The 576,716-nt window shown below is 42.4% G+C and overlaps 1 protein-coding gene across 5 annotated transcripts; it reads right to left on the bottom strand.

Moving 5' to 3' along the window:
- Positions 1 to 4,932: 4,932 nt before the first annotated feature.
- Positions 4,933 to 476,368, bottom strand: OXR1 (oxidation resistance 1). 5 transcript variants are annotated; one of them, XM_073330325.2, is made up of 18 exons: positions 476,275 to 476,368; positions 423,062 to 423,137; positions 254,017 to 254,216; positions 126,267 to 126,349; positions 110,164 to 110,271; positions 108,778 to 108,897; positions 100,060 to 100,212; positions 82,738 to 82,922; positions 75,458 to 76,254; positions 63,721 to 63,895; positions 61,219 to 61,378; positions 26,247 to 26,315; positions 13,816 to 13,896; positions 11,041 to 11,163; positions 10,710 to 10,862; positions 7,268 to 7,363; positions 6,571 to 6,644; positions 4,933 to 5,158 (listed from the first exon to the last, which is right to left on the bottom strand). In XM_073330325.2, the coding sequence occupies exons 2-18, from the start codon at positions 423,076 to 423,078 to the stop codon at positions 5,023 to 5,025; spliced, it is 2,730 nt and encodes a 909-aa protein (XP_073186426.2). In that variant the 5' UTR covers positions 423,079 to 423,137; positions 476,275 to 476,368; the 3' UTR covers positions 4,933 to 5,022. The 5 variants fall into 5 exon arrangements, with proteins under 5 accessions (XP_073186426.2, XP_073186427.2, XP_073186428.2 ...); XM_073330326.2 differs by lacking the exon at positions 26,247 to 26,315; XM_073330327.2 differs by lacking the exon at positions 13,816 to 13,896.
- Positions 476,369 to 576,716: the final 100,348 nt, after the last annotated feature.

Here is a 576,716-nt window from a genome sequence, read left to right on the forward strand (position 1 = left end):
GCTTAGAGCTGCACGAGATAGCTGGGGGGCACTGCTACTACAAATCTCTGATTAGAAGCACAGGGCGCCAAGACACCTAAAGTGGTGCACCCACAAAGACACTCCCCAAGAGCAACTGATTCCTAAAGCACCAGGGAAAACAGCTACATTTATTTTCAGTCCAGGATGGGCTCCACAGAAGCTCTTCCTCTCTCAATTGCATGGAAACCATGTGGGCTAGATGGGTCTGCATTTCTCCTGTGATCTCAGAGGGGAGTGTACGTGGAGGTGCCTGTTATAGAGGTGGTAGCACAGGGAGGAAGCTAGGCCTGAAGGCCCCGTGCCATAATCTCTATTAATGACAATGTTTGTGCTATGTCTGGTGGTCTCCATCCATGACTTGCAGGGAAGGGAAGTGACTGAGTTCTGCTGTCAGAGCCGTGGCTTCTGGTGCAAACCCAGCCAGTTGGGCTGTATGGGAAACAGTGTCCTACCCCCGGAGATGCCAGCCCCCCTGCCATGAGTCACTCGATAAGAGGGATGGAGAGGAGAGACAGCCCTGGCTTCTCTGGTCATGGCTCGCTCCCTAAAGCATGCAAGGCACCAGCCACTGGAAATGCCTCCGAAGGGGAAATGGAGCTGATGGACGATCTCCCCAAAAGGCAAACAGCCTAGTGACACTGTTGGGAATTGGACCATCATGGCTTTGAGCCAAAGTCAGCAGCAACAGTGATTACTATTACCTTTACTTTGCTCTTTTGTTCTCACCATTTCAATTCAACACAGCCTTCTAATTCCCCCTTTGCCCCCCATAATATCCAATTTAGATGTTTACCTGTTATCTCGGATAAAAGCCATAACTGATTGCAAATACCATTCATAAACTCCCACAGTGGCAACCACCCAAATCCGCTGAACATGTAACATCTTCATGCAGCACTCAGAAATAATCTACTTTAACATTTCTTCACAGTTTTAGAATTCAGAGACCTTAAGGATTGTGTCAATAAAGCTACTTTAATATTCTCATATTACTGAATACAGTAAATGCTTTCTCATGGTTACTTGCCCTATTTACCCCAGCATGAAGGACACCATAAAAAGTCCTCAGGATCCTACAAGTCCTTAAGTTGTTTTCTTTTTTCCCTTTGTGAGAAATATTTATTTACCAAATGTCCTTGAGACAAACTGGGATGGAGATGCTTTATGTGGATCCTCTGTATTGCAGTGACTTTAACCCACAAAGACTACCTGAAATACAGGAAATGATTCTTTCTGAATATTAAAAACCAAACAAAAATCCGCCTGCAAACCACCCCACAATCTCTAGTTGTTCCAATGTATTTTTACTGTTACTCCCCTATGAAACTCATTTTAAATAATGGGGCACTAACCATTTGAGTAATCAATAGGTTATCTAAGTTTTTCTATAAAATAGCGGAATAGTTTATTTCCTTGCCACTAATACCCATACTTTCTTTCAAAAATTCCTTCCCTCTCCATTTTATGTTTTCTTCAACTTTATAGATGCCTACAAGAGTTATTGCCCAGATACTTAACATTAAAATCTTTTAACCCCAAGCCTGAAGAGTGACAGAACAGCAGCATCAAAACATACTTACACATCTATCTTCTGTGAAATGTTTTATTGGCTGGAGATGTATTTTAAATTATACAACTTTCTTCCTGATGCATGTAATTTCATGCCTCTCCTGCCCTTCCCCCGCACCCACCCCGTTGCTCTTTCAGTTTTGAGAGCCATGTTCCCAACAGACTGAGTTCCTTCTCTGGTTCCAAAGGCTTTTCATTTGCAGATCTGCTTCCCTGGGGATCAACAGATGAGCATAAATAGAGACTACATGTGAATAAACAGGGCCTTCATGGAGATTTGTAAGTTGAGGGAAGACCATATTAACATTCAGTGACAAAGCAGCATTTAAAATTAGATGCTGATGTAGCTGATAAGACCTGGGACTCTTGATGCAATGTATATCTCAACAAACATCAGCTCATGCACTGAGCTTATAATATTGAGAGGTGATACAGATTTTGATCTGGCACTAGACTCATTCAAAATCCAATCTATAAAATGGATTCTCTCTTCCATCTATGTCAAGCCTCAGTTTCTTGTAATCACTGGAGTAATGAGGTTTTTGGCAGTGAGGTGGAAAGGAACTATATCCTGTAAAATTCCTGGTGAGACTGAAGCAAGGAGACATTTAAAGGTCAGAACAAAGATCTCTTTGGTGTGGTCAACACACAGCTGCACAGATTTTAAACTGTTTAAAATAATACCTTTAGTTAAAGACATTATTTTAAACAGTTTATCTGAAGTCTGTGCAACCATGTGGATACTCAAATGTGTCCATATACAGGTTTGCATCAGTTTAATTAAATTGGTTCAACTTTGTGTTTAGACAAACCTTGTGTTGTATCCTGTTAGAGAATGTTGTTTTCCCATCATTAAATGCCTCTGGGGAGACTTTAACTAGCCACTAAAGCTCCCATAAACTCAAGGTACTTTGACTTGTGTTTCAAGGCCTTTGATGTAGCTTAAATTTTCTGAACATAGAGTTGTTAATGCTTGGGAATTTGGCCTCAAATTGAAAAAATTCAATCAGGTGCCAAATTCCCAGGAGAATAACTCAGCCCTAACATGCAGGAGAGAGAGAGAGAGAGAGAGAGAGAGAGACCTATTTATTACTGGAAGAATATACATAATTTTATATCAACACATGTGCTCTAAGTCAATTATTCCTAATTTAAATGAGCTATACTAAAATCAGAAGTCTAATTCTGCAATTAAAAGAATCAGAGATCATACAGCAGAAGGAAAAAAAGTGTTCTAGAATGCAGCACCTGAACTTTCAGGAGAGCAGGAACTGACAGTGTTTTGAGGAGATGTGTTACATAGACTCCTTAAGGTAAATACAAAAGAAATATAAAAAACCCTGCTCTGCACTCTCAGTATCATACACTGGAAAGTTATATGATACTGGTATGCGAGTTTATAAATATTTACTCTTCCCCCCAGTTCCAAAAACTTGAAGAAACTATTTAGTTACATTGTAGAGCATCATAATATACCAAAATTAAAAAGCGGTATAGAGAAAGTCCTACATTCAGGAAGTTACTGTGAAAATAGCAATAACTGACCATTTGTATAAATAAATTCAAACTCAAGTTTAATTTTACATGTATTTAGATTTATTTGCTATATATCACTATGACCTTATAGTACTTGAAATCCATTACAGGATTGTTTATAGTTAGTCTTAACTCCACAAAGACAATAATACTGCTGTGGAAGACCAATGGGGAGAAAAGCCATTTTAATATATTTACAGTTCCTTATTTTTGTAAACATTTAATCTACATACTGTACTAAGCTCTAACAAGGGTAAAGAGCTATACAAAGAGACAGGAAATGGGGCCCTGTATTTCTATTCATATTGCGCATTAGCATATTATAGATAAAGCATCTGCCCTTTTTCATTACCACAGCAGTAATCTTTCTTCAGATAAGTTTTTAAAACTTTTCAAAGAACTAAATATATTGAAATACTATACAACTACATCTATTTAAGCCAACCCATTTGGCTTTTATTCCATTTCTAGAATAATTTAAAGTGCTATAAGCAACCCGTTAATCAACACTTTTCTATAATAACAAAAACTACTTTTAAACATTAATTTACAAGATAATATACAATGTTCATCTGGAACAGCTGAAATTTCAGCACAAAGTCAGTCACTGTCACACTTATAACAGCAAATTTTTTGCATAACATAGAATAGAAGCTTTGAAAATAACTTTTGTTGAGCTGTTATTGCCACAATGGCTTATCAGTTTTCCTACAAAAGTGAACAAGAGCTACCGGTACTGTATTCTAGCCTGTCATTTTTTTGAGGTCACATGACAGTAAATTTGCATATTCCACAAGTCTACCGAGTTACAATATTGTCTACCTATAATACGTTACTCCATTTTATCAGAGCTGGTGCTAACTGTAGTTTACAACATAAATCCACTCAAAAACATCACAACTATTTTTTTCTTTTGGACAGGAATAAGTTATGTTCTTGGAGTTGATGTGCTACAAGGCTACAACAGTATAACTATAAAACAGTATATATCTGACACTTTATGTTGAAGAAAAATGCATCAATTTCATAGTCTTGGTATGCATAATGCCCTACTATAGCTACAAATTTGTTCACTGCATTTTACTTGATTTATCCATTAAACACAGTGGAACTATCACATTCTCACATTCCCTTGCTGTTTTATGTTTTTACCACATAGCTCAATGCTGTCCTCATTTGTCCCAAACCTGCAGATCATTAACAGCATGTGCAAAATACTTTTAATACAATCAGCACACAACTAGAACTTTTACTATATGATGTAACTGACATGTATTTTCTAAATTGGACATTAGTAAAACAAGTGGCACAACTGAATTTGGATGAATTTTCTAACCAGGACTAAGGGTAATGGTATGCTCCAAGACGGAATGCTAAACTTCTTGTCTAGCAGTGGCACCATGTGAATTAATCAACGAGTGGTCTGGGCCAGTGTTTGCAACATTGCTGTCAAATCATCATACTCAAAACTTTCCTCTTATATAGGCCCTGAAGGGGGAGCTCAATTCAGAGATACAGTTTTAATAGAAAAATAATCTCAATTGAGACACAGCAAAGCAGCCCTAAACTGATCGTAGATAGATGTGTGGGGGAACTGAAGAGAAAAAGGGGTAGACTAAAGGACAGATAGTTTGGGAGGCTGGCTCCACAACAGCAAGATTAACTTAACTGACATTCAGTTTCAGCCCATGTGGCCTAGACTTACAGCAATATCTTAAACATAAAGAAAAGTACAACAACTTTAAATACACTATTTCAAAATTGTATCTGGATCATCATGAAGATAGCTTTAAAACTATAGTATATAAATGCTGTATTCTATTGCTTCTAGGGCTTTTTGAGCTGCACTGATTTATGTCAGGTTTGGGACAATAGCCTGTAGAGACACTTACACACTTATTCAAAAGCCCAGATTTCAATGTCTTGGATAATAAAATCTTCTCTCTTAGAAAGTGTGTGATTCCCAAACGTTTTACAGGAGTGACTTCTTCCATGGTAGAGATCCCCGTCAAGCCAAAGAGCAAATTCACCCCTAGAACACAGACAAGTTATATAAAAATTAGTGAAGGAGAACAAAAGTTAACCTTACAAATGCAGTTAGAGTAGCCATAATTATAAATAGGGCTCTGTGTTTGTCACAGAGGTTGCAGAAGTCACGGATTCCTGTGACCTCTGTGACTTCTGCAACGGCCAGTGTGGCTGATCCTAGGGCCGCTCAAGCACAGCTGGAGCAGCTCTACAGCCAGCCGCACCAGCCACTGTTGGAGCAGCCCTGTCCCCGGGGACAGCCGCACAACTCTGGGGGGCCCTGGGCAGCCTGGCCGAGCAGCGGTCACGGAACTGGCGGGTGGCTTGGTGGCTCCTGGCTGCAGTCCCAGGGACTCCCCCACAGTAGCAGGCCGCCTGGGACTCCCCCCACAGCTATTAAAAAGCGCCCCCACAGCTGGTGCCGTGGTCTCCCTCCTTGTTCCCCCGCCGAAAGATTCAATCACAGGTATTTTTAGTAAAAGTCACATACAGGTCAGGGGCCGTGATTTTGTGTTTCTGGTCTGTAACATGTCCATGACTTTCACTAAAAATACCCGTGATCAAATCTCCTGTAAGTCTCCCTTAGATGCAGCTGTATTTGAAGCCATAAGACTTTTTTTTTTAAAATGTTTTTAAGCCTCTCCTAGATTCTGCAGAATCTACATTAGATTTATATAATTTAATATTTTAATTACCTGTAGATTAAAATGTCTTTTACAGAAGTATACTCTAGTAATCTAGAACAAAAATGTCTGCACTAGAAAAGCAGAGAGTGATTTTAAAAAAATATATAAGTTGAAAATATGGGTGCTCCATTAGGGAAAAAAATAAAGATTATGGAACACCATTTCAAGGCTTGCAAGTATTCATGTCCTAGATTTATCAGAAACAGATTTTTCTGACAAAGTATTTCTTGGGACATATTTGTCAGAGTGCTAGCGTTAGGACATTAACCTGGGACTTTGCAAACCTAGGTTCAATTCTCTGTTCTGCCAAAAACATCTTCTTAAAAATTTAGGCAATTTACTATATATTTCAATTGCCTTGTCATCACTAAATTTTTTTGAATGTTAACATCTTGTATCAGTTTCAGATAAAGCGAGTATGCTGTCAACCAGGACATATCTTGAGCTATCAAAGGTAAAACTTCATACGTCTTCCATTGCTGAAGCAATGCAAAGGAAGGTCTAACAGTCTAATACATGTACAAGTTGTGTTTACAATGAGCGTTAAATGGTTTTCATATCCGACAACTGATAGATACATACATATATCTATTATTAGCATTAAAGCTTCTTGGGCCTTGAGATTTCTAAAATTAAAATTAATACCAGTTTTACTGTGTGTACACAACATTACACAAAGACCACTGTAATCAATTCTTCACAATGAATAACACTACAAATCATGACTTACCCTCCCCCACCAAAAGCTAAAGAGTCCATGTCTCCTTTAATGAAAAACATATTGTCTCCTGTCCATTTGAAGACCTAATGAAAGTAGAGAATAGCAAGTTAAATATTTGAAAAATTTAATTTTGTGAATATCAAGTGTTCTCTCACTATTTCTGACACAGAAGTCTGCCATGATTCTATGTCAGTGTGAAAATCCACAGATCCAGATTACACAGATATTTAAAGGAGTAAATGGATTAGTTCCAATGAACAAATTCACCTCTAAAATAATGCCTACATACACTTGTTTAGCCAATCAATCTTTCCAAAGTTAATTTTCATTAACTTTTATCTCAATTACTTCAACTCCATCTTTACTGGTATCCCCAAATATTCCCTAGCCAAACTGCAGCATATGTGGAATGCCACAGCCCTTACTATACCATTAAATTAAAGTATAAGTATCATCCCAGTTCCTATTAGCTTCTTCTGACTTCACATTCTACTGAGAATACAATTAAAGGTTTGTTTACTCATTGCTCGTCTTTTCAACCTTGTCGCTTCCCACTCCATTGCTCTAACCTTAACCCTAGATATTTTTTCTTGGTAGGTGTAAGTGGGTCTTTATCACCCCTTAAAACATAGCTTCTTGTAGTCAATATTGTTGACACTGTATAATGAACGGTTAAATAAGATGTAAAGGAGTTGTATCTCCTTACCTCAAAATCTGGAGAGAAAGTAAACAGAAAGGTCTCTCCAGTGCCATAAAAGCAGTCACTCACTTTAAAAGGTTCAGAGGCTAGCGCACCAAAAACCTATAGGAGAGAAGAAAAAGTTGAGATCAAAAGTGTAAGAAGAATGCTGAAGCTGCACAATCTATACTACACCAACAAAACCTTTATAAGTTTTACTCATGAAATCTTTTTCTTTTATGTGGGTATCTGGCATACTGTTACTTCTTTAGATGTAGGTAGATTTGAAATCTGCTTTGGGATAAGCACAGAAACCTCAAAAGATCTAATGGTTCCAACTGTAACGGAGATATTGTAGGCTGTTTTGTGAGGATTTTGGTAGGGAGGGACAGGAAGCAACTGTCAAGCAATTTTTTGCTGACTAATCAGCCTAGACTAAGAAGTGCAAGAATTAAAAATTAAAATCATATAACAAAAACACACACACAAACACACACACACAAACACACTACTGGCTGATATTTGTTGTTCCTTTTCTTAAATAGAAAGTTAACCAATTTTTTATTAAACTTTGAGTGAATAATGTCATTCTGTAGCATATTTGTGTTAAACAGCCATCTCCTTTCTCCAGTATTGGGTTTGCATTTTAAGTCTCCTCTAAATTAAGCAGGGTCTTTATCTGACAAGATAATGTTTCCTATGGAATCAATAAAGGGACACTATCAGCTTGCATGTTTTAAAAGTTGCCTAAAAATATCAGAAAATTTATATCTTTTAAATAGCATATCTACTTTTTTTATTATTATTATTATTATTAAATGAAGCATTCTTTTTAAAAGGAAGTTTCTCAAGGTTTTTCTGCTTTCCTGCTAATGTTTAAAAGGATTTTTTAGGCAGGCCTGAGATCAACCACTAACTAACATGCTCTGGCCCAACCTTCCCCTTCGTGCATGCTCATGTCGCTTCACTTTCGGCCTCTATTGGTAAATACACTCTTTCAGGGCTTGCGGAAGAAAGGTGCCTTAGTGTGTTGTTATGCTAGTACATGAGGTAGTAAACTATGATTAGAACACTGAAACTCAGTCAAATGGCCTGAGAGAAAACACTGAAAATAAAAATATATTTCTCTAATATTTTAGTTATAATACAATAGAAACTCAGAGTTATGGACACCTGGGGAATAGAAGTTGTTCGTAACTCTGATGAGTTCCCCAGCTCTGAACAAGACATTACAGACTTCAGACACAGGGGGTTTGGCGCTGCAGCTGTGTCAGAGCTCTGGGTGGGAGGGCGGGGCATCTACTCTTTGGGGGACAAGGGCTTGGGGCTTCAGCCTCACAACTCGTTCCCAGCTTCTGCCCTCCCCAGAGCTCAGTTCCTGGTTTCGGCCAGGGGTGCGAGGGTGCACCAGGGCTTGGGGCTTCAGCTACGGGGGGCTGAAACCGGCATGCCTCATAACGAAAGCCTTAAGCCCCAGCGCCCCCCTATACGGCTGAAGGCAGGAATGGAGCAGCGGGGCTGAAGCCCCAAGCCCCAGTTCTCCTTATAGGTCTAAAACCCTGAGCCCCAGTGCTCCTATGGGGCAGAAGCCCTGAGAACCCCCTCCTCCCCCAGCTGGAGTTCTGACCCAGTTAATCCTCTAACAAGGAAAATACTGCTTTGTGCAAACTCTTCTAAGGCTATCTTTGCTTGGCCTCTAAACTACCAGGTTGGGCATTTTTGCCAATACACTAGAGTAGAAGCTCAGAGTCACAAACTGACCAGACAACCACACATTTCATTTGGAACTGGAAGTACACAATCAGGCAGCAGCAGTAAAGTTTCAAAGTTGTATTAAGTCAATGTTCAGTAGTAAATTTTTAAAAGAACAGCTAACACGTTTTGTTCAGAGTTATGAACAGTTCAGAGTTACGAACAAGCTCCATTCCCAAGGTGTTCGTAACTCTGAGGTTCTACTGTATCAACTAACGGTATGATTTTCTGTTTCAGATCATCTCAATATAATTTGTGGACAGAGAAAAGCTAGCACCCCATACCAGTAAGAGAAAGAATTTCAGGCTTGTGCAAAGTGAAGCGTTAAGTTTTTAAATGCATCTCTCCATCAACCAAACCTATGCTGTTTTGAAAGCACTGAGCTTCTAGTAGTAGTACAGCATATACTACAAAAAACCCACAATTACTTACCTCACAGTAACTGTTTATTTGAAATACGTTGCCCACATGGATTCCACTTCTGGTGTGTGAGATCAGATTCTTTTGGCCAGCAGTGTAAACTGGAGCCGTGCCTGTGCCCTTGATGTTTTCACACCCCCAACCATCCCTCAGTTACTTCATCAATACAAAATCCAGAGCACTCTGCAGATGTGGGGTCATGGACTCCATGCTGACAACACATCTTGAAGAACCATAGTTACTATCTCTTGAAGTAGGCAGAAAAGGTTCCTAGAGCGTCCCATCACCGAGAGGCATGGCAGCTTTGCAAGAGGGACAAGTTTTAAATCCCAAGATTTAGTGTCAGCCAATTCCAGGGTTAATACATAACCTAACCTAGATAGATAGATGAGGTAGATAAGATATTTCTCTCTCTCTGTTTTATGGCTAATATATTATATCTTTTGCCAACAGGCAAACTATAAACTAACTCCTCAACCTAATGAGCAATAAGCTATCCTAACAACTAATTGCACAGTGATCTAAGTAAGCAGAAACTGCAGGAATTCTGTTTTGCTGCCACAGCAGGCAAGAAGGAACTGAGGAACAGTTGGGCCCTTTCCAGCACTTATGTCCTCTGGTGGAGGGATGGGGTTGCAAAAGTATCATGAGTCGGGGTGGCCCCAACACACACCACTGGCCAGAAGAATATAATCTGTATGCACAGGTTGTATGTGCACCAGAAGTGGAATCCACACAGACTATCACTCGAAGAATTGATTATTCAGCACCGAAACTACTATAAATGTCTCTCTACATCAAATGGACGGACGGCCTCATCAACACTGTACCCTCAAGATGACGGGTGCTAAGATGTTCATGTCTGTCATTAAGGAACTGTACGGAGATAGCCAACTTGCTTGACATAGGTTACCTATCTACTCTTAGATAGCAATGACTATCCATCTTTCCTACTTTTGGGTGGGACATCTATCCTGTGCCTTACCAATCCCTTGAGGCTCTGAGCTGTCTGGTCCTCATTTTAAGAGAAACTAAAATGTTACTCAGTAATAAAAAGTTAGAGGACTTCCAATAGTTATGGCTTGACACTGGATTTGCTTCATCAAAACATTTCCCAGAAAAATGCCATTATCAAAAACTGCCTGCACAATGACATGATTGTAACACCAATACATAACCATGAAGAAGGAGAAGCTTAACACAGGCAGTTTTATTACTAAAACACATTGATGTTTCAGCTGTTAATTTATCTGTTTTAAGCAGCAGTTCTGATTTTTTTTGGCCATTATTTCCATACCTGCCCATCACTATCCTTGATAACCATTAGTACAGGAGTGTCTAGCCCCAACATAGTTCGATACAATGTCTTCAAGCTCATGCCATGCTTTGCAGTGCTGTAGACAAGAGTCCATGGATACCCAATGGTTCGCGGAGGAAGGTGCTTTGTGAGCTGTTAACAAAACAATGAAGAGTCTCTTATGCATTTAATAACTACTTTTTTTTTGTAAGCTCTTCAGAACAAGGTCCCTGTTATTTATTTGACATACTTAACCTGATACAGGATGCTCAGGATACTTACAGAACACAGATAATATTATTCTATCATCAGTTTTATTTGAAAACCATACCTTTTCAATTTGGTCTGACTGCAGCAATTCACTAGGATCGCTAAGATTTGGCCGAAATGCTTCAGGCTCCAGGTCTGTTTTGATATTTGTGGCCTGCTTTGAGTTTAAGTCTTCCCTTGTTATCTGCAAGGGAGGAGGAAATAAATAAGCACTCTAGAAGGTATGTTAAGCATTCACAATTCTCTTACAGAGGAAATATTACTTAGTATACGCCACATCATCTTCACTGCATTTAGGATTGTACTTAATTATTGGAATTTTGTATTATGTTTGTTATATTAGGCATTTGACAGGGAAATCACTGCTTCTTGTGGTAAACCTATCAGTACTAAATATTACACTGAAATTATTGCTTGCACATGTACTCTAATATTCAGGTTATGCCTGTTTTTTCACATGCCTTCGTGTTTGGGGTTGAATATGGACTTTTAGAATTGACTACAATTAAAAGCCAAAGTACATGATCTCAACCACTGTACAAAATGTAGTGTGTTTCTAATAGTAATAAAAAAGGTGTTTGAGTTATATATATTTTAAATGCAGACACAGTTTATTTAAAATGCTTTATGCTCATCACTCAAAAGCTAGAGATTTTAATCAATACCCAAAGAAAATAACTTTTAAAGCCATTCTGATGTGAAACTTTTCAAGTTCCTAATAAAATATTTGAAAGCAGGCTTTGTAAATGTGTAAGTGGGTATTAGTTGCTTAAAGAATTTGACTGGGATTCAGGAGACATGGGTTCTATTCCCAGTTCTACCACTGATACACTTGGTGACCTTGGACGAGTCACTGCCCTTCTGTGCCTCAGTTTCCCCATCTGTAAAGTGTGAATAATGATACTGACCTCTTTTGTAAAGTGGTTTGAGCTCTACTGATGAAAAGTGCTATATAAACAGCTAGGCATCATTGTTATCCTAAGAACCTGAGACAAAGCTCACTGAAGTCACGGGAAAGACCCTTATGGACTTCATTTGATTTTTGATTAGCTCCTATGCATCCATCAGAAAACACCAGAAGTCAACATTTGCCAAAATATGGTTTACCACATACATCTCCTATTCTAAATACAGGGAAATAACTGCAGTGTTTCAGATACCAATTTGTGGTAACTATTGCCAAATGTTAAGTTTTTAGATGGTGAACAGTTTTGACGCAAAAAGAAGACACTCCAATTTTTCAGAATCTATGTGAAACACTTTTTCAACCAGTAACAATGTATGTAGAAGTTAAATAAATTGCAATCCATTAAACAGCTAAGAAAAATCAAATTTACTGTCTATCACAGAATAGTTTTTATATGTTTAAAAATAATCTTATAAAATATGAAGGCAAGGAATATTTGTATAACAGTAACTTGATTACAATCTTAACATTAATCCTTAAAATGAGAAAAATTTGCTTTATTTAGTCATTTTGAGGAGGGCACCAAGCAAGGCTCAAGCTTTCCATAACTTAGCCTTTATCTCAGACTAAAAGCATTTGTTAGCATCTAATTTCACAAAGCATCAGCCACGCATATATATTCAACATCATCTTCCAATTACAATTATTATTAAGTACTACTTATACAGCATATGCCATTTGGTCTCTTCAGTCCCAAATTTCACACTGTCAAGGGCACGTTTGAGTACAAATTCTATAAAACATAACTGCTGTTCAAGAGTACCATAAAATGTTTATACTCTATTTGGTTCTTTAATTTTTATTACACTACCACATGCAAAACATATGCTGTCTGAGTTGTTGATTTTAAACAATTTTTACCACTCATAAGGCATTTGTAAGCAAGTTAACTTTGTCAAAATCTGAAGCTCCTAAACACATACTACAGAAAGTACTATAACATTATCACTGTCAACTAATATTTTGACAGCGTAACAGATCAATAAGATAGCATTATGACTACTAAATTAAGCAGAGGCAAACCCATGAAAGCATTTTCCATTTGCAAAAGCTACTCAGAAACAAAATGAAAATCCAAACTTCCAACCATTTCATTAGCTAGATACTTAGAAACACATATTGAATTAAGATTTCATGTTTTCAAAAAAAGTTCTTAGATATGCTTTCATCAGTAAACTTGGCATAATATACACATCAATTCCAAAGTGTGCTTATGCCAAAATAAATAGAGAAATACCTAAAGAGAATGCAAGAGTCAATTCAAGATTAATATCCTATAAATCTACAGAATTAGTTCTGAACTGCTGTTTTAGGGATTGGGAGTTCTAATTCCAGCTCCACTAAAGGGCAAAACACTTACCTACCTCATATGGTAGTTGTGAGGCTTAATATTTGCAAAAAAGTTTGAAATACTTGTAGGATCTTTTTATATAAGAATTTAAGACTTCAACTATACATACAACTGAGTAAGTCCTTATTTAATTTTGTAAACAGAGTTTTGAATTTCTCCATCTCTTTTGCATTCTTTTTAGGAAAGTTTCTACCCAACTCAAGCCACCACACCAGAACAGAAATTCAAACACAAGTCCTCATCACTCTGGAAACCATGTAGTAATGAGAACAAAGTTTCAAAGATGACAGAAAATTCCTCTGATTTTAAACTCTGAAATGATCATTTTGTCTCAGAGCCACAGCACTCTCTCTTATCAGTGTATAAACACATATCCAAGAGAAAGGAATTTTCTGCAGGATTCTTGTAGTGTTGTAGCCAAGACAAACCCACCGAATATGGGACTTGCCCTGATCAAGGCCACTACAGAAAAAGATGTTTTAGTCTCTGGAGAAGGGGTTTAACTACGAAGAGGGCACCTTGAGGCGTCTGCAGAGCGTGCGCAGTTCTTCACTATTTAGAGCATCGATCCTGCGGTGATACTCAGCCACTGACACTACCTGAATATGGAGACAGGAAGAAAATAATTCCACTGACAGTTGAAAAAAATAAAGAAAAATGGAGAAGTGTAATGGGGGGAAGGATATGCAATGACAACTAAAGAAAAAATGGAAATGTTTGAGATATTTGCATCTGCAAGGACTTGATGTTCACAGAGGACGTTTTTGACTTATGATGAGTACATACAGTGAAGATAGGATTTCATACACAAATGGCACCAAAGATCTGGTACAGCTCAATGTCCTAATGTATGACTATAAAGTAAATCTGATATGACAGTCCATAAAATTATGCTGCTAAAACAACAAATAAATGTGTATGAGAAAAAGAAAAAAAAACAAACAAAAAACTTACTGCACAATGTGATAATGGGTTAAGCCCCTTATGGTATGTCACAACTACAGGTAAGCACTTAGTTTGTCTTTTAGAACAGTAAATCTTAAGTTACTATTTAAAAAAGTATAGTTTAAGCTAACCTGGACCTAAGGAGAATTTTAAAGCTGAAAAACTGAAGTCTAAATAATATTAATCCTTATTCCTTCACAAAAATCCTGGGGATGTAAGGCTAGAAAAGATTACTATCAACTGATTTCAAATTCTAATTGACAGGCAAGTAGCTGCTAAGTTAAAGAATGCCAAGATGCTCTATTACCTCTTAGCTTTTTCCTCAGAGATTGTGCATTTATCATACTCCATTCAGTACTTTCATTTTTTCTTTTGATTCACTTTCTTCCTTGTCATGCATATAGCACTGCTCACTTTCCTACTGCATGTAATTTCATCTACCCTTTACACTATAATTCATCATCCCTGTGAAGGTTTCATCATGGTCCAAATGCCAACTATACTTTCTGCATTAAAGACCACCTTCCATTCCATTTGTAGCTCACATGCTGACAGATCACCTCTCCTTTAGTTCCCCATATCAAGCTATTCGAGAAACAGTTAACATAATCTAGACACTAAAACAAACGTACTATAAGTAAAAAGGCAGAAACCATCACCAACATTTTCCCTCTTGTGTGCCAGAAGTCAGGTACTTAATACATAGCCTGATTCGCAGAAGAGTTGAGTAGCCATAATTCCCAGTGACTTCTATAGAACGAGATGGTACTCAGAACTTCTGAAAAAAGTCAGGCAGTTTATTCAGGTACCTAGCTTAAACCATCCACACTGAAAAATGTTGGTTTCTATATTTAAACATTTGTGCCAAGAAATACCTGGTGTGAATATTATAACAGCTTGACCCTTCTACATATTATTTCTTTGTGAGTCAGAGATCTAAATTTTATAAACTATTTCAAACACAAGACTTACTGAATGTCTAGTGCAGGGATACCTTTGCCTTAAGTGACCTAGGTGTACTGTAGTTATTCACGATAGCATACAGAATGTAAAGAAACATATTATTGTGCATTGAAAGGAGTCCAGTATAAATCAAATTTATCTGTAGTAACAGAAACATAGTATTACAAGGATGCCTCAACTACAGAGCACTGATTGCACAGGATACATCATGTTATCTTAGCTGGTTAACCCTACTTAGTGTTGTTTTGTTATTTTTTTATTTTTATTACTACTACTACTACTACTACTGATGACAGTGAATACAAACACCCCAACACAAAATGTATTTTCCAAAGTGTCCTGAGTGTTGAAGATTTCTCCCCAACCATAGGTGCCATATGCTCTGATCCGAGGCAAGTGGTTAGGGGAAAGGCTGTAAGGGTTTTGATGACAAAGTAGTATCAGCAGCCGATTGCTTGTTCAAGTAAATACAATTGTGTATATATTTTAGAAGAATCATGTAGGGCTAAGGGGCCATAATCTTTGATGGTAGGGATTTAAATTTAAAATTTTAGCTCATTGCAACTTGGAGGGTAGGAGATTCCAAGATTAGGGTAGAGGAGGAAATTGAGATTGTACTGGCTTTTTTTTTTTTTTTTTTCCTTTCAGCTATCAATCCAATTCTCTTGCTGAAACTCTATTTTCTCTCCTCTTTAAGCCTTCTACATTCCCACATTTATATCTCCTCTTCCTCACTTCATTTTTTGTTAGTGTCTCCTCCACATCTTAGATTTCAACCTTTAACCCCTCTCCTTTCAGCATTTCCTTTTTCTGGAGACTGCATGAAACCTCCTTCTCACACCTTAACTTCAAAAGGCCCAAATCACAACAGTTATCCAGTTAAAGGGGATTTGATATTATGTAAGCATGGAGAAGCAAAACCAAAAAAGACAGGACCCAAATAAGATCACAATTTTGTTTCTAAATTATCGCTCAATCTGCATGAGACTGCCCCCACTGCTTTAAAAAGAGGGAGGGAGGGAGAGAGAGATTGCAAATGCTGTTATAAACCTAGTTCCAAAGCTAAGCACTAAAGCAGACAGTACTAATGTCCCTAATTCCTGTTCACTTTTCCTTGCCACCTCAGTTCTTGAGGGAAGGCTACAGAAGGAGTCAGACGTTTTAGGAACAAAAGGACTGTTATTGAACTGGAGAGAAAGTGGGAAAGAATGCCAGTTTCCATCATCACTAGTTCAAAAGAAGAAAATCTACAAAAAGTACACAGCCATAGCACAGTGTTAATTCATGCATTTGGGGTTGTGCCTAACAAACATAACACCCCACATTAAAGAAGTGTGAATAAATAGGATTTTTGCAACCCTTGCTTTTTTAGAGGCCTAGCAGTGGAGAGGAAACAAGGCACTGAGTTTGAATTTGAAATTAAGAAAGGATGTTACTGAATTCTGGACTGGTTATTTGTTACTTGTATTGTGGCAGCATCTAAAGGCCTTAGCCCCATTGTGCTAAGCACTGTATGAATACAACTAAGAGATGGTCCCCGCCCTGAAGAGTTTACACAGAAAACTTCAGAGAACAGGTGGATACGACAAACAGATGGAAGGAGCACAATGTAAGCCAATTGGCAATGTGTTCAGTTCATATTTTTCTAACGGATATTTATAAAATGTCAGAATGTTCAGTTAGGCCAGGCCTACTCTCAAAAAGCTTTGCTTTACCGGCAAATTGCTCATAGTATGGCTGCACTTCATGCTGACAAAAGGGCAAATCTACCAATATAGCTAATTCCAGCTTCCCTCCCCACCAGCCCCAAGAGAAACAGTTTATATCAACAAGAACAGTTTTGTCAGAATAGCGGTGTCTACACTAGAGGCTTTTGCTGGCACAACTATGTCAGCCACAAATCACATGCCTGACCAATACAGTTATGCCTGCAAGAGTCTGAAGTATATACCTGGCTTAGACAAACTGTAAGAAGAGGGTTTTTTACTTTTAAATGGAAATATTAAGGTATGTTTTGCAAAAAAATGGAAACAGTTGTTTGTAAAGGATAGTTTTCCTCTTGATAAATTGCAGAAACTGCACCTAAAAAGCTAGTAGTAGGTATTGTATTCCCACGAAGTGGACACAAAGCTGGAACATATCCTCCTTATTTAATTGGAAGGCACTCCAGAACTAGACTGTTCTTTTAAAAAATAAACACACTGATGTAATTACATTGCTCTTTCAATAGCATCAACCAGTGTACAAATTTACTGGTCAAAAAACCAGAAGCTTCTGTATCCTCTGCACATGGTGATGGCGAGAGTAAGATAAAAGCAACCTGTGAAGGTTACACATTGAGGGGACCATTGAAATAATTCGGATGAACAATTTGCTTTAGACCACAGTGCAGTCATACAAACCTGATGTAAACAGAGTGCCATTTTACTGGATGATATAAAACCTCTTTTGTTCCCTTGCAGAGCCAGCTCCAACATAATCAGATCCACTTTTAATTCTATACTATTTGGTTAAAAATTACCAAGCTTAAATTTTGTTTACATATCTGGAACTTTTCCCAATCAATTTGTTCATCTCAAACTCTTTCATTAGAAACTGAACAACATTTTAAGACATTTCTAGAGGCTATAAATACAATGAAAATAAAGGGACCATTATGAACTGAACACTGTTGTGAAAGGATATTTACATCATTTGCAGTGGAGCAAGTATGAACAGTGCCTTTGTGTGTGAGTATATTCAGTTTCTCCCTGAATATGTATTCCACCACAGGCCCAATATTGCAATCCTTAATACTTTCAATATTCATGAAACTTCTGATTCCAAAGGGAGCTTGCTGGGGAAATGAGTCTCTGAACCATAAATAAATTAATATTATTTTATACATAATCAGGGCTGTCAAACAATTAAAAAAATTTATCATAATTAATCATGAAATTAATCGCACTGTTAAACAATAGAATACTATTTAAATATTTTTGGATGTTTTCTACATTTTCAAATATATTGATTTCAGTTACAACAGAGAATACAAAGTGTACAGTGCTCACGTTATATTTATTTTTGATTACAAGTATTTGCACTAAAAAAACAAAAGAAATTGTATTTTTCAATTCACCTAATACAAGTACTGTAATGCAATCTCTATCATGAAAGTTGAACTTACAAATGTAGAATTATGTACAAAAAAACTGCATTCAAAAATAGAACAAGTCCACTCAGTCCTACTTCTTGTTCAGCCAAATGCTCAGACAAACTAGTTTACATATGCAGAAGATAATACTGTCTGCTTCTTGGTACCTTCTTTGTGTTCTGTCAAATCTGCAGTCAAAGTGGTCTTAAAATGAACAACATGTGCTGGGTGATCATCCGAGACTGCTATAACATGAAATATATGGCAGAATGCAGGTAAAACAGAGCAAGGAATATACAATTCTCCCTCAAGGGGTTCAGTCATAGAATATCAGGGTTGGAAGGGACCTGAGGAGGTCATCTAGTCCAACCCCCCGCTCAAAGCAGGACCAATCCCCAGTTTTTGCCCCAGATCCCTAAATGGCCCCCTCAAGGATTGAACTCACAACCCTGGGTTTAACAGGCCGATGCTCAAACCACTGAGCTATCCCTCCCCCTCAACCTAATCACAGAATCTCAGGAGATCATCTAGTCCAACTCCCTGCTCAAAGCAGGACCAGTCCCCAACTAAATCATCCAACAGATTTTTTCCCCTAAATGGCCCCCTCAAGGACTGAACTCACAACCCTGGGTTTAGCAGACCAATGCTCATACCTGTGAGCTATCCCTCTCCCCCCAATTAACACATTTTTTTAAACTAGTGTCATCAGCATGGAAGCATGTTCTCTGAAATAGTGGCCGAGGCATGAAGGGGCATACGAATGTTTAGCATATCTGGCACGTAAATACCTTGCAATGCCAGCTACAGAAGTCCCATGCAAATGCCTCTTCTCACTTTCTGGTGATATTGTAAATAAGTGGGCAGCATTATCTCCCGTGAAAGTAAACAAATTTGTTTGTCTTAGCAATTGGCTGAAGAAGAAGTAGGCCTGAGTGGACTTGTAGGCCCTGAAGTTTTACACTGTTTTGTTTTTGAGTGCAGTTATGTAACAAAAGAAATACATTTGTAAGTTGCACTTTCATGACAAAGAGATTGCACTACAGTATTTGTATGAGGTGAACTGAAAAATACTATTTCTTTTGTTTGTCATTTTTACAGTGCAAATATTTGTAATCAAAAATATACACTTTGATTTCCATTACTACACAGAATACAATATATATGAAAATGTAGAAAAACAGCCAAAATATTTAATAAATTTCTATTGGCATTCTATTGTAACAGTGCGATTAAAACTGCAATTAAGATTTTTTCAAATCGTGATTAATTGACAGCCCTATATATAATACATATTTATATATTACAAAATATAGATGTGCATAATAAGACCAAACATTTTCATAAGACATGCATTTGCAAATCATTCTGAAATGAACAGTCAAGATCTAAGACAAAGTGCTCTCTCGTTTGATTTATTTTTTCCTCCTTCCTTACAGATATAGGCAGCTTTGATTTAGCGAAGTACTTAAACACCTTAGTAGTGATCCCACTGTAGTCAAAGGGACCCTCTGTGTGCTTAAGAAGTTAAGACACCTGCTTAAATATGCTTTCTTGTATATGCTTAAGTAGTATGGTAAGAGGGTGGGCCAGTTAAGGCAAATTATCCTTTTGTAGCCTTGTACTGTATCATCACACTTTTAGGGCAACACTGTATAAGACTCAGGAGACTATGAAGAGAACAGGAAATATGAGTGTTAAATTACTAAAATGCAAACTACGCTGCTGTGAGATACATTTCCTTCTCATGTTGTACTGCACACTGGGGCTATGCCTACACTACTGCTTACGTCAGTAGTTTCTTAGAGGTGTGAATAAGCCATCTCCTGAGTAATGTTGAAAGTTACACTGACCTGAGTGCCAGTGTGGACAGTGCTGTGTCAGCAAGAGAGCTTCTCCCACTGGCACAGTTACCACCGCTCGCTGGGGGTGGATTAATTATGTCGATGGTAGAGCTCTCTCATTGGCTTAGAGCAGCTACACGAGCGCGTTTACAGCGGTGCAGCTGCATCAGTGCAGCTGAGCCGCTGTAAGCTCTCTAGTGTAGCCGTAGCCTTAGAGAGGCAATTCTGGTATTCTGTTAAAAAAGAGCAGATTCAGGCCTTCCAACAAGGTCTCCTCTCTGGAGGGCAGTTACCTCAGAAGCTTTGCAGTTAACTGATTGCTAAAAATCTCTACCTCTAGATTACTCTCAAAGCAGCACTGCTCTAAACAGCACATAACTGTGCTCATCTTCAAGTGATTCATTCTAATTCCAGTAAGATTGAAAAGAGATCACATTTCAGAAAAGATAGTATTAGTATAAAATTTTTAAGTTTATTTATAAAAGAAGTCAAGGAAATTTTCAGAAAGCCTGGGAGGAGAATTCACCAGTAATACTAGTTAGTACTGCAACAACATTTTCAATCTGTGATGTTGTTGTAATGATTTAGGGATTCTGTCTGTACCACTTTGGAATTGTGGATGATTTTATTTAATTGCATCATGGAATTACTGTGTCATGGAAAGCTTATATGTATGCGGATACACCAGGAGTTAACAGAGTTGTGCCATGTCTCTGCCAGGCCAAAGAATGGCAAGCGATCAGCACTCAATGATCTTCTATTCAAAGTAAAATATCTTGGGACAACACACTTATTCTAGCTGAGAGAACACTTCCTAGTGTTGTCTGAAGGGAGGACAGTTTGGAAAGTTACCAAAAGAAGCAGATGACCCCAACAAGAGTCTTTGAAGGGACTCAAGAGGGGGACTTTGGGGGGTCAGAGCCATTTAGCAGCAGATTAAGAAGAAGGGAGTGGCAGCGGGTCAGGGTAGGCAACGGGGTGGAGAATCCCGCCTGCCTCACGGAAAACATACGATCCCCTAAGGGCTTTCAAGTGAAGGATGAGCTAGTGAAGGGCACTGAGGTTTCAACTGTTTACTGTCTGGCAAGATATGCACTCTCCTGTGCTTTACATGATTAAGCATGATTAAAGGAGAGCATAAAAGCGCTAGTGCTAAGTGCGTGCACATGACGACTGCTTCACAACTGCTGCATGACCTCGATAGCATCAGACTGTAAACCAGAAGCTTCACATCTTTGGGATAGAGTTGTGGGAGAGGGCTGTTTACACATACCCCAGAATCTGAAGAGTCAACATTATGTTTGGAAGGTTCCAACACTTGGGGGAGGGTGGGGCGCACCAGATAGGTCTGAACCCTGTGTGTGCGCCTAGGGACCCTGAGATTACAGTTCAGCCACTGCCCCATTCAGGCTCCAGTAGCTTAGAAGAGCAAAGGAGGTTTGGATTCCACTCTCAGCAGTCCTAGTGGATGACCAAGAGGGGACACTTGCTAGGATCTGTGATAGAGGAGTAAGCTTTATCTCCATTTACAGAGGCAGAGACCACAGTTTTGTTTACATTAGGAAGAGACAGATTGGTTATTATACACATTTAAGTGCTAGAGGTTTTCAGAGGTGCTGAGCTTCATATAGGAGCTCCTGGGATTGGGTCCAGTGAGATTTGAACCAATGACACCATTCAACAGAAGCTGCTGCTGCTATTCAGAAATGGGTGGGAATCTGTTTTCCCATCTTGTAAAAGTTCGAGATTTCAAAGTTTTTTCCATCCTCATTCAGGATGAAAAGTCAAAATCTTGAAAATTTTCACAAACTGCTAATACAAAAAATGTTTATCATGTGAATCTAAATATTTTCAAATAAAAGCCAAATCATAATGCCTTTGAGAAATTGGGCTTCACAAACAGACTTTACCAGCCATCTGTGGAGAAAAGGAATTGCATTAAGAGTTCAAATCCATACTGAAGCTTAGACTTCAATGATGTAGCATTGGTACTCTGTACTCTCAAATCTTCGCACAAAACAGTAGTCATCATGCCACTTAATGGGGCTTTAAATTCATCCTCTATTACAGCATCATAGGGTTCAAACACACATGGGCTGAACCCGCTATCTGAGTCTTTCCCAGTGGTGGGGGAAGGATCCACCAGGTGGGAGGCAGCAGGGCACTACACAGCTAAAAATAGCAGTGTCGATGAAAAGTCATCGCTTTGGCAAGGAGAGCCATGTAGGCTAAGTACCTGAGTAAATACCCTTCTTCAGATATGTCTGTACTCTATTTGCTTAAGCCATGCCCGACCATCTATGCTGTTACTCAACCCTATGCTGAGGGCCGGGGCGGGTGGAGGGTTACCCATATACATACTCTCAATATTGCTGAAATACTTGTGCTGTGTAGCAGCAGCTTCTGTTGAATGGTGTCAGTGGTTCAAGTCTCACTGGACCCAATCCCAGCAGCTCCTATATGAAGCTCAGTACCTCTGAAAACCTCCACCGCTTAAATGTGTAAAATAACCAGTCTCTCTCCCTAATGTAGACAAAACAGTGGTCTCTGCCTCTGAGCTGGAGATTAAATAAAATGTCATCTACAGATTACTTTCCTAATATTTCAGGGCAAAGTAAAAAGCACAGAAGATATACCTGAATGTTAAATTACTTATTTGCTCATAACTTAATATACTAAAAGGTACACAAAGAGCAACTACCATTGGTTTAGGATTCTTGACTTGTTAGCTGGACTACCATATTTTGTAAATCTTACAAATCTATGAAAATATGGAAATCTCTACAGCTACTTCCACATTTTATAACAACTTCTTACTGAGAATATACCAATATTCCCCTGCCCTTCCCCCAGCCCAAATCAGGCATTAAACTAACATGCTGATTTTTTCCAAGCTAGATTGCATAGAAACTCTGCAAAGAATTCCAGCTATGCAAAGCACTCCAAATAGAGAGACCACACCCACTGTTTGCTCTGTTGTATTGACTCATGCCTTTACGTAAAGTGCTTTGGGGGAGTGAATAGTTTTATACATTTTACCCATGCTAACACTATTAACATCTTCTACTATGTTATAATACCACAGAAATAAAAGGAGAAGGCAAAGGAGAAGTTGCACATAAATTTGCCATAAAAAGTGTGAGGCTGATGTTTTCTGTTTTCCTGAAATATTGGCATAATGCTTTTGTTTACAGCTAGGTTTTTATGCCCCTGGATAAGAAGCTCACTCTCTCTTGAAACAAGAAGCTGTTCCAAACTGATAGGCAGGCAAGATTTCCCCTCCAATTCAGGCCCATCACAGTTGCCACAGTAACATTTCAGGTAAATAACCTTAGGTAGTTTTAAGTAGCATTAAGTTGCAGATGCTCGAAAGCCATATTCAACAAGAAAAATACTATTCTATTTAGGTTCTTGTACTATTATAATCACTTTGGTAATATAGAATATTTAATGTCAGCTGAGCTTTCATCCCAGTTCCATAAGAACATTAATGAAACTAAAGGAATTTCTGATACCTGTTTAGGCACTGCCACTACTTATTTGAACTTCCCAATTTACTTCTGTATTGTACAGTATGAAGAGCTTGATGCTCTGTTCCCTGCTCCTTTTTTCTACAACAGTCCTATCTCAGCTCATCAACTTCATGCTGCTTCACTGGAGAAAACAATCCACAGCTCAGTCTCCCCAGACTGGGAAGATAATCTTCAGAAATATTTCTGCTTGTCTGTGAGAGCTATCTATTAACCTTCCTCAGCTTGACCACCACCAACTTGACTCATTTTTATATAATAAAGGAAAGCTGCTCTTTTTATATTCTTCCCCTTCAGTCTGACCTCCCTCCTAAATAAAAGTGACGGTGGCCAAACCAAAAGAATATATCCCAGAGCAACTCTTTTCTTTAGAGCCAAAGTTGGATATTGGCTGAGCCACATAGTTGGTCTTCAAGTATGATGCGCTCATAACACTGAATAGTATTTTTTCTAAATAGGGTGGTCTTGAACTTAAAAAAAAAATCTACAATTTTGAATTGTGATCTCCAATATTTAGGATATGCAATTGTGGCAGGGTGGACTAGGTACAGAGACCCCCTGCTGGAGGCCTTGCAGCCCTGCATCATCCTGTCCCAGAATAGAGCAGCGAGAAGTGCTCCAGGCAGCCTAGAGTGGCTTCAGAAAAGCAGCCAGTCAGAGGAGCTGCTGGAGCGACCAATAAAGGGCCAGATAAAAAGCAAACAGCAGAGCTGAGCCTTCAGTTGCTGTGTGGAGCTTGACTAGGTAGGATGGGGTGCCTGGCTGACAAACAGGAGGACTGTGGATAGCTCACTGCAGAGAGCTCACCAGACAGAGCTGAGCCCAGCAAAGGCTTCCAAAGACCAGGTGCCTAGCTGGCTGCATAGAATAGCAGCAGAGCCATCGAAAGGTCAGTGTGGGCAGGCTGAGTCCAGGGCACTGAGCAGAAAACCTGGCCAGATCAGATGAGAATACCAATATGGGCCCTGCTGGTCTGGTAGCTGACTGTGCCTAGGGAGGGCTGCAGAAAAGGACACCAGTTGAGGTACCAAGATGGGTCCTGGCTGGTGTCTGAAGAAGGCAGTGCCTCTGGGAAGAAGCTTAAGAGCTATGGCTCCATACCAGGGCCGTGATAAGAACTTAGAACTGTATACCTCAGAAGGGGGGACAGTGTGTGGGGCTAGGCCAGAGGGCTGAGCTGCTGAAGACCGGCTGAGAGAAGGGGGTGCTCGCGAGAGGCAGGTGCCACCCTGATGCAAGACCAAAAAAGAAAAGCAGGCTCACACCTAACAGAGAAAGAAGGCCATCCACAAGAGGCGTGTGCGTCCCCACGAAAAGAACTGTGTTTGCAGGCACTATCGGCCAGAGAAAAGGGAGCAAGCACAAAGGCGGGTTCTGACCATGTTACAGCAATATAGAAACTGACCTTTTAAAAAAATTGATAACGGGTATTTTGATAAGAATTCACATTTCTCCAGAACTTCCACAGATCCTCTTGTGATAATGTTCACTCTTTTTTGACACACGCTAAACTAGGCTTTTCATATTACTTTTTTCCTCTATTGCAAAATGGAGATGTACAACTTCAAACACATTTAAAAAGAAACTGACTTTTGAAAGCACACATTTACAAATCAAGACCTTGTCATACTGTACAAACTAATTTCACACTCATTTGTGTTTACAGCCTGATTAGAAATTAACAGTAGGTAGGTAAAGTTATAAGAATATGTCAGAAAACAAGAAGCAACAACACAGTGGTATGAGTCACAGGTATTTCTCCATCAGGAAGATTGTTATAACCAGAGTTGGAATGAAACACTCTAATAATGCAAACAATTCTACAGCACCACAACTCCAGCACTGAACTCAATCTCTCAAAGGTATTACCATTTTTGGAAATCTCACTGAGAATATTCCCCCCGCCAGTGTTCCACTATGCCTTCTAAAGGTTTGTAAGCAGATAAGAGTGATTTTCTTTACTGTATTTTCTTAAATAAAGCGAGGAAAAAGCATAGGAATTTCACTATTAATATTTTTAATTGTTAAAACTAAGTTGGGAGTCTACAGAGATTTAGAAATTCTCTGTACTTAGTATTTATGCACCTTTTATAGTAACGTCTGAAAAGCTATATAAAATAAAGCAGAAATTCAGATATTTTAAGATGTCTATTAAAACCAATCATTTAACACTATTTATCCACAAGACAAATTCAGTTTGATAAAATAAAATAAGAAAACAAAATGTGCTACTGGAGCTATTGGAAAGCTCTTAGATAACAAAATGATACATGTTTTACAAAACCTAAGACAGACTTTACCGTATGTAATGCTAATCAAATAATTAAAAAGCTTCAGCTATAAGCAATTAATTGAATGCGGTAGTCCAGTTTAGTCTGACAGCATATACAAAATGTGACCAAAAACAATCTCAAATTTAGCATCCTGTAAACAAATTCTAAATTTAAAATTTCCAAAAATTGTAGCTTAGACTGTGCATCACACCATCACAATAATGCCAGGAATAACAGAAATAAAAATACTTCACTAAAAATTACCAGAGTGTATTTATGATTAATTGGTTGGTGTTTTCTTCCCTTCTTGCCATACCAGAGACGAGACATCTCCTTTCCAAAATAAAATGTAAAAGTAAAAATCATATAAGGACCGTTTCAAAGCATTCTCTCTACCTGCTATCAATTCCAGGCATAGACAGAGCCCCACTATGGTGACAGAACAACTTGCTAGATACACACGCTTGACTGACAGGGGGAAGGACTAATCAGTAAATGCTATCTACCACTGGAGTGCATCCTGAGCGGGGGAAAGTTCAATGGAGGAAAGATTTCCTATGTTCAAGAGTGGTTGCAGTGTAGTGATTGTTGAAAAGGCTAAATAATTTAAAGAGACAGAACAATTTTGTTTTAGTTTTCTTAAGAGAAAAACTAAAATAGAAATCAAAGCTGCTAATAAGAACATTTCAAAATACTAATTTATACTGCAGCAAAATGTATTTTTGTCTATACAGGACAGGGATTTTTCCCAGCGTCATTATCTTTAACAGAATTTTTGCATTGAATTTTAAACTGCAGTATCTTTATAAATTCCCTGTAACAAACACAAGTGTTGAAATAATTAAAGTTATTACTTGGTCCCAGAACTTGTATAGAAAGTATCCTGTTAAGCAGATCTCTTTTTTTACATCAAACTTCAGTAAAGCATTTCAGCCATGCACATTTTCTGTTTGGTAAAGCACATTAAAGCAATGCAAACCTGAATTTTATTCATAGAAAAAACGGATCATACCAAATTCTAAACTGATTTTGAGAAAACATAACAGGAGGACCATGTATGATCTTGAATGAAAAATTTAAGTGTCAAATCCTAGCCATACTGAAGTCAATGGGATTCTTGCCATTGACTTCAATAGAGCCAGAATTAAATCCCATATATAAAAATATGTGGAATTAAATCCTGGCACTTCTGATGTGTGTGTATTTGAGAGAATGACCCTGTTCTGAACAAACACAAATATGAAACTGCAGAATAACTGCAAGTAAGTAACCTAACCCTGGAACAAACCTCTGTAACAGATGACTGGAAGGGAGTGAGCGTAACACCAATTTTTAAAAAGGGTTTGAGAGGTGATCCTGGCAATTACAGGATGGTCAGTGAACCTAATTACTATACCAGGCAAATTGGTTGAACCTACAGTAAAGAACAGAATTATCAGACAAAGATGATTCGTTGAGGAAGATTTTGTAAAGCAAAGTCATGCCTCACCAATTTATTAGAATTCGCTGAGGAAGTAAAAAAGCATGCAGATCAGGGTCATCCAGTAGATAGAGTGTATTTGGATTTTTAGAAAACCTTTGACAAGATCCCTCAACTAAGGCTCTTAAGGAAACTAAGTATTCAAAGGGATAACAAGGAAGGTCCTCTCCTGAATCAATAACTTGTTAAAAAATAGGAAACAAAGGGTAGGAATAAGTGGTCAGTTTCCCCAGAAACCTGTAATGGGACCTGTGCTGTTCATTAATGATCTGGGACCATTTTTTTGTTCTGTGTTTGTACAATGCCTAGCACAATGGAGTCTTGATCCATGACTAGGGCTTCTAAGTGCTATGGTAACATAAATAAACAAGTTAGTGAGGGAGTGACCTTACACTATTTAAGTCTACAGGATGGAAGATTTAGTTTATAAAATTTTTAGCTATTGTGCTTCCAAAAGGTAACCTTTGTAATGTGAACTGATAGCCGACTAGTGAAATGTCATCTTCCCGAGTCTGCAAAGAGACTGCTCTGATTACTCCTGGAGGAATTTTGCACCACTGCGCATGTGCAGAATTAATGTCCCCCACAGAATTCTTTGCTTCCCCGCAGAAAAAATGGCTGACAGGGAAGCTGAAAGAGCAGTCATGCACCTCTGCCTAGCTACACAGGTATATCATTTCAGGCACCCAGAGAAGCTGGTGGAGAGGTAAATCACCGCAGGGCTGGGGACACCTCAGCCAGTGGCTTCTACCCTGAGCCAGGATCAGCTGATAGTCCTGGCTGAGCTGGAGGCAGGCGAGGCCGGGACTTTCTCTTCCCCTGTAAGGAGTGGCTGGGGATGTGTCAGACCCACTCCCAGAAACCTCACCCAGCTGCAGGAAGCTCAGTATCCTCCCCTGCTTCCTGCCCCCATTGATCCTCAGTGCGGGCAGGGTGGTCACTGTACAGGGCCCTGCTCCCCCATCCACCCAACCCCCGTGCATGTAGACCTCTCATACCCAGACACCCCCACCAACTCTCACCCCATACACCCAAGACCCCCCTAGGCCTCCATACCCAAACCTCACCCCACTGAATCTCAAACCACTGCATCTGGAGCCCCCCCTGAACCCAGAGCTCCTGCCTCTGGACCCTCATGCTTGCACCCAGACAACCCAACACTGAGCTCCCTGCACTCAAACCCCTACCCTGATGAGCCGCACCCCTGAGTCCCCACATCCAGACCCCAACACCACTGACCCCCAACTAGGGCACCCAGATCCCCACCCCACCAAGCCCCACTTCCTCAGCACCCAGACCCCTCTGCTGAAAACCCTTCACCCAGACCCCTCGGTTGTGCCCCAACTACTTTCACCTGGAAGCCCCTGCAGAGTCCCACTGCCCCTGCACCTGGAAACCCCCTCCACCCAATGAGCCTCTGTGCATGCAGAGCCCCCCACTAAGCTGCCTGCACCCAGATTGTTCCACACAGAATCCTCTCACTGCACACCTGGATCCCCCCACACCAAACCCTTCCACACTTGGATCCTGCCTGATTGAGCTTGCCTGTCCTACACCTGGTGCGCCTGGCACAGAAGGTCAGGGTGTTTCTGGGGCAGGCCCAGGCCTTGTGCTATGTCAGGGCAGCCTCACCACTGAGTCAGTGTCCCGGGGGTGGAGAGGCTGCAGGGTGATCTCCCACCTTCATACAGCTAGTGACCTGTACAGAGAACATGCAGCCAGGTACAGCAGAGAACACATTGAAAGCAGTTCAAAAGTTGGCCCCATTAGCCTGGAGAGCACCAGGTTCAGATCCCAAGCCAGGATAGGGTATAGTCTGTTGAAACCTTTAAGAAAATGGCCTACTATTGGGTTGGCAAAGACCGACCGGCCCTCCACACCTGGATGGAAGGCGGAAATAGCAACCAAGTGTATCTTTACTTAAGACATAGAAAGCCCCTGCCATTTTAGGTGGAGGAGATAGTCCAATATCATAGGTATGGGCGAGAGTGTTGGAAAGGGGAGATATTGTGAATCTTTTTCATTTGGCCAGGTAGGTAGCCCTAGTGGAGGGTTTCTTACTGCCAAGGAGGACTTCCCTGACTGAACCTGAACACGCAAGCTCCATTGGGTTCAGCCATGGAGCTTCCACGCCGTGTGATAACAGTCAGCTCTGTGTTCTTGTGGAACCAGGGCGCAGTATACAGCCTTTCTGACTCATGAAGGACACCTCCCCACCCAGCCTCTGCTTGAGCCAAAACCGATCAGAGAAAAGACTTGCAGAGAGCAGTGAAGTGTGGTGGGAGACACCCTAGACCCCTCCTGATAAGGGTGACAAGATTAAGGCAACTCCGCTAGCCTCATCTGCATCAAAGATGGGACAGGGAGGCATCTCCATTAACATACAGAATGGAGAACAGAGATTCCAAGGCAAGAACCGCACAGAACTCTGGGACCAGAAAAACAGGGAAGCACTGCATCATGGGGGATCTCTGCTCCAAATGTTAATGAACCTACATCTTCACACACCCCACTCAGCAGTTATCAGACCAATTCTAGTAATGAATCCTTGATTGATATCCAAAATACTGAAACTGCCTAATTGCATTGTGAGCTCCCTGGAGGGAACACCACCCATAGCCAAGAGCGATCAGCTCCTATTGTCTAGCCTAAAGAAAACCCTTGAGTCATCACCCTTGAACCAATTAACCACCCTTCCACAAAAAAAAAACAAACAAACAAAAACTACCCACGCTCAAGTAAGTGTTCTGATGCATGGATCCAAACTCTGCATCAGTTCCACTCGGATTTCATCTTCTCTTGACTGATCAGGCTAGGGGCGCTGCCTGTCTCCAGCACTCAGGACCCTGAGCTATCCCTATCATCTGGAAACCCTGACCAGTTCAAGCTTTGTAGATTGATGAGATCCCAGATCTCTCTCTCTCTCTGTGTTTTCTTTTCTGCCTCAGACAGGTATAGTTTTCTATATGAGTTTTGTAACCTTTAATAATGTAACTTTTATTTGTTCAGGCTCTCCTTGTGTGGTTATCACTATTATTCAATAAATAACTTTTTGGTTAAACTGGTTGCTTCCCCTCCCCCTTTCTCTCTCTGAACTTTACTCTGTTTATGTTTTTAGCTTCCCCATTTACTCTGCAGCAAAGCTCTCATCTAAGCTAAAGATCCCTGTAGCACTCAAAAATACTGTGGGGTTTGCTCATCAAGTGGGTTACTACCAGTACAATTGTAATGTGAAAGTGGGGACAGGGATGTGCTGAACCTGTGACATATAAGGGTGGCAGCCTGAAAGTGCTGTTCGACCCAGCCTGCTCAGGCTTACTCTATTCCGGTGCGGTACCTGTGGCATATAAGTGCTGCTGCTTGAACGTGCTGCTTGACCCAGCCTATTGAGCCCAGGGGCATATAAGGGGTCAGATTGAAAGTGCTGATTGACCCAGTGTGTCTGTGTGTCTCCCCGGTTCTGGAGGAACCTAGGTCCTGCAGGATAGATCCATTGGGAGGGGACTTGCAGAAGGGAGAAGTAGAGCTCCCTATGAAAACACAAGTGACAGAAGCAGTACATTGATAGAACCTCCCACCCCAGAAGAGTAACCTAATAAATGAGCATACCCCAAAGTAACAGGGAAATCTGGTAACACATGAGGGGAAGGGATTCAAGGTTCGGATGCTGGAGGCAGCCACGATCCTGAGTTATCAGGCCCAGCAGCAGCGGTAAGGTGACTGGGTTTTCCATGGACATTTCTAGGAGAGACGTATACCAGTGCTCTCGGGGCCAGGCTAGAGCTATCAATATTACCAAGGCTTTGTCTCTTCAAACCTTGGGCAGTACCTTGTGAACGAGAGGCATGGGCGGAAATGATGGAGCCCAGACTGTGATTCAGGTAGGAGCAGAAGTAGACACATTTACTGTTGTGTCGCGTGGCAAACAGATCTGGGGAAACCCCCACTCTTGAAAAATGGTATTCATGACGTCTGGGCGGATGGACCACTCGTGGCTTTGAAAGGACCTGCCCGCCCACGCAGTCTGAACTCTGGGAAGGTATGATGCCTCCAGGTGTATTGAGTGAGCTAAGCAGAAGTCCCACAGTTTTAGGGCTTCCTGCCACAAGGGAGAAGGGCGTACACCCCCCCATCTGTTTACATAAAGCATAGCTGTTGTATTGTCCATGAGTGACACACACTTCCCTTCCAAATGGGCTTGGAATGTCTGGCACGCTAGACGGACTGCTCTCAGCTCTCCAACGGTAATGTGAAGTGAAAGCTACGCTTGGGACCAGAGGCCCTGAGTCCTGAGGTCTCCCAGGTGCGCCGCCCTCCCCAGTGCTGATGCATCTGTCACCAGTGAGAGGGCTGGCTGTGTCTGCCGAAAGGGACACCCGCACACACCGCTTGCAGGTTGAGCCATCATAGGAGGGACTCTGTCAGAGTCCTTCCTCAGTGCTGACTCATCCCACAACGGTGCCAGAGCACTCCACGCCGATGTCAAGGTGCTCAGCGTCGGCTTGGCTGACCCCAAGTCCTAATGGGAATGGAGAGCAGCTTCCAGCAGAAGGAAGGATCTTGAGGCACAGGTCCCTCTCCTTCTGAGTTCTGGGGTGAGTTCTGTGGATCTTGCAGCTGTCCTTTTGGTGGGCTTCCCGCAATCATTTCAAGCAGGGAGTGTGGGGGTCACTCCTTGGCATAGACTTGTCACACGCTGTGCAGCATTTAAACCTAGAATGCCAGTAACAGGGAGTACCCTCAAATGAAAGTCTATATACAACTATCACTATTACTGACCATTTACAGATGAAAACTGCCAAGGGACAGAAAGGGCTCAAAGCAATGGATACAATGAGCATTCCAGCTAACCATCACAGGCAGTAAGAAGGAACTGAGGTGGCAGCGGCTTGGCAGGGCCCTATATATTCAGCGCCACGGAGGCACCACTCCAGGGGACTCCTGGACTGACCCGATGGGTTCTGCTAAGGTAAAATCGTTCTGGCTGCCATGCATGTGGTGCATTCATGCACACCTAACTGAAATTTACATGAGCAATCACTCAAAGAAGAGCTAGTAGCGACCCTTACATCTCACCTTAAGATCATGGAGGAGTACTTCCAAAAGTGGAGGCTGAGACCAAATCCAAGCAAAGTCGGTAACATTTACTTTCCACCTTGACAATAGAATCACACAAAACACTGTTGTGATGAAATTGTACATTATGTGAAAAGCCAACATATCTCAGTATCATTCTTGACTGTATACTGAACTTTCATGACCACCTCAAAAAATGAGCCTCTAAAGCAAAGATGCACATCATCATAAGTTAGCGGGAACAAGCTGGGAATCAACAGCCCTGGTCCTATGAACATCGGCCTTGGCCCTGGTGTACTCCATTTCAGAGTACTGTGCAACTTGTGGACAGGCAGCTGAATCAGACTTTAGGAATCATCACAGGGACTTTAAAATCAACACCTCTACTGTAGCTTTCTGAATTAGCAAACACTGAACCTCCAGCTATTTGTTGAGATATAGTCGCAGCATGAGAATTTATACGTGCCGAAGAGTACCCAGAACTTCCAATCCAACAGGTTATGGATAATATACCCCCAAAATGCCTGAAATCGTGAAAACCACTATGGAACACACGTGACCACCTCATGTCTCTGGCTCTAACCAGGGAGTGGTAAAGTACCTGAACCTCATCTACTGTTCCAGACAAGCACTTTATTACTGACCCAACAAGCCACACAGACTTCCTGGTTTCGACCTGCCACACAGACTTTGGACCACACTGAACTGCATCTGAAAAAACCATAGAAGATGCAGTTACTTGATATACAAGTAGAAAATCAAAGACTCCCCTTTGTGCGACTGTGGTGAGAATATCCAAACCATCTAACACAGTGCCTCATATATGGATTAAAAAATGAATTGGATGATATCCACGATGTCACAGAGGAGGCTTTCAAATGGCTTATGGACCGGACCTATCATTGCATCTAGAGCATGTTGCTCTGCAGATGAGAGAGAGCGAGCGCGCGCGCGGGCGCCAACGTTGCTATTCACTAGCTACTAATGAAACTATTGACACATACTACCCCAAAAATGACCACATATGAGTGGTTACTGAATGGTTTCGTCTATATATACACACACATTATGTATACAGTTTTACTGTTCAAAGAGTTTTCAGTTTTCTTGATTATGTTAAAGGTCTTTCTACTTCTGAAATCAAAACAGTCAACAAAAAACAACAGTGAGAGCCTATGGTGATATCAGAGTCATGGAATTTGCACTTTTGGTTGAATAGGGAAAGAATAACTAATTTAGGTGGTAGTACAGACTCATGAATTCATATGGTTTCATTTGTCGTTTTAATCAAACTCTCAGACATGCAAAAAAACCTGGAATACATAGAAATACACATAGTATTGAGTTCACCACCTAATCGCATCCCATCATCTCCAAGTTTAGCCAGAGAAGGGAGATCAAAGCCTAAACAGAATATTCATTACCTTAGTATTGCAATAATTAATAATAAATAATAATAATAATAATATAAAAAGTAATAGAATCATTTGGACCATTAAATAGGAAACCCACACCAAAAAAAGTTTGAGAATTCCTCTAATTCCTAAAAGGATCTTTGCCAAGTCTTTAGGGTTGAAGTGTAGATTATATGACTACAGAACTCCACTGTCAATGCTTACACACAGGCCATCTCTATATTCGAAAAATAAACTCATGGTTGAAAAGTGTGGTCATCAATGTGTATCCCTTGACCTCTTGTCAACCACAATCTAAACCTATTCAGCAGCTAGCAAAGACCAAGCTGAAAGGTCTGGCAAGACTAGCAATTTTTCTTTAGACACAACCACCTGCTCTTCCTTCCACTAAGAGTATATCTATGTTGCAGCCAGGTACGTGAATGGCAGCTCGTATAGAAGTACTCATGCCAGGTGTACTCTAGCTTGCTAAAAATTTGCTGCAGGCTTAAGTACGGACTAGATAATCCTGCCTGACCACCCAGGTATGTATTAGACTGTGCAGCTGGTGCTGAAGCCTGTCCCACAAGATCCTCACTTCTATTTTCAGTAGCTAGCTAGAGTACAGCTGGCACGGGTATGTCTACACAAGCTGCCATCCAGCTTGAAGTCACCAAGGATACATGGAAGAGTGTGAGAACAGTAATACAAAGAGCCAGGCGTTGAAATCAGGCTGGTGGGGATGAGCTTGTGGATGATAGCAATATGGAAGGGGAGAAGAGAGATGCATGCAGTGCAGTTCAAAAGCAGAGTGAGTGGGAAGGAGTGTGAGGGTTAGGAGGAAGGAGCAAGATCTGAAGAGGTTGTGGAGTGCTGTGATTTTAGGGATGAAGAGGGCATTCTAGAGACAGATAATGAGAGCAGGGGAAGAGGGATGGAGGGGAATGGGCATGAGATTAGAAATGCTGGCATAAGAGGGGCAGAGATGGTGGCAGGAATGGGTGAGGGAGGAGGAGGGGACAGGGATTAGAGGGAGAGCCTGGGTTAGGGCAAGTGTCACTATAGGAAGAGGAGGATGTGGATGTGGGACCTAGATTTGTGCTGGAAGGAGGAGAGGAATGAGTAGAGCTCATGGGAACTTTAGAGAGGTGAGGGTAATCATGAAGAGGAGATATTTGGTGCTTAGATGGGGGGATTGTAAGGGAAGGGGGAAGACTAATGCTACAATGCAGAACAGGGATGTAGTGGGGGCCAAGAGTGAGTGACAAATGAATGAGATGACGGAAAAACCACAAGAAAGATCTGAAGGTATGTTGGTGCTGGTCCCTGAGCTCAAGCTCAACATGTCTAAAACAGAGCTCTTAATTTCCCATCCCCTCTTGCCCCATTTTGATTACTATCACATCACCATGATCCTGTTTGTCACTCAGACCTGCAACATGGCTGTTATCTTCGACTTGGACCTCTTCTAGGGCCTCATATCCGGGCTATATCTAAATCTTGCCTATTCTTTCTGCATAAGGTCTCAAATATACTGCCTTTCTGATCTATTCATGCAGTTAAAAGACTATTCCACACTAATCAGGATCTCACATCTTAGTTACTATAACATTCTTCTCTCTGGCCTTGACAAATGCAATCTTACCCTGCTCATATTCATCAATAATGCTACTGCAAAGATCATTTTACTGGGCCATTGTTTTGACTATGTGATCCTCTCTGCATCCTCCATAAGAACATAAGACTCGTCGTATCAGGTCAGACCAAAGGTCCATCTAGCCCAGTAGCCTGTCTTTCCATAGTGTACAGTGCTATATGCTTCAGAGGGAATGAACAGAACAGGGCACTTTAGCGAGTGATCCACCCAATCATCCAGTCCCAGCTTCTTAGCAGTCAGATCTTTAGGACACCCACAGCACAGGCTTGCATCCCTGACCATATTGGCTAATGGCTATTGATGGACATAGCCTCCATAGAGGCTGTTCTAGAGTTGATTTTGACAAATAGGGAGGAACTGGTTGAGATTTTGGAAGTGGAAGGCAGCTTGGGTGAAAGTGATCATGAAATGATAGAGTTCATGATTCTAAGGAATGGCAGGAGGGAGAACAGCAAAACAAAGACAATGGATTTCAAGAAGGCATATTTTAGGAAACTCAGGGATTTGATAGGTAAGATCCCATGGGAAACAAGTCTAAGGGGAAAAACAATTGAAGACAGTTGGGAGTTTTTCAAAGAGACATTATTAAGGGCACAAGAGCAAACAATCCCACTGTGTTGGAAAGATAGGAAGTATGGCAAGAGACCACGCAAGAGACATTCTACAGATACATTAGAAGCAACAGGAAGACTAAGGACAGGGTAGGCCAGTTACTCAATGATGGGGGGCAGGGAATAACAGAAAATGCGGAAATGGCAGAGGTGCTTAGTGACATCTTGGTTTCAGTTTTCACCAAGAAGGATGGTGGTGATTAGACATCGAACATAGTGAATGCCAGTGAAAAAGTTAAACACTACTTAGACAAATTAGAGGTCTTCAAGTCACCAGGGCCTGATGAAATGCATGCTAGAATACTCAAGGAGTTGACTAAAGATATCTGAGCCATTAGCAATTATCTTTGAAAAGTCATGGAAGATGGGAGAGAATCCAGAAGACTGGAAAAGGGCAAATATAGTGCCAAACTATAAAAAGGGAAATAAGGACAACCCAGGGAATTACAGACCAGTCAGCTTAACTTCTGTACCTAGAAAGATAATGGAGCAAATAATTAAGCAATCAATTTGCAAACATCTAGAAGATAATAAGGTGACTAGGAACACTCAGCATGGATTTGTCAAGAACAAATTGTATCAAAGCAACCTGATAGCTTTCTTTAACAGGGTAACAAGCCTTGTGGATGGGGGGGGGGGGGGGGGGAAGGGGAGGGGAAGTGGTAGATGTGGTATATCTTGACATTGTTTATGACAAGGTCATGCGAGACAAACTAGGGAAATGCAACCTAGATGGAGCTACTATAAGGTGGGTGAAAAACTGGTTGGAAAACCATTCCCAGAGAGTAGTTAACAGTGGTTCACAGTCATGCTGCAAGGGCATAACAAGTGGGGCCCCGAAGGGATCAGTTCTGGGTATGGTTCTGTTCAATATCTTCATCAATGATTTAGATAATGGCATAGAGAGTACACTTATAAAGTTTGTGGACAATACCAAGCTGTGAGCGGTTGCAAGTGCTTTAGAGGATAAGATTAAAATTCAAAATGATTTGGACAAACTGGAGAAATGGTTTGAAGTAAATAGGATGAAATTCAATAAAGGACAAATGCAAAGTATTCCACTTCAGAAGGAACAATCAGTTGAACACATACAAAATGGGAAATGACTGCCTAGGAAGGAGTACTGTGGAAAGGGATCTGGGAGTCACAGTGGACCACAAGTTAAATACGAGTCAACAGTGTAACACTGTTGCAAAAAAAGCGAACATCATTCTGGGATGTATTAGTAGGAGTGTTGTAAGCAAGACATGAGAAGTAATTCTTTCACTCTATTCCGCGCTGATTAGGCCTCAACTGGAATATTGTGTCCAGTTCTGGGTGCCACATATTGGGAAAGATGGGGACAAATTAGAGAAAGTTCAGAGAAGAGCAACAAAAATGATTAAAGGTCTAGAACAGAGGTTCACAAACTATGGTCCGCGAGCTCCATTCAGGTGGTTTGCGGATTGTTCCTTCTAAGGTACACGCCTGGACTGCCGCACACAAAAGAATGAATGGCCACCAACTTAATCAGGGGAGCCATGTAGGCGTGGCTCCACTAATTAGGTGCCTGGACCCTGGAGCAGATACACATGTAAGGTGAGGTGGTGCCCTGGGGGGGGACAGCAGGTAGGTGGGAAGGAGAAATGGGGTGAGAAGAGGGGGTGGGGACATTTGGGATGTGCACAGCTGCAGCGGCTAGAGAAAGAGGCGACTTTCCCCAGCTCCAGGGCTGCAGCTGCTGGGGAGAGACAGCCCTCCTTCCCAGCCTCAGCTCTGTGGCTGCCGTGGCAGGGGAGCGAGGGTTGTGTGCTTTTATTTGTAAAACAAAAAAACTTTATTAAGTTTTGTTTATATAGCACTTTTATCCAAAGCACTTTACAAGAGTTATCTAATGGTATAAACATTTGGAAAGATCATTAAGTGGTCTGCTGAGACCCTCAGCAATTTTCAAGTGGTCTGAAAAAAAAAAAGTTTGAGAACCACTGGTCTAGAAAATATGACCTATAAGGGAAGATTGAAAAAAATGAGTTTGTTTTGCCTGGAAAAGAGAAAACAGAGGGGACATAACAGTTTTCAAGTACATAAAAGATGGTTACAAGCAGGAGGGAGAATTGTTCTTCTTAACCTCTGAGGATAGGACAATTAGCAATGCGCTTAAATTGCAGCAAGGGAGGTTTAGGTTGGACATTAGGAAAAACTTCCTAACTGTCAGGGTGGTTAAGCACTGGAAAAAATTGCCTAGGGAGGTTGTGGAATCTCCATCATTGGAGATTTTTAAGAGCAGGGTTAGACAAACACTTGTCAGGAATCGTCTAAATAATACTTAGTCCTGCCATGAACGTAGGGGTCTGGACTAGATGACTTCTCGAGGTCCCTTCTAGTCCTATGATTCTATTAACTTCTTTTTTGAACCCAGTTATACTTTTGGTCTCCAAACTACATCTCCTGGCAGTGAGTTCCATAGGGTGACTGTGCATTGCGTGAAGAAGTACTTCCTTATGTTTGTTTTAAACCTGCTGCTTATTAATTTCTTTGGATGGCCCTTGGTTCTTGTGCTCTGTGAAGAGGTAAACAACAACACTTCCTTATTCACTTTCTCCACACCATTCATGATTTTATAGACCTCTATCGTATCTCCCCTCAGCTGTCTTTTCCAAAGCTGAATAGTCCTAGTCTTTTTACTCTCTCCCAATATGGAAGTTGTTCCATACCCCTGTTCAGTTTTTTTGCTTTTCTCTGTACTTTTTCCAGTTGTAACATATCTCTTTCTGAGATGAGGCTACCAGAACCACATGCTGTATTCAAGGTGTGGGCATAAAATGGATTTATATAGTGGCATGATGATAATTTCTGTTTTAATATCTATCCCTTTCCTAATGGTTCCTAACATTTTGTTAGCTTTGACTGCTGCTATACATTAAGCAGATGTTTTCAGAGAACTATACATGATGACTCCAAGATCTTTCTTTAGTAGTAACTGCTCCCCATCATTTTATATGTATATTGGGGATTGTGTTCTTCAATATGCATTACTTCACATTTATCAACACTGAATTTCATCTGCCATTTTGTTGCCCAGTCACCCAGTTTAGTGAGATCCCTTTGTAACTCTTTGCGGTCAGCTTTGGACATAACTATCTTGATTAATTTAGTATCATCTGCAAACTTTCCCACTTCATTGTTCACACCCTTTATCTAGATCATTTATGAACATGTTAAAAAACAGTACTATTCTCACTATAGATCTTGGGAGACTCACTATTTAATCTCTCTCCATTCTGAAAACTGACCATTTATTCCTAACATAGTACTTATCTTCAAAGAAGGAGGATCTGGGCAATTACAAACCCACCAGTCTAACTTTCAGACCCAGAAAGATACTGGAACAGGTTACTAAACAATTTGTTTAAACGTAGAGCACAGTAAGGTGAAAACACAAATCCATGTTGGCTCTTACAAGAAGAATTCATGTTGAAACAATCTAATTTCCTTCTTTGACCAGGTAACTGGCAAAGTAGATATGAGGAAAGCAATGCACAGAACATATCTGGGCTTTCGCAAGGCATTTGACACAGTTCCATGTGGCATTCTCATAAGCAAACTAGAGAAATATATTTTAGATGAAGTTACTTTCTATAAGCTGGGTGCAGATCTGGTTGAAAGACCATACTCAGAGTAGTTATGAATGGTTTGCTGTTAAACGAGGAGCATGTTTCTAATGGAGTCCTGTATTATTAAAAAGTATTAATAATAACTTGGATGCTGGAGCAGAGAATATGCTTATCAAGTCTGCAGATGACAAAACTGGGAGGGGTTGCAAGGACTGTGGAGCACAGAGTTAGAATTCCAAAAGAACTTGACAAATTGGAGAGATACTCTGAGATCAATAATATGAAATTGAATAAAGATAAGTGCAAAGCACTATACTTAGGAAGGAAAATTAAATGCATAATTAAGGAGTTACTGGCTAGGCAATACTAATGAATAAAAGGATCTGTGGATTATAATGGACCACAAATTGAATACATGTCAGTGTGCTGCTGTTGAAAAAAAAAAAAGGCAAGTGTCACTCTGGGATGTGTCTCAGGAATATCATATGTGAAATACAAGAGGTAAAGTTCCACTTTTCTTGGCACTGGAGAGGTCTCAGTTGGAGTACTGTATCAAGTTTTGGACACACACTTTAAGAAAGATATGGAGAAATTGGAAAGCATCCAGAGGAGAGCAACACAAACAAGAAATTTAGAAAACCCAACCTATGAAGAAACGTTGACAGAAGTGGAAATGTTTAGCGAAGAGAAGGCTACGTCTTCAAATATGTAGAGGTTATTATAAAGAGGACAGTGATCAATTGTTCTCCATATCCACTGAGAGTAGAACAAGGAATAATCTGCAGAAGGGAGATTTAGGTTGGATATTAGGAACAACTTTGTAACTATAAGGATAGTTAAGTGGTGGATTAGGTTATCTAGGGAGGTTGTGGAATTTCTGTCCCTGAAGGTTTTTAAAAACAAGTCAGACAAATGCCTGTCAGCAATTTTCTAGGTATACTTAATCCTGCCTCAGTGCAGGGAATGGACTAGATAACATCTTGAGGTTCCTTCCAGCTCTACATTTCTATGTTTTAAAAAACATTATTTGATTGTAAAGTCAGATTGCAACTGCCTGGACAACTTTAATTCTGTCCCTTTGTGCATGCAATCTGTACAATGAATGAGGCAGGGAACCTAGCAATGTTCCCTCTAATTTTTTACATCCATGTGCGGAATGAATTTTGTTATGTGTACCGATATGGAGGTGATGTGAGGTGGGGTCAGAGATGAGGGTTTGGGGTGCATGAGGGGACTCAGAACTGAGGCAGAGGGTTGCAGTGCAGGGGGGTGAGGGCTTTGGGGTGGAGCCAGGGACCAGGGGGCTCAGGGCTGGGCAGAGGATTTTGGTGCGTGTGTGAGTGGTGAGGGGGAGAAAGAGGGCTTCAGCTGGGGGGGGGGCACTCCGGGGTGGTGCCGGGGATGAGAAGTTAGTAGTGTGGGCCGCTCTGGAGCTGGGACCGGGGAGGAGGTGCATCTCCCTGCCGCAGCCCTACACGCCCCCTACCTCTCTCCTCTCCAGTCCAGGCCCCTGTGGCTGTGCGACTATGCAGCTTAGGAGGGAACTTAGATCCTATGTGCACAGAGTGGGATAGGGAGGGGAGAAGATAAATAGTATGTGATCATAAAATGGGAGACTATATCATAACACCTATGAACAAGGTGGGTAGAATTAGGGTGGTTTTTAAAAGAAAAAGATAAACAAATGCTTTACATACAACCCACCCCCAAAATTATCATGCATCACCAGAAAGGTCTGAACCCTCAGCACTGCACAAGACTTCTACCAGTTGAGCTACAGCACTACCGTCATTAGCTGACAGTAGCAGCAGGCTTTTATCTCAGAGAGGTGGGATAGACCGCTGGTGCCATGTAGTATGTCCAAGGGATGGTGGGGTAGACACTGGCCCTCTCTTCCCATCCTCCAGAAACTGAAGGGGTGGAAGGACAGGATGTCTTCTCCCCCCATTTGGTGTCTCCATGCAATGTCCCTGATCTGATTGGTGTGGTTGGGGATGAGGAGGTTTGGCTAGCTCTCCCACACTGTTCCACTACAACTGCTGACAGTCATTCCCAGTACAGTGAGAGCTGATGCATTGTGACTAGCTTTTCAAAATGTTAACAACTTATTTTGTCTTGCTGCCAAGGTTTTCCTGGGGAAACAGATAAGAGAAGGAAAATGACAACTTTTCAACTGTTCTATAACTTTGCTGCTCTTTATTGGTCCCATGAAATTGAGTATTAGCTCTTTTCTAGCCCCAGGACTTTCTTCCTGATAAATTTGAAAGGACTGCTGCAAGCAATGGAGATGTTAGTGCTTCAAAAAAAGTCACCCCACTCCCCCAGTTCTAAAAGATTAACAGGCAACCTAAATATTGGGGTTGCACCAGTTCTCACATAACAGGATGCATAAAAGTTGGCGATTGTAACTATTCTCATATTAAATACTGTAATCCCAAACTCAACTCAGCAGTGGAGATGCAAAGACCTATGAGTGGGTTAAGATCAACCACCTCTAATTGCAGTCTTAGTTACAACAACAAAATGTAAATATTTGTATGTTTTTAATTTGCAATATTAATGTCTGATTTGCATCTAAGAGCAAGAAACTTCCCATGGGTGGGCTTTCAGGGACGTGAAATGTGTGTTAATTTTTTTTTTTTAATAGTCATGGATTAAAGAAAGCATTTTATTGCATCTGTATGCGGTGCTTTGTGCCAAGCCTACCGCAGCAATTCATATCTCTGCCATTACAGAGATTGAGTTGGCAGTAAGGATGGTATGGATCATGCGCAGACACAACTGCTGGAGTTCAAAGAACAAAGGAATCTGATCCTCCAATGCAGATCAGTCTTTTAAAAGCATGCTCATGAATGCACATGTTGACTGCTAATTAAACATTGATCATTTTTAAAAAGATACCGATGTGACAGAGGTAATGCAATAATAGTATGCGACAGTATCTACACATTTCTAATGAGCATTTTATGCTAAATGTCTGCAATTTGTCACCAAATGAAATTCTTATAATTTGGATAAATATTCCTATTTTGCAGAGAAAACAGTGCCAAACTGACAGCTAAAGACAAAATTTAAAAAAAGAAAATTAAGCTGAGATTTTTGTGGTTTATACGTCAGCATCAATCATATAAAGTTTGACAAAATGTTGTTTACCAGTTACATATTCATTGTCAAAAGAAGCCTGCTGCTTTCAGATTTCATGCGCTCTACTGGGGCAATATTATCCAACTTGTCAAAAGGCATTATGACCTTATCACACTTAAAGAAATAAGATATGACAGGCAGTGGATTTTGCTGAATATCTGCACACCCACAGACCTAGAGTGAGGAATGAAGAGAAATGTATATGGAAAGCAGCAGTATTCAGTACAATATAGTATCTATGGGATAGATTCACAGAGAAACTTAAGCATGGTGATGCTGAACATCAACCATGTTTTACTTTTAGATGATTAGAAAATCACTTGGATTCATAAAACCTGAGTTGGTTGCCTAGGTTCCCTACAAAATGAATGGAGAGAAATAGGCGCTTTAGAATGGGATTCACAAAAGCCAGTAAGCTAGGCGACTCCTTGCCTAAAATATATAGTCAAAAACAGATGCCAAGCAGAGAGGTATACACTAAGTTCCAGTCCTCTCTTGGAAATAGGGGCCTAAGTCCAGGATGCAGAGAGGCACCTCCCCCTGGTTGGGATTTTTCGCCGCAAACCTTCTCTTGGCATTAGTCACCTATGCTGTTTTAGCAAGAAATCTGTTCCTTCTTGCCAGAGGCTCCGACAGAGGAAAAGGAGGGTGGGTCTTGGAATGGACATGAGCAACACATTTCAAAGAACAGTTACGAGAAGGTAGGTATCCCTTTTCTCTTCAAGTGCTTGCTCATGTCAATTCCAAGTAGGTGACTACCAAGCAGACGGTTGGAGGAAGGGTCAGAGCTCACGGACTCACTGATTGAAGCACCGTTCTGCCGAAAACTGCATCATCCCTGGCATGCTGGATGATGGCATAATGCTAAGTCAACATGTGGATTGAGGACAGGCTTGCTGCCCTGAAAATCTCCTGTACGGGTACTTGTGCCAGGCAAGTGACCGAGGAGGCCTGTACCTTGTAGAATGAGCTGTTAGCATCGGGGCTGGCACTTTGGCCAAGTCATAACATGCCCAAATGTGATCCATGATAAAATTCTTTGGGACGATACAGGGAGGCCATTCATCCTGTCCGCAATGGCGACGAATAGCTGACTGGACTTCCAGAACAGTTTTGTCCTTTCAATATAGGAGGCCAAAGCCCACCTCACATCCAGGGAATGGAGTCTTTGTTCCTGGCTGCCAGTGCGTGGCTTAGGGTAAAACTCTGGAAGGAAAATGTCCTGACTTCTGTGAAACTGAGATACCACCTTTACCAGGAAAGTTGGATGAGGCCGCAACTGAACCATTTCTTTGTAGAAGATATCTGAACCTCCATATACAGTCAAGGCTTTGATCTCAGACATCCTCCTGGCTATCAGGAAAGCTACTTTCAACGAAAGGTAGAGGAATGAGCATGTTGCTAAGGGTCGAAGGGAAGTTCCGTTAACCTGGAGAGCACCATGTTCACATCCCTCGCCAGTACTGGATGGTGGACTGGAGGGTATAAGCTGCCCAGGCCCTTGAGAAAACAACCTAATATAGAGGTAATGAAGACTGATCGACCATCCACCAAGATGGCTGCTAGGTGAACCTTTAAGGATGACACTGCCAGAACTGTGTGATGGATTGAATCACAGAAACCCCCTTGGGAACTGCCAACTGATGTGCTAAGACTACTTCTGCCCCTGCTTTCCCTGCCAGTTTGGGACTCCAGCGCCCTGTCTTGCTGAACCAAACACGCCAGTCTGCTCCAACACAGACCCAGGGTCTGAACCACATGCCCCAAAGCTGCAGACTTAACTGAAAGCAACTTAGGAAGTGTTCCTGTCTTTAACACTCAGATGCCAACTCCCAACGGGGTCCAAACCCCAAATAAATCCGTTTTACCCTGTATACAGCTTATACACGGTAAACTCAAATTGTTCGCCCTCTATAATACTGATAGAGAGATATGCACAGCTGTCTCCCCTCCCCCGCAGGTATTAATACATACGCTGGGTTAATAAGTAAAACGTGATTTTATTAAATACAGAAAGTAGGATTTAAGTGGTTCCAAGTAACAGCAGACAGAAGTAAATTACCAAGCAAAATAAAATAAAACGCGCAAGTATAAGTCTAGTAGAGTAATAAAACTGAATACAGATAAAAACCTCACCAGTTCCAGTAAACTTCTTTTTACAGACTAGTCTCTTTCTAGTCTGGGTCCAGCAATCACTCACATCCCCTGTAGTTACTGTCCTTTGTTCCAGGTTCTTTCAGGTATCCTTGGTGGTGGAGAGACTCTCTCTTTAGCCAGCTGAAGACAAAATGGAGGGGTCTCCCACTGGCTTAAATAGACTCTCTCTTGTGGGTGGAGACCCCCTCCTCTCTCATATGCAAAGTCCAGCTCCAAGATGGAGTTTTGGAGTCACATGGGCAAGTCACATGTCCATACAGGACTCAGAACTTACAGGTAGCAGCCATGTTCACATGCTTCCTTGAATGTCCTCAGGTAGACTTCTTATGTGCATTGGAGCATTCCAAGATCCATTATTCGCTAAGTGCTTTTTGACAGGACACCTAATTTGCACATTCCTCTCTCAAGAAACTGGCCAAATGCTTTACAAAGGTTAAAAATCAAGCCAGTAACAGCCAAAATTCATAACTTCGAATACAAAAATGATACATGCATACAAATACGATTAACAGATTCAGTAGATCATAATCTTTACATAGATATGTTACATGGCATATGTAGCATAAAACATATTCCAGTTATGTCATATATATATTCATAAGCATATTTCCCTAAAGCCTTATGGGGGGCACCGTCACACAGAGTGCTTCTAGTACAACAGATAGTCTAAGATGGATGGTATTGATGCTTGAGTCAGAGACATGCCCCTTTGCGTCGCCCAGATAAAAAAATCTCTTCCACTTGGCTAAGTGGCTCTAGCAGACAGCTTTCGACTGCTCAGTAGGACCTTCCTGACACATGCAGAGCACGCCAACCCCATGGGGTTTAGCCATCAAGCTTCCATGCTGTGAGGTGGAGAGACTCGAGGTTGGGGTACTGAACTCTGCTCATGATGTCTGGGTGGATTGACCACTCATGGCCATGGAAGGATCTGCTGAGATGGTCCGCCAGCTTGTTCTGGTATCCCGGAAAGTAAAAAGCCTCGAGGTGTATTGAGCGAGCTATGCAGAAGTCCCACAGCTTGCTTCAGGCTTCCTGGCATAGGGGAGAGGAGTGTGTTCTACTCTGTCTGTTTATATAAAACATCATTGTTGTATTGTCCACCATGACGGATACACACCTGCCCCCCAGGTGGGATCTGAAGGTTTGACAGGCTAAGCAAACTGCCCTCAACTCTCTGACACTACTATGGAACAAGAGTTCTGTTGGGAACCAGAGGCCTTGCATCCTGATTTCCACTAGATGTGCACACCACCCCAATGCTGAGGCATCCATGTCTAGCAACATTGATGGTTGCAGTCAAGAGAAGAGCACTCCTGTGCAAACCACCTCAGGGTTGAGCTACCACTGGAAAGATTCGACAGCCTGAGGAGGAAGTGAGACTACCTGGTCCAAGAGGTCTCTGCTTGGGCGGCATACTGAAGCCAGCCAGGCCTGAAGGGTCTGAGCTGCAGCCTCAAATGCTGGACTACGTTTGTGCAAGCAGCCATGTGACTGAGCAGCTTCAAGCAGCTCCATGCCGGGGAAACACTGAAAGTCCTCTATAATGAAGCAGAGTCTGGAACTGCGACTCTGGCAGGAATGCCCTTGTTTGGGTGGAATCTAGCACTGCTCCTGTAAACTCTATCCTCTGGATTGCAGACAGGGTAGCCTTGGGCACATTCAGCAATAGCCCCAGACTGTTGAAGGTCAATTGCATTAGATGTATGTGCGGCCCTTGACAAGCCAGACATGGAAACACCTGCACGTGCCATCTCCCTAGGAAGGTGGCCACAACTGTCATGCAGTTGGTGGACACCCGAGGGACAGGACTGTAAACTGGTAATGGTTGCAATTTACTATGAACCTGAGAAAATGTCTGTGAGATGGGACTATCAATATGCAGAGGTATGTGTTCTTCAAGTTGAGGACGACATACCAGTCCCCCAGCTCCAGGTACTCAGTCTATTACTCCAGGATGATGGCAGCTAAAAAGGTGGGCTCTATTGTCAATAGGGGGTGGCGCAGAATACGACCCCACCACTGCCTCATTAGGAGAGGACGATATCCTAGGCGGTATCACTCCCACCTGACCCTCTGGATCCCTGCTATCATCCTGCCCAATGCCTTGCTGTTCGGTGCTGGGGTGGCGGCCACGGTGCCAATATCCGAACGGGGCTTTCCGCTGGGGTCTAATGCCGTCCTGGTGCTTCGTGGTGGGAGACGGTCCAGGGGTGGTGGAGGGGTATGGGCTTCCGAAACTACTGCGAGCCCTCGAAATAGGCACCCTGGGACTGATGGTATGCCCCCGGGGCCCAGAATGGCCATTGCATGGGCCTCTGCCACTGCACTGACCACAGCACCATAGGGGGAGTTTGGCCTGCCTCCTGTCTATAGCGGCCCCATTCCAACTGGTGCTGGCTGCGCCTTGAGTAATAGGACTCTGCCTCCGAGTCTGATGACTGAGACGCCAAATGAGGAGACCATGGCGGTGCCGCAGAGTCAGTGAGCGATGCCGCATCCTTGCAGGTTTGCCTCTAGATGCCACTGCACCTTGCAGTGCAGAGGTCTATCTTGCTTGGCAGGGGAGTGCGGTGCCATCATAGCAATCAGATTCCTGGCCACCTCAAATGCGTCCGGAGTGGAAGAGAACTTCATCTCCTCCGCTTGGCACTCTCTAACAGGAGAGTCCACTGGCGCCGGCCTCGACGTATCCCTCTGAGGGCCTGAAGTCAATGGCACCGTTTCCTGCAAGACAGGAACTAGATGCCCCTGCATGGGATGCACACCACTAGTAGTCAGTTCTGGCTGCTCTCACCATGGACAAGCGCCCTCTATCGTTCTTTTTGCGTCTCCTGTAAGACACTGGTGAGCGAAAGCCATGCTTCTGTCATGGTCTTCAGCGCCGGAGAGGGATGGTGCCAAGGGTCTCTGTGCAAAGAGTCCTTCCTCGGTGCGGTAGCTTCTCTAATGGAGGCCAGTGGGCTCCACACACAGGTGCTGGCGCCGTGTCCTGCTGGCCTGTAGCCGGTTGGGGACAGAGGGCTGACTCCATGAGGAGGTGCTTGAGCCTGAAGTCCCTTTCCTTTTTAGTTCTAGGGCAATACCTTTTGCAGTTCCTGCAACAATCTGTTTGATAAAAAGAAAAGGAGTACTTGTGGCACCTTAGAGAAGGTGCCACAAGTACTCCTTTTCTTTTTGCGAATACAGACTAACACGGCTGTTACTCTGAAATCTGTTTGATGTACTTCTTGTAAGCATTTTAGGCAGGAGTCGTGGGGACTGCCCTTTGGCATGGGCTTGTGGCAGATCCTGCACGCTTTAAACCCTTGGGGTTGAAGCATGCCCTAAGCCCAAAAAAGGGAACAAACTGGGGTGGCAGGGAACCCCCCAATACAACCAGCTAACTATAACCATTTGCAGGCTGAAGATACAGAAATCACTAGGGGAAACGCTTGCCGAAGCAAGAGAGAGAGAGAGAGAGAGAGACAGCTCCAACCACTGCCACTGATGGTAAGAAGGAGTCACTGAGGAGGCAGCAGGTCAGCAGGGACCTATAGGCGGTGCCATGAAGGTGTGACAGGTACCATTAGGGGAAAAACCTTCTACCCCCCTGCCTGCAAGGTTGATGAGTGAGGCACCCTAGGGCACCGCAATATCAGTGGGCGCACAGTGCAGGCTGTGGCCCTTTAAAACTGAGCTGTTCCTCCAGAGCATAGCATGCATGCAGGCAGGCGTTTGGGCTCCAGCTCCAAATACTACAGCAAGGTTTCAGTAGCAGCTTGGGAAGTTTCTTTCCGGGGCTCTGAGCTTGCAAGGGGGTCTCACTCCCAGCCAGAGATGAGGGAGAGGGGAAAACAACATTCACCACCTCCTACCTATAAGTGGCTTCCCCATGCTGTGGTGAGTAGAGACTGGGGGTGGGGACAGGTAGCCCAGATGTGCCTACTTTTAAGATGCAATACAGGCACAGTAAAGTACTTACTGATTTTTTGGGGGGGAGGGTCTCTGCTGCTGCCTGATTGGTTACTTCGAGTTCCTCATGGTGTCCGGTTGACCGGTCAGTCCATAGAATCATAGAATATCAGGGTTGGAAGGGACCTCAGGAAGTCATCTAGTCCAACCCCCTGCTCAAAGCAGGGCCAATCCCCAACTAAATCATCCCTGCCAGGGCTTTGTCAAGCCTGATCTTAAAAACTTCGAAGGAAGGAGATTCCGTCACCTCCCTAGGTAACCCATTCCAGTGCTTCACCACCCTCCTAGGGAAAAAGTTTTTCCTAATATCCAACCTAAACCTCCCCCACTGCAACTTGAGATCATGACTCCTTGTTCTGTCATCTGCTACCACTGAGAACAGATCCATCCTCTTTGGAACCCCCTCTGAGGTAGTTGAAAGCAGCTATCAAATCCCCCTCATTCTTCTGATGATGGGGAGGGATAGCTCAGTGGTTTGAGCATTGACCCGCTAAACCCAGGGTTGTGAGTTCAATCCTTGAGGGGGCCATTTGGGGATTTGGGGCAAAAATTGGGGATTGGCCCTGCTTGGAGCAGGGGGTTGGACTAGATGACCTCCTGAGGTCCCTTCCAACCCTGATATTCTATGATTCTCTTCTGCAGACTAAATAATCCCAGTTCCCTCAGCTTCTCCTCATAAATCATGTGTTCCAGCCCCCTAATCGTTTTTGTTGCCCTCTGCTGAACACTTTCCAGTTTTTCCACATCCTTCTTGTAGTGTGCGGCCCAAAACTTGACACAGTGCTCCAGATGAGGCCCCACAATGCCAAATATAGGGGAATGATCACGTCCATTGATCTGCTGGCAATGCTCCTACTTATACAGCCCAAAATGCCATTACCCATCTTGGCAACAAGGGAACACTGTTGATTCATATCCAGCTTCTCATCCACTATAACCTCTAGGTTCTTTTCTGCAGAACTGCTGCCTAGCCACCTCGGTCCCTAGTCTGTAGCAGTGTACAGGATTCTTCCGTCCTAAGTGCAGAACTCTGCACTTGTCCTTGATGAACCTCATCAGATTTCTTTTGGTCCAATCCTCTAATTTGTCTAGGTCCCTCTGTATTCTATCCCTACCCTCCAGCATATCTACCACTTCTCCCAGTTTAGTGTCATCTGCGAACTTGCTGAGGGTGCAATCCACACCGTCCTCCAGATCATTAATGAAGCTATTGAACAAATAACTCTGGTGTTCGTATCTTTGAGGTTCTACTAATTGACTCTTTTTAATAAAGAGAAAAAAGGAAAAAAAGAAACTGAGTTTAAGCCAGGAGGTCATTTAGTTTGACATCCTGTAAATCACATACCACCAATACCACCCAGCACTGGCACACTAAATCCAACAACTGAAATTAGACCAAAGCATTACAGCCCACAGGAGACTAGACTCTTACAAGCCACTGGGAGAGAATAGGAATGAGGTGCACCAGTGCCCGAAACCCCACGATGGCAGGGAAATGATTAAGTAAGATATACCCTGACAATCCCAGCAAGTGACCTGCTCCCACATACTGCAGAGGAAGGTGATAACCCCCTAAGGTTACTGCCTGTCTAACCTTGAGCAAAATTCCTTTCCAAACCCACAGTTAGACCCTGAGCATGTGTGCAAGAACCAGCCAGCCAAGCACCTCAGAGAGAGGCTGCTCAATGACACCTCAGAACCTTGGCCCACCCTGCCCAGTGTTCCATTTCCAATCGTGGTAGTCGCCGATTCTTCAGAAGATGACAACTCTCCTGATTTCCCAGCCCTTCAAATGCATAGCAGGAGAGAAATCCATTCCTGACCTCCCCCCCTCACCCCAAAGTCCTGAAACATGAACTTTAAGTACATAAAACATAAAATGGAAATGAGCCCGAGGGCTGCTGAGCCCTGTTCCCCACTATCACAAGCAAACCCGTCACACAATCACTCATCTTTGTCTAGTTCTCTCTTAAAAGTAATTAAGTTGTTTGCCCCCACAACTCAGATTGGGAGACTGTTCCAGAGCCTTCCTCTTCTGACGGTTAGTAACCATCTTCTAATTTCCAGTCCAAGCTTGTTTGTGGCCAGTTTACATCCATTTGTTCTTGTACCTATGTAGTCATTTAGCTTAAATAGCTCTACATCCTTCCTGGTATTTACCCCATTCCCCCCCCCAATGTATTTATAGAGAGCAATCGTATCCCCTCTCAGCCTTCTTTTTGCTGGGCTAAACAAGCCACGCTCGTCTAGTCTCCTTTCATAAGACAGGCCAGCCATTCTCCTGATCATCATAACAGATCTTCACTGCACCTGTTCTAGTTTGAATTCATCTTTCTTGAACACTGGTGACCAGGACAGTACACAGTATTCCAGATGAGGATGTACCAGTACCTTGTAAATTGGCATTAATACTTCTCTATCTTGACTGGAAATGTCTCCACTAATATGTCCTAAGATCCCACTTGTTTTGTTTTTTTTCCACAGCCATATCATATTGGTGGCTCATGGTCATTCTGTGATCGACGCACACACCTAGGTTTCTCTCCTCCGTGTTGCTTCTAACTGATGAGCCCCCAGCTTGTAGCAGAAATTATTAGACCCTAAACGCATGACCTTGAACTCTGTATTACTGAATTTCATCCCATTTCTGTCACCCCAGTTTTCAAGGTCATCCAGATCTTCCTGTATAATATTCTAATCCTCCTCTGTATTGATGATGCCTCCAAACTTCATATTATCAGCAAATTTCATTAGCACGCTCCTACTTTGTGCCAAGATCATTAATAAAAATACTGAATAAGATCCCTCCAGTCCAATAGTTCACCTTTCAGCACAACCAGTTGCCTTCTCCTCTTCAGCCAGTTTCTTATCCACCTTACAATTCTTCTACTAATCACCATCTTCTACTAATCACCATCTTCTAATTTAACTAATAATTTCCAATATGGTACTGTGTCAAATAAGCTACTGAAGTCTAAGTATTAGACATATTTAATTTCCCTTATCTAAAAAAGATCAGTTCTATCATCAAAGGAGGAAATGAGGTTAATTTGGCATGTTCTACCTTTGGCAAACCCATGTTACATTACATCCCCATTACTGTGTACTTCTATTAATTTAATTATTCTTTCCTTCACAATTTATTCCAAAGCTTCACATACTACTGAGGCCAGACTAACAGGTCCATAATTGCCTGGATCACTTTTTCCACCCTTTCTTAAATATACGTATGACATTAGCCATTCTCTACTCATATGGTACTACCCTTAGATAGATTTATTAAAAATCCTCCCTGCTAGACTAGCAATCTCATGCGCCAGTATTCTTTCAGTATTCTGGGACAGAAATGATCTGGTACTCCAGTTTGAGCACATTAAAAAGAGAGGAGAGACTTGATACAGATCTAAGTTTTAATTCCATCTCAGATGTGGTTATTTCCATTTCTATTTCCATCAGCTGCCCTGCCTTCATGCCCATGTTCCATATTACCATCCTTATTGAAAACAGAGGCAAAGTATTCATACAGCTTTTGGGCAATACCTAGATTATCTTTAATCTCCTTCCCGTCCACGCTACATAGCAGCCCAACCTCATCCTCTCTTATTCTCTATCTAAAATAAGAGGTTTTTTTTGTTAATTTCCTTGTCAGGAGCTAATTTAGCTTGACATTTAGTATTCTCACTTTATTCCCATATTTCATAACTTCCAAGATTTAAATTTCATCGCTGATCAATCATTTTCCATTCTCTATAGGCTCTCTGCTTACTCCTAATAGACGGATGAATAACCACCTCAAAAAGCTGAGTCTGGAGTCTTTCGCTGTAAGTTTTTTCCTTGTTTGGGATGCAAATTTCAGATATGTAGAAACTCCAAGAGTCATTTTTTGTAAATGTAAAGGTATTTGTAACAAAAAAGAAAAATCAATCTGATAGCTCTCCAATACCTGAGTGATTTAGATTTCCTTTTAAATATTAAAAGTTTAAAAAGGTTGTCTACTTAAAGTTAATTTTACTTTTAATACTAAAGTAAAGTCTCTATTCTGCCAATTATTCTGCTTGGGTTAACTGCTGCACCTGCATAAAGCCTCACTGGCTTAAATGGGGCTCAGTGTAATTGCAGCAATATACCCATATGTAACAAGTCACAAGATTGGGGCACATAGCAACTAGCAGAGTAGGGTCCTGGTCAATGACTGGGGCTCTTAAGTGCTATGATAATACAAATAACAAAGTACTTGGACCCATTACAGGACTAGGTCATTATATCAAATCCTCAGTTCTAAATCCTAAAAGTCTCCACAGCATTCTACAGCTGTGCTTCAAAAACTATTAATGAATGAGATGATTCACAAGTAGTTGCCATTAAGCAAATATCGAAAGTTACTACACAATGAGCCATATAACACCCTCCAGTGAAAGAAAGCTCTAAAAACTTATCCTCAGATTCTTTATGAGGACAGATTGTGTCAACACTAGCCCCCCAAATTCATGGATTTGGATATATTGGTGTCACAGAACTGTCCACACACAACACTCCATCAGCACATCAGTTTCCAAAGAGCATGGCTCCAATGGAGAAGCACTGTCTCCCACAGACTGCTGCTTCTTGAACATGCATTGCAGGAGATATTTCTCATGAAATGCTGAACCTCATATTTTCCTTCAGCATTTGTTTGCTTTGCAGTAAGACAGATTCTTGCTTTAGTGGAAGAAAGCCACAGGATTGCTGATTTTTTTCCTCCATACTATTTAGAAAGGACTGTGTGCAGTAGTTCAAAAAGCAAAATGTTTTGCCTTATCCAATAACAACTCTGCTACTTAAAGTCCTTCTCTAGAAGTTTGACTTCATCTTTACAACAATCTCACATATTGTAAAGTTTGTGACCTTCTGTATCTAGACTGAACACAAAGATTGTGCCAGTAGCACAAAGACTTCTGATCACTGAACTGTTTAATTGTGGCATACTCTGGCAACATTTGAGAGCAGACATGGCACCATGTGCTTTTAATTAAAGACATCACTGTATCAAGTCTCTCCTCTCTTCATAATGGGGTGGCCTTGATCAAATCATAGTTAGAAAGTGATGAACAGACACCTCAGTTGCATTTCATTAGCATAGCCAACCTCATTAGCAACACTAGAGAAATCTATACGAAAGATGCTGAGATAGCACAAAAACCTTTGACCTAGTCGGTCAGTGATAAGGACATATACTTGTATGCATGGAAGCTTCCTTCATACAATAAAAATCTAGAGCGAGGACATACCATATACCAATTTAGGGGGAGATTTTTCTAATTGTGCCTTTGAAAAAATTTCCCCCTAAAATATAGTTAATTAAATCTTCTGTTCTATAATCCTGATATGTAGAAGATAGTTTGAGAACTACACAAGGCAACTAGTAAAAATGGGCAAACAGATGGGAGCTTCAGACTTCAAACACAAACAAGCCAGTGAAATTCAAATCCATCATCTTTCCAATCAATATACTTATTGATCTGTATTTCATATTGGGCCTTTAGATTTGCATTATAATATGGATTTGGACATGAACTGTCCAACTCCATGTTCTTTCTTGCTGGCTGGTGTTTCTCTGACAATACACACTGTAATACCCCCTTGTGGAACAGAGGTCCTGGAACAGCCTCCCAACAGGAGCTGTGGGGGGGGAAGGGGGGGCAAACAACTTAGTTTTATTACAGAGCTAGACAAACTTATGAGTGCGATTGTATGATGGGGTGCTTGTGATGGCAGGGGGCAGGGCTCTTCTAGTTTACGTCTTATGCTCATGCTTTAGGATTTCAGCCGGCCACCTGCAGAGATCAGTCTTTCATGTTAATTAAGCTTGCAAACTAGATCAATACCAGGTGGCAGAACATTATTCTACCAAATCAATCATCAATCAAGTTATAAAACAGTACATTATCTTTATTCCTATGACATTACCCATGTCTGTTCTACAATATGGCTGCCGTAATTCCCACTTCCCCTCCTTTCTTTTTGTTTTTAACTTTGACATAAAGACTTTTCCTTTGCAGTAGAGTTCTGTATCCATCTTCTTCACTGTTTATATAATTATAAATGTTTACAATTGTTGTGTTTTCTGCTCCAGACTAACTGTATGCATTGCTTTTTACATATACATTTTAAAATGGCAGTTTCTTCAATGTTCAGAAATATATTGCAGATTGATTGCTGCTTAACTGTTCGTGCAGCAGTCAACTCAAGCAGTTTAATTTCTTTCAAATGCCAGTGTTATAACAGGTAATGCCAAATAAGTTATTGGAAGGGAGATAAAAGCTCATGTTTGAAACTATTAGAAATGACAGCGGAGACATTCCTGGAAGGCAGATTACCCCAGATCTGCCTAATGTGAGATTTCTTGCACTTTTTTCTGACGCATCTGGTGCCAGCCACAAGAAACAGGATACTGTACGAGGTAGACGATGGGCATAATCCAGCATGACCATTCCAATACTGTACTCCTATTAGTGCAGCATACAGTAAACAGTGTCTAGCATCTGCAACATATGAAACTTGGTAATGCCATATTGCCATCCATTTTTAAATGTACACTTTATAAAATGTCTTTAGAACAGAGGAGTTAAAAAAAAGTGATCACAACCTGAATAAAACCAGACATGGTATTTGCACAGAGAAAGCTACCTCAAATAAACTGCAAGGACAACTCAGCTAGTCAAAAGAATATAATGGACTGAGTCCTGCTTCCCTTAATTATGCTAGTAGTTTCACGGATTTCCATGAGGAAGCTCCAAAGATTAGGAGATTAAATTAATTGGAACCAAAATAAGACATTCTTCTCAAGATTGAAAAAAAATAGGATCAAATTAGTTAAATAAAATGAAAGTTGATTATGATTTATGGTACGTATCCTATACGGTGAAACTACACAATTAAAATGCATTCTTTACTATGGCAATAATGAAGCTTCTTAAACATCATTCCAGGTTTTTTTTCCCCGCTGCTCTGGATTACTAAAGTTCAGACACTCACTTCCTAGCTAGTATTATCAAAATTATAAACATCTCTCTTTAAGAACTGGTAAATACAGTTGATATATTTCCCAGAATGAAATAAAGCTTTTCTTTATTAATAGTTACTAAATTGTGTGTTAAGTATATTTTACTGTAATTGTGGGTTCAAAAAAGTTCCAATTCCTGACATTTCCAAAAACATGTGGTTACTTGCTATTTGATTACATCCTTTGGAGATTGGATCACTTTGGGTACTTTAATATAGACATCTTGATGTTTATTTCTTAAAATTCACCCTCTCCTCCATGGAAGGAATTCCGATGGAACGTAAGAACATTTTTTCCCTATATTAAAGGTGTGTGCACATATCTATCTAAAAAATAGATCAAACTATTTTAAAATAAATATATTTTCTCTCGGTACTATTGCCCTGTCCCAAGGCACATTTCAAAATCCTGTGTATACTATTTATATATGCCTATTTTAAAATACTGCAGTAAGCAGACATACAAAAGCTTCTGGAGCAAGTCTGAGAAAAAAAGATCAGTAATGACAGTAACAGAAAGTGGGGAAAGGTCATAGCCTTGGTGTGGATAAGCCTTCACAAGTTTCCCACCCTCTTCCCTACAACCATTTAAAATTAAAATTAGACCCAAGTAGGATTTCTGACCTCAACTGGTCTGGGAACAATTCAGGAATTGCAGAAAAGACACTACTAAAATAAAGATTCTTTCTCCTCCGTTAAAGTAACAAGTTCACTAGTCTACTAAACCTTACATTTAAGTTATTAGTGCAGTGGGAAAAGACAAGGAATTACAAAAGGGTAGAAGAACACCATCACTTGAAAGTGAAATGAACAAAAGATTCTTAATATGTAAAGAAGACTAGAAACTTCTTGAATAAACAGTTAAACCCAGAAAGTGTTGTCAGTGCAAGGCTAGTACTGCCTTCCATGTAAGACAATGTTACTCACCTTGAGCAGTAACTGTGATTCTTCAAAATGTATGTACTTATGGGTGCTCCACTTCAGGTGTGCATGTGCCTCTCAAGCCCTTGATTGGAATATCCTATGAGGATACTGCTCAGGAGTCACCTGAAATTGAGCACCCATAGGGACACTACTTGAAGAAGTGCCTTGTGCACTAACTGTTTTTTCCAGATGCGTGTCCCTATGGGTGCTCCACTACCCACCCTCCTTCCCCCCTCTGCTTCAGACTGTTCTTGTTGGACATTCAGATAAAGAAGGAACCAAGGACGGTTCGTCTGCACAGTCCTATATATCCTCAGAGTGCAGCACAAGGTTGTATAGAGCACATGCACTGGCCGAATGGACACTGCTCAGTGGAAAATCTGCAAGCTAGGGCTCAAGAGGTGCATGTGCATTTGATGTGGAGTACCTATGGGGACAATATTCGCAAAAGTAGTAGCTACATTGGGGGATGGGGGGCCAAGATTAAAGCCTAAAGACTAAAGAATAAAGGTAAAGTAGAAGCAAAAGTGCTGTCCGTTTTCCTTCATAACCTTTATTCTATGACCAAGCAAAGTTCAGCTTATCTGCTTTAAGTGACCTACAATATATTTTTCCTATGAAAAAGGCAATAAATACATGGTAGAGAAATATCTGACCTCAACAGCAAGAGAGAAAAAAAGAAGGCATCCTACAAAACACCCTAAAGAAAGTGTTACTAGACAATTTTGAAGAATCTTATACAAAAATAATGAATTAACCAATTACTTAACTTCACTTAAACCAAGTGTTCAAGATTATGGTAGAATTCAAGCTAACATTTATCCTCTGCAAGCTTCTTAGTATCTTTGCAATCAGGCACAGAAGAAATCTGGAAGGTACTGATTGAGGATCTTTTCCTGTTTTAATGGCACTATAATCCATGTTTTCACAGCTCCATGTTACAGTAAACTCTTTCAGTCTCCAATACTCATTGCCTCAGAGGCTTTGACCAACACACAAGCATCACACCTAGGAGTAGCAAAGGCTAGTGCAAACACATGAACACCTATTTCATGAACTCAGCAGGTTCTCAGAAATCTATAATTTAGAGTCTATAAACCCATACACTGCTTAGAACATAGCTAACTCAGTTTCTCTCAGCCTCCACAGGTACAGACCTGAAAAACACCCAGGTTTACACTGTGAACCACTGGGGGAGGTGGTGTTTTCAGTGGCAACCATGCAACTACTTGATCGAAAATATGTCTAGTCTGATTATGCTTAGATGCAAATGTAAGACATCTTTTTAGAGAAAATCTCTATGCAGGAACACTTTTGTATCTATAAAACACTATCACAAGCATGTGTGCCTATAAACATTGATACAAAAATCCCCCACTGAAATTCAAAAACTTTCCTTATTACTAAGGGTAATAGATTTATGGCATTACTGCAGCTCCCAAAAATATGCTAGGCTCATCACAATATAGATAAAGACAATATCCCTGCCCTGATGAACTTGAAAACTAATTTTAAAATGTGATGATCCCTTCTCATGACAAGGCAGTAGTGAGGGTTGAGAAGGATGGACAGAGATGATGTTAAGGTAATGCATTTGTTTCAGAACATGACACGGAAGTAGAGTTTTATTTCTTACCTAAGAAATATAAAAATTGTCATAGGGCATATCTATGCTGTCGTCCTCTTTGAAGAGGACACCAGTACAAACTTGGGACCTTTAAGTTTCCGCACGCAACAGCCACATGGGGGAGTTACAGTGCAGTACTTTGGTGCATATTGGTGTTCCCTTTAGTTAGAACTACAGGGCTGTGTAGACATGCCCTTGGTATTTTAAATTTCCTCTAGGCTTCACAGAAATTGGCCTTAAGAATTAAGCCTTAAGACCCGAATGAATAAAAGAACTTTCTACACTGCTTTGCCAGAGTGATAGGTGCAATAGACCGAAGTAATCCCAAACCAGTGAGTCCTAAACAGTAGATTCCTGTGTATCACAGACACACACTTAGGAGAAAACAGATCCACACACAGATATCCTACACAGAGCTGACATTGCTTGAGTGTCACCTACCATCCTTTAATTGTGAATTGGTAGTGATGCTCAATACTAGAACTATTTGTAAAATTAACATATGTAAAAAGGAGTAGAACTAAGCACCGCTAGGCTAGTAACTCAGTTTCTTATAAGCTAGTGCAGTGTTTAATATTATACAGCTGAATTATTTCACTTAAAGAGTGTTTTAATACTGTGCAATACTATGGATCAAAACAATGATGTCAAATCTGAGATAGCATTCCTGATCCATCACAGGATCAGTGGTAGTTGCAGATATTGTACATCACATTTTCTGCCCATTAGACCTTTTTCCTGAAACAGTAGACTGCCTAAAGAGAGAAGCTCATACTACAGTTAACTGGAAAAATTTCTTTGGGATGGATATAGAAGCAGCTTCCCACACCCATTTTCTAATCCTATCCACATTCTTTGCTTGCAACATTTTTCATTTGAAAGGAAATATGAGGTATATTGGAAATTTTATCCAATCCAAGACAAAAACATTACATTTAGAGCACTGTATATTAAACACTTTTCAATCTGGGCCCCAATTTCCAAGGCACAATTTGGAACTTTCAGTCTTTTACTCACACAGGCTTTTTTCTTGCCATTTTTTACCAGCACAATACTTGGACACCAGTATACCCATGTAACAGAAGTACAGGTTTGAAAATGAGAGCCTGATGATATACAGCATACGCATGTACAAAGCTAGGCTAAAGTTCTGAATGTAGCAATGGAATCCTACAGGCAAGACCTATTATGCTGCAGAAGTAGTGGTTTGTAGTTTGCTTCAGATAAAATTATGGATCTCAGGGTTCTAATTTATAATCTTTAATTTCAGAAATTTAAAAACAAACAGGATAAAAAGTTCTTAGAGAAGAAAACTGGTATCCACATTAAGCCTAATGTGAATCTAACTTCTTAAAAATGTGTCTAAGGTATTTAGAATGAAAAAGGGCACTATAAAAAAAAATTCAGATAGATTTTTGGCACTCCAATATACCACAGTAAATACAGCAGATCCTGATGCAAGATTGACAGTGAGTTTATAATGGTCTCACAGGCTCAAATTAAGTGATGCTGATGGGTACTTCAATATTGTCATTTGCAGCAAACGTATATTATAGAACTCTTGTACACCTCATTAAAACGGACTAATTTGCTATGACACTTCAGTTTTAGATGGACAAACTACTGACTGCACACAAAAATTACAAGTGACTTTTTTCTCCATATGCACACTTAAAAAACATACAAATAATATGTTAACTGTATGCACATGTAAGATGTGTCCATAGACACACAATGTACGCTGATACACATGGGAGTAATACGTTTATTACAAAGAAGCATATATGCATTCCAGCGGTAATACATGTTAATATTAAAATATTAATCCAGGCAACAACATTCTACATGTTATTAAATCTAAAAAAAAAAGGTTTTCCCAGTTAATCCAACAAAAACCCCTACAATTTATAAAAGCTCCTGTGTATATATACACACTTACAGTGTACTTATTTTCTCACAGCACCTTATATTCACATTATGAGATTTGTGCAGATGTTTGTGTAGAGCTCTGCGCAGATACAACATTTTTATCTGCATCTGGCCTGCGATCCACAAACATGGTCCATGGATGCGGAGAGCCGCGGATATAAAGTGGATATCCGCAGGCTTGCAGGCTCTATGCACGTGCACCTCATACATACTAAAACAGTCTACTCTAGTATAGTTTCCTTAAACAATGGTAAGCCTTCTTATCAAAAAGATGGATTTTGTACAAAGGTAGTACTTTCTGATCTATTTACGCCTCTTTCAATTTTTTTTTTTTTTTTTTTTTTTTTTTGAGTCGCCTACTGTGTATTCCAAAATACAGCTTGCTGGATGGGGGAAAAAAGGGCAGGTTCGTAATTGGTGAAATGTTGCCCAAACCAATACGTTACAGTAAAGTGTTAGGGTGGCACAAATTAAAAAGTACACAACTGAATAATTCTAGTTAATGAATTGACAAAATGTATTATATATGAAGTGCTTCATATGTGTTTTCAACTTATTTAAGTCATCTTTCCTTGTATCAAAAATATAATTCAACACATTTAATATTATTGAAAAATTAAGAAAAGATCCCGACAATGCTTTTTCTTACCTCCCACTCCCTAGAAGCAGCTTCATTAGTGCAATCACCAGTTTCAGGCTCTTCATTTTTCTTTACAACTATAAACCCAGGCTCTCTAATAGACTCCCCAGTATCCTCTGAATACGTTTCTGGGCTCCACTGAATAAAGAAGGCATACAAGTGTTCTGTCCTGAAAAACAAAATCAAATAATGACACAAATTAAAACAAAACGTATTAGTTGTTGACTTTATCAGGGATTGCACATGCACGTAAAAAACCTACAACTTCCTTGTGCTTTATCACTGCCTGAGATAATAGAAACAAACCTGATTGAGAATCTGTTAATTATGCTATTGTTTACTTTTAGTATTTCACTAAACTTGGACAGTGAAAATAGACCAGCTTTAATTCGTCACCTTAACTTTTTCCATTCTTATACAGTAGCACAATAATACTGTTTGAATTCTCAGCTTAAGAGTTTTTATATAGTACCAACCACTGAAATATCCAACCTCTAATAATACAAAAGGACTGCTTAAACAGACTCATAGGAGGTTTAAACCAAATATGATTAGAAAGGTTTGCATATCTCTTGCCTCATTCTGCCCCAAATAAAACCTACACTTTGAGCCTAAACCACTTCTGAGTGTTTTCATATTCTACTTAGCATTACTAGATGGCACCAAGAAAGAAAACAGAAGTTGTGCATATAACAAGATCCTGAAATACAGACAGATTTGTCTAGTAGTAGTAGTTCATTAAATGGCAAATACTATTCTCTTTTCTATAGGCCTCACAGAAACACAGGAGTGTTTCCACAGTTTGGGAGGGCATGATCCCAGAAGACTGCACAAGAAGTTACTATCCCCCCATGTGCTACAGAACTATGTTCTATGAGGGTTCCCCTTGCACTGACTGAGGGAAGTTTTGGGGACAGTACCAGTGGCTTTGCAATACCACAACTTCAATGACCTTCACAACCATGGACAGGAACAGAACAGCCTTGAGGATTATAGCAGCCCTGAGGCTTTATGGTGTTGTGGAATGGGGACAAGGATCCTCCCTCTCCTCTTCCTTGGAGACCTCCCTTGAGGCTAGTTTATGTACTGTAAGTCAGCACAAAGAACAAGATTAGGCCCAAAGAGATTAAAGTGAGTATCAGAAGTGTATTTAAATTATTCTCCTTAAAATAAACCCTGCCCAAACTGATACTAGATTATCAGAAATCACACTTGCTGCATACCAGCAAGTTCTTATAAGATTCCAACTATATCTTCCTTGTAACTCTGTTTCCAGAGACCAATAGCCACTAAACAGTGCTCAGCTTAAATGTTAAGTTAACCTTTTATTTTACATGAATTTTAGTGCTTTTGAAAAGATGTTCAATAGACAACACTAGAGACTGAACTCACTTTGAACAAGGCAGAATAGGTCATGACAATGAAAGCTTCCGCATATAATCCTACCTGCCTATGAATGGGAGCAGTGTCAGTGTCCATGTCGGTTCAAAATAACTAGTGTCTCAAAACTAGCTAATAAATGCCAATTATTAATTGGCAACAATTGTAAGAAACTAGTATTTAAAATAGAAAGTTATTGACTTTGCCTACAAGAAGCTTACTTAAGCCGCCAACATTTAACATCCTTCCCCACTGTATGGTGCTAGTGCCATGAACACATAGAATCATAGAATATCAGAGTTGGAAGGGACCTCAGGAGGTCATCTACTCCAACCCCCTGCTCAAAGCAGGACCAATCCCCAATTTTTTCCCCAGATCCCTAAATGGCCCCCTCAAGGATTGAACTCACAACCCTGGGTTTAGCAGGCCAATGCTCAAACCACTGAGCTATCCCTCCCCCATCAAGCACTACGTTACAGTGGGGGTTGGACTAGATGACCTCCTGAAGTCCCTTCCAACCCTGATATTCTATGATTAACTTGCTCCTTGATCTTCTCTCTCTCACACAACAGGATGGAGATGAGTCCATCTGAATTCCTCTCCATGCTGATATATGCCATGACAGCCAGCCACTTGGCCTACCAAGGATGCAGTCTTTAAAAGTTAGCAAGTAGCACAGTTTGATTAATTAAAAGAGATGTTAAGTAGAAAGAATGGGACATGCCAGCATTAGTACAAGGCACATAAACCTAAAACCCTTCTCCTCAATTAGCAAAACTCCTGCACCTGGCTAATCTTGTGTCCCCACACTATGGAGGTGCAATGGTTAATAGCTCCAAGTAGCAGTGGATCCACATGGTCCATCTACTCTTCCCCCTTGCCCACCCAGCATGTAGTTGTATTTCCACATGCATAAGCTTTCCAATTTCTTACCCGATTTGAGTAGAACCGTGTTGTTCTTCTGCATCTGACACTCTCCACAGCTGTGGAAGAATGGCAAGATTTGCCTCTTATGTTATTACAAGGAAGGTATAATTACTTATACATGATTTTGAGAAGCGTAGAGGAAGGTAAATTAGATAAATATTTTCCCAGGCATCATTATAATCTGACAACCTAATCCCTCTTTACCTTTCATGTGGAACAGCAAACCAGTACTCGTGTTTCTTATCTCTCTGTGCATACTGCTGCATTAATGCACTTGCTTGTGACACAAATGTTTTTCTCATAGGTTTTCCAACTCTGAGACACAAGAACTTGTGAGATCGATGTCTTCTCTTCTCTTTCATAAGAGCAGAACCTATTACTGAAAAAAAGAGGGGGGGGGGAAGCAGGTAGTTCTGTCAAGTTCTACTCCACAAGCTGAACCATACAATTAACCAACTACGTATTAGGATGATTGATCCAATGCAGCCTGTATTAGCTGCAAATACTTTTATTTCATTATTAAGATTTGCTACCATTCAGCATATTTAAACTCACTTATACACATGGAACAATAAAACCTAAGACGACGACACAGATTTGACTACTTCTAACTTCTCTCTCTCCCCCACACCTCAATCCCACAGTACATACTGAAATTTCAGTTATGTTTGAAAATGCACCGTAATGGGGTGAGGGGGGAAAATGACTCACCTCATGAGGGCTTCCTAGGAGCGGGGTGTGGTACTGCAATCTTTTTCCTGCCCTGGCACTCACTGTAGGTTGCTAGCCTCATTAGGTAGGTCTTCAGTAGCTTGGCCCTCCAGCCAAGTCAGTGTCAAAAATGAACCCTTCTGGAATAGTTAAGAATCTACACTATATGCCCTCCAGGGTCTTCAGCCCAGTCTCTGGGCCCTTTAAGTTCAGCCCTTTGCTTGAGCTTCTAAAGGAACCTTGACCCGTTTGCCAGTGGCTGGTGGGGGAACCCAGGCCTGCTCACCACTCTGGTTCAAACCCAAAGGACCTTATAAACAGCCATGCGCTGGTTGCTTTAATTAGTTACTGCTGCTTCCCTGGGCCTCCTCCCACCTGGCCCCTTCACCTTCAGCCATTACCTTATTAAAGTTATCAGCTCCTCTCTCCCAGGGACAGTAAATGAAGCTAGTCGAGCTCCTTTGGCCAGAGAGGAGCACCCTTCCTCGCCCCTCTGGTCTCAGGCAGATACTGCCCTACTAAGCCCCTGTAGCTCCTTTAAATCGGTGTCTGCTAGGCACTGATTGGCTGTTTTCACAAGTCCTCTCTAGGCAGGCCTGGAGGACCAACCTTTGCTGCTCCTTCCTGGGGGGGGGGGTGTAGTTGGACTCCGTGGCCTCCATCAGCAGGTCACGAAGGGCCAGATACACCCATCACATGCATCAAAAAGGCATATTTTACCTGTAGTGTGAGACTGGAATCCTCTCCCTTCCAACCCACCCCCTTTTTTAAAAAAAAATTCATTTTCCCAATGTACAAAATGTGATCAGATAGCAATAAAGTGACATACAATATACAGTGGAAACAACATATTTACGAGAGAAAAGATTAATGTATATATTTAGATGTATGTCAGTCTTGTGAACTGAATGTATGTGTATTAGTTACTTTTCATTTCAAGAAACCAATTTCTGCATTTATCAGTGCAGAATTAAGACTTATTTACATTTCTAAAATTAGCACGTTTATCAAATATTTTAGAGTTATAAAACACACAGGATGAAGTAGCTGTATATTTTGCTGTAGTATTTCTAATGAACTAAAAGGAACCGTTAGGTTCCTAAACACTGGACAAGTGATTAGGTGTAAATTGCCAAGTTTAGCTAAAGGAATTGTGAACAAACCAAAATAAACAGCCTCTGAGACAGACTAAATACCCAAATCCCACAACACTTCAAGCTGATTCAGAAGGAAGCCTTTAAAAAGCAAAGAGAACACAACCAAGTTTGGAAAACAAACCAAACCAAAACAAAACAAACAAGAATGAAAAACACTAGGGCAGTGGTTCCCAAACTTGTTCTGCCGCTTGTGCGGGGAAAGCCCCTGTCAGGCCGGGCCGGTTTGTTTACCTGCTGCGTCCGTCTTTTGGGGATTTGAGGATAGTGGAGAAGGGAGAAAATGATGATTCAGAAACAAACATTCTATGATGTACTCTAGTTGAACCACATCCAGGATCTCTCTCTGGATGAGAGGGTGAGAGGATGAGGATGAGAGGAACATTGGTATTTAATTTTAATAGTCTCCTCCCCAGGTGTTGCTCATCGGACTTCTCATGACTGCAGACAGGGGTAGTTTCTAGTGCTGGAATCTGCCTTGCAGAAGACTGTTAGTTCCCCTTTCTGGGCTTAGACTTGCTCCAGTCTCCCCTTCCACACTTAGAGGAGCAGCCACAAAAAGGATACATAGCCCGGCAGCATCAGGGGCATACAGTTAGCCAAGGCATTTTTGAGCTTTTTTCTGTCAATGTCTCTATTCCTATTCCTCTATTGCCCCGAGGCATTCTGCCAGAGAGGCCCTCCCAGAACAGTTAAGCTGCAGCTGCTGCAACCAGCCACCTGAGTATCAGAAGTAGTTTTCAACAATCCTACTACAAAGCCCTAACCCCCAAGGCTAAACAGCCCAGAAACACCTATGCCTTGTCTACACTGCCACTTTACAGCGCTGAAAATTTCTTGCTCAGAGGTGTGAAAGAACGCCCCCACTCCGAGCGATGCAAGTTTCAGTGCTGTAAAGTGTCAGTGTAGACAGTGGACCAGCACATGGAGCTGTGCTCCCAGCACTGGTAGCTACTCCCCTCATGGGAGCGACTACACAGCAACATTAAAGCACTGCCGCGGCAGCGCTTTAACGTTGGTAGTGAAGACATACCCTTGGAATCCCTTTTTGCATGAATACCTTGTGAGCAGAGCTTTTAGCTCTAGTGCTCTTTGGTGACGAGTGAGAGGAACTGCTATCCCCAGAAGAAGAGGCCAGTTTTCTCGGACATTTTCTTGAACCCATTTTCTTAAAATTTACTCCTTGGTGGAGGTGGGGACTGGGAATCTGAATCACATGGTGAGCCCTGTGAACCTCTTCTGCTAAAAGGCATCTCTTTATCCCTGCTCTTTTCAGAGTGGATAAAATGACTGTAAGGGGACACTCAGCTGCTCTCTGGGGCTCACAAGACGACAACCTCTGAGGTAAAGGCACTTTTCTTGCCAAACTCCAGAGCTCTCTAGCCCAAGTGGGAATTTCTTCTTTCCCCCCTGTGCAAAATTCTTAACTTCCCTTGGGGCTAAGGGAAGGAGATCAAATTGCTCAACAAGAAAAAGGAGGAGGAATGATGAGACCCATGCTGCCGTAGGGTGCACAAGTGAAAAAGATCAACTAGCAGCTCCCTCCTCTATTTGTGGTTGTTTTGGTTGGTCCTGCTTATGGTTTTCCCACACAGCGCAATCCTCTTCAATGTAACTGCCACTTGCAGCTGAACAGAGTCTTCATTTTTCAGCCATCCTTCAAAAAACATTCTGGCTGTCAGACACCCCCCCCCAACCCTCTGCTCTGGTAATTCTAGGAGGTGGACAAACCACCTCTTCAGCTTGCTGACCCCCTCTTAAAAAAAAGAAAACAAAACACCTCACAGTAGGTGCCAGTAGGAGGCAGAACAAAACTGAGTGGGACTTCTGAAAGTGGTGGCTAGTTCCTTGTCAGCCACGCAATTGGCTTTGACCCTGCCCTCTATAGCTACAGAGAGGCAACAACCCACACTGAAAATATGTGGACCTAGCCCTGAGAGTGAAATTTATATTCCATGTATCTTATTCCAACATCAAGGGAGCTCTATGGTAATACACAAACATATGGAAAAACAGAGAATCATATAATCAAAATAATATTGGACAACAAATTAAATAGTTTAAAAATCCTTCTGTGGTTTCTCCATTTCCCATGAATTAAATGTTGTATTATAAAATGATTCCCAGATCATGTACACACGTTTGAATAGCAATCTTAAGCATCCTAATGGTATGAAGGTTAGCATCCCGTTGTACAGTCCCAGCTTCTAGCAGTTGGAGGTTTAGGGACACCTGGCACACAGGGCTGCATCTTTGACCACCCTGGTTAAAAACCATTGGAGGACCTATCCTCCATGAACTTATCTAATTCTTTTTTGAACCCTTAATAATTATTGTCCTTCACAACATCCCATGGCAATAAGTTCCACAGTTTGACTGTGCCTTATGTGAAGAAGTACTTCCTTATGTTTGTTTTAAGTTTGTTGCCTCTTAAATACATTGGGTAACCCCAAGTTCCTGTGTTATGTGAAGGGGTAAAACAACACTTCCCTATGCACCAGCTCAATATCGTCATGATTTTATAGACCTCTATCCTAAACCTGACTTTAGTCGCCTCTTTTTTTAAGTTGACCAGTCCCAGTTTTTTTCTCTCTCCTCATATTAAAGCAGTTCCATACCCTTAATCATTTTTATTGCCACTCTCTATACCTTTTCCAATTCTAATGTATCTTTTTTGAGATGAGACCACCAGCCCTGTACTCAATATTCAAGGTGTGGGGATACCAATGGATTTATATAAAGTCATTATGATATTTTCTGTCATACGATCTTATCCCCTTCCTAATGATTCCTAACACTGTTAACTTTTTTGACTGCCACTGCACAGTCAACAGATGTTTTCAGGTACCTACCCACAAGGACTTCAAGATCTTCCTAATTTAGACGCCATCATTTTGTATGCCTAGTTGGGGATTATGTTTTCCAGTGTTCATTACTTTGCACTTATCAACACTGAATTTCATTTTTTCCCCCTTCACTCAGTTTTGTGAGATCCTTTTGTAACTCTTTGCAGTCAGCTTTCTACTTAACTACCTTGAATAATTTAGTATAGTTTTCAGAACTTTCTCTGTTCACCTCTTTTTTCAGATCATTTATGAATAGGTATAACTATAACGAAGTTTTGTCTATATATTTTTCTGCAAGCATTTTTATGCAAACTGAACTATACATTCAAAATGTCGTTAAATATGACAGGTTTCAGAGTAGCAGCCGTGTTAGTCTGTATCCGCAAAAAGAAAAGGAGGACTTGTGGCACCTTATAGACTAACAAATAAATTTGTTAGTCTCTGAGGTGCCACAAGTCCTCCTTTTATTAAATATGAGAGGTCCTTTCAAAAGTTTCTGAATGGTGCCTAGTGCAATAATGGGACTATTAGTAACAACATTAAGATGTGGGGATGGGAGCCCTGGGAGAACTTTTCCCTGTGATCTTACTAAAGATACAATCCAAAATTGCCAAACCCACCTAGGGGACATAGTGTGTAATATAACACTTCCCGTAACAATTTAGGGTATTAAAGTCAAACTTATTACCACAGAATGATACAGCAATTATATGGGTTGACCTTCCAAAAGGCAGTTACTTCTGTAACTAGATCAAACAGCTAACCACACCAGATGTTGAGATATAAAATGAAGTCCAGCCAGCCCAAGAATATATTTAATTAAACATATAAGTATTTTTAATGATATATACGGACTGGCTTGAACGTGAACATTCTTTCAGAGTTATGTTTCATATAAGTACTATCCTGAGTTTTTTTTTTAAACCCGATACATAGCGCATGGTTTAAAGTGCTAATTCTCCATTAGTGCATCATAAAATGACCAGACAATTAAAAAAAACAAAACCATAAAATGTGAAAGATTTGTATTTAGAAATAATGCCAGAGATTTTACATTCTTGACAAACTGCAAGTTTTGATTTGAGTTACACTCAAAGATTGTCGCAGTAATTTGCAACTAAAACCACACAGAAAAAACTGTTACCTACCTTTTCGTAACTGTTGTTCTTTGAGATGTGTTACTAGTGTTCATTTCATTCTAGGTGTGCGCGCGCCCATGTGCGCGGTCGGAGATTTCTGCCTTAGTGGTATCTGTAGGGTCGGCTGTGGCGCATCCTTGAGTGCTACATTCACGTGTCAGTACATCAGGCACCGCCGGCCCTACACCCTCTCAGTTCCTTCTTGCCGGCAACTCCGACAAAGGGACAGGAGGACACGTAATGGAATGGACATGAGCAACACATCTCAAACAGTAGTTACGAAAACACAGGCAACCGTTTTTCTTCAAGTGCTTGCTCATATAGATTCCATTCCAGGTGACTCACAAGCAGTGTCCATGGAGGTGAGCTTGGAGTTCATGGTTGTGCAACTTGCACCACTGCTCTACCAAAGCCAGCATTGTCTTGAGCTTGCTAGGCAAGTGTATAATGAGATGCAAATGTGTGGACAGACGACGACCAGGTAGCCACCCTACAGAGCTCCTTGATTGGAACCTGCACCAGGAAGGCCAATAATGATGCCGCAGTCGAGTGTGCCTCACGACTGCTGGTGGAGGCACACTTGCCAGCTCATAACAGTAACGGATGCAGGCAGTGATCCAGGATGACAACCTTTGAGCAGACACTGGGTGACCCTTCATTTTGTCTGCTACTGCAACAAAGAGCTGCATCAACTGACCGAACAAAGCCATTCCATAAATGTAGAAGGCCAGCGCCCTCCCGACGTCCAGGACATGCAACCTGCATTGCTCTTCCGATTTATGAGGCTTTGGGAAAAAGACAAGTAAATATGCGTCCTGGTCGGTACGAAATTGGGACACTACCTTGGGCAGAAACACCGGGTGTAGACGCAACTGAACCGTATCCTTGTAGAATACTGTATAGGCCGGTTTTGAAGTAAGTGCCCTGATCTCAGACATCCTGCAGGCTGACGATATCGCAACCAGGAACAAAACCTTCCAGGAGAGAAGCAGGAGAGATCAGGAAGCCAGAGGCTCGAAGGGATGTCTCAGGAGTCCCGACAGCACAAGATTCAGGTCCCCGGGAGGGACGGGATCCTGGAAGTGTGGGTAGAGACGCTCCAGACCTTTCAAAAACCGGGCTGTCGTGTTGTGAACGAAGACTGAATTGCCATGGAATGGAGGGGTAAAGCTGAAATATTGGCCAGGTGGACCCTGATTGAGGACAGGGACAAACCTTGGAGCTTAAGGTGCAGAAGATAATCCAAGATCTCCTGCGGAGGCCTGCTCAGCCTGGATAGGCCATTCCAAGGCCCAGCACATGAACCTTTTCCATTTGGCCAGGTAAGTTGCTCTGGTGGAGAGTATCCTGCTACCCAGCACGACCTGCTGAACCCGGGCCGAGCATTCCAGTTTGTCCGCGTTTAGCCAGGCTGTCAAATGTAGCGCCGCCAGGTTTCCGTGGTTCTGGGACAGCAAATCCGGCCGAAGGGGCAGCTGCAGCGAGGCGGCTACCAAAAGGTCCAGCAGCGTGCTGAACCAGTGCTGGTGAGGCCACATGAGGACTATTAGGTACAGTGTTTCCTCAAATGCAGCCACTGTGGCTGCATGCAACCACCAGGTCCTTTTCTTGCAGCCACTGCCTCCTGGGCTGTGATGGGGGTGGGCGCAAATAAGCGGCCCCCTCCCATGGCTGTCAGCAGCAGTTGAGCCCTGCCCCCCTCCGGAGACAAACACCAGAGGTGCAGGCAGCTGGTGAATTCCCCACTTTCCCCGGGGGGTGGGGGAGGCAGGCTTCGGCCATGGGGCTTCAGGCTCTGTCCAAGCTGTGGCAGGCTCTGGTTCAGGCTCCGGCTCCAGGCTCACCACCCCCTACCCGCCCCCCACATTGTCCCTGGGCCCCACTGCTTCCCTGCCCATCTCCCCATCCAGGGCTTAATTTGTCCCAGGGCTTTCTAGGGTTGAGTAAGACTGCTGTGAAAAGTGATATTAACAAAAGATACAAATATCACTTCACAGCAGAAGACTTACCAGCTAGCAAGTCTTAGGGGGAAAAAAGCACAACCAAAAGAAAAAAACAAAAAAGGCAAGAACATGCAAAGCACCTTATTTGTGTTTCTATTATCTTTATGTCCAATAAAGAATAGAGACAACTGTCAACTTTTATTACTGAGTCTGAAAAAACCCTACATAAATAAATTACAATGATTTGGACATGTATATGTGCATATTTATTTGTTTTTCCTAAAGTTAATTAAATATTTTAGGAAAAAATTGTCAACATGGCCACCAGCCAGAGTTGGTGGCCACACTCTGAGGCCACCAAAAAAATTTGTTTGAGAACCTCTGCGCCCTGTCTTGTTTGATCTTCACCCTGTGACTCAATGGCACTGGCAGGAAGGCATACATCAGAGTTCCTGACCACGGGATGAGAAATGCGTCTGACAGGGAGGCCCATCCCATCCCCAGGATCGAACAGAACATGTGGCATTTCCTGTTCTGCCTGGACTTGAAAAGATCCACCTGGGGAATCCCCCACTTCTGGAAGATTGTATTGACCACCTCCGGATGGAGCGACCACTTGTCGCAAGATGAGAAGGTCCTGCTGAAGTGATCCGCTAATACACTCCTGGTCCTGGGCAGGTGTGTGGCTACCAGATGAACAGCACGCCACACACAACAAGTCCCAAGGCAGAGAACTTCTGTGTAAAGGGCCGACGACCTGGCTCCACCCTGTATGTTGATTTAATAAATTGCAGCAGTATTGTCCGTCAGGACCTGCACCATCTTGCCCTTCAAATGGGGCAAGGAAGACTGACAGGACAGGCGAACCGCTCCGAGCTCTCTGACGTTGATATGGAGAGCCAGATCGTCCTGCAACCTGTGGCCCTGCATGCTGAGCTCGCCGAAATGGGCTCCCCAGCTCAAGTACAAAGCATAAGAGACCAGGGTCAGCGATGGAGCTGCAAAGAGAACTTCCTCCAGCACCGACCTGGGGTCCAACCACCAATCCAGGGATGATCGAATGTGATCTGGCACCTTGACTACCCGGTCTAGGTCGTGCCTGTTGGGGATGTAGACTGATGCCAGCCATGCTTGCAGAGGCCGGAGATAGAGCCAGACACAACTGACCATGTATGTACATGCAGCCATGTGGCCCAACCACCGCAGGCAGATGTGCGCTGTGGTGAGTGGATGGTTTTTCACATGGGAGATCAGGTCTGATCTGGCCGAGAATTGCAGGGTATAGTCCCGAGACACTATCTAGCACCCAGCGGTCCAAAGTGACCTGCAACCAGGCCATATGGCAAGGACGAAGACGGTTGAGGAAAGAACAAGGTGGATCCGGGGAGTTGACTGGGTCATCACTCCGGAGAGCGCCTTCAAAATGAGTGCCTCTGGCCCCCAGGATGCTTTGCTGAGCCTGGATGCACAGGGTGAGCGGGAGGAGGAGGGGCAGCGACGACTAAAGCTTGTGTTTATCACTTCTCCTTGCTGACCCCTATCAAGGTTCCCAAGTCCTTGGTGGCAAGGGCAGCCGGAAATGCTTCCTCGCAGACTGAGGCGTATGCAGACCCAGCGAGCAAAGGGTGGTATGAGTATCCTTCAACCCATGCAGCCTCGCATCTGTCTGCTCTGCAAAGAGTCCATTCCCCTCAAATGGGAGGTCCTGGACTGAAGTCTGCATTTCTTGGGACAAGTCAGTAATCTGAAGTCAGAAGCTGCACCTCATGACCACCACTGATGTGACCACCCTAGCCGCAGAGTCAGCCATGACCTACGCCATTTGAAGAGAGCACCTCGCTGCTGCAGTACCCTCCTCCACCAGGGTGCCGAATTCCTGGGCCAAATCTTGGAGGAGGTACTCCTTGAATTTACAGAGGGAGTCCCGTAAGTTAAAATTGTACCGGCCCAAGAGAGCCTGGTGGTTTGCCACTCGGAATTGCAGGCTGGCTGTCAAATACATTTTCCTCCTGAAAAGGTCCAGTCTTTTAGCCTCTTCATTTTTGGGGGTTGAACTGGTGTGCCCCTGCCTGTCCTCCTCATCAGCTGCAGAGATGACCAGTCAGCCTGGAGGTACTCGAACCCTTCGGAGATCTGTGGCGTGGAGTTGGAGAGCGCTGCCTTGGCTCAGGAGATCGGCCATGCTCAACTGCCTGTGGAGGGTCTTGACAGCTGGCTTGCCCTCATATGGAGCCTTTGCTGCTTCCTGCGGCACACAGAGTGCCAGCAGCGCTGGTAGAGGCCTCTGCTCTCTAAGCACTGGGAGAGCCTGGGAAGGCGTTGATCTCGCCACAAGTCTGGATCCCCTACTGCGCCCAGAAGTTGGCAGTGGATCCTTTGGGGGGGGGCTAAGGGCCCCCACTGGGGAGGCACATCCATGTGGCTCCAGTGTGGGTGGGCAGCCCAAACTGGGTCCTTTGCCTGGTACCAGGGAGCCGTGCTTCTTGGTCTTTCTAGGCACCAGTGCCAGGAGTGAGCTATGCACAGAGGCCGAAGTACCAGGGGCAGAGTCTGGCCGGGATGGCTCAGAAGCTGGTCGGAGGGCAGCCTCCAGGAGGAGAGCCCTCAAACAGATATCACGCTCTTTCTGGGTGGAAATTTTTTACAGATACAATATTTGTCCTTCACATATGATTCCCCCAAGCACCTGAGGCAACTGCTGTGTGGGTCAGTAACAGGCATAGGCCTGTTGTAATCCAAGCAAGGCTTAAACCCCGGAGACTGGAGTATGCCCTGGCTCGGGTGAAGTCCCCAGTAGGACTCTAGCATTCAGTAGTTGTGAAGCGTAGTTAGAAGTGAATTACTATAAACAAACTATTTACAAGGCCCTAAGGCTCAAAGTCAGAAGAGCCGAAATCGCTAGCCCTTGTTATGCAAAGAAAGGTGGTCTGACTAACTACCATCGGTGGTAAGAAGGAACAGAGGGCAGAGGGCTGGTGGTGCCTGATATACCGACACATGAATGTGGCACTCAAGGGAGCACCACAGTTGACCCCAAGGCAAAAATCTCCAATGACAGTGCATGTAGACGCCTAGAATGGAATCGACATAAGCAAAGACTTGAAGAACCGACCTTTTAGAGGAATGAAGATGTGCAGAAAACTAAAAAGTCATTTTCCACATCTGAGAATTAATTCTGTATTTGGCTCCTGTACTGGGAAAGGCGTTTGTATATTTAATCTTATTCTATTTCAGCATCAAACATAAAGGAATGATAAAATATGAGTAAAGCCATGTCCACACTAGAGAGCTTGCAGTGACAACAGCTGTACCAATGCAGCTGCACTGCTGCAAGATCTCTCGTGTAGTCACTCTATGCTAACGCGAGACAGCTCTCCCATCAACATAATTAAACCACCCCTAACAAGCAGCAGTAGCTATGTTGGCAGGAGAAGCTCTCCCGCTGACACAGCGCTGTACACACTACCACTTATGCCGGCAAAACGTATGTTGCTCAGGGATGTGTTTTCTCACATGCCAAGCAAGATACATTTTGCCAACATAAGTGTTAGTATAGACGTGGCCTAAGTGAAATGCAGAAAATTATATGTTGATGTAATGTTAAGATAGAGATTCGAGTCCCCAAAAGGCTATGAAACTCAAAAAGTTAGAGTTCTCATTTAACTCAGCTATACTGCATATGTCCAGTACCAAGGGTGAAATTCATCCAACCATAGAGCGCCTTCCTGGGCCCATGTATTAATCACTTAACTGACATACCAAGGATCACAACTGGTCTTGGGTTCTACATTGATCCATCAGCCACAGTCCTCATTATATCAGCTGATTTGATTCTTCATTAAGTTTAACACAGCTGTGAACACAAGGTCTGAGACACTGACTGGAAGAATGCAAATCCAAGTCTCCCCCTCTCTCTATCCAATTACTACAATAGTAGCCCTTCCCCTAAGTAGTATGAATTATATTCTGTCATCAAGCCAGGGAGACATTTCAGTATGCACATACAGGCAGATGAGGTTTTCTTTAGAATGCATTGAAAGTTTAGTACTTTTAAAAGCAGCAGCTTTTTTGTTGTGGTGATGGGGGGACGGGAGAAAAATATTTTCATGTTTATTTTATTCTATAACCTTAGACCTTGACTCACTTACCTTCCACTTGTCCATCTTCTGCAACCTCCATTTTGTGCTTAATTTCTTTTTGTGAATCTTGCTGCATGTTTTCTCTTTGCTGCTTGGTTTGTTGCATAGTGTGAATCCTCCAGAGTTCACGAAGCTCTTCAACGTCTATGTCTGAATCTCGAGTTAGTTCTTTCACTAGTTTTCCCTTGGTAATGGTCTCTTTTTTTTGAGAGTCTGTGATGTCTTCACAAAGTAGACATTGCTCTTTTATCTCACACTCTCTTTTGTGTGTTTTCTCTAGTGTGGAATCCTGATCAATGACTACATCTACATCTGTGCCACATCCTTTACTGGATTGCATTTCTTGCAAAGATGGTTGATGAGCATCTGTAACTTTTTCCCCTACAGTGTCCTCTCCCTCCTGTATTGCCATTTCAACAGTTTCTGAACCCACAATATGAGTAACAAACCCACTGTCACTTACAGGCAGGTCGACACTGGATTTTAAGTCACTGGGAACATCAGTCGAGTCTGAAATTATTGTTAAACATTCTGCGCTAGTTTGATTTATTGTTTGGACAGATTCTGATGAGGCGCCAGAAGATTTGTCTTGTCGAAGCTCATCTGAAGAAACAAGTTCCTCGCATATTGGAGAGAGTTCCGATTCTGTGAACACATCCTCCGAAAGAGACTCCTCAGTGCTCCGAGGGGCTGTGCTGGCACTGTCATTCCCTGCATCCCGAACCCTTGAATCCATTTCATCTGTACTGCTTCTTGTAATTTTCTTGAAATGGCAGAGGTCCCTTACAGATAATGGTTCTACATCTCTGTGAAGCAAAGGAGAGTCCAAGTTATCACCACAAAGTGCCTTTTATTCTGTCAACAACAGATTTTGCCAGTTTAGTAACATCAGTTATTGGGGTTTTTATTTTTTTTTGGAGGAGGTGCAGGAGAGGGGAGCAACACTTATATACCAGCAAAGGCTCTAGTATAGACAGTTATACTGACATAATGTGCTTTTGTCACTCAAGGAACTAGTACACTAGGAGGATTTGTTAGTATAGTTGATTTAGACCTGGCCAAATACAAAAGGTACATTACAGTAAGTATAAAGCTGACCATTTATTCACAGGGTAAGACACCAACACTATGTATTACCAATCTGAAGGTAGAGGTTTCAGAATAAATTAGCACAAGTGGTGCTAGGATATGGAGTACCAGGAGAAGATGGGGACAATAAGTATATATTTACTTGTATTTTTTGCAGTCAGAAGTAAACAAAACAAAGTTCTAGAAAGTGCCTGTTGTCTAGTGCCTTCTAGGAAGTCTGTGCCCTAAGGTCCCATCCTCTGGGGAAAGAAGCAAAAAAACTCACCTTCCATTTGAAAGGCATCTTCAGAACATTTTATCCCACAATACATATATCAAACGAATTAAATTCCTAGTAAGATTCAGATTCCATTACCAGTACAGGTAACATCATCTTTAAGTATATATTGTATAATTGTTAAAATAGGAGGTTGGAATTAAGTTTGAGCCTACAATTCAGATTAAGGCCTTGTCTACTCTACCAGGATAAGTCAACCTAAGTCATGCTACTCCAGCTACACAAATAATGTAGCTGGAGTCGAAGTAGTTTAGGTCGACTTACTGCGGTGTCTACACCGAGCTGCGTCGATGGGAGATGGTCTCGTGTCGACTTACCTTACTCCTCTTGTTCTGGTAGAATACTGGAGTTGACTGGAGAGTGCTCTGCAGTCAATTTAGCGGGTCTTCACTAGACCTGCTAAATCAACCCCCACTGCATTGATCACAGCAGTGTTGAGCCTTGGTAAGTGTAGACATGGCCTTATAATGCTTAGGTAGTAAGCTATGAATTAAAGTGTGTTTGGATGGTAATGTACTAAACTGACAATTTCCTCAATTTTTTAGTTACTGATAGGAAATGCATTTAAGCAATCTTAATGCTCAGTCACCAAAATCTATATGGAATATAAATACTGCTAAATATATTCCTTGCAAGCCTCAGCATATATTTGATCTTAACTAAATCAAAAGATGCCTCACGCCTACACAGACTGACATGAGCCCTTTAGCTTTTGTGAATTCTAAATTCCTTACAAATAAGAAAGTTGGTGCAAGGTCTCAGATTTTTATTGTTGAAGCTTACAAAATTGAATGAGTTTTTGAAATGACGAGGAGGGGGAAAGCAATTCTTCAAGTAGATAATCGGGAGAGAATCTGCAGAAGCAGAAATAAATGAGAAATAGGAAAGCCAATCAGAAGCGATCTTTAACCAAATTAAATAGTTTGCTAATCTAATTTAGCTACTGCTACCACAGCTCCAGATAAAGATTTTTTTTAATTTGAGTCTCATGCTGCTGCGATTTTACAAACATGACTCACTTTTTCAGGAGCCATAGCATAGCAGCATTTGGATTGCCGCTATAGTAATGGGGCTGCCAGAGGTTTGGGTTCTATTTAGATGTTTACAACTAAGATAGCAACATGACACACAAGGATTTTACAGAAGGCAGGTGTGAATTTTTACATATTCCTTTTTTAATTCCACAAACTGTAAGGTGACGAAGCATATAGACTACAGAACATGAAAAGCGTCCTCTCTCCAGGAGTTATGGATCTGAACATAAATGCCTCTGAAGCCATCTTACTTTGTAAATGTGTAATTCTGAGCTCAGTCACTAGGAAAAAATAATGTAATAGTAAAAGAAAAATCAGCTTGCCAGCTGCAGTATTTACATTTGGGAACCAGTAACAAAAGAAATGAGATTCCAGAGCCAATATCTGAAAAATCTTCTCAAGCCTATACAGATGTTTCTTTTAAGGTACTTTTGCTATGTGTAAATATGTAGATTATTATACTGGCCCAATGAACATACTGGGAATACAGTAACTCCTCACTTAATACTGTAGTTATGTTCCTGAAAAATGTGACGTTAAGCGAAACAATGTTAAGCGAATCAGATTTCTTCATAAGAATTAATATAAATGGGGGGGGGGGTGAAGGGGGAGGAGTTGGTGTTAGGTTCCAGGGAATTTTTTTTTTTGGCCAGAAAAAAGGCATTATGTACATTTTAAACAAAACTTAATACAGGCATAAGTTTTAAACAATTTAAAAGAAACAATTTAATACTACAATAATCATTACTGAGTATGAAGCAATGGGAGGTGCCCCCGCCTTACCCCACACAGGCACAACCCACTGGCTCTGCAGACAATGAGGCAGGCAAAGAGGCTGAAGGTGCCATAGGCTAGGAGAAGCACATTGTGTAGCAGCAGCTGCAGCTTCCCCTACTGTGCAAGCACCAGGGGCAAAGGGGATCAACCCTCGGCCTGCCCACTCCATCCCCTCCCCCAGGCCTCCACCCATAACCCGCCTCTTCTCCCCCGGCTGTTCCCTTTATTCTGCATGCCTCATCCTCGCTCCTCCCCCATCCCTCCCCTGCCTCCTGCCCGCAGCAAATCAGCTGGTTTGTGGCATTCAGGAGGCAGGGGGAGCCTGCACGCTGAGTCCTCGCTCCTTCCCCCTCCCTCCTGAATGTTGCAAACCAGCTGATTGCTGCAGGCAGGAGGCGTTGGGAGGAGTGGGAAGGCACTGACCCGCGTGCGGGGTCTGCCAGCAGGCGGGAGGTGCTGGGGGGGGCGCGCAGGGGAGCTGATCGGGGGTCTGCCAGCTGTGGACAAAGCAGGCAGCCAAATGACGTTATAGCAGAACATTGCAGAACTTTAAACAGCACGTTCTGTAATGGAGCAGGGACGTAAGATCAAAACAACGTTAAGGGAGAGGATGTTAAGTGGGGAGTTACTGTATGTCCTATTAGTCTTATTGGGAGTTCTGTTAGTCCACAATGCTATTCAATGACACTGCATTCAGGCTGAATGGCTAGTAAACTTGAGAGGATTCGTCCAATTTCTTAAAATGAATAGGAAAACGACTGGATCATCACTCAGTTCTTTATGACTTTCTGAGCTTCAGCTGCCTGATTCAGGGACTGGCTCCAGTTGTAAACACATCTAAAACATCTGATACACCCATAGTACCACATACGCTATAAACAAACAAGTTTAAATTTTGAAATGTTGTAAAAACATGAGGCTGAAGAAACACTAATATGACTTAGGTGTCAAGCACAGAAAGAAAGATGAAGTGCAACTCTGAATATTATGATGAAACAGTCATTCCAGAGAAACCTGGAAAACAGCAATGCTTTGGAAAACTCAGCAAAGTACACCAAAGATTCATATGTAGGCAGAAGTGATTTCGGGCAATAACAAAGCAGCATCGAGATGACAGTCCCCATCTAACTCAGCTCTGAAGAGACCACACCTGAAATACTGCATTCAGTTCTCAGCAATTCATTATTAGGCACGGAACCTCCCACCCACTTATCAAAGAAAAAAATAAAATGATTGAGGGGCTAGAGATATTAACTCACTAGGAAAAAATAAGAGTTAAATACATATAGCTTTCTCTAACTAGGGTTGGGAGAGTGACACAGTAGCACAAACAAACACTAAGAAGGGAAAGAAATGTTAACAACAATATAAGGTGCTCTGAACTAGGAGTAATAGGATGAAACTGAAGCCAGACTTTCTTAAATATCAGGAAGGACTTCTCAACAAAGATCTACTGGGAGATTTCACAACTCTCCCTTTCTCCTCCCAATTACGCAGCACAGTTAAATTTGCTATAAAGAGACTCAATTTTCATGAGACATTTTGGGTCATTTTTATAGCTTCTTTATACCACCTCTATGTCATTACAAGCCCTATAATTCAGTTTGTCCAGAGGACATTGTTTCTGGTTGGCTTCCAAAGTCTTTTAGAGCCACAGAGAATGCAGCATAGCTAGACAAGTGCATCTCAACGTACCAGCAATTGTGTAGCCTGACTGTCCCTATTTTACCATGCTGCAGAACGTCTCCTTGGGCAAAATTATAAGGGTATTTCCTGGGTTCTTGAGACCCATTACTTAACTTGTAGAGCAAAGAGGGAGCATCTGGTGGTAGAGGTAGAGAATAAAGGAAATTGAATTGCAAATTTCATTGTAGGTACTTATATCGCTCCCCTTCTGCCCAACATTCAAGTGCCGTTCAAGTAGAGAGCTGGTTGGGAATGTTTGGTAAATTATTTTTCAGTCAAAAAACACTGACTCGTTGAAACCAAGACTTTTCACTGCTATGGGATGACTTCCATAAATTTCTTCACTTGAAACTTTTTTTTTTTTAAATTAAATTGAAGTGGCCCATTTTGATATTTTCTAAACAAATAATTCAAGTTTCTTGGTATGAATCTACTTTGTTTCTAAATTTAAGACTATTAGAGGGGAAAATTTTTAAATTTAAATGGTGAAAATTGAAATATGGTAGTATGTTTTAAGTGACCTGAACTCAATTTTCTGGCTTGTCAATTTGTGAAAATTTTCATGATTTCAACTTTTCACCCCAATAAAGGGACAGTAACATTTTTTTAAATCCCAAATATTTTCCCAGGACAGGAAAACCATTTCCTGCCCAGCTCTATTCACGAACAATGAATTTTGAGTATGTTAGCACTCTAAGACCGAAATATTCACACTCAAGTGCCTACTCCATATCTGTATGCACACACCTGATTTTTAGGAAGTACTTATTTTGACACCATAAAGATGAACGCAAGTTGCCTAGTTTTATAATATCCAGTTTTGAAATTTTTGGCTTAAATTTTTGACTGCAGAGTTGCAGACTTCTTGCATAAACCCTGATTTACTCTAACAGAGTGAGCCACAAATTCTAAACCCCCATTTTCATTCTTTTGGTTTACAGAACTTGTGACAGAAAAAACAAAGTCTACAGCTCAGATTTCTCAGGATCTTTGGCATGTTGTTTTACAGTAGATTTTTAAAGAAGTGGATTTCAAAGTTAATACGTCTTGGAACACACACCCGCACACACAAGTTACACTGACCTAAGCGCTTGTGTGGACAGCACTATGTTGGCGGGAGAGCTTCTTCCCCCCGACACAGTTACACCCAGTCGCAGGGGCTGGGATAATTAAATAAAGAGGAGAGCTCTCCCGTCAGCTTAGAGCATCTGCACTCGCAGTGCTACAGCAGCGCAGTTGCGCCGCTGTAAGCTCTGTAGTGTAGCCACAGCCAAAGTCTAACGTCAGTTTTCTCTCTGAAAATGTACGTGGTTTGAAAAAAATACATTTGAACAGATGTTACAGATGGCATTTTGATCCACATCATCGGGTTATCTTCCTCTGGCATTTTTTCAAAGACACAGTATTGCTTTACCTTTGACTTACAACACAAGAATATATGTTAATTCGTTAACAAGGCACTTTTGAAAGAGTTACACATAGGAGGTAAACAGCCTAAAAAGATACCCTGTAAAGTGTTTGTGCCCTTCTGTTTTATGATTTCTAAGAGTAGCCCGATTTTTTAAAAAGTTCTGCTTGTTTTAATGTTAAGATAGTCAGGTCTCATTTACTCTGTTTTTGATCAAAATATGGACAACTGGAGAACTAGCAGGATAACACCAATTGACTAAAATAAACCCAAAGAAATTGAGAGGAAGGAATTTGGGGACAGACGATTTAAAGCTTTATAAACAAAAACTAAAAAGCCCCACGCTTATTACATAATGAACATTTAGGAAAAAGGCTCTTTGCTTAAGCTTCAGACTCCTTTTATACATCAATTGACTTTAGGGTGAGAAAGATCCTGCTCCATTTTCCAGTGCTCCAGCATTTATATAGATATGAATCCTTTATTTTGCTGTTCACTGTATTCCTGACACTACTTTAAAAAAAAAAAGAGGCAGAAAAAAAATTCAGTCCCGTTTATACTTCACCAAAAAAAAAAAAAAAAAAAAAAAGAGGCACGTTTGCTTCTTTGGAAGTCAACCATGAAGCATATAACTAAGATTTCTATCTAAAATTACTCAAAGATTTCGGGCCATTTCAAAACTACTGTGTTTTGCAGTGGTCACCATCAAACAGTTAGTTTGTTAACCATTAGAATAGGAAAGCAATTGTAAATATGGGGCAAAAATATATTAATTATTGCCAAATGCTAACTTTCTAAATAGTTGATGATGCCCAGGAGATAAGGAAGCTATAATTCATTTGATGTATGTAGAACATACAATAAACCAAGAAAATGAAAATAATAAAGCAGTTTTCCAGGTCTCTCCAAGTTAATCTTTGATATTCTCAAAAAAAGTTTACTCTGTTTTATTATATAGTTACTAATGCAGATGCTATACAACTTTTTGCCAAGTTTTACAAATACTAGTCTATCTTACATGGGTAACGAATCCTTTATTTTGCTGTCCACAATTTCTTTATACAGAGCAGCTGACATCACTTCTTCCATTGGACACATGATGCCATACTCTTCACAGCCGTTCTCTTGGACCATTGGATCAGTTTTATGTGGATCAAACATTATGTTATTTGGCGTCACTAGCAGCACACCATTGACCGAACCCTAAAACGAGAGGGAAAAAAAGCGATAAAGGTTTCCTTCAAGTTTTAGTTTATCCTCAGTTCTTTAACTAAAGAAAACTACTTTGAAACACCTTTCCTACGAGAATAGCATCTTTTCTGGGGTTTGTCCATCCTAAAGTAAACTTTGCTAGCTAATAGTGCCACAACACCTTCTTGTGCTCTGCAACCAACCACACAAATCCCTATAGTTGAAGAGAATACCTTCTCTCTTCAAGTAGATGTGGACCATTGCTGCCCATTTTTCAGGGCAAAAAAAAAAATCTCAACTCTTCCCTACTTGATGGCTCTACACACTAGTTGTGCTGTTGAGTGTGTTCAAGAATTCCAGCAAGCATGCTAAGCAAAGCCTCGGCAAGGAGGAGATGTTCGTCAACAGATGGTGACCATAAGGATCCGAGTAAGTTTCAGAAGAAACTTAAGAGTCACTGTTTCAAAGGTTTGCTGCTTGACCCTTCTCAGAGTTGTACAGTTCAGAGGTAAGCCAGAGAGAGCATTTTATGCTAGCCATTTGGCTCTGCTTCCCCTCATACTAAGTGGCAGAAGTATGGGTACCTCTACACTGCAAGAGACAACATGCAGCAGTGAGTATTAGAGCTTGGGTCAACTGAAAATAGCAGTGTAGACGTTTGGACTCAGGCCTGTCCTCTGAGACCTGGCAAGGGAGGATTTTTTGCCCCATCGCAAGAGCCCAAGTCATAGATCTTCTTTTGCAGTGTTGACATACCCTATGTGTCTGGCATAAACCTCTCTGGTTTACCTAATTGATGGACCCATCAATCAGGTAATTATAAAGAAATAATGCAAGTAATAAATACTTTACAAAATACAACTTAAAAAGATATTTTACTTTTACATTATTAAATTTAACATATTACAAAATAAAGTTCACTTAAAATGTTACACTAAATATCCCTTTGGTTCAATGCATGCAAGAGATAATTAAGCGATTTCAAAAAATATAAAAGCTAATACAGACAGACACCAAAGAGTAATGATGTTTGTCACTAATAACAGATAACATTCGATATTTTAGATATTCTGGTGTTTTTGTTTTGAAATCACAAATTCATAGAGCCTCAATCCTTCACCACTGAAATTCAGCCACCTCCTAGGTGAGATACTGAAACTGTTTAATAAACTAAACCTCTTTTCTGAAAGTTTCTAACAAAACAACTAAGATTACTATAAGAAAGATTAGAGAATATTTTTCAGTTTTGCTTTGTGTATTTCCTGGCACTTTATATATAGCTAAGTTTCACTGTTTCTCCTTCAGCCATTCATCATCTTCTGCCCATCTGTGTGGGTTTTCCACCAATCCACACAACAGGGGGAAAAATATACACATTTTAAAAATATGAAAGTGAGTTGTAAATACCATAACATTGGTAGGGGAAACTGAAGAGATGGCATAGTACCTTAAAAAAAAAAAACAGAAGTAGTTTTAAAGTGATTAGACTTCAAGTTGACAATGTCTTTTAAATGAACAGTTCACAGGCACACTACATATTCAGGGATTTAACATCTTTTGTGATAAAGATGAGCATTTAGATTGGCAAAAGTGGCATTAGGAAGTGAAATTTGCTCCATTTACAAGATCACTCCCCTTCCCGATCTCCCCCCTCCCAACTACAGGTTCTGTAAACTCAACCTATAATACAAAGAGTAGTGTTGTTTCAGATTCCTGCATAATCAACAAAAAGACTGTGCAACTGCAATTTTAGTAACAACTCCACTGATGTGAGACAGAAGAGACTTTACTTAGCACCACAAGGCACCCAGAGTTGTGGGAGAATAAAGGCTTTTTTGCTAGTAAAGTAAAGAACCAAAAATGCACAAAGACTAAATCTGCTGAAGAAAAGTGATGGCATTTTTACACTCACTTCTTTTAAAACATGGAAGTATATTAATCTCTACCAATGGTTAAGTCTTTTCTGAAAGGCAGCAACTGTAGCAGTTCAGCATCCTACAAACAATTTACAAAGAGGATATTGCTGCAGCTTAATCCTAAGGATTTTAATTTATTTATTTTTAAGTGTGGCCAGAGCCCAGAGCAGAGAAAGCAAAGATCACGGTTCCTGGGGTGCCAGGAAACAGAAGCCAAACTCTGGATTCAGAGAGAAGGCCAACACAGGATTATGAGGTTCTAAGTAGTAACCACAGTTAAACATTTAGATCAGATCTAGACTACAGACCATTCTGTAGTCTCTCTCTAAGAGAAGAAAGCCCTGCAATTACTTGGATGGTGGCTAAAAATATACCTAGGATTTTTATACTGCTTACATTGCTGTAGTACTTAAGTGCACGTACAGCAGTCACACAAGTCTTCCCCAAAAGTTTACCATAACAGAGGTAAAAAAAGGAAAGTCCTCACTGGAATGGAACATCAGAATCAGGATATTCACAGGGGCAACATTTTTCAGAGTAGCAGCCGTGTTAGTCTGCATCCACAAAAAGAAAATAGTGGCACCTTAGAGACTAACAAATTTATTTGAGCATAAGCTTTCGTGAGCTACAGCTCTTAAAACCGATCTCAAAATATGTAACAACTTTGAAATAGTATTCTTTAAATCCTGGTCTTAAGGAGAGTAGAGAGTTAACTAGATATGGATACTCATTGCTTGAGACTAACTTTGTAGCCTGGTCGACAGTGAACAGAAAATTACTTAAAAAATTAAGCTGGCAAAGATACAGAAGTGAGTGAGGATTTAAAAGAAAAAGGTAACCCCAAATTCAAGCCCAGCAAGTCTACTTTATGGCTTTCAACATAATCTAAGCTCTCCATCAATCATGCCTCATTTCATCATCTTCAGGACAATCAACACTGAACAGTGCATCCGATGAAGTGAGCTGTAGCTCACGAAAGCTTATGCTCAAATAAATTGGTTAGTCTCTAAGGTGCCACAAGTACTCCTTTTCTTACTGTGAATAGTGAGGCTGCATAGTCTCATGAGCAAAAGAACTTTGGGGAAACGACGCCAAACCCTTAAAAAAAAAAATCTGATTTGTTGTACTATAGCCTGCACTGGGCATTCACGTTTCCAGGATTGGATCTTTATCTCTACTTGGGCTGTTTACTACCCTAAGCTCTTCCTTACTGGATCAAGGACACAGTGTTGAAGGACCCAAAATGCCCACACTAAAAGCAAAGCATTTTTCATTAGTGAACAGTTGTCATCTTGACGGTTACTGCCTACACTGACAAACTGCTCAGCTTTATTTAAAGTGGAGAGACATACACATGCTCTCAGTTATAGATTCTCAGACACTTCAAGAAAGTCATGAAAGTTTACCAGGCCAGGTAGAACCCTCTCAACCCCACATCTGCCACTTTTTAACATGATGGTGAAAAACAAAAATACAAGTGCTATTTCACTCACCAGTAAGAAAAACAGATGTCAAATCACCAAGACAAAATAATTTTGCAAGCCATTTTTATGCTGGTTAAGGGAATCCTAGAGACTAAAACAGTATCCAAAAGGGTATGTGCAAAGAATCAGCTGTATGTTTACTTCTGCTAAAGTTCACCTTGCCACATACTGACAAGCATGTTTTTCACATTTACTAGGTATTACCACAATAGCTAAAACAGTTTGCCTCAATTTACTCCAGAGAAGTATCAAGGACAAAATTTATTTCAAGGATAAATAAAGTTTTGACGAACTTGGATAGGACTTTGCTTTTATAAGCTAATCACTGAGGAACAGGGGATTATAAATGCACTCTTTCTGCTGGTGGGCCTACAGCCAACATGAAAATCTGAATACCCTTGGGGAAGAGGACAAACTCAAAGAAAGGGCGTTTTATTGTACTTGGAGGTTTCCCAAAACAAATCAAAAAGATACACTTGGTGACTAAGGCAACTGGTATCTTTAGGTAGCTGCCCTTGAAGCGCCTGGAAGACAAATTTTCCAGTTCCACAGCTACAATACAAAAAGCTTGTGAGCCCCTAGTTTGGGGAAAAAAAATGTTTCTGCTCCTTCCCTAAACGCCAATAGTACAAATCAGTCATTTAAGGTCTAACTTCAGCCAAGTACCCCATATTACTGGGCCTGGGGAGACAGTACAAGGGGAAAAAAAAAAATCCTTGGAGGTCCTTAGATGTGCATTATAGACTTCCATAGTGTTCTTCGGCACATGTTTAAGCACAAGATGAACAGCTGACTCCAGACTCCTTGGATAAAGCAGACTTAGTGTAGGATTTCATAACTCTTGACCAAGAGCTGGCCTAGCTTTTTTGTTTTGTTTTAAGCAAACAAGTCTTGTTGGCAAGCTGTTTGCTGTGATTCAGCTATGCACCTGTAATGATTTCAGGGTTTTTCTTTCTCTCTCTCACTGAAGGAAAAACTAACTTGTGGCAGCTACCCTATCTCTACAATAGAGAGCTTTAGCAGTTGAAAAGGAACACGCTGGCCCTCCAATACATCACTAATACTTCCGTCAGACTTTCCCATTTGTAATGTTACTGGGGTGACAACAAGCATTCTGTGCTGTGAAAGAAAATGCACAACCACTCCTCCTCAGGGATGCTAGTTTTGTCACAGCTTTCACAAAACCTTTACAGCTCTTCTGTATACAAACTAGGAGAGCTCACTCGTTCCTATTAAATTCCTTTTCATACAGACTAAACACAAGTTGAACAAAGAAGCCTGTGTAATCGTGGATTTCTCAATAGCGGATGGTTCCTGATTTTACATTCTCTTCATTCAGATTTCTAACCTATACTAATAAGTCTGCATTATTATATACACATTTGATTCCAATTAGGGCTGTCAATTAATCCCATTTAACTCACACAATTAACTCCAAAAAATTGATCACGGTTTTAATCGCACTGTTAAACAATAATAGAATACCAATTGAAATTTATTATAAATATTTTGGATGTATTTCTACATTTTCAAATATATTGATTTCAATTACAATACAAAGTGTACAGTGCTCATGTTATATTATTATTTTTAGTTAAAATATGTGCACTGTAAAAAAAAGATTATTTCCTGTAAATGTAAACAAACTTGTTTGCCTTAGCAATTGGCTGAAAGAGCAGTAGGACTGGGTGGACTTGTAGACTCTAAAGTTTTACATTGTTTATGTTACATAACTACACTCAAAAACAAAACAATCTACATATGTAAGTTGCACTTCCATGATAAACAGATCATACTTCAGTACCTGTATGGTGTGAATTGAAAAATATTATCTCTTTTGCTTATCCTTTTACAATGCAAATATTTGTAGTAAAAAATAATAAAGTGAGCACTGTACTCTTTGTATTCTTTGTTGTAATTAAAAATCAATATATTTGAAAATGTAGAAAAACATCCAAAAATATTTATAATAAATTTCAACTGGTATTCTATTAACAGTGTGATTAAAACGGATTAATTTTTTTAATTGTTTGACAGCCCCAATTCATATACATTACACACAATAAGCTATAAATAGTTAATATAAACATACTGTGAATTTAGTATTCATTGAATATGCCAAACTGATGGAACGTGAGACCATAGGTATGTACAGACTACCAACAGCGGTCAGGAAGCGCATGGAAACTTGTACTGCTACTGTTAGTGTCCCTATCAATGAACGAAGACCACCTTAGTGATGAGAACATAGTCTCAAGAGAAGTTAAGGCTTGAAAAGGCATAAAAACTGAACTATCAAATAGCGTGCTGCCAACTGTGCTGGTGGTTTTGCAACACACACACACACACACACACCCACCCACACCTCTTTTCATATCTTATGGCCTAGTTTCTAGTCAATTAGTTATCTGATTGACAGAAAAGGAAGTTTTCTAACACATTAACACTAGCTCTGGATCCCAGTTTGTAAAAGTCCTATCCTATCACAGTTTTGTCTAAGGGTGACAGGGTTGATGGGAGGAACAAAAATACTTTGAGATGTAAATGCGACAAAAGGTTAACATAACTTGGTTGGATTACTGACGTGCAAAGCATGCAGGTCTCTGTTCCTCCTTTCAGCAACAGGATATCGTGCCTGGTGTGGAAAGCAAAACTCAAAGTAGGGCACTCATGAAATTCTGAGGGTCTATGGCACCAGGTCAGAAAGATGTGGGAGCATTCAGAGGATCTAGCCAGTTGGTAGCATGAGAATTTCTAATTATAGATTGGCTGATTCTCCTTGAGTGATGGGAGCTTTCTCTCAAATAATGGCTTGGGCTGCTCTAGCTCCTAATTAATTTGATTGATATAATGTGTGTGAGAGAGTGAAAGTGAGACACCCAGTCTGAGGGAATTCTGCACCAAAAAAATAATAAAAATTCTGTGCACAATATTTTAAAGTTCTACAAAATTTTGCATATTTTATTTGTCAATAAATAAATGTGGAAGCTCCAGCATGGCAGTGGGGAGCACAGGCCAATGGCTGCACAGAAGTGCAAGATGACACTGCAGCGCCCCTCTTTCCTCCCTCGACCCAGACTCGGCGGAGAACTGCACCCGACCAGGACACAATGCAAGGGTCGGGCCTGCCCCACAAACACCCCAGGGCCCTACGTCTTCATGCCAGGTGCACCAAGATAGTAAGCAAGAGGGACAGAGACTCTCACCCACCCACGGCTTTCAATCTGGGTGTGGGGCAAACAGGTTCAGCTCAGCAGAATCCAAGTAGGGAGGGAGTGTGTGTGTGTGGTGTGTGTGTGTGTAAACCAGATGTGGTGTGAGAGGGTTCTGTGTGGGACAATCTGGGTATGGGTGGCTCAATGTGGGGGTCCAGGTGTGGGGCAATGGGACTCTGCAGGGGAGTCCAGGTGAAGGTAGTTGGGGCTCAGCAGAGGGACTGGGACTTGGTGGGGTGGAGGTCTGGGTGAAGCTGGTTGTGGCTCACTGGGATGGGGATCCAGGTGCGGGGGACTCGTCGGGAGTCTCATCGGGGTGGAGGTTTGAGTGCAGGGGCCATCTAGGTGCAGGGGTTGGGGTCCAGATGTGTGTGTGGGGCGGCTTGGCAGTGGTACAGGTGCAGTGGGCGTTCTGGATGCTGAGGGCTTGGCGGGGCAGGGAGGGAGAGAGATCAGGTGGAGAGGGGAGCAGCTCCCTGTACAGGGATTCCCCCGCCCCATAGGCGAGGAGTGATGGGGGCAGGAAGTGGGGAGGTGGAAGGGTACGGAGCTTCCTGCAGTCAAGGAGATTTCTGGGGCTGCATCTTGCCTTGCCCCAGCTGGTCCATGCAGGGGAAGAATAAGTCCCATCCTCCCCAACCCGTACTAGCAGCTGAGTCCAGAGCAGGGTAGGAGCCACCGGTTGGGGGTGACCCCAGTCCTGTCCTGTCCCTCTGCAGTGATTTATCTCTCCATCGGCTGCTGGGGAGAGTTGTATGACCATTCTTACAGCTTCTCTTTGCTTCCCTCTCATTTTCTGCAGGGAAGCAAAGAAATCTGTAGGGACATGAATTCTGCATACACACAGAGGTGCAGATTTCCCCCAGGAGTAGTTTACAAATAAAAATTTTCTATGAAAGCATATTCCTTATAGACAATTACTTCCATGTTAGAAACATGGAATCACCAGACTGGATCAGACCAAAGGCATATTGAGTCCAATATCCTGTCTGACCCAGTGGTCAGCACCAAAAGCTCGAGAGCAAGGTGTAAGAATGAGACAAATATGCAGGTGTGCAGTGGTGCGACTCCTATATTACATCTCATCCTGATTTCTAGTAATTGAAGATTGGCTTAAGCACTGAAGCACAAGGTTTAATATTCCTTCCACTAAATTTCTAAACACTGACACTCTAATATTCTGGATGTGAATATAAAAAGTGTCTAATCCCTTTTTGAATCTTCAGTTCTTAAGATCAACTTCCTATGGCAGAGAGCACAACAGTTTAATTATATGTTGTGTGAAAAAGCATTTCCTTTTATTGCTTTTGAATTTGCAACCTTTCAATTTCATTAAATGTCCCCTTGTTCTTGTGTAATGAGATAAGGCGTGAATGAAGCTCTCTATCTACGTTCATTATTTTAAATACTTTTACCATGTCTCCTCTTATTCACCTCCTTTCTAAGATAGGCTCCTAATTTTTTTCAATTTCTCTTCATGGGAGTTTTTCCTGTGCTGTCTCAACAATTCCCGTTCTCCTTTTCTGAACCTCCTTGAATACAGCAGTAACCTTTTGAGACCTGGGTGCTCATTATTAAATATAGTATTTTATATGGGACCGCACCACAGATTTATATAAAGGATTTATAGTATTCTCCTTATTATTCACCATCTCATTCCTTATGCATCCTACCATATTGTTTACTATTTGACTCCAGCTGCCCATTGAGCAGAAGTCTTCATTGACATTCAAGTCCCTTACCTGTGGTAGTACAGTTAATTTAGAATCCTAAAAAGCATAAGCAGTTCAATTTTTTCCCTCCAAAGTGCATTACTTCACATTTATCAGTACTGAATTTCATTTGTCACCTCCTCCTTTCTTCCCCACTCTCTCCTGTACTGCTCTGACCTCCCCGTTTCCCCTAGAAACAACAGGAGCAGGAAAGAAGGGTCAGCCTGGAGCCCATTCCCCACTACTGGAAGCAGCATGGAGAAATGAGTATTTCTTGGTTCCTCCCCCAAGGGGGGGAACAGTAGAGGAAAAAGGAGACCTAGAGCCCCCTCCCTTGGGCTGGTGGAGAAGCCATGGGGAGAAATCAGGTAGGAGAGGGGAAAGACAGAAATGAGTCTACTTCCCTTCCCCCTCAAATATGTCACTGGAGCAGAAGGTGCCCAGCTTTCCTCTTTATGGCTCTTTTCTGTAAGTGCTTCAGTGTTCCCAGAGAGCAAAGGTCTCTCACGACAATATTTGTTGAGGTATCACAGAAAAGCTACTTTTTTTTGACACCCAGTTCCCTCGTCAAAGATCTAGCCATTAAACTGTAATTTTTTGAAAATCGTGTTTGAACTAATCAGGGTAGTTGTCTAGGAGTGTGCTGGCTCTTCAGCAGCTGGGTCAGAACACAAACCTAAGGTGCAAGGGCTGGAAAAGGAGACAGGCCCCAAACCCTCATGCTCCCAACCCTCCCCCCACCCCCACACACACACACTCTCTCTGTCCCTCTCTCTCCAATGCTCCAAATCCTTCTCCCCATCTGCTCCCTGCCCATCCACCCCCGGGTCTGACCACCATATTCTTAAAACGTTTGGTACAGAGCTAGAGAATGTGGAAATGCTAGTAGCAGCTCATGTTAGGCACACTGTTTTTTTAGGAATCCCTTGATCAAGTGACCCCAATGACTTGATTCTGTTTGGACAAACTGATTCCCATTGTTCAGGAAGATTACATTTACCTTAACTGCTTGTGACCTCAAGTATTTCATCTTCTCAAATTAAATAAAGTGGATTTCCTTGAAAACACTTCAAAAATAAAATCAGAATCTTCATGTGGATTTTAGAGCGCTTTCAAGTATCATTCTTAAACCAGAAGTTTTAGTCTCCAGGCAAAACCTTCAAAGAAGCCCTTGAAGAACACAAGCAGAGAGCAAGGAACATGAACACACACAATCTCTGAAAACTACTAAGGGCCGGTTTCTCAAATGCGGCCACCATTGTCATCAGGGGGCTTTTCATGTGGCCACAGCCTCCTGGGTAGTGACTGAGCTGGTGGAGGGGAGGGCAGCAGCAGCCCCCTCCCCCAGGGCCATCAGCAGCAGTTGGGCCCCACCCCCCTCTGGAACCACAAAGGCCAGAGGAGCAGGTAGCCGGTCTGAGATCCCCACCTTCAAATAACTCTCAACCCTAACTGTAGCGGAGCTACTGCTCCACTACGACATTTGGAAACTTGAGACCCCCTTGCACCCATGTTTAATCATGGCAAAAGTTTAAGTTCATCATTTAATCCTACACTTTGCTTTCTGTCTCCTAGCCAGTTTTTGACCCATGACAACACTTTGCCTCTCACCTCACACCGCCATCTAGCTCTCTCTCTGGCTACCTGAACAACCTGGGAGTTAGGTACTTGGGAGAAAAGAAGTTCAGCCCCTTTGGCAAAATAGTGTCTCACCTTCTTAGATGTGAGGGCACATGATGCTCGGGTATGCCAGACCACTCGGTCTGGTTCCATGCTGGCCTCATTAACCAGGAGCACCACCTTGCTTGGATCTGTAGGCTGCAGAACAGCTAGGAGCCAGTGCTGAGAGTCCTGAACTTCATCCAATGCTATACAGAGGTCACTGACTATCCTCTGAAGTAGCTACTGGTACTGCCTATATTTCTCAGGCAGAGATGGTGAGGATGGAATGACAGCTTCATTAGGAGACAAGGATGAGGTTCTTATTAAGGCTGTCAAACCCAGTTAACTCATGCAATTAACTCAAAAAAATAAACTCATTAAAAAATTAATCACGATTAATTGCATTGTTAAATAGAATACCAATTGAAATTTATTAAATATTTTGGATGTTTTTCTACATTTTCAAATATATTGATTTCTAATACAAAGTGTACAGTGCTCATTTTATATTTTTATTACAAATATTTGCACTGTAAAAATGAAGTAAAATAGTATTTTTCAATTCACCTCATACAAATACTGTAGTGCAATCTCTTTATCTTGAAAGTGTAACTTACAAATGTAGATTTTTTTATTTCATAACTGCACTCAAACAAAACAATGTAAAACTTTAGAGCCTACAAGTCCACTGAATCCTACCGCTTGTTCAAACAAGTTTGTTTACATTTACGGGAAATACTGCTGACTGCTTCTTATTTACAATGTCACCTGAAAGTGAGAACAGGTGTTCGGATGGCACTTTTGTAGCTGGCGTTGCAAGGTATTTATGTGCTATGCTAAACATTCATATGTTCATTCATTCATGCTTCAGCCACCATTCCAGAGGACATGCTTCAACACGGACGATGCTCATTAAAAAAAAATGTGTTAATTAAATTTGTGACTGAACTCCTTGGGGGAGAATTGTATATCTCCTGTTCGGTTTAACCTGCATTCTGCCATATATTTCATGTTCTAGCAGTCTCGGATGATGACCCAGCACATGTTCGTTTTAAGAACACTTCCACAGCAGATTTGACAAAATGCAAAGAAAGTACCAATATGAGATTTCTTAGAATAGATACAGCACTCGACCCAAGGTTTAAGAATCTGAAATGCCTGCCAAAATCTGAGGGGGACGAGGTGTGCAAAATACTTTCAGATGTCTTAAAAGAGCAACACTCCCATGCGGAAACTAGAGAACCCGAACCACCAAAAAAGAAAATCAACCTTCTGCTGGTGGCATCTGACTCAGAAGATGAAAACGAACATGCGTTGGTCTGCTCTGCTTTGGATCGGTATCAAGCAGAACCCATCGTCATCAGAATAGACGCATATCTTCTGGAATGGTGGTTGAAGCAAGAAGGGACATATGACTCTTTCGTGCATCTGGCACAAATATCTTGCGATGCCTGCTACAACAGTGCCATGAGAATGCCTGTTCTCGCTTTCAGGTGACATTGTAAACAATATGTGGGCAGCAGCATCTCCTGCAAATTGTAAACAAACTTGTTTGTCTGAGCGATTGGCTGAAGTAGGACTGAGTGGTAAGTGGACTTGTAAGTTCTAAAGTTTTACATGGTTTTATTTTTTAATGTAGTTTTTTTTGTACATAATTTTCCATTTTTAAGTACAGCTTTCATTATAAAGAGATTATACTACAGTACTTGTATTAGATGAATTGAAATATACTATTTATTTTGTTTTTCTACAGTGCAAATATTCGTAATCAGAAATAAAATGAGCAGTCTAGACTTTGTATTTTGTGTTGTAATTGAAATATATTTGAAAATGTAGAAAACATCCAAAAGTATTTAAATAAATGATATTCTATTATTTTTAATCATGCGATTAATCACAATTTTTTTTAAATCGCTTGACAGCCCTAGTTCTTATTGATACCTGCAGATTCAGATCAGTGTTCTCTTCCTCGTCCTCTGACAGATCAGTGGATGCAACATTGGAGAGTTGTGGTATAATTCATGGATGGAGCTGGGGCACCTCCCCGATAAGGCCAAAAGGAGGGACTTACTGGATGGAGGGAACCCATGATATCAGGTACCAGCAGCCCCTAGGAAAGTCATATTTGGCACGATGCTGTTCAGATCTGATTGCCTGTCAGGGCTCAGATTTACAATAGGAGATGATGGATCAGCCAGAGTGAACGACTCAGTCTAAGAACTGCTCTCTCTCCATTGGTGGAGCCGACAGTACCAGAGGGTGGGTACTCCTGCCTGGGAGTTGGAGAGGAGATGTTTTAAGGTCGCAGATGCAGTTTCATCCTCCAGTGTGGCAATCTCTCTCAGGAGGACTGGGCCGGAGAGGAGACAGAGGGTAAGGGAGCAAAATATCCTCCGCCGTAGTGTAGGTGTCTGTACGACCCAGTGTTTGGGGCGTTCCGACAGTCAGGACTGATGGCTAGGATGTATCTTGGGAAGTTGTAGTGGGGCAGGCCTTTGAAGGACGGGCCAGCACAGAGTAAGAATCAGGTCCCACACTTCTGGATGGAGCTGGTAGGTATCGGTCCTTGTGTTTCAGAGCTGAAGCCATCAACAGCGCTAACTGATCCATTTTCTTACAGGCTTTACCCTCCAGGTCTTTAGAGGTCCTAGAGTCATCAGATCTGTACACAAAGGCCTGGACAGGCTCAGGAAGGGACCCCTTCTTTTACAGGCAGATCTGGACAGGGATCTGTCCTTGCAACCATGAAAGTGCCTCCTACAGTAACTCCTAACTTGGAGCTAGCTGGTGGGGGCTTGGAACCAGGGTGGACCGGCAGACCCCGTCAGCTCCCCTAAGTTCCCTGTGCGGCAGCCACCTGGCAGGCTATCAATTGCCGGGCAGTTCAGCTGTCCCTACCACCATTGCCATGTGCTGCTCCTGCCCTCTCCCTTGGAGCTGCTCCCAGGAGCCTCCTGCTTGCTGTGCAGAGGAAGAAGGGTGCTATTGTCAGGGTGTCCACCTCTCCTGTGCCCCACCTCTACAGAATGTGGGGGAAATGACAGGGCTCAGGATGGAGGGAGCTTGCTGGCAGCAGCTGCTGTCTCAATTTGCTGATCTACTTAAAAAAGGCAGTGTACTTAAAAGGGCAATGCGAGTTTCTCGCTCTCACACACACACAGACAGCGTGTCTCTCTCTGCCATGCTGTCTCTCCTCCCTCCATTCATGCTGCCTTGTAGAGTGGGAGGCTACATTAACAACGTGTTAACCCTTGAGGGCTCAGCCGAATGCTAGTTCATCCTTTAGCAGTAAGGCATTCACTTTAGCAGTAAGGCAAATATCCCACCCTCTGACTCCACCACCTCAACCAGCTGGACTTGTACTCCTAAATCCCTCAGGCACAACTGAAAGGGACCCTCTTCCGTCCCCAGACAACAGAAGGAAATTTTGGTTCAATATGGAGAAATAAAGATTTTATTAGAACCAACCACCTACCAACTCTGAAGGTTTCCCAGTCAAGTAGAGGTGCAGGAAATACTTCAACATACCAAGAGAGAGGATTTAGAATTTAGGGTAAAAACTCCAAAGAGCGGAACATAGAAATCCAGAAGTCTAGACTTCAAAATAAAAGGGAGGCCTGAAAACTTCAGGATTAAGGCTACAATTTAATCATGGGTATTTTTAGTGAAAGTCACAGACAGGTCACGGGCAAAACACAAAAAATCATGACCAGTGACTTGTTCACGACTTATACCATAAATATGAACGATTGAATCTTTTTTGGTGGGGGCGGTGGGGAGCCCACAGCCCCAGCAGCCAGAGGGAACCCCGGCAGAGGAGCCTGCAGTACCAGTGGCGGGTGGTGGGGGGGGGTGAAGCCCTGGGGGTGGGGCCAGTGGCTGTTCCAGGACCGCTGCTCAGGCAGCCTCCAGGGACACCTGCATTGGCTGCTGCTCAGGAGGTCCCCAGGGCCAGCTGCCCGGGGTCACCAGAACAGCAGCTGATGAGGCTGGCCCCAGAACAGCTGGCTGTGGGGCTGCCCAAGAGGCTGGCTGCAGAGCTGCTCCAGCTACGGCCAGTGTGGCTGTCTCCAGGGCCACCTGAGCAGCGGTCCCCAGGGCTAGCTGCTTAGGGGGCCATGGGGTCAGCTACACTGGCCGCTGCAGAAGTCACAGAGCTCTATTCATGATGGATTAACTCTGTAAGAGGAAGATTACCTCGTGGCCTTTTTAGACATGACCACAAACACATGAATTGTTTCTGTAAACATGCCTGTAACGGGGACTTTAGTGGGCTGCATCGCCTACTGGCTAATGCCCACCCAGTCTTGAGGACAGTGGAAGGGGAGCCTGGGGTCCACCCACTCCATCAGGGCCTGACAAAGAGACCTAAGAGGGTCAACAGCGTTTTGCCTCTGAGTTATCCTCCCTGGGGTACTTCCTACTACTTCTTTCCTCCCTCAGCTTCTGGTCCCAGATAAGGAAAAAAGAAAAATGAAAAAGAAACCAAACAATCAGCCCCAATTGGGCTCAGCATATTGTTCTCTTCCCTCAGAGAGGCTTCTCTTGCCCCCTTGTCAGGAGACTTCAGGGTTGGTCTGTACTCCTCTCCTCTAAACTGGGTTGATCCCTGTTCAAACCTGTGTCTCCAGTTGGAGCATGCTCTTCAGGGCCGGTGGGGCATGGCTACCTGTGCCCAGTACCGTCCTTTAATCCTTTCTGGCCCACTGTGAGATTTGTGTACCCTATCACAATGCCCTTACCCTTTTCAAAATAGAAAAACCGCATGTCTATAAAATGCATACTGAGAGCAAACAGCTTGACTTTGCAAGAGAGGGTGGGAGTGGTAGATACGCTGAAGGGTAGGGATAGGGTCCAGAGTGACCTAGACAAATTGGAGGATTGGGCTAAAATAAATCTGATGAGGTTCAACAAGGACAAATGCAGAGTCCTGCACTTAGGATGGAAGAATCCTATGCACTGCTTCAGGCTGGGGACCGACTGGCTAAGCAGCAGTTCTGCAAAAAAGGACCTGGGGATTACAGTGGACGAGAAGTTGGATATGAATCAACAGTGTGCCCTTGTTGCCAAAAAGGCTAACAGCATATTGGGCTGCATTAGTAGGAGCATTGCCAGCAGATCGAGGGAAGTGATTATTCCCCTCTATTTGACACTGGTGAGGCCACAACTGCATCCAGTTTTGGGGCCCTCACTACAGAAAGGGATGTGGAGAAATTGGAGAGAGTCCAGCAGAAGGCAACAAAAATGATTAGGGAACTGGGGCTCATGACTTATGAGGAGAGGCTGAGAGAACTGGGCTTATTTAGTCTGCAATAGAGAAGAGTGAGGGGGGATTTGATAGCAGCCTTCAACTACGTGAAAGGGGGTTCCAAAGAGGATGGAGCTCAGCTGTTCTCAGTGGTGGCAGATGACAGAACAAGAATTCATGGTCTCAAGTTGCAGTGGGGGAGGTCTAGGTTGAATATTAGGGAAAAATATTTCACTAGGAGGGCGGTGAAGCACTGGAATGGGTTACATAGGGAGGTGGTGGAATCTCCATCCTTAGTGGTTTTTAAGGCCTGGCTTGACAAAGCCCTGACTGGGATGATTTAGTTGGGGTTGGTCCTGCTTTGAGCAGGGGGTTGGACTAGATGATCTCCTGAGGTCTCTTACAATCCTAATCTTCTATTATTCTATGACATGAATCAAAGCAACAAAGAATAGCAAGGTAACTGGGTGATCTTTAGGGAGTAACTTGAAGAAAGAAGCAGGGGTGTTTTGTCCTTTGGAATGGAAAGTTCTTAACCAACACCTGCAGTTCTCACTCTTCCACCTGAGAATATGGAAATTCGAAAAGTGTACTTTACAGAAACCCAAGGGAAAGCTAATAAGAGCTCAAAGAGATATCCCATCAACTTAAAGTCCCACCTAGGAGAGGAGGACAAGGAGTGAAGTAAACCCACTGTGGACCACGCTGGATTACAAGCAAAGTCAGTTTTTTTTGGTAAAATGAGTACAGGTCTACACTATGAAAATTTTGCCAGAATAGCTAAGTCATTCAGGGATGTGATGAGGTGCAAGCTGCCAGCAACATAGCCGTGCTGGCAATTTCAATTGTACTTAATATAGATGCAGTTATACTGACCCAAATTTGCCAGTACAGCTTATTTCACTTGGGGACTGCTGGAATAAGATATACTGGCAGAAGTGCAGTTTGGCCTACATCAGCTGACTCCACACTAACCGTGCTTTGCCAATACACTATACTGTATAGCTATATCAATTAAGTGCTCCTAGCGTAGGCCTGGATTGAGGAATAACAGAAGCTTTATCTATAGCCCAGAAGGCTGAAAGAGCATACTCAGAAAACAACCCAAAGGACTTTGAATGCAAGCTGAATGAGTTGCCTACGTTAAGACATAAAGCACCTCAGACTCCCCAGGACTTGCTAATCCACTTCCTAGACCCATTCATTTCTGTGACATGGAATTCTTCATTAGTGGACTTAGTTGAAGGCTTTAGAGGAAAATCTCAGTTCCTAGTAGATCAACTGGTTGCCTCCAGCATACTTGGACAGAGCTCCAATACTTGTGAACTGGGCTAACGCTTATTAGACTTCAGGACATTTCCTCCAGGACATTTGCTTCAAAAGACATGCTCTAGCCCTACAAAGGACATTTTGCTATACTTGGGATACTTCAATTGCATGAGATTTTAAAATTTCATTTATATATACAAATTAAAAATAAAGTGGAAGCAAAGACTATTTATAATCCTAACAAACTAAAAAAACCCTAAAATTTTAAGGCAACAAGAAATATGTACTTAAAGACAAGTACATACATACGGTCATCAGAGACCAACTAGGAAGCCGCCCTTAGGGACTGCTAGTATGGGAGGGCTATACAACCTACATGTCCACAAGGCACATGCAGTCACCGTACAATGTTGCTACAAGGAAACCCGTCACAACTAGTTGGATTATAAATCTGCTCTCTTGATGTGTCAAGGCAAAAAAGAGTCTGGGAATCTAGAGAGAATGCTTAGGAAAAATGTATGAAACAAATATCAGTCTATTACTGTGAAGTGAATTACTTGTACTTCCCATTTTAAAAAAACCTTTAAAGTTAATATAAAAACATATAGCATGGTTTAAGAGTTAGAGAGAGGAGTTTAAGTACCTTGCCATAAGTCATGTACTTGCAATTAATTTTGAGAAATTTTTCAGTAAATGCTTCTTCCTCCTCTGATGTGGATGATACCACTCTTGCAGGACGAAAACATGCATAAGCTGGTGAAGTAGCTGCCTCATTTCGCTGAAGCCCATCTGGATCCTACAAAAGGAAAGACATTGTTTTCCAGAGTACAAAAAAAGAATACTCTCCTTTGAGTCCTGTACATTTATGTATGCTTCACTAGTTTCTTAGTTCAACATTTAAAAGTCATCTACCTTTTGTTCCAAGAGCATTTGACAGAAAAACTGAAATCATGGCTCCCAGTACATTAAACTGAAAAACAGACCAGATATAAAAGGGCCATTATCCTCAGCAAATGGAAATCGGCATAGTTCCACTGAAGCATAGCTTGACTTCAGCGAAGCTATGTTGACTTTTATAACCTGAAGAACTATCAGGCAATGAGAGTAGACAATGTAGTATCTGAAATATCCATGTTGCGCAAAAGGTAGGGAAACTGTGTGTATGATTTCCTTCTGGCTTCCATGTCAAAATAAAGTTATAATTGCATGACCAAACTGTGCCCTCAGTTACTCTTCTGCAACAGCAAAGAAGAAAATGGGAGATCAAAGAAGTAAGCTAGGGAAGTGTTTGGCACATGGGATCTATACATAAAACCAGTGAAAACTAAGCTTGACTTTCAGCTCCTAGTCTCAGGTTACAGCACTCACAGTTAGGAAAAAGACTGCATAAGTCTTAATAAATAATCACATCTGCTACAGAAGTGATTGACATAAAAACATGGAACCCCACAGTGGACAATTTTTTAAATAAGAAGACAGCTTAGGACCTACGCCAGGACAATTTCTTAGTGCACATATATACAGAAACAAGATCGGGACTCTGTTTCAAGCCTACATTACTCTTAAAACAATATCTACTGGAAAATACTCATGTTTTAAACACTTTTTTGGCACAAAAAACCCTGATATTTTCAGTTACACTGACGAGCAGGATATTTATTCTCTGGGACTTCCATCTTCCCTTTGGTTCTCTGCTATCCCACTCTCAGATCTCCATTACATCTACATTTAACTATTGGTACTTTATAGTACAGAGGTGTGGCAAATAGTTATCTGTCAGTTCATTTGGGTTTTTCACCTTACTTTAGGGCTTGTCTACAGTTGGAAGGTTACCTAAATACAAAGTTATTCTAGAATACTCTGGAACAGCAATTATAAAACAACCGAGTGTTGGCAAGCCCACAGACTAAGTTTCTCAAGGCAGAATTCTTCTCTCCCCTCCTCCCCCATGCCCACACAATGCCATGCACCTTTGTGGCACTGTATTACACCCCTTTAGTATCAGTGCTCTAACACAGAAGAGAAATAGTACATGGTTTTCAAACATTTATAGTTATGTCTAAATCACGTTTTCCTCAAGCAAAGCAAAACTAGAACAAAACAGTGATACTGGCCAGATGAGACGTTATAGGAATGGTGGCTACAAGGTAGACAGACATGCCGGTGTAAGAATTTTGTATTGCTTCCAATTACTGACATTTCTCATCTCTGATCATTGGTTTAAAACTGCTGCTCTGAGAGATCTCTTAAAGTACTAGATTCATAACTGGTATTCAGCATTATCTGAAGCTACATTTCAAGTTTTCAGAGGCTATACCTTCTTTCTTAGAGTCTCTTTTGCAATGTATCAGAGGGGTAGCCATGTTAGTCTGGATCTATAAAAGAGGCAAAGAGTCCTGTGGCACCTTATAGACTAACAGACGTATTGGAGCATAAGCTTTCGTGGGTGAATACCCACTTTCTCAGATGCACGTAGTGGAAATTTCCAGAGGCAGGTATAAATATGCAAGCAAGAATCAGGCTAGGGATAACGAGGTTAGTTCAATCAGGGGAGATGAGGCCCTCTTCTAGCAGTTGAGGTGTGAACAGCAAGGGAGAAGAAACTGCTTTTGTAGCTCGCTAGCCATTCAGTCTTTGTTTAATCCTGAGCTGATGGTGTCAAATTTGCGAAGTCTGGTCCTGAAGTTTTTTTTGCTGCAGGATGGCTACCTTTAAATCAGCTAGTGTGTGTCCAGAGAGGTTGAAGTGTTCTCCTACAGGTGTTTGTATACTGCCATTCCTAATATCCGATTTGTGTCCATTTATCCTTTTACGTAGGGACTGTCCTGTGTGGCCGATGTACATAGCAGAGAGGCATTGCTGGCACATGAGGGTGTATATTACATTGGTGGACATGCAGGTGAATGAACTGGAGATGGTGCGGCTGATCTGGTTAGGTCCTCTGATGGTATCGCTGGTGTAGATATTTGGACAGAGCTGGCATCGAGGTTTGTTGCACGGATTGGTTCCTGAGTTAGTGTTACTCTGGTGCGGTACGTAGTTGCTGGTGAGAATATGCTTCGAGTTGGTGGGTTGTCTGTGGGCTAGGATTGGCCTGCCTCTCAAGGACCGTGAAAGTGAGGAATCATTGTCCAGGATGGACACACACTAGCAGATTTAAAGATTTGCTGCAGCAAAGAAACTTCAGGACCAGACTTCAAAGAGAAACTGTTGAGCTTCAGTTCATTTGCAAATTTGACACCATCAGCTCAGGATTAAACAAAGACTGAATGGCTAGCCAGCTACAAAAGCAGTTTCTCCTCCCTTGCTGTTCACACCTCAACTGCTAGAAGAGGGCCTCATCCCCCCTGACTGAACTAACCTCGTTATCCCTAGCCTGATTCTTGCTTGCATATTTATACCTGCCTCTGGAAATTTCCTCTATGTGCATCTGACAAAGTGGGTATTCACCCACGAAAGCTTATGCTCCAATACGTCTGTTAGTCTATAAGGTGCCACAGGACTCTGCCGCTTTTGCAATGGTTTATCAGATTGGTAGATAGGAACCCACATACACTGTCTCCTTGCACTCTGCCCTTTCAGCACTGCCCCAAAGCAGGTTCTCACAACCATGTTTGAATACAAATATTAGCCTCAAAGCACAGTGCTAGTATACAAAATATAAGTAACAACTTTGCAGAAAGCTGCAAGTACTAGATAGAATTATAAAGTAGGCTGATTTATTCACTGTAATGTTGAAGAGTAATTCTGTGCAAGTCACATGGAAATTCACTCCCTCCCTTTTAAAATATTGCTTAATTTTTAAAATAAGCCTTCTGCATAAGATGCACACATTTTAGTTGGTAATCCCAATTAAAAAACACAAAATGACCACAGAATCCACTTACCATGGATAAGCTTATTGTTTTTAACAAATCCTAGTGATTAGTGTACCGTTTGAATCCCATGTTCGAATGAGCAAATAACCGCTCAAAAACAAATAGGATAGCAACTGTTTCTTAGCACATACAGGACATTTCGACAGTTAGCCTTATAGTTGTGTCCCCTGATGGGTAGGACACAAGTCTTTATTTCACTTGAGTGATTTATTTCTCAATCTGTCTGCTAAATTCGTATCTCTATTCTAAATTTTCTAAATGTTATTCTTAGAAGTAATAAAAAGTTAGGAATGTCTTTTTGTAGATTTTTCCTGTTCGTTTTATAGTACTGCAGAACTTTCAGTTTCCTAGAGAATTTAGTAGACAGCATTCATAATTGCATAAAAAAAGGGTAAGGGGATGTAAGAATTTGATAACTGGGAGGAGGGTCAATAGGCAGGGAAAGGAGTAATAGTTGGAAGCTAAGGTGGAGGATGAAGAGAGTCAGAGCTCTGACATTTATGGGAGAAACTGAAGTTCTGCCAACTAAAGACTTTGTCCCAGAGTTTCACTTTTATCCAAGGGCGCAGACACAAAAATTAAGAATCAGACATTTAAAAACGGCTTCTAATTAGTACCTAGAAATCTGGCCAGTTTCCACTACTATATAATCCTTCATCACTCATCATCGTAATAGAACTATTCACCAAATCTTAGTTTTGCCACTTTGTTTTTTAATGGAAACATGCATGTGTACTTTTGATTTCTAGGTTTTTATTAAATATGTACTAAAGATTTCAAATGGAACATAGTCCCGATCTACGTTAAGTTTAAGTCAAACTTTGATAAGTTTCCTAGTGCAATATGTTTAAGTAAATGAAAAATTTTATGAATAAACTGGAATGATTCACCTGTTTGGTGTCATAAAATATGTATAAGGTGGTGCAGACTTACGTCCATAGAGCTTGAGCATTTGTACTTTAGGCTACGTTACTGATATTTGGTGGAGCAATATTCACGGTGTGTTTATTTATTTTGTACACACACCGAAAGGTGTTATATTGTATATTGGAAATGAAAGTGAGATTTCAAATAAACTATGACAAATTTTTAATTTTTGCATATTGTTTTTGCAAATACATGAGGCTCAAGCTATGAGTGTGACCAATATAAAAGTTAAGAAAGGTTGTGTAATAGTGGGGAAGTGGCTGATTCTCTTAACTGTGGTTTTGGGTTTTTTAAATGGAGAATTTTTTGAAAGAATAAAAACTGTTCCTTTACCATAGAAATGTTGGTTTTTAAGAGAGAATTGTCTTTATGGAACACCATCCCTGGAGAATAAGCACACCTGTAGCAAGTGATCTTGAAGTCCCTTCTAGATAACAGCATTTGTTTTATGCCACAATGATGCATGATTTCTAAGAGATTACAATGATGTAGTCCAAACCATCCATAAATTCTTTCCTCTATGTCAGGAATCCCTTGTAAAGAGACTAAAGAAGACCAAACATAAGCAGTGCACATGTATCAATACGGCAAATCACCTTGAAGAATCATAGTAACTTTCTTCTTTGAGAATTGCCCATATGGATCCAGTGTCTTGGAAAGTTGACAGACAGTTGTGACTGTCCATGGCATGGGTCTGAGGAACATTATTTGAAGTGACAGGAAGATCGACTGGGTGTCTAGATGTCAAGCTGAGAGAGTAATGCTGCTTAACAGTGACTAACATTCCTTGGAAAAGGAATATTTAGGAACTAGATTTTCAATGGAAAGCTAGTTTCAGGTTTTATATATTACTGACATCTGAAAAATGTAGAGAGATGGAAGAGATTATTAGTTTTAATGAGCTGTGGATAAAACCATATATGAACCCGTTAGTGAAAGTGACCCAACTGATCTATATAGTTCTCTAACTGAACCAAAGGAAGTACAAAAACTCAAACAAAACAGTACCATATTTACTCCTAGGGGAATTCTGCACCAAAAATTAAGAATTCTGCACACAGTATTTTAAAATTCTGCAAATTTTATTTGTCAAAACACCACAATATAACCATGCCAGTATCAATTACTTTGTTACTTTATTTCAAAATCTCTGTCAGCAAGTATATCTGTACCAATACAGACCAAAAAAAATTCAGGTAATTTTTTTTTTGGACAAATAGATTCCTTACTAGGCATATTAATATAGAATGTTGATTAATTCATTTAAATAATACAGATCTGTATTTCCTGCACCTGTCAGAAGCATTGCAAAGGCTTGGGGGAGTCAGGGGTAATGGAAGAGTTGAGGAAGAGGAAAGGAGCCTGGAGTGAATCTGGTGGGTTGTTGGGTGTGGGTGGGAAAAGTATTGTACAGGTTTATTTTTGGGTGGGAGGGCAGGATTGTTAGGGAGTTGGGGAGCTTTCTCCATGCAGACCCTGGCTGATCCCAAGCCTCTCCCATTCAGTCAGGCACATCTGCCCCTCCCCACACTCCTCATCCACATGGGTCTCTGCAGTCTCCTCCTCTATCCCATGTGTCCTGCAGTCCCCCTCCCCTGTCCCCAGGTTCAACCCTGTAACCCCACTAACTCCTGAGCCCATGCCCCAGTCTGTCCCTCCCACTAGCCATTCTGAACCCCAGTGTTTGACCCCCCAGGAGCACTGTGTGCCCCACTCTATCCTAACCTGGCTCCGCAGGCAGGGTGCTGTGATGACCTTAGTATCTATGAATCTATGAATTCTGCAGCACTGGGCACGCACAGAATTCCCCCCCGAAATACATTCTGCCCTAAAAGTGCTGCAGTTTCACCTTTTGCCCACCAGAGACTGCTGTGGTACCAGAACAGCAGGCTATTTTCATGCTACTGGCTGTTCTGGCAACACACCGACCCCTGGTGAGCAAAAGGTGGAACTGCAAGACTTCTTCACCAGAAATGTATTTTCTGCTGAGAAAAAAAATTCTGTGAAACACAGGAATTCTCTGCCTCCGTGGATGTGCAGAATTCCCCCAGAAATAATTATACTGAAGAAATTAAAGCTTTTAAAAATTGCTTTGGGTAACACAGTTTAGGAATATTTCATGTAGGATTTTAAACTTGCCCATTTTTCTTGAGTATACAAACCCAAATAAGAATTAAAACAAACGTAAGGTCACTTGTGCCTCTACCACAGCTGGTATTGTGTAAAAACAAGACCATCCCTTCCTCCCTACTCTCCCCCCAAAAACAAGTTTCAGTAAAGATTCATTTACAAAAGTAGAATGCTTTCTTATGTAGTGCACCAAAATTCAAACAACCTGCACTCAGGCATGAGGCTTAAAATCAATTTGGGGTTGGTTTTTTTGTGCTATCACCCCAAAATGATGTATTCTAGGATGAGATTACTTACTCCTGGGGGATTCATACCTTCCGCAGATTACTTGACTCCCCCCGCAGAAAAATGTGGGAGCAAAGAAATCTGTCGGGAACACACGCCTCTTCCCCGGTAGCCCAGGCGCACCTGCTGGGAGCAACCGGCAACAGAGAGCAGATCACCACAAGGGGGAGGAGGGAGGCTGGGCATGGAGAGATGTTAAGGGGGTGGGACTGGGCATGTGCCTGCCTGCGAACGAGAGAGACTCACTCTGTCCCTCTCATTCGCTGTTGCTGTATCCCGGGCTTGGAGGCATAGGGCTGTGTGAAGCAGGCTCTGTCCCTTAGGCAGAGCAGAAATGTATCAACTAAGCAGGCAGGCTGATAACATTCCCATTGTTAATTGTTCCCATTCTTCGTCTCCTTGCCAGAGTGGTGTAAAGGAGCCTTATTGTAAATGACAGTAATGGAATCCTCAGCTAGGAGGATCTATGAGCTTTCTTGCTTTTTTTCCTGTGCCAGAGAGGCACAATGGGGTTAGATTACAGCTCAGGATCTATCTTAATTATCCTTTTAAAAAAAAAATGAAGGACAATGATTAGCAAAAAACCTGTATGACTTCCATGTGTGAAAGTCTGAACAATGTGAAAGTGCCATTCTACTTTACAGAACACCAAACACCAAAATAAAAGTAATGTAATTTAAACAAAAATCCAGGATTATAACTAGAATGCAGGGTACTGGTTACCAAGTATTCGTAACTTAACTTTCATGTTTTTAGGAAATGCTGAAAAGTTTGATTGTTTTTCTATATGGTAGTTTAAATAAATTACCAAAGTAAGTGTGGATTATATTGCATTATTTTGACAAATAAAATATGCAAAATTCTGCACCAAAAACTGCAAAATTCTGCATTTTTTTGGTGCAGAATTCCCCCAGGAGTAATTACTGCACATAAAAACATCATAATGGCCATACTGGGACAGACTGAAGGTCCATCTATCTCAGAACCCTGTCTTTTGACAGTGGCCAATGCCAAATGTCTCAGAAGGAAAGAACAGAACAGGTAATCATCAAGTGAGCCATCTCCTGTTGCCCATTCCCAACTTCTGGAAAAACCAAGGCTAGGGACACCATGCTGCGTAACAGTCCTTGATGGATCTATCTAGTTGTTTGGTTTTTTTTGTTTTGTTTTTTAAAAACCCTGTTATAGTCTTGGCCTTCACAATATCCCCTGCAAGGAGTTCCGCAGGTTGACTGGGCATTGTGTGAAGAAATACTTCCTTTTGTTTGTTTTAAACCTCCTGCCTATTAATTTCATTTGGTGACCCCCTAGTTCTTGTGTTAGGAGAGAGTAAATACTTCCTAACTTACTTTCTCTATACCAGTCATGATTTGATAGACCTCCATCATACCCCCCATTAGTCATCCCAGTTCCAAGCTGAAAAGTCCCAGTCTTATTAATCTCTCCTCATATGGAAGCTGTTGTGGTCCTTTTCTAAAGCTTTTCTAATTCCAATCTATTTTTTTTTGAGATGCGGCAACCACATCTGCATGCAATATTCAAGATGTGAGCGTACCATGGATTTATGTAAAGGAAATATGATATTTTTCGTCTTATTTTCTATCCCTTTCTTTATGATGGGCAACATTCTATTTGCTTTTTTGAATGCCACTGCACATTGAGTGGATGTTTTCAGAGAACTATCCACAATGACTCCAAGATCTCTTTCTTGAGTGGTAAAAGCTAATTTAGACCCCATCATTTTATATGTATAGTTGGGATTAGGTTTTCCAATGTACATTACTTTGAATTTTTCAACACTGAATTTCATCTGCCACTTTGTAGCCCAGTCACCCAGTTTTGTGAGATCCGTTTGTAACTCTTCTCAGTCTGCTTTGGACTTAACTATCTTGAAGAGTTTTGAATCATCTGCAAACTTTGCCACTTCACCATTTATCCCCTTTTCCAGATCATTTATGAGTATGTTGAACAGTACTGGCCCCAGTACAGGCCCGTGAGGGGACATCACTATTTACCCCTCTCTGCATTCTGAAAACTGACCATTTATTCCTACCCTTTATTTCCTATCTTTAATCAGTTACTGCACACATCTCACTAAACATGGACACGACTGTTATTACCCTTGAAACACATATACCTACATTTACTGTAGCCTTGTCAAATTCAGCTTCTGAAGACGTAGGTGACAAGGGACTTATGGGACTAAGAGATGGGGAGCTCTCCGCACTAGAAACATATTCTGGGTCAGGAACATATAAAATCTATAAAGAAATTGAACACATGCTGTAGTTAACAGTTACATTAAGAGTTTCATTGACATTTATTTTCACTAGTTGATGCAGATTTGTTTTCTCATAAGTTATTCTATTAAATTTGTTCTGCTGGAGTTAATTTATGCTTTAGAATTTTTTTTTTTTAAATACAGATTTAGTTGTGCATTACCAATTTTACTGTCACTTTTCTAGCAAAGCAAAGCAAGCAATATTAATAAAGTCTTCTCTACCAATAGGTCCATGAGGCACAGAATGCACTGACGTATCATACAAACATACCATATAAAAGAATCCCACACTGGTTTCCATCATGGTGTGTCAAACAGTGTGCGATAAAACAAATATATCTTGTTTACAGCAATTCATAAAATGAGTAAATATATACCTGCAAAATGCATTTTTGAGCCTTTAAATATTTAAAATTCTGTAAATCTTATTAAGGCTGACTATTAGCAGTAATAATAGTGGAGATATTACTTTATGGTCTTCTGTTTACGTGGGTAAGAAATTTATAGCATGCCCAGAAACACCAATTCAAACTTGTCCAGTGCTGTAATAAATACTATTATGAATACTTGCACACAAAGTGTACCATTTCTCTGGCCTTTTCATAGACTGCTCTTAGTCTGTTATTTAGAGTCAATAAGATGCATTGCTAGGGAACACATTCAGTGCATTCATCCCAATTAAAAAAAGTTGGTCATCTATTTCCAGATTCAACTCTCTACAAAGCATGCCAAAAACTAGGTTACTCTAAATTTATTTGCTTCATAGATCCATTCTCTTGGGAATGGCATGAATGGTGTTGCACAGCTAGTTTTGCAGCAGCTGGAAGTCACAGTAGCAGTAAGTCATGCTTATAGCCATAGAAATGCTGCTAGCTCCCAATATTTATCCTACATCCATTTACAAAAAATGAATTTGTCTTGAAACTGAAAAAGTTACCTTATGATTCTCAATATGCTTGCTTTTATTAGTCTTTTCAAATTTAATTTAAGAAAGAGATAGTAAAGACTGGTTTAGATTGTGACTAACTCCCATTGGTAGCAGTTACTCAACTGACTAATCCAAGTGGGTGTCTGGAGTTCACTAACTAACTGAAGAATCCTAAATATATCTTCAAAAGATTGGAGGTCTTATACACAGAGACCCATCCTATTGTTTTCAGTAGAAGAAGTGGTAGACAAGCATTCTGAACATCTGCCTCTATTTCCACCACACCCAGTTTATGTTGAGGTAATTAATCGCTAATACCTGTCCAGGAACAACTGCTCGGGAGAAAAACTTGTTTAACTGAACCAGTTCATTTGGTGTAGTATCAAATTTCAAGGCAATACTGTTTAGAGTGTCTCTTGATTCAACCTGTATCAATGGAAAGAAAAAAAATAGCTAGTTTTAAAAGAGTGGAAACTTAGATGTTTTATCACTTGCAGTCTGAATTTATAAAACTTTTGATAAAGTTAGTAATATATACATTGCATGACAACTTTAACTAAGTATATTATACTGTACACATGCATGCACACAGACTGACAGTGAGTAGTGGGGCATAGGCCAGTATCAAGGGCCATGCAAGTATGCTCCTTGAAGCTGATGGTTCCTTCAAAGTCACCTGCCTTCCATCTGTCTCCCGAGCAACCACAGGAGTTATCATACATGTAGGGCTGAAGGTTCAGACAATAGCCCAAAGGCCAAAGCTTCTGTCCTCTGCTCCAGTGGAACCCAGCAAGAGATGCAAGAATCTATGAGACTGGCTTCATGCAGGTACTGATTTACCTCTACACTCTTCACCCACAAGAGGGCTCTCCACAAGTAGTGTATGCAACTTTTTATTATAGAGGTCATTTCTTCCTTCTGTTTTCTACTGAAATATGATTCAGTGAGTCAGTAATTTCAATAAAAAAAATCTTGAACAAAAACTGAACATTATGACTGGAAGTAGGAATTAAGTAGGAGGAAGACATTACCTTAGAACAAGTCATTTTTTTCAAGCCAGTGTCTTCAAAAATATAAGGAAAGAGTGGGGTGATTGAAAGAAAGGGATAACGATAATGAAACCTCACCTTGGGGGAACACCTCCAAATAAAATCTTTTAGTTTCTGAGAGGCATCAGTACATTAATATAATTATTATATTAATAAATTATTATTATTACAGGAAAGATTTTAGTTTGATACATATCTTCCTATCATGATGGTTATAAAACAAAAAAGTGTACGCAATAAGAGACCGTTGACAGATTGTTACCAAGTGTTTGTACATAGAACCTCAGAGTTATGAACAATGTCCATTTCTGAGGTGTTCGTAACTGAAGAAAACATTATGTCTGTTCTTTCAAAAGTTTACAACTGAATATTGATTTAATACAGCTTTGAAACTTTACTATGCAAAAGAAAATACTGCTTTTAACCATCTTAATTTAAATGAAACAAGCATAGTTTCCTTATCTTGTCAAATTTTTTTTTTTGCTTAATTTTTTTTTTTAAAATACCTTAGCAGACACCATGATCAAGACCAAGCAAAACAATTACAGTTAATAACCATGGCTATTTTATTATTTAGAAAGGAAAAGGAAACAAATAACTGAACATAAAAGAAAATAATTCACTTCCATTACAATCTTTTCTGTACGTTATTGTGGAGCACTTAACAGAGACTACACCTCTGAGGTGCGCTTGCCTCTTGGTAAATTAAGACCAAAGTATATTGTTTCCCCAAAATTATTGTGAATCCATTCTTTAGTATATCCTTAGGTAACTAGATGGGCAAAATAGCTTTGTTTCAGAGCAGGTGAACCTGTTGGTTATTAGTAAAAAAAATCAGGCAGTATATAAATGGCAAAGTAAGTAGTCTGAATTACATCCTATGAAACCCAAGGAAAATATTTAAATCAGCTACTTAGAAGCAGCCATTTAAGGAGTGGTCTTGACCATTAACCAATGGTTGACAATTAACCAATTTTAGAATTTTAAATCCAATTAAACCCCTCTGATTAGCCCACTACCCCCCGTCTCCCGTCCAGGACTCCAAGGTTTAACTCTTGGTGATAAACAGGAGAAACTGTTGGAATATTAAAATGCTGTTGTAATTTGAGACTAGCAAAATCATGATAAGAGTTTTAAATGTAATCCCTTGGCAGTGTGTTCGTTAACTTCCTCTTACCAATTCACGTTCAAGTCTTGGAGGTTTTCCTAGGGTTGGTTTCTTGGCTCTGGTCTACACTACAGACAGATTTTGGTATAACTGCATCACTCAGGGGTATGAAAAATCTACACTCCTGAGCGACAGTTATGATGATCTAACCCCCTGTGTACGCAGCACTACACTGGCAGGGCAGCTTCTCCTGTTGACATAGTTGCTGCCTCTCATGAAGGTGGATTATAAAAGCTGATGGGAGCACTCTCCCCCAGCATAGGGCATCTTCATTAAAGCACTATAGTTACACAACTGCACCAGTGCAGCTGCACCAAGGCAATGTTTTAAGTGTAGATTGGTCCATCTTGAGTCTTCTTTTTTTTAAATCTCTCTAGCAGCTTGCTTGTAGAGATAGACAGGATCAACTGTGGCGTGCTTGCTGTCTAAGCAGAATTGCAGGGGGTGAGTGTGGGGTGCTCACTTCAGTCTTTCTACCTTTCGCATCCTTATTTTCACATAGGCAGAACACACCTCTTTTACGCTTGTTTATATTTACATTACTGTAGTTGTGGTCACGCTTTCATTGGCTTCAAGCCTTTGAGGGTGGTTTAGGTCAAACTGGGTCAAACTGGGGTTCACAGAACGTTACAGAGGGTGCACCAGAAAAATTTCACTAATGGCGGCCAGAGGACCCCAAGCATTAGAGGCAGCAGGTGGGATCCGGTTGCAGGACAGACAGCCTAAGCCCCAGGGAGAGTGAAGCAGGGTAGTTGGGGCTGGCAGCCCGAGCCCTGCCCCCATCAGCGGGGGAGCTGGCCACCCGAACCCCAGCGCTCCAGTTTTACCACCATTTTCAAGAACATACTTATGCGAGAAAGCGTTTTCCTCATATGCACATCTGAAAACCAAATACAGAAACAGACTTGATGTCGAACCAGACCTGAGACTATCTTTCGCCAGTGGTTCCGTACTTCCAAGAGCTATGCAGAGCAAAGCAAGCTCATCTATCACACTGAGGAAATTTAAACTTAAATCCCTAGAAATATTCATTTTTAGGAAGGGAGTCACGAGATTTCACAATTTAGTGAAAGGGGTTGGCAGGCTGTTAAAGTTTGGGAACCACTGGTTTAGGTGACACTTTCAGCTCCTGAACATGCAGTTCACTTAATGAACATGCAATATTTTTAATTGCCTTTGTTCTTGTTGTAGTAGGAAAAAAAATCCAGATTTAAAGTTGGTTTTAATATTTTTTCTTTTTTAAAAAGTTTTCAGTCCACTTTGAAATATTCTTTTAATTTTATTATTTTGACAGGAAATGAAATTGTCTTCACAAATTCCAAGCGCTCATTACTTGTATAAAAATTTTTAGTTCTCAAAAAAGTCTTACAATTAAACAACTTATAGAAAGTGTTTAGATTGACTTGTTGCTTTTATATGACAATTTTTGGAAGGATGATTTTTCCTCATCTTCCTGACAGGGTTGAGAGTTGTTTGAGCACCGCCAGTAATTAGCTCTCCATTAATATAAATTTACTTAAATAGCTTCTTGCAAGATCTTTTGATGGTAATTATTAATGTGATATTTGTACATAAAACATTTTACTATTCAGATATCAGGCAGTTATATGAAAGCTTGCATTAGATACAAAATATTTACAAATATTTATTTTAAAAGAAGCTTATTCCATTTTAGGCATTTGAAAAACAAAAGCTTTAATATTTAAGTTGAAACATGTTAGAAGTAACCAGTATCTTCTGTAAAAAGACTTCCTACCATAAATGTTCTTCAAAATAGACAAAGGAGGGAGGACTGCATGTTTACAAAAAATATCAAATTCAATAAGAACAGGTCTAGAATTTTGAGTGGCTTTAAACTCAGGTTTTTCTTTGAAAAGAAAAATGAAAATGTTTTGGTATTGGTCCACTTTCCTTCTAGATGTGTTGCTCCGATAACACAATAGCGCATTCTTTCACAATCAGACTACTTCCAACAAAAACAAAACAAGTGTTAACATGACTTGCATGCTTGAACTTTCATAGAATCACAGAATATCAGGGTTGAAAGGGACCTCAGGAGGTCATCTAGTCCAACCCCCTGCTTAAAGTAGGACCAATCCCCAACTAAATCATCCCAGCCAGGGCTTTGTCAAGCCTGACCTTAAAAACTTCGAAGGAAGGCGATTCCACCACCTGCCTAGGTAATGTATTCCAGTGTTTCACCACCCTCCTAGGGGGTCCCGGCAGGCAGCAGCGTGCCATTAAAAATCCAGCCCGGCCTGGCCTGGCCTGGCCTGTCCCGCTCTTCCCTGCTCCCCGCCCCCTCCCACAGGGGCAGAAGCTTGGTCCTGCCGGCTCCCGTGCCTCTTCCCGCAATGTGCTGGGTTCCTGCCCCTCCTCCTCCTCTCCATCCCTCCCTCCCTGCCGCGATCAGCTGATGGCCCTTATGAGGGAGGGGGTGGCAGAGGAGCAGAGTCAGCCTGCTCGCTGCTCCCGGTGGAGGCAGGGCTTTGGAGAAGCAGGGCATATCCCCTCCAGCCCTCTGCCATGAGCACCCAAAACCCCAGCCCACACACCCAGCCCTCTGCCCTGAGCCCCGCACACCCCCAAGGCCCCTGCCCTAAGCCCTGTACACCCCCCCCCCCACACACACACACACACACCCAGCCCTCTGCTTGACTCCTTCCCCCCATCACAACCCTAGCCCTGACTCTGGCACCCCCCCACACACCCAGGCCCCCACACCCTATGCACTCCCCACCCTGAGCACCAAACAGGAGCTCCTGGACCTCCCCTCCCCACATTCCCACCTGCACCCCTCCCACCAAATGGGAGCTGCCCAGGTAAGCGCTCCACACCCAAACCTCCTGCCCCAACTCTGAGCCCCCTCCCTCATTCTAACTCCTGGCCATACCCTACACCCCAACCCTCAGCCTGCTCCTTCACCCCAGCCCTGTGCTCAGTACACTCCCACCCTCAGCTCAGTGCAGAGAGAGAGGGGAAGAGAATGGCCAGAACCAGGGAGAAGGTAGGTACCCACTGTATGTGGGCAGGGCCGGGACCCCAGATCGGCAGCTGGCTAAGCAGACCCGACAGCCAGGATCCCGGCTGGCAGGAGCCGGCGGATGGAACCCCTGAGCGGCAGGGGGCTGAATTGCTCAGCCCACTGCCGGTCTGGCTGCCGGCCCCTTGCCAGCCGGGGTCCCGGCCGCAGGCCCCGCTCAGTGCGCTGCCAGCCTAGGTGAATGGAACCCCAGACCAGCAGCAGGCTGGACAGGCCGGCAGCAAAACATCAACATTTTTAATTTTAAATGAAGCTTCTTAAACATTTTGAAAACCTTGTTTATTTTACAATACAACAATAGTTTAGTTATATAATATATAGACAGAGAGAGAGACCTTCTAAAAACATTAAAATGTATTACCGGCATGTGAAACCTTAAAGTGAATAAATGAAGACTCGGCACACCACTTCTGAAAGGTTGCCAACCCCTGATCTAGTCTGACTTCCAGTATAACACAGGCAATTGAACTTCACTAAAATAATTCCTAGAGCATCTTAATTAATCTTAATTTTTTCCTAGAAAAAACTTCCAATCTTGATTTTAAAATAGCCACTGATGAAGAATGGACCATGACCCTTCGTAAGTTGTTCCAATGACTAATTACTCTCACTTAAAAATACACCTTATTTCCCGTCTGAATTTGTCTAGCTTCAACTTCCAGCCATTGGATCGTGTTATCCCTTTCTCTGCTAGATTGAAGAGCTCATTATTAAATATTTGCTCCCCATTTAGATACTTAGAGATTGTAATCCAGTCACCCCTTAACTTTCTCTTTATTAAGCTAAATAGATAAGATTCAAGGAATTCAGTCACTATAGGGCATGTTTTCTTATCCTTAATCCTTCAATGTTTCCTTGTGACTCTCCTCTGAATATTCTCCAATTTAACAACATTCTTCTTGAACTGCTGACACCAGAACTAGACTCAGTATTCCATCAGCAGAGGCACCACTGTCAAATACAGAGGTAAAATATCCTCTACTCCTGCTTCAGATATCCCTATTTATGCATCCAAGGATTGCATTATCCCTTTTCACCACAGAATCACACTAGAAACTCCTGTTCAGCTGGTTGTGCACCATAACCCCCAAATCTTTTCCCGTGTCACTTATTCTTAGATAGAGTCCCCCAACACCCCCATCATGTAAGTCTGGCCTATATTCTTTGTTCCTAATATATACATTTACATTGAACTAATTAAAATGCATATCTTTGTTTGTGTTCAGCTTCCCAATCAATCCAGATTGCACTGAAACAGTGATCTGTCCTCTTCATCATTTACCACTCATGCAATGTGTCATTAGCAAACTATCAGTGATAACTTTAATTTCTTCCATTTCATCAATAAAAATGTTAAATAGTACAGTGCCAAGAGCTGCGTGCTGCAAGACATATTGAAAAAAAGCCAACATTAAAAATCCAACGGGCTCCTACGCCAGCTCTTTTAGAACTCTTGGATGCAAGTTATACACACAGGATGGGGGGGGTGGGGACGGGTGTCAATTTTGGTAACTGCTGTTTAATATCCTCCTGAAATACAAGTGGAATGGAAAGAGAGTGTTGTCATATATGACTAACACCTGCCCCCTCCCCCAAATATAGAACAGAAATATTTATTGAACACTTCTTCCTTTCATGTATTATTAATGATAATTCTACAATTTCCATCTAGTAATGGACTGATGCCATTGTTAGGATTCTTTTTGCTCCTAATCACCTTAAACTCCTCCTTTATTGTTTTTAACTCTGCTGGCCAGACTTTTCTTTGTGTCCCTTTGCTTCCCTTATCGATTTTTGAACAATCCCTAGTTTCTGATTCATATTCATTGCTATCAACATATTGTTTCTTCCATTTGTAACTTTAAAAAAAAAAGTCATAGCTGTGGTCACTGCCCCTCTAAATCAGGTCATTAAAAAAAAATGGCCTCCTCCTCCTCAATTGCAGCTTTTTGGGCATCTGGTAAATTGTTCTTAAACGATTCCCAATTATCATTCACATTTTTCTGATTAAATTCTTCCTCCCAGCTCAGATTTGGCTCAACTGTCTGCAGCTTTGTGAAAGTGGCCCTTTTCAAGCACGAATAATATATATATTTAAGTGGAAAGAGGTTAGAAGTAACCAGTATCTATATATATAAGGTATGGATTTTACTCTGTTTGTACATTATAAATGTGATCAAGTCATAATCACTTGTACCTGAGTTACCATTAATTTTTTATTTTGGTGATCAGTTCCTCTTTAGCTTCAAGATGAGGTCTAATATAGACATCTCCCATGTTGAATGTAACACTTAGTTAGGAAGTGGTCATCTACAAAATTTGAAATTCCAAGAATGTTTTAGTACTGGTAGCATGAGACCTCCAGTGTGTCACTCAAACTCGAGTCCCCCATGATCTCACAGCTATTTTTCTTACACATGACAGACAGGTGTGTAAGGAAATGGTCATCCTATTCCTTAAGTATGCTCTCTGGTGGTCTGTAGCAGACACCAATATCAAATCTTGCGCTTTATCTGTTAAGACATTGATCCATAAGTATTCAAGATTATTTTCTTCTGAGTTATCAGTAACTCAGAAACAGGTAATGCCATTTTTGACATTCCCCATCCCTTTTTGGGCACTCGGTCCTTTCTCAATAGGTTAAAACCACTGATTTTAACATTCCTTTCATTAGAATCATCCCACCAAGTGTCATTAATATCACTTAGATCACAGCATTTTGAGGCCGTTAATAAAGCACATTAGAAGGAATACATTTAATGACAAAAACAGCTGGAATCCCACAAGGATCTATTTCAGGGACAAGCATTCTTTCTTAAATAATTCATTCATTAACAATTGAGTGACAGCAGCAAACACATCTTGACAATGTGGAAATATCCAAATTATTCTTGCATAAGAAGGAGCAGTACACTGAGAAAACAGAGGGATAGTCTTAGAGGGTCACGGTCTAATTATTCGAATGGTTTCTTTACAGTGTTGCAAATATCACTTCAGTTTGTCTTTCACTCTGCTTGGATCATGGAAAAAGATTGGTCAGCTTAATCTTTGATTTCTTTCAGAGCGCTAGCCATGTTAGTCTGTATCAGCAAAAAACAACAAGAACTCCTCGTTTCTTTGATTTCTGTTATGAAATAGTATAATGTAAAAGGAATCCAGAGCTACACAAAGGAATATGGAAATTGTAAAAACACCCACAAAAAACAGACCGCTGCCCTCCAAACACTTAACCAAAAGTAACATTTCTGTTCTTAACTTTAATGCCATCTATTTTTCAAAAAACAAATAATCCATAATCTAAAAAATAGAAACTAATTGTTTGAGTATCCCTTTAAGTAGTGTAGTATAAATGAAACAGGTGATAAATGTTGATCAAGCAAACAGGAAACATTTCAGAGCAAGGCAGTGGGTAGAAACAGGAATACAATCAAATAACTTCAGAAGATGAGGACAGCACGTACTGTAGCACAAATAGATTCAAACATTTGACTTTTGCTTTTTCCATGGTGGGCACATGGAAGCTAGTGAGAAGAAACTTCAATGAGTGCTGCAGATACTCAGCTCTGCAATAGCTGTCTTGAGGGAGTAAGAAAATTCACACAGCTGCAGCCATCATTTAAATTAATAGGATAGCCAAGTCTCAAATATCACTGTGTGTGCGCGCGTGCATTTCTCTATGTTATATATAAAACAAAAGAGAACTGAGTTTTTGTAAAAAGTCTTGTGCGTTAGTTGGTTTCTCCCCTCTTCCACCAGTCAACATGGATTCCACTGGTTACCCTGGTTTTGTAAACTGTGCTGTATTTTAATGGTTTGTGGAGCAACCTAAATGTCTTGGCAGAGTAAAACAAATTTTGAAAGCAGTATTGGACATAGTAAGAAGCAAATATGGCTTTCCAGGAGGAAGGAGGAGGTCTGTGAGGTTTCATTCATTATCTTTTGCTACAACAAGGAACTGGAAGATTCTTTCAGGCAGATCTTAAGGGTGACTAAGAAAGGCAGCGTTGAAGGAAGTTCTCCTTCCGCAGCTCCATGTTCTCCCTTCCATCTGGTAATTTCTATCCCAGGGGACTGGAAGAAACTGGCACTACTAGTAAAATTTCATTATGTACTATTAGGAAAGTGGATTTGCTTTAGAAAAGATAGTTAGCTTGTCCACATATTTCACATTTCTGGTTTCTTAAACACACACGATCAAAGGTGGAAGCTTCAGGGATGATTGTGATCTATCCGAGAACACATTACAAATCATATGTTCTTAAACGGCAATTCTGGATGCCAAAGTATTTCTTTACTTTAGAAAAAAAAGTCACTTCCACATTAGACTACCACGTGAACACAATTAAGGGTATGTCCACCCTATAAACTTAAATCGACCTATGTTCAGTCCAGGGGAGCAGTGAAATTCACAAAAATGTAACAGTGTCTATAGGGACACCGCATCAAACTACACAGAATAAACTTATGCCTCTCGTGGAGGTGGAGTTATTATGCCAGTGCAGTAGGACACTTAAGTCGGCGGGAGCAAGGCTATAGTGTGTACACTGACATAATTAGGTCGACACAAGAAGCTAAATTATCTAGATGCTTTCATGTATGTGTTTTCTGCCATGTGCAAACTTAGTTCTTTTGTAACCAACGGCTCAACTGACATTTGGAAACTTCTAGAGTCATGTCTGCAAAAATGCACATCTTGATATTTCAATATTCCATGGTGATGTAGACATTTTTGTATGTGTTTATGCAAAAGTACTGAATTCCATTATTCCAAATGTCACTTTTTAATTACAATTACATAACCAAATTGGAACATAAGAGCCAGGCATTTATTGTTCATTACAGACATGGCAATAAGTTGACAGTCAAGTCAAAGTAAAGTGTTGTATCCAGAGCTCTACAAATTAACATTTATTAAAATTCATTATGTAAAGTTGTTTTGACTTTCATCTAACTTGAAGTTCACACACACACACACACACACACCAGAACTCAATTGTTAGTTGCTAAACTGGATAAACTTGTACCATTAGTCAACCTCTTGTCTGATTTAAGACAAGCAAAAAAGTACACTATTTAAACTGCACTTAATTCAATTTTCATGCAAAGTACCATCATAATCTAACATCTATTTCCAACACGCAGCAATATCTCACTATAAGCCAGTCCTGAGCAGGCCAATTGTTCCAACACAATTTGGAGTGATCAAAGATTTTTAGTGAGCAAGTTTGACTCCTTTTCGCCACCCTTTTTATATCCAAGTTCCTAAAACACACAATTAAAACAGAAGCACATTTGATAAAAACTATAAAACAAATTAAGGACCACTCAGCGTGGTCTACAACACAGACTATTAACAAGCAAGCATGGAGCTCTGCTTCCTCTCTTCTGAGAGGGTTGTGTTTTCATTTTAGTTAAAACACAAAGCTAAAAGCAACCCCCCACACACCAAAAACCTCTCCTCCTGGCTTTCCTATCTATTAGTTGGTTACCAGACAAGCTCCATTTCAGCTGTGTGAATGCATTGGGCCTTATTCTCCAGTGACTTGCACCTTGTGTAGTTGCTTATATCTATCCAAGCAAGTGTACAGTTCTAATCTGGTAGCATTTTACACGCACTTTGCACAGATGCGATTACAAAAGATGCAAGTCAGTGGAGAACCAAGTCACAAAGATGGAGTTATTTATCTTCTGGCTAGTGATCAGATGGAGAACATGAACTGTTAGATGCTCTTCTCCTCTCTTCCTCCCTCCAAAAACATAAAAAACTGTACTCTATGGAAGCCACATTCTCTCAACCCACTCACATGGGGTACAGCGCAGGGGGAAAAAGAAGAAAAAAAAACCAAACAACCACCACCCTTGCACCACAAAAAGAGTAAGGCTAGCTGCCAGTACATAGTCTGGCACTTGGTATCTTCCATACCATGCAACCACTGAGGGTAGCCATAGGTGAAAGTGGTCAGAAGAGAGGAACTACTGGCCGCTTCATTGCTAGACCGGTCTTTGAATGCCACAGTTTCTCACAATGAGGCTTCCCTCATGGTACTGATTTTAGTTAAGCCCATCAAGTGAGCTACCAGAGTGGAGGACCCAGGCACAAGTTTTCTGCAACTACTGGCAAACCTTTTTCAGTAGCTATGATCAGAGGTTTTAGTAAAACCTTACAGGCAATCTACTTGATCTGTCCACTACAGAGGACATATCAAATATTTAGTTTGCACTTTCACTCTTACATTTGGCTAGACAGGTCATTAACATGAGCGTGTGCTGAAGACTGGACTTTAAGACCCACAGGATTAAGACAAGGGTCCACAGTCACTCAAGAGTAGGGCCTCTTTAAGCTATTGAGAGTTTACAGTCATCTGTGATGCTGAGCCAGGGAGGGTTAAGCAACCAGCAGGCTGGATGACTTGAAAGCAACCTGTAAGGACATATTAAAAAAGAGCACTGAAATAGTAAACAGGGCCATTCCTTGTACATAGCTATCAAAGCCATGTTAAATAGACTAGAATCCTTGACATGTAGGCCTGTATCAGTAGAGAATTAAGAATAGATACTAATTGTATTTGTCTGTGCTTACCTATATCTTGTTAGAAGTTTAAAAATGTGATCTAGTTAGCTTGTAGATGCTACACTTATTCTATTGATTCAGAGATCAAAAGCGGATATGATCATTTAGATGGGACTCGTGGTGTAATATTATTGTTTTCATTTCTCTTTTAAGTTTGTAGTAAACTACCGGTGAACTGGTTCATGGTTAATGAATGCAACTAGTTACCGGTGTATGCCGAGGAAACAGATTAGCTTCAAACCATAGCAACTCTCTTTTCTTTTTTATTAATAAATCTTAGATTTCGTTAATAAATGATTGGCTGTAAGTGTGTATTTAGGTAACAGCTGAAATATTCACTAACCTGGTGGGTAATGTGTCCCATCTTCTGGGATTGGAAAAGCTTTATATATGGTAAATAAGGATGTTAGTAACCCACACTATATTAGACACAGCTGTCAGGGTGTGAGCCAAAGACTGTACAGCTTAAGGGGAATGGTATTTTGGCTTCTTGTTAATCAGTAAGGTAGTACAGAAGCTGTTTTATTACTGGTTTGGTGAAACTTGATTACAGAATAAACCACCAGTTTTGGGGATGGTCTTTGCCCACTGGACCATAGCAGTTTGCCCTGACTAAGCATTCTCAGTATAGCCGCTCCAGGAACCAGGGCCACAGCATCTGTCAACCTTATCATACACCTTCTGATGTTTAAGTCTAATTTCTTCCAGACTTACTGTCATGAAACAAGAACCCAAGAAGTGGACCATTTGAAGCAAGTCAGCATGAAGATCCACCTTTTCTAGGTTAGCCTGATCTCCTAGGAAAAAGAAATGGGGGAGGCAGAAAGCAGGAAGAGAAAAGATTGCCAAACTCAGTAGGAATCTGAAGGAACTGGACCTTTGGTCTGCAATTTTAGTTTCTGCAAGGATGGATGAAGGATCCAGAAATATGTCTAGCATTCATATCGAACAATACATATTGAACATATCTCCCCCAAAATAAGCCAGCAACCATGCACAGAGTCATCCACACAAAAATTCTTTCCAGATGCTCTTGAAAGTCCAAAATATGGTTGCTTTTATCGTGTATCAGGCATCATTCGAATACGTGAAAGCTCTTTACTATATACTGCAACCTAAACATAAATCACATGAGAATAATGCATTAAAAATTGAGGCTCTCAGATACTACAGTAGTGTATCTTACGTAAGATATTAGTATGGAAACGGTATTCAAAAGTATACTTAATGATCTCTGTGGTTTTAGTGCTGCTCCCTACTAGAAGTAGTATGCAGTATTGTTGTAGCCATGTTAGTCCCAGGATATTAGAGAGACAAGGTGACCTGAAAGAAGAGCTCTGTCTCTCACCAACATAAATTGGTCCAATAAAAGGTACTACCTCACCCACCTTGTCTCTCTACTAGAAGTAGTACAGTTTATTAAGCAACGGAACCCAGAACATAGTTTCAGGAAATTTTACAGAGCAATATACCAGGTTTGAGACACAATTGGGTAGGAACAGCCACTGCAGTTGGGAGTTTTAAAGCAGATGATACATCCTTTTATGTTTCTCAGATGACTGATTTTTAGAAAAGGAGAGAAACCCTACAGTTAAAGAAGCTGATATTTACAATAATAGTGATTTCTCATGAGACCAGATTTCTTTGCATCATGCAAAGCCAATTATCTATCCAAACCAGTACAGGCTTGGATAACAGAGGACCCCCAGTATCATATCTGCTGGCACCGCCTTGTGAATTGACAGATGCAGGTTTTTCTAAGTTGATGCTAATTACTAGAAGATAGGGCAAAAGGGTCCAAAAGTTGTATGCTATGATTTTTTACATGTCTGAATTTGAGATTTGACCCAGAAGGACTAATTATTGTTATGAGTGTTTGCTGTTTTTAGAATCAAATACACTGACTATGCATATCTGAACAATATACCATCTCGTTCTGTGAGTTTTACAGAATATAAACTTTAAGTCTTTCCCTGTTGTAAACAATCTGCAGCTGGAAGAAAAGATAAGGCCCAAGAGTCCCCAAAAAGATGTAAAATAGCCTGTCGCAAAATATATTATTGATACCACTTTTTTTGAGGGTGGGGAGTGAGAATGGGGTTATGAAGAGTATTTCTCAGGCGTCAGAGGCCTGCAGTTGGCTGACTAATTAGCCCCACCTACTGCACCTGTGAAAAAGACTGGTAACTTAGCTGGCTCATCCTCATAAAAGGTGGAGAAGGATATGGGAGAGGAGGCAGCAATACCAGCCAGAGGCTGGAGCAACTGCCAGGAGGAGCAACTCCAATAGACAAGACTGACAGAAGGGAGACTGAGGAAAATCCTATTAGCACAAAGGGCTCTGAGGTAAGAGCCAGGAACTTTGGTTGATAAACTCGTGGGGTGAGGGATAGATTTGGGGGAAAGGAACATAACCTGTACAGGCTTCGTGGGGAAAAGGCTGTGAAACTCGGATCCTGTTTTCATTAAGAAGGCTTGAAATAAAACCCACAGCAGTTAACTGGTCCAGAGACTACCCTACCTGGATTCTGTAATAGGGCCCCAGGCAGGATTTCCCCAGGGAAGGAGCTAGCTCTGCAGGCAACAGCCTGGGTCCAGTTGGAAGAGGGTGTTATAGAGTAGGCCCAATCCTTCACACAGATATAGAAAAGAAGGAAGCAATCAGAAATCTAAGCACATTTCATTCTGTGCAATATGAACATGCAAGTGTTAGTGGAGGAGTAGCATGTCATCATGGTCCCATCTGTGATGCAGAACCCCAAATCCTGTATGTGCTGAATACCCAGACTGCAGAGCCCTATAATTCAATGGGTGCACATGGGGTGATGGCATGGTAACTTATGATAGCGTGCAGTAACATATACACACACATTATTGCAAGCTATCATAAGCTTGATGCAACAGAACACGTGAACAGAAAAATTTCACCAAGGAGACCACAGCATGACTAAATCAACAATGAACTCTTAAGTAAATCAAAATACATGTGTTGCAGATGCACAAATGGGACCCCTTTAATGGGAAGGCACATTATGTGAACTATATTCCTTCACTAAATCAAGTGATAAGTACTGTTGGAGATACAATGTGTAATGCATACAATGTTACTGCAAACAAAAACCCTCAAGCCACACAAGTTTCAAACTCAATTATGGCATACAACTCCCCTCCCCCCCCACACACACTTTCTCAGCTATTGCAATACAGAACTGTGTGCTTACTTGGCACAAAAATACAGTTATTTCTAGAATACATCCACTTGATTAAGTATTCTACAGAATAGTGTGTTCTACAGAATACACTTTCCTATTTTGTTTCACCGTACATGTCAGAGTAGCTGAATGTATAGTCACAAGGTAATACGTTTATGCAGTATTAGAAGGGTTTTATTAATTGTACAAGGACAGTCGATTGATACTTTAGGTTTACAAGTTGCATCTGATAATCTTTCCCAGCTATTTCAGTGATATAATTAGGAAGCAATTATAAATTTTTATGACATTGTATGTATATTAAAAGGTAAAAGAAAATCTGTTCTATTTGTTGTATTTTTAAAAATTCAACATATGAAAGATTAAATGTATATTGCAACTTCAATAAAATAAAGATTCAACAGCAAAACAGTGTAAGAAGTTTTGTTTTCTGTGTAAACCAGACTAATAAAGTTAGCTTGGACTAATCTCAAGAACCCACTCCCAACTCCTCCCACAATATTTCTTGAAGGTAAGGTTATCCATATTAGTAGATAAGAAAAAAGTGACAAAGTTAACTCCTGTACAAAGCCATAATTTTCTTCACTAGACCTCTTTATATCCCATTCTTTACACATTTTATAGCGGAAAATACTTATTTTTATTTCCTCACAAAGCTTCAAAACTGTTCAGGAGCTACTTGACTGATTTTCCAACATGTTAATTGAAAATTCATATGCAGTAATTATATAGCCTAAAACACAACACAAGAGAGATACTTCTCACTTCAGTTTCCCCTAGTAACCAGAAACATGAAAAACTGACTGCAGCAGTTTGAGGGTCATTTCAAGAACATAACAGTCAGAGAAAGGCTCCATTTTCAGATACTGCTGGGAAAATACACCTTCAGATACTGCTGAGTACAGCTCTGTGAGGTATAGATCAATGGAAATTAGTAGGAGAATGCTGGAAAGGTACCAGCAAGACAGACCTAACCCTATTTTTATTTTATTTCTCCTGAATTCAGTGGATTGTTAATGATGCTGAAAGCTTAAAATCACTTATGACTTTTAATAGTTCATTATTTATGGTAAATTATTGAATAATTAGCCTTCAAGAGATAATTCTATTGATTGACATTTATTCAACTATTAATTTAACTTGCACAGAAAATTAAAATTTCACTTTTGCAGTATGCTTCATATCCCTCCTGGAAAACCTTAGGACTACTAGCTACTTAATTCCTAATAAGGTAATCAACTATCGGAAGTAAAGTACGGACTGACGCCAATAAAGGGCATCATCAAAGCTTTTTTGTTTACATTATGTATCAAAAACTTCAAGACTCTGTACATTACTATGCAAAAAGTAATATTTAAACAGCCAAACAGCAACTTACTGTATATTCAATAGTCCCTTTAGGCTTCTGAAAAGACATTCGTCGCCCATCTTTCTTGTCTGGGTTCTTCTTCTGGCCAGTATCTGAAAAAAATTGAGGCAAGGAGCGTGTTAAATTCATTTTCCTTGCTCACAGTACTGTCACAGGCTGCTGATTACAGCCCCGTGGGCAGACATCTAATTCAGCTGGCTCCTTGCGACTCTCTAACAGACAGACAGCTGCTGGAACAGGGACTTCACTCCCCTGTTATGCTTTAAGGATCTGACCAATATAAACCACTGAGACAACTGGGAATCCATTAACTATATAAATATCTGCTATCATCCAGAATGCTATTAATGCAGGAAAGGCTAAAATGATTGATCTCCTTCATCAGGCAAGGATATATCAATAGCACAAGCAATGCTGCTGAAGATAATCTTTAATTTGTTTTCTGTTGCACAGGATCGGTCATTACTGTCTGCTCCAGACACTGTTTACACTCAGCTTCTGGAGACTAGATGCAATTAAAAATTACAGCTTTTAAGGTGAACAATACAGAGTGTTTGAGATAAATACTTGTATAAACCAAGTTGTACATATAAACAAAACTCTCTAAGACTTCTTTTCTCCATATATGTTAGTCAGAAAGGGACAAGATGTAAAGCGCATCCTCCCTATGCATATAACCTTCACTTTACTGTCAAGATGCACTTAAAAGCATTGCTCTTTTTTGGCTTCCGAAATACTGATTTTTTTTGATGACCATCACCACCCTGTAATGTCTGCAGCTTTACTGGGATCCAATACAAGAAATGGAATTTCCTGCAGCTATACTAGAACTTTGCTAATGTATACTTTAAAAAAAAAAGTTTTTATTCAGCTTGATAATTCACCAACATAAAATGTATTTTGTTATTTGACCATTATATTTTACACTAGTACTTTCCGGAATACAAGTTGGAATACTGAGGTATAGTTTGTAAAAGTATCTGAGAACCTTCCTATCGTGAGACTTGATCCTAGCACTCTGCTGTAAACCTTTGCTGTGAAGAAGGGAGAAATTTTTCTTGAGAGAATCACATTTGTGGATTTGTAAAAAGTTAGCTAGGTTCTACTGCAGCATGCTACCGATTGTGTTGATAGATTATGTCCATATCTTCAGTTTATATACTCGTTACATATTTCAATCAACTAGGTAAGAAGTTTGAAAAGGGATACTGTTAGAAAGTGAAATGAACCCACAATAAGTAAAAGTTTTTTTAAAGTGTTCCAAAAGTTTTTTACTGTACATTTAAGTGATTTCCACTATCCTTCTCCCCCCCCCCACAGCAATTTAGAAGCTTAGATAAAACTTCTCTAGTTTCTTTTCCAATTTTGCAGTCACTAACTGTCCCCCACCATGTCCTCACTGAACAGAGATGAAATTTATCAAAATGCTTATACAAAGACAACTTTGATGGCTTTGCCATCAACAAAAATACCCCCCCAACACACACACACACACTCCCTCCAGTAATGTTACTAAGTTTTACTTACTAGCCACATGGACTTTCCAGGAGAGGAAATAGTCTTGGGGGACAAGTTCCCATATTTACAACAATGTGTTAAAATAGTTACTCAAAATAGGGGTCAGTTTTTATGGTGTGGAAAGTGGTAAGTTTGAGTGAGTGACACACACACTAATGAAACTCTCAAGAATTAAGTCAAGGTGGTTTAACTGCAGGTTAAGACAATAGTTACATCTCCCAGAAATTTCTTCAACCAGAATGTTGCAATTTTATTGTAGTGCTTCCTCACCTTAATCACCACATTAAGGCTGGATATTCGTTTGTTTTTACAATTAAAACAATCGACATCACAGCATATTAAAAGCTTCTTGAAGACAAGCTGCAAAAATTGCTCAGTGTTCAAGCACACTGAAAGCTAGGTGAAGGACAGTGGAGTGCAACAATCTCTCCCTGACAGCCAAACTTTGAAGAAAGCAACTCTCTCCTGCCTCCTTGATCTCTAGCAGCTAAAAGACCATAGCTGCTCAGAATACTCCCAGCTCACATCACAAGGGTGCAGAGGGAACAGTTGAAGTCAGTGCCCCCCACCTTACTCTCTATAGCAACAAGGTTGATTTAAATCTTAGTGTTTCAAAAACAGAGGATGTAACTTATGGAATACTTTCATGCTTAATCAAAACACAAGTTTTAATGCAGTCTACCTCGAAGGCAACAGGCTGGACACCACTGTTTTAGAACTAAGCAGTACACCACAACTTCCCACATCCCCCTGCAAACTGTTAGAACAAAAAGAGCAGTCAAATCCTATGTTAACAGCCTGTACCTTTTCACCTGTGCTACAAATGCATACAGCTCCAACACATTTCTCCAAATGCAAATGCTGAAGTATTTCATGATCTGCAAACAAATCTGATCACTAGTAGTTGAATAATTCAAAATTATTTCGCTGCCTCATGAGGTTGAGTTAATTTTTACTGAACTGTTCCTTTTTTACTGAAAGGGAAGGAAGTAATTTATGAAAGTATTCATTTACATCATCAAGAAATAAAGAGGAGTATTTTAAGAATCATAGAATATCAGGGTTGAAAGGGACCTCAGGACGTCATCTAGTCCAACCCCCTCCTCAAAGCAGGACCAATCCCCAATTAAATCATCCCAGCCAGGGCTTTGTCAAGCCTGACCTTAAAAGCTTATAAGGAAGGAGATTCTACCACCTCCCTAGGTAACGCATTCCAGTGCTTCACCACCCTCCTAGTGAGGAAGTTTTTCCTAATATCCAATCTAAACCTCCCCCACTGCAACTTGAGACCATTACTCCTTGTCCTGTCCTCTTCTACCACTGAAAATAGTCTAGAACCATCCTCTCTGGAACCACCTCTCAGGTAGTTGAAAGCAGCTATCAAATCCCCCCTCATTCTTCTCTTCTGCAGACTAAACAATCCCAGTTCCCTCAGCCTCTCCTCATAAGTCATGTGTTCCAGACCCCTAATCTTTTTGTTGCCCTTCGCTGGACTCTCTCCAATTTATCCACATCCTTCTTGTAGTGCAGGGCCCAAACTGGACACAGTACTCCAGATGAGGCCTCACCAGTGTCGAATAGAGGGGAACGATCACGTCCCTCGATCTGCTGGCTATGCCCCTACTTATACATCCCAAAATGCCATTGGCCTTCTTGGCAACAACGGCACACTGTTGACTCATATCCAGCTTCTCGTCCACTGCCACCCCTAGGTCCTTTTCCGCAAAACTGCTGCCTAGACATTCGGTCCCTAGTCTGTAGCGGTGCATTGGGTTCTTCCGTCCTATCCTTGTTGAACCTCAGATTTCTTTTGGCCCAATCCTCCAATTTGTCTAGGGCCCTCTGTATCCTATCCCTGCCCTCCAGCATATCTACCACTCCTCCTAGTTTAGTATCATCTGCAAATTTGCTGAGAGTGCAATCCACACCATCCTCCAGATCATTTATGAAGATATTGAACAAAACCGGCCCCAACCCTTGGGTCACTCCACTTGATACCGGCTGCCAACGAGACAAGGAGCCATTGATCGCTACCCGTTGAGCCCGACAATCTAGCCAACTTTCTACGCACCTTATAGTGCATTCATCCAGCCCATACTTCTTTAACTTGCTGACAAGAATACTGTGGGACACCATGTCAAAAGCTTTGCTAAAGTCAAGAAACAATACATCCACTGCTTTCCCTTCATCCACAGAACCAGTAATCTCATATAGAAGGCGATTAGATTAGTCAGGCATGACTTGCCCTTGGTGAATCCATGCTGACTGTTCCTGATCACTTTCCTCTCATGTAAGTGCTTCAGGATAGATTCCTTGAGGACCTGCTCCATGATTTTTCCGGGGACTGAGGTGAGGCTGACTGGCCTGTAGTTCCCAGGATCCTCCTTCTTCCCTTTTTTAAAGATTGGCACTACATTAGCCTTTTTCCAGTCATCCAGGACTTCCCCCATTCAGAATGCCTTGTTCATCACCATGAAAGACAGACTCTGCTTTACAGTTTTCAAATTCAGAGTTATCTTTTTGTGTGATTGTAAGTGCATATGGCAATCTTAAGAGCCTATTTTTCATCAATGTTCTGAGATGTTGGATTGCATCTCTAACATTCCACTTACACACATGAAGAGACACTCCCAGCAGAATCCAAACTGGAAGAGCCACAGGGAACTTATCACATATGGGTAGAACAGAACACCATACTACAGTCATCATGCAGATATGAGAAGAGATCTTTACTTTAGCATCCTTAAGAGTAGAAATAGGAACGAAATGACAGATGGACAAGTGTACTGTACCACGAAAACCATGGAATGAACTTCTGACACAATTTTATGTTATTCTGTCTTTTTGTTGACTGAGGAATTTGGCGGGTAGGAAGGAAGCAAGACAAACATGGCTTTCAGCCACCTTTGTACTTCTTATACACCCATTAGGAAGCTGCAACAGCCCTTAGCATCAGTATGGTATAGTCTAAGGGGGCCTTAGCAGAGGCCAAGACTATAACAGGGTTCCAAAAAGAAGTTCATGGAGGCTAGGTCCATCAATAGCTATTAGCCAGGATGGGCAGGGATGGTGTACATAGCCTCTTTTTGCCAGAACTTGGGAATGGGTGATGGGATGGAACACTTTATTACCTGTTCTGTTCATTCCCTCTGAAGCATCTGGCATTGGCCACTGCCAGAAAACAGGATACTGGGCTAGATGGAGCTTTGGCCATTCTTATGTTCTTAACCATAAAATAAGTTTAACAACAAGAGATAGATTTTAAAGACTACAAGTGATGAGGCATGAAAGTCAGAATTGGTTACAAGAAAATAAATGCAATTAAATACTTAACTTCACAAACTAAGTGAATTCAAAGCAAAAGTCTCTCACCACATGCTTCAATACAGTCTTACTAGCTGAACTCCTTTCAGACAGAATCCCTCTCCCAATTCAAGGCTGTTTCTTTGTTCTTCAGGTGTTGTGGATACAGTGGGTAGAGAGAAAGGGAGGAACAACCTGGGGAGTCTGTCCTCCATCCTTACACTTCTATTCTTTGAGAATCATCCCAAGCTTGGGTTCAGGAGAGAAAGTCTGTGTGGATTGGCACCCCCAGCTGTTTGTCAAGATGTAAATTTTTACTCACATCCTTTTCTCTGCCAAAGGACAGCCACTTAACCAGGTGATAGACCATTTGATTTCGTTGACATTTAGCTGAGGGTGTCAGTTTGTCTTTTGTCTCTGAGGAACTGGTTTCTGGCTGCTTTTCTAATCTTGAAACATGTCTCAAACTCATAAAATAGAATTTCATAACTTTACATACAATGTTGCCACACATTTTACTAGGACAACGATGATCCGCAAATTATGAGTTTTCAAAGGATTCCTCACAAGGCATACTTTGTACAAAATTTATCATAGTATTGTAAAAGGGGTGAACACAGGGGTACAGATGGTCACAGCCATGTTGAAAAGGTCATTCACATGAGCATATTAAAGATAAGTTGTTATGGGGCCAGAGGCAAAGTATTATCATGATTCAAAACTGGCCAAGAGAAAGAAAACAGAATAGGAGTAAGTGGTCAACTTTTATCTCGGTGAAAGGTTAACATGAGGTCTCTCAGGGTTCTATAATAGGCCATATGGTATTTAATAATGATCTGGAAATGGGGGCAAGATATCAAAATGTGAAGATGAGTTATTTAGGTTAACTAAGATCCGAAATGACTGTGGAACTTTGGAGGACCTATATTAGTTAACTGAATGAGCACCATGACAGCAGATGAAATTCAATGTTAAGAAAGGCAGTGTAATAAATATTGCACAAGTACTTCAGATCTTCATTCCAGTTTGCTAGGTCATAAATCAACTAGCAACTCAGAAAAGGGGCCTGGGCATCACTGCAGACAGCTCAGTTAAGACCTGTGTTCCCTCTAAGCTGCGCAGTCAGGCGGCCGCCCAGGAGAAACTCAAGTGCCTCACACTTGATTAGCAGAGCCACAAACATCCAGCAGTGTGTGTTCAGGTGCCCTCCTCCCTGCTGCTTTGCAGACATGTTGCTCCTGCAGCTGCTTCCAGGACTCTCCTGCTAGCCGTACAGAGTGGGGGGTGAGGGGGAGGCAGGTGCTGATGTCAGGGTATCCACCTTCCTTCACCCCTGTACCTCATCTCCACAGAGCAAGGGAGAGGGGACAGGCTGGCTCAGAACTCAGAGCAGGAGAGAGCTGATGCGGTCTGAGTTCTGAACCAGGCTCTGGGCAGTGAGTGAGTGCCTTTCTTAAAGAGACAGCGCACAATCTCTGAGACTTCTCCAGCAGCCAGCTCTCACAATCTGTGTGTGTGTGTCTCTCTCTCCCTCTCTCACATTAGCTGCACTATCAGAGGCTCGTTCACCTGCACATCTACCAATGTGATATATGCCATCATGTGCCAGCAATGCCCCTCTGCCATATACATTGGCCAAACTGGACAGTCTCTATGTAAAAGAATAAATGGACACAAATCAGATGTCAAGAATTATGACCAGTCAGAGAACACTTCAGTCTCTCTGGTCACTTGATTACAGACCTAAAAGAGACAATATTACAACAACAAAACTTCAAAAACAGACTCCAACGAGAGACTGCTGAATTGGAATTAATTTGCAAACTGGACGCCATTAAATTAGGCTTGAATAAAGACTCGGAGTGGATGTGTCATTACACAAGTAAAACTGTTTTCCCATGTTTATTTCCCCCCCTACTGTTCCTCACACGTTCTTGTCAACTGCTAGAAATGGCCCACCTTGATCATCACTACAAAAGGTTTTTTTTCCTCTCCTGCTGGTAATAGCTCACTTTACCTGATCACTCTCATTACAGTGTGTATGGTAACACCCATTGTTTCATGTTCTCTGTGTATATAAAATCCCCCTACTGTATTTTCCACTGCATACATCCAACGAAGTGGGCTGTAGCTCACGAAAGCTTATGCTCAAATAAATCTGTTAGTCTCTAAGGTGCCACAAGTACTTCTTTTCTTTTTGGGGATACAGATTAACACGGCTGCTACTCTGAAACCTGTGTGTAATACTGTTTCCCTCACCTCAAGAAAATGATTGCAGAATTTGAGGTGGTTCAGAGAAGGCTTTTGAAAATGATCACTGGCATAGAAAAACTCATATGAAAAATTGGAAAGATTGGGATTATTAACCCTAGAAAGGAGGTGAATAAGACAGTAGTTAAATTTTCCAGAAATTGCACCAACCACAATATTGCAGTTTTACTGTAGTACTTCCTTGCTTTAATCCAAAGCAAACAAACCTTAACGTTGTGGGTTTTTTTAAAAATCATTAATAAACCTCAAAATCATAGCATATTAAAAATGACTTTTTGAAGACAGTTACAAGTTTTGCTATGCAGAGATGAAATTAAACAAGGGCCTGCAAACATTCCATCATCACTTCCTGTCCATGGTATCACAGGAAAGTGATAGATCAAACACCTGAATTGGATACCTGACAAGCGCATCCTGTAGGATACACCCAGTTTGGAATCCCTAGTTCACAAAGGTCAACATGGACAGTGGGTGAATGTGCTGTTGGGGAAGAAAAGCCCCGACCCCTACTCCTCTATCCAAGGCCCCACCCCCCCTTCTGCTCTCCCATGGGTTCTCAGCCCCAGATCGCCGGGCAGGCGGCACGGCTGGAATGCTCCTGGCCCCAGCGCCATGCAGAAAGTGTGGCTAGAGCACCCCCAACCCCGGAGTGCCCCCAGCCCCAGAGCACTGGGCAGGGGGCACGGTCCCAGTGCTGGTCAGACAGACGGGTGGCATGGCATGGGCTCAGCCCCAGCGCCCCCAACCCCAGGCCTTGTGCACATCGTCCCCAGCCTGTGAGCCCCAACCTCTCGGCCACAGAACAGCAGGAAAGGATCTGGAAGCAAGCAAGAGGCGGCTTCGGAGCGCAGTGTGGGTGGGGACATGCAGGCTGTTTGGGGAGGTACAGCTTTCCCCTGTCTATGCTACCCACCACCCATGAAGGTCAAGGAAACTGGAGGCATTCAAATGCTATGAAAGTTGTCTTACTACAATCTCTTTGATAATCCTAACCAAATAGGAGATTAGAAACTGGTTGACAATTGGACACATTATCCAGTGACAACTTTCTGATGAACTCATGCTTCCTTTGAAGCAGTGTTGCTCTACCTTTTTTGTGCTGGCAACCCCCATTGGACTTTATTTATTTATTTTAAAGTAAAAAATAGAAGTGACTCTCCCCCCTACGAAAACTTGGGAAAAAAAAAGAGAGACCTTAAATATTCATTAAGTAAATTATGAATAATACTCAGGGCCAACTTTAGGGGATGACCAGCAGGGCAACTGCTTGGACCCCACGCCAAGGGTATCCTGCGAAGCTAAGTTATATGCTTCAGCCACACTGTGGCTAAAATTGTACATGAACACCCATCTTCTGGCCTTCAAATAACCACACAACCTCATCATCAGAAGCAAGCTTCTCACAGACCAGGACACATCACCTCAAAGCAGCAGCAGATCTTGCCAGAACAACAGATGCAAAACCTGCAGACATATCTCCACTATTACAATGATCAACACACCGTTCAATATCCATGGATCCTACACATGCCTATCACATGTGGTATACCTTATCCAGTGCGCTAAATGCCCCAACAACAACTTTGTGGGTGAAACCAGACAATCACTATGCTCTCGCATGAATTCATTATAGAAAAATGATAAAAGCCACCACCACCAATTCACCAGCGGGTGAACACTTCACAAAGCAAGCACTCCATATCTGACCTTTCAGTCCTCAGCCCCAAAATAAACCTGCACAACACTTTCAAAAGATGAACTTGGAAGCTTAAATTCATAACTTTGCTAGACATTAAAAATTATGGCTGAAGCTGAGACACTGATTTATATCTTATTACAACAATCTGTAACCCACTAACCCCCTCTTTTTGTCCTATGACTGTAGAAATGTTAATGGGCTACTCTACTTTGAATGGTCTCTTACCATATGTGCTAACTAAGCAATCTATTTCACCTTGCATTTTGCTGTGATGCTGAAAATACCTTTCCCAGACCAGAAGAAGAGCTCTGTATGTCTTGAAAGCTTGTCTCTCTCACCAACAGATGTTGGTTCAATAAAAGATATTACCTCACCCACCTTGTCTCTGTAATATCCTAGGACCAACATAGCTACAACTACACTGTCATCACAAGATGTCAGTTTTGAGACTAGATTTTTATTATAAATATAGTTTTATAGCTGTTTCAGATAAGTGTTAAAAGTGAGGAAGGTTGCCATTGTAGAGGAGATGGAAAAGCAGAAACTGGGGACAGAAGATTGACTGACTGCATAGTACAATGGTAAGTATAGTAATTCTAGGACACTATACCTACACTACTCACAACAACATTCAAGTTTAGCAATGAACAAAACGCCACGGATAAGCATGGAAGTTTTCCCCACACAAAAAACTTTATTAAGCTAAGGCACTAGACAACCTCCCTTAACTTGGCCACTCCCACAAAGCGTTAACATCCTCTCTGAACTTAATTTTGGGGGGGAAAATGATAGTAGGGAAGATTAAAATATTCTACTTTTTTCACTTCAAGACATTAGTTATTTTCTCCCTCCTTTACCAATTTGTCTAGTTTTCATATTTTGAACCTCTGTTAGTGTGACTATAACAAATATAGTCTGTCACTTGGATGCAGATGGAGGAATGTAAAGTTTTATACTTTGTATACTTGAAGCAAAAAATGAGCTTCCTACCTCTTTCCAAGAATGAATTCAAGAGTAGCTCTGTTTGTACCATTGCTCAACTTCCTCCCCACCAAACAGCCAGAAAACTAAACCTCCTCTTTTGCACACCTTTCCTTTTTTTAAAAAAAATATAAATACTGTAATCATATAGCATTGGTTGGGTCCTCCGCCTCTGGGAACATATATATTGGTCTAATGCCACTGGAATCAAAGATTTCTTCACCTCACGTTAATGCATTTATTTTTCACTGTTCTGAGCGCTGAACAATTTCTCTAGTTCAACCCTAAACACAATATTGGACCTTACTTTCTCACCATTCATGTATTAATATGGTTTTCAGTTTATTGTGAAGTTCTACAAATGGACTGGAAAAGTTTATTTAAAATAATTTTTCCTGGGTAAAACACAAGTATCAAAGACTAAAAAGGATGAGACTGAAAGGAGAGAAAATATGAAGCTCCCCTTGGTAAAAGTAAGTTAGCTTAACATGGGGATTGGCAACCTTTGGCACGTGGCCCATCAGGGAAATCCGCTGGCAGGCCAGGACAGTTTGTTTACCTGCGGCATCTGGACAAACCGTGTGCCAAAGGTTGCTGGTCCCTGGTTTAACATATCTGAATGGTCACAAAAAACAGCAATGAGGAGTCTCCCTTGTTTAATGTTTGTCTAAGCCAGTGGCTTTCAACCTTTCCAGACTACTGTACCCCTTTCAAGAGTCTGATTTGTCTTGCATACTCCAAGTTTCACTTCTCTTAATAACTACTTACTTACAAAGTCAGACATAAAAATACAAAAAAGTGTCACAGCACACTATTACTGAAAAATTGCTTTCTCATTTTTATCATATAATTATTAAATAAATTGGAATATAAAAATTATACTTACATGTCAGTGTATAGCATACAGTGCAGTATAAACAATTCATTGGCTGTATGAATTTTTACTTTGTACTGACATCACTAGGGCTTTTTATGTAGCCTGTTGTAAAACTAGGCAAATATCTAGATGAGTTGATATACCCCCCAGAAGACCTCTGTATACCCCCAGGGGTACACATACCCCTAGCTGAGAACCACTGGTCTAGGCCATAATTAAATTTTTATTACCTTTAAATTTAATCTAAAGAAAAAACACACCAAAGTCTTCTTTCAAAAAATATTCTAATAAACCACTACTTAACATGAAGCAACTAGCTGTCATTTGCCTATTGATAAAACAGAGGAGGCAAAGAGAGTTGCATCTTTACTAGATTAGTTCCACTCAGCAGCAATTAGATGTGTGTAATCTATTACAAAAAACCAAAAAACCAAATATTAAATTTAGAATCATTTTAACCAGCATTATGAACTCTAGAACAGTATTTTTTCTGACAGCATGGACCTCTGCTCAATGGAGGGATTGTCTCAGATTATCTCCCCTCTATTTGCTATCATGTATATTGCTGTAGTTAGTACAAAGATGTTACACTTTCAGTTGTTTTTTCATGGTCTGACATCTGGAAGCAATGAGACAGTACCACCAGACCACCCAATTCTCTGGAAACCAGCTGTGGTCCACAGACCACTGTTTGACAGCCACTTCTCTGGACAGTTAACCTTTCAAAAAGAGAAGTTTAAGGTTAGGCTTTTAGTCATATATGAGCACCTAATTAAATAGTCTGATTTTGAAAAGGGCTATCATGGTTTTGTGACTGTTTTAGAATTAAAGGTCATTTTTATACCTTTAGATCAGTGGTCTCCAACTTTTTTACTCACAAGATCACTTTTTGAATTTAAGTGCAACCCAGGATGTACCCCACCCCTTGCTCCCCCACACCCTCACTCACTTTCACCAGGCTGGGACAGGTGGCTGGGGATCAGGAGGGGGTGTGGGCTCTGGGCTGGGGGGGTTCAGAGTGTGGGAGAGGGCTCTGGTCTGAGCCTGGGCAAGGGGTTGGGGTGCAGGAGGGGTGCAAGATTTGGGAGGGAGCTTGGGGGCAGGAGGGAGCTCTGGGCTGGGGCAGAGTGTTGGGGTGCAGGAGGGAGCTCGGGGTGCTGGCTCTGGGAGGGGGCTCAATACTGGGAGTCGGGGGCACAGGCTCCCTGCCTGCCCCAGCTCCATGCTGCTCCCAGAAGGGGCCAATGCACTGCTGCGGCCCTGGGGGGGGGACGGACGGGGGACGGACACATTGCTCTGCATGCTGCCCCTCTCTGCAGGCACCACCACCGCAGCTCCCATTGGCCGCAGTTCCCCATTCCCAGCCAATGGGAGCTGCGGGGGCAGTGCTTGCAGGCAGGAGCAGCGTGTGGAGAGACATACACGCTAGAGTCATGGGGGCATGCTGGCCACTTCCGGGAGGGGTGTGGGGCCAGGACAGGCAGGGAGTCTGCCTTAGTGGCAGCCCTACTGCACCACCAGACTTTTTAGCAGCCGGAGATCATGATCTATTTGCAAAGTCTCCAGGATCGACTAGTTGATCGCGATCTACAGGTTGGTGACCACTGCTTTAGACACTTCAGAGGCTAACAACTTTAATTCCCATCTTTGACAGAGTTCAAGAAAGACTACAGACAAAAACTGGCAGAGTATATTTAGGTTTTAATTGTCTGAATAGGAGCTTTATAAGATTTAGATCAATATATAGCTGCTATTTCTAAACTAGAGCACATACATTGAGTTGTTTAGTGATCAAGTCTTACAAAATATATAGGAAAAAGCTAAAAAGAGTATCCACATAGAACTTGATTATGCTGCAGACAGGGTTGTAAGTTACTGTCCATAACTTTGGAAAAACCCTTTGCAAAAAAGCAGAAAGCAAAGTAATCTTAAAGTGTACACTAAATTATTGTAAAGAGGGTATCAAAACACAGTTAACAAGCTTAACTCATGATTATTGCCTCTCATGGTTATTGCCCAAGTCAGTGACACAATCTTATAAATGGATCATCAATTATCTTCAGGACTGACAGGGAGCCCCATACCCTCTCAACATACTGGCCTACATGCAACATCCTAATGTATACACAACTGTGGCTGGTGAACATGCTAACCACACATCCAGACACCAAGGCTATGTCTGAGTAGCACTTTTGTCAGAAAAGCTTGTCAGTCAGGGGTGTGAAAAAACCACACCCTGACTGACATAACTTTCACCAACAAAAACGCCAGTATGGACAGTGCTATGTTGGCAGGAGACATTCTCCTGCCGACATGGCTACCTCCAATCATTGGGGGTGGTTTAATTATGCCAAAGGGAGAGCTCTCTGCCACCAGCATAGAGGCTATACGGGAGACCGTACAGCAGCACAGATACCACATTACAGCTGTGACAGTGTAGGGTTTATAGTGTAGACATAGCCCAAGTTTCACTGTCCTGACAAGATAACCCCATTTACCTTACACATAAAAACCTTATCCTACACCCATTTGAATCATAGTGTAGTTAAGAAACCCACAGTATTTACATTCCTCATTTTCTATACATATTCAGTGTATAAATGCCATTGATTATGTCACCAAAAAAAAAAAGTTCATGAGCACATATTCCCCTACCTACAAAGTTTGATGTTTTAAAAAGTTAATTCTAGTTAGCTTATTCTCAGCATCACCACATGTAAATCCTACATCTTAACTCAATCTATTCTACAGATACTGGGTGCAGACTCAATGTAATAATAACGAACAACAGACCAAGATTGTAGATATTCTATGCAGACAGCAGAAAACAGTGAACACTACATATAGCATATTAACATTTCATAGACAATTACTTGAAAACATGCCCACATCTATGTGTTACAAGTTTAAGTCCATGTGATACTACCATAATTAGACATGAATTTACTTCACATGGACAGCATGCAGGATGTGAGTTAACGTTTGGAATAACTTAAATATGCATTTCTACTCTTTTAGACTTTAGATTAACCTTCGCTTAAACATTTATTTGAAATGCAGACCATTATCACACTTTACCAAGTGTTTTAGTACTTACTTTCTCAAACAGTTCTATCCATTAACTTTTAATGACTGTATACATTCACTTTCCCAGACACAAAGAATATATACTGTACATTTCCTTAGAGATTAGCCGTAACCTAATACAGTAGAACCTCAGATTTATGAACACCAGAGTTACAAACTGTCTGGTCAAACACACACCTCATTTGAAATCAATAGCATGCAATCAGGAGAGACCCAAAAAAAAGCAAATTAACCAACTACCAAAAAAATAAAGGGAAAGTTTAAAAAGATTTGACAAGGTAAGGAAAGTGTTTCTGTGATTGTTTAATTTAAATTAAGATGGTTCAAAGCAGCATATTTCTTCTTCATAGTGAAGTTTCAAAGCTGTGTTAAGTCAATGTTCAGTTGCAAACTTTTGAAAAAACGACCATGTTTTATTCAGAGTTAAGAACATTTCAGAGTTACAAACAACCTCCATTCCCCCCATTTACATTCTGCCCTCTACTTTTCACCACCACCCGTGGCTCTGTCTCAAACATCATGTATGTGTCTCCCCACTCCCCTTGGTTTCATTCAATACTAACACAGAAAAGCCAGTACAGTTATCACAGTAGAAGCAGTATCCCCAGAGTAACACAAGACTGACTAGGACTGCATTAAAAGTTGGGGGCTTGGGAGCGGGGGAAGTTATCTTGTCTTGACTTATGACAGGTTTAATAAATTGGTTAGTCTCTAAGGTGCCACAAGTACTCCTTTTCTTTTTGTCTTGACTTGTTTGCCGTACATTGGAATAATCATTTAAGTACTGAACTTTTGCTGGATTGCTTGTCAGAGCGTGCCATTCAGAACTCATGTTAGAACTCTGACTTGCAGGTATGAACAGTATCGTAACTTAACAACTAGAATCTGACTTTCCCCACTTTGCCCTAATGTTTCTGGCTTATACCTGTTAATCAAACTCCTTGCTTAAAGATGTACTATTTATTGGGGAGAAAAAACTGACTTTGCTTCCCTTACAACGGCTTATCCCTCCCTCCCTCCCTCTTCCCCCCAGCATGGTACTATTATTTCTACTTTATATTAAGGCAGGAACAGTAACAGGAGGCTATTAACTTGTGCACCTGTATAGCATAGGTGGTTAATGCAATTGTGCTTTTCTGATTTCACATTTGAAATTTTCTACTGCACTGCCAATATTGTGGTTAGCTGTACTGGAAACACTGGAAGACCATACAACTCCTTGGACACACTGTCTACCACTACTCTAACAAAAAGCTAAGCTGTTGAAACTCAGAGGGTGATGTAGAAAAGCTCTAAGTAAGTGTACAGACAAGACCACTTCATAGTCATTCAGTTCTCATCCATGTAACCTAAGTTGAATCTAGATAAACTTGCAATTTAAGACAGATAAAATAAGTTCCCTGATAGATTGTAACATGCAGATACTTTGTACGAGTGGTTTCCATTGGCTTTTGTGAACTTCTTGAACTTTATGCTCATGATTAGAGACATACTGCTGGACTTGAATGCTCTAAGTGGATAACTTGGCAGGAAATTGTTCCACAACCCAGTATCTGATGAAGATTTTTGGGAAGTTCTGGACCCTTGCTGGCAGAGACAGTCAATGCCTTCTCTGAGAAGACAGAGGAGAAAGCCAGCTGATTTAAAGGAAGCAAATGCGAATTCTTAGTTTAAGAAATCAGCTGTTGATGCTTACAATCCACCCACTTATTGAACTATCAGTCAGCTGTGTTGTTATGGAAACAGTTGTAAGGAGGCAACTCAGTATCTGGATACTACTTTGAGACTGGTCAATATGGATTCTGATCTGGTCACAGCACAGAGATAACACTTTTTGATCTCCTGGCAAAGGAAAACGACCAGGTATGCATGATGATTAGTATGTCTATCAGAAGCATTTGCTCTGACTTGTATGAGTAGACAGGTGTAGGAACAGACAGATGACAGAGGTGGCTTAATTATTTTGTCTGTATTAGAGAGGTTTCTGGAAGGTACTTTTGTAGAATTTGTTTTCTGTCCCCAATGGCTCTCTAATATGGGTTCCTCTCTGTCACTGCCTTTTTTCTGCTTAACATGCATATACAGCTGTAAGTTTCAGGGTAACTGCAGCTGTATCCATCCCTCTGTGATCCACTCCAGGAGTGCCCAGTCAGGTCTCCAGCCATCACTTATCTCTGGGAAGGGACCTGTGTCCCACTCCTTTCTGGGCAGGGATTTTAAGGCTACACAGCCCCATCCTCCATTGTTCTATGCCCAGCAAGCCACTGTGCCTAACAGCAAGCAAGCACCTGTGCTTTGCTTGCTCTCTGTGGACTATGATCAATATACACCAATAGTTAAAAGTTACCACCCGGCGCTCTCTCTGCCTAGAACACGAGGGTAAAAGCATTACAGACAAAACAAAAAAACAAACCAACATGCATACTAAATGTACCAAAAATCAGGGCCCTGGTAGGCCAAAGTCTTGTCAATCATTCAGCAAAGATTGGGGCCTCTTAAGTTTGCTGAACCAAAAGGAAGTCCATTTAAACTCATTTTATCTATTTCAAGTTTTCGGTCTCTGGAAAACCCAGTTTGAACCAGCGTATACAAACCATTCAAGGAGTGCTTTACAATCTCAGCAATGTACTTTAGCCACCCTGCCCTCCCATGTATACAGAGTTCTTGGAGCGACTGTGGTAACCCCTGCCCCATGGAGGGGAACACAATTAATTAATAAATTTAATGCAATGGTCCAAAGACACTGCATGGGTTATAATCATAACAGCCATTAGAAGGGTTTAGTAAGGAGGTATGTTTCTGCCTACTGATGACACTTAAAATTATGTCTCCCTGTTATCTGATCCAGAGAGTGTGAGTAAAAGACAGACTGATTAAAATTCAACCCAATAAAACAGAAGTGATGCTAGGCTGAAAAAAACTGGGAGAAATGTCCGAGATTATACTGGCCCCTTGAATCAAAGGCTTATGCTCACCAGTTGAGACTTCAGTTCTCAAATCTGATGTCTTGGTCTTTGCCAGCTTGTATTCAATAATGCCTTGGTCACCACTGCTATTTGGCTATCTTGACAACAAAAAAACCTGCTTTTTAAAATTGTGTTAACTGTTTGAAACACTCCTTAAAACTTCGCTATTCCCTGCAAATTGCAACTCATTATTTTAAACTATGTCTACATGAGGTGTTAAGGTGTGCTTTAACTGTTATCTAACATTTTTTTAAAACACCACCATCCCCTGCCCCACACATCCAGCCCAAGACAGCTTCACCTTCCCCGTGGGAACCCTTTTTCTCAGAACTGCACCTCTCACGACCACGATATTAGACTATTGCAATGAATTCTACAAGGAATACACCTTAAGTCCATTCAGAAATGGAAGCTAATGCAGTTGCTTGTTTGTTAAGCACAATATCTCAATGTAAACAATGACATCAGCGTACCAGGATTTGCAGTAGCTACCTACTAGTTTCCACCTAGAGTTTAAAGTGTTGACTATAAAACACTAAATGTTGCCCCTGCATTTCACAGGTGAGATCCCATCCTCACCTCTTGTTTACTATCAGCTAGTGACATCTGATCAATTTCTCAAGTCTTATTTCCAATCCTTTTTTCATACTAGTGACCTTACTAAATGAGAAAGACAAAACATTGAACAAGGTTGGAGAAATCTATAGTGGTAGCCATATCAGTTCCAGTGTATTACACTGCATGAAACATTAAACACTCTATCTGTTTTATGTGTTTAGTTTTGGATTTTTATTGTGGTCCCATCAATCTTCAGACTGACTTTCCTTTTCCTGTAATGAAAGCTGGACTAGAAGCTCAGACTAGGGTCTGAATACCAGCACCTCAGCTGACAGAAGGCCTCTTTCCCTATAATCGTTCCTAAGGGTATGTCTTCAACGCAGACTTAATTTCGGTTATCAACACTCAAGTGAACCTAACTTGAATGAGCGTTGTTTCACATTGTGACCACTCTCAAGCTACACAGAGTGGTAATGTGAGCAGCTGACTAGTCGCGCTAACTTGAGCTTTAGCCTATAACCCAGTGGTTCTCAACCCTGTGTCCCGTGGGCTGCTTGCGGACCAATCAGCACAGAGCTGCGGCTCAAGTTACATCCTCAGGACCATATAGGTAACACTGGATGCGGTCCACAATGGTAAATAGGTTGAGAACCACTGCTATAACCCCTGACAGACCAGACAAGGAAGAGTTTGTATGCATAGACAGGACTCAAGTTAGGGGCAACACTTGAGTTGTAACTAGTTAACTCTGCGGAAGACAAGTCCCAAGGTAGCCAGGACCCCAGCACCTAGAAACAAATTAGAATTAGGGCTGTCATTTAATAGCAGTTAACTCATATGATTAAATTAAAAAAAAATTAATCACGATTAATCGCAGTTTTAACCGCTCTGTTAAAAAATAGAATACCAATTGAAATTTAGTAAATTTTGGATCTTTTTATACATTTTCAAATATATTGATTTTAATTATAACACAGAATACAAAGTGTACAGTACTCACTTTATAGTATTTTTATTACAAATATTTGCACTGTGTGGATGATAAACAAAAGAAATAGTATTTTTCAATTCACCTCATACCAGTACTGTAGTGCAATCTCTTTAGCCTGAAAGTGCAACTTACAAATGTAGATTTTTTTTTTTTGGTTACATAACTGCACTCAAAACAAAACAGTGTAAAACTTCAGAGCCTACAAGCCCACTCAGTCTTAGTTCTTGTTCAGCCAGTTACTCAGACAAACAAGTTTGGTTACAATTTGCAGGAGATAATGCTGCCCATTTCTTGTTTACAATGTCGCCTGAAAGTGAGAACAGGCTTTCGCACATCACTGTTGTATCCTGCATTGCAAGATATTTACGTGCCAGATGCGCTAAAGATTCGTATGTCCCTCCATGCTTCAACCACCATTCTAGAGGACATGCATCCATTCTAATGATGTGTTCTGATCGATAACGATCCAAAACAGTGCAGACCAATGCATGTTCATTTTCATCATCTAAATCAGATGCCACCATCAGAAAGCTGATTTTCTTTTTTGGTGGTTCGGGTTCTAGTTTCCGCATTAGAGTGCTGCTCTTTTGACTTCTAAAACCATCCGTCACACCCCATCCCAATCAGATTTTGGAAGGCACTTCAGATTCTTAAGTCTTGGGTTAAGTGCTATAGCTATCTTTAGAAATTTCACATTGGTATCTTCTTTATGTTTTGTCAAATCTGCAGTGAAAGATTTCTTAAAAACGAACAACATGCTGGGTCATCATCCGAGACTGCTATAACATGAAATATATGGCAGAATGCATGTAAAACACAGAGCAGGAGGCATACAATTCTCCCCCAAGGATTTCGGTCATAAATTTAATTAATGCATTATTTTTTTAATGAGCATCATCACCATGGAAGCATGTCCACTGGAATGGTGGCCAAAGCATGAAAGGCATATGAATGTTAAGCATATCTAGCATGTAAATATCTTGCAAAGTCTGTTCTCACTTTCAGGTGATGTAAAGAAGCAGGCAGCATTATTTCAGGTAAATGTTAACAAACTTCTCTCTCTTAGCGATTGGGTGAGCAAGAAGTAGGACCGAGTGTACTTGTAGGCTCTGAAGTTTTACATGGTTTTATTTTTGAATGTAGTTATTTTTTGCACATAATGCTACATTTGTAAGTTCAACTTTCATGATAAAGAGCTTAAGTGAATTGAAAACCTTTATTTTTGCAGTGCATATATTAATAAAAATAAATATAAAGTGAGCATTGTACACTTTCTATTCTGTGTTGTAATATAAATCAATATATTTGAAAAACGTGGAAAACATCCAAAAATATTTATATAGTATTCTATTATAGTTTAACAGCATGATTAACCAAGCAATTAATTTTTTAATCGTTTGACAGCCTTAATTAGAAGCCATTACAGATTACATTACATCAATCCATGCATTAAACACTTGCTTGCTTAGTGAAGTCTGCATTTTGCACTAGCTGAAGTTTCAGAATCTAGGCAGAAGCAAACTTACTTTTATTTAGAATGTTTCTCAGAGTTTTCATGAAACATCAATAGCTTTTAAAAAAAGTAAGAAACAAAGTGATAATATATGAAAAAACAACTGTGTTCTGTAACATAGAAGGAAATTCAGTAATAAACCAGCTAAGTCAAAGAGATTAATAGCCCTGGCAAAGCCATGTTTTCATCTCACAGTCACCATCTCTAGTACTCTTGTACTTTTATCGTCGAACTTGTGAGCTTAATAAGATATTCTGTATGAATTTCAGTGAGCTGACTACTGACAAACATAGACTGTTTAAACTAGTGTGCTTTCTGACATGCAATGAATTCAGTGTCCTAACTCTGTTCTCCACATTTAGAAATACAATAGACTGCTCAGCATATAAATATGCAGGTATATGTTCAGAAGCAAAAATATACTACAGTAAGATTATTTTATAAGGAAATCTATTTCTCACCATTAGCACAGACTCAAATATAACAGATAGCCAAAGGATTAAATTTAAGGTATAAAACCTGAAAATATTTGTCTGCCTCCCTGAGCCAGAAAACACACATTTTACATACATAAATGATTTTAAATAACCACTCCTCTTCCCCTCCCCCCCCCACACACATTTGGACTGAGACCAAATGTGAAATGGAAGCCCTAAAGGATTCTGAGATAGTTAAAAGTGAACTGGAGAGATTGGAGGACAAACCAAGCCTGAACCAAAACCAGAGGTGCACACACAACTGAAATTTGGAGCAGTTGGGCCCAGATTTTTTAAGAAATTTAGACACTGCTACCATCAGCATTGTAAAGCCTAACTAATTTAGGGACATAAATCTCATTTTCAAAAGTGATTTAGGAGTCAAAATCCCATTGACAGTCTATCCCTTTTGAAAATGAGATTCACGCTCCTCAATCAGTGAGTATAGCAACACCTAAATATCTTTTTTTTTAAAAAAGGGCTGAGCCTTAGGCTTCAGTAGCAGACCCTAACTTTGCAACTGAGTGCCCATATCCAAATGGGATGGAAGTTGGAATTCAATCTTAACTGCTGTAGTTACTATTATATGAAACAATATGCCATGATCGAAGACTGTTAGTTAAAACCTACCAGAAGAGGACCTGTTTCTGCCTACGATCCACTGACTTTTTGTTCAGAAGATTCCACTGGAGAATGAGAACAGAGCAACCTCTGCAGCAGGTTGGGGAACGCTGTTCTGCCAAGGAAGCATGCAAAACTCCTCCCCCATACAAGAACCATCCATCCCTCATTGCTCTCAGCAGCACCCTTACCTCCGCAAGCCACCTTTCATTAACTCTAGCCTTAAGTTACACAGCAAACATTTTCCAGTATCAGCATCTGTACCCTGACACACAATTTAATAGGGGGAAAAAAACCAAAACAGTCAATATGATTCAGGCTGATTCCTCTGAAGCGTCAGAGGCACTGCCAGAGCAGAAAATTATAAAATATTTAAGATTCACTGGTTGAGTTTGCTGGTTTGCACAATAAGGCTATGTCTACACTACAACTTATGTTGACATAACTTATGTTGCTTAGGGGTGGGAATAAATTACCCCCCTAAGCGACATAAGTTACGCTGACATTAGCGCTGGTGTGGACAGCACTATAGCGGCAAGAGAGCTCACAGGGGCTGGAGTAGTTAAGCCAACAGGAAAGCTCTCTCCCATTGGCTTTAAGAAGCTACATTAGAGAGCTTACAGCAGCACAGCTGTAAGATCCCTCTCCTTGCAAGTGGTGAATAGGAGAGGTTTGGGGCCCATTCTTGGAACGGATTGTTAATATTCCTTTATAAGTGCAAAATGTCAGCAGACTTTCAATAGATTGTTAAGAAAATATCAAAAGGAGGTATCTTTAGGTAGTAACTGGTATTAACCTACTCATCTGAAGCTTTCCTTTTGGGAGGAGAGTAGGTTAAGAAAGAGATATTGTAGCAGCTCTAGCTCCAAAAATATCTTGATCTCATAGGTATCTTCAATCCCTATCAGTCTGCCTCTGAGCACGAGTTTCATAAGGAAACTGTATAGATATCTAATTCTGAAAATAGACAAGAAAAAGCAATCATGCTAGTTTTGTTACCTTTAACAGCAGCCTTTGTTATTGTTGACCACAAAGTGTTGGCTTTACTTGCCTGAAAAACCTCAAGGGAGAAAATACAAGGGAACTTTTGTGACTTTATACCTTCCTCTTAACAAGAGGGCTTGAAAAGTTTCTTTAATACCAACCACTGAGGCAAATATGCATCTCATACTCTCAAAACAAGGAACCTCAGAAATCATGCTCCTGAAATGTAAAGGAACAGGATTATTGTGTAATGTTAATTGTGGATAGTATTTAATCAGGATATTGTCAATCACCTTGTTTAAAACAAAAACTTCTGAAAGCCAGGCTAAGGTAAATGCCCACATAAGCTTAACTCTGCCTTCTTTGAGCCATGCACCTATATGTCCATAATACACACACACTCCCAACTCTGCCTTTTAACCATAATGAGCAGACACTACTAGCACTTTCCCTACGCTCAAAACTGAGTCCCCTTCCCCAACAGAATACCACACTTGTAAAATTTAACATCACTTCATAACCTTTTACAAGCCCTTCACACTCACACACCCTAACCCTATACTTTCACCTACCCAACAGTACAACCACAGACTGGTCTCACATCCATCTTATTATTGACAATCCCATGCCAAGACCACCCTAGAGCCCTGCTACAACCTACACAATTCTCTGTTGAAATGATACAAACCAGAACCTCAAGATACATATGTACTCCTTTCCTTTGAGGACACACATGGGGGTGGGGCAGACTCCGCCCCAGATCTCTGTATATTGCAATCAAAAACCTCTTTCAAACTGCTCCAATTTAGTCCTCTCCCATTCAAAGCAACACCCCTAATGCAAGTGCAGCTGGTGTATGCACATAATTCCCAGTGTCTATTGCCAGCTCCCAGTGGGCGGGGAGGTCAGAGTTAAGGCTGCTTCCTTGTTTACCTTACTTCTGTATTTCCTGGTTTCCAGAAGTTTGTGTTTTGCTGAACTCAGCATTCTGGAAATGCACAAGCTATCACCAGACAACCTTAACTCTGTATTTACTTTCTTTTTATATATTTACTATCTACTGTACACAGACCAGCTGGGTGCTGCAGTCTGTGTCTCACCCCCAACCCACACAGAGAGAGAAGAGGATGCCCACAAACTGACTCTCTGCTTTAATCCATCTGTCCTGACACAGGGTGAAGGGCCTCTTCCCTTAGAGCTATTGGTTGGTTATCTCCCTTAGGACATATTAATGCCACCTTCCACACCATGACCCCATCCAAATACCTGCCACACAGCCCCCCCCTCCTCCTCTTTACTGCACTGTCCCCCCGCGGGCCAGCCCCCCCTCCTCCTCTTTACTGCACTGTCCCCCCGCGGGACAGCCCCCCCCTCCTCCTCTTTACTGCACTGTCCCCCCGCGGGCCAGCCCCCCCCTCCTCCTCTTTACTGCACTGTCCCCCCGCGGGACAGCCCCCCCCTCCTCCTCTTTACTGCACTGTCCCCCCGCGGGACAGCCCCCCCCTCCTCCTCTTTACTGCACTGTCCCCCCGCGGGACAGCCCCCCCCCTCCTCCTCTTTACTGCACTGTCCCCCCGCGGGACAGCCCCCCCCCTCCTCCTCTTTACTGCACTGTCCCCCCGCGGGACAGCCCCCCCCCTCCTCCTCTTTACTGCACTGTCCCCCCGCGGGACAGCCCCCCCCCTCCTCCTCTTTACTGCACTGTCCCCCCGCGGGACAGCCCCCCCCTCCTCCTCTTTACTGCACTGTCCCCCCGCGGGACAGCCCCCCCCTCCTCCTCTTTACTGCACTGTCCCCCCGCGGGACAGCCCCCCCCTCCTCCTCTTTACTGCACTGTCCCCCCGCGGGACAGCCCCCCCCTCCTCCTCTTTACTGCACTGTCCCCCCGCGGGACAGCCCCCCCCTCCTCCTCTTTACTGCACTGTCCCCCCGCGGGACAGCCCCCCCTCCTCCTCCTCTTTACTGCACTGTCCCCCCGCGGGACAGCCCCCCCCCCTCCTCCTCTTTACTGCACTGTCCCCCCGCGGGACAGCCCCCCCTCCTCCTCCTCTTTACTGCACTGTCCCCCCGCGGGACAGCCCCCCCCCCTTTACTGCACTGTCCCCCCGGACAGCGCCCCAGGACTGTACCCCGAGGAGGTGCCGGCACCTGGTGCGGACGCTGGGCCCAGGCCCCGCTCCTGCAGGGAGTCGAGGAAGCGGACCTGGCGGGGGGCCCCGGGCGCTGCCCCCCACAGGCGGCTGGCGGTGCCGCGCAGCAGGCGGCCGCTCTTGCCGGTGAAGGTGGTGAGGTAATCCATGGCCGCGCGCTCGGGGGGCTCTGGCCGGGGGCGGCCCCATACGAGGGGGGGGGGGGGGGGAGAGACTCTGGCCGCACCGAGCTCGAGTCACCAACTTCTACAAAAAGTTTGGAGCGAGCCCCGCCCCGGCCCGGACTCCTCTTAAAGGGGCCGCGTCCCCTAGCGGGGCGTGTGAGAGCGGCGGGCCGCAACCCCAGAACAACACGTCTTGGCCTGGCCTGAGTTTGACAGCGACGGGAGGAGTCCCTCGTCTCCCAGCCACCCCCCGCCCCCCACCGGCCCGGGCGCCAAGCCGCCTGCACGAGGGGAGGGGTGTGTGTATGGGGGTTAGGAACCCGGTTGCTGTGGGGGAGGGGGGCCCTGTAGTTTCCTGTGTGCAGTGGGGTGTGTGTCACGTGTCCTGTGCGGTATTGTGTCTGGGTGTTCGGGATATGTGTTGGGGGGGGTCATATGTACTGTGTGGTTGGGGTTGTCAAGTATCCTGTGTGCTGTGGAGAGGTGTGTCTGTGTCACAAGGGTGCATATAGAAAAAGAGGACTTGTGGCACCTTAGAGACTAACAAATTTATTAGAGCATAAGCTTTTGTGGACTACAGCTCACTTCATCGATGCATATCTTGAGCCTGGCAGAATGCCTGCCGCTCTGGCAGGGGTGAATGTGCTGTGGATGGATGCCCTGGAGTGAGTGTATCCAGCATTAAAACATATGGTTTGATTGGCAATTTCCCTTTCATAAAATCAATGTATTATCTCATTTTTGTTAGAGGTTGGTTCCTGGGTGCTCTTTGAGATGTAAAAGAGGAAGGGGGGCCTGAATCACTTAGGAGAAGTTTTGCAAACTCTTCCTCTCCTCTCCCATGAAACAAAACAGCCACCTATTAACTGCCTTCTGGACAGTATTCTGCAGAAATACTGAGCCCGAATGCTGCAGCAACTGTCATAAACAATCATGTTTATGCACCATTATTACAATAGGCTCTTGTATTTTTTAATAACAAAGGTTTGCAGCCAGGTCACAAGCACAAGTTATTATTTCATTCTGATCTCACATAGAGCCATTGCCGTCCTCACATTTCAATAAACTTTGTTTTTTGTTTTTTAAAGGTCTGTGGCTAGGAATATTTCTGTGCAAGTTGATCATTTTTCCATGATGTGCAAAGAAGGTCTGGGTTATTTATGCTGTGAAAACCTTCAAAGATTTGGTTAATATGGCCTGGATCCACAAAGCTCAGCAATGCAATGCCTATAAAATCACCAGAACAACAATGGAATCCACAAAGTCAGAGTTAGGCACCAAGGTTCCCTATACAATGAAAGGGGAGAGATAGGTGCCTAAGAATGGGATCCACAAAGGCTGGGACTAACTTAGTCAATGGGAGATACCAATGAGAGTGATGTGTCCTAAATCCTACTCCTCTCATGGGGTTTGTCACCTAAGTCAGGCTGCAGGGAGGTGCTTAACTGGGCTTAGCGATACAAGAACAGGAACCTGTCCTACTGCAGTCAAACAGCTGAGGTGCCAAAGCCATTTTTTAGCAAGAAATGCTAGAGGAGGAGAAGGTGCATTCCCCTTATAATTTTTAGCCCAGTGGTTAGCACACTCCCAGGATCTAGGAGACCCAGTTTCAATTCTCCCCCTGTCGGACAGGGAGAAATGAGTTGGACAGAGGTCTTCTACTTCTCAAACTGTAAGCAACAGTGCTGGTCGCAAACCTGGATAAAAGAGGAGGGTTCTGCAGAGGGTGTTGCAACCCACTCAGGTAAAGCCTTACTGCAACAGAAACCATTCACTTAAACCGGGGTGGGCAAACTACGGCCCGTGGGCCGGATCTGGCCCATCAGGGCTTTGGATCTGGCCCGTGGGATTTCCACCCCTATGGCACCGCAGGCCCCGTGCCGCTCCCAGAAGCGGCCAGCACCACGTCTCTGCGGCCTCTGGGAGGGCTCCACGTGCTGCCCTCGCCTGCAGGCACTGCCCCCCACAGCTCCCATTGGCTGGGAACAGGGAACCATGGCCAATGCGAGCTTTGGGGAAGGTACCTGCAGGCGAGGGCAGTGCACGGAGCCCTCTGCCCCCTCCCCCAGGGGCCGCAGGGAAATGGTGCCGGCCGCTTCCAGGAGCGGTGAGGGGACAGGGCAGGCAGGGAGCCTGCCTTAGCCCCACTGTGTGTCGCTGCCACCCCGGAGCCACTCAAGATAAGCGACACCAGGCCAGAGCCCGCATCCTGAACCCCTCCTGCACCCCACATCCCAACCCCTGCCCTGAGCCCCCTCGGCACCCCGCAGCCCTCCTGCACCCCAACTCCTTGCCTTGAGCCCCTTCCTGCACACTGCACCCCCTCCCACACCGCGCATTCCCTCTCACACGCCAACTCCCTGCTCCAGCCCTACATTCATGGCCCTGCATGCAATTTCCCCATCCAGATGTAGCCCTTGGGCCAAAAAGTTTGCCCACCCCGAAGTTAAATCCAAACTTCAGAACTGTAGATGCAAATGGAGCTCTAAATCCAAGTATAAGAGATCCCCGTGAGAGCTGAAAGGAAGTTGAGATGGAGACATCAAATCCTGATGACCAAATCTGTAACAACAGTAGGCACGTGGAATGTCCATACTTTGTATAGTATGGGAAAGCTGGCATAGGTTACAAGAGACATGAAAATACCATTTAAGTATACTTGGCATCAGTAAAGCAAGATGGTGTCTAATGGTGCTACAATCTTATACTCAGGACGAGGAATGCATGAAATAGCTGTTGGAATTGTTCTGGATAACATCAGAGTAAAGATCCCGTTGGCTTAAGAGCCACTGAATGACTAACAGCAGCCAGGCTGCAAACAAGATATGTCAAGTGTATGATAATCCAAGTATATGCACCAACAAATGCAGCAGGTGACCGTGAAAACAATACACTCTACACGCAAGTGCAACCAGTACTGGATGACATACCTAACTATGACATCAAGTTGGGTTTTTTGTTTAACAATTTGTATACTTTTTTATTCTTGTATATTTTTAATCTTTTTAAAAACCATTATTCCAGTGACTTTTCATCTTAACCTGTGTTGACAAACTGTCCTTTAAAATTGGACATGATGTACCAGTGTCTTGAATACTGTCATATGAAGTTAGATGGTAGGCAACTTCAATGAACAAATTGGCAACAACTCTATTGTTTGGGAAGGAGTCATGGGTACAGCAGCGGAAGCCCCCCAAACTGATAATGGTAAATGGCTCTTGAACCTCTGTGGCACAAACACCTTAAAGGTAGGCAGCTGTCTCTTCCAGCACAAAAGGATTTGCAAGCTCACATGGAGATCAACAATTTGACTGTCAACCACATAGACCAGTGGTTCTCAACCTATTTACCATTGTGGGCCACATATGCGGCCCATAATATGTTATGTCAAGTGAATCATGTTGTGAGCAGAGACTCACCCTGACAGATCACTGAAAAAGATACTGCTTGGCAAAACCCCATCTTAATCAACTTTAAGAAAGACTTCGATAGTGTCCACAGAGAGACCCTGTGAAATACTGCTAGAAGCTATGGGATATCAGACAAACTGATTAACATAATAGGCAGCTCAGGGCACCCGCACTCATATTTTCCTCTCATGATCCAGCAAGGGCACGCACTTTTAGAGACCCAGCTCCTAATTTCCTGGCTGTGCAGTTCCCTGCCTACACTGAATTTCCTAGCAAGTCAGACTGCTTAAACAGGCCATGCTTTTCATTCTCCTCAGAGGCTATAAATGACATAATTGCCCACAGTTATAAGGTGCCACACAGCTTTTCCTAAGCACGCACGTTTATTCTTAAAATGAAAGCATTCCAGAGAAAACATTAAAACAATAAAAGAGCCCACATGCTTGCTAATAAGGTTACCTTTTTCTCAGAACAAGAATCCCAATGAACCTGCGAGTCATCCCTTGTATAGGCTGGCTCTTTGATCTGGGAATAGATAATTTGTAGACAATAAAAAGAAAAGGAGTACTTGTGGCACCTTAGAGACTAACCAATTTATTTGAGCATGAGCTTTCGTGAGCTACAGCTCACTTCATCAGATGTTTACCGTGGAAACTGCAGCAGACTTTATATACACACAGAAATCATGAAACAATACCTCCTCCCACCCCACTGTCCTGCTGGTAATAGCTTATCTAAAGTGATCAACAGGTGGGCCATTTCCAGCACAAATCCAGGTTTTCTCACCCTCCACCCCCCCACACAAATTCACTCTCCTGCTGGTGCTAGCCCATCCAAAGTGACAACTCTTTACATAATCAAGTCGGGCTATTTCCTGCATAGATCAAGGTTTTCTCACATCCCCCCCACCCCCATACACACACAAACTCACTCTCCTGCTGGTAATAGCTCATCTAAACTGACCATTCTCCAGGTTTAAATCCAAGTTAAACCAGAACATCTGGGGGGGGGGGTAGGAAAAAACAAGAGGAAACAGGCTACCTTGCATAATGACTTAGCCACTCCCAGTCTCTATTTAAGCCTAAATTAATAGTATCCAATTTGCAAATGAATTCCAATTCAGCAGTTTCTCGCTGGAGTCTGGATTTGAAGTTTTTTTGTTTTAAGATAGCGACCTTCATGTCTGTGATTGCGTGACCAGAGAGATTGAAGTGTTCTCCGACTGGTTTATGAATGTTATAATTCTTGACATCTGATTTGTGTCCATTTATTCTTTTACGTAGAGACTGTCCAGTTTGACCAATGTACATGGCAGAGGGGCATTGCTGGCACATGATGGCATAGATCACATTGGTGGATGTGCAGGTGAACGAGCCTCTGATAGTGTGGCTGATGTTATTAGGCCCTGTGATGGTGTCCCCTGAATAGATATGTGGGCACAATTGGCAACGGGCTTTGTTGCAAGGATAAGTTCCTGGGTTAGTGGTTCTGTTGTGTGGTATGTGGTTGTTGGTGAGTATTTGCTTCAGGTTGCGGGGCTGTCTGTAGGCAAGGACTGGCCTGTCTCCCAAGACTTGTGAGAGTGTTGGGTCATCCTTTAGGATAGGTTGTAGATCCTTAATAATGCGTTGGAGGGGTTTTAGTTGGGGGCTGAAGGTGACGGCTAGTGGCGTTCTGTTATTTTCTTTGTTAGGCCTGTCCTGTAGTAGGTAACTTCTGGGAACTCTTCTGGCTCTATCAATCTGTTTCTTTACTTCTGCAGGTGGGTATTGTAGTTGTAAGAAAGCTTAACAGAGATCTTGTAGGTGTTTGTCTCTGTCTGAGGGGTTGGAGCAAATGCGGTTGTATCGCAGAGCTTGGCTGTAGACGATGGATCGTGTGGTGTGGTCAGGGTGAAAGCTGGAGGCATGCAGGTAGGAATAGCGGTCAGTAGGTTTACGGTATAGGGTGGTGTTTATGTGGCCATTGTTTATTAGCACTGTAGTGTCCAGGAAGTGGATCTCTTGTGTGGACTGGACCAGGCTGAGGTTGGTGGTGGGATGGAAATTGTTGAAATCATGGTGGAATTCCTCAAGGGCTTCTTTTCCATGGGTCCAGATGATGAAGATGTCATCAATATAGCGCAAGTAGAGTAGGGGCTTTAGGGGACGAGAGCTGAGGAAGCGTTGTTCTAAATCAGCCATAAAAATGTTGGCATACTGTGGGGCCATGCGGGTACCCATAGCAGTGCCGCTGATCTGAAGGTATACATTGTCCCCAAATGTGAAATAGTTATGGGTAAGGACAAAGTCACAAAGTTCAGCCACCAGGTTAGCCGTGACATTATCGGGGATAGTGTTCTTGACGGCTTGTAGTCCATCTTTGTGTGGAATGTTGGTGTAGAGGGCTTCTACATCCATAGTAGCCAGGATGGTGTTATCAGGAAGATCACCGATGGATTGAAGTTTCCTCAGGAAGTCAGTGGTGTCTCGAAGGTAGCTGGGAGTGCTGGTAGCGTAGGGCCTGAGGAGGGAGTCTACATAGCCAGACAATCCTGCTGTCAGGGTGCCAATGCCTGAGATGATGGGGCGCCCAGGATTTCCAGGTTTATGGATCTTGGGTAGTAGATAGAATATCCCAGGTCAGGGTTCCAGGGGTGTGTCTGTGCGGATTTGATCTTGTGCTTTTTCAGGAAGTTTCTTGAGCAAATGCTGTAGTTGCTTTTGGTAACTCTCAGTGGGATCATAGGGTAATGGCTTGTAGAAACTCGTGTTGGAGAGCTGCCGAGCAGCCTCTTGTTCATATTCCGACCTATTCATGATGACAACAGCACCTCCTTTGTCAGCCTTTTTGATTATGATGTCAGAGTTGTTTCTGAGGCTGTGGATGGCATTGCGTTCCGCATGGCTGAGGTTATGGGGCAAGTGATGCTGCTTTTCCACAATTTCAGCCCGTGCACGTCGGCGGAAGCACTCTATGTAGAAGTCCAGTCTGCTGTTTCGACCTTCAGGAGGAGTCCATCTAGAATCCCTCTTTCTGTAGTGTTGGCAGGGAGACCTCTGTGGATTAGTATGTTGTTCAGAGGTATTTTGGAAATATTCCTTGAGACGGAGACGTCGAAAATAGGATTCTAGGTCACCACAGAACTGTATCATGTTCGTGGGGGTGGAGGGGCAGAAGGAGAGGCCCCGAGATAGAACAGCTGCTTCTGCTGGGCTGAGAGTATAGTTGGATAGGTTAACAATATTGCTAGGTGGGGTGAGGGAACCATTGCTGTGGCCCCTTGTAGCATGTAGTAGTTGGAACTTATCCTTGCAACAAAGCCCGTTGCCAATTGTGCCCACATATCTATTCAGGGGACACCATCACAGGGCCTAATAACATCAGCCACACTATCAGAGGCTCGTTCACCTGCACATCCACCAATGTGATCTATGCCATCATGTGCCAGCAATGCCCCTCTGCCATGTACATTGGTCAAACTGGACAGTCTCTACGTAAAAGAATAAATGGACACAAATCAGATGTCAAGAATTATAACATTCATAAACCAGTCGGAGAACACTTCAATCTCTCTGGTCACGCAATCACAGACATGAAGGTCGCTATCTTAAAACAAAAAAACTTCAAATCCAGACTCCAGCGAGAAACTGCTGAATTGGAATTCATTTGCAAATTGGATACTATTAATTTAGGCTTAAATAGAGACTGGGAGTGGCTAAGTCATTATGCAAGGTAGCCTGTTTCCTCTTGTTTTTTCCTACCCCCCCCCCCCCAGATGTTCTGGTTTAACTTGGATTTAAACCTGGAGAATGGTCAGTTTAGATGAGCTATTACCAGCAGGAGAGTGAGTTTGTGTGTGTATGGGGGTGGGGGGATGTGAGAAAACCTTGATCTATGCAGGAAATAGCCCGACTTGATTATGTAAAGAGTTGTCACTTTGGATGGGCTAGCACCAGCAGGAGAGTGAATTTGTGTGGGGGGGTGGAGGGTGAGAAAACCTGGATTTGTGCTGGAAATGGCCCACCTGTTGATCACTTTAGATAAGCTATTACCAGCAGGACAGTGGGGTGGGAGGAGGTATTGTTTCATGATTTCTGTGTGTATATAAAGTCTGCTGCAGTTTCCACGGTAAACATCTGATGAAGTGAGCTGTAGCTCACGAAAGCTCATGCTCAAATAAATTGGTTAGTCTCTAAGGTGCCACAAGTACTCCTTTTCTTTTTGCGAATACAGACTAACACGGCTGTTCCTTTGTAGACAATGGGTTTCTCCTCAGGGCCTAGCTTCAAACGGTTGGGTCTGGAGGTAGAAAATTGCATTCTCCTCGTCCCAAGTATTTCCTAGGAAATCCAGTCAATTTAGTTTATCACAAATGTTCATTCTTATATGGCCCAGTGCTTAAGAGTCCTTTGAAGCTCATAACACTTCCCAGGATTTACATTAGTAATGTCTCCACCCTAGAAACATTGCATACAATCCCACAATAATATATAAACATTTGTATTTTTAATACAATGAACTCCTAAGATTCTTAAGGGTTGTTCAGACTATTTCAGAAAATTGCCATGTCTGTCACAAGCAGTTTATGCAGTGTTGTACCCAGGTCGGTCCCAGGATATTAGAGAGACACAGTAGGTCGGTAATATCTTTTATTGGACCAACTCCTATTGGTTAGAGAGACAAGCTTTTGAGCTTACACAGAACTCTTCTTCAGGTCTACCCAGACTTGAAGACGAGCTCTTTGTAAGCTCAAAACTTGTCTCTCTCACCATCAGAAGTTGGTCCAATAAAAAATATTACCTCCCTGTCTTGTCTCTCACAAGCAGTTTATGTGATTAAAATAGATGTGCAGTAAGGATACAGGCCTGGACGAGTGGTTTGATACTGTGGCTGGAATTAGACAAGAATGTGTATTATCACCAATCCTCCTTGCATTAGCAATAGACTGAGTGGTGAAGCGGACAATAAAAGGTGTAAAATAGGTTACTGAAGATAAGTTACACAACCCTGACTTTGCCAGTGACATTGCTAACTATAATATGGAATGGAATTATTGCCCTTAAATCAGAGGTGGAACAGGAAATAGCAAAAATTGTATTGAAAGTAAACGCAGAAAACACCAAAATTATGAAGGTAGGAAACTGGACAACAGATGCAAAGGTGCATGTGGATGGAAAGGAAATTGAACAGGAGAAGAGTTCTGCCATCTGGGCAGTGTGGTGACATTTGAAGTTGGCAATAAAGATATTAATACGAGATTAGGAAAAGCAAACACCACTGTTTGAAAGGATGAACAACATCTGGTCAAGCAGAGGTCTCCATACCTAACTAAAGGTCAGATTATACCATGTGATTATATTGAGCATGCTACTGTACAGAGCAGAGACTTGGCTGATGACAATGGCTAACAAAACAGCCTGGAGGCTGCCCCTCACAGATAGCTGATGAAGATACTACAAATTTCATGGAAGAACAAAATTACAAATGTGAGAGTAAGGGAGCTGACAGAGCAGGACTGTCATAAGGCCTATATACCCCATGCTGGCCCAGCTTCGAAAGGCTGAAATAAAGCAACTGCTTGCAGTCCCAGCCAGAGCTGACTGGCAGCCTCACAGCAGTTGAGGATAAATGAGCTGCAGGGCAGGAGACGGGGAGGCTACCAAACAGACTATGACAGTCTGGGGTGCAATCCAAACCAGTGAGGGGCTGTGTCATCCCTGTCCTGCAACCTTGGGTGCCTTGCAATGCCCCGGGCCACTCACAAATAGCCTAACAGCATGCAGGTTACACTCTGAGTGTCTGTGTATAGCTGCAGCCTGCCTACACGCTCCAGTTCCACCAGCCTTGGTTACCGCATGCAGAGTAACCCCAACAGATATCTTAGAAGATTAGGGTTGGAAGAGACCTCAGGAGGTCATCTAGTCCAACCCCCTGCTCAAAGCAGGACTAACCCCAACTAAATCATCGCAGCCAGGGCTTTGTCAAGCCGGGCTTTAAAAACCTCTAAGGATGTTACCTCCCGAGGTAACTCATTCCAGTGCTTCACCACCCTCCTAGTGAAATAGTTTTTCCTAATATCCAACCTAGTCCTCCCCCACTACAACTTGAGACCATTGCTCCTTCTTCTGTCATCTGCCACTGCTGAGAACAGCCTAGTACCATCCTCTTTGGAACTGCCCTTCAGATAGTTGAAAGCTGCCATCAAATCCCCCCTCACTCTTCTCTTCTGCAAACTAAATAAGCCCAGTTCCCTCAGCCTCTCCTCATAAGGCATCCGCCCCAACCCCTTAATAATTTTCATTGTCCTCCGCTGGACTCTCTCCAATTTTTCCACATCCTTTCTGTAGCGGGGCCCCCAAAACTGGACACAGTACTCCAGGTGTGGCCTCACCAGTGTCGAGTAGAGGGGAATAATCACTTTCCTTGATCTGCCAGCAGTGCTTCTACTAATGCAGCCCAATATGCCCGTAGCCTTCTTGGCAACAAGGGCACACTATTGAGGGGGCGGGCAGTAGGGTGTCTGTTTGTTTGCGACAGGGAAGCCTGGCTGTTTAAAAATAGCCAGAGCTTCGCGAACCAGCTGAGCGGCGGAGAACCAGCTGAGCAGCGGGGACAGCAGAGCAGCTCACAGCAGGAGTTTGCCTGGGAGTTCGCCTGGAGGGAGCCCAGTGAGGCTTACGTCTTGCAAACTGCTCTGAGGAAGCTCGTAGTAGGAAGGTGATATGGAAGGGGGGGGTTCAGCTGTTGTGACCTGCACTGGATGTGCCATGTTTGTCTTTCTTCCACAGGACAGAAGCAACTTTGTCTGTACAAAGTGCAAGCTGGTCTCCATATTGGAAGAGAAGATTGAAGGTCTGGAGCAACAGATAACAACCCTGCGTTGCATACGGGAAACTGAGGATTTCCTGGACAAAACTCAGGATAGGCTTCTAGGGGCACAAAGCTCTACAGATATAGAGCAGGTTGCACAGAGGAGCCAAGAGGCCAGTGAAGGAGCTTGGCAACATGTGACCTCCAGAAGAGGTAAGCGGAATGTCCGGGTTCCAGTAACACAGACACAGGTAACTAACCGCTTTCATGTTCTCTCCACAGGTATCGTTGCGGAGAGTGGACCAGATGATATGTCTGGGGCGAGAAAGCAGAAGGAGACTCCGCTGGTTGGAAGGCATGAGATGCGCTGTCCTGAGGTTGGGGGTTCCACGACCACCACTCCCAAGAGGAGAAGGCGGGTGGTGGTGGTCAGGAACTCTCTCCTCCGGGGGACTGAGTCATCTATCTGCCGCCCTGACCGGGAAAACCGAGAAGTCTGCTGCTTGCCAGGGGCTAAGATTCGCGATGTGACGGAGAGACTGCCGAGACTCATCAAGCCCTCGGATCGCTACCCCTTCCTGCTTCTCCACGTGGGCACCAATGATACTGCCAAGAATGACATTGAGCGGATCACTGCGGACTATGTGGCTCTAGGAAGAAGGATAAAGGAGTTTGAGGCGCAGGTGGTGTTCTCGTCCATCCTCCCCGTGGAAGGAAAAGGCCTAGGTAGGGAGCGTCGAATCGTGGAAGTCAAGGAATGGCTACGCAGGTGGTGTCGGAGAGAAGGCTTTGGTTTCTTTGACCACGGGATGGTGTTCCATGAAGGAGGAGTGCTGGGCAGAGACGGGCTCCATCTTACGAAGAGAGGGAAGAGCATCTTTGCCAGCAGGCTGGCTAACCTAGTGAGGAGGGCTTTAAACTAGGTTCACCGGGGGAAGGAGACCAAAGCCCTGAGGTAAGTGGGAAAGCGGGATACCGGGAGGAAGCACAGGCAGGAATGTCTGTGAGGGGAGGGCTCCTGCCTCATACTGGGAATGAGGGGCGATCAACAGGTTATCTCAAGTGCTTATATACAAATGCACAAAGCCTTGGAAACAAGCAGGGAGAACTGGAGGTCCTGGTGATGTGAAGGAACTATGACGTGATCGGAATAACAGAGACTTGGTGGGATAACTCACATGACTGGAGTACTGTCATGGATGGTTATAAACTGTTCAGGAAGGACAGGCAGGGCAGAAAAGGTGGGGGAGTAGCACTGTATGTAAGGGAGCAGTATGACTGCTCAGAGCTCCGGTACGAAACTGCAGAAAAACCTGAGTGTCTCTGGATTAAGTTTAGAAGTGTGTGCAACAAGAGTGATGTAGTGGTGGGAGTCTGCTATAGACCACCGGACCAGGGGGATGAGGTAGATGAGGCTTTCTTCCAGCAGCTCGCAGAAGCTACTAGATCGCATGCCCTGATTCTCATGGGTGACTTTAATTTTCCTGATATCTGCTGGGAGAGCAATACAGCGGTGCATAGACAATCCAGGAAGTTTTTGGAAATCGTAGGGGACAATTTCCTGGCGCAAGTGCTAGAGGAGCCAACTAGGGGGGGCGCTTTTCTTGACCTGCTGCTCACAAACTGGGTAGAATTAGTGGGGGAAGCAAAAGTGGATGGGAATCTGGGAGGCAGTGACCATGAGTTGGTTGAGTTCAGGATCCTGACGCAGGGAAGAAAGGTAAGCAGCAGGATACGGACCCTGGACTTCAGGAAAGCAGACTTCGACTCCCTCAGGGAACGGATGGCCAGGATCCCCTGGGGGACTAACTTGAAGGGGAAAGGAGTCCAGGAGAGCTGGCTGTATTTCAAGGAATCACTGTGGAGGTTACAGGGACAAACCATCCCGATGAGTCGAAAAAATAGTAAATATGGCAGGCGACCAGCTTGGCTTAATGGTGAAATCCTAGCGGATCTTAAACATAAAAAAGAAGCTTAGAAGAAGTGGAAGGTTGGACATATGACCAGGGAAGAGTATAAAAATATTGCTCGGGCATGTAGGAATGTTATCAGGAGGGCCAAATCGCACCTGGAGCTGCAGCTAGCCAGAGATGTTAAGGGTAACAAGAAGGGTTTCTTCATGTATGTTGGCAACAAGAAGAAAGCCAAGGAATGTGTGGGCCCCTTACTGAATGAGGGAGGCAACCTAGTGACAGAGGATGTGGAAAAAGCTAATGTACTCAATGCTTTTTTTGCCTCTGTTTTCACTAACAAGGTCAGCTCCCAGACTGCTGCGCTGGGCATCACAAAATGGGGAAGAGATGGCCAGCCCTCTGTGGAGATAGAGGTGGTTAGGGACTATTTAGAAAAGCTGGACGTGCACAAGTCCATGGGGCCGGACGAGTTGCATCCGAGAGTGCTGAAGGAATTGGCGGCTGTGATTGCAGAGCCATTGGCCATTATCTTTGAAAACTCGTGGCGAACCGGGGAAGTCCCGGATGACTGGAAAAAGGCTAATGTAGTGCCAATCTTTAAAAAAGGGAAGAAGGAGGATCCTGGGAACTACAGGCCAGTCAGCCTCACTTCAGTCTCTGGAAAAATCATGGAGCAGGTCCTCAAAGAATCAATCCTGAAGCACTTGCATGAGAGGAAAGTGATCAGGAACAGCCAGCATGGATTCACCAAGGGAAGGTCATGCCTGACTAATCTAATCGCCTTTTATGATGAGATTACTGGTTCTGTGGATGAAGGGAAAGCAGTGGATGTATTGTTTCTTGACTTTAGCAAAGCTTTTGACACGGTCTCCCACAGTATTCTTGTCAGCAAGTTAAGGAAGTATGGGCTGGATGAATGCACTACAAGGTGGGTAGAAAGCTGGCTAGATTGTCGGGCTCAACGGGTAGTGATCAATGGCTCCATATCTAGTTGGCAGCCAGTATCAAGTGGAGTACCCCAGGGGTCGGTCCTGGGGCCAGTTCTGTTCAATATCTTCATAAATGATCCGGAGGATGGTGTGGATTGCACTCTCAGCAAATTTGCGGATGATACTAAACTGGGAGGAGTGGTAGATACGCTGGAGGGGAGGGATAGGATACAGAAAGACCTAGACAAATTGGAGGATTGGGCCAAAAGAAATCTGATGAGGTTCAATAAGGATAAGTGCAGGGTCCTGCACTTGGGACGGAAGAACCCAATGCACAGCTACAGACTAGGGACCGAATGGCTAGGCAGCAGTTCTGCGGAAAAGGACCTAGGGGTGACAGTGGACGAGAAGCTGGATATGAGTCAGCAGTGTGCCCTTGTTGCCAAGAAGGCCAATGGCATTTTGGGATGTATAAGTAGGGGCATAGCGAGCAGATCGAGGGACGTGATCGTTCCCCTCTATTCGACATTGGTGAGGCCTCATCTGGAGTACTGTGTCCAGTTTTGGGCCCCACACTTCAAGAAGGATGTGGATAAATTGGAGAGAGTCCAGCGAAGGGCAACAAAAATGATTAGGGGACTGGAACACATGAGTTATGAGGAGAGGCTGAGGGAGCTGGGATTGTTTAGCCTGCAGAAGAGAAGAATGAGGGGGGATTTGATAGCTGCTTTCAACTACCTGAAAGGGGGTTCCAAAGAGGATGGCTCTAGACTGTTCTCAATGGTAGCAGATGACAGAACGAGGAGTAATGGTCTCAAGTTGCAGTGGGGGAGGTTTAGATTGGATATTAGGAAAAACTTTTTCACTAAGAGGGTGGTGAAACACTGGAATGCGTTACCTAGGGAGGTGGTAGAATCTCCTTCCTTAGAGGTTTTTAAGGTCAGGCTTGACAAAGCCCTGGCTGGGATGATTTAACTGGGAATTGGTCCTGCTTTGAGCAGGGGGTTGGACTAGATGACCTTCTGGGGTCCCTTCCAACCCTGATATTCTATGATTCTATGATTCTATGAGTCATATCCAACTTCTCATCCACTGTAATCCTCAGGTCCTTTTCTGCAGAACTGACGCTTAGCCAGTCGGTCCCCAGCCTGTAGCAGTGCATGGGATTCTTCTGTCCCAAGTGCAGGATGTTGCACTTGTCCTTGCTGAACATCATTAGATTTCTTTTGGCCCAATCCTCCAATTTGTCTAGGTCACTCTGGACCCTATCCCTACCCTCCAGTGTATCTACCTCTCCTCGCAGCTTAGTGTCATCCACAAACTTGCTGAGGGTGCAATCCATCCCATCATCCAGATCATTAATTAGGATGTTGAACAAAACCAGCCCCAGGACAGTCCCCTGGCCACTCCGCTTGATACCAGCCGTCAACTAGACATTGAGCTATTGATCTCTACTCATTGAGCCCGACGATCTAGCCAGCTTTTTGTCCATGTTATAGTCCATTCATTTTTATCTTGCTGGCAAGAATACTGTGGGAGACCGTATCAAAAACTTTGCTAAAATCAAGATATATCATGTCCACTGCTTTCCCCATATTCACAGAGCCAATTAATTCATCATAGAAGGCAATCAGGTTGGTCAGGCATGACTTGCCCTTGGTGAATTCATGTTGACTGTTCCAGATCACCTTCCTCTCCTCCAAGTGCTTCAAAATGGATTCCTTGAGGACCTGCTCCATGATTTTTCCAGGGACTGAGGTGAGGCTGACCGATCTGTAGTTCCCCGGATTCTCCTTCTTCCCTTTTTTTAAAGATGGGCACTATGTTTGCCTTTTTCCAATCGTCCGTGACCTCCCCGATTGCCACGAGTTTTCAAAGATAATGGCCAGCGACTTTGCAATCACATCAGCCAACTCTCTCAGCACCCTTGGATGCAGTGCATCCGGCCCCATGGACTTGTGCATGTCCAGCTTTTCTAAATAGTCCTCAACCTGTTCTTTCACTACTGAGGGCTGCTCACCTCCTCCCCATACTGTGCTGCCCAGTGCAGCAGTCTAGGAGTTAACCTGGAAGTGGAGTCTGAGGCAAAAAAAGCATTGAGCACTTCAGCTTTTTCCACATCATCTGTCACTCAGTTTCCTCCCCCATTCAGTAAGGGTCCCACACTTTACCTGACCACCTTCTTGTTGCTAACATACCCATAGAAACCCTTCTTGTTACCCTTCACATCCCTTGCTAGCTGCAACTCCAAATATGCTTTGGCCTTCCTGATTACACCCCTGCATGCTTGAGCAGTATCTTTATACTCCTCCCTAGTCATATGTCTAAGTTACCGCTTCTTGTAAGCTTCCTTTTTGTGTTTAAGCTCAGAAAGATTTCTCTGTTAAGCCAAGCCGGTTGCCTGCCATATTTGCTATTCTTTCTGCACATTGGGATAGTTTGTTCCTTTGCCCTCAATAAGGCTTCTTTAAAATACAGCCAGCTCTCCTGGACACCTTTCCCCCTCATATTAACTTCCTAGGGGATCCTGCCTATCAGTTCCCTGAGGGAGTCAAAGTCTGCTTTTCTGAAGTCCAGGGTCTGTATTGCGCTGCTCTCCTTTCTTCCTTTTGTCAGGAACACACTCCCAGTTCCAGATTTTTCCCCAAAACATGTATTTAGGATTGTCCAGCCCTCTCCTGTACGTACCATCAGGTATGTTGCCCCCCAAGGGGGTAAAGGTACAACAGCTTGCCACCTTAAATGGAGCTACTCACACAGTTCATCACACTGGGTTAGTTTTGATTAAAGAATCAAACATATTTATTTAACTTCAAATTGATAAGAAATTATTACAAGTATGAAGGCATTAAAGTCAGACATGGTTACAAGAAAAATAAAAATAAAATGCTTCCTAGTACTAAACTGAATAAAGTAGACTTGGTTGAAGGTGAAATTCTTATCATAGGTTTTCACTACATTGTTGATCAAACTCTCAGGTCAGGATCTGCTCCCAATGTTCAAAGGCTGTTTCTTTTGTTTTCTTTGGTAAAAAGTCAGAGATGGACAGGGAGAGATAACTTGAACTGTTTTGCCCCTCACTTTTATAGTTCAGTCACCCTTTTGAAATGCATTTTCCTGAGCATGACCCCTAGATAAAACTCTTCTGAGCTGAGAGTATGGAGGCTGGTGGTGAAAAGGTAATAAGAGACATGAAGGCTGGTGTGGAAAAGATGTCATTCTGTTGCTTTTCACCTGCTTACTAAAATGTAGATTTGTTTGTCTCTTGTCTTCCTCCACTTCCATGCTAAAGAATGGCCACTAGATATATGATGACACCTGGCTAGGGCCATCACCTTGTCCTTTGTCTTTGAGAAATGGGTTTACCCACTTCCCAGACTTGTCTGGTAAACACACTTCAGTCATGATTTCAGCTTATGTTCATAACTTTACATATAATGTTGCTATGTACATTACACCAATTAAATTATTGACCAGCCACCTTTTAATTTTCAAATGATACCTTACAAGGTGCATTTTATACAAAGATTATTCCAATAGTGTGTAGGGTATGAATACAGGGATGCATTTGATTACACAGACTGAGGGATTGTAGTGATAGGATTCCTTCAGCAGACTGGGGAGAAGCTGCCAAGTATATCAGCTCACTGAAGAGGGAGAAGCAGTGTTAGAAACTGAAGAAGACTGCATAGGTAGGAAGTAGCTCAGGGAACCGTGAAGGACTGCGGAGGATTGATTTCTGGCTGTTCCCAGCAAGGGCTGTAAGCTGGAACTCAGTGGAGTGGATGGGTGGGGTTCCGCAGCCAGAGACTCTCAGACAAGAAAGCTCATAAGCCCAGGGGAATTAGAGCCACTAAAATCCTGGTGGGCCTGGAACTTTTACTTCCCCTTTGCCTCAAAGGAGAACAGAGACTGTTGAAGAATAAGCCAGAGGACCCAGTCCTCAACAAGGACTTAACAAAGCACAGTCGGGTGCAACAGCATGGGGGTGGAAGAACTGAATTGGTTTTCTCCTTGCCTCACTGTGAGGGGGAGCTGAAAGCTAATGACCTCCATCTCCCCCCATTACAAGGACATGTTATAAAATATATAAAAAAAAAAAAAAGGCTTGGGTGGTTGGGACATATACACTGTATGGAAGATGGGAGAAATACTGAGCAAGTATTGAATTGGGTATCCAAGCAAGGACAGAAAAAGCAAAGAAGGACAAGAAGGAAATTGCAGAAGTCAGTAATAGAGGTTACTGAATGTGTTGGCAAGAAATACCACAACTAATGAGCGACTGTAATCAATGAAAGAACTGGACTGCCTGATGTGTCAGCGGCACAGAAGGAACTAAGGTAAAGTCTTCCACCCCTCAGGAGAGTGCCCTAACCACTGGGCTATGGGATATTTTGATGTATGTCTCCCTCAGTCTCTCCTGTCAAAGCTGTTCCAATTTGAATAAATATTTAAATAGTCATTGTGCCAGACAGAGAGAAAGTGCAAGAGAATGACTCAAGTCTGGTGATTAGAGCACTCACCTGGGAAGTGGGAGATCCAGGAGCAAGTCTCTCTGTTCCAAGGATTCTTGATTTATCCAAAGTGAAATAGCTTCACCAGGAGAGATTAAAACAGATCCGTATCAGAATATCCCATAGCTCAGTGGTTAGGGCATGCTCCTAAGAGGTGGGACCTCTGTTCATCAGGCAGAGGGGGAAATGGAACCTGAGTCTCCCATGTTCCAGGTGAGTGCTCTAACCACTGAGATAAAAGTTATAAGTGAAGCACCATCTCCTGTTCGTAACCTCAATTTTAAAAGATGCCAATCCAGTAGGCAGCCTCTGATCATGCCTATCAGATTAGGCCCATAGACAAGATCAGTGGAGCAATGCCTATCTTCTCCTGGCTTGTGATTATTCTGGGGCTTAGGCGTGAGATAGGCATCTGGATTCCTATAGTGGGGTAGCAGTGTACATGCGCTGGTAGATACGCTGGAGGGGAGGGATAGGATACAGAAGGACCTAGACCAATTGGAAGATTGGGCCAAAAGGAATCTGATGAGGTTCAATAAGGATAAGTGCAGGGTCCTGCACTTAGGACGGAAGAACCCAATGCACAGCTACAGACTAGGGACCGAATGGCTAGGCAGCAGTTCTGCGGAAAAGGACCTAGGGGTGACAGTGGACGAGAAGCTGGATATGAGTCAGCAGTGTGCCCTTGTTGCCAAGAAGGCCAATGGCATTTTGGGATGTATAAGTAGGGGCATAGCGAGCAGATTGAGGGACGTGATCGTTCCCCTCTATTCGACATTGGTGAGGCCTCATCTGGAGTACTGTGTCCAGTTTTGGGCCCCACACTTCAAGAAGGATGTGGATAAATTGGAGAGAGTCCAGCGAAGGGCAACAAAAATGATTAGGGGACTGGAACACATGAGTTATGAGGAGAGGCTGAGGGAGCTGGGATTGTTTAGTCTGCAGAAGAGAAGAATGAGGGGGGATTTGATAGCTGCTTTCAACTACCTGAAAGGGGGTTCCAAAGAGGATGGCTCTAGACTGTTCTCAATGGTAGCAGATGACAGAACGAGGAGTAATGGTCTCAAGTTGCAGTGGGGGAGGTTTAGATTGGATATTAGGAAAAACTTTTTCACTAAGAGGGTGGTGAAACACTGGAATGCGTTACCTAGGGAGGTGGTAGAATCTCCTTCCTTAGAGGTTTTTAAGGTCAGGCTTGACAAAGCCCTGGCTGGGATGATTTAACTGGGAATTGGTCCTGCTTTGAGCAGGGGGTTGGACTAGATGACCTTCTGGGGTCCCTTCCAACCCTGATATTCTATGATTCTATGATTCTATGCCCAGAGACAGGAACTTAGACACCTAGTGAACTTTTTCAGCAGAAATTTCGGCATCACGTGAGTTTAAGCTCGTACAGAGCTAGGAGGGAGCCAAGTTGGGGGGGAAGGGGGAGAATTGTGGATAGCAGTGGTGCCTAAAACTGGGATTTAGGCATCCCAATGCACTTTGCTCCCCAGTCAGCCTATTACTCCTTTGTTATGAGCATATGGATAACTGGGTATAGCATTTTCTTTGTCTTTCATTGATAACTGTTCTATTCCATCTGTGGTGCTCTGGTGCATCCTCAAGTTATGCATCCCAGAATCTAGTGACCTCACTTCTGTCCCATGGAAGCCCTGGAACTTGCAAAGCTTGAAGACATCATCAACCCTACCATAAATTCGCAGTTAAAATATGGCCCAAGACTTTAGCATAGAGGTAGATGGTTTCTGGAAGGGGTTGTTAAACCTAAAAATCAAGTTCTGCTTTGTTTCAAGATTTAGGACTCACAGATTTAAGGCCAGAGGGACCATTAGATCATCTAGTCTGATCTCCTATGCCTAGGGCCCTACCAAATTCAGAGCTATGAAAAACAGATCACGGACTGTGAAATCTGATCTCCCCCCGTGAATTCTGGTCTTTTGTGAACTTTTACCCTATTCTATACAGATTTCATGGGGGAGACCAGCGTTTCTCAAACTGGGGGTCCTGGCCCAAAAGGGAGTTGCAGGGGGGTCGCAGTATTGCCAGCCTTACTTCTGTGCTACCTTCAGAGATGGGTGGCTGGAGAGCAGTGGCTGTTGGCTGGGTGTCCAGCTCTGAAGGCTTTGCCCCACTAGCAGCAGCGCAGAAGTAAGGGTACCCATACCATGCCACGCCACTCTTACTTCTGCACTGCTGCCTTCAGAGCTGGGCGGCCAGAGAGTGTGGCTGCTGACCAAGGGCCCAGTTCTGAAGACAGCAGTGCAGAAGTTAGGTTGGCAATACCATACCATGCCATCCTTACTTCTGCGCTGCTGCTGGCAGCAGCTCTGCCTTCAGAGCTTGGCTCCCAGCCAGCAGCTGCCACCCTCCAGCCACCCAGCTCTTACAGCAACTCTGCCACCAGCAGCAGCACAGAAGTAAGGGTTGCAGCACCGCAATCCCCCCCTACAATAACCTTGTGACACCTCCTCCCCCCACAACTCCTTTTTGGGTCAGGATCCCTACAATTACAACACCGTGAAATTTCAGATTTAAATATCTGAAATCATGAAATTTATGATTTTTAAAATCCTAGGACTGTGAAACATACCAAAATGGACTGTGAATTTGGTAGGGCCCTACCTATGCCACAAAATTTAATCCAGTTACTCTTGTTATGAGCCCACTAAGTTGTGCTAAGGTTTATGCCAGTTTTTATTTTTTCTAATCATAATGCGGTGCAATGATGTGGTACCTGCAGCTGCAAATGAAAAGCATTGTTTTAATCAAAGATCATATTGAAATAATAACAATTCCCTCTATTTTTTAAACAATCTAAACATTTTACAGAAGTAAATGGTTTCCCATACTAATGTGAAAACAAAAACAACAGTACAGTGCTATAGGCATAGCCCTACAAATCTCTTTAAGGACACAATTCTGCCAGGTGCTGAGAGCCTGCAATTCCCTTTGAACTACAAATCAGTTTGGGTGGATTTTTTTGTTCTGACTTTAGAAAAATATTTTCCTAATCAAGGTTTTTGGGTTACTTTTTAGTGAAAATTCTTTATTTAAAATATGAGCTTGAATATCACCTTATTGTCCTAATCTGAAAGGTGCTTTAAAAGTAAATTAAAAGAGTTCAGCTGGATATATTGCATGGTGTGTACCAGTGGCAAGGAAGAAGAGTGCTAGCTGCCTCACTGCCTGCTCAGACTTGGCCTCACAGCCCCTCTGTCATGATTGGGGGGGAAGGGGGCTTTGTCCCACTTCCAGTAGCCTGTATCCCCTCTCAGCAATGGAGTGACACTGCACCTAGATGGGCTAGGCTGGAAGTTCACAGCTGAACACAGCACAGACTCAGCTGCTTCTTAAATTGCCATTAGCCATACCACATCCTATGGCAGGGCAGCTAGATTTTCTTGAATGTCTCCATTCTGAATACTGACCAGGTTTGACCCTGTCTAGGTTATGAGAGCTGACACAATGGTGGCGCACAGTAATATTTTCTGTTTAAAAAGCTGATTTTCTGCAATTTTTCTTAAAGATTTTTTTTTAGTCGTAGGTTGGTTTCTTATTAGAAATAGTCTGAACAACCTCACAGAATAACACTCCCTGATTAAAAAGAACAGGAGTACTTGTGGCACCTTAGAGACTAACCAATTTATTTGAGCATAAGCTTTCGTGAGCTACAGCTCACTTCATCGGATGCACTGTAGCTGTAGCTCATGAAAGCTCATGCTCAAATAAATTGGTTAGTCTCTAAGGTGCCACAAGTCCTCCTTTTCTTTTTGCGAATACAGACTAACATGGCTGTTACTCTGACTCCCTGATTAAACTTGCTTTATAACCCTCAGCATCCAGAAACACAATAATGATTGTTTTTTGCTGAGGAAACTTTGCTGTTACTTCCATGTGTCTGTTCAGCACTGTTATATAAATGATAGCTCGCTAAACTGGGGCTGTAAGGGCATGGGTATTTCTCAAAGTTATTTTCTGAGCTGTGACATTAGTGCATCTGGTGTTAGCAAAGGTGTAAGTGCTAATGTGAGTGGAGCTCAATCACTTTCAGCATCGTATCATAAAACCCTGAGGGAAAGGGTCTCACTCTGTAAAGCTACAGGTAAATTTATGGCATTGTATTAATGATTTATTTAATAACCCACATTTGGTGGTCTCCTAATGCTGAAAGTATGGGCACATCTTAGTCCCACTGTGCGATTTTTTCCAACCTTAGGAACTCATGGGCTACTTCCCAGCCTCAGATCAAATTCTGAATTATACCTCTCTGTGAATTTTGGCATCCAGTCTACAAAGGGGTGGGAGAGGGAGGAGGAGAAATTAATCTTGGACAAGTAAAAGAGGACAAAATTAATAGGAAAAGAAATATTTTCAAGGGTGAAAAGAATATTACAACTAATTGGGGATTTAAGGGAGAAAAGGATAAAACTACACAACAGCATGTGGTAGTGACCTATAATTACTTGTGGACAAGTTTGGTGCTTGTGAAAATAAGTGTTAATTGCAGTAGCTAATACCAGGCAAAATGCCAGCAAATGCTATTCAAGCTTCCTGAGGATTCTGCCAACACACATGCCTGCTATACAAGAAATGAGCCTCTTTCATGCCATACTTGCCAGATTTCCCAATACTACTGAGCTGCAGATAAATGTGAGCAAAGACTGAGATGTAAACAGCTGCCTTATTTTCTCTTGTGAATTAGGATTTGAACCAGGTCTCTGAGATGAAAATCTAGCCTAGATCTAATCCCAATAATTTGGTATTCACTAAAAATCAGTGTTAATTACTGTATAAACGCTCTATATAAACATTATAAGCTTCTTTTCAAATGTGAGTGCCTAAAGGGTACCCACTTCACAATTCATAACTCAAATTACTGCTTAGATGCTCAAATAAATATTTTAGCACCCACATATGGAATTGGGTGCCCCAATTTAAAGTATATTTACTAATTTGATAGCTAAGGGCACATTTAAAAAAAGAAGTTAGGCAAGAAAATCAATAGTTTGTATCTGTGGTAGGCTTACCACTTGTCTGTTAGCTCTATCACCTAGGCCCCAATCTTGCAACAGGATGGGTCTCTTTGACTATCAGGATTGAGACCTTAGACTCAATTTTTGTAATATTTAATTACTGTAGCATTCTCTGAAGGGTTTTAGATTCCACAAGCCTTCAAGTTTCCTTTTGTCTTATCAAATTTAATGAGTTCCAACTGACAAGTCATGCCTGTCAGATGTTATTGTAAAGATATCTGAGTTTGTTGTTAGTTCCTCTGGCCTGTATGGGCTCTGTCTACTCTGTTGTACATGTTGTTAGTTACATAAGTATTGTTTTTAGTTTTTACATTCAGTGTTAATCCAAGGTCAAATTACACTGGTTTGCACTGGTTTACCCAACGGGTCCTTTCCTCTTTTATAGGAATCTCTGGAATTCTGGCGAGAAAAACCTGCCTAATATTTATTCTTGCATCTATGCAAGGATTTCAAAAAGTGGAATGCCATAAGTTAAAGAAAATTAGGCTGTGATGATGGAAGGAAAATAAAATTGTAATACAGTACAATCAAGCATGAGATATTACTGCAGTCCAATCAAGAGATATGAACTGATTCAGAGTAACGCTCTGCACAGTACAATGGAAGAGGTTGAAGGTAAGACGAATTTAAAGATTAAAAGCTTTTTACAGTCTCTTCCTGCAAAATAGTATGGGAATTGAATGAAACCGGAGTTTTCAAAAATGATCTTCAATTTTGGGTGTGTCTGTTTTTTGGACACATAACTTTAGATGCCTGAGGCATGATTTAAAGAGGTCCAGAGCACCAAAAGTCTCTATTGACTTCAACTGCGAGGCAACTCTAAAAATTAGGTTCTGTGGACTATAACCTACTCTTTTATGCTGGAAATCATTTCCAAAATTAAATGACAAAATGTGCACTATATGGTTATGGGGAACTGAAAAAAAAAAAGTTCAATCACATTTCTTTTCTTATTTTCCTTAACACTCACTCTCTGTGAGAGAGCAAAACGGCTACATTATCAAATGTTTATGGAAATATACTTTAGGACTTCAATTCATATTTAATTGGTCAAGATCAGTTTATTAGAAAAGGAACTAGCTGTTCTGCTTAGAGTTTTTTGTGTTTTTTGAGAGGATCAATCCTGATCTTAATGGGATTTTGTATTTGTGCACGTGCTCTTTTAATGATACCCACTTGGTGAGACCTCAGCAGAACAAAGTTAATTTTTGATGCTGTACACAGATGTCTCTCTGTATCTGTCTCCTCCTCTTATTGACATTCTCTGTTTTTTTCATCATGTACAGTATTTTGAAACTGAATTTGGAAAAAGACTTAAGTGGTTGATGGATTCATTGCATTTGCTAGCTAATCACCTCTTTCTTTGTGTAAGCATAAGTGATACAACTACATTTTGCTTCCAGAATGCAGAATCAAGAAGTGATTATAGATCAGTCATTTGACTCTGAAGAACACAGTCAATGTGTGCCTTAATTCTCTTTTTTCATGCCTGCAGTATAGTCTGCCTGAAGCTGTTCTTTCTCTAAAGCTCATTAAATGTCCATCATCTTCTTGTTAACATATTGTGTCTTTATAATGAGCTTCCTAACTCTCTTACTTTAGAGACAACAGAGCCTGATTTTCATTTACACTTCGGCCCCTTTACACTGTCAGAGTGGTTTAAATGGGCCTTAGTGCAAATGAGAATTAGGTCCAGTAGCATAACTAATGCAGCTACAAGGATCCTCACAGTGATGAAAGTCCAGTACCATATTACAGCCCTTTTCAAGACTACAGTAACTCCCCACTTAACATCCTCTCACTTAACATTGTTTCGATCTTACGTCCCTGCTCAATTACAGAACATGCTCTATTTAAAGTTGTGCAACGCTTTGCTATAACGTCGTTTGGCTGCCTGCTTTGTCCACAGCTGGCAGCCCTCCATCAGCTCCCCTATGCCCCCCCACAGCGCCTCCCGCCTGCCGGCAGACCCCTCAAATCAGCGCCTTCCCACTCCTCCCGCCCATGGCAATCAGCTGGTCTGTAGTGTTCTTGAGGGAGTGGAGAGGAGCGAGGACTCGGTGCGCAGGCTCCCCCTCCCTCCCCTGCCTCCCAAACGCCGCAAACCAGCTGATTGAGGGAGGCAGGAGGGAGGGAGAGGGGAGGCTGCGCACCGAGTCCTCGCCCCTCCCCCGCCCTCCTGCCCCCTGAGCGTTGCAAGCCAGCTGATTGCCGGGGGAAGGAGTGAGGACACGGCGCACCTCCACCATCCCTCCATTTATGGCAATCAGCTGGCTTGCGGTGTTCAGGAGGCAGGGGAGGGAGGGAGAGCCTGCACACTGTGTCCTCGCTCCTCTCCCCTCCCTTCTGCCTCCTGAACACCAGCTGATTGCCACGGGCATGAGGCGGAGGGAGGGGGGAGGAGCGAGGACGCGGTGTGGGGAGTAAAGGGGGGGAGAAGAAGAGGCGGGTTACCGATGTGGGGTTTGGGGGAAGGGGTGGACTGGGCGGGCCGAGGAATGAGCCTCCCGCACCCCCCCGCCCCTGGTGCTTGCAGAGTAGGGGAAGCTGCCCCTGCGCAACGTGCTCCTCCTAGCCTACAGCACCTTCAGCCTCCTTGCCCTGCGTCATTGTCTGCAGTGCCAGTGGGCTGTGCCTGTGTGGGGTGAGGCAGGGGCACCTCCCAACTATACTACTGTACTGTATGGCAAAAAAAAGTTTCCCTGGAATGTAACCCCCCATTTACATTCATTCTTATGGGGAAATTGGATTCGCTTAACATCGTTTCACTTAAAGTCGCATTTTTCAGGAACGTAACTACAATGTTAAGTGAGGAGTTACTGTACACAGATTACACAAATTAGGTTTCAGTGCAGAACTCACATTTTACTGATCACCTCAGACATTAACCTGTGTATGTTAGAAATTTTCTGCAGTATCGTCTTAAAGTCCTATCCCATGCTCTATAGTTACTAGACTTACATATTCCAAGATAACTTCACTTGTATCAGGCAAAGAATTAATATGTGTACCAAAATTCCACAATAGTAGAACTCTCCCATATAACATACATTATATGTATAAATTTAGTATTTTTAAACATAAACTGAAATCCTTTCATTAACATCTGACGTCAGCCCTGTTGTGTCTCTTTCTCCTTGCAGTAATAAAGCACAGTTTGCCAGCCCAAATATTCAGCAGTATCTAGTACGCTGAATTTAAAAGTAAACAAATATATTATTGGTACAAATATAATATAGTTTGACTTTCAGCCCTGAATCAACTCTTCTACTCATTCATGGCACGGAAAGAATTAATATGGTCAAAGCTACACAGCTAATCAATAGCAGAGCTGAATATACTATACAACAGAGGATTTCCTAACCCCTAATCCCACCTCTGACCATTTGACCATGCTGTATCAGACTATTAGAAAGGTTTGAATTAAGAGTCATGTGACACAAAGACTGCCTAGTCAGTGACCAAAAACTCATTTCTTAGCCTTATGACCACCCCGTTCTGAATATCAACAGTGTGATCCACCGACCTCAGAACAATCAGTGTCTTGCCTCAGGAAAAAGCATTTTATTAAATGAGAGAGTTTTTGTTTCTTTGAGGACACAATACAATTTATATCAAATGCTCCCACTGCCTTCGGTGGGCTTGTGATCAGGCTCTTGAGGGGGAGAACAGTTCACTGGAGATTTTAATTCTAGTTCCAGGTTAAGGAAGGGTGAAACTTGTGCTGTTCCTACACAGTGAAGAGCAGAAAGCACAAGCAGCCTCATGAACAGTTAAATTATTCCAGATCCTAAGGGGAAGTATCCAAAACTACAGTCAGGGTGTGGCACACTGCAGGGACACACCAGATGCATCCCCTTTCCTCTGGCAATATCCCCTATTCCTCCATGACTGGGGTGATCCTCTTATGACCTGGTTTGTCCAGTGCTCAATCCCAATCCACCAGCAGTATGGGGCAAAATGGCAGCAGAGGCCCTTGCCCTACACTTCTTCCTCTGATTACTCTTGGGATGTTTTTCTAATCAACATCTCAACATTTTTTTTACCACATAGCTCTATATCGGCAATGCTTTCTCGAGTTAATGCCTCATTCAGCAGTAATTATGCATCTTTTTTGGCTAGCTGAGATGCACCTGACTTATTTTAAGATACCCTTGATTCAATGGCTTAAACCCTAGTTATACATACCTTTTTCTGCGCTGTCTAAATCAGTGCACGACATTACTGAAGTTCTCTTTTGAATGAAAATCAGCAAGTGATGTTGATCTTATTAGCGGGAAGTTCTGCTTTTTTTCCTGATAAAACTTCCTTTTTAGGAAACATGTGCTCTCCCATTCTTGTCCCCTCCCCCACCAGCATTCACTTCTACATTAGCATGTAGGAAACATATGGCTAGTTACTCACTCTTTGTGTATCAAACCTTTTGGGACAGTTACTAACATTTACCCTGAAATATCAAAATAGATTGTATCTAGCTAGCTATATTCTTTCAAAGCCACTCAGCATAGTACGAGCACTGGATTAAGAATGTAGAGTTTGCATAGAGTTGCTCTTCTTAGATTCAGCAGCTTTATATGATGCTCCTTATCATTTTAATTCCTTATCTTTGATTACTGTTGCAAGGCTTTCACAAAAGGCAACGTTCAATGTACTCTCTAAAGGATAAACCCACCCAAATACAGAGCTCTGGTACTAAGCCCTGTGCACCACTTAAGTGCCTTGCAAGGGTCTTACACTTCCCCTTTATACTATGATGAATTTCATCCTGAATGGTTAGACTTTTCCTCTTCATCTTTTTTTGGTTTGTCAGGGCAGGATCGACAAAAGGACTCTGGTGTTGCAAAGTGGAGCACCACCGCACCTAACTTTTAGGGGCCTAGAAAAATCACAGGAACTGCGATCCACAAAGCCAAGTTAGGTGTCTGGCTCCTAGAAAATAAGTAGGGAGAGATCGGCACCTTAGGATGTAATCCATAAAACCCAGTACGCTTTGTAGGGAGCCAGCTAAGTTAGCTAATGGAAGACATCAACTGAGCGGCATGTGCTATGCTCTATCCCTCTCATGGAGATAGGCGCGTAAGTCCAGGCTGTAGGGAGGTGTCTACCTCTGCTTGCAATCTGTGAATGGGAACCCACTGCCTAGAGTCAGGCAACTTAGGGGCCTAAGCTGCTTCTTGTGGGAATGAGCTACCTGCCTCACTCCACACAAAACAGCTGGAGGAGGAGGAAATGTGGTGCCCACCCTATAAATTTTAGCCCAGCGGTTAGAGCACTTGCCTAGGATATGGAAGACCCAGGTTAAATTCCCCTCTCTCTGCCAGAGTTGGAGAAAGGATTTGAAGGGGGGAGGTCTTCCCATCTCTCACGTGAGTGCTCAAACCACTGAGCTATGGGATATGCTGATGTGGGGTCCTTCAGTGTCTTCTGTTGAAGTGTTTCACTGTGGCTAAATGTAATGGGAGTATGGGACTGGGCCCAGGGTCTTGCACCTCCATGCTTGGTGCCTGAACCACTGGACCACAGAATCATTCCCACTCATTCTTTCTCTTTGGCCCAATGACTATTCTACTGTGGATAAATACTTAAAGTCATTGGGCTAATGAATGAAGACGGGGGGGGGGGGGATGATTCTGTAGTCCAGAGATTAGGGCATCCACCTGGGATGTGGGAGACCCCCAGCTCCAGTCCCCCAGCTCTAATCACTCTGCAGCTGCTTCAAACAGCAACTCATTTAAGAAGATTGGAGTGGGCTGAATAGCTGTGCCTCCCCCGCACAACATCTGGTCAAGAGGAACGGTACTGGGCCCCCCTCTCAAAACTAAATGGAAAGCTGAGGGTAAGAGCAACTGTGTAGAATGAGGGGACTGAGAACAACAGGTTTGAAAAGTGGAATTTCACTTGCTAAACTCTGTGCTTCCCTCATAGAGACTCTAGCAGTTGCCAGGATACCTCTCTTGTACTCTGGCAGACCTTTGTTCTGATATTAGGAGATTGCTCCTGCTGTTTCTTTCCCCAAGTTTACTCTATTGCTTGGCGGGTAGTAGTGGTAACTCTCAAGGACTGAGGAAGGGAGCCCAGAAAAATAGATAGCAGGATACAGAGCAGTACAAGGGGGAGAGTGGGCTAGAAGCTGACAATCTCTGCAGTACAGAGAGAGCTTAATAGCTCATTCTACTTCACTATCTGCCAACCTGCCGCTGCCATCTCCCAAAGTCCAAATGTGTTAGGCTTCCTCTTCAGCTCAGTTGCCTTATGCAGGACCCCCAGAAAACATCACTCCCCTGCCCCAGGTTGACAAAACACATGTTCAGATCAAGCACAGAAAACATACAACACGTCTCTTCGAAGATATGTAGTGAAGTTAGGTACCCATATGGAAAAGGAATTCACCAAAATGCGTTGACCAGAAGAACTTTTACAATATTTCCAGGTATAAATGGTTCTAAAATTGTTCTCTACAAAAGAAGGCATATGTGGAAAAGACACATTGCCAGGCCACTAAAGGGCTAAACTGGGATTTTGCCACACGTCCTCTGTATGTTTTACACCAGGAGCAGCCCTAGAAACAGACTGTGACTCAGAAAAGGGGGGAGATGTATCCTGCACCAGCCTCACACTGACACAGCGTATGTCCCTCGGGGTGCTGGCACTGCTGCAGTGCCCTGTACAGGACAGGGTGGCACAGCCCACCCCTTCCTTGTGTAAAAGAGGAAGCAGCGGCTCTGAAGGAGCTGCTTCCCACCCCGTGATACAGGTAGCTGGCACAAGGGAGTTACGGCTCGTGACTCCCTTGGGTGAATGCGCAGTAGAGGTCATTAATTGGCACTAAAAAATTAAAGCAGATCTTTAGAGTTTATTGCTCTTAGAAAGGGGGAGACCTTGAACTTTTTGATACTCCAAGGCAACATGTTACACGAAGGCAAAGGCATTACTACTGATGTCATAGCTGAAGAGCTGAGGGTTTAATCAGGAAAGTATTACTGAGAAGAACCTCTAATACAGGACACTAAATACAAAGATTTGGGGATGGTTTTTTGTTTGTTGTGTTTTTTATTTTCCTCTTTTTAAAAATAAATATTGAAAGAATATCCTTTAGTCAAGTAAAACATTCTCATGTTCTTTACAAATAACTTCTATTAGAGTGAGCACAGCACTAAATCCACTGGCAACCAGAGCAAATATACCCAAGGTTTGCTTGCAAAGAAGTCACAAAGGTCTCAGACTGACACAGTCCTAAAGTGCCATAAAAGTTTGAGCAGCAAAATGTAAATGTTCCAGTTGAAATGTCTTTTAAAGGAAGAAACCCCAAAGCAGGAAATATGGTCTTGTGGTTAGTGCACAGGATGAGTCAGAAAACGTGAATTTCTATTCCTGGCTCAGACACAACCTCCTTGTGTGTCCTTGGGCAAATCAGTTGGGCCAAAATTTTCAAAAGTGGCCTGTGATTTTGGTGCCCAGATTGACTCGGACTCACAAGTCTCAGGCTCTGGAGCTAAAAACAACAGTGTAGACATTCCCACCTGGCCCGGTCCCCGGGCTCCGAGACCCTCCCCACTTACCGGGTTTCAGAGCCCTGGTTCTAGCCCGGGGTGGGCAAACTTTTTGTCCTGAGGGCCACATCTGGGTATGGAAATTGTATGGCGAGCCATGAATGCTCACGAAATTAGGGGTAGGGGTGAGGGCTCTGGGGTGGGGCCAGAAATGAGGAGTTCAGGATACAGGAGGAGGCTCCAGGCTGAGGCAGGGGTTTTGGGGTGTGGGGGGATGAGGGCTCCAGCAGGGGGTGTGGGCTGTGGGGTGGGGCTGGGGATGAGGGGTTTGGGATGCAGGAGGGTGCTCCAGGATAGGACTGAGGAGTTTGGGGGGTGGGAGGGGGAATCAGGGTTGGGGCAGAGGGTGAGGGCTCCGGCTGGGGGTACGGGCTCTGGTGTGGGGTTGGGGATGAGGGGTGTGGGGTACAGGAGGTGGATCCAAGCTGGGATCAAGGGGTTCGGAGGGTGGGAGGGGGATCAGGGCTGGGGCGGGGGGGGGCCCAGGGGTGCAGGCTCCAGGAGGCGCTTATCTCAAGCATCTCCCGGAAGCAGCGGCATGTTGCCCCTCTGGCTCCTACACGGAGGCACGGCCAGGGGGCTCTGTGCGCTGTCCTGTCCACAGGTGCAGCCCCCCACAGCTCCCACGGCCAATGGGAGCTGCAGGGGCAGCATGCAGAGCCCCCTGGCTTCCCTTTTGCATAGGAGCTGGAGTGGGGACAAACCAGCTGCTTCCCGGGAGCCACGCGGAGCCACGGCACATGCAGAGCGGGGCAAGCCCCCGACCCTGCTCCCCGACAGGGCCGAATTAAAAGATCTGATGGGCCGGATGTGGCCTGCGGGCCATAGTTTGCCCACCTCCGCTCTAGCCTGAGCCCAAACGTCTACACTGCTATTTTTAGCTCCCCAGCCCAAGCCTCCAAGCATGAGTCTGAGACACGGCACCACAGGGTTTTCTTTGCAGTATAGAAATACCCTCAGTGCTGAGCAGCTATGGTCCCCAGTGATTTAAGAACCATAAGCAGGAACACTCAAAGCTCAGCATTTTAGAAAATCAGGCCCAGGAGATCCCTCAAGTGAGGCAGCAGACTTTTTGAAATGTTAACCTTCCTGTATCTCTCTGTGTTCCTCAGTTTCCTAATCTGAAAACAAGGATAATATTTCTCTACTTCACAAGGTTTTTGAGACAAATCTATTAGCCTTTGTGAACCACTCTGAGATTTTCAGATGGATGGTGCAATGTAAGTGCATCTTCAGCTAGATGGGGAGGAATTCAAGCCTACATGCAATTAACTGTGCAAACACTCAGCACTAATTTATTTATTTAAATAGTCAAAGAGGCCTTTGCTTAAAAAATAAAATATGTGCACAGAGTGAGGGACCCTTAAAATTGACTTTCAATCTGTTCTGTTGAATAAATACTGAGATGAATATGGCATATTTCAGACAATACACAAGCTTAACATTGTTACCAACTCTTGCAACTAGTCGGGCTGCAGCAGTGTCCACATTCCTGTGCTTCTCCACCACTAGGAAATTTGGCCTGAGGATCTTTCTAGCTGTGGATCTACTTGCTGTGCCTCCATTTCCCCCCACATCATCTCCCATTGTCTCCTACTGTGGCATGGAGCACATCACCTTGGAACACTTCTCAGTAAATGCATATAGGGAACAGTTTTCCCCTGCATAGGTTTTCTGTAAGCAGCAGAACTTGGCTAGTTGTTCTTACTCTATGAGTGTACCCTTTTACAGGCATGATTTGTCTCTAAGAGAAAACAGACATATATCAATGGGGCAAATTCAGGCACCAGAGTCAGACCAACAAAACATGAATGTCAGGTATGCATACATAGCTGAGTAAGTCCTTGAACAAACATGTCCCCGACTGTGTACATATCCATTTTGTGTACATAAACACTAATTTTGAGAGTGCAAATGCATATTTTCCTGAAACAATTACCCAGGGCTGCACCTCCAGACATACTTTGCAGGTGCAACTAAGGCCCCTAAATTTGAAAATTTAATCCCAAACCCATTGTGAGCACATAAAACAAGAAGAATGTCCCTTTTCTGTGTTCTACTGAGTTTAGAAATGAATCAGAGAGAGAAGCCTGGTGCAACAATTTCTATTCTGGGAATGAAAAGAAACGGCGTACACAGTCAGGACATATGACTCTGAAAGATTTCAAAGCAATTGAAGGCTCCTCTGATAAATTAAAGGTCAGAAGAATTCTAAACACTTTGTTGGACAAAAGTGATAAATTCTACAAATGCTCTTTGTGGTGTTCAAAGTCAGCTGAGGATTAAAAGCTGGAAAGTGTCCATGAAAGAGGTAAGATGAACAATTAGTTAAATCTGTCACCAGAATTTTGTTGTTTTTGTTACTTAAAGGAAACATTTTCTTTCATTTTTACCAAACTACGAACATCAAAAAGATAAAAATACCTCCTCAAAAACTAGAGAGGCATTTAAAATTATGACATTGGGAAAAGACTTTGAGCCACTTGGAAGGATTGAGATTGTAGAGAATGTGTGCAAAATCTCCCTATCTGCCCTTTTCCAGGCTGACTGTCTTAAATGGTGATACTTTTAGTACATAGTGACTGACTGGATAAAAAGATCTTAGAAAGAAAAAATTCTTCATCTGAGCTGTACTCTTGGGAGCACCATCTGCCACAGTCTTCTCTCCCCTGGTGATATGAGCAGCTGATAAAATACAAACCTCATTATTCTGAATGATGAGAGCATTTTCTCCACCTTTAGTTAAAATATGCCACATTCACTGCATTATCTAAGAACATGGGGAGCTGAGAAACACTGTGTGGGATGCATCAGTAGGGATGAAGACTCCCAGCTTTATGCACCTTGTACATTATGAACAGGCAGAAGAATTCAGGGAATGAGTTTCAAAAAAAGATTCTTAAGTGAAAAGACATCTCAAGCATTCCAAATGGCCCCCAAAGGCATCACAAAAGGAAGAACTGGCATCTATATTACTCACTATTGCTTTCCTGTGACTGGAAAATTATTGCAGGTTTTAAAATATAGCTAAGGTTGAAATTTTCAAAAGCTAAATAACTTAAGTCCATATCTAAAAGAGCACCTGAGGTCTAGCAGATGCTTCATCTCCTGTCAGTTTCATACATTTTGAACTCACATTCTGCCCCTCTGCCTATGCAGTTTTAGGACCTTGATGGCCTTTTTACAGCAGACATGTACTGACTTGAAAGTTTCAAGCATTTCCTTCCCCTCCTTCCAGTAACTCACAGGTCTCCAATCTGATCAACAGCATATGCTGCATGACTATTCCATGTCATACACATTCCCTCTTTTGACAGTTTGGCCTCTTGTTTATATTTGTTTAAATGAAACTGCCTTTGCCATTTGTTAGCACTGAACGAAAATACTGAAAGCCCTTTTGAATCAGTCTGCAATGTTCCTTATTATTTGTACTATCACTATTTTCAGAAATAAGCATATTTTGAGAGTCTAAATTAATGAGAAGTCCTAAACTAACGCATGTTCCACTTATAACCTCTTTCCACCTCAATAAGCTATCATTTGTAGGTTTTTTTATTATACCTCGTCTTCAGCATTCTCTGTCTGTGGACATTAAGCTCGACACCTTTATTGGTATTAAATCCTGTATTTCAAGCTGTGATTCTCAAAGCAGTCGCCGTTTTACTATCATTTATGAAGTGATGTGGGATTTGTTTGCAAATGAGACATACAGTAAATCTTACACCGTATAGTGTTGCCCTTTGTACTTAACCCACAGTTCTTAATTGCTATGAAGATTGATGTTATGCCTTTACAGTTTGAAACCAGCATGTTGAAAGCAGAGACATACCAAGGCAGAAAAAAAAGTTTCTTTTGTGAAATGCACTTTACTTATATTGATATGTTTGTGTTGGGATCACCTGAATGACAGCTAACAGGACAGCACATGTAAAATAGTTGCCCAGGGCAGTTAACTTTGTTATATTGCTGATCATGAGGATAATAATATTAGGGAGCACAACCAGTTAATAAAATTTACTTTCCAAGGCAATTGGATTTGGATGTTATAATAAACATTCCACACCCCTTCCACATGCAAGTGCACAGAAGCCTGCAAAACAGGTTTTTGAATGCTGTTGAGCTCTTGATGTACATTTTGGCAGAGGTACTGAAGAGGATTTTGGTGCCATTGGAAGGAGCAGAGGAGAGCAGATCTCTAATGAAGAGATAATAGGGACTAGAGTCTCAGTATAAATGATTTCCATTCACCAGAGCTGCCCAGCACTAGCCCTGACCTAATATAACCAAAATAATCCACATACATGGCAATGGAAGCTACTCTCTTTCCTCTTGGTAAATGAATCTGTTTCAGGGTGATGATTTCTCCCTTAAATCACAGGTGCAAAATCCCAGACTGGTCAGCCCACCTGATGTTCTCTGCTGGAACGTGTATCTCGGTACACACCATGATATCTGCACTGGTTTTTGACTGTTTAAATACTTCCTCATTTGTCTGGATGCCATGATGCCAACTAACGGTATCTGGCCCACTGCCCTAAAGCGTAAGAACTAGGCAGTGAAGGATATTATTTGCAGAACTTATCAAGTCTTCTGCAAGAAGCAATTAGACCTCTTACATGGCATGCTGCAGCTGGTGTCTTGCACACAGGACAATTTTACTCTCTTTTGTAACCCACCATGGCTGTTGCATAGGCAGTTTACCTCATCTTGAGGACGAAAGTCTTGTAAGAGGGAGAGGTATAGAATAGTCATTACAGAGCCTCATTTTACCCAAAGCAGGCCTCTTCGCCCCACAAACCTTTTCCCTTCCTTAAAATTGAGAGATCCATATTAACCAGCTAGTAGCTCTGACTACATTTCCCCCTTGTCTCAGATACTCCACTGCAGGTAAGGCTAGCCATGTAGCACACTGTTCTGTATGTCTTATTGACATAAAAATCCAGCAGAAATTCTGGCACAGTAACTGTAATAATCATGCTGGCCAGCCAGCTCCACTGTTAGTCAAGGTCATTGCACAAGAGGTGTTTTCCTACCACATGTGCAGAGAGGGCTGAGGCATTGGCTTGTTACGGTAGTGGAATCTTACAGTTCTGCCTGACCTCCAGTATTTTGAAAGTGTTTTGTTTACAGGGACTTTGTGTTCGTGAGTGGAACTCATTCTGAGGAAAGGAAATCCATTACCGAACAGGTGAAATTTTAAGGCTACATGAGTGTATGTTTATAGGGCAGCTCCACCATCTTCACCACCCAATGAAGCATTCTCAGGTAGCTTCCCCCTCTGCCCAAGACATGCACACTTCTTGGGATATTGCTGTCTACCTCTGCTCACTGTTGCAGGTGGCAGGATGGGAAAAGAAGGGGGTTTCAGGTAGGGTTGCCAATTTTGGTTGGACATATTCCTGGAGGTTTCATCACATGACATAATCTTTAATAAAAGATTAATCTTTAATTCCTGGAGACTCCAGGACAATCCTGGAGGGTTAGCAACCCTAGCTTCAGCAAACACAATAGCTAGTAAACACTGCAATTCTCCTTTCTACATTAATTAGGAAGTTCCGTAGCTGACTAGCCATGTGAGGAATTTGATTACTTCCAAAAAAGAATTACACAACTCATTCGGTTGCACTTGACTAAGTACAGTAACTGCTATTCCTCACAAGTCTACTCTTTTTTTCTTGCATTATTTCTGAATAAATAATACATATGAGAGGTTTTAGCCACTGGACTTCTCTAAATGAAATCCCTAAATTTTCTGTTCTGCTTTCTCTAATAAAGAATGTAGTTTGCTCACTCAAATCAGGCATTACGCAAGCTGAGACTACGCTCTTGCAGTACCATAGAAAGAACACTTGATTTCTGCAATAACTGATCAAACACTATCACAGCAAGAAATGTAAGTAGAAATAGAAGTGTTCTCACATATGGCAATAAACCAACCATGGAGTCGCCTGTCTGGTGTTTTGTTTTGTTTTTTGCTATTCTCTACATAAGTGATAAACAAAATATTGAAAAGAAAGTGTACAAACAATCCCAAAAGAATAAATTATCCCTTTCAAAATCTGCAAGTGCAATTAAAACAGCTGTACTCTGAAAACATGAATTATAATCTGCTCTCCTAAACAGCCTGCTCTGCCAATACTTCCCTAGAATATGCTACATTACCTACTGAGCATGCACAAAGCACAGACATTTTTCACAGCTGCATTGCTAAGAACTTAACTCCTCCCTCCCCCTCGCCCAATCTTTGATGTCTGGACTGAAGAGAACAGTCTCCTTCACCAAATAACCACTGCTTATCTCAATAAAGATAATAGTTCATTTTATACCGTTGATATTGTGGATATGCATGGAGTGCCTAGAAATATATCTTCAAGACATTTTTTAAAAATGCATGTTAACTTTGGTACCAAAAAAATAATTCTTGAAAGATTACTTAATTTATACTAGATTCTGCTAGGTTCATTACATAGCCTTTGGCAACTCCCCATAGGGCAAGAGAACAGTTTATGACAGTTCCCAGATTATAAGGTTTTGTTTTCTTGACCATATCATGTCAAGAGCATATATAAACTACTCCATGTAATTAAGCTTCCTCTATCCCATAACTCATCACACTATTTTAACATTCTGTACCTTCAATCAATCATGTAACAGTAAGGTACAGTCTTCACTCTGATGTGAACAGCTATTAAAATTGATGGGGTTACACATGCTCATAGTCCTAAATCCTCCCTTCGCACACAGCCCAATATTTGGGCGGTTTGCTTGATAGCTATGGGCAGGGGATATAGAAGCCCTTTAGTCCTCCTGTCTACCAGGCCATGAAGCACCTGTGGAGCTCAATGAAATCCATAGCCCTGTTGTGCTCTCTTTTAGGGAGGATCCACATAGTAGGATCTCTTCTCCCAGGTGCCCTTCAAATTCACAGCCAGATCCTTAGGTGGTGTAATTTGGCAAAGCTCCTTTAGACAAACTATACAGTTGAATGAAGCATTTCTGATGTGGTGTTCCATTCCAGGGCATGGTCAAGAGTGATATCAAGCTTCTTAACATGACTCACTATTTTTGAATAGTCCCTTCTTTGAGCAGTGCTATACAAGAGGAGCGAGTCTTCTATTGTTTATCTCTAGGCAAGAAGACTTCTGTTTTCAAGGTTGAAACCAATATAGTTGCAATTCATCCAGACAGTAATATCATGCAAGTGTTCCTCCAGTGCAGAAACAATGGGCCAGAGCCTCAGCTGGTATAAATATCACAGTTCCATGGAGTGGGCATGGTCAAAAATGACACCAAGAGTCTCCATTCCAGTTCTCTCCTGGTCATGCACTTTTGACTGCCTCACCTCCCCCAGGTTCAAGACCTAACAGCCTTGAATCCAAATGTGAGCCACCAACTGGGAAGTGGGTTGTGTGGGAAGCATACACCGGAGATCAATGAGGACTTCCAGCAGCAGAGCAGAGTGCTCAGATGGACTGAATTCCACCCTGTTTCCCAGGTGACAGGTGGCCTGTTTCCACCCAGGTGCTGAAAATGATCTGTGACTTCTCACATCAGCATCCATTACCTGCTCTGCAAAATTCTATTCCCAGTTATTAGAAAACTGGCTAGTGCCTTGGTGGCCGAGGGTTAATCAGGAGAAAACAGAAAAGGGAGGACAATTCCCCTTGTTAACTGCTTTCAACTCAAACCCTGCACATAATATAAGAATTAAACAAATGCATTTGACAGAGATTTGTTTAATGCCAGATACACTTTTCTTACCTTCTCTTTGAATACAAAAATGCATGTCTCCCTGAGGGCATTTTGCACAGATTTGAGATGAGAGGTTTTGATGGTGGGAAAGTACAGGACTAAATATAGTGCATTGGCAAACTTTGTCTTTGAGAACATTCACATAGCTATGTGTTCAAAGCCATAACCTGCCACTGATTTCTATGCAAAACTCTTGATTTTGGTGGGAGCAGCGCTGGCAGAACAGGGCAGAATATAGTCCTAAAGATGTCCAGATTGCTTTACCATGGATCCCATCCCCCACATTCCATCATTGGATTATGGTTCACATTAGTGGAAGAAATGCAATCTTCTTACTTCATTTTTTTCCTGTGCCCACTCACTGGCTGCTGTTCTTTGGCACACATGAAGACACGCCCTTTCCTGACAGCAGGGGTCTGAACTAAGTTCAGATACTACACTACAGCATTTCCATCACTCCTGTGTCCATTCTGTGGCCCACATGCTTCCCTCTGCTTATGCAGACAGAATGGAGAAAATCCCAGCAGTAAACAGGTGGAAGGGAGGAGGAAGCAGCAGCAGGGGCCCTTGAAGCAATGGAAATCTCACAATCCCAAGTCCATAAAGCAAACCTGGGGGAGAAGAAAGAATGCTAAGAAAGCTGGGTGCAGGGCCAATGGGAAGGCCACTTTCTATGGCATCAATCACCCTCCAACTATGCTCCCATATGAGCACTATGTTTGATGGAATCCCCCTCTGTACACTAATATCCTGCTACGCTGGGGGAAAGGTGATGGCACAGTAACAACTATTGAAGTTAGGATAGTAAGGGGAGCATGGCCCTTCAATTTTTTACTAGGATGTTGACTTCCTCAGTACAAATGCAGACGTATTTTCTTCGTACACAACTTGTTTTATGTAATTATATCTCTACATGTGAGCATGGCTTCCATGACTGCCACATTGGAGAGGCCTGGAGAGAAGTAGGTAGGACCTGGCCATCCCACAAATGGTGTTGCACACTGTGGAAAGCCCAAGATGTTAGGTTAGTCTTGTGGTTGATGCTTTGGACTGGGATGCAGGAAATCAGAGATGAACACAAAATGCTGGGGAAGAGTCAGCACAGCTTTTGTAAAGGGAAGCCATGCCTTGTCAATCTATTAGAATTCTTTGAGGGTGTCAACAAACATATGGACAAGGGTGATCCAGTAGATATAGCATACCTGCACTTTCAAAAAGCCTTTGACAAGGACCCTCACCAAAGGCTCTTAAGCAAATTAAACAGTCATGGTATAAGAGGGAAGGCCCTCATGGATCGGTGACTGATTAAAAGATAGGAAACAAAGGGTAGGAACAAATGGTCAGTTTTTGCAGTAGACAGAGGTAAATAGCAGGGTCACACAGGTATCTGTAATGGGGCCAGTGCTGTTCAATGTTAATTCATAAATGATTTGGAAAAAGGGATAAACAGTGAGGTGGCAAAGTTTGCAGATCATACAAAATTACTCATGATAGTTAAGTCCAAAGAAGACTGCAAAGAATTACAAAGGGAGCCCACAAAACTGGGTGACTGGGCAAGAAAATGGCAGATGAAATTCAGTGTTGCTAAGTGCAAAGTAATGCGTATTGGAAAGCATAATCCCAACTATATATACAAAATGACGGGGTCTAAATTAGCTGTTACCACTCAAGAAAGAGATCTTGGAGTCATCGTGGTTACGTCTGAAAACATCCACTCAATGTGCAGCAGCAGTCAAAAAAGCTAATAGAATATTAGGAATCATTAGGAAAGGGATAGATAATAAGACAGTAAATATCATAATGCTGCTATATAAATCCATGGAACGCCCACACCTTAAATACTGCGTGCAGTTCTGGTCACCCCATCTCAAATAAAAGATATTAGAATTGGAAAAAGTACAGGGAAAAACAAAATAGCAACAAAAATGATTAGGGGTATGGGACAGCTTCCATATGAGGAGAGATTAAAATGTCTGGAACTGTTCGGCTTGGAAAAGAGACAACCGAGGAGGGGGATGAGCTAGAGGTCTATACAATGATTAATGGTGTGAAGAAAGTGAAGAAAGAAGTGTGATTTACTCCTGCACATAACACAAGAACCTGGGGTCACCCAATGAAATTAATAGGCAACAGGTTTAAAACAAACACAAGGAAGTACTTCTTCATACAATGCAATCAAACTGTGGAACTCATGGCCAGGGGATGTTGTGAATGTCAAAAGTATCACTGAGCTCAAAAAAGAATAAGAGAAGTGCATGGAAGATAGGTCCATCAGTAGCTATTAGCCAAGATGGTCAGAGACACAACCCTATGCTCTTGGTGTCCCTAAACTTCTGAGTGCTAGAAGCTGTGACTGGATGACAAGGGATGGATCAGTTGATAAATGCCTGTTTCTGTTCATTCCCTCTGAACCATCTGGCACCAGCTACTGTTGGAAGATGGGATACTGAGCTAGGTGGACCACTGGTCTCACCCAGTATGACCATTCTTATGTTCTCTACATTCAATTCCTAATACTGCTATAAACTTCCTGTTTGACCTTGGGCATATAATTTAATGTTTCTGTGCCTCAGTTGTCCGTCTGTTTAAATGGGGATAAAAATTTGTCCCACCTTTTGTCTGACTTGTTTATTGAGGTTTATTAAGTTTTTTACAATGAGTATGGACAGCACCTAACCTAATGGGACCCTGATCTTGTTTGGAGCCTGTCAGCTCTAATGTAATACAAGTAATTAATAATTATAATGTGGGATTTCCTTGCAGCGACTGGGACATTTGCCTGTTTGATGTGTCTGGCCTCCTGTCTAGCTATGGTCCTTATTCCAGGCCCATTGTTGTGGTGTCCGAGTGCTAATCCCCTTTTCCCTACTCTGGGAGTCACAACTAGCAGTTTCTTGTCCCCTGCACATGGATTTTTTACCTAGAGATCCCGTTGTCCTTTTGTTGATAGCTATACTGTTATGGCTGTGTCACAAACCAGCCAGATGGAGCATAGCAGGTACAAAATCCAATCTTTAGCTTTTGCATCAATGTCTTTGACTTATTGAATAGGAGGAGAAGGAAACAGACACAAAGAGGAAAGGAACAAAGGGAGGGAGGAGGATAAAATCTTAGGGAGAAAGAGTGTTGGACAGAGAGAATGAGAGAAGACAAAAAAGGGTACAAAAAAAAAAGAATAAAGAGACAAAAGCAAATGATGCCGAGAAGAGAATTTACAAAAGAAAATCTCAGCATGATGGAGCATTGTAATAAGTACGTAATTTCACAGTATTGCGAAGAAAGGCTAATTCATAGAGGAGATTATAGGTTCTAAAGTTTTATGGGGGTGGTTTAGGTTTTAAAACCAGCAGGAATGGTTTCTGATGCTTTCTTTATGTGCAGCGATTACTTTTAATTTCCTTCATTTTGGTAGCCTTACTGTACCTTGAAAGGAAAGGCAGAGACTGAGAGCAGTACAACTGTGCTGGTGGTGAGGAACTGATGTCAGTCAGGGTGATAGTAATGACACAGCACATTAAGAAATACCTGAATGTTAGTGCTGCCCAGGAAGGCAGTGCTAAGGGCAGCATCAAGTAAGCACTGTCAGACCTGAAAGTCATCTGGCAGTGTAGCTTCTCTTCCATGTAAATTGTGTAAAGTATATTATTTATTAGCCAAATTTTTGGCTAATTAGCCTTCACTCAGTTTTTACTCAATCCTGACTCAATTAAAATTCCCATTGGCTGATTACAATGGCTGCAGTTCTTCCTTTTGGGGAGTGGGTTGGACATTATAGCTCTCAACTCACCAGCAGTGCAGCTGTGGCTTCTAACCCCTGTGATGCTGGGGCAGGGAGAGATCTTAATAGGGAGGTTGCTTGGCTAAGGAGTAAGTAAAGGCCTAAGAGTTTTGCTCAATATCAGGGGTGTGTGGTAACATTTTTTGTAAGGCATGCAACAAATTTTTAGATGACAGACAAAAAGATATCTCTGGTCCATCATGGATGATTCATTTCTACACTTGAATGCCTTGTGTATTCAATTCTACACTCTCGTGGTTCTTTTAGTCCTCCATGTAGAAATATATTAGATTAACGCACCTTATGAACTCTATACACCTATATTTCAATTGATTTTATCTGCATATGTGAAATTTTAGTAGATGCATGGTATCAGAATGTAAGTTCCCTGTAAGCTGCGTGGCTGTGCAGCAGCCTATTTACCACCGTGCAGGTGCTCAAGGAACCTGCCCAGGGACCTCCCACGGCTGGGGAGGGGTGCCCCTCCCCTGGCCCCCACCTAGCCTGGCCCCCAACCTGCCACAGTGCGGGGTGCCCCTCCCCCGGTCCCAACTCTGCTGCAGCATGGCCCAGGCTGGCCCCAGTTGTGGCTGGAGCGGCCCGGGCCCAGATGCCGCCAGATTGGGCCCAGCCACAGCCGGATCAGGCCCAGCCACGCTTGGGGCGGGGCAGCTCAGGCCGGCCAGCGTGACGCGGCCCGGGCTGGTCCCAGGTGTGGCTGGGGCACCCAGACCTGCCGGGGTGGAGTGGCCAGAGCGGCCCGGACTAGCTGCGGCTGGGGCAGCCCTCCCCAAGCCCGGACCTGCTGGGGCCGGGGGAGGGGTGCTTATCCTGCAGCCCCATCCCCAGAGCTGCCACGGCAGGGAGAGGCGCCTCTCCTTGCAAGCCCATGTGCTACTGCTGATGGGAGAGAGAGCTGGAGGGAGTCCTCTCTCCCTGCCGTAGCCCCTGAGCACCCTCCTGCACCCTAAGCCCCGCATCCCCGGCCCCACCTCAGAGCCCGCACCCCAGCTGGAGCCCTCACACCCCTGCACCCCAGCCCTCTGCCCCAGCCCTGAGCCCCCTCAGACACTCTGAACCCCTCGGCTCCACCTCCACCACATGAATTTTGTTATGTGCACCAATATGAAGGTGATGTGTCACACATCACCTCCATATTGGTGCACATAACAAAATTCATTCTGCACATGGGTGGGAAAAATTAGAGTGAACACTGATCAGAATACAAACCTCAAAGAGATACGTTAACCATCTTCAGTGCACTTAATCTAATCATCTGCCAGAAATGTACAACGGCATGATGTCTCATTAATAATTATTGCATTGTTGAGTTGTGCAAAGAAAGATAATCTCTTCTTTACATACGTAATGGTAAGTCCCCATTAAAACCTTGTGTATTCAATTCTACACTTCCATGACTTTTTAGTTGACATTCCATGTGGCATGATAGCACATGTATAGTGCCTGTGAGGTCACACTGTGCAGAGGACACCATTTTGAAGATGCATTTTGGGGGGCTGGATGGAATTGTCCTGTGGGCCACCAGTTGGATCATGTTTTAATTGTGGGGCATGATTCAGCTGAAGTCCAAGCCCCACCATGTGGGGCTGACAGCAGGAGCCCCGTCACCCGGGGCTGACAGCTCGAGCCTCACCGCCTGGAGCTGAAGCTCTTTGCTCATTCTCCAGATTATCTGAATTTGTGTTTATCCGATCTGGCCCTGGTCCCAATTAGATCAGATAAATGGGGTTCTATTGTATATTGTGTTAGTATGTGAGTGAGCTTATTACTCACACCTACACATACAATTACATACAGATTCACTCATATTATAATCCTCATCTTCCTAGTGACAGTTTAAAGTATCTTATCCTAATAAAAACATTTTTGAGCATTGTAAACTGTCCTATAATTCCTTCTTTCTTTAGCTGAGTTGCAGTTACCTGATTATGGGTCTGCCAGAATAGACCAGCCGCTAGGCTGGGGCTAAGTATACCCATTGGGAATGGCCCCCCAGAGGCCATCCACCAGCTGGGAATAGCTGAAGCACAGCAGGTTTCAGAGTAACAGCCGTGTTAGTCTGTATTCGCAAAAAGTAAAGGAGTACTTGTGGCACCTTAGAGACTAACCAATTTATTTGAGCATAAGCTATCGTGAGCTACAGCTCACTTCATCGGATGCATACTGTGGAAAGTGTAGAAGATCTTTTTATACACGCAAAGCATGAAAAAATACCTTCCCCCACCCCACTCTCCTGCTGGTAATAGCTTATCTAAAGTGATCACTCTCCTTACAATGTGTATGATAATCAAGTTGGGCCATTTCCAGCACAAATCCAGGTTTTCTCTCCCCCCCCACACACACAAACCCACTCTCCTGCTGGTAATAGCTTATCTAAAGTGACCACTCTCCTTACAATGTGTATGATAATCAAGGTGGGCCATTTCCAGCACAAATCCAGGGTTTAACAAGAACGTCTGAGGAGGGGGCGGGGGTAGAAAAAACAAGGGGAAATAGGTTACCTTGCATAATGACTTAGCCACTCCCAGTCTGTATTCAAGCCTAAGTTAATTGTATCCAATTTGCAAATGAATTCCAATTCAGCAGTCTCTCGCTGGAGTCTGGATTTGAAGTTTTTTTGTTGTAATATCGCAACTTTCATGTCTATAATCGCGTGACCAGAGAGATTGAAGTGTTCTCCGACTGGTTTATGAATGTTATAATTCTTGACATCTGATTTGTGTCCATTTATTCTTTTATGTAGAGACTGTCCAGTTTGACCAATGTACATGGCAGAGGGGCATTGCTGGCACATGATGGCATATATCATATTGGTGGACGTGCAGGTGAACGAGCCTCTGATAGTGTGGCTGATGTTATTAGGCCCTGTGATGGTGTCCCCTGAATAGATATGTGGGTACAGTTGGCAACGGGCTTTGTTGCAAGGATAGGTTCCTGGGTTAGTGGTTCTGTTGTGTGGTATGTGGTTGCTGGTGAGTATTTGCTTCAGGTTGGGGGGCTGTCTGTAGGCAAGGACTGGCCTGTCTCCCAAGATTTGTGAGAGTATTGGGTCATCCTTCAGGATAGGTTGTAGATCCTTAATAATGCATTGGAGGGGTTTTAGTTGGGGGCTGAAGGTGACGGCTAGTGGCGTTCTGTTATTTTCTTTGTCAGGCCTGTCCTGTAGTAGGTGACTTCTAGGAACTCTTCTGGCTCTATCAGTCTGTTTCTTCACTTCCGCAGGTGTGTATTGTAGTTGTAAGAATGCTTGATAGAGATCTTGTAGGTGTTTGTCTCTGTCTGAGGTGTTGGAGCAAATGTGGTTGTATCGCAGAGCTTGGCTGTAGGCAATGGATCGTGTGGTGTGGTCTGGGTGAAAGCTGGAGGCACGTAGGTAGGAATAGCAGTCAGTAGGTTTCCGGTATAGGGTGGTGTTTATGTGACCATCGTTTATTAGCACTGTAGTGTCCAGGAAGTGGATCTCTTGTGTGGACTGGACCAGGCTGAGGTTGATGGTGGGATGGAAATTGTTGAAATCATGGTGGAATTCCTCAAGGGCTTTTTTCCATGGGTTCAGATGATGAAGATGTCATCAATATAGTGCAAGTAGAGTAGCGGCGTTAGGGGACGAGAGCTGAGGAAGCGTTGTTCTAAGTCAGCCATAAAAATGTTGGCATACTGTGGGGCCATGCGGGTACCCATAGCAGTGCCGCTGATTTGAAGGTATACATTGTCCCCAAATGTAAAATAGTTATGGGTAAGGACAAAGTCAAAAAGTTCAGCCACCAGGTTAGCCGTGACATTATCAGGGATAGTGTTCTTGACGGCTTGTAGTCCATCTTTGTGTGGAACGTTGGTGTAGAGGGCTTCTATATCTATAGTGGCCAGGATGGTGTTATCAGGAAGATCACCAATGGATTGTAGTTTCCTCAGGAAGTCAGTGGTGTCTCAAAGGTAGCTGGGAGTGCTGGCAGCGTAGGGCCTGAGGATGGAGTCTACATAGCCAGACAATCCTGCTGTCAGGGTGCCAATGTCTGAGATGATAGGGTGCTCAGGATTTCCAGGTTTATGGATCTTGGGTAGTAGATAGAATATCCCAGGTCGGGGTTCCAGGGGTGTGTCTGTGCAGATTTGATCTTGTGCTTTTTCAGGGAGTTTTTTGAGCAAATGTTGTAGTTTCTTTTGGTAACTCTCAGTGGGATCAGAGGGTAATGGCTTGTAGAAAGTGGTGTTGGAGAGCTGCCGAGCAGCCTCTTGTTCATATTCCGACCTATTCATGACGACAACAGCACCTCCTTTGTCAGTCTTTTTGATTATGATGTCAGAGTTGTTTCTGAGGCTGTAGATGGCATTGTGTTCCGCACGGCTGAGGTTATGGGGCAAGTGATGCTGCTTTTCCACTATTTCAGCCCGTGCACGTCGGCGGAAGCACTCTATGTAGAAGTCCAGTCTGCTGTCTCGACCTTCAGGAGGAGTCCACCTGGAATCCTTCTTTTTGTAGTGTTGGCAGGGAGGTCTCTGTGGATTAGTATGTTGTTCAGAGGTATGTTGAAAATATTCCTTGAGTCGGAGACGTCAAAATAGGATTCTAGGTCACCACAGAAGTGTATCATGTTCGTGGGGGTGGAGGGGCAGAAGTAGAGGCCCCGAGATAGGACAGCTGCTTCTGCTGGGCTAAGAGTATAGTTGGATAGGTTAATAATATTGCTGTGTGAGTTGAGGGAACCATTGCTGTGGCCCCTTGTGGCATGCAGTAGTTTAGAAAGTTTAGTGTCCTTTTTCTTTTGTAGAGAAGCAAAGTGTGTGTTGTAAATGGCTTGTCTAGTTTTAGTAAAGTCCAGCCACGAGGAAGTTTGTGTGGAAGGTTGGTTTTTTATGAGAGTATCCATTTTTGAGAGCTCATTCACAGTATGCCAACATTTTTATGGCTGACTTAGAACAACGCTTCCTCAGCTCTCGTCCCCTAACGCCCCTACTCTACTTGCGCTATATTGATGACATCTTCATCATCTGGACCCATGGAAAAGAAGTCCTTGAGGAATTCCACCATGATTTCAACAATTTCCATCCCACCATCAACCTCAGCCTGGTTCAGTCCACACAAGATGTAAGTGGGGCATGCTCAGAGCTCCGGTACGAAACTGCAGAAAAATCTGAGTGTCTCTGGATTAAGTTTAGAAGTGTGAGCAACAAGAGTGATGTAGTGGTAGGAGTCTGCTATAGACCACCAGACCAGGGGGATGAGGTGAATGAGGCTTTCTTCCGGCAACTCGCAGAAGCTACTAGATCGCACGCCCTGGTTCTAATGGGTGACTTTAATTTTCCGGATATCTGCTGGGAGAGCAATACAGCGGTGCATAGAAAATCCAGGAAGTTTTTGGAAAGCGTAGGGGACAATTTCCTGGCGCAAGTGCTAGAGGAGCCAACTAGGGGGGGAGCTTTTCTTGATCTGCTGCTCACAAACCAGGAAGAATTAGTGGGGGAAGCAAAAGTGGATGGGAATCTGGGAGGCAGTGACCATGAGTTGGTTGAGTTCAGGATCCTGACACAGGGAAGAAAGGTAAGCAGCAGGATACAGACCCTGGACTTCAGGAAAGCAGACTTCGACTCCCTCAGGGAACGGATGGGTAGGATCCCCTGGGGGACTAACATGAAGGGGAAAGGAGTCCAGGAGAGCTGGCTGTAATTCAAGGAATCACTGTTGAGGTTACAGGGACAAACCATCCCGATGAGTCGAAAGAATAGTAAATATGGCAGGCGACCAGCTTGGCTTAACGGTGAAATCCTAGCAGATCTTAAACATAAAAAAGAAGCTTACAAGAAGTGGAAGGTTGGACATATGACCAGGGAAGAGTATAAAAATATTGCTCGGGCATGTAGGAATGAAATCAGGAGGGCCAAATCGCAGCTGGAGCTGCAGCTAGAGAGAGACGTTAAGAGTAACAAGAAAGGTTTCTTCAGGTATGTTGGCAACAAGAAGAAAGCCAAGGAAAGTGTGGGCCCCTTACTGAATGAGGGAGGCAACCTAGTGACAGAGGATGTGGAAAAAGCTAATGTACTCAATGCTTTTTTTGCCTCTGTCTTCACTAACAAGGTCAGCTCCCAGACTGCTGCGCTGGGCATCACAGCATGGGGAGTAGATGGCCAGCCCTCTGTGGAGAAAGAGGTGGTTAGGGACTATTTAGAAAAGCTGGACGTGCACAAGTCCATGGGGCCGGACGAGTTGCATCCGAGAGTGCTAAAGGAATTGGTGGCTGTGATTGCAGAGCCATTGGCCATTATCTTTGAAAACTTGTGGCGAATGGGGGAAGTCCCAGATGACTGGAAAAAGGCGAATGTAGTGCCAATCTTTAAAAAAGGGAAGAAGGAGGATCTTGGGAACTACAGGCCAGTCAGCCTCACCTCAGTCCCCGGAAAAATCATGGAGCAGGTCCTCAAAGAATCAATCCTGAAGCACTTACATGAGAGGAAAGTGATCAGGAACAGTCAGCATGGATTCACCAAGGGAAGGTCATGCCTGACTAATCGCCTTCTATGATGAGATTACTGGTTCTGTGGATGAAGGGAAAGCAGTGGATGTATTCTTTCTTGACTTTAGCAAAGCTTTTGACACGGTCTCCCACAGTATTCTTGTCAGCAAGTTAAAGAAGTATGAGCTGGATGAATGCACTATAACGTGGGTAGAAAGTTGGCTAGATTGTCGGGCTCAACGGGTAGTGATCAATGGCTCCATGTCTAGTTGGCAGCCAGTGTCAAGTGGAGTGCCCCAGGGGTCGGTCCTGGGGCTGGTTTTATTCAATATCTTCATAAATGATCTGGAGGATGGTGTAGATTGCACTCTCAGCAAATTTGCGGATGATACTAAACTAGGAGGAGTGGTAGATACGCTGGTGGGCAGGGATAGGATACAGAGGGACCTAGACAAATTGGAGGATTGGGCCAAAAGAAATCTGATGAGGTTCAGTAAGGATAAGTGCAGGGTCCTGCACTTAGGACAGAAGAACCCAATGCACCGCTACAGACTAGGGACCAAATGGCTAGGCAGCAGTTCTGCAGAAAAGGACCTAGGGATGACAGTGGACAAGAAGCTGGATATGAGTCAGCAGTGTGCCCTTGTTGCCAAGAAGGCCAATGGCATTTTGGGATGTATAAGTAGGTGCATAGCGAGCAGATCGAGGGACGTGATCGTTCCCCTCTATTCGACATTGGTGTGGCCTCATCTAGAGTACTGTGTCCAGTTTTGGGCCCCACACTACAAGAAGGATGTGGATAAAGTGGAGAGAGTCCAGAGAAGGGCAACAAAAATGATTAGGGGTCTGGAACACATGACTTATGAGGAGAGGCTGAGGGAACTGGGATTGTTTAGTCTGCAGAAGAGAAGAATGAGGGGGGATTTGATAGTTGCTTTCAACTACCTGAGAGGTGGTTCCAGAGAGGATGATTCTAGACTATTCTCAGTGGTAGAAGAGGACAGGACAAGGAGTAATGGTCTCAAGTTGCAGTGGGGGAGGTTTAGGTTGGATATTAGGAAAAACTTTTTCACTAGGAGGGTGGTGAAACACTGGAATGCGTTACCTAGGGAGGTGGTAGAATCTCCTTCCTTAGAAGTTTTTAAGGTAAGGCTTGACAAAGCCCTGGCTGGGATGATTTAATTGGGGATTGGTCCTGTTTTGAGCAGGGGGTTGGATTAGATGTGGTCCCTTCCAACCCTGATATTCTGTGATTCCAAGAAATCCACTTCCTGGACACTACAGTGCTAATAAACGATGGTCACATAAACACCACCCTATACCAGAAACCTACTGACCGCTATTCATACCTACATGCCTCCAGCTTTCACCCTGACTACACCACACGATCCATTGTCTACAGCCAAGCTCTGCGATACAACCGCATTTGCTCCAACCCCTTAGACAGAGACAAACACCTACAAGATCTCTATCAAGCATTCTTACAACTACAATACCCACCTGCGGAAGTGAAGAAACAGACTGATAGAGCCAGAAGAGTTCCTAGAAGTCACCTACTTCAGGACAGGCCTAACAAAGAAAATAACAGAACGCCACTAGCCGTCACCTTCAGCCCCCAACTAAAACCCCTCCAACGCATTATTAAAGATCTACAACCTATCCTGAAGGATGACCCAATACTCTCACAAATCTTGGGAGACAGGCCAGTCCTTGCCTACAGACAGCCCCCCAACCTGAAGCAAATACTCACCAGGAACTACACATCACGCAACAGAACCACTAACCCAGGAACCTATCCTTGCAACAAAGCCCGTTGCCAACTGTGCCCACATATCTATTCAGGGGACACCATCACAGGGCCTAATAACATCAGCCACACTATCAGAGGCTCGTTCACCTGCACGTCCACCAATATGATATATGCCATCATGTGCCAGCAATGCCCCTCTGCCATGTACATTGGTCAAACTGGACAGTCTCTACATAAAAGAATAAATGGACACAAATCAGATGTCAAGAATTATAACATTCATAAACCAGTCGGAGAACACTTCAATCTCTCTGGTCATGCGATTACAGACATGAAAGTTGCGATATTACAACAAAAAAAACTTCAAATCCAGACTCCAGCGAGAGACTGCTGAATTGGAATTCATTTGCAAATTGGATACAATTAACTTAGGCTTGAATAGAGACTGGGAGTGGCTAAGTCATTATGCAAGGTAACCTATTTCCCCTTGTTTTTTCCTACCCCCGCCCCCTCCTCAGACGTTCTTGTTAAACCCTGGATTTGTGCTGGAAATGGCCCACCTTGATTATCATACACATTGTAAGGAGAGTGGTCACTTTAGATAAGCTATTACCAGCAGGAGAGTGGGGTGGGAGGAGGTATTTTTTCATGCTTTGTGTGTATAAAAAGATCGTCTACACTTTCCACAGTATGCATCCGATGAAGTAAGCTGTAGCTCACAAAAGCTTATGCTCAAATAAATTGGTTAGTCGCTAAGGTGCCACAAGTCCTCCTTTTCTTGAAGCACAGCAGTGCATTGTTAAACCCCCTTTAGCGGGGTGATTATTCCTCTCTGGACCTAAAGGGGTTAAAACACCTCTGGGAGAGGACTGCTCTGGGAGAACAGCTGAGGGAAGCTGAGTGAGTATGTGACCACAGCTGTGGCCAGCTCAATCAGGGCCCAGCTAGCCTTTATAAGAGGACTGTGAGGCAGGAACAGAAGAAGAGTCTTACTATAGCCCTAGAGTGGGAAGGGCTAGCTGCTTGGGAGCCAGGTACCTAGAGCTGGAGCTGTGCTGGGAAAAGGCAAAGGGAGCAGGGGAGCTCCAGCCTGGTAAACCCCCAGGTTGCAGGCCTTGGTGAAAGCCTACAAAGGTACTGGGGCTTCAGAGGGGCAGCCTGAGGATAGGCAAAGGCAGCAGGTCCTAACTTCTTTGCCAATGATGAGTGGCCTTTACAGACTGCAGTCTGCCCCAGTGAGCAGGGGCTAGATGATGACTAGCAGCAGCCACTGAGACAAGGTGGATTTAGAGGGTTGGGGTTCCCTTGGGAGGGGAGACCCAGACTGTGGGGTACTGCGGTGGGCAGAACCCCAGGGTAAGGGGAACTGGGACCCAGGAGGGACTCGGAGGGCAGGGAGCCCTCTAAGGCAGGGACACTGAGACACTGGCCTGCAGAGGGTGCTCTGGGCTGAAAGAGCTAATTCCCAAGACTACCAGCAGGAGGCACTGCACTGATGAGTCTAAGCATCACTACACCCCCCCCCCCAATTCCTGTTCCCCAATCTGCCTCTGCCCACTACTCTGGAAAAAGTATAAAAAGCTATATAGTAGCCTTTACCTACTGCTTTCAAGTAGTCATTTAACCCATTGCTATCTGTCCTTATGTTTTTTCCTACATTTCCCCTCTGCCAGCATCACTTGGGATGACAATACTATCCGGGCAGGAAGTCCACCCAGAGAGATGTTGCAGAGGCACAAGGCACAGATTACCTCCGTTCTACCAGTTGTTCAGACAGTATAGTAGCTTGGGAGAGGGTTTCACTCTTGGAACTCTGGAATAGAAACTCTTGATGTACATGGATGACTTCTTATTGACTCTTTGACTACCCAACAATTTTCCTAGTAAGAACCCCCTGCAAAGCTTAAGGATCTATTAATACCTCCATAACCTCATCTTCCTCTTTTTTCCTTCCTGAGTCAACTCTCTTGCCCCCACTTATTCTTTTACTTCCCAGAGTGGTACTGCTGGTCTCCAGATAGGAGCCACATAGCTCCCCTCCCAATGCTCCACTTTGGAACTATACCTCCCATTTTAAGTCACCATTTGAACAAAATGTTCTGGTTTTCATTTGTTTTCAACAGTCTTTGAGGATAGAACATTATATTATACAACAGGTTTCAGAGTAGCAGCCGTGTTAGTCTGTATTCGCAAAAAGAAAAGGAGTACTTGTGGCACCTTATAGACTAACCACTTTATTTGAGCATAAGCTTTTGTGAGCTACAGCTCACTTCATCGGATGCTGTGTGTATATACATCTCCTCACTGTATTTTCCACTGTATTTCCAACCTAATCTCTCTCTTTTTTTTTTTTTTTTGGGCCAGGGTTACTGGCCTAGTGGCTGGGGGAAAGTTTTAGACATGATATATCTTGATTTTAATAAGGCTTTTGACACAGTCCCACATGACATTGTCATAAGCAAAACAGGGAAATGTGGTCTAGATTAAATTACTATAAAGTGGGTGCACATAACTGGTTGGGGAAAAAAAAGCACAGTCACAGAGTAGTTATCAATGATTCGCTCTCAGATTGGGAGGACAGATCTATGGAATCCCTCAGGGGTCTGTTCTGGGTTCAGTACTAGTCAATATTTTCACAATTGACTTGGATAACAGAGCAGAGAGTATGCTTATAAAATTTATGGATGATGATGGTTGCTTTTGGAAGAGAGGATTAGAATACAAAATGACATTGACAAATTGGAGAATTTGTCTGAAATTAACAAGATGAAATTTAGTAAAGACAAGTGCAAAGTACTTCACTTAGAAAGGAAAAATCAAATACACAACTACTAAACTGGCTAGGAAGTAGTACTGCTGAAAAGGATTTGGCGGTTATAGTGGATCACAAATTGAATATGACAATGTGATGCAGCTGTGAAAAAAGATGATATTCTGGAGTACATTAACAGGAGTGTCATATATAAGACATGGGAGGTAACTGTCCTTCTCTACACAGCACGGGTGAGGCCTCATCTGGAGTATTGTGTCCTGTTTTGGATGCCATGCTTTAGGAAATTTATAGACAAACTGGAGAGAGTCCAGGAGAGAGCAACAAACACGACAAAAGATTCAGAAAACCTGACCTGTGAGGAAAGGTTTAAAAAAAACTGGGCATGTTTAGTCTTGAGAAAAGAAGACCGGGGGGCTGATAAGTCTTCCAACATGTTAAGAGCTGTTATTAAAAGGACGGTGATCAGTTGTTCACCATATCCACTGAAGGTAGGACAAGAAATAATGGGCTAAATGTGCAGCATGGGAGATTTAGGTTAGATATTAGGAAAAACTTTCTAATTAAAGGATATTTAAGCACTGGAATAAGCTTCCATGACCCAGGGACCCCACAATGCCAACTGGCAGAAGGCACAGAGGGTGCATAGGGCTGTTTAGGAGCCCCCTGCGTACGATATATGCATAATAGTTCATCTCACATGCCACCCTCTGGTCTCTACAGCAAGCCATTAACCCACAAATCATCAGAATAATTACAAATGGCAGAGAGTGGCCTTTACCTCCATTCTCTCTTCCTCCTCGTCTGTCATTCTTTCTGTCGCTACTTAGGTAGTCTCTTTTGTAACCCACTAAAGAGTAATAAAATTTGTGCAACAACCATGTAGTGTACACAACTTATTCATTTTATTAAGGGCCTTTACTTATTTTACTGGTTAATGTGCATGACATTTCTCATTCTCCCAAAGATTAAGAGGGAATTTATCATTTGTTCCTCTATTTCTACTCTTTATTGTAGTAAAAGAAAATGAGTAAAGTTTTGATTTTTAAGCAACAGAGACCAATAGCAAAACCATGAAATCTCCATGAAAATACACCAGAGCTGCAAGCTAGGAATCATCATACAAACCAGAAGGCAGTGTTAGAGATCAGGGCTCAGCAGTCAAAGCATTACTAGGACATAAGCAAAGAACAACCACTGAGTGTGATGGGACAAGTAGTCTAAAAAGTTGACATGACAAGGGGAAAGGATGATATTCAAAATGCGTCAGAGTGTAAATGAAGTCATTATTGACAGGTTTCTAACTCAATTGTGGCCTCTAACATCATTTTACATTTTGAACCATATAGCTAACAATCCAAGGTGAGAGCAGCAAACTAAACAAACATAATCCAAATTCAACACTTTACAAAATTAAATTGGGTAACAAAACAAACAAAAAGATTTCAAAGTTGCCTGTCCAAGTCAGAAAGATGCAGGCAGAAATCTAAGCCCATTTTATACCTGTATGATATTTTAGTTTGTTCTGCCTTTGGTAGTGCTTTTTATGTAGCCTGTTGTAAAAGTAGGCAAATAACTAGATGAGTTGATGTACACCCTGGAAAGACCTATGAGTACCCCTGGTTGGGAAAGACTGAAATAGTACCATGGGGCCACTTGTGGATTAAAGTACTACTCACTATTAGTTAGATTATCAGAACCTGGCCCATAATAATTTCAATTTCCATTCTAAATAGAAAAATGTCTAGTTATAAAAAAACCCAAGGGTTTATTTTTGTTACAAACAATGACATTTTTTTAAAAAATGTATTAAACAGCAACATTGTTCTTGTAGTAGAAAAGCAAATGGAAAAACATACCTTCATCATTCCCAGGAAATAATTCAAACCTGGTTTTATGTTTTTCTTTGGAAGAAGAGATTGAAAATAACCAAGCATAATAGTTTTAAAATGAACATACATCTACAAGGAGACAATAAGTGTGCAATGTCATGTAAACTGACAACATAAAGTAAGAGATTCAGTCTACTAGAGGGCAGCAGGGGGCAGCAGTATACTAGGTATGGGACAGAGATCAGTATTAGACATTCTTGTTTACTGTACCTTATCACTGAGCTATGTGTATTTCAATCTCATACCAAATATTTACTTGTTCTGGCAAAACAGCTTTAATCTTTTCAAAGTAAAAAGTGAAAGACAGGCTCTTAAAGGAGTCTTTCAAGTAATGAATGCAGTGGGAAAATCTCTGCATTCTGATAACAAACATCCTCTCCCAGTTGAAAAATACATTTTAACATAACAAATACAGAAAACTGGAGACCTGATGCTCTAGGTAAGATCTGGGTTGTCCAGGGTACAGACTCACTGCCAGTTATGGTGAAATTTCAAAAGGTTCACTGTTGGAGTGCAAATACTCACATAAAAAAAAGTTTGGATGCTTAATTGAACCTCTATGAGATTTCCAGCTGAATGTAATGAACTTTAAACACAAGCCTACCAGTTCTGACGAGAAACCAGAAATAATTCTGGGCGATAAGGAGAGGGGGAAACAAAACCTCCCACAATTAAAGATTTCAGAACTTTAACAAGGCTCTGAGTAAACGTTTGAGTAATGGGGCCAGGAATCTTTTTTATATACTGTACATTGGTTTACCCATTCGTAACCACTACCCATGCCAAATTCAGACATGTTGTAAGCAAATGCAACTACATTGACTTCAAGAGAGTTGCATCCACTCCTGGCCTTTTTGAAAGGGTAGATCATTAATTTCCCATGGTAGGAACACATGTTTTAAAGATACATATGTTGTAGTGCAGTTGAAATGGGAAAATGCACACAATATATGGTCAGTGCTCTAATAATGATGCAAGATAGTTTCTGAGCTTTAGCAAAATAATTTTTGAGATGTAACATAGTAATGCTGCTGAATAAAACAGTGTTACCATATGAGATTTCATAGTGAATATAAACATAATTTGGGTCACCTAGTATGTTTGCAGACAATGGAACAGAGTAAAACTCATGATTCACCTACACATTGGAGCTAAATTGTAGTTACAGTACCTTACTAGTAAACAAGTACTCAGTGGAACTTTAATGACTAAGGCTTCAATCCTGCAGAATACTTACTCTAATTAGTAGTCTTATTGGGCCAGATTTTCACAAGCTTAAATCTGTGCTGCTCCAAAGAAGTCAACAGAGCTATGCTGATTTATACCAGCTAAGGATCTGACCCAGGGTATTTTGTAAGCATTGCTCCACAACGACAACACAGTAACTGTCTCCTTTGGTATGTGTGATGACTGATTTCAGTGAGACTATCACATGTGTAAACTAACTTGTGCTTAAGTGTTTGCATTAGTCAGGCCCTGATGGAAAGAAGGATCTCCACTCCTAAAGTCACAGAGTAAACAAATACTGACCGCAGAAATTTTTAATTAGCAGCTTATGAAAAAACAATTATAAAATGAGGCCAAAGCATGTTTGCCACATGAATAAAGGAACAAATCATATTTCCATAAAAGCCAAAATTCTTCTAATTAGTCTTTAATAAACAACTGATGCCTCATAAAAACATTCTGCAAAGAAATAAATCTGTCTGAATGTAGCAGATTTTTTTGGGGGTAGGCGGATTGTTCTTCTTTGTTACCAAGTTTATTTATATAGGCATATCTCATTATTACTTTAATAATAATGACCTTGTACCGTCTCCACCTGAAGTCAAAACCCTTGCACATGACACAGTCATCATCTTTACAATGACTATGGAGGATTAGGAGCCCAGGCCTGACATCATTTTTAATCAGGGCGAGAGCTGGTTGAAACTTAGAATTTCTGTTCTGCTGAGATTTCCTCTGAGATTCCAAAAAAGTTTGCCAGTTTTTATTCCAAAATGGACTGAAATGTAGAACTTCCCCACTGAAAGCAAAGTCTGAAAGGTTTTTGTTTTGCAAAAATCTAATGGTCTTGGTTTGATTTTCCTGAAACAAAACAGAGCAGCTGGCTGCCCTGACTCCCAGGGACCCCTCATTCCTCCCCAACTGCTAGGGACTCCCTGGGCTGCCCCAACTCCTCCTCAAGGGCAGGCTGGGGAGTTCCTGCAAATCAGAGGTGTCCCCCAATGCATAGCAAGACTCCTAGAAGTCCTGAGAGCCTTGGCTTGAGCTGCAAAGCCAGGAGGCAAACCCTGATTAGAGCTGGGGCTCCCAGGGCTTTTAGGCATCTGGCTCCTTGGAAGAAAGCTTAGAAGCTCTGGCCGGGTGGAGTTGCCCTGGAGCTGAAGACCTAGGCAGCCCAGGCTCCTCACCAGTCCACCAGGGAGGTTTCTCATGGAACCTGCCTGTGATTTGATGAAAGTCCATCAAACCTGAACCATTCTTGTGAATCACTTCAGTGGGACAAACCTCTATTTTGCTGGAAAATTTCCGAGGAGCTCTAATTGATGGCATAACTCATATGCAGATAGATGGAAACTGGACTGGTTTCTAAGGGTAAAGCTCTGCCCCACTGAAGTCACAGAATCATAGAAGATTAGGATTGAAAGAGACCTCAGGAGGTCATCTAGTCCAACCCCCTGCTCAAAGCAGGGGCAACCCCAACTAAATCATCCCAGCCAGGGCTTTCTCAAGGCAGGCCTTAAAAACCTCTAAGGATGGAGATTCCACCACCTCCCTAGGTAACCCATTCCAGTGCTTCACTACCCTCCTAGTGAAATAGTTTTTCCTAATATCCAACCTAGACCTCCCCCACTGCAATTTGAGACCATTGCTCCTTGTTCTGTCATCTGCCACCACTGAGAACAGCTGAGCTCCATCCTCTTTGGAACCCCCCTTCAGGTATTTGAAGGCTCCTATAAAATCCCTCCTAACTGTTCTCTTCTGCAGACTAAATAAGCCCAGTTCCCCCAGCCTCTTCTCATAAATCATGGGCCCCACCCCCTAATCATTTTTGTTACCTTCTGCTGGACTCTCCCCAATTTGTCCACATCCTTTCTGAAGTGCGGGGGCCCAAAACTGGACGCAATACTCCAGATGTGGTCTCACCAGGGCCAAGCAGAGGGGCATAATCACTTCCCTCGATCTGCTGGCAATGCTCCTACTAATGCAGCCCAATATGTCGTTAGCCTTCTTGGCAACAAGGGCAGACTGTTGACTCATATCCAGATTCTCGTCCACTGTAATCCCCAGGTCCTTTTCTGCAGAACTGCCGCTTACCAGTCGGTCCCCAGCCTGTAGCAGTGCATGGGATTCTTCCATCATAAGTGCAGGACTCTGTACTTGTCCTTGTTGAACCTCATCAGATTTCTTTTGGCCCAATCCTCCAATTTGTCTAGGTCACTCTGAACCCTATCCCTACCTTCCAGCATATTTAACCCCTCCCTGCAGCTTAATGTCATTCACAAACTTGCTGAGGGTGCAATCTATCCCATCATTCAGATCATTATTGAAGATGTTGACCAAAACCGGCCCCACAACTGACCCCTGAGGCACTCCACTTGATACCAGCTGCCAACTAGACATCGAGCTGTTGATCACTATCCATTGAGCCCGACAATCTAGCCAGCTTTCTACCCACCTTATAGTCCAGTCATTCAATCCAAGATTACTGGCAAGAATACTGTGGGAGACCATATCAAAAGCTTTGCTAAAGTCAAGGAACAACACGTCCACTGCTTTCTCCTCATCTACAGAGCCAGTTATCTCATCATAGAAGGCAATCAGGTTGATCAGGCATGACTTGCCCTTGGTGAATCCATGTTGACTGTTCCTGATCACCTTCCTCTCCTCCAAGTGCTTCAAAATGGATTCCTTGAGGACCTACTTCATGATTTTTTTCCAGGGACTGTAGTTCCCCGGATTCTCTTGCTTCCCTTTTTAAAAGATGGGCACTATGTTTGCCTTTTTCCAATCGTCCGGGACCTCCCCCAATAGCCACAAGTTTTCAAAGATAATGGCCAATGGCTCTGCAATCACATCAGCCAACTCCCTCAGCACCCTTGGATGCAGTGCATCCTGCCCCATGGACTTGTGCATGTCCAGCTTTTCTAAATAGTCCTCAACCTGTTCTTTCACCACTGAGGGCTGCTCACCTCCTCCCCATACTGTGCTGCCCAGTGCAGCAGTCTGGGAGCTGACGTTGTCTCTGAAGACCAAGGCAAAGAAAGCATTGAGTACTTCAGCTTTTTCCACATCATCTTTCACTCAGTTTCTTCCCCCATTCAGTAAGGGTCCCACATTTTACCTGACCACCTTCTTGTTGCTAACATACCCATAGAAACCCTTCTTATTACCTTTCACATCCCTGGCTAGCTGCAACTCCAATTGTGATTTGGCCTTCCTGATTACGCCCCTGCATGCTCGAACAATATTTTTATACTCCTCCCTAGTCATCTGTCCAAATTTCCACTTCTTGTAAGCTTCCTTTGTGTGTAAGCTAACTGAAGATTTCTCTGTTAAGCCAAGCTGGTTGCCTGCCATATTTGCTACTCTTTCTGCACATTGGGATGGTTTGTTCCTGCACCCTCAATAAGCCTTCTTTAAAATACAGCCCGCTCTCCTGGACTCCTTCCCCCCTCATATTAGCCTCCCAGGGAATCCTGCACATCAGTTCCCTAAGGGAGTCAAAGTCTGCTTTTCTGAAGTCAGGGGTCCATATTCTGCTGTTCTCCTTTCTTCCTTTTGTCAGGATCCTGAACTCAACCAACTCATGATCACTGCTGCCCAGGTTGCCATCCACTTCTACCTCCCCTACCAATTCTTCCCTGTTTATGAGCAGCAGGTCAAGAGGAGCATGGCCCCTAGTTAGTTCCTCCAACACTTGCACCAGAAGTTGTCCCCAGAATTCTCCAAAAACTTCCTGGATTGTCTGTGCACTGCTGTATTGCTCTCCCAGCAGATGTCAGGGTGACTGAAGTCCCCCATGAGAACCAGGGCCCGTGATCTGGAAATGTCTGTTAGTTGTCTGAAGAAAGCCTCATCTACTTCATTCTCCTGGTCTGGTGATCTATAGCAGACACTCACCACAACCTCACCCTTGTTGCTCTTGCCTCTAAACTTAACCCAAACTCTCAACAGGCTTTTCTCCAGTTTCATGCTGGAGCTCTGAGCAATCATACTGCTCTCTTACACACAGTGCAACTCTGCCACATTTTCTTCCCTTCCTGTCCTTCCAGTTTATGCCCATCCATGACAGTGCTCCAGACATATGAGTTACCCCACCAAGTTTCTGTTATTCCAATCACATCATAGTTCCTTGACTGTGCCAGGACTTCCAATTCTTCCTGCTTGTTTCCCAGGCTTCTTGCATTTGTGTACAGGCACCTAAGATAACTAGCCGATTGCCTGAAGCCAAAGTCAATAGCAGTTTTGCTACTGACATCAATGGGGGCAAAAATTCACTCTAAGACTTCTGGGGAAAGCAGTGAAATTGACTTCTCTGCAGAGGACCAGCACAAGGACTGTGTAACACAAGTTGCACTCAAACAACGATTTGAGGGCTTCAGAAGTACATACGCTTTGTGTTGGCCCTCTGCATGGGGTTATATTGTATCCCACACAAGCAGCAGGTACAGATAAATTGTTGGCATATTTATAAACACAGGGGGCACCACAAAACACACACAAACCAATTGACTCTTTTAAACGCATAATCTGTATTTGTGACGATCAGGGTCCAGACACCGCTAGGGGAGAACAAAGGGGTTAGGCCCCAAAAATAAGCAGCTGAACCAACCGATTGCATGCTATATTGTTGTACTGGTGAAGTATATTGAGTGATAAGCTTTCATAAAAGACTTAACATTCTGAATTTTGTGGTCATTATAAGATAAGATATAGATATAAGATGTGGTGGTTATAAATTTATGTGTACAGAGAACAGTGCTTACAAAGGCCGGATCCACCTCACAGCAGGGAGGTGAGTGATCCGACAGGGAGAGGCATCAACTGAGCCAGATGTTCACACAAAACCAGACTCAAGTAATGATTCATGGTAAAACCCAGAAAAAGATACTGATAGGCCATTACAGTTAATGGAAAGACATTGAGACAACTGGGGATTTCCCCACTTTGAATATTTATAGTGACTAAAGCAAAAAACGGCAAGCCCTTTTAAAATGGAAGGGGGTTGACATGAAAGGCACTCAGAAACCAAGGGACACACTCTAGGCGGGAAGCTGTCTATGAAAAGCTGGATCTCTCCCATATCTAGGGGGTATGCTGGGAAATTGTTCAAAGGCAATAGGTAACCTGTATTAGAAAAAAGAAAAGGATTACTTGTGGCACCTTAGAGACTAACCAATTTATTTGAGCATAAGCTTTCATGAGGTACAGCTTACTTCATCGGATGTAAGCTTATGCTCAAATAAATTGGTTAGTCTCTAAGGTGCCACAAGTCCTCCTTTTCTTTTTGCGAATACAGACTAACTCGGCTGTTACTCTGAAACTTTGTATTAGAAAGGGGATTTTATCTAATACAGAAGTGTAAGGCCTGAAGTTGCATTTTTATGTTTATTTACTGTGTAACTTGTATGTGTCTGTCGTCCCTTACCATTTCATCTTGGAATCTGTGGGTGCTCCTATTAAATAAACTGTTTGTTTATTTTTATTCCCAAGCAGGTCTCTTTGTGAGGCATGTGTGCACCAAAGTGAACTGATAACTGGGGGGCTGGTTTCACACCTTCCAAAAGGCTGATAGTTGAGAACTTGGGAAGGACAGATATGGGGAGACTCAGGTCTGGAAGGGCTATTGGCGTCACTATGCAATGAGTAATCATGCTGGTAAAAGCCCGGGTGAGACCTTGTGCGTGTGGGCAGACTACTGGTGTTGGGGCTCTGAGGCATAGCAGCACAGTAGTAAGGCACCCCAAAGTTACAGGGCAGGCGGTGACAGAACTTACTGGTCTGGGTGATCCCCAAAACATCACAGTATGCAAACTGGGTAACTGTGCACCCAGCTGTGCTCATATTTAGCCCAACTGCCCGCACAAAAGCCTCCTTCTTCGGGCACTTGAAGTTTTTGCAGGAGCTGTGGCATTAACTGACATTTTTGGGATACTCCCTTCGTTCCCATGTTTAAAAATCAGTCAGTTTAGAGCAAAGCATCTGCTTTCTATTAATGAAACACAGAAGATGTCCTTTTAATAAGTAGTATTGTCTAAATTACACGTTTTTCAAAAGGACCAGCATGTTTTTAAGACTATTATCCAATATATTTTCTTCTCTATATAGATTTACTTAAGCTGTGTGAATGACTGATTTTTCAGTTCACTGACCTTTCTGAAAAAGAAAAGAAAAAAACTGTTTTAGGTCAACCCAAAATGAAAATTTTTCAAAATTTTCAGTGAATCCAAAAGTTGGAAAAAATTGTTTTGGGTCAATTGAAAGATTTCATTCAATCCAAAATAAAATGTTTTGTTTTATTTGAGCTTTTTTGCATATTTTTTTAAATAAAATTGATGTAAATTTCAAAATGAAAAGTCATTTTGAATCAAAATTCTGAAATGTTTTATACAGAAAATGTCAAAACAAAATGTTTCAACATTTTTATGACTCTCATTAGACTGAGCAAGTATTAACCAGAGATGAGAACCCTAGGTGCTTAGTATTTTTATATTTATATATTAAAGCTACATCTCTTCTATTTCAGAAGTAGTCCAGTAACACAAATACTGAGTGCATAAGAAGTGGCAAACTGCCATACACCAAAGAACTTACTTGCCAACATCTAAATTCTGCATGTGTGTCCCGTTTGCCAACTTCCAGCCTTCTGGTGTGAGCTGATCTAATCCCCTCTCAGAAATTTGTGCTTCTTGGTGAATTAGTTGTTTCCTCTTGAACAAAAACCATTTAAGCACCAAATGGCCCTAAAGGGATTCTTCTTAGGAACCTAAAAAGCAGAGTATTTCCTCTTCTTTAGATTGCGACGTTAGAAATTACACCTTCCCATTTGTTCTGTTTCTAACAAGTTTCAATCGGACTTCAGATGTGAGAGAGGCAGTGTTAGCCAAGAGAGAGAAAAGAGGGTAGCATGATGGGAATTAAAGTTCAAAGAGGAAGTTATTCATTTACATGGGAAGGGTCAGAAACCTTTTTAGCTGTAGGAAATTACACATGCAGCAAGCTTGTGTAGTGGTTTTGTACTATTCTCTTTATGAATCCAGAATTTTTCAATGTTTGCAATTTGAACTTTTCTTTGCATACTATCAATATACAGAAGCAATTATCACATAAGCACCAAGATATATGTGAATGACAGAAGTTAGAGATGGAAAAGATACTGAAAACATGGTGTCATGTTCAGGGCTAGCTGTAACTTTCACCTCTCCCTGATCCTCAGGGTGCACCCTCCTCCCCCATCCTCAGGTGTTAGAGGTGTTGCCTTCATCTGTCCTGGGGCAGAGCCAGTTTGCAGGAAATTTTCAACATTGCAAAATTTGTTTTCAGTCTGAATTGGACTCTAAACAAATATTTTTGAAATTTCCCACGAATTAGAATCAGACACAAACAGGAGACAAGAAGATAAATTGTTTCAATCAGTGCTAAGCAGGAGCTTCCCTTACTAGTTTTAAAAATAAAATAATTTCAAAGTATTTTCTTCCCTATGGAAATGTTCTTCAAAATTGACATTCTTCCCTAAACATTTCAATTTTGACAAAAATGGCATTCTTCACTGAAAAAAACAAACAATTCCTGACTAGCTTTGGGTGGAATCCTATGGTTCACCCGCCCTCAGACTTGGTCCCAGGGTACCAGCTGTGATTATTCAGTAGACCTGACTAGGTTCATGCCCTGCAAATCTGCCCTTCGGGAGCAGTGACCAGCAGTGAATACAGTGACCCTTTTTCCAAAACAAAGTATTGTTTAGTCACAACAGTGGGAACTCAGCATACCAAGAAAACATGGTTTTCAACACAATAAAAGGTTAACACATATATCTGTTTTACCTACAGTTTAGATAGGCCTAACTTATCCCAGAGTCCCAGTCTCTGTGGAATGGGGGTCAGCCTGCTTCCCAGCACTCTCTCTACCTCTCTCTCGCCCATTCTTTAGGGACTGTGTTCTTACACACTCCAAAAGTTCTTAGTTCCAGTTTCCCACCTCGATCTTATTCCCCACCTTCCCCAAGGAGGTTACAAGCCAGCTGATTAAACTAGACAGAGGTGAAATTTCTCAGTGAATGACACCTACATTGTCCCTGTATGTACCAGTAAACAGGACTATCTGAAGTAACTGTATCAGAGGGGTAGCCGTTTTAGTCTGGATCTGTAAAAGCGACAAAGAGTCCTGTGGCACCTTATAGACTAACAGATGTATTGGAGCATAAGTTTTCGTAGGTGAATACCCACTTCGTCGGATGCATCTGACCAAGTGGGTCTTCACCCACTTGCTCCAACACGTCTGTTAGTCTGTAAGGTGCCACGGGACTCTCTGCCGCTGAAGTAACTGTGCACCTTCCTGCACATGTGCTGTTAACTCCTGTTGGAATTAATCCTGTGTAATCATACAGCAAACAGCACAAAGTAATCAGACGTGCAAATGGAACATATAATATTCATAAAATATTACAGGCTGCTCCTACATCCTCTACACACGGAATGTACAATTTCTTTTATTAAGAAATAGTTTTCATATACAAAAACATCACATTTGCTATACAAATATTGTCTGGTATGTCACATTAAAATGGTGAGTGTACACTTGGGGTTTGGATCATCTGAATTATACAGCATTTCTGAACTCCAGGAAGCTGAATAAACGGCAAGTCCCACGTCTTAACATTTGTGCATAAACTCATGCCTTAAATGTAGCCACAAATACGAAGTCACTTCAGGCTGACAGTTCGGCCAATACATGTACACTATGAATAGGGGTCCCTGAGATCTGAGAACATTTATTTCTGAAAATGTTGCACAGACACATGCCCAACTCTTTCAATGAACTCCACCTGGGCTGCACCCAAACGGAGCCTCACTGAGGTCACCACAATAGTTTGGGGATCTGCCCATAGAAAAGGAGTACTTGTGGCACCTTAGAGACTAACCAATTTATTTGAGCATAAGCTTTTGTGAGCTACAGCTCACTTCATGCATCCGACGAAGTGAGCTGTAGCTCACGAAAGCTTATTCTCAAATAAATTGGTTAGTCTCTAAGGTGCCACAAGTACTCCTTTTCTTTTTGCGAATACAGACTAACACAGCTGTTACTCTGAAACCTGCCCATAGAAAGTTCACTGCAAGATCAGGACTATCAAGGTTAACTGTCCACAGCAGTAGGATCAACAGTAGTATCCATGCAGATCTCTTAAAACACTGGAACATGAAGATAGTGCTGTGCTGGAAGGTGTTAATGGCTGCTGCCAAACAGGTCTCTAATCTATAGAGTAGGCAATCACACACTTTGTTAAAAGTGATGGATGTGCTAGCCAACTTCTTTTAGGCTAAATGGAAGGAGCAATTAACCCCCTTTTACGGAGTAAAATAACTGGAGACAATAGAAGCCGAGGCAGTTGGCCACATGGAAACACCCGAGTAGGTCTAAGCCATGTGAACATAGAGTTTAAGGCCAGAAGGGACCAACATATAGCCTGACTTCTTGTACATCGCAGTCCACCACCACCACCACCCACCCACTACACCCAACAACTGAAATTAGACCACAGGAGACTATGAGATGCCACAGGCAGAGCACAGGAGGGAATGTGGTGCAACAGTGCCTGAGACCCTAATGGCAGGGAAATGATTACATGACAATCAGTGGCGTAGTGGAGCTGGAATGCTGTTCTGATATTATCAACTATGCACCATGCACGCTGCCCCTCAACCCCTGCTCCACCCTCCACAGCATACTCCTCCCCCCCCCTCCATCTCCCCGACCTGACCCTCCTCACTCCATAGAGCTTGGGTTAGGGCCACATCCAGCCGCATGCACGTGGGGCAGGATTAGCGAATGGCAGGGGAGGGCAGGGTCAGTGAACCAGGCTGGTGGAGATCTCCGGCATTCTGGTACCTTCTCACTTTAAGACTGCACCTCTGCCGATAATCCAAGCAAGTGACCCACACCCCATGCTGCAGAGGAGGGCAAAAAAAAAAATCCAAACAAACCCAAGACCACTGCCAATTTGACTTGGGGGAAAATTCCTTCCCAACACCAAACAGGGCGATCTGTTAGACCCTGAGCATGTGAACAAGAACCAGCTAGATAATCTTGAGAAAGAAAATGCTCTATGCAGAATGCTGGCCCACTTTGTCCAGTGTCCCATCTCTACCCATGGCCATTTCTGATGCATCACAAGAAGACAAACAAAAATATCCCCCATGAGTACATGGGGGTGGGGAATCACTTCCTAATCCATGCAGATGGTCTGAGGTGTTTCCCTGATTGGACTGATTTGATACGCAAGGGCTAGCTGACTGCTTGGCAAACAGTGTGTGTGTGTGTGTGCGCGTGAGGAAAAAGGCAAGAGAAGCAGTTGTGAGGGTGGCTCTGAGAGACAGACTTTTGGGGGCACATGACTCACTGGAAATGGAGGCTTGGAAATTATGAGCAAGGAAATTGCCTGCTGTTGTTTGTTTCTATTGTTTTCAGGGAAAATAGACTGTGTTCGTTCTTAGTAAGTACACAGGATTGAACCAAAGGCATACCTGATTATGTCACCAGTTTCTCCTCTTAACAGAGTCAACCATGTGAGCCCCCGAATACTGGCCACCTGCTTGGGCCAAAGGGGCAACGATATTCACCGTAGACGGAAATTGTAATCAAACACATTTCTATCTCTATATTGTTAGTAATACCTTAGGCTTATGTTATGTTAGAGTTACTAATAGAGCCAAACCTGACATACTTTTAAAAACTGAATTTACGTTCATGATTATTGTGGCATACCTTCTAGTTCTCTTATTTTGGACAATGAAAATGGTTTCTCTCCAGGGCCTCCTCTGTCCGAGTTCTGTGTAACCCAAAGAGAGACATTCCCATCCTCTTTATATCCTCTTTGGTGAAAAATGGACCTACAAGGCTTTCCTGAATGATGATATAGAGGTTAGTTCCTGAGTCTAGTCTAGCTCCACACAAGAGCCCCAAATGCCTATACAGTATCTTAGAGTCTGTCACACTGTTACCTGCCCCACTGGGCATTTTATTGGCATTGTCCTGGCTATTTACTTTGCATCACCTGCATAAAGCTAATAAAATGGCACCATAAAAATCTTAAATGATGGTGTGTAATGTCAGTTGAAATGATGATGTCTGGTCTCAGCCTACCAATTTTCTGGAAAAATAATAGACTCTTTCACCTTGTTCTGTAGTCTGTGGAAGATCCTTCCGTGGCTCATGAAAAGCTAAAGCCCCTGGCATCACAGAATCATAGAATATCAGGGTTGGAAGGGACCTCAGGAGGTCATCTAGTCCAATCCCCTGCTCAAAGCAGGGCCAACCCCAACTAAATCATCCTAGCCAGGGCTTTCTCAAGCCAGACCTTAAAAACTTCTAAGGAAGGAGATTCCACCACCTCCCTAGGTAATGCATTCCAGTGTTTCACCACCCTCCTAGGGAAAAAGTTTTTCCTAATATCCAACCTAAACCTCCCCCACTGCAACTTGAGACCATTACTCCTCGTTCTGTCGTCTGCTACCAATGAGAACAGTCTAGATCCATCCTCTTTGGAACCACCTTTCAGGTAGTTGAAAGCAGCTATCAAATCCCCCCTCATTCTTCTCTTCCGCAGACTAAACAATCCCAGTTCCCTCAGCCTCTCCTCATAAGTCATGTGTTCCAGTTCCCTAATCATTTTTAGGACATTTTTCAATTTTTCCACATCCTTCTTGTAGTGTGGGGCCCAAAACTGGACACAGTACTCTAGATGTGGCCTCACCAATGTCGAATAGAGGGGAACGATCATGTCTCTCGATCCGCTGGCAATGTCCCTACTTATACATCCCAAAATGCCATTGGCCTTCTTGGCAACAACGGCACACTGTTGACTCATATCCAGCTTCTCGTCCACTGTCACCCCTAGGTCCTTTTCTGCAGAACTGCTGCCTAGCCATTCGGTCCCTGGTCTGTAGCTGTGCATGTGATTCTTCCGTCCTAAGTGAAGGACTCTGCACTTGTCTTTGTTGAACCTCATCAGATTTCTTTTGGCCCAATCCTCCAATTTGTCTAGGGCCCTCTGTATCCTATCCCTACCCTCCAGCATATCTACCTCTCCTCCCAGTTTAGTGTCATCTGCAGACTTGCTGAGGGTGCAATCCACACCATCCTCCAGATCATTAATGAAGATATTGAACAAAACCGGTCCAAGGACCGACCCTTGGGGCACTCCACTTGACACCGGCTGCCATCTAGACATGGAGCCATTGATCACTACCCGTTGAGCCCGACAATCTAGCCAACTTTCTACCCACCTTGTAGTGCATCCATCCAGCCCATACTTCTTTAACTTGCTGGCAAGAATACTGTGGGAGACCGTGTCAAAAGCTTTGCTAAAGTCAAGGAACAACACGTCCACTGCTTTCCCCTCATCCACAGAGCCAGTTATCTCATCATAGAAGGCAATTAGATTAGTCAGGCATGACTTGCCCTTGGTGAATCCATGCTGACTGTTCCTGATCACTTTCCTTTCGCGTAAGTGCTTCAGGATTGATTCCTTGAGGACCTGCTCCATGATTTTTCCAGGGACTGAGGTGAGGCTGACTGGCCTGTAGTTCCCAGGATCCTCCTTCTTTCCTTTTTTAAAGATGGGCACTACTTTTTCCAGTCGTCCAGGACCTCCCCCGATCGCCATGAGTTTTCAAAGATAATGGCCAATGGCTCTGCAATCACATCCGCTAACTCCTTTAGCACTCTCGGATGCAACGCATCCGGCCCCGTGTACTTGTGCTCGTCCAGCTTTTCTAAATAGTCGCGAACTACTTCTTTCCCCACAGAGGGCTGGTCACCAGTGCAGTAGTCTGGGAGCTGACCTTGTTTGTGAAGACAGAGGCAGAAAAAGCATTGAGTACATTAGCTTTTCCCATATCCGCTGTCACTAGGTTGCCCACCTCATTCAGTAAGGGGCCCACGCTTTCCTTGACTTTCTTCTTGTTGCTAACGTACCTGAAGAAACCTTTCTTGTTACTCTTAACATCTCTTGCTAGCTGCAACTCCAAGTGTGATTTGGCTTTCCTGATTTTCCGCCTGTATGCCCGAGCAATATTTTTATACTCCTCCCTGGTCATTTGTCCAATCTTCCACTTCTTGTAAGCTTCTTTTTTGTGTTTAAGATCAGTAAGGATTTCACTGTTAAGCCAAGTGGTAGAACTAACAGAAGGGTAGGTGGTGAGGCGGAGCCAGTGCCCCCCAGCACCCTTAATGTATGTGTGGCACCTTTTCAAGCCAATAGGTATAACTGAAGGTGGCACCACCAATGACCCATTGCCCCCTCTACCCACTCCTCATAACATGACTCTGTTACAACCTAGCATTTTTTTCTACCATTATTTCAGAGAAAATCTTTGAATTACTCCAGGGTGGCGCAGCAAGCTGCTGTGTGCCCCTACGCGACATTTCAATCATTAGTTAAAAACTGGGAGAGGGGATATAAGAATACAAATTATTGGGCCATAGCAGATGAGACCATGTTTCTTCCTGTTTCTTTTCACTAATGCTTCTCTATCCCTAAAGAAAGAAACAGGGATGCTCTCATTTCTACCTAGTGATATTGTAAGATTCACAAACATGTAAATAATATTGTTTATTAGTCAATGCTGTCAAATATTACTTTTGCCTGAATCGGTAATGAACTGTAAAGTAAGAAGACAGTTCTTCAATGGCAGACTGTAGTTACATAAGTATAAAACACTGGTATAGTTTGATACAGTAACTCATGACTATTTATTTCATATGAAAAATATTATACAGTTAACATTATACCATATTATACAATTGATATAGCAAAACAAAGCTAAATATTGAAAAGCCTCGTGCACCTCTCATACCTCTGCATTTAGGCACAACATTATGTTTTCAGGTTTCAGAGCAGCAGCCATGTTAGTCTGTATCTGCAAAAAGAACAGGAGGACTTGTGGCACCTTAGAGACTAACAAATGTATTTGAGCGTAGGCTTTCGTGAGCTCCAGCAGATGCATCCGATGAAGTGAGCTGTAGCTCACGAAAGCTTATGCTCTAATACATTTGTTAGTCTCTAAGGTGCCACAAGTCCTCCTTTCCTATTATGTTTTCAAGCTCCCATGGAATGATGTAGTTGTTATCGTGACAGTGCCAAATCCATGTCTGAAGTACTGCACAATTAATCCAGCACTTATGGCAGAGCCATAAGTCTAGACATGCAGATGTTGAAAAATCTATGTGGGCAAGTGCCACTGTTGTTGTGAAACTCTAGACAAACAAAATCACGACAGAGTGTGACTACGTTCTCTAACACAGTAGGAATAATTTGATTAATTCAGAATAGTTCAGAGGTGCCTTTATTAGCAGTTTCTGTTAGCACAATTGGCTGTATGTGCACATATGACACAAAAATGCAACTTAGGGCTCAATAATATCAAAAACTCATGATCTATATCTGACTTGTTTCTGAGAAAAACATCACATACCACAACCTTGCAAGCAACATGCCCTTACTGAACACAACATGCCTTCTGAAATGCTATTCCAAGAGGAATATTACCATCTGAGTTGTCCTCTTGATTTATAGCTGCAATTGCAAGCTCTGCATGAATTCCTTATGCTAATGATAATGACCTTAGCATAAAAGGCACATGACTTAGCAATGCGTGGAAGCAAACTAAAACTTCTAGCAAGAAATCTTTGAGTCATACAAAAGTGTGTAAGCAAGGAATGTCTGGGATGGTTCTACTAAGATGTCTATGCAGACAGCTTGATCTTCACCCATTTCATGCTTGTTACGGTTAAAAATATATGGCAATTGACTGCAACAATGGGACGTCCAATGAATAAACGTGATAGCCAGGTATTGTGATTCTTGAATCATCTTTACATTATGCAGCTCTTTTTACATATGCTTAAATAGAAGCACTAACTTCTTCTCAACTGTATTTTTAGAAGAGCAGCACTCTGTTATTTTTCACAGCTGCTTTCTCTCAAATACTAACACAACTTGCTATCAATTGTTTGTACAGAGCACACTACTGTTTAAAGAAACAATTGAATCCTGCAGGCCCAGCTGTGTGTTGGGGCAGAGTGAAGGTGCACCAACCTAATGAAGGGTCTAGGAGACATGCTCTAGCAGCTCCCCAGAGTGCACAGGTGCTGACGGACCCTTTGGGATTAGCCACTATGTGGATTGATATGGCAGAGTCTGTCCTCGCTTTCTCCTGATTCCTCTGGGGTGCTTAGACTGGAGCAAAACTTGTTCTCACTCCTTCCAAACTGTCCTAAGTGGGGGTAAGAGGCTCCTAACAATCTTTTCCCTCATGCAACCATTGTTTCTGGGAGCTGGATACAATCTGTTCCTAAATCTTTACATAAGCTTTTAAATAAGGTATCAGTTTTGCACTCGTGTACTGCATGTCCATAAAGATATAACATGCTTTACAACAGAAAATATGTTAGATGAAAAAATCTGGAAAAAACCATTCCCAAAGGGGAATGATGCATTAATTTTTTGCCTGATTTTCAAGGTCTTTTCTATGCTCAAAGTTGAGGACATTGCAAATGATCGGCCTCTATACAAATCTTTACGACACCAGGATTCATGACTGTACACCACAGGTCATTCTCTTCAGATCCAGTTGCCTTGATCTCTTTTCTTTTCTTTGCTATATGGTAATCAATGTTATTTTCTTCAGCTTCCCTGTGCCTCACTAGAACTGTTTTTGTTGTTGGTTTTCCATAACTTGCAACTGAATGTATTGCTAGTGAAAGGTGTGTTAGACTAATGCCCTGAAGACTAGAGGCCTCAGTTTATTAGTACAACAGATACCACAGGCTATCATATTGTCAGCATCTCCACAATACCTTGCCAATGTGTCTAAACCCTGATCTGAGGGACCACTTCTTGGTGAGAGGTTGATGCTTGGTCCATGGCTACTCACCCCGTGGCCTCTCTACAAAGACTGCTGTAAGAGGAGCTAATTAGTGCTCATTGTGATAGTCTTTTTATGATAGACACTACTCCACTAGAAAATGGACTCAGCCCATCAACTTAGCAACTTTCTCAGATGCTAACCACTATCCTGTGCCACCAATCTGAATTAGTTCCTGACGGTTGGCCTAGAGGTGAAAGAGGTCTATATCCCATTATTAGTCTAATGAGCTATGCAGTGCCCTTAGTAGCAGAGTCTCTGCATATTACCACGAGTAATAATGATGTCACTTTCTCCAGCAGTTTCAGTTAATCTCTTTCATATTTTGGTTTCCATTTACAAGTAACCTATAATGTTCCCTTGTGAAAATGTCTCATAGAAGAATAAAGACTCCCTCCCAGGCACAACACAAACTACACTCTTTATGTAACTGCACAGTACAAGTATTTGACGTGTCCATGAGAATAATACTTGATTATGCATATTTAAAATATCATCATCGTATTATGTTGTCTTGGCAAAGAAAACACACAGGGCCTGATCCTCACCTGAAAATCTGTCCCATAATTGATACAGTCTTAAATTTAGGATTCCTTAAAGGTGAAACAAAAAGGAAAAAAAATCGGGGAGGGAGGTGTAGTGCAATTTCATCTCCATGATGTATAAGGAGTATCCTGAAGTCCCCCTTATGTTTCTTTTTCAAAATTTGTTTTTGTTGTTGCTTGGTGATTATAAGAGAGGGTTACTCATCCTGTGCAGTAACTGAGAGTCTTCGAGATGTGCCCCCCTGTGGGTGCTCCACTCCAGATGCAGTATCATCCCTGCACCTGGGATCAGAGATCTTTAGTAGTAGTGCTCATTGGGCTGCACCTGTGCTCCTTGGCATTTCACGCCATGAGCAGTATCTATATATAGTGCTGTGCGATCCAGCCACCTTCAATTCCTTCTCTACGGCAGAGTCAATGTTTGAACTCCAAAGTAGAGGGGAAGGAGGGCAGGTAGTGGAGCACCCCTAGGGACACACAGCTCGAAGAACCTCAGTTACTGCACAGGGTGAGTAACCCTCTCTTCTTCTTCGAGTACTGTCCCTATGGGGGCTCCACTGTAGGTGACTGTAGAGCAGTGCCCCTAGTTGGAAAGTTGGGGCTTCGAAGTGATCTCTACTGAGGAGGATAGGACCATACGTCCTAGTAGGGTATCTGATGCCGCATCGTGGGTGATGGTGTAATGTTGACTGAAGGTGTCTGTGGACGTCCAGGTGCCTGCCTTACAAATGTCCGTAGTCAGCACGTTATTCAGAAAAGCTATTGAAGTAGAGAGCAATTGAGCTGAGTGCATGCAGTTGCCAAATGGGGGCTACAGTTTATGATGTTGCTAGTGGATGCACTCCAAGATTCATTTAGAAAGATGAAGTTTGGATACAGCTGAACCCTTTGATCTTTCGACGATAGAAAGGAATAAACGTGGTGACTGAACAATTTGTTCTATCAAGGTAGAATGTGCCCATCTGACATCTAAGGTGTGTAGTGTGATCTCGTGTTGTTTGCCATGAGGCTTGGGGAAGAAGGAGGGAAGGTGGATAGGTTGGTTTAGATGGAAAGAGGAGGGTACATTGGGTAAGAACTTCAGGTAAGGTTGTAACGTGACCTAGTCCTTATAGAAGATAGTATACACGGGTACGCCATCAGGGCACCTATTTCTCCTATACATCGGGCGGATGTAATGGCTATGAGAAATGCAGTTTTCATTGATAGATGCGTTTAGGAGCAGGTTGGCATAGGTTCAAATGGGGAGCTGGTGAGACAGCATAGGACTAAGCTGAGATTCCAAGGTGGGGTGGTATCTCGTACCTCATGATAAAAGCTTTGGAGGCCCTTAAGGAATCTTTTTGTCATTGCATGGGTAAATACTGACTGAGCCTCTATCTTGAAGTGGAATGCAGTAATGGCAGCCAGATGTACACAAATGGATCTTATGGACAGCCCCGATCTCTTGAGTTCTAGGATATAGTCCAGAATGAGTGATAAAGGAGTGGTAGTTGATGAGATATATTTGGTGTCGCACCAAGTCTGGAATGTCTTTCATTTTTGGAGGTAAGTATAGCATATTGTCGAATGTCTGCTATTTAAGAGAATCTCCTTTACTCATCCGAACAGGTCATCTCCAGGTCCTGGAACCATGAAAGGAACCAAGCCTTCAGATAGAGAAGTTACAGATTCAGATGGAGAATCTAGTCTGCTTCCTGGGAGAGGAGGTGTGGGGTCAAGTTCAAGGTGATTGGTGGACAGCACTCAAAGTTGTTGAGCGGATTGGTACTGATTTTGATATTTTTGATCTGCCTCTCTCAGTCCTGAGTGATGGCTTAGCATAGGCACCAACTCTGTGGGTGCTCGGGGACTCAAGCACCAACAGAAAAAAAATAGTGGGTGCTCAGCACCCACCAGCCACAGCTGTTCAGCAGTGCCCCCAATCAGCTCTTGGGCAGCGCCTCCAATCAGCTGTTTGGAGAGGTGCCATCAAACAGCTGTTCGGGGAGCTGCCTCCATCAGCTGTTTGGCAGCTGCAGGAAGTGCTTTGAGGAGAGTGGATAGCAGTGACTGGTGGGCGGGTAGGGGCCTCAGGGGAGGGGGCTGGAGCGGGGTCGGGAAGAGGCAGAGACAGGGCAGGGCCTCAGGGGAAGGGGCAGAGTAGGGGTGGGGCCTCGGAGGGTGGAGCATCCCCAAGAAAAAATAAAAGTCAGCGCCTATGCAGCTTAGGGTCCTCAGACCTCTTACCAGTACTGGTACTGGACGTATCCAGATGATCACAGGATTCAGGTCTCACCCTGGAAGATATTGAGGCTACTGACTTCATGGGGGATGCCCTTTTCTGAGGTGGTTCCTTGGTTGGTTAGCTTGTTTCTTCTCGTCTTGGATGGAGACAGCAGATTTTCTTTTTGTGGTGTTCGGTGAATGGGGGTCAGTAGATGACCATGCCGATGGTGAGTGGTATTGGGGCCAGGATCAGAGGCTTGCCACAAGGAGCTCTCCATCATTAAAAGTTTTAGTCTCAGTGTTTCCGAGAAACCTACGCTAATCTAAGAATAATGGGGAGGAAAGAGCCAAAGGAAAAATAACATTTTTAAGTGGTAAAGGGAAGAAAATTGTAAAGGAAACAACTACTAACTAAGAACTAGCAATGAAAGCACTAATACTACGAAGGGCACTAAAGATGTATGCAGGACTCTGCTAAGGATTCCATCCCAAACCATGGGCAACTGAGAAGAAACTGAGGGTGGTTGGACTGCATAACACTATATAGACACCACTCACGGCATGAGATGAGGAGGAGAGCTTATATGACCCAAAGGGCACTGCTACCGAAGATCTCCAATCCCAGGTGCAGGCATGCTACCACACCTACAGTGGAGCACCCAAATAGACACTATTCGAAGAAGAACTGAAACTTCAGGACTTCATTTATCACTTTTGCTAGAGGAACTTTACAGTGTTATCAGACAAGAATGTAAGATGAACTGCTGCTTGTCTTTCCAAGGTGGAGGACGAGATGCTGAATTGAAGGGACTGATGACCCAATTCTCCACTGCTTTGCACCTTGTGAGCAACATCAGTGCAAAGTGGACATAAAGCGCAACCTAATCAGAATTTTACATCCACTTTTCACCGATACATATGACTGTATAAGATGGAAGGCCGTGAAGAATCAGGCCTTAGGAACTCCCAGGAAGGAAGGAAAGCTGTAGCATAGGTTACAGTCTTGTGACAGCACTATTTAGGTCCTCCGAAGATCTCACAAAGGTCCTCCATCAAAGAGGAAAGTGAGGACCAGTTATTACAGATATATCCAAGGTCAGAAAGACAAGTAGCAAAACAGTTTAAGGGGGGCAGTAACTGGAAAACTCTACTTTTTGTTTTTACTTTATTCACCTTTAAAACAAACAAATGTAATTCAGGAAGATATTAAAAAGTCAGATCCTAAAAGAAATTACAAAGTGCTAAATGAAAGAAAGATTATTCCATTGTTAAACTAATTTCTTGGAAGCCTCCATAAGACACTGTGAGAAAATGCATTTTAATGTAGTTCACAAAGTTCAATAAAGCAATTCATAAAATCAGTTTGACTCTCCATGTGTTTGGTCTCAGAAAGAAGTAGAGCATTAACTTTAACAATGTCAACTTGTCCTCACTATCAAATTTAACTAAATTAGTATCCAAGTTAATATTTAAAAACACATTTCACACACAGGAAAGTAGCTAATGCATTACTTGCTTGCTATCCAGTGAAATTCTTAGTCAGGAAAATGCTTTCAATCAAAGAAACTCTTTATAGTTTGAGATGTGAGCAATACTAGGGGTCACCAAATGAAATTAATAGGCAGCAGGTTTAAAACAAACAAAAGGAAGTATTTCTTCACATAACACATAGTCAACCTGTGGAACTCTTTCCCAGAGGATGTTGTGAAAGCCAAGACTATAACAGGGTTCAAAAAAGAACTAGATAAATTAATGGAGGATAGGTCCATCAATTGCTAGTAGCCAGGATGGTGTCCCCAACCTCTGTTTGCGAGAAGCTGGGAATGAGCGACAGGGGATGGATCACGTGATGATCACCTGTTCTGTTCATTCCCTCTGGGGCACCTGGCATTGGCCACTGTCGGTAGACAGGATACTGGGCTAGATGGACCTTTGGTCTGACTCAGTAGGGCCATTCTTATGTTCTTATGCATAATATGCCTGGCTTTCTTAAACATATGAGGACACTTCAGAAGTTCTGTAACAAAGCAATGTGGTGCCAATAATAGACAATTTCTAGGTAAACTCATACATACTGGCAAGCAGGAGTAGTACAGTTGTACTTCAACTGCAACCACCCCTTCCTCCCCCCCACCCCCCCCAAAAAAAGCAAAAAACACATGTCCCATCCCCCAGGCTTCCACTATTTGAGCTAAAGAATATGGAGTCTCCTGGCAAAAATCTCCAACATGTGTTGAACTACTGGCAGCTGGCTCCAATCCCAGCACTGATCTCCAGCCACCTCTGACGGGCAGTTGGCCCCTTGGTGGGCATAGACAGATAATGCAGATTAGAGCAACCATTTTCTAGGTGTCAACAACTTGGACATTTTTTTAAATCTTACCATAGAGGCAATTACTGTCATGTACCAGATACGGACTGGTTACATAGCTTACAACCCAGACAGATACATGTGTACCTTTAAGACTCTTTAATGCAATGCCAGCTATGGCTGTTTTCAGCTCAAGTAAGGTATCTTGCACACAATCACATTCCATTACTATTACTTTTCCAAATGTTCTCTTTTCTTCAGAGAGTCACTTGAGCACCCCTCCTCCAATCTAACCAGTGACAAATGAGCCTAGGCTAGGGGAGGAGAGCATTATAGGGCAGAAACAAAGGCACTATTCACCCCAGGCCAAAATACACAGGGTTTGGGAAGCTCATATCTGCCACCACCCCTGCATTCTTTGCTGCTACTTATCCCACACAAGCAGATAGGTGATGCAACATTTCTTTACGTTATTACTCCTGTTGTGCATATAGTTACACAGAAGGGGAACATGAAGCCTTATTAAATAAGCTTGAGAGCATGAAATAATATTTGTAAGTCTGGGAATGAGAACTTTACTTTTAAAGGGACCTGTTTTTCCAGATCCATATTAGTTTTCTAGATAAAAGTATAATATTATGCTCATATTCTCTAATGCTGCAGAAGCAGCGTTAAACTATGCAGTCAACTATTGTGCCATGGATTATGCTCTCATATGGACATTAATTCTATATTAATTAATTCTATAGCAAGAGACATACATGAAATGTAGAAAACTTATTTCTGTTATCATGCTAATATTATCTCGGTCAGAGATTAAACATTATGCAAAAGCCAAGAACCTCCCATTGATTTGATTACAAATAGAAACACTATCAAGGTAGTGGTCTTTAGATGGCTTTGGGTCACTTACTGAGTAACTATAACAACTATAGGATGTTACACCATGTGCTGCAAGAATGACTTGAAGCTGAGAGGCTTTATTACCTTTGCTGCTGATTATTTTGTGCAGTAGCCAGTAACCTAATTTCCTCTACAGTATATGACTCAAGCTTTACTTCAGTGATCAGATCCTGTTTCACAAAGTTGTTAGAAAGTCTCGAGTGATATGCCAGCAGCACACCATATTTATTTGGAAAGAAGTCACTGGGCTTCACATAGGACCAATTTTAGCCTTACAAAGAGTACAAATTACTCTTGTGAGGAGTTAGTTCCAATATTGCAACATTATTTAAGCTGGATTGTTTCCTGAACACTCCAGTTTAGGTTTTTAACAAGAATTGTGCACTGTTGTACTGAAAGGAAATACATCATTACTCTGTTAGTGTGAAATGCAACCCAATGTGGAGGGCCCAAGTAAGGTTGCATGCTTTAAACTTGTTCTGCTGTGGTTTCCACACTGGTCTCATAGCTGGTAAATGGCAATGTTGATGGTCAGCCAGGTATGGCCATGGGACCCCATGGATTCAATGACCTTAGTGCTCTATACAAGTGGCACCATGAAGAATAACATCTTCTAGAAATTATGGGTTAGACTGATCTCAGTTACACTGGTGTAAATTCAGAGAAAATTCATTGATGTCCCTGAAGTTTCTCTGGATTTACACCTGTTAGCTCAGAACTGGCCACATTTTGTAGATTGTACAAATTGTTATTCACACAACCAAATATATGTTTCTATTTGCAATGGCATCCAAAATTTATGAAGGTCCATGTTCTTCTGAATGCAGTACAGAAGTGAGCTGGCTTCCCAAAAACTAAGACAAGAAAGAGGGGAAGAGACACCGAGGAGTGTTAGTCTAAGTTAGAAATGGCATTTCTAAGCATTGACATTTTGAGATGGAGGACTGGGTAGCAGAGAATTTGTCTGTGGAATGTAGAACTGCACCAGTCACTCCCTTCCCTACTGGCACTGCAAACATTTTTAATCTGAAAGACCAATTATATAAATTCGGTGCATCCGAAAGCCTCTATGCACCACTAATACCCACTAACCCTGGTAGGTATTATATATTATTTATTATTACTTAAGCCCTAAATGTATGGCGTAAGTAGGTCTTAGGTGCCATATAAGAGAATATTTGGGCCTTCTGCACTGGGTGGAATTTCTCACAAATGTCAATAATTTGTTACAGGGTTTCTAGTTATTAATGTAAATTAGTGAGGTATTTGTATTGCCATTTACCAAGACATTTTGTTTCTGTGATTAGGAGAATCTGACATTTATCTATAAAATTGCACATCATTGTAAAACTGAAGCATGAACTAGAAGCAGGGAAATGTTGTAATACACTGTAGTAGATAAGCTGCTAAGCATTGCTTTGTAATGTATCTGATGGTACAGTTGACATGATGAAAGCAAAGGGGATTATTTGCGATAAGATAATGGCAAAATGCTAACTATTCACTTTAACCCATGGGCAGTGACAGAATTTCAGTTCTTCCACAAAAAGAACAAGGAGTACTTGTGGCACCTTAGAGACTAACAAATTTATTTGAGCATAAGCTCATATAGCTCATTTCATCGGATGCATTCAGTGGAAAATACAGCGGGGAGATTTATATACATAGAGAACAGGAAACAATGGGTGTTACCATACACACTGTAACAAGAGAGTGAACACTTAAGGTGAGCTATTACCAGCAGGAGAGCTGGGGGGAGGGGCGGAACCTTTTTAAGTTTTTTTGTTGAAGAATTGCCAATTTTAGGTCTGTAATCGAGTGACCAAAGACATTGAAGTGTTCTCCAACTGGTTTTTGAATGTTATAATTCTTGATGTCTGATTTGTGTCCATTTATTCTTTAACATAAAGACTGTCCAGTTTGACCTATGTACATGGCAGAGGGGCATTGCTGGCACATATCCCATTGGTAGATGTGCAGGTGAACGAGCCTCTGATAGTGTGGCTGATGTGATTAGGCCCTATGATGGTGTCCCCTGAACAGATACGTGGGCACAGTTGGCAGCAGACTTTGTTACAAGGATAGGAGGTCAGGAGTGGGAGTGTGTCCACCTCCCCACCCATCTGGCTGATGGAGTCTGTGGCCTTGGGACCCAGCAAGGGAGCTAGACACCGGGGCTTTTCCGCAGGGTCCCCTTGGTTCAAATCACCAGCCTGCTCAAAGGCAGTGAGGTGGCATCCACACCCCCCGCCTCCTTAACCAGGGGCAGCAATTTAGTCTCGAGGTTCCCTGTGGAACTGGACAACGGACAACGGGTGGAATATTTTGTACCTTGGGGAAGTTTTGACCTAAGCTGGTAAAGATAAGCTTAGGAGGTTTTTCATGCAGGTCCCCACATCTGTACCCTAGAGTTCAGAGTGGGGGAGGAACCTTGAAAGGCCCAAAACTGGACACAGTACTCCAAATGAGGCCTCACCAATGTCGAATAGAGGGGGACGATCACGTCCCTCTATCTGCTCGCTATGCCCCTACTTATACATCCCAAAATGCCATTGGCCTTCTTGGCAACAAGGGCACACTGCTGACTCATATCCAGCTTCTTGTCCACTGTAACCCCTAGGTCCTTCTCTGCAGAACTGCTGCCTAGCCATTCGGTCCCTGGTCTGTAGCTGTGCATTGGGTTCTTCCGTCCTAAGTGCAGGACCCTCCACTTATCCTTATTGAACCTCATCAGATTTCTTTTGGCCCAATACTCCAATTTGTCTAGGTCCCTCTGTATCCTATCCCTGCCCTCCAGCGTATCTACCACTCCTCCCAGTTTAGTATCATCCGCAAATTTGCTGAGAGTGCAATCCACACCATCCTCCAAATCATTTATGAAGATATTGAACAAAACCGGCCCCAGGACTGACCCCTGGGGCACTCCACTTGACACCGGCTGCCAACTAGACATAGAGCCATTGATCACTACCTGTTGAGCCCGACAATCTAGTCAACTTTCTACCCACCTTATAGTGCATTCATCCAGCCCATACTTCTTTAACTTGCTGACAAGAATACTGTGGGAGACCGTGTCAAAAGCTTTGCTAAAGTCAAGAAACAATACATCCACTGCTTTCCCCTCATCCACAGAACCAGTAATCTCATCATAGAAGGCGATTAGATTAGTCAGGCATGACCTTCCCTTGGTGAATCCATGCTGACTGTTCTTGATCACTTTCCTCTCATGTAAGTGCTTCAAGATTGATTCTTTGAGGACCTGCTCCATGATTTTTCCAGGGACTGAGGTGAGGCTGACTGGCCTGTAGTTCCCAGGATCCTCCTTCTTCCCTTTTTTAAAGATTGGCACTACATTAGCCTTTTTCCAGTCATCTGGGACTTCCCCCGTTCACCACGAGTTTTCAAAGATAATGGCCAATGGCTCTGCAATCACAGCCACCAATTCCTTTAGCACTCTCGGATGCAACTCGTCCGGCCCCATGGACTTGTGCACGTCCAGCTTTTCTAAATAGTCCCTAACCACCTCTTTCTCCACAGAGGGCTGGCCATCTATTCCCCATGTTGTGATGCCCAGCGCAGCAGTCTGGGAGCTGACCTTGTTAGTGAAGAAGAGGCAAAAAAAGCATTGAGTACATTAGCTTTTTCCACATCCTCTGTCACTAGGTTGCCTCCCTCATTCAGTAAGGGGCCCACACTGAAGAAACCCTTCTTGTTACTCTTGACATCTCTTGCTAGCTGCAGCTCCAGGAGCGATTTGGCCCTCCTGATTTCATTCCTACGTGCCCGAGCAATATTTTAATACTCTTCCCTGGTCATATGTCCAAACTTCCACTTCTTGTGAACTTCTTTTTTATGTTTAAGATCCGCTAGGATTTCACCGTTAAGCCAAGCTGGTCGCCTGCCATATTTACTGTTCGTTCGACTCATCGGGATGGTTTGTCCCTGTAACCTCAACAGGGATTCCTTGAAATACAGCCAGCTCTCCTGGACTCCTTTCCCCTTCATGTTAGTCCCCCAGGGGATCCTACCCATCCGATCCCTGAGGGAGTCGAAGTCTGCTTTCCTGAAGTCCAGGGTCTGTATCCTGCTGCTTACCTTTCTTCCCTGTGTCAAGATCCTGAACTCAACCAACTCATGGTCACTGCCTCCCAGATTCCCATCCACTTTTGCTTCCCCCACTAATTCTTCCCTGTTTGTGAGCAGCAGGTCAAGAAAAGCTCCCCCCCAGTTGGCTCGTCTAGCACTTGCACCAGGAAATTGTCCCCTACACTTTCCAAAAACTTCCTGGATTGTCTATGCACCACTCTATTGCTTTCCCAGCAGATATCAGGAAAATTAAAGTCACCCATGAGAACCAGGGTGTGCGATCTAGTAGCTTCTGCGAGTTGCCGGCAGAAAGCCTCATCCACCTCATCCCCCTGGTCCGGTGGTCTCTAGCAGACTCCCACCACTACATCACTGTTGTTGCTCACACTTCTAAACTTAATCCAGAGACACTCAGGTTTTTCTGCAGTTTCGTACCGGAGCTCTGAGCAGTCATACTGCTCCCTTACATACAGTGCTACTCCCCCACCTTTTCTGCCCTGCCTGTCCTTCCTGAACAGTTTATAACCATCCATGACAGTACTCCAGTCATGTGAGTTATCCCACCAAGTCTCTGTTATTCCAATCACGTCATAATTCCTTGACATCACCAGGACCTCCAGTTCTCCCTGCTTGTTTCCAAGGCTTTGTGCATTCGTATATAAGCACTTGAGATAACCTGCTGATTGCCTCTCATTCTCAGTATGAGGCAGGAGCCCTCCCCTCACAGACATTTCTGCCTGTGCTTCCTCCCAGTATCCCGCTTTCCCACTTACCTCAGGGCTTTGGTCTCCTTCTCCCGGTGAACCTAGTTTAAAGCCCTCCTCACTAGGTTAGCCAGCCTGCTCGCAAAGATGCTCTTCCCTCTCTTCGTAAGATGGAGCCCGTCTCTGCCCAGCACTCCTCCTTCATGGAACACCATCCCATGGTCAAAGAATCCAAAGCCTTCTCTCCGACACCACCTGCGTAGCCATTAGTTGACTTACACGATTCGACGGTCCCTACCCAGGCCTTTTCCTTCCACGGGGAGGATGGACGAGAACACCACTTGCGCCTCAAACTCCTTTATCCTTCTTCCCAGAGCCACGTAGTCCGCAGTGATCCGCTCAAGGTCATTCTTGGCAGTATCATTGGTGCCCACGTGGAGAAGCAGGAAGGGGTAGCGATCCGAGGGCTTGATGAGTCTCGGCAGTCTCTCCGTCACATTGCGAATCTTAGCCCTTGGCAAGCAGCAGACTTCTCAGTTTTCCCGGTCAGGGAGGCAGATAGATGACTCAGTCCTCCGGAGGAGAGAGTTCCTGACCACCACCACCCGCCTCCTTCTCTTGGGAGTGGTGGTCGTGGAACCCCCCATCTCAGGACAGTGCATCTCATGCCTTCCAACCAGCGGAGTCTCCTTCTGCTTTCTCCACCCAGGCATATCATCTGGTCCACTCTCTGCAATGAATGCATCTGATGAAGTGAGCTGTAGCTCACGAAAGCTTATGCTCAAATACATTTGTTAGTCTCTAAGGTGCCACAAGTACTCCTTTTCTTTTTACTAACCTACTGTAACTCTCCACCTTTCTTCCTTTATAATTACTCATTTGAAGCCCTTAACCCAGCAGATCACTGACACATGTCTTTAACTTTAAGCGTGGGAGTAGTCACAAAGACTTTACCAGGACTACTGATGTGCTTAAAGTTAAGCACATGCTTCAGTGCTTTGCTGGATAGGATCCTAAGTGCCTGACTGAAGCCCACTGAAGTCAGTGCAGACTCCCATTAATTTCAAAGGGCTTATTATCAAGCTGTAAGAGAGACGCTGCCAAAGTGTCTGATCTGTCATTTGTAAACCTTTTAAAACAACATCCTGAATTTTTTTAAATCTCTGCTAGTATTTATTGTACTAACAATTATCAAAATATGCTCAGATGGTATCAGTATGGATATAAGTGTCATGTGCATAAATGGTTATGGGATCAGGGTCTAAATGATCCACAAAGGCTCTAACAATGAGGGATCTGACCACACCTTGCAACTTGGATCATACGTGCAATTATTTTGTTTGAATGTGAAGAAAAAAAATTAAATTTTGCATCCAATCAATAAGTCTTAAAATAGCCTATTTTTTATAGAAATGATGCTTCAGGTTAGTCCTGTTTCTAAGAAAAGAAAGGCTTGACATCTTGTAAAATACCCGAATCTTGCATACTAGCCAGTATACTATAATTTCTTCAAGTCTAATGATTATGGGGGTAATCCAGGGATCAGCAACCTTTGGCATGTGGCCCACCAGAGAATTCCGCTGGTGGGCCGGGATGGTTTGTTTACCTGCAGCGTCCGCATGTTCGGCCGATCGCAGCTCCCACTGGCCGCAGTTCGCCTTTCCAGGCCAGTGGGGGCTGCGGGAAGCAGCGGTGCAGGCCGAGGGATGTGCTGGCCGCTGCTTCCTGCAGCCCCCATTGGCCGGGAACAGTGAACCGTGGCCAGTGGGAGCTGTGATTGGCAGAACCTGCGGATGCTGCAGATAAACAAACCATCCCGGCCTGATAGCTGATTTCCCTAACGAGCTGCGTGCCAAAGATTGCCGATCACTCACCTAATCCAAAAAGCTATTGAAGTTAATGCAAAGATGCCCATCAACTTCCATTAGCTTTGGATCAGGCCATATGAAAGATACACTCATCGAATCATGGAGCAGAAATGATATGACTTATGTGACCAATCACAACTATGCAAGGCTGGTCGAATTCTGAGTATCAACTACCAAATACAGCTAAATGTCCATATTTTTTTTTAAAATAGGGGAAAATACCAGGCGAAACTGAAAAATTACCCCATTTGTGGAAACTGAGAGGTCAGTGACCAGATGACAATCAGAATAAAAACAAGGCTCAGTTCTTTGAGTCAATTATTTGCTGTGAATTATTCAATCAGCTTTAAAAGAAGCTGAATCTTCCTGGGCAAGGCAAGTATGTTCTGAAACTTTATATGTTACTTCCCATGGAAATATGAGCTTATGTCACAGAAATCAAAATATTAACAAGGAACCAATAATACCTCCCTGCCTCCATTATTCAGTGACTTGTAGCATCTATTCAAATATGACGTGCATTTATGGCAGATTGCTTCAAGCAATGAATTCCATTTACATTTTAATTAAGACTCAATATTTATTAACAACCAAGAATGTAGTGAAAAGGGAAGTTATCTAAAAACCTTATTCATTTTGCATTACCTTTATCAGTTCTTCCTGAATACCTTGTGTTGTGATGGGCTCCTGTTTATTTAATTTTCTCTCGATGTACTGGAAAAATGCATAAAGAAGTGACTTTCCAATTATGCAAATATGTCTCCAGTATTAGCCGAATTGTTTAGAGTTACATATGTCCTCTTTTATTAATATTATAACTTTTCCCATTAACTTGATCATATTCCTAGAATCTCTTTACATAAGTCATTTCAGCTGGATCATTGTTGATGAAACAAGTCACCATCATTTAAAATGATGCTTGCAGATTATTTTGCCCTCTAAATATCTAAAAATCTTAAATCTAGTCATTACAATTAATAACTAACACATGAATCTGTATGCCTATGGGAATTCTGTAAATAAAATACAACTGATTTACCTTCTCATCCGCACTAAAATCAGGAGTAATTCTAGTGACCTCAACGGGACAAAGCCACTGTCCCTTTGTGCTATAATAGCCCAAACATGACTCCAGCAGCTCCGGGGATTAGAGGACCCCAAAAAACAGTGCATACACATTTCCTCCCTCCACCTTCAGGCTTGGTCGTCTACCTTGGTTGGCTCCGCTATACCTGAGGATTGAGGTCAATGAAGTTACACCATTTTATACTAGTGTAACGGAGAGGAGGATTAGGCCCTATGTTTACAAGGTAAGTCGATCAATCCTACAATCAACTGTTCATTGAAGTCAATGGGGTTACTCATGATAGTAGGCACTACATTTGGGAATGTTATGGTAGGATGGCATTGTATGGCTGTGACACATATCAGAAAGGATTAAGCATCCTGCAGGATAAATGACTCAAATTCAACCCTTAAAAACATATGGGTAGATAATGTTTGTGTTTTTGTATATTTACATATATATTAATAGAGATCACCAATGTAATCAAACAGTCCCTGTCTATGCTGTATTCTGTTAATTCAGAGATCAGAAGAACATCTTAACATTTAAACGAACTGTAAACATAGGATGTCGCTGTATTCATCTCTCTTTGAAATGTATAGCAAATCATCTGCGAATGGTGGAAAAACAGGCATATGTGTGAATAATTACTGGTGATGCTTAGGAAATGAGTGTCTATTGTTCGCCTAGGGACTCCGATCTGTCAAAGGCCTGAAACTGTATAAAAAATGGCTTGGGTCCTGATCCTGTCATCTCAGATCTGCTTGAGGTTTCATGGAAGGAAAGCCTAAGCCATAAGGACCAAGATCCCAGTTCTGACTGGACCATCCTGAAGATAAACATTGGACTATAACCCATGAACTATTACAGAAAGAACTTTTTGTAACTACAAAGCTCACCATCTCCGCTTTGTATCTGAAGCTCAAGAATTGAACTCATATCTGTATGTATTCTGATCTTTTAACCAATTTTTTCTCTCTTTTCTTTTTAAATAAATTTTAGTTTAGTAAATAAGAATTGGCTGTAAGTGTGTATTTGGGTAAGATCTGGAAAAGTCATTAACCTGGGAGGTAATGTCTCCAATCCTTTAGAACTGGTAAACTTTTTTAATATGAGGAATAAGATTTTCATTAATCCTCATCTTAATTGACTTGGGTGTCTGGGCGGAGGCCTGAGGGTGGGTTACTTTAAGGGAACTGTGTTGTTGACTTCTGAGTAACCAGTGAGGTATAAAAGAAGCTGTTTTGTGCTGACTTGGTGAATCTAAGTATTGGAATATCCACCAGTTTTGGGGATTGTCTGCCCCATTCTTTGCAGTTCACCCTAACTGAGTCATGTGACCCTCCCCAGCAATATGTTTCAGGTGCCCAGGGCAGCCAGCAGAGAGGTAAATCACTGTGGGGCAGGACTGGGGAAGACCCGGTGGGTGGCTCCTACCTTGCGCCAGGCTCATCTGCTAGTCCCAGCTGGGCTGGGCAGGACGAGACTTCCTCTTCCCCTGCACGGCACCAGAGACTGTGTGAAACCCACCCCCAGATTTCTCTCCCAGCTGCAGGAAGCTCTAAAAACTTCCCCCTTCCCGCTTTCTCCACCCATCACTCCTCAGCTGCAGTGGGAGGGATCCATGTACAGGGAGCTGCTCCTCCATCCGCCCAACCACCATTCAGCCAGACCCTCCTCATAGCCAGACCCTCCCACTGAGCCTCACCCCCCTATACTCAGAACCCCCCCATGAGCCTCACTCCCCCAACACCTGGACCACACTGACAAACCACCCACACCCGGATCTCCACCCCACCGAGCCCCACTCCCTGAGCATCTGGACCCCCCATTGAGTCTCGCACACCCAGACCCCCCTGCTGAGCTCTATCCCCGCCCCCCATCTCTCCCTGCTGAGCCCTAACTACCTTCACCTGGACCCCCCTGCAGAGTCCCATTATCTCTTATATGGCACTTTTCATCAGGAGATCTCAAAGCATTTTTATGAAGTAGATCAGTATCATATTCCTCATCTTACTGCTGGTGAAATTGAGAAACAGAGATGTGAAGTGATTTGCCTCTGACTACCCAGCCAGCCTGTGGCAGAACCAGAACACAAGTCTTATGAGTCCCAGTACAGCACAGGAAAAAAAAAGGAATAATTATGTTTATATATACAATATTTGAAATTATTTCTGTCTATATAGTAACAAATAACTAGTCAACAACTCTCCTGAAATTCTGTAATTTTTCTTGAATTACAGAAATGTTCTTTAACAAAATGACGCAGTTGGTGACAAATTTTTATAGGAACGTGGAGTAGAAGCAAGAACTAGAAGTAGACTGGCTGCAACAAAATGGTTTTATTCATAGATTTATAAGGTCAGAAGGGACCATTATGATCATATAATCTGATCTCCTGCATAACACAGGCCATGTAGTTTCACCAGGTGGTTCCTGAATGATGCCCATGAAGTCTGGACGCAGTAGAGCCTATCTTTTAGAAAGACATCCAATCAATCATGATTTAAAGACTTCAAGTGATGGAGAATCCACTGCAATCCTAGTTGTTCCAAAGGTTAATTACCCTGACTTGAAAATTTGCACCTTATTTCTAATCTGAATTTGTCTAGTTTCAGTTTACATCCATTGAATCCTGTTAGGCCTTTGTCTACTATATTAAAGAGCCCTCTACTTACAGAAACTTTCTTCCTTTGTAGGTACTTATAGCCTAATTCAGCAGACTCCCATAGGAGAATAATGAAAAATTAAACTTATTTGAAATCACAGCAAAAAGAACCCTTTGCAGTAATATGTTTCTCTGCTGCTTCTATCTTGCTGTTACAGACATAGCAGCTTTTTGTTCTGTGGCAATGAAAGAAACCAAACACACCTTTGTAAAAGGAATGAGAAAAAGCCTTCTTCAACTGATGCTGGAGAGAACATCTACCATCTCCATGTGCCAAACTTGGAAACCAGTGCAGGACATATTCCCATCATGAAAGATGACTCCTCAAAGCATTCTTGCCAGGGGGAAACTCTGCAACATTAGCCCTCTTATTCCACTCCTCTCCCTATATCCCATTGCAAACTCTTCCTCTTTTTTTCCTTCTCACAATATCTACCTTAATCTTTGTATGCATTCCTTCTGGAGGGAGGCTACTATCATTCACAACCCTTAAACAAAAAGATCACATGTAAAAAAAAAAAGCCAAATTGTTTTTAACTCTTGCTTGGTTTGGTTACCAGTATATTTTTATGTTTTCTGTACTCAGCAAAAACCTTGTAAACAAGATGTTAGGTTAATTTTTTGAATTGGTCATGTTTTTCTCTTCTGTTTGATAGGCTTAGAAATCTGTGTATTTTCTGTTTAAAAGACTAATCAAAATGGTTTTACACACGCCAGCCACGAGGTAATTACATACTGTAATGGTTTTGATGCTGTACAGTGTCAAACTGTAGAGGCTATTACATCCCACGGATCATCACAGGACCAAATTCAGCCCTCGAGGAAGCAGGCACAACACCAGTGAGATCAACAAGAGCTGTGCCTGCTTACATCAAAACTGAATTTGGCCTATACAAGTTCATTGCATCTTACTAGCTTCAAAGCTACTAGGACGATGTGTAACTTTTTCATCAGCTAATTCCTATATGATGTCCTGGTGGCTTCTGGTGCATGAAGAGATATTAACTTTAACACTCATTTTTGAATGTCTTAGCCAGTGTATAATCAATCTCATATGTTTCATTCAGTCAGAAATAATTTGTTCTCACAGATACCGTATATAGTGTACTCTTTAGAAAAGAAAAGAAAAGAAAAGAAAAGAAATATTAGGCTTTCAGAAGTGTGTATTTCAAAATTACTGCATACAGGACCCATTTTCTACCTCGGGCTTTCTTTGCCTGGAGCAGGATTCTCTGTGACTAGGTTTCAGAAAATTCTTGCCTATCAGGAGCTTGGCAATAATATAAGCAAACAAATGAACCACCAATCTCAGTATTGTTTAAATGAAAAGGGAAAAAAACATTATTTAAGATGTTGGTAGATCACAAAAGCTTTTAATTACATACTCAAGCAGTCACATATGTTCATACGCCATAAGAAAACACATTGCTAATGCAGCCTTGTCACCTTAAAACAACTCACACAGCAAATCATTCTTGCTCACATTTTTCTTGGCATCAAGAAAAGATGTGCATTTTATCTTATGCAAATTAAAAATGATAAGAGACAATCTCTCAGGCATACCAACTACAACTGGACTCATGGTGTGCTGCTGTTGCTAGATAGTTTGTCATTTGGCCAATTAGTATCTAAATTTACAAAAAGGCATCGTTCTGAAGTGCTGAATATTTTATGTCTGTAAAGTCTTTATATATGCAGATGTGCATACTAACGCACCAAAATCAACAATGACTGTGAAATGTTACAGTAATTCTATGCAGAAATCCAACTTTCTCATGCCCTAGCACAAAAAACAAGGCTCGGCAACAATCCTCTGTATTTCTACAGGATCCTAGAAAGGGAGATAGAAAGACAAGCTAAATATCTGATAAATAAAATGGTTTTATCCCAAAGTGCCATCAGGTTTTTGTTTCATTTCCGGGTCAGCTCATCAAGCAGTTCCTTATGGATCTCGACAATATGATGGTATTGCAGGCTATGCACACCCCATCCCTCTTTCGGGACAGGGCTGTGATACCACCGCTGTTACCGTGTCACCGACTGCCTTTCGGATGAAAGCGTCCAGAGTCACTTCCAGCAGCCCTTGCATTCAGGGCAGTGCGGCGTAGTGGCCAGAGTCAGTTACAGCAGCCCTTATGTTCAGGGCAGCGTGACCCAGTGGCCCGAGTTAATGCTGGCAGCAATGTCACAGCCCCTAGGCGCGGAGCAGTGAGGTCCAATGGCCAATACAAAGGTCAATACAACAGCCTTTGGGTACAGGGCAGTGCGACCCAATGACCAGAGTCAATATCGCAGCCCCTAGATGCGGAGCAGTGAGGCCCAACGGCCAGTATCCAGGGAGGCGGCCACCAGGGGGTGGCGGCAAGGCCTGGGCCCACCCGACTCCACTGGGCCTTGACCCAGGGCCCTGACAGTGGTGGAATGGTCAGCAGGGACTCCTGCCGAAACATGCTGACCTCTCTCGGGAGGAAGGTACCACTCGCGCACCCTCCCTGGGTCATTTCCTACCACATTTTCAGGTGTTGTAGTCCTTTGAGCATTGGAGTTCCTGGGCTCCTCAGCATGGGTAATTCCCTGCGGCGCCATCGGCTGCAACCCTGCAGTCTGGCTCTCAGGGTCTCCTGTTCCCGCAGGCAAAGGCTGTGATGACTCTTCAGCTAGAGCCTTTGCCCAAGGTCCTTCCCCTCCAGCGCTCAGCCCAGAATGAGCTGGGCTGCTCCCTTTTATACTGAGGCAGTAGTTGAAGCATGCCCAGCACAGTCTGAGGGGTGGGACTTCTGCCACACACAGTGTGGGGTTAACCCCATCTTGTCCAGTGTGGGGTATGTACACCCCATCACAGATGGGAAACCATGAAGTATGACAAAGCAAGAAACAAAGATCCAGCATCTCAGGAAAGGTTGCTTTGCAGCTTGGGGTGAATGAAGATGGCTGTAAGCTATCGTTGTGCTCCTGAATTCTGGTTTGGTGCTTAGGAGCAGTGTAATGCATCCCCAGGCTATGCTGAGCCTGGGGATGCATTACCCTAACAGCCCACAAGCAGTCATTCTGGAAACTGGAGGAAGGTCAGAGTGCAATGACACTTGGCCAGTCATCCCTTTCTTTTGCCACATCCCACAACATTGGGGGCTGTATGTGTTCACAAATTCTATCTTGTAAGGAATAAGATACGTTGGCATTATCTGAATGAATACGTCAGCCTGAGAGACACAGCATAAACCACACTCCAAACTGCTGCAATAACTCCCACTTCCTGCAGCTGTTTGAGGTACAATCCTTTTCAAAACTTGTATTTTTAGCCTTGTACATTTGTGTGTGGATGACACACCACTTTTGTTTTAAAACAGGCAAATAGACAAGAGACATTTTGCTAATTTTGCATGCGCTATTGTTAATCTGATAGCACAGCCACCACAACTCCCATTTCAAAAACAGAAATGATTACCCAGATAGAAGAAATAGCTTTCTCTTGTGCTTCTAATAAGTCTTCTATGAACAGTGCAGACAAGAATTTTGAAATAATCCATCTGTTAAAATGGGACATATAATGAACAAGTAAAAAGGCCTCCAAATATCCTATGTTTAAAGATACCACCAATTTTTCACACCAGTTTATTTACGGTCTCTAACTGTACCAGTTATCAAGGCATCTGGGTGCCGCACATTTGATTTCAAAATAAATCAAATATGAGTTACCAAAATGGGTGGTTCTGTATGATCATATTTTCCTTTGGGTGGTTAATAAATTAACTGCTTTTATATTTAGCTGAGCCTTACACCGTACCTGGAAGATTGTGAAATTTAGGCTCTTATGACATGTCAGGGAAAGCAATTTCCAGTAATGAGAGCTCTTAGTTGAGAACAGCCCTCTGCCAGTCCTGAACAATTCACTTCCAGGAGCTGACAGCACCAGTGCGCCATTGGCTTGGCCTATCTTTATTTTATAGATTAGAGACATGTCTACAATGAAAGCTGAGTGTGTGATTCCCAGTTCAAGGAGACATTCTCACACGAGGTCTCACTGAGCTAGTGCTCCAAAAATAGAACGTAGCCACAGGACAGGCTGGCCACCCTGAGTACATGGCCATCAGAGTCCGGTCAATCACTCTGTGATTGTGTAAATCACCAGACAGGAGAGTGACATTAACTAGTGTGAAATGCTAATCTCCAACAGAAGCTGTTATGTCCAGACCAACAGAAAAGGTCCATTGACTCTAGCTGAACTATTGTGAGATGTTAATGAGAACAAAAGGCAGTTGTTCTGCCCACCCCTCTATGAAGATGCATCATGCAAGTGGATTCCTCCTGTCAGCTGAGTTAGCATCTCAGCTCAGAGGAAGGGGATAAAAACCCCTAACAAGAAGGAACTGGATCTCTGTGGTGCTTGAACTCTGGGAGACAAGGTTTGCTAGCCATAAGCTAGAGACCCCAGCTGCTTAGCCTGGATTAGCCCCAAAGGACATATAGAGATTGCTTATTATAGAAGCTTCTATGACCTTTTGAAACATAAGACTGTAACTCATTTATGTGTGTATGTTTACCTGATTTAACCTTGTAAATAGTTATCTTGTTTCCTTTTCTATAAAATGAATCTTTAGAATAGTTTATTATAGAATTGGCTACAAGCACTGTCTTTGGTGAGAGCTCTAAGGTGCAATTGACCTGGGGTAAGTAATCGGTCCTTTCGGACTGGTGGTAACCTGAATATTGCTGTGATTCTTGGTGTAAGGGACCATCTGTCACAAAGGTATGCTCACTTTGCGCGGCAAATTAGATCAGCATACCCAAGGGGACTGTCTGTGACTACATGTTAAGGCTGTTATAGTGCCTGAAGAGTTTACACTTGATAATTGGTTGGTGAAATTTAAGAATAGGATTCACAACCAAACTGGGATTTGTACCCTGACTCTTAACAGGCTGACCTGAGGCTGGTACTCATGTTCTTGAGTCATTGCAGGTGGCATTATGCTAATATTCAAAGGAAAATAAATAAATAAATAACAGTATCACTTATTTCCTTGGAAGAGAGTCCCCTCATTTTTTATAGGAGGCAAGAAATCAATATTGCTGTGCATGTATTAGCAACAACCACCATAGATGGTTGGTGAAAATATTCTTTGGAAGTGGAAGCGGGCTTGAGCAAGGGCATAGCCATGGGTGGGCTCTGGCCCACCAGTTTACATCCACCCAAATCTGAGCACCAGGCCCAGTGCTTAAAGTGAGGAAGGTTGCAGTCCCCAATTTTTTTTTTTTTTAAGGTTGAGCTGGGTCACTGAGAGGTGCAGTCTTTTAATAAAGCTGCTGCTGCCTCATACTACTGCACTCAGCTCTGCCTCCCAATCAACACAGGTCTGCAACTCCACCCCATGTCACACGCAGTTCCAGTTACTGCCTCCCCATTGGCTGTTTGTTTAGGAGCTGAGAACCAAACATCCAATGGAGAGGCAGTAACTGGAGCTGGGTGTGAGGGTGGGTGGAGTCAGAGCCTGTGTTGATGAGGCACAGGACTGGGAACAGAACTGGCTAGCAATACCACTCATTGCCCCAACCACCTCTCCTTCACACACATGACCTGATTCTGGTTACTGCCTTTCCATTGGCTCCCAACTCTCCCAGCCAATCTGAATTGTGCCCAGAACCCTCTCACCCTCCTGCCATGGGCAGGCTGGAGTGCACCTCTGCCCACGGGGAGGCAGTAACCAGAACTGGGTGCAGGTGGCAAAATGGTGGAGCCCCTTCCCTGCCGGCATGATGTCCACTCCAGGCCAAATTTGAGAGCCATTGTGACCTGGCACACTAGGTCCTGCTGCTCCCATGTTGCAGGGAGCCTGGAACTGTGAGAAGGATCCCATGAGCCAAGTCAGACATCCATACAGTTAAAAACATACCAACAAAAATCAAAACTAAGATGTTCTGAAAGAGGACATGTTCAGATGAAAGGATATGAATGAATGCCATTCCCCCATCTGATATAAAACATTTCAATTCCCAGCTGATTTCTACATACATTGAATATAAAGCATATCTCTAATGGATCTCAGCAATCTGGGACAAAAGAAGGGAAGTGTCTTCTCCTGCCAGTGGTTCTAACTTTTACATTCTAAAACAAATGGAGAAAAACAAAGCTATGTAAACAGAGGTGGGCTCACCTTAACTAATTCTGTGATCTGAATAGCTAATAAAAATCCCCATGAAAAGTGAAGCAGTACCGAGAATTTTCTACAGCTACTGTTGCTATGGAAACCACTTTCCTTATTACCCATGTGTTGCACACATCTCTTTCACTTTACTTATCACTCACATAGGTAATGAAGTGCCTGGAAAACAGAGCGTCCTCCCCCCCTCCCCTCCCCTTCCCCAAAATTCTCTGAAACTGCACTCAAAAGAAAACAGTTTGAATGGCACTATACAACTCATCTAGTAATACGTGAGAATAATAAACAGTTAGTGTGCATGTTAGATAAGTTAATTCACAGACAAAATGTGTGAAAACTTAAAGAACAAAAGACTTTGTCAATCTTCTAAAAGTGGAATAGCACATATCTTCAACTTCCAAATGATGAGGAGAATCTTTCGGAGGCACCCTTGGAGAGAAGAGAATAGTTCTGCCACACAAATCCTCAGCAATAAACATAGCAACTTATTTTTATTTTATCTTTATATCCAAATCCCTTTAAGAATATCCAGAAATAAAGAATCTACAATAGGGAGAACTTACTGAGGTGCCAGCAAAGAACCTGCAACAGGGAGAATTTCATGAAACGCTGGCTAACATTTGAAATTTACATATTTTCCAGAAAGCACCCAAGATCGCTTCTCATTCATTAGTGGTTGATAGCAACCAGGGGACATGGATTCCACTAGGTTCTGAATTTGATTTCCTATGCCACTAGACCTGCAGCAACAGGAATGTTTTTCAGTATTGAAACACTGATATGTTGGGTCCTGTGGTCCTTTAAAGTTTGACTGGGAAATAGTAAAAGGTCCCACACTTATAACCTAAGGATCTCACACAGCGGCACTTAGACATTGCTGATCTTGTTCAGGGATGACAAAAGTTAGCATGAGAATTCTGAATAACATGTAAGTATAAAAAGCACACAGCACTAATATGCTATATCTTAATTGGGGATCGGTCCTGCTTTGAGCAGGGGGTTGGACTAGATGACTTCCTGAGGTCCCTTCCAACCCTGATATTCTATGATTCTATGAATGTGGTTGCCCTAGCTTTAGTTTTGATAACATTTCGGTACCTCCAGGCATAGGATTACAGCATGTATTGATTTCCTTACAATAAGGAAATGACAAATTTAACTTATCTGCTCTGTTTAAAAACAAAACTAATTTTCAAAGCAGACAATCCTATAGGAAAGTAAACAGAAGCAATACTTGGACTGATTCAGCTATAACTGACATGGATTTCATCATCTATTTCAGATACTTATATATCAGTATAACTCCCTCCTATTTCAATGGAGTTATTCCAGATTTACAAGAGTATAAAGTGTAATCAATATTAGTTCTGTCGGTAAAAGCAGATCAAATCTGTGAGTGAATGCTCAGTATGTTCCCAATTATATTTAGCTCACCCTTGATTAATAATGACATGAGCTGGCCCATACAAATTACCCACTTTTTATAAAATGTTATCTCAGTGTGGTCCACAAAATCTTTTCTGTTAAAGTGTCTTCTTCATTATTAATGATAATGGTGATAATAAATCAAGATGTTACTTACATTTATGGTCCCATTAGATTCTCTGAAAGATGCATTTCATTATCCCAGCACAGATGTTCTGAATGAACCTGCTAAAATTCAAATGACTGCCTGGTGAAATGTTATTTTTGTCATAATTTGTATTTACCATATGAAATTTCCTTTGGGCAGGCTACAGGAAATAGTTTCTTGCAGTGATGTATTTCTGCTGTGGTGGCTAATTGTGTGCTACATTTTGAAACATAATTCATTTAATCTGTATTTATTTATAGCTGGTTGGCCCAATTACTCCATTACTCTCCTATATTGCTTTTACACTGGTGTAACTCCATTGTTTTCAATGGATAGTAAAGCCATACTCTGGATTTGCACCCATGTAAATAGTGATAGTGATGAGGCTCATCTTAAAGGAAATTAATTCAAAATATTTATTTTAACATAACAAAACAACAACAACATTTTTTTCCATTTACTTGAGAGGAACAGGGGCTGGAAAAGAAACATGTTTTTCTTTCCTTTTTTGGCAAATGGGATATAAAGTAAATTTGAAAAATGAGCCAGAGCTTTATGATTATAGGAGCTTAGCCTCCTACGTTTCCTGAAATTGCTTTTTGGATAAGATTAAGAAAGAAAGGACAGAGCATTGGAAATAAAGTTTGTGTGTTTGTGTGTGTGTGTGCTTGTCTGTATTAGAAAAGGTGTACTGGCAAACCCTCCTAGTGGAGATGCAGTTTATACTGGCAAAACAGGGCTTTACACTAGTTCTCTGATCAAAATAAGCTATATTGGCAAAACACTTTTTTGCCAGTATAACTGCATTCATACTATGGCTTTCGCCAGTATAAAAATGCAACAACAACAAAAAAACCAACACCCATAAGTGACATTACTAGAACAGCAAAAGTTTCTAGGATAAACCATGCCTCAATTTACGTTGCCAGATTCCTAAATCATACATTTGTATTTTATTTATCATTTTATTCTGTAATTTCTATTTCATCAGTGTCAATGCTGCCCTCTTTTTATGTTAATAACAGGTAGCAACAGCCATCACAATAGAAGAAAACAAAGCCTTTTACACCATAAAAAAAAAATCTAACAAATATAGCAAACACGCTGTTACACAACTCTAACACACAGCACCACTGTACATGTCACGTTACTCTCCATGGCCTAGACGAGGAACCTAAACTTAGGCACTATTTTTCAAAAGTGATGAGCCCCCAGCTCCTGCCTTTGACCTCAAGTAGAGCTGTTCACTGCTAAGCACTTTTGCAAGTCAGGCCCCTTAGTTTGGTGCTTAAATATGGAATTAGAAGCCTAATTTAAGTTCCTACTTTTTGAGAATCTTGGCTGATGTTTCTAGAACTCTCCAGAGACCTGACGCAGCTTTGTTTCTTTATGCAGGTCCCACGCAGCTTCTTCACACAATCTGACTACTAAAGGTACAAGAGCCTTTTTTTTGTCTACAGAGTCTGCCACACAGAACAGCTCACCCCACCTCACTGAAGCTTCATCTTGTTTGTCATCTCATCTGAAAACATTGCTTTTCTCTCTTGCCCTTCATTTCTCTCTCTCTCTCTGCTATTTTTCCTCTAGACTCTGTATTCATTAAGCCTGGAAAGCATTATGAAATACAGTTTGTAGGAAAGATGAAACACAAAATAAATCTGTCTTGCGTTGTACTGAAAGTGATGAAGCCTCTAAAGTGGCATCAGTGCTGATGAAATAGTGAATTCTAAAAATTCTTCAAATTAAAGGGATGTGTTCTCCACAACTCATATGCTTAACTTTTTCAGTTCTGCTCAGCACACATCAGGGGAGAGACTATATACCCCTTATTATCAAGATTTTTTAAAGTTCAGATTTAAAAACACAACCGGTTAGACAACTCATGTTTGTACACAGTATCTGGGAGCACAACATGCACAGTAGCAGTGACTTCCCATGCAAAGCAGGTGTATGCAAAAGTGCACACATATAAGCAGTTGTGTATGTGAAGTAGCATTAGCTTTATAGTGACATTAAATTAGGAAGATAATGCAAATACCAAAGAGGACAGGGAAATAAAACAAGTTGCCAACAGCTGAGAACTTAACAACATGGGCAGGAAATAAAAACTTGACATTCATGATGGAAGAAACAAAAGTTAAAACATCCAAGGAAAATGTTCCTCGATATGGGAGGAACAAACTGCCCTAACAGCAGAAAAGAACTCTATTTCTCCAACAGTCATGCAAATCTGATTGAACAAATGGCACAAATTGAAAAGGCCCACAAGCACGGGCAAATGTTTGAGAGCACTATTTCAGCACTATATGACAGCACTTTCCCCTCAACGGCCCCATTTCTCTCACTCTTCTTGTCTTTTGTTTCGGTTAGTAAAGAGTTGTCAGGATGTGCTGAGAGTCTTCAGACCCTGTTCAGATATTATAGCTGTCATACTTCATCCCAAGCTCAGGCAAATCTGTCAGTTTTCCTTTTGCACTCTAGTAAAATGTGAAGTGATTAGATAGAGATCTATTACTGATGACTGGGAGGCCCATTTTAAATTAGTAAGATTTGTGCTTTGTCTGAATATTGAGGGTGATGTTAGTTAAGTTTAGATTATGTGGAATGTTCAGAACAGCCACTGTGTAACCCGGACATAACACAGTGTGGCTCCTTTGTAGGCGATGACTCTTGTACAGTGGTTTATGAATCTGCTACTGCCTCTGATCTAACGGTCTTGTTGCTTTAGCTTGAGCAGTAGAGGTTTATGATCCTTAGGTGTTCATGTAGTCCTACTGCTTATTCCTCACTTGTAGTCATGAGCCCATATCACAATTAATTCCCTTGGGAAGGACTGTAATGTGACAGCTGAAGTAAGCAGTTAATAATTGATATTGTACTATGACATAATTCTATGTTTGTTAATAAAAAAAAGAGCCAAGAATAACACAAAACAAATGGTTACATGAGACACCGAGAAACTTTTAAAATGAATGTTTTTAAAAGTTTTTCACAAGATGTTAGTGTCTCTTTACATAAGTGGTTTTTCATAAAACAATACGAACAAGAGATGTTACCAAATGCTTTGCGTTTTGATGGTACTGTTAGTGTTACTCTCTGTCATCTGTCACACTCTCTTAAGGAATTGAAGGGTCAGAGTAAGGCATTTTTGTACCTCCTTTGGCAAACAATTATGTTTTCCCTGTATATTGCCTTCGGAACTGGATGGTGTTTCATAACACTGAGTTACTGTGCTCCCTCTGTTGGCTTTGTGACTACGGAACACAACCAAAACATGTCTCCAATCCTACAGCCATCCTTATGCAGTGGCTTTCAGGAGTTTGGCCTACACTAGAAACTGAAGGATTTGGCTCTATGTTCTATATAAACAGTGATAACTTTGTTTCCTTTTTAAAAAAATTTAGCATCAAAGTGATCTTTTTAGTTAGACAGAATACAGAGCAATTCCCAGAGCAATCATTTTAACAAGTTTAAATTTGGGACCTAAAATATATAACAATGTCAACTTTAATTCTTACTCTGAACTTACCAGCATGAACTTGTTTGAGTAACCTGTTAATCATCAGATAAATATTGACATTTAACCATTGGTTTAAGATTAACATAGTGCAATAAAAAAACAACAGAAAGAAGTAAATCTGGCTGAGAGAATTAGAGACACTCAGACACTGTTGTAATGCACTTTCTTAATCTATTTATCATGGTAATAATTAGCCTGTGTTGCTCTATCTCAGGCACTGATTGCTGCTGGCAGAGAACGCTGTGCAAACAAGGTCAAAACAAGGTAAAATTTCTGTGTAAATCTGTTGCTGACCCAATTAAATTAATGTGCTAGTTTTTAGTTACTTTATATCCACCTGTAAACACAACAGAACTGAAATTTGAGAGTGTCTATACTGCAATTAGACATCCACAGCTGGCCCATGCCAGCTGACTCAGGCTCTGGCTAAGAGGCTGTTTAATTGCAGTGTACATGTTTGGGCTCAGGCTGTAGCCTGAGCTCTCGGACCCTGTGAGTTGGGAGGGTCCCAGAGCTCTGGCTGTAGGCAAAGCTGGAACATCCACGCCACAATTAAACAGCTCCTTAGTCCAAGCCCCGTGAGCCTTAGTCAGCTGGCCTGGGCCAGCCACATGTGTCTAGTGCAGCGTAGACATACCCTGATATTTTTCTATCTATGACACTCTGTCCACTCCTGCTGTGGCATTAAATTCATCTTCAGGAAGTCACGAACAACTGTCAGAATTAACTCCAATTATAGTGATCTAGAAAATCTTTCTAGACAAATACGTCAAAACAAAAAAAGCCCCCAAATAATAACAGACATTCTGAATGAACAGGAACTTGTAGGCTAGACTCAAAGTAAACTGAAGTTGATGGGAGTTGGGTCCACAATGCAGCTTTGAGTTAGCTTCTGCAGCTCACAATTACTCGTAAAACTTGCATGCTATTAGACAGCTTGCTTAATTCTAATCCTTCGCTGATTTATGTGAAGGGTTTTCCAGAACAGAATGATTTTCTGGTAATACACCATTAACCCTTTTTACTGAAATGGACTACCTTGGTTGTATGTGGATTTACCTTGTTTCTTTTTCATTTCTAGTAAAGTAATTTTGGTTAGCTCTTGCAGAGTTACAGAAAGCTACAGTAATGGGCATGTGTTTAAGATGGAAGAAAGAGTTTAGACTTACTTAAGATTTTGTTTAAGATGCTGGACAAGTTACAATAAAATATATATGATTTATAGCTCTCTTTTCTTCTTTCAGATTTGCACTGCTCCTAGTTTCCACTAAGCAGTGAAAAAATCCTTCCTTGGACTTCCCTGCTTTGGAAAGCCTTCTCTTCTCTATTTTTATAAGTAGATCCAAGTCTGTGAAACGCAGGCTCTTATCTTTACCTCAACAATTCTTCAAGTCTAGAGGTCATATACCTTCCGACTTTTCTTAGTTACTGCCTAGTTTCTTCAAATATGAATAACATGTAAGTTTTCAGAGAAAATTAACTATACAGAAAGTTTGGAATGGTATTATCATGCCATTTTTGAGCTAGGAGGAAACCAAGGAAGGTTAGACAAAAGTAAAAAAATTCAAATTAGGGTAATTGTTTGTGATGATCTATAACTAAGGCTAAGATTTTGTCATGGTTATTTTTAGTAAAAGTCATGGACAGGTCATGGGCAATAAACAAAACTTCACGGAAGCTGTGACTTGTCTGTGACTTTTGCTGCTGCAGCTCCATGGTTTTCCCTGCCACCGTGGTGGTTGGGAGCTGTGGGGTTCCCCCTCTGCCCAGGGTAGCTGGAAGCTGCAGGGGGGTGGGAGGAGCTGCAAAGAGAAAACAAGACACCCCCACCCACTTGCCCAAGGCTGTTGTCCATCCCTGGAACCCTGAGGAGGGCCCCCTCAGGATTCTGTCAACTGTCACTGGGACCTGCCAGGGCCCCGCTGGCTGCCAGCTCAAGTCCCGCAGTCCCAGGAGCTGAAGCAAAGAATGTTATGGAGGTCTCTGGAAGTCACAGAAGCTAGCTGCAACCTTAAGTATGGAGAAGTGGTAGCTTCTCCATAATAAAAGTTGCCCTTTAAGCTGCTCCAGATGTACTGTGCTACTTTTGATCACCTGCAGTCTCATCATGTAACCTTATTTCAATGCATTATTCAGTACCTCCATATGTACTACAAATTCAGCAGGATGTTCTTTCAGATTTCCATGGCTGTGTGTCTGCTGGATGAAATTAACATTTCTCTTCAGAATTCGAGCAAATATATTAAGTATAAGAAAACCTCACTCACTCCCACCCAGTAGAACCTCCCTAACGGATGGGAGACCTACTGCAAATTAGTGACATTTTTTTTGCTATAACTAGTGTTGACATCTCATTCCCTGCTGGCCAGTCAGGCAAGACCATGTCACTCACTCACTCTAGCCTTGGCAAACAACTACTTGCATTTCTGTTACTACTACTGAGAGGAAACTGTGCCAGACAGTAGTTCTCTGCTCTGCTGGAGTCATGGGGGGGGGGGGGCGGGGTGTGTGAAATGGAACAAACCACCAGTTTCAGAAGAGGCTGCTAGATTCAAGCAGTGAAGAGAGGACTGCACTAGATTAGATTTCTGAGCTACTGTCTTCACCAGCTGCACTGTCCTTCAGCCACACTGCTGTGAGTGAGATGCCATCCCCACTGTCAGCTCTGTCCCTGGCTGCTCCTCTGTGACTGTGTTGCGCCTTTTCTGGCTGTTTTGGCGAGCATCAGCTTTTCATCAGAATGTTTATGCACTGAGTTTCTCAGAACTCTCCCTCCTGGAACCCAATCCTGTTCCCATTAAAGTCATTGACAAGATGCCTGTTGGTTTATTATTTATTTATTTGCATTATATTAGCATCTAAGAGCCCTGATCAGGAATCAGTACCTCACTGTGCTAGGCACTGTGTGCTCTACAACATAACTGAAGCACAAATATAGGACATTAACTGTATGTGCCACTGTGGCTTGTTGCTTATGTAAGAGCTCATAGGTGGAAGTCAGAAATCACAATATTTCTGAAGTTTCTTTAAATTCTGTACATGTAAGAGGGCTTTACATTAAAGCAACCATTTTTTATTAACTATAATAATAGAATCAAAGGACTGGAAGGGACCGCAAGGTATCATCTAGTCCATTCCCCTGCATTCATGGCAGGACTAAGTATTATCTAGACCATTCCTGACAGGTGTTTGTCTAACTTGCTCTTAAAAATCTCCAATGATGGAGATTCCACAACCTCCCTAGGCAATTCATTCCAGTGCGGAAACACAGCAGTTCCGTGCCTTGCTCTCTACTCTCCAGCCCACAGAAGTCGCTGTGTGAACTCCATGCAGTTAAGGCTCTGCAGTTTGGGTGAAATCCTCCCCAGCCTTCTACACAAGGATGAATTTTTCTTGTTTGAGGACAAGTGTGTGGTGAATTTGTCCATGGAGAGGAGGCAGGGCAGTTGAGGGAGCCGAGCAGGAAAGCAGCCTATATCTACTTCATGCTCCTTTTGGAACTGGACAGAGTGCCGATTGGTAATTCCATCTGGGATCCACATAAGTTCTGGAAGCACAGACTCGCTTCCATGACTTCCACCTCCTCAAAAAGGCTGATGGTGAAGAGATGACAGTTCCTATGCCATCATCATATCCTGACCCCAGGTTGGGAGTGGAGGGTTTCCTTACTCACTAACTATCATGTACTTAACTTGCATACACAACACTTTACTCAGATTTCACCTAAAGTACTTCAGACCACTACAAGTCTTTAGGAGATAAATGCTGCAATATGAGGTGATGCTGAAGTCGAACAGCTTAACCTGAAAGAATGGAGTGTGGGTGTTGAGCTGAAGAGCGAGGTTTTGAAATAGTAAAAACAGAAATAAATGATGAAGGAAAGGATGCTTGGAAACAACACTAGACACATTTTTTAAAAAGTCAGAAGTCAAATTTACCCTTGGTAGTTTATACTGCCTGCAAACTATAATTACGGAGTCTCCTGTTTGACATTATTTTTAAAACTTGAGTCTTAGGCCTAGTCACAGTGAAACAAAAACAAATAAAATTAATAAAAACAAGTGGAATGCTTCTGCCACTTGAAAAGTGACATTAACACCACTGAATTTCTCTGCAAAAGAAAACTCTTTAATGTTAGCAACAGACTATAGCCCCCAGTGAGCAATAAGGAAGTCAGCAACTCTGTTCCATCCAGCTAAAGAACACCTGATTGACTGACCAGCAATGTGGGGATGCCTTCCACATACTAATTGAAACATTTGAACTGAATGATGGCTTTAAGCTCACCAATGGTACAGTATCTCCTCAGCTCACTCCTCCGTGGATTGCGCCTTTGCGAATTTGTGGTGTTGTTCTGCTCCTCTTCAGAAGTAGCTGTGTTAGTGACAGGTATCAATTTACTGGCTTGTGGGGCCTCTTGTGCTTCTGCTGCCAGAGGGTTGTATCCTGGTGCAGTAACATCTACAGACTGGGACTTTTTCTTTAACCTATAGGCAAAGAAAACGTGCTATTAATACTTGTTTTATAGCTACAATATTGAACTGCTTTTACTTTACAAAGAATAGTGATGCAATAAATCAACAATGTATTTATATTACAGTAGTGCCGAGAGGCCCCAACTGTGATCAGACTTTCTTTGTGGTAAATAAGTAGTGAGAGATTGTAAACTCTTTGGGGAAGGAATGATCTAAACAGACCAGTCAGATAAGAGATGGGAGGAAGGAAGTATTATTGCCAGAAATGGGGGAACGGAGGCACAGAGAAATTAACTAATTTGTTCACGGTTGCACAGGAAATCAAAGAAATGTAGGACTGAGAAGGATCTCAATAGGTCATCTAGTCCAGTCCTCTGCACTGAAGCAGAATTAAGTATTTATCTAGACTACCCCTAACAGGTGTTTGTCTAACCTGTTCTTAAAAACTTCCAATGACAGATTTCACAATTTTCTTAGGTAATTTGTTCCAGTGCTTAACTACCCTTACAGTTGGAAGTTTTTCCTAATCTCCGGGGATCCTAGAAATCCATTTGCCACAGAAAAACGTGGAATTTTCATTTTTACAGAGAATCTTTAGTTTTTACATTTTGTGAAAAATTAAAAGCATATACAGTAGAACCTCATTTATCCATCTCTCCGTATTAATCGAACTGGGGCTGATAGCTGTCAGTCCAGCACGGTGCTGCTCCAGCTTCAACGGAAGCCTGAGCCCTGTCACCTAGGGATGACAGCATGAGCCCCGTCGCCAGTCGCCAGGGCTGAAGCTATTTGACTATTCTCTGGATTATCCAAATTTTAGATTATCTAATCTGGCCCGGTCCCAATTAGACTGGATAAATGGGGCTCCATTGTGTATTGTGGCTAGGGAAACTAAAGTTCAGCATTTCATTTTAATCCCAGAAAAACACAGATTTTTATGTTTTACTGCCCTATTGACTGATGTGGTCCCTCAAGGGTTGCAGCACATTAGTGGGGTGCATGAGAGGGGATACTGCACAGGCACTCATTGTGGATGTACAAAGAAGGCTACAGCCTCCGGTTCCAGAAAGGAGGTACATGTTTCAGAAACACTGTTTGATGTGGTGCATGCACATTAAACAAAGACACATTTCACACATCTGCTGGTGTCACTGCTAATGTCTCATTAAAGCAAGCCATTTGTTTCTGTTTACACCACACCGTATTTTACTTAGAGCGGATGTCACATGCTTCATTAATTCCAGCCATCAAAGACTTTCTATGCAGTAAATCCTCTATTGTACTAACTTACTGGTACAGGGGCAGTTATACCAAGTCTGTCCCATAGTATCCTGCCAGACTACAAAAGTGTGTGATACTGTGTAGAATGTAATGTGAATTTGTTAGTCTATTTTAGAATATTGGTTTCAGAGTAACAGCCGTGTTAGTCTGAAACCAAAAAGAAAAGGAGGACTTGTGGCACCTTAGAGACTAACCAATTTATTTGAGCATAAGCTTTCGTGAGCTACAGCTCACTTCATCAGATGCATCGGATGAGCTGTAGCTCACGAAAGCTTATGCTCAAATAAATTGTTAGTCTCTAAGGTGCCACAAGTAGTCCTTTTATTTTAGAATATGTATATAATCTGATTTATAATTATGTAATTTGTAGTTGTGATGCACCCTAGCCCACCACCATACACCTCAGCCTGCTAACCTCAGGTACAGCTTTATGAAATGCCAACAAAGAAACCTCAGTGATAAGTGTGGATTCAAACTGGGCTTTTGGATACCAGAGAATTCAATAAAGTGGTCTCCCAAAACTCAATAAAGTGGTCTGGATAAGCCAAGAGGAAAAGGTCTCGGAGGGAATCCTTGCATATATATATATATCTCATTGTGACACTGCAGCCAATATTCTTCATAGTGATATTATTATGATATGGTTATAGTACAATTATGATGTATTTTATGCAAGATGGGTCATGTGAGGTATCATTGGAAAAGTTATGATTTGCTGAATATGATTATCCTATTTGTATGTGTAATGCTGACAGACCCCAGTTATCAGTTGGCAGGATCAAACCGGGGATTCCTGGAGCTTAGTGCATGAGCTTCTACCGCATGAGCTAAAAGCCAACTGGCTGTTAGCTAAGGCTGTAGAGCAGACTCATTTTATCTCTCTCTCTAAGTGGTCTCCGTGCCACTAGATGGGACAGAACACCACACCCAGGAGGTGTGTGGGTTACATATGCACATATCATTTTTGTATCAGAAATTATGAATATTGACTACGTATCTGTATTTCAAATGCATTTAACCTGGGTAAGGCCCACTAGACAAGATGCTTTCAGTCTAGGTAGGTGGTTGGGAAGGGCCTATTCAAGGCAATGAGCCATTAAGGAGAACAGTAGGCCTTAGGAGATGCTTTTCTCCCACTTGGTGAGCCTTCCTGAAAAAGCTACAGGCAGCCTGTGAGTGATGGCTGCTATGACTCTACAAGGACATGTGACCGGTCCATATGATTCTGGACTCCACCTTGGGACATCAGTAGTTTTCCACAGATGGATCTGGGAACCAAGTTTTGGAACAAAAGGTTCCCACCCTATGCAAAAGCTATATAAGGCAGAAAGTGACATCATCTGTGATTCTTCACTCCCCACACAAGAAGACTCCTGGAAACACCTAGGAACAAAGACTGAACTGGGGGGAAGTGCTGGACCCAGGCTAAAGGGATTTCTAGCTCATGTATGAAATACCTGGGGATTCCAAGCTGTAAAGCAAGTGCAGCTTGCCCCTTAAGAATCTGCAGCGTGCTTGTATCATTTTTCAGGGTGAGACTCTGCTAATTCATATCCAGTCTAACTAGTATATTAAGCTTAGTTTGTGTTTTTTTATTTTCTATCACTTGTAATCACTTAAAAGCTATCTTTTGTAGTTAATAAACTTGTTTTTGTTTTAATCTAAACCAGTGAGCTTTGACTGGAGTGCTGGGGGAAAATCTCTGCTTGGCTACCACAACTGTGCATTGTTCCCTTCACATTGAGGGAGAGGCGGACCAGGTATCAAACCCATATACTGGCCAGATTTGACCAGTTCCAGATGGCACCCTGGGGGGAACCCATTACATTCATTATTCTGAGCATGCAACTACAGACTTTTGTGTTTTAACTTCAAAAACAATCACTTCTACGAATTGCTTCAGTTATCACCTCTGCTTGACCAACTGGCTCCTCATATTCCAAAACAGCAACTCTGAGTGACAGGTCACTGTGAAGGTTTCCCTCAATCCTTTCTCCATTAATTTCCAATCCACTTATTGTCAGGAATTCCATTCACTATGCTTTCTTGTAGCCAACAGGGTTACCAAGAGCGCAGTGCTACTCCCTCTACCCCAACCTGGGTCTGGCAAATGTGCAATCCATAATAAACTGTTAAATATGTGAAACTGAGGGTGATAGTAGACTAATTTTATGGAATTACAAGAAGGCAGGGCTACGACGAGCACCTTAGAAATAAGAGAGCTAGATATGTTTCTTCCCTATGCCTCTTAGATTCTTGAAAATTACTTTTTTGTTATAGGCAAGAGAGAATGCTAAATACCATCATTCATATGAAAATTTCATAAAATAGAGGAAGTCTTATTAACCTTTAACAATGGTTCCAATTAGCTATGCAATTATAGTTAAAAACACAGGGAACAGAACAGAATGCGTAGGTGGTGAAAGGAAACGGAGGCCCTAGCTCATTAACAACAAGCAGGGAAACATCTGCTTACTTCAATCTCCCAAATTTTATAGGGTATAAGGAACAATAAAACAGGGCTGGAGGCTGAAGTCTTAATCAGATGCTTAGAAAGAAGCAAAGGGACTCTATATAAGTAGCTCCCAGCTAATCAGACAGGAAGAAGCCTCTAAGGAGACAGGGCTTCAGACTCATTTTTTAGAATTCTGAGTGTTAGGTTATTATACATAATAGAAGCCAGCCTGAATTTTCTCTTTCTTTTGTTATTAGCTGCACACCCCAACAGCAAAGACTGGTGGGTAAAACTCATTGTCTAAAATACTTATTTTTTTCTGAATCAGCAGCTGACAGAGGAGTGTCAGTAAATAGAGCAATATGTTAACAACAACAAATGAAGAAGCACTATAATGACCAGGGTGTGTCCAGCCAGGCCTTGGGGTCAGGGCAGGAGTCAGGGCTAGTAGTCAGTGCCAAGGGTCAGAACTGAAGTCTACATCAGGTGCCATGTCAGGGGTCAGAGCTGGAGACGTCAGGTACCAAGCTGAAGGTCAGAGCCAGAAATAACATCAGGGGTAAGGCGTAGGAGCAGGGACCTGGAGTAGGGCAAGACAGCAGGAACTGGGAGTAGGGGGGAGTCTGGGATGGGAAGACAGGAACCTGGAGTAGGCAAGAATGCAGGGCTCAGGAGTCAGGTAAGTCGGAGAGGTCCATAGTAGCAGCCAGCCAGAGATTCTTCTAGTTGCTAAGACAACTTCCTGTTGTTGCTTCCAGGAGCATATAGAGCTCCTCAGCCAATCAGGGAGCTGGATATTTCCCCCAACTGGGAGCTTTAAGGGCAGGGCCCTCCACAAGCTAGCCCTTTGCTGAACCCTTCCCTGGTTCCTCAGATGAGCTGCTGGGTGGCAATCGTGGTCTGAGGCCTGGGTGTGAGACCCATAATCCCTCACAAGCACCTAGTGCACTGTGCAGGCAATAGACAATGGAGACCAATGGTGAAATCCTGGCCCCTTGAAGTCACTGCCAAAATTTCCATTGACTTCAATGAGCACAGGATTTCACCCAATTCTTTAATAGGCCTATGACTGGCGATCCTATAAGGACAAATGCAAAATATTCCACTTAGAATGGAACAATCAGGTACACACATACAAAATGGCAAATGATTGCCAAGGAAGGAGTACTGCAGACAGGCATATGGGGGTCATAGTGGATCATAAGTGAACAGTGTAACACTGTTGCAAAAAAAGCAAATATCATTCTGGGATGTATTAGCAGAATTGTTGTAAGCAAGACACAAGAAGTCATCCTTCTGCTCTACTCCACATTGATTAGGCCTCAACTGGAGTATTCTGCTTTCAGTTCTGGGCGCCACATTTCATGAAAGATGTTGACAAATTGGAGAAAGTCCAAAGCAGAGCAACAAAAATGATTAAAGGTCTAGAAAACTTGACCTAGGAGGGAAGACTGAAAAAATTGGAGAAGAGAAGACTGAAAGGGGACATGATAACAGTTTTAGAGTACGTAAAAGGTTGTTACGAGGAGGAGGGAGAAAAACCTCTTTAACCTCTGAGAATAGGACAAGAAGCAATGGGCTTAAATTGCAGCAAGGGCAGTTTAAGTTGGACATGAGGAAAAATGTCCTAACTGTCTTGGCAGTTAAGCAATAGAATAAATTGCAAAGGGAGGTTGTGGAATCTCCATCATTGGAGATTTTTAAGAGCAGGTTAGACAAACACCTGTCAGGAATGGTCTAGATAATATTTAGTCTTGCCAGTGGTGCAGCGGACTGGACTAGATGACCTCTCGAGGTCCCTTCTAGTCCTACAGTTCTATATTTGTTCCACACCTGAGTCTGATGCAGACTAGACGTGACAACATTCTAGGTGTGCTACAAAATGTAGCCATTTTCTAGTTCTTTATCTGATGTCAGTGAGTTGACTGTAGTAAGAACAGGAAGAAGTGGGTTCAGAAGTGAAGATTTTATTTTCAGGAGGTTGGTAGAGTTTCTTTGCAGATAGTGGTTTGATCTAATTTTAATACATGCCTTAAAAAAGGAATTGTAAGGCCCCCAACAGTATCAGCACTTTTTTACAGGTGAGAAATTGCAGATTAGCATAAGGCCAAATAAGTGAGGACTGACATTTTGGGAGGGTCAGTGTTAAATACCCTGGACTGAGACACACTTGCTGTATGCTGTGATGTCCCAGTGGTTTAAAAAGACTACCTGTATGGGAGCCTACAGAAAGTCTGGGTGTATTTCTGATTATGCAAACTTCCACGGTAGCAACTGAAATCTGTCTCATTCCTTAGAAAGACATGTATTTACTTGAGAACACTGGATTAAATCCACCCCTGTAGAAATGGACAGCAGAAAGCATATACACCCATAAGCCATCAAAACAGAGGATTTAAGTGGTGCAAAAGTATTCTGCTAGTCCTCTACACAGAAGTGAATTTCACCCATTACGAGAAGATGTACAGTTACTGAGCAGGCTAATTTTCAAAGTTAGAAGCAGCTGCTGTGCAAACTATTTCTTTTTCTCAAAATGAATAGAGGCATATGACTTTAGGGACCAATTAATCACAAAATTTCATTTTGTAATAGCAAGTTATATTTCTATAAAACACATCATGAAAAAGAAAACTAATGTCACCCTCAAAACAAATCCTGGGAACAGCTATAACAAACGTCTGGCAGTTCAGTCAGTGAAAAAAAACAACAGATTTAAACCATTCACAGTAAAAAAGAAAAAAATCCCAAGTGGATGGGAACTTTTCCAGTGTGATCGTTCTGTGAAATTGCCAGTGCAGGTCCTTCACCTCCTGCAAATAAGATTGTAAAGGAAAGCTTAATGCACTATTATCTGCTATATATAATATAATACTGTTTCTCTGTGCGCCAAGTGATTATTGCAGAGATTTTTATTGTGCGCACAGCATGAGAACAAAAATAAGTCCCTTGAAAGGCTGTGCTTGCTTTTCCAGCGATGTGTTCAGTACCTGTGGTATTTGTGACTCCCCAAAGGTTTTGGTTAAGAATTTAATTCCTTTGTAACAAGAACAGTGATTTAGGATATGAAACTAATGTTCCTCCAATCCACACCTAGAATGGTCTCCTTTTTTTCTGTTCTGGAAAATAATCCAAGAACAGAAGTCCTAAGTCTACCACACCACATTGCAAAGCACAGGCCCCTCAGCTAATGGACTGGGTCCTAGCTACACTGACATCTGTACAATGCCTGAGGACTGTTCTTGCTAAACTGTCTCCACCTGTAGCTTTACTTCCCTTACTTGCACGATATAGAGATATATGATAGGAAGAAGTGGTACAGTGTTCACCTGTGGCTAAATTAAGGCATTAAGATTTGTGTCTTCTGGGTTCTCTTTCCATTTTGCCAATGAAAGTTGCCAGAGTTATAAATATTGTGTGAAAGCATACATAGATTGACTTGCTTCAGAGTAGCAGCCGTGTTAGTCTGTATCCGCAAAAAGAAAAGGAGTACTTCTGGCACCTTAGAGACTAACCAATTTATTTGAGCATAAGCTTTCATGAGTTACAGGTAAAATGCAAATAATATCTATCACACAGAATTGTTGTGAGACTTCATTATGTCTGTACAGTGCTTTGAGATCCCCAAATGAAGAGTGCTATATATGATGTTTCCACCTCTTGTGACTTTATTATCTCTCTCACGATATTTGGTGATTTTCTTAAACTCTGAGCTCCTGGAAGCACAGGATTACATGAGAATTTCAGCTTTAATTTTAAAAAGTAGTGAGGTTTCTAGCCCTCATGGCTGCAATGATAACTTTGAAAATGTGACCTAAGTTTGTCCTAAAGGAACCAGAACCAGAAGACAAATACCGCCCCCCCACCCCAATTTATTATTTTTTAAAAATCTCTTGATTTTCTGGGTCCTGACTCAGATTTTTTAATTTTGAAGGCTGGCAATCGTAATTCAATAGGTGGGAGGGGGAGAAAGAATAAGTGTAGAAATGGCAGAAGTGCTACATGACTTTTATATTTAAATTTTCACCAAAAAGGTTAGTAGCGATTAGATGTCTAACATAGTGAATGCCAGTGAAAATCAGGTAGGATCAAAGGCTAAAATAGGGATGTCAAGGTTCCTTCCCCACTCTGAACTCTAGGGTACAGATGTGGGGACCTGCATGAAAACCTCCTAAGCTTACTTTTACCAGATTAGGTTAAAACTTCCCCAAGGTACAAACTATTTTACCCTTTGCCCTTGGACTTCCACTGCCACCACCAAATGTTTATCTGGGTTGATTTTTATTAGGAAAGCGTTGTTTGGAAACGTCTTTCCCCCAAAAATCCTCCCAACCCTTGCACCCCACTTCCTGGGGAAGGTTTGGTAAAAATCCTCACCAATTTGCATAGATGACCACAGGTGCACAGATCCAAACCCTTGGATCTCAAGAACAATGAAAAAGCATTCAGTTTCTGAAAAAAAGGATTTTAATAGAAGTAAAAAGTGAAAAAGAATCACCTCTGTAAAATCAGGATGGTAAATACCTTACAGGGTAATTAGATTCAAAACACAGAGAATCCCTCTAGGCAAAACCTTAAGTTACAAAAAAACACACAGACAGGAATATCCATTCTATTCAGCACAGCTTAACTTCTCAGCCATTTAAAGAAATCATAATCTAATGCATATCTAGCTCGATTACTTACTAAATTCTAAGACTCCATTCCTGTTCTGTCCCGGCAAAAGCATCACACAGACAAACCCTTTGTTTTTCCCTCCCCCGAGCTTTTGAAAGTATCTTGTCTCCTCATTGGTCATTTTGGCCAGGTGCCAGCGAGGTTATCCTAGCTTCTTTGTCATAAATATAAAGGGAAGGGTAAACACCTTTAAAATCCCTCCTGGCCAGAGGAAAAATCCTTTCACCTATAAAGGGTTAAGAAGCTAGGTTAGATGTCTTCAAGTCATCAGGGCCTAATGAAATAAACCCTAGAATACCGAAGAAGCAGACTGAGGAGATATCTGAGCCATTGGTGATTATCTTCAAAAAATCATGGAAGACGGGAGAGATTCCAGAAAACTGGAAAAGGGCAAATACAGTGCTAATCTATAAAAAGAGAAATAAGGACGACCTGGAGAATTACAGACCACTGGGGTTAACTTCAGTACCCGGAAAGATAATGGAACAAATAATGAAGCAATCAATTTGCAACACCTAGAAGATAATAAGGTGATAAGTAACAGTCAATAGGGATTTGTCAAGAACAAATCATGTCAAACCAATCTAATAGCTTTCTTTTACAGGGCAACAAGCCAAATGGATAGTGGGGCACGGCAGATTTGGTATATCTTGATTTTAATAGGGCTTTTGATACCGTCTTGCATGACCTTCTTATAAACAAATTAGGGAAATACAACCATAGATCAAGCTAATATAAGGTGGGTACATAACTGGTTGGTAAACCATTCCAGAGAGTAATTATCAGTGGGGTTCTGCAGGGACCAGTTCTGGCTCTGGTTCTGTTCAATATCTTCATCAATGATTTAGATAATGGCATAGAGAGTACACTTATAAAGTTTGTGGATGATACCAAGCTGTGAGGGGGTTGCAAATGCTTTGGAAGATAGGATTACAATTCAAAATGATCTGCACAAACTGGAGAAATGGTCTTAAGTATATACGAGGAAATTCAATAAGTACAAATGCAAAGTACTCCACTTAGAAAGGAACAATCACTTGCACACATACAAAATGGGAAATGACTGCATAGGAAGGAGTACTGCAGAAAGGGATATGGAGGTCATAGTGGATCATAAGTCAATAGTGTAACACGGTTGCAAAAAAAGCAAACATCATTCTGATATGTATTACCAGGAATGTTGTAAGCAAGACATGAGAAGTAATTCTTCTGTTCTACTCCACGCTGATTAGGCCTCTATTGGAGTATGTTGTGTCCAGTTCTGGGCACCACATTTCAGGAAAGATGTGGACACATTGGAGAAAGTCCAGAGAAGAACAAAAAAATGATTAAAGAAAACATGGCGTAGGAGAGAAGATTGAAAAACTGGGTTTGTTTCGTCTGGAGAAGAGAACATGATAACAGTTTTCAAGTACATAAAAGGTTGTTACAAGTAGGAGGAAGAAAAATTGTTCTCCTTAACCTCTGAGGATAGGACAAGAAGCAATGGGCTTAAATTGCAGCAAGGCTGGTTTAGGTTTGACATTACGAACAACTTCCTGTCTTGATGGTTAAGCACTGGAATAAATTGCCTAGGGAGGTTGTGGAATCTCCATCATTGGAAATTTTTAAGAGCAGGTTAGACAAACACCTGTCAGGGATGGTCTACATAAGCAGTTCTCAAACTGTGGACTGGAACCCCAAAATGGGGTCGCCAGGGGTGGCTTAGACTTGCTGAGGCCCGGGGCTGACGCTGAAGCCTGAGCCCCACCACCCAGAGCTTCAGCCCGAGAGCTTCAGCCCTGGGCGGTGGGGCTTGGATTATAGGCCTCCCACCTGGGGCAGTGGGGCTCGTGCAGGCTCAAACTTTGGTCTCCCCCCACACACCCTCCTGGGAACATGTAATAATTTTTCTTGTCAGAAGGGGGTTGCAGTTCAATGAAGTTTGAGAACCCCTGGACTACATAATACTTAGTCCTGCCCTGGGTGCAGGGGACTGGATTAGATGACCTTTCGAGGTCCCTTCCAGTCCTCCAATTCCATGATGCTGGTCAGCCCCCAACTAAAACCTCTCCAGCACATCAAAGATTTACAACCTATCCTGAAAAATGATCCCTCACTCTCACAGATCTTGGGAGACAGACCAATCCTCGCTTACAGACAGCCCCCCAAGCTGATGCAAATACTCTCCAGGAACCACACACCAAAAACACTAACCCAGGAACCTATCCTTGCAACAAACCCCGATGCCAACTCTGTCCACATATTTATTCAAGTGACACCATCATAGGACCTAATCACATTAGCCACACCATCAGGGGCTTGTTCACCTGCACATCTACGAATGTGATATATGCCATCATGTGCCAGCAATGCCCCTCTACCATGTACACTGGCCAAACCGGACAGTCTCTACGCAAAAGAATAAATGGACACAAATCTGACATCAGGAATCATAACATTCAAAAACTGGTAGGAGAACACTTCAACCTCTCTGGCCACTCAGTAAAAGATTTGAGGGTGGCAATTTTGCAACAGAAAAGCTTCAAAAACAGACTCCAATGAGAAACTGCTGAGCTTGAATTAATATGCAAACTAGATACCATTTGGGTTTGAATAGAGACTGGGAGTGGCTGGGTCATTACACATATTGAATCTATTTCCCCATGTTAAGTATCCTCACACCTTCTTGTCAACTGTCTAAATGGGTCATCTTGATTATCACTACAAAAGTTTTTTTTCTTCTGCTGATAATAGCTCATCTTAATTAATTAGCCTCTTACAGTTTGTATGGCAACTTCCACCTTCTCTGTATGTATGTATATACACACACACACATCTTCTTACTATATGCTCCGTTCTATGCATCGGATGAAGTGGGCTGTAGCCCACGAAAGCTTATGCTCTAATAAATTTGTTAGTTTCTAAAGTGCCACAAGTTCTCCTGTTCTTTTTGGGGATACAAACTAACATAGCTGCTACTCTAATTCCATTTAATGAATCTTTGGGAGGTGTTCACATAGCACACGGATGGGGATGGCAGCAGAAGCTGAACAGAATACAATATATACACATGTGCAAAGTGTAAAATGGTATCAAATCAGTATAGTAGAATTTTACAACCACTTTGCACAGCTGTAAATGATGACACAAGGTGCAGCTAGGTCCAGAGTTTTATCATGTTTGGTAGTTACCTTATTTCCATTCACAAAACATCATTTTGGATTCTCAGAGTACATCAGTTTTTGAAGAATACCCAGCTTGGCAGCAAATCTGCATTTTTTTGGCCCTACTTCATTATTTGCTGACAGTTACATTGGATTTGGAGAGGATTTTAATAAAGATGTGTTAATATAAATTACTATTTTGGATCTAGCTATTTTGCTAATAGCTGCAATGCTGCTATTTAAGTAACTTCCACTAGCTTCATTCTCACAAAAAGCTTTTCCAGAGCTATATTCAAAATATTTTTAGTGAAATTTGCATGAATGTTGAAATTGCCAGCTCTTTCATATTCAACATAGAGATACTCTGCATAATGGCTTAAAGTGACTATAATTTCCATTTAATCATATATACTTACTTAATTCTGTAGGATTATCTCTAATACAGCCTAATATATGAAATAGTAAATGATGGCTTGATTAAAAGTCTACAATGGCTGGTAGAAATGTATCTACTTTGTTTGCAGTCACCAGTCCCTCAGTAGAATAATTGGTGAAGATGGTGCCATACTGATATTTTAAAAGACTAAGAGCTGTAGATTTTGCTAATCACTGTCACACTTTAAATCTGTAAACAGAGCGGGTTTCCACTTCCTTCTCTTTCTAAAATAAATTGTAACTGAAGAAGGAATCAGAATAATCCGAAGTAGTTTAAGATTGTATTATGAAGGAAGCCTAGGCTTCATTACAATATCTCTGATTAGAAGGATCTACTTTTATAACCACTTATTGTGGGCTCTTTGATCAGAGCCCAATCCTGCTCCCACTGAAGTCAATAGGAGTTTTGCTTTTACTTCCATGTGAGCAAGATCAGGCCCTAGAACATCATTTTGCTTCTGTTTAACATAGAGCTTACTTTCTGCCAGACAGGTGCTTCAAAAATCAGGTTGCACTGTTGTCAGATGATAAGAGTTGAGTGACGTGTTCTGAGAGACACAGTATGCTCCACTTATGCCAAAGCATGTTGCTACATGGGATATGTAATGTACTCTTCCACAAAGTGCTACATAGTGCAATGAGCAACAACCCTTCAACCAAAAAACTTCAAAAACAGACTCCAACGAGAGACTGCTGAATTGGAATTAATTTGCAAACTGGATACAATTAACTTAGGCTTGAATAGAGACTGGGAGTGGATGGGTCATTGCACAAAGTAAAACTATTTCCCCATGTTTATTCTCCCCCACCCCCGTATTTCCCACTGTTCCTCAGACGTTCTTGTCAACTGCTGGAAATGGCCCACCTTGATTAGCACCACAAAAGGTTCTCCCCACCCCCCGCTCTCCTGCTGGCAATAGCTCACCTTAAGTGATCACTCTCCTTACAGTGTGTATGGTAACACCCATTGTTTCATGTTCTGTGTGTATATAAATCTCCCCACTGTATTTTCCACTGAATGCACCCGATGAAGTGGGCTGTAGCTCACGAAAGCTTATGCTCAAATAAATTGGTTAGTCTCTAAGGTGCCACAAGTCCTCCTTTTCTTTTTGCGAATACAGACGAACACGGCTGCTACTCTGAACCCTAGAATGAGCAATTAGCGCTGGTTCATGAAGCCTCAATTTTTCTCACAGCAAAGAGAAGGAAGGATGGTGCTCCTTGAAAAGATTATTTTTAGCATTCCTGCTTGCAGAGATCAGAAAGTAGTTGCTAGTGCTATGCAGAATTCAGGGTACATATGATGACTCATTGTGGAGAAGTATAAAGTATAAGGTATAAGTATCTACCTCGGAGACGAATCTTTGGCTTCCTAAGGATACAACAGAAATTGGCCAAAGGATCTTTTATTGATTTAGCTAAAGAGGAATGAGTTTAGTGTTTTTGCCTTGAATCCAAGTATAACCCGAATAACCTGCAACTATGTCTGAAATGGAAACTATTTCCAAGATTAGCTCATTAATTCTTAGGTATACTTTATATATATATTGAATATGTAGTAATTTTCTTACTGTATCCAAATTGCTGTGTTCTTGAGGCAATGGTAGGTTATATCAGACACTTGAACTTACAAATTTAAAAGAAATTGTTCTGGTCTGTTCTCTTTGTATTCTTGATTCATGTGTCAGGTTACACAAGGTAGTACTAGTGACAGGGAGGGCAAAGCCTGCATTGGTCCCTGGAATGTTTGGAGTTAAAGGAAACAAAAACTTCACCTCGCCAAAGAAATCGGAAGCCCCAGTGCTCTTGTGAGTTACTCAGGTCAACATTCACCCTGAAAACCCTGCTCTCTTTTCAGCCTATGAGGACAGAAGTGTGTGAGGGTGTTCCAGAATGAGAGACTGAGGCCATATCTGCACTACACAATTAAGACAACCTATGTTAGGTTGACTTACAGCCACTGCAGTAATTACTGCAGTTTTTCATGTCCACACTACCCTCCTTCGGTCAGTGTTGCACATCCTCACCAGGAGCACTGAAATCGACTTAAGAAGGGCAGTGGGGGGCAAGGGGGACTGATAGTTACTCCTCTCAGGTTAGCCTGGCTCCATAATACTTGAGTGGCTGTGTCTACACTGGCACTGCACTCACTCATGTGTGGTGCAAAAACTTGTGTAGGCATATCACACGGCTCTTTGTGCTGCAATAAGCTGAGCCACTCGATGAATTCTTTCCCAGAGAATTGTGGGAGACGATTGGTGGATTGTCTGTCCTTTTTGAGCACACGGGGGGAATTGTTGGAAGGCACTGGAGGGCAAATGTCACTCGAGTGGAGCCAACTTTGCATCCACACTGCAGAATGGTTGTGTTAGCAGCTGGTGAGATGAGCTAATTCAGGCTCTAGCCTGTACCCTGATGGCGCAGCCAACTTGAGTTGAAAGCATCACAACACTCCTGTTAAGGGTTTGTGCATGTGGATGGGACTTGAGTAGGGGCAACACTCAAGTTATAACTTGAGTTAACTTTGCAGTGGAGACAAACTCTCAGTCACTGGAAGGAGGACACATTCTTCCCTCACATGGCCTGCTGGTCATCTGACAGGAAGGTAGCCCTTATCTCCTTCCTGCCTGTTTTACTGTATCACATTAGGATAATGACTAAAGCAAGACATGGATAAACAGACAAACATGGGACAGAGTAACAGTAAATATGGCGGCATTTGCATAAATAATTAGTCTGAGCACCCAGAGTAGTTACAGCTTGCCACTAGCCTAACCAAAGCTAGATAGCAATGGTCTCTAGATATCACAGTGGAGATAAGTTTTAAGGAGGGATCCAAAAAAGGATAAAAAGTGTGTGTGTGTGTGTGGCGGGGCGGGAGGGAGGGAGAGGGTTGCCAAGTTTGACACAAGAATGGGCATAGTGGGTCAGACCAATCATCCATCCAGCTCAGTGTCCTGTCTTCCGACAGTGACCAATGCCAATGCTTCAGAGGGAATGAACAGAACAGGACAATTATCAAGTGATCCATTACCTGCCATCCAGTCCCAGCTTCTGGCAATCAGCGGTTTAGGGACACCTGGACAATAGGGTTGTGTCCCTGGCCATCTTGGCTAATAGCCATTGACCTATCCTCCATTAAATTATCTAATTCTTTTTTTAATCCAGTTATGTTTTTGGCCACCACAATATCCCCGGGCAATGAGTTCCACAGGTTGACTGTGCATGGTGTGAAGTACTTCCTGATGTTTGTTTTAAACCTGCTGCCTATTAATTTCATTGGGTGGCCCCTAGTTCGTGTGTTCTGTGAAGGAGTCAGTAACACCTCCCTATTCACGTTCTCCATGTCATTCATGATTTTACAGACCTCTAGCACATCTCCCCCCTGTTGTCTCTTTTCTAGGCTGAACACTCCCAGTCTTTTTAATCTCCCCGTGTATGGGAGCTGTTCCATACTCAAACATTTTTGCTGCACTTCTGATATATCTTTTTTGAGATGGGGCAACCAGAACTGTACACAGTACTCAAGGTGTTGATATACAATGGATTTACATTGTGGCATTATGATATTTATTTTCTATCTTATTATCTATCCCTTTCCTAATGGTTCCTAACATTCTGGTCGCTTTTTTGACTGCTGCTGCACATGGAGCAGATGTTTTCAGAGAACTATTCACAGTGACTCCCAGATCTCTTTCTTGAGTGGTAGCAGCTAATTTAGACCCCATCATTTTGTATGTATAGCTGGGATTATTTTTCCTCAACTTTTTATTAATACTTTTCTCTCATCAACACTGAATTTCATCTACCATTTTGTTTTCTGGTCATGTGTGATCCCTTTGTAACTCTTTACAGTTAGCTTTAGATTTAATTATTTTGAGTAAGTCTGTATCATCTGCAAACTTTGCTGCCTCCCTGTTTACCCTCTTTTCCAGATCACTTCTGAGATATGTTGAAGAGCACTGGTCCCAGTGAAGATCCTTAGTTGACCCTGCTATTTGCCACTTTCCATTGTGGAAACTGACCATTTACTCCTACCCTTTGTTTCCTATCTTTTAATCAGTTACTGATCCATGAGAGGACCTTTCCTCTTATCCCACGACTGCTTATTTTGATTAAGAGCCTTTGGTGAGAGACTTTGTCAAAAGCTTTCTAAAAGTGCAAGAACACTATATCAACTGGGTCACCTTTGTCCGCATTATTGCCTATTATGGGAATTTTTTCTCTGTGTTGATATGGCAGCATGGTGGAAAGCACAAAGATGTTGGTGAGAGAAGCAGATCAAGGCTGGTATCACTGGCAGAGTTAACACAAGAATTCTGACCTCATGATCAGAAATCAGATTTGCAGCTAGGGTAGGCTAAATGGTACAGGGACTTAAAGATGAAGAGAAGAAGCCTGTGTCAGAACAAGCCAGGAAGATAAGCCTCACAGCAGCATTTAAAATTAACATGATGGGTTAGGAGGAAGGTTGGAGGCATCTAAACTATTGGTGTCTTAACTAGAGCTAAACTTTAGGGAAGAATTGTTAGAAAACCTGATCAGAATTTATAAAATCAGGAATACAATTTAAAATGTTGGAGCATGATTTACACACAAGATAAAATGGTCAGAATTTTACCTTCTAAATCAGTGGCTTGTCTCTTAACTGCACAGTAAGGATTTGTAAATCACATTTTCTATTTAGAAAATATTGGCAGGATTTCAAGATGTATTTACTAATCTTGCAATGTGTGTTTTGTTTCTCGGTTAAGTCTTCTTTGAAAAATAACTATTAAGAAATCAAAATATTGTGATTAGGACCTGCTAATTGTTACTGTAAATAAAAAAGTGAAATATCTCACTCAGATGCTTAGAAGTGTAGATTTAGGTGCAGAAATCAACAGAAAAACAAAAGTGCTGCTTTCTATGTATATGTATCATCACCAATCCTCCTATATCGAAATTAAACCCAGACTTGTTCCATATATCTTTACATACAATTGTAAATTTGGGGCTAAATTATGTTTGCTCTGGGAGCCTTATCAAAAACCCCATTAAAATCAGTGGGAGTCTTTCCATTCATTTCAATGGACTTTGGGAAGGGAGGAAGATGGAATGGGCCTTTACAGCCTCTTGTTCTGCTAGTGAACCCAGGCAGGAAGATTTGGATGTCTGCATTTCTTGAGAGGAGGAAGGGCCAGCAATACTGACTCTGTCCTAGCAATGTGGTATTGTCCGGATGGCTCCCATCCAGGCCTGCACACTGGACACCACCTGGAGGCTTGTACTGAATGAAGCAGTCGTCTGTCCAAAGAGTTGCTTCTACTGAGTATACTCTCCCCACCATTCCTGGCATCATAATGTCTGAACCTAGCCTCTGCAGTATAATGTTTCTAAGACACAATCCCTCCTGCAGTCAAGTTCTCTCTCAACATGGCTCAGAACAAGTGTTTGGCCTTGGGAAAATGAGATCTAAACTGAAACAACCTGCCATGTGGCTGGAAGAGTGACACTGAATATTCTGATATAAACAGTTTAGAGCAACACAATAGATGCCACTAGAGATGGATAAATCCAAGATATTCTGAGATAAGCCAACGCCTTGCTTTGAAACAATCAGATTAATTAAATTTATCTACTGAATGCCCCCTCAATGTTATTAGCTACAGAAAATTCCAATATATCCAGCCACACAACTCCCAAGATAAATATCCATTCAGTTCTTTCTTATTCTAAACTTGATTCCGTGTTCTTCTACATTATGTATTCAAAAGTTATTTTTCTTTGTTTATTTTTTAATTTCTATTTTAATTTAAGATTTGATTGAGCATACTGTATCCACTGCTGTTTGAAATTCAATAGTGTAGTGTAGGCAATTCATACTGTATCTGAAAATACAGAACTTTGAGCATGGTTCATGCAGTAGCACTGGTCATCTGTGGCTCAGTGTAGTTATTCAGGCAGATAATAAATGCAATGTATTGTAGTGGAAGTGACCACAGAGTACATGGTACAGTAACTCCCCTTTACAGCTCAGAGACTACAATAAATTACAACAATTAACATTGCTGTTTAAACCAATGACATTTAAAATCATGCTGGGGAAAAAAAGCAGTACCAAAGTAGTTAACAGTAGATCTGGTCAATGACTGGAATTTCCATTCCAGGGGAAATTTCAGCATTTTGGGGGAAAATATCAGTTCCAAATTGGAATAGCAAGCTAAAATTTCAAAATTACCTATGCAATGAAAAATCCAAACATTTTCTGTTTGGGACCATCAAAACATTTTGTTTTGATAATGTCAAACTGTCTCAATAAGATGATAACTTGTCATTTTGACTATCATTTTGATTCATTTCATTTTGATTTTTACAATATAGTAAAATATGTTACATATAATACAAACAATATTTTATAGTTTAAAAATTGAAACAAAGATAATTAAAATAATAAAATCAACACTAATTGTTTTGTTATTAAAGGAACCAAGGATCGAGGGAACAAAGTATCCTCTAACTCTTGATCTCTCCAAGGTCAGGACTGAGGCACTTTGGCAAAGCAGTGGAGGAAGCTTGTACTGCTACTGGCTCTGCTGCAGCTCCTTCTGGAGACAAGGGCTTCTTTCGCCAAGGCTGTCAGTTCAGCACCTTTGCAGTGTTATTGTAGAAGAAGAGCTCTGTGTAAGCTCAAAAGCATGTCTCTCTCAGCAACATAGGTTGGTCCAACAAAAAGATATTACCTCAGTCCAGCACCAGTCATGCACGGAACTAAATCCACTTAAATAAAACAACTCTGATATTTCCTTACGGTCCCAAGAGTATTTTCTGAGACTAATAATTATTCTCAATCTATTTTTAAAAAAAGTACAAAAAAGGAAATTAAAACACCACACCTGTCATTTACTACATTTCATTATCCTGTTTAACATTTTTCAGCCACGCACACATTAGCAGTACAGCCATTAACTACTGGAGGCTTGGGGCACTGCAGAGGTGGAGGGGGGCATAAAGAGCAAGTTTCTACTGGTGCATTGGAAAGTTTAGTTTGGGTTTACTTTGCAGTGTGAATAAGTCTTCTATCACAGCAATGTTGGTGTGCTTTGAAATATAGTTTGAAATATAGTAGCAGAATTACCATTCCCAATAACCTGCATAATAAAAGTCTGTACATTTATAAACACCTGGGGGAAAAAACTCTAACCAAAAGCAAAATTCCCTGACCCCCTACCAATATGACAGATATTTTTTTTCCCAAAATGACTTTGCATTTTGATATAGCCACATTCTCCCTGTGTCTTGCTGTCAAAGATGCCTTTGGGGCAGCAATTAAGTGTACAATGGAAACCGTCAAGCCATAAGGAGAGAAATACAATATTCTTTCAACTGGCTGCAGGGAATGCGATAACACAAATCAATTCCATGCCAAGGCACACTTTTGCACACATATATTTTATGAACCTATCCTGTGGCCCTAGGGCAAAACGAGAGTTTTTCCCTCTCAAATAAAGCTTACAAAGCTTTGAGAGGGAGAGATTCCAAAGCTTTAAGGTGTAATTATGAGTGGCATTGCAGGTAGGATCATTAATCAAAGTTCAAAATGTTTATTTTTCTATTGCTGGTAAATATTTAAAGTTGGGTTGGTATAATGCAGTGACTGGTCATTCTAGTCTGAATATAGTACTTCTGCAGATTTTTCTCTCTTCACATTTTATTTGCTACTCATAAGTGCCAGATTGACAGCTCTTGGAGATGGAAATCTGAATCTGCCACTGATTAGAGCCTTCTTACGAGAAGCTGAAAGCTAACTGTCACGGTTCCTCCCCCACTCTGAACTCTAGGGTACAGATGTGGGGACCTGCATGAAAAACCTCCTAAGCTTATCTTTACCACCTTAGGTCAAAACTTCCCCAAGGTACAAAATATTACCCCCGTTGTCCTTGGACTGGCCGCTACCACCACCAAACTAATACTGGTTACTGGGGAAGAGCTGTTTGGACGCGTCCTTCCCCCCAAAATACTTCCCAAAACCTTGCACCCCACTTCCTGGACAAGGTTTGGTAAAAAGCCTCACCAATTTGCCTAGGTGACTACAGACCCAGACCCTTGGATCTTAAGAACAATGAACAATCCTCCCAACACTTGCACCCCCCCTTTCCTGGGAAATGTTGGATAAAAAGCCTCACCAATTTGCATAGGTGACCACAGACCCAAACCCTTGGATCTGAGAACAATGAAAAACCATTCAGTGTTTTACAAGAAGACTTTTAATAAAAAATAGAAGTAAACAGAACGAAAGAAATCCCCCCTGTAAAATCAGGATGGTAGATATCTTACAGGGTAATTAGATTCAAAAACATAGAGAACCCCTCTAGGCAAAACCTTAAGTTACAAAAAGATACACAGACAGAAATAGTTATTCTATTCAGCACAATTCTTTTCTCAGCCATTTAAAGAAATCATAATCTAACACATACCTAGCTAGATTACTTACTAAAAGTTCTAAGACTCCATTCCTGTTCTGTCCCTGGCCAAGACGACTACAGACAGACACAGACCCTTTGTTTCTCTCCCTCCTCCCAGATTTTGAAAGTATCTTGTCTCCTCATTGGTCATTTTGGTCAGGTGCCAGCGAGGTTACCTTTAGCTTCTTAACCCTTTACAGGTGAGAGGAGCTTTCCCCTGGCCAGGAGGGATTTCAAAGGGGTTTACCCTTCCCTTTATATTTATGACACGCCCCCCAAATCTCAGCTCGGGTGAAACACTGGCTGGGATTTCTTCCTGGAGCTCTAGGAAAACAGAGTTAATAAGACACATGCATCTCTAAATATACTACCAAGTACATAAAGACTAACAATATTTTCCACATCTCAAGGACGATTTTAACCAGTTGATTCTGGGAAACTTTCACGGGAGAGTGCATCAGCCACTTTGTTAGAAGCTCCTGAGATGTGTTGGATGTCGAAATCAAAATCTTGGAGAGCTAAACTCCACCGAAGAAGTTTTTTGTTAGTTTCTTTGACGGTGTGAAGCCACTTTAGTGCAGCATGGTCGGTTTGCAGGTGGAAACGCCGTCCCCAAACATATGGGCGTAGCTTTTCCAGAGCGTAGACAATGGCATAACATTCTTTTTCAGTGACTGACCAGTTGCTTTCCCTCTCAGACAGTTTTTTGCTGAGAAACACTACAGGGTGGAATTCTTGATCAGGTCCTTTCTGCATTAAAACTGCTCCCACACCACGCTCGGAGGCATCTGTGGTTACTAGGAACGGTTTGTCAAAGTCTGGGGCCCTTAGTACAGGGTCAGACATGAGTGTCGCTTTAAGCTTGTTAAAGGCCTTCTGACACTTTCCGGTCCACTGAACAGCATTTGGCTGTTTCTTTTTGGTTAGGTCTGTCAGTGGGGCAGCGATTTGGCTGTAGTGCGGTACAAATCGTCTGTAATAACCGGCCAAGCCTAAGAAGGATTGAACCTGTTTCTTTGACTTTGGGACAGGCCACTTTTGGATAGCATCCACTTTGGCCTGTAGGGGGCTGATAGTTCCTTGACCCACCTGGTGTCCAAGGTAAGTCACTCTGTTTAGGCCTATTTGACACTTCTTAGCCTTAACAGTTAGTCCTGCCTCCCTTATGCGCTCAAGGACTTTTTGTAGATGTTCCAGGTGGTCTGCCCACGAATCCGAAAATATGGCCACATCGTCAAGGTAGGCGACTGCATATTCTCCTAATCCCGCTAGGAGACCATCTACAAGTCTTTGGAAAGTGGCGGGTGCATTTCGCAGCCCGAAAGGGAGTACATTAAATTCATACAGCCCGAGATGTGTGATGAAGGCTGACCTTTCCTTGGCAGATTCATCTAGCGGTACCTGCCAGTACCCCTTGGTTAAGTCCAAGGTAGAGATGAACTGGGCCCGTCCCAGTTTCTCTAATAGTTCATCAGTGCGTGGCATTGGATAGTTGTCTGGGCGAGTTACAGCATTTAGCTTACGGTAGTCCACGCAAAAACGTATTTCCCCATCTGGTTTGGGAACTAGAACCACTGGAGATGCCCATGCACTTTCAGAGGGGCGGATTACACCCATCTGTAACATATCCTGGATCTCCCGTTCTATAGCAGTTTTAGCTTGAGGAGACACCCGGTAAGGGTGGACCCTAATTGGGTGAGCATTACCTGTGTCAATGGAGTGGTATGCCCGTTCAGTCAGTCCTGGGGTGGCTGAGAACGTTGGCGCATAGCTAGTGCACAGCTCCTGGATCTGCTGTCGCTGCATACGCCCAAGGGTCATGGAGAGGTTCACCTCTTCCACACCACCAGCACATTTCCCTTCGTAATAGACACCTTCAGGCCACTCAGCGTCGTCTCCTCCCTGGGCTGTAAACTAACAAACCTTTAATTCTCTGGAATAAAAGGGCTTTAGAGAATTAATATGATACACCTTAGGCTTTCGGTTGGAGGTGGGGAATGCTATGAGATAATTAACAGCTCCCAGGCGCTCCTGGACCACGAATGGCCCTTCCCACGATGCTTCCATTTTATGGGCCTGGAGCGCCTTTAAGACCATGACCTGGTCTCCTACTTTGAAGGAACGCTCTCTGGCATGTTTATCATACCAGGCTTTTTGCTCTTTTTGAGCATCCTGTAAGTTTTCTCTAGCAAGGGCTAAAGAGGTTCGGAGGGTGTTTTGTAGGTTGGTTACAAAGTCCAGAATGTTAGTTCCTGGAGAAGGTGTAAATCCCTCCCATTGCTGCTTCACCAACTGCAATGGCCCCTTAACCTCACGGCCATATACAAGTTCAAATGGGGAAAACCCTAAACTGGGATGTGGTACAGCTCTGTAGGCAAAGAGCAACTGCTGCAATACTAGGTCCCAATCATTGGAGTGCTCATTTACGAATTTACGTATCATGGCCCCCAAAGTTCCATTAAACTTCTCCACCATGCCATTTGTTTAATGATGGTAAGGAGTGGCAACCAAGTGATTTACCCCATGAGCTTCCCAAAGGTTTTTCATAGTTCCTGCCAGGAAATTAGTCCCTGCATCTGTGAGGATGTCGGAGGGCCAACCTACCCTGGCAAAAATGTCAGCTAGTGCCTGGCACACACTTTTAGCCCTGGTGTTGCTTAGAGCTACTGCTTCCGGCCATCGGGTGGCAAAATCCATGAAAGTCAGTATGTACTGCTTTCCTCTGGGTGTCTTTTTCGGAAAAGGACCCAGAATATCCACAGCTACTCGCTGAAATGGAACTTCAATGATGGGGAGTGGCTGGAGAGGAGCTTTGACCTGGTCTCGGGGTTTTCCCACTCTTTGGCACACCTCACAAGACTGGACATAGGTAGAAACATCCTTGCCCATTCCCTCCCAGTGGAATGACCCCACCAAACGGTCTTTGGTCCTGTTCACCCCAGCATGGCCACTAGGGTGATCATGGGCTAAGCTCAAGAGCTTGGCCCGGTATTTAGTTGGAACTACCAACTGTCTCTGAGGATGCCAGTCTTCCTGGTGTCCCCCAGAAAGAGTTTCCTTGTATAAAAGTCCTCTTTCTACCACAAACCTGGATCGATTAGAAGAGCTGAGAGGCGGTGGGTTGCTCCGTGCCGCCGTCCACGCTCTCTGGAGGCTTTCATCTGCTTCCTGTTCGGTCTGGAACTGTTCCCTTGATGCTGGAGACATCAGTTCCTCATTGGATTGGGGACATAGGCTTGGTCCCTCTGGAAGCGATATAGGGGATGGAGCTGTTTCTGTTGACTGTGAACCGCTCTCCGCTGGTGCACTATGTTGGGATTCAGGCTCCGGCTGAGCCTCTTGTGTAGGGTTATCGGCTGCTGCCAGTTCAGGTTCGGTGGGGCCCTCTGGTGTTGAGGTTGCAAGTACTGGATTCAGTGCTGGCACGGGGTCTGGTGTTGGTTGTTTGGCTGGTTCCGGTTCTGGGACTGGTTCTGTCTGGGTCTCTGGGACTGGATCCACTACTGCTGTTGCAGACATTGGCCTGGGGTCCGGGTCCATCACCTCTGACCGGGCCCTCATAGAAGTTTCCGGAACAAAGCTAGGCCCCACGGCTTGTTTAGCCTGGCTGCGGGTGACCGTTCCCACCCTCTTGGCCTGCTTCACGTGATTGGCCAAGTCTTCCCCCAACAGCATGGGGATGGGATAATCATCATAGACTGCAAAAGTCCACATTCCTGACCAGCCCTTGTACTGGACAGGCAACTTGGCTGTAGGCAAATTGAAAGAGTTGGACTTGAAGGGTTGAATCGTCACTTGGATCTCTGGGTTGATTAAATTGGGGTCCACTAAGGAAGCATGGATAGCTGACACTTGTGCTCCGGTGTCCCTCCACGCGGTGACCTTCTTCCCGCCCACACTCACAGTTTCCGTCCGCTCCAAGGGTATCTGGGAGGTATCTGGGCCTGTGGACCTCTGGTGTGATTCCGGTGCAATGAACTGTAATCTGTTGGGGTTCTTGGGGCAGTTGGCCTTTACATGCCCCAGCTCGTTACATTTAAAACATCGTCCAGCTGACGGGTCACTGGGGCGAGGTGGGTTGCTGGAGAACGGGGTGGTGGGACGATAAGGGGTCTGGAGGGTTCTTTGGGAGGTAGGTGGGGCTTTGGGCGGCCCCCGGTAATAGGGTGTGGTCTGGGGTGGTCCCTTCTGGTCTCCGCTCCAACTGCGACCAGTTTTCTTCTTCTCTGCCACCTCCACCCATCTGGCTCCAATCTCTCCTGCCTCGATTACAGTTTTGGGTTTCCCATCTAGGATGTATCTTTCTATTTCCTCAGGAACACCCTCTAAGAATTGTTCCATTTGCATTAGGAAGGGCAAATTTACTGGAGATTCAACACTTGCTCCTGATATCCAGGCATCCCAATGTTTCACAATGTGGTAGGCATGTCGGGTAAATGACATGTCTGGTTTCCACCTTAGGGCTCGGAACCTCCGACGAGACTGCTCGGGTGTTATCCCCATTCTGACTCTCGCCTTGGATTTAAACAGTTCATACTTGTTCATATGTTCTTTAGGCATTTCAGCTGCCACCTCAGCTAAGGGTCCACTGAGCTGAGGCCTCAGCTCTACCATGTATTGGTCAGTAGAGATGTTGTACCCAAGGCAGGCCCTTTCGAAGTTTTCTAAGAAGGCCTCAGTATCATCACCTGCCTTGTAGGTGGGGAACTTTCTGGGATGGGAAGTGGTACCTGGAGAAGGATTGCTAGGGTTTGTTGGTATATTCTGCTGGGCCTTTATCCTCTCCATCTCCTCCACATGCTTCCTTGCCTCCATTTCCCTCTTGTGGGCAGCCTCCTGTACCTCCTTCTCCAGCCGCATGAGTTCTATCTGTCTTTCATGTTCCCTTTGTTTTTCCTCAGCCTGAAATTTGGCTAATTCCAGCTGTAGTCGAGCCGAGGATTTGGCCATTCTAACCTCTCTGTTTTTAACTAACTTTACACCCGAGGTTTAGAAATAAACAAACAAAACTTGGCTGTAAAATTTTGCTGTGCTGGAATAGAATACCTATTCTCTGATAGTGATTGTCAGCCTACAGAAAAAGACAATTCCCTTGTCTCTGCTCTGGGCCCAAATTAAAGCAAAAAACCTCCAACTACTTGGAAACCTGCTTACCCAGCCCAAAGGAAAAAAAAAATTCTTTTCAAACCTGTGCTCCTTGTAAAACAAAAAAAAAATCAAAATCCTAAAAAAAACCCTGCCACTTTTGTCTCCAGGCAAATGGGTAGAGCACACACCCCCTATTTACTTTTAGGAAGAAAAGAAAAAAAAAAACCTCTGGGTTGGAAGACTGTGAATTTCCCTGCAGGAGTTAAGTACCCTGCCTCCAGGCAAAGAAAACCTGCAATTCACAAGATAATCCCCTTTTGTCTCTGCTTGGCCACAAAGCAGAGAGAAACCAAGCTGCTTTCAGTTTCAAAGCTGCTTTCTGGACTTCCTAAAAATTCCTTTTTAAAATCTGTATTTCTAGTTCAAAAAATCTCAACTGGATCTCAAAATGATTTCAGGTTAATCCCACCACTGTGCCACCATGTCACGGTTCCTCCCCCACTCTGAACTCTAGGGTACAGATGTGGGGACCTGCATGAAAAACCTCCTAAGCTTATCTTTACCAGCTTAGGTCAAAACTTCCCCAAGGTACAAAATATTACCCCCGTTGTCCTTGGACTGGCCGCTACCACCACCAAACTAATACTGGTTACTGGGGAAGAGCTGTTTGGACGCGTCCTTCCCCCCAAAATACTTCCCAAAACCTTGCACCCCACTTCCTGGACAAGGTTTGGTAAAAAGCCTCACCAATTTGCCTAGGTGACTACAGACCCAGACCCTTGGATCTTAAGAACAATGAACAATCCTCCCAACACTTGCACCCCCCCTTTCCTGGGAAATGTTGGATAAAAAGCCTCACCAATTTGCATAGGTGACCACAGACCCAAACCCTTGGATCTGAGAACAATGAAAAAGCATTCAGTGTTTTACAAGAAGACTTTTAATAAAAAATAGAAGTAAATAGAACTAAAGAAATTCCCCCTGTAAAATCAGGATGGTAGGTATCTTACAGGGTAATTAGATTCAAAAACATAGAGAACCCCTCTAGGCAAAACCTTAAGTTACAAAAAGATACACAGACAGAAATAGTTATTCTATTCAGCACAATTCTTTTCTCAGCCGTTTAAAGAAATCATAATCTAACACATACCTAGCTAGATTACTTACTAAAAGTTCTAAGACTCCATTCCTGTTCTGTCCCTGGCCAAGACGACTACAGACAGACACAGACCCTTTGTTTCTCTCCCTCCTCCCAGATTTTGAAAGTATCTTGTCTCCTCATTGGTCATTTTGGTCAGGTGCCAGCGAGGTTACCTTTAGCTTCTTAACCCTTTACAGGTGAGAGGAGCTTTCCCCTGGCCAGGAGGGATTTCAAAGGGGTTTACCCTTCCCTTTATATTTATGACACTAACATTTATCCATATTTCTCCCTTCTCATAACTGATTTTCCAGAGTGTCAAATGTTTTAGTTCACTGTACTTTCCCACCAGAAAAACAACATACCAATGGCTCTAATCAACTTACTCTCTTGCTGCTCAGCAATTCCCTTCCTCTGCAAAATTCACTCATAATAAAGGGCTAGAGGCTAAAAATGTGAAAGGCCTTGTACAGCTTCAGCTTGCAAATGACACAGAAAAGTCAGGGTACCCAGAAAGAGGGGGAAGCAGCATGCTGTCCACTGCTAATGAAAGCCATGCAAAGATGCGTAAGAAGTTTCATTAAAAAACAAACAAAAAACTTCACATGCAGCAGCTTTTTGGCTAAATAATCAAACCTCATGGACAGCAAGCTGCCTTTTCTGCCTGGCTGAGGGTGAAATTTTGCCATTTAACTTGAAACTTTGCTGTTCTTGAGTGAAATCACCTACCATCCACAGCTGCCTGTCTGGCCTGCTCCACCCGTGCCCATCTCATACTCATTTCCTTGGCTCCTGCCCACACTGCATTTTCTAGTCTTTCTTCCTCCCAACCATCTCTCCCAGAGCAGTTGGCTCTTGCCTCCACCCATGTGTTTTTTTAACATTTCTTACCAAGCTTTCTCCAGTTGCTTTTCCTCCTTCCATCCTCCCCAGAGGCATCTGAAGTGGTTCAGGGCTAAAGTGGTTGATGAGAAACTACCTACCAGGAAATCCAGAGTTAAGCCACATTAACACAAGGGATTTTTCCCCCACTGGAATTTCTGTGTGTATTGTTAAAAAGGGAAAAATAATAATTGAATTTTGGAAACTTCTGAAAGTAGAAATGTCTGAAGAATCTTAACCACGCTGATGCAGCGAAGTGTGTACTACCCATCACTAATATAAATAATCAATTCAAACTCTATTTCCATTAATAGCAGGCAGTACTCCAAATGTGATTTAGCTCCTACTCTGTTGCTTAGACATTCAACCTGGCAACAGGCTGGATCTAGCCTCCCTTTGATAAAGTGGTGCACGGAGAGAAGCAGGGCTGTTCTCAGGAGCGATGTGCTCTGTAAAATTCAGGATCATTTAAGTTTTTCAAAAACCCTCCCTCTCACTCCAGTCTCCTCTTTATCGTCTGTCCTCACAGGCCAGTTCCCAGTCTCCCCTTCCTCCTTTCACACTCAATACCTTCCTTACCTCTCTGCTTAACACTGAACTCCTTTATTCCTCCCTTTATCTCTGTCTCTAGTGGAAGAGAAAGTGCTAGAAGCAAAGCTAGTAGACGAAGCCCCCTGTGCCTCTGGTCCTGTCTATGGAGACTGGGGAGCTCAGCGAAAAGATATGGGGGGCTGCAGGTTCTGTCTGGAATTTGCAGCAGATCCTGTAGAATGTGGTGAGAGAAACTACAGAGCAATCAGCTTGTGCTGCTGCTTGAGGGTCTCTCAGGTGCCTCTTGCTACTGCCTGCATCTATGCAAATGGCAGCTTAATACACCACTCAGTGTCCCAGTGAGTTTTGGGCCCCTCTTCTTCCCCTAAAATAATCGTCCTGGCTGTCCCTCCAATGGCAGCTCTGCTTAGAGAATGACCATCTACCCTGGCAGAACACCAGGGTGAGTGACACAGAGATGTCTTGCTGATAGACTAAATCTCCCCTGCAGCTACTGAAGTAAGGACGTGTCATTCCTGTCATCCCCCAGCAAGGAGGGTAAAGATGCAGCTTTCATTAATCCAGGCACGCTGGGTGGAGGTACGTGTTATATACTCCACATTAAAAAAAACTACACTAAAAGGAACATTAGAGTTGAACATTAGAGTTCAAGTCAGGAAATGTCTGTGTTAAAACTGTATGGGCAACCTTAGCTTTGCCCCCTTGTGTACATATATTATAGGATCATACGCTTTTATTTCTGCAGAATCTCTGACTCACTCTGATTGCTGGTAGGATTTTAATAAACAAAACAAAAGTTGTTTGTATGGGTTTCCCAATGCTTTTGTATGAGATCAGCAATGACACAAAAGAACCCCATAATATGGAGCTATTTGCTGGGCAGCAGCAGAACACAGGGCCCTGCATCAGACACACACAGTGAGGCAAGGACTTTGGCTCCTAAAAAACCCAATGATCAGCCTACACGAGTATAGGGTTGCCATACGTCTGGATTTTCCCGGTCATGGCCTCTTTTTAGATCCTCCCATCTCCGTCCAGGTGGATTTTTGAAATATGAACAAATGTCCATGATTTTTCCTTGTCCTTTTTCCAGTATCAATCTGGTAGAAATACAATTCCCGGCGTGCCTTAATAGCAGCAGGCGTGTTTACTGGTTTGCCACCCTTACTTCTGTGCTGCCGCTCGTGGTGGCACTCCCTTCAGAGCTGGGCAGCCAGAGAGCAGCAGCTGCTGGCAGTGTTGGTACCACCAGCAGTGCAGAAGTAAGGGTGACATGGTATTGATTGTTCAGTTGATGAAAGGGATCCTGCTTGTACAGTACAACTTCAGGCACACATCATGCAAAGACTTTCATGGCTACTTGATGAGCAATCAACCACTGCTGAGAAAGATACGCTCCACAGAGAAATATGCATGGGCACAACAGGAAGAAGTACAGTAGAAAAGGACTGACTGCATGTAAAAAGGTGCATTTAAACTAGATTTACATTTATTTTTGAGGCCATTATACTTTTCATTTATAAATGTTAGATATTCAAAGTAGAAGAAACTGTACAGTAGAAACTCTACTCCCCCTCCTCCGGCAGTGTTGTCTATTTGGGAACTCGAAATGTGGTAACCCTACTTAAGTACTCCCACCATTGCTACCATTGGTGGAGCTGCTTTTTACATGCACACTCAGATACCCCGCCTGCAAAATGCTCAGCATAGACAGATCCCTGTGCCCATGCAGAGTCCCCATAAAGTCAATCAATTTCAACCTGTATGCAGGGGGTCCACCTGAACAGATTATCCTGAGAGACTAATTCGGTAGTAAGCCATAAGGGGTTTTTCATAATTCTCTCCAATATTCTCATAACACTGTGAAAGTTTGTGTGTAAGATGAGTAGGATTTTCTATCTCTGAATGTGTGTATGAAATGGTACAAGTCTTAAAAGCATACACACACACACACACACACACACACACACAAAGAACGCTGCTGTGAACCATGACACCTCCATCATTTTTAAAGCAAACAACTCAATCAATTCAGAAATAATATGTACGTGCAGATATCATATGCCAAAAGGCAAACCTGTTTTTTCTCATCATTCATATACTCAGCTGAATCAGGCGTGCATTAGGAAATTACAGCATCTTTTGTAAATCTCCTCTCTGTGGCAATAATAGAAAAGTCACTCTAATCTGGCAAAACAGGTAATCTATTTTGTAAGTGACTCACAACAGTCCACTGCTTTGACACTGACGTCAGCCATTACTCAGGTCAGTGCCTGCCCTTCCGAAGCAAGGCTTATGTCTGTCACTCAAGAATTATTGGAGCCTTCCTGAACTTCAGGGTTTAATGTACAGTAAAATGCATTGCCAGAACTGGTTAATCAGTGCTACGATCCAAAATGTCAAGCACTGTCTGGTTGCAAACATGTTGTAAGAGTTTTAGCAATGGGTTTTAACTTAGCACCTAAACCAAAATATACAATGGATGGCTTCCTGAAGTGTGCTGCTGTCTAGCATCCTTCTCTGCCCAATGCACCCAGGCTCCCATAGGAACTACGCTGCTCATTATTTCCTGTTTCCAAAAGACAGAAGCCATGTAGCAGAACTGATGCTCCTTCAAGCAGTATTAAATCCTTTGTGGATTTCCTCTCAGAAACCAGGAAGGGACGATACCTGGAGAGCACCTGCTCCCTAGCTCCACTCCTTCCCTGTACTCCCTCTCAACACACACAGAACAGGTGAGGCTCTACAGGCTCTGGGGATTGGGAACGCATACCATGCTGCCATTCTCCCCTGCCTCCCTGCTACCCACCTTATTTCGGCACTCTTTGCTCGCCTCACGTAAGGAAGGAGGCACACTGAGCCTATAGTGAGGGGAGTCATGATTGCACCTACTCTTTGTCTGGTGAGCAAGTCATTATTTCTCACTCTTTTATTTCCTACCAGTGGGCACTCAGCACGCAAGCATGTGCGCATCAGTATGACATACGGGGTGGGACACGATGGACTGCCACAGAACTTCACATGTTAACGAGAGAGCAAACTTCACTTTCAGAAGTGATCAGTTCTTTCTCTGCATTTAGTGCTCTCTGTAACCAAACTGTCACATTTTACAGTTCTAGTGAACAACAGCTTTTCAGATCTCTCCAAAATCTGGGGAACGTATGTCTTACTTTCTATTTCTTTCTTCTTCTTTTTTTTTTTTCTCCTTTTTCTTCATAGGTGGTGTGGAAACATTAAAGGTCAAATTTGAAAGGACACGTAGAGCCTTAATTTCCAGGAGAAAAACCAGTTTGAAAGATGAAAAGCAACTTGCATTGACATTAGCTAAAAATGGCACAGGGAAGCAAAGCAATCAGAGTGCTGCTAGTGAGCAGCTCCGTGAAGTTCAGCAAGCAGGTGGCTACATGGGTGGGCAATTTATTTCCATTTAACTGTCATTTACAGGAAACAGGCATACAAAAGTGTCAGGCTAATCTGTTTACTTACTGTGTAAAATGACAGCTCAACCACAACACCTAAACTCGTTCTGTTTACCATCAAACGAAAACTACTTGTCACAGGGATGGATCATTCATATAAAAATGTTTCATGGAAACATAAAACGAATGGTCTTATTTTTTGCTTTAGGTTATGTAACAGAAAGGAATGTTCTAAAGGAAATACCAGTGAAATTCAACAATGGTACTAATCATGTCTGTCTCTTGTCCAGATCTTAGAATAAAAGATGCAGTGAGAGTCAGGATGACTTTATTTAAGCATAATTTGCCAGCTTCTGGGAATGGCATACAGGGAAATACCTTGTCTTTCAACACTCTGAAAAAGTGAAATATGAATTTAGAAAGCAATATCACTGATGTCTACTTTCATAATTTCCCTTTATTGAAATAGCACTTTTCATTACTAAGTCACTTTACAAATAAGCCAAATGCACTTCATAGTGCTCTTGGTATTTATGCCTAGGGTATTATAACATGATATTATTTATATTGTTATGCTCATCTTCAGTTGTATATCTTTCCTACCCTTTCCAGGAGACTCCTGGATGTGCTAATGAGGGTAGCCTTATAGACAAAATAAGCTGTATCCAGAGTGCTTCCTTCATTCCCATCTCTAACACCTGTCAAGTGAAATTCCTCTGTACCACAAACCATGGAAACCAAGGCCAGTGCTTTACTAAATTCTGTTTCCTTGTGTGCTGAAGCAATGATGCAGCTAGCACCCTTCACCCTTGTGTTATACAAAGAAGTAAAGTCAAAAAGACAAAGTCATCTGCACAATTCGGAAATAATGAAAACCTTGCAGAAATAACTTAAAAAAAAGGAGTGAATTGTTGCACAGCATATGCATGCTATTGGTATAATTTTAGTTGACTAGATAAGTAAATGAATATGAGTACGACATATTTTCAGTTTTCTGTATTTTCCCCCTACTAATTCTAATCATTTAATGACAAGAGCCAACATAAGGAAGCTGGTGCTCAGTGATGTTGCTGAAGATTTCTCAAGACAACTACTGTTACTGATGTAATAGTGAAAAATACACAATTCCCCCTTAAGCTCCCCCAAACTCAGGGGTGGGGGAAAAAGAGTGCAGGCTGCACCAACCTTTAGGATGAGGATGGGTGTGTGCTCCCTGTCTTGCATAACCATAGGAGGGCTATTCACAAGCTGGCTAGAACCTTCTGGGATTCTCTATCATGCCTAGTACAAAGGCATTGCATGGTGCCTACAATCAAGCATTCAGACATTTGAACAATAACACAGGAAGGGAATGATTGCTGAAAGCTGAGGATGAGTATGCTTGTCCTACATAAAGTATACTGACAACTCCAGACTCATCTGCAGACTGATGCAACAGTTAACACCCTTCCAGTAATCCAATCAGTCCCTACATCATCTCCCTGAACGGGACTTTCCTGACCAGCGATATGGCACATTCTCCTAGTGGTTGAACCCTCCCAGCAGGTGTCCTGACTTGATGATGCTCACAGCTACAAGTTCACACCTTCATCCCATCCTGCTCCCTTTCCCGCAAACCACTCTCCCTTCCCTTCCTCCAGGACAAACCCACAAACAGAGCCACCACTCATCCCTCAAGAGGTTCCGTTTCCAAGTGTTATCCCCTGGGAAACTAGACAGCTTTTTAAGAGTTATGAAGCACACACAAGTGAGCAATGGAGAAAAATTATGCTTTGAGATACTCAGGAATGAGTGGCTCCAATTAGTTTTGCCTTAGCAGTCAGAACACTGCTTTACCCATCAAGCTGTCATGAAAATGAGCACACATACAGTATCTGCAATGCTTTAAAAAGCAAAGCCTAGTCAGTATGCCAGCTAGACATCTATTTTCAACAACTTCACTGGCTGTTAAAAAAATGACTATGCAGTAAAGTACAATCTTCTTATTTTAGTTTACAATGACATGCTGCTGCTATGTTCAGGAAAGATAGCTGGAAGCAGATCACTGAAAAGAACAAGCTGCTTTCCTTGTCATTGTACAGAAGAGAAGTTTTAGTTTAGCAAATCTCCCGGGCTCCGAAAGCAATGTATACAGAGAGAGCTGGGTGGCATGATGGATTCATGGCTTAGGCCACGATTTTCAAAACCAGAAGCCTGGAGTTTGGAGCTTAAGTCCCTATTTAGGCTCCAGAGGAAGTGGCTTGACTGTAAGACTGTAAGGAACTCTCACTGAGTCAATGGGAGCTTCTGAGAACTCAGCACTTTTGAAAGTTGTAGTAGGTACCCTGTGATCAGTTCACTCGTACTGGTGTCATTTTCACAGTGTTTCAATAGGTGGTTGCTTTCATCCCAGCTGTGCCGGTCTCCTCTCTGGGACACCTTTGAAGTAGGGAAGCATTACTATTCCTGTTTTACAGATGGGGAACTGAGGCACAGAGAGATTAAGTGACTTGCCCAAGTAACACAGGAAGCCTCGAGGACACAGGTATGAAGTCTACAGAACATCGAGTCAGCTATCAGAATACTGAATTATTTTGGAGAGAGGCATTTATAACTATTATAGAAAACTTTGCATGGCTTTGACTTGAGACTGAACAGCTGAAATGATTAATTAATTTGCAACACCATAGCACCAGAGCATTTGAGTAAGAACCCCATGACACAGTTTACAGGATATCTAATTAACACAAATTGATTTGTGAACCCAGGACATGGAGACTGATTTCACATAAACTGATTTGTGATGTAGGGACATATGAGTTGCTGAGATTTCTAATGAAACCTTCCAATGCAGATTTTTTAAACTAGCTAAGTAGCAAAGCTGGACTGCTGGGAGAGAAGGTGATATGCTCTTTATTCTTATTCAGCTGCTTCTCTTCTGAATCTGCAGACACAGCCTCTCTGTAGGATCCACCCTCACAAAAATGCCCTGGCTCCCTTTTATTCCTTCTCAATGTTCTTGCTTTAATCTTCACTCTATGTCAACTTCTGTAGCACCTCTTGTCTTTCCCATTATCTTACTGTTTGGTCCAGGGGACCCCCCAAGCCCGAGACAGATCATTACGTTGCCCTCCATTTTCACTTCCCCCACTCCCATTAAAAGCCCCACGTCATGGAAACACTCCCACTGGTGGAGGAGGGCTTGATGTACCCCCTCCACACTCAAGCCCTTCAATTCTGCCTTGTGGGTCCTCTGGTGGAGGTCACTAGGGGGCAACACAAGATGATCCCTACTTTCTGTTGTAAAGCATCTTATACCCAGAGTGCCCCCTGTTCCACCCAAACCAACATTCTTATTGTAAACTAGAGTTGGTCCTGGGCATGTGCAAGATGTATTGTTGTACACTGTCCTACCCAACTAGTCATGTGGTAGCACCAACTCAGAAGGACACAGTAAGCAGCAGCCAGAAAGGGAGCCGCTGTGCTCAGAAGGGGGTTCCTGCAGCTGGAAGGAGTGAAAATATCCTATCGCCAACTCCTGGCAAGGACTCCAAATGGCCCCACATGTCCATCCTTGGGGCCTTCGGAAAACGGTGTACAGATCTCCCCAGCAACTCCTGCCAGTAAGTCTGATCTTTTACTCCTTTAGGTGGGAAGTGGCCCTGCAGAACAGGAATCATAATTTAATTTCATCCCTCCTTCCCTCTCATCCCACATTTATTATATATACATAGTTCCTGTCCCTCCTAGGCCAGCATCCATGCACTTCCTTCCCTCATGCTTTTCAAGATATCAGATCTTACGCTTGTCTCTCCTCCCTGGTCTAGCAGCACTTTACTGGCAGGACTGGATATACCAAGGCACACACATCAGACTGACTCAAAAAAACTCCAATAAATCACTGGTCTCGGATGCCTGCTTGTGACAGGTTTCAATCAGTCCACCAAGCCCCTAGGGGGTGATGGAGAGCTATTGTCCCACAGGCAGGCTTTAGTCACACCTTTTGGGCACTGGGGAATTAGCGGAAAAGGTGTGCCGGCACGGGTCGGCAGCGCGCCCCTCAGGCCCCCGGGGAGCCCCGGCACGGGTCGGCAGCGCGCCCCTCAGGCCCCCGGGGAGCCCCTGCACGGGTCGGCAGCGCGCCCCTCAGGCCCCTGGGGAGCCCCGGCACGGGTCGGCAGCGCGCCCCTCAGGCCCCCGGGGAGCGCCGGCACGGGTCGGCAGCGCGCCCCTCAGGCCCCCGGGGAGCCCCGGCACGGGTTTGTAGCACGCGATTCTGCTACCCAAGGCAGGTTGGCCGGGGTAGGGGAACGCAGGCCCACCCGACCCCACTGCGTTCCAGCCCAGGGCCCTGACAGTGAGTCAGCGGGGGGCCATCTGCGCCTGCTGACCAAATACACCCACCACACGGTGCAGTCCTGCCCCTGGCCTACTTCCTACCCGGTCTCTCAAGCGGGTCTCTCCGGTCCCACCAGCTCGTCCGGGTATTCTGCTGCTGGCAGCTCCAGCTCCAGCTCCCCCTCTGTGTTGGGCTCACGCTGGCCCGGGCTGCAGCCGGGCCCCTCCAGGTCCTCAGCGGCGGGCAGTCCTGTTCGCCGCAGGCCTTCCTCCCAGTCAGGTTCCTCCTGGCCCAGGGCCTCCCCTGGGTCGGCAGCAGGGTCTGGAGGTAGCAGCCTGTGTCTGTCTCCCTCCCTGGTGCTGCCCTCACTAGGCAAAGGGCCCCACCCTTAGTACTTCCTGTCCCACCCCTCCCCTTCCGGGGATTGGCGTAAGCTTGGTCTGGGCCTGCCCACTCAGGCTGAGAGGGTGGCTCTTTACCCTCTGGTTCGGAGGGAAGCCACCCTGGCTCCCTACACTGTTTTATGCTCAACCTTCCAATTTCTGTTCAAACAAAATGGTGAAAGAGTACAAATGAAAGCCCTGATTTAAAGACCTGAGTTAAAGTGACCCTCTCAAATTTGAATAAGCTAAATGTGTATTCACTATTGTCAGGGATAAGTTCTTGAAACTACTATGACAACTAAGAAAAATGTGTAGAACTTGAGGCAGCCAACAGCAAGGATCATTCAGAAATGTGCCTGTGAACTTCGTATGGGCTTTTTTGGTGCAAATCCTTTTAATGGAAATGGAGATTAATTTTAATTAAGTTTAATAAATGATCATCTCTTTTGACCTAATACGCTTAGGGTCAAATTCTTGTACTGGTGTAAGAGGAGACAGAGGGTTGCTATCTTGGCTGCATAGTACAGCCACATAGGAACCAGCCACAATACATATCGAATGCTCTCTTGTGCACTAGGATGGAATCCTGGCTTGGTGCTTATTGGCACTTCAAAAAGCCAATGCTGTGTAGACATTCCGGCTGGTGAATGTTGCTCAGGCGGGGCCTGTACATCTGCTGGCATCTAGGAGCAGTTGCTAAGAGCAGGGCAGCTGCCTCTTTTCAAAGTCTGAGAGTAGTAAGGGCTGCTGCTTCCCCAGCCGACTGCCCCAGCACCCATGAACTGTTTTACTAAAGTCTGCCCAGTTCAGGCACAATGCAATGCCCACTTCAGCTCTGCTTCTTCATTTCACCCAGCACACCTCAGGGATTGAAACAACAATCTTGCCTTATATAATGGAGTCAAATAATATATTAGGTCTAGTTCTCTTGGACCCTTTACACGCCGAGAGGTTTTCATTCACTTTAAATTCACGCAAATTAATTTATGCTGCCAGAATGGCGAAAAGATGCTTTAGTGTAAATGAGAATCAGTCCCATAGTTTACAGGCAGCAGCCTACTAACATCATCTGGAGTTGTGCTACAGAGTAATAAACTTCTCATCAGAATTGCAACTAGTAGTGTTTACCTGCAACTGTGCCAGACTCGCTTTGCATCCTGCATACAAAAGATTCTGGATTTCCATAAATCCATGACTTATTAAATCTTCTGCAGAAGGGATGTAAAGTAATGCAAGTAATAAAATCTGCCCTTGTGAACAGAGGGATGAAATCAAATATAAGGTAATGAAAGCTTAGAGCTGTTTCGGCTTTTTGTTTTTGGTGTGGGGGAGCATTGTGATATGGATAGGAAGATGGTAATATGCACCTGCTGCACCCCTAGAAAGAATCTATGCCTGCTATCTAGCCTTGTTATTTTAGATAGCTCAGCTAAGGTCTATAAGACTCCAAATTCTAATTTAACGTGAAGATAGCATAGTGGAGGCATAACTACTTAAAACGGAAAGACGTAAAGCTTGAGATTTCCTTTTGACTAACCAGTCCCACCACCTCTCCCCGTCAATTCAATAAACAACTTGATTATATATATGTCAAGAAAATTATTTCTTTAAAGTCTTCTTTAAAGTCTTGATCTTGCCAATTCTTGAACAGCATGTTGTAGGAAGCACAAGACTGCTTTACTCCAAAGCAAGTAAAAGTGGAAACTACAGGTGATTGCAAGTCAGGTTAAGTACAAAGCTAGTCTCAATATCTCACATTTTCTACTCCTTTTCCAACCAAACCCTTCCCTCGTGTGATTTCCTCTCCCTTAATTCTCTCCTTCCTCTCCAGTTTGACCAGTCTGTTTTCTTTCCCCAATTCCAAACTGTTCCACTTTCTCCTTTGTTTAAAAATCACGCTCTAGATCAGTGGTTCTCAACCCGCAGCCTGTGGGCCACCTGCGGCCCAATCAGCACACAGCTGCAGCCCATGTGACAGCCTCAGGGCAATACAGGTAGAATGTATATTGTGTGGCTGTAGCCCACATAACACAGAGAGCTGCATAAGCAACCCACAATGGTAAATAGGTTGAGAACCACCGTTCTACAGTCTCCATATTTTTAAGGTTTAAGTGAGATTTAATAGCCATAGGCCCTCTGGAAAAGGCTGAATTTCAGCTCCAGAGTATTAAATAAATAAGTGAATACAACCCAGAGCTGTCTGAAAATACTGAACATTTCACATTATTATTAACACCTTTTACATTGAAAATAATAAGCATAGCAACAGGCTATGGCGGGTAGAGACACTTCTTTATATTTCCAGCACATTAAGTCTTTAGTACTTCCAATTAGGGCACTGCATGAAGCAGGTGGAATACAAGTGCTTTCTCGTTTAAAGCATAAATTGAAAACATTTCAAAGCACTTGACAATAAGCATTTCTTCCAGAAAAAAACAAAACAGAAAAAGGGCAACAGCCAATATGACATTCATAAAGTCACATAACAAGAATGCACAGTCCTTTAAAAATACTTAACGTTCCTATAGAACTTATGGAAAGGGAAAATTACAACATGGATGTGAAGATTTCATAGAGGCTCTGATCCAGCAAAGCACTAAAGTACATGTTTAAATAATCCCACCTGTATTCTGATTAATGTTAAGCTCATGCTTAAACCCCATTTGCTTTGCTAATTATGGGTTACTTCAAGGCACATGCTTAACATTAAGTTTGCTTTTTTGTGCTTTGCTGCATCAGCATCCTAGTGAAGGCTTGTGAAATACATGGCATGCTGGGCAGTAACATGTCTCCAAAGCTCCCCTGCTTTTCTTTCATTCTGTGGCCTCACTTCTGCAAGTTGTTCTACAGGAGTGGTGCCGGTGACTTCAATGGGCCTGGGTGCTGGTGCAGAAAGATGTGCCCAGGCAGATCAAGTTGCAGGTTGTGGCCCTTTATTACCAGTCATAGAGTAATATTTATTTTGTACATTTTGCACTATGCTTGGTAGGGCACTGTCTTCCCTCCGAAACAGGAGAGAGAAATCTGCAATCAGATTTATGTTTGTAGATTCCTCACGTGATATTTTTCCCTCTCTTTCTTTATATATATATACACACATTAAAAGAGCACTTACAAAGGGGCTACAACAAAAAATAGACTTCTTTGTGTCACAGGATGATGTTATTTATAGGTTTTTTTAAAATGGGGATTTTCACAATTGTAAATCACTGTATATTACATATGTCTAAAACCTAGCATGTTGCTAAAAGGGCTTTTTAATTTTATTTATTTATGTACCTACTTATTAGTTAATAAACCTTAGGGAACAGAAACAAACATTTTGACAGGAAGCCTGGACGTAAAGTGAGACTTCTTTCTACATGTCTCCTGCTACACTAATCGCCCATTTCACTTTTTCCAGTATTCCAGCATTTTCCACATGCAGTCATTCAATTCTGCTTCAATTGTAGTCAATGGGAATTTCCCCATTGATGTCAGTGAAGCAGATCAGGCTGTTACTGCTCATAAGATCTTCTGGTTATTTTAACAAACCAAAACAACCTGAGGAATTAAATCATTTGTGCTGAAATTAACAGCTTTCCACCCTTTATTTCCATCACTGTCAGTTGCTTTCCGTAGAGACTTTTTAAATAATTCAACCACCAGTCACAGAAAATTCTGAATGAGAGATCAAAACCTAGTGCAATAGACCACTGTGGTTAGATCTGTGTCCAAGAGGAAAGAACACAGTCTGCTGATTAGCCAGAGTCAAGAGATGCACTTCTAGGACCTACTGCTATGCTGGTGTTCAGGATCAGCTATGAGACTGCACATCAGTCAAACTTGTACTTTTGACAAAGAGGGGGGAATAACACTCACCGTAAAGGACAAGGTTACAAGCCTTGGCAGATTCTCAGAATGCTTTCCTCTTTCTACCACCAGTTTTACCAAAACTGGGTATAAACCTGAATTTTTCCACCTACTTTTCAATTTTCCTCAGACACTGGGACAGCTAGGACTCTCCACTATTCATGCTGACTTATAAAGAGACAAATGAGTGTTATTCACATATTAATGGCACTGCATTTTACAATTTCATATGGTAGGAGCATTTCAGGTGACAGGGCTGGATCCTGTGCTAAAGTTCTCTGGGAAGAGGAGCAGCTGCTATGAAAGTGCTAGGAATAAATTTGATCAAGGAAAGTAGAAAGCACTGCACTTAACAAATAAAAACAAATAAAAAGCCCAACTAATCCAGGCTGCTTTTTTTTAAAAAAGCAAACAAGCTGTGCTTCACACTTACCAGCTGCTGTGGCTCTTACAATTTACTCACTATGCCCTACACACACATCACCACTTTTCACAATCAACGTGGTACAACATATCATGATAGGACTAAGACTATAAATTATGTCTTTAAGAGATTGAGGTTCTAATACAGTGAAACACTTAATGTGTGCATAACATTAAGCACACGTTTAACCCCCAATGACATGCTTAAGTGTCTTGCTGGACATGACTGGAGTTAAGCACGAGCTTAGCATTAAGCATATTCTTAAGTGCTTTGCTGAGCAGGGGCCTAATTCCTGTTGTAACACAGGCTGTCATTTGACTATACATTTATTTCCTTTTTTTCTATCAGAAGTTGTAGATTTCTCTATTGCAGATGTTGAATTTAAGTTCCAATGTTACTAATCCATTAAACTCCAGCTCTCCAAAGGAATCCATGTGGGTGGCAATTGGGTTTCATGGTTCCTGTTCCCAATTCTGCCAGTGACTCACTCTGTAAAATCAGCTAAGTCACTTATGGCCTGATTTTCAGAAGTGCTTAGCACTCAAGGTGGTCTTCGAAAACTTCTCCAAGGTCACGCAATGAGTCAGCAGTAGAGGCAGAAACAGAACCCACGTGAAAGAGCAACGAGGCTAATCCATTATCGCAACTGCTCCTCAGAATGAGACGTCACCATAAATCATAAGAGGTGGAGTCTCTCTTCTCTCTCAGCAAAGAAAGTAGAATTTGCAGAAGACAGACCAGAGATGGCTCAGGCAGGAGATAGTTTTGTAAAAAAAAAGAAGTAAATAAGACAGGAAATAGCAGGTTTTCATAGGCATTTATTTATATTGGAGTTGTCTGGAATGGGGCTCTGGTACTGCATCAAGCACTGGAGAGACACTTCAGCAGTTCTAATTTGCCACCTGCTTCATCCCCCTGCTGCACTGGGTGTGCCCTTGAATCTGAATCACACTATACAAACTGCACTGCATAACTTCCCAGAGGCCAAGAAACCAGAGGCATCTTTACGCAAGAGAAGGCTATAGAGCACTGGATATGTAATGTGCTGCTCACCCTAAAATGCAGAACAGTTTACAGGCTGGAAGAAGCATAGACTAGGGGCATTTCATTTAACAGTACAGAAATGAGGCACTCAAGGAATGTTCTATAATGGAAAGACAGCTGCATCAGGGTAGTGGGCAAAACAGAACGCTTAGGGAAGCATTTAAAAATAAGATGGAGGAGTAGGAAAGAAGACAAAGAAAGAAACAGAAGGTGGAAGTATGAAGAAAAGATAGACAGGTAAAGGTGTATTTGCATTGCAGCATTGTGAACCAGGCTGCAGTAGAAGGTCTAAGGCATCCAAAAAGGCAGGCTCCCAAAAAGAAGAGACTTAAAGAATGCTTAAAATGTACATTATTTACTACCTCATTATTTACTACCTAACCCTCATACCAGTTAATGCACTTTTTGTTATGCTTGCTTCTGCCTACCTCTGTAATTAGCAATTTTGCCAATTATCTGTTTGTATTTTCTTTTCCAGCACAATAACTCCTCACTTAAAGTCATCCCGGTTAACATTGTTTCGTTGTTACGTTGCTGATCAATTAGGGAGCATGCTCGTTTAAAGTTGCGCAATGCTCCCTTAAAACATTGTTTGGCAGCCACCTGCTTTGTCCACTGCTTGCAGGAAGAGCAGGCCGTTGGAACCCGCTGGTGAGGGCTTGGAATCAGGGTGGACCGGCAGCCCCCCATCAGCTCCCCTAAGTTCCCTGTGCAGCAGCCGCCCAGCAGGCTACCAATTGCCAGCAGTTCAGCTGCTCCTGCCCTCTGCCTTGGAGCTGCTCCTGGGAGCCTCCTGCTTGCTGTGGGAGGGGCGGGGGAGAAAAGAGGAGGGCTAATGTCAGGGTGTCCCCCTCACCTGCTCCTGCACCCCATTTACGCCATCTCTCTCTCTCACACACAGGGTGTGTATCTCTGTCTGCCATGCTGTCTCCCCTCCCTCCATTCATGCTGCCTTGTATAGTGAGGCTACATTAACAACGTGTTAACTCTTGAGGGCTCAGCCAAGTTCTAGTTCATCATTTAGCAGTAAAGCATTTCCTGGGAAATATCCCACCTTCTTCCACCCTCTAACTTCACCACCTCAACCCAAGCTTCACAATCATCGTTGCTGTGTACAGTATTAAATTGTTTGTTTAAAACTTACACTGTGTGTGTGTGTATGTATATAGTCTTTTGTCTGGTGAAAAGAATTTCCCTGGAACCTAACCACCCCTGTTTACATTAATTCTTATGGGGAAATTGGATTCGCTTAACATTGTTTTGCTTAAAGTCGCATTTTTCAGGAACATAACTACAATATTAAGCGAGGAGTTACTGTACAGAATCCCTAGGTCTTACATGGAGATGGAAGAGCTGTAAAAGGGTTTGGGGTTTATTAGCAACTCAAAAAGATGTTGTTTTGCAAAAGAAACAGCTGCCATACTGTTTTGGAATTAAAATGGTAATTACAAACAATCCTCTCAGACTGGTTATCTCCTGGAGATACACATCTCAGGGTTGGAATCTCTGTGGCCTCAGCAATCTCTTTTCTGGGCGCTGTCTACTTCCAAGGCAATCTCGCACTCTCTCTCCTCAGTGTCTTCCTGTATGTTTCTTTCCATGCACAGATCATCTCCTCTTCTTCCGACCCATTTGGAGCCCTATTTATCTTTCTCTTTCTTCTTCCAAAGATCCACTGAGGAGCTCCTCTATGTCGTAACTTCTTTTCATGATATTCTTTCTAAACAGCGTATGTTTATCCTGTCTTTTTATAATTACAGCCAACTCTTTGCCCAAATAGCTTCCTGCAGCAGTGAATTCCATGGGTTAACTATTTACAGAGGGCCTGACGCATTTACTGACTTCTTACATAACTGGCACTGAGATCAATGAACGTTTTGCCTGAGTAAAAAATGACTTTAGACTTCAGGATCAGACCTAAAGTAAACTAGTATTTCCTTGTATTCATTCTATGTTCACTGGTCTATCATTTCATCAAGGATCCCCTACTTCTCAGTAAAAATAAGGAATAAATCTCTCAGTCAAATTCCCCTCTAACTCTTCCCCTTTTAATACCCTCTGATTCTTCCAGACCCATTTCTCACGCTCTCATCTCCAAAGATTCTCCCTTCTTCCCCCTTCCCTGCTCCTCTTTCAACTCTCAGGTATCCCACTATGAGTACTTTCCGTATTTCTGATGTTACTCTTCATAAAGTATCTCTCTATCGTAGATATTTGCTGGTGACAAAGTGACAGGGAATGGGGAGGGGAACGGTACTGAAGTTTTTGGTGAATTCATTTCACCATTATACAGTGATATAGAATCATAGGATATTAGGTTTGAAAGAAACCTCAGGAGGTCATCTAGTCCAATCCTCTGCTCAAAGCAGGACCAACACCAATTAAATCATCCCAGCCAGCGCTTTGTTAAGCACACTGCTGATTCATATCTAGCTTCTTGTCCACTGTAATCCCCAGGTCTTTGTCTGCAGAAGTGCTGCTTAGCCAGTCGGCCCCAGCCTGTAGCAGTGCATGGGATTCTTCCTTCCTAAGTGCAGGACTCTGCACTTGTCCTTGTTGAACTTTATCAGATTCCTTTTGGCCCAATCCTCCAATTTGTCTAGGTCACTCTGGACCCTTTCCCTACCTTCCAGCATATCTTCCTCTCCCCCCAGCTTAGTGTCATCTGCGAACTTGCTGAGGGTGCAATTAATCCCATCATCCAGATCATTAATAAAGATATTGAACAAAACCGGCCCCATGACTGACCCCTGGGGCACTCCACTTGATACCAGCTGCCAACTAGACATGGAGACATTTATAACTACCCACTGAGCCCAGCAATCTAGCCAGCTTTCTATCCACCTTATAGTCCATTCATCCAATCCATACTTCTTTAACTTGCTGGCAAGAATACTGTGGGAGACAGTATCAAAAGCTTTGCTAAAGTCAAGATATATCACGTCCACTGCTTTCCCCATATCCACAGAGCTAGTTATCTCATCATAGAAGGCAATCAGGTTGGTCAGGCATCACTTGCCCTTGGTGAATCCATGTTAACTGTTCCAGTCACCTTCCAGTGAGGTCAGCCCACCTGGCTGAAGTCATCTTATTGTGCTACTGCTACCATTGTATTCAATATTCACAAAGTATACGGGGTCCTGGGGCAGTGGAATAGTCTATTTCTCATCTTACATCTTCATAGGTCAAAGTAATAATCTAAGATGCAGTTACCTACTCAGACTCACTTGACGGGCAAAGGTTTAGACTGTGGCTAATCCTGCACAAACATTGAAGAGATGGCTAAAGGCACAAGGAACCTTCCTCCCATGCTTTGGTCAAGGACCTAACACATCTGGGAAAGAGCCCAGTGTATTAGCCTATGTCACACACCGAGGTGTAGGCAGTGACCTACTGGTCAGAGCAGAACCAGAGGTGTGGTCAGGAGGCAAGCCAATGGACGGAGCCAGGAATCAGAACAGAACTAAGGGGCAGAGCCGGTGACATGGTCAGGAGACAAGCCAGTAGCCAGAGCCAAGAGTTACGAATCAGGGGTTCGGAGGTAGGCAGGGACTAGGGCTGGAGTGGATCAGGCAAGGAGTGGAGCAACGGCTGGACAGGCTTCAATAGGGATCCGTTGGCCCATCTGACCAATCAGAGGGTTTACTGAGCCCAGCTGAGCATATTCGGTTGTTAGGCAACCACGCCCAAAGCCAGCTGAGTTCCTGACAGCCGATCACTTATTCTGGCATTAGCCACACTTAAGACTCAAAGGGGTTTCTCCATCCCTATTTGTAGAGCCCTGCGTGGATAGAAAATTGGTATCCGTGTTCAATCCATGATCTGCAAACCTGGTCCGTGGCTATCTGCAGATTTTCAGCGCTCTACCTATTTACATGCCTTTTCTGTCCTCTGCATCATATTTTCACCTTAGTGACTTCCGTCATTTTTATTCAAGCCTCTGGTTGTCAAGCCATCAGTATCTTCCACTATTGCATGTAGTCTGGAGAACCCTCTCTCACTGCAGTACAGACGAACTACCAATAAGCTTCCATCTTTTGCAGGTAAGGAAAGAGTTGCCTCAATCAACAAACATTTGAAAATCCTCCAGGAAACCATGTATAGCTGCTATTTGTTAAAACTGTAACATATCCTCTAGGCCTATTCCTGAATAACCCACACTCATCCTTGTCCTAGAACATGTGGTTAGAGGTGTGATTATTCTTTGGGGTGTTCTGTAGTGACCACTGTTTCACAAGGCTGAAAACCAAACCGCTTCCCCCCTTTGATGACTGGCATATCGATACTCTCAAGTCCTCTTGCCTTTCCATAGAATACTGTATACCATATACCATTTTGTCTCACCCTATTGCAATTTCATGTCCAATATAGTCTCTACAAATTGAGCAAAAGGAGAATCAGAAAGAAGAGGTGAGGAAAATAGTGATTAATTCCTATTACAAGAGCTAAGATGCTGGTATGCAAACAAAAAGGGGAACAAGAGACAGATGTTCTGGTTTCATTTATGAAGGCAAATATCAATTTAGTTTTGTTTATTTAAATTACAAAAGAAAACAAAAGAATTATAGATGCTAGGTGCTTTCAGCTTTCGTTAAAAAAAATCACAAATCACCATAGATGCAGTAGCTAAGTTACAAGTCTTGAATTTATACAGCAATAATCAGTGTTCAGCCTTAAAATGAAAAGAAAAAAACATCCACCAATAGACTGTAGCCTCAAAATGAAATTTTAAGTAACATCCACCTCTCCAAGAACTTCTCTAAAGAGATGAGTATGTCCTAAACAACAAAGTCAGGCTCCTATGAACAAAGTTGCGGAGGGCGTTCCAAAGTGGAGTGTCCTATGAAATTCACGATCCATTTTCGTCAATTTCATGGTCACAGGATTTTAAAAATCATAAATTTCATGATTTCAGATACTGAAATTTCACAGTGTTGTAACTGAAGGGGTCCTGACCTAAAAAGGGGCTTGAAGGGGTGGTGGTGTCACAAGGTTATTGTAGGGAGATCGCAGTATTGCCCCCCTTACTTCTGCACTGCTGCTGGCAGGGGCACTGCCTTCAGAGCTGGGTAGCCAGGGAGTGGTGGCTGCTGACCAGGAGCCCAGCTCTGAAAACAGCACCGCCGCCAGCAGCAGTGCAGAAGTAAGAATGGCATGGTACGGTATTGCCACCCTTACTCCTGCGCTGCTGCCTTCAGAGCTGGACCCTCGTCCAGCAACTGCCACTCTCTGGCCACCCAGCTCTGAAGGCAGAAGCACAGAAGTAAGGATGACATGGTATGGTATTGCAACCCTTACTTCTGCGCTGCTGCTGGCAAGGCGCTGCCTTCAGAGCTGGGCACCTGGCCAGCAGCTGTTGTTCTCTGGCCACCAAGCTCTGAAGGCAGTGCAGAAGTAAGGGTGGCAATACTATAATAACCTTGCAACTCCCCATGTCCCCCTTTTGGGTCAGGACCCCCAGTTTGAGAAACGCTGGTCTCCTCTGTGAAATCTGTATAGTATAGGGTAAAAGTACATAAAAGACCATATTTCACAGGAGAGACCATATTTCGTGGTCCGTGATGCGTTCTTCACAGATGTGGATTTAGTAGGGCCCTACCTATGGAGAACGCCCTGCCAGCAAATGGTCAAGTGCTTTTGCTGTGGGCAGTACAGCAAAAAGAAAAAAACAAAACTTGATGGGGAAAAACGGTGTTTGCTTTCTGTTTTGTAAACTTTACATGTTAATAAAAACCAGGTTCTCGGATAGGGTACAATATGTCCATTAAATATTTCCTGTATGTTCTGCTATCCACCTTAACTCTTCCTTTCTTCCTTCTTTCTTTTTACTATTATTTTTCATTCACTTTCTTTCTTTCTTCCTTCCTTTCACTCTTTCTCTTTTTACATCTTTGTTTTTTTTCTCTCTCTCAGTTTCTGCCTTTTATTTATTTAATCACTCTGTATTCATTTTTTCCTCTTTCCCATTCTCCTTGCACAATTGTTGCAATGGATAAAGGAAGGTTTGCTATTTCATACTGCCGGATTGTCTCTTTCCAGTGTACTATTGCTATTTTAGGAATACTTTAGCAAAAGTTCTGAACTGATCAAAGGTTTTGTGATTCTCTGTTGTCATCTCTGTTGTTTCCTGTGACATTGTGCAACATCATTTACAGAGCATAATTAGCAAGGAAAGAAACATTACACGGACAAGCATGAATTCTGCCTATGATAGTGGTAGGGTTATACTGGGATCTCCAGACTGTTTTTACAATGCAAGCTATATGTCTTTTCTTTATGACAAAATCTTATGGAAATTCACTTTGGTGCAAGAATAAGGGATCAATATATTAATGCATCAGAATGGGAACAATTCTTAAATAAGAACATGGACAATGCTTGGTTGAAAGAAAGGATGACAATCAGTATTATTTCTAAAGGAGGATGCCCTGTTGTGTTGTATTGCTGAGTTACTCTAGTCAAGTCTAGTTTTCTTGGGTGCATTTTGAAGATTTGTCCATCAGTTCCCAAACACTATAGTATACTCCCAATAAACCAGAAAACATACCAACATATAACAGGACCTAGCAGCCTATTAATACAGCATATGAGAAAAAGCTTGAGGAAAAAATCTCTTTGGCAGTGGAATGTGTGAGGGAATCCGCTCTAAGCAGTAGCTTTTCATGGATAAACAAATAGTGGCCCCCACATCAAACCCCCATCTCACTGAGCCCCAACCAGCTGCACCCTGACCCCCCACCACACCAAGTCCCACTCCCCCAAGACCCTCCCACTGAGCCCTAACCACCTTCACCTGGACTCCCATGCAGAGTGCCATTCATCCTGCACCCAGAACGCCCCACCGAGCCCCTGTGCATCCAGATTTCCTTCCACCCAGACCCCCCACCGAGCTGCCCACACCCAGATTACACCACACAGAACTCGGATACCCTTGAGGAAATTCTGCACCAAAAAAGTTAAAATTTTAAAATTCTGCAAAGTTCTACGCATTTTATTTATCAAAATAACACAGTAACACAATAACAATATAATCACACCATTTTCCATTATTTTGGTAATTTATTTCAAAATACTTGTCAACAAATAATGGAAAACGGTGTGATTATATTGTATTATTTTGACAAATAAAATATGCAGAACTTTGCAGAATTTTAAAATATTGGGCACAGGATTTTTAATTTTTTGGTGCAGAATTCCCTCAGGAATAAAAGATCTCTAAGACAATTACATTAACTGCCTTTAAATCTCACTTTAAAGCCGTCCTATGTGTACAATGTTTGGGGCTTTAGACTAAGTTCTTCAGAGCAGACCCATCTTTTTGTTGTGGGTGTGCATAATGCATAGTGCACTGGGGACCAGACTCTGATTGTGTCCCTCACCTACTACCAGAACGTTGTTAAGAATGCACTTGATTCTTTAAAAATATTTTTAAAAGACACAGAGAAATGCCAGCTACTCATCTGCTCCTGAGTCTAGCCATAATTAATTGGCTGATTCCTTACTGGGCTTGCCGCAAAAGTTAGGATTTGGAGTTCATTTGCTTAGTTTTATCCAAGGTTCAATCATGCAAAGGATTGAGAGCCCTCAGCTCTGACTGCCATTGTTCTGCACCTCACATTCATTAGTTTTATATTTTTTCATTATAATTGCTTATAAATATATCCTGAAACTCTTCTTTGGGCAGAAAATAATAATAATGAACTGACATTTGGATTTACTTTAAAAAAAAAGCAGATACAGAGTTTTCTCCAGGGACCTGACAAACTACAACAGCCTGCCTGTAAGGAAAACACAGCTCTCTGTTAATTAAAGATCATCTCTCTTTTCCTAATAAAGAATGTGGACATGGGTTTCAAACTCTGCAAAGGTTTTCTTTATTGTCCCTATTCACTAATGTATTTGCTAAGTGCTAATATTTCTGAAACTGTTTTTATGCTAAATCTGGGCTCTGCAGAAGCCCCTGTATGTTAGCCTGGTTGGTGTACAGCGGATGCAAAGCTGATGAAGATGACATTAGGAACCCCTCAGCTTAAGGGGGAAGAGGGTTCTACACTTGCTCCCATTGCACCATAGCACAAAGTCATGACAAGGCTGTGCCTGCAGGAGGGACGAGGCATGTGCACTGCACTGCAGCGACTCTGGGCAACTGCAGTAGCTTATACACATCCAGTGCAGCACAAGTTAAGTTAGGGCAGTCTCTAGGGACCACTCAGTCGGATCCAAAATCTAGGAGGTGCAGTGATGGCAGAAAGTCACATTTGTACCCATCTTTTACTTCTGCCCACTACAGCCCCCCTTTCCTGTAAAAAATTTGGCTCATCCAGCATGTAAAATTAGGGCTGAAAGGTCCATCTTAAGGTATTCTAGAGTAACCTCTTTACTGCATACTGTCTGATCCAAAGCCTTTTGAAGTCAATGGGAGTTTTTCCCGTAATTTCCATGCAATTTGGATCGGGGCATAGGGTGCACCTCACATTCAGGACAAAGATAAGGTTTAAGAAAAAAAGCCATATTGTCATTTTTTAATCTTGGTGCCATGCAGTAGGCTACTTTTGTGGGGAAGGTTTTATATATGTGTGTGTATACACACACAAGCAAGGAAATCATGAAACACTGTTGTGTTTCTGCCATTGCACGGATTATAAAATAATATTTTTCTCCTTACCCAACTCCCAAACCTCTCCCCTCAAACCCTGGATTCTGCTTTTTGAAGTTAGACCGAGACAAAAGCATTATTTTCAAAATTTGTTCCACCAAGCCCAACAGCTGATGGATCTTATATAAGAGATGAGTAACTAAAAAAGACTGATTTCATTTTGAAGTTTAGCATGAGGGTAGAAGACTGATAAGAAATGTGCAGCTACTACAGGATAGTGGTTAAGAGCCAAATGACAGTAAGAAATGTGAGTGGAAAAGCATGAAATAGTTCAGCTTCTAAAAGTTTATCTATTGGATACAATTAAAGAAAATGGGCAGTTGTCACAGTGTGGTTTTAAATTTTGCACTATATTTGGGTTATTCCTTATACTTTAAATGGAAAATACAGCAGCTATTGTGGTAAATTTAACTACTAAGGGTGTAACGGGTCCAGTTCCAATGAAGCCCACTGTATACTGGACTTTAATGGAGCGCAAGTTCTTTTCATCTCTTTATTTTCATTACTTATAATATGCTTTGAGCACCCTGAGAAAAAAAGCCTAATTTCTAAATAAAGTAATCTTTACACATTCTTCTGTACCTTGTCTAAAGTTAGGTTGTAAAGCTCTTTAAAACAGGATCTGTCTCTTAGGGCACGTTTGTACAGTGCTTATCACAATAGGACCCCAATCTGTCTGGGACCTCTGAACACTACTGTATATTACTACCACTAATAAATGTCACCTATCACATATTTGAGTGTATGCTGATTTACAGGAATGACTGGAAAGGTTTGTACCATAGAAAGGGATCATTCTATTCGAACAGTTTATCATATCATGATACCATGTGTGGGGAATGAGGCAGATCACACAATATTACATTAGATCAGGGATTGGGAATCTTTGGCACGCAACCCATCAGGGAAATCCGCTGGCAGGCTGAGATGGTTTGTTTACCTGTTCCGCAGGTTCGGCCGATTGCAGCTCCCACTGGCCGCCGTTCCAGGCCAATGGGGGCTGCGGGAAGCGGCATGGGCCGAGGGAAAATAGTATGTGCCTAAGGTTGCCGATCCCTGGATTAAATTAAACTTTCAACTCTATGTCTGTTTTTCAGAGACACCGATAATGATGAAAGAATAGATCTTGCTTTTCCATGTGCCCCCATTCTGCCTTTATTTGCTGAAATGTTGTTGATACAAATTTTTAAACCCTTGGAATTACACTCAAATGTTAATTTAATCTTGTGTGTGCATGAACCAAAGTCACATTCAAGCCTCCTGCAGTTTTAAGTTTCAACAGTTAAGGCCTGTAGGACCTGCACTGCTTGTTGCTTTTTATAGAAAATGTGTAGGGTGTTGCAAAAGCATCCAAAACATGGCACCAAGATAAAAATCTAATGTGAAACTGTGACGGGTTTTACAAACCCTAAACTGGGCAACAAGGAGTTAAGGAGTAACTCTGGGTTCAGACAGCCCCACCACACCTGCAAGAGATGGACAGACAAGAGGAGGAGTTAAAAGGGAGCAGAACAGCTCACGTGTGGGCAGACCAGGGAAGAGAAAAGACCTTCACCTTGCAGTTCCTGAGAAAGGGCTGAGAGGAAGCAGGATCTCTCCCTCAACAACTGCCTGCAGGTCTCCCTGAGTGAAGGGAGGAACCACTTCTGTTATATCTGGAGAGGGAGGCATTTCGCCCCTCACCTCCTAATCCAGTATATTTGTGTTGAATCCCTGTGTTTTGTTTATGGACTACCCCTGAAGGAGAGAGACTGGGAACTGACCTGGCCAGAGGGCCAAGGCTCGAGAGCAGGCAGCCACCAACTGCCCCAAGAGGGAGAGACCTATCACACTAGGCCTGGCCACAAAGAGGTGCTAAGCAGTGAGCTGACCCGCCTCCAAGCCTCCTGCAATAAATTGCTAACTTTTGACAATAGCAGGGTGGAAAGAAGGGCCAGGGATCCCATACCAAAACCCAATTCTGCACACCAAAGGGCTTAAGCCCTGACCACCAGGCAACGCTCCTCAAGAGTGAAGACCATCACAGAAACATGCAGTTACTGTTAGAGAAAAATAATCTCAGTGCTTTTGTCAGGGTTCCCTCCCCACTCTGAACTCTAGGGTACAGATGTGGGCACCCGCATGAAAGACCCCCTAAGCTTATTTCTACCAGCTTAGGGTAAAACTTCCCCAAGGCACAAACTCTTTGCCCTTGCAGGGTACACTGCCACCACCAAGTGATTTAACAAAGAATTAGGAAAAGGACCACTTTCAGTTCCTATTCCCCCAGAATATCCCCCCCAAGCCCTTACACCCCCTTTCCTGGGGAGGCTTGAGAATAATATCCCAACCAATTGGTTACAAAGTGATCACAGACCCAAACCCCTGGGTCTTAGGACCACAGAGAAATCAGTCAGGCTCTTAAAAGAAACAGAATTTTATTAGAAAGAAAAAAGGTAAAAGAAGCACCTCTGTAAAATTAGAAGGAAAGCTAATCTCACAGGGCAATCAGATTTAAAACACAGAGGATTTCCCTCTGGGCAAAAACTTTAAAGATACAAAAAGAAAACCGGGAATACACCTTCTTCTCAGCACAGAGAAAATCACAAGCCAAAACAAAAGTAAACTAACGCATTTCCTTGCTAGTACTTACTAATTCTAATGGAGTTGGATTGATTGCTTTCTTGATGTCTCTCTGGCAAGCACACAGAACAGACAGAAAAAAGCCTCCCTCCCCCCGCCCCGCCCCAGGGTTTGAAAGTATCTTGTCCCCTTATTGGTCCTTTTGGTCAGGTGCCAGCCAGGTTACCTGAGCTTCTTAACCCTTTACAGGTAAAAGAATATTGTGCCTGTAATAAATATAAAGGGAAGGGTAACCACCTTTCTGTATACAGACTATAAAATCCCTCTTGGCCAGAGGCAAAACCCCTTCACCTGTAAAGGGTTAAGAAGATAAGATAACCTCGCTGGCACCTGACCAAAATGACCAATGAGGAGACAAGATACTTTCAAAGCTGGAGCGGGAGGGAACAAAGGATCTGTCTGTATGATGCTTTTGCCGGGAACAGATCAGGAATGCAGCTCAGAACTCCTGTAAAAAGTTAGTAAGTAATCTAGCTAGAAATGCGTTAGATTTCTTTTGTTTAATGGCTGGTAAAATAGCTGTGCTGAATGGAATGTATATTCCTGTTTTTGTGTCTTTTTGTCACTTAAGGTTTTGCCTAGAGGGATTCTCTATGTTTTGAATCTGATTACCCTGTAAGGTATTTACCATCCTGATTTTAGGTGGTGAGGTGATATTAGGAGGTGATTCTTTTACCTTTTCTTTAATTAAAAGTCTTCTTTTAAGAACCTGATTGTTTTTTCATTGTTCTTAAGATCCAAGGGTTTGGGTCTGTGTTCACCTGTACAAATTGGTGAGAATTTTTATCAAGCCTTCCCCAGGAAAGGGGGTGTAGGGCTTGGGGAGATATTTTGGGGGAAGATGTCTCCAAGTGGGCTCTTTCCCTGTTCTTTGTTTAACACACTTGGTGGTGGCAGCATAGGGTTCAAGGACAAGGCAAAGTTTATACCTTGGGGAAGTTTTTAACCTAAGCTGGTAAGAATAAGCTTAGGGGGTCTTTCATGCAGGTCCTCACATCTGTACCCTAGAGTTCAGATTGGGGAAGGAACCTTGACAGTGCCTTGGGCCAGGAGGGATTTTATAGTACTGTATACAGGAAGGTTGTTACCCTTCCTGGTATATTTATGACAGCTTTTTTCTCTTCTTGTCTTTCAGTCCCATGGGATCTAGTGTTTATCTACCAAATGCTAATTTTCCTCTGCAAGTGCCCATTTAATTTTGAGAATTCCTTTCCTGTTGTGAATAACTCCAGTACATTTTGCTGGCTTGCTGCCTGATCTTCTAAGGTGCACACCACCACCTGTGATGAGCTAGAGGAGCCCAGAGACCTCAGCTTTCATTAGGGAGCACTCAGCAACTTGCTGGATCATACCACTTTAGGACAGAAAGTTTCTCATCTCTGGAATCCAACTCTAAGTGTCCTTCTATAGGAAATGTGTTAATCGTTCACATCTCAGTAATTGGGGACTTGTCTCATTGTGAGATGTGACAGACATGGACCTAGACCTTGCAGTTTGCTGTGATCTCATTGCAGGATCAGGGCTCTCAATTGTCTCTTCAGACATAAATAGATTTATATCAGAATATTTTCACTGTAGAAAAGGTCACAGTATAATTGTTACATACAGAAAAAATGTTCTTCTGACTGCCTTCATCTTCATCTTACTAGATTTGGGATATAAATCACACAAAATTCAACATAAACTCTTTGAAATCTAAAACTTTTTCTCAACATAGAACAAATTAGAGATATTTTTCCTTCCCATCAAATGTCATTTGTATTATTTTAAGAACTAAAGATGGCAAGTGGATTTAATATTCAGTATCGGGAAATGAAAATTTAAAAGCCATTTCCCAGAAAGGCCAACTGTGAATCATGGTTTAAAGGTCAGGGTCACTCATCAACACATTTTCTTGTTAATGAGGTGCCACAAAAACAAGGCACTGACTGTATTATTTACTATATTCTGACAGTGGTATACTGCCATCAGTAAATACATCGAGAACAAATAAGGGAAAATCTCTTAACAATGTCCAAAGGACAACATCCTATTACCTTGTGGGTAAATGGCAAGAACATAACATCCTACAAACATCTGCTAATCCTAAATTATTACCTGACAGAGACGATACTTAGGAGTGTTCATGAGCCTGTACAATTTTTTATTTTTGGTTAAGGTACAATGGGAACTGGACTGGGCACTTTTTTAGTGGAATTATATTTGGATGGTGTGTAGTTTTAAGCTTTTCATTGAAATGAAGCTGAAATGCACTCAGCTGCATTTCACAGTAACAGAGGATGGATATATCTTGTTAGGTTTTGGTTTTATTTGGATGTAGGGGAAATGTCAATCTAAAAGCACCATGTTCTGTTTTTTTTGATGAGTACAAATCATCACCAGCATAAGTTCAGGTAATAGAATGTGTCATCCTGTGCAATACTAAGAAAATTACATGGTCAGAGACTGCCACAGGGTTTGTGGAAAGCATGTGTAGACAATTAGAATTCTTTAAATGCACCCATCTTCTCTGTGCCCAAGACAAAGTTCAACCAAGAGCTAGCATTCCTTATCACGTATAAGTGAATTTTCTTTGAAAATAAGCTTTCTAATTAACGGTGGCATTTCTCAGACTTCTACTGATGGCAGTCAGTTTGCTAAAAAAAACACCAAATAAACCAAAACTAAAAACCAACCCCACATCATGTGTGATTCTGGTATTAGGAACTTGCTCTCTATGTTCACCACTCTATTTTAATTTTTACCTATTTTGTCTTCTACAAAAGTTAGCAGCCGCAGCTGTGCATTTTGTAATTTGGTCTTGTAAACTGCTTCTCAACATATATCAAAAGGATATGTGATACTTATATTTGCAAATCCCATCACACTATTAGTGCTATAAAATATTAATGAATAATATTTGCCTACAATGCACAGTACATCTTTGGTGAAGAATTAACGAGTATAAAATGCACAAATTTTGATTTTGATTAACTATAAGCAGTGGATAATTGAAAAATGTTTTCTTGTAACTTCATCCACATTCAGGGACTCTGAAGATGTAAAGCTGAGATCTGTTAGGAGTAGCTGACCTATGTGAGCTGAAATCAATGGAATTAAAAGTAGATGCAAAAAAAAAATCTGAAGTTATTTTTCCTTTCTTTGAAGATGGCAAGAATCAACATTTTAAATCTGAAATCTTATTACCAGATCAATTGTTCTGATGATTTCGATGGCCATGCTAAAGTGGTTTAAGTCTTTGTATGATGACCAGTACTATTATTATTTTTCTTCAAAGAGAAGGTCCTGATCAAAATGTTCTTGGCACAAACCTCTGTGACACACACACAAATACCATCTCCATTAGCAGTTCATCTGAAACTTGTTCTGAATGGTAAGGTTAGACGACAACAGAGCAAAACTTCTTAACTTGTCTTGGACTTAAAAGCAAAGGGAACCCTTAGGGACCAACAGATCCACCCTAAATGGACATTGGTAGTATGCCTTCAAGGCACATTCCCATGGAGTAGTCAGAAAGCCTTGGAGTAAAGTGCTACACTTGTGTGATGGGGGTTTCAACTATCCCCATATTGACTGTGTACGTCACCTCAGAATGAAATGCAGAAATAAAATTTCTAGACACCACTAATGACTACTGCTTGGAGCAGCTAGTCATGGAATCCATAAGGGGAAAGGCAATCCTTCATTTAGTCCTAAGTGGAGCATGGGTCCAAGAAGTGAATATAGCTGAACCGCTCAGTGATAGCAACCATAATGTAATTAAATTTTACATCCTTGTAGGGGGGGAAAATACCAAAGAAACCCACCACAGTAGCATTTAACTTCAAAAAGGGGAGCTACTCAAAAATAAGGAAGTCAGTTAAACAAAGAGTCACGAGAGTGAACTGCTGGCAAGCTGCATGGAAACTTTTTTTAAAAACACCACTAAATATTTACCTCAAATTAAAAAAAAAAAAACCAGTAAGGACAAAATATTTTTTACCATGGCTAATCAACAGACTAAAAGAGGCTGTTAGAGACAACAAGACATCCTTTAAAAATTGGAAGTAAAATTCTATTCAGGAAAATAGAAAGGAGCATACATTCCAACAAGTCAAGTGTAAAAGTGTAATTAGGGGCAAGCCAAAAAAGAAGAGCATCTAGCAAAAGACAAAACCTAACAGCAGTTTTTAAAAACACATCAGAAACAGGAAGCCTGCCAAAAAATCAGTGGGGCCACTGCCCGATTGAGGTACTAAAGGAGCACTCACGGAAGACAAGGCCAGTGCAGAGAAGATAAATTAATTCTTTGCATTGGTCTTCACTGCAGAGGATGTGAGGGAGATTCCCATACCTGAGCCATTCTTTTAGGTGACAAATTGGAGGAATTGTCCCAGTCTGAGGTGTCAACAGAGGCGGTTTTGGAACAAATTGATAAATTAAACAGTAATAAATCACCAGGACCAGATGGTATTCACCCAAGGGTTCTGAAGAAACTTAAATATGAAATAACAGAAGTACTAACTCTGGCATGCAACCTATCACTTAAACCAGGCTCTCTCTGTACAAGATGACTGGAGGATAGCTAATGTAACACCAATTTGTAAAAAAGGCTCCAGAACTGATCCTGGTAATTACAGGCTGGTAAGCCTAACTTCAGTACCCGGCAAATTGGTTGAAACTATAATAAAGAACAGAATTATGATGAACATGATATATGGGGAAGAGTCAACATGACTTTTGTAAAGAGAAATCTTGCCTCACCAATCCATTAGAATTATTTGGGGGTGTCAGCAAACATGTGGACAAGAGTGAAACAGTGGGTACAGTGTATTTGGACTTTCAGAAAGCCTTTGACAAGGTTCCTCATCCAAGGCTCTTAAGCAGTCATGGGATAAGAGGGAAGATCTTCGCATGGATCAGTAATTGGTTAAAAGATAGGAAACAATGATAGGAATGAATGATCAGTTTTCACAGTTGAGAGAGGTAAATAGCAGGGTCTTCCAAGGAACTGTACTCGGACCAGTGCTGTTCAATATGATCCTAAATGATCTGAAAAAGGGGGAGATGATAAAGTTTGCAGATGATACAAACTTACTCAAGATAGTTAAATGCAAAGCTGACTACAAAGAGTTACAATGGGATCTTACAACCCAGGATGACTCAGCAACAAAGTGGCAGATGAAATTCAATGTTGATAAATGCAAAGTAATGCACATTGCAAAACATAATCCCAACTATGCATACAAAATGATGGGGTCCAAATTAGCTGTTACCACTGAAGAAAGATCTTGGAGTCATCGTGGACAGTTCTCTGAAAACATCTGCTCAATGTGTAATGGCAGCCAAAAAAACTAACAATGTTAGGAACCAGTAGGAAAGGGATAATAAGAAGAGAAAATATCATAATACCACTATATAAATCCAGGGCACACCCACACCTTGAATGCAGGGTACACGTCTCAGAGAAGATACACTAGAACTGGAAAAAAAATACAAAAGAGGGCACAAAAATGGGGTATGGAAAGGCTTCCATATGAAGAGAGATTAAAAAGACTTGGACTGTTCAGCTTAGAAAAGAGACAGCTAAGGGGGGATATGATAGAGGTTTATAAAAATATTGAATGATGGAGAAAGTGAATAGGGAAATGTTATTTACCTCTTCACATAAGAAGCAGTGGTCACCCAACAGAATTAATAGGCAGCATGTTTTAAAAAAACAGAAGGAAGTACTTCAAACAAAACAGTCAACCTGTGGGCCTTATTTCCAGGGAATGTTGTGAAGGTCAAAAGTATAAGTTCATGGGAAGATAGGTCTACCAGTGGCTACTAGCCAAGATGGCCAGGGCTGCAACCCCAAGCTCTGGGTGTCCTCAAGCCTCTGTTTGCCAGAAGCTGGGACCGGGCAACAAGGGATGGACCATTTGATAATTGCCCTGTTCTGTTCATTCCCTCTGAAGCATCTGGCACGTGCCACTGTCAGTAGACAGGATATCGGGCAAGATGGATCATTGGTCTGACCCAGCATGGCAATTCTTATGTTCTTATGGTGACCCTAAAAGAAGAGAGAAGAAAAATAAAAATGTGAAGGGGGGCTGGACCCAGAGGATCTGAAGAAAGTGACATGCTGCCGAGACATTTCACATAGTGGGGCAAAACATCCCATTCATCCCCACTACTCCCTGACACCTATACAGGACCAGAGGGCCACAGCTCTGCTTCAAGAGGTAAGGGGGACGGCTATATAGGCAAATACAGTTGAATGCTGTAGAACTGATCCAGCTCTGGTTAAGGCAATGGAGCTAGGGTGACTTACACCAAAGGATGATCTGGCCCTAGATATATTTGTAAAATATTTATTAATACACTTACTGCTTCCTGGACCTAATTCTCTGTTTGTCCAACATCAGTTGAATGCCAGTGCTTCCTTCTTCTCCTGGCTAGCCTAATATATATTATATCATCATTCAAAAATATAAAGAAACATCTGTGAGACAGAACTCTTTTTATTGTATATCTGAGAATGAAAGCCTGGCACAAATCCCTCAAAACGTTCATGGGTAGCCCTTAGTGTTTAATCCAGAGGTGGGCAAACTATGGCCCGCGGGCCACATCCGGCCTGCGGGACCGTCCTGTCCGGCCCCTGAGCTCCCGGCCGGGGAGGCTAGCCCCCCTCCACTCCCCCGTTCTCCACCCTCCCCCGCAGCCATGGGGTTGGATGGGTTGGGAGTTCTGAGGGGGACAGTCAGGAGGCGGGACCCAGGCTGTTTGGGGATGCACAGCCTTCCCTACCTGGCCCTCCATACAGTTTTGCAATCCCGATGTGGCCCTCAGGCCAAAAAGTTTGCCCACCCCTAGTTTAATCCCTGCTGCCAATAATGTGGGTGTCAGCATCTTCAAAGCTGATTTACAGTGCAGTGAGTGTAAATGTGGTTTGCCCCAGAATTCATAAATTCGAGCACTTCACATCATTGTGTGCAATGGATAGGAAAACGTCACTGTAAAGTACTACAGAACTTTCATGGAGTCATGACAGTTTACACCAGCTGAGGATCTGGACCCTGCTATGTATATAAAAACATATCCCTTTAAGAGACATATATCTGTTGAAACACAACCAGAAGCATCCAGTCTTGATAAAATCATGCTTGTGATAAGGAAAGTATGATTGCTGCCACTCTCTCCTTTTTTGTTAAAAGGATGGCACAACCATTAATTTCCAGTTGTCATTATTCAAAGAGCAGCATGGCCAAACTAATCAGTATTCTTCAAAGAAGCCAAACTATACTAGTGTTCTCATTTTATTCAATCAGCCAGAACAATCCATAGGTTTTTAGTGAGCAGATTAGACTTGCTGATGAATATCCTGGAACAAGGTAGAAAAGCTTAGCACTGCTCTGATCATTCCCTTCTCTTTGCACCCACAACAGAGTTTGGGGAGGGAGTAGCTATTCCATTGCTTCTGACACAGCACAGGGCTTACTGGAGTGGAAGCTCTGCTCCATTTGCAATCGGGGCAGTATATGCATCTCACCTGGGCTGGGGGGTATGGAAGGAAGGAGTAGAGTTACAGATCCACCTTCACCCTGTCTCTCCCTCTTTCAGCAGGGGGTAGCTAGGAGCACACCTTCGCTTTCCATGGAACTTTGACTGGTTTTGGGCACAAGTCCTTTTAATCCTCTCCCCTTTCTGCAGGAACTCCATTAGGAACAGACATCATTTAGCAATTCTCTTTTAGTGTATGTAGACCCAAAGTATAATATCCAGTATATGTAAATATAATGTATAGGGAGAGATACAGAAGAACACATGTTGACACACAGAGACTTCTGGCTCATGCAGAGTTAGTGGGTGACAATATGAAACTAAAAATATATCCCTCTGTTCTTTCTTAAAAACAGCATTAATTTCTTGGTGAACATTTGGCTCAGGAGATTCTCTCAACTTAAGAGACTTGTTGAAAGGCTAGTTTATTACAGCCTCCAATTAGTACAGATAGGGGGACCACTGGGGGAAAAAAGCAGAAAGTTTAGAGATTTGGTTTCTGAAGACATTCTGAACTGACAGCTAATGGATTTGTTTCTTTGATATTTCTTGAGAGTAGCTGGTTGAACATCAATTACAAAGAGACTTGGGTTTTTATTACCAATTGTTTCAGAGTAGAGCAGCTTGTTTATTAGGTCTTCATTTCTAGAAAAAACAGATAACTCAAGGAATAAACAAAATGTTCTTAAAGTGTTTTCTTGATTAATTGTCTTGATATTTCCAGAAAAAAAAATAGCAGTGACTATATAAAGTTTGCCACGTGGTAGATTTTGGAAGCATCAACTTCATCAGGGTCCTTGAAGTTTTCAGCATCTCTACTTAAATTGTGATTGCTGGACATTTTTTCTGATCTTCATAGGACCATTTGCAACCTGTGCACGACAAGGATGTCAGCTCCACTCACTGCTAAGGCCTGGTACATACAGTTTTTTGTACCAGTATAATTATTTTACCCAACACAGTTATACAGGTGCCTGTGATGGGGGCACATCACCCTCCAACCAGCTGGGTGTGATGCTACAGTCCATTTCTCACCCCTGGAGACTACCAGCTGGTGCTGATGGATCTTCGGCAGCTTGGGCTTCTGAGTAACAAGGTCCAGAAGAACCCCTTCTGTGGTATTAAAGAGTCCAACAAATAAGCAGTCCATTCCCCCTCACTAGGGTCTTCAGTCCCAACTCTGGGCCATTTACATTCAGCTCTTTGTTCAAGCTCCCAAAATCAGACCTGTCCCCATCTTGTGGCCTATCCTTTGGCTGGTAGGGGAACCCAGGCCTGCTCATTACTCTGGGTTCCAAGCCAGGGACTCTACAGACAACAGCATAAGGACATAAGAACATAAGAACTGTCATACTGGGTCAGACCAAAGGTCCATCTAGCTCAGTATCCTGTCTTCTGACAGTGGTCAATGTCAGGTGCCCCAGAGGGAATGAACAGAACAGATAATCATCAAGTGATCCGTTCCCTGTCGTCCATCCCCAGCCTCTGGCAAACAGAGGCTAGGGACACCATTCCTGCCCATCCTGGATAATAGTCTTTGATGGACCTATCCTCCATGAATTATTCTTGTTCTTTTTTGAATCCTGTTATAGTCTTGTCTTTCACAGCATCCTCTGGCAAAAGTTCTACAGGTTGACTGGGGGCTGGTCTACACTATGGGGGGGAGATTGATCTAAGTTACGCAACTTCAGCTACATGAATAATGTAGCTGAAGTCAACATACTTAGATCTACTTACAACGTTGTCTTCACTGCAGTGTGTCAATGCGCTTCTTGTTGAGGTGGAGTACCGGAGTAGACGCTAGAGCAGGGGTCAGCAACCTGCGGCATGCGTGCCAAAGGTGGCACATGAGCTGATTTTTAGTAGCACTCTGCTGCCAGCTGGGGTCCTGGCCGCCGGCCCTGCTCAGCCCGCTGCCTGCCTAGATGAATGGAACCCCAGAACAAATGGAACCCCAGGCCAGCAGCGGGCTCAGAGGGGCCAGCGGCCAGGACCCTGCCCGGCAGGGGCCAGCGGCCGGAACCCCAGACCAGCAGCAGACTGAGCAGCTCAGCCCGCTGCCAGCCTGGGGTCTTGGCCGCCGGCCTCGCTCACCCCACTGCCAGCCTGCATGGACGGAACCCCAGGCCAGCAGCAGTCTGAGCAGAGCTGGCGGCCGGGACTGCTGGTCTGGGGTTCCGTCCACTGGCCCCTGCCAGCCAGGGTCCCGTCCGCCGGCCCCGCTCAGCCCGCTTCCAGTCTGGGGTTCCATCCGACGGCCCCTGTAAATGTAAAATGTATTACTGGCATGCGAAACCTTAAATTACAGTAAATAAATGAAGACTTGGCACACTACTTCTCAAAGGTCGCCAACCTCTGTGCTAGAGCAATTGGCGGTCAATTTATCACGTCTATGCTAGACATGATAAATCAACCCCTGCTGGATCAATTGCTGCCCATCGATCTGGCCGCTAGTGTAGACATGCCCTGCGTGTTGTGTGAAGAAATACTTCCCTTTGTTTGTTTAAAACCTGCTGCCTATTAATTTCATTTGGTGGCCCCTAGTTCTTGTGTTATGAGAAGGAGTAAACAACACTTCCTTACTTACTTTCTTCACACCAGTCATGTTTTTATAGATCTCAATTATATCCTCCTTAGTTCTGAAAAGTCCCAGTCTTATTAATCTCTTCTAATACGGAAGCTGTTCCATACCCTTAATCATTTTTGTTGTCCTTTTCTGAACCTTTTCCAATTCCAATATATCTTTTTTCAGATGGGGCGACCACATCTGCATGCAGCATTCAAGATGTGGGCATACCATGGATTTATACAAAAGCAACATGATATTTTCTGTCTTATTATCTATCCCTTTCTTAATGATTCCCAACATTCTGTTCGCTTTTTTGACAGCCGCTACAAATTGAGTGGATGTTTTCAGAGAACTATCCACAATGACTCCAAGATCTCTTTCTTGAGTGGTAACAGCTAATTTAGACCCCATCATTTTATAGGTATAGCTGGGATTGCTTAGTCCAATCTGTTGCTGCTATTTCCATGCTATTTCCCATGGGCCTCTTCCTACCAGACCCATTTTATCTTTGGTCCATAGTTATTCCATACATTAAATTCATTTTTGTATCAGTCTAAGCCATGGAAAATGCACCTCGGTACTTCAATGATGACCAACATATCTAGCCCTGTAATAAATAGTTTATGTGCTTTTTGGAAAAACAAACTATTAGTCTTTGTTTGTTGCTTGGTAGATTTAGGGGTTACTGATTGCTTTAGGGGTTTTGGTCTTTCCTTCTTTGTTTTTCATCCTGGAGGATTTCATCACCGAGGGTGATCAGAACATTTTCTTCTCTGAATGCTACTGTTGTTGGTATGTACTCTCTAATGATAGACTTTTGTTGTACCCCTATTTTTTGAGTGCTTTATACTATTTTGAAATTTGATAAATATTTGATACCTATACTGTAAGATGCAATGGGGACTAAATTTAAAGTCTGACAATTTCTTTGCTAATCAGAGACCTAGGAACTTTGCTGATTTTAAATAGGAGGAGGAGCGCTGAGTAACAAAAATTCATTCTGAAGCCAGGTAAGCACAAAAGATGGCCAGGAGAGAATCCATGAGCCACAGAAGAGAAACAAAACTAAAACTGAATCTCAGAAAACTTTACCCAGGTGTGATTCTGGAGGGACAATCAGATGCAGAAAGGTAGGCAGGGCTGGCCATACCATAAAGTGAACTGAGGCGGCTGCCTCAGGTGCCAGACTGGGGTGGGGGCGCCAGTAGGACCCAGAGTGTAAAAAATTGTGTCTGCTGCTGGTGTATATGTATTCTCTCTGCTCGAGATGCACAGAGATGGTGCAGTGCTGTGCTGGAGGAAGGAGGGCACTAGAGACATAACAGGCAGGCAGGAGAAAAGGTGAGAGGGAATAACAGAAAGCAGCAGAAGCTGCAGGGAGAGAGGAGGAGGAGGAGCCTCTTGTGTACCTCTCTAGCATCCCCAGGAGCCTGGACTGATTAACACCAGCTTCTCAGGGAGCGTCCTGTTTCCTGAACCCACTTGAGGAGAATAGGCAGTCAACTGAAGTAGTAGGATCCAGTTAGGCCCTTAAGACGCTGATATCGTCTCTCACTCAGGCCCCGCTACCAGCCTGCTTATTTGTCCCCTTCAACTGAGTGTTGAGAGCCACTATAGGTGGCACAGAACAGCAGTCATGAGTGAAAGAAGAAAAAACAGCTCTGGGGCAGCATTCAGAAAAAGAAAGAAAGCAAAGGAAGCTTTTCTAGCTATCTAAGCAGGAAGGAGCTCTCCTGAGATACACAGACACAAATGTTCACGGTGAGCCTTCCAGCTCCAGTGAGGATTTGAGTGGTGAGGAGATGCCTGATCTTCCAATTAGTCAGAGTGCAGGTGACCTGGCAGCTACTGCAGCATCCATATCTCCATCTCAAATGGATGTAACCATGCACATTCCTGAAGAAAAGTGTAGATCAGAGAAGAGTGTGGTGGAAGTGCAAGAAACAGCTGCTGCTGAATTTAGTTCCTTATGTCTAGATGATCCAGGACTGTGGACCCACTTGAGCAGTAGCCTGAGGGACTTCCTTGTACTGCATGGGCCACAGCAAGTGAAAAACATCATGTTCCCCAAAGACAATGAAAATAGAAGTTTCCATCCAACACATTACTGGCATGAAATCCCCAATGGTGACAAAGTGGAGAGGCCATGGCTTATGTACTCAAAAACCCAGAATACTGCATACTGTTTTTGTTGCAAACTCTTCCAGTCTAATGTTCCAGCCAAATTGGGTTCTACAGGAACAAAGGACTAGGAAAATCTGGCTAGAAATCTGGCATGCCATGAGAAGGCAGCAAATCACCAGAGAGCATTCCATAGGTGAAAGAGCTTGAGAGGAGACTAAGGTTAAAGGCCACCATAGATGATCAGCATCAAGAGAAGATTGCATCAGAGTCTCTTTACTGGCAAAATGTTCTGAAAAGGCTCATTGCCATTGTGAGAATGCTTGCTACCCAAAATCTAGCACTGCGAGGCACTTCAGATCAGCTGTATGTGCCAAATAATGGAAACCTCCTTAAAACTGTGGAGCTGATGGCTGAGTTTGATGCTGTACTCCAGGAGCATCTAAGAAGAGTCACCACCCAAGAATAGTACATACACCACTACCTAGGAAAAACAATTCAAAATGAGATCATACAGTTACTGGCAACAAAAATCAAACAGAAGATTTTGGCGGATCTAAAGTCAGGGAGATATTACTCTTTATTCTGGACTGCACACCTGACATCAGCCATATGGAACAAATGACTTTAATGGTGTATTTTGTAACAACAACAGAACCTAATGAAAATGTCCCTGCAATGGTGACTGTCAGGGAGCATTTTCTAGAATTTATGGACACTGATGATACTACAGGAGTGGTGTGACAAATGTGCTTCTTACAAAGCTGGAAGATATGGGATTTGCAATAGCTGACATGAGAGGTCACTCTATGATAATGGTGCCAACATGAGAGGAAAGAACAGAGGAGTGCAGAGACAGATCCGAGAGTTAAACCCTCGAGCTTTTTTTGTCCCATGCAGTTCTTATTCATTGAACTTGGTGGTCAGTGATGCAGCATCAGCTTCTAGTGAGGCTGCTGAATTTTTTAATGTAATTCAAAGCATCTATGTATTTTTCTCTGCATCAACTCATCAATGGCAAATTTTGAAGCAACATCTGGGAACATCCTCTCTGATACTGAAACCACTGAGTGCCACATGATGGAAAAGTTGAGTGGAGGTGATAAAGCCTATCAAACACCAAATTGGGAAGACAGATGATGCCATAGTTGCCATTATGGAGGATATGCTATGACAGGAACTGATCGTGGGAGAACAGTGGCAGAGGGTCATGGAATCACCAGAAACATACATAACTTCAAATTTCTGTGTGGCTTAGTGTTCTGGCATGACAAACTGTTTGAAATAAATGTTGTAAGCAAGAGACTCCAAGGTGTTGACCTTGATATATCTGGAGCAATGGAACACCTGGACAAAGCAAAGTCATACCTACAGTCTTACCGGTCAGATGAGGGATTTCAAAACATTCTGAAGAGTGCACAGAAGTTGGCAGAGGAACTTCACACTGAAGCTATTTTCCCACCCATTCAAGAATACAAGAGTCACTGAAGAAGACGACATTTTGATTTTGAGGTACGGGATAATCCCATAAGAGATCCCAAAAAACAATTCAAAGTTGAATTCTTTAACCGCTAGATTGTGGAATACAGTCAGTTGAAGACTGTTTCATGCAGCTCAAGGAACACAGCAGTATATTTGAGATGTTGTATGATATTCCAAAACTCCACACTATACTTGAAGAAGACCTACGCCAGCAATGCAGGGCACTAGAGACAGTGTTGACACATGATGACATGCGTGATATTGATGTGAGTGATTTAGGTGATGAACTGAAAGCCCTCAAGATACATTTCAGCAGGATCAACTCCAAAGGCTGTTCTGGAATATATGTGCACAAATAAGATGACCACCCTCTTTCCAAATGCTTTTGTTGCTCTGCACACACTTCTAACACTTCCTGTAACAGCTACCAGTGGAGAACGCAGCTTCTCCAAGCTGAAGTTAATAAAAACACATCTACACTCCACGACGACAAAGGAGAGACTGGTTGGCCTTGCAACCATCTCAATAGAGCATGAGCTGGCCCAGACTGTGGACCTGCAGCAGGAAGCAGTTCAAATCTTTGCAACCGAGAAGGCACAGAAAGCACCACTTTGAATATTCAAACAGATAAAAATGCCAGTGTTTACTATACAGACAAGAAAAGTTGCATTTTCTGTTCAGGCGTTTGAAAGTTAAGTGTTACTTTAAATTTTTGAACAAGGCATTTTAAGTTGTTAGTTCTCTTTTTATTGGGGTAGGTAGCAGAGAAGTACCATGAGAGGAGTAGAACAGGAAGAAGGCAAAATTGAGACCTTTCAAAGTTTTGGCCCAAGTGAGGGGGTATGGGGGCCTCATTTGAGCTCCCTGCCTCAGGTGCCAAAATGTTGTGGGCCAGCCCTGAAGGTAGGAATCCCCAGGAACAGATGTGAAAATAAACCTGTTAGTAATAACAAAGAAACAATGCCAAACCCAGGACCCTTGTAAAAATCTAATCCGCTGCTTAATAATAATGAAAATAAATAATATTTAATTAGCATTTAAAAAAGATATTCAGAAGTTATAAGTTCATATTTCTGTTAATGATACGGTAAAAATGATACTACTAGTAAAATAAGTATTTTCACAGCACTTTTCATCTTTCGCATACAAGTTAATTATTAGTTGTCTTGATGCTAACTGCTTAGGGAAGACTGAGCAAGTCTGGTGCAATTATTCTGATATGAACTACATTACAGATATTACTACAGCTCAAAGTTACTTAGCCTCATGTGTCAGTGACAAGCCTGTGCACTACCGTATCTACTGGAATTGTGCTTCAGGTAATTATATCCTACAAAACTGTTCTGAAATTCTAGAATCAGGGAAGATTATGAGTAGACTAGTGTGGAGGCCTTCGTAAATCCAGTCATAGGAAGGGATCCCTGCTTCCAGGCAAAGTGGTCAATTCCATGAACCTCCATTAGCCTGGACAACATTTCTTTAATGAGTCCCAGCTGTCACCCCCTGCCTCCAGTGCTGACAATCTTTATGCACCCTTTGGGTTGGGAAAGGTATTGTTCTTCCTGTACACGGAAACTCAGTGACCTCTTTGCTATTGGTCAGACAGAAACTCCCTTTAATAGAGTTAGTGTGACTAATACAGACAATCTATTCCTTATCAGGTTTGTTTTTAAACAATTCACACAAGGTTTTACATTGAGTATCCATCCACCCCATGATCTACTTACACGGCCCTCACCACCATAGTATCAGACCACCTCACAATCATTAATGAGTTTTATCCTCAGAATTATCCTCTGATTTAGGAAAGTGTCATCCCAGTTTCACAGATGTGAGGCCCAGGGTAGATTAAGCAACTTGCCCAAAGTCACACAGAAGGTCTCCAGGGACCAGGAGTTGAACCTATGATTCTTGAGTTCAGACCAGTTCTCTAGCCACTAGACCACCCTTCCTATGTGAAAACACAAAACGTGGATTTTACCCCCACTCCCGAAGACCCACAGGACACACAACTCAAAGTGACACCAGACCCTGCCACAACAACAGATGAAAACCCACAGACATATCTCCACCACTACAATGATCAACCCCCCCACTCCCCACAACACACCTTTCAAAATCCATGGATTTTACACGTGCCTATCACAACATGTGGTATACCTCATCCAATGCACTAAATGCTCCAATAACATCTATATGGGTGAAACCAGATCATCACTGTCCTCATGAATGAACTCACACAGGAAAATGATAAAAGACAAAAGCACCACCTGTGGGTGAACACTTTTCACAAAGCTATGTATGACCTATTAGTCCTCATCCTCAAAGGAAACCTGCACAACCCCTTCAAAAGACAAGTTTGGGAGCTTAGACTGATAACTCTGCTAGAAAATCATGGACTGACCAGAGACACTAGATTTATGATTTATTACAAGAATTTGCAACCCACTAACCCCCTCTTTTTGTCCTCTGACTGAGGAGGTGTTAATGGGCCACTCTACCCTGAATGGTCCATTAGAATATGTGCTAACTACTTATGCTAAACAATCTGTTCCATCTTGCATTTAGCTGTGAAGCTGGGAGGACCTTTCCCAGAGACCTGAATGTAAGGGGACTGTTGCCCCCTTACAAAAACTTAGTGGGGGTGTTTTGGTTGGCTAGCTCCCAGGACCAAAAGAAAGGGGAAGGGTCGATGGGAAACAGGGCCAGCTCTAGGCACCAGCGAATCAAGCAGGTGCCTGGGATGGCAAATGTAAAGGGGTGGCAGATGTCGGGCTCTGGGGTGGTAATCTGCCTGCAGCGGCGGGAATTCGGCAACCGCTCCGTCACACCGCGTTTCGCACTCGGCGGCAATTCGGTGGTGGGGACACGGCTCTTCTTTGGTCACCGGCAGCAATTCGGTGGCCGCACCATCACTCCGCCTCCCTGTTCGGTGGCAAGGGGTTTTTTTTTTCCGCTTGGGGTGGCAAAAACACTGGAACCGGCCCTGATGGGGAATCAGGACCCTGAGACCGACAGTCCCCAGGAACAATGGGGAGAGGCCAATGCTCCAGGTCAGCCTGATTGACAGGGCGGGCAGGCTAACCAGGGAGTCAGAAGGCCGGGGGGAGGGGGGTCCCATCCTCCATGTGAGCTGGAATTGCCTGGGTCAGGCAGAGTGGGGCTGAGCTAAGGAGAAAGCAGGGCCCCAAGCAGAGCTGGGGAGCAGAGCTGTGCCAGATCCAGAGGGGCCAGAAAACCAGCCCAGGAAGCAGGTCAGTGCTGGGAGCAGAGTCACAGAAGCAGCCTGCAGAGCAGACGTGCGCTGGGAGCAGAGCTGCAGCAACCAGAGCCAGAGGGGCCAGAGAAGCAGCCCAGGGAGCTGGAGGCAGAGCAGCAGCAGCAGAGTGGCGGGGTGAGTTGGGGCTGGAACAGTCCGGAGCCAAGGGCAGTGAGCAGCTGGGGAGAGTGAGGGGGACCCTGGGCATCGTGCCCAGCACAGGGAGATGCCCCCAGCAAAGACTCCTGGCAGGCCAGACTTGGAGGGGGATTATAACCCCGATGGGGTGGGGGCGACGCTGGGAAGAAGGGTCTGCTATCTAAAGCCTGAGATGTGTGGCCACCCCCAGAGCAAGTGTCCGACCCACAGCATCCCTGCAGGACAGCCAGGGTCTGAGAAGGGGGCCTGGGACTTGTGAGGAACAGACTGAACTGCCCTTATATTCCAGAGATGCTGGTTGTGATGGCCCGGTGCCACAGAGCGGGGTGATGTGTTTTCCTTTAACCTTTCCCATTTTTCCTTATTTTTAAAAATTGATTGCTGTTTAATAAATTGTATTTACTTTGAACTGTATGTAATGATCCGTGGGTCAGGGAAGCATTCAGTGCAAAGAGAACACCCCGGAGTGGGGACATCCTAGCCCCTGCCCTAAGTGACCACAACAAGGTTGGGGGTCGAGCCGCCCAGGAATCCTGGGCCCAGCCTTGTTGGGTTGGAACGGGAGCCCTCGAGGGCAGGGAGGCCTATGGGTAAAGGAAGTGGGAGCGACGACTCAGATCCTTTCACTAGCTCACTTCACCGGGGCAGTGTATAAGCCAGGAAAGTTCCCCACAATAGCGGGACAATAGCTTACATGAAGAAGAGCTCTCTGTGGCTAGAAAGCTCGTCTCTCCCAACAGAAACTGGTCCAATAAAAGATATTACCTCACCTACCTTGTGTCCAATTTATTTTGCACATGTTGCAATGCTTCTGTGACAGATGTATAGCACAGACATTACATTAGCTTTCACATTTCTTTTTCATCTACACCAGCCTGTCTTACACCTAACTATCATTCAAAATCACAAGCCTATATTTGACCATAAAAAGCTATCAGATGAGCTGCCTTTGCCAGCACATTCCCACAGTACATTCTCAGAATCCAGAGGTGCACAGTATCAATCAAGAAGATCAACACAGTATATTCTTGACTCTTGAATAAATATTGTTTTAGCTACTCTATTACACCATCTGCTCTGTTTTTAGGACTGTGCTATCCATTTCTCTGGTGCTTATACAATATGTTTGTGTGTTTTAAAATTTTATAACAATTGTATATTGCCTACCTTCTCGTTCAGGCTCTTTTTATAGATTGAAAGAAATTAAACAAATAAACTGTGCACAGCTTTAAATTCTGAAGCCTTATTCCATGTCCACATGGAACCCTGTCCTTCACTGTTATAGGAAGAGACATTAAAGCCCAGATCTTCAAAGATACCTAGGCTCGTAACTTCCACAGAAATCAATATTTATTCTCTGACTTTTATCCTATTCATCTTGGGCCTGATCCAAATACCACTGAAGGTCAATGGAAAGACACCAATTGATTTAAATCACTGGCCCTGTTAGAAACTTGAGCTAGATCCTGCTTGCCATAGTCACAAGAGTAAACCCACTGAAGTGAGAATGCAACCAGAATTTGACCATTTCTGTGTGCACTTTTTTCAGACCACGCTACAGTAATTGGTTTTTAGAAATATACTTAAGATGTTAATTCAGTCCAGACAGCTTATAATAACAAAACCAGAATAATTTAAACATTATAAAGTTATTCTGGTTTAAATTCTGAAAGACATTTTAAACATTTTTTCTAATGCAGGGGAGTGTGTTTTTAACAGCGATTTTTTTTCAGTACCATGATACAACATCAGGAATAGCTGCTTCCAAAATGATGAAACTTTATTTGATCTTAAAAGTTTGATCTTAATCCTTTGGTCTTAAAAACTATTAACCACCAGTTACTTTTCATTTTGTAACATTGAAGGCTAAATGGCACTAATAATTTTAGAAAGAGCAATTATTCTGACTCCCAAGGTATCTAAGATATTATGAACATATTATGAACAGAGCTTGTTAATTTCAGACATTTACAGAACACTTTGAAACTGCTTTATTACTTCCTTCTCTGGGATATGTTTTCTTTCTAAAAACTACTTAAAAATTTATAAGTAACAGAAGGATGCGGAACAAATTAGACTTATGGCATTTTAGAGCCATCTGAACAGTTGATAATCCTGCTGTTAAGGATTCTATAGTCAAGCCATTAGCAAAAATGTTAAAACTATGGCAAATCAATTAAAATGTTCTGTGGCAATACTTGACTTCAAACTAACATAATACAACTACATCTAAAAGCTGCTGAAATCTCAATACATCCTCACAAATTACTCAATAACAGAATCCTCCTTTTTATGCAAGTTTCATGACAGCTGTGAGTTGCACACCTTGTTCAGATGAATTATGAAAAAGTCTGTGATAGACGGCACGCACACTGCTATGAGAGAAGAGCATGGGGAGCTCAGGCTGCCCGTTTGCAAAGTGCTTAAATACATTCCCCTTTTCAACAGACCTAATAATTCAAAAACCATTAAACAGCCCTACAATTACCAGGTTGCTATTCTACACATCAGTAGGATGCAAAAAGCTATTTAGAAATTGTGTTTATATTTTTGACCAAGCTTTCGCAGCTAGGCAGATAAAAATCCAACTGTATTTATAATAGCTACAAACATTCTGATATTATTCTCTAATATTTCATTATAAATCATTGTGTCAAAAAGAGCCAATAGCTCTTGTGGCTTTTATTCACAGTGGCTGTGCAGTTTCAGCCACATTATACAGATTTATCTCTAATTGTCATGCAGAAAATTATAAAGTGGCTCTCAAATATAGATAGGCCAGGCAGACATGTTTATAATAGCAATCACAGAACATGCATTTTAGTTGATGGGATTTTTATTATTATTATTACTACTTCACCTGCAGACTACGTATTTGCCATACATAATAGATAAACAAATAGAATGCTAAATCTTTCATAGATGTCAAAAATTTGGCTGTGTACAGCAACTCTTCATCTCCAGCAGCAACTACCCCACAGTGCAAACATGAAAAATAGCATACGTGTCTTCCATGATTCTACAGGCAGCCTGACATATTTCTTTGTTGATTCTTTACTATGCATGGAATATACAAGAAAAAAAGCAGAAGTAATTTTAGTTTATTTGTTTAAACAATGCTATCAGCTGTTTACTTTTTAGTTAGGGAAACTTAATTTTAAACTGTTGATCTTTAAAAGGTGCAAATATGCTAAAACACAGAAGTACAAGCACATTGGCTTAAAACATTGAACTACATTTGGGAAGTCTTTCGTTTGAAATAAGAAAGCTTAAGCTGGGCTGAACTGTAAAAGGGGAAACCACTATTAAGGACAGAGATGTTTTGGTTTTGTTCATTGTAATGATTATGACTTTTCAAATCTTCTACAGTGTTACAGGAATAGTACACTAAGTGACTCACCATTGTAGCTGAGCTTATGTACAGTAAAGGTACCCAAAGCCTGCATGAAAGGCTTTCTCTGTCACCACAGAACACTTGATTTGCCCTTTCCAGGATACAATTTTGTTTCAGTCACTTAGCAAATAGCACATATATACGTCATGCTATACAATTTCCTTGTTTGTTGAGCCATTTCTATACTTTTAAACCATGTCTACACTTCAGCTGCTACAATGGCACAGCTGCAGTGCTGTAGTGTAGACTACACTTCCTAAGTCGATGGAAAGGGTTTTCCCATTGACTTAATTAATTCACCTCTCTGAGAGGCAGTAGCTGCATCTATACCCGTGGTTAGGTCAATCTAACTACAGTGCTCAGGGCGCAACATTTTTCACAGCCCTGAGGAATGTAGCTAGATCAATCTAATTTTTAAGTGTAGTCTAAGCCTTAGACATTTTTAAAGAGAAATAATTCGTTAATTGGCATCCCAAATACACATACACACATGCCTTACACATAGATGAAGCAACAGAAGCAAACTTCAGATGCCTAAAATATATTTCAATCACTAAGCTTCCCTAGTGATTCCATTATGAAAAAGCAAAGCATCTAGGTAGCTCGTTTTGAAGTTTAAATTAAATATCTAGAGCCAGATTGTCCCCTTCAGTGTAAAATCTGCAACAGGAGGAGACAAGGTGCAGTCAACCCTGTAGGTTCACCTTGCAGAATTTTTGACTGACTACAGTTTCTACTGGATTTAGATAGGAGTCCCCAGGCTTCATTATCAAAGATGCTAAGCCCCTGTTTGCATCAATATGATTTGTGAGCACCCAATAGCTCAGAAAATCAAACCACAAGTAGGACAGAGACAGCTCCAAAGCTCATGAATCCCAGGGAACTGCAAAAAAAGGATCATTAACTCCTAGGAGGGCATGTCTCCATGAGTGCTATCTGGACAACACCCTCCCACAAGTTATGCACCTCCCTTAGGAATCCATGGTGCCATCATTGCCTCTGGCCATGAATGCCTCAATCCCAAAACAGGTGCAATGTGGTGCAAGTATTAATGCTGCTAACAGCAGTGTTAACTTCTGCATGCATAGCCCTAGTTCTCTGAGGAAGGCATGCTGCCCTGTCCGCAGCACCTCTTCCACTCACTATCTTTCAATAGAGGCATTGCTCCTTCTCCACTCATCTACCTGGAGGGAAGCACTGTGTGCCTAGAACACATGATATGGATGGCATGAGACATGAAGAGATCTACAGCCTTCCTTAAACAACATAAAAGCAATTTAAAGAATTTTAATTTGAGAGTCAAGTCCAGGACAGAAATGAGTCACTCTACAGACACATTTTGGATTCTTTAATCTCCCTGTGAAATTGCAACTGTGCAGAGAATTAATATTGGGGCACTAGTAACCTGAGCGGTCATTCAGAAACAAAATCCTGGCTGTGTACAAGTACAGAGTTTCAAAAATATAATTTTTCTTTCCTTGAAACTTCTAGGGAGCTGAGAGGATTCTACCCTAAAAATCCCATCCAACCAACCAACCAGCCCACCCACCCAAAAACTCCAAAACAAAAAAAAATTGTTTTGTTTTAGATTTTAATATAAAAGCAAATAGCATCTAAAAATATCCCAAACATCCCATGTAGACCTTTCACCCCCAAAAGGGAGACATGCCAGACACTCTTAAGGAATCCAGCAGGGACTTCATCATCTATTTTAAATGGAAGACACTCAGAACTACTATGGTGATGGGCCCCAGCATTAAACCCTAAGACAGGAACACCCTGGGAAGAGGATAGTGACTCACAGTCACAACCTGCCTCTTGGCCTCCTCTGTTCCATGGAAATATTGGGAAGGGAGAGGGTAGCAAAACAAACACCCTGTGCCAGACCTATACTTAGCCAAACATAATCCCCTGACAAACCAGCACAGGTAAACTGCCTGGTATATTGGGGTTCAGAGCTCATCACTTCTGCCTTCTCACTCAACTGAACAAGAAGGCAAGTGACTGCTCTTCAAAGACTGCTTTCCCCACAGCCACACATTGCTACCATGGTGTGGGTAGCTGGATTAGGGGATATAGGGCGCCTTCCTAGTCCTCTTAGTTCTTCTTTTAAGTGCACAGGATGGGCTGTGATCTAAGTAAGTGAGAGTATTTATGCAGTTTTCCATTAATGTAGCGCAATATACGTTTTATCACTAAATTACAGGGCTTAGCATGGAAAAAGGGAGAGGAGAGGCTCCTGGTTAAACACAGAGAGATAAATGGCACCAATTCTGTATGCTGGCTAACAGTTAATACCCAACTTTAAGACTTAATGCACTTCAGCAGTGTCAGATTCTACTGCAAAACAACATGACAGCGATTCCTCTGTCTACAGTACTTGCTGTCTCATAATGCCAACAATAAAACCAAGAGGAATTTTACAATTTTGTATTGACAAGCTCATAGAGAGCTTGTCTCATAGCTCCCTACATGCACATGAATCGATCAAAATACCTTTATTCTTTCAGGTAGTTTTACAATTTAAGATATGGTATACAAAAATGAGAGAAACATATTTCTGTTGCTATAATTTACCTAAAGTGTGTGTGAAATACTCATGTTCACATGGATTTCAATAGAAGTTCTTTCACTGAATTCAATGGGAACAGGATCAGACTAATAATTCCTAAATAGATTTTTAATAATTTAATTTTTATTACAGTTGTTAGAGGACTAGAAATGACCTTTAGAAGTCGCCTAAGGAAAACCATAGTTGACTTCTCTGTGAAAGAATAGGTTTTGATTCTGGAATTATGGGAGGATTTTGGCCAATATACATAATTAGCTTGTTCCTTCTCCTTCGCCCCCTTTTAATATCTTTTAAAATTGTAAAACTGAGTGCAGCTGAGTATCTTTCCGGCATCAAACATGCACTGGGAATTTCTCTCTTTACATGGTCTGAAAGCAAATTGTTTCCCCATGCCCACGTGCAGTTTTTGCGGTAAAAACACTCCTTAAACTAAACCTTTTCTACATTCATTCAGTGAGGATATTTTTCTAGTTCAAAGAGGGCAACACTCTGAACACCCTGTATTTGTTTAGAATTTATGTGCTCAACATTGTACACTGCTTTTGATCCATGCAAAGAGCTCACACGCACTCTAGTGGGAGTTGTACACAGGCATTGAGGACACTATTGTCAGAAATGTTCACAGAGTAGCAAAATTTGACCCGTAAGATGCTATTGAGAGATGAAAACTGAATGAAATAAATAATAAAAGATCAAACACACTCTGCCTGAAGGGCTCTGAGTATTCTCCTCATCTGAATTTCACTGGGTTTGTCCCTTTCTGGAAACCAACAAGTTAAAATTCAGATGCCCATGCAAAAAAACCCAATAAACCTTAACTAAGATGAACAGTCTAATACTCATATAATATAAACTCATGTAACATAAATATTGATAACTTTGAAAACACAGGCAAAAGCAGACCTGAACGGAGAGCAACTAGCAACAAAGGTTTTGAGAAAGAGAGATGCAAAAAACTGATTGAAAAAAAGGGGCAAGTGTCATTCCAAGTCTTCAGTGGGAGCCTACACATTCCTATGTGACATCTGTTCGCAGCTTTGCTCCTTGCAGATTGGACTATAGCTACAAAAGAACACACAAGATACCATGACATCATAACTGGATACGACAAACAACCATACACGCATACATACATGTGTAGTGATTATCCCAACGCTTCCACCAAAGAAATAGTTCTACTTAATGCAGTTTCATTAATTGGACAAAAAGTCTGATAAATTCAAAATGACAAATTCCGATGGTGCAAACAAGAATATAATGATCAGAGGGATATACAAAACCTCTCAATCACTGTAGATACTTCAGAAAAGATTAAATCATTTTTACGCCCCGATTCAGGAAAACACTTAAGTCCAGCAAAGTATGATGGGCTTCAGTGCAATGTTCAGCTGTTAGAATGGACTCAAAGGACAATATTTTGAAAAGTGACTAGTGATTGTGGGTACCTTAATTTTTTGGTACCCAACTTTAGACATCTTGGAGCTGATTTATACTTTATGTCTACAATGCAATTAAACTAGATTAAATTAAACTACAATTAAATTAGATCATTTATCTTCATAAATGATCTGGAGGATGGTGTGGATTGCACTCTCAGCAAATTTGCGGATGATACTAAACTGGGAGGAGTGGTAGATACGCTGGAGGGGAGGGATAGGATACAGAAGGACCTAGACCAATTGGAAGATTGGGCCAAAAGGAATCTGATGAGGTTCAATAAGGATAAGTGCAGGGTCCTGCACTTAGGACGGAAGAACCCAATGCACAGCTACAGACTAGGGACCGAATGGCTAGGCAGCAGTTCTGCAGAAAAGGACCTAGGGGTTACAGTGGACGAAAAGCTGGATATGAGTCAGCAGTGTGCCCTTGTTGCCAAGAAGGCCAATGGCATTTTGGGATGTATAAGTAGGGGCATAGCGAGCAGATCGAGGGACGTGATCGTTCCCCTCTATTCGACATTGGTGAGGCCTCATCTGGAGTACTGTGTGCAGTTTTGGGCCCCACACTTCAAGAAGGATGTGGATAAATTGGAGAGAGTCCAGCGAAGGGCAACAAAAATGATTAGGGGTCTGGAACACATGAGTTATGAGGAGAGGCTGAGGGAGCTGGGATTGTTTAGCCTGCAGAAGAGAAGAATGAGGGGGGATTTGATAGCTGCTTTCAACTACCTGAAAGGGGGTTCCAAAGAGGATGGCTCTAGACTGTTCTCAATGGTAGCAGATGACAGAACGAGGAGTAATGGTCTCAAGTTGCAGTGGGGGAGGTTTAGATTGGATATTAGGAAAAACTTTTTCACTAAGAGGGTGGTGAAACACTGGAATGCGTTACCTAGGGAGGTGGTAGAATCTCCTTCCTTAGAGGTTTTTAAGGTCAGGCTTGACAAAGCCCTGGCTGGGATGATTTAACTGGGAATTGGTCCTGCTTCGAGCAGGGGGTTGGACTAGATGACCTTCTGGGGTCCCTTCCAACCCTGATATTCTATGATTCTATGATTCTAAACACTCGCGGTCAGCCTGTATCAGCTGACTCCGGCTTGCGGGGCTTGGGCTGTGGGGCTATAAAACTGCAGTGCTGATTGTGAGATCCTGTGAGGGGGGAGGGTCTCAGAGTCTAGGCTCCAGCCCAAGCACGCAATTTTACAGATCCGTAGCCCAAGCCCTGCGAGCCCAAGACAACTGACACAGACCAGCCACGGATGTCTAATGCTTACGTAGACATACTTGTAGAAAGTGGGTGCTCAGCACTTTCTGAAAAAACAGCCCTCTTTAAGGCATCTCAAGTTAAGTATCTAAAAATTAAGGAACCGCAAAGTCACAGTCACTTTTTCAAATCTTGGCCCAAATATTGCAAAACTAAAATATATATTTTAAAATAGTAGGTTAATGAGTAGAAGAGAACAAATGTGGGTTACTTTTCCATTCGCTATATTACAAGAGTCAATTTGAATCCCTCAGTTGGAAACATGTATGGGAATTAGGATTCTGTTTTGAAGTTGTTTGAAGGGTGGAGGAAAAGTCTGATCCCCACATAGCTTCAGTAACAGAGCTATGACAATCATCTTGGGCTCAGTTTCAAAGTACACTGGCTTTTAATATAATATTTTGAAAAGAAAGTAGTGCTATTAAAGTCAAATTTTAATAGTCACTTCATGGGGGAGACTAGATGGTTTGGTGTATGGGCAAGAGGTTATTGAGCATTTCACATCAAAGACACTTGTTCAAATCCAGCCCAGATCAGCAGTGAGTGAAATGCTATTACCCAAAGGTAGCTCAGTGTCCTACATGAAATGAGTTGGTGTTCTCAGTCCATTCTCCATCAAAATTGGTGATCCCGGTTAGCAGTCTCCCTATAGAGATCAAAGACTGAATAAGCACGTTTTCCCTTGCACTTCCCAATACTGTCGTTCTGTTCTTTTCCCCTTCCTTACTCCTCCAATCTTGTTCCTGTCAGGTGATCATCAGCTATGCTTATAGTAAATCAATCAAAGGGATGTCACTTGTTAATAGTTTGGGTGTACCTTCAACTTTACTCATAGGTGTCTTGGCCCAGTATCACAATCTAGGAGAAATTCTGAGCATACAAACAAAAACTTGCTTAGGAAGGAACGCCAGAAAACAATTCCTTTTTTTTTTAATTGAGATTTCTAAATTGTTTTAGCCTATGAGCATGGTGGTCTCACCCAGGCTTCCACCACCCAGTTACTCTTTGCATATGGACATCAGCAATCCTTCCATCCCTGAGTTCTCCCAAAAAACGTTTCTGCCATGCTCAGCACCTCTTAAAGTATTGTGGATACTACAGTATCAAGTTCGCTGCTCCTTTAAAGAGATAGTTCAAGCAGTTTATTAACTTAACTGAGGTGACACACCCTTCCTTTTGATCACAGCACAGTTGGTTTATAGTAAAAGTAAAACAAGTTTACTAACAAAAAGACATAGACTTAAGTGATACCAAGCAGAAAAAATAGGGATGGAAGTAGTTACAAAAAAACACAGTGAAAATATGCTACTAAGATTGAAACAAAACTTAACAAACTATAGGCTTTTGTCCAAACTTTTCTCACCATAGTCATTCTTCCAGCATGGCTGGCTAGTCCTTAGCCAGGATCCAATCATAGAGCCCACGTGCCTGGTTTTCTGTCTCCTGAGGTGAAGGATAACTTAGGGATTCTCTTCCCCCTCTCTTTATAGTCCATATAAATCTTTGCAGTATATTCTTCTGAAGAGCATCCCCAGGTAAAGTTCCTTTCCCCTGCTGTGTGTAGATGCCATGCTGGCTTCTCCCCTGTTTGTAATTTTTACAGTGCAAATGATCTTCTTGCAATCTCTGATTCAAATGAACAGGCCACTGTCCGTGGCCAGACCTGGCTTGAGGTCTCAGCTCTTTACCTTTATCTGGAAAAACCTGTTTATCACCTTCCCCTGACATGTCTGGTTCAAACGTATTTTAGTCCCATATTTCCAGCACATCTATATAATTCTTTAGAGGTTAACCGTACATATATCACACAAGAATATTAATCATCACTGAGTAATTAGTTTTCCAATGATATATGACATGCTACCTTTTGGATAAATATCATGACAACACTGTGTGAGGTGCTGGAATTGTTCAGGCCAGCTGAGATTCACTACTACATACCAGGGAGCTCTAAGGCCACACTTCCCAACTGAAATTTTGGTTGAAACTAATATGTTTCCAGGAAACATTCTGTTTTTGACAAAATTACTTTTTTTTTTAAATACAAGAATACAAGAAAATGTTTTGTTGGAAAATTTTAAGCCAGCTCTGTTGTTTATCTGAGAAGTTATTCAAAGCAGATTTAATCAGAAGCCATATATGGTGCTTTGTAGATAAGACAGCATGGCAGTGGACCTTGTACAGAATACTTGGAATATCAAGGTTTATGTTGCAAACCTTGGAGCTGACAAACGCTAATGAATTAAATAAAATTATAACCAAAAGGGTGTGAAGTAAAGTACAATAAAATATATGTGGTATTTGAGAAATTCAGGTAAAAAAGCAATATGAGAAATATTTTGCTGGGCCTTCCAAAATATACCTATTATTTTATCTAAATTTGTTGTCTAGTTACTAAATGCAGTAGAAGGTCATGATGTAAAATCTGGATAAACATCCCATCAGATTCTAACAATTTTATGTCAATTAAAATGTGTGTCCTTAAATTTCCCTCAATGATAACATTTAATTCAGTGTTATTGGTAAATGCATATTTGGTACCAGTCTCTGAAATATTTCAAATATTTCATACATTATTATTTCTCTCTCTTTTCTTGGTACTCTGTTTTCTGTGTTTTATATTTCACAAGGTGGTGACATAAGGAAACTTTCTGGATTTGCATTATGATTAGCCAGGTATCATAAGTTTATATAGAGCCTTGTCATTATCTTTTGTCAGATGTTCAGTATTTTATGTAGTAAGCATGTCCTTAATGTAACACACAGGAAAAGATATTCAAAAATAATAATACAGAAATATAGCCTAGACGAATCTACTATAATGTGGGTGCACAACTGGTTAAGAAAACTGTAGTTATCAATGGTTTACAATCGAGCTAGAAGGGCACACTGAGTGGGGTCCCACAGGCATCTCTCTTGGGTCTAGTTCTATTCAATTTCTTCATAAATGATTTAGATAATGGCATAGACAATATGTTTATAAAGTTTTTGGATGATGCTATGCTGGGAGGTGTTGCAAGAACTTTGGAGGATAGGATTAGAATTCAAAATGAACTTGACAAGCTTGAGAAATGGTCTCAAATAAATAAGATGAAATTCAATAAGGGCAAATGCAAAATATTACACTTAGAAAGAAATAATAAACTGTATGCATTTAAAATGGGAAATGACTGCCTCAGAAGGAGTACTGCAGAAAAGGATTTAGTGGTTATAATAGATCACAAACTAAATATGAGTCAACAATGTAACACTGTTGCAAAAAAACCTAACGTCATTCTGGGATGTATTACCAATAGTGTTGTAAACAAGATACGAGAAGTAATTCTTCCACTCTACTCACCGCTGATAAGGCCTCAGAGGGGGTATTGTGTCTAGGTCTTAGCATCACGTTTAGAGAAAGAAGTGCACAAATTGGAGAAAGTCCAAAGCAGAGCAACAAAAATTATTAAAGGTCTAGACAATATGACCTATGAGGAAAGATTAAAAAAACTGGGTTTGTTTAATCTGCAGAAGAGAAGACTGAGGGTGGGAGATAACAGTCTTCAAGTATGTAAAAGGTTGTTTTAAAGAGAGAGTGATGTATTGTTCTCCTTAACCACCGAGGATAGGACAACAAGTAAGCAAGGGAGATTTAGGCTAGGCATTAAGAAAAGCTTCCTAATTCTAAGGGTAGTTGTCAAGGTTCCTCCCCCACTCTGAACTCTAGGGTACAGATGTGGGGACCTGCATGAAAAAACCTCCTAAGCTTATCTTTACCAGCTTAGGTCAAAACTTCCCCAAGGTACAAAATATTCCACCCGTTGTCCTTGGATTGGCCGCTACCACCACCAAACTAATACTGGTTTACTGGGGAAGAGCTGTTTGGACGCGTCTTTCCCCCAAAAATACTTCCCAAAACCTTGCACTCCACTTCCTGGACAAGGTTTGGTAAAAAGCCACACCAATTTGCCTAGGTGACTACAGACCCAGACCCTTGGATCTTAAGAACAATGAACAATCGTCCCAACACTTGCACCCCACTTTCCTGGGAAATGTTGGATAAAAAGCCTCACCAATTTGCATAGGTGACCACAGACCCAAACCCTTGGATCTGAGAACAATGAAAAAGCATTCAGTTTTCTTACAAGACGACTTTTAATAAAAATAGAAGTAAATAGAAATAAAGAAATCCCCCCTGTAAAATCAGGATGGTAGATATCTTACAGGGTAATTAGATTCAAAAACATAGAGAACCCCTCTAGGCAAAACCTTAAGTTACAAAAAAGATACACAGACAGAAATAGTTATTCTATTCAGCACAATTCTTTTCTCAGCCATTTAAAGAAATCATAATCTAATGCATACCTAGCTAGATTACTTACTAAAAGTTCTAAGACTCCATTCCTGGTCTATCCCCGGCAGAAACCAGCATATAGACAGACACACAGACCCTTTGTTTCTCTCCCTCCTCCCAGCTTTTGAAAGTATCTTGTCTCCTCATTGGTCATTTTGGTCAGGTGCCAGCGAGGTTACCATTACCTTCTTAACCCTTTACAGGTGAGAGGAGCTTTCCCCTGGCCAGGAGGGATTTCAAAGGGGTTTACCCTTCCCTTTATATTTATGACAGTAGTTAAACACAGGTTGTGGAATCTCCATCACTGGAGGTTTTTAAGAACAGGTTAGACAAGCATCTAACAGGGAAGGTGTAGATAATCTTTAGTCCTGCCTCAGTGCAGGGGACTGGACTAGATGCCTATCAAGGTCCCTTCCAGTTCTACACATCTATGATTCTATGAATTGTTTATCCATTCTGTGTAATCTTTTCATAGCCTATCCAGAGATTTGAGAGAACTAGAGGAACTACTTTTGATCCCTCATATTTGAGAAAAATTGCTTCCAATGAAGTCATTGAGAACACAGTTAGGCTAAGACGGAGCATTTTTAAAAACCCTACCTCAAGCTTTTAATGACATTGGAGTACCATGTTAACCCAACAATATGTCATACACCTACTGAGAAGAAATGAGAAGTGGATGCAAGTTATGCTGTTGACATGATAATCTGATATTTATATAAGATTACATTCTGTTATGGAACCTGGACAAACTTCTTCCAATACAGAATATGGCCCATTTTTTTTCTACTTTCAAAAAGAATATTATTGTCTGGTTATACAGAAACTGGAAAATAATCAGCAAAAGTTATTGAGGAGGCTGTTTGCAGGTTTGCATTAGATGGCGTATTATAAGATGGAACCTCCCTGATAAGGGACCACATCAGTATTAAGGCCATACACTGCCCTGAAACCTTGCAGTGAACCCCAGCGAGGTCTGTGGCATGCCCCTTAAAATATTTTTCCCCTGTGGCTGAAGCCATAAATGGACCACAGGAATAGTTACAGAGCATTCCTTTCCAATGGACTATAAGAGGATCTTGTGAAAATAATTATAGCTTTACGCTTACAGGGCCCAAATTGAAAAAAAGGTTACATTATTCTAGGTGCCTATTTGAACACCAACAGTAAATACCCATTTTAGTAATCTAGTGTCTAAATCACTATTCAATCTCCCGAATACCTATTTTAGGCATTTAACTTTAAGCACTGAAGTGACCGACAACAAAGCAACATGAAATTAATAACGGTAGAAATGTTCTTATAGTTCACTGACTTGATTTTTCTTCTTGAAAAACAGGGACTATGATGAAATATATTATAGTGGTTTTAATGAGTACTACTTCAGCAGAGTGAAATGGAATGCAATGGGTAAGGTTTTTTGTTCATCTATGATTAGTGTGGACTCACTGTGCTCTTTCTTTGCTTCACTTGAAGATCAGCTCTACTGCACTGACCTGACAAGTTGTATTTGCATTAGAGATGGAGCCACCCTTCACTGATATATTTATCAGTGCCTGTGGCTAGTTAAGCAATGGACCATAAAGCACAAGAGCACACAAGTGCCAAGAGAACCAAAGTGATAAAGTTTTTAAAAACCCAACATCACAAGACACAGAATTGTGAAGACAAATAGCAAGGAAAAATGTAGAAGATTTTTATTTCTCCGAGAAAAGTGAAAACTATGAAGTGTCTGTGACAGATATGACAATATCCTGGACAAACCTTATGGAATTAAGATGCATCTTACTAAATTACATTAAACTTTATTAAATTAAGTTTAATACCTTTGGGGTGGGTCCACTGTATTAAAATGCAATTGTTTATGTGTTATTGTGGAACTGTATGTATCCTATCTAGGAGACATGACTAACCCTTGATCTACATAACTAGGGTGACCAGAGGGAAAGTGTGAAAAATCGGGATGGGGGGTGGGAGGTAATAGGAGCCTATATAAGAAAAAGCCCCCAAAATCGGGACTGTCCCTATAAAATCGGGACATCTGGTCACCCTATACATAACAAACTTATGTTAGTAAAACTACATCACTCAGGGGTGTGGAAAATCCACATAGTTATACCTACCTAAACCCTGGTGCAGATAGCACTATACTGACGAGAGGTCTTCTCCCTTCAACACAGCTTCTGTCTCTCCGGGAGGTGGGGTATCTACGCCAACAGAAGAAGCTCTCTCATTGGCATAGATAGCGTCTTCACTAAGCACTACAGTGGCACAGGTGCAGCTGTGCTGCTGCAGTGCTGTAAGTGCAGGCAAGCCCTAATGCAATCGCTGGGAAGTATTAGGAATTCAAAGGACTTCTGGGGAGAGTATGTGTGAAATGGATGTCCTTGGAAACACTTGTGGTGAGGGGAATGCAATTAACCCACCTCTGAGTCCATCCTTCTGAAGCTGCCCACTGAGCAGAAATCCATTGTGTGGCTGATTACCTATTTAAGGCCCAAGGCCCAAACTGGACAGTGAGGGGACTGTGCTGCCTGGAAATCCCTGCTTAGAAGGGAGCGTGACATGTGTCTCCACCCAAGAGAGGCAATGGCTGTAGAGCAGAAAGCATAGAGCGACACAATTGGTAACTGAGGTCAGGTGTTCTTCAGAGAATGAGGTTCTCCACTTTTAGATTTCACTATATTGTTTTAATAAAACATCTGGGGTCATATACACTTCCAATAGGATTTTTCAAATATACCGCAATTTCACAGGCTGCATTGTCATTTGCAAGCCACCCAGATCTCAAACTGTTTTTACAGACCACTCTCTGGGTATTAATCATCTGTCACTAAACCCAGAATGAAGAAAAGGAGGACTTGTGGCACCTTAGAGATTAACAAATTTATTTGAGCATAAGCTTTCGTGAGCTACAGCTCACTTCATCGGATGCATTCAGTGGAAAATACAGTAGGGAGATTTATATACACAGAGAACATGAAACAATGGGTGTTACCATACACACTGTAATGAGAGTGAGAGAGAAAGCTTATGCTCAAATAAATTTGTTAGTCTCTAAGGTGCCACAAGTCCTCCTTTTCTTTTTGCGGATACAGACTAACACAGCTGCTACTCTAAACCCAGAATGGCTTTTACCCATTCTGATTTTTTTGCCCAGATAAGCATATGAACTAGGAATATTGTGAATTATTTAGGATTTAATTTCATGTGCTGTTTAAACATGGTACTTTGGACTTTTTATAAAATGTCCACTCACCTATCAGGTTACAGTACTAACTCCAGAGAGGAGATGATAAAGATTTTATCACCTCTGCACTGTTAAAATAGGACATACTAATCAAAGATGGGAATTCCTGACAAGTCATAAAAAGGGCAGTATGTCCAGTAAAATGCATCACTGTGCAAATTCATCTCCTTATTCTCAGTGAGCTAATTATCAATAGTTTGCAGTGTTATAGCCATGTTGGTCCAAGGATATTAAAAAGACAAGGTGGGTGAAACAATCAGAGCAACTTCTGTTCGTGAAAGAGACGTGCTTTCGAGCATTCACAGAGCTCTTCTTCAGGTCTGGGAAAGTTATTCAGACTGTCACAGATAAATACAAGGTGGGACAAAAAAGAGATTAACAGATGTTTCAAGAAACCATTCAAGGTGAAGGGGGGATTTGACAACTCTACAGTCATAGGAAAAAAGAGGGTTAGTGGGTTACAGATTGTTATAATGAGCCATAAATCCAGTGTCTTTACTCAATTAATTATTGTTGGTGTCTTGCAAAGTTATAAATTAAAGCTCCAAATCTAGTTGTCTGAATGTTTTGTGCAGACTTCCTCTGAGAACAAGGACTGAAAGGTCAGATATGGAGTGATCATTTTGTGAAAAGTGTTCACCGATGTGTGATACAGTGTTTTTGTATTTTATCATTTTTCTGTGCGCGTTCATTCAAGAACATAATGGTTGCCCTGTTTCACCTACATAGCTTTATTGGGGCATTTAGTGCACTGGAGGAGATACACGACATGTTGTGATAGGCTTATGTAGGACACATCATCAACTTATCGAAACTCCCTTAACTGGAGCTGAACTATATATACTCTCCAAGGTACTGAACTTCTGCTCCACCACAGAACCTGATATCATATTAACATGTGGTGAAGTGGAATAACTCTTTCACCAACTCCGCCTCAAAGAACTCTTTCATAACAAAGACAACATCACCTACACCTACCGTGTCTCTACTGACCATCATAAAAAGAATAATCTGACTGGACATCCTACAGCAGATAAAAACACAAACTTGATCAATACATTGATTGCTTCAGGGGAAAAAAATGGACTGTGAAATCCTTAACAAACATCTCATCCACTGCAATCTCTCCATTGCCGAGACAGCTGAACAGTCCCCGAAATCCAACTATCAGATAGCGATCAAACCAGCAGACAAAGAGAACACCATTGTAGTCCTCAACCGTGATGACTATATCAATGAGGCCAACGAACAACTTTCCGACATCAAAGACTATAAAGAACTTAAATAAGACTCCAATCCACAATTCACCCAGGTACTTAAGGATATCATTATATCCTTCCCCAAAGAACCCCAAGAGAAGCTCTACAACCTCATCCCCCATGAACCCATCCCAGGGACCTTCTACATGCTTCCTAAGATACACAAAGGAATCCAGACAGACCCATCATATTTGACCATGGCACTCTTACTGAAGGAATATTGGCACTTACAGAAATCATCCACAACCCACTCACTACACAAAAGACCAGTTTCCTCCAGGACATGATCAACTTCCTCCAGACATTCCACAACATTGACAGCTTCCCTCAGAACACCATTCTTGTTGCCATGGATGTCACCACTCTATACAGCAACATACCTCACAAAGCATGGAATTGCTGTATGCCTCAAATATCTGCAAGACAATGGACAACATTCAGCTATCTACCCCAAACACACCAGACCCTGCCATAAGAACATATGCAAAACCTGAAGATGTAGCTCCAATGCTACGATGATCAATACCCTCCACAGAACATCTTTCAAGATCCATGGGTCCTACACGTGGTGTATCTCATTCAGGGCACGAAATGCTCTGATAACAACTATGTGGGTGAATCAAGACAATCCCTATGCTCCCAAATGGACTCACACACAAAATGATAAAAGACAAAAACACCATATCACCCATAGGCTAACACTTTTCACAGAATGATCACTCTGTAACTGACCTCTCAATCCTCATCCTCAAAGGAAGGTGCCTTCAAAAGGCATGCCTTGGAATTTAAATTCATAGAATCATAGAACTGGAAGGGACCTCGAGAGGTCATCTAGTCCAGTCCCCTGCACTCAAGGCAGGACTAAGTATTATCTAGACCATCCCTGATCGGTGTTTGTCATAACTCTACTAGGCAACACAAATCAAGGACTTAAGACACTAGATTTAGGCTCATTATAACAATCTAACCCTCCTTTGTCCTACAACTGTAGATGAGTTAGCTGCCCACTTTACCTTGAATGATCTCTTGCAACATAACTCCTTATCTGTTCCACCTTGTATTCAGCTTGTGATGCGTGGAGTATCTTTCCCAGACCTAAAGAAGAGCTCTGTGTAATCTCAACAACTTGTCTGTTTCACCAACAGAAGTTGGTGCAACAGAAGATATTTCATTACCCACCTTGTCTCATTATCAATAGTGATGCCTTTAAAAGTGCCCTTAAAATGCAATATAGATCTTACATTGCCTGTTTGCCTGAGCAGCTTCAAATAATGAAAAACATAATAACCTAACATTGATTTGTGGTATACATGGCTTTGCTCCACAGCAACCAAGGAAGGAACATTGAGATTTGGCCTCCCTAAACCAAGACAATTGTCGGCAGAAAAGTACTGGAGGCAGATACCATTTTATAGCATTATTTTGCCACTCTATGATTTTGCTGCATTGCCTCTCCTTATTTTCTGTGAAAACCTGGGCTGGTAAGGCTCCTTCTGCCTCCGCAGGCAGAAAGGACAAAAAACATTTGTGGTTATGATTTAGCTTTTTAAATGTTTGTTTTTTTTCATTTTTAAAATTATTTGATTAACATTTTACTTTACCACCTTTAGAGCATTGTTTGCTACTATGGTTCAAGGAAATAACATATAGTAAAAACTGAATCACTTTCTTCAAAACTCATTAGCTTTGCCCACAGTTCACCCCAAGCAATTTTGTACTTACACATGAGCTTTGAACAAAGCCTGAAGCAGTTTCTACTGTAGCAAAAAATGTTTACAGGAATGTAAACTAAACCAAAATATTAGCTGATAATTTAAAACTGAAATAACATTTAAAAAAGCTAAATTACCGACAAGTTATGAGAAAGAACGAGGAGTACTTGTGGCAACTCTAAGCTACCACTCTGAAACCTGTCGACAAGTTATGGTAAGTTTAGATTGTTCATTTATGAGTTACAGAGCAAATTTGGTGCCACGCTTAGTAATAAATACTGAACACAAGGAAGTTTGGGATCTGACTTTAGATAAAAAGAATGCTTTCAAGAATCTCTTTGAATGGTGGTTATACACAAACACATATGGCACAAAGAAAAGGAGTACTTGTGGCACCTCAGAGACTAACAAATTTATTTGAGCATAAGCTTTCGTGAGCTATAGCTCACTTCAGTATGCATCCAATGAAGTGAGCTGTACCTCACAAAAGCTTATGCTCAAATAAATTTGTTAGTCTCTAAGGTGCCACAAGTACTCCTTTTCTTTTTGCGAATACAGACTAACATGGCTGCTACTCTGAAACCTGACAAAAGGCACAATAACACTGCCATCTATTGGATGGACTCAGGACTTTGAGAATTTGTAGTTGTCTCACCAGAAAAACAGGTTTCAGAGTAGCACCCCTGTTAGTCTGTATTCGCAAAAAGAAAAGGAGTACTTGTGGCGCCTTAGAGACTAACAGAAAACAGGCTATCAGTCAGGCCTATTATCAATGAAAGCTAAGGGGCTCCAGCAACAGACGCTTGTGAGGGGAAGCTATGTGCTAGTAATCAGGGTGCCAGGAGACCCAAGTTTTCATTTTAATTCTATTAGTCTGCCACTGATTTGGCTTCTGACAAGTCTGATTGTCTCTGCAGGCAGTCATGCATTCACACCAACTCTCTCTTTTTGGTATAATAATTTATATTTTGCACCTTAAATTTGTATTATTGACTAAAGCCAAAGCAAATCTTAGCGTTTTATATGCAGATCTCCACTTTTTATCAATACGTCCAGTCCTTTATAGCTTGGCTGAATACTGCCCAGTTTTTGTTTTGTTTTACAGCCTGGTGTAACATTTATAGTCATGCTCTAAGTGAAACAAACATTTTTTTCATGCATTCACTAATACCTTCAAAACAGGACCATGAAGAGTACTGTAACATTTTTAAAGCATGTTTTCCTTCCACATGTGGGAGGCTTTGATGTGCCTGAAAAAACTATCACAGCAAGGTCTCTGTGTGTTTCCAGATATGTGGAGCTCCTGCCAATATGTGAACAATCACTGTGGCTACGAGGATTTCTGACTGGAATGTGTTCAGCAGGCTGCAGATTCTAAAGAGTATTATCCACCCAAAACACCAGCAACATCTTAAAGTTTCTTAGCTGCACCTCACTGCACAGAAGCCAAAATGTCCAAGAGGGATCCTTAAACATCTGTTCATTTGTGAAGATAAATAATCTCTGCTTACAAGTAGAGAGCATTTACCTAAACTTCATCCACATCCACAGGCTAATTGGCAGGCCTCAGAATGTCTTTGTTTATTAAACTGTCTGTTTATTCTGACTGTGTAGGTTTGGAAGGATTCAGTTTTTATTGGCTAAGTTTTGGTCAACGTAAATTTCACTGTCCACATACAAACTGCCGAAAAAAATATTCCCATCAATAATTATCAAAATTTCGAGATATGCAAAGTGAGAAAAATCCTGCTTGAGACTTACCGGAATTTTATTTAAGGATATTGGATGTGTGATATTGACAAGTTGTGTTTTAACAGTTATAAAGCTTCAACTTTTAAAATCTCAACATCTACTGTCATTAAATAATTATTGTCTGAACCCCTCCGAAAATTTTCCACAACTGTGAAAATTTAAAATCAATAAATTTTTTTAAATGCTTAAAAATAAGCATGGATATTATCCATTGAAATTATTTAAAAAATTGAATTCTGCTGCACCTATGTATATGCAAGCACATTGTCCTGAAGCTCTAGAGGGTAAGTAGCTGTCTGCTGCCACCTGCTGGTGAAGGGGGCAAGAACAGCCACAGAGCTGCTTCATCTTGAGAACTGGGGATGCACAGAAGCTATGGAGGGGAAGGAGCTCTTTTCCCCCAATCTATTGGTGAACAGGGAGAAGTATAGCTACAGCGAGTTTCATTTGCATAAGATTTGCATCCAGAATTCCTCAAGTGAAACTTTGAGAGCCACCATAACTGTACAGGCACAAAATTGGTTGGGTAGTGGGAATGAAACAGAAAGAGGAGGGAAAAGGGCTCCTACCTTGTGGAAGGAGTTGGCTCAAGGGTCCTACATAGCACTGGTTTCCTCCACTGAGAACCCGTTGCTGTTGGAAGGACACTTCAGTGGGAGATGATGCAGAGATGGCTCTTTGATGGGATGCAACACACAGAGGGCTCTTTGCTGAGGCTGCAGAGGAGAGTGAGGCCCCTACTACCCAGTCACTAAATCAAGCTGAAATCATTACAGCTGGACTAGGTGGTGAAGCCTCACCCAGAACTGCACAAGGGACTGGAGATAGGCCTGCCCAAGTGCACCTGGGACTGTGCTACACCAAACTGTGAGTGGGATTTAGCATATGAGGGATGGGGAGTAATGTGGTAACGGGACATTTGTCTATCGCACATTTACACTGGTAGGTGGGGAACAGAGTTAACATTGCAAAAGAACAGGAGTACTTGTGGCACCTTAGAGATTAACAAATTTATTTGAACATAAGCTTTCATGGGCTAAAACCCACTTCATCAGATGCACGCAGTGGAAAATACAGTGCCAAAGTTACTGTGGGGGAGTGTTTTACTTCTCATTCATTTAGAGATGTAGTCGTTGTATTTCCCCAAGCTGATGATGCGTTTCCTTTCCCCAATAAAGTTTTCCTTGTTTCATACACAGGCTTGGTACTTGCAAGTGAAGTAGTATTTCCTGTTAAGGGCACCCAGGGAAGATATTTAGTGATCTCAGAAATTCTGGTTGGGAGCTTGAATCCATGGTGTTCGTTAGTTTGAAAAGGGACCCCCAGCATCTGAACAAGCACAACAGAACCACTAACCCAGGAACCTATCCTTGCAACAAAGCCCATTGCCAACTGTGTCCACATATCTATTCAGGGGACACCATCATAGGGCCTAATCACATCAGCCACAATATCAGAGGCTCGTTCACCTGCACATCTACCAATGGGATATATACCATCATGTGCCAACAATGCCCCTCTGCCATGTACATTGGCCAAACTGGACAGTCTCTACGTAAAAGAATAAATGGACACAAATGAGATGTCAAGAATTATAACATTCAAAAACCAGTTGGAGAACACTTCAATCTCTCTGGTCACTCGATTACAGACCTAAAAGTGGCAATACTTCAACAAAAAAACTTCAGAAATAGACTCCAAAGAGAGACTGCTGAATTGGAATTAATTTGCAAACTGGATACAATTAACTTAGACTTGAATAGAGACTGGGAGTGGATGGGTCATTACACAAACTAAAACTATTTCCCCATGTTTATTCCCCCCGCCCGCTGTTCCTCAGACGTTCTTGTCAATTGCTGGAAATGGCCCACCTTGATTATCACTACAAAAGGTTCCCCTCCCCCCACCCCCCCGCTCTCCTGCTGGTAATAGCTCACCTTAAGTGATCACTCTCCTTACAGTGTGTATGGTAACACCCATTGTTTCATGTTCTCTATGTTCTCACACTCCCAAGAGAAGGAGGTGGGTGGTGGCGGTCGGGGACTCTCTCCTCCGGGGGACTGAGTCATCTATCTGCCGCCCTGACCGGGAAAACCGAGAAGTCTGCTGCTTGCCAGGGGCTAAGATTCGCAATGTGACGGAGAGACTGCCGAGACTCATCAAGCCCTCAGATCGCTACCCCTTCCTGCTTCTCCACGTGGGCACCAATGATACTGCCAAGAATGACCTTGAGCGGATCACTGCGGACTACGCGGCTCTGGGAAGAAGGATAAAGGAGTTTGAGGCACAAGTGGTGTTCTCGTCCATCCTCCCCGTGGAAGGAAAAGGCCAAGGCAGGGACCGTCGAATTGTGGAAGTCAACGAATGGCTATGCAGGTGGTGTCGGAGAGAAGGCTTTGGATTCTTTGACCATGGGATGGTGTTCCATGAAGGAGGAGTGCTGGGCAGAGACGGGCTCCATCTTACGAAGAGAGGGAAGAGCATCTTTGCCAGCAGGCTGGCTAACCTAGTGAGGAGGGCTTTAAACTAGGTTCACCGGGGGAAGGAGACCAAAGCCCTGAGGTAAGTGGGAAAGCGGTATACCGGGAGGAAGCACAGGCAGGAACGTCTGTGAGGGGAGGGCTCCTGCCTCATACTGAGAATGCGGGGCGATCAGCAGGTTATCTCAAGTGCTTATATACGAATGCACAAAGCCTTGGAAACAAGCAGGGACAACTGGAGGTCCTGGTGATGTCAAGGAATTATGATGTGATTGGAATAACAGAGACTTGGTGGGATAACTCACATGACTGGAGTACTGTCATGGATGGTTATAAACTGTTCAGGAAGGACAGGCAGGGCAGAAAAGGTGGGGGAGTAGCACTGTATGTAAGGGAGCAGTATGACTGCTCAGAGCTCCGGTATGAAACTGCAGAAAAACCTGAGTGTCTCTGGATTAAGTTTAGAAGTGTGAGCAACAACAGTGATGTAATGGTGAGAGTCTGCTAGAGACCACCGGACCAGGGGGATGAGGTGGATGAGGCTTTCTTCCGGCAACTCGCAGAAGCTACTAGATCGCACACCCTGGTTCTCATGGGTGACTTTAATTTTCCTGATATCTGCTGGGAAAGCAATAGAGTGGTGCATAGACAATCCAGAAAGTTTTTGGAAAGCGTAGGGGACAATTTCCTGGTGCAAGTGCTAGACGAGCCAACTGGGGGGGGGGGAGCTTTTCTTGACCTGCTGCTCACAAACAGGGAAGAATTAGTGGGGGAAGCAAAAGTGGATGGGAATCTGGGAGGCAGTGACCATGAGTTGGTTGAGTTCAGGATCCTGACACAGGGAAGAAAGGTAAGCAGTAGGATACAGACCCTGGACTTCAGGAAAGCAGACTTCGACTCCCTCAGGGATCGGATGGGTAGGATCCCCTGGGGGACTAACATGAAGGGGAAAGGAGTCCAGGAGAGCTGGCTGTATTTCAAGGAATCCCTGTTGAGGTTACAGGGACAAACCATCCCAATGAGTCGAACGAACAGTAAATATGGCAGGCGACCAGCTTGGCTTAACGGTGAAATCCTAGCGGATCTTAAACATAAAAAAGAAGTTCACAAGAAGTGGAAGTTTGGACATATGACCAGGGAAGAGTATTAAAATATTGCTCGGGCACGTAGGAATTAAATCAGGAGGGCCAAATCGCTCCTGGAGCTGCAGCTAGCAAGAGATGTCAAGAGTAACAAGAAGGGTTTCTTCAGTGTGGGCCCCTTACTGAATGAGGGAGGCAATCTAGTGACAGAGGATGTGGAAAAAGCTACTGTGCTCAATGCTTTTTTTGCCTCTGTCTTCACTAACAAGGACAGCTCCCAGACTGCTGCGCTGGGCATCACAACATGGGGAGTAGATGGCCAGCCCTCTGTGGAGAAAGAGGTGATTAGGGACTATTTAGAAAAGCTGGACGTGCACAAGTCCATGGGGCCGGACGAGTTGCATCCGAGAGTGCTAAAGGAATTGGCGGATGTGATTGCAGAGCCATTGGCCATTATCTTTGAAAACTCGTGGCGAACGGGGGAAGTCCCAGATGACTGGAAAAAGGCTAATGTAGTGCCCATCTTTAAAAAAGGGAAGAAGGAGGATCCTGGGAACTACAGGCCAGTCAGCCTCACCTCAGTACCCGGAAAAATCATGGAGCAGGTCCTCAAGGAATCAATCCTGAAGCACTTACATTAGAGGAAAGTGATCAGGAACAGTCAGCATGGATTCACCAAGGGAAGGTCATGCCTGACTAATCTAATCGCCTTCTATGATGAGATTACTGGTTCTGTGGATAAAGGGAAAGCAGTGGACGTGTTATTCCTTGACTTTAGCAAAGCTCCCACGGTCTCCCACAGTATTCTTGTCAGCAAGTTAAAGAAGTATGGGCTGGATGAATGCACTATAAGGTGGGTAGAAAGTTGGCTAGATTGTCGGGCTCAACGGGTAGTGATCAATGGCTCCATGTCTAGTTGGCAGCCGGTGTCAAGTGGAGTGCCCCAGGGGTTGGTCCTGGGGCCGCTTTTGTTCAATATCTTCATGAATGATCTGGAGGATGGTGTGGATTGCACTCTCAGCAAATTTGCGGATGATACTAAACTGGGAGGAGTGGTAGATACGCTGGAGGGCAGGGATAGGATACAGAGGGACCTAGACAAATTGGAGGATTGAGCCAAAAGACATCTGATGAGGTTCAATAAGGATAAGTGCAGGGTCCTGCACTTAGGATGGAAGAACCCAATACACAGCTACAGACTAGGGACCAAATGGCTAGGCAGCAGTTCTGCGGAAAAGGACCTAGGGGTGACAGCGGACGAGAAGCTGGATATGAGTCAGCAGTGTGCCCTTGTTGCCAAGAAGGCCAATGGCATTTTGGGATGTATAAGTAGGGGCATTGCCAGCAGATCGAGGGATGTGATCGTTCCCCTCTATTCGACATTGGTGAGGCCTCATCTGGAGTACTGTGTCCAGTTTTGGGCCCCACACTACAAGAAGGATGTGGATAAATTGGAGAGAGTCCAGCGAAGGGCAACAAAAATGATTAGGGGTCTGGAACACATGACTTATGAGGAGAGGCTGAGGGAATTGGGATTGTTTAGTCTGCAGAAGAGAAGAATGAGGGGGGATTTGATAGCTGCTTTCAACTACCTGAGAGGTGGTTCCAGAGAGGATGGTTCTAGACTATTCTCAGTGGTAGAAGAGGACAGGACAAGGAGTAATAGTCTCAAGTTGCAGTGGGGGAGGTTTAGGTTGGATATTAGGAAAAACTTTTTCACTAGGAGGGTGGTGAAACACTGGAATGCGTTACCTAGGGAGGTGGTAGAATCTCCTTCCTTAGAAGTTTTTCAGGTCAGGCTTGACAAAGCCCTGGCTGGGATGATTTAATTGGGGATTGGTCCTGCTTTGAGCAGGGGGTTAGACTAGATGACCTCCTGAGGTCCCCTCCAACCCTAATATTTTATGATTCTATGATTCTATATAAATCTCCCCACTGTATTTTCCACTGAATGCATCCGACGAAGTGAGCTGTAGCTCACGAAAGCTTATGCTCAAATAAATTTGTTAGTGTCTAAGGTGCCACAAGTACTCCTGTTCTTTTTGCGAATACAGACGAACATGGCTGCTACTCTGAAACCGGCCCTTGTTGTGGCTGACAATCCCTGGCAGAAGGGTTCCATATAACTTTTCAAAAGTGTGTGATCCCACACAGACGGCAACTGTTTGATTGTGGGGAAACAGCAGGCATTCTATCTGACAATCTCTTGTTGCAGCAGGTGTCTGCAACCTTTTACTGCTGGCTAAGTGACGTATTATCCTACTGATGTTAAGAGTCATAAATCTTCCTTTCATTTGGCAGGTGTTAAAAAAAAAGCTCTCTTTACTGAAGATTATGACTGACAATCCTGTTTCAAAAGCACTAGCACCTACTACCAGAAATTGAACTAGACAGGTGGTGTAGACAATCAGGGATTAACGGAAACCTCATAAACCATACAGAAAAAATGCTTTATGTTGGGAAGCACCATCTGTATCAAAAGCTGTTGCTTTTTCCTATGTAAATTTCCCCTTCCTATGCACTTTGAAGGCTAAATGGCTTGTGCTTCTCCAGTTGCACACGACATCCTAACCCTTAAAACAGGGCCTGAACAAAGTGTAGACCAGTTTCCTACCATATCCTTGTATGGGCCATGTATGCTGTCCAGCATACCCCTGAACTGAGCATACTTACCTGTGCTTGTTCTTCCAGGTACCTGTTTCAGAAGCCGATGTCATCCTCCACAAAGCTCTACCCAACACTGATGGATCTAAGAGCCTGGGAAAGAGCTAAGATGCAGGCAGTTTTCGTACTGCTATAATTATCTCAGTTTGAAACCAATATAGTTGAAGTGATACAACCCACTGGTGTTACATCAATATAAAGGTGTTTCTGTTGGTAGATATACACACACACACACACAGATACCAACAGAAGCACTTTTGCACCGATATAAATTGTAACCACAGTAGGAGGTTGTACTATTCTGGTTTCTAAGCTAACTTAGCACTACAAAGACCATTCCTAAGAGATCCAGGTCTGTTAGCTGTAGATGTTTCATCAATACCTACGTGTGTCCATTAACTAGAGTACCACACTGCACATGTGTGGGTGACACTTCCACATTCTCTCTCTAGGCAGGGGGGTGTGGCAGCCACTCTCAATTCTGTATCCTTTTCCTTCTTAGAATCCGGATCTGAACCCCATCTCTGTCCCTTTCCATCTTAGAACCTCTCACACATATATTTGTATTTTACATGTCTTATCTATCTATAAATCAGGGTCAAATATCTTCTAATGAAAAAAAGACCCAGGAACTAAATAGAAAAGCCACAGAAGCAGAGGACTGTGCAGCTGGCTTCTAGGTGATCTATGGCACAATCATGTTTTCACTTGAGTCATGAGAGCACCCATGAAGTGCTAGTCCTAGTCCTAATCAACTTTCTAATGATCTTCTAGCAGGTTGTTAATTCCAATGCTTGCATGCATTGTTTTATCTGGAGTCCTCTACAGAGATAGAATTTCTTCTGGAGAGAAATAATGGCAACAGTGTAAGAAATCCCCAGGCACACTGTAGTAATATTGCAGCATTAGTTTGGGAAGGTGCCATGGGAACAACATTTTGGGAAGAACAAAGTTCTACAGCAGAGACTGCTTGGGAGGAGGCATATGGGCAAACATGAAGAGATCAGTCTCATGGAATTCTGAGTCCACCCGGTGGAGGAGCAGGTTTATCCCTTTGCATCTAGTATATGTAGTGGGAAAAGTGCTCTGGTAAGCAATATAAATTTGATACAGAAGATGTTACTTCGGGTGGAAACTGTGCTCAGGACAATAGGGGGTTGCTAGTAAAGACTGATGGACAAGTGAGTAATTAATTACATTCAAGAATAGAGTAAATAAGATAAAATAAAGACATGCAGAAAGCCTCCCTAGGTTTGACGGTTCTGGTTAAGAATCTAAGTTTCAGCTGTCTGTGTATTTCCTTTCTACATGCTTTCTTACTGCCCACTCAAAGTCAGAATGTTGCACCGTGCAGATAAGATTTTTACAGTAGGCTCACATTCACAAAGAAGAATGGGAAATTGTTTTATTTGTAGCTATACTCTGGCAAAACTTCCCATTTATGCTACTGTTTTTGCAAAGTCATGCCATTCCCATGAAGAGTGGAATGGAAAACACTGTACAATTTATTTTATTTATTTATTGCTTTATTTCAAGACATGCCATTTGCAGGATGCAGCGGGCTGCCGACGTGCCCTCCTGCACCAGTGCGCCAAACTCCTGGGCCTGCTTCCTGTGGGAGGGACTCCTTAAATTTATGGAGAGTGTCCCATAAATTAAAGTTATAGCGGCCCAGGAGGCAGGGGTTTGCCACCCGAAACTATAGACTCGCCGTTGAATAATTTTTTCTTCCTAACAAGTCCAGCTGCTTGGCCTCCTTGTTTTTTGGGGTGGAACTAGAGTGCACCTGCTTTTCCTTTTCATTGGCCGCTGAAACCACCAGCGAGCCAGGGGACAGGTGCATATACAGATATTCAAAACTTTTGGCTGGAACAAAGTACTTTTTCTCAGTTCGTTTTGAGGTGGGAGAGATGGAGGAGGGCGTCTGCCAAATGGCCATGGCAATTTTAAGGACTCCTTCGTGAACCAGCTGCGCTAAATGGGCAGGGGTCGAGGCTGACAGGACATTAAACAGAATGTCTTCCTGTTCAGCCATCTCCTCCACTTTCAAGCCCAGGTTGTCGGCTACTCACCGAAGCAAGTCCTAGTAGTCCTTAAAGACAGGTTTCAGAGTAACAGCCGTGTTAGTCTGTATTCGCAAAAAGAAAAGGAGTACTTGTGGCACCTTAGAGACTAATCAATTTATTTGAGCATAAGTTTTCGTGAGCTACAGCTCACTTCATCGGATGCTATGCTATGCTATGCTATGCTATGCATCTGAGGAACTGAGCTATAGCTCACGAAAGCTCATGCTCAAATAAATTGGTTAGTCTCTAAGGTGTCACAAGTACTCCTTAAAGTTATCAGGCGGGCTAGTGCTGGATGGGCCCGCGACCGCCTCATCGGGGGAGGACGAGGAGCACTGTATGGGTGCAGGGGGGCCCAGTTTCTCCTTTTCCACTGGGGAGGATGGGTTGTGGGTAAGCACAGTCTCTTGAACTTAGGCCACTGGGTGTTCCTCTGGTATCGGGCCCGGTGCCAGCAGCTGCTGTTCCGTGGCAGTGGCTGATGAATGGACCGAGGGGGGCATCACCATGACTGAAACCCCCCATGCGTTCCAACACTGCCACTGAGCAGGCCACTGACCTGGCTTCCACTGTCCAGCTGCCACCGATGTCAGCTCCGACGCCCAGTCCCACCTCTGAGGCCGAGGTGATGGGCTGAAGTGGCCTGGGGTACCGGAGGAGCCCCCTTCCGGAGACCACAGAGGGGCTGTCAAGGCCTGGGCCTTCAAAGGCGTTGGTGCCAGCAGGGGAGTAGGTCCAGTCCTGCTCGCAGGGGTCAAAGGAGGACCTTTTGTTGGGCTGATGGTCCCAACCGGGGAGGGCCGACCACGGGGCTCTGGTGTAGGCAGGCAGCTCGGGTCCGGCTCCTTGCTCACAGCCAATTGGACCTTTTTTGTTGGTGCCGGGGAACTGTGCTTCTTGCCCCTTCTCTTCGGCACTGGTGAGGTGGAGCGGTGCCAGGAGGATCCCAGTGCCACATTTTTGCGCCGATGCCGAGGTGTGGCGCAGAGGGCGGACTCCATAAGCAGGGCTCTAAGCCTGATGTCTCTCTTCTTCTGCGTGTGAGGCCTAAAGTTCTTACAAATGCGGCACCGCTCTTTAACGTGCGCTTCCCCCAGGCACTTGAGACAGCTGCTGTGCGGAGGTCACTAACAGGCATAGGCCCTTTTATAAGAGTTGCAGGGCTTAAAGCCCGGAGACTGGGGCATGCCCTGCCAAGGGCAAAGTCCCACTGGGACCTAATTACTAACACTAACTACCACAATTAACATGTACTTAACACTAAAGATAACTATATGCAAAGCTAAAAGGCACAAAGCCCAAAGGAAGTAACCGCAAGTCCTTGACGAGGAAGGAAGGCGCTCCGACTGACCACCATGGATGGTAAGAAGGAAATGAGAGGGTGCAGGGCCGGTGGCATCTGATATACCGTGCCAGGAGCGTGGCACTCCAGAGAGCACCATAGGCAGCCCTACGGGTACCACTAAGTCAAAAGTCTCTGACGGCTGTGCACATGGGCGCGCACACACCTAGAATGGAATCGACATGACCAAGCACTCAAAGAAGAATTAACTTTTTCTACTCTTTTTTATTAGCCCACAATACCAACTGAGAAAATGTGTTTGTTTATACAAAATAGAGTTCAATACTTTCCAGAAAATCTTTAAGTGGTGACAAGGATAAAAATTACAGAAAAGTCAACTGAACGGAAAACTGCAGGCCTTTAAAAACAATAAAGAAAACATACATTTAATTATATGCAAGGCGCATGAAGAATGGGAAAAGAAGTGGGGTTGGCGGGAGGAAAACACCAAAGAACTGTTGTATGCTATCCTAATTATTAGCATGCCCTTTTGCAGAGCGGTACCAGATATTGGGGGCCTTGCAAATCAGCTTCCCAGTGGAGGGAAAAAAACAGTGATAAGGAGTTTGGGTATATTCTTAGTGTAACTTGTGTTATTTATGCACACACCACCCCGGAACAGCATTGATCACAAACTGAATGTAGGCAAGCCCCTCCTTTAGGAGTCTCAGCCCAATACTAATGCCTGGTGTCTGAAATCAGGGCCTACAGCAGAACCAGTCTGGAAGCAGGGACTGCAGCAGAGATAGTCTCCAGGCAACATAACAAGTGCAGCTGACTTGTAGTAGGTTTCAGAGTAACAGCCTTGTTAGTCTGTATTCGCAAAAAGAAAAGGAGTACTTGTGGCACCTTAGAGACTAACCAATTTATTTGAGCATAAGCTTTCTTGAGCTACAGCTCACTTCATCCGATGATCCCCAGATCCCTAAATGGCCCCCCTCAAGGATTGAACTCACAACCCTACGTTTAGCAGGCCAATTCTCAAACCACTGAGCTATCCCTCCCCCTGGGTGGGGGGGTCTCCCTTTTTCAAGGAGAGTACCCTAACCAGTGGGCTAAAAGTTAAGAGGGAGGTACTCCTCTCCCCTGCCCCTCAGGATGTTTTGTGTGAATTCGCCAAAGGGGCCCAATCCAGTAGGCGTGCTCAGAAGCACCTACCACATCAGGTCCTACATGCCACTTAAGTGGCAAGACACTGTCTTCTCAAAGTTTGTGAATCACTCTGGAGCTTAGGTGGGAGATAGGCAGCCAGATGCTAAGAAGGAAGCAGCAGTGCACATGCTCAGAGGCAGGAACTTTTACAGCAGAAACTTAGTCACTAAGTAAGGTTGCCACATGTCCGGTTTTTGACTGGAACACCCAATCGAAAAGGCACCCTGGCGGCTCTGGTCAGCACTACTGACTGGGTCGTTAAAAGTCTAGTTGGCAGGTAGGCTCTGTGCCCAGCTCCAGGGAAGTGGCTGGCATGTTTCTCCGACACCTAGACAGAGGCATGGCCGGGGGGCTCCACGCACCGCCCCCGCCCTGAGCACCGGCTCCGCAGCTCCCACTGACTGGGAGCCATAGCCAATGAGAGCTGCGAGGGCGCTGTCTGTGGGTGCACAGAACTCCCTGGCCCACCTAGGAGCCGGAGAGACGTGTGGCCACTTCCTAGGAGCCGCCTGAGATAAGTGCCATCTGGAGCCTGCACCTCTCACCCCCCCACACACCTAAACTCCCTCCCGTAGTCGATACCCCGCACCCCCTCCTGCACCCCAACTCCCTCCCGGAGTCCACACCCCACACCCCCTCCTGCACTTTAACCCCCTGCCCAACCCGGAGCCCCCTCCTATACCCTGAACCCCTAATTTCTGGCCCCAGCCCAGAGCCCATACCCCCTCTCACAGCCCAACTCTCTGCCCCAGCCCCTCCCACACTCCGAATCTCTCGGCCCCACCCCAGAACCCTCACCCCTTCCGCCTCCCATACCCCAATCCACTGCCCCAACCCGGAGCCCCCACCCACACTCTGAACCCTGCGGCCCCACCCACCAGCCCAGAACCCCTCTTGCACCCAAACCCCTCGTCCCTGGCTCACCCCAGAGCCCGTTCCCCCAGCCAGAACCCTCACCCCTGCCCGCACCCAACCCCCTGCCCCAGCAGGTGAAAGTGAGCGAGGGTGGGGGAGAGTGAGTGACAGGCGGCGGGGGAGGGGTGTGGAGTCAGCGGGAGCGGGGCCTCAAAAAAGGGGCAGGGCAAGGGTGTTCAGTTTTCTGCAATTAGAACGCTGGCAATCCTATCACCAAGTAAGTTTAGGCATCTACAGGGTTCAACAGGACTTTTATGCACTGCGGTGGTCTCAAAGCTGGGACTTAGGTGCCTAACGCCCTTTGTGCACCCAGGCCTGTTTCCTTGGCTATATTTGCAAATAAAACAGCTCCTTATTCCCTTTTTATAAAATGTCCCTAAATTGGATTTTGTTGAATTTTTTTTTGGACGGGGGGGAAATCTTCTTTTAAAATGGCTTTGCAAACCATATGAATATTTTTGTGGAACACTGTAGCAAAATTTTTTTTTCATACATTCAAAATTATTTTTTATTGGTTTCCCCCCTCCCTTTTCCACTGGAAAAAAGTGAGAGGAGGACAAGAGAAAGAAATGAAAAACATCCACATAAACCAAAATACTGAAATCTAAACATTGTTTTGAATGGCAATTTTTCATTTAAATGAAAAATAAAAAAATCTGTGAAAAGTTCAGAAAAAATGAAGGTTTATTTGAGGAGCAGAGGAGGAGGGGACACAAAATACTATTTCTGACCAGCCTTACCCAGAATCTCTCTACATCTAGGAAACATGTAGGGCTCATCATGTTTTCAAAACTGCTTAACGTATGGATGCCCTTCTTCCATTAATTTTAATGAGAATTAGGCTTCTGGGTGGCTTTGAAAATCTTAGCCTAATACTATTACATATACCAAGTGTCTTGAGCAAAATATGGCTTCTGAAACTCTCAGAATGAGATTCTTATTCCACACTCCAATTGTGGGGAAGCTGTATGTATTTTCCTCCATTTTAAGGATTAATTGCCATTGTTATCACTCAGAGAGCAATGAAATGTGTCAAAAATAAATCCTACAAATGAAATAGCAAGAGCAGATGTGCATGTTTATCACATCAATTTCATGCTTATGTTGGCAGCCTGCTATGTCAGAAAAAGCTACAGACATCAGCATGACAGCAATTTGAAACTGCAAACTTTTATTTGGTACGAGTGCACCCACCTACAAAGAACAGCAATAAATTTTTCATTTTCACGGGAGATCATTCAGATAGCTGCATCCATTCACATTTTAAAGTGGGCTTAAAAGGACAATACTTTCCCTGTCCTTATTTAAGAGATACTTTGTTTTCTAATAAGCTAGGAAGAAGGATGGTCCAGCAGCTAAGGGCATAGCCTGAAACTCATGCCAGACAACCTGGGTTCAATTCCCTGCTCTACCACAGACCTCTTGTGTGACCTCAGCCAAATCACTTGTCTCTCTGTACCTCAGTCTCCCATCTGTAAAATGGGAATAACAGCACTTCTCTACCTCACAGGGGTGTTCTGAAGACATACGTTAAACACTGTGAGGTGCTAAGATACTATGGTAATGGGGGTCTCCTAAGTACCTAAAACAGATAATAAGTTAATTCACTGGTACTAGATCCTCAGGCATGCCTAACCTCTGCCGCTTGGAAAGTGGGAGCATAAAGGACGTAAGTGGCTTTCTATTACCTCACACCCCTCCAATCGTTGGTGCAGACCAGGCCAGTTCTCCACAGGGCATCCGCACACCGTCCCTTCCCTCTACTCCTGGGGATCCCAAAACAGAGAGATTTCAGAGTTCCAGGGAGGGGGAGATGGAAGCAGCAGAGACTCCTTTCTGTATCTTGAAGAAAGATGGCAGATAAGATTGGAACTAAAAGCCCCGGTATCTCATTGACACCTCCCACCAGCCCAGTACACTGTTCATCATTACTCTGTTCACAGTCCTGAAGTCAGTTCTCAGTCTACAATGGGCAGCATTTATACCCAAGACAATCCAAATTACTTTGCAAGTAAGATTTTGCGAGATAGTGAATGAAAATGCATTATGGAAATCTGATTTATTATTCATTCTGTGTTCTCCTACTCTAACTCTGCCAGTCTTATGTTCTTTTTCAGAGAAATTACAGAGTTTTGCACGGAAATTCTAAAAACATAGGAACTGCCAGACTGGATCAGACCCATTGTCCATGTAGTCCAATATCTCATCTCGGACAACAACCAGCACCAGGTGCCTCAAGAAAGGGGGTAGAAACCTCACTTTAGACAGATGTGGGGTAATCTGCTCACACCTCCTCCCATTAGGGCTCATCATAATCCCCAGTAGTTAGAGACTGGTTTAAACCCTGAAGCATGAGATTTAATATCCCTTCCAGAATTTGTTAAGCATTAACTGTTGTATCTCTGGATATTCTTGGTATCCGCATAACCCCCTTTGAATCTTGCTAAGTATTTGTTATCATTCTGATAATTTACCCATATATAGAGATCTATATTGACATTCAAGTTATGAGCACCATCCCACCAGGTTTTAGTTATGCCTTCTAAGTCATAAGCACTGTCATTTAGTAACACTAGTTTTTCTTACATTTATATACACTCACTTTAAATACATTTTGGGTCAGATTCTCTTCATTATCCAAGATCTGCTTGGCACAGGAGAGACGGGGGCATCCTAATTTTATGGGCCATTCTACATTGTCCCTAGTCCAGGTATGAGGTACAGCAGCCGGGAGGGCAATATTAATAAAAGGCATAACGCCTATTGTTGTTACTAGGTACATGACTCCATAGACATTCCCCCTCTACTCTTCTCCCTTTTCCTTAGTTTTCACATTCTTCCATAACTATCCCATCTGCAATCTCAAATTCTGATATCATCCTTTATATGGCACCTATTATGTCTTCCCCAGTTTTGCCTAGTAATTTCAGTTGCTTTCAGAGTCCCTCCCTCCGAAAGGAAACCCAGCTTGTTTGCCATACAAGGTAGATATTCCTTCTGTTTTCATCTAGATAAAAGAACATTTCCCACATTGGACTCACATTGAAGAAACTATGTCCACTCTATATCTCAGAGGATGCTTTTAATGAGGGATGAATCTTCACTTGTTACCTTGTTACCTACCATTCAGGCACTCTGAAGTCCAGACTGCACCCTTCTATTTACAACCACATTATCTTGCTGAGTGTCTAATTTAATTTAATTTGATTTGTGTGTTTGTTTGTTTAGAAATCTTCCCCTCTGCTAGTGACTATCCTAGTTTTTCTAGACAACAGCTAATGCCCATTCAGTTCAATCTCCCTTTTCGTATTCTCACTCAGCTACCTCCTCTCTTGTTTGTCTTTCAGCAGTCCAGAGAATGAAGTAAATTCACTGTTTTAAACCATTAGAAAGAGACTCCCCCCACTCCCCCTCCCGCAAAAGACTGAATCCTTTATGGTTGAAATCACGATGCAATAAAGTTATTAGATGCAGGAGGAACTGCAATTTGCATCTTATCCTATTCTTAAAGTCAAAAAATTGTGTTACAGATTTCCTTAATACAATGGCTGAGTTAGCCACAGACACAAAAATACGTTCCAGGCTTTTTGTGTATTTTCATTCCTTTAAAAAAAACAAAACCAAAATGTACTAAAAATGCAAGTGCAGGAAAACAAAAACAAAAACCCTTAGCAGGAACATTATTTTAATTCCAAAAACTCAGTTAAAGTATGAACATCTTGATCCCAATGCAATTACCTTCTTGGGAAAAAATGATTTTTTTAAACCATCCAGATATCTATACTGTGCATGTCACTATAAATTCAACAACTAATACATCATAACAGTCCTTGGCTCTGCATCATACATGTTTTGAACTCTTTAGGAGATGTAGTAACCCTAGTCTTAATGGCTCTGCCTTTCTAGAAGATAACAACTAGTAAGAAAGCAAAGCTGTTCCAAGGTGAAATTCTTGATATAAGAACGGCCATACTGGGTCAGACCAAAGGTCCATAGAATCATAGAATATCAGAGGTGGAAGGGACCTCTGGAGGTCATCTAGTCCAACCCCCTGCCCAGAGCAGGACCAATCCTCAACTAAATCATCCCAGCCAGGGCTTTGTCAAGCCTGACCTTAAAAACTTCTAAGGAAGGGGATTCCACCACCTCCCTAGGTAACGCATTCCAGTGTTTCACCACCCCCCTAGTGAAAAAGTTTTTCCTAATATCCAACCTAAATCTCCCCCACTGCAACTTGAGACCATTACTCCTTGTCCTGTCATCTGCTATCACTGAGAATAGTCTAGATCCATCCTCTTTGGATCCACCTTTCAGGTAGTTAAAAACAGCTATCAAACCCCCCCTCATTCTTCTCTTCTGTAGACTAAACAATCGCAGTTCCCTCAGCCTCTCCTCATAAGTCATGTGTTCCAGACCCCTAATCATTTTTGTTGCCCTTCACTGGACTCTCTCCAATTTTTTCACATCCTTCTTGTAGTGTGGGGCCCAAAACTAAACACAGTACTCCAGATGAGGCCTCACCAATGTCGAATAGAGGGAACGATCACGTCCCTCGATCTGCTGGCAATGCCCCTACTTATACATCCCAAAATGCCATTGGCCTTCTTGGCAACAAGGGCACACTGTTGACTCATATCCAGCTTCTCGTCCACTGTCACCCCTAGGTCCTTCTCTGCAGAACTGCTGCCTAGCCATTCGGTCCCTAGTCTGTAGCGGTGCATTGGATTCTTCCGTCCTAAGTGCAGGACTCTGCACTTGTCCTTGTTGAACCCCATCAGATTTCTTTTGGCCCAATCCTCCAATTTATCTAGGTCCCTCTGTATCCTATCCCTACCCTCCAGAGTATCTACCACTCCTCCCAGTTTAGTGTTATCCGCAAACTTGCTGAGGGTGCAATCCACACCATCCTCCAGATCATTAATGAAGATATTGAACAAAACCGGCCCCAGGACCGACCCTTGGGGCACTTCGCTAGATACCGGCTGCCAACTAGACATGGAGCCATTGATCACTACCTGTTGAGCCTTACAATCTAGCCAACTTTCTACCCGCCTTGTAGTGCATCCATCCAGCCCATACTTCTTTAACTTGCTGACAAGAATACTGTGGGAGACCGTGTCAAAAACTTTGCTAAAGTCAAGGAATAACACGTCCACTGCTTTCCCTTCATCCACAGAACCAGTTATCTCATCATAGAAGGCAATTAGATTAGTCAGGCATGACTTGCCCTTGGTGAATCCATGCTGACTGTTCCTGATCACTTTCCTCTCCTCTAAGTGCTTCAGAATTGATTCCTTGAGGACTTGCTCCATGATTTTTCCGGGAACTGAGGTGAGGCTGACTTGCCTGTAGTTCCCAGGATCCTCCTTCTTCCCTTTTTTAAAGATGGGCACTACATTAGCCTTTTTCCAGTCTTCTGGGACTTCCCCCGATCACCATGAGTTTTCAGAGATAATGGCCAATGGCTCTGCAATCACATCCGCCAATTCCTTTAGCACTCTCGGATGCAACGCATCCGGCCCCATGGACTTGTGCACGTCCAGCTTTTCTAAATAGTCCTGAACCACTTGTTTCTTCACAGAGGGCTGGCCACCTCCTCCCCATGCTGTGTTGCCCAGGGCAGTAGTCTGGGAGCTGACCTTGTTCATGGAGACAGAGGCAAAAAAAGCATTGAGTACATTAGCTTTTTCCACATCCTCTGTCACTAGGTTGCCTCCCTCATTCAGTAAGGGGCCCACACTTTCCTTGGCTTTCTTCTTGTTGCCAACATACCTGAAGAAACCCTTCTTGTTCCTCTTAACATCTCTCGCTAGCTGCAACTCTAGGTGTGATTTAGCCTTCCTGATTTCACTCCTACATGCCCGAGCAATATTTTTATACTCGTCCCTGGTCATTTGTCCAATCTTCCACTTCTTGTGTTTAAGATCAGCAAGGATTTCACTGTTAAGCCAAGCTGGTCGCCTGCCATATTTACTATTCTTTCCACACATTGGGATGGTTTGTCCCTGTAACCTCAATAAGTTTTTTTTAAAATACAGTCAGCTCTCCTGGACTCCTTTCCCCTTCCTGTTATTCTCCCAGGGGATCCTGCCCATCGGTTCCCGGAGGGAGTCAAAGTCTGCTTTTCCATCCAGCCCAGTATCCTGTCTGCCGACAGTGACCAATGCCAGGTGCCCCAGAGGGAGTGAACCTAACAGGGAATGATCAAGTGATCTCTCTCCTGCCTCCATCTCCACCCTCTGACAGAGGCTAGGGACACAATTCCTTACCCGTTCTGGCTAATAGCCATTAATGGACTTAACATCCATGAATTTATCTAGTTCTCTTTTAAACCCTGTTATAGTCCTAGCCTTCACAATCTCCTCAGGCAAGGAGTTCCACAGGTTGACTGTGCGCTGAGTGAAGAAGAACTTCCTTTTATTTGTTTTAAACCTGATGCCCATTAATTTCATTTGGTGGCCCCTAGTTCTTATATTACGGGAACAAGTAAATAACTTTTCCTTATTCACTTTCTCCACACCACTCATGATTTTATATACCTCTATCATATCCCCCCTTAGTCTCCTCTTTTCCAAGATGAAAAGTCCTAGTCTCTTTAATCTCTAGTCATATGGGACCCATTCCAAACCGCTAATCATTTTAGTTGCCCTTCCCAGAACCTTTTCTAATGCCAGTATACCTTTTTTGAGATGAGAAGACTACATCTGTATGCAATATTCAAGATGTGGGCGTACCATGGATTTATATAAGGGCAATAAGATATTCTCCATCTTATTCTCTATCCCTTTTTTAATGATTCCTAACATCCTGTTCGCTTTTTTGACTGCTGCTGCACACTGCGTGGACATGTTCAGAGAACTATCCACGATGACTCCAAGATTTCTTTCCTGATTAGTTATAGCTAAATTAACCCCCATCATATTGTATGTATAGTTGGGGTTATTTTTTCCAACGTGCATTACTTTACAATTATCCACATTAAATTTCATTTGCCATTTTGTTGCCCAGTCACTTAGTTTTCTGAGATCTTTTTGAAGTTCTTCACAGTCTGCTTTGGTCTTAACTATCTTGAGCAGTTTAGTATCATCTGCAAACTTTGCCACCTCACTGTTTACCCCTTTCTCCAGATCATTAATGAGTAAGTTGAATAGGATTGGTCCTAGGACTGACCCTTGGGGAACACCACTAGTTACCCCTCTCCATTCTGAAAATTTGCCATTTATTCTGACCCTTTGTTCCCTGTCTTTTAATCAGTTTTCAGTCAATGAAAGAATCTTCCCTCTTATCCCATGACAACTTAATTTATGTAAGAGCCTTTGGTGAGGAACCTTGTCAAAGGCTTTCTGAAAATCTAAGTACACTATGCCCACTGGATCCCCTTTGGCCACATGTTTGTTGACCCCTTCAAAGAACTCTAATAGATTAGGAAGACATGATCTCCCTTTACAGAAACCATGTTGACTTTTGCCCAACAATTTATGTTCTTCTATGTGTCTGAAATATTATTCTTTACTATTGTTTCAACTAATTTGAACACAACTGCATTTTGCAACACTTTATAGAATAGTAATTCTGATTATCAAGCACCTGATCATTGATTATTTGATTACTAGCACCACAGATTGCAAAAACAATTTGCTTCTTTTATCAATACAGATACAAACATTGCATAGTCCAGCTATCTTTAGTAGTGTCGGAATATTCAATCTTTCTACCCTGGCAACATCATTAATAACACATGCTTGCAGATTTATTCCACAAAGAACATCACAATATATATATAAATATGTGTGTGTGTGTGCGCCCTTTCCCTGAGTTTGTCTAAATCACTTGGTGGTGACAGTGTTACCTAATGCAAGGTACAAGGGAGAATTTGTGCCTTGGGAGTTTTTAACCTAAGCTGGTAAAAACAAGTTTAGGGGGTCTTTCATGCAGGGCCCCATGTCTGTACCCTAGAGTTCAGAGTGGGGAGGGAACCCTGACATGGTGGCAGAGTGGTGGGATCATTTTGAACCAGAGATCATTTGAATCAGAAGCACAAACCTTAGGAATATTTTTTCTTCTTTTAGCTGCTTGGGGAAAGCAGGAGCTGAGAACAGCTGGAGAGGTTTTCTTTTTTTTTCCTTTTCTCTCTCTTTGTCTGGAGGCAGAGGTGTTTGGTTTTTTTTTAACAAAGGTGTTAGCTACAGCCAGGAAATTCACAAGCAGGGTTTTTTTTTCTTTTTAGCTCTCGGGTAAGCTTGGCAAGCAGAAGCTAGGATGGCAAAAAACAAGGTCCAACAGAAACTAGAATTAGCTAAATTTGAAGCTGAAGAGAGACAAAAAGAACATGACAGACACATAGCCTTAAAACTCTTGGAGTTGGAAGCAGAGGAGAGGAAAGAGGCGAAACTCTTGGAGGCAGAGGCGGAGAAGCAACGCTTGGAGGCGGAGGTGGAGAAGCACCACTTGGAGATGGAGTTAGCACTGAAGCGCTTAGATCTGGAAAAGGCTAAGCTGAATTTACCAGCTAACCTTACCAATCCTTCTCCGGGTACCACTCCCCACTCAAGGAAATTTCCCACCTACAAGGTAGGTGATGATACAGATGCCTTCTTAGAAAATTTTGAAAGAGCCTGCCTTGGGTACAGCATCTCTACAGATCAGTATATGGTGGAGCTGAGGCCGCAGCTCAGTGGACCCTTAGCAGAGGTGGCAGCTGAAATGCCTAAGGCATCCATGAACAGCTACGAGCTTTTTAAAGACAAGGCCAGGATTCGAATGGAGCTAACACCCAAGTAGGCCCGTCAGCAGTTCAGAGCCCTAAGGTGGAAACCAGATGTGTCATTTACCTGAGACGCCTACCACATTGTGAAACATTGGGATGCCTGGATATCGGGAGCAAGTGTTAAATCTCTGGAAGCAAGTGTTAAATCTCTTCCTAATGCAAATGGAGCAGTTCTTAGAGGATGTTCCTGAGGAAATAGAAAGGTAAATCCTTGATCGGAAGCCCAAAACTGTAATTGAGGCAGGGGAGATTGGAGCCAAAAGGGTTGAGGTGGCAGAAAAGAAAAAAACTAGTAGCAGTTGGAGCGAATATCAGAAGGGCAACCCGAAACAAAACTCTACCGTTGGGGGCAACCCAAGGCCCCACCTACATCCCAAGGAAAACCCCAGCCATCTTATTGTCCCACCACACCATTCTCCAGCAACGCACCTCGCCCCAGTGACCAGTCAGCTGGGCGATGTTTTAAATGTAATGAGGTGGGGCATGTAAAGGCAAACTACCCCAAGAACCCCAACAGATTGCAGTTCATTACACCACAATCACACCAAAGGTCCCCAGGGCCAGATGCCTCCCAGATACCCTCAGAGCGAAGGGAAACCATGAGTGTGGGCGAGAAGACGGTTGTCACGTGAACAGACACTGGAGCACAAGTGTCAGCTATCCACCAGTCCTTAGTGGACCCCAAATTCATCAACCCAGAGACTCAAGTGACAATTCAACCCTTCATGTCAAAAACTCTTTAAACTTGCCTACAGCCAAGTTGCCTGTCCAGTACAAGGGCTGGTCAGGAATGTGGACTTTTGCAGCCTATGATGGTTATCCCATTCCCATGCTGCTGGGGGAAGACTTGGCCAACCACGTGAAGCTAGCCAAGAGGGTGGGGATGGTCACCCACAGCCAGGCTAAGCAAATCTTCACAACTAGCTCCATTCCTGAGCCTTCTACAAGGACCCGGTCTGTGTTACCAGAGACTCAAACTGAGGTGGTGGAACCGGACCCCATGCCAACGTCTGCAACAGCAGTAGTGGATCCAGTCACAGAGAAAATCACAAGCCAAAACAAAAATAAGCTAATGCTTTCCCTTTCTAGTACTTACTAATTCTAATGGAGTTGGGTTGCTTGCTTTCTTGATCTCTCTCCAGCAAGCACACAGAACAGACAGACCAAAACCTTTCCCCCTGCCCCGCACCCCCAGATTTGAAAGTATCTTGTCCCCTTATTGGTCCTTTGGTCAGGTGCCAGTCAGGTTACCTGAGCTTCTTAACCCTTTACAGGTAAAAGGATTGTGTGCTTCTGGCCAGGAGGGATTTTATAGTACTGTATACAGGAAGGTTGTTACCCTTCCCTTTATATTTATGACAGGTAGCAATGGAGAGATGTTCATGAGTGGTCAACTGCTAGCTTCAGTAGATCCATAAACCAGAATTGTCTCCACCAGTTGGGAGCAATCAGGATGCCTCAAGCTCTATCTTGATGGATCTTCTTTATAACTTGTGGTATCAATGGAATGGAAGAGAAGGTATACCCCAGGAGATCCTTCCATGACATCAGGAGGGCATCTCCCATTGAGCCCTTGGCTAGGGCTGCTCTGGAGAAGTACATATGAAGTTTCCTGTTTGCCCATGGGGCAAATGGATCCCAGGCTGGCATTTCCCATTGGATGAAAATGTTGTTGAGAACCCAAACTGTGAATCTCCCATTCCTGACTGATGAAAAAATGTCTGCTCAGACTGCCCGTTAGGGAGTTTTGCACTCCAAGTAATTATGCTGCTGATAGGGTTACAGACTGGCTGATGCAGCAATTCCAGAGGGTGACTGCCTCTCCTCACTCAAAGAGAGATCTCATCTCCCCCCGCCCCTGCTTGTTTAGATAAAATAACGTTCCTGTGTTGAGGCTCGACAGACTGCCCTAAGTTCTAGTACGTTGATATGCATTCTGGACTTCCACAACAAGAAAACTAAAGCCAAAGCGTAGCAGTTGAAACAACAATCTCAGCAAGCTGGTTACACCAAACTGGGATGCAGACCCATTCAATCTGAGATCAACAGCACTGGCACCTGGCTACTCTCCTGCTGAATACGCTTGTGCAGTGTCGGCACGATCCCCTCACACAAAGAAGCTAGACTCTGTACTTAACACCGCTCATGTCAACAGCCTCTAAACCCTCGCAGGTATTGCCCCTCCTGATGTTCACCGGGAACTTGCTAGTAGAGTCAAGCACACAAGGTAATGTACTGATCCAAGATATCTGCTATAGGATACAACACCAAAGCTGAGTCGACTGAAGTCATGACAAAGGTTTCTTGCCACCAATCAACCCCTCATATTGTCACCCAATCAGACAAGCATTAAGTTATAGCAAATAAAAGTAGAGAACAAGCCAGTAACTTGTGCACTGTGGCTCCCACCAGTCAAACAAACTTACTATCCAGAACAGATCAGCCCCAAACTATATGGAGTTGTCTTAATCAATTCTGCGCTGGAGTTGGCAGGTCTGGAGATGCAAAGCTCAAGTGGAGCTACATTACTGGCCCCAACACTTCTGACTGCAGCAGAGAGCCTCAAAATATGAAACATCTCTTGTGAAGCCAGTACGAATGCTATTCCAGCGACCTGGAAGAGTGCAATGATCAGGCAATCATGTCCACAGATGTGGCAGTAGGCAGCATGAGACACCACAACAAGACAACCTAAAAATGAAAGTTATCAATGGGTGACTGCAAGTACAAACGATAAACAAAGGATTCGCAAAAAGAAAAGGAGTACTTGTGGCACCTTAGAGACTAACCAATTTATTTAGTCTCTAAGGTGCCACAAGTACTCCTTTTCTTTTTGCGAATATGGACTAACACAGCTGTTACTCTGAAACAAAGGATTGAGACTTTAATGGTAAATAAACTTTTATGTAAAATCAGGCACAAGTGCATAATCATACTAAGGCATAACTCCTTACATCAATACACAGCAATAAAGACTACAAACTCAATATGAAGTCCTACCCAATAAAATGTAAAACTGACTCCTGTACATGATCAAAATAAAAAAATTGCAATGACAAAAATATCCTTAAGATGCATTCGGCCTCAAAACTTATGAATCTATGACACAAGTCAACAAAATATGCACAGAGAGTGTTCTGAGACTTCCAATAAATTCTCCAACAAAACCTGTTCCACCCCAGATGTCTAGATATTAAGCTGATCATCACACTAGAAATGTAATTATGAAGAAGTTAAAAGGAGTATATAACAACGTTTGGGTTGCACCTGTAAGTACAGTCTTTAAATGCTGCTAGTAAAAAGTTTATCTAAAGAGACAATTTAACAGGCTACAACACATTTGCAGTACTACTGGAAGTAAGAAGTTCATAAGATGCATGTCCAACCACACTAACAGCCAAAAACCATGGGCAATACCATTGTGATGTTATCAATAATAGTTTCATACTATATCTTAGAAAAAGTAATTCCCTATTTGCTCAAAGCTGACAAGGAAAATAATACGAGAGGCAGAGATTATCCAACAAATTCTTGGAATGTATGAGACAGTTTTTTTATTTCAGAAGGTGGAGAAAGCTACTAGGGGATAGTCTGTTCTAGATTTGATTTTGACAAATAGAGAGGAACTGGTTGAGAATTTGAAAGTGGAAGACACCTTAGGTGAAAGTGATCATGAAATGTGAGAGTTCATGATTCTAAGGAATGATAGGAGAGAAAACAGCACAATAAAGATAATGGATTTCAAGAAGGCAGACTTTAGGAAACTCAGGGCGTTAGTAGTTAAGATCCCATGGAAGGCAAATCTAAAGGGAAAAACAGTTCAAAAGAGTTGGCAGTTTTTCAAAGAGACATTATTATGGGCACAAGAGAAAACTATCCAGCTGCATAGAAAATCTAGGAAGTATGGCAAGAGTCCACCCTGGCTTAACCAGGAGATCTTCAATGATCTGAAACTCAAAAACAGAGTTCTACAAAAAGTGGAAACTAGGTCAAATTACGAAGAATGGATATAAACAAATAACACAAGTATCTAGGGAGAAAATTAGAAAGACCAAGGAACAAAGTGAGATTACACGAGCTGAGACATAAAGGATAACAAGAAAACATTCTACAAATACATTAGAAGCAAGAGAATGACCAAGGATAGGGTAAGCCCAATACTCATTGGGGGGGAAAAACAACAGCAGAAAATGTGGAAATGACAGAAGTGTTAATTGACTTTTTTGTTTCTGTTTTCACCAAAAAGGTTAGTAGCAATTAGAGATATAACATAGTAAATGCCAGCGAAAATGGGGTAGGATCAGAGGCTACAAAAGGGAAAGAACAAGTTAAAAATTACTTAGACAAGTTATGTATCTTCAAGTTGCCAGGGCCTGATGAAATACATCCTAGAATACTCAAGAAAATGACTTATCTGAGCCATTAGTGATTATCTTCTAAAAGTCACGGAAGATGGGAGAGATTCCAGAAGATTGGAAAGGGGCAAATGTAGTGCCAATCTATAAAAAGGGAAATAAGGATAACCCAGGGAATTACAGATCAGTCACCTTAACTTCTGTACCCGGAAAGATAATGGAGCAAATAATTAAGCAATCAATTTGCAAATATCTAGAAGATAATAAGGTGACAAGGAACACTCAGCATGGATTTGTCTAGAACAAATCATGTCAAACCAACCTGATAGCTTTCTTTGACAGGGTAACAACCCTTGTGGATAGGGGGGAAGTGGTAGACGTGGTATATCTTGACTTTAGTAAAGCTTTTGATACTGTTTCACATGACCTTTTCATAAACAAACTAGGGAAATGCAACCTAGATGGAGCTACTATAAGATGGGTGCAAAACTGGTTGGAAAACCATTCCCAGAGAGTAGTTATCAGTGCTTCACAGTCATGCTGGAAGGACATAACAAGTGGGGTCCCGCAGGGATCAGTTCTGGGTCCGGTTCTGTTCAATATCTTCATCAATTATTTAGCTAATGGTATAGAGAGTACACTTGTAAAGTTTGTGGATGATACCAAGTTGGGAGGGGTTGCAGGTGCTTTGGAGGATAGGATTAAAATTCAAAATGATCTGGACAAACTAGAGAAATGGTCTGAAGTAAATAGGATGAAATTCAATAAGGACAAATGCAAAGTACTCCCTTTAGGAAGGAACAATCATTTGCACACATACAAAATGGGAAATGGCTGCCTAGGAAGGAGTTCTGCGGAAAGGGATCTTGGGGTTATAGTGGACCATAAGCTAAATATGAGTTAACAGTGTAACACTATTGCAAGAAAAGTGAACATCATTCTGGGATGTATTAGTAGGAGGGTTGTAAGCAAGACATGAGAAGTAATTCTTCCGCTCTGCTCTGCACTGATTAGGCCTCAACTGGAGTACTGTGTCCATTTCTGGGGCCACATTTCAGGAAATATGTGGACAAATTGGAGAAAGTCCAGAAAAGAGCCTCAAAAATGATTAAAGGTCTAGAAAACATGAGTTATGAAGGAAGATTAAAAAAATTGGGTTTGTTTAGTCTGGAGTTGTCATAAATATAAAGGGAAGGGTAAACCCCTTTAAAATCCCTCCTGGCCAGAGGAAAAATCCTCTCACCTGTAAAGGGTTAAAGGTAACCTCGCTGGCACCTGACCAAAATGACCAATGAGGAGACAAGATACTTTCAAAAGCTGGGAGGAGGGAGAGAAACAAAGGGTCTGTGTGTCTGTTGGTATGCTGCTTTTGTCGGGGATAGAACAGGAATGGAGTCTTAGAACTTTTAGTAAGTAATCTAGCTAGGTATGCATTAGATTATGATTTCTTTAAATGGCTGAGAAAAGAATTGTGCTGAATAGAATGACTATTTCTGTCTGTGTGTCTTTTTTGTAACTTAAGGTTTTGCCTAGAGGGATTATCTATGTTTTGAATCTAATTACCCTGTACGGTATCTACCATCCTGATTTTACAGGGGTGATTCCTTTACTTCTATTTACTTCTATTTTATTAAAATTCTTCTTGTAAGAAAACTGAATGCTTTTTCATTGTTCTCAGATCCAAGGGTTTGGGTCTGTGGTCACCTATGCAAACTGGTGAGGATTTTTACCAAACCTTTCCCAGGAAGTGGGGTGCAAGGGTTGGGAGGATTTTGGGGGGAAAGGTGTGCCCAAACTGTGTCTCCCAGTAAACCCAGTTAGAGTTTGGTGGTGGCAGTGGATATTCCAAGGACAAAGGATAAAATTAATTTGTACCTTGGGGAAGTTTTAACCTAAGCTGGTAAAAGTAAGCTTAGGAGGTTTTCATGCAGGTCCCCACATCTGTACCCTAGAGTTCAGAGTGGGGGAGGAACCTTGACAGGAGTGCTGAGGACATTCCAGAGAGTGCTTTGACCTATAGACAAGGCATGTGTGGAGGTCTCTGTAGAGCAGGCCCCCAGAATGGGGCAGATGCAAAGGTGAATTAAAGCCACTTTAGCCCTCTTCTTCATTCTCCAGGCTGGGAGTTTTTACCCCTAGTTTTAAATCTAAGCAAGATCAGAGGTGAAAGGATTTGGTGGTCTCATCTCAGTTCCCAGTAGACAATTATTTGTATCCCAGAACAATTCAGCATAATTCGCAGTTTCTGCTCAGAATTCTGAAACAGCAGGGATGTCGCAGGCCCACAATGAACTATATTGGGTGAACAGGCCCACCGACAGCAATTCTGGGGCCCAGGACAGAACAGTCAATAGGCCCCCTAGAAAGGTCCACCTGATATTTGGGCGGTGCTGTGCCTGCCCTGGCTGGTGCCCAGCGAGCTGCTGCCGGCTGTGCTGCTGGGCACACTCTTCCGGCATGGCCAGGGCTTCCACATGCCTGCCTGGCTGCCTGTGCCGCCGCCGGTACCACCACGTGCGTGCCTAGGAACCCTGCAGCCCATCCAGGCAATTTAAAAGGGCCTGGGGTGCCCAGCTGCTGCACCGCTACCGCAGCAGCGGTGGTAGCCAGGTGCCCCCGGGCCCTTTTAAATCACCCAGGCCTCTGGGCAATTGCCCCCTTTGCGCCCCCTCTGCGCCCCCTCTCCCCCGTCGGCGGACCTGTGGGTGAACGATATGGGAAAGCTGGCTTAGTATGTACTGTCATAAATATAAAGGGAAGGGTAAACCCCTTTGAAATCCCTCCTGGCCAGGGGAAAGCTCCTCTCACCTGTAAAGGGTTAAGAAGCTAAAGGTAACCTCGCTGGCACCTGACCAAAATGACCAATGAGGAGACAAGATACTTTCAAAAGCTGGGAGGAGGGAGAGAAACAAAGGGTCTGTGTCTGTCTGTATGCTGCTCTTGCCAGGGACAGAACAGGAATGGAGCCTTAGAACTTTTAGTAAGTAATCTAGCTAGGTATGTGTTAGATTATGATTTCTTTAAATGGCTGAGAAAAGAATTGTGCTGAATAGAATAACTATTTCTGTCTGTGTATCTTTTTTGTAACTTAAGGTTTTGCCTAGAGGGGTTCTCTATGTTTTTGAATCGAATTACCCTGTAAGATATCTACCATCCTGATTTTACAGGGGGGATTTCTTTATTTCTATTTACTTCTATTTTTTATTAAAAGTCTTCTTGTAAAACACTGAATGCTTTTTCATTGTTCTCAGATCCAAGGGTTTGGGTCTGTGGTCACCTATGCAAATTGGTGAGGCTTTTTATCCAACATTTCCCAGGAAAGGGGGGGTGCAAGTGTTGGGAGGATTGTTCATTGTTCTTAAGATCCAAGGGTCTGGGTCTGTAGTCACCTAGGCAAATTGGTGAGGCTTTTTACCAAACCTTGTCCAGGAAGTGGGGTGCAAGGTTTTGGGAAGTATTTTGGGGGGAAAGATGCGTCCAAACAGCTCTTCCCCAGTAACCAGTATTAGTTTGGTGGTGGTAGCGGCCAGTCCAAGGACAACGGGGGGAATATTTTGTACCTTGGGGAAGTTTTGACCTAAGCTAGTAAAGATAAGCTTAGGAGGTTTTTTTTCATGCAGGTCCCCACATCTGTACCCTAGAGTTCAGAGTGGGGGAGGAACCTTGACATGTACCAACACGGCACCTGGCTGCAGCCCCTGTTTTTTGGTCCCTTTGTTTCAGGAGCATTAGAATCACCAAATTAAAAAAGAAGATATTTGTTAACAAGGGATTCTTTAAATAAAAAATGGACAGGGAAAAATTGCAGATTAGAACTGGTGACAAATCAGATTTAATTTGCTACTTATGTTTAAAGGTTAAAAAGCAAATAGCCTAGTGATCTAAGTTGTAATCAATGGCAGGGGGATCTTCATGTGCATGATAAATCAAAATGCAGCTAATGCCATTTCTACTGCCTCCCTAGCAAAATAATTTAACAACACTATGATGGTAAAATAATGGGGTCTCATCCTGAGAAGTACAGAACACCTGCATCTCCCATTGTCCTCAAAGGGAGTTGTGGGCACTCAGCACTTTTCAAATTCAGGCCCATAAAAAGCAAGAAGAGAGACAAAATAATTTTTATGCATATATGAAATCACAACACAGCACTGTTAATGGTTGCAAGGAAATAGAATCTTTGGTAGCTAGAAATGGTTGCTAGTAATTTAAATGCCTTAAGACCATATCAAGGCAGTGTCAAATCAAAGAAAGTCAGTTCTGCACCAAGTTGTCACCTGTCACCTTGGATATTCATTTAGATTTACCAAAGCTACATCTCTAGTGCAATGGGTGACTCATGCTGCTCTAGGATCCAGCATCTTTCACAGTAATGGGTTCACTAATTCTGTAGCATAGCTCTTGGCTTCTGCTCAGCAGTTGGCCTGAGGTTATAGACTGTACTATTTATTGAGCCTCATTAAAACTGCTGTCATGGGGAATCAATTTAGCTTGGCTTTAACAAAATATTATAAAATTGCCTGAATGTGCAACGCCCTTTGAAGGTGGGACTCATAGTTCATAACATATTCTAGTGCTTGTCAAGTATGATACTGTACAATTTACAATGGACACACACATTTGTAAGTTTTAAACTAGCCCCAAACAAGATGAAAAATCACACACCAAAGTAATTTGAAATCAACTCACAGATAACACAGTTGCACATTCTCGATAAGAGCTGCAAATACCCTATGAGTTTGTGTCCAATACCCCTGGCAACAATCCAAAAAAGTATTTTAAATGTCATACTCAATGCTCAGTACATCTGGGCTTATCTATCATATTAATGAGAACTTTTCTTATACACTACTATGGTAATGGATAAGTGGGTTGAATGATCACAGTTACATGGCACTGCTACAGTTGGTGGGCACACCATGGAACAAAAATTTAGTTTCTTTACAATACAGCACAAGCTGCTAAAACAGTAAGACTGTGGTATGTTACCATGGTGTTCCCTTGCCAGAAATGCATCTGGGGAATACAACAGAAAAGAGTGTTTCCCAGTTACATTTGTGTTATCGTATTAGAACTCTTTTACACATCCACACAGAGGTAATTGCCCTGAGAGTAAAAACAATTCCTCTATGTGGATATATACGTATGTAATCTTCACACTATTATCCATCATTTGGATCAACAACAGTGTTGTACCTGGTCATGTACCACTGAGCTCTAGACTGTGTAAGCAGTGGCAGATGTACTTGAACACACATTTCAAACACAAGGAGAGAAGCAGCTTTTTCCTATTTATTATATAAAGGGAATAAGCAAGATAGTATACAGCTTGTACAGCTAACAATACCCAGAAATTACCTCTATTGGTGTATAATAGTCAGGAACAAGCAGAGACCATGTGATAACCTACATGAGTACTCCTGGAAAAGCCTGCCAAGGCGAGCAGTGGGGGCAAAAAAACCTAACTGGCTTCAAGACTGAGCTTGATAAGTTTATGGAGGAGATGGTGTGATGGGCGTGTGGCGCATCGGCAACTACCAGTCGCAAAAATTCCCAACTGCTGGAGATGGGACACTAGATGAGGAGAGCTCTGAGTTACTACAGAGAATTCTTTCCCAGGTATTTGCCTAGTGGGTTTTGCCCACATTCTCAGTGTCTAACTGATTGCCATATTTGGGTTCAGGAAGGAAATTCCGCACCCAGTCAGATTGGCTGAGATGCTGGGGGGGTTTCACCTTTCTCTGCATTATGGGGCACGGATCATTTGCAAGTTTAAACTAGTATAAATGGTGAATTCTCTGTAACTTGAAGCCTTTAAACCATGATTTGAGGACTTCAGTAACTCAGCCTGAGGTTAACGGTTTATTTCAGGAGTGGGTGAACTTCTGTGGGCTACAATGTGCAGGAAGTCAGACGAGATGATCACGATGACCTTAAAGTCAATGAGTCTATGTTCTGCTATGGCTGCTCCCAGGTAATGCAGAGCTCAGAGAACTGCTTCAATTAGCCATATGACTTTTTCAAAATGCTATATCTGTATTTCTTTTCTGATTCATATGCAAATTATTTTAAGGTGTTCTTCCCATATGTGAACATGACTTCCTCAGTGGCCGTAGCACTGGTATAGTGGATAGCCTTCCTGTCAAACAGTTAAGACTCATGAGCCAAAGCCTAATTTGAACCCAGGGAACTTAATTAATATAGCCTACAAGCACTGACCTCAGGACAATTTTTTGTTTAGTCTTTCTAACCAACTTACACTGAATGTTACCTGGGTGAAGAATTACCAGCCATCTTTCACGACTCTGGCCCAATACTTCTGAGCCATCTAGTTCAGTGCAAGAGCATCTGCTACACTACTTCTCTGTGTGGTAACCCAGGTCTCTAAAATCCAATCTTGCCAGCAATGAAGTCAGTGGGAATTTTGCTATTGATTTCAATGGCAGAAGACTCAAGGCCTAAATGATGGCGCTTCAATAACATTCCTCAGTAGATGACTCTATTATCTGATTGATCCTTACGGTTAGGAATTGTTTCTCAATAGTAGCTAAAAATTGGGGGCGGGGGTGGTTTGTCTCCACATCATTTCCTTTTCTCTTGCCTTTTTTGACTGCATTATTACTTCTACCCACCAGGAACTTAAAACTATCATGTTCCAACTGTGCCACCTCTTTTTTTAACATCCTAAATAGCCCTTTCTCTCCACCTGTTTTTATAGGATGTCTCTAACTTGTCAATCATTTTTGCAATCCTTTGCTGGACTCCCTCCAATTTATCAATGTTCATATTCCGTTTTGTAGCCTCAAATGGACTATAATTCTCTCGTTAAAGTCTTACTAAAAGCTAAATAAAGAGGAATGATACTTAGACTTACAAAGAGATGCCAAAAAAACAGATGCAAGAATATTTTTGATTTTTTGGCAACCGCATCAATGCAGCAAAAAAATTGCTTATTTTGGAAAATTTGCCACAGAACATATTGTGGCTTCCTACGTAATAAATGTGTGTATCCTGAATCAGGAAGAAAGGCTGTAATTATGAAACAGAATTTTCCTCTGATGACCACCCATGAAATAGCCAGTACATTCTTTCTCACACAAACACATGCTTATATTACACAGTGACTTCTTTAAGACAATGTGGCCAGGGGTCAGATATTATGCTCTTCTGGCAAGATCTTATTTTATTAATTTATTATTATTTTAAAAACTTACTGACAGTATTTTAATGACCTATCGTCTATTGTTGTTTATAACACACAATCAGATTTTCATGTAATAATTTCTATTCTTTGCTATCGTCAGAACAAATCAGGTTCACTCAGATTTCTTTTTCCTAAAACAAAAAGGCAGAATACTTCCTGGGGGTATTTTCCCTATTTAAAAGTTCAAAATGAAAAAAAAAATGGAAATCTAGAGCAAGAAATCAGTCCAAGTCTACTTAATCTGATCCACTGCACTTTCATGCTAAAGAAAAACATTTCTGCTTTATTTTAGATGCTAGAAAAACTAAACATCTACTGCACATAAAATCCTCTAAAATAATATCAAGCTCAAGGATATGTTACTCTCAATTGCCTTTCCAAATCTAGCTGAACAGCCTATGTATCTTAACTAGCATCAGCCTAGTTTGCAGAATGGTAAAGCACATGAATGACTAGTGTTGTAATTGTATAGACCTCTCTGGAATTACCAGGCTATATTTTCCATATGAAAAACTAGCAATGAATGTACTTCTTTGTACTTTTCAACCCAGCATTTCATCAATAAGTAATTTAATGAAAGAAAGTGAGCAGGATCTGGGACAAGTTTGCAACTCAGTCTCATTTAACCATTGATCCCATTAGACAGTTAATAGGAAAAGGCCAAAGAGATTTAATGAATTTATATTAAAGTGGAAGAATACAGCCCAGGGAGGCTGTAGCTAATAGTAAAGCAATCCTGGCCCCATTCCAGTGAATGGCAAAACTCCCTTTGCCTGCAATAGAGCCAGGATTCACCTCAGATTAATATATTATGATTAATTATTATTATTACCAAATTCACAGTCCATTTTAGTCAATTTCATGGCCATAACATTTTAATATTAGTCAGTTACATGGTTTCAGATTTTACATCTGGAATTTCAGGGTGTTATAAACATGGGGGTCCTGATCCAAAAGGGATTGTAGGGGATTGAAAAGCTGTTTTAGGGGAGGGTTGTGGGATTGCCACCCTCACTTCTGCACTGCCTTCAGAGCTGGGCTCTGAAGACAGCAGCCTTGGAGCTTCCTCCAGTGGGGGTAGTTAGATTTCATGGGGGAAATCTGATTTCATGGGCCATGATGCGTTTTTCACAGCCATTAATTTGGTAAGGCCCTACATATGACTCAGAACCCTTACACGTTGTGGGTTAACTTCAGACCAGTGCGGGCAAGTAGACAGAGGACTGGACTGGACTGGGACTCAGGAGATTGTGGTTCTTCTCCCAGTTTTGTCATTGGCCTGCTGGGTGTCCTTAGGCAATTAATTTCACCTTTGTACCTCAATTTCCCCATCAGTAAAATTGGGATAATGATACTAATCTCTTTTGTAAAGCACATACAGATATAGTGATGAAAAGCGCTATGTAAGAGCTAGGTGTTATTTTATTTATTATTATTAAAATTTCTCCTTTTTTGTACAGATATGATCCCAGATAGCATTATCACACCTCTGTTTTATACCATCTGAAAACCTGCACCATTCAAGTCAATGCAAGTTTTGACTTCAATAGGAGCAGGATCAAGACCTTATTGATCTTAATCAGATTTCTTCTAATCTTTTATAATCTTGTCTAGCACAACAAATAGCCTTTTTGTGACTATGCCACAGAAGACCAAATGGCCTGTCATTAAGCTGACCTGTTCAGGAAGAGTTCAGAATAGCATACAAGGGAGCTACTCCACAGCCTGGGTTTTAAGACATGTTCAGGGTAGAACGAGATGATAAATTCATGTAAATGAGCTCCCTGTTCCCCCAAGAAGTGATATTCTCTATTATTATTATTATTTATTATTTATGCTATCATAGCCCAAGAAGCCTGAGTCATGGGCTGGGACACCATTGCACTAGACCCTGTAAAAATACAGAACAAAAGATACTCCCTGTCCCAGAAAGCTATTCTGGAATGAAGTTGCAAAGTTATAGCTATATTGCATTTTTAGAAGTCATTACCCGTAAGATTGCTCAGGTACATACATTTAATAGCTAGTGCAAACAAAATAAAATAAGAAAAACCTCATTGATATTATTTCAGCAGAGCTTGCTTATATAATCACCAACACAATGAATATTCCTATTCATTACCAGGATCAGATCACAATGAATGCAAAATGTAAAGATGCTCTTCTAAGTAGTATTGAGCTATATTAATAGCTTTTATACGATTACTGAAACAGATGAGCATTTCTCTTAGGTGGATGTGTGTATCCATCATGCTAAGCAAAACACATCCAGTACTTACATTGTTTTTATCCATACTTTATGCACTACCAGAACCATACATCAGTGGTACACCCATTACAATTTTTATGAACATGATATTTTCCCATTTTCCCCTTAGACTTGCTTTGTGTTCATAATTAGTCCCATTCCTTCTAGTGAATGAAGGTTCCACTTGAAATACCTTATAGAAATATAGGAATTGCCACACTGGATAAGACCAGTGATCTGTTTAATCCAATATTTGATCTTTAACAGGGGAAAATGTCAGCTGTATGCAAAGGAAGGGATAGGAAACCATAGAGAGGACAATTATGAAATTAACCAGCCAATAGGGAGAGTTTCTTCCAAATGCTTGTCAGCTAGTGGTTGGTTTATTCTCTGAACCTTGAGGATTTATATCCTGTCTTTTATTAAAAAAGACCTTTTTCATCCTTTCTAATAAAATGATTGTTTCATTTTCTATATGCATGTAAAATCCTTTTCAAAGGATTTCTACTAGGCGTTTGGCCTCAATTACAGCATGTGGGAATGAGTTCCATAGGTTAATTGCACATTGTGTAAAGTTTACTAGGTTTGAATTTACCATCTTTCAATTTTATTAAATATCCCCCTCCTCTTTTATTATTGGATGTTTTAGGAGGATTCATTTACCTCCTACAATATAATTTATTTTTACACCTATATTTCGTCCAGGCAGTGTTCTTGTAGCTGTACTGGTCCCTGGGTATTAGAGAGACAAGGTGGTGAAGTAATATCTTTTATTGGACCAATTTCTGTCCAGTAAAAGATATTGTATCACCCACCTTGTCTCTCTCTATAGTTTGTCCACTCATTTCCTTTTGTAAACTAAATATACCTGCTCTTTTCAACCTCTTCCCACAAGGAAATCTCTCTATACCTCTTGCAATTTTATCACCAGTCTCTGAACCTCTTTTATACCTTCTGAATTGTGTGCTTTAAAAGGTAGCACAACTTCCTTTCTTTTCCTGTACAGATACATAGGTACACACCTGACTTATCAGCTATCTCATGGAAACATGAAGGTCATGCCGGCAAAGAATATACTAACCAGATGTGCGTGTTTTTATCTATCTGGATAGATGGGACAGACAGGTAGCTAGAGATAGACAAAGATGCCATAGATTAGACCAGTGGTTCTCAACTCTGGTCCACTGCTTGTTCAGGGAAAGCCTCTGACGGGCCGGACCAGTTTGTTTACCTGCTGCATCCACAGGTTTGGCCGATCGCGGCTCCCACTGGCCGCGGTTCGCCACTCCAGGTCAATGGGGGCTGCAGAAAGTGGCGGGGGCAGAGGGACATGCTGGCTGCCCTTCCCGCAGCCCCCATTGGCTGGAGCGGCGAACTGCGGCCAGTGGGAGCCGAGATCGGCCGAACCTGCGGACGCGGCAGGTAAACAAACCGGCCCAGCGCGCCAGGGACTTTCCCTGAACAAGCGGTGGACCACAGTTGAGAACCACTGGATTAGACAGAATGATCATATTTTTAAAACAACATAACAAAACAACACAGGAATACCCAACACACAAAATAATCTTGAGGTCAATAATCAAAACATTAATATTAGATGAACCAATTACCACTGAGAAACTGTGGATATTATCACTGAAGTCACCCCAAAATAATTCCAATTCAGCAGACCAGTTACTTGAAATAATGTCTACATTAATATGTGGCATATACTATTATTTATTATTTACTACATTAATATGGGGCATATACTATTTATTATACTATTTTATTATTTATATTATATGCTATTATTTATTATACTGTTTTATTATGTGGCATATACTATTATTAATTATTATTATTATTCAAATAGACACTTGAATGCTTCAGGTTTTGGTTAAGGTCAGAACATTCTATGGAATTAAGGATATGCATTGTTCTCATGTCAGACGAAGGTTTTATCTGAAGGCAATGGAAATGGCTTGTGAGGAAGGAATTTGGGATTTGCAGGAGATTCAGCATTGGAGAGTCTGATCCTGCCAAGTGCCAAGCACCTCCTGCGGGTTGCTGAGGCAATTCCTATTGACTGCAATAGGAGTACAAGGCACAATATATCACCTCTCAGAATTGACCCTTAAACAACATCCCAGACATAGGGCTGCTATTTGTTTGAACCACTGTGCACTTAATTTTTTCATAAGCAATAATATTTAAAGCCAAAGTGGACGTTGACTAGAGCTTAATTAATTTCCATTAAAACTCAAAGACTGATTAAGAATGACTAATTTTTAAGAATTAACAATAGGGCCCCACTCTTGCAAACCCCTTATACGCTTTGAAGTAAATGCATGTGCATAAGTGTATTTGAACAAACAGTGAAAACCAAGTATAAATTATCACACACTGTCTTCATTCGTTGTTATAGTTGTCGTTTGCAATTACTTTACTTGTAATGTGCTTATTCTGCTGACATGAAATTTGTACAAATCAGGAAATTTAATGAACTCTCACAGTGACACTAGCTTTGCTATAAAATCTTTACAGAAAGGTAGAGAGAAACCAACAGAACTTTATGCAGATTATCAACTGTTCAGATTAGCGAGAGGCTACTTCATTGAAAACTACCCCACAACAGACACACACCATCTACTTTTCAGGTACTTCACTTCTTCCATCATCCCACTTAGTTTTGTAAATGAATAAAAGTTCACTGCATATTTAAAAAAAAAAAAGTATCAAGTCTAATAAGAAATCAACTCCAAAAAGAATACTTTTCACACCACAACAATGGAGATGGGACAGGAGTTCATATTGCATGTTATTGTTTGTGTTCCTTTAATAATGGGTTTTGTATTGCAGCAATATCGATGGTACCACATGATACATGGGTTGCTATGATACTTAAAGTACACCCTTTTACTGAACAGATATTTGACGGTTTCTTTAAAATGGTCAAAGCGGAGAAGTCGCTTTCGAATAACAGATCAAGAAAAAATATCAGTAATTTTATTAAAAGGTAGATTTCCATAAATGAGACCTATAGTAATCACTAAGGAAAACCTCATGACATTTTTAGAAGGCCAGAATTAATACAGTACTTTGTGCCCAGAGATAGCTTTGCAAGAGTACTATCCACTGAGATTTTCAGGGTTCTTACAAAACCAGACCTGTCTTCACTGTGCGATGCTAATGATTGCCCTGTTCCATCAAAGGTGAAATCTCACAGGACTCAGTCTTTCTGATCTTGGAAAAGCGCTGTAGGTTTTGCAAGGGGAGAGCTGGATAAGATGGCACTGCTGCAATGTACGTGACATACATTTTTAGATTGTCCTATAATTTGTTTTCTTTGTATCCTTGGAGATATGAATCAAAATGGAAGGAAATGGTATTTATTTGCTTAAAAAATAAATACTGAAGCAAGACACTGAAAATATTCAGTGCCCTTCACATTGAATGTATTTTCACACAAGTTCAAACAGAGAACGTTAAGTTACCACGTCTCCCTGGGCTTTGTTGTTCCTTCCCTTTCTGTTCCTTTTCTTTCCCTCCACTGGTCACTATTATTCTTTGCTTTCTCACCCTCCCACCCCCTTTTCCAGCATCTCTTTTGCTCCAGTCTAATTTTTCCACACTGAATACTTTAACAATTAGACTAATTTACTAATTACTGCCTAATTATTCATTCATTTAGAATTAATTTTCCCATTTAATACTTCTTTCACATCTGTCTTTTCCCCTCTCCCCTGTAAATTTATTTTCTCGGCCTGTTTCTATTCAGTATCATTTACTCCAAAGTATTTTGCCTTTGGAATATTTTCTCTTTAGACTTTTGCTCTGATTCTTCTCTACCCCTCCCCTTCTCCCTTCTCTGTTAAGTCTCTGCCCTTTCGTCCTTCTCTTCCCACTTCCTAGTCATTCCCATGTGTTCTCTCTTTCTTCCTTCTCTCAGTCTTTCCATTATCATCTCACTCTTTGCCACGCTCTCTCTTTCCCTCCACTTCTCCTTCTCCAGTTCTGCCCCTGCTCCCACAAAGATATAGCAGGAAGTGGAACTCCATGATCAGCATTCACACTGGAGAACAGAGTGACTGCTGAACTATGTCTACTTACTTTTGTTGGTTAAGGGCTGCTGTACAAGAGCAATGAGGTGAAGAAGATGCAGTCCAGGGCACAAAGATCACAAGCAGCTCTACCCGTCACTGCGTGAAGTAGGCTTTCCTGTGCTTTAACTTCTAGTGAATTCTATATAGGAATAGGGTAGTTATTAATGCTAATGTTAGTCTCGATCTTTAGTCGCGGCCAGACTAGTTCCCCGACAGAACCAGACGGACGTAGCGAGGCGGTATGGTTCCCTGCCGCCCCAGAGAGGGACGAGATCTGGCCGAACCCTTCTACAACTTCTAAAATATAATGTCTATTTTTTAGCAAGAAAAATGCGCGCTGGACTAAAATATATACCAGAGGAATACACAAATATATTTCAACTGAAAGACCTTGAACTTAGGGCAGACTGTGGAAGTGAGGCTCGTATTTTATTAATGAATCATATTTTAAATCCACTCAACTTACTATTTTTAAATTTCCTCACATCATCTGAGCAATACATGTAAATGCATACTTCTCCCCTGTATATATGTAACTCCCACTACTGGGAGATGCTACTGGGAGTTGTGCTTGCACTGAAGCGACAATGCACATCATTCTGATCATAGTTACACTCGTGTCAAACAGGTTGTAACCCCATGCACTTCATTGGTATCACTCCTGATTTACATGACTGTGAGGTCACACTTAGGCACACTTATATTGGGACAAAACTGAGTTACAACTATATTGAAATTGGTGGGGTTTTATGAGGTCAGACTCTGGTCCTTAAGCAACCACACCTGACTACCCACCTGAGGAACTCCAAGAGATCTGGAATTAAGAGAAGACATCATGTGACTCAGACCCATTTTCTCACATTACAAAAGTCAGTCAAATTTGTCTCATATCACTTCTAATACCTCACAGTGTGACCTCACATAGAAAGTAGAGATTAACAGTCTTAATGGAACAGAGATGTAAACCAAACCAGCTAAAATTAAACAAAATGATCAGAATATCAGAGAGGTTTGGGATGGAAAAGGCTTATTAGGTTAATTTAGTCCATCGTCCTGCCAGTGCAGGATTGTTTCTTACAGGAACAGAATTATCCAGGAAGGGCCAAGATAGTCAAACAGGCAATTTACTTAGGCAAATACACAGTATCTGATACTTTACTCCAACGGTAGAGCAATACACACACCTGAAGGAAAAATGTCTTCCCATCTAGAGCTAGTTTGGTACTGTTTGAATCAAGTCTGACCAGCACTCACTTCACAGAAGTTATAAGTGAATAGTCTGGAAGTTAAAATTACATCCTTTGTAAATCATGGAAAGACAGATGCAGGGACAGACTTTTAAAAAATGTCACATCATGCTTTTGGCTGACTCCCAACCTCATCTCTGAGTGGTGGCTATTTTATTTAATGTAACTGGACTTTGCCCCTGGATGAATACCCTTCTTTCTGTCAGTTTTTGTTCTTTCTCCAGGCAGGGAAACAGTCATAGATCAATAAAGACAATACATCACCTAAACCCCAAAGGGCTCAGAAATGGAATGAACAATGCAGCAAAAATGCTGCTGTTTTGAAAGCCTGGTTTCTATAATTTCACGGAAAATGCATATGATAATGCAAGACCTCAGCTCCACTTCCTGCAAATATTCCTCAAAACAGAAATGTTTGCAATGGAAAATACCTTAAGAAGGGTATTAGTTCTGAGACAAACAGATTCCTGCTCCATAGTTACAGTCCATGGAGAAAAGTGAGGCAGGACGATCTGTAGCTTAAAGATTACACATTCTTGGTAATCTAGGTATCAGTTTATAATCATTATTTTAATACAGATCAATAACTAAGCCGAAAACTAGATCACCCAGCAATAAAAATGCATTGCACTGTCTAGTTCTTTGATTAATATCGTTTTTATCATTGTTCTATCAATACAATTATTACAACGCACAATAGGCTAGATTAAAACCCTAGAAACTAGGCAGAAGCCCCCTGGAGAGGAGACTGCGATGGCTCAAGGCACCAGCATCCTCTTTGCTACACAAGAGTACATGCACAAAGACAACACAGTCCCAGAAAAGTCGGTGCTAGCTGGGAAGGGGCACAGTCAGCACCACTGGGAGAAATCCTGATTCGGTGCATCTATCATTATTTGTCTAGGCAAATAGGGCTTGATCCAATTGAATTTGATACTCAAGCTCCCACTGCCTTTAGCAAGATCGAGTCTTTATAGTACACTTGTCACCACAATATGTGAGCAGCTCTTTGAACATTGGATATCAATGGGTTTTGAATCAACAGGACTCTTATTGACTTCAATGGATTTTGCATCAAGCCGTGTGTGCTTATCCATCTTCTGTGGAGTCCTATCTGCAATTTAAAGCTATCTTCCATTGGTAATGCTGTTTCTTATCTTCACATCTACACTGAGATTGTACGCTCATCAGAGAGCTCATCCTCTTCTTTCTTCACAAAAGTTTCTAGAATTCTTTTGGGTGCCAGAGACATAAAAACCTTTAGGAGCATTGCATAACACAATAGACAGGACATGAAAATTCACTCTCTCTTATGTCCTGATTAAGGAGTTCTGTGCAGGTAGAGGGGAAGGGCAGTTGAGTGGTTAGGGAAGTAGCCTCATACTTTGGACAGCCAGGTTCAAGTACAACTTTACCAATAAGAAAAGGAGGACTTGTGGCACCTATAATACTCAAGAAGCTGACTGAGGAGATATCTGAGCCTTTAGCGATTATCTTCGAAAAGTCATGGATGATGGGAGAGATTCCAGAGGACTGGAAAAAGGCAAATATAGTGCCAATCTATAAAAAGGGAAAATAAGGACAACCAGGGGAATTACAGATCAATCAGCTTAACTTCAGTTCCCCAAATGATAAAGGAGCAAATAATTAAGCAATCAATTCACAAACACCTAGACATTATTAAGGTGATAAGTAACAGTTAGCATGCATTTGTCAAGAACAAATAGTGTCAAACTAACCTAATAGTTTTGACAGGATAAAAAGCCTTCAGAATAGGGGGGATGCAGTAGATATGGTACATCTTAACTTTAGTAAGTTTTTGATACTGTCTCACATGACCTTCTCATAAACAAACTAGGGAAGTACAACCTAGATGGAGCTACTCTAAGGTGCGTGCATAACTAGTTGGAAAACCATTCCCAGAGCATAGTTATCAGTGCTTCACAGTCCAGCTGGAAGGGCATATCAAGTGGGGCCTTAAGGATCAGTTCTGGGTCTGGTTCAGTTCAATATGTTCATTAATGATTTAGATAACGGCATAAAGAGTACACTGATAAAGTTTGCGGATGATACCAAGCTGGGAGGGGTTACAAGTGCTTTGGAGGATAGGATTAAAATTCAAAATGATCTGGACAAACTGGAGAAATGGTCTGAAGTAAATAGGATGAAATTTAATAAGGACAAATGTAAAGTACTCCCTTTAGGAAGGAACAATCATTTGCACACATTCAAAATGGACAATGACTGCCTAGGAAGGAGTACTGCAGAAAGGGATCTGGGGGTCATAGTGGATTGCAAGCTAAATATGAGTCAACAGTGTAACACTATTGCAAAAAAAGCAAACATTATTCTGGGATGTATTAGCAGGAGTGTTGTAAGCAAGACACAAGAAGTAATTCTTCCGCTCTATTCTGCTCTGATTAGGCCTCAACTAGAGTATTTTGTACAGTTCTGGGCACCACATTTCAGGAAAGATGTGGACAAATTGGAGAAAGTCTAGAGAAGAGCAACAAAAATAACTGAAGATCTAGAAAACGTGACCCAGGACGGAAGGTATGAAAAAACTGGAAAACTTTGTTTAGTCTGAAGAAGAGAAGACTGAGTGAGGACATGATAACAGTTTTCAAGTACATAAAAGATTATTATAAGAAGGAGGGAGAGAATTTTATCTTCTTAACCTCTGAGGATAGGACAAGAAGCAACAGGCTTAAATTGCAGCAAGGGTTGGACATTAGGAAAAACTTCCTGTCAGGGTGGTTAAGCACTGGAATAAATTGCCTAGGGAGGTTGTGGAATCTCCAAGATTGGAAATTTTTAAGAGCAGGTGACACAAACATCCATCAGGGATGGTCTATTATTGCCATGGGCTCAAGGGACCAGACTAGATAACCTCTCAAGGTCCCTTCCAGTTCTACCATTCAGTGATTCTATGTGACCTTGGGCAAGTCACTTAGGCCTAGATCCTTAATGGTATTTAGGCTCCTAATCAGCAAGCAGAAAGCCTTGATTTTTAAATCATAGATCTTAAATGTGTTTTGCATTTGTACACTTCAGTTATTTTCCTAAAGAAAGGTTGACTTTCATTGGTTGGTAACCATAAAAACATATTGATTTGCAACTAAATACAGCCTTTACACTAAATTTGGTTCTTCTTTTTACTGACTGGGGGATACATTAAATCGATATACCTTTATTTAAGCAATTATATAGCTTGACTTACATTTATTCAGACTCTTAATTTTTACATTTTATTATGTTAGAAAATGGTGAATGATGCATTTCTTAATTCATCTTGATTCATTTTGATTTGTGTCAAGCTCTATTTCAATGGAAATTCAAACAATTAAAAAGGCACTTTTTTATTAAATAAAACGACCTTAAATGTGCTGGATACATAAGAAAAAAAAAGCTTACCAAAAGTTTTGCACTGAAAATTAACTGGTTTATTAAACAGAGGAAGTATTATCTGTAGTTAATTAATTGAACTCATAGTTTCTGGTCACCATATTCTTCAAGATTTTAGAACTTGTAGATCTCATCCTCTCCCATTCGGTTTTTATTCATAGGCTGGAAGAGTAAAACAAGTTTTCCTCTTTTTCAATTCCTAACTGATTTCTTAACTTTCAATGAACTAGTCATTGAACTGACGTAGCTGCATAAACTAAAATGAAGAAATCTCTTTACACCAGCAAAAGAGGTTACTGCTGTCAAAAGCCAGTTTAGCAGTCCAACAAACTCTGGTTCCAGATGCATAGCCAGCAACTTTCACAAGCTCAGTGATTTGATTTTCTTTAAAACTTGGCAGCAAACATGTACTGCTTAATATTATTTTCTGTACTTAATGTAAATTATATTAATATATAGTAATACATTTAGACTTAACATCAGTTTATTTAAAAATGAACATGTTTTTAATTTAAATTGACAAATGCAATGTTTTTTTAAAAATCATTTTTCATCCACCTTGTCCCACAGGACCCTTGCGTCAATCAGTACACAGAATGGAGGGTCCCTCATACCTTATTTACTCCACAGCATGCAACCTGTGCACTGAATACAAAATTATTTAACATCTCTGTTAGCTTTTGCAATGCGGTTCTTCAGCACAAAATTATTTCGGCCTTAGAAACATCAATGAATTTCACAGCAAACCGAAGGAAAAAGCAGCATGTAATTAAACACACAGTCAACCTAAATTGTAGCATTTCCTAACTTGTGGAAGTGTTTGACTTTCAACCTTCATAATGTGCTTTTAATACAGTGTGTGTGTGTGTGTACATTTCCTAAGTTAAAAAAAAGATTAGAAGTGTTAAGCAGCCTTAACACAGAGGTTGCTATTGCTATATCGACAGGGTTTCCTCATAACGAAACATGCACTGGGACAATCTAAAAACATGTAATACAAACATGCCCATGTATTCAGTAGGATTTTATTGCTATGTGGATGGCAATTACTGCAACTGTTTCCTGTATTCCTCAACCCTCCACTGAAAATGAAAGGCTGCATCTCACAATTCATACTGGTGGGGGCAGCCTGAATAATGATGACAAATCTAGCAATCATTTTTTAATGATGTTATTTCTCTGTCCTAGGATTTCAGAAAAATCACAACAAAATCTTAATTAATTTAAAAGTTCCATCTAGTACAAAGTTAATTGTATTATCTGAGGGGCTGAAAGTTCCATCTTAGAATCTAACATAGTTACTCTGTTTGTGCTGATTAGAAACCAAACATATGAGTCAGTACAATGCAAAAAACACAATTTTTAAAAATAAGGCCTAAAGGGGCAAAGCCATGATAACACACACTGACGTATAAAATGCTGTACCTTGCAGTACATAATGCCAATGGCATCAGGCCACATTTTGCTTTAAGATCCACAGGTACAGTTCTCATCGTTGCCAGCTTCAAAATTAACCCTGTCCAAAGCGCTCCACTGGCCAATCGGGTATTTGCTGACTGAATCAATGCTTTTTTGGCCCACAGGATTGGTGTGTTCATTAATGCACATCAGTGCTTCACATTCAGGGTTCCTTCCTCCCTACATTGCAGCTGCACATCCAGCATGTTGGAGACCTGTACACTGAAATAGCAACCTCTGCCAGCTGCTGCTGCGAGATGTGAGAATGGGCTCCAAGAGGGTATGCCTGCTCCCAGAAGCAGCCAGAACTGATCCACTGCTCCCTCAAATGAAAAAAGTCACCATACTCACATTACTTTAAAGACAAATACCTATTAAGGAGTAGTTGGGATAGATCTACATGTGAGGAAGGTGAGTAATTATTTGATACAAGTTCAGGGAAGTCATTAACTAAACTTCTCCAAAAACTGCCTTAGGAAATTATTTCATGCAGAAGTGTCACACAAACAATAAATGAAAGCAGATTTTTGTTTAATATTAATGAGGCCTGTAAGACATTAAAAGGGCCTTTTTGTCGTATTCAAGCTAACAGTTACTTGAGTATGATGCTGGGCTCAGTGACAGTGTGTTTGCTACCACCAGATTTTTCTCAGAAACATATTTAGAAATTGAGCTAATTTGCATTAACCTTAGCAATACACATTGGCCTCTCAATGGTGCTTGATCCAGGTCTTTTCTGTTGATGGGGGTTACAAGCACTTTATGGTTTGTTATCAATGTAAATGAATCCAGTCCACACAGATATCTGTAAAAGCTCTCACATGCCATATGGTTGCCAGGCACTCCTGTTTAATCTGTGCACATTGTTCTTCTGCTTCTGTGAGTGTGCAAGAGCAAAATGCAACTGGGTTCCATTCAGAGCCATGTTGTTGCAACAATACACCCATGTAGGCCATAGATGCTTGCATCTACACTGACCAGTGTGATTTGTTCACATCATAAGTACTTGAGGATTGAAGTGTTTGAAATATTTTCTTGTATCTTTTTGTCTTGAATTGGCACCCATAAGCAAGATGTGTTGGACTTTAACAGTTCATTCAGTGGTTTTGTCACTGTAGAAAGGTCTTCTAGGTACCTACCAAGGTAATTCACCATTCCCAGTCTCAATTTTGGTACATTCATTGGTGCAGTCAGTTCTCAAATTGCTTTTACTTTCTCAAGGTTAGGACTGATTCCATCTTTGTTTATTATCTGTCCCAAAAACTTGATTTGGGGTAGGCAGAAAACATACTTTTCCTTGCGTAGTTTCATTCCACAACTGACTAGGCTTAGGACATCGTTGAACATGTTGTGTTCTTCTATCGAAAACCTATATATAAAAATATCGTCCATAAAAACTACAACGCCATTTGTTTTGGTTAACAGTTCTGCCACCTTTTTTTTGAAAATTTCTGTTAATCCCAAGAGGTAAACTTTGAAAGCAAAATCTCCCAAAGGATATGATAAATGTAGTCAGTTTAGAACTCTAACGGAATTTGCCAGAATTCACTGAAGGAATCAAGTTTGGAGAATATTGTAGCTCCTTTCACTTTGGGGAGGAAGTCATCCAGTGTTGGGAGGATATAGTTTTCTCTTACAACTGATTCATTAAATCCACACAGATGCTTTCCATTTTGCTTTGTAATGGGTACCATTGGGGCACACCATGCAGCTGGTGCAGACATTTTCTTGATAATGCCAATCTGTTCCATTCTCTTTCAGTTTCCACTTTATAAAGCAATGGGATAGGAATGGGGCATATGTACACTATATAGTTCACCATTGTCTCAAGCTTATTTGTACAGAATCTCCTTTCAAAAGTCCAATATCAAATACTCCATCAAGTTCATCCACCTTCCTCACTAGGCCCACATGGCTGCCACACTGCGGCTGAGAAGGTTGTTGTCTTTGATCCTTTGATCACATACAAAGATAAAAGATAGGCACTCCACTTGTAAGTCAGTGGCGGGCTACCTCAGCCCATCAGGGTAATCTGATTGCGGGCTGCGAGACATTTTGCTGATGCTGACCGTCCACAGGCATGGCCCCCCCGCAGCTCCCAGTGGCTGCAGTTTGCCATTCCCGGCCAATGGGAGCTGCGGGAAGTGGCAGCCAGCATGTCTAATACAATGCATAGTGAAAGATAGACCAGGGGTCAGCAACCTTTCAGAAGTGGTGTGCCGAGTCTTCATTTATTCACTCTAATTTAAGGTTTTGCATGCCTGTAATACATTTTAACGTTTTAGAAGGTCTCTTTCTATAAGTCTATAATATATAACTAAACTATTGTTGTATGGAAAGTAAATAAGGTTTTTAAAATGTTTAAGAAGCTTCATTTAAAATTAAATTAAAATGCAGATCCCCCGGACCAGTGGCCAGGACCCGGGCAGCGTGAGTGCTACTGGAAATCAGCTTGCGTGATGCCTTTGGCACGCATGCCATAGGTTGCCTACCCCTGAGATAGACTGTAAGCTCTTCAGGGCAGAGACTAAGTAGACAAGACAGACAAAGGGTGGGAGGGCAGAGAGGTGAAGGGACTTGCCCAAGGTCACATCAGAGGTGGAAGGGCTGGGATTAGAATCCAAGTCTCCTGACCCCTAGTCCAGTGCCCTATCCACTAGATAAGACTGTTCCACATACCCAAATCTTCCTTTTGTGACAAAGCACAAACGTAGTCCTCAGTTACTTAGATCCTCTTTCCTTTCCTCCTCGTGTAGCCACTCACACAGATCAAGCCCATAGTTATTAAAAAGGGATTAGGTAGGGAAATGGAGGAAAAGGCAGTATGACATGCACCTTTGAACTCAAAAGAAAATGATGAATCTTCATTGCCTTTCTGGAATCTTTCTGCATTGAAAGTTCTAGCTTCAGTGAGTCACCTTGACTCTAACAAAGAAAGTTTCTTGCACATACAGGTACCATCTAAATGGCTTCATTTCATCAGTGAGGCTGCCTCTTTATTCAGATTCCTCTCATACAAACCACTTTTGACAGTCAACACACATCATTCGTAACAGCTACTTTACATCAAAGCAGAAAGATCAACATCAGCAGCATGTGGTTTTATGTTACAAGTGGGAACACTTTCTGAATTCATTTTGAGATTCAGGAGTTATTAAACATTGCTGCTGTTTAACATGACTCGTCAGTAAGGCATAGGGTGACCAGGTGTCCCATTTTTAAAATGAGGGTCTGCAAACTATGTCAAAAATTTCCAAAGGGGTCCACACCTCCACTCAAAATTCTTTAGGGGTCTGCAAATGAAAAAGAGGTTGAAAACCACAGTTATAAATGAGCAAACAACACACCATTCACCATGTGAACCATTCACACTTGCTGAGCTGGGACTAGAATTCTGCTTCTACAGATCCAAAATCATAGCCTTCTATGACCTGAGTTTAAGGAAGCTCTCTGTTAGCTACATAAGGAACGTAACATTCACTCTAAGCTACCGCTATTCACTACAGGACATTTCTTGTGCTCATAGGTCTCCCTCTAGTGATAGACAGATTTATTGCTCCTGTGGAATGCAGCTGTCACAGCAAGTCATGGTTGCTGAGTAAGTGGCGGTCTATCAGACAGTTAGAGGGCACTCCTATGGAGGACTTAAAATATCACAACAGAGACCTAAGACGGCACTCTGAGTTTAACGAGCCAGTGCAGCAAGCAGAGCAAGAGGGCGATATGCACATGGGAGCGTGTCAGGCTAAGCTGGTAGTCCGTTGCATCCAGTACCAATAACAGCTTTTTCAGCAGGTGGCTTAGCATAAAGGTTGAGTCCCCACACTGTTCCAGTGCACAACACACACAAGATGATCATGATCATCAAGATCAAATCTCTTTATTACCCTCCTGGGATTTGCCTTTATTCTGTGGCTTTAGAAAAATCAACACAAGTAACACCACAGAGGACTGTACCCCAAAACAGCTCTCTATAGACCTCCACTCAAACTTCCTCTCAGGGTCATTTACTCACAAAGCTTCTTCCAACAGGACTTCCTATTCCTCCATCTTGCTCTGTTACCTAACAGAGTCCTTTCTCTTGCTGAGTAGTTCTGAGAATCATTTGGTTAGCGAAGTAGTTCTTCACACAGAGTTCTAAAACCTGACAATATCCCATGGGGCTGATTTTCAGCAGTATCAAGCCACCACAACTCCCAAATGAAGTAAATAAGAACTACAGGGCTGAAATATCAAGCCCTACAACAGTTCGGCTTACAAATAACAATAATTATTAATGTGCTTAATTATACCTATTTTCTTAAAATATAACCTATGCACAAGATTTCTAGGAGATTTAACTATGAGGGAAATGTGAAGGGTAAGTAATGATATATTTTGTAGTTAAAGGGACTCAAGGAAACATTAAGACATTTCAAATTGAAACAATATTTCAGTATCCTATAGCTCAAAAAATGTTAACCAGTTTTCTTTAAACTTTGCAAAAAAGTTTAGTTTTCAGAGCAAACTGATTTTCAGAAGCAAAATTTAATAAATACTAATACAGTCAGGGATTACCGTGGAACTTGGTTGCAACATTAACTACACAGGGATTACCATCTTCATCTAATAAAGCCGCTGTTTGCTGAGAATCTGGTATACAGTTTTATTTCAATGACACTATTGGATCTCTAGGCACTATACATTTTGTACCTTGCACAGATGAAAAACTATTTTCTGAGATTTTCTGTTCTTTGGCAGGAAGCTAAATAAATACTGTTAAAGCAATATTCCTTTTTCATCACCATTTCATTTTACTTGTGGCTTTACAATAAATGGATGACACGCTACAAGAGCACTGTCTTATAGGGAACATTTGTTCGCATCTTGTTTTAGAGAGACCAATTCATGTTCACTTTGGAGTGTCCTAGTGGCCAAATTGAACCAGTCATTAGATGTGCATGGCATACAAAAGAAGTGTGGCACTTTATACATTTATTCAACAAGCCTTTAAAAGCCAAGTTAAATGACATTGTTGCATATTTTACCAAATGTTAACTTTGGAGTATTCTGATCTATGAGTTATTTGATCCAGGATCACTAAGGTGAAATGTAAAAGACTAATCCATCAGGTTTATCCACAATTTAGTAAATGGGATTGATGTAACTGCTGCTTGATGATATTCCACTGTTTAATTAAACATTTTGAATAAAGAACATATGAAAGTCAAGCAGGCCCTTAATTCTATGAAGGTTACATGTGATCTGTTGGCTTAGTTTGCCAATTAAATTATCTTCTAATTCCAACTTCTTCATGGCTTTGTGCTAAACTGACTGACTGTGTTAATGCTCAACAATGAAATCAAATTACACTAAAATTAATAGAGACACAAGGTGGTTGAGGTAATATCTTTTATTGGACCAATATCCTGGGACCAAAGTGGGTACAACTACACTGCAAAGTAAAATTAAAAGGCATCTTTTGGATCTTGTGTTTTGAGGAAGGATAATTTTGTGGCGAACTGGGATGCAAGAAATTTGGGCTGAATTCCTGATTCTGCCATGAACTTTTTGGGTGATCTTCAACACTAAACCTTGATTCAGCAAAGCACTTAAACACATGATTCACTTAAAACATGTGAGCAATCCCATTTCTATTCAAAGCACAGATCCCACTGAAGTCAATCAGAGCCTTAATCTCTATGGGTTTACCGAAGTCAAAGGACTTTGTATCAGGGCCTCAGTTTCCCACCTGTTAAATAAAGTTAACCACATAAGGTTATTGTGAGGATACATACATTAATCTTTGTGAGGCACTCAAATTATGATGATAGAATTTATATAGATAGTTGATAATGGTAGGGCCTGAAAAGAATTAACTGTGAATGGAATTTCTAGAGTAAAAACGCTAAAATACAGTATTTGATTTTAATAACTACTCATTTTAGGTATGGTATTTGTGAGCTAAATTTCTGATGCTAAATGAAATTGCTCAGAATCTGTTATCTGGAACTGATGTGGTGCTCTTTGATAATGATCACAATTGCTTTCATTGAGAAGCAACACTTCCATAAGCATTTTTTCTCCCAGTCAAGTATTGGCTCTAGCAGGACTGCAGGGTTGCAGCTTTAGACCCAGTATAGGAATACCAGGCTCATCTGCTCGGCTACCCTAGGCTCAGGACACCCTAGAAAGAGCCACAGTTAAGGCAAAAAGCTTAAGATGGGGTGGATATTGTGTTTTTATATTAAACACAGTGAAGCCGAATCTCAGACAGGGTTTGAGTTTAGACATAAAGGGCATATCTACACTGCACTTAGACACCCGTGGCTGGTCTGTGCCAGCTGACTTGGGCTCGCACAGCTCACAAGATCCTAGAATCTGGGCTCCAGACTAAGGCTGAATGTCTACACCACAATTAAACAGTCCCTTAGCCCAAGCCAGCTGGCATGGACCAACCTCAAGTTTTTTCTTGCAGTGTAGACATACCCTAACTCAGGGTCTTTGTGCTCTGTTACAGATAGATTAGGGACTCAACTATTCTGAAGGACCTCTGGGTCACTTGGAAATTATGATGGTTGCATTTTCTGTCTACGTAAGGTCTGTTTCTACCGCAAATCTCCTTATGTCCTGCAGAATTGACAACAAACTTCAGAACCTTAGCTTTTATTGGTATGCCAAAAAAAAGTGTGGGGTGTGAGAGGCAGAATAACAATAGATTGATCAACTTGGGGTTTCATATTCAGCATATAGTGGCGGGCAGAGAAACATCAATTTGTATTTGTGACTGCATTGTTGCCAATACCTACCACTGGCATTTCTCATTTTAGGAGAATGACTTATTTACCTAGATTTAACTCAAAGAGAGGGAAGTAATCCCACTTAAAATTCTGCCCCTGTTGCTTTTAATTTTAAAACTAAAAACAGACTCTGTAGACTAGATTTATCATTGGCAATGGCCTTTCACCAGAAATGAATTTGCTTCATGTGTCTATGTTGGATGCAAATATCAAAAGTATTAAGTTAATATGTTAAGAAAACATGACCAGCAAATAATCAGGACCAACCTTGATCCCAACCTCAGCAAGGTCGATTTGAATCAATACTTGAATGGGAGACCTTAATGGAATACCCACATGCTGCAGCATATTATGTTCTTCCCCCAACTGCGTATTGAACTAATAGGTGGAGAGAATATGTCTAGTATGTAGAGAACAGGGCAGGGAGTCAGGAGATGTGGGTTCTATTCCCAGCAAAGCCGCTGTCTTGCTGTGTGATCTGGGACCAGTTAATTAATCATTATGCACTAGTCACCCTGTCTAAAATGGGGGAGATTAATACTTCTGGGGCATTGTAAGGTTTCATTAATTAATGTTTGTACAAATCCTTTGAGACCCACTGTAGATAGGCACAACAGAAGTGTAACTGTGCTATTTTCATTATGAGTATCACAACACAATGTTAGTGGTAACTATCCTACTGGAAGTTCTGGTTTTTGGACAAAATAATTAACAAGTCCTTACTTTACTGTGGTCTCTAAAGATTCCATGACACTTTCCACAGCAGCAATGGTCTCCTGGACAAATTCCAACTCATTTATGCTACAACCCTTCTTTACTTTCAATCAGATATTGTAGGCCTCCTGATCTCTATTGCTGGAAGACTGCATTGGTTTGTTAATGTTTGTAAATCATTTTGCAAGCTTTTGAGATGAAATATTAGATCTGGATTTTGAAGGCTCCCCAGAGTTCACAGGCTGAATCCAGGGTTTTAGCTTGGCATATTATATAGAGAGAGTAGCCAGTGTTGAAATTTGAACCTGGATCTAGATGTAGAAACTGTAGATTCTGAACATCTTCAGAATTCAGGACTGTCCTGTTCCTGAGGTTTGGTTTGAATCCACATTTAAAATAAGTCAGAATTACTGGAGCTAAGTTTGGGAATGTACAACCATTACAAATATATTCAGTGCATTCTATACTGAGCTTCCTTTTCCATCCTAATTTGAGATTCTACCCCCCCGCCCCGCCCTCCCATTATAGATGTTCCCTGGGGTAGCTTTTCTGAATAAATGAAAATATTTTTTCCATTAAAACATTCTCTAGTGAATATGCTTTGATCACCTCTGAATGCAGCTTCCAAATACATTTACAAATACAAATACATTTTATAAAAATGCCGTACAGCAGTAACAACAAATCACAAGTTGATTCAGTGTCACAGTCCTCTTTCAAATGTCATCATGAAGAACATATTCTGCATCAGGGGGATTTTTGTGCATGTCACAAGAAACAAATCAGCCTTAAGCAACTCTCTTGTGAAACATACTGAATTCATCTCCATGTGTCCTTAGAATATAATAACTAACAATACAGTGTACTTGACTTTTGCATATAGTCACTGCTTTCACTGCAAGTACACAAATCTCTGAAGTCAGGTGTTTACAGAACAGCTCAATATAGCAAATAAACATCAAATGCACCATCAATAATTCAAAATTATTTTATTTTAAATGTAATAAACACTTTAGTTTAGACTTTTGAATGCAAGTTAAGAGAAACACAGTTCACAATAAAAATGATAAAATAAATACTACAGCAGTTCATTTATATACCACTGCTACCGCTAGAGGTGAGCCCAACCCTAAACTAAAACCCTAAACATCAGCTTACCCCCAAACCTGGGGAACAGACCATTCAGAATCCAAACCCTAATTCTGCAGCTATTTTCTATCTCTATAACTGGCTGAACCGAACCTCAAATTGAAACAGCCCTACATGTTTAGGATTTCAGAGTCTGGATTTACATTTTGCAGCTAGATTCCACCACTAGTTATTGCACATTCCCCGGGTTTTTTTGGGTCAATTTTTAAAAAAATTATTGTACTATGGTTATTACATTCTGATTTAATTGAAATTTACATCATTTCAAAATCATATAAAGAAATTAGTTTACTAGGTTAGCTCATGTTCTAAAGTTTCATGTTATATATTTTTGTTAAGCACCTGCTTAAGAGCTGTTCTGGAACAGAGATGCTTTCCTAAATCAGGGCCACAAACTTCAGCTGTGACAAATTCATGTTACCACATTTGCCCATTTTGTACTGAATGAAGTAGTGGAGCCACTCCATTTTCCACTGGGGAGAAACCTGACATTTTGGAGCCAAAAGTTGTGAGCCCTCTGTAATCCCAGTGCTGCATATATTTAGTTGACCAACAACAGTAATCTCTGAACATACACAGCAATGGATAATGACACAGTCACAGCTGAAACATTTGAGTTAATTAATTATTCCAAGTGAATGAACAGGGGGACTGTTTTAACTATCTGATATGAATGCAGACTTAGCTAAAGATAAGTAATACTTTCCATCAGTGACAGTGTCAGAGAAATCCCAGGCTAGAGTTGCTTGTCTAGCCATACTTCCCATTTAGAAGACATCTGCAACCAAACCTTATGCTGTGATCTTAGCGGAGCAGGGTTAGGTTGGGTCAAGATCTGGATGGGGCATCCCTTAGGTCAACTAGGGCTTGTTCACATGGTGCAAAGTGCCCTAAAGGGGTATGATTTGTAGGGCACTCGACTGTGTTGCATTCCAGCTGCCCCCTGTAGATCCTGCTGGTGTCATATAAAAAAGAAATTCAGTAGCTGGGAATCTTCACTCCAAGTCAGTATTGAACAAATGTCCTATACTGGCACCCTCTTCGGGTGAAACTGAAAACAAACATCCTGGCTGATCATGGTCATTGAAGACCCAATAACACTTCTTACAAGACTAGGCACGTTATCCACCTTGTCTGGGTAACAAGCCAAACTTAGATAATGAGCTTGGCTGACCTAAATTGGCCACACAGATTCTCACAGATGTTTCCACAGTTGTGAAGTAATTAACCTTGATATGTATGACACTCAATAAATGTGTGTGTCTAGGACAAGATTTAAGCTTTCAAGTCTAGAAGCCCCTTACTATGCTCACACTCACAATGATCCCTCCTTATATCACAAAAACCAGCAAAATTTTCTATGACAATATCTGAGGTGGTTGAAGTGTCCTCATAAAATCACTGGTGACAGGAGTCAGTAAATACATTTTGCACTCAAACGTGCATATAGCATATCATCTTTAGTTTTCTATACATTAATTTACTATATGCTTCAATTCCTGTTCAAAGGCTTACAAAATGTTTCAAAACTTCACAGCATTCTAGCAGTAATGAATCAATTAATGAGTAAAATCCTCATTTTAGAGGATTGTGAGAGTGAAATCAATGGCAAAACTCTCATTGACTTCAGTGGAGCCAGGATTTCATCCCATGTTTCAAAACATGGTCTTTGCTTTTAGATTTGCAAAAGATGTGACATTTTTAAAGTAACATTCATAGAATCATAGAATATCAGGGTTGGAAGGGACCTCAAGAGGTCATCTAGTCCAACCCCCTGCTCAAAGCAGGACCAATCCCCAACTAACATAACAGGAGCCATGAAAAGTATCAAATGTTAATCATTCCACTGTGATGAGCTTTACAACATTTGTAACTAGCAACATTTACCGTCCATGAGCACTTGGGCAAAGGAAGAATGGCTTATATTCATAATTTTCAAATGTACAGTTAATTTTAAGTAACCAATTAAAAACAAGATTTCATTTGGGTTTTCCAGTAGAATGCCATCTATTGCAGACTGTTGTGTAAATCAGCTAATCTTTCTACACACACTGCCTATAATTGGGCAAAACCAGGTTTGATTTCTCAGTTCGTAATTTCACAGATTTTAAGTTCAAAAGGGACCATTATGATAACAAAGGGCACAGAATTTCATCTAATTATTCCTGAATTAAACTCATGGTACAACTACAGTAGATCTTTATGGCAGACTTCTAATCTTGATTTAAAGACTTCAAGCACAGCAGTGTTAGTAAACTGTTCCAATGGCTAAATAACCTCACTACTAAAAGCGTACACCTTATTGTCTAAAACATAATAATAATAATAAGCTAATTTCTAAAAAATTATAATATATTACGAACATGTTTTAAAGCATTATAATTTCTCCATTTGTTGTCCCCCAAAATGGATAATAATTGGACAGGTCATGACCTTGAATAGACACAAGGTATTCTTATTTGCTTTCAAGGTAATCATCAATATGAAAACATTGAAATACTAGGATAATTAAATCAGACTCAAGCATGCACGTTATTTTATATATAAGATATATGGTTTTTTATCTGTGTTTGAAGACAAGAGCAAGGCCTGCATATAAACTAGCGATCAGCTCTCTAGGTGCTTTAAAACTGAAATAAAGAAATGATATTTTTAAATAGCCAAGAGGCACCCTCTCGAACAATCTCTTCCATTTAGGAAAGTGAGTGATTACTTTGTTCTAATAGGAGATTAAAACCTGCTGCACCACAACCACCTCCAGCAATAAGGTTTGCAACTAGAAAATGTTATACTGACTAGTCACATACAGTGCAGATTACTTTCTGAAAGAAAGTTTCACAGCAGGAATTATGAAACTGAAAGAAGCTCTGAAATCTTAATCTCTTTGAAGTGGCTGACAGTGTGATACTTCTGGCAAATGAAAAGGAAGCTGGTAGGACAGATTTATGTTCTCAAATACATTAACATATTCGATAGGAAGTCAATGCAAGCCTTACATATGAAACCTAGGGAAGAACTTGGCCCTTATCAAAAGGAAGAATTGCTGCCCACTTTTTTTTTTTTTAAAGAAATGCTAGCATGGTATTCATTAACTACTCTCTTTTCATTTTCCAAACACATCAGGGTGAAATCTTCTGGCTTCCTGTGCAGGCTTATTAAGAGGCAACTTGCAGTGCTTCCACAGCACCTGGAGGTCAGGAAGCAGAGACAGAAGGAAGACACTCCTTATCTTATTGCTTACCAGAGCAGAGTTCTATATGGGCTTTCTCTATGGGAAGATGAAGATTGGTTTGTGAATAGGTCAAGGGTAGTGAAATTATCATTACTGGATCCTCAAACTCAAGTCACTGACTACATGTCCCATGTAAAGGGCATAGAGCAGGGTACACAATACCATCTTGCAAAACATTGGTCCCCAGGACAAATCCTTCCTGCTCTGGTTTTGAAGTGAATGCAGTGTGAAGTGAGACGGGTTCTGTCTCACTCGTACAACGACTAACACAATGGAGCCCCAGTCTTGGCTGGTGCCTCTAAGCCAGTGATGCCCAAACCTTTCCTGTAAACCCCTTTTCCCCCAACCAGTAATGGAATCTGTCTGTGGCCCCCTCCCCCTTGATTACTACACAACCAAGTCTTCTTCAGTAGAGGAGTTTTGTCTGAAGGTGGAGCTGGGGGTAGAACTGGGCATGGGAGAGGAGCTGGGGCAAGATGCAGAGCTGGCCTTGGAGGGGAGAGGGAATGAGGGCAGAGCTGGGGTTGGAGCTGGGCTGGGGGCAGAGTGGAGCTGGGTGATGCTCTCCCCCACCCGATTTGAGGGCTGGCCCAGGGTCTGCTGTGTGCCCCCCCCAAGTGTTCTTCCACGCCCCGAAGGGGGAGCACTCCAAAGTTTGGGGACCACTGCTCTCAGCACTACCACCACATATACACACAAATGAACAAATGCCTGAAATGAATAGTATCTACTCCCTCTGTACCAAACCTTCATGCCACTTGAAGTATCTACAGTTCAAGTAAACATATATTGAATAGGTGGGCATTGAAGGCATTACATTTAAAGCTCCAGTGAGACAAAGCCCATTAGTTGTGTTGCTTATTAGAGTGCAGTACTATATATTTCTAACTACTAGTATTCTTATCAGGATGTTTGTTACAGTATCTCAATGGATTGTAACTGAAATACCACAGCTCACCTGCTCACGCAGGCAGTACAAAGTCATGGCATTTTCTTTTCTGATAATTCAGGCTTACTGCTCCAGTTGTACTTGTATGTTCTTTATGCTTCTCCGTGGTAGATACTGGTATTCCACAGTGTACAGAAGGTGTTTCCTGAGGCCTTTATCACAGCTTATGGCCACTGTCCGGCATGCTATGAGCACCTACACAAGAAGTACTGCCTCATTTTAGGAACATAATTTTATAGCAGTACTTAATGGCATATAAGGAACAAAAGTGCAATACCATATAATGACATTTGCATTCTTGACTGGCATGAGCTAGAGTAAAAAAGTATCACAACCTCTTCCAGAAGGACAATCACACAACCAGGAGGGTTCCCAGAAAAGGGCAGGTTTGAAATACAGCTAAGATTTATTCTCTAGTCAAAGCAAGTAAGGTGCCATATGAAGGGGAGACTAGGCATGCAGATGATTAAAGACTTATTTTTCCCCAAGAGCCTAGTCTTAGATTTACTGAAATAGGATTATGTAAAAAAGGCAAGTTGTTATAAACAGCCAGCTATGGGTTTTAAAATAATTGGTGTTGTGCTTCTTTACAGTATATAAAGAAGAAATTAAAGGGTTTTTTGTATTTGGTTATTTTGTTTGTTTGACGACTTTAGAAATATCAGAATTGTTAAATTTGGTCTTCCCAGGTTTTCCTGGAGGAACTCATATGGGTTTTAGAGCACATGTATTGTGAGCTCTTGCACCTTAATTAAAGAGGTGGACTGTAGAATCTTTAAAGAAGATGTCTACTTGCCAAAATGTCTGTTAAACATCGAAATTAAATAAGTGCTATCAAAAGCAAACAGCTCTAAATGGTGTAACTAAAACACCCTTCTCCTCACAGCGGCTCAGCTTTCAGTTCCTTGACTCCTGTGGTGTCATAATTTTGTAAAATCTCTGGCCATTACAAACTCTCCCAGGGCAGGCAGAACCTGAATACTATTGTTAAAAAAGAAAGAGACAGACGGTAGGGGGAATGTTGACTACAGATAGGGTGACCAGACAGCAAATGTGAAAAATCCGGACGGGAGTGGTGGGTAATAGGAGCCTATATAAGAAAAAGAGCCAAAAATCAGAACTGTCCCTGTAAAATCAGGACATCTGGTCACCCTCCCTACAGACTTTCAGACATCAAAAAGAGGAGCAGAAGATTTTGGGGGGATGGAAGGTTTTTGATTGGTTTTTGTTTTTTTTTGGGGGGGGAGGGAAGGTTTGGCCTAGATATGGGGTGAGAAATGTCAGTGCTGAGGACAGTACCAAAAATATCAAGGACCTTCCCTTTCCTACTCAGCCATAGCTTATAATAGTAAACTCCATGCTGTTCCCATCTCCTCCCAGATCACATTCCCCTCTATGTTTTTCCACTGATTACTGAGCTGCTCTTAAACAGTAGCGCTAATACTAACTGTTATAACCCTTTGATGACATCTTCTTCTATTCTTATAAGCAAACCTTTCAATAGTTAATTGTTTTTGCTCTTATGATACATATGAGTATGCTTTTTGTTGTTGTTCTCACCAGCCACAATTTAAACAGTGATTGACTATTCGTTGTAAGAAACAGCCCTACCCTACCCATTCATATAATCAAATTAACCTTTACATAAATATCCATGGTATTGGTAAAGGATATTAGAAAAATGCTGTAAAATCTTTTATAAATTTCACATCCTCAGGAAGACAAACCTGATTTTGAATGTTTTTGTCATGTAGTTCAAAAAGGGCAGGTTCACAAAACTATTCTGTCTATAATGCTAAGAAACAAAAATAAAATAGGGTCATTTTTTGACCAAGTTGGGGGTTTGGCTGCCAGTACAAATCACAAGGAGTCTGCATTGAAAAACAATCTTTGAATGCTCCACTGTCTTTCAATAGAATAGAAGCAGGAAGAGCATTTAGCTCCTTGTGTACACACTCAGGGCTGTCAACAGAGTGAGAGTCATTATTCTGTCTAGCAAAAAGAAAAGGAAGACTTGTGGCACCTTAGAGACTAACCAATTTATTAGAGCATGAGCTTTCGTGAGCTACAGCTCACTTCATCGGATGCTGTAACACGGCTGTTACTCTGAAACCTGTATTCTGTCTAGGTTCTCATACCATTCTCATCCCTGCAGTATTGAGTGCATTCAGCAACAAGACTAACATCTGTCACATGTGGTTCCTTCCCTCTCTCATCTTCTTCCTAGGGGAAAAACTGTGTTCATAGTATACTTTTTTGGTGGGGTTTTTGGTGTTTCTTTTTTTTCTTTTAAATGTTCATGCTGCTCTGTGTTTATATAAGAGAAGGCAGGTCAAAGAAGTGCCCCTCGCACTTGGATTGGAAGGTGGCGAGTCTGTTATGGTCCTTACTTCCTGTGGGAGTGTGTCCCACAGCCTTGGGCCAGCCCCTGAGAAAGCTCTATAAGCATTTAGGTGGCATATTGGAGTTGGCCCACAGAGGGATATAAAATTGAACAAATGTTGTGTCTGGCTACACTCAAAACCAGAGGATATGAACAGACTCTGGTGATCAAGACAAACAGATTTTGTCTCATATGATACGTATGCACAGTTCCTAGCACAATGGCACAGGGTCCAAGATTAAAACTGTATTCCTCAGCATTGTCATTTGTTCGAAACAGATAGGCAAGGTCAGCCCATACTCAGCATTGCCAACCCCAAGCATTCAAAAATCATGACTCAGACCTCCAAAAATGAATGGATGAAAAATCATATTAAAAATATATATAATATATATTATATTAGGCTGTAGGTTAGACTCCTTTCCTGTTTTCAAATTTTCCTCTGCAATCTTGGGGGCTATGAACTGACTTTTATGTTAAATAAAAACTGATCTGTAAGCCACCTGACGCTTTAAGAACAATACCAATATCATGTAACTTGCAATAAAATGGCAACACTAAATACTTGGATGTTTAGTGGACTAGGAACCGCTGCAAGAATGGCAAATCACAAATATGAGCACCACTGACTACATCAGCTATCAGTATTCTCAAGCTAGTTGAAATTCAGAAGAATAATGAAATACAAAAGGGTAGTAGTCAGCCACAGCCCTGTGCCAAACATCACTGCTCTGAAAAATGCTGCTATGTTCATGACATTTTCCAACAGATATGGAAAGAAAATGGGGTAGGAGAAATGTCTACAGACTAACATCTGTAAACCCTCCTTTACACAGCAGTTGCTCTCTCTTACTCTGGCAATATTTTAAAAAATATATTCCAATTAATTTAAATTCATTTGGTGCTCTCATGAAAGTCGAGTTTCCCAAGAGCCTTTGATTTCCTCTCTGCATGCAGAGACGTGCTTAATTAAAACTTTCCATTAAAGCACCATTAGCTAGACATACAAGGCATACCAAGTTGTACTTAGACGCCCTGCCAGAAAATCAGCAGTGCTGACTCTTCCCTTAAGCTAATGAAAAGTAGTTTAAACTATCAATGAAAAGGATGATTTATGATCATACTGTATATAAATATACAGCAGACAACATATGTCTACCATCTGCAGTTGGTGCAATATACTCTCAGATACCGTCACTCAGTTTCATCTGACGGGCTCCTGTTACCGAATGCTTACTGGAGATACTACACCAATTATTTTCTAGAACATTATAATAAAGTAAATCACCAAGCTGAGCCTTTAAAAGGTGTTAGGCAACTGCATGAACAAATCCCATTATCAAACAAGATCTGTGCAGATTGCTCCTATTCACCACTTTCAAAATTTACTCATAGGGCCTTATACCCACCCCACAAAGATGCAGATGTTACTGGATGCCGCTATTACAAGTTACATCATGGAATTCATACAAAAAAATCAAATTGTTGGGATTTTTTGTTATGATGTAAAGGTTCAAAAAGACAAATTAAAGACTCTAATAATTTGTGTGCTGGGACAAAAAAAAACTCTTGAAGAAATGAAGATCACTAAAAAAATATGTATTGCAAGGAGTGTTTGAAAAGCCTGCAGAATACTACAAAAATTTTCATTACAATGCATTTGCGATGCTGGGAGGACAGCATAAAGCAGCAGAAAAATACCTAGTGAGCAAGTTACTAGACATCCTAATAGGGAAACATCTCCTTTTCGCCAAAGATGAAGTGCTGTTATTTCTATATCTGAAAGAGAATAGGCAGTTATTATTATGATCGCGCCTAGAGACTGCAGCTCCATTATGCCAGGCACTGGTTACCAGACATGTACATTTCAGATAGGTTGGGAAGAGAGGGTTCACATTCAGATTAAGCTGAAACTAGGATTGTTCGAAATCAGGGCTAGGTTTCAGGTTTCACAGCACTGACCATCTTGAGAGAGAGTCTCAGTAAAATTCAACGATCATGGCAAATATCTTGTGGGACCAGCAGATCTCAAAGATTTTGCCATTAAGATAAATTGTTCTCATGAGATTCCAGATATTTTGAAGCCAAAATCTGACAAGAACAACAGTTCTAGTAAAATTGGAGCCATATCCAAAATCAGAGCTAACCATTAGCATATTAAGGACTCAAAATACAAAGCACTGAGGGCCCAATTCAGCACAGAATTTAAGCACATGTTTAAATCTCTCTCTATTCAGCAAAGTACTTAGGTATATGCAATTAAGGTGGATGTCTCGTTAGCACTACAAAAGTGAGAATTAGGCCACTTCCACCTTAATTGAATTGTCCTCTTTAGCACTGACCCCCCCAGTTGGTAAGGCAACTCCCGTCTTTTCATATATATATATATATATATATACTGCTTACTGTATTTTTCACTCCATGCATCTGATGAAGTGGGTTTTAGCCCACGAAAGCTTATGCCCAAATAAATTTGTTAGTCTCTAAGGTGCTACAAGGACTCCTCGTTGTTTTTATCTTACAAGAGGAGACTAAAAGAGTGCACTTCTGGAACAGCTTTCAGTAGGAGTAGTTGGGGCAAACAATCTAACTAGTTTTAGAATGGAGCTTAATAAGTTTATGAAAGGATTTATATGACAGGGTTCCCTGCATTAGCAGGGGACTGGATTCATTTCTATGGACACGAAAGAGAAAGTGACCTCATATTGTGGCTCCCAAAATTGTTCAAAGGTGATTTCACAAAGCATTACCTTTGCTACCAAGGGGATGCGACATCAGGACCAGATGGAGGAGGCTCCAATAAGGCCTGATCCTGCATCATTAAAATAAATGTGACTTTTCCTATAAGACTTCCTGGTTCCACTTAAAGCAATGGCAAAACTCCCATTGATTTCAATGGTGGCAGGATTTCTTCTTTAATAGGAGCAGGGCCATGCTGTGTAATCCATGCCCATTTCAAATGTATCCACAAGACCATGCATTGGAAGGTGCCCAACCATGAACATCTAGAAGGAATCTCTCTTTGAACCACAAGCAATCACACTGTCTCCGAACTCTTATTAATTTAATAAAACAGGATAGGATTTGGTCTACAATGGGAACGCTGAGCATAGAATTACTCACAAGTTATTCTCCCGTAATCAGAGAGTTAAAAAAATGTTAATCAAATTACAAAAGATGGAGTTATAGAGAGTGCTCTGTAATTTCAAGTGTCAACCACTTCTGAAGCTATAATTTATGGTATTAGTGTTTATACTTGAATTTAGAATACAATATTATCATTATGGACTCCGCAGGAAATAATCAGATGATTCTTATGAAAACTCCTAGGTACAGCAATTAAAACAATGGCAGAATACAATTCTATAAATTACAGAAATGACAAAAAGGTAACATTGAAATAAAGGGGGAGATTTTTCAAAGGCACAAAGGGCCATGCTTTCTCATTCCCTCTCTGAGGCTGCTTGGACCATTGTGCATTCTTGTGACCTTTCCCCACTTCTAATAGCTTCTCTGCCACAACCACATGAATATCTGCTAAGAAATTATCTTCAGCAGCACAATCAGTAGAAGCACATAATCACCCGTATATTTAAAACACAGTGAGCAATAAATGACTAAAATTTAATTCTCTCTGTTTTGGCCTGACTGCATGTGACATTCACTGTGCCATTTCTGGATCCTTGCAATAGAGAGTGGCACTGCTTGAATACAACTTTAACATGCCTTGTCTCTTCTGCTGTATTAAGCCGTTAACTTTGTTATTGCTGAATTTTGTTACTGTAGCAAAATACATCATTAAAATGTAATGAACTTTACAGTCATTTTCCAAATATAGACATCAAATATGCAGCAGCATCTTATCACTTCCATGTATGCAATCTGAGTGATATAAAAGGGTTTAATAGCTATTTGTTCTTTAATTTGATCACAGCAGATATACTATGGCATACAGATGTATATACTATACTGTACTATAGCGGGGCAGAAGAATGCATTCATCTGCACTGACTGACTCTTAGTTTTGCATATTCTATTTTTTTGAACAAAAACATTCTTTTTGCATAAATGCTATTCTCTTCTGAGTGTGGGGGTCACCTTTCACAGCCCATGGTATGGTGCTCAGTGAGAGCCTAGATTTAACAACTAAGGCCATGTCAACACTTCAAAGCTTACAGTGGCATAGCTGTGCCTCTGTAAGAGTGCGAACGGGAGCTCTCCCGTCAACATCATAAAACCAGCTCAATGAGCAACAGTAGCTATGTCAGCCGAAGAGTGTCTCCTGCCAACAAAGTGCTGTGCACATGAGCGTTTATGCCAGCAAAACTAATGGCACTTAGGGGTGTGGTTTTTTTCACAACCCCGAGCGACAAAAGTTTTGCCAATGTAAGTGCTAGTGTAGATATGGGCTAAATGATTTCGTGGAAATACTACATAAAATACCAACACAACAGAATCCAGAGTCTGCAGTTCACTCTGTCCCTGTGGTCTAGAGCCCAGCCTTCCAAACTGGAGGTGATCCCTTTGACCTCTGCCACCACATCCTTACCCAATGCTGCCTGCTCAACATGCAGGTGATGGTGTTTGGGGAGGGAAAGAAAATGGGATGGAGCCTATCAGTACAGCTAAGAGTGACGGCCAGCTGGGATCAGCTGAGAACAATGGGAAGTGTTCCTAGCCCACACTGAGATTCCTCAGCACTCCAGTGGCAACTGGCCCTGGGAGTGAGGGCCAAAGTTCTATATATGTACCTCAGTCTAGATGTTAAGCCACAAATTTACTTTAAAATGCAACATACCTTACAAAGCCATTAGTGATCTCAAGCATAAATGCAGTGTTTGGTTTCACACAACATGTGGCACAGATATCCACTACGCGAAAGCAATGGGACTACTCATGGGAATAGAATTAAGCAGGATCAAGCCCCAAGCCCATACTATGGATTGTTTTATCCATCTCTTTCAGAAAACTATCCAGTTCAAAGGGGAATTCTGCTTAATGATGAATGGGATGATATGGTGTTTCAATCTTTGGTGTAGGCAGTGGACACTAATGCCTCTTTCCTCTACCAATAAATAAACTACAAAGCAAAATGGTGACATTAAACAAGAGAAGTTACAAAGTGACAGAGGTTGGACAGCTCTGGGGCTGCAGAAAAGGACCTCAGGATTTACATTAGTACAATACAAAAGGCTAGTCTGATGCTTACATTTTTAGCCAAAAGACCCTTTAGTAGATGCTTGAAAGTCTGACAATGCAAAACAGAAGAACAGGTTTTCATTTAATTTACCAAATATGTCTATATTTGCAAGTGGACAGTTACTTGTGCGTGTTCTCCATACTTACATCAAGTGTCCACATACACTGTGCTGGGCACAGGTACACCCTGCACACAGGTGTATGCATCCTCATCCACCATGCCCCTTTTCAATATGCGACATTAGCGCTAACATTTATGGGGCAGTATCGCAGATTCCTGTGCATCACAGGATGCTCTATGGACAGCCTTGCTGCATATTGTTAGAACCATGCGGCACCTCCACACATTTGACAACGGCATCTCCCATAGGTGCTGGAACTAGGTGTGTTGCTGCACCCCCTGGCTTGAAGGAGTTTCCATTATATACAAGGCTTGCAGTTTGGTTCAATGTCTCTCAGCTCCCCCACTATAAAAACTGTTCAAGCACTCCTGTATCTCTCTGACATTGCTCCCTTCTGCCAAATTCCATTGGAGAGATTAAGTAAGTCCATGAAGATGTATAGAAGCAGGTGGTTATTGCCTTTAGAAGCTGGCAACACCTGACAGCTACTGGTCAGTTGCCAACCAGTTCAGGGCTGGGAAGTCAACTGTCAGGGCAATGATTGTACAGTTTGCTACACTATCAATATTGTGATCTGCCCACAGGTGGTTCCCATAACCCAAGTCCCTGAAATTACAGCAAGATTTCAGGGAATTGGTTTTCCAAACAGTGTGTGGGGCATTGATGTAATGCACATCCCGATACTTTGTCCATCAAAAGGGGCCAGCAAATATGTAAACTGCAGTGGTTACCACTCACTGGTTCTCCACAGCTTCGTGGACCACAGGGATCAGTTCACGAACACAAAGTTGGGACACATGGGAAAGGTCCACGAAACCAGGGTGCTCAGGAGTTTCGGATTGTCTCACAGGAGGGAAAAAAGGACTTTATTCCCACAAAACAATGTGACTATGTACGGTGTTTCTGTGCAGACATGTATTTTGGGGGACCCCACATGCCCTCTACTACCGCGGCTAACGAAACCTTACCCAGACATCGCTGACCCGAGAAAAAGGGAATTCGACTACAGACTGAGTAGCTGTAGAATGGTGGTGTAGTGTACACTGGGGATCTGAAAACCCGCTGGGGACACCTTCAGACCCATCTGGATGCCAATGTAGCCAAAACAGTTCAGATTATTGTGGCATATTGTGCTTTGCATAATGTATGTGAGGCAAAAGGGGAATACTGCCATAGTGATTGGGCACAGGGCACTTCTGTTTTCCAAACCTTTACTGGCAGCCAAATCCCATCCTGCACGCACAGCTCCTGATTCCCAACAGGTCAGGGAAATTTGTGATGCTGTGCACTCATACATAATGGAACAGTGGGGAGTCAGAAGGTGACGTGGGACTGTCAAGGTACACTACTGCAATGCTATGGTGCTGCTTGAAAGCTCTCAATTGAGCACCGCCACATATTTCCTTTGCAAGGTACTTCGATGGGTTTTGATCCCCTGCAGTTAATGTACTAACTGAAAGCAGACATTTGGGGTGGACCCTCAAAATTAATACCTTTGGCTATGGTTTTGTGCTGTGGAGGCTGTTAGTGCACTTTAATGCCATAGCAATGTGTTACCTCAAGGGGAATAAGGCAACGCTTCTGTCAAGGTTCCTTCCCCACTCTGAACTCTAGGGTACAGATGTGGGGACCTGCATGAAAACCTCCTAAGCTTACTTTTACCAGCTTAGGTTAAAACTTCCCCAAGGTACAAACTATTTTACCCTTTGCCCTTGGACTTCCACTGCCACCACCAAACTATCTGGGTTCCTAGAAAACATAGTTTGGACACGTCTTTCCCCCCAAAATCCTCCCAACCCTTACACCCCACTTCCTGGGGAAGGTTTGGTAAAAATCTTCACCAATTTGTATAGGTGACCACAGACCCAAACCTTTGGATCTTAGAACAATGAAAAAGCATTCAGTTTCCTTACAAGAAGACTTTTAATAGAAGTAAAAAGGAATCACCTCTGTAAAATCAGGATGGTAAATACTTTACAGGGTAATTAGATTCAAAACATAGAGAATCCCTCTAGGCAAAACCTTAAGTTACAAAAAAGACACACAGACAGGAATATTCATTCTATTCAGCACAGCTATTTTCTCAGCCATTTAAAGAAATCATAATCTAACACATATCTCGCTAGATTACTTACTAAGTTCTAAGACTCCATTCCTGTTCTGTCCCCAGCAAAAGCATCACACAGACAGACACAGACCCTTTGTTTTTCTCCCTCCTCCCAGCTTTTGAAAGTATCTTGTCTCCTCATTGGTCATTTTGCTCAGGTGCCAGCGAGGGGGGGAGAAGAAGAAACACAAACATCACCAATACAATGAAACAGTGACTGGTTTTAGAGCTTGAAGCTCAGACCCACAAAACCTCTCTTGGTGTTCAGAAAAATAATAAATGAAACCCCAATACAGAAACCTCTCCCATTATATTCAGGCGCAGTGAGTGCTATGCACAGACGCGAGGCCCAGAACCTTCAACTCTCTGGCTGATTGGGAGCCTTCGAGGAGGACCACTGGGGAGACCACTGCAGGATTCCCTCACGGGTAAGATGGCTTCGCTGTGGCAGGAATGATGATGACGACAGGCCTCTCCTTCCTCTGTCTCGCTTCAGGGTAGACGATGTTCTTCTCGCTAGCTCTGGAGCATTGGGAAGACACGACCGTGCACGCACTGCCGCTGGAATAGACAACCCCGCGCAGGCGCTGAGCAAGATCTTATATAATCTTTAAGGAGGGAAAAGTTGGGGGCTGGTTTTGGTGGAAAAAAATGGTTCTGTCCGGTTTGAGCCAGGGGACTCCAGTGTCTAAGTTGTAAACAAATTGACTTACAAAGATGGAGTCCAAGGGTCACAGATTATATACTCCATATTGGATTTCATTAGAGCCAGTGATTTACATAACCTTTATCTTATATACATTATTAAAACAACTAATTAAACACATTTAAACAATACCAACACAACATTTTTTTCTAACAAATGTTTTACCACATATTATCTGCTCTGTTTCAAGTTGTTTTATAGGGAGCACTGAAGCATTGTTTAAAGTTTAAAGAACAGTTCTGTAAGGTTATGGGAGGGACTTAAGACATTCATTCAGTTCTCTCTTATGCTGTAGCTCTTATCAAGTGCTATTCACTGCTGTCATGCCACTGGGGTAGGACGCTGGCTTCTGGCAGCAGGCAGTGCTCCACCTCTATTCCCAACCCACCCACCATAGTGATGAAGAACTATTATACTGCTCCAGCAACAAGTGATGAGAAATTGCCCCCAAAGGTGGAGGAGGAGAAGCCATGAACCCCCAAAGCTGGTAGAATCGCAGCCACCACTTCCAGGAGGAAATGTAGGGTACTGGTGGTTGTTGACTCCTCTGAAGGGGACAGAGGCGTCCATCTGTCAGCCCTACATGGCATCCTGGGAAGTATACTGCCTGTCAGGGACCCATATCCACGATGTTATGGAGGGACTGTTGAGGATCATCCGGCCCTCTGACTACTGCCCCATGCAAGGATGATGTCATGGTAGGAGTCTACTATAGATCACCTAACCAGGAAGAAGAGGTGGATGAGGCTTTTTTAAAGCCACTAACAAAATCATCCAAAGCACAGGACTTGGTGGTGATGGGGAACTTCAACTACCCAGACATCCATTTGGAAAATAACATGGAAGGGCACAGATTATCCAACAAATTTTTGGAATGTATTGGAGACCCTTTTTTTTTTTTAATCTCAGAAGATGGAGAAAGTTACTAGGGGAAAGACTGTTCTAGATTTGATTTTAACAAATAGGGAGGAACTGGTTGAGAATTTGAATGTTCATGATTCTAAGGAATGGTACGAGGGAAAACAGCACAATAAAGATAATGGAGTTCAAGAAAGTTGAATTTGGCAAACTCAGGGCGTTGGTAGGTAAAGTCCCATGAACAGCAAGCAAGGGGGAAAACAGTTCAAGAGCATTGGCAGTTTTTCAAAGAAACATTATTAAAGACAAAAGAGAAAACTATTCTATGCATAGGAAATATAGGAAGTATGGCAAGAAACCACCCTGGCTTAACCAGGAGATCTTCAATTATTTGAAATTAAGAGTCCTACAAAAAGTGGAAAATAGGCCAAATTTCAAAGGATGAATATAAACAAGTAACACAAGTATGCAGGGACAAAATTAGAAAGAAAAAGGCACAAGATGAGATTAAACTAGCTAGAGACATAAAGGGTGACAAGAAAACATTCTACAAATACATTAGAAGCAAGAGGAAGACCAAGGACACGGCAGGCCCATTACTAATTACAAAATGGGAAATGACTGCCTAGAAGGAATGCCGCAGAAAGAGATCTGGGGGTCATAGTGGACCACAAGCTAAATATGAGTCAACAGTGTAACACTGTTGCAAAAAAAGCAAACATAATTCTGGGATATATTACCAGGAGTATTGTAAGCAAGACACAAGAAGTAACTCTTCTGCTCTACTACGTGCTGATTAGGCCTCAAATAGAGTATTGTGTCCAGTTCTGGGCGCCACATTTCAGGAAAAATGTAGAACAATTGGAAAAAGTCAGAGAAGAGCAACAAAAATGAATAAAGGACTAAAAAACATGACCTAGAAGGGAAGAATGAAATATTGGATAGGTTTAGTCTGGAGAAGGGATGACTGAGAGGGTAAATGATAACAGTTTATAGGTACATAAAAGGCCGTTACAAGGAGGAAGGAGAAAAAATATTCTCCTGAACCTCTGAGGATAGGACAAGAAGCTTAAATTACAGCAATGGCGGTTTAAATTGAACATTAGGAAAAACTTCCTAACTGTCAGGGTAGTTAAGCACTGCAATTGCCTTGGGAAATTATGGAATCTCCACCATTGGAGATTTTTAAGAGCAGGTTAGACAAACACCTGTCAGGGATGGTCTAGATAATACTTAGTCCTGCCATGAGTGCAGGAGACTGGACTAGATGACCTCTCAAGGTCCCTTCCAGTCCTACGATTCTATGGTTGCTCCCATGGTATTCGTTGCCAGTGGTATTTGTTTGGTGCAGGTGGGTGTATCCTTAAAATACCGCTCAGTGTCAGGTATCTTCACTGGTAGTTTAGTTTTGTTTCCTTTCTGTTCACCTTTTATTATTAACCAAGACAAAGACTTCTCAATAAAATTCACGTGCTGTGAATCCTGTTACTTACCCCAAATCTCTGGGAAGTATCTAGTATCATACTCAGAAAACAAGATACAGACACAAGTGAAGGAACAGAAACTTTTATTTACATACATACATGGAACAGTTTTTAATAGGAACAAATTAACAAAAAAATAGCCAAATCCCCTCGGGAGACATCTCCTCACTCCTCCCTTCCCCCTCTATGACGAGATAACTGGTTCTGTGGATGAAGGGAAAGCAGTGGACGTGTTGTTCCTTGACTTTAGCAAAGCTTTTGACACTGTCTCCCACAGTATTCTTGCCAGCAAGTTAAAGAAGTATGGGCTGGAAGAATGGACTATAAGGTGGATAGAAAGCTGGCTAGATTGTCGGGCTCAACGGGTAGTGATCAATGGCTCCATGTCTAGTTGGCAGCCGGTATCAAGTGGAGTGCCCCAAGGGTCGGTCCTCGGGCCGGTTTTGTTCAATATCTTCATAAATGATCTGGAGGATGGTGTGGATTGCACCCCCAGCAAGTTTTCAGATGACGCTAAACTGGGAGGAGAGGTAGATACACAGGAGGGTAGGGACAGGATACAGAGGGACCTACACAAACTGGAGGATTGGGCCAAAAGAAATCTGATGAGGTTCAACAAGGACAAGTGCAGAGTCCTGCACTTAGGACGGAAGAATCCAATGCACCGCTACAGACTAGGGACCAACGGTTAGGCAGCAGTTCTGCAGAAAAGGACCTAGGGGTTACAGTGGATGAGAAGCTGGATATGAGTCAACAGTGTGCCCTTGTTGCCAAGAAGGCCAATGGCATTTTGGGATGTATAAGTAGGGGCATTGCCAGCAGATCGAGGGACGTGATCGTTTCCCTCTATTCGACACTGGTGAGGCCTCATCTGGAGTACTGTGTCCAGTTTTGGGCCCCACACTACAAGAAGGATGTGGAAAAATTGAAAAAGTCCAGTGGAGGGCAACAAAAATGATTAGGGGACTGGAACACATGACTTATGAGGAGAGGCTGAGGGAACTGGGGATGTTTAATCTACGGAAGAGAAAAATGAGGGGGGATTTGATAGCTGCTTTCAACTACCTGAAAGGGGGTTCCAAAGAGGATGGCTCTAGACTGTTCCCAGTGGTAGCAGATGACAGAATGAGGAGTAATGGTCTCAAGTTGCAGTGGGGGAGATTTAGGTTGGATATTAGGAAAAACTTTTTCACTAGGAGGGTGGTGAAACACTGGAATGCGTTACCTAGGGAGGTGGTGGAATCTCCTTCCTCAAAAGTTTTTAAGGTCAGGCTTGACAAAGCCCTGGCTGGGATGATTTAATTGGGGATCGGCCCTGCTTTGAGCAGGGGGTTGGACTAGATGACCTCCTGAGGTCCCATCCAACCCTGATATTCTATGATTCTCACAAGGGGCTCAGGGGGTAGTGGGGTTTGGGGCTGAAAACAGGCTGTACACCATTGATTGGGTCAGACTCATCATTCCCCTCCTTAATGCTCTGGGGAGATTCTTCCAAGAGGGATTTCAGGTGACTGAGGAGGATGTGGTGCCAGGTGTCCAGCATGCTTTTCCCTGGCAGGGGAGCTGGGATTCACCACTTCAGCAACAGACTGCACGGCAACTGGAGGAGCAACATATGGTGCCTGTTCCTGCAGATTTCAGAGTAGCAGCCGTGTTAGTCTGTATCCGCAAAAAGAAAAGGAGGACTTGTGACACGTTAGACACTAACAAATTTATTTGAACATAAGCTTTCGTGAGCATCCGATGAAGTGAGCTGTAGCTCACAAAAGCTTATGCTCAAATAAATTTGTTAGTCTCTAAGGTGCCACAAGTCCTCCTTTTCTTTTTGTTCTTGCAGAGGAGCAGTGGCCATGGCATCAGTCGGGCCTCAAAAGCATTCCACCACAAATTGGACTAGCTATTGCACAAGTGCAAGATCCTGTTCTCTCTGTGCATGCTACCATTGCCTGTGCTCTCTCTCTATTTGCAGGAATGCCTCATCCTTAGAGCCCAATCCTCTCTTACCCTAAGCAAGTCCTATCCTTGATTCCTTCTGTCTGTGCCAACAAGCAAGTCCTCCCGAGTCCTTTGGCATCTTCCTTGGCTATCTCTGCGGTGCCGCTTCTGCCCTCCCAGTGGAATAGGCTCTCTGTCAGCATCAGAATGTCCTAAGACAAGGGTAGCATAATATTTCATTTTGCTTTGGAAGATACCTAAATCTCCTCTCCCCCCCTCCGTACATAACACAACTGTGCTATCAAAGGCTACAATTCACAAGGAAACTGACTGTATTATAAGGTAGCGGACTGAGTTCCCATGGAAGAGAAGCAGATAACCACAAAAAACAGCTCTCCCAACCACCCCCTTTGCAGCCATGTCTTGTTTGGGGACCATGTCAGGGTGGAGCATGGGTGGGGTGCGGGGGCTGGCTTCAGGCATGTATTACCAGAGCAAGAGGGGATATTCATGGGGAGTTTGGGGGCATATTCAACTTACCAGGCTCGGATCCCAGTTCCTGCCACAACTTGGGGTCCTCCCCCAACTCAGCAGGGGTTTCCTCAACCAGGTCTGCCAGGTAGATGTGCGGAATCTTCTGGGTCTCCCATGGCTTCCTCTGGAACTATCTCCGAGGCCCAGGCTGCCTTCTCATCCTGCCCATCACCAGCATCCCACCGTACAATGAGCAGAGGGTCATGACTGAATTCAGACTCAGCACTTGCAGCCCAGGAGAGCCCATGGTTAAGCTCACCGTAGCAAAGGCATGTGCTAGGTCCTCTCCTAGAGTACTGTACGAGTCCTTCATCCTCTAGTACAGGAGCCTGAGGTGCTTCATGCTCTCCCAGCACTTAGACAGAGTCCGGTGAATGCCTGCCTCTTCCAGCCTCTACAAAATCTCCAAATACAGGTGTTTGTTCCTGCTGGTACAGGTGAAGTTATGGAGGATGTGGTATTCTGCCCACACATTGATCAGCACCTGGGCGTGCTCCAGAGACCAGGAGGCAGCTCTTGGAACATGCTCCATGGTCAGCACTGGTGATCAGTACAGATCATAGGAGAACAAACTGCTCAGTGTAGGTTGCTAGTACCTATGGCAATGGGGGAATCAGGGACCTCTCCACCTTTGGGTAAACGTCAGGTAGCAAAGTGATCAGTGCATTGGGAGAATGGCCCTAAAGGACTATCAGTCCCTGTGACCTGGTACACACTCCTTGCCCCCATCCATACTGTACTTTAGAAGGGATACAGGGCCATGCCAAGGCAGAGGGGTGTACATACCCACACCCCTTATGCACGCTAGCTTTTGTTCACTGGACTATCCTTCAGATGTACTTCAGATGAGGACAGTAGGAGGGCTATGGCACAACAATGCATGTGTGACCACGTACACTCGCGAGTGTAGACACACTCTTAGTGGGAAGTAATTGGTCCATATTCACTGTCCATCTGCCTCAGGGTAAAACCACATCTTATGGCCAAAAGTTAAATGAAACAAATGGGTTTTCACAAAGAACTCCCACAACTTTCTGCAACCAGTGATTGTGATCATGTGTGTCAGAGAGACCTTTCCCTTTTCTTATCCAGCGTCTATCTTTCCCAGAAGTAATCATCTTCTCTTGTATCCAGTCCTATTCCCCTAAGGCAAAGGCCCTCTACAATCTATCCAAAAAGAACACACACCTGTCCTGCTCCAGCTCTTCCCTGAACTCTGTGGACTTCCATCTAAGTCCTCTGTCTTCACTTTAGGGGAATCATGCAGGTGCATTTAATGGGAGGCAGAATGGGGGGGCTAAACCAGCCCAAAATGTATTAGTTAATTGCTGATAAACAGCCAGCAGCAAAGAACAAAAAGACACGAACCATTGTTATTATGTGGCTCCCTCATAAACATCAGTTATAGCTATGCTTGTTACAGATTTCTTAAGGACTGATGGAGTTTATAAACACACACAGAATCCAGAAAATGTTTCCAATCAAACTAATAATTCCAATTAAGTCAAATTTTGAGTCTGCACTGATTTAGAATGATAGAAATGTAAATGTAGGGCTAGGAGGAACCTCAAGAAGTCTCAAATCCATCCCCTTGAGCTCAGGCAGGACCAAGTAAACCTAGACTATCCCTGACAGGTGTATGTCCAACCTGTTCTTAAAAACCTCCAATGATGGGGATCCCAAAAACTCCCATTGAAGCCTATTCCAGGTGTACTTATTATTGTGTTGTAAATGTGCGGTATGATACAAAGGGGAATACATGGACCACAATTGCCTCTGTGGCAGCTCCCCCCTTGACACTACGGTTTGGTAGAAATTTCCTCCAGCCATATGGGATTAGTTCAAAAAGATAAGAACCTTGGGTTATACTATGTCTTCTGTGTAGCCCCTGTTTGGGAACCCAGGGATAGCCACAGCTGGGGATATCCCTGGTAGCCTGACTCCTCCGATGGAGGGTAGATAGCACTGTTAGTCAGAGCCTCCTGTAAATTCCAGAGGCTCTGCCAGGTATGGCAGCAGACTACATAGCCTCTTCTATGAATGGGGCAAATCCGACCCCATGCCAATGGGATAGTCTGAGGAGGATCTCTGCAAGGTAACACTCATAGACACTCTACCCAAGAGTCTCCTTCTATGGGTTTTTCCACAAAGGGATTGTCTGGGCCACAGTATGAAAAATTGCTCTTGAAAAACTGGAGTAAGTATGTAGCATGAATAAAACATCACATCAAACACTTATTTGGGGGGAAAAATACTCACCTCTGCTAGTTCCACACTGATGCCTTCTGTAGATTCAATTAATCACAGAGAAATTAGCATGGTAAATAAAAAAGGATGAGAATGGAATACTGAAAACACTTAGAATCATAGAATATCAGGGTTGGAAGGGACCCCAGAAGGTCATCTAGTCCAACCCCCTGCTCGAAGCAGGACCAATTCCCAGTTAAACCATCCCAGCCAGGGCTTTGTCAAGCCTGACCTTAAAAACCTCTAAGGAAGGAGATTCTACCACCTCCCTAGGTAACGCATTCCAGGGTTTCACCACCCTCTTAGTGAAAAAGTTTTTCCTAATATCCAATCTAAACCTCCCCCACTGCAACTTGAGACCATTACTCTTCGTTCTGTCATCTGCTACCATTGAGAACAGTCTAGAGCCATCCTCTTTGGAACCCCCTTTCAGGTAGTTGAAAGCAGCTATCAAATCCCTCCTCATTCTTCTCTTCTGCAGGCTAAACAATCCCAGCTTCCTCAGCCTCTCCTCATAAGTCATGTGTTCCAGTCCCCTAATCATTTTTGTTGCCCTTCGCTGGACTCTCTCCAATTTATCCTCATCCTTCTTGTAGTGTGGGGCCCAAAACTGGACACAGTACTCCAGATGAGGCCTCACCAATGTTGAATAGAGGGGAACGATCACGTCCCTCGATCTGCTCGCTATGCCCCTACTTATACATCCCAAAATGCCATTGGCCTTCTTGGCAACAAGGGCACACTGCTGATTCATATCCAGCTTCTCGTCCACTGTCACCCCTAGGTCCTTTTCCGCAGAACTGCTGCCTAGCCATTTGGTCCCTAGTCTGTAGCTGTGCATTGGGTTCTTCCGTCCTAAGTGCAGGACCCTGCACTTATCCTTATTGAACCTCATCAGATTTCTTTTGGTCCAATCCTCCAATTTGTCTAGGTCCTTCTGTATCCCATCCCTCCCCTCTAGCGTATCTACCACTCCTCCCAGTTTGAGCGGGGGGTTGGACTAGATGACCTCCTGAGGTCCCTTCCAACCCTGATATTGTGAGAGTTTAGTATTTAAAGGCATGGGATCTGCTCTTAAATTAAACTGAAGTGAAGGGGAATTCACATCTTTGTTAAAAATGACAGTACCTGTTGTCAATGAGGCTTGTGATAAAGCATCTTGGAAATATTTTCCTTCGTCAGAAGCTGCATATTTGAAAAAATTATTCTGATAGAACAACTGCTTTTTTCAATTTCATTATTCACTCAGGATTAGTTCAAATAGATAGGATTCACTGAATACAAACCTTGCACATAAAACACAGCAGTAGGTAGAAATAAGAGTTCAGCTACAATATACTTGGTAGCTTTTTACAATTTGATGATGAGAGAGCTTAGGCTTTAAATCGAAGTGCTGTGATTTTGTTAAATTTTACTCTTCTGTATCATAATTAGCACCACAATACTAGAACTCATTCAGATTTCATTTTAGAGGAAAACAAACCTTTAATTTCCTTTTCCCGTAAGTTAACTGTTTTGTGTAACACAACATTTCCTTGCAAACAGTATTTTTCCATAAGCAGACTATTAAATATGAAGACTGAAATTTTCAAAAAAGTACCCACTGATTTTTTGGGGGGCGGGGGGGTCAACCTGGGAGGCTGGCAGGTTCAGCACCTCTGAGTATTCTAAACTGAGCACCCAAAATTTGGGAATCCAGAATTAATGGCCACTTTTGAAAATTTGGACCTAAATACATTACAGTTGTCTAGATTTGAACAGGGGGATCACTATCTATTGAAAATAACACAATCTGATGACACCGTTTACCCTTTTTATCTATCTAGTCAAAGGCATTTCCTCACTTTATACATAGGAATCTACAGAATGCCAGGAGGGCCTATTCCAGTGGTTCTCAAACTTTTGGTGACCCCTTTCACATAGCAAGCCTCTGAGTGTGACCCCCCCCTTATAAATTAAAAACACGTTTTTATATATTTAACACCATTATAAATGCTGGAGGCAAAGTGGGGTTTATGGTGGAGACTGACAGCTCACGACTCCCCCCCATGTAATAACCTTGCAACCCCCTGAAGGGTCCCAACCCTCAGTTTGAGAACCGTTGGTCTACTCTGTCTCTTTCTTTCCAGAATATAGTGAACCATTTAGCTGTTGTATATGATGCACAGCTGTTTGAGGTAGGGAATAATACAACACACAGTAAACAGATGTTACATAATAGCTGCATCTCACAGATGGACAGTGAGAACTTCTTGTACCCAAGGTCTGACAATACCTCACATCATTCTTGGCATGTACTTGACCTCATCAGATACACCACAGAAGAGTCTGGCTTTCAGAAAGGAATCTGTGTCAGGACTTTTCATTTACGTAATATTTAAGATACAATCTGCGAGTAAACAGAATAAAATTCTAAGGCCACTAGACGGCTGAAATGGATGAAACCTGTTGTTGGCCTTTTGTTGTAAAACTCTGAAGAAATAAAAACATAGTAGAAAAATAAAATGCTTTGAAACATGTGGTTTACAGATTAAATTATGTTACTGATAAATCAAATATCAATCCCAGCCCAACTGTAGCATAATTCATGGCATAAATATTACATTTAGTAGAATCATTTCATCTGGCACAAGCTTTAACTTCCCACAACCCAGAAAGACAATCAGAGAGAAATGGAAATCCTCAAAATTGCAGCTTTAGAAGCCCATTACTATGGACCCAGCATTTGCATATTTTCACTCATGAAAATGGGATATGTATAACTCCATTTTGGGTATTTTCAGCATCTCTCTTTCTGTATGGATGCACTCTGATACCAATATAATGTTCTATTTGATAAGTAAGAGGTGTCACATAGTGCTTCCGGGTAGCAATAATATAATTCTGTTTATATATTGCTCCTTGAATGAAAAAGAACTAAGGGATTATACAGTAGGGGAAAAGAAAAACAGACAAAACAACAACAGTAATGTATCCTGTTTATGTACCTTGCATAATATTATATTTACCACAAATAAAGCTTTATAGTATGGTCACAGTCACTATACATTTTTTGAATGATGAAAAACATAAGAGAATACAGAAACTGACCTTTTAGTGCCAAACATAATGGTGGATGGTTTGCTTCACATTTATGAGAGTTCTGCACTAGACTGTTCTAGTTGATCTGGTCAAAAAAAGAAAAGAGAGACATTTTCAGACTAAGACATTTAGGAGATGGATGTAAATGTCCTGAAGAATGTCTTTACTATTAAACATCTTTCACCATAACTCATAAGAGACCATTCAGAAGTGTCACAGAAATAAGCAAATATGTGCAACCAAATATACGCTGATGTAGATCCGAAACCTGAGATTTTTAGCCAATCTTCCCCAAGGCAAAGCAGCCATTGATATCAATGACTGCTTCCTTAATTGGACCTTACTTAAGCAAACTGAGGAGGGACTTCAAGGATTGATCTCTAAACAATAAAAGACAAAACCTTTTTTATAAAAACTGAAAATGCTGAAAAATGACGTTCATGGTACTAAAATAGTCCCACCCCTCAAGTTTGCAGCTCATGGCAAAAAGACACAGCCTACAAAAGAGTTATACTTTAGGTTTGGTTGATTTTTCTGTGTAAAAGAAAGCAATGAGAAGATGCTCAGCAATAAGCAATCTTAATAATGGTGATTAAATTATTTTTGACTGATGGGAAGGTTTTAGCTATAAACTCCATCCTAATTTCAAAGCTTGAGGGTATTTCACATTAGTACAACCAACTCCAAGTCATTCCAGGTAAAATGTCTTGTTCTCTCCAACTGAGGAAGCAGTGATTGTTAAAACTGTATGTTTCATTGTGCTGGATTTGGGCAGTGGCATGTTTGTCTCAATTTATCCAGTGCTCTTGCAGCATATCTGGTTTTGTCAGCATGGCTACCCCACTTTTAAAGCTGCAAAGGGGAAGATGGAGGGGATCTTTCCCCACTTTCTCATGCTTGTTTTCTTACAGAATCAGCAGACGGCACCTGGACAAGCGGCACAAATGTAATCAACCTGTGCAATTTCTCTGCCTATGCAATCACTCTCCCTGGCACTGAGTGGTGTCAGGGTGCCTGGAGTTCTGGATTGAGATTTTTAAAAAAAACACATGACTGAAGTTAAGCTCCTTGTCTGGGAATTTCAAAGAAGTTGGTGACCAGCTCTTGTTGAAGATCAATGGGTGTCGTGCACCTGACTATATTTTAGGCACTTTAGCAAATCACATGCCTAATTCCTTATTTAGTCACCTAAATAAAAGTGCCCTGGTATTCATTACTTGGCACTTCTGAAAATTAGACCACTTAGGCTCCTAATTCCCTATTCAGCCACCTGCCTTTAGATATGCATTAAAATAAAATTTTTAAAAAATTGGACTGGGATTTTTTTCATTCTTAAATAGTACCAGAGTGAGCAGGACTCATGAGCCTTAGGTAAAATTTTCAAAAGTGCCTAAATCATTTAGGAGCCTAAGTTTTACTGAAAGTCAATGGAATCTTAGGTACTTTTGAAGGAGCAGTTATCTGTATTTATTAGATTGTGAACTCTTTATGGCAGGGCCTAGGGCTGTCTTTGAGTTTGTAGAGCACTTAAACACAACAGGGCCCCAATCCTATCCTGGAGCCTCTGGGATATACATAATAATGCTATAAATGATGTGGTATTGTCATTTCTCAGGAAGAGGATATGCTACTTGGGGAAGCTGCATAAGCTTAAACCTGCTGAGTACCTGAGGCATTCTCCCCTGGTGGGTGAGAAATTAGTGCAAATTCAAAGAGGGTAGGACACTGCCTCTCAAATAGCACCTACCCCATCTTTGCAAGCAACATTCCCTCTGTGCTCCTCTTTCCTGGCAGCACAGCTTCCTCCCTTTTTTGGAAACTACTACTTCTTATGTAAATATAGTTTATCACAAGAGGCATAGAAGAAAAAAAAACCCCACCACATTTTGATAATTTTTTCCAAGTTTTAACCAAACTGCCCAGTGAGGATATAGAGGGGTAGAATATTGAGGGGTAAGCCTTTTCCTCTTCTTCCAGTTGTCTACTCAGAGTAGCACTGATTTAATTAAATATGTTACTTTTACACCAATATAGTGCAAAAGGCTGAAGCTCTTATTTCCATTAAAACCAGATTTATTTTGAGTTAGCTTAACTCACTTTAAGAACAGGTTTAAGCTAAATCAAAATAAGCTTCCACACAGGGAGTTGGCCTAGAGTGAGACTCCTTTTCATTAAGAAAGGGTTTCTCTATAGAGGCGACTGTGCCCAGAGGGTGGCAGAAAATAAAACATTTAGACAGGAATACAGAGAATGACAACGAGAATAAAGGAAAAGAAGTGCATGGAGGACGATGACTTGAATTTGCTGACATAACTAAAGCAGGGTGGATTAATGAGACCATATGAGTGCTGATCACTGACACATACAGGTTTTTTAAAAAGAATGGGGCTCAGACTCAGGGTTAAGCCCAAACCCCACTTTCATCTACACACAAATCTTTCAGACTTGGGCTCGGACCTAGGACCCTACACGGGCGTATGGTCTGATCCCAAATCAAGCTGGAACCCAGGGTTTGAGCCCTACTGCTTCGCAGTATAGATACAACTCCCCCAACCCCCTGCCTCCGACAGGACTGGCTGGCAGGGCAACCTTGCCCCATTCATCCCTCCATTCCAACCAGCTCCCCTGTGGAGGCCTCCACCACCCTACGCCAGCACCAAGTGCACAGCAAACAGGGAAAGGAGAACGAGGGCCAGGAGACATGCAATGGTAGATGGTTTCTGTCATGTACAGGGCTTCACTGTGTGCACTTGTTCATTCATTTAAAAAAATGTATATTTTTTAAGATTCTGTTGTTACAGGTGTACTGGTGTGGTAACTGCAGCTGGCCTGCCTGCCAATGGGTGAATATTGTTCTTTTCAAATACATGTTTATAAACGAAGCTTTTTTATTTCATCAACAAAGTTTATTGTGTCACTGCATCAAATTATATTCAATGTGTATTTAAAATAACAGAGGTAAACAAATGATCGGGGACAATTAGGAATTAGTATGCAAACACTATTCTTCAATACATATAGCTTCTTCGGCTATCCTTCAATGCGAGGATGATGTCTGCCAAGGGGGTTCATAGCTGAGTTTTTAAGTGGCTGAGGAGCCCAATTCTTGCCCTGCAGTGTCAGGTGCCTTTGGCGGGTCAGAAAATGCCACCGAAATGTTCAACAGTGCATCATGGAAGCTCTGCCCATTTCCTGACACAGGAGTAAAAGCACAAGCAAGAGGTTTTCAAAAGTTGCCTCTGCCATGTTACTGGCTCCAGTAACTGGGTGCACACAAACAGAAAAGACTGCTTGGCGTTGCATTGGTGGGCTGTTTTAATTTCCTGTAATGTGCAGAGTGCAGAGTCAAGTTTTCCCACAATGCAACAGGAGGGTGCTAGAGAGCCTGGGATATGGCTGGTTTGACTCGGGTTTGCATGCTGCAGCGTGTACTCCAGAGGCCCAGATTCGAGACCATGTTAGGAAATTCTTAACATAGGATTAACAATCAGTGTAGATGCTCAAGCCCTGGGTTCTCTAACCCAGAATCAGCTGAGTCGAGTCCCACTAAACCTGGGGTTACATTGCAGTATAGACATACCCTCATATTAATGTCTTTTAAAAAATGAAAATGAGTTGATAGGGATGAGACAATGGATAAAATGTACTTGCACTTCAAGCCAGTTTTTGACACAGTGCTGCATTAAAAGACTGATGTGGCATATATGGTTAAGTATCATGCTTATGGTGAAATTCAGAAGTGGATGAAAGCCTGACTTAGCAATTGATTATTTACTCATATTATCTCTAAAAACAGCCTGGTTAGAAAGGAAGCAATAAGTGGAGTGTCAAAGGGACTAGAATAAAGCCCAGTTTCATTCATATTTCCCAACAATTGTCCAGTGGAGTCAATATCATGCTAGGTACACAATTAAATTATTATTATATTTAGCTTACAGTCCTCGTCCCATTGTTTCATTAACAATACAAAATGGCCCTTCTCATAAGCACCTTATCCATGCAAATATGTAAAGTGTATAAAACATGAATAAAAATACACACAACATATAAAATAAAAATATTGTACATGCAGTCAGATGTAACAGTCATATGACTTTAAAGTCATAATTTTATTATACTGAGGGCAGGCCCCGTACATTGTTGAGTATTTCTGCACCCAGTTAAATCACACAACCTCCACTTATGAAAATGGGGCATAGGAATTTTTGATTATTTTACCCAATGCACAGTAAAAGCTGTGTTATCTGGCACTTTACCAACCAGAAAGCTCTAGAAACCAATATTTTGGGTATAGGGCACGGGCTCTTGGAGGGAGCTTGGGGCAGTGGGTTGGGATGCAGGAGGGGTTTCAGGGTGTCTGATCCGGGCAGCGCTCACCTCGGGAGGCTCCCTGCAAGTGGTGACATGTCCCTGCTGCTCCTAGCCAAAGGAATGGCCGGGGGGCGGGGCTCTGTTAGCTGCCTCTGCCCTGCCCCAATCACTGGCTCCGCAGCTACCATTGGCTGGGGACCCATGGCCAACGTGAGCTGCGGGGGGGGCAGCACTTGCAGGCGGGGGCAGCACGCAAAACCGCCTAGCTGCGCCTCCGCCTAAGAGTAGCACAGACACGTCACCACTTGCGGGGAGCCGTCCAAGGTGGGCACCGCCCGGATCTGGCACCTCAAAACCCCTCCCAAACTCCAATCCCCTGCTCCGAACCCCCTTCCCCATCCAAACTCCCTCCCACAGTCTGCGCTCCGCACCTCCTCCCATGCCCCCACCCCCAGCCTTGAGCCCCCTCTTGCACCCGAACGGCCTCCCTCTTAGTTAACCAAAATTCTTGACATACCAGCACACCCATATTCCCCCAACATGACGATAACAAAGCTTCTACTGTATTTTCAAGTTCAGTGTAGTTTGTAATGTGGTGGAATTAAACCTGTAACCAAATTAGGAGTGGGCAAGAAACATTTTCTGGTTCTTAGAAAAACCCAATCTGAAACACCCAGCATCACCACCAGGAGTTCCAAAACTATAGGAATGAGAAAAGTCAAAATGAAAGAGCAAGACCAAGATCGACCAAAAAGACCCCCAATAAAATCCTCCAGATAAACTTAAAACAATAGTAAAAATAGAAGCTATTCTTGTTTGCACTGTTGCAGCACCTACGAGCCTCAATCACGGACCAGTGACACCTTGTGGTTCTCAGTGCTTTTTCTCCAATCACCTGCTTGGAAGGAGATCTTGCCTCTCTCAATCAATGACATACTGAAAGGACTTATAGCTATGTTGAGATATAATACAGAAAGTTTTTTTTTTTAAGTGCCTCTGACATATGAAAGACTTCACTTTCCCTTCCAATCGTAATAGGCTAATTTCTCCAGAGCTACTTCTCACTTGGTCTGAACTATGCAAACCACCAGTGGCAAATAGATAGTAAGCAGGTAGCAAATAGAATACCAGTGTGTTGGAATTCAAAGATCTCCAGGTTCAATGGCATCTGAAGTTGCACCCAAGTTCTTGAGTACCATACGATAATGTAAAGAAGTCAGAAACAAAGTAAGTTGTAAATTGCCATACAGTAAGTTTAGAATGTTTATATAGACATACAGTATGCCTTTCTGGAAGATGTGCTTTAGCCAAACACAAGTTATGTTTTAGCCAGACACAAGTTATTGGGCTCAACAGAGCGGTAAGTGGGTGACATTTATTGGCCTGTGATATACAGGAGATCAAAGTAAATGATTTAGTGGTCCCTCTTGGCCTTAAAAAAAAAATTCTATGAATTATCTACACAGATATATGGTTTAAACTGAAAATAATATATTATTTCTATTAAGTGAAAATGAAGTTGTGAGATTATACTTAAACTCTTTGAATCAGTAATGTTTAGATTTCAGAATTAAAAGACGCATCCTTCTTGCCTGATTTACTTATTTATAAAGCCTACCACCAAATTTACTTATATTTGCAATGAAATTACTCTCCCTCTCACATAAAAAAAGTTTTACCTTGGCAAGCGAGGTTTCTTAGAGATATTCTGGTGACTCTACTGTAATGGTTCTTTAAATAATTAAGCAACTAAACCATGTGAAAATTAACACATCAATAAAATTAAGTACTTTGCAAATGGAGACAAAGGAAATACAATAATAAAAGGTAAATTCTGATTTACGCGAACTATGACTAAATACATCAACAGAAATTGTCATACTTTGAAATAAACCAGGAGAAATACCATCTGTTGTTGTTCCAAATGTCAGTCCTGTAGTAAGAATGAATAAATAATTCACCTTCTTAGCATAAATAACTAGACCTGCCAAGATTATGGCCACGGGGAAGTATACACGTTCATTCTAATTTTTATTTTTTTGTAATTTTTGCCTTCTATTATCAAGAACTATTTTTGCCACAGAGCTCCTTTGCTATCTGAAATAGAAATACTATAGGACTCTCTTTGTAAGTTATTTATATTTGATGCATTTGATTTTGGTGAACATTTCATCTGTCAACAGTCCTTTACAGCAGCTACTTTTAACAGTTTCCAAGGATCTAACATTGCTTATTAGGATTATGTTTGTAAGCCAATTAATTTAAACCTTCTTACACTGTAATTGTATTTTATTAATTTGTTACATGATCTTCATTTTAACATACAGTTCACTATGGCAGCTTCATTCTGTCCCCTGCAAGACACAATCGGGCTTCCTGGAGTATTCATTCTGAGACAGACAAACATTCATAGATTTCAAGAAGGGACCACAGTGATCATCTAATCTGACCTCCTGTATAACACAAGCCATAGAACTTCCCCAAAATAATTCCTAGAATTTTAGAAACAAAATATTGATTTTAAAATTGTAAGTGATGGAGAATACATCACAACCGTTGGTAATTTGTACCAATGGTTAATTACCCTCACTTAAAACTTTACACCATATTTCCAGTCTGAATTTGTCTAGCTTCAACTTCCAGCCATTAGATTGTGTTATACCTTCCTCTGCTAGACTAAAGAGCCTATTAAATATTTATTCCCCTTCTGCCAAAAATCAAGACGGACTTGTAGGGACAGAAGGCATGAAATCAGGATGTGTAAGAACAGAGCATATGGTTTCTTAAAGATGAAGAAACTGATGTTACTTTGGACAGACAGCCTGACATCTCAGGGTATAAGAAGGAAAGTGAGGATGTTAAAGCCTAGAGAAGCTTTAATAGACTGTTTACAGGCTCAACTCAATCCGTTCAGAAGAAGATCCTGAAAGTCAGATATTGTTCAATTATTATAAAAAAGGAACCAACAGGTCATTTGGCAATTTTTATTGGTTGTCCCTCAAGCAAATATAGCTTAATGAAATCAAAGTATAGAAAGCAGAGCTTCACACCGGCAGAACTAATTGTAAGTTGCTTAAGCTCCCCAATGCCAGATTTCTATGCACCTCCTCTGCTAATGCTACAGATGAAATATGCCTCGCAGTTGTAGAGGAGTGCAGAAGTTGAAAATAATTTGATAGGAAAAAACAGGAGAGATGAAACACCACATGGCACCATTCAGGAAAAGGCAGATCACATGCTACTTTCTCTTTACCCCTCCTGAGCTGCAGTCAGATATTTACTGGAGCACCTGAACACTGCACTTCAGTATTAGAGTTCTTTCTCCTCCCTGGATAAGAGTCAGCTAAAACTGATGAACTAAAATCCAGGAACTAGATAACAGAATGACTGATGTAGAACAGAGGTTCTAGACAGCAAATAAGCCTAGGAGGTTGAAGAAACAGAAGGTAATTTTGGTGTGGACTGATTAGAGTGGAGCAACACAAGTATTAGAAAAAAGAAAAGGAGTACTTGTGGCACCTTAGAGACTAACAAATTTATTTGAGCATAAACTTTCATGAGCTACAGCTCACTTCATTGGATGAATCCAATGAAGTGAGCTGTAGCTCACCAAAGCTTATGCTCAAATAAATTTATTAGTCTCTAAGGTGCCACAAGTCCTCCTTTTCTTTTTGAGATTACAAACTAACACGGCTGCTACTCTGAAACAAGTATTAGGCCCAAGAGGAGAAAATTCTAGTATGCAAAGTAGGAGAGGTCAAGCACAGAAGCAGATGCATTAGCTATTATGACAAGGCAAGTGTTGGATTTTTGAAGTGTTTTGCTCCACAGAAACTTCAGAAAACAGCCAATAGCAGACTCATCTAAGACCAAATTGTTATGTTTCATGTTTTCTGGTTTTAACCAAACAAAATGATACCTACATGTATTTTAGCCATTCTAGTAATTACCCCATATCTATAATTATTCCAAAACTGTCACACATTGTACAATGGCATAATTCAACTTTTTTCCAAATGTCATTTTTTCTATTAAAAGAGAAATTCAGTCATTTCCACAAGACCTATTTTGTAATAGTCAAAAGGATATAATAAATGAATGGGAGTTATATTAATTCCATAAAATATGAAGAATATCCAGGTTTAGTCATTAGCCTTCTGAAGCAGCTGGCCCAGTATACTGTAATGCAAAATTTCCTGACTACATTACAAAATGTCTTTTTGCAGAGATTTCCCTTTTTAATAGCCTTCCCTTTGTTATTAACTAGCTTGTCTAGCCACTTACCCTTTTAAAAATATATTTAATGGTGTAAAGGATCTAATTTGTAGACTCTAGCTGTTGTTCCATTGACATTTATTTAATGATGGGATCATCTGTTTACTCTGTCTCATCTTCTGGAGGATTCAGGAATACCTAATAAAAATGCTGGAGTAAAATGTTCATAGTATCCTATCTTTAAGGGGACAATACAGCTATATTAGGATTCATGTCTGCCATTTTTTCCAAAAGTGGCCATGTCTAAGAGTGGAAACCTACTAAACAGTACAATCTTCATCTACAGACTGAATTAGCACCGTGTGCAGCCTATGGCAGCCAAGACTTAAGCTAGAACCCTGGGGGGGTCTATGGACAATACAGTGTATCACAGTTTCAGGGTAACTGTTTCCATGGTCCCTCAAGTGCACCCACTTAAGGTTTCAGGCTCCCAGCTGTCACTGGTTTCAGAGTGGTAGCTGTGTTAGTCTATATCAGCAAAAAGAATGAGGAATACTTGTGGCACAGAAGTGGGCTTTAGCCCATGAAAGCTTATGCTCAAATACATTTGTTAGTCTCTAAGGTCCCACAAGTACTCCTTGTTCTTCCAGCTGTCACTGTCACTTACCCTTCTCATCAGGTGTTATAAGGCTTCACAGCCCCCTGCCATACACTAATATCTCCAGCAAGTCAGTATAGCTTAAGGCCAGCCCCTTTGAACTGCTCTCTCTCTGGGGGCTATGAACAGTATATTGCCAACAGTTACAAGTTACCACACAGAGTACATTATTTTAAGGACAAAAGCATTACAGAGAAATCATTATAAAAACCAAAAACTTTCTACACACTTACTCAAACATACCAGAAATTGGGCATCAGACTTATGTGGTCTAGAACGCAAAGTCATTCCAACACTTCAGGATTGGGGCCTCTCCTTGGACAAAATGTCATGTCCATTTTCTCACTCAAAATAAAGGCCACTAGTATGTTTAAACTCCCCATGTATATATCCTCAAGTTCGTTTTTTGCCTCTTGGTCTCTGGAAAACCCAGTTTGAGTAATTATATGCAAACCACCCAACAGGGTGGTAACTCTCTGAGCTGTTTACTATCTTAGTAACTCACTTTAACCTCTGTTTTTTGTACCTGAAGGGGCTATGGTAACCCACCCTGTAGAACAGAATGCAATCATACATCAAAACACTCATAAGTGTAATACAATTGCCTTGAAAAAAACTGCATGGGGTTCCAACATCTGTTGCAAAGTGATCCTCCTCCCTTGGCCGAGTCAGTTGGAAATCTGACACGCTTCTCCAGGTTGGAAGTCACACTTCGTACATCTTTTAGTGTCTTGGAAAGATCAATAGACAACAGATTTGACTATTGTCACTTTGGCAGCTAGTAATACAGCATATCAGCAAATCTCTTCAGAAGATAAGGGTTTTGCAGAACTTACAAGAAAATATTTGGAGTCTGACCCATAGACAACTGAGGTCAGCAGATGTCTTTCAGCGGACTTAAATGAGCTCTGGATAAGGCCCAAGAAGTATAATTGCCTGGCTTAAGGCCTGTGAGGTGCTGAGCTCCTCATGTGGTCATTCCCAGCCCCTACTTTAGTCACTACTACCTTCTTGGTCCCCATCAGGGACCTCCACAGCTTTAAAAAAAAAATCACAAGCCTCTCCAGCTCAAGCTAAAGGACCAGGTCTGTAGCTCAGTTTTAACTGATTCATATCCTGTGGGGATCAGACAGAGGTAGATATGTAATATATACTGTACAGCAGGTTACAGTAGGATTGAGGATTAAATGGAATACTAATCAGTAAGCCTCACTCCTGCACCCACTAGAGTCAATAGAATTTTTGCCATTAACTTTCATTAAGAAAGGGTTTCTCTATAGAGGCGACTGTGCCCAGAGGGTGGCAGAAAATAAAACATTTAGGCAGGAATACAGAGAATGACAACGAGAATAAAGGAACAAGAAGTGCATGGAGGACGATGACTTGAATTTGCTGACAAAGAGCTGAAGCTGGGAGCAGCGCGGGGCTGAAGCTGGGAGACGCAGCACCCCCCCAAGCCAGAAGCAGTGTGGGGCTGAAGCCAGGAGCCTCAGTGTCCCCTCCCGGCACTGAAGCTGGGAGCCGTACTGGGAGTCTCCCCTGACCCGTACACAGCCCCTAGCTACCCCACTACCTGCACCCTGAGTAGTTTTCAAACATTTTGAACTGAGTCCCCCGTTTCAGTTATATTTTTTGGTTGCATCCCCCTACAGCTCAGACAGGCTGGGTGGCTGCCTGAGTGAATCAGGGGGTGGAGGTGGCGCTCCCTCCCTGGACCCTGCCGGGCAGAGCTGGCTCAAGCCCCGTCAGCCCTTGCCCCCCAGAATAGAAGTAAAACTATGCCTATGTCCAAGGGTGTCCCCCACAGTCCAGAGCCCTGCACTCACTCCTCCCCCTTTCCCCCCAGCCAGGCCTTGGCATATTTATAGCATGTTGAGAGGGGCCTCAGCAAGAAAAAGGCTGAGAACCCCTGGTATAGGTACCCATTTTTCCTCCTTAAAGGAGGACAGTCATTTTGGCATATTTGTCCTTTGTCCTCCTCATGTATCAAGAATGATGCTTAAAATTACCTCTTTTTGGCACTTTGGATTTTGTAATTTAGAAAATGATTCATAAAATCTTTAAAATAAAAACATATGCAATCCCTCCCCGAAGCCCTCTCACTCTCACTGAGGGGTAGGGCTCTGGGTTGTTCTATGAATACTCTTCCACTCTGTACTCCGGGGGGAATTCTGTGCCAAAACAATTAAAAATTCTGCACATAACACGTTAAAATTCTACAAAATTTTGTATATTTTATCAAAATAAATCATCACTCCAGTTTCAGTTGTTTTGGTAATTTATTTCAAAGTATCTGTCAGCAACTATGCCTGTAACAATACAGACCAAAAAAAAAAAGATTCGGGAATTTTTTTTTGACAAATAGATTCCTTACTAGGCATATTAATACAGAACTTCCATTTAAACTACAATACAGAAATGTATTTCCTGCACCCCTCAGAAGCAGGGCAAAGGCTTGAGGGAGTCTGGGATAATGGAGGAGCTGAGGAGGGGAGAAGCCTGGGAGTGAACCTGCAGGATTGTTGGGTATGGGTGGGAGAAGTATGGAACAGAGTTTTCAGGGGGGATTGTTAAGGAGTAGGGGAGCCTCCCCCATGCAGACCCTGGGTGACCTCTAGCCTCTCCCATTCAGCCTGGCACATCTACCCCATCCCCCTGTGTCCCTGCATCCCCCTACCTCCCTGTCCCTGCACCCCCATCCAGCGACACCCTCCCCCATTCAGCCCCTGGCTCAATGCTGTCATCCCACTAGCTCCTAAGCCCGTGCACCAGTCTGTCTCTCCTGCTAGCCTTTCTGAACCCCAGTCTGTGACCCTCCAGCAGCCAGTGTGCCCCGCTCTGTCTGTCCTGTACCTCCTCACCTGACCCCACTGTGAGGAACACAGCCTCTTTCCCCTCCCTCTCCACATGCTGGCTGCCCATTTTTATGGTGCCACAGCAGTCCCGGTGGGTGAAAGTTGTAACTGCAGCACCTCTCCTGCAGAATCTATATTCTGAGGAGGAAAAAAAACAACAAATCTGCAGGGGGACATGAATTCTGCACGTGCACAGTGGCACAGAATTTACCCAGAAGTAACTCTGCTCCTGAAAGGAAACAGACTTTTTTTGCCAGCTTAGTGGCTAGGTCTTCTCTGGCTAGGCCTTCTCTCTCTCTCCCCAGCTCAGAGTCACACTGGCTCCAGATTTCTCTCTCACTCTCCCTCCAGGCACAGCAGTCCTATTCAGACGTTGGCTCCTCTCCCCTCACCCGACCCAGGAGCCTCACTCATTGGCCCCAGCCTGCAAGGGCTTTCAGTCCCTTCTATCATGACCCTTATCTTCAACCCAGCTTGGTCTGGATCTATGGAGCTCTGGTGGCCACCATACCTGAGCTCCCTGAGATTGTTGGGCAGTGCAAGTGGGCGCCACCATACTTAAGCTCCCTACAAGGGAACTCCAAGTGTGTTACAAATAAAAAAAAACCTGGTGGCCTCTGCCACTTTTATATCACATTGGTGCACTATATTTATCACGGGAATCACCATCCCAAGAGGTTTATCAGTGACTTAAGAAAAAGAATTTGAATTCATTAAAAGTAGGATATAAGATAACTATGCATTTTGCGGCTACTGTAAGTGTGACACTGATGTTTCAATTTGAGGTAAAGGTAATGTAATATATTGCATTAAAACTGCCAAAGAGGACAAAAGTTTAAAGATTCAAAGTTGTGACAGATTTATGTTACCAATCTGCCTGAGGCATCAGGTGATCAGGCTGAGGCTGCAGGATCGTTAGGGGAGGAGATGAAGGAGCACACCAAGTGACTAAATTTTAAAGCTTTATTAATAAAACAACAGCAGTGAGTGCTGGGAATGCTCCCACGTCACTCATAGGAAGAAAGAAAGCATTAGTGCCCCAGCCCTAACCCACTTTCATACTCACACATGCATGACCCGAGGCTGGCCAAGCCTGGGTGTAACATAAGAAGAAGAGGGGGAAGGGTAGACGAGAGTTCTGTCCTGTGCACAGGCCATCTAGGGTCCGCTGTTGATCTCTGACTTGCTTCAGCTCTCGGGGTGGGGGGTGGTTAAGTCCTGGGTTCTTCTGCGGGCATTTCATTCAGGGACCTCTGTCCCCCGTGCTCTCTGTACCAGTCCAAACCAGCCTACCGAGGCTTTCTTGACTTCCCGAAAACACATCAGCTTCAGGGTTGTTATGTTCCCATTCGCTAACCTTCACATTCTCACTAGTTTTTGTAATCCCCTACCATCTTGTTCATCTTACTTCTCTTTTCTCATGGTTGGCTGGGGTTGGGTGAGATACAGATACAGCTGCAGGCTTCTGGGCTGCACAGAGTCAGTTCGAGCGCCGTGACCTTGGACTGAAGCCAGCATCTGATCTTCAGACTGAGCTGAAGTGTCGAGTTAACCCGTTCTCTTCTCTCTCCCTCTCTCTTCAGCCTCTTGCAACCTGCAAAGGAACCTTTCACTCCACACTCACACTTTTAACCCTTCCCAAAATACCTTGCAATACCTGCAACAGCATTAGCAACATACAATGCTGATTTGCCTCCCCAAGGGACCCCCCTGAAGGAGGGGGCCATTGGGTTGTGACAAAGTTTTTTCCAAAGTTCATGCTCTTTATGAGTTACTGTAGCAGAACTCACCAAAACATGTCATGTTGTTAAGCAACTACTCATCAAAGTGTGGATGACAGCAGAAGTTGATAGTTCTATTTTCACTGATTCCAAAACTCCTTAAAAGTGTATCCTGTGGACAAAGTAAATCAAAAGCACTTTGTGAAAATGGGCTAGCCCCATATTCTATTTCAAAGTGTACAGATGACCTTAAAGAGAACATTTACTATTCAAAAGAACTGGTACTTCCAACAAAGATTCCATGAAAGGCTTCCCACATATTTTAAGGTACTCCACTGTGTTACCACTATTCAATACTATTAGATTTTTTTGAAGACTGTCATGAAACTTCTCAAACAAATCGCTACCAACCTAATCGATAGGATTGATGAGTTTGGACTAAAATTATCAAATGTATCAGCATATATAGGAGACAATGTGGGTGCTAATTATTCTAAATTTAACGGTTTTCCGAAAAAAGTGACATTCTTGTTACCGATTGTTTAGCTCATGTCATACACAGTAGCACAAGAGTTGCAGTGACCAAACTAAACATTGATGTAGAAAACCTAGTTTAAAAGGTTTACAGCCATTTTAGAATTCGATCACTGAGCATTCAACAGCTTTAAAGAGTTTTGTCAATTTGCTGGGGTAATACAGTAAAATTCTACATCACGTAGTCACACGTCAGCTGTCAATTGTACTTGCTCATTGAACAACTGGCAATGTGCTGAAAAGGGCTTACAAGTTACTTTCAATCTTTGGTGGAAGATAAATGCTGTAAAGTAATATGGGGTCGTTTTGGAGATGCTAAGTTGTACTATTTCTTCTTGAACCATGCTCGAAAAACATTCACAGATAGTACTGAAGCTCTGGAGTCAAAATTGCTCACAGTAACTTCACTGTTCAAACTGATGTCCAACCTAGACAATAAACTAAAATGTAGAATAAATGAAATTTTATGGTTGTGTTTTGAACTCCAAACAGAAGAATCTCAGTGAAAGTGAATGAAGAAAGTATGAAACAAATTTTCTGCTTTTCTTTAAAATCAGTGGACTAGAAAATATTTATGAAAGATGATTCACTGAAAATAATATGCACTAAAAAATCCTGTCTTATTGGGAAAATAGCATTCTTTTAAAGAATTTACAGAAACTGTTGAAACATTCAAAACTGATAAAGTTATTGATATGGACAAATTATAAGAAGAATTTTGTATAATCAAGGAAGTCATTTTGTCTCCAGAATTTCAAGACTGCACAGTTGTTAAAAAGAAATACCTCAAGATTTTCAAAATGGCAAACTCAAGCAGAAGCAGAAACATCAAAAATCTGAAAAAAAAATAGGTTCTTACATATTTTCCATTTCATGCAGTAATGCATAACCTGAAAGGATATTTTTGTTAATGAATTATGCATGGTGAAATGAAAGTAATCAATTGAAAGTGGACACAGTGAAAGCAGAACTACAGATTTGCTACAATTTTGAAAAATACTGAGTTCAAGTACCTGCTTCCAGAATTCCTCAAGACGCTGTTATACAAGAAATAGACAATAAGTTAAGGTTCGTGCATGCTTTCTACGAAACATTATTTGGTTAACTGAGTTTTGTCCTCATTTTTAGAAGCACTAAAAAGGACTTGTCATCCTTTTTCAGTTACCCATGGTGGCCACCTGTGTTGCTACACATCACGAGAAAGAGATTTAAAATGGTCACCTAAGTGTAGCATTGTTTAAAGGAGAAAAAGATTTGCATCCTATGAAACTCTAAAAGCCAAATAGCAGGACACCAAAAAGGATGGTTTCTCTGCTAATTGAGGTCTTCATGTTTGAAAGGATGGATAATTTTGGTACATAAACAAGGTAGTGAAGTTCACAAGGGAAGTCACAAGAGCCTTACAGTTTTAATGGTTTAGGATGGGATTTTCAAAAAGCATCCAAGTGACTTAGGAGCACAAATCACTCCTAATTTTTAAATAAATATTAAAACCCATGCTTCAGGGTTTAAGCCAATCTCTAACTACTAGAGATCAGAACATGACCTAACATGGGGACAGATTATCCCATTACAGGGTTCTTATACCTTCCTCTGAAATATCGTGCACGAACCACTGTCAGAGACAGAATACTAAACTGGGTGGACCTTGGGTTGCCAGGTGTCCAGTTTTCAACTGGAACATCCAGTTGAAACATGAACTTGGCAGACGCTAAAAGTCCAGTTGACCACAGAAACCAACCTCCCCCACTGGGGAGGGGTGTGGGAAGGGCAGCAGCTGTGGCTGGAGCCACATGGAGGAGCTGCTCTCTGCTCAGCTGCTGACACCTGACAGAGAGCAGTGGCTGGCTTCCAGACCGGGCTCCAAGAGGTAGGTGCCGCTGCCCGAGGGGGGTCCTGTCCGCCTCCCTTTCTTCCCCGCCATGCCCCGATTCCCCAGCCTGTCACGATGGTGACTGACCCCTCTCCGCCCCACCGCCTTGCTCCAAGATCCGACTCCAGTGGTGCCCCGATTGCCCTGGTCCTGACCCCTTGTTATGGGAACTGACCACCACTGTGTTTCACTGTGCCCCGGCCCACTGTGCTCCGGGGACCAACACCCCCCTGCAGCATTGTGCCCTGACTGGGCAGGCAAGCAGGCTCCCCATCAGCTCCTCCCAGCCTGGTGCTGCAGGCAGCAGATGAGTCCCAGGACAGGGGGGAAGTGACCAAGGGGGGGAGTGGAGAGTGAGCGATGGAAGAAGGGGGGAGAGATGGGGCCTCAAGGGAAGAGGCCACTACAAAGTTGGCAACCCTAAATGGACCATGAGTCTGACCCTGTACGGCGATTCCTGTTTTCATCACCCACTCCTGGGAGACACCGTGCCTTCTTGGAAATTCCCTATTATGCTGGTGGGGTCAGTAATTTGCAAGAGTCTTTTGTGAGATGCAGCTTGGAAAACTAGTTAGCATATCTGCCCACAGCCTGCCCCCACTCCACGGTTTTCAGGTGGGGAGCATTTGGTGTTCTAGTTGGTAAAAGAAATGATACATGTTGAAATTTTCTCAACATTTTTACTGTTTTTTTCAAAAAGTGTCTAAAGTTCTAGTATTTTTGATCATTGGAAAATTTTAACCAGCTCTGTTTTTCTCAGAGGAAAGATGTTGCATAAAAAAGTTTCAACAAAAAGTTTTACTAAAACCTACATTTCAAAAAACTCCGACCTGCTATATCTGTTGTTTAACCCCATTCAGTCCCAAGAGCTTGGAGCTGCAGTAAAGGTAGCCTTAACATAGTCCTTGCAAGAAGGAAGAGGAAAATCTTTATTCCCTATGCTTGAGATGCCCTATCATATAACTATACATGTTCTAACACACAATGGAGTCTGGAGTATTCCAAAACAACACCGGGGTTTGGAACAGCCTAAGGGTCATTGTGGACTAGACACTGAAACAGCCAAAGTCTCAGTTTTATAAACTGGTATCAACAGTTGGGAAATCACTGCTGTAGGGAATGCACTAGAAGACTTTTCCTAACTCTAATTTTTATTCCTTTATGTTAAGCAGCACAAAGTCATTTTAGCCTTGTCTTCATAAGAAAAAACTTAGAAAGATATCAGCATTCAAACGGAAGCAGGACAACACCAGTAAGCAATAATGTTACTTTTAAAACTGTGAATGTTTTATAAACAAAGCAAAGTAAAACTCTGAGGTTAGAGAGAATGATTTGACTGTGTCACTTTACTTCTTTCAAGATACTGGGAATAACTCAGAGCACCTTAAACTAAGTAAAAGTAATCAGACACTAAACAGCCAAACCAGAGACTAACCATTGAACAAAATTCCCAGTTTAACATGAACTGATACGGTTTTATGATGTTGCTAACTAAGTATATGAAATCCACACACAATACAAGAACATTGCAGAAACAATTTTTAGCTTTTATTTTTCCTAGCACAAGGAATTAAGATGTGATGAACTAATTTTTTTTTTAAACCAATTTCAATTTATAAGCAGCTTGGAGCACCCATGTATAAACTACAAGCTCTTTTTTTTCAAGCTTTCAGAAAAGTCTATGAAACCGTACAAAGAAGAATAAAAAATTGCTTTTCCTTGCTAACTTGTGAACAGCTCCCTCTTGCCTGTTAGCAAAATGAATTATTTCAGGCTGCTGTTTCCTTGCACCCAGCAATAAAGTTAAACACTCTTGCTTTATTTATTTAGGGGTTTCTATTAATTTAGCCAGATAGCCTCCTGGAAACTGTCTTGCACAAAAACAATAAACTGATCCCCAATTTTAATAAGACAGTTAATGCAGGCCTCCTGGGCTCCACTGCCACCAAGGCCAGCTCAGATACTTCTTATTAGAAAACAATTCAACTGAAAAAATAGCACTGCCCTTTGGTAAGCCACCATTCATCATGGTAGGCAATGTATTAGCCACAATGTTAAGACAGCTTCCCAATAGGCAATTGGGACGTTATAGTAGGATTATGTATAGGGTAACATCTAGAAACAGAGAATTCTACTTTCAGGAAGTGCTTGCTTGATGAGAAGGGAAAATACACCTCTACCCCGATATAACACAACCCGATATAACAGGAATTCGGATATAACGTGGTAAAGCAGTGCTGGGGGGGCGGGCGGCTACACCCTCCGGTGGATCAAAGCAAGTTCAATATAACACAGTTTCACCTATAACACGGTAAGATTTTTTGGCTCCCGAGGACAGAGTTATATCAGGTTAGAGGTGTATATGTGGAGGAAGGAACAAAGTCTGAATGTAGCACTGTCATCTTGGGGCTCGTTCCCAAACTTCCTTCCTTTGAGTCAGAAAATTTTGTGTATCTTTGGCAATTATTAACAAGAGAACATATTTAAAGTTTGCCTGTGGGGGGGTGGGAGGGAATTCTCTATGTTAAGGTTTTGTTCTAGTTCCCATCATTGTAGTATCTGAGCCCCTCCTAGGTTAGTGGACACAGGGTACTCCCCATAATCACAGAAAATTCTGTTTGGAATAGGGTTGGATTTTGGGGTGGGGGCACCAGTTATTGTGGATTTGACACAAGGGCCTCATAATGCCAACTAGCAAGGGGGTGCAGAGGGATTACAGGGATTTCCTGAGTCTGGTATTTACATTCTAGTTCACCAAAATGTGTCATGTGAGATCTCAAATAAAAGCCAGTGTCACACTGGTCATCAATATCATTGCAAAACGCATGTATGGATGTTGTATAAGGAATCATGTATACACACTGAAAATTATGTTCTTAAGGGACTGTGTCCAGGGACTGGTGACCAGCAAAGGTGAAAAATACATTCTGTCACACCAGAAATGTTTATCTACTTGTTAAATATTGTATGTTTCATAGTGGGTCTCTTCCCACCAGCCTGAATCAAATGGTAATGAAAGATTGTGAAAAACTTTGAAGAGAAAAGTAACACAACAAAGCAAATGGCGGGAGGACCCGCCATATCATTTTGATATGACACTTCAGGTCATATCAAAATGTTTACTCTACTATATTTGGGGGACCTGGAAGACATCCTGTCACTCCTCACCTAGGAAGTAATTTGACAGCGAATTTGTTCCAGGAAAGTGGGATCTCAACCAGGCTTGGTTGAAAACACTCTAGAAAACTTGGGGTGAGAATCTTCTTTAGACTAGAGTACATCTTGTTTGTTTAGTCTCTAGAAAGTGTGTTATTTTGTTTTATATGTAACCCATTTGTTTCCAATATTCTTATTTCTCACTGTCACCTGAATCTCTGTTCTTTGGCAATTAACTTATTCTTGTTTTCATTATAAATATATTTAAGTGCTGTGGTGTTAATCACAATGCTGTTCTTGAGTTAAATCTTACAAGCTAGAGCAAACTGTTCCTCTGGGAACAGAAGGCCTGGTAATTCTGTGAGTGTTCAGTGCACAGGGGGCTGGGCATAGCAGGGAAAGCCCCAAGGGACTCAGTGGTTGGTGTATGCCTTTCTCTACCTGGGCCGAGAGCACTAGGCCTGTGGAGGCTTGGAAGGCAGAACTTGTGTTGCCAGAGGCTGGCAGTTTCAGGGAGTTGATCTACAGCAGGCACAGCCAAGACCTCCTCATGCTTAGGGCAGGTAATGGTGAGGTGCTTCAAAACCCTGGGTACCACTGGAGAGATCCACAGGGATATGGTGACAAGGCTTTATCAGAGAGGAAGGTCATGTAGTGACCCAAAAGTGGTCCTACTGTGAATTTGTCTCATCTCTTTTGGAGATTTGGACCACAGCCAGATCCCCTCGACTGAGAATTAAGGCCTGAGAAGTCCCATCACCAAACCAGGAATAAACCCAGACCCCTGATGGGATGACTGAGAAGGAACCCATGTAAGGTTCCCTCATAACAGCACAGAAATGCTATTGTGGGACAGACAGAGCTTCAAGGGCTGTGGGCATGTACTTACTTCTTCCTTCATTCTCTGTTGGATCTCTCAGGTGGACTACTGGTCCCTGTCCTGCCCCAAAAAACAATGCAGTAGACGGAGGGGGTCAGAGAGCATAGTGCCCCATCCCTCAACTGTAGGGACACTGGCAAGGGGGAAGGGCACTTATTGAGCCCCCACCCCTGACATATCTGCATAAGGTGGCTGGGGATACAGAACCCGTCCACCCCTTCACTAAGGGAGCAGGGACTGTGATCTCCCTATGCCTCCCATCCCACTGCAGACACAGCAGACCCTGCTCTGTATAGTGTGGTTTTCTGAAGCTTCTCAGAAGCCAGGGAGAGGAACAGCAAAGCTGCAGGCTGTGTACGCTCAGCCACTATGTCTCCCTTTTAGCCCTTCTCCAACCTAAAGGAGGAGAGTGGCTTTATGTACCATCTCACACTGCCATCTCACTATACAATGTGTTGACAAAATAACAGAGTCCATCCTCCAAGGAGTTTATCATGCAAACCTGACTCAAACTGGAAAAAAGCAGCGGCAGTATTCTTCCTCAGCTCCATCCACATGCTAAGCTTTGCCCACCTGAGGTGCCAAAATGAGATGCCACTCACAGCACAGTTGGCAAGGTTAAAAAAAAAAAAAGACCACATGCACTCCTCAGGCTTCATTCTCCCTCAGTGGAGTTCACATACACACTTAGGCAAGACTGGATTAAGACATAGGCACAACAGATACTTGACTAGGGACCCAAGAACATCAGAATTTGAGCTTTCATAAAAAAGAGTTTCTAACCCCTATGTTTGAAACCAATAGCTTTAAAATCATAGAGCCATAGGGTTAGAAAGGATAACAAGAGTCATCTAGTCTAACCCCCTGCCATGATGCAAAATATGAACCAAGTACTGTATAATCAATAAAGGGAAGTATGCCTTCTTCATTTCCAATTAACCCCAAAGTTCTAGAGAACAACGTGGCAGCCTCCAAAATATGTCAGGTTACCGATCTAGTGCAATGTGAACTTTGCATGTGAAGTCACAGGTGAGCACAGTTCAATACAGTACACACAAAGAAGGGTAAGGAAAGCATCAGAGTTGGAATACTTTACAGCAGCTGCCAAAGTAACAGGAATAGAAATGACTATATAACTCTGACAAGTCAAAACCAAATCATTAACAGCTTTGGAAATACTTCTGCTCTAATACGTATGGAAATGTTTGAAAACAAAAAAGAAGTCTGAAATCCCATCAGTTTTCCAATGCACACCGTTCCAAAGCCTTCAAATGGAAAACACCTTCACCATTCCGTCTTTTTTAAAGGCTTTAGCTTTCTGCGTTAATTCTGCATCTCCAGATTCAACCCTCGTGCAATTGTGTATAACAAGAACAAAAATCAATGAGCCTAAAATTAAAAACGTTAGAGAAGGATGTTTTTATCAGTGACTGCTTCTTGGTCAGCATTTTGTTTTCATTTTGGTTAGGCAAGCTACTGTAAAGGGATTGCATTTGTCAAGAGTGGAACTTTGGCCACAGTCAACACTGCTGTGTATTACACAGTAATTTTGATTACTCGGTTTTAGTTCTGATTTTTTTAACACTGTGAGGTGAAGAACCCATGTAGAGGGGATGACTTTCTCTATCTACTAGCAGGTTCTTTCCCCCACATCCACCACATACATACTCCACAGTCTCCACCACCCTTTCCCCTGCCACTGCAACATATAGTGGGGGAGGGTAGACAACCAGAGTAGGGCAGGAGTTGTGAAAAGCTCCGAGGCAGGTTTCCCTCTTAGGGCAGCTGACTTCCAATGCAAAGTATAACAGTAATGCCATCACTGCAGCGAGAGCATGACAGAGGGAACTGTGGCAGGCAAGAAGGCAGGGAAAGCAGACCCAAAGGAACAAAAGTGGGATGAGATCTGAGAGATCTGGCCCCATTCCTCCTGTAGAACTGGTGATCACACACACAGCCTTTCAACTCTGCTGCCAGCCTCACCTCCAGAAGGGGAGGATGTGGTAGAACTTCAAAGGAACACAAGCCTGTGACCTTACCCCTTGATAACTCCCCTTTGGTGTTTTTTTCTGCATGGGAAGTGGCGGGTTGTGAAGAGCCATGGTTTGGAACTAGATTTTTGCTGCAACATTAAGTGATCCATCCTGTCAGCCAGTCCCATCTTATGGCAGATGGAGGTTTAGGGACACCCAGAACATGGGGTTACATCCCTGACCACCTGGGTATACATTCATGTCCTGGGCATTAGAATCACAGAATCGTAGAATATAAGGGTTGGCAGGGACCTGAGGAGGTCATCTAGTCCAACCTCCTGCTCAAAGCAGGACCTAATCCCCAACTAAATCTAAAACAAAACTAAAGAACATTGAAGAACATGAATGTATCAAATTCTTTTTTGAAGCCAGATACACTTTTGGCCTTCAGAATATCCCTTGGTGATTACAATCGTGACAGCAATTACAACATGGTTAAAATGTATATAAATATGTAAAAGTTTTATATCACCTACTATATTATAATTTATATTGGTTTAATCATTAAACTTTTAGATATGCAAACGTTATTTTGCTTCTCAAGCATCTTCCGATTGCCCCAATTAACTTCTACTGTAAGCTACTATTATTCAAGAAGTTATTCAAAATGTCTAGCAACAATTACCTAAGTTGGTATTTAGTATTTAATAGCATCATAAAAGATGTAGGCATTTCAAAGGTAACTTCAACAACAGGTGTCCATCAGTTTTTTTCTTTCTAGAAGTACATCCTTAGAAAACAAGCCTACCTGAGATTGCCTTGGTATCAAAGATTTGTTTTTCTTCCAAAGCTGCTATACTGTAGCCTTATTAGGATTGCATCTGAAGACTGTGACTAATGACAAAGCCAATTAACATCCAGTCAGATAATACATTAAAGGAGAGCCCTAAGATGTCTTTAGGAGCTTCATGTGTGCATTTACGTTTCAGAGCTGGTTAACTAGTTATCACCATTTATTTAGCATAATAGAACAAGAACACATGCTAAATAATACAACAGGTCCAACAACATGCCCCCTAAAATACAGCTTCTTAGTAATCAATTTATTTCAGTCAATCCAGGAAGCACATCTGTATTAACATGGCTTTTTATCCATAACATAGGAAGAGAGGGAAAGTGAATGTTCTAATTCTTATGTGGTTTATATCATTCATAATAAAAAATGTTGCATACGAAAATGAAACCATATTATGTCCTCATCTACGAGATGCTGAAGGATGAAGTTATTTCAGAAATCTTAGGTAGGCAGATGTCATCCTTAGTCCCTTTTTTGTGTAACTTACGTAATGAAAAAGAATGCTGCTTTACAAGTTTCCATGTGCCATGGTGATGAAGCACCTCTATAGTAAATACTAAGGTCACCAGTTGTAGCTGTTTACAAACAGTCAGATTATGAATCTGTTAATTTGCAATCCTGAAAGCTCCTTTCAAAGTAAGATTAACATGGAGTTTCTGCTTATCATTTTGTTGTAGCCAAAGAGCCTCGTGTGCAAAAACAATAAAACTGGCTCCCCTATTTTCACCAATGAAAAGTTATGCAACAGCTCATTGTGTATTTACAGTATTTTATGAGCAAAGCAGCTAAACCCAACTGCACAGGAATACATACAGTAAATTGGTGAAACTGAACACTTTCATTTTCTCATTGATGTGAATGAAAGTGGAAGATACTCCCTTGCGTGAAATCAACACAATAGCTCCTCTAAATGTTACTGTCTGAAAATTGGAATTCAAATGGATAATGAGTAGATTTTTTTTTTCAAATTGTATCAAATAAATGCCAACCCTCTTTAGTAAGGGCGAGTCCACTTGAGACCTATACAGCATTCAAGTCTCATATAAGCCACATTTGAAAACACTAGGCTTCAGTGGTTCATAGGGCTTGTGTGGGCCCTCTGCACAGGGGTGAATTTCACCCTAATAGATCAATCCTGCAATGAAAGAACCTAAGTAGACTTTTATGAAACTGGGGAGGTGGGTGAAAATAGAATGCTTGTTTTCTGTAAATCAGATTAACTAGAACTGTTCATTAGCTACTTTTCAGTTTTTAAACAAATTAAATAGGAATAGTGATTAATGAATTAACAGATAAGCCTTAGCCTACTCCTGAAGTAGTATTACTCAAATTATGTTGGTTTATGCCAGCACAATCCCAGCAAGTCTCCGGTAGCAGACACAAGGCTTCAAATTGCAGTGACATAAGGCAACCTCAGCCTGCTTAGAGAGAGGAACTACAAGGGACCAGAACAACCCAAAGTGCAGGTAATGCTACCAATACATGAGGTCTGACCTGAACTAAAATTGCCCCCTGAAAATCTCATAGAAGAAAGGCAGTAGTGGAAAGACTGACCATAGCAGATGTCAGTCAATCTCCCGTAGATCACAAGAGGCTCAGCTCGTGCAGGTATGTTTAAATTGTACCTTTTTGTACAGCTGTGGTGAATATGGCCTAATAAATATTAACTCCACTTTACAGATGGCTGAACCAAGGTAGAAAAGTTAATGGGCTTGTCCCAGCTTACATAGCGATTCATGGAAGAGTTAGTTTTGTTCCTTACCCTAACCACTATCAGACTGGCTCATATTCTAATGTCTAACACCAGTGTAAATCCAGACTAATTTGGAGCTATTCAGATTTATATTGGTGTGATGGAGATCAGAATCTGCCTTTCATTTAGCTTGGTTCCTGCTATGATTTTTACAAGTCTATGGGCTCAGCTACATACATTAATTTTATTATGTTTAACAACATCCCAAAGCAGGGGGGGAAATGATTTCTTTTAAAATAGTCTTACCTTCTTTTCTCTTTCCCATTTAAAAGCAAAAACAAAAAAATAAAAAATGATACATGTCTGAGACAAGGTAGAAGGCAAGCTCTTGAAGGGACAATGAGAGCAGGGTATTTTAATTAGTAGTTTGGGATTTTTTTTCCTTCCTAAAATTAAGAAAAATATGCTGCTGGGACTCTTTAGTTAATTAGAAAAATAAGGCATTAGAAGTAATCGTATATTAGCAGAAGAACCTATTCCTACAAGAACAGTTCATGTTGATTCTACACTGTATGATATGAACACTGAATACTGGAGCAGTTTTCTCATGCATATAGATGACACACAGGTTGATTTTAAAACATTACCTTCAAAATCCAAATAAGGAAGTGAAAAATAAAGAGGTAATAGATTTTGTTAACTGCCAAATGAAGTAAGTTCAGAAACAAAACCCCAAAGACTTCCCATTCATAATAAGCAACAATTTGCAAGTAGTGTATACAGCAGAAAGGACCAAAATAGCATCCAAGGAATCATCAAGGAATCTAGGCCAAAGAAATCTTTGGAGTTGACCTTGAGAAACAAAGAGAAATTAAGAACATTGATTGATTGATTGAAGATGAACGATGTTGAAAAAGCACCTGAAATGCGAGGCAGGACTCAAGATATGACATATAATTGAATACATCATGGAATACTTCGAAAGAACCGCACACTATCAAAAAGGGCACTATTTATTTTACAACTGGTCAAATTTAGTCCTGGTATAAAAAAATTGCTTCAAAAAGGAGTTGTACCAGGAATGAGAGAAATTAAACTTTAGTACAGAAATAAATGAGTCACTATTATAGAGAAACAGTGGGAACAACATTTATGGTTAAGATCCTCACTTTGCCAAAAGGTGAGACAGTAAGAAAAAAATGGACCACCTGGTGAAAGAGAGAAACATACTGACTTGAGTAAGGAATGCAGGATTCCACCTCAAGTACATGCATTTAAGGTTCAGAAGTAAGGGATTTAAGCCTAACTCAAGAGGTGAAATCCTAGCCCCAATGAAGTTAGCAAATCTCCCATTGGCTTCCCTAATCTCTTTATTAGGGCCAAGGTTCCATCCAACTTAACCAAACATCAGTACAACTCAAGCAGAAAAAATCAGAAGTGACTAGATTCAGTGGTCCCCAACCTTTTTTGTGGAAAGACTGTGGGCACCAGGCACCCCACCACCGAAATGTGGGCAAGTGGCAACGGCAACGCTTCTCGGCGGCATTTCGGCGGTGGGGTTTCCTACAGGCGCACAAAACCTGCGGGCACCGCGTTGGGGACCCACTGGAACAACTGCCTCAGACAAAGAGGTCAAAAGCATGAATTAAAAAGTTGCTGAAAGTTTAGTACAGTTAACACAGTAGCTGAGAGTTTTCTGTAGATGTTTGATTGTACTTTTACTCCTGGGGGAATTCTGCACCACTGCAAAATGCGGAATTTTACACAAATTAACGTTGTGCACGCAAAATTTCCTTTCTCTGACAATAATGGACTGCAGTGCTGCTGGCCGCCACTAGGGGACACTGAACCTGGCAGAGCCCAGCACACACATAGAAGACCCTGCCCGGGGAAGGGAGAGGGAGCTAGTGGGTTCCTGGCAGCTGCAGTTCCCAGCCTGTCCTGAGGGAAAGACCAGCACGCAGGAAACTCCATGCAAGCCTGAGACCAACCTTTGGATCCCTGGGCTCTGGGGGAGAGGAGGGTGTCTGAGCTAGGAGGCCACAACTAGGCTCGGGGGGGGGGGAGCAGTTTTGGGTGTATTGGCTGGGGGACACCGTGGCTGGGCTCTGCGGGGGAGGGACTGTGGGGGAGGCAGAGGAACAGGAACTAGGGTGTCATAGGGGTTTCTTTAACTCTCTACTCCGGGGGGGGGGGGGGGGGAGTGTGTGTGTGTGGTTAGAGACATACTTGCTGACAGGTATTTTGAAATAAATTACCAAAACATTTGAAACAGGTGTGATTATGTAGTGTTATTTCAACAAATAAAATTTGCAGAGTTTTAAAATATTGTGAGCAGAATTTTTAATTTTTCAGCACAGAATGCTCCCAGGAGTACAGTTACTTTGCTACATTATAGTAATACTACTTATGTTGTTCTAATCAAGGATCAAACAACATTTCTATTATATGGCACAAAATACCTTACCTTGATGTGCAGAGCAATGAATCTCTACCAGAATATCTAGGGTCTTTTTTTATGTTGGTGGATACTGTCATTCAGTACCCAAGAACTATAGCTGAAATCCAGGCAAAACCAGAAAATCTTTTGTTGGTTTTGTTTTCTCCCACATTTCTGGAATTTAAAATGTTGCCAAATCTTCAGTTTCCATTTCACCCTATGAAAAATATTTTCTTTACAACATTTATTTCATGTGTGTCTGAAAATTGTCAGTGGTACTAGTGATGAAATTAACGTTTCCTAAGAGGAGACAAGCTGAAGTTATATTAGCTAAACACAGAGGAAATTACAGTAATTGTTTTGCATAATTGACTGAGGTGCACCATTGGATAAAGAGATGCTTTCCACTGAAGCATCTGACGTTGACTCACAAGCAGGTTGCATGGATCCAGGGTGAGTCAGCCTACTTTATGATGGTCAGACATCTCATATGACAGATGCATAGCCAGCCAAGTGCCCCAACGCTCTTGCTTTCTGTAGTCAGCTAAATTTGACCATGAGGGCAGAGAGTTTGGTTGGTTTTTATTGTCTTATATTAAGCACACATATGGAAAAATTATTTTACACAGTGGTGATATAATTGTATAAAATATTTTTGTTTGTAAAATACAAAATGTGGGCCAACACTTACAAACTTGGGAGCCTATGATTAGACACTAGATCCATATTTATGCACCTTAATTTTATCTGAATTTTCAAAGGGACTAAACACCTAGAGCTCCCATTCACTTCAATTAAAATGGTGGATGCTCAGAACCTCTACAATTCAGGCCTCTTGATTCGGTGTCCAAGTGTGAATGTAACTGCCTAATTTTAGTGGCCAAGTCTGAAAATTATTGGTCTTTGTAGATTTTCAATCACGCCTAAGCAAGTCAGAAGCACAAGTTCTAGGTCCATCAAAAATAAATCAACCTTCTACTCTTAACTCTCTGAGGTTTTATGGAAAATCTGAAACCAATAATTTGTATTTAAGGGGTAGTACAAGTATTATTGAGAGCCATAATATCAAGTGAACAGCTGAAGGTATGAAGCTTTCTTGAACTTGTTTCTTTATTGGAGTTTTATTTTGGTTTCTTCTTTTCATAGCAGAATGAGTAATTGGTTGGATATTGATTGGGTACATGCTCAAAGTGCAGTATTAGCCAACACATCTGGTGTCATTGTTTTATTTTTATCTTTATCTTTGCTACAGAGCAGACACTAATGGAAGAATTAGGCTTAGCCTTGCTTTGGGGCCTTGTAGCGCTGTAGTGGGTCAGGGGGAGCTCATCAAGCCACAGCCCCTCCCTTACTGGGGAGACTGCACAGACTGTACAAACATTCCGTATGCTTGGTGAATGATATGTGGACTGACATCAATGTTCTAGATTGACATGGGTTCACAGACTTGTGACGATGCAGTATTTCCCACCCCAGTCCTTAAGGTGGAAACCTAAACACTTTCATTTTTTACTTCCATACATTCCCCTCCCTGAAGGGCTCCCCTATCTTTAACATAATTGATGTAATGCCAAGATAAATTGTAGCCTATAAAGAAAATCCAGATTCCCACTTTGAGAGAACGCACTGAAATTTACTGGGGGGAAAAAAAAATCTCCAATGAGGTAGAGTAGAGTAGAGAATTATGAAGTCCACAGAAGAAAATAAGGTCACAGAGAGAGGAAAAGGCTGGAGACACGTTGCCAACACTCATGATATTTGGAGATTTTCTTAGAGCCTCATCTCCTAGAGTCATGTTAAGTTAGAATCAGATTTCATTTAAAAGAAGAAGTGCCTAGATCTTGTGATTGCAAAATGAGCCCTACAGTCACAAAATACAGAAAGCAAATAAGAACACAACATTTATTATTTTTGAAATCTCATTATCTTTAAGCCAATCTTATGATTTTGGGGGCCTGACTCATGGGTTTTGAAGGGCTTGGGTTGGCAATACTGTGAAAGTAAGAGGAAATGGAACGTTTTATAGGCTGGAGTTTGTTAAATGTGTTATGAAGTGAGTGTGTAAAAGATGCTGACAGAGAGCAAGTGGGGGAGGAAGGGAGAGAGAGAGAGGAAGAAAGACTAAGTCAGGAAAATGACCAACTTGGTGAGTCATTCAGGTCTAGGAGGGATTCAAGAATCGCATCTGAATATGTTTTGATGATACTCTAAAAAGGCCCAAGTGAAAAGTACACTGTGTAAAATTTCAAATTTTCAGAGCTAGAGAGTTAATAAACCCCCACATGGGAGATTTGAACTGGTGAGACCAGAGGATTAAATCAGTTCTAATTATGCCACTATTAACATCACCATTTACATGGCTAGCCCTTTTCTAATTAAACCAAACAGAATTTCTGGACACTGATTCACTTCATTGACAAAAAAAAGAGTAAGGAAGAATGAGAATGTATGTATATTTTGGTTGCACATTTCTCCATAAGTAGGGAACTATTAAAATAAAAGTTGTATCTGATATTAAAATAATTAGGTCTCTACAAAAAAAATTGAAGAATAAAATGTTAATGCTCAAAGCAATACCCTATATTTTCCCATCAAGCTCAGTCCTGTACAGATAACAATACTGCTTGTACTTAAGTCATTATTAGGACACAATGCTTCAAGCACCTTTAAGACATCTAAGCAAGCAGCATGGCACTATAATTCAATCGTATTTCCTCACCTCTTCTGAAGCCCTTTTCTGATTAAATAGCTTATTTAAGCATAAATTATGGAGAATGAAAAGTCTTCTTGTACTGTCCTCTTGGCACCAGAGACTGAAAGCTCAGCACACTATTGCTGGCAATATAGCCAGTTTGACTCTCTCTGCTGAGATTGATCACTTTATGGGGTAGTTCCTTGCATCTCTGGAAGCACAAACAGATGAGATGGTCCAGTACTGGCAACCTCTAGATCTCATTAGCTGAGCAGGGGACAGAAAACCACAAAGCCTCCTTACTGACAGCACTATGTAGAAGTTCAAAGACAGGCCTACATGCCTCCTTCTGAAGCTTAGCAGGGATCTTTTTTTAGCTGATAAGGGCTTATCTTATAACCCTTCTTAGCTGTGATCCCTGCACATGAACTAGAGAAAAACAGCAGCCAAAAAAAAAAAAAAAAAGGGGTACATACAGTACTTAGTAAACATAGATAACCCAAATACACTCCTATCTATATACTCTTACCTAAACCAAATACAGTTTACCTGCATTTCTTAAATATCTAAACAGGGCTCTGCAATTATAGTTTGGGTTTTTTGCATCTTGTTAATCTGACCTCTCTCTCTTCCCCCCTCTTTCTCTGTTCAAGTAAAGCAGATATGATTTAATAATTATGTCACATGCATTTCCTTTTAAACCCAGATGCTGTGGTTCTACAGTCTGGGTGTACACTTAATATCACTTAGACCTCTCTGCCTATCTGGCTGGACCCACTTACCAGCTTGTTAATCATCTGCTAAAAAATTCAATCCCTGTGTATTTGTGCAGGATACTGGGTTGTTTTTTGTTTCTTTTTTCATTATATGTTAAGGCCATGGCCATTACAAGAGACTTCCCCATAATCTCATATTGTAGAGATGTAATTTTCAGTGTAAATAATGTTTGTTTATTGTCCCAAATCACTTTGCAGGAGAATGAGAGTAGTGAAAGTGGCAATGTTCTTTCCAAAATGATTGACACTAACTTTACTGCTATCCTAATGGAATAAAGAATGGGATAAATTGATTTTATTATTGCGAGAGAGCACAAAATCACCACAAAACTGGAACACTAACATTGGAAAAATGAGAACAATGACATACCTGTATTATTTTCCACAAATTAGTCACACAATTCAAGGGCAAGGCTTTCATTTTACATTCATTTATTCACACTGGACAATCTTTACTACTATGATCTCATAGGCAACTTCCTTTCTCAGTTACATCAGGGTAACCTCAGGAGTAATCCATAGGGCTACAGTGGTGCAACAGAGGAAGATTTGGCCCATATTTATATATTTCACATATACTTTGCATAAATATCTGCGTGGATGATGAGGATGATAATGAAGAATTTATAAGGAATTGAGGATTATGTTACTGTCTCAGTAACATTTACTTCTGGGGGGGGGGAAATTCTGCGCCGATGCAGGGTCACAGAATTCATATGGCCCACATTTTTCTGTGCCCCCCACGCAGAAAAATGCAAAAAAATATCTGCCAGGAAACATGCAGAAAAAGGCAGGGAAGCCACGGGGGAGGGGGGAGCACATGTGCAGTTTTGGGGGGGATTGCTCCCCAAATAGAGGCAAGGCATGCGGGGGAGCACACGGGGTTACGTGCCACTGCCCCCCCTCCCTCCTCATTTCTGAGAGCACAGAATTGCCAGCTCTGAGGCTGCCTCTTGTATGGGGTCTCTGCTGACTCTGCCGCCGAACACAGCCTCCTGGGTCCTAGTGACAGTTGTGCTTCCCTTTTGTATCCTGGAAGCCTTCCTTTTTTCTGCGTAATCGTGAGTTCCTGCAGTGGGGCTGGGTAAGAAGAGGTGGCAGGGGAGAGGCAGTGGGGAAGGAAGCGGGGGATGGAGAAGAAAAGGAGATGGGGGAATCATGTGGGGGAGAGGGAGGGGAAGGGGGATCCTGGCATGCGGCATCCCCTCGGCAGCAGCTGGGGCTCCCCCACTAAGTAGGCCCATCGAACCTTGACAAACCCTACCCCCCTACACCTGGATCCCTCCGACAAGCCCCCTGCACCCAGACCCCCACCCCACCGAGCCTCAACCAGCTGCACCCAGACCCCCACCCCACCAAGCCCCACTCCCCCAGCACCTAGACCCTCCCCCACCCCAACCACCATCACCTGGATCCCCTGCAGTCCGATTGCCCCTGCACCCGGAACCGCCCAACAAGCCCCTGTGCATCCAGATCTCCCACTGAGCTACCTGCACCCAGACTGCCCCACACAGAAACCTCTCACCCCACATCTGGATCCCCCACACACTTGGATCATGCTGGGCTGAGCCTGCCTACCCATACCTGGTGTGCCTGGCACAGAGGGGCAGGGCCCTGGGGTGTTTTTGGGGCAGGCCCAGGCCTTGCACTGTATCAGGGTCAGGTGCAGCCTCACTGATGAATCCCTGTACTGAGGGAGGTGAGGGCTTCAGGGTGATCTCCCATCACAATGCAGCCAGTGGTCTGTGCACCCCACTGTCATGCTGGAGCCACATTTATTTATTGAGAAATAAAATTTGCAGAATTTTAAAATACTGTGCGCATAATTTTAATTTTTGGTGCATAATTCCCTGAGGAGTAAACATTAAATAAACTACACTTTCATATTACAGATTACACATTTCATATAATACCTAATTGTATAAGAATTAACAATGAGGAAAAAATAACGAGTAATCACATACAAAAATCCATTGCCTACTCATTTGTCATTTTTATTCACATCACTCATTATTTACATCAACACAACCTCAACAATATCCATTTAATACTAAAACTGAACTGAAATGTTTCAAGTGTTTCCTTCCAAAACAAATAGGATTGCAGGAAGTACTAAACTTGGTTAAAGGGCATGAAGGTTTTTGCTATTTGTCTGTAATCTTTTTATATGTCTGGTAGGCATAGTATAACAATTTGAAATTTACCAAATAGAGGAAAAAATAACCTCTCTTACATACCAGAGTGTTGTTTTTTTAAACCAGGCAACAAGAGCAAAACAAAGGATTAAGTTTCTTCTATTTTCTCTCATTTAAACGATTACTGAAAGTGCATTGTACTACAGGACAAATGTTGTTCCTTGGTGTCTTCTCATTAAACTTCACCAGCATTGAAGCAAATAGCCTTGGATCCTGAGCACCATTTACAGTGGATAGGATTTAACGGCTTGGCACATGTAAAAATCTGTAGCAGTCAGCAGCTGTGTCAGGAAAGGTTTCAAATACAAAAGAAAATATGTTTAGTAGCTTGTAAAGCAAAGATGCCTAACCCATTGCAGCACATACAGCCAAGTTAGCAACTAACCATGAAGCAGTGGACAGCATATACATTTTATATAATTAAATCCACAGAGCCACTCCGTTTGCATCTCCTCTGACAAAGAAATTGTTGAGATTCTTCACAAGTAGTTCAGAGCTGTTTTGGTTGAATTCTGCTTTAAACTGATCCTCCAGTTACACAGAGAAGGAGCCTGTGGTATTGTCTTATAGCACATGGGTTTCTAGAGCTCACAGGAGAATGGCAATTCCATTTTACAGCAAACTTTAAAAAAAAAAACTTCTGAATTGAGACCGAATTGAGCTAGGTGCGACTTTCTCCCTCCCCTGTCCTGGCCTAAAAAAAAAAAGATAGATAGATACATCTCCACAAAACATTTCAGCTTTGTTCTAACCACAAATACTGGTTTCACATCATGTACCCCTCTGTAGAGTCTGCTGTTACAGCTGTGTCTGAACAAGAACTCCCACTTTGATCCCGATGTACTTTGTGGAGAGGAGTCAAAGTTCTGGTACAAGTCCAGGTGTGAATTTCAAGAATAAGGCCTCCCTGTAATGGAGCAAATGAGCCTCAAATCTGAACTCTCCTGTCTCAAACTTTTCTGGTTTCAAAATCTGGACTCAGGCTCAAAGTGCAAGTTAGATCTGAGTATATCTCTACCTCTTTCTACCAAGTTGTCCAAAGACAAGTAAAATGGCAGCATTTAATTGTGAGATCACTGACATATAGTAATTAAAATTAAAATGTTTAAAAACATTGAAATGTATCGTCAGCATTTGCAACTAAACTTTTGTATTGCTGTTAATGTTTTAAGTGTAGACATTTCTGCTAACCTCAACCTCGTCTTTAATATTGCTTAAGAAGACTTTTGTATGGACACACACCAATTTGCATGGGCAAGTAATATATTTTCATAGGCAAATAGGCACCTGCATGGACAAAAGTAGCAACTGATTGTCTGCATTTGCAATCACAAATGTTCCTATAAATGTGGTGGTTGGGCATGCAACCAATGGATTATACAGTACAATGATGGACACAGAAAATTAAGGGCCACTTCTTGAAACCTTTTTTTCCCCTAAAATACTAAATTGAAACAAGACAACAACACAGATAGTAAAAAGAGTGTTTAATCAAAGTACTCCTAAAGTGTTTTTTAAAACTTCCTAAAGTATTATCTAAATCCTGTTAAAATAGAGCATGACTATAGACTAAGAAAGAGAAAGTCAGTGAGGTAATATCTTTTATTGGACCAACTTTCAAGCTTACTCCATATAAGCTCGAAAGCTTGTCTCTCTCACTAAGAGAAGTCAGTCCAATAAAACATATTACCTCATCCACCTTTTCTCTAATATCCTGAGACCGACATGGCTACATCACTGCATGCAACTTGGCAGAAAGGTTTTCATGTGTTTTGATGACAGTACACAGGGACATACAGGAAGGCGGTAACAAGAGCTGTCATTCAAGTTAATCCATTCAGTACACGACTAGTGTAAATAAATATTCCCTTCCCTTTGTTAACGCTAAGGCTGGAAGAAATAATCATTAAAAAAAACCCTGAATTTTGCTAAACACTAAAAAGCATTAGAAATTAAAATGGCATGGATATATTTGAGAGGCAAATGACAAAAAAAAGCTAGTGGTTTAAAATTCCCACAGCCCAGATCTCCACAAGAAACTTAAGTAACTTAATCCTGGCATGGAAACTGAATGCTCTGTGCACTGAAATTTGTGTCGTTCTAATGTGGAAGCATTTTGGTGCACAATGTCAGGTATAAGCATCTGGAAAACTACAAGCCACTTAAACCATCTTTTAGTGCTTTATACCATCCTAGTGTTAAGCCCTTTAAATTCCAGTTGACTAGCGTGATTTAGATTAATTTGCCTGTTTTAAAAAATAACTTATGATGACTACAAATGTTCAGCAGAGTACTTCAGTAACAGCATGCAAATAGGAGTAGGAAAAATAAAGAACAGACTACAAAAACCGTAGAGCGGCTTTTTTTTAAATATTCAATTGCTATACCTTAGCCCACATTCTTGTTTTCATTGATTAACTGGAGGATCTTAAAAAGGACAAAACGTATCAAAATTCTAACAATCTGTACAACATATATAAAGAGATGTACATAAGAGTAAGTAACCTGTGTACAAAAAAACCCAACTGATTTCTTGCAGAAAACATTAGCCCATTCAATTCTGGCAGTTTTCTAAAACATGCTCTGCCTGGTGAACTAAGCAAGGATCATCAATTCATTCTAAAGATCATTTGAATGAGCATTCTTATCAAGGGGACAAATTGTATAAAACACAAAGCTTCACCAAAATCAAGTTATAGGGGAAAGGGAAGGGAGGGGAAAATTTGAAGAGAAAAAGTTGTTTGACAAAACCTATAGTTCCAAACAGATGACGCTTCACATATTTGTAACAGTTAAGGGATAATCCAAATTAAACCAAATGAAACAAAAAAAAAATATTTAAATTTTGCTATTCCTCCTCCTGATGGATTCATTCAGAAAGACTGCGGAAGAGACTGGCCCTGTCCTGGTAACAAGTTGTAATGTCACAGAGTGAATGGAGACATTACTTAGATAATTGGGTAGGAGGAGCAAGTAGCACAGAATACCTTGGCAATTAGCAACGATGAGAAAGGACATTGAGAATAGATGACATTTGTATTTTGTCCAAGGGATCTTCCCCATGATTCTTGAGTTGGGAGGATCCTCCCATCAAAGTTAATAGCCACATTCCCCTCAAAGCCTTGGATTGTGCAGACTTCCTTTTTGGCTGAAAAAGGCTGATTATGACTCCTTTCAGAGTCCATCAGTGCTCTCCCAAATCACTTAAGAAGCTTCAACTATAGAAAGTCAGAGCCTGCTTGCTTTCTCCCCTGGGAAATTAATTTCTACAACACTTATCACAGAATCTGAGTCCCTGCCTGCAGCATTCAAACATGCTTGAAAATTTGAACCTGCCAACAATGAATGAATGGAATTGGGTATGGTCACATACAGATTACATTTGTCTATGTTATGAGTTATTTTTATGAATTAAAGTATCTTTATAAAGAGCTTAGACAGTCCATAGACACCCCCATGTGTATGCATTATGCTAGAGTCTTTAATTACATGTTCACATACTTCCCCCCTCCCCCAAAGAACCGTGCCTCATTCAGGATAGTTCTTCACAAACTACAGTGAATTTCTTTTCACCACACCCCTGTGAGATGAGGGGATGGTTCTGTCCCCATTTTACAGCCAGGAAATGGAGGCACAAAGGGAATTAAGGTCAAGTGTCCACAGCAACCTTTGTTCTGGCATTTCCTAACTTTTGAGAGCTTCACTTTCCAACCTTAACATGTTTTTAACATATTTGTGGGTGTAATTCCTCTATGTTTATTTTTTAAAAAGTTAACTGTAAGAAGAGATGCATGTATGTATGTAAGATGCATGTATGACCATCCTGACCCTTATTTGGGTCATCAGCAGGGATGGAACACAGAACTCCCCCCCGCCATCTGAGTTAAGGGATTACCTGATAGCAGCATCAGGTTGCCATGTTCTGTGTGGACCAGCGTTAGAAGAGGATGATACACTCTTTGCCGGAGGGTTTCACAGATACTTGGTGACAGCAGAGGAAAGGTGAGACTCAGGAATCCTGGGTTCCACTCCAGGCTCCCCACCACTCCATCCCAGTTTTCCCACTTAGCTCCCAGTTTCTTTGCCCACCAATCCCACTATCCCCTAACCACCCAGCTCCCAATCCACTCCCTCCAAGTCTAGCACTTATCCCCGCTATGTTTCAGTCAGGCTGCCTCCTTCTCCATGCAGCCTGGGTGCCTGCGGTTTAGGCCAGTGGTTTTCAAACTTTTTTCGGGCAACTCACTTGAAGAAAATAGTTGATGCCCATAACCCAACGGAGCTGGGGATGAGGGATTTGGAGTGTGAGAGGGGGCTCAGGGCTAGGGGTACAGGCTCTGCGGTGGGGCCAGGGATGAGGGGTTTGGGGTACAGGAGGGGGCTCTGGGTTGGGGGGGGGCTCAGGGCTGGGGCAGGGGGTTTGGATGCAGGAGGAGGTCAGGGCTCTGTGGTAGGGCAAGGGATGAGGGGGTTGGGGTGAAGGAGGGGGCTCTGGGTTTGTGGGGAGGCTCAGGGCTGGGGCAGGGGATTGGGGCATGGGCTTACCTCTGGTGGCTCCTGGTCAGTGGCGCAGCCGGGGTGCAGATGCAGGTTTCCCGCCTGTCCTTCCACTGCAGACCGTGCTGCACCCCGGAAGCAACCAGCAGGTCTGGCTCGTAGGCGGAGGTGTGCAAGCGGCTCTGCGTGGTTCTTGCCCACAGGCCACTCCCCCCCAGCTCCCATTGGCAAGTTACCGGCCAATGGGAGTGTGGAGCCAGTGCTTGGGGGGGTGGGGGGGCATGTGCAGAGCCCCGCAGCCCCTGTGCCTACAAGCTGTACCTATTGCTGGCTGTTTCCAGGGCACAGCACAGTATCAGAACAGGTAGGGATTATTAGTTTTTACTGATCGGCCGCCAGGGTCCCTGGGTGCTGAGCAAGGCAACCCAGTGCTTTGCATTCCGTGATCCAGTACTGGGTCGCGACCCAAACTTTGAAAACCACTGGTTTAGGCCACCAGGGAACTCCCCTGACATAAAGAGAATCCCCCTGCAGTGCAGAGACTCTGTAATGCTATTGAAATGGCCTCAATGTTTCCTCTCAAAACATACTCAGAATCAGGGTGGGCAGCCGCTATTTGGACTTCAGCACTCTCACCTGGAAGGTTCCATGGGGACCTAGCCTCCCTTCCAACCTATTTAACATGTGAGATTGCTAAGGGAGACAGACAGAATAGTCTCAAATGCCAGCTACAGGTAAACATATGGAGGCAATTGTGATCTTCCCTAGTGGGATGGCTAAGCAGAAACAAATCACAGCTACAGGCAGTGAGGCCTCTTCAGCAGGAGAGAATATTTGTATACACAAGCCAAACAAAACAACAAGCAAAAAGGGAAAAACAAACACTAGCTTTCTGTGCTCCGAGGATCCTCAGAGCCAGAGTAAGGAGCCTTATCTTTCCCTAAACGACATTCTCATCCTTCTCTCTGTTCAGCAGTCCTCCCCTCAAGACCTGTCAAAGGGAAGAGAGCTTGAATTAACCTGTTTACTGGGAACTAGATAGTGCTTCCGCATTTTCTGACAGGGTTACTCCTGAAGACCTCTTGGAAGCTACTATTAATAGATAATTTGGCAGCTGGCTCAGTTAGCAGCACATCTTGCCAGATGTACATTACACCCAGTCAAGGGCTCTAACCATTGGACATTCTTCTCTGGGTCCAATTAGAGCAAACATGGGGCAAGCTCAGCCTTCACTAAACATCCCCCACCAGCATTGTTTGTTCATGTGCATACAGCATATAACAGAGGAGCATTTTAAACATTTAAAATAAACCAAAAATAAACGTGTTTATAACATCACTTAACAGCATAGCTAGGCATTTCTTATGCAGAAATGTAGCTCGGAAATGAAGGTTCTAAATAAATAATGCCATCATTAACTCGTTTTCCTTGAATACAATGGGAATTCTTTTGGGGGCCCGATTCTCCTCTCACTTACACCACTGAGAATCAGAAGTACCTTCACTGAAGTCAACAGTGTTTCACTGGTGTAAGACTGGCCTGAGTACTGAATCAGACCCAAAATGCTTACGAGAGCATTTCTTAGCTCCAAGAACATTATGTAATTTACATTTAACATGAAAACTGCCACAGAGTTTTACCATCTATGACTTATATTTTAAATGCAGATGCATGAGTAACACTCTAATATTGAAATGTCAAGGATTAGAAGATGCCACCAAAGAGACAAAACAATAATGTGAGACAGTTTATTTTGAAGTGTAGTACATTTTGAATCAGCATATATTCTCCTACTAGTGAATTGCTATTAACCAAGGTATCCACATTCTGCCACTTTTATTCACACTGAAATAAAAGGGGACTACTCGGTGTAAGGTGCAAATCAAGGAGGACTGCTTACTTGTGGACTGAGATACTATTCACAGTGAGTAAGGGTGGCACAAGCCAGCCTCTAATGGTTTATCCAGATCCAGTCTCTAAAAAACTAGAGCAGTGATTAAAATGATTGGATAGAAGACATGTGTTCTTTCTTCATGTCCACTTTTGGGGCCCAAATCTGCAAAACACTTATGCCCAGGAGTAAAGTTACTTGCAACTGAAGTAATGTGAAATACACGTCTGAGCAGCTTTACTCACGTATGCTTCAGGCTCTTCAACAGGTAATTCCTCAAAACAAGTTTAGAAATCAGTAGAATACAAGTCCATATAACTTGCTACTATTAAGCAACAAGAAAAAAATGAAAGTCAAGTGAGATCTGATGGAAGGCATCTACGTATGGATGCACTATTAATTTCCTTTCATTCTAACATGAAATGATCAGATAAGCAGGACTACTTCTCCAATAACTTATTGGGACAGCTTTTTTTCTTACAATGTTTTTCCAGATCTTACACTAAGACTCAGAGGACCAGATTCTCAATTAGTGTAAAATGACACTCCACTGATTTACACAAGGTGAAGATCCTACCTACTGTACCCAGCTGTTTAGAGTTCAATAAACAGGTAAAGTCCTTTCAATTTTTCAAGATAAGAGTATTCATGAATGTTTTCAGTCATGCGTCCCTACGAATTAGACTCCATATTAAAGGATCAATTTGGAAATAAACTACTGAACAACTGTTTCTATACAACCAATTGAGCATGGTCGGCACTTTGCAGACAAGTAGAAAAATAAGATCTTAATTGCAAAGTGCTTACAATTTAGATACACAACATATAGAAGAAGGGTGGGATACAATATATAGTCAAAGTGAATGAGCAATGAAGGATTAGCCTGTGTGGTGTTAGTTCTGTGAATTTCTTTTAGTGTGTGTGTGTGGGGGGGGGGGGGTTTGGTAATTTTTCTTTCGTTTAAGTATCTAGTTAGATTCTTATAGTGTCTCCATTATGGCCTCTAAGCACATTATCAGTCTTGTTAAAACCTCTCAGAGGTGTGGGAATTCAGGTTTGTAGGGCTTCAGGAAAAGTGTATTTTAGTGACGGACATGGAGGATGAGAGAACTGAGACACAGTGGGCTGGATCAAGGAGGAAGATTCAGGGCACAGTGCTATACAATGTACTACATCCCAGACAATCCCCAATATTCCCTTCCATGCAAGCATATACAGAGTAGGGACCTGTCTACACTTGAATCACTACAGCATAGACCCTAACTATGCTGATGGGAGGGATTCTCCCATCAGCAATCCACCTTCCCAAGACGCAGTAGGTAGGTCGATTTAAAAATTGTCCTTGTGCTCTCTAATTACGTCATTCTGGTGTGTGGATTTTTTCACACCCCTGAGCGACGTAGCTGGGTCGATCTAATTTTATAGTGTAGACCAACCCCAAGTGTGCCTGGAAATGAGTGCAGTCTCCTCCTGCCCCCACCCAGTTACTTCAAGCAATCTGTGGCAGGGAGAGCCGTGTGTTGGTCTTCTGCCAGTGGCTTAATTTCACATTCTGAACCCACCAGTGAAAGAGTCAACTCTACAGCAAAAATCTCTCATAATCAGTAGCATAGATGATGAAAACGATGACTTGCAAGAGTGACACTTTCTAATAGGTTAAGATTAGTCCTTCAGCTATTAACTTCACTGTAGAAGAATATTGACAAACATAATCCTAGAGGAAATTAAAAAAAAAAATCAAAACCACAGACCAAGATAACATTCCCAAGTTGGAAACAAAGCAGAAACAAACAAATAAAATGTATTTTATTTTTTTCCTCTGTCTTCTTTTGACTTAGACAGCTACTACGACCTGTGATCCCTAAAGAAAATAATGTTTGCTTTCTCCACCCCTGGGGATTTGAAAGCTGCTTTAGTTTTTCTTTTCAGTAACTGCCGCAGCTTTAATATATCAATCATCTATTAATCACCTGGGAATGTGTTTAGATCAGCATCATAAATCTTGTCTTTTCTTCAAGTGAATGCATACGACAGCTTGGGACTCAGCTATCACAAAACTAGACAACTGAATGGATTAGGTTTACATCAGCAATATCTATACACTGGGTTCTGTAATTAAACAGTGATAATTTATACAATGAGGGAAATACAATTAAGGAAGAGACAACCTAATCTAATGCCATTGTATTTAATACAAAATGCTGACCCTCAGCAGAGTTTCATACGCAAAATATTAAAAATATATATAACTCTTGATTTCATAACTGTATACAAACTGTTTGAGTATGGAATAAAATAATTATGTTTGACATAGTTTGAGAGGAATCACCCATGATGACAACGCTATACATTGCCACAAAAAGATAGATCTGGGCACATTCAAGACATTTATTAAGTTTCACCACCTTTCCATATCTGTAGTATTTTTCATACCTTTCTAAATTACCATCCTAATGACTAATACAATGAATATTTTGCTTGTGAAATGGTTTCATTCCAGTGCAACCTGAAGGGTTTTATAAAAATAAGACTTGATCCCAGAACTGCTCTGCACACAAAGCTTCCACTGATTTCCACAGGACTTCCAAATGCAAACTAGCTGCAGAAGCAGGCCATACAAAAATGGCATTTAATGTATTACATTCACACACACACAGAGCGTAACCTCCTAACAGAAACCTGAAAGGACTGACAATACGAAGTTGTTTAATGGAGTCATCTAACCATTGAGTAGTAGAACTGTACTCATTTTGTTTGCGGCAAAGAGTCCTGTGGCACTTTATATACTAACAGACGTATTGAAGATGGGTCTTCACCCACAAAAGCTCATGTTCCAATACGTCCGTTAGTCTATACGGTGCCACAGGACTCTTTGCCACTTTTACAGATCCAGACTAACATGGCTACCCCTCTGAATTTTGTTTGGGGATACTCTGGGATGGCGTCTTGCCTAATAAGGAGGGCCACTTGGATACCTTCACAAACAGCATCACTGAACGAGTAACAGCCCATGACATCAGAGGAAATCCTTACTCTTCTGAAAAATGTCATGGGATCTTAAATATCTACTCAGTGCAGCAACAGCTTTGGTTTACAAGACACTTTGAAAAGGCTCCATGCACAGGAAACTGCACATAATTCAAGTTTAACTCCTTCAAGGGATATTTTCTATGCCCCCACAAAATGTTTACGCTCCTGCTGACATGCTACTGCATGGCTCATGCTTAAGGCTACAGTTTTGTCATGGATATTTTTAGTAAAAGTCAGGGACAGGTAGCAGGCAACAAACAAAACAAAAAATCACAGAAGCCATGACCTGTCCTTGACTTTTATTAAAAACATCCCTGACAAAATGGGGAGCTGCAGGGTCCCCATTGCCCTGCAGGGCTGAAGGTGGGGGGAGTCCCCCCGCCACCTCTACCAGTGGTTGGGGAGCTGTGGGGGGCCCCTTCCTGCAGCTGCTGAGCAGCTCTGGGATCCCTCTGCCGCCACCGGAGGCGGCTGGGAGCAGCAGGGGCGGAGGGTGCAGCTACTCACAGCAGCTGAGTGGCTGCGGGGGGGAACGGACCCTGCCAGCAGTGGCATCTGGCTGGGGAGCTGCGGGGGGCCTCGTAGCCGCTGAACAGCTCTGGGGTCCTTCTGCTGCCATTGCCAGCTGCTGGGCAGCTCAGGGGTCTCTGCTGGTGGCAGCAGCCGGTCAGTTGTGGGGGTCCTTGTGCCGCTGGTAGCTGGGGGGAGCTGTGAGGGGCGGCCCTTCCAGCAGCTCCAGGGTCCGTCTGCTGCTGCCAGAGGCAGCTGGGAGCTGTGGGGGTGGGGGTACTGGCTGCTTGCAGAGGTTGAGCAGCTGCAGGAGGGACCCTGTCAGCAGTGGCAGCCAGTCAGTTGCAAGGGGGTCCTGCCACCTTTTTTTTTTTTTTTGCTGACCACTTCATTTTATGTGTTCTATTTTTAAAGAAAATTGTAAGTTTTCTGGAATGTCTTGATTAGCACTAGTTCAAGGTGATTTAAGGTTTAATATTTTTACAGAATATTCTTTAACTTGAAGAGAGGTTGTTAATACTCTGGACAGCATGAAATGTAATTTGTTACAAATTATGAAACACATTTGGCTCTAGATACAGGCAGAGCAGCTTTCTAGTACTTCTGCTTTTCAGAAGTGCATTATTTTGAAAAACTACACTGGAACAAACTTACAGGCCTGATTATGCAACACTTGGCAAGTAGTACATAAGCATGTAGATTGTCAACTCAATGTTTTGTTTCCATACTGTATTATTCAAACTTCACTTGTATTGCCTAGTGAAATCATGAAATTCATACTCTTTAAAGAGTTCCATCAGCTTCAATGAAAGCTTTGCCTAAGTATTTATTGATTAGAGGGCACATGACAGAGATGGGCAAACTACGACCCAGGGGCCACATCCGGCCCACGGGACCCTCCTGCCCGGCCCCTGAGCTTCTGGCCCAGGAGGCTAGTCCCCAGCCCCTCCCCCGCAGCTTCAGCTCACTGCGCCGCTGGTGCACTGCTCTGGGCAGCCGGGAAGTGCAGCTGCAGAGCTGTGGCCTGACCCAGTGCTCTAGGTGGTGTGGCTGTAGCCATGCAGCACAGTAAGAGGGCAGGGAGGGTTGATAGAGGGCAGGGGAGTTTGGGGGTGGTCGAGGGCGGGGGTGTGGATAGAGGGGGGCGTCAGAGGACGGGCAGCAGGGGGTTGAATGAGGGCAGAGGTCCCGGGGGGTGGGTGCAGTCAGGAATGAGAGGACGGGTTGGGTGGGGTGGTGGTGGGCAGCCAGGGGCGGGGGGTCCAGGGGCAGTCAGGGAACAGGGAGTGGTGGATGGGGCAGGAGTCCCGGGGGGCTGTCGGGGGCAAAAAGAGAGGGGCGGGGGGAGGGTCAGTCGGATAGGGGTCGGGGGCCAGGCTACGTTTGCTGTTTGTGGAGGCAGAGCCTCCCCTAACCAGCCCTCCATACAATTTTGGAAACCCAACGTGGCCCTTAGGCCAAAAAGTTTGCCTGCTCCTGGCATAGGAGATGCATCTTATACATACTGCTTATTATTATTGTTAATATTATTCATCAGCTAAATATGCAGTACATGCTGTGAGCAATCTGTCAAAATGATTTATGAGACGACAAAATAAATACAAGAGGCTCTGCTTAGACCTTTTAAAATTTTGGCTTTTTCATTTATCTTTCAACTTTGATCAATACTAGATTTATTAGCAGACAACTACACTTAGAAAGATACTCACATCTACTTTGATTGCACCATTACACAAGTGCCTTATGTGGCTTTTCCCTACCAACATGCTATATTTTGACCTAAAGGCTTTACTGCTGCTTGATGGTGCATGCACATCCAGATGAAACCCACCTGGGGAAAGGAACAATTATGTCCAAATATTTCAGCATTTTGCCTCTCCTGAGGACTTGAAAAAAGGATAGTAGGCATATCATGCAACCACTAACAGGGCAAAGGGAGTTCAAAGAGGAGCCACAAGAACGATTTAAAGGATTGGAAAACATGCCGTATAGTGAAAGACTCAAGAAGCTCAATCTATTTAGCTCAAAAAAGAGTTAAGTGATTTGATCAATATCTGCAGGGGGAGCCAAAATGCGATAATAGACAGCTCTTCAATCTGGTAGACAAAGGTATAACAAGCTCCAATGGCTGGAAGTTGACACTAGAAACATTTAGACTACAAAAAAAGTTGCAAATTTTAACATGAGCGTCAACAATTTACAAAAAGTGTTATGGTGAACTCTCCAACCCTGGAACTTTTAAAATCAAGATTGTATGTTTTTCTAAAATATATTTTCTCTAGTTCTAATACGAATTAATTCAGGGAAGTAATATGGCCTATGTTATCCAGGTCAAACTATATTACAATGGTCCCTTCTGACCTTAGAATCCAGAAATCTATATGTAACCCTTCTGCCTGTCAGAGTTGGCAGCAACAAGGGCCGGGTTCAGTATCTAGGGGTTCCATTCCAATAGCACAATGCAAAACCGGCTCGAGCCCCCACCCAGTGACCTGGGACAAATATATACCCCCGCTGGGCGCCTCCAAGAGGCAATACTTCCCCTCTCGCAAGCACATAGTCTGAGTGTAGCAAAAGTCTTTTAATAACAGAGAGAAAGAATGTGGCATTATGTTGGGGAAACACCACCAACAGGATGCATAACACAACCCATGAGCAAAAAAACCCACCCCAAGTAAATTCGGGCATGTCCTTTCCCTTTGGTTCTTGAGGCCAGCAACCCAAAATTACCCAAAGTCCCAAAAGTCCAACGACCCAAAAGTCTCTGCCCCGGTCAGGGCAGCCCCAGAGTTCGGAAGTTTATCTGCAGTTTTACCTCCCAACCTGGGTGGGGGGGGGGTTAAGGAGGCACCTTATGTGGTTCAAAGCTGATGGCCCCACCTCTCCATGGGGCTCCGCTCTGCCAGCTGCCCCATGAGCTGCTCTAGGCATCCAACTGCTCTGCTCCACCAGCCGCCCTGCTCCACAAGCTGCTTTGCTCACCATCCCGCAAACTGCTCTGCTCCACAAGCCGCTCTGCTCACCGTCCCACAAACTGCTCCACCATATATCTTCAGACTCCCCCACTACTTATCACAACACTCAGTGATTTCAGCTCTTAGTAAGTTTAGCTCTTCTGTGATTTCAGCTTGTAGTAAGGGAGCCTCAGTGCTGGTGCACCATTAGCCCAAAGTGAAGTTAGCTCAGCAGCCTGTAACTAGACTCCTAATGGAATCAAAATTAGCTCTGATATTGCACAGTGGAGAGAAGAGGAAGTGCAATTAGCATATAAGGCCCTCACCAGGGGGGGCCCATGCCACCAAGTATTAATACCTGTCCCCAGCCTCTCTCTCAATTCACAGAGTTTTGGAACCCATGTCCCTTGCCTAGCGAGTGCTACTTAGTTGATGGTGAGTCACTCCAGCATAACAAAAGGCCAAGTACAGTTCCACTGTCCTTGATTCCCATAATCAGGGTAGTAATTTATTCTTCCTGCCCCAATAACAGAGACACTGGGGATCCCACAGCAGCCAAAGTGACCATTTGGGCAGCTATGGCCTCATTGTAGGCGGGGTGGGTGTGCCTATGCAAATGAGATCAGCCCCTGAAGTTCTTTTCCACAACTTGCCACACCTCACCACCAGATGTCAGGGTGGAGCTCATACTGACTCTGCTTACATCTAAATTAATACCTAGCATGAATCAAATTATTCCTCTGAAATTATTAAATTTAATTTCCCCCTACATCTTATTCTTCTAAATTATTTGGACTGGCAAGTTTGTTAACTACCATGCAATACACTGTTTTGTTACCCTGTCAATAAATTGTAAAGAGATATATAGAGCCCTGATTTACTTATCCATAAAAGCCAGGAAACTCCCATACAAATGCATAAACTTGCTGTGGATCTATCTGACCATGCCGAATGACAGTTGGGCCCTATATGTATGGAGAAAAGAAGAAATCTGTTCCCCTTTCATCAGCTAGAGGCCATGGACTGCTCAAGGAGGAAGCAACTCATTCTTCCACCACCATCAGCATATCATGGGGGGCATGGATCAGCAGTTCACATCGCACTCCCCGTCAGTACCCAGCCGGGACAAGCTAATGATCCAACCAGCAGACCAAATTCAGAGATGAATGCTGGTCACATGTCACCTGAGGCACTTGCACATACGCTAAAAAGCAGTAGTATACTATGCATATGTCATAAATATAAAGGGAAGGGTAAACCCCTTTGAAATCCCTCCTGGCCAGGGGAAAGCTCCCCACACCTGTACAGGGTTAAGAAGCTAAAGGTAACCACGCTGGCATCTGACCAAAATGACCAATGAGGAGACAAGATACTTTCAAAAGCTGGGAGGAGGGAGAGAAACAAAGGGTCTGTGTGTCTGTCTATATTCTGTCTTGGCCGGGGATAGACCAGAAATGGAGTCTTAGAACTTTTAGTAAGTAATCTAGCTAGGTATGCATTAGATTATGATTTCTTTAAATGGCTGAGAAAAGAACTGTGCTTAATAGAATAACTATTTCTGTCTGTGTATCGTTATTGTAACTTAAGGTTTTGCCTAGAGGGGTTCTCTATGTTTTTGAATCTAATTACCCTGTAAGGTATCTACCATCCTGATTTTATAGGGGGGATTTCTTTATTTCTATTTACTACTATTTTTATTAAAAAAGTCTTCTTGTAAGAAAACTGAATGCTTTTTCATTGTTCTCAGATCCAAGGGTTTGGGTCTGTGGTCACCTATGCAAATTGGTGAGGCTTTTTATCCAACATTTCCCAGAAAAGGGGGGGTGCAAGTGTTGGGAGGATTGTTCATTGTTCTTAAGATCCAAGGGTCTGGGTCTGTAGTCACCTAGGCAAATTGATGAGGCTTTTTACCAAACCTTGTCCAGGAAGTGGGGTGCAAGGTTTTGGGAAGTATTCTGGGGGGAAAGACGCGTCCAAACAGCTCTTCCCCAGTAACCAGTATTAGTTTAGTGGTGGTAGCGGCCAATCCAAGGACAAAGTGTGGAATATTTTGTACCTTGGGGAAGTTTTGACCTAAGCTGGTAAAGATAAGCTTAGGAGGTTTTTCATGCAGGTCCCCACATCTGTACCCTAGAGTTCAGAGTGGGGGAGGAACCTTGACAGCATATAGTCCTGATCCCCTCTCTTTTTAGTTCCTCCTGCTGAGTATCTGGAGGACATAGAATAGGAGCCCTGTAACATGGATCTCAGATAATGTACAGCCATTTGCCTTGTGAGGAGCAAAGTTGGTAAACTCTTCTTATGAACTGTTATGAACTCCATTATGAATGAGGAGCTTTCAACCAACTGGCCCTTGTGTATTCACCCTGGCTCACAGCAGCTCCAATATTAGTTCCAAGGGGCATGGTCCCTTTGAGGTTCCCATAGTTGCCTGTCAGTCAAATGGTGAGAATCCATCTCCAGCCCCACTCCTACCTAGACATCAACAAGGAGCCTCCCTCCACATTATTACTAAAGCACCAGAGTGGTCTGAAGATGAGTTCTGTGTAGCTCAAAAGCTTGTCGCTTTCAGCAATAGACATTGGTCCAATAAAATATATTACCTCCCCCACCTTCTGTCTAATATCCTTGGACCAACATGGCCACAACAATGCTGCAAACATAAAGCACCAACAGACATCTATGGCTGATCCCCTGAGGAGGGGAAGGAGTTAGGCAGTAAAAGGGTCCTTTGCTCTTAGGGAGCACTGGTTCCTGTGAGAAGACGTGGTGCTCCTTAGAAAGTGTGATGTCGCAGAAGCAGCTTGGCCAATGATGTTAGGATTAACAATGTTCTGCATTTGTTTATCTATGCACCTCTATTTTTACTCTGTTTTTCTTCCTTTCCCTGCTTTTAGAAGCAGCAGATTAAAACTAGCTAACAATCCACACAGCAATTCTGTGTTTGCTCACATTAACAAAAAAGGACAAGGAACAGGACGGCATTCCAGGATCACTTTGCTTCTGAGGGTAACAGGGAAGTACTAAGAGATACTTACCACAGCAGTAAACTTACTAATCATACTGCTACCACCACATATAAGCATCAATAATGGCCACGGTTTCTAGCCTCTGCACAATCAGGAAGATTTGAATATAACCCACCTTTTATTTCCTGTTTGGGACAGCAAGCAGTTGACATTCACAGGATACTGTATCCTCTCCTTATTTATGTCAACCCTTGAATAGGGTTGGTAGATGCAGAAGAAAAATACATTTTTAAAAGTACAGAAGGAGCATATGCTCAGCTGCCATGAAGTGTCATTGTTCCATTGAAGTCAGTGTAATGGCAACAATTTACTCCGACTGAAGACGTGCCCCAAGAACTCCAACAAACAGGTGTGTCTGCTTCTTTTTCTTTCATCTGCTCTCTAATTGCAATAGCTCTCAGTCCTACTAAAAGCACCTCCATGACACAGACCTTGCTGTGTTGCAACACAAAAAGAAGCTCTTAATTCAGGTATCAGTAGCCCCTATTAAACACAAAAGTTCAAGTTTCTTCTTTTAACAGCCCAATAAGTTCAAAAGCACCTACTGCCCTCCTCAGTTAACTCAGCTCATCACTAAGCTATATTTGGCTGCAGTGGCATTTGATTTTGACTGCAAATTGCCATCTCTGGTATTTATTTCAACAATGTCATTAATTTAATATTTTTGCTACAATAGACTGAAGAGAATAGCAGGCTCATTGAAGGACCAGCAAGAAAGGAATCACACAAGGTAGTTTAACAATAAAAGCTAAGAAACTTTCTTAGACTTAATAGCTGACTGGAAATGTTAATAACCTTACAGTTTTGCTTCTGTTAACCTCAGGGAAGCATTAATTCCCAAGGAAATGTCTTGGAGCAGTATTAATAATACAACCTTTTAAAATGAATTGAACTACAATAATTATTTTAACATCTCTTTACACAGCACTATTATTCTCCAAAGTGCTGGAGATGTGAATTGTGATAGAAGTGTAATATGAACCCATGGAACAGGAGTTGTGTAGTTTTTAAAATAAAGAGTTTTAAAAAATTCAGATAGTGCCTTAAACTAAGCAAAAAATGAAGCAATAAGAGCTTCCAAGGAAAAGAAACGCATGGAGTCAGAAAATTTACATCTTTTACTGCCTGAGAGGAAAAAAGCTATGTGCTGCTAAACTATACATTTATGGGCAATTAATGCTCAACACTCCAACCACTTAAATATTTCTGGTTTCAGAGTAGCAGTCATGTGTTAGTCTCTAAGGTGCCAAAAGTACTCCTTAAATATTTCTGTTAATTGGGCTGAGTTTTGGACATCAAAGGGAATTTCATCTGAGTAGGGATTTGGCTCACTATATGAATTATAATTTAAAAAAAAAAGAGTATGTTCTATACATATACACATTCTTATGGTAATCACTACTTCTGTTTTAAGTTTAAGTACCTTGGGCCTGATCCATAGTCCGCTGAAGTCTTTCCATAAAATTGCCTGATCTTTGGGTCAGGTGCCTTATGAATAAAATACATTCATTAGTGTTTGAGAGGTATTTAGGTACTACAATAGTGAGTGAAACAGAAGTGCCTCCAATTAAATAAATGTAGCCTTGACTGTTAGATGTATAAACTGAGGCATTTTTAATGTTCTGGTAATTCCCTGGATTTAAATAAGATTTATGACCCCAGCTCAAAGATAATCAAATGCAGGGTGCAAATCAAGGTTGGCATGTTCAAAAATTTTCCTCCATAGTTTTCACTAAATTGTCATCATAGGTAACCCAATCTGTTCTTCCCTTCTCTTCCAGTCTTATGGAACTGACAGCAAAGGGAAATGTGCAAGAATTCAACTTTCACATTAATACATCCTCATAAAAAAAGGAGCATACCAGTGCAGCATGGAACAGCAGTTTATTCACATACACTCTTACTGGTCTGCAGAAGGCCACAGATTAGAATTCGTTTGTCTCACCCCCCCCCTCCCTTTTGATGGGTGAAGGAGGAATAAACACACTACAGTCCTCATTTCCTACCTGCAACCCACTCCACACCCAGAACACCACTAATTAATGGAGTCAAGAGTACACAGCACAAAGGTAGCAACATTTGGGGACTGGAGAACTTTAAAATGCCTTTAACTTTTACTGACTTCTAGTTAAATGAATTAGGCCTAACTTGCAAACATTTAAACGTGTGCACACATCTATTTTCATGAGTCCCACTACAATTCATGCAATGTGCACAGTCATCCGTGTGTTTCCAGAATCAAACGATTCAATTGATAGGTCCCCATCATGCTATCAAATGGAAAAATACCAGAAACTATCCACAAATAAATTGGCATTACAAGGCTTCACAAGTCAGGAGCGTAACGGAAATATTTGCATAAACAAAAACAATTTCCCTGCAATTCCACAAAAGTATCGCAAAGTATTAATAAATAAAATAAAAGTATTATTTTTTTCCATTATTAAATCACTTCAGTAAGATGAAAAGGAGTACTTGTGGCACCTTAGAGACTAACCAATTTATTAGAGCATAAGCTGAGGAAGTGAGCTGTAGCTCACGAAAGCTTATGCTCTAATAAATTGGTTAGTCTCTAAGGTGCCACAAGTACTCCTTTTCTTTTTGCGAATACAGACTAACACGGCTGTTACTCTGAAACCATTCAGTAAGATGGATATCTGATGTACAATCTGCAAATAATCCCCTCCCCATATGAAAGGAGAAGTAGGTCCTGAAATCCTTCTCATTTTAGTCATTAAACGTAAGTCCTATATATAAAGATGAACTAAACTGACTACCTTATAGATTAATAAGGTTAGTTTCATCCAAAATTTTCTGATATAGATGAATAACAAAGATAACTTAAAATGATTTTATATTCATATTTTAAATCGACCTCATCATGCTTATTAGGTTAAATATCGTCATCTATTCTTTGAAATAAACATGTATTTTAGTTTAGCACTTAGCAAGATATTCCCCACTGACAGACATTTAATGAATAAAGTACTTAATCAGTACTAAACTATATGAACACACTTTATATTTATTTCATATTAATAAACAATGAAGAATTAATGTAATGTTTTCATGCAGAAAGCAAATTTTAATCCAATAAGATTTTATTTCCCGTTTTTGTTTGTAGCAATTTTGTTTTATCAGAAGCTCCTGTAAAATCTTAATAACTGGGATTTTGCAGCATTATAACATTTTTATAACGTAATTTGAATTTTTAATTACAAAAGCAACTTAGTTTTTGCATTTGCTTCTCAGTCTTATTTTTTGACTATTTTAGTTGCAGTTTACTTCTGTTGAAGCTTCTGTGCATTAATATAGTTAAACTCCCCATTTAATAATGATGACTACAGAACAATAGCACCACTGGTGTAATCATCTCACCAGATATGCATATTTCAGGAGGCTGCTCTACTGAGAATAAATGAGTACAGTGCAAAAGTGCATCTCCACTGGAACATGCCAGCAGAGAAAGAGATGCAGAGTCTCTGATCAGATCAGTCAGCAGCCTTTCAGATTTCGTAATGAGAGGACCAGGGGACCTCTTAAGATAGCAAACAAATGAGGATGCAAAAGTCTTGCCGACAGCTAGGGCAATCCAATTTCCTCCAAAGGGAAATGGGCTCATCTATAAGAAGTCATCGGGTGGAAATTAAGTTGTGGAAACTGCGGGGACAGACAGACTGCCTGTTCTCCTACAGAGAACAATCCCAAGGATTTCCCAAGAGGAGAGAGAAGGAAATCCGTGACACGGTGATAGAGAATCACATGCAGCTTCTGCTATATCACCTCCTCAGGGCTTCCTAAGCATAATAGATGCTACTCCCTATTCTCAGATTCTGAGCAAATGTAGCAACCAAACACCCAACTTTAAAGTTACACCTACTGTAGTTCCAAGCCACACGCTCACAAAAGGTGACATTCCAGCTGGATGCACTCACTCACTCGCACCCCCCCGCAAGGAAGACAGGCAGCCAGCCACCCCTCGGAGCTGCACCTACCCCCCGCAGTACTGTACCGGGATGCGCGGAGGGCTGGGTTGGGCTGTGTGTGTCGGCACTGCGGCGTCTCGGAAGCTGCGGTCAATCTCCGTCAGCTCTAATGAGAAGTAATCAGCCCCCCCCCCCCCAAAAAAAAACAACGCTGCGGTTTAGAGAGGCTTATTAATGCTGCCAAGCGCAGAGGGGAGCAATGCTCCGAGCACCAGTCCGGCCAACTGCGGGGAGCACCCACTCCCCCCAGCCCTGCCTGGAGCCAGGCACCCTCCTCCGGCACTCACTCCCCGCGGGCATCCTTGCCTCTGCCCGGCACCCCCGGGGCAGACAGACCCGCTCAGCGGCAGCGGCATGCCAAGGGCACCTGCCGCTGAGCGCCCCACTCCAGGCTGGCTCGGGCACGGGCTGCCCTGCCCGTAGCTCGGCGCCTTCCCGCTGCCGGGGCCCGGGGGGTGGGGGGGGGGGCAGGCTCCCGAGCACCCACCCAAACTTACTTGGCGGCCGGGGAGCGCTGCGCTGGCTGCTGGCCGGGTCCCGCGCGGCTTGGGGCGGGCGCGTGCGCGCGCGCGCGCTCGCTGGACTCAGCCAGCGCTGGGCGGCGGAGCTGCCGGAGCCTGGCCGGACATGCTCAGTTCTGGGGCCCCCCTCGGCGGGCCGTACCATTGAACCCGGGGGGGGGGAGGGATAATCTGGACGCTACCAACAAGAGGGAGCTAAAAATAGGCCCTGCCCGGAAAAAAAAAGGCAAAGAGCAGCAGCCTGAGGGAGCTGAACCAGGCCGGGGGGGAGGGGCGTCGCTCCGCGTTCGCGCTGCGGCTGGGGCTTGGCCTCGCGGCTGCTGCGCCGCCTGAACTGACTGAACAAGCCGAGCGAAGGACGGGCCCGCCGCGGGCGGCTCTGCGGGTGCGGGCCGGGGGCTTCTCACCCTCACCGGTGCCTTTGCAAAGCCGCCGGCCGCGGCGGACTGTCACTCTGGGGCCGTTCCTCAGCCCCGGGAGCCGCGGGACGGGGCCGCCCCCGGCTGTGACGGATGCGGGGGGTGGGTCAATGCCCAGCGTCTCCCTTGGGGGGGCCCGGGAGAGGTTAAATTTCACACGATCGACGCCCCCGACTCCAGCCGGGGCAGCCCGTAACGCTCTCGTCTTTACTTCAGAGCAGCTTGGCCCGGCCCTGGATCCCCCGGCGGGACCCGCCGCAGCAGAGCCCGCAGCCGCTGGCGGGGCGCGGAGGGGAGGCAGGCGGGCAAAGTCCCTTCTTCTTCCTCACCCGCCACCTCGCGTTGGCTTCTGTAGGGACCAGGATTTGGGAGACAGCCATTCCCCAGCGCATCCCACCACTAAATCCACAGGCAACCCCAGCCCTCGTTCCTTTCAACATATCGCCCCTCCCTGGTGTGACTCCCCCAAAGTGGGACAGGGAGCCTCCAGGGAAGGCCATTTGCAGGGCATTTCCTAGCACCAGGGCTCCCCTTGGCTCACATTATGCCATTACATCGGAAGATAACAGAGATTTGTTCGTCTCTAAGGTGCCACAAGTACTCCTTTTCTTTTTGCGAATACAGACTAACACCACTGCTACTCAGAGATCAGATGCGCTCTCTCACAAACCCCCCCCCCCACCACCACCACCACACACTTACCTCCGGTTGCTAGTCAAATGGCTTTAGGGAACTATTTAAAAGAAATTCAAAGCAACCTGAATGTGAATATATAAGGTTGGGATGCACTTCAAGAGTGAGTGGTGATGTCCTCCTACCTGTGAGGGGATGATAAATTGTATCATACTGTTCAGCCACTAGGCTGTGCTGTGTGTAAAATACCTGATTTAAAGGAACCTCAGCCATACCTGGCAGAGCACTAAAGGCTCTTATGATGAACACATCTGGTATGTATAAGCAAATTCTGTAGCCAGGCCAAATCTGGAATAGGGACATAACATGGTGGTAGGAGTAAACTAAGAACAGAGACAAAAGGCACAAAGAAACAAAGGTTGCAGGATCTCATCAACCTGTCACTCCTCAATGCTCAGAGAACGTTACCCTTGACAAACCTTCACCATGGACTGACTAGAAGCAGTATTTTGCAAGGTTTTGAATTGCCAGCAAACTCCACAAAGAAACTAGACATGTACAGGTATCAGCTTTAATTTATGCTATGAGAAAGCAATCAGAGCATATATTTAAACCCTTTGACTTTACTGAGAACAATCACAAATGTGACTATGAAAGGGTTTTAGCTATTTTGGATGCATACTTTACACCACAGAGAAATGTTGTTTATGAAGGAGCATGTTTTCATCAGAGAATTCAAGAACCAGCGGAAAATGTTGAATGTTTATAAGAGCTTGGCATGCATTGGCTGAAAACTGATTTAGGAACTGAAAATAGGAAAATATCAGAGAGAGACTGGTTATTGGGTTAACAGCTAAAACCTTTCACAGGAGCTACATTTGAAGAGAAGTTTAACTGTAGCCACAACTATTCAAATAGCAAAGCAGTCTGACCTGGCGAGACAGCAAAATCCGAAAGCAAGTTGCCAAACTTGAAAAACAAGACACTAGTTTAGAAGCTATAAACAGGTGCAGCATAAGTGCTAAAAGTCATTACCATAAGACCCCTGAGGCAAAAGAGTGAGAACTCCCAGGCTAAGAGGGACCAAGCTTTAGTAAACAGGCACAAGGTGTGGAAAAAGTCAGATCCCAAGACATGATGCATGTCCAGCCAGAGGCTTACAATGTAATAAATGCATGAAATATGGACATTTTGCTGTTTACTGCACCAAAGCAGTAGGGAGTTGACTCATACTATGGTCAATCAAGAGCCAGTGTTTCTTGGATCTATCAGTTGTGATGACATAGGGCCTGCCTGGACAATGAAACTGAATATTCATGGCAAGACTATTGACTTTAAAATTGACCCAAGAGCTGATGTCACAGTCATCTCAGAAAGGACTTATAGTCACCTCATGCCCTCTCAGAGGTGAAGTCACGTGACACAGCTCTGACTAGCCCCGGAGGTATTCTGAACTGCATGGGGCAGTTCACCAGAAACAACTTACGAAGACAAAAGCTATGCATTCAGAGTATATATGATCCAAGGACCACAGACTCTCAGCGTTCTGAGCTGCAGTGTGTCAGCCATAATAGACCTAGTGAGAAAGCTGGAAGAACTCAATAATTGGTGACGACTTTTAAAAAAAAAAGATCCAGTACAAATAACCTTAAGAAACAATGCTGAACAATACAACTTACATACATCTCGCAGGATTCCTGTTGCTTCATAATGTGGAAATGGAGTTAAAGAGACTGGAGCGGATTGACATAACTGAGAAAATCTGTAAGCCAATAGCATCATGTCCACCAATGTTATAAAGAAAAATGGAAAAAATACAAATCTGTGTGGATCTTAAAAGAGTTAATGAAGAAATTGTGAGAGAAAAATATATCCTCCCAACACTGAATGACTTCCTCCCCAGAGTGAAAGGAGCTACAGTATTCTCTAAATTGGATGCCTTGAATTGATTCTGGCAAATTCCTTTAGGCAAAAAAAGTGCAAAACTGACTACATTTATCATTTACCAACTGGTAGATTTTGTTTGCATAGATTATCATTTGGGATTACTAGTACACCCACCATTCTCCAAAGAAAGATGGCAGAATCCTTAACAAACACAAATGGACCTGTAGTTTTCATGAAACATATTCCAATATGCGGATCTTCAGTGGAAGAACATAACAAAACCCTCATAGAAGTCCTAAGTCTAATCAATCAGTCTGAACTAAAGCTAAACAAAGAAAAATGTGTTTTTTGCCTACCTCGAATCGAGTTTTTGGGACAGATAATAAACAAAAATGGAATCAATCTTAGCCCTGAGATAGTTAAAGCAATTTGAGAATTGATTGTACCAGCTAATGTACCAGAATTGAGAGGTATACTTGCGATGATAAACTACCTTGGCTGATATCTACAAGATCTTTCTACAGTGACAAAACCACTGAATGAACTCTTAAAGCCGACACCTCTTGGTTATGGAGGCCAAATCAAGAAATTACCTTCAAAAAGGTAAAAGGATTGATCTCAACAGCTCCAGTTCTGAAGTACTGTAATGTGAACAGGCCACAATGGTCAGTGCAGATGCAAGCTGCTATTACTTATGTGGTGTATTGTTGCAACCTCATGGTTCTGAGTGGAAGACAGTTGCATTTTACACTTACAGAAGAAGAAAAATGATATGCACAGATTGAATAGGAATGTGTGGCAAACATATGGGCATGTGAGAACTTTTATCTATTTGGGCTGGATAACAGACCACAAACTGTTTGTAACTCTCATCAGCAGAAAAGACCTGGATCTATCATCATTGAGATGTCAGTGTCTGTTGGTAAGGTTAATTCAGTTAATTTAGCCCAATTGCTAAATATGTCCCTAAGAAAAATCCAGTAATAGCGACACACTCAACTGTCATAAAGAAAAATAATTCACTGCCCAGATCATATGTGATCAAGTTCAAAAGTGGAGAATACAACAGAAACCATCAACATCTACAGTTTGTTCCTCAGAAAAACAACAGAGGAAACTGCAGAGGGCAGGTGCGGAACAAGAAGATGATGACTCAAGGATTTCAAACCAATCACAGCCCGTTGTTGCAACTAATGGCCAGCCAGATGACCAAGCCATTACATGTTTGGATTGTGTAATTAAAAAAACAGTATGATTCAGAGATACTTAACAGACTGATATGTACTGAACTTCAAAGTCAGTGTGATAGTGTAACTATTGTAAATAGGAGGAATGTAGAATCTAAAGGGGGAGATGTAATAGAATGCTAAACTGTATTATTCTGTTCGGCCACTGGGTGGCACTGGGTGTAAAATACCCTATTTAACTGGTTTCAGAGTAACAGCTGTGTTAGTCTGTATTCGCAAAAAGAAAAGGAGTACTTGTGGCACCTTAGAGACTAACCAGTTTATTTGAGCATGAGCTTTCGTGAGCTACAGCTCACTTCATCGGATGCATACCGTGGAAACTGCAGCAGACTTTATATATACACAGAGAATATGAAACAATACCTCCTCCCACCCCACTGTCCTGCTGGTAATACCTGATGATCACTTTAGATAAGCTATTACCAGCAGGACAGTGGAGTGGGAGGAGGTATTGTTTCATATTCTCTGTGTATATATAAAGTCTGCTGCAGTTTCCACGGTATGCATCCGATGAAGTGAGCTGTAGCTCACGAAAGCTCATGCTCAAATAAATTGGTTAATCTCTAAGGTGCCACAAGTACTCCTTTCCTATTTAACTGAACTTCAGGCATACCTGGCAGAGCATTAAAGGATCTTATGATGAACACATTTGGTGTGCGTAAGCAAGCTCTGTAGCCAGTCCATAGCTCAGTGGTCCCCAAATTATGGGGCTCGCCCCCCTAGGGGGCCATGGAGGAATGTCTGGGGAAGAGCAGCACGGCTCTAGTCACCCCACACAATGGGGCTGCGAAGGAGCGCCACCCAGCCCTGCTCTGCCCCATCTCTGTTCTGGCCCCAGTCCACAGCCGCAGTTCCGGCTCCGGCCCTAGACACAGCCCTGTTTCCAGACATGGCTAAGCCTCTTCTCTCAGCCCCATGCCCTGCTCTCGACTCCTGGCCGCTGCTCCCAGCTGTTGCCCCTAGCCCAGCTGTGACTCCATTCCCAGTCTGAGGTGGCACAGACATATTCTATCACTGGTAAGGAGGGGCGTGAGAGGAAAAGTTTGGGGACCACTGCCATAGCGGGTTTGACACTGCCTTCCTAAAAGAACAGTAAGAATAAACAGGATATCAACATCATATTATTTTAGATTTGTACCATACTACACAGTATAAATACATTTTAGTGTCCTTGTGCACCATCAGTGTTTTTACTGACTTCTGCTGTTGCTGTTGCAACACATCACTTTTATAATATGGATAATATTAACTGCAAAACCTCACATACAGGAAAGAGTAAACTAAGAAGGATAACATAAGGTCATTCAATATTCTGATATGACCTCACTTAGAATAATATATACATTATTGCTATATTATTTAAAAACTCCAGTTATTTAAGCAGGCAAGGAAAAGTGATATAAACAAAAAGTTTATCTGTGATTGTAAGGAGTCACAAAACCCAGTGCAGTCTCGGACAAAAAACGTTAGTGAAGAGAAGCAGCTCTCAGTTTTACCCAGATGAGCATAAGCAGAAAAGGAAACATTAAACTGCAGTGATATCAAATAAAGTAGGAGGAAGGAAGTAATTTTCATACAGAAGCTGACATACAGAAGGATGGGTTATTAAACAAGATTATGTGGTAACCTTGCTGCAGTATTTTAAGAAACAATAAGATGACATCATGAAGATTATAGTACTAAAATGGGAATGAATCATGATGACTAATTGTCTCCTCACTCTTCAATACTTTTACTGCATTCTCATGTAGGTAATGAGATTCTCAGACGCAATATATTCTGTAAGGAACATCAGGAACTAATTGCAACCTTAGCAGTACATAAAAAACATTGTTGCCTATTTTGCTGAATGCCCCTAACATACTTAGAGAAAACATTTTAAAAGACTACTGGAATTCTTTAGCATGGAGCTATAGCTCCTGATGATGGTGTCAGACAGAATAAAGGATGCAACTTTCTGGGTGCAGCCTCTTGGGTGAAGAATAAGGCAGGCATGGGAGGGGCAGAGGACCAGTCTGGCTCTGGATGCAGTTGAAAGAAAAGAATTGACCTCTAGAGCAGCGGTTCTCAAACTGTGGGTCGAGACCCCAAAGTGGGTCACAACCCCATTTTAATGGAGTTGCCAGGGCTGGCATTAGACTTGCTGGGGCCCAGGACTGAAACCCGAACCCCACCATCCAGGACCAAAGTCTGAGCCCAGTGGCTTCAGCCCTGGGTTACAGGGATCAGGTTACAGGTGAGTTTTGGACCCAAGCGAGGAGAATGGTGAGACATGAAGCCCTCTCTCCTTTCTGTTTTCCATTTCTCATCTTTCACTTGTCCCTTCTCTTCTGATCCATTCCTACTTTTCCCTTCACTGCTTGTTTTGCCTTCCTTCTTTTTTCAGAGGCAGCAACCTGAGTGGATATTGGAGACAGCTCCTCTCTCCTCCTTCCTATTTTGCTCAACAGAAATATTAGCAATTTAGGTTGTATCTACACTGGAAACACACAAAATTCTTCCATCAACCTGTCTACACAGGGACTTAGGTCGGCTTAATTATGTCTCTCAGGGAGTGAATATTTCCCACTCCTGAGCAACGTATCTAGGTAGACCTAACATAGTGTAGAGCAATGCTTAGACCCTATTTGAGGACTTAAGTGGGACTTTAATTAACAGAACTTGTTTCATCTTCTGAACATAGGAGATTTTCACCTTATATGCAGACTTTACCATTTATAGATCACACTAACTGCAAAAAGTTAATACAACATTATGCTGAGATTTTTTTTCTGAAAGATAAAAATACAGGAAAGTTAGAGTTAAGGTTCAAATATTTATGATATTTAATCTGATCACGGCAACAGTCTCCAACTATGTAAAAAAGTGGTTATAAACTGGACGGTGATCAATTGTTCTACAGTGTTTTCAGTGTTGTTGTAGCTGTGTTGGTCACAGGATATAAGAGAGACAAGCTTTCAAGCCTCACAGAGCCCAGACCTGAAGAAGAGCTAGTTTCTTTCACCGACAGAAGTTGGTCCAATAAAAGGTGTTACCACACCTAACTTGTCTTTCTAATTGTCCTACTGCTGAGGGCAGGACAAGAAGTAATTTGATTAATTTTCAGGAAGGGACATTTAGTTTGGATATGGGAGGAGTGGAAGTTTAACTGTAAGGATAGTCAAGTAATGGAATAGGTTACTTGACCATTTGAAGGTTTTTAAAAACAGATTAGACAAGCGTCTTTTGGAGTGGCCTAGGCATGCTGGACGCTGCCTCAGCACAGGAGGGAGGAGCTAGATGACATCTTGAGGTCCTGTCCAGCCTTACATTTCTTGGATTAAGAATTATTTTGCCATCTAAGTGTTAATTTATTGGCCTTGATTATCTTCTCATTTACACCGGTTTTATCCTAGTGTATCTCCATTGACTCAACTCCAGTTAGGATGATTATTGTTTGAAAACATACTTTTTATCTGATCAAATATTACTTAGCATTAGGCACCAAAGCCAAAATCATACAATTAGATCCATGGATGTGGAGGCATTTGCATTTGAGGAGGAGAGTCCAGATACAAGATTGAGGCCTAAGTAAGTGACATCCCTTAGAACACAAGAAGGGTTGTCACACTAACTATAGGGCCAGTTGTGCTCAGACTAGGGAAAGGGTACAGTTTAAACACAAAACACTACATAATTAATTGTACAAGGGAATAATACAGAAAAAAATGTGGGTGCTCAGTGGTTCACAGTCCTGGGCCCCCAGAGAAGAATCTTCACTGTGTCAGTTATAGTCCTAGCTGAGTCTGTAAGCAACAACCTGGTATACAGCTGATACATATTTTCCACAGACTCCTTTTCCCTTTAAGTTTGCTATCAGAGTATGCTGTATGCTGAGTCTGCAATTGGAGTGTTTTAAAATCTTTCTGAAAACCATCACATCTAGGCTGAGACAAAGCATGAGAAAAATTAGGCTAAATAGAAACTTTGCAAAAGATACTGTATAAGTGACTGAAAAATAGGACGGGTCTAATTTGTCTAAAATGTCAATGGATCCTGATTTTTAAAAGTATACACAGTATATTTTTTAAAAACCGTTCAGAATGCTAATGTGATCAAAACCTTAACTTTGGGGCTTATAGTGTGATGTGACAATAGTTAGAATTTAAGAGTAATAAAACAAGAATCCTCCCTAAATCTGATAAAACACATTATATAAAATTCCCAGTTTCACTAGCACTATTAATCAGTATGGCTGACATTGGCTTTTGGGGATTGTTAAATACTGTAGCTTTATGGCCACTGTAACTCTCTACAGACCAAATCCCATTTCCAATGTCAAGCCTGACCACACAGGCTTGGTGCAGGGTATGGTCACAGGGGTCATGAAGACTGCTTCATGATTGTTATTGCAGCGAATGTAGCCCCTGCTGCTGACACACTCCTCTCAGCAGGAATGGTCAATGGATATGAGCAGCCTCATATCCATGGGAATCCATCATCCCCCTGCAAACAGAGAACTTTTCTGGCATCCCATTATCCCCCAAGCACAGCAGAACCATAGCAGTTCTGCTGCCATCAGAGTTTTCCATGCCTGTAACAGACTGACAGGGTTTGCTCCTCTATGAAGGTATGGTACAGGTGCTGTTTCTACTTATCTCATTCCTACATCCTCATTTTGTAGGAGTCTGATCAGAACAAAGAAAACGGGGTCCTTCCTGCCACCCTGAAATGGGAGAACCACATTGACAACAATGGGAGTTTTGCTGGGCAAGGATTGCAGACTCAGCCTTTTAAAAAATTATCTGTCAAAGAAATAGACCTCTTACACGGATCCTTTCTTTTCTTGTGCACCAAAATGTAACATTTAAAAAAAAGAGCTGAATAATTTTCAAGTGAATGCCTTATAAAATGTAAAGAGGAGATTCAGTTTTATAACCTCCATGCCAAGCCAAGTAGATTTCAGGTTGGGATTTTCCTCAGAAGAAATTCAGATGTGTTTCTAGCATTTTGATTTTTCCTGTCCATATGCCCCTCACAGTTTTACTTCACTGTAATTGGTACCTTTTCCCAGTCAGTCTGCAGTAATCTACTTTTTACTGCCCCTCTATGGGCTTTGGATTTTGATTATAGATACTGGAATTTAAATATTAATCTCTCACCTCTTTGACTCAAAGTTCCTGGTAGGCATATTGGGGCTTGGAGGCAAATATTTTACTCTTGGATTATAAATTTTCTATTTTCAGAAGTGTATGGGCACGTCATTCTGTTCATACATTAGGCTCACACATTACACTGCTATGTGTATATAAGATTAATTTGCTTCATTTCCAAAGATGGTAGTAGTTGAGCAATGTATTATGAACATAGTAATATATGTCTGTGCCTGTTCGCATATATAACACTTCTAAATGTTTCATGAAAGGATTCTTATTAGTTACTCTCACTTTTAATAATAAACCTTTCCAACCTGCTTTAAACATTAATGAATTAAGCCACACAACACTCCAGTGAGGTAAGAAAATATTACTCTCTCCTTTTTTAGTTTTAATTAAATTGCTGCAGTGCCTAAAGATTTCAATGGATCTTATGTAAATCCAGATAAATTGATAAACAAAGATAAATTGACAAATACAATGAGATCTCTACTATCAGGGTAGATGTAGCATGCTGAAACAGGAAGCTCTAAGAAGTTTCTAGCTCACTGACAAAGAGAGCAACACTAGCAGCCATCTACTTTTTTTAAAAAAGCAGCGTGCCTGTTTGAGATCAATATTTAATCTAACACAGCCCCTTGATTTCGGTCACTGATTCCAAACAAGCCATGCAAAAGGAACACTATCAAATGTCTCTGTTAATCAATGGAACTACACCAGCACCAGGAGTAAGTGCTTGTGTTATTGGGTCCTTAGTTGCCAACTGGAATCAATAGGAACCAAGAACCTATGTTAAATTTTTCTAGAATTTCCACTAGGGAAGGTAAATGCTGCTGTAAACAACCACAAGGACCATTTGGGATCAACTGTGTCTTGGAAGAGGACACTTAGAATGACCAGTAGGCAATACTTCATGGGAATAAGTGTATACATAGGAGCAAATGTGTATATAGGAGCAGCAGCACATAGTTTTTAGACCTCATACAAGAACAAGGTTTAGAGATATCTCCAACCTTTATCAATCTCTGTAAGAGGATTTGTGAAGCTGAAAACAGTCAGTTGTGCTTTGTCTGCAGTGGTAAAGATTACAGTCTCCCTACCCTCTCTCACAAAAATCTTAGTGACATTAACAATAACAGGTGTTGTTCTAAGGATAACTAGCTACACAGCTGCAAAAGCAAGACGTGCATGAATTTGATAAAAACCTTATGATATTTCTACAAGTCCTGGGAAATGTAGATTTTATCCACATAGAAAATCATCTCCACCATTACAAAAATAAATCATTAAAAACAAAAAGTAATTCCACTTAAAAATTCAATTAAAAATTCCCTATCTTAAACGTGAAATCCAGGAATCAGCCAGCCAAAAGGTAACTTACTTACAAGTTGGTTTAAGAAAGAGTAAAGAATCTAAATTCAAATAAGCCCCAAATTCAAAACATTATAGAATAATAATGTGACAATATGAACTGTTTGAAATCTCTGGTCAAAGTGTGCAATTATCATAATGAATTGTTTGTATTCAAAGTAACACCTACGTTCAGCACACAGCAAATGGGGTAGGGTAGGGGGATGGCAAGGGAAGCAGTAATAGCGTGGTTAAAAAGACTAGCTAAGCGCAGAGAGTGCAGATTTTGATTATGTATGTTGTGTGAAAATTAATGAATCTGGCAGGCCACGTGGCCAGGTGTTGTCATTAACTACTTTACTATCAGTATCATTGTGATGATGACAGAGGCATCTTTGCAAAAATTAATTTGGGGAGGTCACACCATGCGTCAGGGGCAGCCTGGAAGAAGGCATGCACGAACAACACAGGTGATGGAAGCAGGCTTTTTGTACCTATGTGACCCTTGTATATGATTTATATAATGCTCTATCACTTTAAGAAGAGCTGCCTGGAAGGACGGACCTGAAATTGTCACCTGCCAGATGCTTCTATGGTAGGGTGCTGCTAGTCTTGGTGCTACTGCAACAAACAACTTCACAACCTGTTTGGACTCAGCGACTTTGGTGTAATCTGCTTGTCCATTGTGCACAGGGTAATGCATAGTATTACAAAAGGCTACACTGTACGTACCAATGGTTGGAAAAAGAGGAAGTATTGGATTACAAACACTGATGTGGCTACTGTTTTACAATGCAGATACATCTCAGCTTCTTATCCTTCCAAGGCAAAAGTGTAACTGGAATTGTTCATCTGGTTCTGCTGTAGAATAGGTGGCCAACTTTGTAAATACAGGTATAATGCTTATTACTGGTCAAAGCCCCATTGACTGATAAGGAGATGGCTGCTGGTGCGCGCGCAGCAAACAAGCACCTGGCTTTTTTTGGACCAATATTTAATCTAATACAACCCCCTTGATTTCTCTACTGGATTCCAAACAGGATGTGTAATGTTTGTGTGCTGCAGCAACACAAGCAGGTGCCTGCTGGTTCTGTCAAACGAGCTAGAAACTTCTGGTAGCTTCCAATTTCAATCTACTCCCTGAGGACAACTCCTCATAAAATGAGAGGCAGAGCATTTAGCAAAATGAGCAACAGGGTCCCAATTACCCGCTTTAATTGGGGGTTTTCAAAGACTGACACACAGTGCACTGCACTCTTTTAGCTGTGTGTCCTCCCAGATTTGTAGGGTCATTGTCTAGATCAGCAGTTCTCAAACTATGGGTCGGGACCCCAAAGTGGCTTGTAAAAAGAAAAGGAGGACTTGTGGCACCTTAGAGACTAACCAATTTATTTGAGCATAAGCTTTCGTGAGCTGCAGCTCACTTCATCGGATGCATAAAGTGGAAAATACAGTGAGGAGATTTATATACACACAGACGATGAAAAAGTGGGTGTTTATCATACACATTGTAAGGAGAGTGATCACTTAAGATGAGCTATTACCAGCAGGAGAGTGGGGTGGGGGGAGAGAAAATCTTTTGAAGTGATAATCAAGGTGGGCCATTTCCAGCACATTTCCAGGAGTTAACAAGAACGTCTGAGGAACAGTGAGGGTGGGAGAGGAATAAACAAGGGGAAATAGTTTTACTTTGTATAATGACTCAACCACTCCCAGTCTCTAGTCAAGCCTAAGTTAATTGTATCCAATTGGGAAATTAATTCCAATTCAGCAGTCTCTCGTTGGAGTCTGTTTTTGAAGTCTTTTTGTTGAAGAATAGTCACTTTTAGGTCAGAAATCGAGTGACCAGAGAGACTGACGTGTTCTCCGACTGGTTTATGAATATTATAATTCTTGACATCTGATTTGTGTCCATTTATTCTTTTACGTAGAGACTGTCCAGTTTGACCAATGTACATGGCAGAGGGGCACTGCTGGCACATGATGGCATATATCATATTGGTAGATGTGCAGGTGAACGAGCCTCTGATAGTGTGGCTGATGTATTTAGGCCCTATGATGGTGTCCCCTGAATATATATGTGGGCACAGTTGGTCCTTTGTTGCAAGGATAGGTTCCTGGGTTAGTGGTTCTGTTGTGTGGTATGTGGTTGCTGGTGAGTATTTGCTTCAGGTTGGGGGGCTGTCTGAAGGCAAGGACTGGCCTGTCTCCCAAGATTCTTCAGGGTGACCCATCACTCTCACAAATCTATGCAATTCATGCATATCTCACCATTGCAGCTGTATGTACTCTTAGAACTGCATCTGTTAGTTATTGTCAATTTAAATAAGCTTTTTATACAAAAAGCTGGGGAGGCTGTAATTTTTGCTATTACAGGCAAAGCATGACTCTTTTGTATTTGACATTACTAATCCCCTTAAAGAGATCTATAAATGTTGGACATTTATCTAAAGTTGCATGAGGTCCAAATGTGATTGTTATTTCTATGTATAAATGTAGTCCTATGGAGTACTGCTTATTGATCATTGTTAAGGTCCTCTAAGAAGGCCCATACTTGGAGATATTTAAAGGTAGACTGAACAAATCACTAGAAAATATACTATATGGAACAAGCCTGCATTTGTAGGGTGATGGATTAGACAACATAATCGGTCTTTCATCTCCAGTTTCTATGAGTTTTCTCATCTAAATCATTAGAAGTGACCCCTGACCAAAAGATTTTATTCTGCACCATTGAAGTTCATAGGAATTTTGCCTATTACATCAATGAGAGTAGGACTAGACCCTAAATTCTTTCCTGGTTTAAGTTACACACATGATAGCAACAAACTTTCATTTTTTAATGTAACCGGGTATGCTAGAAGCTATCTGTGCATTTCCTTCCAATAAAATGATCAACTTGTTTATATTATTCTGTCTCCACGCTACTCATTCTTTATTTGTTTTGGATAATGCGAAAAATGAATGACCTCAAAAATGCCTGCGAATTTGTAAAGCTTTAAAAGAGCATGTATGTAACTGTGTGGATATCTGAGCAACAGTGTGTGGATTCTTGTTCTTCGTGATGCTAAATCTTAGAAAATGTTGTGCCCTCGATCTAACCTTCTTTCTTACATTTTGGGCAAGAGTTATAAAAATTCCGACAATTAGATTTCAAATGTTGCTTCCGGCTATCTCTTTTTATTCATTCTGGTGACCCAGAATTTTTTTTTATATAATTTTTTTTTAAGAGAGCAATTGCTTATTTCACTCAGCTTGCTCCCCACATAAGACAAAAGGTTTTCATTCTGACAGTCAGGTGCCACTTTCTGTTTTTGCATTTTGGTTTCCACGTTAATTTGAGTACTAATAAAAGGGTGTGGATTACAGATCAAATGCCTTCCTCAGAACTGGTACAGCATGAGAAATGACAGTGAAATCTTCCCAACACAAACTTTTAAAGGACTTCTGCAGCTGGAAGATGTGGGAGAGAGATAGGAGTGGGAAAGCATCTGGAGAAGTTTTTGGCTTCTTGGGAGGAGCCCCTTAATATCCGGCCCCACCATCAGGAAAGCTCTTAAGTGTGTCCATGGACTAGGCTTTAGCACATGCTTAAAATTAAGCATGGATAAAAGTGCTATCCTATGAAAGGATGGACTTAACCATTTGTTTATGTGCTCCTCTGAAGCAGGACTGGCAAGGAGTAGAAAGGTCCTATTTTGAACTTTAATAGCCTAGTGCTGCACTATAAAAGATACTTGAGATCTACACTAGAACTTTATAGTGGCTATGGCATAGTGTCAGTAATTGCATAGTAAGGGTCACTGCATGGTCTACTCGTTAAAGCACAGCACTCAAGCACTGAGATTTGGGTTCTGCTACCAGCTCTGCTATTGACTTCTGTGATTTGGGCAAGGCAGATAGGTTGGGATTTTCAAAGGACCTATTCCTAAAGAATTGAGGTGCCTTTGAAAAGCCAACTCTTAACCTCTCTGTGCCTGATGCAGATAACACCAATTACCTATCTTACAGGAGTGAGGTAAGGCCTTACATTTGTAAAGCACTTTTACACCGTAGATGGTAAGTACTAAAAATGTGAGATACAGAAATCTACTGGTTAGTGCTCCCTACTAGCTGTGCTTCATAGTTTATTTGATTAGTCCATTGGAGACAGTAGGGGCTATGTTCGCAGAGGTGATGGACTATGGAACCACACTTTTTGGTTCCTTTGATTTAGTGGCCTGCTATGTTCATTTGCATTTTGTTGTTTAATGTCGCTGGTAGGATAAATTGCTGCTAAGTAGTTATCAGATTGTTATAAGATGTCAGGGATTCTAGAGCTTGTCACCATGCCTCAGTGGGTGTATCACAGCTGAGGATGGCAGATTCAGGACAAACTGCTGAGAAATAGGGCAGACACCCCAAACTGCTAGCTATTCTATTATTAGATATACCAAGCCAGAAACAGGAGTAAATTTCTGTCTCTCCACACTGGTTAACAAAAAGTCCAAACTGCTGTCTCCTTAGGCATCTCAGGCCTTATTTCACCACCCAGATACTAGGCTTTATGAGGAGTGGTTACTGAAAATGAATTTAATCAAACAAAGAGTTCTTCTGATCTCAAAAGATCAGCCACATACCCAAGTCAATATATAACTCAGATCTTATATCAATAATCACACTGTTGCTAATCCTTTAGCATCTAATATCTAAAGGTTTATTTAGAGAATAGAAAAGAAGGAGAGAGTTAAAATGGTCAGAAAAATCATGCACATACAATCACTGCAAAGTTCTTGGATGAGGTTTGTAGCAGTGATGTTACTGGCTGCTGGCTTATAAAATCTCTAGTAACTTCCAAAAGATTGGAAGGTTCTCAGTCCATAGTCAATATGCTCCTTTTAGTGTAAGTCCAGAGATCAGATCAGAGAAGGGAAGAGGCAAAATGGAGATGATTCCAGGGTCTTTTATATCTTCTCTGATGTGGAGGGAATGTTCTCAGTCTTTGTGGAAAATTACAGGCACAAGACCCTGGAGTCCAAAAATCCAAACTGGGTCATGGGAGGAGAGCAGCAAAATCTTGTACATGAGTGAGGATGATAAAGACAGAAGGACAAGTGTCACCCATTTCAGCTTTAGGCCCTTTCTGTATGAATCTAATTCCTTCCCAGCACTAACACCTGAATTCCATTTCCAGCCTCCTTTTAAAGATGGCATCAGAAGCAGCTCAGTAGGCCTAGCATGACTCATTAGCCTGTGGTGTAAGATTTCATGTCCGCAGTGGTTTTGTATGTCAGCATGTACTGCACCCTACAAAAAGGGCGACATTGAAGTTCCTAGACAGTGAGGCCTGGTGGAAAGGCTTCAAGGCCTGCTGGGCCTTTTCAGATGTAATTTGAAAAGATAAGATAAAACTTTTCATTCACCAGTCCTTTAACTTAATTTCTTCTTGCTCTGATGTGTACCCTGCATACTTAGGCATTTATCTGCACTGTTTGAAGTTTGAAGCTGTGGGATACCCTCCAGGGAGGAAAAATCCAAGATGGTCATATGAGCCCTTCCTACTCCTACCCCTGCAGCACGCTTTAGCCTTTGATTGATTTGGTGCAAAATGCAGAAGTCACTAATAACAAGTTATCTTAATCAGGCAGCTACATAAATAATTAAGGATGAGACTGGTGAACCACCTGTAGAAACATTAAAACTCTATTTAGTACTTAAACACAAACAAGTAGAATTGCACTTATAGAATCATAGAATCATAGGACTGGAAGGGACCTCAAGAGGTCATCTAATCCAGTCCCCTGCACTCAAGGCAGGACTTTAGTATTATCTAGGCCATCCCTGACAGGTGTTTGTCTAACCTGCTCTTTAAAATCTCCAGTGGTGGAGATGTCCAACATAAACTGCCCTTCCTGCAATTTAAACCCATTGCTTCTTGTCCTATCCTCAGAGGTTAAGAAGAACAAATTTTCTCCCTCCTCCTTCTAACAACCTTTTATGTACTTGAAAACTGTTATGTTCTCCCTCAGTCTTTTCTTCTCCAGACTAAACAAACCCATTTTTTTTCAATCTTTCCTCATAGGTCATGCTTTCTTAACCTTTAATAATTTCTGTAGCTCTTCATTGGACTTTCTGCAATTTGTCCACATCCTTCCTGAAATGTGGCTCCCAGAACTGGACACAATACTCCAGCTGAGACCTAATCAGCCTGGAGTAGAGCAGAAATATTATTTCTTGTGTCTTGTTTACAACACTCCTGCTAATACATCTCAGAATGATGTTTACTTTTTTTGCAACAGTGTAACACTATTGACTCATATTTAGCTTGTGATCCACTATGACCCTTTGATTCCTTTCTGCAGTACTCCTTCCCAGGCAGTCATTTCCCATTTTGTTTGTGTGCAACTCATTGTTCCTTCCTAATTGGAGTGCTTTGCATTTGTCTTATTGAATTTCATCCTATTTACTTCAGAGCATGTCTCCAGTTTGTCCAGATCATTTTGAATTCTAATCCTAGCCTCCAAAAGATTTGCAACCCCACACAGTTTGGTATTGTCTGTAAACCTTATAAGTGTACCCTATATGCCATTATCTAAAAAAATCATTGATGATGAACAGACCCAGAAACAGAACTGATCCTTGCCAGACCCCATTTGATATGCCCTTCCATCTTGACTGTGAACTCTATGGGAATGGTTTTCCAACCAGTTATGCACCCACCTTATAGTAGTTCCATCTATGTTATAGTTCCCTAGTTTGTTTATGAGAAGGTCATGCAAGACAGCATCAAAAAGACTTACTAAAGTCAAGATATACCACATCTACAGCTTCCCCTGTCAAAGAAAGCTATTAGGTTGGTTTAACACAATTTGTTCTTGACAAACCATGCTGACTGTTAGTTATCACCTTATTATCTTCAAGGTGTTTGCAAATTGATTGCTTAATTATTTGCTCCATTATCTTTCCGGGTACTGAAGTTAAGCTGACTGGTCTGTAATTCCCTGCCTTGTCCTTACTCCCCTTTTTATAGATGGGAACTATATTTGCCCTTTTCCGGTCCTCTGGAATCTCTCCCGTCTTCCATGACTTTTTGAAGATAATTGCTAATGGCTCAGATATCTCCTCAGTCAGCTCCCTGAGTATTCTAGGATGTATTTCATCAGGCCCTTCTGACTTGAAAACATCTAACTCATCTATGTAATTTTTAACTTGTTCTTTCTCTATTGTAGCCTCTGATCCTAGCTCATTAAGTTAGATGTCCAATTGCTACTAAAATTTTTGGTGAAAACTCTTATAGAAGAGTCAGAAGAGTAAGAATAATAAGATAAGTACAGCAAAATTACATAATCTATTGCGCATACTCACAACATTATGGAGATCATCAGAAGTGAAGATGAAAAGAATAGGAAGTGGAGGAAGAACCAGAAGTGGGATGTGGCACTCCAGGCTTCCATCACCTGGTCACCTGAATGTCCTCACCAGAGGTTGGACATGCACCTTTTTTATACACTTTTGCCTACACCCACAGATATCCAGGACCATATTTAGATTGATTTCCAGTCCCTGCCTGGCTGTTGTATTCTGGTGAACCATAGATTGGTTTCTGATTGCTGACATAAGCTATTTGCATTAATATATTTCCCAGTGTTTCCAATATATTAATGCTGTTAACCTCATGGTTACACATACAAAAATCTCCTAGAATTTCATTAGGAGTTTGTTATCTTGTTCTTTTGCACTGTACTTGTTTATCATAAGATACGTATTACTAAATCTTATAACCCCTAGGTCAAATACTCATGCTAACAGTATGCTAACTGCTTGGTTCCCTTAACTCTATTAGGCCTCAAACTTATTACCACCCCATTTTGTTATGTGCATATTTGTTTCTCCTTACTTGTGTTACAGCTTTAATACTAGCATCTTTAAACACATAAATTAGAGTTTAAACATAAGCAAAAACCTTCTGAGATCAGGTCAAGGGTCAAGGTCAACACATATGGGCAGCAGGCACAATCTGATTCCCAGCACTGAGAAGCACAATGGGGACTAGGGTTGGCAAGAACAGCGGGCTACACTATCATGCCCAGACTACATTTCTGTGCTGGCCCAGAGTCTTGTCCCATGAATGTAATTAGCGCAACAGTTTGTGGGGAGAGAGTTCTCACTACAGGTTTTGCATGTAGCAGGTGTTCCAACAAAGGTTCTATATGCCCTTTAGTTGGCAATCTTGAAAATGTAGTTCAATGTCATCCTGAAGAGTCTTTTGGAAGTAACAGTGGCTACTAGAGGCTTAATCCTTTATTGCAATTATGAATATTCAGAATTGTATGGAATTGTTTCAGATGTAACACATTCATATTGTGTGTACATGCATAGTAAATCAACTAGTTTCGAAGCGTTATAGCTTCCTACAACACTCTGAAAGCAACAGCTTAGTGAAACAAAAGCAACTGAAGAATTTTAAAAAGTATCTGAAAGGGTTTGTTGCAAGCTCTTTCAGCACAGACGTATGCTGTCAATAATGAATGATTAAGATCAGCATTGAAAGAGGCAAGCCCCACACCAGGCTATTGCAGTGCGTAGGAGCTGCTATCTAAAGTAAGCCACATTAGAATGCCATATCAAATCACAGAGAGACAAAGTGGGTGAAGTAATATCTTTTATTGGACCAACTTCTGACAAGCTTTCAGAGCTCTTCATCAGAAGTAGGTCTAATAAAAGTTATTACCTCACCCACATTGTCTCTCTAATATCCTGGGACCAACATGGCTACAACAACAGTGCAAATATCAAATCATTGGTACCTATGTAGTCCTCATTATCATAGTACTTGAGCACCTCAAAATCTTTATTGTATTTATCCTCACAACATTCCAGTGGCAATAGGGAAGTATTATCCCCATTTTACTCATGGGGAACTGAGGCACAGAGACTAAGTGACTTGCCCAATGTTGCACAGGAAGTCTGACAGAGCAGAAAAGTCATCTCTGGTCCCCCCAGTCCTGTACTAGCACCCTAACCATCCCTCCCCTATAATAGCTCAGTGATGCACCATGCCACATGACAAAAGGAGATTAGGAAAGAGATAACATGCAGAAAGCAGCAAATGAATACTATTAAGACCATGAGAGAAAGGAAGAAAGAATGTGCAAGTGGACAAGAAGAGCAGGATCAGAAAAAAAGGGCAGGGAGTTTCCTGGGTATCAGTGAAGTCACAGTTTGGTCCTTTGATAACATAATGGCGTCCTACAGAGGAACTCATCTGCTATCTTTCATATACTGAAAGATTTGATGGGAAATTTGTCTTGAACTACTAAGGCTTCTTAAAGGATTTGCTGTAGTGCATTTACTGAAGCAAAGGGGTTGGTTTGAAATTTTTACTATCGTATCTTTGGCTTTGCTGCAGGTACTACAATATCTCCATTTAAAGAAGCCTTTTCTGGTATGTCCATTTTTGGCAATTCTATCTCCATCAAGCCAACTATACCCATAAGCATTTAGGGACCTGTGTTGAGAATGGAAAAGTAAAGGAAAGTCCTGAACAGAACTGGAATGCAAATGAAAAGGACTAAAGTCAGAAATTTAAGATGCAAGAGATTAAAGTCCAGGACTGCCATGGTAGCATTCTCTGAAACCCTTCTGGTTCCATGCACAGGGACAGTTACACATGCACGGATGAAATGATGGTGTTAGGAGGAGGGATATGGGTTTATTAGAAATTGGGGAACTTTTGGGGAAAGGAGGCACCTATATAGGAAGGATGGGTTCCACCTAAAGCAAAACAGAACCAGATTGCTGGTATATAAAATTAAAAAGGTTATACAGGAGTTTTTAAGCTAAGGGCTGGAGGAAAACTCACAGATGCAGAGGAGCATGTGGTTCAGACAGATACATCCTTTAGGGGAAGAATTTATTAAAGGGAATACTCTATGTCTTAGTAAAGAGAGGATAGAAGCTGATAAAATACAGGTAGGAACTGGAGAGAAACAGTCAAACGAAAAAGAGTCCCACTCAGTTACATCACATAAAGGCAGGCAACTAAATATTGACAAATGTTATAAGTGTTTTATACAAGTGCTAGAAGTCTAAATACCAAGATGGTTGAACTTGAGTGCTGGGTATTAAAGGAGAATATTGATATAACAGGCATCACATAAACTTAGTGGAACAATGATAATCAATGGGACCCAGTAATACAAGGGTACAAAATATACAGGAATGACAGAGTAGGTCGCACTGGTGGGATAGTGGCATTATATGTGAAAGAAAGCCTAGAGTCAAATATAGTAAACATATTAAATCAAACTGTTCCACAGAATTTTTATGGATAGAAATTCCATGCTTCAATAATAAGAGTATAGCAGTAGGAATATACTACTGGTAGCCTGACCAGGATGGTGATGGTGATTTTGAAGTGCTTAGGGAGATTACAGAGGCTACAAAAACAGAAAACTCAATAGTAATGGGGGATTTGAACTATCCCCATTTTGACTGGATACATGTCACTTCAGGATGGGATGCAGAGATAAAATTTCTAGACAACATTAATGACTTTCTTGGAGCAGCTAATCCTGGAACCAGCAAGGGGAGAGACAATTTTTGATTTAGTCCTAAGTGGAGCACAGGATCTGGTCCAAGAGGTCAATATAGCTGAACTGCTCAATAATAGCAACCATAATGTAACTAAATTTAACATCCTTATGGGGGCAAGGGGCAATACCAAAGAAACCCACCACAGTAGTCTTTAACTTCAGAAATGGGAACTGCACAAAAATGAGGAAGCTAGGTAAGAAATTAAAAGGAAGAGTCACAAGAGTGCAATGACTGCAAACTGCCTGGAAACTACTTGAAAAACACTATAATAGAGACTCAAATGAAATGTATAACCCAAATAAAAAAAACAGTAAGAGGACCAAAAAATGCCAACATGGCTAAACAGCAGAGTAAAAGAGGTTGTGAGAGGCAACGAGGCATCCTTTAAAAATTAGAAGTCAAATCGTACTAAGGAAAGTAGAAAGGATCATAAACTCTGGCAAGTCAAGTGTAAAAGTATAATTAGGCAGGACAAACAAGAATTTGAAGAACTTGCAACAGACAAAAAAAATTGTATTAATTTTTGTAAATACATCAGAAGCAGGAAGCCTGACAAATGAACGGTGGGATCACTGGATGATCAAGGTGCTAAAGAAGCACTCAAGGAAGACAGGGGCATTGCAGTGAAACTAAATGACTGGAGGATAGTTAATGTAATGCCGATTTTTAAAAAATGCTCCAGAGGTGATCCTGGCAATTACAGGTTGGTAAGCCTAATTTACTAGACAAATTGATTGAAACTTAGTAAAGACAAATAGATGAATATGATATGTTGGAGAAGAGTCAACATGGCTTTGTAAAGGGAAATCATGCCTCACCAATCTACTAGAATTCTCTGAAGGTGTGCATGTGGACAAGGGTGACCCAGTTGATATAGTGTACTTTGACTTTCAGAAAGCCTTTGACAAAATCCATCACCTAAGCCTCTTAAGCAAAGTAAGCTGTCATGGGATAAGCAGGAAGGTCTTTGCATGGATCAGTAACTTGTAAAAAGATAGGAAACAAAGGGTAGGAATAAACAGTTTTCAGAATGGAGAAAGGTAAATAGTGGTGTCCCCCAGGGATTTGTACTGGGACCAGTGCTGTTCAGCATACTCATAAATTATCTGGAAATCAAGTTATATAGGGAGGTTGCAAAATTCTCAAATGACACAAAATTACTCAAGATACTGAAGGCCAAAGCTGACTGCATAGTTACAAAGGGATCTCACAAAACCAGGTGAATGGGCAACAAAATGGCAGATGAAATTCAATGTTGATAAGTGCAAAATAATGCCCCCTGGAAAAAATAATCCCAACTATACATACAAAATCCTGGGCTCTACATTAGCTGTTACCAGTCAAGAAAGAGATCTTGGTGTCATTGTACATAGTTCTCTGAAAATATCTGCTCAATGTGCAGTGGCAGTCAAAAAGGGTAACAGAATGTTAGGAACCATTAAGAAAAGGATAGCTAATAAGACAAAAAATCATAATGCACACACCGTAAATACTGCGTGTTGTTCTGGAAGCCCCATTTCAAATAAAAGATATATTAGAATTGGAAAAGGTATAGAGAATGGCAACAAAAATGATTAGGAGTATGAAACAGTTTCCATATGAGGAGAGATTAAAAAGACTGGGACTGTTCAGTTTAGAAAAGAGACTAATAAAGGGAACATAATAGAGGTCTATACGATCATGAATGGTGTGGAGAAAGTGAATAGGAAAGTGTTATTTACCCCTTTGGGTAACCAGGAGTCACCCAATGAAAATAGGAAGCAGTTTTTTAAAAAACAAAAAGTAGTATTTCTTTACACAATGGACAGTGTATCTGTGGAACTCACTGCCAGGGGATGTTTTGAAAGCCATATGTATAAGTGAGTTCAAAAAAGAATTAGATAAATTCAAGGAGATTAGGTTCATCACTGGCTTTTAGCAAAGATGGTCAGGGATGAAACCCCATGCTCAGAGTATTCCTAAACCTCTGCCTGCCAGAAGATGGGACTGGACAGCCGGAGATGGGTCATTCAATAATTTCCCTGTTCTATTCATTCTCTCTCAATCATCTTGTACTAACTATTGCCAGAAGAAAAGATAGTGGGCTAAATGGACCATTGGTCGACTCTGCGTGGCTGTTCTTATAGTCTTATGTTCTAGGAGTTAAAAGTCTTCTACAAACTCTAAATACAGACAGTAAATGTCCAAATAGTCTTAACTCTGTTTGACTAAGTTTATAAAGAGGTGTGGAAAAGAGAGTTAGCTATTGGTTTTAATGATGGCAAACAAGTTGAGAAAAAATATACAAAACAACCAGAAGAACATACAAACTGCTTATTTTTTAAAAAAGTCACTGAAAGGGAATCTAATGGTATAAAGCTACTTGTCAGTGTCCAATTATATCTTTCTTGAACACTATTGTGGAACAATCTGCAATATGGTTAGTGAGGAAAAAGCAGGGTTTAGAAGAGAGGTCCTGCAGGGATCAAGTGTTTGTGCTCTGCAGTTGCAGACAACATGTAATCTTTGCTTTACTGATTAGGTAATTTTATCATAAACCTGAATAGATATGTACAGGAAGATGAAACTCAGCAAGATACCCCCAAATTAAGGCAGATAATACTAAGCCACAGGCCATGTGGATTTGTGTGATTGATGCCCCTGCAGGAAGACTGAATGATGTTACACTTGAGAAAGATGTCACATTTATATGCAATACCTGGGAAGTACTGTTTCAGCGAGAGGTGGGTCGGATAATTCAGAATTAATGAGGAAGCCTTCAGATGGTCTTGTAAGATTTGGTCCCAGCATGTTATAAAGAAAGAAAGCACATGTACCACAGATAGAGTTATCTACCGATTTATCTGAAAAGGCTCATGGGCATTCTGTAGTTCATTCCAGTAAACACACTGAATATGTGTTCCTTACATTGAGATGAGTACAGAATTCCTTCCATTTCCCCACTGAAAAAGAAGACACTGTAGGGGCTACAGCTTCCTCCCTATTTGATTAATCCACACCCCTTTTCAGAATCTTTGATTACTGTAGTGGGGGATGGAAATATGAGACCTATTGAGGATTTTGGATGGCTAAAAGTATCCTGTATGCTGATATATTTGAGTGCTCCCCACCCAAATACATAAAATCAGATTCTTAATATAGGTATCATCACAGTTGTTTTGAAACTGATTTCTTGAGAAATTATTGCAAGAAGGTTAGTGTTTGATGTCCCGTTCATATAGGCTGTCAGTCTCTGACTAGAACAAAGTCATGTATTCTTTCTGTCACATTCTGGGGTACAATCTAGACTAGTGAGAGGTTGTGTCATTGCCTGCTCCGTAACCCTGGGTGCCTCATAATGCTTTGCTGTTGTAGCTCCCAACCCTGGGCTGCTCAAAAACAGCCAGACATCATATGGTCATACCCTGGGTGTCTGTATACAGCTACAGCCCTGGACCAGCAGCTCTGACCCCAGCAACCTGTCAGCAACATTCCCGTCACATTCTGGCTTCCACCAGCCTTGGTTACACTTGCACGGTGGCACTAACACACTCCCAATTCTGAATTTTCCCCAGTATGTGTGTTCTGCAATGTCCAGGCTTCTCCTGGACACTTCAGATATTAGAGGACCATTGCCCCTTTCAGGGGTCAATATTCAACTGTTCGCTACTTTAACTGGAATTACCCAAACAGTTCAGTTTGAACACAATGCTGGATTGGTTTTGATTAAAAAAATAAAACAAGTTTATTCCACTACAAAGAGACAGATTTTAAGTGAGTTCAAATGTAATATATTAAAGTCAGAAATGATTACAATAGAAATAAATATAAAATGCTTTCTAGTAGCTGAAACTTAACAAGCTAGACTTGGTTCAAGGTACAGGGTCCCAGCATCATTAATGAACAAATTCTCAGGTCAGGATCTTCCCCCAGAAGCAAAGGGCTGGTTCCTTTGTCTTCTTAGGTGGAAGGGAGAGATAGGGAGTGATGGGGTGGTTTTGCCCCCAAGTTTTATAGTCTGGTCACCCTTTGAAATGGAGTCTTCTGAGAATTACCCCTCAAAGCAAAGTTTATTCAAACAGTAAAGAAAGTGCCAGGGAGTCTGGTGGTGAAGGTGGCTCCATATGCTTTCTTTTCCCATGTATGCTGAAATGCAGATTTGCTGTCTCCTGCCATTTCCCCCTCTTGCTGTCTCAAGGACCCTGTTTACTACTTATCTGTAAATTGAGGTAAACACATGTTCCTTAGTTTAAGATAGACCCGTTTAACAACTTTTGCCTCATCAGGGCTTTGTGGATTTGAATATGTGCTAACATCATCATAAAGGGGGACTTCATAACTTTACATATAATCTTGCTATATACATTTCACCATGATATTGTTGACCAGCAAGTTTTTGGTTTTCAAATGATACCTCACAAGGCACATTTTGTACAAAGATTATTACAATAGTGTGTAGGGTATGAGTACAGGGGTACTTTCAGTCATTTTCTAAGAAAAAAAAAGGGGTGGTTTGGCCACATTTGACCTCATTCAGAAATGGAATAAAGTTGTTCCTGTGTGACAAGCCAAGTTGATGTTAGTTGATTCATCACTCCATGGTTTTCATAAGGAGTTAAGCTGAAGGAAGTTTTCCAGTGATGCATTTGGAGGAGGAGGTTATGGGGAGAGGGTTAAATCCTGCAATCATTACTTAAATAAAGCTCTCTTTTGCTATTGTTTATTTGTGTCTTGTGGGGGAGATTTTCAAAGGTTCTACACTCATTGAAAATTAATGAGAGTAAGGTGCTTAAGTCTTATTTGTATTTTTTTAAAATTTACTTTGAAAGTCAGACACAGTGGGAAATATTCCATTACTCATTAGTAATTTTAAAAAAAATCAACTGGTATTAAATTGTTGTTTATTCCCCCCTTACATTGATTTATTCTCTCTTTACATGTATCATTCCTTGAGGCAGTGACTACATCTTTGTCTCTCTGTAATAGCTCTACTGTAATATAAAATAATTAGTAGTTAAAAGAAACTGCCCATGTTGTTCCAAACCAGAACCCTGTTCTCATTATTCCTACCTATTCTTCCTCCAAGAAAAGCAACTAGTTAACAGCACAAAATACAGAATTTTTAAATTTTCAAAACAATAAATATTAGACTAATTTTACTGTGTTTGGAATATACATAAATGGAGTTTTAGATCTTTAAACCATGTTTTCAATTTACACTCATCTAAATGTGCTTTCACAGGTTTAAAGTGTCTGAACAGGGCCACTCTTGAAAACCATATTTCTGATTTTCATGTATATCAGAAGGTTCAAAATGAGAACAGCCTTATTAGCAATCACTATGCTGTCTTTATTCATTTGTTCCTAATAACCAAAGAGTTCAGCAGACAGCTGGCACCACCTGTGTTTCCTTCAGCGAATGGATTTTATTTAAGAGTAGTATCTGACAGCACTGCAAGATAAAGAGGAATTGATCACAGAACTAAAAGTTAGTGGTTGCTTGGATGCATGTAATCATGACTTGATTATTCTGTTTGCACACAACAAATGTAAATTCCAAACTAACCCCCTTCACACACACACACAGTGCTTTAAAAGATCCAGTTGAACAAACACCTGTCAGGGATAGTCTAGGTTTACTTGGTCCTGCCACAGAGTAGGGGGCTGTAACGATGTGAAAGAAGGAGATTACATAGGTATAGCATGATTTATTCTTGACAAATCCATGCTGGCTATTCCTTATACCCTTATTATCCTTTAAGTGGCTACAAATTGATTGTTTAATAATTTGTTCCTGTATCTTTCCAGATATCAAAGTTAGGCTGCTGGTCTATCACTGGTCTTTGTTCCCCCTTTTAAAGATATGTACTATGTCTGACCTTCTGCATCTTCTGGGATGCCACCCATTCTCCATGAGTTCTCAAAGATACTTGCTAATGGTTCTGAGATTGCTTTAGCTAGTTTCTTAAGTACCCTAGGATGAATTTCATCAGGTCCTGCTGACTAGAATACATTTAACTTATCTTAATATTCTTTAACCTGTTCTTTCTCTATTTTGGCTTGCATTCCTTCCACCTTTAATTCCTTCCAATATTAATCATGTTGATATCTGGTCACCTTTAACCTTTTTAGTGAAGACTGAAGCAAAATAGGCATTAGACCCCTCAGCTTGCTCAATGTCTTCACTTATTAGCTCTCCTTCCCCACTAAGTAGAGGGCCTACACTTTCCTTCAGCTTTCTCTTGCACCTAATGTATTTAAAGAACCTCTCCTTATTGCCTTTTGTGTTCCTTGCTAGGTGTAACTCATTTTGTGCCTTAGCCTTTCACATTTTCTTCTTATATGCTTGTGCTAGTGTCTTGAAATCATAGAATCATAGAATCATAGAATATCAGGGTTGGAAGGGACCTCAGGAGGTCATCTAGTCCAACCCCCTGCTCAAAGCAGGACCAATCCCCAACTAAATCATCCCAGCCAGGGCTTTGTCAAGCCTGACCTTAAAAACTTCTAAGGAAGGAGATTCCACCACCTCCCTAGGTAACGCATTCCAGTGTTTCACCACCCTCCTAGTGAAAAAGTTTTTCCTAATATCCAACCTAAACCTCCCCCACTGCAACTTGAGACCATTACTCCTCGTTCTGTCATCTGCTACCACTGGGAACAGTCTAGAGTCATCCTCTTTGGAACCCCCTTTCAGGTAGTTGAAAGCAGCTATCAAATCCCCCCTCATTCTTCTCTTCTGCAGGCTAAACAATCCCAGTTCCCTCAGCCTCTCCTCATAAGTCATGTGTTCCAGTCCCCTAATCATTTTTGTTGCCCTTCCGCTGGACGTTTTCCAATTTTTTCACATCCTTCTTGTAGTGTGGGGCCCAAAACTGGACACAGTACTCCAGATGAGGCCTCACCAATGTCGAATAGAGGGGAATGATCACATCCCTCGATCTGCTGGCAATGCCCCTACTTATACAGCCCAATATGTCGTTAGCCTTCTTGGCAACAAGGGCACACTGTTGACTCATATCCAGCTTCTCGTTCACTGTAACCCCTAGGTCCTTTTCTGCAGAACTGCTGCCTAGCCATTCAGTCCCTGGTCTGTAGCGGTGCATGGGATTCTTCCATCCTAAGTGCAGGACTCTGCACTTGTCCTTGTTGAACCTCATCAGATTTCTTTTGGCCCAATCCTCTAATTTGTCTAGGGCCCTCTGTATCCTATCCCTACCCTCCTGCGTATCTACCTCTCCTCCCAGTTTAGTGTCATCTGCAAACTTCCAGAGGGTGCAATCCACACCATCCTCCAGATCATTAATCCTTAGAAATTTGTCCATATATCCACTTTGTGTAGGATACCTTTTTTGATTTTCAGGTCATTAAAGAGCTCCTGATGGAGTCATCTTGGCCTCTTACCATTCTTCCTGCTTTTCCTTTGTATTGGAATAGTTTGCATTTGTGCCTATAATATTGTCTCCTTAAGAAACTGTCAGCTCTAAACTCTTTTTCCCCCTTAGATTTTCTTTCCATAGGATCTTTCCTATCAGTTCTCTGAGTTTGTTAAAGTCTGCTTTTTTGAAGTCCATTGTCCTTATTCTGCTGCTCTCACTCCTTCCTTTCCTTAGAGTCATTAAATCTATCATTTCATTACCACTCCCATCCCAATCTCCTTCAGATTCACTCAGTTCCTTTCTGTTCACTACCAATGGCTGTCCCCTGATTATTTCCTCTACTTTTTGGAATAAAAAGTTGTCTCCAACATATTCCAAGAATTTATTGGAAATTTTGTGTTTTGCCTTATTCCTTTTCTAACAGATGTCTAGCTAGTTAAAGTTCCCCATTACTACCAGGTTTTGTGATATTTCTGTTGTTTGTTTTAGAAATGCCTCATCCACCTCCTCTTCCTGATTTGGTGGCCTATAGTAGATCCCTACCATTGTGTCACACCTATTTTTCACCCCTTTTATCTTTACCCCGATACTTTCAACTGGTCTGTCTCGCCTCTCCTTCTGGACCTCAGAACAAGTGTATATATTTCTCATGTATAATGCAACACCTCCTCCCCTTTTACCCTGACTGTCCTTTCTGAACAAGCTATACTTCTCTATGCCAATATTCCAGTCACAAGACTTACCCCACCAAGCTTCTGTGATGCCAATTAAATAATAATTGAACTTACATACTAATACTTCCAGTTCTTCCTGATTATTCCCCATACTCCTTGCATTTGTTTATCAACAACTAAGAAATTGAGCAGAATCCACCACTGATTTCCCTGTTGTTACTCCTGTGACCCTATTTTAATTCTCCATGTTCCCCCTCCTCCCTCAAATCCAACCCTTTCTTATGTCAGCTATTTTTATATTTACCCGAGGGCTTTTGACACCTGCCCCCATTGAACCTAGTTTAAAGCCCTCCTTACTAGGTTGGTGAGTCAGATGTGAAGATGCTTTTCCCATCTTCCCATCTCAGTTTGGTTCATGATGCATCATGGGAAATGTAGTTCTCCAGGAGCCAATTGAGAAGAATGCGGGCCTGATCTACAACTCCAATGAAGCAATGTGCCACAATGGGGAAAAGCAGTTTGATGTTGAACTGATGCAAACAAAATGTTTTAGGTCAGTTCAACAAAATTAAATACTCTGCCTTGTGTCAAACCAGCCTGAAACATTTTATTTATTTTTTCTTGATGGAAAAGCTGACATTTTCCCATTGAAGATTTAATTTTGTGGAAACTTGGTTTTCTATCAAAAATGATTTTGACAAAATTCCAAGCTAACTGTAATTGTTATAGAGTCATGTTGTAACCACTATTCAGCAGTGTCTGTATACTCCTTAATAAGAGTTCTGTGTAATTTGAGAATATTTCCATTTAAAGTTTACTGGCTTTTGAAACCTCATAGATACCAAATCTCCTAAAACCATTGGATTTACTAGGCTTTTGCCCATTTGAAGATGGATTTTAAATAAGAATCTCTCTCTTCAAAAAGAAGCACAGATTGAAAAAAGGAAGGTGAAGTATCAGCCAGCCTTGGCTTAGTTGATTCTTTAAGCTCACTTCCAAGAGTAGGCTCTAGTTTCCATTGAAGTGATTCAAGTAAACATAATCCAGTGTATTTGGAATTAAAATGCATACCTTAATAAAGGCTGCCTTCTGAAGGAGAAGTACAAAGTATAAAGTCATCCCCGCAAAATAGTTTAAAAATAAAAGCGGACAAGCATGAAGAAAACAACTTTTGTTGTTTTCAACAATAAACGTTCTGCACTAATAATGATTCATTGTTCCCTAGAAACATTCACTAATAAGAGTATCATAAAAGCACAAAGGCAGGATCAGCCAAAACTACTGTTAGATTAGCTAAACATTCTTAATCCTCTAATGAAGCACTAATTTTAATAGGATGCTAGTGTGCCCTCTAGCACTGGTCTATATGATAGACAAATAAAGTGCTTCTTTTAAAGTGCTGACTATGACCCTGATCTTGCAAACACATATACACATTACATTTCACTCATGCAGTTAATCCCATTGAAATCAATGGAAGTAAAAACTTTTGGTATATTAATGTAAATGCTTTTTTATAAAATATAAAGCAAAAATAAAAAGTCATTTAAAGCTGTTTTGTCTCACAGCTATATAAAGCAAGATGGTAGTTATGATTAAAGCCCCATTTATACACAAATAGCCCCTTCCCAGAGAGAGAAAGAGAACTGTAATTTTCCATGGAACAAAAATGGAAAATTCAGGAAGGAAATCAGAGAGACAAGGTGGGTGAGGTAATATCTTTTATTGGACCAACTCCTGTTAGTGGAAGAGATAAGCTTTCGAGCTTACACAGCTCCTTCTTTAGGTGTGGGGAAGGTACTCAAAGTGTTTCAGCTAAATACAAGGATGGTGTTACCCCAAAATTCAGACTTTAGGCATCCCACAATGGCCTTCCTACCCTACCAACTCAATTGTCAATTTGATCAGTTTTGGTGGGCAACAGGAGGTGGCCTGTCCTAGAGGAATGGCCCAGGTTTACCAGGGAGTTTGTGTCTGACCATCGGAGGACTCCCCAGAACACACTAGTTCTGTTAACCCTTGGGAGGACACACATACAGCCTTCCGCCTGAAGGATTAACACTCAGGCAGTAATTTCTTCTAAGACAAAATAACTTTTATTTAACACATAATATTCTCTAATACAGTAAGTCTAATACATATATCTAAAGAATAAACCATACACACAACAAGCATAAATTAGAATATAAACAAACTCTAGCAGCATATATACATATTTAAATATCCAATACTATAATATTCAAAACCCACTACTATGATACTATGTAATACATATATACTAACAATTAGCACAATTTGATACTATACATATGTAACTAACACAGTTTCAAATGGTTACATTGTGCATGCAATGACCGGTCACATGCAGAATGTTGACAGCAAGGTATTACATATTAAACATACAGACATCCAGCATTATTAACTCAAGCATACACATACACACTTCAATAGGAGTCTATTAAAAACATTAGGCTTACTTCTCCTGATATCTTCTCTCCCTCTGGGCAGTCCTTCTGTTCTGTCAATTGTCACCGTCCGCTGCTACTCTTTCAGCCTTCCTTCTTCTCTCTTCATGATTTCAGCTCTTCTTGATCTTTCTTCTCTGGCAACTCCTCTGCTCTTCCTCTCACTCCAGCATGCCTTCCCCTCATTCTAACAGGGACTGACTGTAGGCTATCAGTGCTCTGCCTTATGTACAGTTGGCCCACCAATCAGCTTCAAGCCCTGATTGAAAACCTGTGACTTTAGAATGTGGACCTGTTTGAAGACATGTGTTCTACCTGACTGACCCCTCCTTTCAGGTGTTGGAGTGACCTTTGTTTCACCCCAGTCGGCCTGCTTGCTATTGGCCAAATTATTCTAAGGCCTTTCACAGCTCTGATTCCTTACGGCTGCCATTTTTTTTCCCTCGCTGTGACTGCTTAAAACTCTATATACCTTAACATTGTGCTTCACTGACACCACTCCAATTTCACTAAGGCCCAAATCATGATCTCTCCCTGCTTCAGGTAATGGTGACAGGCCAGCACCATTAATGCTGGACAGCACTTAGTGCTGAATAGCGTTTTCAGCTGTTTTCAGCACACAGAGAACAGCGGAAAAATCCTCTGTATCAGGGGAACAGATAAGGAGTTTACACATGTTGCAAGGGTCCATTCAAGGTAGAGTGGGCAGTAAACACTCTACAGTTGTAGGACAAAGTGGATTACAGATTGTTGTAATGAGCCATAGTGTCTTTAGTAAGTCCATGGTTTTTAGTGTCTAGCAGCATTATGAATTTAAGTTCCCAGGCTCATCTTTTGAAGAAGCAGGTTTCCTTTGTGCAGGTTTCCTTCAAGGATAGAGACCGAGAGGTCAGTTATGGAGTGATTGTTTTGTGAAAAATATTCACCCTCGGGTGATAGGGTGTTTTTGTCTTATTTTTTCTGCGTGAGTTCATTCGAGAGTGTAGTGATTGTCTGGTTTAACCCACCTAGTTGTTACTGGGGAAAATCATTATGTTTCACAAAAACATGTTTTGATTTATAGAATTAGCAATATAGAGATTTGTGGCACTTTACAGAACAGAGAGGACACTTTGATAGCCAGGTTCAAACAAATCAACAAAGATTTATTAATTCTAAGAAATAAAGAATTTGAACTTATTCATTAGCTTGTCAGAGCATCAAATGATAAAGCCATAAGCTGTTAAAGACATAAATTGATTTCTCTAGAATTTGTTAAATACTCTGGAACTTCTGCTATGGGAAAGTTCTTATTCAGGTTATTATTTTCTGCTGCAGAATACTGTGTAGTTGCAAATTCTCTGGTTTTATCCACCTGTTTTATCCTCTAGGATTAAAGTCCCTGGCAAGATCTTTGCTCACATTCTGCTAGTTAGACATCATCATAGACAGCAATCAAGTTTCACTATTAGGCAATCACAAGAGCAGCACTGGGGTGCAGTTTGCGGGGGCTGTAGTTACCCCAAAATTTGCCTTAGCCACCCTGTAGCCATTGCTCCCAGTGCAAAGATCAAATGTTACACAGAAGTAAGGGTGGTATGGTATGGTATTGCCACCCTTACTTATCCACTGCTGCTGGCTGCAGTGCTGCCTTCAGAGTTGGGTGGCCAGAGAGTGGTGGCTGCTGGCCAGACACCTGGCTCTGAAGGCAGCGATGCTGCCACCAGCAGAAAGAGTCAGTGAAAGGAAGTAAACCAAATCCAGTTCTGCTGAAAAACACCCAGGGAGCCCTGGGAGCAGCTGTGCTGTGAGCCCCATGCACTGAACAGAAGGGAGAAGTTTGCAACTGCGCTCACAGGGCTGCGAAACCTTCTGGTGCCTGGAGGCTGGGTGACATTTCGCCTCCGCTGCTCACCATGTCAGTGCCTAGGTGTGACAATTCCTGGGCTGCAGAGATTTGTGGAGCAAACCAGAGCAGAGTGATTGACAGGGGAGCTATTGGGATCTTCATGGTGAAACATGCACACAGCTGCATGGCCCAGCTCCACTCTGTCTCCTTCGCAATTCAGCCACAACTGTGGGATTTGCACTCCCCACTCAACTCTGTGTCACCAAAGGGCAGAGCCGGAGAGCAGTGCTGGGTGAGTGTTCAGCAAACTGAACTCTCTCTGAGACCACAGCGGCCTTCCTCAGCAGCTCCCCTGGCCACTTCTCCAAACCCTCCCCTCTCCCTCCACCTCTGCAGCAGCCAGCTCCTCCTTGGCTGGCCTCCCGTGCCCTCTTCAGCCACTCACTCCAGCCGGGCACCTCCAGCACACTGCCTCTTCAAAAAGATCTTGCAGCCATGTCAGGCTGCACCTGTAACCAGCCCTTAACTATCAACAGCAGCCTAGCTAATTGTGCCACTATAGCACAGCCCCCCCAATTTTCTAGCCCACCTCAGCCCGCCCACTTGGAAGAGATTGGTGCTGCCCCTGGGCAGTCAGCAATGGATGCTGTCCTTACTCTCTAGCTTCTCCAAACCACTGCCCATGGTATGGAGTTGAATGTCTCATGACAGAAGACTGAGATCCAGAACCACGGAGCTTGACCACCAGAGCCCCTGGTGCAGGTGACAATAAGTACCACAGAGAGTGCAGATGAGTTCATCTACCTAGAGTGCAAGCAGAGGTCAAATGGTCACAGTAAACTGGGTGTTCTTCAATGAATAGGTCTCACTGCTCCTGTATGAAGTCCCACTTATGGATGCAAAAGTGTTTTTGCGCTGAGACAAAGTCCATGATCTATCAAACTTGTGTTCTACCTGTATTGCTGTCCAGATAAGAAACCTGGACCCTCTCACAGGCAAACTTGGAGCATCTAGAGGCATTCCATTTGCGCTGTCAACACAAAATCAGGATTGTAAAATAGTTTGATTTTGTGGAAAATGTCATAATCTTGCAGAATTCTGGGCTTCCCTCAATCACTCCTTATACTCAAAAGCAGCATTTTCAGCTATGTCATCAGTATGGACAAAACACCCCAGCACACTGTGCTCTCAAATTCTCCATTGATGTATGAAGAGGTGCATGCCCTGACTCTACCTGGTGTCACCTGTGAGCCCGCCCCAGAGATTTCTGGAGTCATAGGATTGATTCAGATCTGCCTGGTGCAATGCCATGAATTACGGTCACTCTGGCTGCTGCAACGGTCCTCTGTAGACTATGTATGTTTGATGATGATGATGATGGTGATTGATGATTACAGCATAACAAATAGCAATTTTCAGGACTTGCAGACAAAGTCACTACAATATTTGAGACTCTAGGGAATGCTAGCTTCCAAAACTGAAAGCTCAGTGGAGCTAGTTTCTTTAAGTTATTTCATATTGATTTAAAACTGTACTTTTGCTGGAATATTGTTCTGAAAGAGTTATATGCTGGAACACACACTCTGTGCATGTACAGTATGTGAAAATCTGGCAGAATATTTAATATTTTCTCCCCATTGAGATTTTGATTTTGATTGCAAATTTTACATATTCACCAATGTAATATAACAGTCTTAGCCATGAATGTATCCATTATAACCATTGCCAGAGTATTGTTGCCCCTGTGGCCTGAGCAGTTAGCCAATATTCACGGCATTGCAGGTTTATTTTCATTAGGAGAAGAAAATGGTTATGAGTCAGTTATATTCTTTGATGCAATCCTATTTATTTACAAAGAATAAACATGCAATTTCCCTATTATGCCAACTAAATAACACCACCTCGCCGAGCAGCATAGAGTCAAGGTCAATGTAGTTAGGTCAACACAATGCCAGTGCTGACACTGCATTACTTACATCAGCTGTTGGTGGCCTCCAGGAGCTGCCCCACAATGCCCACCCTGCCTGATCTGGTCACCGTTGTGAACTCCACTGCACAGCAGCCAGCTGGACAGGGAACTGCCCCTTCCCTTTAAAGCCCCATGAATTTTTGAAATTCTATTTCCTGATTGCCTGGCTTGGAGAGTACACCTAGTAACTCTAGAGCACACCTAGCAACTGCCCAGCTGACCATGCTGGCCACACGCTGCAAATGCACTCCTGCCTGGAGTACACAGGAGGTGTTGGATCTCCTGGGTTGTGTGAGGAGAAGAGGCTGTGCAGTCACACCACTGATCCAGCCATTGAAACGTCGACAACTACAAGCAGATTGCTTGGGATATGGAGGAGAAGAGCTACAAGAGGGATCAGTAGCAGTGCCATGTGAAAGCCAAGGAGCAGTTGCAGGCATACCAGAAGGCAAAGAAAGTTAACAATTGCTCTGGTGCAGAGTCTCAGACCTGCTGCTTTTACAAAGAGCTGCATACTATCCTCGGACAAGACTCCACCCCTGCCCCCCGCCTCCCAAGAGCCTTGTGGATACTTTGGAGGAGCTTGAGTCAGAGACCCCTGCCATGAACATCAAGGAGGAGGTGTTGGATGAGGAATAGGAAGAGAAGTATGGAGACAGGCAACCAGACAATCCAGATGCGCAATGAGCCAGGACATATTTTTGACTCAAGTGCAGTCCGGCCACACACTAAAGTCCATCACAGGCAAGCCTGATGCAGGGGAAGGAACGTTTGTTAAGTGTTCTGTTTGCTTTGAAATTGCAGTGATGGAACAAAGTAGCAGGACACATCTGTTGATTTACTCTTTTTTTTACTTATGCTAGAAGAGGTAGTGAAACAACCAATACAGGTAGAGTTGCTATCTGCTTCTCATCCCCCTCTACAGTTAGGCAGAACGGCCCCTGTGGAACACTCTGTTAATGTGCACTGGAATGTCCTGTGAATTCTCCGTAGATATACTGATGAAACTTTCCTGCAGGTAGTCTGCAATCTTCTGCTGAAGGTTTCTGGGGAGGACTGCCTTATTTCCTCCACTGCAGTAGGACATTTTCCCATGGGACTCAGTGATTACTTCAGCAGGAACCACTACATCACACAGGCTAGCAGCATACAGTCCAAGTCGAGCACCCTGATGCTTGAAGAAGCTGTTCCCTTTCCACCTTCATTACCCTCAGGAGTGAGGTATTGGCTAAAATCACCATTGCCTGTGGAAAACGGTGCAAGTATTCAGTTCAGTTGCTCTATACACATATACTTCATGCCTGTGAGCTATCCCCTCTCATTTCCCCAATTCACTCACCACCACAGGGCCATACTCACCATAGCTGGTGCTGTGACTGCCACTGTAAATCCCAAGGAGAAGTGAGAATGTAGTTTTTACAACTTGTGTGGATCAAGGGGAGTGAGTTCAGTATCCTGACAATGGTACCTTTGTGTTCTGTATCGTCAGCAGCTGCAAATGTGTCATTGAGAGTCTCTTCATCCACACCAGTGGAACGGCTGAGGCAGATAAGGAGAATAAGGAAGAGGACTCAGGATGACATTTTCCAAGAGATCCTGCAACCCTCCGCTGCTTCAGTTAATGAGCACAGGTCTTGGAGGATCACCCTTGCAGACAACATGAACAGGGATAGAGCAGAGAGGAAAAAGATGTAGGAAAAGGAGAGGGATGTGCAGCAGAAGATACTTAAGCTTCTCAAGGAGCAAACAGACATGCTGCAGAGTCTAGTGTACCTGCAGGTCCAGCAATCCCATGCTCGTCTCCCTCTGCAGGCCATAGAGAACTGCATATCAGGACCTCCCTATACCCCTCCTCAACATTCTGCATGGCATCAAGGGCCACTGCACTACCCCTACCGCTACACGCCTGGGGACATTAAAGACATTCACAGCCCCACATACAGTGACCTCTGAAAGACATGGTTGGTATATGTATATCTGAAATGGATATGACTGTTCTTTCCCCTTCATAAGTTTTTTCCCTTAATTTATTAAGTTTATTAAGCTATAAATGTTTTTCTATTTGCATTGTTATGGAATAAAAGTCTGTTTTTGGAAACATAATTCATCTTTATTAGTTTGATACAGAGGATGTTTCAGCTGCTCCCTGTGTGCTGAAAATGCTGTTCAGCACTAGGTGCTGTCCAGCGTCAATAGTGCTGATCTGTCATCATTAGCTGACGCAGGGAGAGATCCAGATTTGGGCTTTTTAAATTAGTAAAATCGGAGTGATGACGGCGAAACATAATGATAAGGTGTATGTAAATATTTCATTTGTTTGGTAACTATAAAGATTTAAATAGTCAATAAAGATACTTTTTAAGCAGTCACAGTTAGGGAAAACAATATGGTGGCTGCAACAAATTGGGGCTGTGAAAACCAAAATAGTGACCTTACAATGATTTGGCCAATGACAAGCAGGGAGACTTAGGTGAAATAAGGTCACTCCAACGTCTGAAGGGGGGGTGTCAGTCAGATAGAACACAAGTCTTCAAACAAGTCCATCTCTAAAGGCGCAGGTTCCCAATCAGGTGCCAGATTCTAAAGGGCTTGAAGCTGATTGGTAAATTCAAATTGTATGATGTCCAATATCCAATCAGAATAGGTCAAGATCTGTATATAAGGTGGAGAGCTGACAGGCTTCAGTCAGTCTGTGTCTTCTGAGTGGAAGGCGCCAGTGTGAATGAGCAGCAGTGCAGTTCTTGGAAGAGAAGATTAAGAAGAACATCAGAAAGAGCTGAAATCAGTGATGTCAGAAGAAAGAAGCAAAGTGGTGGAGCAGCAGTTGACAGAATGCAAGAATCCAGACAGAGCAGAGGGAAATAAGACAATGGAAAAAATAAGCATGATGATTTAAGGCAAAGACTCCAATTGAAGTATGTATGTATATGCCTGAGTTAATAAATCTAGATGTCTCTGTATGTGTGTGATGCTGCACCTCATATTCTTGATAATTGTATGATTAAGATATGATTATAACATAATTATGATGCATATGTACAAGATGTGTCTTGTGAGGTGCCATTGGGAAACTCATGATTTCCTGAATATGATTATCCTATTTGTGTGCATGTATCATTTTTGTATCTGACGTTATGAATATTGACTATGTATCTGTATTTCAAATGTGGTTACATCCTGGGTAACACCCACTAGGCAAAAGGCTTCCAGTCTAGACAGCTGGTTGGGAAGGGCCTATTCAGGGTAATGGGCCATTAGGGGAAACAATAGGCCTTAGGAGAAGCTAATCCCCCAGCTGGGGACCCTTCCTCAGAATGCTCAAGACAGCCTACGAGTAGTGGCTTCTATGACTCAGCAGAGCATGTTAGGGCTTGTGACCAGACCACATGACACTGAACTCCATTTTGGTACCTGCATTTTTCCATAAACTGGACTGGGAACTGAGTTTGGAAGAAAGGGTTCCCACCATATGAGAAAGCTATATAAGGCGGGGTGTAACATCATCTCTTGGCCTCACTCCCTACACAACAGAACTCCTGGAAACACCTGAGAAACAAAGACTGAACTGAGGGAAGTACTGGTCCCAGGCTATAGGGATTTCTAGCTTGTGTATGGCAACTTGTTGGACTGCTTGTATCATCAGTCAGGGTGAGAAACTTATATTTGGGTAGTTTGCGTTTTTGTTTATTTGCTAGGCAATCTGCTTTGATCAGTTTGCTATCACTTATTATCACTTAAAATCTATCTTTTGTAGCTAATAAACTTGTTTTTTGCTTTTTCTAAACCAGTGTGCCTTTGAGTAAAGTGTCTGGGGAAAAATCTCAGTTTGGTTAACACAAGCTAGCGGTGTATATCTTTCCCACATCGAGGGGAAAGTGAACATATTAATGAGCTTACTTTGTACAGATCTCTGTGCAGTGTAAAACGGTATAATTCTGGGTTTATACTCCAGCCAGGGTGCAAGGCGGAGGAGCTGGCAAATAGGCTTTGTCTCCTGCCTGTCTTTGAGTGCTTGGGTAAAGCTCTCAGGTATCTCAGTTGGGTGTATGGCATCACCTGCTGTCATGTTGGGTGATAACAGGGCCTGGGGAGGCTGGCTTTATCTCCAACAAAGCAGTGTGAGCAGGATGCAGCAGTTTCCACAGCTCCCAGACTGCACCCGGGAGTGACAACCTGTCACAGTGTGTGTTCACTGTTTATTATGTTTTAGTGTTTTATGTGCCTTGCTGCCAGCATTCCGCATGTAACTGGCCATTGAATTCAGAATGTAACCACTTAAAACTGTGTTTAATTGTATAATAACATAGTATTGGGTATTTGAATATGCATATGTGCTGATAGAGTTTGTTTGTATTCTAATACATACCTGCTATGTTAAAAAGGTTTATGGTTTATTCTTTTTAGTATATGCATGAGACTTATTGTATTAGGGAATATTTTGTGTTAAATAAAGGTTATTTTGTTTTCAAAGAAATGACTGCCTGAGTGTTAATCCTTTGAGCAGAAGGCTGTATCTGTGTCCTCCCAAGGGTAAATGGAACTAATTTGTTCTAGGGAGTCCTCCGCAAGCCAGAGATGAACTCCCTGGTAAAACCCAGGCAATTCCTCAAGGGCAGGACACCTCCTGTTATGTACCAAAACAGACCAAACTGACAATTAGGTTATTAGTGTAGGAAGGCCACTCTGGGGTGCCTGAGGTCTGAATTTTGGAGTAAGAAAGTCACAACATATGCTGGGTGGTACTGATCACAGACAGTATTAATAGGTGCATTGGAAATGTTATACTACTACACACACAGCACTCCAAGGATTCATACAGGGTTGTAAAAGAGCAGGGCCGGGTACAGCACAGTACAGCAACAGACACTATTCTGGTTTACTAATAAAATGGTCTTCCAAAGCCTCCCTGAGGCATATAGCTCCATGTTGAGCTCTTCCTATAGCCTTGGTACCTGGCTGCTCAAAATCAGCAGACAGCCACTCCACCTCTGCCCTCCACCCCAAGGGAAACTTTCCCCCCATTGCTTCAAAGATGTTATGCAGGAGACAGAAGGGAGCTTTAACCATTGGAATATATTTTTCAGTGAGGTCCAATCTCATGAGTAGACAGTGCCAGCAACCCTTCAAATGACCAAAGGCATATTCAATTGTCATTCTACACCTGCTCAGCCTGTAGCTGAAATGGTCCTTGGTGTTGTTGAGGTGGTCAGTGTATAGCTTCATCAGCCATAGGAGCAAGGGGGAGGCTGGGTCTCACAGGATCACTATTCGCATTTCAACATCACCAATAGTAATCCATTGTTCGGGAAAGAAAGTTCCTCCTTGCAGCTTTCTGAACAGCCTTATGTTCTTAAAGATACACGTGTCATGCACCTTCCTTGACCACCCCACATTAATGTCGGTGAAGCATCCCTGATTATCCACCAGCACTTGCATTAACATAGAAAAGTAGCCTTTTCTGTTGATGTACTCTGTGGAAAGGTGGTCTGGTGCCAAAATAGGGATATGCATACTCACTATTGCCCCACTGCACTTTAGGAACTCCATTGCTGCAAAACCATCCACTATTTCCTGCACTTTGCCCAGAGTCACAGTCCTTCACAGCAAAAGGAGATTAATGACTCTGCACACTTGTATCACAACAGGCCCCACAATGGATTTCCCAACTCCAAATTGATTACCAACTGATCAGTAGCAATCTTGCATTGCAAGTTTCCACAGTGCAATTGCAACTTGCTTCCATACTATCAGTGCTGATATCATTTTAGTGTTGCTCCGCTGGAGAGCTGGGGCGAGCTCTACACACAGATCCAGGAATGTGGCTTTGAGCAGTGGCTGCAGAATTTTTGAATGCACATCATCCCAAACCTGTATGAAAATGTGATCCAACAAGCCAGTTCTTGTTTCTCAGGCCCAGAACCTACGCTCCACCATCTGAAGCTGCTCTGGGAACACCACCAACAATCTTGAATTGTTTCTTTCTGTGTTTCACAGCAATCTAGCCTCCAGGGAATTGTCGTGTTCTGCACAACTCCTCTTGTGGATCAGCAAATACTGCAGCATCAGGCAGCCCATGTTAGCAACACTCATCACAATAGTGCAGAGCTGTGCAGGAACCATGCTTCTGTCAGAGACTGAGGAGAGAAGCATGGATTTGTGTGGATAATTTTCAAAAGAGGCATGAAACATTATGGGATGCAGATGAAATTATGGGATAGAGAATGCTGCCTTATGGGAAGGTGAATCCATGCTCCCAGTCACCCCGCATGATTTTTGGCCCGATAAGACATTGCAAAACCTTCCAAAAATACCCTGCGCTACATGGCGGCAAGCTGCACAGTGGGATAGCTACCCATGTATCAAGGAGTCAGTGGGGGTTTGTGGAGCTGCTCTCTCTCTGGCGGTAGTAGCACCTAGTGGTAAGACCCCAAGGCACCACCCTCTCTAGCAGCAGTGGTGCCTTGTATCCATAGTCCAAGGTCCCACCCTGTCTTTGGTGGCACTAGTGCTTCGTATCCATAGTCCAAGGTCCCACCCTGTCTTTGGTGGCACTAGTGCTTCGTATCCATAGTCCAAGGTCCCACCCTGTCTTTGGTGGCACTAGTGCTTCATATCCATAGTCCAAGGCACCACACTATCTAAGATGGCACCTAGTGGTAAGAGTACAGTATCTGCTGTAGCTAGTGACTGTATCACCCAATGTTTGGAATCCCAGTAACTGCTACAGCCAGGGGCAGTATAGCCCAATGTACAGGGAGGGCAGGGGCACCGGGACCCACCCTACGCCAGGACTCTATAAAGCCAGTTACCCTGTTGAGGGTCTAGCTCTCCATGTCCCCAAACATGTCCCCCAAGTCACTTCCTACCTTTAGGCCTGCCTCGGGCTCTCCTCCACTGGCAGTGGCTTGAGGCCCCCTCAGCCCCCGCAGTTGACTGGGCTTGGAGGCCTGTCAGCTTCTCAACAGGAGCCTATAGAACACATCCACTCTCCTCCTCAGCCAGCCCAGACTAAGCTAAGCTGCTGCCTTTCATATGCTCTCAGTGCATACCCGGCAAAGATAAGGAGGCATGGCCTCTTGGGCAGGGGCACGAGAGCCCTCCCAAAAGTGGGGGCCGGCCCTGCCCCCCACCAAGCCGGAAGCTGGAGTGGGGCCAGGGGGTCCCCCCGCCCCAGCCAGGGGTCGGGATGGGGCAAAAACAGTCCCCTGCCCATGTCCCCACCCCCCAAACCCCAATCCAGGGAAGGTGGAGGGACCCAGGCTCCCCCAGCTGCCTGTGTGACTCTCCCTCACCTGGCTCTGGCTGGGGGGGCGGGGGGGACCTTGAAGCTGCAGCCCGGCCATGATAAGAACCACGCAGGTAGCTGTGGGGAGCCGCGGCAGGGCGGGGCCACCAAGAGCAGCCTCTGACCTGTGTCCCCATCTCCCGAGCCCCCCGCCCAGCACAGGTGGAGGTTCTGGGGCTTCCCACAGCTGCCCATGCGACTCTTACCATGGACAGGCAGTGGCTCTGAGGCCCCCACCCCTCCCCTGGCTGAAGATGGGCTGGGGAGAGCCGTGTGCGCAGCTGTGGGGAGCTGGCATGGAGTCACAGACCCTGCACCTCCACCTGCCCTCAGCTGGGTGGGGACATGGGCCAAGGGTTGCTCTCGGCAGGCCCCCCCTCACAGGCAGGTGGAGGGTCCTCCACCGATCCCCACAGCTGGCCAGGCTCCCTGTCCAGGCTCCATGTTGTCCTGGCCACAGCGAGTGGGGCCTCAGGGGAAAGAGGAGGGGAAGGGGGTGGGGTCTGCCCTGGTGAAGAGTGGATGGGCCAGTTCCATCCACTTTCAAAAAGTGGGAGGGGCCTGGCCTCCCCCCTCCCCCCCAGTCCAGCACCACTGTCCCAAAGCAGTTTGTTAACCCCGATGTCGCTAGTGTGGGGTTGATACACCCTGTCACACCACTGTATACTGCTCTGCATTGATACAAGCACTCCTAGTGAGCACACGCACCACCGACACAAGGAGCGCAGGGTGGATGTGCACGAGCAATGTAACAATTGCAGTGGCTGAACACCGAGTAATTTAGGTCAACATAATTCTGTAGTGTAAACATGGCCTTAATTGCTCCTTCCTCTTAGTCTGAAAGAAGGCTGCTAAGTACATTCATTGGCGTTAAGTAGGTATAGTGTAAATCAAAGAACTACTTGTGGGCGGCTATTAATACCTTCGAGCATAGCAGTATTAAAGCTTTATCCTGCCATCAAAAATTGGAATTAAAGTTGCACAAAACTTTCACAACAAAAAGCTAAACTAATCAAATCTGAGTTTTTTATTTAATTACAAACTCAAGTTTAGGCTCATTCAGGGGTGTTGGAACAATCTGGGTAGTGGGGGTGCTGAGAGCCATTGAACCAAACTGTAAACCCTGAATATGACAGAAACCACTTCAAGTCAGGGAGTCATACCGCATCCCCACCACCTCTAGTTCCAGCACCTATGGACTCTTTCCTCAAATGGTTTTCTATGATGTGGATTCAACCTTGAAAAGCAAGGCTGTTTCTTTAAAGAGCTTCAAATTTTGAAGCTGTGCAGATTTTCATTGCAAAGAGCCATTTTAAAGGAATTTTGCAAAAAAAAATCAATACTGGGCGTAAAATTACCCCAGACTAAATGGCTCAGAAGAATTTCAGCAGTTTAGCAGGGCATATTAATGACTTTGGGTTTTACCTTTAAAAGAACCAGAAAGTCAGCAGAAGTATTTAAAGAATGTGTTGCATGGTTTTTGCTATGTCAGTTTTCTTGATGTTATTAACTCCTACTCTATCAAACTGAACAGTGTATAACAATAGGTCAGATCCTCAGCTGATGTAAATCAGTGTTGCTGGGCTGAAGTCAAGGGTGCTAGTCATGATGCTAGTCAGAATATTTCTCCATGTCTCAGCAGAAAGCTATGCTACTGAAGATACTGAGCCATTCAGTGTTTTCTGAACCATATATGTTTTAATCACATAGCCTTTTACAAAGATATGCAGCAACAGAGTCTGACAACGAGTAAGCCAGCTGGAAGTGCTGGAGTCATCTTTTTCCGAGGACTAGGTAACCACTCACAATGAAAGAGATTGATTTTAGTTAAGGCTGCCCCCCCATCCCCACGGAGACTGCGTGGCTGTTTTGAAGGTTTATGACTTCTCATCAAAAATGCAGTTTGCACTAGTTATAAAAAGATTACATTAATATTGTATCTTGCTAAAATGACCATATTTTTATACAGAGAAATAAATAATATAACAATGGAGTTCTTCACAGCTCTATCAGAGACAGGGAGGGTGGGCTCTCTGGTGGGCTATACAAGTTTCTCTTGCCTAATCTATACTAGACTCAGGATTGCTGATATAGTGATACCAGCAACCCACCCAGTGGAGATGCATTTTATACTTGCAGAAGAACTCTTTTTCTTGTATAGCTTACTCTAGTTCCCCACATAAAATAACCTATGCTGGGAAAAGGATTTTTTGGCTGGTATAACGGTGTCCACACCAGGGCTTACTAGCCTAAAAATGTCATCCAGATTCACTCCCACTAACTAATATTGTTATGTTGGCGAAAGTGTCTAGTGTAGACCTGGTCTTAATTTGTGTTGGTCATCAGAGCTGACAAATTCGAATGCTGAGCTATATACCTGCTATAATGCTACTGAACACTTGAGAACAGCTGTTAACTATGGTTAGTGGATACCGCAGGATATTTGGCCTGGAGCTAAGTTTTGAGATTTTTCAGATATGGAGATGGGCATTTTCATACAAAGGGGCACTGGAACTCCAGGCATGCCCTGTGCACTGCCTGGCAGTTCTTGAGGGATGGGTTTGAGTCTGGTCCCTGTTTATATAATTGTCCTTTAAATAAAGCACCTTGAGTTTCTCAGAGTACTTTGCAATCCTTTTAGTTACACAGTAGCAACTGAAATGTGTTTATTTGGTTCTGAAAGTCTAACACAAGATTCGACTGCTGCCCATGTGTGCAGGTGTCTCCCCACTTCAGCTGTAGGATCCACTTACTTCTTTGTCTAAATCAGGTAGTTTTCATAGGTATTTTCTTCAGCTTGACATAGTGAAAGTCCCAAACCTTTGGAACTACGAGCACATTTTTATCAATACAATAGCCACTTTGTTTTACTTTAACAGACTTCACTGTGTGGAAGTTAGGTTGGTCTCTGAGAATTTGTCTTCATTAGAAAATGTTACATTTAAAACCTCTGGTTAAGAGTTGAGATGTCAATATGGTGCTGACCATGTCTAATCAGTTAGTGTAAATGAATCATATTCAGCATGTCAGCTAATGTGGATTAAACTCCAGTCATATGCTGATGCCTCAGATAAGACATTGAATCTGATTCTGATCTCACTTACAGTGGTTTTATACCAGCCTATTGATTCAGCAGAATTACTCCCAATTCACACTGGTAAAAGAGATCAGAAACAGCCCCAGTCAGTGCAGTTTGTCCCTTCTTTTGGAGGACCCAGTCACATCTCCGGCTATTCAGAGCAGAGATACCCTATGAAATACATTTACTCTGGAAAGAGGTATTGTTTCCTTATCCCTGGTATGTATTCTGGCTAGACACTGTTTATGTGCAGACATTATGATGTGGGCACCTTCTCTTTGTTATACAATATGGGCTGACCTGAAAAAAACTCATTTAACTAGCGTTTCACTGGAACTTGAATCAGTGAACCAAAGATGAAAGATCAGCATTTTATATACGGTCATTCAGCTCCATCAAGCACATCTAAAATATTACCACTGAAATGTCCAGTCTCATATCATATTTCAGAGTCAATCCAATTTGGCAAGATTACATTTAAATATTTTCTGGAACAAGCTTGCATTGCTAAAAGCCAGTTAAAACTGTGTTGCACAGAGGCTATGTTGCATGGTAACACTTCATATTTCATTATGGTTTATAGGGACTTGACACATTTAATGAACACTAATAAATTCTGTTCATGCCAACAAAATATATCAATACCAAGCCTGAAACTTTGTCTAGGGTTAATTCCAACTATTGCTGAGGTATCTCTATGTCTCTTATTGGCATAAAATAAAAGAAACACACATTTTAAAATAACTATACTTTTCCCATACCATTCATGAAGGTGATCACCTGGCTGAGGCCTACATCTAATCCAAGAAGGTCTCTGTTAATGTTCTGTACCAAATGCTTCAGAATAAGATGAAAATATTTGATCACATATGAAACACTGTCTTTTGGAGGAGATGGAAGTTTCTTCGTGAACTGATTATAAATTCAACCTGTGTAATGTAGTGTAGATTAGTAGCTCTTAATTGTTCTCCTAACTAGCGTAACTGCAGGTTATATTATTTATTTCTGTGTCTAATTGCTTTTATGTCCTAAAGCAGTGAGTTCCATGGGCTAATGATACATTCTGTAAGAATTATTTCTCTGTGTTGCCTTTGAATTTCTTTTTTGTGGAATGGGACAAGTTAAAAATTGGTTTTCTATTTCATTTGTGATATTAGAAATTAGAGATGTGAAAGTCCCATTAAGCCATCTTGTCAATCCTCCAGAAGATTTTTCTCTAGAGTGTATATATAACCTGTGGGCAGGCTAGAGTTCACTTCATTGCCCTTCTCCAGTGCCCAAAAGAATGCAGCTCCCATAGAAAAGCACCTGGAGACCCAGAATTCAGTCTCTTAGGATTTTCAGCAAGGATTACACAGGATCAACCTCTCCACATTCAAGTCCTCAAAAGAACAAAAGGAATGAACTTAATTAAGTACCAATTCTATAAAATCTTATGATAAAGACACATAATAAAATAATAGCTTATTTTTTACAACATAACATGGCTACTTTATAATCCACATACATTATCTTCACAGTTATACATAAACATAAATAAAGAAAACAAATTAAATCTGGACAGGTCAGTCCCCACAGAAAAACAGTGAGAAGAAACAGGGAGTTCCCAAAAACTTAGGTTTAGTTCACTTAAGTCTCAGTTAGTCTTTGATCACCAAATCTATACAGTCTGCTGAGTCTAAAACAACATCTTCCCTCCACTTGCTTGTAGGAATCTTCAGTTGGAATCCATGCAGACTCTTCCTCTGATGAAATCACTGCTAGCCAGTCAGCTAACTCATTAACCAATCACTCAGTTAAGTATATGTTTTTTTTAAAAAAACCTGTTACAAGAAAAATACAAAATTGAGAATAGCAAAATAAATGACTCTTCCTCATTATCACATTTAAAGAAAAGTTGGTGAATCATAATAGTTCAGACAATTTAACTAAAACAGCTTGGCTAAAATCAAACAACATTCAAAGTATACAATTCAAATAAAAATATATTTTTCCCTTTCTATAATTAACACTGCCAGGGCTTCACTGTTGGAGCATTAACAATATACTCCTGAGGGAATTCTGAACCAGAATAAAAGTTCTGTGCCAAAAATTAAAAATTTGGTGCACAATATTTTAAAATTTTGCAAACTTCTGAAAATTTTATTTGTCAATATATAAATGCGGATGCTCCAGCATGGCAGTGGGGAGCACAGACCATGGGCTGCACAGAGGAAGGCGATCACCCACCCCTGTAACAGCTGCACCCAACGGTGACACAGTGCAAGGGCTACACCTGCCCCAGAAACACCCTGGGGTCCTGCCCCTCTGCACCAGGGGCACCAGGTGTGGGCAGGCAGGCTCAGCCCAGCAGGACCTAAGTGTGGAGGAGCTCAGTGTGAGGGGTGTCAGGGTGGGGTGAGAGGGTTCTGTGTGGGCCAATCTGGGTGCAGGCGGCTCAGTGGGAGATCTGGTTGCACAGGGGTTGAGAGGTTCTGGGTGCAGGGGCAACAGGACTCTGCAGGAGGGTCCAGGTGAAGGCAGTTGGGGCTCAGCAGGAGGGTCTGGATGTTGGGAGATGGGGTTTGGCAGAGGGGTGTGGGTGTGGAGTGTGGAGCGCTCAGTGGGGGGGTCCAGGTGGGGGAGTCCAGGTGCTCGTGGAGTGATTTCAGAGTAACAGCCGTGTTAGTCTGTATCCTCAAAAAGAAAAGGAGTACTTGTGGCACCTTAGAGACTAACAAATTTATTTGAGCATAAGCTTTCGTGAGCTTCAGCTCACTTCATCGGATGCATGCAGTGGAAATCATTCAGTGTGTTGATATAAAATCTCTATTATACAGTTCTGAGGGAGGTGATGGCGGAAGGAAAGAACCAAGGGGTTTCTTTCTTGGCAAAAGAAAAAATAAAGTGACAAGTGAATAAAATGCAGCAATAAATATCATCCAGTAAAGCCCTGGGCATTAGAATTTACTCTTGACAGCCTTACATTGGGATTATGGATCTGCAGAATTAATTACAACTATCTCATTTCTAAGAAAGCAGACTACTTACGGGTTTAGCTGACCCATAATGCTTAGCTTCCTTAAGGAGAGAATACCATTAGTGACGTAGAATTGTAAGTCATTCCCATGCTATCCTGGCAAAAAAGAATCATTATCTTGTCCAAGCCATCATTCTTTCATTTATTCCTAAATCAACAGATTTCTTTTTCTTATTAAAGCCAGCATACCCTTATAGCAGGCCATCCCAATGGAGTTTAAAAATGTCCCCAAAAAGAACAAGGGGGCTTGTGACAAGGTACCATCCCAGAATACATCCCCTCATGTCACAACATGGCCTTGCAGGTATCCCACACTCAGTTACTTCCTGGTTCTCCCAATAACTTATCCACAGCCTGGAGTACTTGAAGTCATATCCTCTTCTTGGGGTCCACATAAAGTGCTATTCATACTTGAATTCACTCAGAAAACCCAAACATTCAGATAAATGTGTCTTTAATTTGAAGCCTGTACACAACTTTCTAAAATACAAAGTAGGTAATGGAATATCATATTGGATCAACTTCTGTTAGTGAAAGACCTGAAGAAGAGCTCTGTGTAGCTCAAAAGCTTGTCTCTGTCATCAACAGTTGGTCCAATAAAAGATATGACTTCACCCATCTTGTCTTTCTAATATCCAGGGAACTACATAGCTAAAACAACACCACAAAAAACAACTTTCTAGAGCACTTATCTTCTGCAACACAAGTTCTTTGACACAGACATTTGGGAGGAGATGTTTCACATCCGATTTAAAAATAAAACTATAAAAATACCTTAACACCACTCTTTGATTCATATGAAAAAGCATTTCTAAGGGTATGTCTACACTACGGAATAAGGTCGAATTTATAGAAGTCGGTTTTTTAGAAATCGGTTTTATATATTCGAGTGTGTGTGTCCCTACAGAAAATGCTCTAAGTGCATTAAGTGCATTAACTCGGCGGAGCGCTTCCACAGTTCCGAGGCTAGAGTCGACTTCCGGAGCGTTGCACTGTGGGTAGCTATCCCACAGTTCCCGCAGTCTCCGCTGCCCATTGGAATTCTGGGTTGAGATCCCAATGCCTGATGGGGCTAAAACATTGTCGCGGGTGGTTCTGGGTACATATCGTCAGGCCCCCGTTCCTTCCCTCCCTCCGTGAAAGCAAGGGCAGACAATCATTTCGCACCTTTTTTCCTGAGTTACCTGTGCAGACGCCATACCACGGCAAGCATGGAGCCCGCTCAGGTAACCATCACCCTATGTCTCCTGGGTGCTGGCAGACGCGGTACGGCATTGCTACACAGTAGCAGCAACCCCTTGCCTTGTGGCAGCAGACGGTACAGTACGACTGGTAGCCGTCATCGTCATGTCCGAGGTGCTCCTGGCCACGTCGGCTGGGAGCGCCTGGGCAGACATGGGCGCAGGGACTAAATTTGGAGTGACTTGACCAGGTCATTCTCTTTAGTCCTGCAGTCAGTCCTATTGAACCGTCTTATGGTGAGTGGGCAGGCGATACGGACTGCTAGCAGTCGTACTGTACCATCTTCTGCCGAGCAGCCATGAGATGTGGATGGCATGCAGTCCTTCTGCACCGTCTGCTGCCAGCCAAAGATGTAAAAGATAGATGGAATGGATCAAAACAAGAAATAGACCAGATTTGTTTTGAACTCATTTGCTTCCCCCCCTCCCCTGTCTAGGGGACTCATTCTTCTAGGTCACACTGCAGTCACTCACAGAGAAGGTGCAGCGAGGTAAATCTAGCCATGTATCAATCAGAGGTCAGGCTAACCTTCTTGTTCCAATAAGGACAATAACTTAGGTGCACCATTTCTTATTGGAACCCTCCGTGAAGTCCTGCCTGAAATACTCCTTGATGTAAAGCCACCCCCTTTGTTGATTTTAGCTCCCTGAAGCCAACCCTGTAAGCCGTGTCCTCAGTCGCCCCTCCCGGCGTCAGAGCAATGGCAAACAATTGGGCATCTGAGAGTGCTGTCCAGAGCAGTCACAATGGAGCACTCTGATGGGGCTAAAACATTGTCGTGGGTGGTTCTGGGTACGTATCGTCAGGCCCCCGTTCCCTCCCTCCCTCCGTGAAAACAAGGGCAGACAATCATTTCGTGCCTTTTTTCCTGAGTTTCCTGTGCAGACGCCATACCACGGCAAGCATGGAGCCCGCTCAGGTAACCGTCACCCTATGTCTCCTGGGTGCTGGCAGACGTGGTACGGCTTTGCTGCACAGTAGCAGCAACCCATTGCCTTCTGGCAGCAGACGGTGCAATACGACTGGTAGTCGTCCTCGTCGTGTCCGAGGTGCTCCTGGCCATGTCGGCTGGGAGCGCCTGGGCAGACATGGGCGCAGGGACTAAATTTGGAGTGACTTGACCAGGTCATTCTCTTTAGTCCTGCAATCAGTCCTATTGAACCGTCTTATGGTGAGCGGGCAGGCGATACGGACTGCTAGCAGTCGTACTGTACCATCTTCTGCCAGGCAGGCAAGAGATGAGGATTGCTAGTAGTCGTATTGTACCATCTTCTGCCAGGCAGGCAAGAGATGAGAATGACTAGCAGTCGTACTGTACCATCTTCTGCCGAGCAGCCATGAGATGTAGATGGCATGCAGTCCTTCTGCACTGTCTGCTGCCAGCCAAAGATGTAAAAGATAGATGGAGTGGGTCAAAACAAGAAATAGACCAGATTTGTTTTGTACTCATTTGCCTCCTCCCCTGTCTAGGGGACTCATTCCTCTAGGTCACACTGCAGTCACTCACAGAGAAGGTGCAGTGAGGTAAATCTAGCCATGTATCAATCAGAGGCCAGGCTAACCTCCTTGTTCCAATAAGAACGATAACTTAGGTGCACCATTTCTTATTGGAACCCTCCGTGAAGTCCTGCCTGAAATACTCCTTGATGTACAGCCACCCCCTTTGTTGATTTTAGCTCCCTGAAGCCAACCCTGTAAGCCGTGTTGTCAGTCGCCCCTCCCTCCGTCAGAGCAACGGCAGACAATCGTTCCGCGCCTTTTTTCTGTGCAGACGCCATACCAAGGCAAGCACGGAGGCCGCTCAGTTCACTTTGGCAATTAGGAGCACATTAAACACCACACGCATTATCCAGCAGTATATGCAGCACCAGAACCTGGCAAAGCGATACCGGGCAAGGAGGCGACGTCAGCGCGGTCACGTGAGTGATCAGGACATGGACACAGATTTCTCTGAAAGCATGGGCCCTGCCAATGCATGCATCATGGTGCTAATGGGGCAGGTTCATGCTGTGGAACGCCGATTCTGGGCTCGGGATAACAAGCACAGACTGGTGGGACCGCATAGTGTTGCAGGTCTGGGACGATTCCCAGTGGCTGCGAAACTTTCGCATGCATAAGGGCACTTTCATGGAACTTTGTGACTTGCTTTCCCCTGCCCTGAGGCGCATGAATACCAAGATGAGAGCAGCCCTCACAGTTGAGAAGCGAGCGGCGATAGCCCTGTGGAAGCTTGCAACGCCAGACAGCTACCGGTCAGTTGGGAATCAATTTGGAGTGGGCAAATCTACTGTGGGGGCTGCTGTGATGCAAGTAGCCCACGCAATCAAAGATCTGCTGATATCAAGGGTAGTGACCCTGGGAAATGTGCAGGTCATAGTGGATGGCTTTGCTGCAATGGGATTCCCTAACTGTGGTGGGGCTATAGACGGAACCCATATCCCTATCTTGGCACCGGAGCACCAAGCCGCCGAGTACATAAACCGCAAGGGGTACTTTTCGATAGTGCTGCAAGCTCTGGTGGATCACAAGGGACGTTTCACCAACATCAACGTGGGATGGCCGGGAAAGGTGCATGATGCTCGCATCTTCAGGAACTCTGGTCTGTTTCAAAAGCTGCAGGAAGGGACTTTATTCCCAGACCAGAAAATAACTGTTGGGGATGTTGAAATGCCTATATGTATCCTTGGGGACCCAGTCTACCCCTTAATGCCATGGCTCATGAAGCCGTACACAGGCAGCCTGGACAGTAGTCAGGAGCTGTTCAACTACAGGCTGAGCAAGTGCAGAATGGTGGTAGAATGTGCATTTGCACGTTTAAAGGCGCGCTGGCGCAGTTTACTAACTCGCTTAGACCTCAGCGAAACCAATACTCCCACTGTTATTATTGCTTGCTGTGTGCTCCACAATATCTGTGAGAGTAAGGGGGAGACGTTTATGGCGGGATGGGAGGTTGAGGCAAATCGCCTGGCTGCTGGTTACGCGCAGCCAGACACCAGGGCGGTTAGAAGAGCACAGGAGGGCGCGGTACGCATCAGAGAAGCTTTGAAAACCAGTTTCATGACTGGCCAGGCTATGGTGTGAAAGTTCTGTTTGTTTCTCCTTGATGAAACCCCCCACCCCTTGGTTCACTCTACTTCCCTGTAAGCTAACCACCCGCCCCTCCTCCCTTCAATCACCGCTTGCAGAGGCAATAAAGTCATTGTTGCTTCACATTCATGCATTCTTTATTCATTCATCACACAAATAGGGGGATGACTACCAAGGTAGCCCAGGAGGGGTGGTGGAGGAGGGAAGGAGAATGCCACACAGCACTTTAAGCACAGCACTTTAAAAGTTTACAACTTTAAAATTTATTGAATGACAGCCTTCTTTTTTTTGGGCAATCCTCTGTGGTGGAGTGGCTGGTTGGACGGAGGCCCCCCCACCGCGTTCTTGGGCGTCTGGGTGTGGAGGCTATGGAACTTGGGGAGGAGGGCGGTTGGTTACAGAGGGGCAGCAGTGGCAGTCTGTGCTCCAGCTGCCTTTGCTGCAGCTCAACCATACACTGGAGCATACTGGTTTGGTCCTGCAGCAGCCTCAGCATTGAATCCTGCCTCCGCTCATCACGCTGCCACCACATTTGAGCTTCAGCCCTGTCTTCAGCCCGCCACCTCTCCTCCCGGTCATTTTGTGCTTTCCTGCACTCTGACATTATTTGCCTCCACGCATTCGTCTGTGCTCTGTCAGTGTGGGAGGACAGCATGAGCTCGGAGAACATTTCATCGCGAGTGCGTTTTTTTTCTTCTTTCTAAGCTTCACTAGCCTCTGGGAAGGAGAAGATCCTGTGATCATTGAAACACATGCAGCTGGTGGAGAAAAAAAAAGGGACAGCGGTATTTAAAAAGACACATTTTATAAAACAGTGACTACACTCTTTCAGGGTAAACCTTGCTGTTAACATTACATACATAGCACATGTGCTTTCGTTACAAGGTCGCATTTTGCCTCCTCCCACCGCGTGACTACCCCCTCAACCTTTCCCCCTCCCTGTGGCTAACAGCGGGAAACATTTCTGTTTAGCCACAGGCAAACAGCCCAGCAGGAATGGGCTCCTCTGAGTGTCCCCTGAAGAAAAGCACTCTATTTCAACCAGGTGACCATGAATTATATCTCACTCTCCTGAGGATAACACAGAGAGATAAAGAACGGATGTTGTTTGAATGCCAGCAAACATACACTGCAATGCTTTGTTCTACAATGATTCCCGAGTATGTGTTACTGGCCTGGAGTGGTAAAGTGTCCTACCATGAAGGACGCAATAAGGCTGCCCTCCCCAGAAACCTTTTGCAAAGGCTTTAGGACTACATCTAGGAGAACCGCAAATGCCAGGGCAAAGTAATCCTTTCACATGCTTGCTTTTAAACCATGTATAGTATTTTAAAAGGTACACTCACCAGAGGTCCCTTCTCCGCCTGCTGGGTCCAGAAGGCAGCCTTGGGTGTGTTCGGGGGGTACTGGCTCCAGGTCTAGGGTGAGAAACAGTTCCTGGCTGTCGGGAAAACCGGTTTCTCTGCTTGCTTGCTGTGAGCTATCTACAACCTCCTCATCATCATCATCTTCTTCGTCCCTAAAACCTGCTTCCGTATTGCCTCCATCTCCATTGAAGGAGTCAAACAACACGGCTGGGGTAGTGGTGGCTGAACCCCCTAAAATGGCATGCAGCTCATCATAGAAGCGGCATGTTTGGGGCTCTGACCCAGAGCGGCTGTTTGCCTCTCTGGTTTTCTGGTAGGCTTGCCTCAGCTCCTTAAGTTTCACGCGGCACTGCTTCGGGTCCCTGTTATGGCCTCTGTCCTTCATGCCCTGGGAGATTTTCACAAAGGTTTTAGCATTTCGAAAACTGGAACGGAGTTCTGATAGCACGGATTCCTCTCCCCAAACAGCGATCAGATCCCGTACCTCCCGTTCGGTCCATGCTGGAGCTCTTTTGCGATTCTGGGACTCCATCATGGTCAACTGTGCTGATGAGCTCTGCATGGTCACCTGCAGCTTGCCACGCTGGCCAAACAGGAAATGAGATTCAAAAGTTTGCGGTTCTTTTCCTGTCTACCTGGCCAGTGCATCTGAGTTGAGAGTGCTGTCCAGAGCGGTCATAATGGAGCACTCTGGGATAGCTCCCGGAGGCCAATACCATCGAATTGTGTCCACAGTACCCCAAATTCGAGCCGGCAACATCGATTTAAGCGCTAATCCACTTGTCAGGGTTGGAGTAAGGAAATTGATTTTAAGAGCCCTTTAAGTCGAAATAAAGGGCTTCATTGTTTGGACGGGTGCAGGTTTACATCGATTTAATGCTGCTAAATTTGACCTAAAGTCCTAGTGTAGACCAGGGCTAAGTAGAGCAGTGAAAGCTATCTGATATGTGATCAGAGATATTTCAACCTTCTCCTTATTTCACACATATGAAGGCCCTCTACAACAGGAGAAAAAGACAAACCTAGAACTACAAGAAATGAGCATAGCTAATCTTCTTACATAAAAATGCTGGGCCAGATCTTCATTCCCCATTCAAGCCGCTCTAACGGGATACCTGTTATACCCTAGTATAGGACAATTTCTGTCCAGTCCATGCTGGTTTAGGATGGGCCTTGCACTCCAGCAATTCCTGTCTAATGGAATATTCCCTAGGGGACTGCTACTGCCAGCAGAAGTCAGAGGGGTTCTTATTAGGCTACTTTTAATTATGCCAGAGACCAAACTGACCCTCTTCTTTCCCAGGATCAGGGAAGGAAAGTGGTTTAGACCATCTTTCTCCCACCAGACTCTGAATTCTGTGTCCTAGTGCAACTTTGCTGCAACAGAGGATCTGGCTGCCTATTTTTAGAGTCACAATAAATATACATTATTTAATCTATAAATCTTTGATAATGTACTTTTAAAAATTACTTCCCAAAGTTTCACATCACTCCTCCATTCTTTGCATTCTATAGTCTCATATGTTGTACGCACACATCTGGTGGTGTCCTAGTATATTTCTGTTTTGGCATAACTTTCAGTGAGTATTCACAGTTTGCTACTATAGTGTAAATCAAGGTTTACTAGAGGCAGTGTTATCTTCTGGTATTGCTATTACATCATGTTGTGAAGGAACTGTAATTAATGCATGTCACCATTGTAAGTGTTCTTTGGGAAAGACTTGTCTAGAATTTGACTGAGATTTCCCTGCAACATCAAAGTCATTATTATATAGTTCTCTTAACGTTATTCTGTATCAACAATAAAGATTTGATTTGATTACTACCCCATTTAAACATGTGACCTGAATCTCCATTGCTTTCCATCTTCTCTAGTCATGCACACCAATGCAAACCGAATGTAACATGTTACTACTCTGATCAGTTAGTATTTTACACTCATTATGCAGAGATGTAAATGACTATACATGGTGCAAGGCACTAGAAAATTAGGCCCAGAGACAATATTTTTGATGCTTTTTATTCCTTGCACATGAACTGCTAACTATTAGACTGCTAGCAAGCAATGTTTGTATTCTAAATATGTCTCAAATGCTTCCTGCCTTCATGCATCAGTGAGTCATCAATACATTATTTATCATAATACACAGTTAAAAAAGAATCAGTTGGAAAAACAAATCAATACTGACTATGTAACTGTTTTAACATCTGCTAGCTTCTCCAAATGATGATAAATCACAAAGACTTGTTAGAAGCAAGTAGCTATAACATCTGTTTAATATTCTTAATCCCAGTTAATGTACGCTTTTTGCTTCATATATTGAAATTTGCCAGAATCAATGTTGGACAATATGGTTCTGCGAGCACTACATCAGATACTATCCATCAACAGAAATATCACCAGTAACAACCAAATACAAATGTTTATGTAACAAATTTCCCCCTGCATGACAGAACTACCGGACTTTGGATCTATTCATTTTCTTCAGTACAAGTGGGTGAAATAATATAATATATTATATATAATTGTATTATAATTATTATATAATTATATATAATAAATAACAGCAGGTAGCTTAAACAATGTAAAACATACACATCACATTGGGACAGGATGCAGAATGAGGAAGAAGAGCAGAGTGTAGTTAAAACAATAAGGAGTGTAAACTCGATGAGGTTACTGATGATTAAAGGAAATATCTAGGCCCTTGTACTGTGTTACGTACATTCATTTAATTTATTCTTGCCTTGTGATTATTATCTAGTGCCCAAACTTGTGCTAGTTGCTTTACAGTTGCATATTAAGACAGGCCTATGCACTGAAAAACCTAGAATCTAAACAGACAACATGTAAGTTCCCCTACCTCGAACAGTAATCCCACCAGAGCTGCACTCTTACCCTACTTGGATTTTACTTTTGGCCTTCATAGGTTTTTTTTCCGACTCCAATTATGTTTCCCCAAGAATGCTGCTGCCTGGCATCTCCTCTCCTCAGAGCTCCACTGCCTTCAGCAGTTACACAGCAATGGAAGAGGGTCCTATTTAAGTCAAGCATCTTCATTTTGACACCATCATTCCACACTAACTGACAGTAGCTAAGGCAAACGAAGGCGGGAACAGGGCCTGACCCTGAGCCAAACCAGCCTGTTGAATATAGATGCCATTTGTATGTACCTTGTCATTTGTAGAGCACTAGAGGGAACATTTTCAAAGGCACAAAAGGCAATTAGGCATCTAACTCCCATTGAAAGCCAGTGGGTGTTCGGCATCTGGCTCTCATTTTTGCCTTGATAATCTCCCTTTAGATTATTTGAATTAGCCTGTACCCCAGAGCTAGCAGAAGAATTTTTGAAAATGGGACTTTCTGTTTCAGAGGCAATAGAAGGCCATGAAAAAGTTTACCAGAAAGCCCAAAGAAATTCTTCCTGACTTAGTATGCTGTGCTGCAAAGAATCTTCATGACAGAGAAGCAGTGGTATCTTTGCTGCACACCTCAGTAACAAGGTGAAATGGGACATCATAATGAGCAGCACATGTTCCAGAACAGGGCCACGTTCTTCAAATGGCTCCAGTTTGCATGATCAGCAACCCGAGTCACACAAGCATGCTGAGTAGTTAGGAATGCAATTATCCTACTGCCAAAAGGTTGGGGTTTGTGGGTACACAAAAAACATTCTGAATGTTTGGCCTCAGCTATTGACAGGGTCTATATCTGTGCTAGCTTTCCATTACTAGTCTAGACCCAAAGTCTGCTCACTGAAGACTTAGGCAGAACATTTCCTATGTCTTGAGTAAAAACTTTAGGATACAGCTCACAATCGCTAGCATTTTTCATCTTCAAGTCCCTTAACATCACTAATTTTGTAATGACTTTATACTGAATACATTTTGCTGTCATGTCATTAGCATGCTTATATAGGATAGTCCATTAGGCCGATTGTTTAGAATCTGAATCACACAGAAAAAGTTTTAGTATTTTGACTAAAAGCTTAGTGGAGGACAGATGCATGTACCTCCCAGTTATATCTGGCACAACTCTTAATGATTTGTCCTCTGCCATGGCAGTACTGAATTCAACAATGCATCGAGTTTGGCTCTCTTTATCAAAACACTGCAAAAGCATTAAAAGCTTTTGCTATCAGTCCAGGCAACCTATAATTTCAAAACTCAGCTTTTTTATTTCTGAGTTCATGTGGTCTATTCTCACATATTAATTGTTTAGATCTTTCAGTGATATTTTTCCACGACCTGCACAGGGTTCACACATGATTTCATATGCCTGCTAAGTGTATGCTTTTCTCTACATCCATTATTTTGCAAATATTCTTGGGCAAAACTATTAGAAGCACTTACATGTATAAAAAGCCTAGGTCCCCATTTTCTAAATTAATTTAGGCACTTAGAAGGCTAAGTCTCATTGACTTTCAATAGCTAATGTTTAAAGCAAGATGAGAGCCTAATGATGTAGATAGGCACCTAAGTCCACCATTTAGGCACCACTCAGAAGTTGCCTAAACCCCATAGGTGCCACAGTCACTTAGGCATCTGTTAGCATTCTCAAAGTGCTGTCAATACCCCACATGGCACATAGCCATGACCACAGAAACCAGGGCTCGTTCCTAGGTGAAGTCACAGACCCAACTACGAGAACATCTGCACCCACCATCTGTCAGCCCCCTAACTGAAACAGAATCTCCTGAGAACCTATTCAACATTTTCAAACTATGTGGCAGCATGCATATCTTGCAACTGGGATCAGATCATGTAGGTGTTCTGGGAGGGCCACATGCAGGCCACTGGTAGGCTGAGGGTCAGCAATGTGCACATTCAAAAGGGATGGGAGTGTAAAGTGAAATTCAGGATGAGCATGAGACAGCTCAGAGTCAGAGAGATAGATGTGTTTGGTTTGGAGAGATATTTGAGTCAGACAAAGATAGATGCTAGGTTTTGGGTTAGCTGGTGCAGGACAGGGGTTAGATTAGTGGATCAATGAGTTAGTGAGGTACTTAGACAAGCTAAAAGAAAAGTGTAAGGAAGACTAGGTTAGTCAGCTTGGATGAAGGGAGAGCTGAATTAGGACTGGCGAGTGAGGAGGGGTGTTTAACATCTTTATTAATGACCTGGATGTAGGAATAGAGAGCATGTTGATCGTATTTGCAGATGACACAAAGCTATGGGGTGGGGGGAGGTTTGCCAACACTTTGGAGGATCGAGTTACGATTCAGAGGGATCTTGATAAATTGGAGAACTGGGTTATAGACAACAAAATGAAATTCAACAAAGACAAACGTAAGGAGCTACATTTAGGGAATTACATTGATAGACATTGGGACGCAAACTTTCAAAATGATTGGCAACCTTTGGCATGTGGCCCGTCAGGGAAATCCGCTCGCGGGCTGGGATGGTTTGTTTACCTGCAGTGTCCGCAGGTTCGGCCGATTGCAGCTCCCACTGTCTGCAGTTTGCCATTCCAGGCCAATGGGGACTCTGGGAAGCAGTGTGGGCTGAGGGAAGTACTGAGGGAAGATTTCAAGTTGCAGTGGGGAAGGTTTAGATTGGATATTAGGAAAAACTTTTTCACTAAGAGGGTGGTGAAACACTGGAATGCGTTACCTAGGGAGGTGGTAGAATCTCCTTCCTTAGAGGTTTTTAGGGTCAGGCTTGACAAGGCCCTGGCTGGGATGATTTAACTGGGAATTGGTCCTGCTTTGAGCAGGGGGTTGGACTAGATGACCTTCTGGGGTCCCTTCCAACCCTGATATTCTATGATTCTATGATTCTACTGGCTGCCGCTTCCCGTAGCCCCCATTGGCCTGGAACGGCAAACCGCAGCCAGTGGGAACTGAGATCAGCTGAACCTGTGGACACTGCAGGTAAACAAACCATCCTGGCCCACCAGCGGATTTCCCTGACGGGCTGCATGCCAAAGGTTGCCGATCCCTGCGTTAGACTGAAATTCTCCCCCTGCCAGCATTGCCCTTTGAATGGAGTTTATTAGAGTTATAGATGGTTCCCTGTGTCAGTCTAATTCAGTCCCCCGGTGTGTATTCATCATGATACAGTCTTTAATTACATGATGATGTACTGTTTTTCCTACCCTATCCCGCCTCATTCAGTGCACTGGATGGACTGTGCTCAGATAATGAGCAGCTTTCAATGGAAGGGAAACTTTGTCTTCGCCCCTGTAGCTCCGGGGTGGAGCATGCTCAGTGATTGTGGGGATGGCACATGCACAGTCTGGTCAGCACTGGAACTGTGAGGGGCTAGAGCATGCTCAGTGAGGATGGAACCTTCAGAGCTTTTAGCTATTGAACTCTAAGAAGTCTACTGAGCATGTGTGAACTGAGATTTTTCAAAGACTTGTAAAGTGGCTAAATTTGGGTGAGTTTTCACAGGAATAACAAAGGCCACTGCCTGTTTCAAGTCTTTATTGCAAAATGGAGCTGTGCTAGAGCTTCTAAAAATGTTGCCAGAATTTTAACATGGGTAGATAATGTGCTTCCCTAATCTTGTTCTCAGATGTTGCTAAGTGATTCTTACAAAACTAAGTGATCGGGCAACAAAATGGCAAATTAAATTTAATGTGGATAAATGTAAAGTAATGCACATTAGAAAAAATAACCCCAACTATACATACAATATGATTGGAGCTAATTTAGCTACAACTAATCAGGAGAAGATCTTGGAGTCATTGTGGATAATTCTCTGAAGACGTCCATGCAGTGTGCAGCCGGAGTCAAAAAAGCAAACGGGATGTTAGGAATCATTAAAAAAGGGATAGAGAATAAGATGGAGAATATCTTATTGCCCTTATATAAATCCATGGTACACCCACATCTTGAATACTGTGTACAGATGTGGTCCCCTCATCTCAAAAAAGATAAACCGACATTAGAAAAGGTTCAGAAAAGGGCAACTAAAATGATTAGGGGGTTGGAACAGGTCCCATATGAGGAGAGATTAAAAAGGCTAGGACTTTTCAGCTTGGAAAAGAGGAGACTAAGGGGGGATATGATAGAGGTATATAAAACCATGAGTGGTGTGGAGAAAGTGAATAAGGAAAAGTTATTTACTTGTTCCCATAATATAAGAACTAGGGGTCACCAAATGAAATTAATGGGCATCAGGTTTAAAACAAATAAAAGGAAGTTCTTCTTCACTCAGCGCACAGTCAACCTGTGGAACTCCTTGCCTGAGGAGGTTGTGAAGGCTAGAACTATAACAGGGTTTAAAAGAGAACTAGATAATTCATGGAGGTTAAGTCCATTAATGGCTATTAGCCAGGATGGGTAAGTAATGGTGTCCTTAGCCTCTGTTTGTCAGAGGGTGGAGATGGATGGCAGGAGAGAGATCACTTGATCATTATCTGTTAAGTTCACTCCCTCTGGGGCACCTGGCATTGGCCACTGTTGGTAGACAGGATACTAGGCTGGATGGACCTTTGGTCTGACCCAGTATGGCCGTTCTTATGTTCTTATGTTCTTATGCTGAACCATTTTTAGTGAAACTAAAAAGAAATTCAGCCTGAAACAGACACCCGACTTGGAATATTTCAGCCCAAACACTTAAATTTGGCAAAGTTATAAACAACTGAGAAGAGGGTCTGATAATGGGAAGTGTCAGGCTGTGCCTGTGAGAATGCGCTATTTTCTTTACCAGCTATTCATGTATATAAAGTTGTGAAGGTAGCATCTTGTAGCAGGTGCAGATGAAAAAATATTTTTGGTAAGAGAACTGTTATGAAAGAAGAAAATAATGCTATTAAATTATTAATTGAATGAGTCGGCTCTGTCAAATTAAATAAAAAAATCATGTTCAAGTTCACCATCATGCTGCCTCCTTGATTGATTTTTCCTGGCCTTTTAAAAAAGATTGGGCAGCGTTGCAGCACTATCTAACGCTGTGCTCACATGCCAACATAGGAGCAGCAGACACAGCTTAAACAGCATACAAATGAGTTCCGGCTTCATCACAACCTGAAGGGACCAGGCCTGAAGCAGGTTTTTGGAAAGGAACTCTCGTAGCCTTCCCTGTATATTTGTTACTTTCGCATATGAAATAAAGTACAGAATGTTTTTCATTATTATGGAAAGAATTGTGGAAAGATATTTATTTCTTATAAGTGATGAATAAAAATAAACTAGGTGATTTTAAATTGTAGCTTTTATGTCCTTATCCAAAGACTATTGAGATCAATTGGAATCCTGCCATTGACTTCAATGGGCTTTGAGTTAGGGGCTAAGCTCTGTTCCTATAATAATGAAGAACAGAAGACAGAATTCCAAGGAATAAATTGGGGCTGATCTCCAGATCTGAGAGACACCCCTGCTGTGCAACTATTTGGGCCAAATTCTGACAGTGCATTGCTTTGAGAAACCCACCAGAAAGCTCACTCACAGAATGGAGAATGTGGGATGGAAATTTTCTGCTCCAGTTCTGGTTCACTCCAAACCCCCAAGACAAGCCACACTACAGACCTTCTGTGACAGGAGATGTAGTGGCTGGGAGCAATCCACTAATTTCTGTGCCTATGCCGAGACATGGAAGCTCTACTTCCTACTTCTATTCTGGACAGGAAAAAGTCACACAAGGGCGATTGGTTGATTATTATGCAGACATCTGGGGGAGGTCATTTACATGAAAGGCTAACCTTTTCCTTTTACACTTAAAGTTGGCTTAAATGGCAGGAATTCCAATAAATGTGTTGTGTTGCTTGTTCTACCCCAAGTCAGTATCCCAAGTAATAAGTACAGGCTTTGTTGGCACTCTGTTCCCTAACTGAATTCAATAAAATCTTCTGAAGCACTTTCCATTATTCACTCTTAAGTCACGCAGAACAACCAGGGCTGTGTCTGACAAAAAACTGCTCTGAATCCGCATACCTAGAACAGTGATAGCAAGAGCTGTCAAATTGTTTCCCCTTTTTAATCTTCTCATTTGTCTTACTAGGGATTGTCCGGTAGCTAGCCTATTTGTTCCTATTGAGCCTGATCTTTCTTACGGGGTAGGTAAAAGTTTTGTTTTTTGCTATATGGCAATATTCTCTTCAGTGAAGGTTCTGGTATTGTCCAGGCACCAGCTGCACAAATATAAAATAAGCTTGTTTTAAAGACCAGGTCCCATTTCCAGGGGTAATTTTGGTAGGGGGGTTTCCATTTGTAGGATGGGAACAGCAGCCAACCAGACTGCGATGAGTGCGCAAGGCAGGGAGAGTGAAAAGAGTTGTCCAAGGAAATAGGTAGGGAGAGATAGGAAACTTCACCATCTGCAAAGAGCAGAACAGGCACACATGGGGAAGCAAGCTGCACTAATGAGGCTGCCCATGTACCACAGTGTGTATGGAGGAGCTCAGGGAGGGATGGTGTCATATCCAAGGCACAATCCCCCCTGGTACTTCTCTGGGGCAGTGCAGCCTGCCTCACCCAGATCAGTGCCTCCCAGGCATGACTGGGCCCATAGACTGATGGTGGATTACCAGGCAACGTCCATTTCATTTTTATGTAGTACTCTAAATGTAGAACACCAAAATGGCTTCATTGGCACAGTTGGCTGGAGGGGGAAGTATTGATTACAAGATTTAAAGTAAGAAAATGACTGGGCAGACAAATGTGTCTAAAAATAATATTATTGAGCCAGGCTTTGGTATAGTAATGGATGGAGAAAGAAGAGACACTGCTGTGCAATCCACTATATGCCACTCTCCCCAGTCCTTCATGTATCCCTTTCCAGGCTATCAGGGCTGTTCTGCTGTCCATCACATTGCCAGTACCTTTGGAGATTTGCTCATTATCCCAAGCCTTTTTGAGGTTTTCCCAAGTGGAAACATCTTGAAAAAACAGAGCTAGATATATTGCTAAAAATAAGAATGAGTCATCTACAGGATTTCAGCAAGTACACTGGAAAAATAATGGAAATACTAAAAAACCCCTCTATTTTCAGGATAAAAAAGGAACTGTTTCTCCTTCTTATCTAAGATACACATTTATTTTATCTAGAATACTTTGTTTTCCCTTTTTAGTAGTCAGTATCAGTCTCATTAAATCATTCTATCCAAGTTATAATTAGGATAACTTTTCATCTATTTATGTTGTGCCAGTGATATTTTAGAATGGGCCCTGAGAAAGAGCTTTGGGTGAACAAGCACACTGGCAGGCTTTGGAAACTTCTTCTGGACAAGCTGCCAGCAAATTATTTCCTTACCAAATGTCAATGAGCTAGACATGACTTGTCAGTTTGCATCATTTCTGAAAGACTGTTCTCTGTAAGTTAGATCAAAAGTCAGATGTTACATGTCCGGAAAAACAAAAAAACAAAAACAAACAAACAAAAAACAACTCCCCGACCTCACAACAGATTTTGACTGTGTATTAGGGTATTTACACCCCTAGAACTGGTAAGAAATGTTATATTTGAATGAATCCAACTTACTGTTGCACTGTCCTGCGGTCCAGTTTTAAGATTACGGATTCTGATGCACGATGCTGAGCTGAGGCACTCAAGGATTCTTTGCTAAGTGCAGTGGAGACGTGGACACAAGAGTGATAGAACAAATACAAAGTAGGGGCTTTACAGAAATTTCAGCACTAACACTGGTATAGAATCATAAAAATGTAGGTCTGGAAGGGACTTCAAGAAGTCATCAAGTCCAACCTTCTGCACTGAGGCAGGACCAACTGAACATAGACCACCCCTGACACATTTGTCCAACACGTTCTTGAAAGCCGAAATGATGGGGATTCCACAACCTCCTTTGGAAGCCTATTCCAGAGCTTAACTACCCTGGTACTTAGAACATTTTCCCTAACATCTTACCTAAATCTCCCTTGATGCTGATTAAGCCCATTATTTCTTGTTCTACCATCAGTAGACATGGAGAACAATTGATCGCCATCCTCTTTATAGCTGCCCTTAACATATTTGAAGACTGTTATCAGGTATTCCCTCAGTCTTCTCTTCTCCAGGCTAAATATGACCAAGTTTTTAAATCTTTCCTCATAGGTCATGTTTTCTAAACATTTTGTCATTTTTATTGCTGTCCTGTGGACTCTCTTCAGTTTTCCACATCTTTCCTAAAGTGTGGTGCCCAGAAATGGACACAGTAGTCCAGATGTGGCCTCATCAATGCAGAGTAGATTGGGACAATTACCTCATGTGTCTTGCATATGACACTCCTGTTAATACATGCCAGAATGATATTAGTATTTCCCTCAACTGCATCACATTGTTGATTCATATTCAGTTTGGTGATCTACAATAACCCATAGGTTCTTTTCAGCAGTACTACTATGTAGCCAATTATTCCTAGTTTTGTAGCTCTGCATTGTTTTTTTTCTTCCTCAGTGAAGTATTTGCACTTGTCTTTATTGAATTTATATTTTTGATTTCAGACAAATTCTCCAGTTTGACAAGGTTGTTTTCAATTCTAATCCTGTCCTCCAGAGATCTGTCTAATCCTATCCTCCAGTAGTAGTCAACATTTTCATTAATAACTTGGATAATGGAGTTGAGATCGTGCTTTGTCATAAATATAAAGGGAAGGATAAACCCCTTTAAAATCCCTCCTGGCCAGAGGAAAAATCCTCTCACCTGTAAAGGGTTAAGAAGCTAAAGGTAACCTCGCTGGCACCTGACCAAAATGACCAACGAGGAGACAAGGTACTTTCAAAAGCTGGGAGGAGGGAGAGAAACAAAGGATCTGTGTCTGTCTGTATGCTACTTTTGCCGGGGATAGACCAGGAATGGAGTCTTAGAACTTTAGAAGTAATCTAGCTAGGTATGCATTAGATTATGATTTCTTTAAATGGCTGAGAAAAGAACTGTGCTGAATAGAATGACTATTCCTGTCTGTGTGTCTTTTTTGTAACTTAAGGTTTTGCCTAGAGGGATTCTCTATGTTTTGAATCTAATTACCCTGTAAGGTATCTACCATCCTGATTTTGCAGAGGTGATTTCTTTAATTCTATTAAAAGTCTTCTTGTAAGAAAACTGAATGCTTTTTCATTGTTCTCAGATCCAAGGGTTTGGGTCTGTGGTCACCTATGCAAATTGGTGAGGATTTTTACCAAACCTTCCCCAGGAAGTGGGGTGCAAGGGTTGAGAGGATTTTGGGGGGAAAGACGTGTCCAAACTATGTTTCCCAGTAAACCCAGTTAGAGTTTGGTGGTGGCAGTGGAGATCCAGGGGCAAAGGATAAAATTAATTTGTACCTTGGGGAAGTTTTAACCTAAGCTGGTGAAAGTAAGCTTAGGAGGTTTTCATGCAGGTCCCCACATCTGTAGCCTAGAGTTCAGAGTGGGGGAGGATCCTTGACATGCTTATAAAATTTGTGGATGACATCAGGATGGGAAGGGTTACAAATTCTTCCCATTTTGGTGTCATCGGCAGATTTTGTAAGCATACTCTCTGCTCCATTATCCAAGTCAGCAATTAAAATGTTGACTAGTACTGGGCCCAGGACTGATTCCTGCAGGAACCCCCTAGATATGCCCTCCCAGTTTGACAGCGAACCATTGACAACTACTTTTTGGGTATGTCTACACTATGAAATTAGATCGAATTTATAGAAGTCGGTTTTGTAGAAAGCGTTTTTATACAGTCGATTGTGTGTGTCCCCACACAAATGCTCTAAGTGCATGCGGTGGAGTGTGTCCACAGTACCGAGGCAACCATCGACTTCTGGAGTGTTGCACTGTGGGTAGCTAGCCCACAGTTCCTTCAGTCTCCGCTGCCCATTTGAATTCTGGGTAGAAATCCCAGTGCCTGATGGGGCTAAAACATTATCACAGGTGGTTCTGGTACATATCGTCAGGCCCCCCTTCCCTCCCTCCTTCCGTGAAAGCAAGGGCAGACAATCGTTTTGCGCCTTTTTTCTTGAGTTACCTGTGCAGACGCCATACCACGGCAAGCATGGAGCCCGCTCAGCTAACCGTCACCATATGTCTCCTGGGTGCTGGTAGACGTGGTACTGCATTGCTACACAGCAGCAGTTAATTGCCTTTTGGCAGCAGACAGTGCAGTATAACTGGTAGCCGTCGTCGACATAGTCCTGGGTGCTCTTTTAACCGACCTCAATGAGGTCAGGGGCACCTGGGCAAACATGGGAGTGACTCAGCCAGGTCATTTCCCTTTTAAGTTTCGTCTCATGGCAATTGAGTCCTACTGGCAGTGCACTGTCTTTTAATCAGCAGTCAGCAGAAGACGATGGCCAGTAGTCATACTGCACCGCCTTCTGCTGAGCATCCAGGAGATGACGATGGCTAGCGGTCGTACTGCACAGTCTGCTGCCAGCAAGATATATAAAGGTAGATGAAGTGGCTCAAAACAAGAAATAGACTGGATTTGTTTTGTATTCATTTTCTCCTCCCTCCCTCTGTGAAATCAACAGCCTGCTAAACCCAGTTTTGAGTTCTAACCTTGAGGTTTTGAGTTCTATCCTTGAGGGGGCCATTCAGTTTCTCACAAAGCCAACCCCCTTAGTTGATTTTAATTCCCTGTAAGCCAACCCTGGAAGCTATGTCATCAGTGGCCCCTTCCTCTGTCAGATCAATGGCAGACAATCGTTCCGCGCCTTTTTTCTGTGCAGACGCCATACCATGGCAAGCATGGAGCCCGCTCAGATCACTTTGGCAGTTAGGAGCACATTAAACACCACACGCATTATCCAGCAGTATATGCAGCACCAGAACCTGGCAAAGCGAAACCGGGTGAGTAGGTGATGTCAGCGCTGTGACAAGAATGATGAGGACATGGAGACAGACTTTCTCTTAAAGCATGGGTCCTGGCAATGTGGGCATCATGGTGCTAATGGGGCAGGTTCATGAGGTGGAACGCCGATTCTGGGCTCAGGAAACAAGCACAGACTGGTGGGACCGCATAGTGTTGCAAGTCTGGGATGATTCCCAGTGGCTGCGAAACTTTCGCATGCGTAAGGGCACTTTCATGGAACTTTGTGACTTGCTTTCCCCTGCCCTGAGGAGCAATAATAACAAGATGGGAGCAGCCCTCACAGTTGAGAAGGGAGTGGCAATAGCCTTGTGGAAGCTTGCAATGCCAGACAGCTACTGGTCAGTTGGGAATCAATTTGGAGTGGGCAAATCTACGGTGGGGGCTGCTGTGATGCAAGTAGCTAACGCAATCAAAGATCTGCTGATATCAAGGGTAGTGACCCTGGGAAATGTGCAGGTCATAGTGGATGGCTTTGCTGCAATGGGATTCCCTAACTGTGATGGGGCCATAGACGGAACCCATATCCCTATCTTGGCACTGGAGCACCAAGCTGCCGAGTACATAAACCACAAGGGATACTTTTCAATAGTGCTGCCAGCACTGGTGGATCACAAGGGATGTTTCACCAACAACGTGGGATGGCTGGGAAAGGTACATGACACTCACATCTTCAGGAACTCTGGTCTGTTTCAAAAGCTGCAGGAAGGGACTTTATTCCCAGACCAGAAAATAACTGTTGGGGATGTTGAAATGCCTATAGCTATCCTTGGGGACCCAGCCTATCCCTTAATGCCTCATGAAGCCGTACACAGGCAGCCTGGACAGTAGTCAGGAGCTGTTCAACTACAGGCTGAGCAAGTGCAGAATGGTGGTAGAATGTGCATTTGCACGTTTAAAAGCACACTGGTGCAGTTTACTGACTCAGTTAGACCTCAGCGAAACCAATATTCCCACTGTTATTACTGCTTGCTGTGCGCTCCACAATATCTGTGAGAATAAGGGGGAGATGCTTATGGCGGGGTGGGAGGTTGAGGCAAATGGCCTGGCTGCTCGTTTCACACAGCCAGACACCAGGGCGGTTAGAAGAGCACAGGAGGGCACGGTGCACATCAGAGAAGCTTTGAAAACCAGTTTCATGACTGGTCAGGCTACGGTGTGAAAGTTCTGTTTGTTTCTCCTTGATGAAACCCCCTGCCCCTTGGTTCACTCTACTTCCCTGTAAGCTAACCAACCTCCCCTCCTCCCTTCGATCACCACTTGCAGAGGCAATAAAGTCATTGTTGCTTCACATTCATGCAGTCTTTATTAATTCATCACACAAATAGGGGGATAACTACCAAGGTAGGCCAGGAGGGGTGGTGGAGGATAGAAGCACCAGGAGGGGTGGTGGAGGAGGGAAGGACAAGGCCACACAGCACTTTAAAAGTTTAAAACTTTAAAACTTATTGAATGCCAGCCTTCTGTTGCTTGGGCAATCCTCTGGGGTGGAGTAGCTGGGTGGTCGGAGCCCCCCCCACTGCGTTCTTGGGTGTCTGGCTGAGGAGGCTATGGAACCTGGGGAGGAGGGCGGTTGGTTACAGAGGGGCTGTAGCGGCGATCTGTGCTCCTGATGCCTTTCCTGCAGCTCAACCATACGCTGGAGCATATTTGATCCTTCAGCAGCCTCAGCATTGAGTCCTGCCTCCTCTCATCATGCTGCCACCACCTTTCAGCTTCAGCCCTCTCTTCAGCCCACCACTTACTCTCTTCAGCCCGCCACCTCTCCTCCCAGTCATTCTGTGCTTTCCTGCACTCTGACATTGTCTGCCTCCACGCATTCATCTGTGCTCTGTCAGTGTGGGAGGACAGCATGAGCTCAGAGAACATTTCATCGCGAGTGTGTTTTTTCCGCCTTCTGATCTTCCCTAGCCTCTGGGAAGGAGAAGATCCTGTGATCCTTGAAACACATGCCGCTGGTGGAGAAAAAAAAAGGGACTGGGGTATTTAAAAAGACACATTTTATAGAACAATGGGTACACTCTTTCACAGTACACTTTGCTGTTAACATTACATACATAGCACATGTGCTTTCATTCCAAGGTCACATTTTGCCTCCCCCCAGCGCATGGCTAGCACCACCCCCCTCCCCGTGGCTAACAGCGGGGAACATTTCTGTTCAGCCACAGGCAAACAGCCCAGCAGAAACGGGTACCTCTGAATGTCCCCTTAAGAAAAGCACCCTATTTCAACCAGGTGACCATGAATGATATCACTCTCCTGAGGATAACACAGAGAGATAAAGAACGGATGTTGTTTGAACGCCAGCAAACATAAACTGCAATGCTTTGTTCTACAATGATTCCCGAGTACGTGCTATTGGGCTGGAGTGGTAAAGTGTCCTACCATGGTGGATGGAATAAGGCTGCCCTCCCCAGAAACCTTTTGCAAAGGCTTTGGGAGTACATCCAGGGGATCTGCGAATGCCAGGGCAAATTAATAATTAAACATGCTTGCTTTTAAACCATGTATAGTATTTTAAAAGGTACACTCACCAGAGGTCCCTTCTCCGCCTGCAGGCTCCAGGAGGCAGCCTTGGGTGGGTTTGGGGTGTACTGTCTCCAGGTCCAGGGTGAGAAACAGTTCCTGGCTGTCGGGAAAACCGGTTTCTCCACTTGTTTGCTGTGAGCGATCTACAACCTCATCATCATCATCTTCCTCATCCCCAAAACCTGCTTCTGTGTTGCCTCCATCTCCATTGAAGGAGTCAAACAACACGGCTGAGGTAGTGGTGGCTGAACCCCCTAAAATGGCATGCTGCTCATCATAGAAGTGGCCTGTTTTGGGCTCTGACCCGGAGCAGCCGTTTGCCTCTCTGGTTTTCTGGTAGGCTTGCCTCAGCTCCTTAAGTTTCACGCGGCACTGCTTCGGGCCCATGTTATGGCCTCTGTCCTTCATGCCCTGGGAGATTTTGACAAATGTTTTGGCATTTCGAAAACTGGAACTGAGTTCTGATAGCACGGATTCCTCTCCCCATACAGCGATCAGATCCCGTACCTCCTGTTCAGTCCATGCTGGAGCTCTTTTGTGGTTCTGGGACACCATCATAGTCACCTCTGCTGATGAGCTCTGCATGGTCACCTGCAGCTTGCCACGCTGGCCAAACATGAAATTGAAATTTAAAAGTTTGCGGGCCTTTTCCTGTCTACCTGGCCAGTGCATCTGAGTTGAGAGTGCTGTCCAGAGCGGTCATAATGGAGCACTCTGGGATAGCTCACGGAGGCCAATACCATCTAATTGTCTCCACAGTACCCCAAATTCGACCCAGCAAGGCCGATTTCAGCGCTAATCCCCTTGTCGGGGGTGGAGTAAGGAAATCGATTTTAAGAGCCCTTTAAGTAAAAAAAAAAGGGCTTCGTCGTGTGGACGGGTGCACGGTTAAATCAATTTAACGCTGTTAAATTCAACCTCAACTCCTAGTGTAGACCAGGGCTTGAGTATGGTCTTTTAACCGGTTCTGCATCCAATTTATAGTAATTCCATTTAGACCAATTTCCCTAGTTTGCTTATGAGAATGTCATGTGGTACTGTGTCAAAAGTCTTACTAAAATTAAGATATATCACATGACTGCTTCCCCCCCCCCACCCACTAGGCCAATAACAATACAAAGAAGAAAATTATGTTGGTTTGGTATGATTGTTCTTGGGAAATCCATGCTAGCTATTTCTTATAATCCTACCATCCTCTAGGTGCTTACAAATTGACTGTTTAATATTTTGTTTCAGTCTCATTCCAGTTATTGAATTTAGGCTTACTGGTCTCTGATTCCCCGGGTCCTCTTTGTACCACACCCTTTTATGGATAGGTACTGTGTTTGCTACATTATCTAAATATTCTCTAACTTGTTCTTTCCCCATTTTGGCTTGTGTTCCTTCCTCCTTATTGTTAATATTAATTGCATTTAGTATTTGGTCACCATTAAGCTTTTTAGTGAAGACTGAAGCAAAATTGAACACCTCAGCCTTCTTGATGTCTTCTTATTAGCTCTCCTTTCCTGTTAAGGAGAGGACATACACTTGCATTTTGGAAGGGCACAGGGTGGGGGTACGGACTGGGGAGGGCCTGGGATGGAGGTTGACTGTGTTCTACAGTCACACGGTTTGTACAGAAAGCAAATTAGTGAATTTCCTTGCCCCATTCAACTGGCCAGCTTTCTTCCCACTCTGCATCAATTCCAGGATTCCACTAATTATCACCTGTGTCTTTAGCTGTGGGCCTGGTGGCTGCCTCCCTACTCTCCTGCTGTCTCAGTGTGTCTCCTTCTTCATGCATAGCAACTGCTTACCCCAAATCCCAGAGGCTATTTGGATAGTAGAAGAAGGAAATGTGTATTCCCCTCATCGCCAATCTGGCTGGGCTCCCTCTGCTTTTGGCCCACCAAATTATGGAGGGGGTGGGGGGTCCATCACTGAATCCTCCATGTGCGCTACGATTCCCTGGATCTCAGCGGGCTGCAGTACTGTTTCTTCACTCAGCCTCTTTTGCACGTTTCCTGGGTGCTGACTCTTAGTCTATTACCCCTTCATAGAAATGGATCCCGAAGTCCACCCAGGACATATGTTGACCTCCCAAGTCCTCCAGTAGCATCACCCTTTCCCAGAACCCTGCCAAAAGTGTGAGCATTCTGGGTTACAGTTGAACATGGGAACACGGTAGGTATAGATAGCATATCACACACAGACACTTTGTACAGAATTCTAACACATTATTGATCTTTACTTAATCACATGAGACATACACAGATCTATAAGCATTTCTCTGCCTTAGTTTCCTCATCACTCCAGAGCATTCTTTGGGCTAGGGTTAGCATCCTCTGTGGGATCCAGATTCCTTCCCCTGCAGCTATCTGACTTCTTTTCCGAAACAGGGAGCCCCTCTCCCTAGGTCAGCATGCTTTCCTCTGATTTTGACCTGTCCATTCCTTTCCTTCCTCCTGCCCAAACTTCCTGTGTGTGCTTTTGTGGGTTTCCCCTCTAACCAACCCAGCCCCTCTGATTTTTAAAGGTTGGTATCAACACCTTGGTGTTTTTGTTTTGTGTTTGTCCAGTTCCAGCCCCCATCCCAGCAGACCAACTTAGCTGAACTGGTTCCACCTTTGGGCACTGTCCTTAGCATGACTATCATGTGGAAAAAAACACTGTCATTAAAGTTAAGTATTCCCCTTTGTCCTTGTTCTGGTGCAGACCTGCTGCAGATCCTGTCCAAAATGATGAATTCTGCATTTACAGAGGGCATTGGTAATACAGCAATTGCCATAGTAACAACTTCATAATATCTTCCATGATATCAACCAAAATCAATAACTTATACAGACAGATTCCCCAAATCATCACACCCCTAAAGTACATCTCTTGACCCTGTTGGCTTCTGATGTATGCTTATTCTTTCTTAGAATTAGATGAACAACCTTGAAGAAGAAATTGCAGATGAGTTAGGTTGATGGGTTAGTGTTCCTTGCTCAGAGAATCAAATAAGGAAGAAAAACAAGTAGAATGACGTGCATGTCATCAAAAGGAGGCTTCAGCAGGTACAGTATATATAGTCCATACAAATATTCTGCATTTCTCTGCTATAGGTGTGTGTGTCTTAAATTACAACCCAATAGATCAAGTATTTAACACCCACAACACACTTCACAAACTGAATCATTCTTCTTTTCCCACCTGCTTCTAGGATGTGCTCTGTGTGGTCTAATTAATGTCCATTTCAGAGCTAAGGAAGAATTTGCTTCAGGGACAGAAATAACATCAATAAACAACATTTAAAGTCTTAGGGGTGAGTCTACACAACTATTAGCAAACTCCCTCATATCTGAGCTCTCAATTATGGCACTTTTGTTAGGCTTACACATGACAAAGCACTTGGTACACTTTTCTGTTCCAATCAAGCATCTATCATTTCCTCTTTTCCACTTTCCTCCACTTTCATTTTGGCCTTTGTCATTATTGTTAAACCAGTCTGCAAGGATATGTGTTATGAGAGCTATCTTCAGTAATAAAATAACTGGGGGAGGGAAGTGGTGGTTACATTTGTAGAGCTTGGCAGCCATCCAGTTATTAATTAGAGAGATACTGTTGCTCTAATACTAATAACTCAGCCTATTGCCACCTTTCTTTTTGCATTTTACAAAATCTTTTAGCTCATAATAGGCATGAGACCTAGTGAAAACTTGTGATTTAATGCTCTACACCTTACAACATTATAATTCTAGTTCCTTTTAAAAGGCACTGCTGCTGACAGCCAAGAAACAGATGAGCTGATGAGTTTTATCTTAGTCAGGCTGTCTTAAAGAAATCTATAGTTCTAGTCTTGCTATTGATTGCTTTTCTGATACTGTCTTCCTATCTGTACCACACCACAGTGCTCCTGTTAGTCTCTTATAAACTTGGACAAATCAATGGGAATATAAAAAAATGGATTCTTGCTCTTTCCAGTTGTTTAATTAAGAAGAAATGTGTTAGCCCAATGATATAGCTACTATTCAGACCCAGTAGTGCCTCATTCAACTCCTACTGAAGTTAACGGCAATCTTTCACGTCCTTTAATAGGAGTTGCATCAGACTAGTAGGGAAACAGGTCTAAACTGTTAGACTTTTTGACCCTGATCCTACAATAAGCTCCATGTGGGTGGAGCCCCACTGAATGCAGAGGTTACTGCAGAATCATGGGTTGGGTCTGTAGTCGGTATGCTCCTTTATCCCTTTGTACATAAGCAAAGGAACAATGCAATTTTAGGTTTTCACTAAAGGAGGACGTTAGTCTCTGTGGCTGTTTGCATGTTTCTCTCTGAGCAGGCAATTACAGATTGGAAAGGTAGGAAAGTGATGTAGTGATCACATATTGAGGAAAATCTGACACTGTAGGTCAATATAACAAAGCCAGGGCCTGAGACAAAATTCCATGGAAAGATCATCTAAATTCTGTGACAATGTTAATTTATTCCTTCCCAATGAAATATCTTCATTCCCTCCCTCCGTCCTCTTCCCCCCCCACCCCCGCATATTAAAAGTACTGAAGACATAAAATTCAGCAATAATTATTTTCAAAGGTTTTTTTTCCCTCTTATTCTCCCCAGGCTGTCCAGCTCCATATCTCAGGCCTCCTTGTTGTGATCTCCAGGCTGTGCTATACAAGAGATTATGCATTCAGGCCTCCTTGTTGTGATCTCCAGGCTGTGCTATACAAGAGATTATGCATTCATTTTTGCTTAGAAGAGAAATTCCCTTTCTAACTTACAATGGGTTGGGCTGGGTTGGGTTGGGTTGGGTCAGCTCCACTGTCAGGTGTGAAGAAACTGGAATAGTTACTGCCTGGGTACACTGAAATAATTTTTATAGCTGTTTTTCTGAATCTCTTTGTAGGTTCCTGAGTGCTTCTAAGAATTAAAATAGAGCTGGGACAGATCAAATGAGTCAAGATAGAAAGGATTCAAAAGAGTCAAACTGAGGAAAGGTTTCCCATCTCATCCCAGATTGTTGTCTGAAGTGGTAACCTTCAGCAGTAAATTATAACTACTGTATTTATATTTATCTGTATTGAGGTAGAGCCAGCGGCCCGGAAAAGGAATCAGGGCCCCATTCCGCTCTGCACTGAACACACATATAGCAAAAAGATGGCCCCTACTCCAAAGATATTAGAAATTATGTGATGCCTTTTTATGGCATTCTGAACTCCCCATCCTATCCAAACCTACCCATATGTTGACCTTTCTAGCTCATAAATCACTATGGTACCACTTGTGCCACCCTGCCTCACATCAAGTAGAATCTTACTACACCAGCAGCTGAATTGACTGTAGTGAAACTATTAGTGTAGCAAGGTTTTATTCAATCTGAGTAAAGGATATCCAATTGGCCCTATGTGATCATAGCTTCCTCTTTTGGTGTCTCCTCTCCACTGCCCTATCCTTGCTGCCTTGGATTCTATCAATAAGGATTGTGGATTATAGAATATAAAACCTTTTAGAACAGCTTTATTCACCAATCAAAGAGCAAGAGAGTCCCAGAGATTAAAAACCACACCCTCATGGGAAAATACAATTCTTCTTAGCTCTCAGTGGTTTGATTCACAGCCCATACCTTTAGAAGTTTCTCAGTTAAACATCCTTAAATCAAGGTAGGTAAGGTTGTGACCAGGTGCCAGCTCATGCCAAGGTCCCTAGGCCTCACTGAACACTGACAAATGCATAGCTGGAAACCAGTCTGGCTCATGTCCATGTTAGTATTGTTAAAACAGATATTAGATTTATCGAGATGTGTCTAGTGTTTGGACTTTATGAAATGCTTGTGAGTTGTTCCATTCCTTAATCTCACTTATAAAATCTGTATCCTGTGTTATAAGGTAATACTTAAATGTGCTTTGTAACTTTAAAAGTGTTTGATATGAAACTGGAAACCCACATAGTCAGGAGAGAAGCATTACCAAGTGTGAGATACTAGTTTACCATAGAGGTGTCATTTCCTGCCCACCCAAAGCAGGTCTATGGACACCGGACAAACTATTGTGGAACATCAGTGAACAAAAGCCTTTGTTGATTGTTCCCCCCAAACACATGAAGAGGGGATGTGCACAAACCCTCATTCCATCACAGTTTGAACTCTGGAGGAAGGGAATAGAAATCCCTGACCAGAAATATCTGTATCACTGTGCTGCTTGGAATTTGGAGACGACATAAGCAAGGGATCCCCAAAGGATCCTTAGCCCCAAAAGACATATAGAGTTTGCATATTACAGCAGCACTATTACCTTTTGAAACCTAAGACTGTAACTCATTGGTGAGTGCATGTTTACCTGCTTTAACCTTGTAATTAACTCTCATTTCTTTTTCCTAGTTAATAAATCTTTAGTTAGTTTATTACAGGATAAGGTACAAGCATTGTTTTTGGTATGAGATCTAAGGTACAATTGACCTGGGGTAAGTGACTGGTCCTTTGGGACTGGGCATAACCTGAATATTGTTGTGATTTTTGGTTTAAGGGTTGATATATTACAAAGGCAGGCTTGCCTGGGTGGTGACATAGACTGGAATCCCCAAGGGGACTGTCTGTGACTTCATGTTAAGGCTGTTATAGTGCTTGAGGAGTTGACACTTGTTACTTGGTTGATGAAATCTAATTATACAACAGACAGCTAGTTTGGAGTTTGTGCCCTCTTCCTTGACAGTCTGCCCTGAGGTTGGCACTTATGAGCCACTCTAGACAACTTGAAAGAAGTAATGTCTTTTATTAGACCAATAAAAGATATTACCTCATCTTCCTTGTCTCTTTCATATCATGGGACCAACACAACTACAACACTGCAATCCTTAAATTCAGTTATTTTCCAGTAGTTATGGCCATATTATATATAATCCTGTTTCTGGACTCCCATAGTACTGTAGTTTGTTCCTTTCATGGCTGGCATTATCATTATTACCCTTTTCAAGTCATCAGGTCATTTGTCGGTCTCACATAGAGTTTCAATGATATCATTTATTCAGAACGTTTGACATCTGCCTCTTTGGTTTGTTCTAGAGTCTTTGCTGTACTTAACCATTTCTTGTTTTAGGATAGTTGACAGGCTGAGCTTTTATTGATGAATCCATCACTGTACCTTCTCATGAATAAAATGGTGATGAATAGATATGGATGTGGTAGGAACAACCAACTGGAATCTGGCTAGTTTCTCCAGGATGATTGGTTAATCCGTCCTTTCCAGTACCCAGAAAAAAAGTGTATAGCTGATTTGTATCTGTAAAGTTTTGAAAGCATCATGCACAAACTGCACAAAGAGAAACTAGCTACTTTAAAATAATGCTCCCAATATGCTTATACACCTCCTACATTACTGACTGCCTTTACTCCTCATATGCTACACCGCATGTGACCTCGGGAAAACTGCTACTTCGTAGCTCCATGTAAGCTTTTTTCCATTTATACAACAAAATTATCCTCTCTGTATAAACAATATTCACAGTACTGATCCCTGTTAGATTCTTTGTGCTTACTCGTTCCATGCGTAAGATCTTCAGTTACATTCATGAGCATTCCATATGCAATAAGAGTGTGGAATATATAATGTAAATTAGAGAGAACAGCATTACCTATAGACTTTAGGGACAAGAATCACTCATATGCTTGAGTATATCTAACTCTACTGATAAAACTATCACCTGGATACATACTGTAAACAATCATATATGGCTCTTATATAGCACTTTTCATCTATAGGTCTCAAAGCACTTCTATAAAGGAGGGCAATATCATTGCCCCATTTTACAGATGGGGAAAGTGAAGCACAGAGTGGTGGAGTGAATTGCCCAAGGCTATGCAGCAGGCCATGGCAAAGCCATCTATAGAACCTAGTTCTCCTGAGTCCCAGTCCTGTGCTTTAGCCAGTAGGCCACAAGTACCTGGTATGAAAGAAGGGAAGGCATTAAATTTGTCACATTCACACAGAGCCATAACTAACCATTTTAGTGCCTGGGGTGAGCAGTAATATTTGCTCCCTGTTGAGGCAATGTGTGGAGGGGGCACGTGGGGGCATATGACCCCCTAGATTTCTGCCTCCCATTTAGCACAGAGGTTTTCAAACTGTGGGGCGTGCCCAGGGGGATGTGGCCCAGAGTTTGAAAACTGTCACCTCCTGCCAGAAGCTGGCAGATTGGAAGCTGGTGGGATCTGCTTGGGCCCTTGGCTGCCCCACCCCAGCCCCATGGTTGCCAGGCTCGCAGTCACACAGCCCGAGCTCTGAACTCAGCCATGTGAGCCCGTTGTGCAGCCCAGGCATTGGGGGCAGGCGGCTACTGGCAGGGGAGACTCGCTTCCGCCAGCTCCCGAAACCAAGGCTGTGAGAATGGAGTGACCCCTAGAGTTACCATATCTCAGGGTCCCAAATAGAGGACACTGTTGGTGGGAGGGGGAGGAAGAGCTGGAGTGGGCTTTGGGGGTGATGGAGGCGTGTCTGTGTATTGTAAAGGAGATTCGGGGGTGCTGGAGGGGGTATTTGGAGGCACTGGAGGGGGTATCTGTGGCAGGGGTATCAATGAGAGATGGGCTGTCAGTGCTGGGGTGGGGGATAGGCCGGCTTAATAGGGGAGCCCCAGCTACTGCTGCTGCAGAGGGGACACTGCATGCGGGACTCCCACTTCCCCGCATTCCCTTACCCCCTTCTATTCTCCATCATATCCCCCTCAGCTCCCTTACTCTATATCCTCCACCCCTACACCCACCTTGCCTTGCACCCCTTTCCCTCCCCCGCCCCCACAGGCACTCACCATTGTACAGGATGATGGCTATATAGGGCACCCAGCACATGTAGAAGGGGAAGCAGACCGGCCCTAGGACTCAGGAGGCAGCGTCCAGCTGCAGCGGCACCAGTGGTAGGGGAAGCAGCTCCATACGCCCTCAGCTCCTGGCCCGGGCCTCTGTCTGGGAGGACAATGCCCCCCTCCCCCAAATTATGCTCATGGACTCCGGCTGATGCAGCTGGGTCCAGTCCTGGGGGCTCTGATGCCACAGGGCCCAATCTTGTGTTGCCTCATTTTTGTGCCCCTGCCAGCTCTGGTCCTCTCAGCCCGCCCTAGTTACAGCCCTGCAATCACATTTTTCACCAGCTTATGTCAGTGTGATGCTGTATAATTGAAATATGACCATTTGTATCACTGATATTGCCACCGTTAGACAATTGCAACAAATCTTGCCCAAAGAATGTCATGTGTCAATGGAAAAATTATGACTTTCCAAATAAGATTATCCTGTTTAATAATATGGAGATATACCTATTTCATAGAACTGGAAGGGATCTTGAAAGGTCATCGAGTTGAGTCCAGTCCCCTGCCTTCATAGCAGGACCAAGTACCGTCCCTTATTTTTGCCCCAGATCCTTAAATGGCCCCCCTCAAGGATTGAACTCACAACCCTAGGTTTAGCAAGCCAATACTCAAACCACTGAGCAAAGTTATGAAATGGGGAGACCAAGTGGCATCAAATAATTTCAGAGTCAGAAGAATTTTTCTTTATTCCACTCTGCTGGCTCACATGGGGAGTGTGAAGTACTAAAACCTCAGTGGTCAGCCAGGAGATTGTGCATGAGATATTGACAACTACAGGAGGCAGGATACTAGAATAGATGGGCCAATGAACTCATCCAATATGGCAAACTATGTTCATAAAAAAATAACACTGCCCTGTAATGCTTGGAATTACTTCGAATTTTCAGAGCTAGTTTTATTAATCACTAGTGGCAAGCAATTTGAGTTTGAAAACACATCTGCGTGAAATCCTAATCCCACTGAATTCCATGGGTGTTTTTTCATTGACTTCAATTAGGCCAAGGTTTCACCTTCTGTCTCTCTCTTTCTCCTTTTGTCTGTTCATTTAGGGTTTTCTTGGCATCAGCTGGGGTTGGGATCAGAAAATTATTCAAAATAACCCCCTATTTAGGCAGGTATCTGAATGTTTCTGGTCTGTTCAACCAGAGAGTATAATTTGGCTATACCTATCTTTTGGTGGTGGTTATATCACCTTTCTTTGTCTCCCTCGCTCAGCGATGTGCACTAGTTATCATTACTAAGGCTGCGTATCTATCACGGAGGTCATGGAAGTCACAGATTCCGTGACTTTCCGTGACTTCTGCAGTGGCTGGTGCGGGTGGCTCTGGGGCTGCCCGAGCAGATCAGGCAGCTCCTGGGCCAGCCGCACTGGCTGTTGAGGGGTCAGTCTCTGGCCACCCACACCCCACCTCCCAGCAGCAGCAGATTGGGTATGGGAGGAGACTCAGGGTTGGGGCAGGGAGTTGGGGTGTGGAGTGATGCTTACCTGGGGAGGGGGTTCCCCGAAAGTGGCTAGCATGTCCCTGCAGCTCCTAGACCCAAGTTTTAGTTAGGGCTATACAGTACAAGTCATGGACAGGTCACGGGCCATGAATTTTTGTTTACTGCCCGTGACCTGTCTATGAATTTTACTAAAAATACCCATGACTAAAATGTAGCCTTAATCATTACCCTTTAAATCAGAACAGATCATCTGGCTTTGTGATTAATGCCTCTCATCTTTGTAACAACACTGAGCATACTTAAAAGCCTCATCAAGCTAATTAGTAAGAATGCATTTGAGTCAGCCATGAGGTTTAGGGCCTGCAGCACAGTTCAGCTATGAGTCCCACAGAAGTATTATGTCTGGTGTGTTTAGCTGTGACTTCTAAGTAATATTTGGGTGCTTTGTACCTTTTGCTTTAATGGAGATCAGAGAGACAGCACTCAATGGCATGTCTGTGCTGGTTTCATCCAGACTTATGCCTTTAAAACTAATTTCAATCTATTGGAGTTGATCAGAATATTCCTATTATGAAACGTCCTAAATTACTCAGCTGTGGTTGATGATGAGATAATTAAGCAACACCTATGTATGAGGACAATAAAGATGGGACACAGACAAAATAAAATGGGTTAATTAATATACTGTACAGAGAAAAATAAAAATTTGAGATAAAGGTAGAACTTTAATTGTGAGACTATTTTGGGCCTTTATAATTAGGTTACTGTGTTGGTTCTATTTTTGTCATTGCTTTAAAAAAAAGACTTGCAGCTAAAATGCTATATCTGATTTTGCATTCTGTTTTATTAATTTATACGGGCTGATTCTGCTTTCATTTACCCTAGTTTTACACTGTTGTGATTCTATTGATTTTAGTGCTGTAACTTCTGATTTACATTGGTGTAATTTAGTAGAGAATCAGGCTCACAGAACCTAATTCTGCATGCCTGTCTCAGTCAAAACTCCCATCAACAACAATGAAAGCTTTGCTTGGAAAAGGAGGTTGGTTCCCTACTTCGCTCAAGGCTGATCCAATAGCCTCCAAAGTCAATGGAAAGACTCCATGGAAGCTGGATAAAGTTGAACTCATCCTAATAAGCAGCTATATCTGATCACTTGAGTGAACTTTGAGTAAAATATGAGATTTTTCACAAATTTATGAATTTTTAACCACTACCCAGGCGTTGGCATTTCTGCAAATTGATGCATCTTTCCTCTGTGAAAATGATCAACCTTATTCATCAGATCTATTTTTGACTAAGAAAACAAAATTCAGTGGGATTTGTACCTATCTTGCTGTTTTAATGGTGTTGCATTAACAAATGTCCTCCAGGTTAGATGCTAAGTCTCTTTCCCCCCCAAATCCCACATTTTGGTGTTACAAAACATCTTTTTTTGTGCAACTGTGAAAGTTACACTCGTAGTCAGCGGTATGCTCTGTGGTTCCCAAATCATGTACTACAGAATAGGATGATAGTGAAGCTAGAGCAAAACAAGGTAAGAACTGCTTTGGCCCCAGACTACAGTCATCAAAGTGAATCCATCATCTCTTTTTTTCTCCCATCCTCCATTGTATAAGTTACCCAACCCATCTCTGTTCTTCTCCCCTTCAACAGAGGCCCAATCCTGCTCTCACTGAAGTCAATTGAAATATTTAATGGTGGGATCAGGCCTAGGTCAGAAAACTTGTTTTTGGACTATTCAGACTCCATTCACAACCTACACACACCCAGGGATGAACTTGGTGCAGTGTGTCCATGGCGTCCTTTCGTCAGAAGACTGCTTCCTGCACTGAAAAATACTACTGTCACAGCCACTGTAGCTCCATTAATGTACCCTGGGCAGCCACCTGGATTTACACAGATCCCTGAGCAGAATGATGAATTAAGCACAGGTGCAGGGCTAAGCATCCCTGAGCTGTGATGCTTGTTGCAGACATCCATCTCATGACACTGCATTCAATATCAATTCTGCGATGAGACAAGATATTTTTGTGGGATGTGGGGTTCTTTCAGAGTGGAAGGAAGTTTACACAATATTTGGAGCCTCATACATTACATTAGAAATATTGCAACAGTCTGTCTTGAGAGGGAAATCATGTCTTCATTACCTGATTCTTCAGGATCTAGATCCTGCCCCCTGCCGAACTATGTCTAGAGTATAAAGAAAGATTGACAATTCCAGCGCTGAATTTTCTGTAAGCAGATCCTTTGTAGTGTACTGTAGTCAGAAAAGTGACATTCCAAATAATTATAATATGGGGTTCTATTGTCTTTCAGTGATTGTCAAATCAGATTCACTCATTTGGCAAGTGCAAAGGTGCCTTGACCAATGCCAGATCTACAAACTGAAAGTCAAGCATTATATCTATTTGGTTTCAGAGTAGCAGCCGTGTTAGTCTGTATTCGCAAAAAGAAAAGGAGTACTAGTGGCACCTTAGAGATTAACCAATTTATTTGAGCATAAGCTTTTGTGAGCTACAGCTCACTTTCACTCATCATAACAAGCAATAAAAAATCCTGCATTTGTAATAGACAAGTGCTTTGTTGATTATGCTTAAGAAAGAAAACAATCCAGCCCATCTTTTTATACCTATGTCAGCTCTGTAGTGAGTGAAAAGTGTATTTTCTGAGTGAAAGTGTATTTAGTCACCCAAGTAAGCCATTAAAGCTCAGAGTACACACAAAGAACAGTTGAATAGGATGCCACTTAAACAGTCTTTCTTGTGAACATATGTACACTTTCAATAAAGTATATTTATTGATGATACTTCCTTTGGAAATGCAACTTTTTAAAAATGAAAATAAATTATTATGAACACTATTAGCTCTGCTGCACTGAAATTATTTAAACACAGCCCAAAATTTGAAGTAGGTCAATTTTCCTTTATAGTAATGGTTAGCAATTTGTTGTGACTCCTAAGTCCCAAAACGTTAACCATAGAAAACACTGGTATAGATAAGTCATAGAATTAGGAAATCAAAGATAATAGAGATGGGAAAGACTTATTAGATCATTTAGATCATACCACTTCCAATGCAGAATTGCTTCCTAGTTCTTCTAGTCCTCCATTCTTCTAGTAATCCAGTCCAGTTTTCAGTGTCACCAGCAATGGAGTTTCAAAGTCACCATGATCCTGAACCTTGTATGAGGGTATAACAGTGATCCTGAATTATACAGATTTGGGGCTGATTCGTATTGTTTGGTTTCAGAGTAGCAGCCGTGTTAGTCTGTATCCGCAAAAAGAAAAGGAGGACTTGCGGCACCTTACAGACTAACAAATTTATTTGAGCATAAGCTTTCATGAGCTGTAGTCTTTAAAACTAATTTCAATCTACTGGAGTTGATCAGAATATTTCTATTATGAAACATCCTAAATTACTCAGCTGTGGCTGATGATGAGATAATTAAGCAACACTTAGGTATGGGGACAATAAAGATGGGACAGAGAAAAGATAAAATGGGTGAATTAATATCCTGTACAGAGAAAAATAAAAGCTGTAGCTCACGAAAGCTTATGCTCAAATAAATTTGTTAGTCTTTAAGGTGCCACAAGTACTCCTTTTCTTTTCACATTGTTTGGTAAGCCTCTTACTTTTTCTGCTAGCTTTCTTCATTTTCAGGTCTCATATTTAATCATCAGATAATGATTTTCTGTGAGGTTGAATGAGCAACTCAAAATGTTACAGGTTGCTTTGTCCCAGTACAATTTGTTTTACTACTTGCATGATAAATGTGGTTGCAGACTATTTAGGCAACTCATCCCCTCGGAATAGCAATTTTCACCAAAGTGCTCATTTGGCACTGCTTATGTTACATCAGAATTATGTCAGATAATAATTTGTATTTATTTTTATCATTTCTCTTTAGACTGTATGTTATTGGCATCAAAATGGGACTTAGCCTAATTATATTTAAGTGCAGGTAGTATTCAGCAGATCAATAATTTTCAACAAATTGGAATTTTGCTCAAAGAGTCTGGAGAGATCACCTTGATAATAATCTCCCGCAATTGTTTAAACTCTATTCTATAGTTAAGTATACAATGAAAATGTTCCCATTGTATAAGTATGTGCAGTATGTTTTTTACTTAAATATTTGAAATGTAAATAAATGTTTGATTTAATATGCATTATTCATTATAATTTCCCATAATGCAATGTTAAGTGAAACAGTGTTTAAGGTAAATATATATTCCAAAACACACACAGCTGCTGTAAATGGGTCATAAAATGGATGTGACTTACAAGTGCTGAGATCATTCTCCAGAATCCTCCACCTCATGGGCTAGCCAAAATTGGAGGAAAGGAGAACATAATCTTCACTCCCCTTGACATGGATAATGAAGATGAGACCCTCTGTTCCTCCTCTCCTCTCACTTGAAATTGAGATCCCAGTGGTGTCTATTCCCTCCTCTCTCTTTCTCTATCCCAGGGGAAGAGGTATGGTGACCATATTTTCCTACACTGAATATGGGACACCTGGTAAAATTACTCATATTCAAGTGAGTTCAATGGCAATCAGTCAGAACTATGCAGTACAAACATTCAAATTAACATCAAGTTGACTGAGCCCCCGTTAAAAAGAAATACCGTGGAGTTGGATTCTTTTTATTTACCTTCTTATCTTTAAAGCTTTAGGGTTTACACGGGGAGGGGTGACACACATACCCCCCCCAACAGGGAGACGTAACACACACACACACACACACTCCCGTACACCTCTCTCACACAGGGGTTGTGACCTACCCTCCATGCCCAGCACTCTCCGCCCTCCATGCCTGGCTGGACATGTTCCTGAGGCAATGCAGCGGGGTGGGCGGGAGAGGCTCACAGGGTCAAATCCCCCCCACCCCTGATTTCTGCCAGGATTCATACCAGAACATGGCCAGCAGTAACCTTTCAGCAGTTTGTGGGAGGGAAGGGACAGGAGCTGCTTCCAGCTCCAGGGATGGAGGGGTGGGGGAAGGGATGACCTGGCCCATGTCTTTGCAGAGCACTTCCTCCCCGCACACACCCTGTGGCTGGAAGCAGCTTGTCTCTTCCTGCCTGCTTAGTGTCGAAAGACAGCTAACACCTCCAGGCTGCTGGTGGCCACTCACATAAGGGGTTAAGCCCTAAGAATGCATTGTGCACCAATGTGACAGATTTATGTTACCAATCTGCCTGAGGTGTCAGGTGATCAGGCTGAGGCCACAGGATTGTTAGGGGAGGAGATGAAGGAGCATACCAAGTGACTTAGTTTAAAGCTTTATTAATAAAATAATAAAGTAACACGTCACTCAGAGAAAGAAAGAAAGAAAGAAAGAAAGAAAGAAAGAAAGAAAGAAAGAAAGAAAGAAAGAAAGAAAGAAAGAAAGAAAGAAAGAAAGAAAGAAAGAAAAAGAAAGCGTTAGTGCCCCAGCCCTAACCCACTTTCATACTCACACACGCACGACCCGAAGCTGGCCAGCCCGGGCGTAACGTAAGAAGAAAAGGTGGGGAAGGGTGGATCAGAGTTCTTGTCCCATGCACAGGTCATTCAGGGTCCATTGTTGATCTCCAACTTGCTTTGGCTTTTAGGAGGGTTTTAAGTCCTGGGTTTTTGGGGGGTGTTTTGTTCAGGGACTTTGTTTCTTGTGCTCTTTGAACTAGTCCAAACCGGCTTTCTGTGACCTTCTCAGCTTTCCCAAAACACACTGGCTTTAGGGACGCGAGACTTTGTTTTTCCCCTTGCTGGCCTTTGCCGTCTCACTAATTTTTGCAATCTCTGCAGTCCTGCTCAGCTTAGTTCTTCTTTCTCATGGCTGACTGGGGTTGGATAAGATATGAACACAGCTGCAGACTTCTTGTTGAGCGCCGTGACCTTGGATTGGGGCCAACATCTTATTTTTGGACTGAGCTAGCCAAAGCGTCAAGTTAACCCGTTCTTTACTCTCTTCCTCCCCCTTCGGCCCCTCGCAAACTGAAAAGGAATCTTCCACTCCACACTCACACCTTTAACCCTTCCCAAAATGCCTTGTGATGTCTGCAACAGTGTTAGCAAAATCCAATGCTGATCTGCCTCCCCAGGGGACCCCCTGAGGGAAGGGGCCATTTGGTTGTGACATTCCCCCCCGGACCCCGAGTCAACATTTTGTTGTGAGGGGTCACCACTTAGGTTTTCACCCTTCTTTTGACACGGTGGCTAGGGTCACTGTTGGTCTCCTACATAAACAGCAATATCACACAAACAAAATTGTTAGGGCAGTAACAATTGCATACACTAGTCAGTAGTGGCTTCTGGCTTTATTAGTAACATAGCATAACATGTCCCCTGTTGGCATAGATGCCCCCTCCAAATGGCAGGGGCAAAGGCAGCTTTTTTCAAATTAAACGTGTGCTGCAACACGGTAAAGGAGGAGGCATCTGTCTGGAATACGGTCAGTTGTTCCCAGGTGTGCGTTAAGGGCAGGAAAACATTGGGTGTAATTCATGAAAAATTAAACACAACATAGTTAGAGTTATTAGCCATACTTTGCATAACCACGGGCCAATACACAGAAAAATTTTGTGCCTGAGAGTGTAACAGCAAATCAAGGGGAACCCTGGGGTAGATGGTTCTCCAAACACATGCAGAGGTATTGGAAAACACGTGGGCCTTAGTGGGGGCATATCCCAATGCCTCCCTTTCCCAGCAGATGTGTTGACGCATCTTATAAAAGTGGTCTGGCATTGCCTTTTCTCTACACATCATTTGAGGGGGCTTCATAGGCCACAGCTGCCAAGTGTTGCCCTCTGCAATCCATATGTGCTGATAGTCAGAAGATGTAGTCAGCACATACAGCTTAGCCATGTTATTGTAGGGAGCCACCTCCCACACGTTGTGATGGACCACCCAATTCCAGATAATACATGATGCCACATTCCCAGGACGCTAAGCCACAATTGCCACCCCCCCACCAATGGATAATTGAGCTTTTTTTTTATTATGGCTAATTTTGAACAGTGGTAAAATTAATAAAGGAGGACAAAAGAGTCAGACACCCGAGGATTCCCATAGATATGTGCTACCATGCATACACTGTATTACACTAATAAATTTTGCAGGCCTGAAGCAGCAAGAGAGGTCCCACCACTCCTGTTCGGGTATTCCTGGGCTCTCACTATTACTGCCTTGTTCTGTTAACAAAGCAAAAGGGTAAAAAAAAGCAACAACATAAATGCACCTATTGAGGAAATTGAGGCACATACAAAAACTTTCTAAGTCATTAGTTGTTTTGTTACAGCCCTTCCTGGCTTTTGTCATGGATGTTGTTTGCCTGGTTTAGGAGGTTACAACAACAATATTGCAGGGGCTTCAGCAGCCATGAAGCCTAGCCAAAGAGGTGGCTCAGCAGGAGAGGGTGCCTAGGGGACAGAGCTGCTCTGTGCTCCCTAGGGGCAGGACACAGGGCTGTGGGGTGGGGGGAACAGTTGAAGAGGGTACTAAGCCCCTGCCCAGGGGCTGCTGTGGAGCCTGAAGGTCCAAGGCGGGGAGAGGCTCAAAATCACTTTCCCCTCTCCCCTGCCCCACTCCAGAGCTGGCACACAGCAGGGGCTGTGTTGATGGACCGGCGAGGGGAGTGGCCTGGCCCCATGCACTGAAACTTCACCCTGCCACCAGCCTTGCACACCCCACCCGCATTGTCGGCCACTGGACCCTCCCACTCACCGCTGGTGGGTGGGTGCCTGGCAAGCAGGATCTGGCCAGCAGCAGGACCTCCAGTACTGATGGTGGAAGAGGCACAAAATACGGGACAATTTGCCCATTTTTAAGAAAAGGTCAGGACACCTGCAGGAGACCTTAAATACAGGACTGTCCCTTAAAAACGGGACGTCTGGTCACCCTAGGGCGAGGGAACCAAAGAAGGACTCTCAATTCTGACTATCTTCTCTCGCCAGGGGGCCCTAAGAAGTCAAATCTTCTCCCTAGCTAGAAAGCTCAGTCTTTGGAAAGGTGCCATAGGGTAGGGTTGTTTTCCTCTATGTCTCCTGCAGACTACATGAGAAAGAAAAGAGGGTTAGGAAGGAAGTAAACAAAGTTATCTTTGCTCTTTTATAGTGGCTCTGTTTGGTCTGAGGCCCTGTGTACTTCCCATCTGAAGCAGCGAAACCTCTAGCGTATTAGCTCTCATTATCATGAAACATTATACATATACAACTGTGCCTGAAGTAGCACATTGAACTGATCATCCCTTTCTTTAAAAGTTTAATTACTGTACATTTTCAATGGTAGTTTCAGTACGTTTCAGTTACATCTATGTGAATGTATTGGCTCCCTCTGGTGGTTGACTGAGCATTTGAAAAATCCTACTTGTTTCAACAGGAACTCCATGTAACTTGATGGATAAGTTGGTTGGATGCTGATGTCTATATATCTGATGCAGCACAAATTCGGAGAAATCTTTAAATATTATTGTTAATCTGTTGTGTATTGTCCTCATCACCTGCATCTGCACAAATATTTTCCGAGAGTGCTATGTGTGCATGTGATGGGGCAGAGAGGCCTCCATGCGGACAATGAGAGGGTTAAGGAAAGCTGGTGGACCCAGCTGATCCTGCCCTGCTACACCTGCAGCCAATGTCAGGTGTGGAGAGAAGAGCTAAAAGGAGAACTAGATCAGTTTGGGGATGAGGAGGAGAGCACAGCTTGGCTTCCCTTTTTAGCCCAAGGTCCAGTGTGCTTCAACAGCAGCTGTGGGACCTACAAGTTGTGGACTAAACTGTGGCATGCTGGGAGAACTTCCTGGTTCCTGCCAGGATGTACGTTCTGCCTCACCCAGCAGGAAGTTGAAGCACTGACTGAAGCTGGGAGCATGAGCAGGCAAGCAGAGAGGAGGCTGCTGGACTGTAATCCTGTTCTATACTTCTTTATGGAATAAAACCTTGTTCCTGGTGGTTTGTCTGAGTGGCCCTGGTCTGAGGTGAATACACACTGACACACAACACAGAGCACACAGAGGAGCCTCAGGCCCAGTTTCCCAAAGTTGAGTAAAAAGTCACAAGGCAGACTTTCCCTATTTTGAACAACCTTATACTGGGCCAGTGAGCAGGAGGGGGGGCTACACCTTAATGAGAGATAAGCCTGGTTGCAGTCCTGAGAAAGAGCTCACATGCTAGCTGGTTCAGCCCTTATAGAAGGGACAACCAGAGTCTGGGGGACTGGTGCAAGCATGGACTGTTTAGGAGACAAGCCCTGAATAGAAGGGTGGGATCCCACTGAAGGTTTGTGGGATGACCAGAGCTATATTTCTTTTGTTCCCATTACCTTTGGACCTTAATGCCCTGGAAAGGGTAGAGCTGAAGGGTGGACTGGACCTCACAGATACAGAAATGTACTAGCAGAGACCCATAGATGAGTGAATTGGTCCTGAAGGGACATAAGGGGGTACCATGCTGGCAATGTGGTTAGTTGGTTTTTTCTTTTTTTTTTTTTGTCATCTTGCTGGTGAGAAGGTGCTTTCCTAGTTACCACTTAGGGCAAATTCTATTGATCTCAGTGGAGCTACTCATGATTTAAACTGGTGTGAAATCTTGAATCAGGCCCTAAGTCTTCTATCCACAGTAGGCATAAAGGGTATGTCTACCCAGGCTGCGGTAGTGAGCTTCCCAGCCCAGGTCAACAGATTTGAACTCATGGGGCTCTGATAGCACTCTAATAATAGCTGTATAGACTATTCCCATCCCCATCCTTAGGCTTCAGAGCCCAAGCTCCAGCCTGGTCGGTGACTTCAAAATGCAGACTAGGCCATTATTTTTAGAGTGCTACTGTGAGCCCCACGAGCCAAGTTTGTTGACCTAGGCTGGGAGGCTTGCAGTCACAGGCTGCGTAGACATACCCCAGCAGACCTTGCTGAGATGCTCCTGCACGCTGTTCAAGTTCTGCTGGAAATAGTCAGGTAAATATAGAGCCATGTTTTGTGACACCTCCTTGATGGTAAAACATGTGAATCTTTCCCCCTCCCCTCTTCTTGCTAGTTTTATTTTACTAAAACAATTCACACAGGACCATCTGGTTCCTGATTTATAATCAAAGCAATCCCACTGAAGTCAATGGACCAGGTTCTCTTCTCATTTTGCACAGGCATAAATCAGGAGTAACTCCACTTGACTCAGTGGATTCAAGCAGTGTAAAACTGTAAGTGACATCAGAATGAGGTCCAAGATCTCATAAATACCCATGATCCTAACTCTATGCAATTGATGAAATTTCTGTGGGAGTTTGGCCTGAGACAAGAGTGTTGATTTCGTGTTCTGAAGATGCAGTAATTTATTCCAGGCAGGTGGCTTGATTCTGTGCTTGCTGATATCCCTTTGTGAGGCGGCATGGCTGACCTAGTTTGGCTAGGTTTAAAAGCCAGGCACTAGCGAACACTGGAGCAACTAGAAGGTAACAGAGAAGTTTCTGTGGGAGTTTGCAAGTGGGATTTTGAGGGGACTTTTTTCCATTTCCTTTCCTTTCCTTTTTTCTAGGAATAGGGTCTAGGAAAAGAAGACAATGATGGCTACTGAGACAGCACTAGAAATGACCAGAGGAGGAGAGGAGACGAAGATGATCAGATGCAGAAGCTGTGAGATGTACATCATCCTTGAGTGGGTGTCTGATGGAAGCTACTTATACATGAACTATTGCCTGATAGAGCTCATGGCAGAGAAGATCCAAGGATTTGAGATGCAGCTGGAGATGATGATGATGGAATTCAGATGGGGATTTTAAAGTATAACAGAGGAGAAAAGAGAGGAGATGGCAGACACAAATCAAGATTTACAGACACCTGCTGAACAAAAGGAACTGGAAGGTGAACTGCCACAAGACAAGGGTGATCCATGGAAGAATGTGACCATGAGGACAAGTCTGAGGAAGAGGCCAACTAGCAATGGTGAATTTGAGTTGAATAACAGGTTTGCTGCACTGGGGAATGAGGAGGAGAAACAGGCAGAAGATGGGGTGCTAAGGAAGAAAAGAAGGGAAGCCAGTCCTTGCAGAAGGGAGGAAGAGATGGAGATAGCGAGGGATTGGAGCCTAAGGAGAAATGAGGATGATGTAGAGGGCACTGCAAGGGAGCACAGAAGATAGACTCATACCAGCACCAGGAAGAGACGGGTCTATGTGATAGGGGACTCTGTACTCAGAAGAATCTACAGGCTGGCACCAGACCAGATTCTGGCTACGCAGGTGGTGTCGGAGAGAAGGCTTTGGTTTCTTTGACCATGGGATGGTGTTCCATGAAGGAGGAGTGCTGGGCAGAGACGGGCTCCATCTTACGAAGAGAGGGAAGAGCATCTTTGCCAGCAGGCTGGCTAACCTAGTGAGGAGGGCTTTAAACTAGGTTCACCGGAGGAAGGAGACCAAAGCCCTGAGGTAAGTGGGAAAGCGGGATACCGGGAGGAAGCACAGGCAGGAATGTCTGTGAGGGGAGGGCTCCTGCCTCATACTGGGAATGAGGGGCGATCAACAGGTTATCTCAAGTGCTTATATACAAATGCACAAAGCCTTGGAAACAAGCAGGGAGAACTGGAGGTCCTGGTGATGTCAAGGAACTATGACGTGATCGGAATAACAGAGACTTGGTGGGATAACTCACATGACTGGAGTACTGTCATGGATGGTTATAAACTGTTCAGGAAGGACAGGCAGGGCAGAAAAGGTGGGGGAGTAGCACTGTATGTAAGGGAGCAGTATGACTGCTCAGAGCTCCGGTACGAAACTGCAGAAAAACCTGAGTGTCTCTGGATTAAGTTTAGAAGTGTGTGCAACAAGAGTGATGTAGTGGTGGGAGTCTGCTATAGACCACCGGACCAGGGGGATGAGGTGGATGAGGCTTTCTTCCGGCAGCTCACGGAAGCTACTAGATCGCATGCCCTGATTCTCATGGGTGACTTTAATTTTCCTGATATCTGCTGGGAGAGCAATACAGCGGTGCATAGACAATCCAGGAAGTTTTTGGAAAGTGTAGGGGACAATTTCCTGGCGCAAGTGCTAGAGGAGCCAACTAGGGGGGGCGCTTTTCTTGCCCTGCTGCTCACAAACCGGGTAGAATTAGTGGGGGAAGCAAAAGTGGATGGGAATCTGGGAGGCAGTGACCATGAGTTGGTTGAGTTCAGGATCCTGACGCAGGGAAGAAAGGTAAGCAGCAGGATAAGGACCCTGGACTTCAGGAAAGCAGACTTCGACTCCCTCAGGGAACGGATGGCCAGGATCCCCTGGGGGACTAACTTGAAGGGGAAAGGAGTCCAGGAGAGCTGGCTGTATTTCAAGGAATCCCTGTTGAGGTTACAGGGACAAACCATCCCGATGAGTCGAAAGAATAGTAAATATGGCAGGCGACCAGCTTGGCTTAATGGTGAAATCCTAGCGGATCTTAAACATAAAAAAGAAGCTTACAAGAAGTGGAAGGTTGGACATATGACCAGGGAAGAGTATAAAAATATTGCTCGGGCATGTAGGAATGTTATCAGGAGGGCCAAATCGCACCTGGAGCTGCAGCTAGCCAGAGATGTCAAGAGTAACAAGAAGGGTTTCTTCAGGTATGTTGGCAACAAGAAGAAAGCCAAGGAATGTGTGGGCCCCTTACTGAATGAGGGAGGCAACCTAGTGACAGAGGATGTGGAAAAAGCTAATGTACTCAATGCTTTTTTTGCCTCTGTTTTCACTAACAAGGTCAGCTCTCAGACTGCTGCGCTGGGCATCACAAAATGGGGAAGAGATGGCCAGCCCTCTGTGGAGATAGAGGCGGTTAGGGACTATTTAGAAAAGCTGGACGTGCACAAGTCCATGGGGCCGGACGAGTTGCATCCGAGAGTGCTGAAGGAATTGGCGGCTGTGATTGCAGAGCCACTGGCCATTATCTTTGAAAACTCGTGGCAAACCGGGGAAGTCCCGGATGACTGGAAAAAGGCTAATGTAGTGCCAATCTTTAAAAAAGGGAAGAAGGAAGATCCTGGGAACTACAGGCCAGTCAGCCTCACCTCAGTCCCTGGAAAAATCATGGAGCAGGTCCTCAAAGAATCAATCCTGAAGCACTTGCATGAGAGGAAAGTGATCAGGAACAGCCAGCATGGATTCACCAAGGGAAGGTCATGCCTGACTAATCTAATCGCCTTTTATGATGAGATTACTGGTTCTGTGGATGAAGGGAAAGCAGTGGATGTATTGTTTCTTGACTTTAGCAAAGCTTTTGACACGGTCTCCCATAGTATTCTTGTCACCAAGTTAAGGAAGTATGGGCTGGATGAATGCACTATAAGGTGGGTAGAAAGCTGGCTAGATTGTCGGGCTCAACGGGTAGTGATCAATGGCTCCATGTCTAGTTGGGAGCCGGTATCAAGTGGAGTGCCCCAAGGGTCGGTCCTGGGGCCGGTTTTATTCAATATCTTCATAAATGATCTGGAGGATGGTGTGGATTGCACTCTCAGCAAATTTGCGGATGATACTAAACTGGGAGGAGTGGTAGATACGCTGGAGGGGAGGGATAGTATACAGAAGGACCTAGACCAATTGGAAGATTGGGCCAAAAGGAATCTGATGAGGTTCAATAAGGATAAGTGTAGGGTCCTGCACTTAGGACGGAAGAACCCAATGCACAGCTACAGACTAGGGACCGAATGGCTAGGCAGCAGTTCTGCAGAAAAGGACCTAGGGGTGACAGTGGACGAGAAGCTGGATATGAGTCAGCAGTGTGCCCTTGTTGCCAAGAAGGCCAATGGCATTTTGGGATGTATAAGTAGGGGCATAGCGAGCAGATCGAGGGACGTGATCGTTCCCCTCTATTCGACATTGGTGAGGCCTCATCTGGAGTACTGTGTCCAGTTTTGGGCCCCACACTTCAAGAAGGATGTGGATAAATTGGAGAGAGTCCAGCGAAGGGCAACAAAAATGATTAGGGGACTGGAACACATGAGTTATGAGGAGAGGCTGAGGGAGCTGGGATTGTTTAGCCTGCAGAAGAGAAGAATGAGGGGGGATTTGATAGCTGCTTTCAACTACCTGAAAGGGGGTTCCAAAGAGGATGGCTCTAGACTGTTCTCAATGGTAGCAGATGACAGAACGAGGAGTAATGGTCTCAAGTTGCAGTGGGGGAGGTTTAGATTGGATATTAGGAAAAACTTTTTCACTAAGAGGGTGGTGAAACACTGGAATGCGTTACCTAGGGAGGTGGTAGAATCTCCTTCCTTAGAGGTGTTTAAGGTCAGGCTTGACAAAGCCCTGGCTGGGATTATTTAACTGGGAATTGGTCCTGCTTTGAGCAGGGGGTTGGACTAGATGACCTTCTGGGGTCCCTTCCAACCCTGATATTCTATGATTCAGAGAACAGAAGAGTGTGCTCTCAGCCAGGAGCAAGGATATGAGATGTGGATGTGAGATTGAAAAGGCTCCTGATGGGAACAGGGAAAAATCCACAGATAGTGCTGCATGTCGGGATGAATGACACTGCTAGTTTCGCACTGGAATGGATCAAGGACAACTATGCTGGGCTGGGAAAGATGCTTAGAGAAGTGGAAGCTCAGCTGATTTTCAATTGAATACTTCCAGTCCCTAGAGAAGGAAGGCAAAAGTGTGACAAGATAATGAAGATCAACAGATGTCTCAAGGATTGGTGCTATGAGAAAGGTGCTATGAGAAAGATTGATGGTTGGGAGGCATTCACATTAGCTAAGGACTTCTTCTTAACTAATGGACTTCTGGGGTATTAACCTTCTTGGATAAAGGCTGACATGAGTGATAAGAATGACTTTAAACTAGGAGATGAGGGGAGAAGTTTGGGAGAGACTTGTGAAATCTCCACATCTGGATTCAATACACAGAAGCAGGAAAATCAGTTGATGAAGGCATACTGAAGGATAATGGAACACCACAGGATAAGAGTATGGACAGCAAGGTGAAAGGAAGTATAAATATTAATTGGAGTAGTAGTCATGGAGGTGTAACAATTTGTGACAGGATAATATCTAATCTGGCTAGAAAACTGGGTGAGGTCCGAGGGAAACAGCTGAAATGCTTGTACATGAATGCAAGGAGTCTGGGTATAAAATGGGTGAACTGGAACTACTGATGCAGGAGGTCAAACAGGATACTATAAGGATTACAGAAGCATGGTGAAATAACCCTTTAGTACCTGTATTCCAGGCATGAGGGCATGTGCTGATTAGGAGAGCTAGGAATAAAGGTAAAGGTGGCTGACTAGCACTGTATCAATGAAGTTGTAAACTAAAGAAATAACTAATAATATGGACAAAACAACTGGTTTGGATCAAAATCACTTTGAGAAAGTATTGTAAAAGAGATTCTATTAGGATAATGTTAGGGGCCTGCTTTAGAACCCTGTGGTCAGCCTCCAATATGGATAGGGATCTCTTTAATATTATTAGAGAGAGAAATACTTTTGGGAATTGTGTCAAAATGGGAGACTTTAATTTTCTGGGTATAGAATGGAGAATAAATGCTACTAATATGGGTAGAGCCTAATTATTCCTGGATGCGATAGATGATAGTGTTCTTCGTCAAACTGGCACCAAATCAACAAAAGGTGATGCAGTTTTAGGCTTGGTTTTGATAAGCAGTGAGGATATCACAGAAGAGCTAGTCATAGGAAATAACCTTGGATCGAGTAATCACAAACTGATTCATTTTAAATTAAATGGAACAATAATCAAAACCTGGTCATTAACTACGTTTTTTGATTTGGAAAGTGCAGACTTTGGGAAATTAAGGGAATTAGGTAAATGAATCAACAGGATTGAAGAGCTCAAGGACTTAAATATGGAGGCCTGGAATTTCTTCAAATCAACTATACAAAAACTAGCTGAAATTTCACCTAACTGGATGAATAACCACTTCAAAAAGGTTATTAGAAGTAAGCAGAGAACCTATAGGGCATGGAAGAAGCAATTGATCAGCAAAGAAAGTTACATCATGGAGGTCAGAAAACGTAGGAATAAACTAAGAATTGCTAAAAGTCAAGCTGAATTAAGCTCTTGCCAAGGAAATTAAAATAAGTAAGAGGGTTTTTTTAGTTACATAAATAAAAAGAAAATAAGGAAGGAGGAGGCTGGGCTGCTATGCAGCGTGAATGGGAAGGAGATTAAAGATAGTTTAGGTACAACTCAAAAACTAAATGAATACTATGTCTTGGTTTTCAATAGAGATGATAATATGGGATGTGCATGAAAGCAGTATGGTTGATAGATATGTGTCTAATAATGGAAATTACCACATCTATGGTGGAAGAAAGACTTAAAGAGCTTAATGAACTCAAATAGGGAGGATGAGATCATTTTCATCACGGAATATTTAAGGAACTTGAAACATGAGATTGCTCATACAGTAGCAAGGATTTTTAATGTATCTATTTATTCATGGATAGTACCATATGATTGGAGAATAGTTAATGTTGTATCTATATTTAAAAAAGGAAAAAAGTGATCTGGGCAATTACAGAATGATTAGTCTGACCTCCATAGTATGGAAGGCTTTAGAACAAGGAAAGAATAATTAGGTAAATGGTAAAGTGGATGTAATGCAATATGGTTTACCAAACATAGATTATACCAGACTAACCTGATTTCCTTCTTTGAGAAAAAAACTCATTATTTAGCTAAGGGAAGTGCAGTAGGTCTGATGTACTTGTGCTTCAGTAAAGCATTTGACATAGTGCCACATGGGAAATTAGCGAAGATGGGGATTAGCAGAAGAATTGTAAGGTGGATAAGGAAATGACTAAAGGGGACAAGACAATGGGTTGTGCTGAAAGGTGAATTATTGGATTGGAGGGAGGTTAGTAGTTCAGTTCCTCAGGGACTGGTTTGGGGACCAATCTTATTTAATATTTTTATCAGTGACTTTGGCACAATAAGTAGGAGCGTGCTAATGAAATTTGCTGATGATACAACATTGGGAGGCATTGTCACTACAGAGGAGGATCAGAATATTATACAGGATGATCTGGATGACTTTGCAGACTGGAGTGACACAAATGGGATGAAATTCGATAGTACAAAGTCATGCACTTAAAGTTAAATAATAAGAATTTCTGATACAAGCTGGGGACTCATCAGCTGGAAGCAACAGAAGAGAGACTGGGTGTGTGAGCCTATCACAGGATGACTATAAGCCACCAATGTGATGTGGCTGTGAAAAAGGCAAATGCCATCCTAGGATGTATCAGGCAAGGCATTACCAGTAGAGACAGAGAGTATTACTGCCATTGTACGAGGCACTGTTAAGACCTCATTTGGAATATTGTATATAATTCTGGTTATCTATTTTCAAGAAATATTAATTTAAACTGGAAGGGGTGCAGAGAACAACTAGAGGGCTGCTCAGGGGAATAGAGGGCCTATCTTATGTGAAGAGACTGGAAGAGCTTGTCTTGTTTAGTCTTGCAAAAATGCTCAGAGGGGATATGATTGCTCTCTATAAATACATAAGGGGTGTAAATAGTAGGGAGGGTGAAGAGCTATTTAAGCCGAAAGACAATGCTGGTGCAAGAAGAAATTAATATAAACTGACCATGAGCAAATTCAGGCTAGAACAGTGGTTCCCAAACTTGTTCCACCGCTTGTGCAGGCATGTACTGAACGCCGCTTCCAGCAGCTCCCATTGGCCGGGAGCAGCGAACTGCGGCCAGTGGGAGCCACAATCGGCCGAACCTGTGACCGTGACAGGTAAACAAACCGGCCCGGCCCAGCAGGCTTTCCCCGCACAAGCAGCGGAACAAGTCTGGGAACCACTGGGCTAGAAATTAAAAGGTTTCTAACCAGCAGTGGGCAAGGTTCTGGAACAGCCTCCCAATAGGAATTGTGGAGGCAAACAACTTAATTAGTTTTAAGAGAGCAGGACAAAGTTAGTGCAGTTGTATGATGGGGTGCTTGTGACGCTAAGGGGCAAGGCTCAACAGCCCTGTCGCTCACTTCCAGTTTATATATTGTATTCCTAAAAGTTCATGCTTCAGGGTTTCAGCCAGCCACCTGCGGGGTCAGGAAGATTTTTGCCTCCACACACCTAGTGTGTTCTGGGTTTTTTTAATCTCCTTCTGACGCAGCATCAAGGATGGCCATGGCTTGAGATGGGATCTTGGACAGGGTGGGCCAGGGCTCTGAGCTTTTTTTTTTCCCCCAGATACATAGTTGGTTGGTTTTTGCTCAGGGGGTCAGGATCTAACTGATCACCATAAGTGGGGTTTGGAAGAAATTTTCCCCCAGGTCAGATTGGCACTGACCTCTGGGTTTTTGGTTTGTTTTTTGTTTCTTTGTTTTGCCTTCATCTGTAGCATGTGGGTACAGGTCATTTGCCAGGATTATCTGCATATACCTCAATCATTTCCCTGCCATTGTGAGGGCCTAATGCACCGGTGCACCTCAGTCTCTCCTATTCTCTGCCTGTGGCACGTAATAATCTAGGCTCCCGTGGGCTGTGGTGCTTTAGTCTGGTTTCCGTTGCTGGGTTTGGTGTGTGGCTACTGGGTGGTGTTGGTGGCCTGTGACATTCAGGAGGTCAAACTAGATGATGTGGTGGTTCCTTCTGCCCTTCAATTTTATGACTGTGATTCAACCCACTGAGATCAATGGGACTACTCACTTGAGTAAAGTACATATGTAAGTGTTTAGAGATTCAGGGCAGGATTTGGGCCATTTTATGTATTCTCCCCTTTGCTGTTGCTTTTAAGTCCTACAGCTAGTCTGTACTTTTTAAAAAAATGTTCAGTTTCCTAAATATTTTCTGTGGGTGACATGGCTTTTGTGATTCTCATTTAGCATAATACCATTTTATTCACACAGGATTTCTGGATATTGTTTCAAATAATGCACAGAAAGTTAACTGGAGAAAACTGTAAATAACCTCAGCCCTGCATCTAATTTCTCATGCTGTTCAGGTGTTCCAGAAGGAATCAGGTTCTTTTTTTCATAGCTGTCCTTCTCACAGCTTTACTCATATATCAATAAAATGTATTCCCAGGCACACTAGTCTCTTGGCATAATCATTCAAAAATACCATCTGTGCTTTGCTGGAGACTTTATTCTTTTGTGAAACTGGCAGTGGCCACAAAGTTCATTTGAATTCCCAGTATTCATAATCATCAAAGAGTCTGAAATTCTCTTTTTAGAGCCAGCTTTCTACATTGAGAGAACTCCTACGGTTCAGAAAACGAAACCACTTATTTTTTCCCTGAGAGGGGAAGAAGGGATGCTTCCATATGTCTCACGGAGCATCCTACATTTCCTCCCACATTTTAGTCACCAACTTG

Source organism: Lepidochelys kempii, chromosome 2, assembly GCF_965140285.1.
Source record: "Lepidochelys kempii isolate rLepKem1 chromosome 2, rLepKem1.hap1, whole genome shotgun sequence".
In the NCBI taxonomy this organism is placed as follows: Eukaryota; Metazoa; Chordata; order Testudines; family Cheloniidae; genus Lepidochelys; species Lepidochelys kempii.

What these genes read in the sequence shown, in the direction of transcription:
- OXR1 (XM_073330325.2), bottom strand. An exon ending in ATAAAGGATTCGTTACCCAT is followed by an intron (nt 76,255 to 82,737) that starts GTAAGATAGACT and finishes TTTGCTTCACAG; the next exon opens with AGATGTAGAACCATTATCTG. An exon ending in TTAATCATAAATACACTCTG is followed by an intron (nt 13,897 to 26,246) that starts GTAATTTTTAGT and finishes CTCCATATTCAG; the next exon opens with GTAGTGTCAGTGGCTGAGTA.